Here is a 576716-nt window from a genome sequence, read left to right on the forward strand (position 1 = left end):
CTGACTGAACACACTTCCAAGGAGACCCGGTCCGTCCCTGACTTCATGGGAGACCTGCCCCGAACCCACTGCGGCGCGGTCGGCGTCTCCCCTTCCGAGGCGGCCCTTCGTCCGAGTCTGCACGACCACGCTACTGCCACGTCACTGAAGTAACAACATAATCCTGTGTGTGCGTTCGGGGCTACAAGAAACTGCTGTATTTTCCTGTCACATTTTATGTAGGGTAGGTTAATACCAGCTGGAGCTATTAAAAATCTCTTTGTTTTCCAGAAAAGATTTTCTGAGATTACAGAACCACGTCCAACAACAATAAACAGAGAAGTAGCAGATTGACATAGTGCTTTATTTAAGCTGTCTGTACGAAGGAAAATAATGTGCATCCCTATCATATACGTGTAAAAATACTAAGGATGTACAGTGTACAAAAACAGTTTCTTGTAGTTATTTCACATCCTTGTGGGTCATATACTTAAGGAAATGAACAGTTTTAGTTTTAGTATGACCAACAGTAAGAGTAATACAGTTTCTTGGGTTCATAGTTGCGTCTGCTTAAAATCCTTAACCAGATGACTAGATCTTGCGCGGATCTAATGAAAGAACTAGCAAGGTCAAGAAATGTCACAAACTATAAAGCTACAGGGAGGTAATTCAATTACCAATTTAGAGGTTTTCTTTTTATTTAAATAAATACTTTACATTTCATGCTTGCCTGTAATGCACTACCAGGAGCAAGGTAAGGAAATTCTACTGTAGACAGTACAAACAGTAGCAGCAAAGTGTGTACGTTGAGGTGTAATACAGAGACCCTGCAGTTAGTAAGGGAGGCCCTTACCTTTGTACTCTAGGAGAAGCAAGGGGCCCCTGCAAGAACAGTCAGCTTTAAGAAGCCGGAAATCAGGTACGGGAAAATGGAAAATACTGGAATAATGCTATGTAATTAGTGTAGAAAGCAAAGCTGTGAGCAACCTGCCAGAAATCCAAGCAGAAATGGCCAACTTCCTCCCAGGTGGCTGCACTGAGACAAGAGGGCAGACTTCACGAGAGTTAGTACGGGGTGGAGTCCACAAAGTCTGAACCGAACTCTGATAGAACGATCCTGGGTTTCAGGCCTTGCCATCTGCCGGCGGCCCATGCCACAGCCACGGGCAGCCTCGAGGGCAGGTGCAGAAATCTCCAGAAATCTCCCTCTACACACACGTGTTACCTGTCAGTCCTCGGCGCCAGCTGATTGAGACCTGGGGGTGAGAGCGGGGGAGGGGGAAGTCTGGAAACACCTCGGTGCTTCTGACGGATCTCGAGGCCGAGAGTGACTGGGCCTGGAGAGCTGGCTGGGAGGCTTGGCCAGCCCGGGGCACCGTCCACGCGGTCCTTAACCTTTAGGAAGTGTCCTTGGCCAGGGTCATGGAAATCACCTTAAGGTTTGGGGGGGGGGAAGCTATCCAAGTGCTTAGTGTACGGGCCCCCCCTTTTCCTCGAAAGGGACGGACGCTCCGCACAAACCTCAGCCAGCCTCAGCCGCCTTCTCTGCGTCTCCCTGTTCCTCTTGTATATAATGGATGCGAGACAACTTACAGGACATACCTCCTAGTCTACTTTCTAGTCAAAGTGAAACATTCAACATAATTCCAAGGGAAGAAAAAACAAAAAAGTGAAGCTACATGTGTCAGAAGGAATGAACTACCATTTCCTGTAACTTCCTACTCGATGCTGAGGATGAATTTCACTCAGGTAGAAATATGAAAAATTAGGATAAAACCTATGTCTGAATATGTCTTAGCTGCCTTAGTAAAATGCCCTTTAACCCCCTCAGCCCCAGTGGCCCGCCCACCGCCAGCAGTGGCGTCTCCTGTACAGACCACACTTCCAGCGTCATGAGGCTAAGACATCTGCGTATGAATATGATTCATCCTACTCAGAAAGTCACTCGCTCTTGCGCACAACGCATCTCGACAGTGACAGCACGTCACGCCGCAGTCTTCCACGGGGAGCTGTCAGATCACGTGACCGATCCATCCCCACGAACGCTCCGTGGGGCCGGCTGCCAGCTTCCGCAACAGGGCCCCCGGCCCCTGGACTTCATAGGCTGCTTTGGAAAATGTCAGCTCCTAGCACCAAAGGGTTTAATCTGAAGATCATCATTAATGAAGGAGAAAGATGAGGTTTGCATACATGTCCCCTCTCAGTGAGAAATGTTGGAATTGGGGGACATGAGTATATACAGAAAAAGAAAAGTTGGAGGTGTTCTTTTTTTGTGTTGTTTTGTGTTTTCCCTGATGGCTTAATTCAGTGATAAATGTACCATGAGCGGAATAAACACACCAGGTTCTCACCCCTTACTGCCTACTTTGTAAAAACTCGAGATGCGTTCCTTTTGCCAAGTCAAGTTGGTTTCTCATGGTCACGCGGGTCTCGGTTTCCTCCCCCGCGTTACGTCGCCAGGCGTCAGAGCCTTTCCATCCTCGAATGAGCAACACCGACATCCTTCTGTCTCATTAACCCCTCGGCTTGGAGAGTTGGGGATTTTTCTCACTTTCAGCACCAAGGGGTTAAATGACAGCAGCTCTTCTCCCAAAGCCAAATTCTAACCAAGATGTACAATTTCAGAGCCTCGTCCGATTTTGTCACATAGGAGGAAAAGTGCATGCCTCTCACTGGCGTGTACATCCTTGCACACGGGTCCAAATAAACTGCAGTGAGTCTATTTCATGTAAGTTGGCGCTGCATTTGCTAACATGACACACAGTTTTCTTCACTAAGAAATAAATACTACTGCAATATAAACAAAATCATAAAAGGACATTCAAAGATTTAACATCCGAGAAAAAGCGAATTCACGTAGAACTCAAAGTAAAAACTTAAAACAAATAAGGCAAACACCTGTTTACCTCGGTGTACAAATTTTGGTGAAAAGCAGGGTCATTATACCTGTCTACATTCTTCAGCCATCAGAGGTGATAAATATCAAGAAGGGAAAAAGGTTTCCAAGCACAGGGAAAAAAGAAAAATGCTCTCTGGTGCAAATGGTTTCATAGCCCCTTTAAGTGACCTGCCTCTGCTGTGCATATGCCTCCTTCCCCGGAAGGACAGTGTTCGTCTGCCGCCAGCCGCCAGTGAGGTCTGGACGTCCGGGTGGGGCGGCAGGCTTCCTCGGCAGCGTCCGACAGGGATTAAGTGTGTGTCTATCGAGCTAGCTCAACGGTTGGTCAGGCCTTCTCTCGGATGCTTCCCTACGGACTCCAGCCAGGTCTGCGTGCGAGTTCCCCACTCTGTGCACTGTTCTGATAGGCTCTCCTACAACCCGCATATGCACATCACCACCCTGCCGCAATCGCTTACTCTGAATTATACGCTAAATCTTCTTAGTCTAATTAGTTTTTGATTTATCTTCTAGAAAGTTAAAAAATGTACCTAGACTCAGTGTATCTCATTTAGCCTTCACTGTTAGGGAAAAACAAAAACCAAAAGATCGAAAGATGACAACTGTGCACAAGTGAACAATGGCGGGCTCGTGACTTCCAAAGACTGCAAAATTACCTCTTAAAGTTGCTTATAGGACAGTAAGACAGTAGCAGCAGCAGCATGAGACCGTAGACGGAGATACAATTTCATGCAAAAACAAACAGGTGTGTTTGCGTACAGGTGTGTTCTCGTGGGGGTGTGCGTGGGCTGGGGTGTCTGGAGGCGCTCCTGCTTTGTAAGAGCTACGACTGGTGTGGTGTCCAGGAATCATCTTGAGGAAGAAAATCCAGGATGACCGTGAAGGAGCAGAATGAGGGCCTTATTCCCGGCCGCTGGCAGAGTAGGAGAACTGAGGGAAATGTGGCCGCCGCTCGCTGTCCACACCATCCATGCCGTCCTCGTCATCTGCGGGCAGAAAGCGGCCACTTAGCGTGCGTTTACCTTTTGCAACACCATCTCTGGTCTTCTTAGTTTGAACTTCTAGCATCATGAGGATTAACAGAGGCAACGAGCTCCCAGAAACTCGGGTTTGTCAGCAAAACACAGACTAATTAAACTTAATCCCCAAACAATCTCACTTTCAAACACACGATCCACAAAGAGATAACAACATCAAATCATCTCCTTCAAGACATGACCATCTTAAGACTCAGGATGCTGTGAAAAAAATACTACTGAAGAGAAGACTTTTTTTAAATAAGAAGGAACAAACGAGATTCGGTAGCCCTCAATTTCACGAAACCGCGCGTGTCAAAATTACAGGGATCAAACCCTAAGGCACCGTGTTTGTCTAGAATCCGCTACCAACTGCCTTTAAATGTGCGTATTTTTTTTTCATGGTGCTTTAGGTGTGACTGCAAAATAAAGCTTCATATGGGCCCTTAATTTTACAGGACTCATTATTTACTCTACATCTCATATCTGTCTTTAGTCACCATTCCCAATTTCCCTAAAAGGCAACTTTAAACCAGAGTAAAGAGAGGGTAAGATGTCAGCATCCAAACACTAGCTCCTCGGGAAACCAACAGCAGAAAGACACTCGAAGGCACAGAGGAAGCTGCTTTCACATTAGCCACCCTCATCTTCCCTGCCTTCCCACATTTGAAGGATCTCAAATGGTCACCCAAGCCCTTCTCATAACCGTTCTGGTGACTGAAGTCCCACCCAGCAGGAGGCTCTTCCTTGTACGTCATCATGTGTTCAGTCACCCCAGTCCACACCATCCCCTGTGCACCTGCTCCGGGCTCTGGCCACCCTCGGGGTTCCGTGTCTGTGCAGGGGTGCCCACAAAGCCCCTCCTGCTCTCCCCCAGTGTGCGGGGGTCACGTGCTGGCCCACAGTGAAAGCCCCAGAGGAGGCTTTCAAACACCCAACCTTTTTGCTTCAAGCAAAATAATTCCACTTCCTCAAATACATACAGGGAGTACATTGCTGATTCCTTGGATGTTCCAGCCTCTCCAAGAGCATGTATGTCACATCATGGGAGAAATCACAGCCTGTCACACAAGGATGACTCTCTGTGCTCCTCGATGACACACATTCCTCTGGAGAGCAAACGTTTCTGCTCTTGCCTCACTGTGCTTCTTCTCAATATTCTATTCTGAATACAGAAGATTCTAGAAAGGGATCAAGTTGCTAACCATTTTCAGCCTTGAATGTAACAGAAAATATCACTGGATTAGGTGGGAATCAGTCCATGGAGAAGATCTGTGGCTTCCTGCTCCGTGTAGACCATGGACCTCCACAGGCTTCTTTCCTGCTGCTGACAGGCATATTGTCAGCATTTCTAGAAAGCCCTGTGATTTGGGGAAATCTCTGCCTCCCTATTATCAAATATTTGCTAGGCATCAAGCAAACCACATGCATCATTTAGATGAAATACCTTCCACAGTATTTTTAGCTGCACAAGAGGTGGTAGGGGCTGGGGATGGCCTGTTGAGTCACAAAGTATAAAAACTCTAGAGAAAAGGCAGCTGAAAGCTTAATGTTCAAATTCGGAGCATTCTGCGCGAATCACATTTCAAGGCAAGAGTCTTCCCCACCAACAGCTTTGTTTGGCTGAGTGTTTTTCTGCGCCATGAACGTGCAGATTGGCTGGACTGCCCATGCAGGAGGCTGGGCAGAGAGGGGACTGTGCTATGCTGCCCCTACACCACACGGGAGCCACACAGGAGGGGCCGGGCTTCCTTCCGAGGAGGAGCATTTACTGCTCTAGGCTGCACGTCAGCTGAGAATTAAGAGTCTTCGTTCTGTAGCTTGAGTAATACATTAACCACATTTTCGAACACGAAGAAATCTCAGTCTCACAGATGACTAGGCCAGGGCCCCACACCTTGAAATTCTCTAATGCTGATGACCCCATTCCCTCAGGACCGCTGCCTCCTGGGGCCAGTATCTGATCCTTCCCTGAGGAGGTGCTCGGGGGAGGCACTGGCAGCCCTCTGATCTGCACAGGTGGGGGGCTGTGGAGGGAGGGGACAGCAGCCTGCCCGAGCCAGAGCCCGCAATAACACACCGTCCACGAACAGGTTTCTGCTCTGAAAGCTGGGTCGCAGGGAACCATGCTGACCACACACAGGACCCACACTAAAAACACAAGACCTATCTGGTACAAGAAAGCGGAGGTCAACTCCCCAGTCCGCATCAGAATCTCCAGTCCGAGGAACAATCCATCGCCCAATTTTCTTAGAGTTTAACAACTATAATTATATGGCATTACAAGCTACTAGATCTCAAAGAAATCCTCTTTTCCTGTATAAGGGAAGGCAGAGGACCATTCATGGGTAGAATGCAAGACGACACATTCCCAAATCTGTTCAATTAACACCAGTGAGAACAATCTGGCACGTGACCACAGCTGTTTGCAGGGAAGGAACATTTTGTCTAACTGCTGATTTGTTCTAAAAAGTAACTCCATTCTGCCTCATAAAAAGCAAGGTGGCAAGTGGGGAGACAACTGTCACGTATCATGGAGGCTTTGGGAACAAAACCTCCGTGTGTTAGCCACTGGACGGCCATGGCCATCCCAGCACCACCACTCAAAGCTGCAAGAAAAGATCAAGTGAAATGTAATCAAGCTTGGGGTTTCACCAGATCTCCTTTGATTTGGCCTCCTACAAGAATCCAGGATGCACCTGGGGGACATCCAGGTAAAGACTGGCTGCTGTGGCCCTCCCTCCACCAGGCGCCCCCGGCCTCAGGTGGCCCTCACTCCCTCTGCAGAGTCAGGAAACCAGACGCCCTGTCAGACGCAGGACTCTGCTGGACTCTGGTTTCTCGGTTCCGATACCCGAAACAGCCACACGTTCATAGGTCGATTCTGAGGTCCACCTTGGAAGGTACTACAGTGTGTGGGCCTCCTGCTGACCCTGGTCTCACACTAGAAACACACTTCATACCCTTTCAATCAGCGAGTCACTGGGCGGATACAGCGTTCCCCACGTCTAAAATGACACGGATGCTGTTAGTGACAAAATGCTCTGTCACGACATTCCGTTCTGCTGACCAAGAAGCTGAGACGCCAGGTTCAGATTATATTCTAGAAACTGTGCTGGGTCCCCCTCAATTTCTAAGTTCTAGAAATCAAGCCACAGAGGGTGTGTTAACGACATGCTCTCAGCACGACCAGTGCCATGTGAGTCTGGAGTGTGGGGTGAGGCTGCAAGTTGAATCCTGGAGACATCTGGGCCTTGACCGCCAGGGCTTCGAAATCAAGTCAGTATGAAGAAAGGACTGATGGCCAGGGCAGCACCTGCCACAGAGCCTGAGGTTTAACTTACTCGTAGTCCTGGATTCGGGAGCTGGTCTGTGGGGTCCCTTCCACTCCCTGCATCATATTTTGGCCTCCCAAAGTCCTCCCAGATTCATGCCCACTCTTCTGCTGGGCATTTACTGTACTGGGCCTGTCACCACGCTCCAAGCATGCATCACAGGACACAGAACACGACAGACCAGTTTGTGTGGCACTTCAATAAAATCAAAGCTACGGCCATTCAAAGCTGCACAACTCAGGTGCTTTTCCCAAAGAGATGGCTTCTCAGGTACACAGCAGGGGAAAGTCGGGGCCCGGGGACATTAGCCAGCCCTGCATCCCCTTTCCCAGAGGGTGGCGTGACTTGCCCCTTTCCAGGGACGGGGTGGCAGAGTCAGGACGTGAACAGGGGCACCCCCAACCCCAGTCTCTCCTCATCCTTTACGGTTCCCTTTGCCTTGCGCTTCAGGCTCACCAGGCTCATCCTTGCTGGGACTGGACTCCCACCTTTGGAAGCAAAATATGTCCTCGGGGCTTTGCGTTTACAGACTGTCCCTATTTCTGTGACTTCCAAGACCACATACCTAGTTGTCTTAAAAGAGTCCACAAATTCCAAAGCTCTCTTTACCAGAGAAAACGGTCTCGAAGAGGTGGTGGCTGACACAGAGACACGTTGGGACCTCACCTTCTAGGTTGCTGTGGTTATGACGTGGGGCGGCGAGAAGAAGCACAAAATCCTGGGCGCGGGTGGAGGCCATCAGTATGATACAGTATGATCTCTGGAAAGAGCTGGCCACCTTCCGGCCGGGAGCCTACCCTGCCTCCCACCATAATGCTTATTCATCATTTAGTTCCCTACTATGAAGGTATCATTATCCATGAGTTTCTTTATGTTTGTGATTGATTTATATATTTGGGTGCTTTCACGTTTGGAGCATAAATGTTTACAACTGTTAGGTTTTCTTGGCGGACAGACCACATAATTATGATATAATGCCCTTCTTCATCTCTTGTTACAGTCTTTATTTTAAAATCTAGATTGTCTGATATAAGTATGGCTACTCCAGCTTTCTTTTGGCGACCATTAGCACGATACATGGTTCTCCATCCCCTTATTTTCAGGTGTCTTTAGGTCTAAAATGGGTCTCCTGTAAACAGCACAGAGATGGATCTTGTTTTCTTATCCTATGTCTTTTGATTGGAACTAGTTTAGCCCATTGACGCTTAGAGTGAAAGATATGAATTTATTGCCATTATGTTGTCTGTAGACTTCATTCATTTAATATATGTTTACTGAGCACTGACACTGGGCCAAGTGTCCAGCTAGCAGCTGAGGCCAGCAGTGAATAAGAAACCAGGTCGTTCTTCTCAGGGTTACTGCTTTCTAGTTGGACATATAGACAGTAAACAAAGGAATAAACACATTAACTGGAAGACCATCAGCAATTGTCAACGTACAGCATCAAGGGGGGCAGGAGACGGTGTCCAACATGCTGCACCGTTCTTTAGATGGGAGGTTGAAGAAGGCTCCCTGACAAAGTGACCTTTAAGCTGAGATGTGAGGACAAGTAAGAGCTGTTCATGCACACGTCGAGGGAAAGAGCACCACAGGCAGGACAATGCTTAGCACACCAGTGCTGAGGCACGGTTAAACACAGTGAGGCCCGGCGTGCTCCAGGGGTGGCTGAACGCAGGGACGGGGGGCAAGATGGAGCAGGAGAAGGCCAGGATCAGACAGGCCTGTGGGAGCCAGTGGGATCAGTCGGATTTAGAGTACAGATTTAGGGAGCCACTGGAGGGTTGTGGGCAAGGGCAGGATGTGGTCTGATCACAGGTGACAGCATATCCAAATGATGAGGCCTAGCAAATGTTCTATGGTGGAAAGTGCTCACGGGCCCACCCGCCACCTCACTGGTGCTGCCCAGCATTTCAGACGAGTGGATTGCCTGACACGGTCCACTCTGGGGCCAGTGGAATCGGTGCCACGGCCTGTGCCCACCATTCTGCTCACGCGGGCCCTGAGCTACCTGCCCACAACTGCACAGGGTGTCCAACATGGTCTTCAACTCTTACCATTGTAAGATCAAGACAGAATGGAAGCCCGTCGTCCCACTGGGGATATACCCTGAGAAGCACTTCAACATACTAATCTTTCACAACTTGGCCTGGGCCCCGGCAAGGCTGCTGACACTGACTGAGGGACTCGGGCAGCTCAATTTCTCTTTGGGTTGCAATTTCTTCCCTTATAAAATTAAAGTTAAGAGGTTCTTAACTTGCAGCAAATCTTAAGAAAGAAAAGCACACTTATGCGTCATACGTAATTAGATTTTTCACTTCAGGGTGTGTTCACAGCCCCTTGTTGTCAGGCCCCGGGCCCGGGGCTGGAAACCCCAGACCATCAGGTGGCCACGTCCGCTGCTGGAAGAACACCGTGCCTCAACCTTCCCGCTCATGGACCCTCACTGTGAACAAGCACTTCCGCTACCCTGCCTTTTGCAAAGGAAAGAGGGGGGGGGGAAGAACAGTGGGAAGGGACCTAAAGGGAAGAGAAGGAGAGAAAACTACCACAAAGGGATTGTGAGCCAAGAGGCGTGTGACTGGAAGAGATCTGGCTTTTCAAGCCTGCCCCTCACACTCAATTTTATCCTCGCTGCTGAGCTAATGACGACAGACACACGGTCCTTTGTCGGCATGAGAGTGTCTTGTCTGGAAGTTTTATCTGGTACCCTTCTTTCCTTGAAAGCCCACGTGTTTGGGATATTGATTGAAGAGTGTGCACGTACTAGTGTTTGCGGAATGATCTTACGTGGTGCATGAATGTTCAGTTTTAACACACGTGTAATTCACTTTACATGTATCAAAAAGTTACTAGCAAACAAAATTATGTCTTTACAGATATTAGTGCTTAAGACAAAGCTAAATAAAAACAGGGTGATTCCATTTAGAGTGAATTTAGAACTATTAAGAATGCAGGAAACCAGAATTAGTGTGATTCTGAGGGTGGTCTGGGAGTGAGCAGTCAGGGACGCACAGCAGGGTCTACCTCAGAATCCTCTCAGCGGATGGCAAGAGCACATTAGAATAGTAAGCAAGGGCTAAGTCGTCTATAATTTAGTCTGTAATTCTCAGGCTGCAATTTTTCTTTATGTAATTTTCCTGGCTCCCAAAAACGTTTCTCTCAGCTACGGTCTTCGGTATTTCCACTTCAGAACTCCATGTTCTTTTATGAGAGAAACAGAAAGAATGCACTCAAGCAGGGAAGGGACAGAGAGAGAGAGAGAGAGAGAGAGAGAGAGAGAGAGAGAAAGGAATCCCAAGCAGGCTCCTCACTGTCAGTACAAAGCCCAATGCAGGGCTCGAACTCAGGAACTGCGAGATCATGACCTGAGCTAAAATCAAGAGTTGGAGCCCCAGGGACTCCACATTCTTAAGTGGAATGGAGTAAGTCACTGTGGAATTTGATCTTGAAAATATCCTATAAGAAAATATCAGGGGCCCCTGGGTGGCTGAGCTGGTTAAGCATCCAACTTCAGCTCGGGTCATGATCTCACGGTTCATGGATTCGAGCCCCATGTAGGGCTCTGTGCTGACAGCTCAGCCTAGATCCTGCTTCAGATTCTGTATCTCCCTCTCTGTCTGCCCCTCCCCTGCTCACACTCTGTCTCTCTCAAAAATAAACATTAAAAAAAAATTTTTTTTCAAAAAGTGGCTGTTTTCTTCAATTATAGTCAAACATTTTCAACTATTAGGTTTACTTACATTTTTCAGGTGGTGTTATTGTAATAGTCTGAGCTGTAAATTCTTCATCAAAATATCTGGTATCTGTCTCAGATGTTACTTGAGGCTTAAAAGGAGGTACAAGCTGCAAGAAGAAAGAACAAGACTCCTGTTAACAGATTGCAATTCAGGAAAATTAATTTCTAGGATAAAATTAGGGAGCAAATAATGAAGTGAACAGTGCCAGAGAGACCACACTCTGAGTCACTGTGTACGGGAGACGTGGAGTTCGGCTTCCCAGTCAACAGTCGGGAGCACAGAACAGGAGGTACTTGGTTGTTCTGTATAAAATTGGAGGGATTGTGTGAAATAGAACACATGAACACCAAAGAACAGGGTGCAAAGAGGATACTGAAAAGTCCTAGTTTTTCCCCCAGTAACAAACATGCACACAAACCAGACAGATGTAAACCCCTGTAACAAAATGCAGGCTCTACCCAGTGCAGCAGAAGCACAACCTGCCCTCGGTTCTCTCGGTGGCGCCTGGCCCACCAGGCTGTGTCATTAAGAACACAACCTAGTGACAGTTATTCCAGGTCACCGGGTGCTGCCCCTGTACTTGGCACAGAACGACACCTGCTTACTTCAGATGGGCGTTACCTCCTGCCCCTGCCCTGGGACGGGGGTCTTGGGAGCCCCCGAAGTTAGGTGCAAACGTTGCGTCCCTAGGTTGCATCAGATCCTTGTTGGGGACAGTGACCCAAGAGAGGGTCAAGAGTGATCACTCTAGGAACTGACAGAGCTGGATTCTTCTGCCTCAGACCTGCAGCAGGTGTGGCACTGGGGAAGCCTGGGGCTGCTGAAGGTCACAGAAGCCACAGAAGCCCGAACCTCTGTGACCTCCACTGGCTGGGGTGTGACTCCTGCTTGTCAGGGCTCTGGCCTCGAAGGAGAGTCTACAGATTTCTTGTTCACACAGGGAGTCCCGACCCAGGACCTGGAGTCAGAGCACACACTCTCACGAGTACCATTCAGAATACGAGATACTGCTTTTATTGTTTTTATTTTTTTAAGGTTTATTTTTATTTATTTTGAGAGAGAGAGAGAGATGGAGGGGGGGAGGGAATGGGGAAGGGGCAGAGAGAGAATCCAAAGCAGGCTCTGCCCCCATCAGTGCTGAGCCGGATGTGGGGCTCAAACTCACAAACCTCAAGATCATGACCTGAGTCAAAGTCAGACGCTTACCCGACTGAGCCACCCAGGCACCCCAGGAGACACTGCTTTTATAATAAAATTCCCGTGTGTACAGAAAAACAGGAAACAGAGTGATAGAAATCAGTATGTTTTATACAAATTTTACGAAACACACAACTGGCTTTAACTCAGTGCATTTTCCCACTCTTACTGTCATCAAATTTATGTTAAATAGGCAAAAATCTTTAAATTATTCTCTAGACAGACTATGTTTTAAAACACCAGGGGCTGAGCAGAATTAAAAGCACATTTTCAGAATGAAGGACCACACCTGTTTATGGCCCATGTAACTGAGCATTTTTAATCTCTTTTCTTCTTATCATTCCTTCTCTTTGCCCCCAGTGCACAGCCCTGGTTATTAGCAAGCACTTTTGGGGGGACGGACCTAATCCAGGTTCCACTCGTCACTGGCAGTGGCTTCGGAACAGCAGCCTGGTTTTCCTCCCACAGCCTTGATCTCATCTGGGCCAAGCTCCTCTGTCACATGCACCCTGCTCTGTGATGCTCCCCAGGCCACGCGAGCACTCGCTCCACTGACGGAAGTCTTCCCTCTTCCTCTCAGACTAAAGGGCGTTCTTACACACACGGGAACAGCAAAGGTGATCGGGATCAGAGAACTTGGGGCTTTCCTCTTTGAAGAAGGAGGGGTCACTGCCTCTACCTGCAGACAACTGGAGACTGGGGCTCTGGTTGAGTCACCATTTTACAAATGCTCAAAAAATGGTTCCTCCACGTCCTTCCAAGCAAAAATTCGCCACAAGAAACTCTTCTTGGCAGAGGTGGGTTTCTGGGCATGTGCCGTCGGCTTTGCTAACCTCTGCCCACCCTTCCCAGCGGCCCCCTCTGAGGGCAAAGACTGACCTGCCAGTTGGGGGAAAAGCTGCCAGCCTTTCAGGTGAGAGGCAGAATGGTCACTCAAACGAGATCTGAAAACAGTTTTCAAAGGTCACGGGAGGCTTAAGCTCGTGTCTGCTCAGATGTCCCAATGCTACAAAGGCTTACCTGGCCTCCTCTCCCAGGTGGCCGCCCTCCCGTCCCCTTCTTTTTTTTTTTTTTTTTTTTTAATTTTTTTTTTCAACGTTTATTTATTTTTGGGACAGAGAGAGACAGAGCATGAACAGGGGAGGGGCAGAGAGAGAGGGAGACACAGAATCGGAAACAGGCTCCAGGCTCCGAGCCATCAGCCCAGAGCCCGACGCGGGGCTTGAACTCACGGACCGCGAGATCGTGACCTGGCTGAAGTCGGACGCTTAACCGACTGTGCCACCCAGGCGCCCCCCTCCCGTCCCCTTCTATCCTCACACTGCTTCATTTTCCTCCAAATGGTGTTTCAGCATCTGACTCAATACACCTACACACACACATGCAAAACAGACTTACATTTGTTTACCGTCACTGCCATTCCACCTTCTCCCAACAAAACAGAAGCTCCGTGAGGGTGAGGGCTGACTGACACACAATAAACTGTACGTATCAGGAGTGTACGAAGTGACATGTTTTGACACGTGTACTCACCCAAGAAACTATGACCAAAATCAAGATGGAGAAACGTTTGTTTTCTCACGAGCCCGTTGTGAGCCCTCTCTCCCTCCTCCGTCCCTGCAGGCAATGACTGACACGCTTTCTGCCATGATTGATTTGTTTGTATTTTCAGGACTTGTATGTAAATGGAATCGTATAGCATGTATCCTTTCTCTGATTTTTTTCAGTTAGCACCATTATTTTGACGTCCGTCTATGTGACTTCATGTGTCAACAGCTCATCCACTGCATGGCTGGGTGACGTTCCGTCATACAGGTGTACCGCCATCTGTTTACCCATCACCTGTCAGTGGACATCTGGGTTGCTTCCAGTTTGGGGCTATTACAGATAAAGCTGCTAGGACTCTTGAGGTCCAAGTCTTTGTACAGAGATGAGATTTCATTCATTTTGGACAAATACCAAAGAGTGGAATGGCTGGGTCACATGCTAGATGTACATTTAACTGTTTAAGAAACTGCCAAACTGTTTTCGCAAAGCGGTCGCTTCATGTTATGTTACTACCACCAGTGGATCAAAGTTCCACTATGTTCTTGCCAGTACTGGTTTGGTTGGTCTCTCCAGTAAAAGACATTTGGATGTGTGGTGGTACTTCACTATGGTTTTAATGTATTTATTTCCCTAATGAATAATCGTATTTTTCATGAATTTGTAACTTCTTTGGTGAAGCGTCTGTTTAATATTTGCCCCACTCCCCTTTTTGTCATGAAATGCAGAGTTGTTTTTTTTTTTTTTACACACAATCTGCGTGTATGTCTTTAATCAGATTTATGATTTGCATATATTCTTCCAGTTTGTGACTTTTCCTGTCATTCTCTTAACAGTACCTCCTGAAGAACACACATTCCTAATGATGCTGATTTGTCAGTTTTCCTTTGTGGATCACACACCACTCTCATCTACGAAGTCTCTGTGTAACTTAACACTGCAAAGGTTTTCTCCTGTATATTCTTCTAGAAGGCTCTACCTTTAGGACTATGATCTGTTTTGAGTTAATTTTGTATATGCTGCAAATTCTGTTTTAAAAAAGTATGTATGTGCATTTTACCATCACAATTTGTTGGACTGAGTGATCTTTGCACGTCTATTCCAGGTCAATTAACCAGTTATGCACGGGTCTAGATTTCTAGATTCTCTGTGGGCAAATAAAGATGTTATCTGTCCAGAACAAACTGTCCTGATTCCTGTAACTTAGTAAGTCTTGAAGCTGGGCAATGTAAGCTTTCCAACTTTCTTTTTTGTCAAAATTGTTCTGGCTATTCTAAGTCCTTGGCATTCCAGATGAATTTTAGAATCAACCTAACAATTTCTACAAAACAGCTTGCTAGCATATTGATTAGGATTGTGTTGAATTCATGTATTAATTTTGAGAGAACTATCATCTTAAAAATACTGAGTCTTCTAAATCATGAATGCATTAGATGTCTCCCCTGCTGTATGTTGTCTTTAATTTCCTTACAATATTTTTTACTTCGCAGTATGAAGGGCTTTCATCTTTGTCAGAAGTATCCCTAAGTACTTCATATTTCTGTTGCAGTCATAAGTGACATTAATTTCCATTTTGGATTGTCCGTTGCTGCTGTATACATTTAGTTATTTTTGTATTGTGCAATCTTTTGTATATTTAGCTTGTATCAAACAACTAATGAGTTAAACTTTAGTAGTTTTTTTTATAGATTCCATCTGATTTTCTATATAGGTAATAGTGTTGTCCCTGAATAAGACAGACTTACTTCTTTCTTTCCAATCTGAATGCATTTTATTTCTTTTTCTTTACTTCTTTTCCTGCCCTGGCCAGAAACTCCAGTACAATGTTGAACAGAGTGAACATCTTCACTTTGTGAAAACCACTCAGGCTTTCCCCACTAGGATATTAGTGATAAGTTTTCCTTAGATGTCCTTAATGAGGGCAGAGAAGTTTCCAGTTCCTGGTTTACTGGGAGCATTTTTGTTGGTTTGCTTTGTGTTTAAATCAGATGGATGTTGGATTTTCTCGAATGCTTTTTTTTCCTACATCCAGTGAGATAACCATGTGTATTTCTTAGTTATTGTTAATATGGTAAATTTTAGTAGTTGGTTTTTAAATATTAAACCAACTCTGTATTTCTAGTATAAATCCCATTTGGTGATGATGTGCTATTCTTGTATGTATTGCTGGATTTGATTTGCTAAAATTACATTACGTATTTTCATATATAATTTCATTAAGGAAATTGTTCTATAGCTTTCTTTTTTTGTATTACCTTTGCCTGCATTTGGTATCAGGTTAAGCTAAACTACTAGAATGAACTGGGAAATACTGCCTTATTGCTCCAGAAAATTGAAGATATGTGTAGAATTGATACTATTCCTCATGTAAATGTTTGGGAGAATTCACTGGTGAAACCAAATGGTTTGGGAGTCTTTTGTGGGAAGAATTTTAACTACAAATGTAATTTCTTTAACAGGTACAAGGCTATTCATGATATCTATTTCTTCTTGGTAATTTGTGTCTTTCAAGGGATTTGTCCATTTCAGCAAAACTGTTGGTTTTATGGACATGAAGATTTTCATACTATTTCCTGTTATCCATTTAATACCCATAAAGTCTATAGTGAAGCCACCCCTCTCATTCATGATATTCATAACTTGTCTTCCTGCTTTTCTGTTCACTTTGGTTAGAAATTTATCAATTTTGTTAATCTTCTCAAAGAACCACTTTTCCTTTCATTGACTTTATTTTTTTTTTGTTTTGTTTTATTTCACTTACTGCTGCCCCAATCTTTATAATTTCCTTTCTTCTGTGTAATGGAGTTTAATTTGTTCTTTTTTTCTAGTTTCTTAAGGTGGAAGATAAGGTCACTGATCTTGGACCTTTCTTCCTTTCAAATGTAGTCCTTCAGTGCTACAAATTTCCCTTGAGGTATTATGTTAGCTATCCCACAGCAGAACAAGCTTTGTTTTCATTTTTAGTCCGTTCAAAATCCTTTCTAATTTCCCTTTTGATTTCTTTGTTTGACCCACAGATTATTGAAAATTGTGCTGAGTTTCCAAATACTTGAGGATTTTCCACGTATCTCTGTTTTGATTTCTTTTTATTCTCTTAGCATGCTTTAAAACTATTTGAATCCTTTAGGATTTATAGAGTTGTTCTGCTCAATGGCAAACGATCTATGTGATCTTGAAGAGAATGAATATTGTTCTGTTGTCGGATGGGGTTCTGTGTCAGTTAGATTAAGTTGGTGGATGGGATTGCTAAACTCTTTCACAACCTAACGATTTTCTCTCTGCTGCTTGTATCAATTATTTGAAAACAGGCACTGACATGCCCAACTATAATGTGGATTTACTTGTTTTTTCTTTCAGTTCTATTAATTTTTGTTTTATGTTATTTTAAGTTTTGTTATTAGATGCAAAAATAATTAAGGTTTTTTACATCCTCTTGATGAACTGATCCCTATATTATGATGAAACAATCCTCCTCATCTCCGATACCATTGCCTTGAGATCTTCTTCATAGGATACTGATACAGCCACTCTAGTTCTTCATTAGTATAAGCATGGTACATGGTTTCCCATCCTTTTATCTTTGTCCATTTGTAATTTACATTTACATGGGTTTCTTGTAGGCAGCATATAGGTGATTCTTGCTTTTTGTCCAATCTGACAATCTCTTTTAATTGTGGCATTTAGATCATCTGCCCTCAGCGTGACTACTGACATGGTTGAGATTAAATCTACCATCTTGCTAGTTGTTTCATACTTGTCTCATCTGGGACTTGGTTTTGCAGTGATGCCACACCCCCAGTTCCTAGAACAGCGCGTGCCACTTAGTGGCACGAGTAAACGAACACATCGTTCAATCTTGGGGCTGGAGGGAGCTGTCAGAGAGCATCCAGTCTACCCTTGTTGAAACGAGGAGACTGAAGCACACTTAGTAAAATGACTTGCCGAAGATGACACAAGTAACAACCAGAGCAGCAAACCCTCCGTCTCCTGATCCCAAGCTCTCTCTACTGCGGTGCCTGGAGAGACACGGCATGAAAACACCTTTGCCTTTGACTGCTTCTCTGGATGTCAGTCAAAGTCAAGACATTCGTGCTGGGAGCATATTTCCTCCCCTCAACTCACACACAGTAGCAGAAGAGGACCCAGTAAAATAGAAACATCCACACAGGGAAGCGAGAACCCTATAGGGAAAGGGATGAGAGAGAACATGCAAAGAACCACCACAGGCCCCAACAGAGGTGCTACCACGCAAATCTGGGGACACCAAGCCGCGGTTTCCTCAGAGCCCCAGGGCAGATGTTCACTCTAAACCACTGAACACATTCAAAATATTTAATTCTTCTGGGCTGAATTGTGCCCCCTCCCCCACATCCAGATGTTGGGAGTCCTAATCCCCAGGGACCGTGCTGGGAGAGATGGCCTTTCAAGAGATGACTCCATTAGAACAAGGTGTCAGTGTGGGCCTTAGTCCAACCTGACAGGTGTCCTTGTAGGAAGAGGAAATGTGGACATGCGCACAGACTCCAGAGGCACGCACAGGAAGAGGAAAGACCACGTGAGGATGAGCAGGTAAGGTGGCTATTCACAAGCCAAGGAAAGAGGCTTCAGAAGAAAGCAACCAACCCTGCCAGTCTCCTGATCTTGGACGTCCAGCCCCCAGAACTTCAGGAAAACCAATTTCCATGAAGTCACCCAGTCCATGGTACTTTGTCATAGCAGTCCTAGCAGATGACCACATCCCATTTTATTTCTGCCTTTAAACCAGTATCATCTTAATTTTCCCTCCCCCACTCAGGACATCGTTCTCAAAACACTCCTGTGTCAGCTGCAAACTCTCGTTTAGGAACGTGAAAGTACAGGCCAAGTCCAGAAACACTCAACTCTACACCTCAGCTACCTACTCAATGGATGGCCGCAGTGTCATGAATTGCAAACTTGACCTATTTTCCCAGCAAACGTGATAAACCTAGGACATATCTTTCTTTGAAAGCTAGTCTGTTTTCAGGATACGTAGTTCCGGACAATGTAAACACGAAGATCATGGTGCTGGCTTCTGGACTTTGCTTCCAGTTTACTGCAAAGGCATCATCAGGGTGCATTTACTTGTCCAGCCTCAAGACCACAGAGAGGCAGCAATGCTGCAGCCCCTAACTACTCCCACACTACTCCTCTACCAGAGTTACAAGTTACCAAGTCATGCTATCATCTGCAGTGTTTCTAAAGCACTGTGTAGGCTTTCGGCATAAATGAAAGAACAGAGAGAAAACATGTCCCTGAACTTATTATAATAAGTCACAGTCCCCACTCCTGGTGTGGCTGGAATGACAGCAGGGGAGTACAGACACCACGGTCTCTTAGGGTCAGTGTCCTCTACCCTTCCCCAGCAACCAATCAATTGTTACCATCCACTTTCTGTGCTCTTCCTTCTGCCTTCAGTGTAGGTGCTCTAGAAATACAAAGCAGGGCTTGAAGCTTGCAGGAAAAATGGATATACAGTGTCTAGGGAACCCTAACTGTCATCCTATTTGAATACTATGGTTATGTCCACCACTCTGATGTGGATCAAAAAAGACTGAACACAGATACTAGCAACAAAAACTGCCAACACTTTGGGGCACCTGAGAGACTCAGTCGGTTGGGCATCTGGCTCTTGGTTTTGGCTGAGGCCAGGATCTCACAGTTTGGGGGATCAGGCCCCACATCGGGCTCTACACTGACAGCACAGAGCCTGCTTGGGATTCTCTCTCTCCCTCTCTCCCTGCCCCTCTCCCACTGAGGCATGTGTTCTCTCTCTCAAAATAAATAAATAAATAAATAACATTAAAAAAAACCCATAAAGTGGAGGACCATTAAAAAAAAAACAAACGCTAACACTACTGAATGCTTAGATATGCCATAGACAATAATCTAAGGCTGTAATTCTATCTCTTTAAAACAATTCAAGACAGTAACTAAATTTACGTAGGTTTATTTAATCTCTGTCGTCCTAAAAAACTGGTTTTATGCTGTGTGTGTATGTGAATGTGCACACACCCAGGAGAAGTGGGAATATGGAAAAGAGGAATTTATTTCTAACAAAACTAATAAATCTTTGGCAAACTTTACTTAACTACATCATCTGCTAAGCTTTACAATACCAGTGAACATTTCTTGACAGGTGACCGGAAACTCAAATAACTCATTAAATAATGAGAAGACAGAGTTGGAGATGGGCACAGCAGCTTCAAGTGGGGAGAGTGAAAGACGGGGAACCCCACGTTCTGCGTCTAGTGCACCCACGTCTCCGGCTGACTCCCGAACCGCGCTTGCACAGGGCAGACTCCAAGCTCCCCAGGGAAGTCTAAATAAGCCAACCTAAAATTCTGACGCTCCCTGTGGAGGACACAGACATTGCCGTTTCAGTTCGGCCATGACAAACTGCCTACAAATACAAAAACTCAAAATTCTTTGCTGTAATCTAACAGGATTCAGAGGCACTACTGTGTGTCAGTCACAGTGTCCAGGACATAGTCCAGACTGACGCCACGTCAAAAGAAACAGGGGAAGACGACACACCCACCACAAAGAGACAATCAGGGAGACGGATGTGAACAAGGCCTGGACTCTGTTGGCAGATGTGAATTTTCAAGCAGATTTTACAACTATGCTCAATGATAAAGTATGTTCCTAATGAATAAAGAGATGGAAAAGTGGAAACTATTAAAAAAATGGAATCAAATGGAAAATCTAAAACAGAAAAATATGACTTCTGAAATAAGAAATTCACTGTGTGGGCTTAGAGCAACTTAAAGATTTGAGGAAGGTCGGTAACCTGGAAGATTTATCAATAGAAATTATTCAGTCTGCAGAGCACAGGAAGAAATTAGAAAAAAATGAACACAATTTCAAAGACCAATGGGATAATGTCAAAGGGCGAAATGTATGTGTAATTGGAATTATAAAAGGAGAGGAGACAATAAGACAAAATATATATTTCTAGGAATAATGGCTAAAATTCTTCCACTGTTAGTGAAAGGTTCAGAAAGCTCAGAGAACTCCACGTAGAATAAATATAAAGGAACCCTCACCTACACACATTATCATCTGAAATCCGAAGTCTGTCAGTCAGGGTTCGAGCAGAGAAGCAGAAACACGTGTGTGTGTGTGTGTGTGTGTGTGTGTGTGTGTGTCCATGAGAGAGAGAGAAAGAGAAAGACTGAGGGAGAAAGAGAAGGACAGAGAGGGACAGAGGAAGAAGAGGGAGGACGAGAAGGAAGGAGGATGGGCCAGAGAGAGAGAGCTGGTCATGCAGTCTCTGTGAGGCTGCTGTCTTCACACTCAAGGACATGTGGAGCTTGGCATCCGTAGGGCAGGGGGAGGGAGGGGAGCACGCACGTAAAGCAGGGAGAAGAACACAGCGAAACCCAGAAGCAGGAACTGGAGCCCACAGGACAGACTGAAACCCACGCCACTTCTTACTGTCTCTGACCTCGGCACAGATGTCCCACACAAGCTGGGGACCTGCAATGGCAACACACACGCTGGCCCAGCAGTGGGAAAGCTAACCGGTTTGCAGGGGAACAGGGAACAGAGGCAGGCGAGGTGAGCAAACAGACCAGCAACAACTTTCGGAGCTACAAGTCCCTGCTGCTTCACTTCTGCCCCCCGCACCCCGAATCTCACAGGAGAGTCTCATACGACAAAAGGAATTCTGGAAAATGTAGCTTGGCCTAGTCAGACTGATTTGTTCTAAAGCCATCACACAAACGAAAATACCTTGCAAGCAGCCGGTGAGATGTGACACATAATTTACAAGGGAACAGGTAACTGAATAAGCACTCACAAAACTACCAACTCACAATTTTATATCCAGTGAAAATATCCTGAGTGTGAAGGCAAAATAAAGACATCATCAGATAAAAGAAAACAAATTCCTTGCCAGCCAACTTGCACTACAAGAAATGGGGGAAGTTCCTTCGGCTGGGAATGTACCAGAAAGGAACCTGGGCCTCCAAGGAGGAATGAAGAGATACGGGCGCTCACTCTGCATTTAGACGATGCTGACCATGACCGCGAGTACACCGACACCCGCTCACGTGTACACATTACGGGTGAAGCACAGCTCAGTAAAACAAATTACTTTCTAATTTTAAAAGAAGAATGAAGAGCATTTGAAGTGGTAAACATGTAAAAAAAAGAAAATACTAAAGTTCTAACTTCACAACTGGACAGAGATGAAGGGTAATGTTCAAGAGGGAACACGGACGTTTCCTGAAGGAACCAGAGACTTACAATCAATATGGAAAATCTGCACAGGCCCTTCCAGAAGAGGTCTTACTTCATGCAGGCCTGGCTCTGCTCCTCACACTAAGTACCATATAAATTACTCATTTAAACAGCTGCCATTTCACTGAAATGAGTATCAAAGAGGTGATCAAAACAAACTATCAAGTACTTAGGTTACACTCTAAAAAGCAAGTTTTCCCTTCTTTTCTGTAGGAAACCTCTGGGAAGTCAGTACAAATGTAATAAGTAGGAGGCAGATCAAAACGAAGATCTGAGTAAAATCAAAATGAGCCACAGATTCCAAATCAATCTTCCCTGAAAACCTCTTGGTCGTCACTTCACCATTCTGTATCAGTATTTTCCCTTTATGAAGACTAAAACCTCAGCAGTCCGCATGAACTCCTGGAGTCTCCTGCCTCAGCTGCTGGCCGGGGCCCCTGCCCTGTCAGCAGTGAGGCTTCCCTCCGTGCCCTCCCCTCCCCATACAAGGCACGCCTCTCCTCAGGGGCCTACCGTGGGCCGCACACATTCTCACTCAAAGAGGCCAGGCCTCCCGCGGTAAAGGCAGGGCCCGCAGGCAGGCACCACCACCCTGGCTTCAGGACCAAACATTTACGAACACCTCTGCTTCCGCGGTATTCCCACTTCTTCCCATGACTGTCACCACGCAGCTGGCCCGCCTCTTCCGTGAAGACTAACCCCGCCGGCGAGGCTTCGCAGATCTTGCTTTTTTCTTATATCTTACTTGCCCCTCACACCTCACAATGTACCCACTGTACGTCTTACTGTCGGTACACACACTTACTTTTTTCTACACAGCTCCACTTTCAGGGCCCTGGCTGCATTCTCCCCCCAGGTACGTAAGCAAAACAAAAGCGAAAAAACAGATCCAACCCATTCTGTGGGCGGTTTTCCATTTAGCTCTTGCACCCTCTTTACTCCTCCATTTTCTTGAGTAGGACAGCGCTTGGCGCTTCCGTTTCTTTCCCTTCCACCCGACTTACAAAATTGAAAAACAACTATCTTGAGCATAAAGGAAAGAATATAAAATGACAACCAGATGCAACACATGTTGACATGGTGTCAAATGTACTTTCAGACTTTTGTATTTTTAAGACCTAAAACACAGACACAGCTCAATACCTATTGCTTTCCCCTCACTAATGCCCATTTTTAATTCCCCCCAATTACAATTATGTTCGATTCAAGCAAATATTGTGGTGGAGCTCCTTTGTGTCATTTGCATGCAAATTCCTATACTTTTCTCCCAATTATGTCGCAGATACAATTTTCTTTAGTTCGTTTTCAGTTATTGTAATAATGGTATCATTCCCTAGGCATCTTATGTGACCTGACTTTTTATGTTTATATATTTTTGACTATCAATACTGAATGCTGAATAAGCCCAATTTACTCATTTTTTATTCAGTACAGTATTCCACTATAAGAACAGGACAAACTTTAATTATTACATATTCCACCATTAAAGATCTATTAAGTTATTTTGTCCTTTAAAAGTCACATATCCCTTATTTCTTTTTCTTATTATGTTGGTTAGAATCTATAATAAAAACTGCCTAGAATGTGATATTGGTGGATACCTTTTTCTTACATTTAAAGAAAATATTTATAATATTCAAACATTAAGTATAATGTTTGTAGAAAAAAAATTTTTTTTTAACATTTATTTTGAGAGAGAGAGAGCACGTGTGCTTGAGCAGGGCTCAATCTCCCCAACTGTGAGATCATGACCTGAGCCGAAATCAAGAGTCAGATGCTTAACCGACTGAGCCACCCAGGTGCCCTAACTATAGAAAAATTTTTGAAAAAAACTTAAAGAAGGTTCATGTTATTTCTATGTTACTAAAAGTGTTTTAAATATATTTTTAAAAACCATGAGTATGTTCTACTTTCATTTTATGACAAGTTTTTCTATAAAGTTTGAGATGGTCAGGTGGATTTCTCCCTTAATCTCTAAATGTGGTGAATAACATTAATTTTTTCTAATATAATCACATTTCTAGAACAAATCTAACATGGACATCAGAACATACATATTATTTGCGTTGTTGGAAATAATTGCTCAGTAGTTTATTTAGAATATTTATATCCCTGTTCATAAATAGCTTATTATTTTTCTTTCTTGTAATAGTTTTATCAGGGTTTGGGATCAAAGTTACAAAATAAGTTTGAGAAGCATAAAACCTCCTCCCCTCTCTTCCTTCAGAACAGATTGTATAAAATTTTTCTAATGATAGGGATTATCTTATCTTTGAATGTTTGATGGAGATTTCCTGAAAAATTCATCTGGGTTTGTACTGGTGTTTTTTATTGGGGTAAAAACACTGGAGTTGGAGAAGTGACAGACTGTAAACTAATTTAACAATTAGGTATTTTCACACTTTTCTTGAGTGAGTCAGCTGGTAATTTTAAGCTTGCCTGAAATTATCCATAAACTCTCTTTTTAAAAAACAGGATAGGGGTGCCTGGGTGGCTCAGTCAGTTAAGTGTCCAGTTCTCAGTGTGGGCTCAGGTCATGATCTCAAGGTTCATGGAATCAAGACCGGCGTGGGGCTCCGTGCTGTTGCGCGGATTCTCTTTCTTCCTTTCTGCCCCTCCCCTCCTCACGCATGTGCACGCACTTTCTCTCTCTCAAAATAATAAACTTAAAATATATATACACACTTAAACTTGAAAAAAATATATATATATATACACACACATTCGTGGTAGTTGTATTACATTTTCATTGCAATATATTTCTGTATCTCATTTTCATTCCTAATATTTTTTATTAATTTTGAGCTCTGTTTGCTTTACTAGTCTTATATATAACTGCATTTTCCTAATGTTTTCAATTGTTTCTATTTATTCATTTGTACTTCTACATTTACTGTGTGCTTCTACTTACTTTCACCATGGTGATTCTGTTGCTGAATTTCTTTCCCTCATTTTATTTGGAAGCTTAGCTAATTAATTTCTGATCTTTCTATTTTACTTGCCCACTCCCACCCCAGTACAAGTATTTAAGAACTGCCTTGATTGCCTTTCACAAATTTCACTGTCCTTCTGACTCCAATATTTTCTGATTTTCAATGTAACTACTTCTTAGTCCGTGAATTATACTAAAGTTCATTTTAAGAGTTTCAAATATTTGAAGTTTAGAGAAGTATTTCTTTGCTGGTTACTCCTAATTTTACTGATCACAGAATATGGTCTGAGTTATATATAGTTCCTTTGTTTTCCACTGAGGTTTGATTTAGTGCCTCAAAAGAAATGCATGTTCTAAACTACAGACCAATAGGGGCGCCTGGGGGGCTCAGTTGGCTGAGCAACCGACTTCGGCTCAGGTCATGATCTCCTGGTTCATGAGTTCAAGCCCCACAGTCGGGCTCTGTGCTGACAGCTCAGAGCACGGAGCCTGCTTCGGATTCTGTGTGTGTGTGTGTGTGTGTCTCTCTCTCTCCACCACCCTCCCCCATTCATACTCTCTTTCAAAAATAAACATTAAAAAGATTAAAATAAATAAACTACAGACCGATATCCCCATTATCACTGATGCAAAAATCCTCAACAAAATAGAAGCAAAATGAATGCAGCGGCATATTCCAAGGCCTGCACTTGTGACCACCGTCCTAAGGATTGCACCGAATCTGCAACGTCGCTGTGACTAGAACTGCCATCTCAATAGTAAGTCTCTAAGCCACAAACATGGGGTGTCTCTCCGGTGGTCATGTCCCTTCATCTATTTCAGCAATGTTGTAGCTGGCAGCATACAAGTCTTGCACCTCCGTGATTATATTTATTCTTAAATACTTTACTCTTTTTGCTGCTACTTTAAATGGAACTGTTTTCTTAATTTGCTTTCCAGATTGTTCATAGCTAATGTATACAAATATAATATATTTTGTATGATTTCATATCCTGCAACTTTGCTGACTCTGTTTATTAGCTTTAAGAGGTTTGTGTGTGTGAATGTGTGTATTTGTTGGGTTTTTCTACATCTGTGAAGAGAGACGATTTAACTACTTCCTTTCCAATTTGATTGCTTTCTATTTCCTGTTCTAACTGCTCTGACTACAACTTCCAGTATTATGTTGAACAGAAGTGTCACAAATGGGCATTCTTGTTCTCTTCCTTATTTTAGGTGAAAAGCTTTCAGTCTTTCACCACTGAGTATGATGTCAGCTGTGGGTTCATCTATGGCCTTTATCATTTGAGCAAGTTTCCTTCTATTCCTAGTTTTCTGAGGTTGTTTTTTCTTAATCAGCAAAGGGTGTTGACTTTTGTCAAATGCTTTTTATGCACCAAGATGATCATGTGGATTTTCTTTATTCTATTAACGTGGGATATTAAAATGATTAATTTTAGTCTGTTGAACTGTCCTTGCATTCCATAAAACTCACTTGATCATGGTGTACAATCCTTTCAATATGCTACTAATTGGCTTGCTAGTATCTTACTGAGGAATTTTGTGTCTATATTAGGGATATTTGTCTCTAGTCTTTTCTTGCAATGTCTTTGTGTGGCTTTGGAATCAGGGTAATGCTGGCCTCATAGCATGAGTTAATAAGTATTCACTCCTTCAATTTCTTGGAGGAGTTTGAGAAGAACAGGTGTTATTTCTTCTCTAAATATTTGATAGAATTCTCTAGTGAAGCCATCTGGTCTTGGGCTTTTCTTTGTTGGGAGTTTTTTGATTACTGATTTAATTACCTTATTAGTTGTAACTTTATTCAGATTTCCTATTTCTTCTTGACTCATTTTGGTAATTTGTATGTTTTTAGAAATTTTTCCATTTTGTATAGGTTTTCTACTTTTTATGTGTACATCTGTTCAGAATATTCTCCTACAATCCTTTTTATTTCTATAAAGTCAGTAGTAATGTCTTTCTTTCATTTGTGATTTTAGTACTTTTCTTTTTTTCCTTAGTCAATCTAACTGAAAGTTTGTCAATTTTATCTTTGCAAATAATCAACTTTTTTTTTAAATTTCTCTATTGTTCTTCTATTTATTTCACTTCTTTACACTCTAATCTTTATGCCAAAAATTGGCTAACCTAGATGAAATGATGAGGTAAATGCATCAAGAAGATACAACAATCTTAAATTTGGGAGCACCTAAAAGCAGAACTTTAAGATTAAAATAAAGGAAAGGTGATAAAACTAAAAGACAAATAGTCAAAGCCACAATTATAGTTGAGGATTTTCATCCCCTTCTCTTAATAACTGATAAAAGCAAGCCATTAAACATTCAGTAAGAATATAGAAGACTTATCATTAGTTCACTTGACTTAATTGACATTTATAAAACACCATATATAATAAGAGAATATTCTTTCCAAATGCACACAAAACATTCATCGATATAAACCATAATTTATTTCATATAACAATCTCAAAAAATTTAAAAGATTTAAAATATACAAAGGATGTTCTTTAAAAACAAGATAATTAAGCTAGATATTAAAACAGAAAGCTGAAAAATAGACAAACACTGTAAATCAAACAATGCACTTCAAGAACCCATATGGCCAAAGAAAAAATCCTAAGGGAAATTAGAAAGCATTTTTAAATGAATAGCAAGTCACACTATGATGTAACACAACTTGCTGGAGTGTTTAGAAGTAAATAGATAGCACAGCCACTGTGTTAGAAAAGAACAAAAGACTCAAATCTAAGTTTTCAACTGAATAAACTAGAAAAAGAACAACTGATTTAAAAAACAAGCTAAAATGGAAAAAAAATCAAGACAATAAGTGATCAACTCAATGTCAATTATTTCAACAATTAGATAAAGTTTTAAAACTTCTTGAAACACATACAAGCTACTAAATTTCATTCAAAGGAAATGAGTAACTGGAAGTATCCTACATCCATTAAAGAGACAATTTCTGTAGTCTGGGCTTGGATGGATTCAACAGGACATTCTATCAAACATTTAAAGAAGAAATATACCAATTCTGTGCAAAATCTTTCATAAAATAGAAGAGAGGGAAACACCACTCACTTTTGGTGTCAAGCATTATCCTGATTCTAAAATCAGGCAGGTAATAACAATAAAAAAAGTACAGCCCACAATTTAATATATAAAAAGTTCTTGACAAAATACAAGCAAAAGAAATTTAGCAATATATAAAAAGTGTATATATCATGACTGAGGTTAACCTGAGGCATGCAGTATAGAGGCAATATTCAAAAATCAACATGATATACCATATTAACAAATTAAAACAGAATACCACATGATTGTGTCAGTGAATGCAGGAAAAAGCATTTGAAAAGATCCAGTGTCCACTCATAATAACAATGTTCAGAAAATAGGAATAGTTGAAAATTTTGTTAGTCTGAGAGACGGTGTACATTCAAAAACCTACAACTAATATGGTATGAATGCTATTTCCCTAATATTAGTAATAATTAAATGTCTGTTCTCACCATTTCTATACTACATTGTTCTGGCAATCCTAACTAGTGAAATAATGCAAGAAAAAAAGAAAAGGCAAACAAATTGAAAAATCTCCTAAAAAAGGTGTTAGCCCTAGCAAGTAAGTTTAGCATAAAAAACTACCCTGATAAACACATACAACTTCGAAAAACCTATTTACCTCAGTTTCTTCAGTTTCTTTTACCCAGTACATAATGTCTGGCTCTCAATACAAGGCATACTAAAAGATAAAAAAACAAACCAAACCAAAACCCAGTTTCGAGGTAAAGAGCAGGCACCAGAAAGTCTCAGATATGGCACAGATGTTGGAACTCACCAGACCAGGAATTTAAATCATCTATGAAAGCATAGTAAGGGTCTTAATGGAAAAAATATACTACACTCAAGAACATATGGGTAAGGTAAATAAATAAATGAATTCTCAGAGAAAGAATAAAAAGGAAATGCTAGAAATAAAAAACACCATCACAGAAATTAAGAATACCTTTGGTGGCTCAATCATAATCAGGGCATAGCCAAGGAAAGAATCAGTGAGTCTGAAGAACTGTTAATAGAAACTTCTGAAAGAGAAGTAAGAGTAAAAAAGAATGGAATATCCAAGAATTGTGAAATAATTATAAAACGTATATGTAATGGGAATATGAGGTGAAGAGAGAGAGAGTGAAAACAGCAGAAATATCTGAAGCAATAATGACTGAAAATTTTACAAAATTAGTGCTAGACACCAATATCTTAGAAGTTCAGAGAATATCATTCAAGATAAAGACCCCAAAAGCTACACCTAGCCATATCCTATTCAAAGTAAAAAAAAAATCAAAGACAAGGATGAAATCTTGAGAGAAGCCAGAAACACACACACACACACACACACACACTTCAAAAACCTTATTTATCTATAGAGGCTCAAATACAAGAATTACAATGGATTTCTCTTCGGTAACCATGCAAGTAAGAAAAATAAATGCAGTAAAACACTTACTGCTGAAAGAAAAAACCACTGACCTAGAAGTCTGTATCCAGCAAGATTATCCTTCAAAATAATAATATAATAATATAGGAATAATAAAGACTTTCCCAGACAAACAAAACCTGAGGCAAGGCATCACCAACAGACCTACCTTGCAAGAAATGTTACCAAAAAAAAAAAAAAAAAAAAAAAAAAAGTTCATCGAAAAGAAAGAAAATGATATAGGACAGAAAGTTAGTTCAACAGAAAGAAAGGAGGAATGCTAGAAAAGGAACCAACAAAGGTAAAATAAAATCCTGTTTTCCCCTTATTCTTGATCTAACAGAGAACAGTTTGTAGAAATAATAATGCAACAATGTATACAATAATTATAGCTTATGGATGAATGAACTTAATGACAGCAACATATTTGGGACAGGAAGGAGGAATCAGGAATATTGCTTTAAGGTACTTTTACCATCTGCCAAGTGGTGTAGTATTATTTGAAAAAGGACTTGAGTTAGTTACAAATATGTACTGCAAACTCAAAGGAAAACACTAAAAAAGTTTAAAAAGAAGTATAAATGATACGCTAACGGAGGAGGAAAAAAGGCAGTCTTAGAAAATACTCAGTTAAAACCAGAGAAGTTAGAAAAACAGCAGAACACACAAAAATATACACAGAACAGGATAATGAATAGAAAACAGTAACAGATAGGGTAGATATTAATCCAACCATGTCAACGACCACTTCAAATTTCAACAGTCTAAAAACACCAACCAAAAGGCAATGACTGTCAAGGGTGTAGAAAACAAGAACCAACCACATTATTATTTACAAGAAATCCACTTTGAATGTAAAGATACCAAGAGATTTAAAGTAAGGGGAAGGAGGAACACATACCATAGTAACACTTAACCAAAAAGTAAGCTGGAGTAGTTACAGTAATTTCAAACAGAGCAGATTTCAGAGCAAGGAAAATTATCGGAGATAGAGAGGGTCATTACATAATGATAAAGTGGCCAATTCTCCAAGAAAACATAAGAATCATTAATGTGTATGCATCTAACAACAGAGTATCAAAATACAATAGGCAAAAACAGAGTTGCAAGGACACACAGATAGACTCCCTATTACAGCTGGAGACTGCAACATCCCTTTATCGGTAACTGACAGATCCAGGTGGCAGAAAATTAGTAAGGACATAGTTGAACTAAAAAAGTACCATCAGCCAATTGGATCCAAATGACGTTTATAGACTACTTCATCACACAACAGTGAAATACACATTCTTCTCAAACTCCCAGAACATTCACCAAGACAGACCACACTCTAGGCCATAAAACACACCTTAACAAATTTATTTTTTTAATCTTTATTTTTTTTTAATTTTTTAAATTTTTTTCCAATATATGAAGTTTATTGTCAAATTGGTTTCCACACAACACCCAGTGCTCATCCCAAAAGGTGCCCTCCTCAATACCCATCACCCACCCTCCCCTCCCTCCCACCCCCCATCAACCCTCAGTTTGTTCTCAGTTTTTAAGAGTCTCTTATGCTCTGGCTTAACAAATTTATAAACAGATCATTCAAGGGGTATGCACTCAGACCTTAATGGAATTAAACTGGAAGGCAGTAAGAGAAAGACAGCTCAGAACCCCTCAGATACTTAGAGGTTAAATAATACACGTCTAAATAACACATGGGTCAAACAGGAAGTCTCAACAAAAAATTTTAAATATTTTGAGCTAAATGAAAATACAACTTACCAAGATTTGTGGGATGCAGTGAAAACGGTACTTAAGGGAAAATTTATAGCACTGAATGCGTTCTTTAGAAAGCAAAGATATAAAGTAATAACGTAAGCTTCCAGCTTAGGAAAGTAGAAACAGAAGAGCAAATAAAATTGTGATAAGGAAAATAAATAACTTTAAGAGCAGAAATCAATGAAACTGAAAACAAAATTGATGAAGAATATCAACAAAATCACAAGCTGACTCTTACTGGCTAAACCTCTCACACATTGAGCAGGACACTGTATTTCCATCAAGTCCCCACATCTCTAGGAGTGTTTTGTGCTTATAGATGCTGCTATTTGCTGCATATTGTTTGTTATGCCAAAAATGGCCTTTCACATTTAATACTTAGGTATTGAAATCAACTTAGCTCAAAATAAAGGAAACTGCATATGCAGATTCAGTATTGTTTACCTTGGGGCAATGCGACTGGCATTTAAAAAGGAACTTCTTCAATCGGACAGGATCAGCTGGAATGCCTGTTTTAAACTTTTCCCTCTTCTTTTTTTGTCATAAAGTTGTAAATAAAGACCATCATCATACACATTAAAATACACACACACACACACACACACACACACACACACACACAGAGTCAACTACATGATACCTAAAAGAAAACCCACTTAAATATAACGACCAAGGTTAAAAGTAACAAGATGGAAAGGATATATAAAATCAAAAGAAAGCTGGAATACTTATATTAATATCAGACAAAGTAGATTTCAAAACTAAGATTAATGCTATGAATATATAGGAACACTTCATAATGATTAAAAGGTAAATTCGCCAAGAAGATGTAACAAAACTAAACGTGTATGCAACCAACAGTGAAGCTTCAAAATACATGAAAACTAAAAAGAAAAATCCATAATTATAGCTTTAGATTTCAACAATCCTTTCCCAATAACTGATAGGACAATTAGAAAGAAAATCAGTACGATTACAGGAAACATGAACACCGCCATCAGCCATCTTGACCAATGGCTAGTGGTAGAACACTTTATACGATAAAAGCAGAAAACACATTCTTTTGAAGTGTACACAGAACATACACCCAAATAAACAATTTTCTGGGCCATAAAACAAGTCTCAATAAATTTAAAAGGATCACTATCATATAGAGTATGTTTTCCAAACACAAGAGGATTTAGTTAGGAATCAGTAACTGAAAAATATCTGAAAAATCTATATATTTGGAAATCAAACAATACATTTCTAAATAATCTGAGTGAAGAAGGAATCACAAGAGGAATTAAAAATATTTTGAAATAAAAACAAATAGGTCAAAACTCGCAAAACAAAGTTAACAATCCTTAAATGGAAACTTAGAGCATCCATTGAGGGCCTAGGCTAGAAAAAGAGAACGGTCCCCAAACAATAATCTTACCTTCCCCTTAAAGAAAATAAGGAAAAAAGAGCAAGTAAACTCAAAAGAAGCAGAATAAAGAAATAATAAAGAGCAGAACGAATTAATCAATGAAAAATGACCAGAAAAATGCAGAAAATCAGTGAAAACAAAAGCTGGTCCTTTGAAAAAACTCAACAGCAGACATAGACCTCTAGCCAGACTGATCAAGAAAAAGGAGAAGACACAAGTTACCAACTTCAGCATTAAGAGAGAGATCATAATTACATAGATAGCAAACACTGTAAAGACAGTAAGATCTTTAAGCCAGTACATCAGGAAGCCTAGAAGACAAAAGATCCCAAAACATTCAAGAAGCAACAGACAACCAGAACAGTCCCAGAACTATGAAAGAAACTGAAATTATAGTTAAAAGCTCCCAAACAAATACAAAATGCCAGACCCAAGTGGCCTCATTGGTAAATTCCATCAAAGATTTCAGCAACAGGTAATACAAATTCTACACAAACAATTCCAAACAATTGAAGAAAGGGAATACTTCCCTCTTCATTAAAAAAAGTCAAACATGATTCCGAAATCAAAATCATACAAAGACATTTTAGAAAAAGAAGATGATGCCTAGTACCATTTGTGATTTAAGGATGCAAAAATCCTTAAAAAATACATTGTATCAAATCTAGCAATACTTAATCAGGATAACCCGAATGGGTTTTGCCCTAGGAATGTACGGTTTATTTAATGTCAGAAAACCAATCATGTAATTCACCATCTTCATAATGTAAAGGAGAAAAACCGCAAGGCCAGTACAACAAATGCAGAAAAACTTTAACAAAATTCAACACCTCTCAGGGATGAAAACTATTAGCATATGAGAACAGAAGGGAACTTCCTCAACCTAATAAAGGAGGTATAGGAAGCTTACACTAACACCACATTTTTATAACTTGTTACACTGGAATAATTTTAGGCTTAGAGATGACTTACAAAAGTAGTACAAAAAGTTCCCATATCCCGTTTACACACCTGCCCCTAAGGCTAGTACCTCATACAGCCAAAGCACAGTGCTCCGAACTAAGAAATGAATGCTGGTACGGAACTGTTACCTACCATGTGCCCTACCATGTCCCTCTTCTGTCCCAGGAGCCAAACCAGAGCTGCAAACAGCATGTGGCCAGCGTGCCCTCAGTCTCCCCCAGTCCGCCCAGTTCCAGGGTCATTCCTCACCTTTTGTGACGTTGACACTTTTGAGGCTACCTGGCCAGTTATTTTCAGGAATGCCTCCTCCATTTGGGCACTTCTCACAGCATCGTATCATGGGCTACATGAAGTCAGTCTGTCTTATCACTGGTGGTTAATCTTGATCCCCTGGCTTAAGACACAGTCTGCCAGCCTTTTCTACTGTGAAGTTACTCTCCTAAGCTTTGTATGTAGTAAATGCTTGAGGAGAGATACACTGAGACTGTGCAAATATTCTCTTTCTTTAAGAAAAAAATTTTTTTAATGTTTTATTTATTTTTCAGACACAGAGAGACAGAGCACGAACAGCGGAGGGGCAGAGAGAGAGGGAGACACAGAATCTGAAGCAGGCTCCAGGCTCTGAGCTGTCAGCACAGAGCCCGACACGGGGCTCGAACTCACGAACCGTGAGATCATGACCTGAGCCGAAGTCAGACACTTAACTGACTGAGCCACCCAGGTGCCCCAATATTCTCTTTCTTAAACTAAACTTTTGCCCACTAATTTTAACATTCATTGGTAGATCTTGCATGCACTAAGTTTTATGCTGGGGGCCTAATGGTGACTTTCTAGCTCTCTCACTCCTTCCACATTTATTAACTGGAATTCATCTTCTTTCCTTAACTGGAATGTCCCTTTTTCTCAACATTTATTTTTTACACTGTGGACTTATGAATATGTATTTTATTCTTTGGGTCATAATGGAATAGCAATATATAATAATCTTTATTTTCTTGTTGAAATTGTTTCAGCTTTCCTCACTGGGACTTATTTAAGGTTGGCTCCTCCATCCTATTAATGTACCTCTAACTCCTTCCCTCTGTATCTTTCTTTTTCACTTTCTGACATCACAAAATTCCTTGGACCCATCTTTTATTTTCCCCCATCCCAGCTCTTAAATCAACTGCTTCTCAAAGTAACCTTGGTTCTTTTTATTGAAGAATGATATTTAAAAACTAAGATCTCAGCACTAGATGTGATAATTAACATCATAATTAGTGATAAAAGTTGTCTTCCCCCTATGATCAAGAACAAAACCAGGATGTTCACTCTATTCAACTTCTACTCAACATTATAGTGAGGTCCTAGCCAATATACCAAGGCAAAAAAAAAAAAAAAAAAAAAGTACCAACTGAAAATGAAGTAAACCTCCTTATTTAAATAAGATATAGTCATCTATGCAGAGAATACTAACTAATCTACAAAAAAAAAAAAAAAAAAAAAGCTAGTAAGTGAGTTTTGCAAGCCTGCAGGACATAAGGTCAATATACAAAATCAACTGTATTTCTGTATACTGGCAGCAAACAATGTGAAAATAAAAATTTCAAATAACATTTTATCAGAAGACATGAAATACTGAAGGACCTACAAAATACGGGTAAGACTTGAACATGGAAAATTATGAAACATTATGGAGAGAAATTAAAGCAGACTTAAATAAACACAGATATACCATGTTCATGGATCTGAAGGCTCAGTCCTATTCAAACGTCAATTCCCCCCCAAATTTACCTACAGATTCAACACAATAGCACACAAAATCCCAGCAGACTCTTTGTAGATGACAAACCGAGTGTAAAGCCTACACAGAAATTTAACTGGACAGCTTCATCTTATAAAACAGCCTCCAGAGAATCTTCAAGCTTGAAGGCAATTCAGAGATCATAATTTTGTGTGACTCAAATAATTTGTCCATTTCCACACAGGAAGGAAGAAGCAAATCCGGGACACTTATTTCCACACTTCAGTGCTGTGCTCTTTTGAGTGGTACACCATGATATTCACAATTAAGGTTAAGTCATTTTTTTATGTTTGTTTGTTTATTTTTGAGAGACAGAGTGTGAGCGGGGGAAGGGGGAAAAAGGCAGAGAGAAAGAGAATCCCAAGCAGGCTCTGCATTGTCACCTCAGAGCCTGATGCAGGCTGTGAGATTATTACCTGAGCTGAAACCAAGAGTTGGTTCTGGACATTGAACCAGTTGAGCTACCCAGGCGTCCCAAGATTAGTTCGCTTTTTACTTAACCTAGGGAGAGATCTACCTTTAAAGATATTAGCATCTCTATCTATGTCTTCATCTCTAGATCTGCCACAGTATATAGAAAAACGGGTCAATAACTATGTAATAATAAATCTATGAAATGGTAAAGCTCCCAAAGACTATTAGTAAAATTGTAATAAAAAACCTTTGGGGCGCCTGGGTGGCTCAGTCGGTTAAGCATCCGACTTTGGCTCAGGTCACGTTATCACGGTTCACGCATTAGAGTGCTCCATCAGGCTTTCCGCTGTCAGCGCAGAGGCCACTTTGGACCCTCTGTCCCCTTCTCTCTCTGCCCCTCCCCTGCTTGTGTACTCTCAAAAATAAATAAAAATATAAAAAAATACCTTATCTTAGAGATGAATTAACCTCTCATGAATAAGTTACATATTTCAAAAACATAAGAGCCCCATAAAATGTTTGTTTTTCTAAATTATTTCATAATTTATGCTGTCCAAAGAGTAGAATTATAACCGGATTCATTAAAATAGTTACTGGCATTAGAACTCTCATAATTAATTCCCTGTTTCTTAGTGATATGATACAAACCCAGACAGACCCAGTCACATTTTCACAGGCTTTTAGAGAGAGACTCAAACGTCACGGTGCTACTGTAATGCTGCGTAACGTCCTTCAAGTATGTAAAGATGGCTAGGCCACCGCCTCATCTGACATCCACCTGAGTAAGCCTATAGCAGATGTCAGTTGCTGGTGAATTTCACTTATGGAAACTAATTTTTGCAGTTGTTCTTCACGTATGATATTTAACACCTTTGCTCGGATTAAGTGGCATCTCTTTTTATCAATGACAACAATTTAAACTCATGTCTCCACATACATCATCTAAAGCTATGTTTCCTTCTCATGGCATACTGGCTCCTCCAATCCCATTCACCACAAGGGAGCCGGCTGCTGTCTTACTGTCACTTCCACTCTGGCCATGGTCTCCACTCTGTCTAGTCCCGTGGAGCAGAGACAGGACATGTGTCTCTCAGAGTTTGCCCCAGGTGAGGCCAAACCTCCACTTAACACGGAGAGCTGAACCCTGATAAGGAAATCTTTGTGGCATATACTAGTCTCCTGACAGGATTGAAGAAAGTTCATGTTTTGCCTCTTCTTTAAGTTAGTGGCGCCATACTGGTGCCTCACAATTGTCTCGTCAAGAAATGCTTTCTCTCCTTTCCTTCTTTCTCCCTTTTTTGTTGACTTCTCCTTGGTGAGGTTATACCAAAGGGGTATTTGTGGCTTACAGCTCTTTGCACCAAAGAAAACCTCTGACATGTATTATTTCTGGGAGACATAAGACCTTGATCATTCCCTTTTACACGGGTCTTTTGTAGTGAACTGATGTGACAAAAACAGTACAGAGCCAACAGGGTCTAAATAGGGATGCAACCCAGTGAGAACATCATCAGTTTATAAAGTGGATGTTCAGTTGTCTTCGTGAAGTTAATAAACATTTAAGAGCAGCCACATGCTTCTCATAAGCGTTGAAAAAGATCCAGCACCTACCCCAGTGCTTTCTACATGGTGGAAACTTAAAATGTGGGAGGTATTTTTTTTTTAGTTTTTTTTAACGTTTATTTATTTTTGAGAGACAGAGACAGAGCATGAGTGGGGGAGAAACAGAGAGAGAGAGAGAGACACAGAATCTGAGGCAGTCTCCAGGTTCCAGCTGTCAGCAAAGAGTCCAATGCAGGGCTCAAACCCATGAACTGTAAGATCATGACCTGAGCCAAAATCAGACACTTAACTGACTAAGCCACCCAGGTGCCCCTGTTGTTGTCTTTTTTTTTTTTTTTTTTGTAATGTTTATATTTGAGAGAGAGAGAGAGAGAGAGAGAGAGACAGAGACGGACACAGAGGGAGACAGAGAGAGAGAGAGAGACGGAGCATGAGCAGGGGAGGGGCAGAGAGAGAGGGAGACACAGAATTCGAAGCAGGCTCCAGGCTCTGAGCTGTCAGCACAGAGCCCGATGCGGGGCTCGAACCCACAAACTGTGAGATCATGACCTGAGCCAAAGTCAGACGCTTAACCGACTGAGCCACCCAGGTGCCCCAAGACATGGCAGTTTAAGTTTGAGGAGAAATGTTTAATATCGTGCAACTATTTTACAAGAAGTGCTTTTAGAAAATCACCACACCCTCTATTCCCATAACACAATGCCGAAATTCGGTACTTGTCTTCTTCCTTGTAAGTCATATGATACCATTCTATCTTCACTTTAGAGATTAATAGAAGAGAATATTTAGCACAAAACAGACATTTCACAAATGTTGATTACATATGTTTCAGAGAAAAATAGGGAAAACTGAAATAAATGGAAACTAACTACACAAAATAACCAGATAAAGATTCTAAGCCGCAAATACTGTACTGCATAAAAATTTCACAGTAAAATTTTAATATGAGCATTTGAAAACAAAAAAATCAAAATCAGTGCCTGTACTAACAATACCAGAAGTAGTAGAAACAAAAGAGACAAAAATTAAAAAGAAGGACTAGACACAGTAATTTCCTGTTCCTAGGCAAAAATTATGGTATTAAAAACAAGTAATAAGATTACAATAAAGTTATAAAATTAGTAGCACCCATTTTGTGGGCATTAAAATTGTTTCAAGTAACAGAGAAGTCTCAAATAAGAAAAATATTTATTACTTTGTTAAATATTAAATTCCTTTCAATTCCTTTTAAAATAAGGATTTGTATAAACAAACTTGTAGAGCTCACTCTAAAATTAAAGACATAAAGACAAAGAAAAACATGATTTTTTTGCTAGTTTTCTTAAAGAGTAACACAACATTGTCTTCTTTATTTTTTCTCTTAATACCAAGCAAACAACGAGTAGCAAACTACCATCACTGTGACAAAAGAAAAATCAAGTGACCATGCTGAATAAAATTTCAAGATGCATTTTGGGAGTCAAACTTATCAATAAATTTTTGTGCTAAGAATTTCAATACTATATTCAATCAAATGTAGGGGGTAAAAATGAAAAGTATCATTGTATCATTGAATTTTATTCACTTAAAACTTTTTTTTGCTGTCAATTCATTTTAGCCAAAATATATAAATACTATGCCATGAAAATAACCTACCTTTTTATCATACACATCTTGCCAGTTAACTCCAGAAAAGAAACTGTGCCTCATAATTTCTTTTGCATCATCTGGTCCTCCACCAAGGCTAAGAGACAGAAACAAAAGTGAGTGCGCATTACAACATTTACATAAGCCCAAGGCAAAACAAAAAGTTTTTGTGAAATGTAATTTTCTGTGTGATAAATAGTCCTTGAGATAAATAGCCAAACCAATAAAGAGCTTTTGCCATAAGATCTAATTTCCCTAATGTGCTATTAATAAGAAGTAGCCTCGGGACAGTGTGGTAGCTGAAGAGAGCACAGGCTTTGGGGACAAACCTGAAACAGGCAACCAGCTCTGGCACTTATGACATGTGTGACAATGAACAAGCTGCTCAGTCCCAGTGTCCCCTCTGTAGAGTGGGGACAATGACACTAGCCTGGTGGATCACCGCAAGGGTTAGAAACCAGAGGCAAGCACCTCGCACGAGAAATGGTAGCAATTACCGTCGTCAATTCTATAAGCCAAATTTATTTTGGTAACACTCATGTCAAAATGCATCCTTGTTACCCTGAGTTCTGAAGTCACTACCTAATTAGTTAGAAAAAGCAATTTGTACAGTATTGCTAATAGACAGAAACTCACGGCCTTTTTTCACAGCGCAAATGAACTGCCATAGAAACGAGGTTGTTAACCTATGAAGTATCACTGCAAGGTAATTTATTATGCAAGCTGCAACATAAATCATGAATTTAAGGATGCTCCCCCCATCTTTGCAGGTACTCTTACTTAACTGATAGGTGGCACAGTGTGAAATTCAGGTGTTTTCTGGCTTCCTCAGTTTCATATAGTGTGTACCAGTCATTGGGAGGAAGGAATGAGAAAAGCAAAAATAACACAGAGGGAAGCAAGGAGGGAGTGAAGGAGAGAAAGGGGAGGAAAAAAAGAAAAAAAGAACAGGGAAAGAAAGAAAAGAAAGGAAAAGAAATCCATTTAAATCCAAACTGATATAGCAAAAGCTCTCTCTAGTCTTGTTCATGGTTAGGAATGGTGCATGCTCCTGCTGTTTACAGCAGTGCTATTGACAACAGTCAAGCTATGGAAAGAGCCCAAATGTCCATCAACTGATGAATGGATAAAGAAGGTGTGGTATGTATATACAATGGAATATTACTTGGTGATCAAAAAGCATGAAATCTTGCCATTTGCAACAATGTGGATGGAGTTAGTATAATGCTAAGCAAAGTAAAAGAAAGACAAAACACCGTATGATCTCACTCATACGTGGAATTTAAGAAACAAAACAGATGAACATATGGGAAGGGGGGAAAAAAGGAGAGATGGAAGCAAACCGTAGGAGACTAACTACAGAGAACAAACTGACGGTCAATGGAGGGAGGTGGGTGGGGGATGGGCGCTAAGGAGGGCACTGGTTGGGATGAGCACTGGGTGTTTTATGTAAGTGATGAATCACTAAATTCTACACCTGAAACCAATTTTACCATATATGTTAACTAGAATTTAAATAAAAACTTGAAAAATAAAAGGAATAGTATGGGCTGCTAAGTGCTTAACAGCCAGCTCTCTGGGGAAAATTATGCATGTATAATATTACATATGCATATTATACATACACTTGTTATGGATTTTACAGATATAAAGGATGCAAGGCACAAAATTTCAAAGAGCAATAAAATACAGAATGTCCTTTATTGTAAATTAGCCAAGTGATGCTCAGAGAGAACATTTGTTAATTTTGCTGAACTCCACAGCCCCTCACTGACTCGGAGTGGCTCCAGCACAAATACCAGCTGATCTTTTCGTTTATGGCGAAGACGAATTTGAAAGTCATACAAAAAGGCACATGTCAGAACTTCACTTGCTTCTCAGTTATGTGAGTGACCTCCTTGATGGATGGTAAATCATCTGGGAACAGTGGGAGAGTATCTCTTCATTGTGTGTGTGTGTGTGTGTGTGTGTGTGTGTGTGCGCGCGCGCGCGCGCGCGCGCGCGCGCTAGTCACAATGTAGCAGATAGAGACAGAACAGCTTGAAAATGTAAACCGTATTATTAACATCTTCTCTACTTAGTTACTTATATCTAATTGAAAAACAATAAATCAAGCCCTGACGTACAAAGTTGCCATTGTGGTGATGTGAATACTCCCCACATGGCCAATTTCAAGTTAGCAACCTGACGCCACTCAACACAGAAGTGGGAACAGGTACACAGAAGCAAACCATTACACAGTATTTCTATGCAGACACAACAGACAAGAGTAACATCGAAATAGTAAAATGCAACAAAATTATCAAGGAGTGAAGAATTTTGAGTGTTTATCACCTTTCTTTTCAATGTACTTGATTTACTTTTGTAAGTTTATGTAACTTGATTTTTAATAATGACTGTATTAAAACAACCAGCGCATGAAATTCCTGAAATTTAATAATTGGCTCTTAAGAGCTGGAACATGCCAACTCCCACACACCACTGGGTAGGAAGAAACACAAATAGGTCAGGATAAACAAACAATAATACAATCTATTATTAGGTATAAGGAACATACGACTGGGAAGAATCTGGGATTCCCTGACACACGGCCAGAATAGAAAATAGAACAATGAGCTGATATCTGAGTTATCTGCAGTAATGATCCACGGGTCTCCCATCCCCAGATCATGCAGAATGAGCCACAGCGCTGACAGGGACTCTAGACGGGACCAGACGGTATTAGCGGTGATCGAATGCAGAACTCTCCGACTGGCGGTTCCGTATTTAGTCAACGCCAGCACTCCACTCCCTAACCTTCCTCTTTCTTCATTCTATTCCAAGTTGTATGTGTCCCTCCCCGGTTAGGCTGCAAATTCTTTTGAGGGCAGAGAGACCAGCCCTGGATTATCCAAAAAGCACTTTAAGCTCCTACTCAGGGAGCCAGAAAAGCAGAGACACCAAAACACGTGTTTCTGAAGAGAACTTAACATTTCAAAGTATGAATCAAAGTAGTCTGCAGGAAAAAACTCAGAAGTTCACTGTCTTTTTTCACCCTTACGCTATTGTTTTTATTTCCGTGTCGCTCTCATTTTGAATTCTACGGGAGATAGTGGATGAGGTGGGAGCTGGGAATAGAGAGCCGTAATCATTTGGTAAATAGGAGGTTTTAATCCAGCTTTAGTTTAGTTCTTCATTTTCTGTCACCCCTCAGTTCTCTAGCAATAGCTTGGCTGTGGACATTGCCAGCATTTAATCTATATTTATCAAATACATAAAAAACTAAAGTATCAGCCATGAGTACTATGTGAAGTCTAAGAATATAATCTTAGACTGCCATTTTAGAAGCTGGGAGAGACTCTTTAACACAAGCTTCCTCCAAGTGTGAAACTGTCAAAAACTTCAATGTCAATGACTCCTTAATATACAATTTAAGACTTCAAAATAATATCAAAATATGATTTGCACTAAGATATTTATGTCTAAGAATAGCAAACTCCAATATCAGAATGCCAAACTAAATCCTCAGCGGCTATGGATTCTTCATTATTAGGAACATCATGGAATCCGTGTTTTCCCGCGTCACTGAATGCGACACACGGTCATGCTTCTCCTATGAACTGTGCGCAGGAGGATAAAGGAGATACTGATAGAATGAGCATAAACTAACGGCGCATTAGAAAGAAAGGCAAATGATGGTTGCCGCTCTGGTAGAACTGACAGTAATTCAGCAAAGAGTCTCAAAAAATTCAGGCGGTATTTAAAATTGTTGAAGAGGAAGAATAACGAGGTCTAGGATAATGCTATTTTATGAGGCTTCCAAAGACTTTTCAGGGTCTTCTTAGTGGCTGTTTCTCTTCTTCCTACCTCTTAAATTGTGATGCTTCCCAGGATTCTGTCCTAGGCCGTCTTCCCTTTGTACTCAACCCTGCCCACGACTGTCCCGGCCCCAGCTGCCTCCGAGACATCCGTGGGTCCCCAAACCATATATTCAGCCACCGCATTTCTGTTTAGCACTGGTACTATTTTCAGTTCCATCTGGGCTTTCTACGGACACCTGACTCGGCACAGCCGGAGCGGGTGTCAGTAAACCCTCCCCTCTCCCCCCCCCCCCCCGCCCGCCCCCAGCCCTCTGCCTGTGCTCCCTGTCCGTTAATAACACTCCATCCTCCAAACGAATCACTCAAGCTGGAAAGCACGGAGGCAGGAGACTCCTTCCACGTCCCCACCAGGTCTCCTTCATTATTCACAAAGTCCTACTCACTGCTTCTGGAGGACCCCCATCTCTCATCTGGACAATCCCGTATGTGTTCTCAACTGCTCTGCCTACCTGCCCCTGGCCCTTCACCTTTCCTAGACAAAACTCATTATACCATCTCTTACTTTTAATAACTCACTGGTTTTTTCATCCCCTTCTGAATAAAGGTTAAATATTTTCTCAGAAGCAGAAGGTCTTTGAAATTTACCATTTCAGCTTCATCTCCCAACATTACCCAACTCATATTCTACCTTGTAGTTGCTGAACTTCTCAAATGCCATGTTCATTTGCAACTCTGGATTTTTCTTTTTATTATTATTATTTTTCAAATATTATTTATTTTTGAGAGAGGGACAGAGAGAGTGAGAGAGCGAGAGAGAGACAGAGAGAGAGAGGAGGAGGGGCAGAGAGATGGGGAGAGAGAGAATCCCAAGCAGGCTCCGCACTGTCAGTGCAGAGCCAAATGTGGGGCTCGAACTCCCAAACCGCAAGATCATGACCTGAGTGGTAATCGGGGGGTCGGAGGCTTAACTGACTGAGCCACCCAGATACCCCTGGATTTCTTTTCATGTAAATTTCTCTGCATGAGCACCTTTACACCTCCCCAACTCTTCCAGCCCCCTGGTCAGAGCTAATAAATTTCAATAGGCATTTGTATGTAGGTCTGAGTATCTGTGAGTACCTGTTTTCTGTCTTGCATTAGTCTATGACTATCTAGAACAGAGATGATTTGTCTTGCTCATCGTTCCGTTCCCAACATTGCAATGCAACAGTGGAGGGAGAATGACTCCCCTATCTTAAATGAGAACATCAAAGAACTGAGAAAGAACACCCCAGCTTCTCTTTAGATGATACCAACCTCTGGGTGGGTAAACCTTTAGGAGTTGTCCTACTCACCAGGCCACTAACATTCTAGAATGTACCTCACATTTATTCAACAATTATCAAGTATCTAGTTTGTGTTATCTCCCTCCTCCCCCGGGGGTGGGGGTGGGGATAAGAAAATGAATGACACACAGACATGAGAACCACAGACACAAGTTTGCTCTACCAGCTGCTTAGAGGGGCCATCAAGGAAAGGGCTAAGTTCCCTGGAGTCATCAGGAAAGGATGCAGTAAAAAATTCGCTGCTCTTGAAATCCAAGCCAAATATTAGATCCCTAAATCAAGTAGACAAAACGGAAATCTTAGCTCTGTTTAAAGATTACCTATCACCAAGTGCTGTGTGTTACATTAATTGTGAAATAATCACACTAAATGGAACACATTTCAAAACCTGAACCAACTGAGAAACTGATGCATTGCAAATAAGCTACGAGAGAAACAGCAAACAGGCACCAAGAAAGGTGATTTCTGCTCTTCTTCTATAGGAATTTTCTGTAGGATAAACCGCTTCACCTTTTAGCGGCCTCGGCTTCGTCCTCAATCAAATGTAAATGAGAATAATATCCACCTATCAACTCTACAAGGCTACTGAAACAGCAAAGGGAACAACAGATACACAAATGCCCTGAAAAAGAAACCAAAATCACTTTACAAATATAAGGTAAGATCTCCATGACCAGGATTATAAAACACATGTCAGAAAGGTTCCTCACGAGCAAAAGCTATCTCTTTTATTAAGTCTGCTTATTTCTGAAGGTAAAATCATGCTCCTCACAAATTTAAAATCTAGAAGTGTGTAATGGAAACCATCTCTAAAGCAAACAAAAATCATATTTTAGGATTCCTTCCTTCCTTCATTCATTAATTCAGTCTGCCAACTAATACACAACGAACACCAACCAAAAACAGAACTTTGTAAAAAATCATTATGTGAGGGAAGATTTAGCAATCTAAGAAATAATCCTCAAGAGCTTAACACCTAAGTGATTTTTAGAGCAACGCTGATATGCGTATGTACCTAGAGGAAAGGACGGCTGTATACATGAATACACAAACACAGATTAAGGGACATTTTTATATTAACAGTCATTTCATATATGACTCATACACTGTATGTGTAAAGGAACACAGAAACACGAACAAAGAACGCTACAGTTCGCTTAGCAAAGGGCTGTAGGATTCTTCAGGTCACAGTTGTAGCTACAAAAGAAACACAAAGTGTGTAAACATATTTTGCTTTTAGTTCTTTCCAGCCACACATGGAAAGGAATATCTACAATGGACAAAAAAAGTAGCTGGATATGTTAACACAGGTTGGGATGGAAGGAGAATACAGAGCCGGTTCTATCCTTTTTATTATGTAAATTAGCATAAATATAAAGGCCCAGAGACTGAAAGGGAAAAAAGGGGATACTTCTGTCCCCACAATAGCAAGTACCAGGGCAATTAAGAAATTGTTCACTCACGGTACGGATAATAAAACCCTCAAAATCCTTATTTGGTAAAATCTACATAAAATTTCCCAAGTTAGGAAAGAGTTGCAGAAATTTTTTAAATGTTCTGTATTACGCAGTTAAAAATAAGTCAGTATTTCAGTGGGAAGATGTCTACACCAAATACATTGCTCCTTGGAGTGAGTTACATTTGAATTAATTTCCATATCACAATTTCTAACCACATTCGTCAGTAACTCAGTGAGTGTTATTTGTGGCTTACCGTTTATTTGGATCCTTTATCAAGAGCCCTGAAAGCAATGATTTTGCATCTGAAGAGAGTGTCCGAGGAAATTTAATGTCTTCCATTAGTATTAGTTCAAAAAGTTTCTCATGATCCTGGTTGTAGAAAGGTAACCTCCCACACATCATTTCATACATGACGACCCCTAGTCCCCACCAATCCACGGCTCGGCCATAGTCATTGTCTTCTAACACCTAAGAGCGAAACCAGCGAAAAGATTCATTACTCCACATTAACTTTTACAGCAGTATTTATAAAATGTAAGACTTTTACATCAACAAAGTGAATCCTAACCTTCAAAGCCTAGGTAGGCTCTTCTAACACTTCGACATTTAAACTATAAGGTATCCTACAAAAGATTTAAATCACACCAGATAGGCGAAATGTTCCATATATTCCAGAAGTGGCCAGCGTACAAGGAAGGGAACAGCCCACACAGCAGATTCCAAGTGAATGACTGAGTACACTACGGATCAAACAAAAATTTTTGCGTATCTGCACGTTTTCTCTTAGGCCTACTTAACTTTTCATTCTGGTTCCATTAATGTGGACTTTAACTTGCAGTCACACCGTGCTGATTGCCGGGTATATAATGAGCCTTACACCCTCTTGCATGGAGAAGAGCGAAGTCATACAAACCAGACGGTGAAAGACAGGAGTTATGCGATGGAACACAGATGAGGTCAGGGCACGGCCACCACAAAAATAAAACTGAAAACTTCTGGAGGCCTCTAGTGTTTCAAGTCTTTAAGGAAACAGTCATCAAAGTGAATATAAAGATGTACTGTGTGAGTTGTATCCAAAGCGTTAGTAAGCCCACAAGCAAATTTCAGTTAAACACAAACAAAACTCACAGACTCTGGTATATGCCCTTAAATTTATTTCCCAACATACATTACATGCAACATAAATTGGGAAAGATATGGTATGACACTATCAGGCTATGTTGGAGCAACCTATTCAAACTGGGGCAGAATGGCTTGCCATTTGTCTTAGGAAAATTTTGATTTTTACCTTTTTATTAGGTATGTTCCTCATTCAATGGAGTTTTCTTCATCTGTTTGGATCTTTCAATATTTTACTTTAAGCTACTATATCTGAATAATCTTAAAGCTTACTTTATCTGATTCTCTTAGCTCTGGGATAAATAGCTCTGGGATAAAAAGATCAAGAAAACCAGACCCACAAAATTTACCGATTAAAAAAATCTTGTAACTGATGACATAAGAAAGAATTTGATGCAGAACAAAGTAGTGCTCGTGTTGCAGACTGTCTTAGTTTGAGTAAATAACTTGTTGAGGATTATTCCCATGGGACTTTTATTTAAAATTTACCAATCATGTCTCGGACTGAACATGACATTTTAGATGGTTACATTATGATTACCTATAAATACTATGAAAGGCACTTGGGTAGACAAGGTATTTATATGCGTGGAGAATATGATTTTGAGAAAAAGCTATGTTACTTAAAGATTAATTCAGCAGTGGTTGTCACATGTGATGAAAAGATTTTTAATTCAATTGTATCATTGTTCCAAGATGAACAGGAACTACATTAGCAAGATATGAACACAAGTCCACTTCCTACGTTTTTTCGAAAATCTTTTATAGAATAACAAACTAAGCAGAATATTTCGGGGAAGAACAACAAATTCTAGTTTTCATCATTAGCTAAAAATACTTCAAATTTCTACTTGTTTGAAATGAGTAATGTAAAAATACAGAGGAAACAACAAATAACCTAAAGCAGCAGAAAGAATTCGGCCTGTGCACTTTCTTAAGTGAGAGGAAATGTTATATGTGTAATTTTTAAATACCAGTGACTTTTGATTATTCAAGAATCTATCTCATGTCCAATTAGTAGAATGCACCGTTTGTGGGCCTTAATCTAACGGACCCACGATTTTACCTAATAACAAACAATTTTAAAATCTAAGTAACCTTTTGCTGAATTCCTACAACACCAACAAAACAGTGGCGCACGTGAAAAAGAGCCAAATGTGGTTTTTAACCTCTTTTTTCATAAAACCATAAAAAGCATAAAAGCTGGATTAACTGCTTCCCGAACCCACATTTCACCAGCCGGGTTCTCATCCCCAGCTGGCAAAACTGGCAATCCTTTATTTTTGTTTAAATACCTGGTTTGCGGCCAGAAGGGAAAGTGAGTACATAAAAAAAGGGTTTTATTTTTGAAGAGAAATAAGCAACTGAAAAATAAAACTGCATTGTAAAAAAATCTGTTTGATAAAAGAAAATATATTTTATTTAGCTTTGTAAAATGAATGCTGATTCTCAAAATAAGTGGTTTTGCTTCTGAACCTAGGCATTTTAATGAATATATAGATACATAACACTATAATTAGAACTGTTTGCCACGTTACTGTAAACCGCACAAACCCGACATAATGTATTATCTTATCGACATTTAAAGTCCAGCAACGTTCAGGAGAAAACACCCTAAAGACTCAGCCAGCCCTCTTTATCTAAGAGTCTTTGTTATCAATTAAAAAGAAAGACTTCTGTTCAACTCCCACCTCCAAACAGCTGGAAGATGAAAAACACAAGAAATAAAAACGAAAGTTATCCTAACATTCTACATGTGCATACAGAATCTAAAACACATCACCACTGTCTACAAACAGCCTTTCTCTCTCCTTAAATCTAAACTGTCTCAAAATACAGTACTCTGAAATGCTCTAGAAATTCCAGCGTGGAGTTAAAATCCACAGCCTCTTTTATGTTATTGTTTAAAGATAATTTTTCTCCCTTACTCAAAGCACGTATTTCCCCACAAATTACAGTAACATATAAAATGTATAGTCTTTAACCTACTGGGATTTGCAATTCCTTCTGGCTACCTCTGATGATTTTTTTTTTCCTAAAAGGCTAATTTACTTCATGGTTATCATGAGGGCTGATCCAAAGAGTAGTGTAATTGGTCCTGCAGTGGTACAACAATGCAAAGTGCATTTCAAGTCCATGACCCTGTGACTTACCATGTAATTTGGATATAAATGCAGATCAAAACCTGCTCCGAGAGCAGCAATCCACTGAAAGACTTATCTTAAAGAATTAATCTGAAGAAAGTGTCTCTTTTCCACAAAATCAATGTTACTCTCGTTTTAAACTAAGCTCAAGGTTTGAACACAAATGCAGACATTTGGGATTTCCTTCTACCCCTATTGTCCTGTCACCGTGGATGCAGCTTTACTTTGTAACCACATTTAATGCCAAAGACAGACACAAAGGACAACAGGTTATTCCGGACACTAAAAGTAACATAAATATTAAACAATGATAAGAGGTCACATCAAATCAACACCCAAACAGAACACAAACTCTAGGAAACAAGACTTCGTTTCAATTTTCCCCCAGGAATCGGGGATCGCTTCATTTTCTGCTGGAATAAAAACTGGATTCAAGGAAGTCAGAGCAGGTATCAATTGCTGTTAAATATTCTAATAACATCTGATTGATATTTGGTAATATTTGTTGTAGACACGTCCATGTATAAAACAGCCAACTGAGTTAAATAAAAATCACCACGAGTAGCTCTTGAATGGTTACTAATTTCAAGAATGATATTAAATAATAAACTATGATTTTAAAATGGTACCATCGATTAAAGTTCCCAGTGTAAATATCTGTTTGGCTAAGGGGCACTTTCAAAAAACATATTCATTCCAATGTTCTTTTACCAACTGGGATTTACTGGAAGTTTGAAGGAGCAGCTCTCTCAGCTTGTCCGCCAGGCCACACAATGCAGCCACGGCAAGCAGTTGTAAGGAGGGGACGTGTGCCCCGGAGTGGCTTACTGCTCAATCAATAATCCAGACAGAACAGATGGGGGAAAAAATTAAACATCCAAACAAACTGTCTGCACACCTATGTTGTGAAAGTAAACTGCGAACTTGGATGAACCAATTTACCACTAATTCAAAAAGGAATTTTTTTTTTCTGGTAACCTTGTATTTCAGGTAACGGATATGTGTGTGTGTTCTGTATCAACACGCGTTTATATACTTTACGATTTATGGAAATCCTTCGCATATTCTTAACATCAGAGGAATTTGCCTTTAAAAAAAAAAGACCTGTTCAGTCTTCCAATCCAGACTCTAAAATGTATTGCAGCCTTAGGAGAAGTGTATGTTTCAGGAGACTTATGAATTCCATGGTTTCTTGGTATTTTCTCCATAATATATATCTTATACCTGGTTCTCAACTGCTCCGTTAATTCGTAAGAGGCTGAAACTGTAAACACCATTTGCTCAGAATTAGAAGGCTGTAGGTTTTAGGGCTATTTCCTGGCATGTATACATAAGTCCTTGCATACAGCTAACGGCGTCCTCTCAAAAGCAATCTCTGGATAGAGCAGGCGACATTCTTGAACCACAGAAAAGTGAAATGGATACAATACTGGTGGCTGAATCATACTTAAACACACATCTTCCCGGAGAGTTCTACACTGCCCCTTTATCCCGGAGCAAGAGTCATAATGGGATCCCAAGAAATTGGGTCTTTGTCACCAAAGTCAATACAGCCACTGTAAAATATACAGGCCATCACTAGCGGCACCCAGGGAGGGTGAGTTTTGTGGGCGTCCTCACGCGTCAGAGAATTTAAAATTAAACTTTGTGCTTAACCTAGAATCATTCCAGAAGCAAATACTCTTACTGTTAAAGTCAAAAGACCACACGCCATTGCGAAGAACGTTAGGTGACAGGTAGCTGCCACAGAAGTGACAGACCCCTGGGAAGTAGAAGCCTCAACTTAACACAGACCGAGACATTAAATGTTGAACCAAAAATACTACTTTAGCTCATATGTAGGTAACATCCAACCTGGGGGTGGGGAGGAATGGGATGAGTTTTACTATTACCCAGAAACAGTACAAGTGGTAAGCCAGCTCAGGACAGTTAGAAGTCCTTAAATACGCTTCTACATAAGCAGACAGCTTCTACCTGAACTAATGTCTCTGTCACTTACTTTTCCCCTGAGGATGGATGGATCCTTTTCAGAACCATTCAGGAGGATAAGGGTTTTTCAAAAATACCTTAAGAGGAGTGCAACATGAATTATTAACAAATAAAATATTAGGGATGTACACGGTTTTAGAAAGGCTACTAAAACCTTGTATTTCCACAAAATGCTCAGCCATTTTAAGACTTGGTTTCACAATCTGTTTGAAACAGTAGAATTTTGTCCAAGGGCTAAGCAAAATGTAACTGTGCTACTGTTTTTACCTACAGATTAAATGTGCAAACATATGTAGCCCTGGGCTCATTCATTTTTCTCAAGATCTGAAGACACTATTGACAGAGCCCATGAAATGACATCTTTTACATCTATTCTTTGTTGTATTTAAAATAAAGAAATAAAATTCCACGTAATGCATTTGAATCCGGTTAGGTTCTAACCGCCCCCCACTACCCATAGACCACTTCAAGCCAGCAACAACCTTTATCCTTAATTTATATGATGCTCTTGGCTCATGCTGAAGAAGCGAATGTATTTCTCTGGCTTTAAATTTATATAAAATTTAACTTCCATTTGTGCTATTACCTCTATGGCATCACAATAACTTCAAGCAAATCTTTCTTTATCCAAATAGTAAAATATTCTTGTCTATTTCAGATATTTTCAAATTATACATTATATAAAAGATAGTAAAGACAGCAGGCTTCAAAATAAAAGCAAATAAAATGACAGCAAGTGGATGTTTTCGAAAACATGAGGTTCTGAAAACTAAGAAAACATCAAACAATGCATCTTTAGCCACTGGAAAAAATACTTTACATTCACATGAAATAAAATTATATATGTATTTTTTTCTGAATAGCAACCACAACTAGGTACTAGATACTAGATATTTTCCACCAGCCAAGTCATTTTTTTGCAATCTTTTTGTTAGTTCTAACTTGATTATCAAATAATTTTTATTTTTACACTATTACAGAAGTGCATTTCTCTAGGTTTCCAAAACCACCTTATTCAACCTTCCCCATCTGTCACCATCTGCTTCTTTTTAGCATGTACTTTTTGTGTGATCACATAAGCATGTGAAAAATAACTAACATTCAGATGATTATCTGCTGGTACATTTGAGGACTGGGCATAATAAAAGTGAACTGCCAAAACGTACTTAACACTTTTAATTTTGTTGGGTCTTGCATGTAAGCTACATTTGATTTTCAAACTGTTTTACAGTTGGAAAGTTGATCAGGTACTGCTAACTCAAGAGCAAAGCTGAGACTAAATAATTAGCACTGCATAAAGTGGCTTGGATTCAATGAGAGCCAAATCAAATAATAACATTTAACAGTAAGGTCTTATATGTGATTTCCAATTTCTTTTATAATTTCTAGATTGAAAATGCAGTGTGGATTACAAAAACAAAATCCCCCCAAAATATCTTCTTGTCCATAACGTATGGCAGATAAAATTTCTTTCTTCTAGTATAAGAAAGAGCGAAAACACATTCATTTAAAACCAATACATACTAGTGCATTTTTAAAGATGTAGGACACTAAATGCATATGTTATATCCTGCTAGGACTGTATTTCTCCAGCCTCTTTAAAAAAAAAAAAGAAAAAACCACATGATTTTATTCTTTATCAATAAATATCTCTAATTCTTCACCAAAAGAGGTAAGAGAATGGTTGTAAATATTCTCTTCTCTTTTTTAAAAAGGGGCATTTTTTATACCATAAGAGTCCTCTTTTGTGGGGTTTTTTAAGAAGAAACTTAAGTTTGGTTAAAATTTAAGTTTATTTTTAAAATCAGCTAGGAGCCTGGTTTATCCGACAGGAAACAACAGGGTTTTGACCTGATCTCTAAGTCTTTTTTGAAGTATCTTTTGATAGCCTTCATGTATCTTTAAGTAGCAAAGCACTTCTGCCCAATTGAGACAATTAACTGGCAGAGGGTGACCACTGCTCACTGACACACAGATTGTGCGGAGATCTCTCCATAACGTGGAAGCAAGTCTTGTGGAGGAAGAGACAATACTGACACTGAGCCATTCACAAGAGAAGCAGGAAATCAGGAATGTATTCCAGGTCTGATCACTCACATACTATGAAGAAAAGTCCGGCACTGACGATGGAATGTGCCAGAAATGCCAAGGTTCAAGAAAAGTGAGGGACACCATCCAAAGTAAAGGGGAGAAGCTGGTGTCACTCTTGCCCACTAACTCTGACCACATGTATCTGATCACGTTATTGCCTTGCTCTCAATTCAGAAGTGACTCTCCAAGAGATCAGACCTAAACTCCTTTGCATTCCAATCCCTGTGTCCGTGTCCAGCCTCCTCTCCCATCTCCCACTGACCGCCCCCGGACCCTCCCAGCAGGCTTACTACGCACCCTGCCTTCTTCTACCACGCCAGGCAGATCCCCAGTAAAGTAATTATTTTCTTGCACAGTCAGGATTGTTTTCCGTCTCTTATCACCCCGGTAAATAGCAAGCTACTTGAGGACAAAAACCATTTCTTACTCTCTTTCTATTCCCAGTCCCCAACATAATGCGTGACACCTAATAAATAGTAAGTACCTCTTTAACGAACGAGAGAATTCTACAGTGAAATGGTCCATATCGGAGAGAAGAAATAAGGACTTCAATTCTTGTTCTTAAAAGTAAAACACATTCAAAGTTACCCCTATTTAACAAAAATGTAATGATTGACAGAAATACTTAAAAAATGTAAGAATTTAAATTGCATGAGAAGTTAGAACTGTCATCCCCAAATGGTAACTACCATGATCACAAATCAGGGGCTGAGACTGTAATTAGAAATCAGCCATGGGGATGACTGGGTGGCTCAGTCGGTTAAGCATCCAACTTCAGTTCAGGTCATGATCTCACAGTTCCTGAGTGTGAGCCCCACATAGGAGCCTGGAGCCTGCTTCAGATTCTGTGTCTCCCTCTCTCCCTGCCCCTCCCCCACTCACGCTCTGTCTCTGTTTCTCATTAAACAAAAAGATAGGAATCAGCCACGGGTATAGAAATTGCTGTTAAAGACCAGGCTTCTGTAATATCCCCCCCCCCCCAAAAGAAAAAACCAAACAAAAATAGGTACACAGAAATGTTTTCTTCCTTTTTTTTTTTTTTAAAGAAATGGATAATTTCTTGGGTATTGTAAAGTTGCTATTCAGAAACAACTGGATCCTTCTTGCATGAAACCCTTGGTTTTGTTCTTCAGTTGATGATATAAGCATGTAAAACAGTATCTTTGTTTCTTGAGAGATCATCTGCTTCTGAATGAAATGAGATGTGTTTATCTTCTTCAGAAATAATTTCCCCTAACTGTGACACAACTAATTTTGTTATTCTAAATACAGGACAGTACTATCCATGGTGCATAGAGAACAGGGGTAATTGAACTCCAGAGAAACAAAGAATTTGTTTTTCATGATATTCACAAAAACAACTCTCTTCTAGAAAATACGATCTTGTATTTGAATGAATAAGGAACAGTGTTCCTAAAATTTTACCTAATTCACCACAATAAGTGGGAGAATCTTAAACTCTAGATTTTATGACAGAGAAAAATAATATTTTTGCCAGCTCTTGAGAAAATAATATTTGGAAATGTACTGCATTTCAAATTATTAGCACTTATTTATAATTATGCAATAATCTTGAAATGTAAATTTACTAATTAAAAAAACTATTATAATAACAAACTGGCATGAGTTATACATGTATAGGAAATGCAATGTATTCCTACTGCCTAATTTCTCTTAATTACCTTTTCCTGTTGAGCATTTATAAAGCATTCATTTTAAAACTGACAATTATTCACATCTATAAGTGGCCTTGAAAGTGTGACTTTTGGGGGCCATAACACCTGTCGTTAGAAAAGCAAAAGTGGTCTTTCCCAGATGGACCTAGTTACAATCCTGTTCCTCTTGCCACCACCTCCCTGCTGTGTACAGATTCCACTGAAAAAGAGTTCTGATCCTCAGTCCCCTCACCTTTAAAAAAACATCAAGGATGCTATCACAAAAAGGTCATTCCAAACATGCAACGCACCTACACAGCAGGTGTTCAATCAACTGTAACCTTCACCCATCAGAGATCAGATGCCTGCCTCGGTCTTTGGCTCCAGCCACACTAACCTTATTGGAGTTTGAGGGAAGAACTGGGCTTGTTCCTGCCTCAGGTTCCATGCTCATTGCTCCCTGTGTCTGGAGAGCTCATCCCCTCCACCCTGCAGAGCTACCTCCTCCTTAGCATTCAGGTCTCTGGCCAAGCCTCACCTCCCCCAACGTCCTATCTGCAGAAGACCGTATCTTCCAAAGACAGCTGCAACACTATCTCCCATCTCACACGCTCTTCTACGAAGGGGAGGTGGGCGTCGGGGTCACCACCCCTTCAATCTGTGTGGTCTCAGACTGCTTCGCCAGTAAGCATAGGTGCAGTTTCTGAAACCAGGCCACTAAAGGGGACGCACGCACAAATGTCTGCCAGCAGCATTACAGCCCCATGCTGGAAGCAAACCAAATGTCCACAGACTGCTGAATGGATAAACCAAATGTGGCATATCCATACGATGGAATATTATTTGGCCACAAAAAGGAATGAAGTACCACTAAAATGGTAAAAACATGGACACACCTTGAAAACATATTACGTGAAAGAAGCCACATAATCAGCCTCATATTGTAGGATTCCACTGATGGAAGTATCCAGAACAGGCACATCTATACAGACAGAAAGTGGGTTGTAGCTGCCAGCAGGGAGGGGGAACTAATGGGTATGGGTTTTGTTGTTAGAGTGATGAAAATACTCTGGAATTCAATGTTGGTGACAGTCGTATAATTTTGTGAACACAGTAAAAACCACTGCTGTATTTTATGGTATGTGACCTGTACTTTAATAAAATTATTAAAAACATACTATGAAAAGGAATTTGCAAACAACTAATAAAACATTCTTAATGTTTGCCAGGTGAACAAAAACAAAACAAAGAAAAGGGAAGCAGCTCATAACTTGTTCCTAAGGACACTCATTTTTTTTTTGTTTATTTTGAAAGAGATATAGCGTGCAAGCAGGGAAGGGGCAGAGACAGAGGGAGCCAGAGTTCTGCACTGACAGCGCAGAGCCGGATGCAGGGCTCAGACTCATGAATCGTGAGATCATAACCTGAGCCGAAACTGAGAGTCAGATGCTTAACCGACTGAGCCAGCCAGGCGCTCCTAGGACACTCACTTTTAGAGCCCAAAGCCAAAGAAGTCGGACTGCCCTGGAGCCGTCAGGTTATGAGGAAGCCTGGACCACATAGCAATGTGGAGGCTCTACATAAACGCTCCTGTTGAAGGGTACCAGTCAGTGGACAGGAACATCGGTCGTCAGACATGTGAGTGAAGATGCTTCCAGATTCCAGCCTCCAGTCACACGTCACCCCATGGCTGCAACGTCCTTCTGGCTGCGGCCCCACATGCTGTGGAGCAGAGATAAGCCATCCCTGCTGTCCCCTGACTATTCCTGACTCTGAATCCGAGATCACACAGAATGGTTGTTTTTCACCGCTAGGATCTGGAGTGGTTTGTTACACGGTGAGAGTAATTTGAACTCTATCTAAAATGGCCACCACACCACACCCTTCCCTTCACCTAGCTTTATTTTCTCCCTGGCACTCACTCATTAGCTGACATTATGTTATTTCCCAATTTTTATTGTTTCATTCTGGAGAGCAGTGTCTTTTGTGTCTTGCTCTGTAACCACATCACCCAGAAAAATACCCAATACATAGTAGACACATAATATGTAGTTGTTTAACAAACAAATTAGCAGATTATTGTGGAACCCTCAGCATGGGGAGGTCACTGGTTGGGACTTGCTTTGGCATGAATTCCAAAATGTGGCTACTGTCATTTCATTTACTTTTCCTATAGTAATGAAGTATGAAAATTCACAACACTACAAATGTAAATTATCACCGTATCTTTGTTTCGAAGGAAGATCCAAGGTAGTTTATAAAACCGCAAGCATTCTTGCTGATGCCATCCAATTACTTGATTTTAATAAATGAATCAAAACGGGCCTAATCAAAAAATAAAATGTACATCACCAAAAAAAAAAAATTGACTTACTCTATGGAAATTAGTACCTTTGTGCTCATAAAGTTTATAAAATTTACTTTCTACATATTCTTACTCTGTCATACCATGTTAAACAAGTGAAAGCAAAATAGATTTAATTCCTGTTGGTGGAATTTAAGCAACAAAACAGAGGAAAAGAGAGAGGCAAACCAAGAAACAGACTCAACTCTAGAGAACAAGTAGGTGGCTGCCAGAGGGGATGCAGGTGGGGGGATGGGTGAAATAGGTGATGGGGATTGAGGAGTGCACCTGTCCTGCTGAGGGAAGTGTTTAATTCACTGTATTGTATACCCAAAACTAATATTACACTGTACATCAATAATACTGGAATTAAAATTATAAGAAAGTAGTAGGTACTGCAATGATTTTTCATGCTAAGCAGTTTACCCTGCAAAACATTATGGCCCTGTTATTCTCCCTACGAATGGAAGCACAGCCTACCTCTGGTGCCAGATATTCTGGTGTTCCACAGAACGTCTTCATGGTGGCCGCATCTGTAATCCCTTCTTTGCAAAGTCCAAAATCTGTAATTTTTATGTGGCCATCTTTATCCAGCATCAGATTCTCCAACTGTGTAGTAAGAAAAATGACACAACGTGTTTCATAGTTTTCAGAAATAGGAAAATACAGTTTTGACAAATGACTGAATGCTGAGTAAGATATTTTGGAAAGAGGACATGGCCGTAGTTAATAGAACTTTCAGAGCTTACAAACCCCACAGCTTCCTAATTTGTGTGAAAAGAAACAGGTTTTATCAAATACTTCATGGTGATAAAATTAGTGATTTTTAAACGAATGGGAGTAAGAGCCCTTATTGTGTAATTTCTGAGAATACACACCTAAATAACTTTTCAAAGCAAACATCAGTCCTTAATCCTTTCTGTGTCCCTAAATTGTGATCTAAACAATCCCAAAGAGATGAGCACCTTCTTCTAGATATATATGGATGGTTTTCAACAATTTCTCTTGGGAATCTATTGCTATTATAAAATATTCACTTACAGAAATGTTTTTTGGTGGTTGTTGTAAATCAAACCTAAATCTTATTTTGTAAGGTAAGGCGATATCCTCTTTTGAAGGTCTTTGTAATAAAAAAATACCAACCCTTTCAAACATAAAAAGAAAAATATCAAAGTCAAACATTCAACAGTTAATGAAAATATATAGTACATACATTTTAAAACTGGAATCTCTTTGAACCCACTAATTCCAAAACACCAAAGAGAATCTCAAAGATTTAACCAAGTACCAAGATCATTTGCCTCAAGTGAAAATTGTCAAATGTAAGGGGAAGGAGTTTGTGCAAAGTCAACGCAATTAAAAGTACCAACCATAACTGATGTTCTTCTCCCGACTTGAGCACAACCTTATGATTGTCATCACACAAAGATACATGTTAGTTCTGAGCTGTGATCCTACAGCCTCACACAGACAAGGATGCGAACCCCGCTCAGTCATCTAGACAGAACTTACACGCGCACACAAGAAACACACACACAAAGAAACGCATGCAGAAACCGTTATCAGCAGCATTAATGACATTTCACCTATTTCAGGAGCACTCCATCTCCTTCTCCACGTGACAACATGACAGCGCTTACCTCAGCCCTGAAGTCAAGATCAATTTCAAAACAGAACTCCATGTAAGAATATAAACAGGTATCAATCACATAAAATGTGATATTATACTGTGTCATATTATCCAAAGTCTTATAAGCGAGAAACCCGACACAGTTAAGCAAGTTGTGCTCGTGGAAGGAGAGATCCGAACAGACCTCAGTCCTTGGGTAGAGGCCTAGATGCATCCCCAGCTGAACTAAAAGCTCAGTACCTGGTTCATGTATTGTACAGACTGCAGAGAAGGGAGTCTGTCTTTCACTGGTCTACAGAAAGGTGAACAAACACTCAATATGTTGTAGGACTTTTCATCTTTTTTTTCAAGTTTATTCTGAGACAGTATGTGCACATGCACTCAAGCAGGGGAGGGGCAGAGAGCGAGGGAGAGGAAGAGAGAGAATCCCAAGCAGGCTCCATGCTGTCAGCACAGAGATGAATGCGGGGCTCGATCTCACGAACTATGAGATCAGGACCTGAGCTGAAATCAAGAGTCAGAGACTTAACGGACTGAGCCACCCAGGCGCCCCCCCCCCACAAAAAAAAACCAAATCAAATTCTTAAAATGCTGAAAGGTCTTTTAAAAATATTTAAAAGTCCCTTTTAAACACATTACATAAAAATTCTTATAAAAACTTCAAATAATACATAATAATATTGAGGAGAATGTGAATGTGCTATCTACTCCATTCCTTCCTGCTCCCCTGTGTTGAAGGTATGTCAATCCTCTTAAAAACATTTTTTTAATGTTTATTTGTTTTTTGAGAGAGAGAGAGAGAGAGAGCGAGCATGAGCGAGCGTGAGCGGGAAAGGGGCAGAGAGAGAGGGAGACACAGAAAGCAAAGCAGGCTCCAGGCTCTGAGCTGTCAGCACAGAGCCCAACGCAGGGCTCGAACCCACGAACCATGAGATCATGACCTGAGTTGAAGTTGGAAGCTTAACTGACTGAGCCACCAGGTGCCCCTGCATCAATCCTCTTGATACACTTTATGTGCATCAGACAGTATTCATGGAGACATGATACCATGCACTGTGTCTCCACATTTTGACAAGGCTACTTGGAAGTGCATGGATACAGAAATAACAAGACATATAAACACTGTTTTTAGTACCAAAAAGGGTACATATTTTTTAAAATCTTGATTTGCACCTAATTCTCTAGCCTCGTATCTCAGCTCTAAGATGCCAGGGGTTGAGGGATGGGGAATGGACGGAGATGCAGGACAGGGGTGGAGGAAGGAATAGGTTGAACATGACCAAGTGTCCCAGTCTGCCCAGAACGGAGGGGTTTTCCCGGGATGCAGGACTTAAAAGTTCTGGAACTGGGGAAGTCTGGGGCAAACCAGATAGTTGGTCATCCTACTTATTTTATAAGTCAGCTTCATAAAAAGCCATCACAATACTATAGTAAGAAAAAAGGGATGCCTGTGAGGGATGGGGAGAGGGTCACAGAGACGGGGGAGGTAGTGTAGTGCATGGGAGGCAGCCGAGAGCAAAGGGGGTCAGATAACGGAGTCAAGTCAGAGAACACATATAAATTCCAAGCTTTGCCCTTACTCACTGTGTGACCTTGGGCTTGCTATTGATTTCTGTGTCCCTCAACCTCATCTATGAACTAGAGGTAAATAAGGGTAACAGCCAATGCGGTTGCTTTGAGAATTAGAGATATTGAATGTAGAACTTAACACAATGTAAGTATTCAATAAATGTATCAACCATTTATTTATTAAATGTGGAGAGTTTAATGGCTAAATTACAAGTTATCAAAATGGTATGTGTTCTTTGGGATGATGTAGGAAACTACAGGAATGGAACCCAATAAAACACTTCGGTCAGCTGAGCGTCTTCTTAAAAACACTTTCAGTACTCAATAATTTCTTTTGAATAAAACAAAAGATAAATACTTCCTAATTTTTGAGCCTGTTTTTCAATTGTGTCTACCTTCTTCCATCAATTAATTTTGCTCTCTCACCATCCTGAAATGTTATTTTACTGAGTATGAATGTCAAAACAACCTGTCCATCGAAAGTATCAACCATAGTCAGAGACGTATCACCTTACAGAAATGATATCCCCAAACCTATTCTTGTATAAACATAGGTCAGGGGTAACTATCCAGGCTTGTTAAAAAAAGAATAATAATTTGACACAGAAGGATAACAAAGTTTCCGTAAAATGTTAAGAACTATGGGTGTTGTAATTCACAAATGTGAAGGAGGCACAGAAACCTGCAAGTTTTCAGAGGAGATGGATGGCTCAGATATAATCAAGAACACCTGGAAACCACCTCCTCTGTGCATTTAACCCTGAAGGGGATTTAGTCACACGTTCTGTGTCAAGGAGAAAGAAAAACATTTACAAATGCTCTCCCTTTGGTTCTCTCTCCTAAATCTCATGGCTGTCCTTTTGGTTAGTCACAAAGTGCACAATTCACAGCATTACTGACTGTGAGTGTTCACGTACTCTCCATTTGTAAACTTTAAGTCTACCTGTTTTTACTCCCCTCAGTCTTAGTTTCCAGAACTGAGAGCAGGCATTACATTTATGCTCTGTGGATGCGTCCACTGGCAAAAGCAATGATGAAGTCAAATAAGAGGTTTGACAGAAAAGATTATATGTTAAAACTGTGGTTAATACTCCTTGCCCCGTTAGAGAGGGCTGTTATCTAACAGTTCATGTTTTCAGGAGGGAAAAAATATTAGATGTATACCTCACAGAGTTCCCATAAAAAAAGGTAACATTTGTACCCAGCAGAAGCATACAGCCATTACCTGACAGAGGGTCTCCATTCAGCATGCCTATAGAAAAATATGGTCGATTCTGAAACCTTTTTTCCTCTGTGCTTTGTGGACAAGAAATCATAGTAAGAAAGTACTATGCGCCTTTTGTTCTTGCTGGTGCGTTAGCATAAAATTAAACTCTCAAACTCCTGTCTTTGATACTGTGTTTTCAACACTTCAAAGTACAATAAAAAATGAAATTTGCAGCGTGTACCAGGATCAGTGGATGGGCTGTGGAGGCCAAGAATGGACTGGCCCGGAGGCTCCTTGAACCACGTGCGGGCTGAAGGAAGCCACGGCTTGGGCACACATGTAACCCTTTTGTGGTGCACAGGCTGGGAAGCTCTGCTCTAACATACGCCAAGCTAGCAAAGTTTTTTATACTTTCGAATACAGTATTCTAGTATAGATACACATTCTAATATCTAGCTATTGTACGTCTCATCAAAGATCATCAAATGATCTTACGTATCATTTTACTTAAATAGCTGACACTGTAATTAAACAAAGGAATGAAAATAACACTTCCTAAGGGCTCTGATGGCTGCTGGAGCAGAATACACAGTTAGTTCCCCTCCCTCGCCCTCCCACCCCATTTTGGGGCAGCTGTATCAGACTCAGTGCCGGGTACCAAGGCTGCTCCGGTCCAGGAGCGGAGTAAGGAATTCATCCTCCACACACTGCACACTCAGGCTCAGGGCTATCGAAGTAACCAAGTGTCATACAAGCTCACCTGCAGGAACGTACCACGAAATTAGGAGAGTGTGCCAAAATACTGAAGAAAACACGTCTCCACTTTGAACCTGCCTGCGCTAGAAAGGGATTCACAACGTACAACAGCAGAGACCTTACTTCCGCTGTCCGGCCGCTTAAGGACGGACCACACACAGGGGAGCCTGGGTGGCTCAGTCAGTTAAGCGTCCAACTTCAGCTCAGGTCATGATCTTGAGGCTGAGTTGAAGCCCCTGCTTGGGATTCTCTCTCTCCCTCACTCTCTGCCCCTCCCCCATTTGCACTCTCTCTCTCAAAATAAATGAATAAACTTTGGAGAAAAAAAAAAAACTGACTACACATAAGGAACATAGCCCAATAATACAATTTAACCTTAGAGGCTGAAGGGGTTCTTAATAGCAGTGGCTTAAAATTTTTATAGAAGAGGGAATGCAGAGAGACTGGTCAGAAGTGGGAGCTGGAGGCTGAGTCCTGAGACAGCAGATAATAAAGCAATTATGCTGCTCTCTTCCAGACTGCAGGATTATGGGGGGTGAGCACCAGGGAGCTGATGAAGACTGGGGGGGTGGGGGGGCGGGGTACTGTGGGAAGACTCTGAGCCATCCCTTTGTGTCAGCACTGAGACTCTGAAGTTACCTAAATCTGGGGCCCCTGGGTGGCTCAGTTAGTTAAGCATCAGACTCTTGATTCTGGCTCAGGTCATGACCTCACAGTTCATTAGTTCAAGGATCCCCACATGTAGTTCTGTGCTGACGGTATAGAGCCTGCTTGGGATTCTCTCTCTCTCTCTCTCTCTCTCTCTCTCTCTCTCTGCGCCTCCCCTGTTTGCACACATACATGTGCCCTCTCACACATGCCCGCTCTCTCTCAAAATAAATAAACTTGAAAAGAAAAAGAGATGATCTATTTGTGGGTTTCTCATATTAATAATGTAGATGATTAAATTAACCAATAAACTCTAATTGGGTAGAAAACAAGATTAGATTAACCACCAATAGAATACAGTAGCGAAGTATGTACTATTTTTTACCTCTTGCCCTGTTACAAACTCATGGAGAAACTAATTCTTAATGAATTCCAGTATCATTATATGCACCTTTCATAGGTCCCTATTCAGCCCATTCTGTACTTGATGGCATGGTCTTTGAAAAGAAATCTTACACTTGCAAAATAAGAACTAGGCAGAAAAGTTTCTAATATAATCTGCACTACTGATGAAATCTTCAAAGGGATTTTTTTCAAATTTTTAGGTGATGATGAAGCTATACAAGTTTTTCGTGAGTAACCACAAGGAATTTGCGTCCTTACTAAAACAGAATTTCGTATTACAACATATATTGATAAACTAAGCAAACTTACTTTTGAAAGCGTAACAAAGGCTGCAATAATTTATCTGTTGCTATGAACACCAACTTCTTAGGAACTATGAACTGATAAAGTATCTTACATTAACTTGCATGTGAAGTAAAGCTTTCCTTCCTTGATAAATGAGGCGTCGGCAAATAGGTACTGATTTACTTGAGAGGCACAGCTATGAGAGGCATCTCAAATGGATTTGCATTTTATTAAACATAAGGTCACTAGTAAGGAGATGATCAAGACAAATCTGAGACTGATCAATTAAAGTGGGTACCTAAATCAGTTGTGGATGATGCTGTTCTTTAATATATCTGGTGTAAATATAGTTAAAGCATCTATTTTCTTATCTTCCACAGCATTATTTGAATTTTAGATTTACAAACATCTCCCAGAGTTAATCCAATGCATTCCTTGCCCCGCGTAGATTTCATTTCGACTCTAGAGAGGCAGAAGGGTGTAAAGAGCAGAACACCAGACTTGGATTCATGCTTTCTATCATCTTGACTTTGAGTAAGTCACCTGCTAGGCGTCCAGGCTTCAGTGACCTCACCTGTCACCTACGGACCAACTCAAAGTATTAATGATCCCACCTACAGGATCTCTTTTGTTTGTGCATAATCCTGCACTACGGATACAAGTAATACTTGTATAAATTTGAATGCTTGGCTTTTAACATTACATGTACTCTTTCTGGTGTATGTGCGTGTGTATATTCTGTCCTATGTTATGTATTTACTTAGACCTTGAGATTAATACTGTATTAAAAAAATACACTTAAGAGAGCAGAGACTACCTAATTGTCTAGTGAAGTTAGTGGTCTGTGTATATGGTAACTACTTGGACTGGTATTCATATATATTGCCATGTAACAATGTTGATCTAATTCCAACATCAGAAAGGATAGGGCAATGAAACTCATATTAAATGCATAATATGGTGGTTCGTTTAAAAAAAAATTTTTTTTACATTTATTTATTTTTGAGAAACAGAGTGAGACAAAGCATGAGCAGGGGAGGGGCAGAGAGAGAAGGAGACACAGAATCTGAAGCAGGCTCCAGGCTCCGAGCTGTCAGCACAGAGCCTGACGCGGGGCTCAAACCCACAAACTGTGAGATCATGACTGAGCCGAAGTCGGACGCTCAACCGACTGAGCCACCCAGGTGCCCCTGTTGGTTCATTTAATGATGATTCGCAAAGAATACTGACCAAGACCATCCCAATTATAACATTCCTTAATCAATGTTGCCAATCAAAGGAGCATTCTTTCTCTTCCTCCTTTAGGTTAATGGTTCTATCTTCCAGCTTTAAGCATTCTGAATATGTTACTGAGTACTTCCAGATTATTCTCATTTCCCTAAATCGAGGACACCCCCCCCCCCCCACAACTAGGATCTATAAAATATAACACTTCTTCAGCGGGGAGAGCAGACTCAGAGAAGAGCAAACTATTTCTAAGTCTATCTGAAATGCCATGAAACTTACAAGTTTTGTCATGCCATATAACTAATTTCTTTAAAAAAATACTGAGATTCAAGACATGTAAACATTAACGGATTATTTGGCCACTCAGACATCAGATGCAGAAGCTTAATTCCATCACATTCTTTGTCATAAAAAACTTCAGGCTAAATACAATCCTACCGTTGATGGGTATTCCCTGCTGGTGCATCTGGCCCTTGCACAGCGGCTCACCCCTGACCTAGATGTTTTATAGCTGCTCAGTTCATTTTTCCTAAATACGGTATTTATAGCTACTTTTAAATTTTAATGCATAACATGTTATACAAACATACATACTAAATTTCACCATCAGTGTGCAGAATAATGCTTTGCGAGGTAGTTATGCCTTAGGGTCATTCGTAGCCTAAAGGTACATGATTAAGAACATCTTCAAAGACAAGCACTTAAATGGATGATGTAGGAATCACAAGTTGAAAAGGAGTGAGGTGGGAGCGAGGGACAGTTGTGATGTCTTTCATAGTATTCTAGATCTATACCTCGTTTCGTACAGAAAGATTTCATAAAAGACTCTGGTAACGTCTATATCTACAAATCAAATCACACTTTAAATGGGCTAGTATTTAATAAATTAAGCAATTCTGTATCCGATTTTAATAAGATTACTATAGAATTTACTTTTCATGAAAGCTAGACAGTCACATTTAGAATGTGTTCCAAACGTATCATGGGATACATTTCCCTAACGTGGCCAATCCATCAAAACAGTGTCACATGAGAATTACTACTACCTTTAACGAGCTACTTCAGGGCCTAGCAAACTATGGCCTGGGAGCGAAATCTGGCCAACTGCTCATTCTTGTGAGTGAAGTTTTACCAGAACACAGCCAGCCTCACTCACATGCCTACTGCCCTACAGGAGCAGAGCAGGGCAGCTGCAGAGCGAATCTGGGCAGCAAAGCCTGAAACGGGTGCTGTCTGCTCTTTACAGAATGGATGCTGACCCAGAGCTGGTCCCAGAGCCTTGTCAGGAAGGAATTCAGAGAAGTGAAGTCACTATTGCCCATAAAACAATACAGTGCTTTTTAAAATGGAAACTAAGCAAATTAATAAAAGGCTGTATTAAAAGGCTTCAGGGATTTAAAGCCACCACAAAGTCAATACCAAAAGCAAACTGAGTATTTTCCCAATAAATACCTTCATTATTATACAAGTTTCATCCATAACAGTATGGTAGACTATAACAATGAAACTTACTTTAGAATGTCCCTGGCAAAGGCACCTGATTCTTAATCAGATGGTTAACATTACTCACAAAGTTCCAGAAAAATGAAACAATTATTGGCACGTCACATCTGACCAAAGCAGTGAAACAGATATTACTGGGCACTTCAAAACCTCAGACATAAAGGAACTACGTACATATCAGTGAATGGAATCCCTGTCAAATACAATAAACTACATTCTTAAACAGAGTGCTTTTTTTTTCCCAACGAAATCTGCTTTTCTCCAAACTGTATAACTTTGTAATTACTTTGTGTTTGTCCCTATAGTCTCTGCAAAAACAAATTCTGATTACTTTTTTTTTTTTTTTTTTTTTACCTTGAGATCACGGTACACAATCTTTCCGGAATGTAGATAGTCCAAGGCAGAGACAATTTCTGCACCATAGAAACGTGTGCGGTCCTCGGAGAACACCCGCTCTCTCGACAAATGGAAAAACAGCTGCAGGGTAAACAGCAGGGACAGGATTGTAATAATTACTGATTTAGTGGGGGAAATTAACACAAACATAAAACACCTCTCACCACCATATTGTGATGATAGATAGCGTACTCTCAGTGGACGCGGAGCACTCTTACACAGCAGCTGGCTTATCTTCTCCAGGTTTCCAAGGGGAGACTGCGAGCTGTTAAATCAGCGTTTTAATCAATATACCAATCTTGTTTAAGGCATTCTGCTTGCTACCCATTTAACCTTCAGTTACCAGAGGAAAAAAGTACGCATCATCAGACTGCATTTCCCCTCACGGTCCTGTTGCTTCACTCTTGCAAGGATTAGGTATCGAGATATTATTAAAATAAATGAACACAACAGAGAGGGTATATTTCTACTTGGTTATTTGATTTGTATTTGATTTCCAAGGAAGGCCTGCTGATTCGCTAAAACGGATCGATGTGAACTTGCTTTCTTCCACAACTGCTGTTGATTTATGAGATCTCTGGAAACGTTTTCAAAGTCTGAACCAATGTTTTCTACAATGACAAACCATAAGGCTTCAAGTTTTTATGTTAGTAACGGTCAACACGGACTGAGGAGCTCCCGTTATTCCCCTTTGAGTGCTATTTCAATAATAACTACAACACCAACCTCTCCCCTCATATGATCACTTAAAACCATAAGCTCCTTCACTTCCTACGAATCACCTACAGGATTAACAGGTGCTCCCTGGGTGCTCACTGTGGCCAAGCACTCAGCCCTCCATTTAAGCCAGCTCTTGATTTGTGAAACTGCCCCATCTCATCTCTCAGTTCAACAATGCATGTATGGAAGAAGCAGGTTCCGGGCACTATGAATTGACTCTTAACGTACTGCTTCACTGTATTAAGAAATCCATCAGGAACATTGAAGGTTTGTTAATAGTGCTGAGGCCACTGCTATGTATCACAGGAGATTCTCAAATCAGGTCTGTGATTAAAGGAATGAACCAATCAGTGTGTCCTTGACCACTGCATCAGAAATTAACTACACCTTCACACGATTATGGACTTAGTGCCCCGACAAACATGTAAGAATCATGGTTATCCAAGATTTGTTCCTCACACAGCAAATCATAACTTAAGCAACATAAAAGAGGTTCCCTACAGACTTCTTCCCTTCTTCTTCCTCCACCTCCACTGAAGAGTCTGTCACTGTTTTAAGATAAATTTTATGCATAACCCATTGTCACAGTGAAGAGTGGGAGATAATATGATGTAACAACTGCCAAAAAAGACTGGCTTAACATCAGTTATAGTAAAACTAAAATATTTGGCAGATAGTCCCTAAACTCTAATGCTATCTTGTCATATTGTATCAAATCTAAGATGCTCTTTATTGGGACTCCATCACCATTTTAAGTTAATAGCAAGAAACAAAAAAAGTTGGGGTGCCTAGGTGGCTCAGTGGGTTAAGTGTCCGACTCTTGGTTTCGGCTCAGGTCATGATCTCACAGCACGTGGGATCAAGCCCTATGTCAGGGCCTACATTGGCCTTTGCACTGACAGTGCAGAACCTGCTTGGGATTCTCTCTCTCCCTCCTTTCCTGCCCGCCCCCCCCCCCAGCACAGGTACACGGGCACACACTCTCTAAATAAACTTAACAAAAAAAAACCCAAAAAAGTTGTCAATTAAAACTATTAATAAACCATCAAATATAAAAGACAATATAGAAGGCATTCTGACTACAGAAATGTTAAATACGCCTTACAAGTGATCAAATACAGTATGCCAAAATAAAACCACTGCATATAATTACTCGGGGATATTTCTCAGAATTCACTCATTTATATAGGCAGATATATATTATTAATGCATAACCATTCAAATGAGGATGAGAGGCAGAAAGAAGTTTCCATTATCAGTAAAGCCACTCTGAAAAATTTCTGGGCCAAGTAACTTCTGCTGCCCTTTACACAAAATATCACTAACTTGGATGAAGGAACCCTTGTGATCTCTACGTAGATTTATGGCAACCTTCTAATGGGATGAAAATACTGTTTAGATTCCTAACTTTTCTTAAAACAATGTCAAGCCTACCTATTCATCTGCCACACAAAAGATAAAGATCCTCCCTAAATCAATATAATACGTGCAGCCTTCTACAGCTTTGCTTAGACCATATTCTTCAATTTGTCTCCCAGCCAGTTTCTATAAAAATATCAGCTAAAAAAAAAAAAAGATACTTAAGGAGAAGAATAATTTCTCAATCTGCTGTCCTCTGATGTACACCCTTGTTATCTTATGGAACTTATTCTTGCTATGATAACCCATATTCTCTTAATTGCCAAATCCAATGATCTATTTATGTCTTCCTGCTCTGGAACTGACAACATCAGCTATTGGCCCCCTTCTTGAACGTGTTCCTTGCCGTTGGTAATACAGCTCTCTCTCCTGATTTTCTAGCTAACTCTCTGGATATTCCTTCTCAGTTTCTACCTTGGCTTTAAACCAACTTTCCACTTAGTGAGCATTAATTATTTTCAAGTCACTGTGTTGAGCACTAGGAAGAGAAAAAGATGGCATACAGATATAAAGAAATCATACGAAAAAAATTAAAAGACTAAGACACAAGGAAAAAAGGGAAAAGGACACAGACAATTAAAATGAGAGGACTACAAATGAACACAGTTTATGTAAACATGCCACATTATAATAATCAATAAAGTAGAGATAAACACATAAATGAGGCAATTTAGCATATCCAGAAATAGCATTGTCAATGGAAGTGTCGTGAGATAAGTATCTTTACACGCTCGCGGTTGGGATGTAAGCAGACAGCAACTCTTCACAGGGCAACCGGAAATAGATACTATGATAATTTTTAAAGCACCACAGTTTCTCTTCTAGAAATTTCCTTTTTAAAAAAAGGAAATGTGTAAATCTTCTACATAAGGATATTCTCTGTAGCAGTGTATACAATGACAAAAATGTGAACACAGGCTTCCTACCATGTTGAAAAAAATTAGACTTCTCATCTAATCCCGTATCAAAATAACTTCTGATGTAACTAATAGTTAAACATAATATATTAAACTAATAATTAAAAAACTAGAAAAGTAGAATAGAAAGTCCATGGGGCCAGACTTACCCTCTTGCCCTACACAACTTGGCAGAAATGCATACAACAAAAAAATGACAATTACGAAAAATATGTAACAGAATTCTTTTTAGATACTGGACAAGAGGCAGCACAGGACCAAGATCCTTCTGAAAAGGGAAACAAATACAAATGAGTCCTAAAGCCACCCATCTTCTGTCCGGGGGTGCTGGGTGGAACATCACTGGCAGGAAAGGAAATCCCAAGCATGATTCAAGGTCTCACCACCAGAGAATGAGAGCAGATTTTGAGGAGGGTGAGGTAGATGGCATTTGCTGAAGAGAACACAAGTGAGCAAGAAGCCACACAAAATCCACATCGTTTAGTATGCCACAGAGTAGTGAGCACTGTAGTGTGTGAGGTTAAACTCTAGGAAAACCAGCAGAGTAGGAATGGAGATCTGTATGCCAAATAATTCCCAGAGGTCACTCCGAGCTGACAGACATTCAGTTTCTACGCAGTCAGAACAGTGTCATTAGTGAATAGCCAGGCATTCACTAGGTATTTCAAAAAAAGTCAAAGTACAAGTTAAACCTACATTATCAAGGTTAACAAATATGAAGAAGGCAACAAAACCCAGACATTCATGTAAAATTCCAAAGATCTAGTATGCAAGCAGTAATTACTAGACATAAGAAGATGTAGGAAATAAGACCCATAACCAAGAGAAAAATCACTCATTAGACACAGACCTTAAAAATAGCAGGGGTGATGGATTTAATAGACTGACTTTAAAACAGTACATGAGATAAAGGGAAATAGAAATAGAAATAAATGGGACTTCTAGAGATAAAGTGTACAGTATCTGAAAAATTTCAGTAGATGGGATTAACAACAAATTAGACACTGCAAGAGAAGAAAAGCAATGAGTATCAAATCACAATAAAAGAAACTATACAAATTGTAACTTAAAAAAAAAAAAGAGCCTTAGTGATGGGTTGACAGCATCAAGGAAGCTAACATATGCGTAATGGCAGTTCCTGAAAAAGGAAGGGAGACACCTGCAAAATTATGCCCCAGATTCTCCAAACTTGGATAAAAATGATAAATGCATACATCTGTGTATCTCAATGAACCTCAACATGATGAAAATTCACAAACATGCATGAACTACTGGAACGGAGGAAGTCAGAGCACATTCAAATCACCAAAAAACTGGTGACAGAAAAGCTTTTAAAAATTCTGAGGTTGGGGAAACATAACATACAGAAGAACAAACAGGAGAATAATCCTAGATTTTTCAGAGGCTACGTAAGCAAAAAGGCAATGGAGCAATACGGCCAAATGGCTAAATGAAAAAATGAAAAACAAAAAGGCATCTTAAAATTCTGTATCCAGTAGGAAAATCCAAATAGTAAGGAGCAGCATATGTAAGAAAAAGGCTGAGGCCAGGGAAAGAGACCCTGGAAAAGATCAGGTGAAACGATCCCAGGCTCACACAGAGCCCAAAGTGCTTTGCATCCTAGCCAGGCAGGATGGAAAGGCCTCCTAAGAAATGTGGCACCCAGGACAGTCGGTGAGGTTCCTGCCTGGGCAGTGCGGCAATACCAGTGTCACAGCAAAGGCTAGCGTGGCCAGTCTACGGTTAAACGCAAGCCTGGAAATGATCACCATTTATAAGTAAGAACAACATCATCCAATGAAAAATTATCAGGCACAAAAAGAACTAGGAAAATATAACCCATTACTAGGAGAAAAATGTGTCACTCAGAAAGTGACACAAATGACAGAGATAGAAGAATACTATGATAAAATAGCTATTAAGATATAGTCTAAAAGTTCAAAAGGTAGAGAGAGAAGCATAAGGAAATAAATGGGAGATATGAAAAGTCCCAAATTAGGGGCGCCTGGGTGGCTCAGTTGGTTGAGCGTCCGACTTCGGCTCAGGTCATGATCTCACAGTCTGTGGGTTCGAGCCCCGCGTCAGGCTCTGTGCTGACAGCTCAGAGCCTGGAGCCTGTTTCCAATCCTGTGTCTCCCTCTCTCTCTGCCCCTCTCCCAGTCTCACTTTGTCTCACTCTGTCTCTCAAAAATAAATAAATATAAAAAAGAAAGAAAGAAAGAAAGAAAGAAAGAAAGAAAGAAAGAAAGAAAGAAAAGTCCCAAATTAAACTTCAAGAGATGAAGTCTGAGATGTCCTAGATGAAAAACAAAAAACTGATTTAATTAACAGCATGCTACACACTGGAGAAAAAAATGGTAACAGACTTTAAGACACAGGAAACAGATCTAAAGTTAAAGATATAAAAAAATAATGAAAAAGATGAACAGAGCATTGATAAACCGCGGGATGATATCCCGCAGTCTAACATATGTATAAGTGCGTTCTGAGGATCGGATGAGAGAAATGAATGAACAGAAAAAAAATACTTGAATAATGTCCAAAAAGTTTTCAAATCTCATGAAACTATAAGCCTGCAGATTCACAAAGACTTAAAAGAAAACCCAACTGAAAGAAATGTGAAGAGGGGTGCCTGGGTGGCTCAGTTGGTTAAATATCTGACTCTTGATTTTGGCTCAGACCTTGATCTCCTTGTTTGTGAGTTCAAGCTCCGCATTGGGATCTGTGTTGACAATGCAGAGCCTGACTGGGATTCTATCTCACCCTCTCTGTCTGCCTCTCCTCTGCTCATGCTCTCTTTCTCTCTCAAAATAAGTAAATAAACAAACAGGGAAACAAAGAAATGTAAAGAAAATCCTGTAAGACACATCATAATTAAATAGCTGAAAGCAAGGGATAAAAGAAAAGTTTAATAGGACAAGGGTGGTGGTAAAGAGACACGTTAAGGGGCACCTGGGTGGCTCAGTTGGTTGGGCATCTGACTTCCGCTCAGGTCATGATCTCACAGTTCATGAGTTTGAGGCCCATGTCAGGCTCTGTGCTGACAGCTCAGAGCCTGGAGCCTGCTTCAGATTCTGTGTCTCCCTCTCTCTCTCTGTCCCTCCCCCACTCACATTTCGTCTCTCTCTCTCAAAAATAAACATTAAAAACAATTTTTTAAAAATTCAAAAATAAAAGAGACATGTTAACCACAGGGACCAAAGAATGAGTGCACACTCCTTGTCAGAAACTGTGTAGGGGCGCCTGGGTGGCTCAGTCGGTTAAGCGTCCGACTTCGCTCAGGTCATGATCTCACGGTTCATGGGTTCGAGCCCCACATCGGGCTCTGTGCTCACAGCTCAGAGCCTGGAGACTGCTTCGGATTCTGTGTCTCCCTCTCTCTCTGTTCTTTCCCTGCTCTCACTCTGTCTCTCTCTCTCTCTCACTCTCTCAAAAATAAATAAAGATTAAAAAAAAAAAAAAAAACTCTGCAAACCAGGAGAAAGTGGAGAGGCACCTTGATAGTAGGTAAATATAGAACAGGCAAACTAGAATTTTATACACAGCTAAAGTATCTTTTCAAAAATGACAGTAAAATAGAGCCTTTTGGGGACATGCAAAAGGTTAGAGAAATGAGCCCCAGAAACACTACACTATAAATGTTCAAGGTAAATGCTTCAGGCTGAAGCAAAATGGTACCTGATGGAAAACTGGATCTACACAAGGTAAAGAAGAGACTGTAAATCATAACTTTGTGGGTAAATATATGTTGACTTTTCTTGTGTTATTAATCTTTTTAAAAGACAGTTATGGTTTAAAACAAAAATAACAATGCATAGTGGCATTTATGGCATATGTAAAGGTAAAATGTATTAACAGTAGCATAAAAGCCTGAAGGGGGGAAATGAAGGTGTTCAGGTCAAAGGGTCTTATGGTATGTGAAATGGTACAACCTAACTTGAAAATAAAATGGGGTAAGCATGAGTCTGTATTTAAAACCTAACCCCCAAAAATGCAGTTCCCCCAAAACTTGCAAATAAAATATTAGTGAATACTACCAAACTCCTAAAGAAGAGATCATAACAATTTCATGCAAATACTTGCAGAAAATAAGAGGAGGAAATACTTCTCAACACATTACACAAGGCCAGCATTACCTTAATACAAAACCAAAGCTACTACATGAAAGGTATCAATATTCCTCATAATCACAGATGTAAAAAGTCTTAACAAAACTTTACCAAATCATATCCAACAAAGGCTGACAATACAACATGACTAGTGATGGTTAATTCCAAGAATGAAAGATTGGTTTAACATTTGAAACCAATGTAATTCACTGTATTAACAGACTAAAAAAGGGAAAACCATATGATCATCTCAAGCAATGCAGAAGTTTTAAGAAAACTTGATGGCCACTGATACTAAAATCTCTTAACAAAGCAGGAACAGGAGAGAAGTTCTTCAACCTGATAAAAGGCATTTAAAAATGTATAGCTATTATCACACTTAATAATGACAGACTGAATCTCTTTTCCCTCTGAGAGTGGGAACAAGGATGTTCACTTCTTTCATTTGGCATTGTGCAGGAGTTCTTAGCCAGGTGAAATAAGGCATAGACAGACAGACAGACAGACAGACAGACAAATATATGAATGTCATTCAGATTGGAAAGGAAGTAAAACTGCCTTTATTCACAGGCAGTAAGCCTGTCTACAAAGACATTCCAAAGAAATTTACCAAAAAAATTATAAAACAATAAGTGAGCTTCAGAAACCCATGGGATACAAGGTCAATACACAAAAGCTCAAATGTATTATATGCTAGCAATAAGCAACTGGCAATGAAAAAAACCAGTAGAAATATGTAAGGGAAAAATTGGTAACAGTCGTGCAAGACTTACACAGCGAAAATTACAAAATGTGTCAGTAGAAATTAGAGAAGACAAAAGTAAACAGATACACTGAGTACACAGATCACAACACTAATATTGTTGACGTGTCACTTTTCCCCAAAATGATCTACAGACTCAAAGCAAATGCATCACAGTCCCAGCAGGCTTTCTCTGTAAAGAATTAAGAAGCTGATACTAGATTGATATGGAAATGTACAGGACCTAAAAGGGCCACAACAATTCTGAGAAACAACAGTATTCTTCCTAATTTTAAGACATACTTTAAAGCTACCATAATCAAGACAATATGGTATCAGTGTAAAGAACGCCACATCAACTTATAGAACACAGTGGGGAGTCCAGAAACATACAAATACATGACAAATTGATTTCTGACAAAAGTGTTAAGGTCATTCAATGGGGCAGAGTACAGTACTTCCAATAAAAGATGCTGGAATAACTGGATATCCATATGGGGAAAAAAAGGAACACCAATCCTTACCTTTTCATATGCATAAAAATCAATTTAAAATAGGTCATAGATCTAAATGTAGCAGATACAACTATAAAGTTCTAGAAGAAAATATTTATGATTTAGGGTAGACAAAGACTTCTTGGATAGCAGACCAAAAAAATAAAAACCAGAAAAGACAAGAACTGATAAATTGAGACTTCAAAACTAAAAACTGTTGTCAAAAAATATCAGTGAGATGATGAAAAGACAAGGTAGAGTATGGGGGAAATAATTTTGATGCATATATTTGGCAAACTATTTGTAACCAGAACATATGAAGAACTCTTATAATAACAATGAGAAAATAATCCAATTAATAAATTAGGCAAAGTATTTGGACAGGTCACAAGAAATGAATAGCCAAGAAGTGTGTGAAAAGATATTTAATATCATTTTAATCATCAGAGAAATGCACCTTAAAACCACAATAATACACGTCTATATTCTGACTAGAATAACTAAAGAGAGTGACCCCATCAAGTGTTGTGGAGTAACTAGAATTCTCACTACATTGCTATCAGAAATGTCAAATGACACTACTTTAGAAAACAATGCTGGACTTTTTTAATAAAACATAAATGTATGTTTATCACAAACTCAGCAATGATACTCCTCAGTGTTTACCTAAGAGAAAAGAAAACCTGTGCATGAATATGTGTATCAGCCTTTTTATTAGGAAATAACTGCAGTCAGTCCAAATGTACACTAAGAGCAGGGCAGATCTTCGTCTAGCCATGCAATCCATCACGACTCAGCAAGAAAAGGAACAAGCTATTGAGAAGTGCCACAAAAAGAATAAACTCAAAAACCTTAGGCTGAGGAAAAGAAACACACAGAGCAGTATGTATTATATGATTCGATTTCAAAGAAACTTTAGGAAAGGTAAATCAAATCTTTAGTGTCACAAAGCAGGTCAGTGGTTGCCCAGGGCCTAGTGTGGGTGCAGGACGGGGTGACAGATGGCATGTCAGAACTTTTTGAGGCAACAGAAATATTCCACATCTTTATTATAATGGGGACTCCATGCACGTAATGTTGTTTGTCAAGACTCATGTAATGTGTATTTAAAGGGAGCACATTTTATTGCATGTAGATTATACCCAAGCAAAGTTGATTACGTTAAGGAAATAATCTAAATGTCCCAAAATTTGGTAAGGATTTGATAAATTATAGTGTATCTACATAATTAATCAGTAGACAATTAGTATATATTTTAGAATACTAAATAAAATGGAAAATGTGTACAGCATAAAAACAGGAAAATATATTAACATGGTAAGAGCAATTATTGCTAGGTGGTGAGATTTAGAGTGGTTTTCATCTTCTGTTTTTTACCTTGAAAATCACTTATAATTATTTGTTTGATATGAATTCCCCAAACACTATGATTTCCATAAATACAGAGGCCACCTGTCTTGTTCATGTCATATGCCAAGTATACAGTGACTAGCTTCTAGCAAGCAGTCAATAAATTTATTTTACAACTGAATGAAAATAACTACTTTTTTGACTTTTTGATGTTCTGCAATGGACATGCAGTTGTTACGCTGTAATCAGAAAGAAACTTTGCAGAGCTTTCAAACACATGTACTGTTAACCCTCGTGGCTAATTTAATGCTGTATTAGTTTTGTTTTCCTGGCAGAAGCACAGGGAAAAGCACAGGAAAAGACCATGCAGGTACCCTAGAGCTTTGAATCTTCAGAGCCAAACCTAATACGTAGCACATAATATGTGCTCAATAAATATGTAAAGAATAAAGGGAAATTCAAAAATACTTTCCAAATAATTATCTATAGGGAAAATAAGGTTTACACTTCTCAAGATATTTTTATTAGAAGCATAAGAAAATCATATAAAATAACTGAATATTCTTGTTTTTGTTCGAAAACAACGAGTTACTTGCTACTCAAGCAAAAAACATAGAAAGTTTAGAAATTTAAGTTCCTTTAAGGGAACGACTACATGTCTTTTGTGTGTTGTACTTAGTCAAGCTGTTAGGAAGACACTAATGTAAACAGATGATCTTAACCTACTAAATAAGACTATTTCTTCACAAAACCGGTAATGTTTATTTTGAAAATAAATTGCTGTATCTTGCAAAACAGTTATATTCTTTTTCTTAACTGAAGTGTAACTGACGTACAATGTCCCACTAGTTTCAGGAGTACATCATAAGGACAGTGATTTGATATTTTTATATATTATGAAGTGATCCCCACAATGTCCAGTTATGATCTGTCACCAAAGTTATTATAGTATTACTGACCATATCACCCATGCTGTATGTCACATCCCTGTGACTGATCTATTTTATAACTAAAAGTTTGTACACCTTAGTCCCCTACACCTATTTCACCCCGCCCTCCCCCTGTGGTAACCAAGTTTATTTCCTGTATCTATGAGTCTATTTGTTTTATTTGTTCATTTGCTTTGTTTTCTAGATTCCATATACAAGTGAAATCATATGGTATCTGTTTCTCTGATTCATTTCACTTAGCGTAATACCCTCTAGGTCCATCCATGTTGTCATGAACAGCAAGATTTCACTGTTTTTTATAGATGAGTAATACTCCATCGTAAATGTATGTTTGTGTATGTATACATTATGTACACACAAAGTAATAAAAGTTATAGATAGAGAGATACATCATCTTCTTTATCCATTCATCTATCAGCAGTCACTAAGGTTGCTTTCAAATATCCTGGCTATTGTAAATCATGCTGCAATGAGCATAGAGGTGCATATATCTTTTCAAATTAGTTTTCATTTACTTTGAATAAAGACCCGGAAGTGGAGTTTGCTGGGTCATATGGTAGTTCTATTTTTAATTTTTTGAGAAATGTCCATGCTGTTTTCCATGGTCACTGCACCAATTTGCATTCCCATCAACTGTGTTCCAGGGCTCCCTTCCCACTATGTTGTCACCAACACTGTTATTTTTTGTCTTTTTGTTAACAGCCAATCGGATGAGTGTGAGTGAGGTGATATCCCATCATGGTTGTGATTTGCATTTTTTTGATGATGAGTGATGTTGAGCATATTTTCATATGTCTATTGGCCATTTATATGTCTTCTTTGAAAAAAGTCTATTCAAGTCCTCTGCCCGTTATGTAACAGAATTGTTTTTTTAAAATATTAAGTTGTGTAAGTTTTTCATATATTTTAGATATTAAATCCTCATTGGATGGGGTACCTGGGTGGCTCAGTCAGTTGAGCATCTGACTTCAGCTCAGATCATGATCTCACAGTTCATGAGTTCAAGCCCCACGTCAGGCTCTGTGCTGACAGCTCAGAGCCTGGATCCTGCTTTGGATTCTGTGTTTCCCTCTCTCTGTTCCTCCCCTACTTGTGCTCTCTCTCTCTCTCTCTCTCAAAAACAAATAAACATTAAAAAAAAATTAAATCCTTATTGGATGTATTTAGAAATACCTTCTTCCATTCAGTAGGTTACCTTTTAGCTTTGTTGGTCATTTCCTTCCGCAAAAATTTAGTTTTTAATGGAATTTTTCAAAAACAACAACAAAAAACCTGGACTTTAAAAAGTTCCTAACAATTATCATTGCAGTCTAAGATTTACAACACAACTTTTTTTCTTGCAAATACTACCTTTACAACTTTCAGTCATTCCTTTGTAATAGTAAAAAAAAACAAAACAAAACACAACTAAAAAACAAAAAAACAAAAAAACTTAACTCCAGAGTAACAAAATATGTTCAATTTCAATGACTACATCCACTGCCATAATATCTGTTGAAGCTGAAACTTAAATATCCTAAAGACAGTAAGTAAGTAAGCAACAAGAAATGCCAATCTGTGCGATGTGCGGATTAACACCTCCCCCTGGGTTTACAAAAAGACAAGATGAAAAGAATGGCTCTGGCCCACTTGCAGGGAAACTACTGGATGACTGACGCTGTCTTAAGTCTGTTTAGGCTGCCGTAACAAAATGCCACAGACTGGGGGTCTCTTGTAAACAAGAGAAATTTATTCTCACAGTTCTGATGAGTCCAAGATCAAGGCACTGGCAGACTGGGGGTCAGGTGAGAACTTCCTTCCCAGTCTGTCATGGCTGTCTTTCTTCTGTATCCTCACATGGTGGGAGGGGCAAGGAAACTCTCTGGAGTCTCTTTTATGGGTACACTAATCCCACTCATGAGGGTTCCATGCTCATGACTAATCACCTTCCAAAGACCCCACCTCCTAATATCATCACCTTGGGGGCTAGGTTTCAACACATGAGTTCTGTGGTGAGGGGGACACAAATACTCAGTCCACAGCAAATACTACATATAAAACCGGAACAGTATTAATAACATTATAAAACAAATACCTGAATACTTAGTATTCAAGTACTTCGAATGGAAGGATACTCTGAATGCAAGCATTCTTACATTTAACAGGCAATTCATAGAATTATCTTCTAGACTGTGTCTACCCTCTTCACAGGCTAACTCCAGAGTCTGCATTAGTTTTCAAGGAAAGTTCTTTCAGAAACGATTGTGATATAGACAGAAGAACAAAAAATGCTGTATTTTAATAGCCTAGTTAAATTAAAATTTATTGAAATACAAATTAAACCTTTATGATGTTACAGAAAAAATGAAAGGGATCTAAGGTCAAAGTTGCTGGACAATGAAACACTTGGTTGGTGGCAGCCGTGTTAGCCATAAATTATCAGTTAAATGCCTCAAGCCCTACAGCCTCTACTTCTTGGCCCCTCTTACAAGTAGGAAAATATATGAATTCTAGATCACCAAGTAGGTGCTTGATATCTGAAAAAATAGCCTGTCAACTGGCAATTTTTAAATTTTTTAAATGCTTATTTACTTTTGGGAGAGACAGAGTGTGAGTGGGGGAGGGGCAGAGGGAGACACAGCATCCAAAGCCGGCTCCAGGCTCTGAGCTGTCAGCACAGAGTCTGACACGGAGCTCGAACCCACGAACTGTGAGATCATTATCTGAGCTGAAGTCAGATGCTCAACCAACTGAGCCATCCAAGTGCTCCTAAATGGGCAAGTTATAAAGAAGTAATGCAAGACAAGTTAAGAAAATTTTCTGGGATTAAAAGTCAAATAATGAAAATACTTAATAATGTGAAAAGTACAAAAAATAATTTCCTTTTAGGGATGCCTGTGTGGCTCAGCTGGTTGAGTGTCTGACTCTTAATTTCGGCTCAGGTCACGATCCCAGGGTTGTGGGATCGAGCCCCATGTTGGGCTCCACACTGAGCATTGAGCCTGCTTGAGATTCTCTCTCTCTCCCTCTCTACCCCCACCTCTTGCTTATGCCCTCTCTCTCTAAAACAAGTTTTAAAAAATTAATAATTCTTTTAAAAATTAATTTTAAATTCCCAATATACTATTACAATTTAAATAATTTATATGAAAATATTTTATTGAAACTACATTAACAAGATAAAGAAGAGATTGCTCAGTTCTACCACATTAAATATTAACAGATTCTTCATTTGGAAAATAAAATATACTTTTAAAAAGGTGAATGTTCCCAAGGTCATTATTTTAAAATATTTGTATTTATTAGGATATATGTGAAATATCTGGGCTATTTATGAAATATATCTAATACCAATACAATAAAAATAATAAACATTATCATTTTGAGCACTCAGGGAAGTACATTCTAACAATCATAAAAGCTACATAATGTTATCTCCATATTACAGATGATTAAATATAGTAAGTTGAAGTGACTATTCCCATATTATCACATTAGGCATTATTTTCGAATACCTCTACTTGCTGGGCACTGTACTAAGTGACTTACATGCATAATCCTCAAAACGCCCCTTATAAAATAGGTAGATTCTTATCTGCATCACAGAAATAAGAAAACTAAGGCTTAGAGATGGCATAAAATTCACCTAGCGTCCCATAGCTATTAAGTGGTAGGGCTGAGTTCAAACTTAGGTCATCTGTCTCTAAGGCATATCATCTATTTATTACACTAAAACTACAGTTCCTATGAATTTGAGACAGTCAATGTATAAATTATTCCATTAAGAAGAAATCTCACTCATGAGTCTCCTTCATAATTGCATAGTATGAACTGCATAGGACAAAGAACTTACTACAGAGTGCAGCTTCTCAAGGTGCAGAACGAGAAGACGACAGCCACCCATCTGTGCTGAAAGATCAGTGCGTAGCTATGTGCTGCAGTCGCATCTCAGAGCTGCTCTCTTCACAGCCTCCGTGCGTGCAGCTCCTTCCCCGGTACCTGCTTCCCCATCCTTTTTGTAGTCAAGTCTCAGTCTAAGTGCAACTTCCTCAAGCCTGGCAACTCAATTTATAGGAAGTAGGTTCTCCATTCCCTCTCCTAGCATCTGTTCGGTGCTATTACAATACATTTGTTGGGTTTATTTTATGACTGTTTTACTCACTCCAGTGCACCCTAAGACTGGAACACAATAAGCACTCAATAAATATTTTTCTTTTCCTTCCTTCCTTCCTTCCTTCCTTCCTTCCTTCCTTCCTCCCTCCCTCCCTCCCTCCCTCCCTCCCTCCCTCCCTTCCTTCTAACGTTTATTCATTTTTGAGAAAGAACACAAGCTAGGGAGGGGCAGAGAGAGGGAAACAAAGAATCCTAAGCAGGCTCCAGGCTCTGGGCTGTCAGCACAGAGCCCAACGCAGGGTTGAACGCACGAAACATGAGATCATGACCTGAGCCGAGGTTAGATGCTTAACCAACTGAGCCACCCAGGCACCTCTAAATATTTCTGAATGAATAAACAAATCTTATTTGGAAAACATACACCTTTAAATAGTCCACTGGTCAAAGAAAACATGACTTGATAAATTAGTAAATTTGGGAAAAGAATAAGAGACATTAAAACCATGTAAAAACCTATATAACATTAAAAATATGCTATAAATATTCATATAACACATAACATAAAATTGGTTTCTACAGGGAAGTTTATACATGAAATACTTCGATCAGAAAAGAAAAAAGGCTTAAATAAGTGCTGTAAGTTTCCACATTAGAAACAAGGATAAGAAAAGCAAATTAAACCCACAGTAACCAGAATGAAGGAAATAATAAAGAGCAAAAGTCAATGAAATAGATAACCCAAAAATAAGAGAAAAAAATCAATAAAAACTACAGCTTAAAATATCAATAAAAATTATTAACTTTTAGGAAAAATGATCAGAAATAAAGAGAGAAGACACAAGTTGAAATATTAAAAGAGAGACACGAACCACTGCTCCCAGACACTGATGCAATACCAGGGAACATTAACAATATTAAGCAGGGGCGCCTGGGTGGCTCAGTCAGTTAAGCATCTGACTTTCAGCTCAGGTCATGATCTCACAGTCTGTGAGTTTCAGCCCCGCATTGGGTTATGTGCTGACAACTCAGAGCCTGAAGCCTGCTTCAGATTCTATGTTCCTCTCTCGTTCTGCCATTCCCCCGCTAAGGCGCTCTCTCTCTCAAGAATAAATAAACATCAAAAAAAAATTTTTTTAAGAAAACAGTATTAAGCAAATACACTTAAAAATTTAGATGAAAGGAATAAATTCTTGGAAACACATAAACTACCAAAGCCCACTCAAGAAAAAATAAAATGCATGGCAATATATCCATGCATTTTATTTTATATATATATGTATTCCTCCCCACCCTCCACCATTCATTGTTATAAGCCTTCTTAAAAAGAAAACTCTTGGTCCAAAAATTTCACTGATAAAATCTACCAGAAAACAGAACAGGAAGCAATGCTTCCCAATTCATTTCAAGAGGCCAACATTATCTCAAATGCAAACCCAGAGACATTACTTGGGGAAGGGAAAAGGAGGGACCTAAACAATATTACAAAGGAACAAAGATTTAAAACTCTTAACAAAATCTTGCAAACTGGATCTGACAACACATGAAGAGGATAGGATAATACCTCACAACCAAGTTGAGTTTATCTAAGAAATTCAAAGTTGGTTTAACATTAAAAACTCAACAACAAAATGCAGTATATTAGCAGAATAAAGAAAAAAAACCATATGGCCCTCACAATAGAAACAGAGAAATCATTTGACAAAATATTACATCCTATAAGGATTTTTTTAAAAAAAGCTCAGCAAAGTAGGAATAAAAAAAAAATGTCTTCAACTTGATGAAGGGCATCTATGAAAAACCTACAGCTAACAACATATTTCTTGGTGAAAATATGAATGCTTTCACCCTAAGATCAGGTATAAGGCAAGAATGTCTGCTCTCACTATGCTATTTAACACTGTCCTGGAGGTCCTAGATGGTAAAAAAAAGAATAAAAATGCATGAGATTAGAAATAAGTAAAATTGCCTCTATTCTCACATGATATGATCATCTACACAGAGAATCTCAACATATTTACAAAAAATATTTTTAGCAATTGAATGCAAGATTCAAGGGGAAGAAGTATCAGTTGCATTTCTATATATTATCAACAAACAATTCAAATTTGCAAGTTCAAACCAATCACTTATAAAAACATCAAAAACATAAAACAGTTCAGGGTAAATTTAACAAAAAATATTCAAGACCTATGCACTAAAAACTACACAATACTTCTGAAAAATTTAAAGAAAACCTAAATAATGGGAAAGATATATATCATGTTCATGGATCAGAACACATTATTATTAACACATAAATTCTCTCCAAATTGATCAACAGATTTAACACAATCCCAATTAAAATCCAGGAGACCTTTACATAGAAACAACAAGATTATTCTATAATTTATATGGAAATGTTAAGGAAATAGGGTTGTAAAAACAATTTTTTAAAAGAACAAAAGGGAAAGACCCAAACTGTCTAATTTTAACACTTACTCTAAAGTAAAAATGCTAACGATAGTGTGACAGGGATAAGAATGGATAGATCTAGATCAATGCAACGAAACAGGGGGCCCAGGTATCAACCCACACGTACACGGTCAACTGATTTTTGACAAAGGTGGCAGGGTAATTTAGTGGGAAAAAGATGGCATTTTCAACAAATATGCTGAAACAGTTAGGTATCCAACTGTTAAAAAAAAAAAAAGAACTCTGACTCTTATATAGCACCATATACAAAAATTAACTTGAAATGGATCACAGACCTAAATTTAAGTGCTAAAACATTTAACCCTTTTAGAAGAAAACATGGGTTGGGGAGGAGTGGCGCACCTGGGTAGCTCAGTCAGTTAAGTATCCAAGTGACTCCAGGTTTGGCTCAGGTCATGACCACGAGGTTCATGAGATTAAGCCCCTTGTCAGACTCCTGTGCTGACAGCACACAGCCTGCTTGGGATTCCCTCTCTGCCTCTCTCTCTCTGTCCCTCCCCTGCTCATGCACATTTTCTCTCTCTCTCTCTTTCTCTCGCTCTCCCTCCCTCAAAAACAAATAAATAAACTTAAAAAGGAAAAAGAAGAAAACATGGGAGAAAAATTTTTAACTTGGGTGAGGAAAAGATGTTTTAAACATAAAATGCACAAACCACTCATATACAAAAAACCCTCATGAGATGTATTTCATCTAATTTAAAAGTCTTGTCCTTCAAAAGACACTTGTAAGAAACCGTATCAGTGGTTACAAGGAAGGGGGTGATGGGATGCACGGACTGTAAAGGGGCATGAGAGGTTTGTTAGGGTGAGAGAAAAATTTGCCATTAAAAAAAAATGAAAAGGCAGACCACAGACTGGGAGAAAATATTTGCAAAACATCTATATAATATAGCACTTGTATCTAGAATATATGAAGAATTCTGACTACTCAATTTTAAAAAAGACAAACAACCCAATTAAAGAGTGGCCAAAAATATTTTAGCATATACTTCAATAAGGAAGACATCCAAATAGCAAATCAACAGAGGAAAAGGTGTTCAATATTATTAGTTGTTCAGGAAGTTCACATTCAAACTACAAGCTACCACTCCACACTCACTAAAATGGGTAAAATTTTAAAAAGACTAACCATGCCAAGCGCGGTGATGATGCTGAGTAACATCTCAGAAATGTAAAATGAAATTTGGCGGTTTCTTACAAAGTTGGACACACCAGAGGACACAGAAATAGCATTCCTAGGTATTTACCCAAGTAAAAATAAATGTCCATATAAAGTTTTGTACTGAAATATTCACAAGAACATTTTTCATAAGAGCCCAAACTGCAAAGAACCCAAATGCCTATCGGCTGGTGATTGTACAAGCACATTATGATACAACAATGTAATGGAGTAAATCCATAAAAAGAAACAAGCTACTGATATATGCAACCATTTTGATGAATTTTAAAAGTAACGTGCTAAGTGAAAGGTGCAGAGCACAAATGACTACATACTGTGTTTGGGGATTATACTTTTTTGGGGGGAAGGGAGATTATACTTTTTAATGTTTAGGTATTGTGTTCCAATGCCCTGTGTTTTCTCTTCAAGGTCTCCAATTGTACGTATATTGTGTCTTCTGTTTTCACTTTTTGGAAATGCTTACTCTGGGTAATCCAACCTTTGTGTGAGAAGTTTGATTATCCTGGGGCACCCAGGTGGCTCAGTCGGTTGGGTGTCTGACTTTGGCTCAGGTCATGACCCTCGCAGTTCGTGGGTTCGAGCCCCGCATTGGGCTCTGTACTGACAGCTTGGAGCCTGGAGTCTGCTTCAGATTCTGTCTCTGTCTCTCTCTGCCCGTTCCCTACTCACACACTGTTTCTCTCTTAAATATAAATAAAACATTAAAATTAAAAACAAAAACAAAGTTTGATTATCTTGAAAATGCCGTGCCGTGCCATAACCACATGGAAAAGAATTGTGGAAGTAGGCAAATGCCTGATCGGTTCCTACAGTTCCAGTCAGATTCTCCAGTGAGATTCTAGATATGAAAGTAAGCCTCTTAGATGTTGAAACCAGTGAAGGCTTTGAATTATTACCTTAGATGCAGTGATATATTGGTTTAATGATTCACTGTAGGAAGCCAGCCTTGAAATATCATAAAATTATGCTAAAGTATATACTAAAAATATTCCCAAACTTATTTTGCCTTAAACTTTACGTGCTAAAGTGAATTTTACAATGTATCTTTCTTGGCTTGGGAATTTTTGAAAACACATCGTACGAAAGCAATGAAACTCTGATATAACCTACATAATATATTCATAATTAAAATGGTGGGCAAAGAAATTAACTTGCCAGACTCCTAACACTAAAGATATTTATACACACATAAGTTCAGTAAAAATTTTAAAGTCATCGCTATGAATATGAAATGATACTTTTAATTTAAAAATCACCCAAATCACACCTCCATAAATTAGTGAGCAGAACTACAATTTCTCACTGTTGGCACTTCTGCCTCACGTGAATTTGAAACGACAGACTTGGGTTCACTTAAGACAAACAATGAAAAACCTAAAGTATGAGAGGATCTCAAGACTGGCATGAAACTGAAAGTCCTATGCAAACAACGAAATGAATTTTTTCAAAGAGATTAATATAGTGTACAATGAGCACAGTGTCAGTTCATCTGTATCCACACAAAGAAAACACAAGGGTGTGAAGAATTTATCAGGTGAACAAACATTTCTACACAGTGACTGTCCTTTACCCCCTAACGGATATCTTAACTTCCAATTCCAGCCTGGAGAGAGATTTACAGAGGTCTGGAAAGAAATATGGCTGCGAATAAGATTTGGGGGAAGAATCCTAACTAGAGGCATCCCAGTGTTGTTTTTTTTGCTTTTATTTGTCTCATTTTTTAAGATTTTAAGTAATCTTACGGAACTCTGGTAATACCTGAGCTACAAAAAGAGATGACTTGGATGTGTTGGCAGCATGTCACTGGTCATATTACTGGAAGGCTTTCATAGTATGTTCTCCAGATGCTGGATGGCTGCTTTCCAAAGGTGCCCCGAGTTCGCTTTCACAGCCTTGTTCTAGTGAGCTCTGAACTAACTCTTGTACGTTCCATCCTATCACCAAGGTTCACACCTTACATCGACCCAAGAAAAAGGAAGAATCCATGCTTCTGCTTAGGAACTAGTCAATGTCCAATCCTAGCACATTTGTCAACTGTTATCTTGCAGGATTCACTCTACTCTGTTCGATACATACTTGGCTTCACAGGCTTCTCCTGTCTGGCTCCTTCTGTGCAGGATTCTCCTTAGGTTTCTCTCATCGCCAACACCTCTCATGTTGATATCCCCAGGCACCATTCTTGGCCACTAATGTCCTAACTTTACATATTTTTCTCACAACGGACATTTCTTCCCTTCTTTGGTTTCAGCATTGCTGATGAAGCCTATTTGTACCTCTGACCTAACTCTACCTCCTTGTTAGCCCCAACAGGCTCCTCCAATAAAAGATGATCATGCCGGGACTCATTCCTCTTCCTGTGTTTCCTGACTTTTTGAATAGCCCAGTATCCACACAAGTCCCCCCAAGCAACAAGCGGAAAACTGTGCCATGTTTTTCTCTTTCCGTTTAGTCCTTAAATCCTAGAATTTTATTCCTTCTAATATTACCTCAATTAATGACTCTAACAGTTTATAACTGGATGACGAAAAACCTAAATGCAGTCTCATCTGAAGTAGTTTCCCTGTTTCCAATTCTGTCTTCTTCAGTCCAAGCTTCATATTGCTACCAAGTACTCCTCCTGAAACATTTTCTTACAGAAATCCTTCCACGATGCTTCACTGTCTTCAGGATAAAACCCAAATTACTTGGAAGATCTGTCCTGATACGACACTGAATACTTGTTCATACACTTCTGACTTTCCTCTGCAGGACTTTAGCACTGCCCATCCTGTGTTGTAGCTGGGCAGATGGGGGAGAATTTGCATATTCCTGCACATTCTACACATTCTATTGCCTTGTTTGGAATGCCCTCCTTCGCATTTGTACTGATGTAACTTGGAGTTCAACTTAAGTCTTAGCATAGCAACCACCCAAGGCATTTCTCTGGCATTCTCTCCTTTGCTCTTCCCTCTTTCCTCCAGACTGATTCAAGTGCCCATTCTCTGTTTCCCATAGCAATCAATGTTATCATGGCAATAATAACACTACTAGGTATATACACACTCTCTTGTCTATAATCCCAATTAGAGAGTCATCTTTTAAAAGAAAGTACCAAGTTTTTCCTTATTTGTGTATCTGCTGAGGTCCAGTCAATAGTAGTTGCTCATTAAATATTTAATAGGCAAATGAATTCTAATGGAATAGGTTCTGAAGTTCATACATAAATTATCAAGTATAATCAAATTCATTCCTGAAAAATTCCTGAGGCAGGTACTACACTGGAGACCCAACATACTGTCTCAATATAGTTAAGCTCAGCACTTCTTCCTTCAGCAACAAAGTACCATAATTTCTTTAGATGAACATCTGTAGTTATGATGCACTTAATGACAATGTTTTCTGAAAACTATGTGGTTTTAAGCACTAGGGTTTGTATCCCATGAAACTCTATGGAGGGCAAGTAGAAACGAACATGGAGTAAAAGAACAGCAAACTTACATTTCTCATCTTGAGGTGACTGCCAACACACTTAACAAGAATGGAAGAATCATCAAATCCTTCCTATCTATCTACTATCTTTCTACCTACTGATCTATCTACTGTCTATTTCTATGATGTCCTTTGCTGAGCTTTTTGCTTTGAATTCATATAAGTTAACTGCAATTATGATGTGATTCCCATTGTACTGATATGCCTATAAAGACCTGCTGATTTTTTACAATCGATATCCTCTCACAATCCACTTCCTGAATAATCAGGATTATTCAGTGCTTTCAACAATACTGGCAAACACAGGGAAGATAACAAGCATGGCCACGAACATGCTCAATTTCCATGCGGTCTACTAGGCTGAAAGAAGTTCATATATTCACAAAAATGTTAAGTAAGAAAAAGAATGTCTCAACTGTTGTATTTATATTTCATGATAAACATTCCAGAACACAGCCTCAAAGGATGCTACTGCTAATTAAAAATCAAGACAAGAAACACAAATTAAGTAAAGACTGGGCTAGTTATGATGATTTCAATAGGCCCACTAAAGAACTCCATCTCAGGGCACAGGTGAGATACAGAGAGGTCTGAATATGTTGCCGTTTCATGAACACCACGTTTACCAGAGCTTGCTTTCCAATAGGTCGGTCATCTCCTACCCACATCTCCTAGTTACCACCCAGATGTTCCCCATTGGATAATTCCCAGCGCATTGGTGAGTATTGGTATGGACAGCCTGCCTGTGTGAGTTTACGGCTTCCCTTGCTTTACCTCTATGTCAACCTTATTTCCAAACAGAAGTACTCTGTTTCATATTTTTTCTACAGAAATTGAGTTTTCTGCATTTCTAGGAAGCATCCCTGGGCAGATTAAGTGTCATGGTGAACCTAAAGCAAAACCAAAATTAAATAATTCACCATAAGGATATACTGAACATAGATTTCCTTCAGAGAAACAATAAATTTAAGAAGAGAAATAAACACATTAAGTTCCAAGAACAAAATAACTATTTGTATTTATGAAGTACATTCAAAACGTATTCAAAAGTATATTTGATAACTTAAAAGAGAAAAACTGGGAAATTACAAATAAGAAACTTTCTTTGCACTAAAAGTGTATAAATACAATCAAATTTTCCAAATGTACCTATATAGATGGCAATGCTATAACTGCTATCCATGCACATACAGAATCAGTTCACCTGCTGCAATCCATTAAATAATTCAGTCTTTATCTATAACACATTCTCAAAACAGAAATTCCGAAAAAAGAGAGCTATAATGTAGGAGTTTCAGTGCTAAAGAAAACCATCTGGCTAGTCTGAAAATCTGCTTTTGTGTGTAAAATTGTTTCGACAATCATCAGTTAATTAATCTCAGAAGTATGCTAGAGTGTGGGTGCCGCGAGCCCCCCCCACCCCTCCCCGAGGCTCCGAAGCTTCCCTCACCCCACCACACGAAACCCTCTCCCTCCCGTGAAGTCCTGTGGTTCTTCATCTGTATTTCTGATACAGGTGATAGTTATCACTCTAAGCTGAGTGTGGGCTTGGTACCTTCACCACATGACTACAAACTCTTTGAGGGGAAGATCAAGGTTTAATTCAGATTTTATGCACCATACCTACCCTAGTGCCTTGCACAAAGCCTCAAAAAATACATATATTTTATAAATACACTCAAAGATACTCCCTCCTGAAGAAACACTTTCAAGTTTTTGGCCAAAATAAACTACATTGTACATTACTTTCTATTTTTCTTCCTACTTCTCAGCAGTTTCCAGTTTAAAAATCCCTGTTGATCCCTGTTCCTGGAGAGGATTTATTTATCCTTTTCACTTATTTATTCATTCAAACCATTCAGTAAATATCTGTCAGGTTCCTACTCATGCTAGGTAGTGAGTAAGTTGCTGGCATTTGACCAGCTCAGAGTCTAGTAGGAAATATATAAAAGTAAATAGGTTAGTTATAAAACAACTTGGTAATTGTTATAATAGATGTAAATACATGATACTGTGAAAGAGTAGTTCTCCAAGTTTTTGTTTGTAGAGTTTAACATTTTCCCAACATTGTCTTCCCTGGTCATCTATCAATCCATCCATCTGCCTGCCTGCCTAACTTCCCTCCTTCATTTTTTAAATACATAATGTTTATTTGTAGCACCAAATACAAAAGCTGCTGAAGAACACATAATTGAGAAATAAGTCCTCCCACCTGGTCCCCAGTCACTCGGTTTATCTTCCCAAAGGTACACACTAATGCCCAGTGTATAATTTCAGAGAGAGTCGACGCATCTATAAAAATGCGTATCACATACACACGGTCCTGCCTTCGTTAAACCATTACAGTGGTGGCATGCTTTATACTCTGCACCGTGTTTCTTTCACTTCATAATGTATCTTAGAACTTGTTCTCTATCAGCCCATATTGAGCTGCCTCGTTCTTTTTAATGGATATAAAGTATTCCACTGCACGGATACGGCAGTCTCCTTACCAAAGGTACTATGAATGCTGCACTGAATGTATTTATCCAAATTCCATTCTGTGGTATATCTGTGAATATGTATGTGGATAAATTACTGGAAGTGTAAGTGCTCTAAGAATATAAGCACTTTTTATTTTGATAGATACTACACAAACATCTCATCAACTTAATTTCCCATGAAATGGGAAACAGCCACCCTCATAACTTAAATTATAACATTTATACAATCGGCTCCCAAACCTGTATCCATAGTTCTGACCCCTTCTTTATCCTCGGTGAGATTTCCATGCTATTTCCACATACTCATTTCCTAGGAACCTTAGGAAAACCCTTTTCAAAATCAAATTTATAATCTTGCCCTCAACACATTCTCTGTAATTTCACTATATTAGTTCTCCCTGATTCCAACCAAAAGCCACTTCTGATACCTCTCTTTCTACCCACGACTAAATAATTGGTCATGAACATGTACCGATCTTGCACAATGCCATGACATTCATTTTCTTTGTATTTTCCCAGATAACATGTGACCGCATGCCTGGGTTTTCTCATCCAACTACTCAAGTTCTTCTGGCCCTGTGCTCATCCTGGTAACTCTGCTCACATGATCCCTCTGCTTGCGGAATCTTCTCAAATCAGTTTCCTGCTGAAGTCTCATTAAGCATTAAAGATCTGCCCTAAATTAGAAAACCCCATAAAGGATTTTCTAATATGACTTTATTAGCACTTTTATAGGTCTTTCACTATACATTCTAATTTATAATACACTTCTATGATAAAATGTAAGCTCCTTCATAGAAAGATGATGTCTTCACACATTCTGATAAACCCACACTGCCTGGTATTTAAAATGTGTTTCCCAAATGAATGAATGAATTTTGCAATGAACTAATTCCTACAAGTCAGATAATTCTACAGGAGAAAATATTCTATAGGGGATATTTAATCCATTTATTTTGGAAAAATAAGACTATTTTAAGGTCTGTGAGACAAATTCCCTATTTAATAATTAAGTTTGTTTTAGAAAATCCACAGTGTAAGTATTTCCAGTTAGCTATTCCAGTAAATTGAAATTTTCCCTCACGTTGATTTTGATCAAAAATACAGAGGAGAAAGGACAGGGAATAAAGGAATAGGTGAAATGTACCACTAAGACTGCATTTCTCTTAAAAACTACAAAAGCCTTTCAAATCTGTTTTTTTTTTTAATAATTTTAAAAAATGTTCGTTTATTTATTTATTTATTTTGAGAGATACAGAGAGTGAGAGTTGGAGCGGGGCAGAGAGATGAGGGAGGGAGGGAGAGGAAGAGGGAGAGGGAGAGAGAGAGAGAGAGACAGAGAGACAGAGAGACAGAGAGACAGAGAATCCCAAGCAGGTTCCATGCTATCAGTGCAGGGCCCAACACGGGGCTTGATCCTATGAACCACAAGATCATGGCCTGAGCCGAAATCCAGAGCCAGATGCTTAACCCACGGAGCCACCCAGGCACCCTGACCCTTTGAATCTCTTCAAATGCAGTCAAGGTTACTCTAACTCCTATGTAAATGAAGAGGAAACTCAGCCAGGATGAGACTATGGAGTACTGTTAAACCGAGTTCAAAATTGGTTAAATTATCTTTTCTAAGGTTAACAAACACTTGAGGAACAACGTTGTAAAAAGCTTTAAAAACCCTGTATTTCCAGTTTCCAAAATTAAAAAACATGATTTCAAAACTTGTACAAGTGATAAAATATTTTACACTTACAAAATATAGGAAGAAAAAGAATATGAGTAAGCTTTCTAATATATGAAAATAGTTTTTAAAAAGTGACCATTACATTTCATTAGAAAATTTTCAGTTCCCATCTACTCCACAGGAGAAAGAGCTACACATATCTCCACAGCAAAGTACAGAATGGTTACATCATAACTTCTATTTTAAATAATTTTTAAAAAGGATGACAATACTACCATGCATATGCTGGATTGACTTCTTGACTCACCTCTCCCCCATTAACATATTCCATCACAAAACACAAACGGTCTTTTGTCTGGAAGGAATATTTCAAGGACTTGAAATGAAAAAGAAAAAATGTTACATTATAATCCAGTATTCTTATAACAATACCAAAATAGAACACTTAGAAACAGTAAGCTTGCTGGATGAAATGTTCTTGCCCTTAAGAATCTACCTACTCCTTAAGAGTGTGTAAGCAAGAGTTCTGAGGAACATAAAACAAATTCTATTTAGATCAGCATTGGATATTGTTAGGGGAAAATTAAAATTAAAATTTTAAGTAAAAACACACTTAATAATTTTGACGAGCAACTCTCCATCTACTGTGCCGTCTATTTGAAACTGTATTAGTGCCCGAAGTTCCCACCCATGTAACCTTAGAGCAAGGAAGACTCAAAAATACAGCTAGAGTAGTTATGTTCAGGCTTCTAATATAGTTTCACTATTTGCATACTGGGTACAAAACATGACTGAATTCAACAGAGTTGGTTCACATAATTGTGTAAGTTATAAAGACAGCAGAACTTTAGAGCTATCTTAATATACTGGACAATATACACCCAGCAATGAACAAAGTAAGTCTAGGTATCTGGAAATTCCTACTTTACATAATGCTAAATCTTTAAAATGTTCTCCCTCTTGTATGTCTACCTGTTATTTTTAATCTTAATACATGTCATCAGAACCAAGAACATACAGAAACTTGGCAAATTATGTCTCTATTACAATCTAAGAACAGGACTGAAAAAAAAATCAGTTTCTTTCAAAACAAGTAACATGCATATAAATAACTCATAGTTTATACTTTGTCCAATCAAGAAAATACATCATGACTTATCCTACCTTTAATTTAATGTGTATTGTCTTCCTGTGTTTCTGAGAGTACTCTATACCTAAAAGAAGTCTCAATTTCTATAAAAAATATCCAGTAAAGATATCTGCCTTTCATATTTGAAGAGAATGCTGCTTGATCATTTAAATATTTATCAGAAGCCAACAGACAAAGGAAACAAAATCCTTACATTTAACACTAAGAAATTCTTTTAAGTCTACCATTTTCTCAGTGCTCTACGTATATTTGCTCTGGAGTAATTTGTTTTTGTTTTTGTTTTTGTTTTTGTTTTTAAGGCAGTGAAATTCATGAGGGGAAAAAAAAGTCTCAAAAAAAAAATAATGGAGTACAAATGCATACATATCGTAAACTTAATCCACACACTGCAGTAATTTCAAAGAAACAAAACTTCTAGTCTTCCCACAAAGAAAATGGCATACCTAAATGAATTTTATTTAAAATGTTATTTTTCATGGCTTAGTTTTTGCACAACTCCCTTAAATTTAAAATGTTATGATTATAACATCTGCCCTTCAGCCACTTACTGTTAAAAAGGGGTGTCTAGTGTTCTTTAACACTCTGCTCTCAGTGAGAGTGTGTGCCACTTCATCCTACAAAAGAAAAAGGCAAACCTTTAATATATGTACTAAGCACCAGGGATATAAAATTTTCGCTATTTCTCTACGAGCCAAAGAGGTTAAACCCAGAGGCAGAAAAAGATCTGAAAAGACAATGACATGTGTCCTTTATTGCTGGGCTTTTCCTCCAAACCTCCTTCAAAAACATCCAATTACTTATTTAAATCAGATGGCTGCAAAGTATAATGAACCATATAAACTCAGTCAGGCTTAATCAAAATATACTGATAATGATACAAAAACCACCAAAAAGTTATCAGGGACACAGATGATTAAATAGCTAAACCTTTTCCCTTGAAGGTAATGCCTTAGCAGCTAATATTTAGGCATGGAGTCGTTATTATTTCCAAGTTCGTAATATATTTTATTCAGGGGGATAGAAAGGATATATTTTAGGAAAGATCACAGAATCTATAAGTCTCCTACTTAAAAGAAAAATCAGTTACCAAAAATAGGAACACAGAATATACACATTAAGATTTAATTTTCAACTATACATTTTAGAAATAGAAACAGAATATAAAAATTGTTATCTTTTTTGCATGTGGCTTTTTAACTTGCTTCTTAAAAAAAAAAGTCACAACCTACTTTAGGTGACAATTTAAAAAATCTGGGTGTATTTCAAACCAAAAATAAGTGTATTTCCCCAATTTTGTACATAAATCTCATTTTGACATCAAAAGTGAACTAGGAGAGATTTTCTTCAACATATGGAGAACTGGAAAAATGTTTCATATTTCAAAAATAACACCATCTTAAAGAAGAAAGGAAAGGAAGATCACTGCTGAAACTAACACAGCATCTCCGGTCTCTGCTTCTAGCAAGATCCTAGACAAAGCTCTTGCGGATCCATGTCTCCACACTGTCAGCAAATCACAATTAGATCAGAAGTAAGATGTGAAGAGCAAAACATTAGGGCACCTCATTCTAGTTATCATCTGACCTTAGACCTCAGAGAGAAATGAGAAATAGATTGATCGAAGATGCTAAGATCCCAAAGCCATTCCAAGAGGGCGGGACCAGTCATGTCTGAACAAGGCCAGTGTAATTAATAACACAGTGCTCAAATCTAGTGAAACAAAACATCCCTCGTATCTGTTTGATAAGAATCAAGCTTTAGTGCTCAATCTGAAAGCCTGTCATATCATACTATAATTTTTAGACAAATCAGAATAATACAAAATAAATCAGAAGCAGAAATGATACCATAACTTACTGATTTCCACACCTACAGCCCCTAGCATAATGATTAGTACACAGCAGACACTTAATAAATGTTGGTTGAACTCAACTGTTTATCACAGGAATAAATTCCAGTCATCAGGGGTGTGAAACTTCATTTATTCAATCACTCATCCCTTCCAAAAATATGCAACAAATGTATTCTGGGCTTGTTCTGTACCCTGAAAACGGTACAAAGACAAGGATCCCTGCCCTCAGGGAACTTTCAGTCTCCCTACACAGATGGTGATCAATGTTAGTGGGGAAAAAAGCAGAGAAGAGGGTGACTGCAATTTATGAGCATCACATAATGAAACATGAAATATATAATGAAGCATTAGGCAAGTGGATACTCTGTGACATACAGACCCAAATTCATTCACTAAAAAACAAAATCCCTGGTGGGCAGTTACTAAATGATAGTAACAGTGCAGGTATAAAGTGGTTTAAAAAAAAATCTGAAAGCCTCTGTCATATCATACTAGAATTTCTAAATAAGAATAGCACACATTTTAATACAAAATAAATCGGAAGCAGAAATGATACCATAACTTACTGATTTCTACACCCACAGTCCCTAGCATAGGGACTTGGGAGTCATGGAGCTACAGGCTAGTGGAGAAGGCATAACAGATGGGTAAATATCCAATTTAATAATAATTACTAAGCCTGATAAGGAATATTAAAAAAAAATTACTCCATAAATGGGGTAAATAAGGAAAACTAACATTACTGGGGGAGTATATAAGTTGGGTAATATGTTGATGTGGGGGGCAGGCAGGGTGATATAATCTGATTTCTATTTTAAAAGTTTACTCAGGCTCCGCTGAGCAGAAGGACACAAAAAATAGGAAGGATGGGGACCCCTGGGTGCTAGGTTGGTTAAGTGTCCGACTCTTGATTTCTGCTCAGGTCATGATCTCACAGTTGTGAGATGGACCCCCCCCCCCCCCGCCCAAATCTCCAAAGCAAGGAGCCTGATTAAGATTCTCTCTCTCCCCCTCTGCCCCCCCCACTCACTTTTTCTCTCTCTCAAAAACAAAACAAAACAAACAAACAAAAAGGAGGGATAAACCAAGGGACAACAACAGTATTCCAAGAGAGAAATGAGGATGCCTTAGGCTACTATGGTAGCAGCAGGAACAGGAGAAAAGGGGACAGTTTTAAAATCTTTTCAAGATATAAAATTAGCAGCAATAATCCAAAAAATACCTGCCTTCAACATGAGGGTGAATTAAAAAAAAAACAACACACCTCTTTACAGGCAGTCAGAAGGAGATTCACAGAAAAGATACCATTTGCAGGTTATGCTGTAGGATTGCAAAGTGATCGGAGGCAGAGAGCCAGGAAAAGACTACAAAAAGGTAAGTATGAAACCCATCTGGAACCAGAAAAGACATCCTAGTGCTTCAGAAAGTATTTCCAGAGGGGAGTTCATTCTGCTTTTTAAAACAAGCCCAGCACATACAATAGTTATTTTCCTAAATCAGTAAGTTTCAAGACAGAAGATTAGTTTTTTCTAAGTTCTGCAATTTGCCTAACTAACCACCCCAAAGGAGCAAGTAAAGATGTACGGAAACAAATGCTAAAACAAGATTTCTTTGTCAGGAGAATGGAAATGCAATTAATACCATGTACGCATCTTGCAAAAATATTAAAATGTATTTTCTGCCATATTTTACATACGATCAGATTAGAATTCTTCCCTCTTAATGCAGATTTAATAGTACTGTATTTCACATACTAATTAGTTTCTGCTATGAAGATAAGGTAGGCACAAGCTAAAAAGTAAACACAGATGCCAATAATTTTTAATTACAGTTAAAAGCAACATGTCAAAACAAAAAGTTAAAAATAACAGCGATAAAACTTAGTGACTAAAACAATGTGATGCCTTTTAAAAAATCCACTCGTTGATCAGGACTATAAATGAAAAAGCGCTAAACATGCTTGGGTGTGCAACAGAAGTAGAATGTTTTCGTGAAAAAGCTGCTGAAATACAGTTCCATGTATATTCATCCCCGGTAAAATACTAATGAGTTTTTAAGTCTAGTTTCTCTCACAGGAATGGGCTTTGATTTCTTGGAGGATGTGAGGCAGAGAACAGCCCTCCTTCCTCACATTTAAGTTCCCAATCGTCTCTGATTTATCACTCCCTTCTACTACACGTGGTCTCAGCTTCCGCCTTCATCTTCCCCCCCCCCCCCACCCTGTACCTCCTGTTGTGTGGAGGTTGGGTGCTTTGTGGGGGTGAGGGGTAGGAAGTGGCAGAGAAGGGGAGAAAAAGAAGATCTGGGACACCAAGGGTTTCAGATCCTTCAATCCCTGCACTAACTCAGCAACATAGTAGGCTTGATTACTCCCACCCTGCAGGCAGAAACGGAGGCACCGGGGCTGCAGGTGCGACAAGCAATACTGATGGCATGTGTGAGGCCAACGTTCCAGTCACTTCTACTCCACGCGCCGCCGCCTCCCGTTCACACAGCCCAGTGTCTACGTAACCCGACACTTGAAGTCCGTTCATGGTGACTTTCTCCACCCTGAACACAAGGCTGTAGCCAGTTGACATCAACATACGCCCATCGGAACCACTTCCGCCCCCCACCAGAGCAACAGCAAACACCTGGAGGCGAGGGGTGAGCAGGAAACAGGGACAAGGGGGCAGAGAAGCCTGCACCCTGCCTCACTTACTCTCGATTAACCTGCAGTGAAGGCCAGCAATTGTTATTTACTTGTTCTCTGTCTTGACGCCATGTGTTAGCAATCTATACATTTCTTTCCATAGGAAACACATCACACTTCTCAAGCTCTAAATCTGGGGTCCTAACTTCCCCTCTTCTGCAAACTTGGTTTCTGCCCAGATGAGCCTGCTCACGCCCTCCCACTCTCTGGGGGCCACACTGTCTTCGCGCTCTTCCTTCATTACTATCTCTACTCTCTTTCTTGCCCACTTGTCACCCTGATGGAGAAAAGCAAAGCACAGGTGGTCCTCTGCGGCCTATGAACACTACGTCTCCGTTCTCAAGTGCTGTCATTTGATACTTTGTCCTTGATGCTCCTGTCCCCACCCCCAGGGCCCAGCCCCACTAACTGCCCCCTGGACCCCCAGGACCCAGCCCCACTGACCAGTCAGTCGTAAGGGGCTGAGCTGCCGCTGCTCCGACCTCACCCCTGATCCTGGGTCTGGGCTCTGCCCTGCAAAAACCAGTGCAGCACTGCTGCTGCTCCGCACCCTGGCCTGGGGGTCCCAGGTTGAGGCTCTGACCAAACAGAAGTGGCGCTGTGACTGCTCTGCCCGCTGCCACAGGGCCCCGAGTCATGGCTCTGACCTGTCATGGCATGGACCACCCCTGGGTCCTCGGGTCCTGAGTCAGGGCTCTGTCCCACCAGCACCGCACTGGCACCTGGGGGCTCTGTGACCCGCTCCCTGAACTTAAAGTTGCGACTTGACCCAACATTGCTGGGGCAAGGTGGGTTTGTGACTGACCATCCACAAAGGAGGCCCTGCTGCTGTTGGGTCCGAAGGCACCACTGCACTCTGACATCCTAGCGATCCAGCTACTGCTGCGTCCCTCTCCACCCCGGTCCTGAGTCCCCTTGGCGATCCCTAGAGACCCAGGCCCCAGTTCCACAGGAAACGTGCACATACCGGCATCCCAGACACCAGCGCCACCCCACATACACCTGTGCTCCAAGATCCAGCTCTGTGTGCACCAGATCCCGGGACACCAGCTCTGTGGACACCCAGTGCCAGCACATCACACCTCGTACCAGAAGGGATTTCCTTGGCTAGAACTTCCTCTCACAGGCAAAAAAGAACAGGAGGGGGTGCCTGGGTGATTCGGTTGGTTAAGCATCTGAGTCTTGATATCAGCTCAGGTCATGATCTAAGGTTCCTGAGATCCTGCCTCATGTTTGGGCTCTGCGCTGGCAGCATGGAGCTTCCTTGGGATTCCCTCTCTCCCTCTGTCTTTGCCCCTCCCCAACTTGCTCTCTCTCCCTCAAAATAAAGAAATAAACATTAAAAAAAAAAAAAAGAATGGGAGGACCCCAGCTACCTTCAGCCCCAGTAGCCCTACCCACCAGTAACACCCATGGGATCTCTACAGGCTTGGCCATGGAAAACACCCACAATCTTCACTGATGTTGGTCTCAGCTGACAGAGCTGCATGGGGACTACTTGGCTGTACCCTCCCAGCAACCAGACACTGGGCCACATCCAGCTGGTGTACTCACAGAAGCCAGTCCAAAAAGGCTGGGACAGATGGCCACTCCTTCAAATGCTCAGATAGCAACACAAAGACATTAGAAACACACAAAAAAGGAAGAAAACAGGACACCTCCAAAGGTACACAATAATTTTCCAGTAACTGACACCAAAGAAATGGACTTGATCTCTATCAAGAATTAAAAATAGAGAAGTTCAGCAAGATTCAAGAAAACAGAGAAATAATTCAATGAACTCAGAAAGACAATACATGAACAAAACCAGAAGTTCAACAAAGATACAGATCATATAAAAGAACTAAACAAAAATTTGCGAGCTGAAGAATATTAAGAACAAAATGAAAAAATGCAATAGAGAGCTATAAATCAGGCTCAATTAAGCGGGAGAAACTTGAAGACAGACCTCTTGACATTATCCAGTTAGAGGAGAAAAAAAGATGTGAGAATGAAAAAGTGAAGGAAGCCTATGTGATTATGGGATACCACCAAGTGAAACAATATTCACATGTGGGAGTCCCAGCAGGAGAAGAGAGAGAGAGGAAGGGATAGAAGACTTATCTAAAGAAGTAACAGTCAAAAATGTCCCAAATCTGGGGAGAGATATGGCCATTCAGGTCCACAAAGCTCAAAGATACCCAAGGAGATTCCACCAAAAGAGATCTTTATTGAGACACATTACAATCAAGCTCTCAAAAATCAAAGACAAAGAGAATTTTGAAAGCAGCGAGAAAAAAATGTATTCATCAAATACATGGGAACCCCAATCAGGCTCTCAGTGAAGTTTCTGAGCAGAAACCTTGCAGGCCAAGAGACAGTGGGAGGATATATTCCAAGTGACGAAAGAAAAAAACCTCCTAACTAGGAATACTTTACCCAGTAAAGTGGTCCTTCAGAAATGAAGGAGAGACAAAGACTTTCCCAGAAAAACAAAAGCTGAGGGAATTCACCACAACTAGACTGTCTTACATGAAATGCTAAACAAAGTTCTTCAAGCTGAAATGAAAGGCTGCTAATTAGTAACATGAAAACATACAAAAGGATAAAATTCACTGGAAAAGGTAAATATAAAGTCAAATTCAAAACACTCTAATGCTTCAACTGAAGTGTGTAAATCACCTTGGCCACTAGCATACACTTTAAAGACAAATGAGTTAAAAATAATTATAGCTACAGTATTTTGCTACTGGACACAGGTAAATTTGGACGTCAATAACATAAAATGTTGGGAGGAGCAAGTACATGTGTAGAACTTTTTCCAATCAATTGAAGCTGTTATCAGCTTGAAACAGACTGTTACAACAGTATTATGACCATCGTGGTAATCACAAAGCCAAAAATTGTAACAGATTCACAAATAGAGAAAAGAATCAAAGTATACATACCACTACAAAAAACCATCAATTCACAAAAAAGCAAGCAAGCAAGAAAGGACAAAAACTACAAAATAATTAGAAAGCAATACACAAAATGGTGACAGTCAAGTCTTGAACTATTAATAATTACTTTAAATGCAAAGGGTTCAGGGGCGCCTGGGTGGCGCAGTCGGTTAAGTGTCCGACTTCGGCCAGGTCACGATCTCGCGGTCCGTGAGTTCGAGCCCTACGTCAGGCTCTGGGCTGATGGCTCGGGAGCCTGGAGCCTGTTTCCGATTCTGTGTCTCCCTCTCTCTCTGCCCCTCCCCTGTTCATGCTCTGTCTCTCTCTGTCCCAAAAAATAAATAAACGTTGAAAAAAAAAAGATAAATGCAAAGGGTTTGAATTCGCCAATTAAAAGACACAGAGGGGCTGAGTAAGTTAAAAAACCAAGATCCAAGTATGCTACCTAAAGGAGCAGCACTTCAGCTTTAAGCTCCCGGGCTGAAAAGTGAAGGGATGAAAAAGATGCTCTAGGCAAAAAGAGCAGTGGTAGCTCTACCTATGCAAACAAAAGAGACTTAAGTCAAAAGCTGTAGTGAGAGCCAAAGATCTTTTTTTTTTTTTTAAAGAAGATCTTTATATAATGATATAAGGGTCTGCTCATGAAGAGGCTGTAATAGTTATAAATATATATAATTATGAGCAAATCTGAAGACTGAAACAGACAACAATATGAAAGTAGTAGGGAACTCAAATATCCCACTTTGGATATGGGATAGATCCCATCAATGGACAGACCATCCTGATAGAAAATCAATAAGGAAATCATGGACTTGAACTATACTTTAGCCAAATGGAGCTAACAAACAGATATAGAACATTCCATCCAATAGTAGCATGATAATGCACATTCTTCTCAAGCACACATTGAACATTCTCCAGGATTAATCATTTATTAGGTCACAAAACAATTCTTAACAAACTTAAGAAAAGCTATCCATATCAAGTATCTTTTCCAACCAATACAGTAAGAAACTAAAAACGAATTATAGGAAGAAAGCTGGAAAATTCACAAATACATGGAAATTAAACAAAATACTTCAGATTAAGCAACTGGTCAAAGAAGAAATCAAAAGGGAAAGTTTAAAAATCTTGAAATAAATGAAATAGAAACACAACACACCAACACTTACGGAACACAGCAAAAGCAATTCTAAGAGACAAGTTAATAGTCGTAAGTTTCTTACATTAAGAATAAATAAAGATCTCAAATAAACAATCTAAATTTACACCTTAAGGAATTAAAAAAAGAACACATTGAACCCAAAGTTAGTAGAAAGAAGGGAATAATTAAGATTAGAGAAGTGAAATAGAGACTAGAAGGACAATGGGGAAAAAAAATCAATGAAACTAAGAATTGGTTCTTTAAAAAGATAAAAAAATTGACAAGTGTTTAGTGACACTAAGATAAAAAAAGATGACTCTAATAAAATTATAAATGAAAGAGGAGACATTACAACTGATACAACAAAAATATAAGAATCATAACAGACTATTATAAACAATTATCACCAAAATATTAGATACCTCAGAAGAAATGGATAAATCCTAGAAACATACAACTTCTCAAGACTGACTCATGAATAGAAAATCTGAACAGAGCAGTAATGAGCAAAAGTTTAAATTAGGAATCAAAAATCTCCCTACAAATAAAAGCTCAAAAGCAGATGGTTTCATTGGAGAATTCTATCAAACATTTAAAGAAGAATTAATATCAGTCTTTCTCAAACTCTTCCAGAATTGAAGAGGAAGGAACATGTTTAAACTTGTTTTATGGGGCTAGCATTTCTCATACCCAAGCCAGACAAAACACCTCAAGAAAAGAAAACTATAGGCCAACACTTCTGATGAATATACATGCAAAAATCCTCAACAAAATACCAGCAACCCTAATTCAAGAGCACATTAAAAGGATTATACACCATGATCAACTGGGATTTATCCCTGAGATGCAAAGATGATTCAACACAATTCAGTAAGTGTGATATACAGCACATTAATAAAAGATAAAAAGCATATGATCATGATCATTTCCACAGGTGCCAAAACATATCTGACAAAAATAAATATCCTTTCATAATAAAAACTCTCAATAAACCAGGTATAAAAGCAATGTACCTCAACATAATGAAGACCACGTATGATAAGCCCATACTCAGTGGTGAAAAGTTAAAAGTCTTTCCTCTAACATCAGAAACAAGACAGACACTCACTGTCAGCACTTCTAATCAACACAGTACTGGAGTTACTAGCCACAATAGTTTGGAGGGAAGGAAGGTGGGTGAGAGAGGGAGCATACAAATGAGGGGGGAAAGGTAAAATTATCTTTTGCAGATTACATGATGTTATATATACACAGTAAACCCTAAAGACTCCACCAAAAAGCTGTTAGGATTCATAAATGAATTCAGTAAAGTTACAGGATACCAAACCAACACACAAAAAATCCACTGCATTTCTATTCACTTAACAATAAACTATCTGAAAGAGAAACGGAAGAAAGCAACCCTATTTGCCACTGCATCAAAAAGAATAAAATACTTTGGAGCAGATTTAACCAAGGAAGTGAAAGACCCGTGCACTGGAAACTACTGGAATTGACAAAAGAAACTGAAGAACACATAAACAAATGGAAATATACTCTGTGTTCTTGGATTGGAAACATTAATATTGTGAAAATGTCCACACCACCCAAAGTGATATACACAGATTCAACGCAATTCCTATCAAAATTCCAGTGGCACTAAAAAACTATCCTCAAATTTGTTTGTAGCCAAAAAAGACCCTAAAAGCCAAAGCAATCTTGAAAAAGAACAAAGCTGGGTGCTTCACACTTCTTTATCTCAAACTATATTCCAATGCTATAGTAAGCAAAACAGTATAGTAAACAAAACACTATGGTCAAAGCAATGAAAATGGACCTCCATTGGGGCACCTGGGTGGCTCAGTTGGTCCGACTGGCTCAGGTCATGATCTCTCGGTTCAGGACTTTGGGCCTGATGTTAGGCTCTGTGCTGACAGCTCAGAGCCTGGAGCCTGCTTCAGATTCTGTGTCTCCCTCTCTCTCTGCCCCTCCCCTGCTCATGCTCTCTCTCCCTCTCTCAAAAATAAAGATTTAAAAAAATTAAAAAAAAAAAAAAAGAAAATGGACCTCTATCTTACACTAGTCACAAAAATTAACTCAAAATAGGTTAAAGACAACTCTAAGACCTGAAACCATAAAAATCTTAGAAGAAAACATAAGGAAAAAGCTCCTGGACATTGGTCTTGGCAACTTTTACCTGGACAAGACACAAAGGGAAAAGGCAACAAAAGCTAAAATAAACAAGTGGGACTATATCTAACTAAAGAGCTTCCGCACAATAAAGGAAACCATCAATAAACTGAAATGGTACAGAACAAGAAAAATATTTGCAAGCCATGTACCTGATAAGGGGTTAATATCCAAAATACATAAAGAACTCACAGAACTCAACAGCAAGAAAGCAAAATAATCTGATTAAAAAGGGGCAGACATTATTCCAAAAAGACAAACAAATGGCCAACAGGTACATGAAAAGATGCTCAATATCACTAATCATCCAGGAAATGCAAATCAAAACTACAATCAGGTATCATTTACACCTGAAGAATGGCTATTATCAAGAGAAGAAATAACAAACATTGGAGAAAAGGAAAGCCTTACACACTGTTGATGGGAATGTAAACTGATGCAGTCACTACGGAAAACAGTATGGTGGTTCCTCAAAAACTTAAAGATAGAACTACTATACGATCCAACAATCCCACCCTGATATACAGCTGAAGGAAATGAAATCAGGGTTTTAAAGAGATGTCCACATCCCCATGTTCACTGCAGCATCATTCACAACAGCCAAGATATGAGAACAACCTAAATGTCCTTCAATGAATGAATGAATGAATGAAGAAACTTTGGCATACAGGGGTGCCTGGGTGGCTCAGTCGGTTAAGCGTCTGACTCTTGCTTTCGGGTCAGGTCATGATCTCACGGTTTGTGGGTTCCAGCCCTGCATTGGGCTCTGTGCAGTTAGTGTGGAGCCTGCTTGGGATTCTCTCTCTCTCTCTCTCTCTCTCTCTCTCTCTCTCTCTGGCCCTCCCCTGCTTGCACTCTCTCTCTCCCAAAATAAAGAAATAAACTTAAAAAAGATCTAAATAAAAAAAAAAAGAAACTTTGGCATATAAATACATGGAACATTATTCAGCCATAAAAAAGGAGATTCTGCCATTTGTGACAACATGGATGAAACTGGAGAGCATAATGCCAAGTGAAATAAGCCAGACAGAGAAAGACAAATACTGGATGGTGTCTCTTACATGTGGAATCTAAACAAAAACAAAAACAAAAATTTCAAAAAGCTGATTTCATAGAAACAAAGGGTACTGTGGCGGTTTTGGCCAGGGGCTGGAGAGGGGGAGATGGGGAGATGTAGGTCAAAGGGCACAAATGTTCAGTTACAAGAAGAATAAGTTCTGAGGCTCTAATGTGCAGCATGGAGACTCCAGTAAATAATCCCATATGTTCTACCTGAAAGTTGTTGAGAGTAGATCTTTCTTAGGAATTCTCATTGCACACATACAAAAGGTCAACCAAGAGGTGACGGATATTTTAACTAACTTAATCTTGATAATCATTCCACAGTTCCAAGTCATCATGTTGTATACTTCAAATACATTTATATTTGTCAATTATTCCTCAAAGTTGGGGGGGAAAAAGAATTTATTATAATTCTGACTCGCTAAAACACGGCAAGAACTCTGTGAGGGAAAAGCAAAGATGACAGACCAAGCGGGTGATGATGAATGGGCACTGGCCATCTGCCTGGCCATATGGGCAGTCTGATGGGCGGTGGAAAACCACGCTACTGGAGGGATGGACTATTAATTGGGGCACAGCCCTATGGCAATCATTATGGGAATTTAAGGGGTACATTAAAGTAGGGCAAGCTGATGCCCAGCAGAAGTACCTGGTCCAGGATCAGGTGATTGGAACCAGCAAGTGTACATCCCTGAATGCTTAGTTAAGGTGGCCATCCGAGTTCATAAAGTGAGTGGATACAGGGGAGCTGGAGAGCAATGCAGAGATAGCTTGACCATCAACATATTCCTCTGCACCCTCTGAGACACAAAATGCCAGTAAGAACCATCCAGTCTATCAGACAGAGAGCAGATCCCTAGGGCGGCAGATTCCCCAGGAGGAAGCCCCTCCCTACTGTATACAGTTGGCCAGGTACACTACAGTGGACCACCACCACCACCACCAGTATTCCTCAAGGCTATAAATGGGACCTGACAGGCAAACGTACTCTGAACTGGGCTTTGCATACCACCTACTGGTGGTAGGTAAAAATTCAAAAGACTAGAACAGAAGATAGTGTATCAATTTGGACCACCAAGGTACATGTCATCAGACCAAGAAACATACTTTACAACCCACAGCCACCAATAATGGGCAAAGAGGTATCACATCAAATGGACATTTCATGTCCATTTCATCCTCAGTATAACCATCTGATAAAGAATTAGAATGGGGAGGGGGGTGCCTGGGTGGCTCAGTGGATTAAGTGTCAGACTGTTGATCCTGGCTCAGATCATGATCTCATGATTATGGGACTGGGCCCTACGTTGGGCTTGGCAGTGCAGAGCCTGCTTGGGATTTTCCCTCTCGCCATTCCTCCCCCCTCTCCCCCTCCCCAAAACAAATAAACATTAAAAAAAACGGGGGGGGGGCCTGGGTGGCTCAGTCGGTTAAGCTTCCAACTTTGGCTCAGGTCATGATCTCCTGGTTTGTGAGTTTGAACCCCACATTGGGCTCTGTGCTGACAGCTCGGAGCCTGGAGCCTGCTTCAGATTCTGTGTCTCCCTCCCTCTTTCTGCCCCTCCCCCATTTGTGCTCTGTCTCTCTCACTCTCAAAAATAAATACACATTAAAAAATTTTTTTGAAAAAAAAAAAAAAGAATTGGAATGGGAAACTGAAACAACTGTTATCTAAAATGGGAGGAGATAAAGACATAAAGGGCTAGAGTACATGCCTTCCCAAGTGTGCCCAGTTGATAGATTTCTCCACTTTTCTGGAGGACATGGGGAACAGGGGGTAGGAAAGGATGGTGTCAGGACTCTGCAATTCTTCCCCACATCACCACAACTTTCTTTTTTTCCTACCTGATGTAGTGATCCTGGGCCCGGGGCTACCACTATGGGTGCTAGGAGCAGGGCTCAAACCTTAGCAAGACATAGTCTATAATTTAACTGCCATGCCCGAGTTCCAAAGGGCCTGTGGGATGGACTGTGTCTTCACCCCATCTAGGAAAAGCGGGGTTGACCGTGAACGCAGCTGTGATGCCTGGCGGTCAAGAGAGTGCACCAGTTCCGTGACTGTAACTCTACCCCATGAGTGGGACTGGACTGAGGGAGACATATGCAGTAGACTACCAGTACTGCAGGCAATCTGAATCAGCACATACTTACCCCAAATGGGAAAGTTCCCATCTCTGGGTTACTTGTCTGTAGAAGTTTCATGTCACTGTTGTAACAAATTATCATAAACTTGGTGGCTTAAAACAACAAAAATTTATTCCCTCACAGTTCTGGAGACCAGAAGTCCAAAATCGAGATTGGCAGAGCTAAGTTCCCTTCAGGGGGAAGAATCCATTCATCCCATGCCGCTCTTCTAACTCTTGGGAGGCGCCAGAAGCTCCGTGCGTTGGAGCCCCACCACTCCAGTCTCTTTTCAGTCTTTATGCTACCTTCACTTTCTCCCCTGTGTAAATCAAACCCTCCTCTGCCTTACTTGACAGACAACTGTCACTGGCTACAGGACCCACCCGGATCACTGAGGGCAATCTCCTCATCTTGAGATTCTTCATTTAATTATATCTGCAAACACTCTTTTTCCAAACAAGGTCACATTAACAGGTTCCAGGAATTAAGATGTGGAGATGATTGTTCTGGGGTTCAATACTCAACCCACTGCAGTTCAAACCCTGGTCCCCCAAATTCACTTTTGTTTCACATGTAAAACACATTCACCCATCCCAACATCTCCATAAGTCTTGACTCACACTATCAATTTTAAGGCTAAAATCTCACATAAACCTCATCAGCTCAAAAGTCTGAAACCTCATCATCTAAATCGTGAAGTCAGATATGGGAGAGATGGCTGGTATGATCGATCCATCCTGGGGCAAAATTCATCTGTATCTATGGACCTCTTAAACCAGAAAGCAAGGTATCTTTATCCAAAATACAATGGTGTGACAGACATAGGACGGACATTGTCATTCTGAAAGGGAGAAATTGGAAAGAATAAAGGGATCAGCCATCTCAAACAAGCTCAGCCAAGGGAATTCCTTTAGACCCCAAGGTGTGAGAAATCCTCTGTATTTGCATTTCTTTTTCTTTTTTTCATGTTTATTTATTTTTAAGAGGGACAGAGAGAAAGAGATTGTAATTGGGAGGGGCAGGAAGAGACAGAGACAGAGAATCCCAAGCAGGCTCCGCACTGTCAGCATAGAGCCTGACTTGGGGCTCTATCCCACAACCTATGAGATCACGACCTGAGCTGAAATCAAGACTGATGCTTAACCACTTAACCAACCAAGCCACCCAGGTGCCCCTGTATTTGCATTTCTCTCCTCAAGGCCCATTTCTGCCCTGCAGCCTCTGTCTATATGCCTGTGGCTCTGGCCTCAGAGTCTTACTTCTTTTTCCTTTAAAAGTAACATCTATTTGCAGCTCACATCCATCAACTACAGCATTTCTTTTACACTGCCTGGGCTTCTAACATTGTCAGTGTATTCTGTAACCATAGTTAAGTCTTGTGTGCTTTGTCTATTGATTAATTCTGAAAACCGAACACCAATGTTGTGCCTGCAGTATTATAAAAGTAAGTACATATCATTTATAGCAGAATCAAATAGTATAGTTAATCAGTAAAAAAGGAAATCCTTTTCATCAATAATCCTGAGTTCCTCTAGGGACAATGCTTCATGTGTCTGGGCCAAACTGCTTCTTATACTACATCCATTACTCATTGATCATTCCATATTTCACTCTGCTTCACATTTGGACTAGGTCTTTCTTGAACAAATATTTGTTTTATCTTGAAGTTCCTAAATTCTTCCCCCCCCCCCCCTCCTTTATTCTACCATAAGAAACAACCTTAGTCAAATAACCTGCTAGGAACTGATTGGCTATTTATACATATATCATCTTGAGATTCATTATCATGAACACTAAGTGTTATTTAGCTCTATTGCTTCATGGACTCCATCTCTGACTCCTGATTGAACTTCCTTCTAAATTTTGCTAAAATAAGTATGATACAATTTTATGGGCATCCCTTTATTAGGAGATAATCTGTTTCTTGCTTTCTGAAAGCTTTCAAGATGATGTTTTTAGCCTTAAGGTTCAAAACTGTCCCAAAGATGTAAGAGAGTGTCTAGGGTCCATTTTCTCTTCTTTTTAAGGTTTTATTTTTAAATAATCTCTGCATTCAATGTGGGACTCGAACTCACAGCCCCAAAATCAAAAGTCACAGGCTCCACTGACTGAGCCAGCCAGGGGGCCCCATTTTCTTTTCTCTGGCTCAGTACTCAGTAGACACTTTCAAGCTGAAGACTTCAGCTGTAATTAATTTTATCTTCTTTGATTAGTTCTTTCAATCTCTTCCCATTTCAAAAAATTTTTAATGTTTATTTATTTATCTTGAGAGAAGAGAGCAGGGGAGGGAGGGAGGAACAGAGAGAGAGAGAGAGAGAGAGAGAGAGAGAGAGAGAGAGAGGGAGGGAGAATTCCAAGCAGGTTCCACACCCAGCATGAAGCCGGATGGGGGGCTTGATCCCACAACACTGGGATCATGACATGAGCCAAAATCAAGAATCGGACGCTTAACTGACTGAACCACCCAGGCACCCCCACTTAAATTATTATACATATTGAGTTTTCCTTTTAATTTTTAAAAAATGCTTATTTATTTTTGAGAGAGACAGAGAGAGAGAGAGAGAGAGAGAGAGAGAGAGAAAGAGAATCCGAAGCAAGCTCCAGGCTCTGAGCTGTCAGCACAGAGCCCAATGTGGGGCTTGAACCCACAAACCATGAGGTCATGACCTGAGCCAAAGTCAGTTGCCTAACCAGCTGAGCCACCCAGGCGCCTCTTCTACATATTGAATTTTCTTTTTCTTTTTTAAAAAACGTTTATTTATTTTTGAGAGACAGAGAGAGACGGAGTGCGAGCAGGGTAGGGGCAGAGAGAGAGGGAGACACAGAATCCAAAGCAGGCTCCAGGCTTGGAGCTGTCAGCACAGAGCCTGACAGCAGGGCCTGAACTCACAAACCGCGAGATCGTGACCTGAGCCGAAGTCGGCCGCGCAACCGACTGAGCCACCCAGGCGCCTCTTCTACATACTGAGTTTTCTTGATTGAGCTTTCATGTCCTAACTATTCTTCCAATATTTTCCACTGCTGTATTTTTGGCACTTCATTCTCAGATATTCCCCCAAGATCTGTTTACAATCCTTGTATTAAATGTTTTATTTTAGCAATCAAGCATTAAATTTACAATTACTTTTTCTTGTGCTCTATTTCTTTTTCAGCCTATTTTTGTTTTGTAGGACGACATCTTTTCCTACTTCTCTACAAATACTAATTAGAGATTGTGAATATATCTTCAGTTCTCTGTTTTGTCTCTGTTCTCACTAGGATCAACTATTCTTTTGTTCTTCTTCGTTCTCTTTTATGCTGTCTTTAGATTTTCCTCATCTGTTTGGTGATCCTCAGCACTCTGTTCATATCCTTGAATGACTAACGAGGTAGATTAATAGAACATGGGTTCTCTAGCTGAATGGGAACGCTAAAAATAGATTCTACTATGTGGATTAGGAAACATGCCGGCACACTTTAAGAGTCTGAGAGAATGGAAAAGCAATTTGACTACTCCATTCTGACCCCAGAAATATCCAAGAAAAGAGGGTGCCAGCTGCCACCACTGGGAACCTCGCCTACCTAGGTCAGACTACTCAAAAACATTGTAAGGGAGGCGGTTCGATTTTTACCCTGACATAAACACTATACCCAACCACTCTGTATGGCTGAGGCTATGGGCGGGGTTAGATGGACTCAGCTGATCCAATCAGAGTGAGGTAAAAACGCCATTCAGGCATACCTTGCTTTTTCTGCTTCACTCTACTGTCCTTTGCAGATAGTGCTGTTTTTCTTCCAAATTGAGGGTTTGCGGCAACCCTGCATCCAGCAGCATTTACATCAGCATTTACTGCTCACATTGTGTCTCTGTGTCACATTTTGGTAATTCTTGCAATATTTCAATCTTTTTCATTACTATTAGATTTTATTTTACGGTGAACTCTGATCAGTGATCTTTGATGTTATTATTGTAATTATTTTTAAGTGCTATCAACCACGCCCATACGAGGAAGTGAACATAATCGATAAATGTGTGTGTTCTGAATACTCTCCTGACCAAGCTCCTCTCTGGTCTCCCTCCCTCTCCTTGGGCCTCCCTATGTCTTGAGACACAAAATACTGACATTAATATTTAAACCAATTAATAACCCTATAATGGCCTCTAAGTGTTCAAGAGAAGATGTGCGCCTCTCCACTTTAAATCAAAAGCTAGAGATGGTGAAGCTGACTGAGGAAGGCATGCTGAAAGCTGAGAGGCTGAAAGCCAGGCCTCTTGCACCAGCCAGTGAGCCACGCTGTGGATGCAAAGGGAAAATTCTTGAAGGAAATTACAACTGCTACTCCAGTGAACACATCAATGATAAGAAAGCGAAACAGCCTTACTGCTGATGTGGATAAAGTGTCAGTGGTCTGGACAGAAGATCAAACAGCCACCACATTCCTTTAAGCCACAGCCTAACCCAGAGCAGGGCCCTGGCTCCCTTCAAGTCTGTGAAGGCTCAGAGAGGGGAGGAAGCCGCAGAAGAAAAGTCTGAAGCCTAGACAATAGCTACATCGTACAACTAACTCTGAAAACGCCCTGCAGACTGGTAAAAAGATCTTCCACAGTTAATTGTAGAGAGAAAGCCATGGCAAAAAGGGTAGGAGGGGTAGAGACACAGCTGGGAACCAAACTCCTTGCAAGATTCCCCACAAACGGGAGAGGTACCACAAGCACAGAGAAACAAGTGGATCGGACAGTAGGTGCCTGCCCTGGGAGGATGAATCCCGAGAACATCTGGCTTTGAAAACCAATGGGGCTTAACTTCAGCAGGTTTTAAAGTCAGTGGAGCTTAACTCTAGGTACTTGAAAAATCAGCAGGCTCACACACCCTTAAAGAGCCAGCATAGTACGTAACTCAGGAGACGCAGCACAGAAGCAGCACTTTGAAACGTGCCTGGGGGGTGCAAAGATTTACTTACTAATCTCGGGGAAGGGATCTTCAGGAGGCTTCTCCAAGAAGGAACGTGTTGTGGGCACCGTTTCTCCCCCCCTCCCCTAGCCTGACAGCTGGACTCTGTGGGAACCAGCATTACAACTCTCCACCTAGCTTGCTAACAGCAGTGCTCTGCCCTGGTGTTCCCCTGCAGACCGGCCCCAACCAACCCTCCCAAGTGACCCCTGCCATGAAGGGAGGGAGAGATGACGCACACACTAGAGCGCCCAGAGTTTAATCAGCAGGGTCTTTCAGCTGGCTGCTACTCGACGTGCCCACAACTGTGGCTGAGAGACTTAATGCAGACAGCTGACCCCACCATGAGCTCCCACTAGCTCTGCAGGGGACCTCAACAGCACAGGGACCGAATCCTGCCCAGTGCTCCCACTGCAGGCAAAGCAAGTCACCGCAGCTAACTGGACTGAAGGGACACACTGCTTAGCCACAACAGTAGGGCACATGCAGCCCACCCAGGAGACACCCTGGAGCACCTTGTTCTAGTGACCAGGGGCATTGCACTCCAGGGCACCACAGGACCTCTTTTATATAAAGCCACTACTTTCAAAACTTGGAGACAGGGCTGACACCCCAATACACTGGAACAAACACAGAAAGTTGGATAAAATGAGGAGACAGAGGAGTACGTTCCAAATGAAAGAACAAGACAAAAATCACAATGAGATAAATAAAATGGATATAAGCAATATGTCTGATTAAGAATTCAAAGTAGCAGTCATAAAGATATTTACTACACTTGAAGAAAGACCGGAAGACCTCAGTAAGACCCTCAACAAAGAGAAAACATAAAAAGAACCAATCAGAGATTAAAAACTGAATAACTGAAATAAAAAATACACTACAGCCAACCAGCAGATTAGAAAATGCAGAAGAACACATCAGCAATCTGGAAGATGGTAATGGAAAGCAACAAGCTCAGCAGTAAAGAGAAATAATACTGAAAAATGACAAAAGGTTAAAGGAACTCAGCAACTCCATCAAGGATAGTAATATTCGCATTATAAGGATCCCAGAAGGAGAAGAAGGAGAAAAGGGGGCAGAAAACTTATTTAAAGATATAATAGCTGAAAACTTCCCTAATTCGGGGAAGGAAACAGACACGCAGATCTGGAAAGCACAGAGAACCTCAAACAAAATCAACTCAAAGAGGTCCACACCAGGACATAAAGTAATTAAAGTGGCAAAAGTAATGACAAAGAGAGAATTTTAAACTTTATTTATTTATTTTGAGAGGAAGAGAGTGGGGGAGAGGCAGAGAGAGAGGGAGAGACAGAATCCCAAGCAGGCTCTGCACTGTCAGAGCAGAGCCCGATGCAGGGCTTGAACCCATGAACCCTGAGATCATGACCTGAGCCGAAATCAAGAGTCGGACACTCAACTGACTGAGCCACCCAGGCATCCCAAAGACACAATTTTAAAAGCAGCAAAAGAAAATAACATGGTTACATATGGGGAAAACTCCATAGGGCTAAGCCAAAGAAAGAATTTTAAAAGCAGCAAGAGAAAATAAAAGTTACATACAATGGGAACTCTGTAGGGCTATCAGTTGTTTTTTCAGCAGAAACTTGGCAGGCCAGAAGAGAGTAGCATGATATATTCAAAGTGTTCAAAGGTAAAATCCTGCAACCAAGAATACTCTACCCAGCAAGATTACCATTCAAAATAGAGTGACAAATAAAAGAGTTTCCCAGACAAAAGTTAAAGGAGTTCATTTACCACTAAGCATGTATTACAAGGAATATTAAAGGGAATCCTTTGAGTGGAAAGAAAAGGCCATCATCATGAGTAAGAAAATAATGAAAGGAAAAAAATTTTCAGTTAAAAACAAACATATAATAAAATAATAGATTAATCACTTATAAAGCCAGTATGGAGGTTAAAATGCAAAAGAAGTAAAATCAATTATATCCAAAAAATCAGTCAAGGACTACACAAAATAAAAAGACGTAAAATACAACATCATACACACAGAAAAATGGAAGAGGGAGTAAATATTTAGTGCTTTTATGTGTTTGAACTTATGTAATAATCAACTTAATATAGACTGCTATACACGTGTTATACATGAGCCTAATAGTAACCACAAATCAAAAACCTACCAACAGATACACAAAACATAAAGAGCAAGGAAACCAAGCATACCACTACATAACTACATAACACTACATAACTATAAAACCAGAAAACAAACTTAAAAATGGCAGTAAGTATATACCAATCAATGATTACTTTAAACAGAAATGGATTAAATGCTCCAAGCAAAAGACACAGGGTAACTGAATGGGTAAGAGCAACACTCATCTATATGCTGCCTACAAGAAACACACTTCAGACCTAAAGACACACAAAAACTGAAAAACATACACCATTCAAATGGAAGTGAAAAAAAAAAAAGCCAGGTTAGCAATACTTACATCAGACAAAGTAGACTTTATAGCAAAGACTATGGCAAGAGACAAAAAAGGGCACTGCATAATGATAAAGGGATCAATCCAACAAGAGGACAGCACAATTGTAAGTTGCACAAATTATAATTACAAATTACATAAAGCAATTATTAAGAAATACAGAGGAAGAGACTAACAATGATACAATAGGAGGGGACTTTAACACCCCACTTACATCAATGGAAAGGTCATGCAGAAAGAAAATCAACCAGGAAACAGTGGCTTTCAATGGCACATTAGACCAGATGGAGCTAACAGACATATATAGAACATTTCAGCCAAAAGAAGCAGAATATACATTCTATTCAAGTGCGCCTGGAACATTCTCCAGGACAGATCACATGCTGGGCCACAAAACAAGTCTGAATAATCTTAGGAAGACTGAAATCTTATCATGCATCTTTTCTGATCACAGTGATATAAAAGTAGAAATCAACCACAACAAAAAGTCTGGAGACAACACAACTAGGCGGAGGTCAGACAACATTCTACTAAACAATGAATGGGCAAACCAAAAAATCAAAGAGAAAATGAAAAATCTCAAATTAACAACCTAACTTTACACCTAAAAAGAGGTAGAAAAAAAGAACAAACCCCAAAGCTAGTAAAAAGAATGAAATAATAATTACTAGAGCAGAAATAAATTAAATAGACACTATTTCAAACAAGCAAACAAACAAAAATGAAAAAGGACCAATTAAGCCAGGAGCAGGTTCTCTGAAACAATCAACAAAATTGATAAACCTTTAGCCAGACACATCTGCAAAAAAAAAAAAGACTCAAATAAATAAAATCAGAAACAAAGGAGGAGAAATAACAACCAACACCACAGAAATACAATGGATTATAAAATTATTTTATAAAAAATTATATGCCAACAGGGGCACCTGGGTGGCTCAGTTGGTTGAGCATCCAACTCCTGATTTCAGCTCAGGTCACGATCCCAGGTTTGTGGGATCCATGCTGAGTGCGGAGCCTGCTTGGGATTCTCTTTCTTCTTCTACCCCTCTCCCCTGCTCACGTTCTCGCTCACTCTCTCTCAAAAAAAACAAAAAAACAAAAAAAAAAACTTAAAAAAATGATATGCCAACAAATTGGACAACCTAGAACAAATGGATAAATTCCCAGAAACATAATCTGCCAACTGAATCAGGAAAAAATAGAGGATCTGAACTGATCAATTACTGTCATGACATTGAATCAGTAATCAAAATCACAGATGAGTTCTAGCAAACATTTAAAGAAGAATTAATACCTATATTCTAAGCTATTCCAAAAAATAGAAGAGGAAGGAAAACTTCCAAATCCACTCTATGAGGTCAGCATTACCCTGATATCTACCTGATGTCTATTACCCTGACACTACCCAAAAAAAAAAAAAAAAAAAAAAAAATTACAGACCAATATCTCTGATGAAAAGAGATGCGAAAATCCTCAACAAAATATCAGCAAACCAAATTCAACAGTACATTAAAAAAAAAAATTCACCACAATCAAGCGGGATTTATTCCAGGGATATTGATTCAGTATTTGCAAATCAGGGGCGCCTGGGTAGCTCAGTCGGTTAAGCGGCTGACTTTGGCTCAGGTCATGATCTCATGGTTTTTGAGTTCAAGCCCGGCATGGGGCTCTGTGCTGCCAGCTCAGAGCCTGGGGCCTGCATCCAATTCTGTGTCTCCCTCTCTCTCTCTCTGCCCCTCCCCCATCTGCACTCTGTCTCTTTCTTGCTCGCTCTTAAAAATAAACATTAAAAAAATTTTAAAAGATTCACAAATCAATGTGATATCTCACATTAATAAGAAAAAGGATCAAAACTTTATGATCATATAAGTAGATACAGAAAAAAGATTTATCAAAATACAACTTCCATTCATGATAGAAACTCTCAACAATAAGTAGGTTTAGAGGGAACATACCTCAACATAATAAAGGCCATATATGAGAAACCACAGCTAACATCATAATGGTGAAAAACTGATAGCCTTTCTTCTGAGATCAGGAATAAGACTAGTATGTCTTACTCTCACCATGTTTAACCAACACAGTACTGGAAGTCCAGCCATAGCAATAATACAAGAAAAAGAAATAAAAGGCATCCAATCAAGAAGAAAGAAGTAAAACTGTCACTATTTGCAGTGACACAGTACTATACACAGAAAACCTTAAAAACTCCACCAAAAAAACCAATAGAACTGATAGATGAATTCAGTGAAGTTGCAGGATGCAAAATTAACATACAGAAATCTCTTGGATTTGTCAACACTAATAATAAAGTAGTAGAAAGAGAAATTAAGAGAACAATCCCATTAACAATTGCACCAAAAAGAATAAAGATGTAGTTTATTACATCAATAACTTAAAAAGCCTTGAGTAGAGTGGCAGAGGAGCACAGAAGCAGTTTTCGTATGTTACTGAAGTTAAGGTGGTATAAATTCAAATTAGAGTGTTATAATTTTAGGATGTTAAATGTAATCCCCATGGTAACCACACAGAAAATAGCTATAGAATATATAGAGAAGGAAATGAGAAGGGAATTAAAATGTTTCACGAAAATAAAATCAATTAAACATAAAAGAAGTCAGTAATGCAGATAATGTGGGACAAGGAAAGTATAAAGCATAAAGAAAATAGTGACAGAACTCCCTCCTTATAAGTATTTATTTTAATGTAAACGGATTAAACTCTCCAATCAGAAGATAAGAGATGGCAGAATGGATTTAACAACAACAAAATGATCGCTATCTACAGGAGGCTTACTTTAGAGTCAAAGACACAAATATAATGAAACTGAGAGGATGGAATATTTCATACAAAAATAATCAAAAGAGAGCAGGGGTGGTTTTACCATTATCAGACAAAAAAATTTGTTTTTAAAGGTTACAAAAGACAAAAAAAAAAAGGTATTAATAAAAGGCTCAATCCATCAAGAAATAACAATTATAAGCATTTATGTACCTAATAATAAGCCCTCAAAATGTATGAAGCAAAAATAGAATTGAAATGAGTAATAGTTCTACAGTAATAGTTGGAGACATCAATACCCTACTCACAATAATGAGAGAGAACAACCAGATGAAAGGTAAATAAAAAACAGAGGACTTAACATAATAAACCAGCTGGACCTAACAGACACACAGAGAACATTTTACCCAACAACAGATTACTCATTCTTTTCAAGTGCACATGGAAAATTCTCCAGGATACACCATATGTTAGGCCACAAATTAAGTCTCAATAGATTTAAAAGATAGATATCATACCCAGTATCTTCTCTAACAGCAATGGGATGAAGTTTGAAATGAAAAGAAATGAAAAACAGAAGAAAATTAGAAAATTTACACATCTGTAGAAATTAAACAGTAGAATCTTAATCCATGGATCAAAGGAGAAATCACAAGGGAAATTAAATGAGAAAATACTGAGAAATGAATGAAAAGAAAAATGTAACACACCAAAATTTATGGGATGCATCACAAGTAGTGCTAAGTGGGAAATTGTAGATTTAGACGCTTACATTTATAAAGAAGACAGATATCAAATCTTCAATCTAACTTTACAGCTTAAGAACTAAAGCTAAAGCTAGCAGAAGGAAGGAAATAGTAAAGATTAGAAATAAATAACAGAGAATAGAAAAACAGAGAAAAAGCAATGAAAGTAAAAGTTGGTTCTTTGAAAAGATTACAAAAATTGATACAAAGGCACAAAGAATAAAGATATAAAGAATTAGGGGAAAAAAGAAAATACCACTAGTATGCCACAGTAATAAGTACTGTAGACAAGATCCACTGATGGAAGTTAAAATGAGCGGGCAAAAGTTTAAGAAGAAAAAGGACACTTGTATAGTCTCAGAGTATCTCCCCTAAGATAGTTATTAACTACAACGGGAAAAATGGTAATTCTACAGTGGAGAATGCTGGTAGCCAATACTTTAATCAGGTGGTCAGTGTTAATGTCAACAGTAATAAGGCACATGGACATCACTTACTCCTCTCTATGAGGCTCTGTGATTGGCACATCAGGATTCAAACCCCAGGTCTTGTCAGACTCTAAAACATTATACTGCTTAATCACTTTTCTATAAGCAGACATATTCTCTTTCAAGAAATGGATAAAGGGATTTGTTGGCAAACGTATCAAGGGTAGTATACCAATCTGGATATTCTCTCACTTGCGAAATATACCCAGTTCTGTGGAGTTAGTGAGAAAAGTACAATTAACTAGTAAGGGAAGACAGGCTCTAGGTGAGGCTAATGCATAAAAGAAAAAAAACAGAATGGAAATGATATTTTTACTGATGCCTCACACACAGTAGATGGTAAGAGTAGTAATCATAGCAAATCCTCATAACAACAACAGATTTTCATTTAATACTATTTTAATCTTTATTTTATTTACAGCAAATGCTATTACATGTATTCATTCATTTAATCCTGACAACAACTCTATGAGACAGGCACTATCATTTCCCCCATTTTGCAGATGAGGAAACAAAGGCATAAAAAGTTGAGCAATTTGTTTGGGATCATTTAGTAAGTGGCAGAGCCTACTACACTATACTACCTCCGGGAAGATAGGAGTTTAATGAATAATAAGAGTCAGGCAGTATGCTAAATATCCAAATCCTCAATATTCCTGTCCAGAAATACTTTTTTGTCTTTTAACAAGTAGAATTTTACAAATGAAAAATCCAACGCTTTGTTGGGCTACTCAACATGTACTCAGCACACGTGGCCTCCACCTGGTGACACTCCGTAGTTTCTCTTCCACTGATTCACCGTGATTAAGTGAATACACTACCCTAAAACATTACGAATGTCCCTAAGGGAGCAGTACTCCCCCCAAACTGCTTGTTAAAGGCCATTAGGTGGTAAGATACAAAGCTGGGAAGTGAATCCAGGCCTGCATGACTCCAAGGTCAGTGTTCTTTCCAATACCAGACACAGACTTGTGTAACAGTTGAAATTAAAACAAATGTACAAACACAGGGGAGATGAGGAAACTATACAGCTGACCCCTGCACAACATGGGTTTGAACTGTGCGGGTCCACTTACACACAGATTGTTTTCAACAAATACAGTACAGTCCTGTGAATGTATTTTCTGTTCCTTAATGATTTTCTTAATAACATTTTCTTTTCTCTAGCTTACTTCATTGTAAGAATACAGTATATAAGACATATGACATACAAAATATGTTAATGAACTGTTCATGATACCATGAAGGCTTTCAGTCAACCATATACTGTTAGTAGTTAACTTTAGTCAAAAGTTAGATGTGGATTTCTGACTGAGCAGGGAGTCATTCTTAACCTCCGTCTTGTTCAACGGTCAATGGTGGTTGCAAATAATGGAAAGTTAAAGTAGTCTATAAAGTATGATAATAATATATATTTTTAAAAATTTTTATGTTTATTTGTTTTTGAGAGAACCACAGCATGAGCAGGGGAGGGGCAGAGAGAGAGGGAGACACAGAACTCAAAGTGGGCTCCAGGCTCTGTGATGTCAGAACAAAGCCCAACACGGGGCTCAACCTCACAAACCGTGAGATCATGACCTGAGCTAAAGTTGGACGCTTAACCAACTGAGCCACCCAGGAGCCCCTCAATTCAGAACTCTTGAGTGAGGACTAGCATCATTAACATGCTAGTTATCTGTATGGATCTAAGTTACGGAGATGGGGGTTAAGGCCTCCTGAAAGAATTTCAAAGACTGCTATTTCTTTTAGTTTTATGATTCCTATATTTTCAAATCTATTAAAGATGCTCTTCCATTCATCATTATATAAGCTGTATAGTATATGGGTACAAGTCATCTGTGTTATCCTAATCACTTTTTTATTTAATAATAGAAAATTCAGAATGTTGGGGAAAAACATTAAAAATCAACACTAAGTATAATCAGTGATACAGATCACAAATAGACAGTAAAAACATTCCCCCAAACACACATAAATAAATATTTCTATCTCAAGGAAATAAAGTACCTTCAGTATACAACTTCCAGATAATATTATCAACTTTTAAAAATGTTAATGTTATAAATAAATATTGATATACAGATACTACCGCAGCAGTAACCAACAATCTACATTTTGGTTACTTAATGGAATGTCTACACTTTAGTCATGTGTATGCGTGAACACACATATGTGCATACCATACACAAATATTTAGTAATCAACTCTATTAATCAATTACCTTTGCAATAATAACTTCTTTCTTCAGAATCTTCATAGCATAGTATTTTCCACTTGCCTTCTCTCGAACCAAAATAACTTTTCCAAAAGTGCCTTTACCTAGTAGTTTCAAATAGTCAAAATCATTCATTGTCTGAAAAATATAAATTAAAAAAATGTAATATGAAATATTTGATGCAATTCATTTATAAACATATAGGTATATGTTTGTGGTATCTACCCAAAAGTAAATTTTACCAATTTTTAAGCACACTTAAGTGAAGAAGAATCAGACTGGCAATGGCTACCTCACCAACAATCATGGATGCTAGAAATAATTTAAGCAATTCTCAGATACTAAAGGCAGCAACTGTGAACCTCAAATTCCTCAGCTAGCCAAACTATCAGTCAAGTGTAGGAGGAAAGGAAAAATAGAACCATTTTCATTCACTTTCAAGGACTCAAGTTTCTTTTTTTTCTCTTTTTATTGAAGTATAATTAACATAGAGTATTATATTAGTTTCAGTGCACAACATAATGATTCAACAGTTCTATGCACTTCTGAGTGTTCATCAAGGTAAGTGTACTCTTAATCCCCTTCATCTATTTCACCCGTCTTTTCCACCTGCCTTCTCTCTGGCAACCACCAATTTGTTCTCGTATTTAAGAGTCTGTTTTTTTTTTTTTCCTCCTTTGTTTGTTCATTTGCTTTATTTCTTAAATTCCACATATAAATGAATTCATATGGTATTTGTCTTTCTCTGACACTTCATTTAGCACACTACTCTCTAGATCCATCCATGTTGTTGCAAATGGCAAGTTTTCATTATTTTTTATGGCTGAGTAGTATTCCATGGTGTACATATACCACATCTTCTTATCCATCTGTCTATCAATGGACACTTGGCCTCTTTCCGTATCTTGGCTATTGTAAAAAATGTTGCAATGAACATAGGGGTGCATCTATCTTTTCAAATAGTGTTTTTGTTTTCTTTGGATAAATACCCAGTAGTGGAATTACTGGATCCTATAATAATTCTATTTTTAATTTTTTGAGAAACTTCCACACTGTTTTCTAAGGACTCAGGTTTTTAAGGACTTGGTAGTGTCACTTTCCCCAAACAACATGATCATCAAAAATGCGCCCCACAAACATTTCCAGATACATGTAAGGAAGCAGTCCTTTTCAGGGAAGCTATCTGAGAATGTACTCAAGCGAAGTAAGGATAGAATCCTAGAAAGTGAAAGATATGTGTATAAGAAATGTTGAAAATAACCTGGATCACAAGGAGAAGAAACCTAAGAAAGTGGCAGTACAAATCTGAGAAAGCAATTCGTGCAATCAGAGCAGAAAGGCAGGGAAGTCTAAGAATGCCTTTAATTAATCTGCCTGTATTCAGTTTCATTTCTCATTCCTAAGGCAGGTGATTCCCAGGATTTTGCCAAGCTGACCTGCTACTTGCTCTTTACAGCCCTCTAGATGCACACTTTTCCTGCTCTATGAGCATTCTTCCACAAACTTCCTTAATTTCGATATTGCTTGTGCACCGATGCCTTCCCCCACCCCCCAGCTTTTTGTTTGTATGGACTTATCTCTTTTTAAAATGCCTTTATTACCATTTTAATGGGCTTTTAAATGGAAGGGGAGATAACTGGGTATGCTCAGTTTATCATCTTAAATTTAAATTCAGTTCAGAGGGTTTTATGAATAACAAGTTCAGAATCTGGATTTTATCCTACAGATGATCAGAAGTTATTGAAGATTTTTATATTTTTTCCTGGTTACCACCCATCTGAAGTAAATGTCAAGAATGTCCCAAATCAGTGATCTCAGCTTCTACATTAAGAAACTGAACAAGAACAAATTAAACTCAAGAGAAATAGAAGGAAATAATGAAGATCAGAGCAGAAATCAATTAAATTTTAAAAAGAAAAAAAAGTAGAGGATCTCAGTGAAACCAAAAGCTGGTTCTTTGAGAAGATCAATAAAAATGACAAACCTCTAGCCAGATTGGCCTGGAAAATAAGAACAAGAGACACAAATTAACCAATGTCAGGAATGAGAGAGAGCTGACATCACTACAGATTCTACGGATACTAAAAGGATCACATGGGAATATTATAAACAGCTATAAGCTGCCAACACTATAAAATTGGCAATATACATGAAATGAAAAAATTCCCTGAAAGCCTCAAACTTTCAAAGCCCACTCAAGAAACAGATACCTTGATAGCCCTATGTTTACTAAGGAAATTGAATTTGTGGTCAAAAACCTCTCCACAAAGAAAACTCTAGGGCTAGATGGTTTCACTGCTGAATTTTATAAACATTTAAGGAAGAAATGATACCAGTTCTATGTACACGCCTAAAGAAGAAAGTTGAGAAAAAGGGAATACTTTCCAATTAATTCCATAAGGCCATCATTACCCTGATTATCAAAACCAGACAAAAACATTACAAGAAAGCTACAGACCAATATTCCTCATGTACATGACATGTAAAAATTCTAAGTTTTAGAAACAAATGCCTATATTCCCTTTCAAGTTTATTTGCTGTCTATAATTTTGAAAATTTTTCCAAATGTCAAATTATAATGTCTTAATCATTCAAAAATATCTTTAGTTCAAGGGGCGCCTGGGTGGCTCAGTCAGTTAAGCAACCAACTCTTGTTTTAGGCTCAGGTCATGATGTCATGGTTTGTGAGATCACACCCTGCATCAGGCTATGTGCTGACAGCATCGAGCCTCCTTGGGATTCTCTCTCCCTCTTTGCCCCTACCCTGCTCTCTCTCTCTCAAAAAAAAAAAAAAAAAAAAAAAAAAAAACAAAGGGGGGGCGCACCTGGGTGGCTCAGTCAATTGAGAATCTGACTTCGGCTCAGGATATGATCTCGCAGTTTGTGAGTTTGAGCCCCGTTTCAGGCTCTCTGCTGACAGCTCAGAGCCTGGAGCCTGCTTCAGATTCTGTGTCTCCCTCTCTCTGCCCCTTCCCTGCTCATGCTCTGTCTCTGTCTCTCAAAAATGAATAAACGTTAAAAAAAATTTAAAAAAAAAAACACTAGTTCAAAAGAAAAGTAGCAAAATGTATCAGGGAAAATAGCAATGTACATTTATCAATTTAACGAAAAATCAAACATGTGGCACTAAATATACAGAATATAGTTAACAAAGTTCGTGTCATTTGAATAACAGGTAGTATTAAGAAACTGTGTTTTCATTAATAGATTTTTCCAAATCAGGGAGTACTATATGACCACAAAGCTATCTGTGCTAGGTGGTCTCCAACGATGGCACCACTAAGTCCCCTGACTCCCTATACGCACATTCTTCTCATGAAGAGATAGACTCAACTTTCCCTCTCCCTGGGCCAGCCTTGTGTCCTGCTTTGAACACAGAATATGACCAAAGTGATAACATGCCAGTTCAGGTCCAGCCTTTAAATCTGGCAGCTTGTGTTTTCACCTCCTGGAAAAGTCGTAACTGAAAGCCAGCTTTCATGCCATAAGGAAGTCTAGACTATCTTCTGGGGAAAGGGGCCACGTAGAAAGAACCTGGATGATGAGACACCATATGCTAAGAGATCACATGGAGAAGAACCAAGTATCCAGAAATGTGAGAAAGTCTTTCTTGGATTTTCCAGCCTGGCCAATGTGCTAACACTGAATGCAACTGTTTGGGAGATCCATGGGAGACCCGTAGAACTGCCCACACAAACTGCAAAATCATGAGATATATACTGAAATACACTGTTATTGTTTTAATGTTAAACTTGGGTAGTTTAATTCCATGGCAATAACGAGTTGAGAGCTGTTATTCTCATAACTAGGCTATGATGTTATTTTTTGCTCAAAGCTTCATCTGAGCAGTACCCTCCTCAATTTTTAGCTAAATGCACTGAAAAATCATACTTCCTGCATCCTATTATTAAATATCACATAAATGGAAACTGAATTCTTAGGGATAAAAATCAGAAAAGAGTTTGTAAATTGCCTTATGGCATTTCCAGATGAAAAGCACTATGTAATTATATTGCTACATTCCTTAAGATTGCAATTCTTAGAGAAAAGGAGGTTTAAAGTATAATACTCCTATCTTTATATTTCACAGTTTGACTGCCAACCTTAAAAAAAAGAGAATTTGCATGGAAATTAATATTAGTAAAAGCATTCTATGTGATAAAATCAGAAACAGTTCCATATTTTGACAAAACTTCAGAAAACTTAAAAAGCATCTTTGATACCAAATGCTCACGTTCAGCACGGTACACACAGTAATTATCTAGTCTTTACAAGTGAAATGTAACCTATTACAAAATGTTTTCCTCTTTTCAATGGTGTTAAGGGAAAAATTCAGTAAGATTTTAATAAAAGATGAGAGCGTGGAGACTCTGCGGAAAAGTTAATCCTCTAAAACCCAATCCCCAAAATCCATTAAGCAAATATCGTACATAGTTACACTCTTTTCTTCCACGTCAATGTGGCCGTTTTAGGTTAAGAGATGCATGGGCACATATAACAAATGCTTCGTAAGAGTATTCAAATACACACTAGAATATAAGAGAAAGACTAACTGTATACTTCAAAATTCGGGTTAAAGAATATGACTATGTAACTGAAAATGAATACAAGAAACCACTCAGAAGAGAATACAGATGTTTTAACATATTTGGTCCAAGAGAATAATTTCCACAATTGCAATGTTACGAGCTAAACCAAACAAAGCCCAAAGCCCCATGGGGCACTAAGCAAAAAGGGGGGGTGCTCTCAAAAGATCCACCTCTTTGTCCTGCCAACCTCTCCACCACTGATGAGGCCGCTGCTCCCTCTCTGGATAGGCAGTGAGGGATCACGTGATTTCTGCAGGTCACACGGAAACTTCTTTTCTTCACTCTGCCTCCACATGCCAGCCATTGCTTTGAGTTAGTGTAGCCAGGCATTAGGTGACACAACTCCAAGAACTGGAGCCAGACTTAATGGGAAGGTAGAACATATTGCTTATACTTTCTACCAACTCAGGGGATGGTAAGTAGCCACCCTCGGAGAGGCCTACACTGGTCACTGAAAAATGAAGCCGAACACGGGGTGCCTGGGTGGATCAGTCGGTGAAGCGTCCGACTCTTGGTTTCACCTCAGGTCATGATCTCGTGGTTTCGTGAGTTCGAGTCCAACATCAGGCTCTGTGCTGGCAGCATGGAGCCTGTTTAGGATTCTCTCTCTTTGCCTCTCTCTCTGCCCTGATCCCACTCACGCTCTGTCTCTAAATAAATATACTTAAAAAAAAACTGAGCAGAACTTTGACCCTCATTTGGCCTTTTATGCTGTGCCCCTTCACATATCTGACAGGGTCTAGGGAATGGCCCCTTGGCAGACCCAGAGTAGGCACTTCTGAGTCCTCCAATCAAATTCTTTTGAAAGACCATCTTTTCGTTTAAACACAGAACCACCAATAATTCTGATTATGAGGCCCTCTGCTTCCTTCCCACCACCCAGTATCTTTCCCTAAGGGACTCTTCACCTCGGGTGGCAGGTTTTGGGCAATACTCTGCCACTAAGAGAAGTGACCATCTGTCTGCTTGAGACGAGTAAATAGTCGCGACAATTCTCAGCAGAGCTACCACAATTAGTAGCTAGTCTCTTCATCCTGTCACTCGTTTTTCAAAAAGCGAACGACGAAGAAAACAGACACGGTAAACTACGAGAAAGGTGTTCTTATTTCAGAATATCTGTGTTTACAGTTTGAAATGAAAAATCATCCGAACTCCTACCATTCTTTTCGTGATACTGGAGCCACGTAAAGGATGTTGTTTTAGGGAACTAGGGAAGTGACAGTACTATTTAATCCTTTTTAACCAAATTGTTAGAAACATCACAGGATAGTGGTGCACAGGTTCTATCTTTTTTTACACTCTTTGTTACTTAAAACAGTTTCATACTATTTCATTTAAGATGAAATTAAATAAAAAAGAACAATGGAAATCAGATACAGGTCAAATAAGTCAATGGATCCCCCCATTTTCAAAATACTTTTGACTGTATCAATTTTGAATTTTGGAGACCCAGTTTCAGTGGGAGTTTTCTTAGAGAATCTGCTTTAAAAACCTTACTTTCGGGGCACCTGGGTGGCTCAGTCGGTTAAGCTTTCAACTTCGGCTCAGGTCACGGTTCGTGGGTTTGAGCCCCACGATGGGCTCTGTGCTGACAGGTCCGAGCCTGAAGCCTGCTTTGGAGTCTGTCTCCCTCTCTCTCTCTCTCTCTGCCCCTCCCCAGTTTGCATTCTCTCTCTCTCAAAAATAAATACACATTGAAAAAAAATTTTAAACCTCACTTTCTACCACTATTTTGTAATTTTAAAATTCTACTGATTTTCCCAAGAGTTCACCGTATAAAATGAAATTAACTAATAATGAAACACTGAGTAAGTGCAACAGCTTGACATAATATTTTGAGAAACTGACTACAATTGTAAGGGAGAATATCTAATTTTGTTCTCTAATATAATTTGGTCATGTAATGAGTATAAATAATTATAGTGATTATAAAGGCTCAAGATGTATCAATCAATAAGTTGCACACTGAAGTTATACAGTATAGAATTGAAAGTCCTTACATGCTTGAAAAGATATTTAATTTATCTCAATGTCAGATGAATCACTGTAAAATGAGGGTAATAATAGTACCTACCTCATACGATATTTGTGAGGATTAAATGAGATAATACATATAAAAGTACTTCTGAGAGCACAGCACAAAATATACTTCTAATAAACATTTACAAGTGATAATTCGTGAAGGTGATGAATTCTAAGATAATCTGCACTTGTAACGGCAAAATGAGAAAACTGCATTGTGCTTTTATGATGATTTATAAACAGCCTTACCAGAAAAAAAAATCTCCATACTTTTCCATTTTTACATCTTTGAAAACATTTGTCTCTCTTCATTCAAAATTCTCTGGTTAAGTTTCCATAGTCATTTCCAAATTCTCTCATCCATCAGTAACAGTATTTCTCGTTAGGGTGTTATAAACTCCCCACTTTCAACCAGGAACTGCCCCAACAGCAGCTTTTTAGTAACATGGGTTGTTAAGCAGAGTTTTAGCAATTCTACAGACTTAGGGTATAGCTAGTATCATCTGGGGTAGTTTATAATTCAAAGGATGAGATTAACTGGGATCTGATTTTAAATTTATGAGCACAGTCAAATTTTACATTCATCGCGTACATGTGCACATAGATGTGCAGAAGCAGCTTTCTTATCTCTGAGTAGGTGAGGAAAACTACATTGTGGGGTTTTTTTGTTTTTGTTTTTTGCAATGACTGAAGAACCAGGTAGGCGTTAAGTTGATAAAAGAAAAGAGGGATTCACTTCAACTAACAAAAAGAGTATAAGTCTTCAATGAAGACACCACTTTTGGCCAAGATCAAGCATAGAATATTACTGTAATTAGAACAGAAATTTCAGGGGCACCTGGTGCCTCAGTGGGTTAAGTTTCTGACTTTTGATTTTGGCTCAGGTCATCTTCTCACAGTCCCGTGTTGGGCTCTGCACTGACAGCATGGAGCCTGCATGGGAATCTCTCTCTCCCGCTATCTCTGCCCCTCTCCTGCTTGCACTCTCTCAAAATCAATACAATAAACTTAAAAACAAACAAACAAACAGAAATTTCAGAAAAGGATAGAATAATTAATGAGCCATAGGTTGTGACAGTGTAACTTCATCAAGTTCACACGTGTAGCAGGTGGGAAAAGGAGGATTTGAACTCAAGCAGTCTAACGCCAAAAGAGTTCTTCATCATTATGCTAATAGCAAATTACATGGGTAATTACATTAAAAATTAGTGTTCTCCTACATCAAGATGAAATTTACAATTTATTATAACAAATATATTCTAACACGATAAATGGCACATTCATTTACTTTGAACACTGAGACCTTTAGCTTAATCCTAAAATACCATTTTCACACAAGGAAGTTGCTTTTCAATTTTCTGTAGCAATGAAAAACATAATTTATAATTTCCATCAATCTCTAAATTGGCATTTATTAATCTGGAGCACTCAGGGAAGGAAAGTCTGTTTCCCTCACTGGCTCAGGAGCAGCCATTAAAATAAAAACTATTATTTCCAAGACTATTTGTGTTCCCGCTGATGCTCATAAGGCTGGGGCTTCAGGTAGGAAGCACACTACAACCGTTTCCGCTTCTGCTCTCAGAGCGTACAAAATAAATACCACATGGAACAGGACCCAATCATTAGGGAAAACATTATTTCCAAGTTCTAAAATGGTATTAAAAACAATAAGAGGAAAATGCAAATTATAAACCAGCATGATGGCACTTCAGTCAACAACAACCTGAGAAGCCCTATCAGCAGTCAGTGCGAAGTGCTGAACCACGAAAATGACGTTTAAATTACTTGGTTTTAAACAATGACAGGTATTTCAGATTTACCTGGATAAACACCACCCTCACCCATATAGTTGTACCGGCCAACACGTTTTACAAATGGCAATTTTTAGTGTGTTCCTTCCACACGCGTAAGTGCCGTGTCTGAGTAGGGGAATAAGATACTATTTTCTACCTTTCTTTTATGATGGGTTGTGGAAGCGTCCATCTCTTCCTCCCCTATGTTATCAATTTGTGAAGTTGGACTACAATTCATTCTCTCCTCTTCTTGTCTCTGAAGTCTGTCTGCTACAGCCTGAATAGCTTCTGTCCACTCTTCCCTATAAAAACAAGTACAATTTCCCATTAATGAAGAAGGGTAAATGAATCAAATATGTCCCTTTTGTAAAATATGACATTAACACAAATAAAGTCTACTCCAGGATAATACCCCCACATACACATAAACATATCTTCTCACCCTTACTCAAAGGTGAAATTAATCCCCAAAGCATTTAACATTATAGACCTTAGGGTTGGTTGTAGGAGCATTTATTTAAATGTATATTTTCAAAAAAAAGGAAAGAACTATAAGAAAATTTAGTTAAAATTCTTTAAAAGTACAATTAAATTTTATTGCCTATAAACATCTTTCCATAAGGTAAATTGACCCCCAAAAGCTTGTTGCACCTTGAAAAACTTTTTTGTCTAGCTATTGTTTAGTTCATCATTGAAATAGTCAAGATCTTTACCGTCGTTCAATGTAAGTTCTAAGAAAAGGTTTTCAAATCCAAAGCCTTCAACTGTTCCCAAATCACAGAGAAGTTTTTTTTTTAAAAAAATAGCCATAGTTCATAGGTAAGACAGTAAGTCTCAGGAGCTCTAATTGACAGCTGTGTTATCAGATCAAGAATCATGTCTTTCCATATAAGTTTTTAAAGCAGTGTGTCAGTTTCTTAAAACAAAGTCTATGAGAATTTTGAGTCAAACTGTCTTAAATCTATGGACCGATTCCGGGGAAATTACTATCTCAAAAAATTAAATTTTCCAATCCATAAGCATGGTGTATTTCTACTTTTATTTAGCTCTTTCACTTCCCAATGCAATCTGTGACTTTGTGTGAAAAGGTCTTGCATATTTTAAATTGAATTCCTTCCGAAGTGCTCTATTTTTAACAATATATTAGTTTTCATTGAAATATATTTGACATACGGTATTATATTAGTTTTAGGTGTACAACATAGCTATTCAACGCTTACATGCAATATGAAATGCTCACCACGTAAGTGTAATTACCATCTGTCACCACACAAAGTTATTACAGTACTACTGGTTATATCTGCTATGCCTTATTTTACACCCCCGTGACTTATTTTATAACTGGAAGTTTGCATTTCTTAAAACCCCTTCACCTATTTTGCCCATTATCCCATACCTTTCCCTTCTGGCAACCACCAGTTTGTTTTCTGTATTTATGAGTCTGTTTGTGGTTTTATATGTTCATTTGTTTTGGTTTTTAGAATCCACATGTAAGTGAAAGTACATGGTACTTGTCTTTCTCTGACTTATTTCACTTAGCATAATACCCTCTATGTTCATTCATGTCACAAATGGCAAGATTTCATTCATTTTTATGGATGAAGAGAAATATATCACATCTTCTTTATCCATTCATCTATGGACGGACACTTAGATTGCTTCCATACCTTGGTTACTGTAAATGCTGCATAAACACTGGGACATATATTCAATCTTATTGAATTAGTGTTTTCATTTTCTTTGGGCAAATACCCAGAAGAATTACTGCATCATATGGTATTTCTATTTTTAATTTTTATAGGAACCTTCATACTATCTTCCATAGTGACTGCACCACATTACATTCCCACCAACAGTGCATGAGTGTTCCCTTTTCTCCACATCTTCACCAACACCTGATATTTCTTCTGATACTAACCATCTGACAGGTTATATCTCATTGAGGTGGTATCTCATTGTGGTTTTAATTTGCATTTCCCTGATTATGAGTGATATTTAGCATCATTTCATGTGTCTGTTGGCCATTTGTATGTCTTCTTTGGAAAAATGTCTATTTAAGCCCTTTGCCCATTTTTTATTGCCCCAAATTATTCTTTTTTTTTTTTTTTGGCTTTGAGATGTGTGCGTTCTTTATATATCTTGGATATTAACCCTTTATCAGATATCTCATTTGTAAATATCCTCTCTGATCCAGTAGGTTGCCTTTTCATTTTGTTGATTATTTCCTTTACAAAAGCATGTTAGTTTGATGCAGTCATAATTGTTTATTTTTGATTTTGTTGCCCTTGCCTTAGAAAACAGATTAAAAAAAATACTGTTAGAACCACTATCCAAACGTTTACTACTTATGTTTTCTTTTAAGGGCTTTATAATTTCAGGTCTTATATTTAGATATTTATTCCAGTTTATTTTTGCATATGATATAAAAAAAAAAAAGTGGTCCAGTTTCATTCTTTTGCATGTAGCTTTCCAGTTTTCCCAGCAACATTTACTGAAGAAACTGTCTTTCCCCACTGTATACTCTAGCATATTTTGTCATAGATAAAATGACAAAATAAGTGTGGGTTTATTTCTGGGCCGTCTGTTCTATTCCATTGATCAATGGGTCTATTTTGTTGCCACTCCCAAACTGTTTTCCTTATCATAGCTTTCTAGCATAACTTGAAATACAATTTTGTGATACCTCTAGCTTTGTCCTTCTTTCTCAAGAACGCTTTGGCTATTCAGGGTCTTTTGTATTGCCATACAAATTTCAGCATTATTGTTTCAGTTCTGTGAAAAGATTATCTGTAGATTGCTTTGGGTAGTATAAACATTTTAATAATATTAACTTTTTCCAATCCATGAACATGGCATATCTTTCTAATTATTCGTGTCACCTTCAACTTCTTTCACCAGTATCTTACAGTTTTCAGAGTGCAGGTTTTCACCTCCTAGGTTAAAGTTATTCTTTTTGAATTAATTGTAAATGGGATTCTTTTCTTTTAACATTTATTGATTTCTGAGCGACAGAGACAGAGTATGAGCAGGGGAGGGGGAAAGAGTGAGAGGGAGACACAGAATCCAAAGCAGGCTCCAGGCTCTGAGATGTCAGCACAGAGCCCGATGTGGGGCTTGAACTCATGAACCATGAGATCATGACCTGAGCCAAAGTCGGACACTTAACTGACTGAGCCACCCAGGCACCTCAAATGGGATTACTTTCTCTTTTTGATAGTTTCTTATAAGTGCATAAAAATGCAAGAGATTTCTGTATATTAATTTTGTATCCTGCAACTTTACTGAATTCATTTATTAGTTCTTATAGTTTTCTTGGTGGAGTTTTAGGGTTTTCTATATCTATAATATCATTCACCTACAAACAATGAGTTTTACTTCTTGCCAATTTAGATGCCTTTTTTTTCCCCCCTTGTCTGACTACTGGAGCTAACACTTCCAGCATAATGTTGATTAAAAGTTGTGAGACCAGACATCCTGGTCTTGCCCCTGATGTTAAAGTAAACGCTTTCAAATTTTCACCATCAAGTATGATGTTAGCTGTGGGTTTGTCATATACAGACTTTAATATGTTGAGGTACAATCCCTCTATGCCCACTTTGTTGAGTGTGAATGGAGTTGTATTTTATCAAATGCTTTTTCTGCATCTATGGAGATGATCAGAAGATTTTTATCCTGCATTTTGTTAAGGTGCTGTATCACACTGACTGATCTGTGGATACAAAATCATCCTTGAACCCCTGGAATAAATCCTACTTGACCACAGGGAATGATCCTTTTAATGTATTTTGAATGTGGTGTGCTAAAACTTTGTGACAATTTTGTGTTTATGTTCATCAGAGATATTGGCCTATAATTTTCTTTTTGTCGTGTATTTGTCTGGTTTTGGAATCACAGTATTGTGGCCTCGTAGAATGAATTTGTAAGCAATCTTACTCTTCATTTGTTTGGAATAGTTTGAAAAGAACACAGGTATTAACTCTTCTTTAAATGTTTGATAGAATTTACCTGTGAAGCCATCTGGTCCTGGACTTCTGCTTGTTGGGAGTTTCTTGATTACTGATTCAATTCTATTACTACTAATTAGTCTGTTAAGATTTTCTACTCTTCCTGTGTCAGTCTTGGAAGAGTCTCTGTTTCTAGGAATTTATCCATTTCTTCTAGGCTGCCCAATTTGTTGGCACATAATTTTTCATAGTAGTTGCTTTTAATTCTATTTCTGTGCTGCTGGCTATGACTTCTGTTTCATTTCTGATTTTATTTGAGTCCGGTCTTTCTTTTTTTTTTTTTTTTCCTTTTTAAAGTCTGACTAAAGGTTTATCAATTTTGTTTTGCTTTTCAACAAACCAGCTCTTAGTTTCACCGAATCTTTTCTATTGTTTTTTAAGTCCCTATTTTATTTATTTCCACCCTGGTATTTATTTCCTTCCCTCTATTAACATTGGGCTTTGTTGGTTCTTCTTTTTCTAGTTCCTTTAGGAGTAAGGTTAGATTGCTTATTTGAGATTTTTCTTATTTCTGGTTGTTGTTGTTTTTAGGGAGGCCTGTATCATTGTAAACTTGCCTCTTATAACTGCATTTGCTGGACAGCAAAAGTTTTGAATTGCTGTGTTTCATTTTCATCCACTTTTTTTATTTCCTCTGTGATTTCTTCAAAGACCCATTGGTTGTTTAGTAGCATGTTGTTTAGACTCCACATGTTTCTGTTTTTTTTCCAGCTTTTTTCTTATAATTGATTTCTAGCTTCATATTGTTATGGTTGGGAAAGATGTTTAATATGATTTCAATCTTAAATGTATTAAAACTTGTTTTGTGGCTTAATATGTGATCTGTCCTGGAGAATGTTCCATGTGCACTTGAAAAGGATGTGTCTTCTGTTGTTTTTGGATGGAATGTTCTGTATATATGTTAGGTCCATCTGGTCTAATGTGCCATTCAAGCCACTGTTTCCTTCCTTATTGATTTTTTTTTTTTTTTCTGGGTAATTTATCCACTGATGCAAGTTGGGTGTCAAAATAACCTCCTATTATTATATTACTGTCAATTTCTCCATTTATGTCTGTTAATTTGCTTAATATATTCAGATGCTTCTATGTTGGGTGCATAGAAATTTACAACTACTATATCCTCTTGTTGGATTGATCCCTTTATCATTATGTAATGCCCATCTATGCCTCTTGTTAAAGTCTTTGTTTTAGCCTATTTTGTCTGATAGGAGTATTGTTACCTACCCCAGCTTTTTTTTTCCCACTTCCATTTGCAAAGCATACATTTTTCCAGCCCTTCACTTTCAGTCTGTAAATGTCTTAAGGTCTGAAGTGAGTCTTTTGTAGACAACATTTGGATGGGTCTTTTGTTTCTTCCCCATTCAGTCACCCTTTATCTTTTGACTGGAACATTGAGTCCGCTTACGTGAAAAGTAATTATTGATAGGTATGTACTTATTGTCATCTGCTGGCATAATAACAACTGGCATACATAACCGTTTTCTGGTTGTTTTGAAGTTTTTCTTGGCTCCTTTCTTCTTTTGCTCTCTTCCCTTATGATTTTATGGACTTCCTTTAGTGCTACGCTTGCATTCCTTTCTCTTTAGGTTTTGTGTATCTATTATAGGTTTTTGATTTGTGGTTCATATGAGGTTGATAATATAATAATACTTTGCAGTCTCCTTTAAGCTGATGTTCGATTAACTTTAACACATTCTAAAAGCACCACAGGTTTACTACAACTCTCCACATTTTATGTATTTGACTTCGTATCTTACATCTTTTATTTTGTGTATCCATTAATTATTGTAGATGTAACTGGTTTTACTACTTTCATCTCTTAATCTTCATACTAACTTCATTTTTTTTTAATTTTTTACGTTTATTCATTTTTGAGAGACAGAGACAGAGGGCAAGTGGGGGAGGGGCAGAGAGTGAGGGAGACACAGAATCCGAAGCAGACTCCAGGCTCCGAGCTGTCCGCACAGAGCCCGACGTGGGGTTCGAACTCACGGACTGTGAGATCATGACCTGAGCTGAAGTCGGACGCTTTACCGACTGAGCCACCCAGGTGCCCCAATACTAACTTTATGTGTGATTGATTTACTACTACCTTTACCATGTTTGCTTTCACCAGTAAAATTTTCCTTTAATCATTTTCTTAGTTCTCATTATCATCTTTCTTTTCTTCTGAAAAAGTCCCTTTAACATTTCTTATAGGGCCAGTTCAGTTGTGATGAACTCTACTTTCATTTGCCTGGGAAACTCTTTATCTTTCCTTCCACTGTGAATGATAACCTTGCTGGGTATTCTTGGTTGTAGGTTTCTTTCTTTCATCACTTAGATTGTTATCATGCCACTCCCTTCTGGCCTGCAAAGTTTCTGCTGAAAAATCAGCTGACAGTCTTACGGCATTTCCTTTTTATATAGCTTGTTGCTCTTCTCTTTGCTGCTTTTTAAGGTTTATTTTTTTATATCTCACTTTTGACATCTTAATTGCTATGTGTCTTGGTGTGGATCTCTTTGGGTTTATCTTGTTCAGGACCCTCTGAGCTTCCTGGACTTGGCAGTCTGTTTCCTTCTCTAGGTTAGGGAAGTTTTCAACTATGACTTCTTCAAAGTAGTTCCCCCCCCCCCCCACCTTTTTCTCTTTTTTCTTTTTTGAGAAGCCTATAATGCAAATGTTACTAAGTTTGATGTTGCCCCAGAGGTTCCTAACCTATGTTCATATTTAAAAAAAAATTTTTATGTTTATTTTTGAGAGAGAATGTGTGTGTGTGCAAGTGGGGGGAGGGGTAGAGAGAGGGAGACACAGAATATAAAACAGGTTCCTGTCTCCAAGCTGTCAGCACAGAGCCCGACGCAGGGCTCGAACTCATGAACCATGAGATCATGACCTGAGCCGAAGTCGGACGCTTAACCAACTGAGTCCCCAAGTGCCCCCCTACGTTCATGTTTTTAGATTCTTTTTACTTTTTGCTGTCCAGCTTGGGTGTCTTCCACAATGCTGTCTTTCAGAGTAGACTGAAATCAGACTGCTGCTGATTCCCTCTGAGGGATTCCTGCTGGGTGTGGAGGGGCAGGAGTGGCTTTGGAGGGGTACCTGACAGAGCAGGTCCACAGGGCAGGCGCTACAGTGCTAGCGAGGTAGAAGGAGAGGATCAGAACTGGTGCCTGCCAGCATAGACCAACTATACTGAAAGAGGTCAGAAAAATGGCACCTACCAGTTCTTCCATTCCCAGAGAATATTCCTACAGATCCCTCAGCCTCCAGCAAAACGCTACAATTGGTCAATACATCTCCTTCATGTATAGCCCAGAAGCTTTCAAACTACTGCCTCTGAACTGGGTCTCAGAGCAAGTGATACTGTGCACCCTTTAAGGACAGTGTCTGTTTATCTATAGTCCTCCAACTTTCCTGGAGTTAAGACCCATTAATTTTCAAAGCTCTTGAGTTAAGCCCCACTGATTTTCAACGCCAGACGCTATGGACGCTTGCCTTCCCAGTGCAAATCCTCAGGGCTTGGGGTGTCTAATCTATGTCCTCCCAGAGGGCCTCAGCACCTTGATAGCCCTCCTGCTTGTGGGTCAGTGTGTCTGGGGTTTGGTTCCCAACTTTGTCTCCATAACTCCTACTCTTTTCTAGGTGGTTTTTAAAATATAGCTCTAGCCGTGAAGAGCTGCCCTGCTAGTCTTCAGGTTTTTCTCAAAGTGAGTTGTACTACACGTAACTGCAACACTGGTGTGTCCGTGAGAAGAGGTGTTCTCAGGATATCCCTACTGTGCCATCTTCCTTAAATGAAATCGGTTGAATTGTTTTCTTAGGATGTTTCTCTCTTTGGCAACATTCTTCACTTTCTTCAGACCTCTTGTGAGTTACCTAATCTTCATGCTATTGTGGAGGGTTTTTTTTTAAAGTTTAATTTTCTAATTTTTCTTGGTAGCACTTACAAATAAAGTTGGTTTTTGTATGTTGACCTTGTACCCTGAAACCTTACTAAGTTGATGTTATCAGTTCTAATATCTTTTATTTTTCTGGATTTTTTATACATGTGAACATGTCTACAAATAAGGACAGTTTTACTTCTTCCTTTCCAATCTATTTGCCTTTTACTTATTCTTCTTGCCTTATAATACTCTGTATCAGACCATCATTACAATGTTAAATAAAAGTGGTGAGAGAAGACATTCTTTTTTTTTTTTTAATGTTCATTCATTTTTGAGAGACAGAGACAGAGCATGAGCGGAGGAGGAACAGAGAGAATGGGAGACACAGAATCTGAAGCAGGCTCCAGGCTCTGAGCTGTCAGCACAGAGCCTGATGTGGGGCTCGAACTCACTGACCACAAGGCAGGACCTGAGCTCAAGTCCAATGTTCAATCGACTGAGCCACCCAGGTGCCCCGAGAGAAGACATTCTTAATGTGCGCCTGATCTTAGAGAGAAAGCAATGAAGCTTTTACCTTTGAGTATTATATAAGCTTTTGGTAGATAGATAAGGTTTTGATAGATAGCCTTAATGAGGTTGAGTAAGTTCCCTTCTATTCCTTGTCAGACAGCTGAGTGTTTTGGTTATAAAAGGATATTGAATTTTGGCAAATACTTTTTCTATATCATGTAGTTTTTCTACTTTATCCTACTAATATAGTGAATTTAGTTGAATGCCTTCAGAAAATGCAACTGAGCTCTTGGATAAACTCTATTCGGCCACGATGTATTATTCTTTTTCTATATTTTTTGAATTTGACTTATCAAAAATTTGTTAAGAAATTTTGCGTTGATGTTCACAGGTATATTAGAGTATAGTTCTACCTTCTTATGATGCCTTTGCCTGGTTTTTGAAATAAGGGTGACCTTACAAAATAAGTTGGAAAATGGTCCCTTCTCCACTATTTTCTGAAAAGGATTGTGTAGGACTGGTAATAAATATTTCTTTAAATGTTTGATAGAACTCACCAGGGGACCATCTGGACTTGGGAGTTTTCTTTGAGGTAAGGATTTTAAGTTATTACCTCAATTCTGTTCATGGATATTGGCTATTCAGGTTTTCTAATGTTTTCTTGGATTGATATTGGTAATTTGTGTCTTCCTTCTCTCTTTTTTTTTTTAAGCAATTTTCCAAGATGTTTCTAATTCTTTGGTTTATTGATTTTTATTTTTGTTTTCTATTTCATTGATTTCTGACCTCTACTGTTTCCTCCTTGATGTTTATTTTGGGTTTATTTTTCTAGTTGCCTAGAAAGGAAGCTTAGGTTATTGGCTTAACTTTGTTCTTTCCAAATATAGGCATTTATTTAATGGTTATAAATTTCCCTCTAAGCACTCACTTAGCTACATCCCACAAATTTGTACATGCTTTGCTTTCACAGTTATTCATCTAAAAACAATTTTCTGGGGCTCCTGCGTGGCTCAATCGGTTTAGTGTCTGACTTTGGCTCAGGTCTTGATCTCACCATTCATGAATTCAAGCCCCGCATCAGGTTCTGTGCGACAGCTCAGAGCCTGGAGCCTGCCTCAGATTCTGTGTCTCCCTTTCTCTTGGCTCCTCCCCTGCTTGCACTCTCTCTTTCTCTCTCTCTCTCTCAAAAATAAATAAACATAAAAAATAAATAAAACAAACCAAAAAAACCCCACAAGTTTCTAATGGCTCCTATGAATTTTGTTTTTGACCCAATGATTTTTTAAGAGGTATAATCCATTTTCAACTTAGCTACATCTTTTTTTTAAAGTTTATTTATTTTGACGGGGCACCTGGGTGGCTCAGTCAGTTGGGTGTCTGACTTCGGCTCAGGTCATGATCTCACAGCTCGTGAGTTCGAGCCCCATGTCGGGCTCTGCGCTGACAGCTTGGAGCCTGGAGCCTGCTTTGGATTCTGTGTCTCCCTCTCACTCTGCCCCTAAGCCACTTGCATTCTGGCTCTGTCTCTCTCAAAATAAATAAACTTAAAAGATTTTTTTTTAATGTTTATTTATTTTGAGAGAGAGGGAGAGCACACATGCATTGGCAGAGAGAGAGGAAAAGAGAGAGAATCCCAAGCAGGCTCCACACCGTTAGCGCAAAGTCTGACATGGGGCTTGAACCTATGAACTGTGAGATCATGACCAGGGCTGAAATCAAGAATCAGATACTCAACCGACTGAATCACCCAGGTGCCCTTATTTTCAACGTAGCTCTTCTTTATACTTAAAGTTTACTTCTTATAGATAGTACATAAGTGGTCCTCATATTTTTAATTCTGAAACTCTCTGCCTTTAACTACTGTGTTTAACCCATTGATATTTAATGCAATTATTTATATGATTACACGCAGTCTACCATTTTACTGTTTTTTACACTTCTCCTTTCTTTTTCCCCTGTTTTTGTTTCATTAAATTTTTTCACAATTCTATTTCAATTTTCCCGTTGGCTTTTCAGCCATTTTTTAAATATTATTTTTATATATAGCATTAACTTTACACGGTCAACCTACATAATATACTCTGGATTAATTTTTTATGATGCTATTTCTCCTCATATTAGCATTGTAGTCATCAGATGCTTGCTTTCCTTTTGGCAATTATTCTTGAAATTATAACATTCCTCCTCAACTTAGCAAAATCTAATATAACATGTCCACACTACTAAGTCTTCTTAGAAAATGCAGTGACATCATAAGACATTAACCCCATTTTCCCCTCAACCTCAATTTGTATGTTTTTACTTCAGATTTTTTATTCTTTATACAATTAAACCACAAAATATTATTATTCATAAGATCAATATTCATTTGGTTTTATCAATTTATTTACCATTTTGTTTTTCATTCCTTTCTGTATCTCTTCTCCCATCCAGGATTATTTTTATTGTGTGTGAAGAATACCCTATTAGTATTTCCTTTTCTGCAAGTCTGCTGGTGAGAAATTGTATCAATTCTTGACTGAACTTACTAAAATATTTAATTGAAACATTTCCATCTTACTTTCATTCTTGGAACATATTTTTGCTCATTACCACTTATTTTCATTTAGCACTTTGAGACTATCATTCCATTATCTCCAATTATCATTCTATCCCATATATTCCAGGTCCAGTATTTCTACTTCTATCACCTTTTAGTCTAACTGATGCTCCTTTGAAGGCAAATTATCCTTTTTCTCTACCTGCTTTGAGGATTTTCTCATTGTCTTTGTTTTTAAAAGTCTAATGGGACTAAGCGGGTTTTCTCTGTATTTGTCCCTGCATGGGCTTTATAGAACTTCTTCAATATGTGGTTTGGTATCTTTAGCCATTTTAGAAATTTTTCAGCAACTATCTCTTCAAATACTTTGTGCCCCATTCTTACTCTTTTTCGAGACTCTAATTACGTAAACGTTAATACCTTCTCACTGCATTCCTTTCGCCTTACATTCCACTCTGACTTATTTTTATTCTCTATCCTTATCACTTCATGTTTCATTCTGGATATTCTGTTATAACCTAGGTATGAGTTCCTAATTTTCCCTAACGTTAGGCCTAATCCACTGCTGAAACCATCTACCAGCACAAAGAATTTTAAATATCTTATTTTTCAATTTTAGAATTCCCATTTTATTCTTTTTTATAACTTCTAGCTCTCTGAATTTCCCAGCCTTAACTTTTATTTCCTTGAAAATACTAATACAGAGTTCTTTTAATTTCTGTCTGATAACTCCATTATCTAGAGTGCTTATGAATCTGATTCAGTTGTCTGTTTTGTCTCTGTGGTTCGTGAATCTTTGAATCCTTGTTTATTTTTTTAATGCATATCGAACAACGTACATTAAAATTGTAAATAGTTTAAGATTAGTTATATTTGCTTTTAACAGGCTCCTAGGATACTAGCAAAAGTGGATCATGTTAACCAAATTTAAGACCTGAAATAATTTAAAGCTAGATTTCAGTCTTTAAAAGATAAGTTTAAATCCAGTTTATCCTTTCTTCTTAGTGCCAACCTAAAAGGTACTGATGTACCATGACCCCTCTTTGGTAGGCCCTGGATTCCAGAATGTGACTCCTAGATCTGACAGCTACTCCACATGTTAACAAATCAGACAGTTCTAGAATTGGCAGGGACCCCTAGTAAAACAGTGGGCTCATCTCTCTAGGTTTCACTCTTCCATAAAGTTTTGATCCCATAATTCTTCACAGCCAAATTGGCTCTTGTATGCCTTTTTTTGTTTGTTTTAAACCATTTTGTCCACCTTTTCTAGGAGTTCTTAGGTGGACTACTGACCTAAATTACCTTATTCACCATAACTAACATATATATGTATGCTCTGCAAAACAATATTGGGTCCAAATATCACACTAATGAAAGAAAGCACGCAATCTTCTTATTACTAAGTAATGCCAGGAAATGTACTTAATTTGGGAAACAGAATGCAGACCCCAATGAAGCAAGTACACTTATCTTTTTAATTTAATTTAAAAGAATATACTACTTATATGAAAACTAATTTTCACAAGCTGATTATTTACTTAAAAATAAACATTTAATTAAAACATCTAATACATGTATGTGACTAAAGCCATGGTGTAATATTAACTTAGGGTCATGGGGAAACCTTGGCATTGTGAAGAAGTAAAACAAAGCATTATAGGTAAAATGATAACAAGTATGCACTAAGAACAGTGGTATTCTAAGGCAAACAATGTTAAGTTTTGAGTGGGGACAGAGGAGAGGAGTGATTTGTAAGCAGAGATGTACAAGATGAGCTGGTACAGAAAGAAACAAGCAAGGGAAGGTATTTCTGACACAGGGGCAAAAGAGCGAGGAAGAGCCATAGGCAATGTGAGAGTCCACTATGGAATCAGTAGTTGGGAAACTATAAGTATAGCTCACCACAGCTGAAACACGTGCACACATAAACATGTGGGCATGAGTGCAATAGGGCCATCATGGTGATAAAGAAAGTGATTAGCTCTAAGAAAGGAAAATAGCCTGGGTCTGTAAAGTGGATGTTCCAGTATGACAAAATAAACTATATACGAAAAATCATATTTAACAGTAAGTAATTTGAAATGCATTCATTAAAACCAGAGAAAAAAATAAATGTATCTGCTATCATGAAGACTATTAAATGCTGTTGAAAAACAAAATAACAGGGGCACCTGGGTGGCTCAGTTAGTTAAGCGTCCCATTTCGGCTCAGGTCATGACCTCACGGTTCATGAGTTCAAGCCTCGCGTCAGGCTCTGTGCTGACAGCTCGGAGCCTGGAGCCTGCTTCAAATTCTGTGTCTCCCTCTCTCTCTACCCCTCCCCCACTCATACTCAGTCTCTTTCGGTCTCTCAGAAATGAATAAACATTAAAAAAAAATTTTTAATAAACTAAATAGAATAAAAACAAAAAAATAATTGTCCTATCAGAAAAGAAGAGACAAAATTACTATTTATCTGCAGATGCTATGCTTACAAAAACTAAGAACATTTTGGGAAAAAAAAAATAATGGAATAATAATGGAAGTCTTGCTTTACTATATGTTTCCTTTTCTATGAAATTGTTTTTCTTAATTTTCTTACTTCTACTTATGGCCTTTTCTTTCCATTAGAAGTTAAAAATTTTATAGGGCTTCTCTAATTAAAACCATGTGGTCTTAGTGCTGGAATGACAGAAATCAAAGGCCGGGGGGGGGGGGGGGAACCTAAATATACAAATATTTATGTACATGTGCCATCCATAATGAGTGAGGACAGAATGGATTATTCAATGAAAAGAAATGGACAAAAGAACAGAGCTGAGACAGTGGTCTCATCCTTTGGAAAAAAAATAGATTCCAAACTTCCATCATTCAATAAAACAAATACTTTTTTTTTTTTACATAGATTAGAGATACATATTTCATTTACAGCAAGGATGGATTTTAGACTGGCAGACAGAACACAGAAAATATATAGCTTTCCTAGTTCTCACTACATCTTTCTAAGTCTTCATTAACATTAAAGTCGTATAAAATCTCCAGACACCAGAATCTAGATGAATACAGAAAAACACACTCCAATGGTAAATCTAAACATGCTGTTTTTCATTTTTACTAAAACTGCCTTCTAGTCATAAATGCAAATAAAAACTGATTGTTCAGAAAAGTAGTGTGATATAATTGCAGGAACTATTTTGAAGTCTTAAGATATGGCATAAATCCAGCTTTGCAAAAACATAAATGGCAAAATTAATCATGCTTCAATGGGATGTTATAAATCCACTAAGAATCATATTTTCAAAGAATGTACAGTGACATGGGAAAAGTTCCATTCATTCAGCCAGTCAACAAATACTACGTCGGATCCTGGACTGTGTTATAAAGATAGAATATTGAGCAAGGAAGATACAATCCTTGCTAGTCAAGAATCTCATAGTCCAGTGAGAAAAGCAAACAGAGATTACAGTGGTGATACACCAGACATAAAAGCTGTAGGGAGATACATAGTATATAGAAGGGGGGCCTGGCTCATCTACAAGACTCAGAGGTTTTGTAGGAAATGTGATTATTTTAAGCTCAGATCTGGCAGATAAATAGGTATTAGCCCAGCCATGGTTATGAGCGGAAGCATAAGCAAACTGAGGACTTAGCATCTAGAAATGCCCAAGGAAGACAGGGTAGACAGGGGAAAAAAGACATCCCAAATTGTATGTATACTCAAGACCTAAATACATCTGCACAGAGTAAGACTGGAAGTGTAGGAAAGAATTATCTATCCTTAACTGGGATCATAAAATTACAAGTGATTTCTAGTCTGCTTTCATTTTTCTTTCTTTTCTAAAGTAATCACATATTATCATTCACTGTTCATTGATCAAAAGGGTATTATTAAAATAATACTTTCCTGTTTACTAGGTCTTGGGGGAGGTGTTTTTTGGTTTTTGTTTTAAATCTTAGACAAGTCTCTTAAGACCTAATTTACTCATTTGGAAAATAGGGCTAACAACATTTAACTTCACAAAGTTGCTGATTTGGATCAACTATGATAATATCCGTGCAGGGAAATGATTCTGTGGTTGTGGTTGTTGGACCTAAGTCAGAACCAGAGCACAAGATAAGAGATTATGAAGACAGATTTGGGGGTGGGGGTGGGGTGCAGCGGTTGTAGAAATGCGTAGATCAGGAGGATGAAACTATGGCCCTGATGAAGTCGTCACTCTCCTCTTTAGCATGAGGACGGTCCATGCCAATCTATGCTGGTAGCTTTTTCTCGCGGAGCTTAGCCCCAATCTCATAATCCTTCTCAATGTCATAGTCCAGGCCGCCACCAGCAAAACGTCACGCTGCTTGAAACCTTTCGCTGTTACTAGCCTCAGAATTCCAAATATGAACACAATTCTACCATTATTTAAGGGTAGTTTAGTTATAAAAATGTCTTAATTTATATTTTAATTGGTGAATGTCCTGTGCTTTGCTAAGAAGCGAATCTCACAGCAATTCTAGAGGCTTCGATTTAGGGTGTTGCAAGCCTCTGTTATTCATTATTTATACCAGAAACAGAATTATTAAGGGACTATTGGATTTTACAAGTATGTTCACATATATTTACAAATGGTGAAGTCAGATACACATATATCTTTTTACCAAGTGTTGCTTTTTCACAAAATAGGAAAAACATTTCTTACCTTTCCTCTGGAGTATCTACATGAAATGTTCTCTCTATAACAGTGGTCCACTGGAGACATCTGATAATAAATGTGTTTGGCTTTGGTCGTTCTGTTTTCATTAACTGGCATTCTAGAAATGACATAAAATGTCTCTTTGAATATACTTACATTTAAACCAGGAAGTAAAGATTTGAGAACTAGAGAGTTCTACTCTATGCAACCTCTCAGCTTTCCAGGGCCCTCCATTCAGGGTTGTTCACAATCTGACCTCAGTATTTCCATTCCATCATCCATTCTGGCCATATGCTCTATTAACCAGCCAAACTGGACTACTTACTTTCCCCAAACACATCGTGCTCTGTCCTGTATCTGTACCTTTTGTTCCAGCAGTTCTTATTATCTGGGGCGCTGGTCACTGATTTCACCCCTCCCCATATTGCAATCACTTACAGTTGAAAGGTCCAGATCCAATCCCACTCTTTGCAGGAAGCCTTTTATATCAACCTGGTCCTAAACCAAACATTCACCTCTCCATATTCTCATTACTTATGATCATATCCCTCATTTTTCACTCAGTATAGACTATCTTGTATTATTATTTATCATTTAAAAAGGTATCCTTACCCCCTAGATTACAAGCTTTTCTACAGTATACACCACTTAAAAATCTTAGTAAGCACAGCCCACAGAGCCAGTTCATCAAAAGTGATAAATTAAGTCAGGGAATATCTCAGAAGATTTCAAAGAAGAGGAGGAGCATTTTGTAGTGGCTGAAAGTGTGGATTCTAACACCAGTATTCTTGGATTCAATTTCTTTTCCTACCATTAACTATGTAACCTGGGACAAGTTAATTAACCTTTCTGGTCTGCAAGTATCAAAGGGGAAACAAGTAACTACATCATAAAACTGGTGTGAGGATTAATAATAAATCAGTAGGATGCTGAGACTAGCATGTAACACATAATAAGTTGTCAATACATGTCAGTTATCAGTGTATATACTGAGCAGGACTTTAGGGATACACGGTAGTGGCCAACAAGACAGAGTAGGGTAGGGTTGTTTTACTGACACTGCTCTTTTGAAAGAAACAATTTCCCTGCAGCTGACAAAGTCAACTGTGTTTTCTCAGTGTTTATCTGTTCTGCGGTCCCTCCATCAGTAGCAACTATCGACCTCCGTCTCTGTCTTTATAGGACTCAAGTCATTGAGCACATTGGACCAGTTCCTTGTTGACTCTTTGACCTAAAAAGATCATTCACCGAAGGGTCTCCACTTAGTTTTCTTCTCGTGTCTAATAAGATTTCACAGTTTCAGCCATCATCTCTTGGTTTACCGATCTAAAACTCCACACTTCTTTCCATCTTGGATCTGTATTTTGTGATATCCATGATTAACTATACAGTGGGTTGATCTACCTGGCTGAATTACTGGTATGACACCTAACACCTACTATCTTTTCCCCTGATTCTGTTCCTCCTCCTGGCTTTCCTAATTTTTCCACCATCCAGACTCAAATCATGGGGTGCTCCTCTTTGATACTGGTAGTATTTGCCAGGACATGACTTTTCCAGCAATGCAGTCCTACTTCAGACTCTCACTGCCAAATGCCTACACCTCCCAGGTGCCATAAAACCAGCTCTTCCTACTCAGAAATGTGGAAGGGCTAGATCCATTACTGAAGGCTAGAAACTGTATTCTAAAAGACATCAGAACTTGGCAACTGTCACGATGAGCACAGGGTGAATCACTGCTTTGTACACCTGAAACTGGTATTTCACTAACCGGAATTTAAATAAAAACTTAAAAAAAAAAAAAAAGACATCTGAACTCATCCAAAAGTGAGCTGATTGCTCCTACCTTTGCCCCTGCCCCTCCGCCACCCTCCGCTCTAGCTCTATCTCAGATGACGGCACCTCCATCTCCTTAAGTGCTCAGGTCAAAAGCCCTGGCACCACCCTTAACTCTCCTCTCTTCTCATATCTCATCCTGGAAAGTCTGTTGGCTCTGCTTTCCAAATGTATCTAGGATCATTTCTCTCCTCTCCCACTGTCTGGGAACAACCCATCATTATCTCTCACGTGAACACGCCCAGAACTCAAGAGTAGCTGTCTCTGTTCCTCACTGTAGTCTGCTCTCAACATGAGCGGCCAGAGATCTTAACATGATCGCCTGCAAGAATACATTCTGCAATGCTTCTGATTCACTAAGAATAGAAGACAAAGGCCTTGAAATGATCAACAAGGGTCCTACATGATCTGGGCCTCCCACCCACCCAGCTTAAGTTTCTGACCTCCCAACCTAGTCAGTATTCCCTTCCAGGCCACCCTGGCTTTGGTGCACTTCCTCAGATAGGCGCTACACCCTCTCTCCTAGCCTTGTGTCTAGATGTGCTCTCTGCCTGGCATGCTGTCCCCTCGCACAGCCCATGGCCGACCAAGTCTCAGATCAGATCTCACCTACACGCGACCATGCTGCTGAAATTCTGTGATCTGCACCCTTGACCCAGGCCTCCCCAACCCCTCTTACCTGCTCTACTTTTTTATTTCACATACGTTATCACCCTCAAACATATGAAATGGCTTAGTATCTTTTTTTGCTTATTGTCTATCTCCCCAACAAGAATGTAAGCTGCACTGATAAGATTCTTAGCACCTAGAACTGTGCCCATCTGTGCCTAAACACTATTTTTCCCCAAAGCAGACACTTACCAAATATTGTCCAAGTTGGATGAATTCTGATAGTAGTATCTAACAAGAAGGTAGTTTTGATGATATAAGAGGAGAAAATTTCTGGAGCAACTTCCTTATACAGATAAAAAGAGAGGATTTGCTAGACAAGCAGAGGGCTGGCTCTAGTCAGGAGTATAGACCATTTAGTGAGAGAACAAGACACTAAGAGCCCCAAAGCAATCAAGGGTATACATGCAAGTAGGAGCTAGTAGAAAGGATTTTCATATTACTTCTATTTTTTTTTTCCCCAGTGAATTGGGATATAAAGCCATCTTTAAGAATCAGGTTGAGGGGTGCCTGGGTGGCTCAGTCAGTTAAGCATCCAACTTCGGCTCAGGTCATGATCCCACAGTCCATGAGTTCAAGCCCTGCATCAGGCTCTGTGCTGACAGCTCAGAGCCTGGAGCCTGTTTCAGATTCTGTGTCTCCCTCTCTCTCTCTGCCCCTCCCCTGCTCACGCTCTGTCTCTCTGTCTCTGAGAAATGAATAAACCTTAAAAAAATTTTTTTTTTTTTTAAGAATCAGGTTGGAAGAGGGTCGCCTGGGTGGCTCAGTCAGTTAAGCATCCGACTTCAGCTCAGGTCATGATCTCACAGCTCATGGGTTCCGGCCCCGCGTTGGGCTCTGTGCTGACAGCTCGGAGCCTGGAGCCTGGAGCCTGCTTTGGATAGAGGGGTGTCTCCCTCTATCTCTGCTCCTCCCCCGCTCAAGCTCAAGCTCTCTCTCTCTCTTGCTCAAAAATAAATACACATTTAAAAAATGTATAAAAAGAGATTCAGGTTGGAAGAGGACGCGCTGGGGCTCTGAGAAGAGAGAAGGTACATAAGAGCCCGCTAGGAGAATAGAAGAGCGAACAGACTAGGGAACTGTAACACGACAGCGGGGCAGCATCAGGGGCCCGTTGGAATTTCACAATCAAGAATGCACATGGTTGCGTGTTTCCCCCAGATGTATTTACTCAGCTACATGGGTGTGGCTGGGGCATACAGAGGACTGGATTTCAGCAAAGCTGTAATTTAACCAAGTAAGTTTGGCAAAGCAAGAAGCAAAAGAGAGGAGTCACGGCACCCTGATTTAGGTAACCAACTGGTGAATTCAAAATGGGTAAGGAGAAAAGCGAGAACCTGGTGGTGTGCAAAATAATGAAAAGGTGGTAGAATCGACAGATCGTAAAATCTGTTCCACAGTTAAATATTGTACAGCGACGTCACATACTTTTTGAAATATGAATGTTAAAAGCACCAAATACAGAATGTCAATTTATATTTTGTTTAAATCTGAAAGTTCTAAAATACTGTACTACAAATACTATAAATACTATATACTATACATTTATACCTATAAAGCACAGACCCAACCTGATTCTCTGTGAAGACCACTGTTCTTCCCATTTCCTACTTCACAAAACTCCTATTAAGTTTCCAGTCAGTTTTTATACAGTTCAAGTGACGCCCTAGTAGAGAAATTACTTAGACGTTAGGAATTATGTGCAAACCTTCCCCATAACACCTAGGATGCAATAGCACATAAGGGGACACAGGACATACCTCATGACTGAACAACTGACTGAGTGACTTTTAAAGTAATGAATAGAGGACAGACACAAGATGGGCAGGCCTGACAGAAATACTCAAGGGTGAACTCTATGGACTGTATGAAGCAGAAATAGGAAGAACAGATAAGGGAAGTAAGAATGCCCAATCCAAGTTCACCTACACTTTAGTTTACTTAAGGTCACTCCTGTGGTGATGTTAAGATGACTAAGCAGACTTTAAAATCAGAGTGTCAGAGGTGTCTGGGTGGCTCAAGTGGTTAAGCATCTGACTTCAGCTCAGGTCATGATCTCACAGTTTATGGGTTTGAACCCTGCGTCAGGCTCTGTGCTGACAGCTCAGAGCCTGGAGTCTGCTTCTGCTGTGTCTGTCTGTCTGTCTGTCTCTCTCTCTCAAAAATAAATACAAACTTAAAAAAAAAATTTAAATCAGAGTGTCAGACTCAAATCTAGCCTCTCTCACACCAGCAGTGCTGTGATCCCCTGCAAAGCACACCTCCAAGCCCCCAGGTTCAGGAATTAAAGAAAGACTTTAAAGGAAGCATATTTTCAACACTATACCTAAGTGAAGTTTAAGGGATATACTTTTAAAAACTTCTCAATGCTATAATTTAACAACCTACTTAAAATATTACATATGGGATTCTAAGTGATTATCAATTAACATAACTTACAAAAGTGATAAACAAGTGATTAATTACCATTCTCTAGCAGACCACTGGAAAGGAACTTCTTAGAAACGAATAAACTATTTGTATTTACATACAGGATGGTTTTGGAAAAATACTAAAATAATAACATAATGACCTAAATAGTTATGCACAACTTGGCTATTTGGACTTAAACATGCTAAATATTCATGGCCTCAACGACCTATACCAATTCTGGGCCAGCCACTATGTAAGACTCTGGGCATAGTATAGTAACAATAATGAGTAAGAAACTCTCTACAACCTATAGCACACACCAAACTCTGTTATTAATCATTCAACATCCAATTACAACACATGTAATTGTAAAGTAGTACTTCACTAATGGCTTAAAGGTTTCAGTCAGGACCTTCTGAAGCCTAGCTGAACAAAAATGTTATTATGAACATGTAGTTTTTACTACTTTCTGTTTTTACAGAAACAAACCTATATTTTATATGTTTCAATATGAAATACTCTACAAATGAATCCTATTTCAAAATGATACAGTAAAAGAGATTGAGCCAGTAAAAGACAGAAGCAGTTACCAAAAGCTGGCTCAAGATATTCAGTGGTACTCGGGTCAGTACAAGGGAAGAGGGCACTCTATCTCCGTATCGGGTTTACTGCTGCACGAAGATGTAGTCAAAGAGCTGAATCTGAATACAAAACCGTTGACACTGTCAATTACCATGTTTAAACAAACAAGTGAGCCTTCGGTTCTTTTATGTTAACCAAAATATGGAATCATGAACACATCCTACAGCTCCCTGTAAAATGAAGAGAAATACAGGAGTTTTCAGAATATGGTTCATGTCTGAAAACTCTCATTCTTAAAGGAGACTCTTATTCTTAAAGGGAATGGTGGTTGACAAGTAGATTTGCTAATACTTCTTCAGAAGAATATTTTCCTTTTAATTACGGAAAAGTTCCCAAATCAAGGTAGGCCACGTGAAAATTCTAAAATCAAAAGCAGAAGCTTTGAATAGCGATTCTAAAAAGCTATTAACCAAATGATTAGCTATGATTTCTGGAGCTATTTAACACACTAGAAAAAAGCAAGTGTTCTCATATAAAATGCCAGGCAGCTAACTTTTATTATATCATAACCCATCATACATTTCAGCAAAGCATTTGTTACACTGCTACTTAAATTAGGTATCCTAGTTAAATTCACCTGAGCAAGTTAAACTGTAAGCTAAATTTCAAGTGTTCTGCTTATGTTTACATGTTCTGAACCACAGACACCCAAGTATATTTGAAGCTGTGATCACTTTGTAAACCTGGAAGCCAATTAGAGGGATTGTAACACGCCAAATCAAAAAAATACATACCAAAAAGAATCTTTTTTATATCATCTGTTCAGAATTTATTAAAAGATTAGGTTTTATTTCAACCTCTAGAACCCTTTAAATACTATTTTTTTAAATAAGTTCTACTAATAGGCAACATGAAAAACAAAGGCATAATAATAGATTCTATTTATAATGAAATGGCACAATGAAATAATGCTGTCAGCTATAATGACCATAAAGAGGGTGTATTTTTGAGTCCTCAAATATAATACTATTATGTATATTCTTTTTTTAATTTTTTAGGTTTATTTATTTTTGAGAGAGAGACACAGAGCACAAGCAGGGGAAGAGAGAGAGGGAGAGAGAATCTGAAGCAGGTTCCAGGCCCCGAGTTGTCAGTACAGAGCCCAGCGTGGGGCTCGAACTCGTGACCCATGAGATAGTGACCTGAGCCGAAGTCGGACGCTCAACTAATTGAACCACCCAGGCGCCCCTAATTTTAAATGTACAATTCTATGGTGTTACGTACATATACAATGTTGTGTAGTCAAGCTGGCTTTTAACTCACTGATTTATTTACTTTCATTGTATAAATTATCTATGCTTACTGTAGAACAATTCATAAACAGATATAGGTAAAATGAAAAGAAAATTAACCAGCATCCTACCACACAAGTATAACCACTGTTAAGGTTTTAATGTACATTCCTTCAGAACTTTTCTAAGCATTTTTAAAAAATAAAAATGAGACCACAACATGTAAGACATATTATGTAGGTGCTCTGCTCATTTAATATGTTGCAAATTTTTCATTTCAGTAAATGAAGGTCTATACCATCCTAATTTCTTAAAGCTTATTTATTTATTTTGAGAGAGACCACGCAAGTGTGAACAAGGGAGGGGCAGAGAAAGGACAGAGAATCCCAAGCAGGTCCTGCACTGTCAGTACAGAGCCTGATATGGGACTTGATCTCATGAACCATGAGATCATGATGGTAGCCTTAATCAAGAGCCAGAGCTTAACCCACTGAGCCACCCAGGCACCCCTACATCATCCTATTTAACAATGGCACAGAACCCCATCATACTCAGTTATCACAGTGGGCAGCTTATTATGATAATATGCCACAAAACAAACAGAAGTGGATTATTTAGATGTAAACAGGATAACATCTAACCATTTTAACATAGCCTGTTCTTGGGTACAGTGTTCAAATCTGAAAAATAATCATAAGTACCAGTTTTGGATCAACTAAATAAGAAAAACTAATTTCTATTTGAGGTATGATGAAACTAGGATCTAATAATAAAATTGTAAAAGAATCTAACGAGAATGTATATTGGATTCCAAGTTCTCTAAGAGCAAGGCCCATACTATTTCATTACCTAGTACTGTGCCTAAACACAGCAGGTCTCATGTGAATACATGTAATGAGAGAACAGATGACAAATTTTGTCGTGTGACAAGTTAATGACACTTTGAGAAGCAATTACCAGAGAATATTCCAGAAGAAGGGACTCTCCACAGGTCGCACAGCTTCGTCTCTCTGCTCAGTGAATGCAGAACCAAAGTGGGGGTCATATAGAACCCAGAACTCTTCTAGACCAGCAGAGCCTTAATGTATTCTGTTAAACAAGCCAGCTGTTAAAGCTATTTTAGGTGACAACTGGAAAAAACCCGAATATGAATTTCTTCTTAGATATTATTAAAGAGCTCTAAGTTAATAAAATTTCTAAATTAATAAAATCCACCTAATAAAGGTAGACGGTGATACTGTAACTATGTGGGAAAATTCCTTATTGCTTACATAGAATTCAGGGATAAATGTCATAATACCTGAGTTTACATGAAATATTTTAACAAAATGATAATGTAAGTCTGATAAAACAGTAACTGTTAAGTCTAGGTAACAGGTAGAGGAGAATTTATTAAGCTATTCTATTTTATGTGTACATCTGAAATTTCCCATCATCAAAAGTCGAAAACGGAAACCCCCTCCAAAATAGTATTAGATTCCTTCCTCAAAGTATTGTATCCAAAACAAAAAACAAAACAAAACAAAAACCCTCAAAGGCTTAAATGGCTGCCTATGGAAAAGGAAATTATTTTTAAAATATAAAATATACATGAGACTATCTAAAATAAAGGCTCTTCTGGTTAATTAGACTCACCTAATACAATTTAAACTTCAGAATATTTCATTGGGCATTTAAGTTTATAGGAATCACTGCTGGAATAATCGGTTTATTTCGTACCAACTCTAATTTACAACGTAAATGCCTCGTGCTTCTATTTGTGCCAACGGGACAGTATTTCTAGTCCGACACGCTCACCACCACATCGCCATGCGCACCAAGGGGCGTAAGCCATAAATACGCACCCAAACCAAGACGCGTGCGCACTGCGTGCTGATCGCCCTGCCCTCACAGGCCATTACTCAAAACCACGAGCTACGGAACTGGCCTTCGTCGGTCGCCTTTCCCTAACCATCAGTAACGCTGCGGTTACCGTCTCTCCTAAAATCCCTCGTATCTCTTCCCTGTTCTTGTCCCATTTTTCTGCTGTATCTGATGTTCTTGGCCCCCGTCCTGCAAGTCCCCTCCCCCCGCACCCCCAGGACACTGACTTTCCCGGTTTTGCTTCCATCCCTCTGATGGCTCCGGGGTCTTCTTTCTCAGGGTCTCTTCCTCCGAACGGAGCTGCTCCCTTAGGCTCCGTCCTTTGTGTTCAACTGTGCTTTTGTGATCATTTTGTCCTTAGTAAGTTCATTCACTAAATGAGTATTTATCGTGTGCCCACGGTGTGCCAGGCACCAAGCTAGGCCCTGGGGGTGGAGCGGCCAACAAAACAAAGTCCCTATTTTGGCATAAAGCTTCTGCTCCACTGAGTGGAGGCGTGGTCAAGCTATAACCAAGTAAAACAATGAATTTATTAACCTAGTACTGCTTGTAAGTATTAGGAAGAGAAATGAGGCAGGGCAACGAGTTAAAATGGCAGGCAGGCAGTACTACTTTAGAACGAAAGGGTAGGAAAATCCTCTCACGGAAAGGAGTCTCCGGTGCAGCCGTCTGTGGGAGGAGGCTTCCGGTCGAAGGCACAGGAAGTGCACAGACCCACAGCGGGAAGGGGCCCACAGATGTGTCAGAAACAGCAAGGAGTCCAGGGTGGCTGGAGTTCAGGAAATGGTAGGAAATGAGGTCAGGGGGATCTTCAGTGACCTGGGGAGGGCTGCAGATATAATCCTGGGGGAGCTCTCTGGTGGCTTTGCCTCAAATGTCACCTGATGTCTGAAGACTCTCAAACCTGAACCTTCCATATGGCAAAGCTGGCATCGCTTCTCTGAGGCCCTATTATCATCCCATTCTCAACATACCTAAAAGCGTTTCATATTTTCTTTTATCGTCCGCACTGAAAATTACCACATTGACACAGTGTTTCTATTCAATTTATTTCTGTATCATTTTCCTAATCACGCAATAAACACACTCATCTTTGACTCTTCTGACCCATAGCTAAGCAACATTCATCTTAACAATTCTTTCAGAAACGTCTGTTTTCACTGCTCAACTAGACACTCATTACCAAAATCGGGATCCCTGAACTGGCCTCCCAGATGGTCTCCCTTCCCCCACCCTTCTCCCTGTCCAAGGTGTCCCATGTATGACTACAGGCCTGAGCAGTCTTCCTCAAACTCTTATTCTATAGATGATTCTCCTTCTCAAAAATACACAAGTCTCTGCAGGACAAAGCTCAACCCCATCAGTCACTCATAAGCAAGCCCAAATCCTTTTCAAATTTTATCCCTTACTATAAAAACAATAAGGGGCACCCGGGTAGCTCAGTTGGTTAAGCATCAGACTTCCACTCAGGTCATGACCTCAGAGCTCGTGAGTTCGAGCCCCATGTCAGGCTGTGTGCTGACAGCTCAGAGCCTGGAGCCTGCTTCGGATTCTGTGTCTCCCTCTGTCTCTGCTCCTTGCCTGCTCACACTCTGTCTCTCTCTCTCTCAGAATTAAGTAAACATTAAAAAAATAAATAAAAACAAAATGAATACCCCACCCCAAAAAAACTACTAGAATTCAGAACTGAATTCAGTAAAGTCACAGGATACAAAATTAATACACAGAAATCTGTTGCATTTCTACACACTAACAATGAAGCAGCAGAAAGAGAAATTAAGAAAATAAATCACACTTATAATTGCATCAAAAAGAATAAAATATCTAGGAATAAACTTAACTAACCAAGGAGGCTAGAGACGAGACCTGTACTCTGAAAACTATAAAACATTGGTGAAAGAAATTGAACACAGCACAAATAAACGAAAAAATATTCCATGCTCATGGACTGAAAGAACGAATGTTGGGGTGTCTGCGTGGTTCAGTCAGTTAAGCGTCCGACTTCAGCTCAGGTCATGATCTCACAGTTCGTGGGTTTGAGCCCCGCGTCAGGCTTTGTGCTGACACCTCAGAGCCTGGAGCCAGTTTCAGATTCTGTGTCTCCCTCTCTCTCTCTCTCTCTGCCTTTCTCCTGCTCACACTCTGTCTCTCTCTGTCTCAAAAATAAATAAACATTTTTAAAAATTAAAGAAAAAAAAAACAAATGTCATTAAAGTGTCCATACTACCCAAAGCAATCTATAGATTCAATGCAATCCCTATCAAAATATCAACAGCCATTTTCACAGAACTAGAAAAGAATAATCCTAAAATTTGTATGAAAATCAAAGGATCCAAATATCCAAAGCAATCTTGAAAAAGAAAAACTGGAGGCATCAAAACTCCAGATTTCAAGATATAATACAAAGCTACAGTAATCAAAACAGTATGGTACTGGCACAAAAACAGACACATGGATCAGTGGAATAGGACAGACAGCCCAGAAACAAACCCACACTTATTTCATCATTTTATCTATAACAAAGGATGCTACAATATACAATGGGGAAAAGGCAGTCTCTTCAACAACAGTGTTGGGAAAACTGGACAGCAATATGCAGAAGAACAAAACTCCACCATACACACAAACTCAAAATGGATTAAAGACCTAAATGTGGGACCTGAAGCCATTAAAGTCCTAGAAGAAAACAAGAAGAAATTTCTCTGACATCAACCATAGAAACATTTTCTTCTACATTCTCAGATATGTCTTCTGAGGCCAGGGAGACAAAAGCAAAATTAAACTATTGGGACTACAACAAAATTAAAAGCCTCTGCACAGCAAAGAAAACCAACACAACAAAAAGGCAACCTTCTGAATGGGAGAAGATATTTGCATATGACATATCCAGTAAAGGGTTAATATCCAAACTATGTAAAGAACTTACACAACTCAACACCAAAAAACAAATAAACAAACAACAACAACAAAAACAAGTAATCTGATTACAAACCAAGCAGAAGGGCTGAATAAACAAAGCCAAAATACACATGAAAAGATGTTCAACGTCACTCATGTCACTCATCGTTCAGGGAATGCAAACCAAAACCACAATGAGACATCACCTTCTACCTGTCTGAAAGACTAGAATCAAAAAGACAAATAACAAATGTTGCTGGGCTTGCATGAAAAGTGAACCTTTATACAACACTGTTAGTAGGAAGAGAAATTGGTGACAACCATTATGAAAAACTCTATGATGGTTCCTAAGAGGAAAAACTGAACTACCATATGATCTGGAAATCTCCCTCCTGTTCACTGCAGCATATTTACAGCAGCCAACGTATGGAAACAACCTAATTTCCCTATGATGGACAAATGGAGGATGAAAATGTGATATTAAAAAAAATACCCTGCAATTTCATGGATAACAATGGATCACATTTGAGGGTATTATGCGAAGTGAGATAAACCAGAGAAAGACAAACACTGTATGGTATCGCTTGTGGAGTGTGAAAAATTTAAAAGCTGATTGAAAACGACAAGGAGTACTTTCTCCTGATATATATGTGTATCTTCATTGTCCCTTAAACATTCTCCGGTTCTTTTTTTCAGGTGTACAACACAGTGATTCAACAAGTGTATGTTATGCTGTGCTCACCACAAGTATAGCTGCTGTCTGTCACCTGACAATGCCGTTTCAATACCATTGATTATATTCCCTACGCTGTACCTTTTATTCCTGGGACTTATTCATTCTACCACTGGAAGCCTGCACCTCCCACTCCCCCTCATCCACTCTGTCCATTCCCCACCCCCCTCCCCTCCAGCAACCATAAGTTAGTTCTCTGTATTCATGGGTCTCTTTCTGCTTTGTTTTTTAAAAAGCTCCCGGATTATTCTTAATTTCAGGATTTAATTCACACTGCTTCTGTCATGTGAAACACTTTCCTTCCCTTCCAGTCCTAGATTCCAGTCACTGAAAAGCTCTGATTCCAGCTCTTACTCTCTACTCTGGAAGATCTTCTGCACTTAACATTTACATTGCACATGCTGGGACTGATCACATACTGTTAGTTACAGACTGCTTCAAGTGTATCTCCTTAACTGTACTGTAAGCTTCAGGGTACCTGGTACTTCTAATAGTTCTGTTTGATTCGTCACAGCCTGAATTCAAACAAACAAAAAGAGCTTCAGAAAACATTTCTGAATACAGGGTGCCTGGGTGGCTCAGTTAGTTAAGCATCCAACTCTTGGTTTCAGCTCAGGTCTTGATCTCACAGTTTGTGAGTTCGAGCCCCACGTCGGGCTCTGTGCTGACAGGGGTCTCTCTCCCTCTATCTCTGCTCCTCCCCTGCTCTCTCTCTCTCTCTCAAAATAAATAAATAAGCATTTTTTTTCAAATAGAAAATATTTCTGATGCAACAGAGTTTATCACAACTAGTTCTCTTTTTCTTATAAGATAATCTCAATATTTTAAAGTTCACATGCCTTCAGAAGCACAATTTACTTTATGATCCCCACCAATCTTACTTATTTCTTCAAAATCCATTTGTCCAGTTTACTCTATGTATACATATAAATAAATCTCAATGATGACATCAATTTGAAAAAACTATTTAAAGCCTAATCAAATTCTTGATTGCACAGCCATGGCTCTAACAATTAAAAGCTAGTATCCTTTCCCTAGTAGAAAGCAGTAGATTTATAGAATAGTTAAAGGGATTTTTTCCTTGGAGAACAATCAAAAGGTAGGCCTATCCATTCAGAGGAAAGCAGAGAACTATCAAAAAAAAAAAATGAATTTTGGAAGATTATAAACCAACAAACCTATTAATTTCATTTAAACCATATGTAAAGATAACCAAAGAGTCATTATTCTAATCTGACCGATCTGGAAAACACTGACTTCTTACAACTTTAAGGAAAGACAGAGATGTCTCGGTTTCCATTCAGAATTCTGACTCCAAATAAGCTATCCTGACTTTAAAAGGTTTCAGTCATAACCATAAAGAAGCCTCTGGGTCTTTACTATAGCACAAAAACAGTATGTTTCAAAATTGGGTATAAGTAAGTGGTGCATTGCAAGATAAATGAAGAGTGCACATTGGAATAATCAGTTCATTTGTCTCCAGCAGAATAAAAAAAATCTCATCTTCTATCTTTTCCCAATTGAGTAGGGAAACTTTGCTTTCCACTACATCTTTCTCCAAAATTTATTCTTTTTAAATAATTAAGTACTAAGCCATTATTTTGGCCTATTATCAGCTGCTTTCCTGTAACATTAAGATTTTACGTGCATTATTTCCCTTTAATCTTCCCAGTAAAGTTTTAGAGGGTTTTCATTATTTCCATTTCACAAATAAGAAAATGGAAGCTGTCTGGTTTTTCAGTCACTAATTCAAAATCATCAAGTCATTAAGGTTGTAAAGCTGAATCTCTAATCCATGTTTTCTAGCTCTGAATTCTTGGCTCTTCTTGGTATGTCATGAACTGTTTTAGGAATGTTAGCTACTTACAAGAGAGGAAGTGAAGTTTTCTTTCTTTATAACAAACTTTGTATATTACACTTACCAGTTTTCTGCAATTAATCGACAGAAATAGGTGACCTACAGAGAGTACTGAAATTGTTTTCCCCCAAAGTAAACTGACCAAACTTCTTGTCTAGTATTTATGCACCAAAAATAATTGCTATCTATTGTGAGAATACAAAACTTAGAAACACCAATAAACTTTTATCACATGATCATAAGATAGGGAAAGTTCTAGGTGACAGATGAACTGTCAAGGAATAATATTGTTTCAGAAGTTCTTTACAGAAATTAAATTTGAAAAATGTCTTTCTGTCAATATTAAATTACTGGTTCAAGGCGGAGAGCACATTTGGAATATGTATTGGCCAAAAAGTTAAAAACCGTACAGGAAATAACATGTAACATGTAACATGTGCCTGGATTCTGATATTGGAATTTGTTTAGGCTTGTCAATGTAAGCCAACCCTGAAGATTTCTTATAATAGTCTAAGAATCAAGAGCCATTGATAGGAAAACAATAAAAATGTAACTCCCTATAGGCACAGAAATTCCAAATATTTGGTGAATTATGTCAAGAATATAGTTTAATGAAATGTCCTCTTTCCCCAGGGCCATTGTGAAGCTCAAAGGAACAATGTGTATGAAATACTGCTATAAAGAGAGTATTGCATGTTTATTTTTAATCACTTTATAAGAATATCCTATAGAGACAGAAACTTTAAACTTCACCAGTGTGCTTTTGGAAGCAGTAACTGTTGCTGGTTGGATGATTCAATTATCATAAACTATTCTGGCGTGTTTCAAAAGCAGTGCCATTTTAAAACATAAAAAATGTCTAAAAATGCAACCATAGTAATAGATTCTGAGAGCATGGGTTGGGGGGTGAGGGAGAAAGACAATGACAAATTGGTCCAAAAGGACACTGAGACTTCATAGTTGGAAGACGATTGTGCTGACAATTAGTAACAGGAAGCAGAGCACAAAACAAATGAATGAAAAAAGCTGAACCAGCAATGAAAGACCTTATTATAGGGCAGCAACATTATTGTAATAAAGGGGCAATGTACTCTCCTCCATGAAACTTTCACACAGCCACCCTAGTCTCTTTTCTCTCTCCCTGCATTTCATTTTTCATTAGCATCTGCTTGATTATGTATTATTTCCAATCCAAAAGAATGCCTGCATAGTGTTCCTAAATTCCAAGGCTTAAAGGTCCTTCCCTGCACCCTGGCCTTGGGCCTCAGTTAACTTCACTCAAATAAATAAATAAATGCTTTTAAATTAGTATAAAGATATGGGGGGGAAAGACAGGGAGTGATTTAGACTATAATGGCAGAGAGATCAACAAAACACGTGTCCTTCAAGTCCAATCTGTTAAAAATGCAACGATCGTGAGTCATATGAAATATCCAGATGATTATGCCTCTCAAAATCAGTCTCTCCTATGACCTCTCGGACATAATTAGAAAAGCAAAGCTGAAATGGTCATATACCAGTGAATCCTCTGCATTAAGCTTCAGTTTCCACAAAGAGAAGCAGCCCAGAGCTCTGAAACAAATCTTCTCACGCTAGTTGAGAATCACCAGCTCGGATCCCTGATACTGACATATAAACTAGTCTAGAGGCATGGAAAGCCCACACTTTCTGAACTACCCACACGAGAAAACCTCTCACCTCAAGACCCCGGGGCAGCAGGAGAGGTTTCAGTTAAGCAATGGTGCACAAAAAATCACTGACCTTGAAACCTGCAAGTTGGGGGTTTAAAAGTTCACATGATCACTGGCAAACTCCATGAGCCTCATTCCCTGGCTATCACGAAGCAAAAGTATATATCCTGGAAAACTGTTAGTGGGATTAACATATCCATAAAGGTCCTCAACAAGTGGTTGTTTTGTTGTTGTTGTTATTATTATTATTATTATTATTACTACTACTACTACTACTACTACTACTACTACTACTACTACTTCTCAGCAGACTGAATGTCTCGAGAAATTACCATGTTGCTGACTGGCAAACCACTGAATATCACAAGAAAGAATCGTATGGACCCTTCATTGTAACCTCCCTGACACCACACGTGACAAAACTCTGGAATCCCTGGGTGGTGGCAGGACCAGTCGATATTACCAGTCGTGTTGATAGGAATCTATCAAATAACCGGCCACCTAGCTATCACCTGCATGCTTGTCCCCCTGCTACAGAATAAGTAAGAACTGCTGTGACATAAAATACATCTCTCAAGAACAATGAGAATCTGCTATTAACCCACTGCATATAATAGCTGGCATACGGTGAAGTTTCTGTGGGTGCTGACTAAACATTACTTGAAGAGAGCTGTCGTCTGAGCCCTGTGTATGATTCAACGCACTCCAGCCAGATATCAGACGGACCTCTGCCTTCTATCTGCTTAGAGGCTCTGGGAAAGTTTCTTAATCTCTCTAGATCTTGGTTTCAGTGTCTAGTTTGCTTGGATTTTTAGGTACTTTTATTTCATGTCATTCCTGCCGTGACATAATGTGATCACATAAATAAAGCACGTCGTACATAGTAGGCTCTTAAAAAATGTCAATTCTCTTTCCTTGCTTCCTCAAGTCCCTCTTAATTTCCCATGACAGGCAAATACGATGGGCATATAACCCCTTTTAGTCGACAATTAAAAAAATGAATTACACATAAACATCTACGTTCTAGAAAACAAAAAATTAAGTTCAAAAATAAGTATTAAACAAATAAACCAGGTAGGTATCCACATTTAATTTAACCAAAAATGATCTATAAATGTAACGAGCTCATAAATGAGGATAGTCAGAAGAGTGTGTGGAAAGAATGATTCTGACCTTTCAGAGATGGAAGGGCATCATGGAGGACAATGCTGGGATCGGTGACAAGATAAAAAACAACAGTGCACACAGGCTGGCTCATGTTGGGCAGCATTACACATTCAGCAAATTTTTACCTGGAAGACTGAGCTGGATTGACCTGTTAATAATTAACTTAGTGCAAAAGAGTACACAAGTGTGTGGCTGAACCCACACAGCTGCTTCTCATGCCCAGGCTGCAGGGGGAGAGCCTCCCACCCAGTGCCCCTCGCCCACTCCTTTCCACACCACCTTACCTCTCCTTTATCTAAGAAGTCAGGGTCTTGTTTTTAATAAACAGATAAAGAGATAATGTACCTTTCCCAAGTGAAAAGCTATCATTTGAAACCTTTTTAGCTGAAGAAAAAACACTGCCTTTAAGATGGGATTTTAAAATGGAGTACTACTTTGCATCAGTAAAATTATTTTATACTCTTCAAGGAGAGACGAGGAACAGCGATGTTACTGCAAGAACCGCACGTACAACACCAGGTCAGCTAAGGGGGGCGAGTGCCTAACTGTGACCCTGAGAAAACAAGTGTCTGGTATGAGCACGGCATTCTGCTACAGATTTCAAGTGCCATATTTATTCCCATCATTTATCCTTCTTCCTCCTTTGATATTTTTCACTCTATACAGGGATAAAAAAATAACATACCATCTGGAGCTTTCATTCATATCTGAGGATTTCATACTCATTTAAATCAACAATAAGAGATTCAGCCGAAGTTTCTCAGAAATAACATTTCAAATTAATGCTATTCCCGTTACCTGGAATGTACTTCATCTTTTGAAATCTTACTCTTTCTCCAAACGAGCACAATTTCCAAGAAGCTCGTCTTGATGATCCAGTCCTTAACGACCCTCCCTTTCCTAAACTCTTACTCAATGTGTTAATTGTAAAACTTACTTCAGAACTGAATGAAACATCTCAAAATACCAATTCCAAGGATTTGTGGCAGATTTTTGCTACTAGATGATAAACTCTCCAAAGCCAAGGGCTAACCCAGGTCTGTGGATTATGAAATGAACACAGGCACAGGCTTCAGAGTCACTCTGTGAAGCACGGGCTGAAATCCTGGCCCGGCCATTTGCCAGGTAAGCGAGCTCACCAAGTCACATAACCTCCCTCAGTCTCTTTAAAATAGAGAACATAATACTTACCTCAGAGCGGTGTGAAGATTAAATGAGATAACATATGTGAAAGGGCCTGGCACATAGTAACGCTCAAAGAAAGGTTGGTTTCCTTCCTTATTTCCTTCTTTTTTCCCTCAGTACCTGGTACAATGTTGAGAACACAATAGACCCTCAATAAAAACTTTCTAAATAGCCATTAGAACTTAGATTTCCTAAAAATATGCTTAAATATTAATTGTGATAACTCCTATGCTTCCAAATTGTGTTACTTTAAATCACAGGCACACGAGGTAGGAAATTTCAAAAACAGAATTACGTGAGGGAGGCTGTTGGTTGGATAGTGTGTCTAGGAAAGAGAGTCAAGGAGAGAGTCTGAGGTAAAGTGTTTGAGAATAATTCAGTGAAACTAATTACATGCAGGGTGTTCTTTTATGTCAGTATCTTTGGATAGATGGTAGTTAACTGTTGACCTTAGGAGAAGTTCAAAGAGAGAGGAGGAAGGGAAGGAGGAAGAAGAGGAGGGAGGAGAGAAGGGAGGGGAAGAGGAGAGGAGGAGGGAGGGAGAAGGGAAGAAGGAAGGGAGAAAGGAAGGAGAGGAGGGAGAGAAGGAAGGCTGGCTCTGTTGGGGTCTCCTCACATCATTTAACATAAGCTACGGAAACTCATCACTCCTTGCCTGCCTTCCCTTAAGAACAAGTCCCAATGCATCTTCCACCTTATAAAACAGTAATCATCTAATGGAAGAACCAAATTAATCAAAAACTTTCCACCGATGGATGGTAACCAAGGGATCCCCTCAGGACAGTCAGAAAGATATGTGAGGATTTTATTCCTTCTATTAAAAAGTGAAAACAACTTCTGACTAAAATAAGGGGTAACAATAGTCACATGGACCAACCACCCGTGGAAGCTTTGACTTCCCAAAGGCTTGAAGGTTTGAAGAATCTGGTCTGTGCCCCACTCCTCTGAGGCCAATGAAATGGGGCTGGCCTTGCAGCTGTAGTGATGCTTCCTTCCTTGGCCAGAGGTGGCCATGGCCATGGTTTGGGGGTCTAGCTCATGTTTAGTTACAAGGACTAGCTGTTACAGATCAAAGTCCTTGGCATTAAATGAAATTGGGATTTCTTCCCCCAACCAACCCATAGAAGCTGTCTTCAAGTGCAAGACAGCACTGCAAATAGTTTCTACCTAAAACTTCTAATGATCTTTAAAGAAAATCCAATCAAGTAGCTTCCTTGCCATTCCAATGTAATGTAGCTGGAAAGGGAAGGATGGCTGTCATTTAACTCAACCGAGCAAAATTACTGCATATCTCCTGTTACATTGAGACTTTTATTTGCACACCCTTTCACAATTTACAAAGCGTGTTCACATACAGCATCTCATTTAATCCTTACCATAATCCTGAGAAGTGGGTATTATTAACCTTCGTGTCTAAAGATGACAAAGATGGGAGCACCTGGGTGGCTCAGTCGGTTAAGTATCAGACTTGGTTTTGGCTCAGGTCATGACCTCATGGTTGGTGAGATCAAGCCCTGCATCAGGCCATGTGCTGACAGTGCTGAGCCTGCTTGGGATTCTCTCTCCCCCTCTCTCTGCCCCTCCCCTGCTTGTGCCCTCTCTCTCTCTCTCTCTCTGTTTTTCTCTCTCAAAATAAATACACAAATAAATAAACTTAAAAAAAAAAGATGACAAAGATGAAGACCAGAGAAATTATGTGATTTGCCCAAGGCCACACACTAGTAAAGTAGCAGAACCAAGACAGATGACCTTCCAGCACACAGATCTTGTCACAAATGTTGCAGGAAAATTTTTACATGAGCATACACAGTCACTGTGCTCTAGAAGTTTATCACTCCCCTGGGTTCTCCATAAGCGCCCCCCCAACTTACATTCCGATAAATGAGGCTATGGCAGTAAAGACGGCAACTATAAATTAGCTTCAGGTAAATCAGGAAAGGGGGTGACAGAGAGCTCAGAAAAGTCACGAGGGAAGACTCGTGACAGATGTCTGTCTGAGCAGGTCACTGACAACGTTCTAACGAAGGAAGTACTAGAACAGTGAGACTATCTAATAGGAAACTCATGTGACACACAATGTAAATTTATGTCCATAAAGGACGTGATGGTGAGGGGGGCTGTCACATCTAGGAGCCGCATCTGAAACCCTGAACTCCATAGTCATGTCCATGAAAACAGGATTATACTTTTGCTTTTTGTACGTTTGTTGTGTAATGCCGAAGAAAAGAAGGGAAGAATAGACATTCTGTGGAAATTTTTTCTTATCATATTAGGGTGTGATTTGAATGGCAGGAAGAGAATGTGTGACTGAGTATGGCATTATTATTCTTTGTAATTTTCTACAAACAATCTCCCTTTAAAGTGATTTTTAACAAGGTTTTCTCCTTTCCCCGTTCTAAACTTAGTTTATGGGTTAAACTTTGCAAATAAATGATTACAGTACCCCCTAGAAAATATGACAGAAAGGAAGAAAATCTGATTACAGTTGCACTTATCCACTACATGATCAAATTTTAAGTAAGGGCTCTATTATATATAGTGAGACGCCATTATTACAGGACATAACTTTGTTTGCCTAAAAATCCGATCACAGGCAAGGGGAAGAAAAGCACCAAATCTTCAAATGATCAAGTACATAAAATAGTGTAAATAAAAATCACTGAAAACAAAAATGAGGTTAAGAACTTTATATGTAATTCAACCTAACAGAATGTAGCAATATATGTCAAAAAGTAAAGTATGGAACATTAAAGAGTAATAGAAGACAAAGTGAATATTGAAAATACACAGAGTAGAAACATAGGTATGATTTGGGCAAGTGTTCAATTGTTGATACATGATACATACAAAAAATAAATAAATAGCCATTCAGGCTCCTCTTGCAAAAAATGGAAAAATGTGAGATTTTTCTGAGCTAAGGAGGTGATACTTGGAAAGGAAGTTTTTTTCCGAAGATTAATCTATCCTATGCATTGCTCCCAAATACCCCAGAGAGGAGAATATTTGAAGGCAAGAGATCAACTAGGAGGAGACTTATCAGAATAGTCCAGGGAGAACCTGATGAAGAGCTGCCCCAGGATGGTAGCAGGGAGATTGCAGAGTACGGAAACAAGACGATATCTTGCTGACCGACTGGCTCATGGAGGGAAGAGCGCCATTTGCTTACAGATGTCCCCTTTCTACTGTAACCTGGTAGGTTCTTCTTTTCATCAGATACTGATTTGGACACCTAATGCATAAAAGCCTCCGACGGTTCCCAGCTGGTTTCCATTAAAAACATCAAATTGGTATTTAAGATCTTTCACAATCTGATTACAAAGTATCTAATCTTGTTTTTCCTCCAACATGAATGTTCTATCTACCTGTGATATTGCCTATGCTATTCACAAAATAGGCTCCTCATTAATTCTGGACTTCATGTGCGTATGTTGTTAACCTCACTGTGAATGTCCTCCTTCTTCCGAAAACTTACATATCACCTATCCTCCAGAGCTCATGCTAAAATCCTTACCTAGTCACCCTAGCTTACCTTTACCTATTCTCTCAACTTCTCTAAAATTCATTCTGGCGACGAATCTCATCATTCCTCCCACTGCAGTGTGTTGTGAATGTCTTCCACAGTCAATGACAAATTCCCACATTCAAACATTGTATCTTATACTCCTTTTAGTATCTAGTATGGTTCTAATGATCAATAAACCCTTTAAAAGTGAACTAGCCAGATCTCTTATAATTCTTCTATATTTATGTGGTATAGAGTTACCCTGGATTTATAGGGTTGCTATTCTAGGTTGTATTATATGTTATGTAAGACTGAGAATCAATTAGCAATTTCTCTATCCCCATGAACAGCCACAGTGAAAACATTAGTAGAAATTGCCTCATTTTTCTATGTATTTAAAATATCTTTTATACTACGTATTCAGAGGTAATGATGTCTTTTTGGTAGGTTTAAGCCCCTTACTTTCTTATAAAAAGAAGAAAAATAGGTTAATGAGTAAACATTTCATTTCAAAATTGGCCTAAGAAATGCAGATCGACCTATTTTTTTAAAAAGCTGACTGAAGAAAGGTTTCAGAGAGGAAAGAGATATGGTCAGAATTTGCAACACGGAATAAGCTGGATTTCTGGGAGGTGCTACTAGAACACAGGTTGGCACGTCTCTCTTCCCACCACTGAGAGTGAAAGGGAGTAGATAAAAAGGCAGCTGAGCCCCAAGACACACGGACAAATGTTCAAACTCTCCACTGAAGAACTGTTTTACTCTTCAGTTGGGCTGGTAACTGTCAAAACATTTGAGACCATGACTACTGGGTAGACCAGCTACTGTGCTCAAAGTACGTGTGAACGCAGCTTTATGACAATGCTCGTGTCTTACGTATCCTATATTATTTCCCAAATTGTAATGTTTCCTGCGCAAAAATAATCTCAATCTATAATTAGCAACTGACCAAATCATAATTCTGATTAGAGAGGCACTTGGCTTGAAAAACAATGGTTATTTTTACTTACATTTCTACAGTATGATATTTAGAGAGGACCTTCGCATAGAGTTCATATATGATCCCCCAAAGGAGGATGAGGTCAGATCTTTTCATCCATGTTTCAGGGGCTTGGAGAGTTTACATTCTGCATGCCAAAGGCTATCTAGCCATTTAAAATATCGTCACTCTGACCCCAAATCATATCTCAAAGGCTCTCAATCTAGGGAAAACGGCACAGAATGGGGACAGGGGAGGGAAATAAAATGCAAATGACAGTAGATGAATTTGAGTTCTAACCTTGGCACTTAGCTACCACTACCTAGTAAGGTAACTTTATACAGATCACTGAATTTCAAAAGGCTTCCTTTTCCATCTAAAACTGGAGAAATCTGGACTATTTGTTTTCATTCATTCATTCAAAAATGGTTATTAAGCCCTAATAGGTAGGCACTAGGAGATAAAAGATAAATAACACTAGGCTCTTTACCCTAAAATAACTTGCAGATCAGCAGAGGAGACGTAACACATGAACAAATAACCAAAAACCACTGTGATAACAACAAAAGAGACCAGCTTGATGAAAGGCAGGGAAGAGTAATTTAGTAGGAATAAGGATGGGCATTTAAATGTGAATTAAATCTTAAAGGATGAAAAAAATGATCCAGACAAATAGAGGCCACAAAGCCATTCCAGTCAGGGGGAACAGCATGAACAAAGCCTCAGAGTGGAAGAGCTGTGGAGTTTGTGCAGGGAATCACAAACGCTTCATTGTGCCCACATGTGACCACCCAGAAGACACAGGAAGCGAGAGTTGAAAGCAGAAGTCAGACTGAGGAGATCCCCACATGATCTACTAAAGAAGCTGGACTTCATCCAGTAGGCAATGGCAGGGCCATCACAGTGGAATGGTACGGTGAGGACTTAACTGGGGAATGGTCCCTGTGACAGTCACGAGAAGGTCAGAATGTAAGTGGTCGGTCGAATCTACAGGCAGAGCATCTAGTTAAGAATCTACAATAGAAGACAACAAGCTTGTTCTGGGGTGATTATAGTTTGATTTACAGTTCAAACACTAATCAGCAGAAACAGAAATGGACTGGGAATGGGGTGAAGATGTGAAGGCAGTGGGGGGCGGGGGTAAAGGCATGGAATAGATTCAGGTTTCTGCTCAAGACAGAACTGACATACTGAGGAGTGGCACCTGGGAGGCTCAGTCAGTTGAGCATCTGACTTGGGCTCAGGTCATGATCTCACAGTTCATGGGTTCAAGCCCCACGTCAGGCTCTGTGCTGACAGCTCGGAGCCTGAAGCCTGCTTTGGATTCTGTGTTTCCCTCTCTCTCTGCCCCTCCCTCACTCCTGCTCTGTCTCTGTCTCTCAAAGGTAAATAAACATAAAGGAAGGAAGGAAGGAAGGAAGGAAGGAAGGAAGGAAGGAAGGACGGACGAACGAACAGAACTGACATACTGAATACAGGGGGAAGTTGACAAGATTATCTTAAATTCAGCTTAGGACAGGTTGAGTCCCAGAAATACCTAGGCAGAGATATCCAGCAGTGAGTTGACTATAGTAGCCTAGGGCTCAGGAGAGAGGTCTGCCCTGAAGATATATCTTGTGGGAGAATAAACTGCATACAGGTGGTAACTAAAACCTTCAAAGTGAATGTGACCACCCAGGAAACGGGGACAAAATGAGAAGCTTCCCTGACCAGAACCCAGTTATGTACCATAATCCACCAAACAGGCAAAGGAAGGAAACCAGAAGAGGCATCCCAGAACACAACAGGAGAGGTCACCCCAAGAAAGAAGTGGTGATCGATGGCGTGAAATGCAGCCCAAGATGTCAATCCAGGAAAAGAACAACTGAGAAATGTCTACTGGTCTTAGTAATTAAGTGGTCACTGGAGAACTTACTGAAAGTGGTTTCAATCAAGTGACTAAGAAAGAAAGCCAGACGGCAATGGATTGAGAAATAGAAATATATAAGCACAAACTAACTTTTTGGAAATTTTAAATCCGAAAGGAAGGAATGTGAAATTTAGTGAATATTGGGGAGAGGGATTCGAAGTCCCGGCCGGGTCTCATTCTTCATGTTTTCAGACGGATAAAAAGCCTATTTTGGTAAAATTCAAATAAAACCCACATATATTAAATTGGAAGTAACGTTTTTAATTATCAGGAAAAACAAGGGACTCATGTAGCCATCAATGGAACATACATATACGCATATGTAACATTTTCCAACATACCTTACAAGTACCTGGTAAAATCATCTCTTTTTTCACATACTCCAGGGGGCCAGGGACAGAAGGAAACTGTTGGCCAAGTATCTCTCCCTTGCTCCAATTGTTCCTTCTCTTAATCTTTCATAAAAACATTATGGAACACTAAGGAATATCCTTCTCCCCTGCTTTAACTATTTAACTCCTATTCACTCTTCGAAGGCCTGCTCAAAATCCCCCTCACAGAATCTCAGCATGTAGGAGACAAAAAGGCCTTGCAGGCTCATGACATCCATGTGTTTCTCCCTCTATGCTGAGAGCTTCAGAGAACGATCCCTCCGAGGTCATACTCGTGCCTCGGGGCAAAGCTGGAATCTGAACTACTTCTTCAACCAGCGTCCATTTCACAACTCATCCTTAGGTCCGCTTAAGACTGCAAGGAAGTCAAGCTTCAAGAATAATCTATCTTAAATAGCTGATTTAGTGTAAGACCCATGTTAATACACTTCTGAAAACTAAGGAGCTGGTCTATAACTTCACTTGTTGGTTTGTCAACTACCTACGACTACTTGATGATAGAAGTAAAGATTACAGATGTCAACTAATACTTACTTCGTGCATAGGCTGACTGTCAGTCACCAAATAGGATCTCTCCCCCAGAGTGCAGTATTTATTTCCGCCTCTGCCAGTGGAAGTGTTGGAGCAGATGTTGGCAGACTGTGACATACAGTATGTCTTTAAAACTTGTTGGGGTGTGAAATTTCATAAGGTCAAAAAATGCTGCATTTTGATCAGCAGATACAGGAGTGCTGTACTTTCATAAATCATTTCAGACAAACCAATACCATTTGCTAGTAAGATAGAGAAACTAAGAAACTGTACTGGCCTTATGGAGGAGATAATGTATGCTGTTAGGGTTTTAAAAGCCAATTTTTTATCATTTTAAAGCAAATGCTCGCTCAGAAGATCTTTGGAGTAAAAATGTGCTCTTAAGTCAACACAAAATACAAGATATTACTTCAATTGACAACAGGATTTTAAAAGTAATGTTCTAGTCAGAGAAAGCCATAAACATCTAATGTGTATTCCAGTGGGGGAAAAATTATTTCCTTAACCAATACATACACATTAAGTGTTCTCACTTGTTAAAAAATGAAATCCCTACATAAGAATCCATTTATATAAATAGAGAGATGTTTGGGTCTTTTAAGTTAGTATTCTTATCACTCAAATGATTTCACAAACCCTTTGGTTTACTGCTTTATCTTACTCTTAAAAAAATTAAAAGATACTATCCATAAAAAAGGCTAGGGCTCCATATAATCTTAAAATGACTTTTATGACATTCAAGGACTTTTGTTATCTTGGATATTTTGTTGTTGCTATTTGATATTTTTATTTTTATTTTTTTTTGCTTCCATCTTAACCTCCTACCTTTTCCAAATGTAGCTAACAGAAAACAACACATAACCAAAATCAAAATTAAGAATGGTGTCTAGCTGAAGATTTTATCTCAATGGCACAGATTTTAGCTCTTATGCAAGTTTATTTTAACCTAACGTAACTTTTTAAATGCTTTATTTCTGCGTTAACACAGAAAAACCCTTCCGTTGATTAATCAGTAATACAATCAGCCTAAAGAGCCCGGCATTTCACAGCAATGTTATTTGTTGCCATTATCACAGGCAGAACCATCTTTCAGTTTATTTTGTGCTGTGTTCAAGAAAATATACAGTCCCTAAGTCAATCTTAATTACAAACATTTTTCTGAGATACTTGTAAGGAAGAAAAATTTAACTTCAAACATAAAACCTCCCCAGAAAAGAATTTCTAAAGTAAATCACTTGTTTCTCATCAGATGATCAACGAAAAGAGCTAAGATCATGCCAGGAAACCGATCAGAAATGCACTCGGTACCGCAACATCTTACAACCAAGTTCACTCTAGCAACCGAGTTCAAAGGTCTCCAATCATATTTTATGAAGAAAGGCCTGAGGTACACATTTGGGGAACTGTATTTACCACATTTAGGTTCTAACTACATAAAATCTTATACTGTATTGCCTTAGAGAAGGCCATGTATTATCGATAATCAAAGCTGAGAGTTTCCCTGCTCTTAAATACAAACCTGAACTCTTTCATAGGCTTCTCATATATCATAAGGGATCTGACACGTGAGGTCACACAAGTAAATAGATAGGAGGTGAATCAACAACTATAATTAACTTACTTGCCACTGAAAAGTTGTTGAGGGGATAAGGTAAATCCACATCTTGAGGCTTCTCTTTATATCCAATGAATGAGCCATCTGTCTTCAAAAGGAAGTATCTCGGCCTCCAGTTTTTTATATATTCTCCTACATGAGGAAAGCATGCATGTTAATGCTGGGGGGAAAAATGAACAGCAGCTTTTATGTGAAAAATCAATTATGGCACAATATATGTCCCACAACACTGGCCTCCAAGAATTTAGTTAGGCAATTTTCTTTTAACTTAGCTTACAAAAGAAAATACATAAGCCTGCAATTAAGATTCAATAAAAACTCAAACATGTTTTGTTTTTAATGATTTCACACTTTGATAATTCATTTGCACCATTATTTCTTCAGAGAATCATTCATCTGAGTACACATTTTGTTCAGTTTTTCATTTTATCAGATGGGCTGTTAGAGCGTATTTCAACCATTTTAAAAAGCCTTGGTAAATCATCCACACAGTATCAAGGAATTTCGATGAAAAACACTTATCATAAGGAGGAACATGAAATGGATGTTTATCTTCCAAGTACTACTGACTAATTGTGTCATTTTTTAAGAAGAAAGAGGGGAAAGTCTGTTTTCACTGTTAAATCTTGATCGTAACATGTTTTAACAACATTTTATTGTTCTGAATAGGGAAATTATCCTCTCTACAATGCTGTAAATAAGTCAAGGAAATGAAGGAACATGGGTGAACAGAGCTTAAAAACCATACACACACTCACACACATTAATAACCGTGAGAACACGTGCTACAATACCAAGCACATGATTGTCAAGAAATGCACTTTATCAAATTTTAACATAAACTGTCACCTCTCTTCCAAAAAGTAAGTTTTTAGCAACCAGATCACAAGTTGCTTACCTAATGGGACTCTCTTAATTTTAAGAAACAGGTGTTCCGTGATACCATAAGAGATGGAAGGCTATCTGGTCTCAAAACTGTCCCCTCTCTACTGGATATTTCTACCTGGTTCTTCAATATCAAATGTTTAATCACAGTACTGCAAACAACTGAAAACAGCCCACCTTTCCCTACAAATCAGCCTCTTCTCTTGATCCCTGTTACCCAAGCTCAAACACCTGGCTGTTGCCTCCCCTTCGGCTCAGTCAGTATTGCCTTCCCCAGTCTATTAGCCTAGCCTGAATGGGGCCCTCGCACCCTGCCTTTCTGCTGCTGTGCCGTGACCACCCCGCTTCCTACTCACCCCCTTCCGTCCTAATGCGTCTACCACCTCCAGATTAATCCCATGCCTGGGTGTACCACTTTGATTGCATCACCTGTCTGCTCAAAAATATTCTGACTCCCTACTGTTTAATCAAGTTTCTTAACAGGAAATGTAAGCCCTTCCATAATCTCACCCCAACATACATTTCAGATATGCAGTGTGCCTCTGAATCAGCGATTCTCAAGGTCCTTCCCTCACACCTCTTTATACTATTAACTGTTACTGAGAACTCCCACAAGCCCATTAATGTAGATCACGTCTAGTTTATTGTATTAGGAACTGAAACGAAATTTTAAATTCTTCTGTCACTTCAAGAATAACAATAAACTCATTACATGTAACATAGCTAATATATTTTTATGAAAATTATATTTTCTAAAACAAAAAAAATCAGCAAGAGAGAACTGCTTTACAGTTTTAACAATCTCTCTGATGTTGGGCTTCATAGAAGACAGCCAGGTGCTCGTTATCTGCTTCTGTATTCAATCTATTGTAGTATGTTTGTTTTGGTTTAAAACATAGGAAAGCAATCTGGTTCAAACAGGTATGAAGCTGGAAAAGGGAAGAGCATTCTGACAGTTACAGTGATCTTTCTTTGATACTACATCAGCATTTGACAAGTGGTAGTTTTATGACACCATATCCATGAACTTCCTACACCGGGTTGTGGGAAAATCCACCGGTCAAATGAATCTTTTACATATGCATGGTTTTGTAACATCATACAGTGGGCATTTCGAAAACACTGGTCTGCTGAGTTATACGGACCTTCCCACTACTGACACACCGTATTACTCAAGTATCATCAGAAAACTAAGCACCGGGAAGCCATCAAGCTCACGATGGCAGATATGTTCAAATTTTTGCTTGAAAAACTGATCTTCCCCATTGGTGGTTAAGGGCTGTCAGTCCTCTTCCTTGCAGTGATGCTTTCCGGGTCAGTGCCAGCCTAGGGCTGCTACTTGACAGAGCTTAATAGTGATTTACCAAATGAATGAATGAATGAATGAATGATACGTACACAAATATCCCACCACATAAAAGGAACTTAAAGGGCAAGAAAAAGAAAACCTGATTCCCCTCCTCACTTTGTTTTACTGAAAAAATATGGCCCAAATATTGATACACACATGCCAAATTTATAAAACCAGAATGTTAATAAACCCACAGTTCCCATCAAAAAAGATGAAGGAAGTTCCTTTCTTGACTGTCTGTATTATTTTATTTTTCTATTTTTATCTATGGATTCCTACATAAAACTTAAAATCATTAGATATTACTTCTCTAATTAGCGATGGAGTATTTAGATTTCAAATGCTACTGTAAAGGAACAGATTCATATCGGTATAAGATGCTGTAAGTCTACCAGGCTAAAAAATGAGCAATAGTTTAATAATTACACCAAAGGTAAAACAAAACAAATTCATTTTAAATATTTTAATTTTTTTGAATGTTTATATTTATTTTTGAGACAGAGAGAGAGCATGAGCAGGGGAGGGGCAGAGAGAGGGAGAGACACAGAATCTGAAGCAGGCTCCAGGCTCTGAGCTGTCAGCATAGAGCCCGATGCAGGGCTTGCCAACCATGAGATCATGACAGGAGCCAAAGTTGGACACTCAACAGACTGAGCCACCCAGGCGCCCCATCATTTTAAATATTTTAAAGAAGAAATAATGGGATAGCACTATTTCTTATTTTATGAAAGCACTGAAAACACTTATTCAAGAAGTATGAAATTAAAAGAAATAAACATCAAATTTTCATCTCTAAGAATAATTTCCTATCAGCCACTAAGTATTTACGTGCTCAGATGCGAGACACGAGATACCACCACATAAATCTTCTTTTTTCTTAAGCAAGTCTTAGGAAATTTCAAATATTTCATATGGTCTACAAGCAGGACTTCTGGTTGCCAAAAAGCTCTCTTAAAAATAAATCTATTGTGCATCCATGACACAGAAAGATTACATCAAGACACTGTACTAGTCATTGACACAGGATGAAAAGTCAAAATTTACCTTCTTGACAAAATAGAAATAAGTATTATTTCTCACAAATTTTGGTTAATAATGAGTTGATTCAGTTAAATTGGTCAACAATTATACTATCACATGAAGCTCACAGTGGATCTCAAACTTTCAATGAACACTCTTGATATTTGACTCTTGTTTATAATATGAATAAACTTCCTGAGAAGATGTTTAGAGTACACTTATTTATTTGTTCTTTATGCTGGAGACAGTCGTGGACAAATAAAAAAGACAAGGATTTTGACTCTTGGAGTTTATACTCCTGACCACATGAGATTTCAGGCACCCCTAAAACTCGGAGAAGCCTTCTGAATACTTCCTGAAAGCAGATCCTTTCGTTTATAGGTTCCCACTGACATTCTCAAGTCAAGTGCATACCACAGCATGATGTGCTGGCCTAATTAAATATTTATTTTCTAGTTCCAAAAGTGGAACTGAGAAGAGATTCGTTTTCTGCCAAAGAAATGGGCCTTACCGGGGACACAAATTCACAAGGAGGGAATAAAGCAAAACAGCGAGCTTTACTGCCACCAACCCAGGCCCAGAACAAAAGAAGAAGAGTCCTAGCTCAAGAGATAGAAAAGGTCATCGCTCTTCCCGATACCACGGCAGGAAACCGTGCACACTGGTGGAAAAGGAGAACTGTTCCTGCAGCCTGGGCTTCCCAAGAAAATCGGACCCTGTCCCACCGGTCATGAAAAAGGACCTGAACACCCTCCTCACTGAGAGTCTGGATAAGGCACACACTCTCAGGCTGCTCTAAAAATATGGCCAAAAAGTCCTCACTTTTATGGGGCTAAGTGCCCGGAACAAAGGTACCCTCTCTGCCTCCAATCCTTTTAGGCCAGACTGCTAAAAGTCAACCACAGCTTGCATTTTAAACATGGCATTTACACCTAAATTTATACGTATTATATGTATTAAAACCAAGTTGTATCATACTTTTATATTTATAGCCCATAGGCTTCAACTATCTAAGACACAGCTTTGTTGTAATGGGGAGAAAGCCTTGTTTAAAAAAGCAGCAGCATTTATGGGGCTCCTATTCAAAGCTTACGGCGCGTTGTCATGATCAATCCTCAGCAAGCATCGAGGCCACACCCTCGATGTTGGATAGGTATTTCCAACACCACCTCTTCCCAGCTTTCAATCTACCTTAGTTAAGGGCCCTTTCAATTAGTTCTCACACTCCTTGGCTGGAGGCTTTATGTATTTTGAAGTCTGCTGGTTCCAATATCAAAACACATATATTTCCCAACGAGGATCCTGAGATTTTGGCCTCTGTAGTGAGCTGAATGGTGACCCTCAAAAGAGATGGACACACCCTAATCTCAGGGACCTGGGAAAATTACCTACTATGGCAAAAGACGTGATTAAGTTAAGGGTTTTGAGAAGAGGAGCTTATGCTGGATTATCTGGGTGAGCCCTAAATCCAATCACAAGCATCTCGGAAGCAGGTGTAAATGTGAGGCAGGGGGGCTCTGACATCGAGGAGAAGGCCATGTGACTTGATGTTGCACCACAAGCCAAGGACTGCCTGGGGACACCAGATGCTGGAAAAGCAAGGAACGGATTCTCCTGTGAAGCCTCTGGAGGGAGTATGACCCTGCCTGACACCTTGACCTCGAACTTCCAGTGTCTAGAACTACGAGACGATAAATGTCTTTTGTTTTGAAGCACCCAATTTGTTGTAGTTTGTTACAGTGGCCCTAGAAAGCTTAATGCAGTTTCTTAGCACCACAACCGAAGGCTTGTTTACAGAACCAAAAAAAGATGCCTACTGATTTGTTAAGTTCTTGGCATCAGCGGTAGAGACACATAGTTAATACCTTCTGAGCACAAAGGGAGAAATGCACCTCACTCTTATAAACAGGAGAGAGTCCTATTTAGGAAATGCGGGGTTGGAGGAGGCTGTTCACTAGAGTTCACAGTTTTCTTGGTTACAATCACTTCAGATTCTGGACTTCCGCCAACTTTCTTACATTATTTAATAATTTATTTCCTGTAATCTCTCCAAACACACAAATAAAAAAATCTCAGTGTTTCTGAGCGCGTGTGGCCATACAGAACATTCTTGATTTCCCCACCAAGTACAAATAATATTTTGGCTCTCAGTCTTGATCTTTAATAACAACCTCAGATGGGAGATGGTGGGAGTTTAAATCATGAGTACCCCCGTGGGTCATCTTTATTAGGAGATGCATTCAGCTCAGGGCTGTCCAACCAAGCTGACGGTGTTCACGTCCTACCTGATCTCAAATCACATTTGTATTTAATAATCTTCAACTTACATTCATCCTCGCACACTACAGATTATTTCATCAGCACTTTGCTGAGAATCACCTTTGCACTTTTAAAGCTGGTATCATCAAAAAGTGCAGAGTAGGAGCTAGGAACGTACGTCTAAGGACTAAAAGCAGACTGATTAAAACGTTCAAATGGTCTTACATCTAGAACTAGGAAATGCTGAGATTTGTTCAGACATACGAACGGAAAAAAGCTGGTATCCTCACAAATGAATCATGTTGACGAGTATTTGCTTTATTCGTTCATTCATTTTTAAGGCTAGGTTGTGTTCCAGAACCTGGTCCTGACCCTAACTCCTTGAGAAGAACTGGCCGAGAACAGCTCGGGAACGCTCATTCATCCACTGGAGGCCCAGCCAACTGTCCTGGGCTATGCTGAAAACAGTCAGGTGAAGTCACGAAGATGTTACTGAAATACATATAGAGACAATCCGATTGAGAAGCAATTGGTACAACTATAGCACTGTTTGTCATGAATCCCATACACATGATCATTTAGAATTTAGATGATACAATTAAGCAGCAGCTTTAAAATAAGCTACTTTCCTTGGACAAAATATGAAGAAAACAAAAGAGCCGGTTATCAACAATTGTACTGCAGACACACTGAAATTCTGGTTTCTGTCAGAGACACGGGTGACACGGCTTTTTAAACATGACTAACAGTCACTCATCCGTGCTGTGACACAGGCTTCTGAAGCTAACCGCTCCCTGGGGAAGAGGTGAGGGCATTCTCATGTGCAAGGTGGCACCACCATCTCATCGTAAAGCCAGAACTGCAGGCTCAGCCTTCCTGAGAATATACATATATATGTATATTCTACTGCCACGTTTAATCACAACACACATTTTCAAGCTATGTTACTATCTGTCTTTGTTGTCTCGGAGAGGAAGAATGAATAGATAAAAGCCACACTGGATGGGTATGTTAATAATTCAGGATTGACGGAGGGGGAGAGCCCACACAAAAAAGAAACTGGCCATATTATCACCGTGATAAGGCACGTGGGTCCCCTTTTCAGAGCAAAAGAAACTCTACTGAAGGCACCTTTGAGGTGACCACAGAGAGTCAAGGTCAATACAGGATCAATACACTTCTCCAGTGAGGCTCAGCTCTTTCCCCACTCCGCCTCACCCTTCAAGGGCTCCAGGTAAGACGAAATCGTGCTGCAGGGCAAGGACTCTGCAGCCTGGCACCTTGGGTCTGAACCTGGCTCCTCTACTTTCCAGCTGCAGGAACTGCTCCCTGCGCCCCGATCTGAAAAACGAGAAGCGTGGTAGCAGCTCCCGGAAGGACACAGTGGGACACTGCTTACCTGAGCACAGCACGGGTCAGGTTTTGTTACTATTAAGTGGAACCGATGCCATTTACCATACCTCTCCAACCTCACACTCCATACTCCACTCATCCGTACTGCGCTTACTCGAGAAGATTGACATAGATGAGGCAACAGGCAAAACCTGTAGTAAATGTACTCTCTCACCCCAAAACAACATCTCTTTAACTAGTGGCAGGTATATAAAACTTGAATCCTACCTAAAGAAATGAAAAGGCTATCCCATATCAAAACATGGCATTGATTTAATACTTCTTCTTTCTTGAAGATATCAGAGTAACTAGTCTTCCCAAAAACAGAGCTAAAATTTTAGGTATCTTTTAGATATCTCTGAATTACTTTTTTAGTTTATTTATCCTTGAGAGAGAGAGAAAGCACACATGAGCACAAGTGGGGAGGGGCAGAGACACGGGGAGACAGTGAATCTGAAGCAGGCTCCAGGCTGTGAGCTGTCAGCATGGAGCCTGATGCGGGGCTCAAACTTATGAGCTGTGAGATCATAACCTGAGCCAAAGTCAGATGCTTAACCCACTGAGCTACCCAGGCGCCCCCTCTGAATTATTTTTATTAAGTGATATACACAGGGTACTGTCCCATGAAAATAAAATAATTTTAAATTTCCAAAGAAGAGCTTTTAAGCCAAAAGTATGGCAGCTTTCAAACTGAATTTATAGGACTTTAAGAAATCATTAGTCTTAAATAAAAGTCTTCATGGGACAATTTCTACCTAAGAAAGAGGTTTCATGTTGATATCAGTATAAAATCTATTAATTTTGAGGTTCACAGTATAGTTAAGTATTTAGTTGCTTACTGACCGACACCAACCAAATTAATACACATGCATTACCTAAAAGAAATATAGCAGAATCCTTTTCCACTAATAGATTTCCATAAAGAAATATTAGGACCACAAATAAATAAATACTGAATATATAATTCACAACCATGCACCATGTCTTAAAGATCTTAAAGCCAAATACAGTTACTGCAGAAACGCACGATGATAAACATAACAAAACATTTGCCATCTCTGAAAGAGTCTGTTACATTTTTCTAGAGTGGATTGCGAGTATTCTGTTCCAATCAGTTCTAAGTAAAAGCCCTAAGAATGCCTCTCAGGGAATAAAAGAAGTAGAGTTTCTCAATGAAATTATCATCATCCTCTTTTACAAATGTCTTGAAAATAATCTTATGGAATTATTTTTATATTATCTACACTGCAATGAGCTAGCATAGTAACAATTTTTCAACTGCATGGGGACAACCTGGTAACTTTTTAAAAAATGAAAGTACTTTTGCATATGCTAAGAGCTTACTAAATATATCTTGATTGGGGTTTCCAGCTTCTACAAACCCCAATGTTTGGGTTATCACGCCCCTTTTAACAAGACCTTTCAAGCACAGTCTTTCCTTGCCCTTGGGCAAAATTCCAAGTGTTACTTTCTGTGGTGTCCTCTGTGAGATCTCCTGGACCCTCATCAAGCAGCGATGGCTGTGTTCTGATGGTCTCCCAGGACTGGGTGGGGTCTACTAAACATGCCAGAAGCACCCCAGCTCCTTCATTTTCAGGTAACGCTCACAGCTCAAAGAACAAGGTTCTTGAAACACGGTTATTTAGAACCGGAGATAATGGCTTCTAATCGATTCACATTCATTCAGAAGTCCGGAATGGGTGTCAAAATATGCAGGAGCTCCGTGAGTACAGAACGAGTGAGACGGGTACAGCACCTGCCTGCAGGGAGCTTTAACTACAGTAGGGCAGCTGGGAGAAGAGAGAACTGGACAAAAGTGGACGACCGAGCAATAAAATTCAAAGTGAAAAATCCTCCCGCTTCTCTTCGTCGTTTTTAGCGGTCTAGAAAGTCATGGAGGGTGGCAACATCTCCCATGCCTGGCCTCTCCAAACAGCACCCAGTGTGCCTGGTGATGGTGGTTCTCGGTGACGCCGGCTGACGCATCACCGTGGGGAGAGGGGCTGGAAGCAGTATCAGCAGAGGATCCTTCCGCATTGCATGGAGACCTGGTTTGCTGCTGTGTGGGTTCCAAGACAAGGCACCGCACCCACTCTTCTCTGAAGCCTCATGACAACACTGGCAGAGGCATAGGAATGGTTCACGATGCTGCTTTCACCCAGCGGGACATGTGACACACCTGAGCTTTCACGTGTCGAGACCGTGCCCGTGCGGTCTATTTCTCTCATGGCTTTCTGCATCGTATTGGTGAATGAGGTCATACTGCAAAACACTCAGACGTTTATGATGATCTCACGCTGGCTGTCTGGCTGTCACACAAGGTCACTGCGAGATTTGTCTGCTCTTGTCCTGGTCAATGTTACCACCGCAACTGACCAGATGGAAGGTGTTTACAATTTTGGTGATTTCTGCGTTGTGCTTCCAAGATGCCTTAAAAGCTTTCCAGATGTACCCACATTCCTCTGCTTTACCACATATGCTCCTTCGTGATTATTTTGAAAAGTATATTATAGTCAAGAAATTTTGCTTCCACTGCATAATGCATGAACTTGTCATTTTTATATTAGGTATGGTTTTCACATCTACTTCCTAAAGAAGGCTGGGTTCCATGTTTTGCTTTGAAGCTGAAGCAATGATAAGAAAAGTACTGCACTGAATACCACAAGATGTTACAATGCAAACGTCTCTAAGGTCCTCCAGTACTTTATCTGCTTTATCTTCTGTTATCCAGAAAACTGCACAATGACCATCTATCCTTAAGCATTATGGTATTTGTTTCAAGGTATTCTGTAAATTAGTTCATCAAACCCAGGTTCCCTCCTAGTATTTTTGGACAACATTATACTTTAAACCAAAAATGTGACACTTACTAATTATTCTTTGAAACATAAGAACATCTTACTAGAATTATAGCAGTAAGTTTTACTTTGAGAGAAAAGCAAGGTGAATGGAGAGAGAGAGAAGGAAAGACAAAGAGAGAGAGCAAAACATCCACACAAACTAGCCAACAGAAAAATAACATCTTGGCAATTTAATGAAGAATAAACCATGAGATTAGTTTACATAGCAGTAGATATGTTGTGGAGAATTACTCAATCTGCACTCAGCTTCCTGCTGGGTTCAATGTGAGCTAAATTATTATTTTGCCTACATTTACACCCTTGTAGATTGTGAAGGCAGAGCTTTCTTCTTAATCTGCTTTCTGCATGATAGCAAAAAGTCTCCGACTCCACACACTGCGTCAAACACACGGTCATTCCTGGACTATTTTAACAAAGTATCTGGGGCCACAGAACTTTAAACAGTTTGGAAGAAATGGACGTTTTCAAAGACAAAACTGTACAGCTTCTTTACTATAAATATTTTCCATCTCGACACGGGATATTCTCTAAGTATTTAAATTAGCGTAACATCCTACATTGCATATACAGCAAAGAGCCTTAGTAAATATCAAATATGGAGGCAGCAAGTCCATAACACAAACCTACTCACCATGTATCTCCAGCACCTACCCCAGAGCGGGCTGGCGTTTATCATTAATTGAACAGATAAACCTACCACTGTGTGAAGTATACTCATGTCAGAAAGCTCTCTCACACAGAAATCTCACTCGAACACAACCTATACGGGGTTAGAACACATCTGATGGAGAACAAACACAACCATTAGTGCCTCCCCAGGGCAGTGGTCGGGAGTCGACAGGAGTGCCTGCTCACGGGGAAGAGGCCGTGTCCTCTGGTAAAACCCTCAGGTAATTCAACCCTCCCAGCCCGATATTCAGATCGCTTCCTTAGCAAAAAAACCCCAACACAACAGAATAGGGCTTTATCTTAGACTGTCACCCACGGAGTATCTCCTACAGTAAATTTCCAGAGCACAAGACCCCAAAACGACACTGAGTCGAACCACAAACTCACTCTACGGCTGAATCCATGGCCTTCCTAAGCCCTCTCTCCTCCCCTTCATTTTTCCTAGGCAGCATCCTGCCCGAGACTTGCCTCCCAGCACCTAAGGGGTGAACAGAAGTGCTGAAAGCCAGGACGAAAAGGACATATAAGTGCACAGGTCCACGCACTGTTCTCGGGCTTCACCCACGAGACCTGCCCCCCCCCCACCCCCCTGCCGCAACACGGAGAGACAGGTGCCAGGGTGTCCTCACTTTGCCCAGCAGGGCTGAGGCTCTGAGACACTGCTAACAAGTAAAGGCCAAAGCTGTGATCTGAACAAAGATCTAGTGAAGTAAACACAATCCCACTCTGCCAGGCTGCTCAAGCTCTCAGAAGTGGGGAGCCCAGAGTTCAAAGGCCAACTCTGCCACTAACTCGCTGTGTGCCACCACGCATACTGCTTAATTTCTCTGTGCCTCAGCTTCTTCTTCTGGAAAATGGGGACAACAGTTTGGAGGAAATAAATGAATACTTATGAAGTACACAGAACAACCTCTGGCTCATACACATTACCCAGCATTTGTCAAATGAATAAAGTATGGTTTACATCTTAGAGTATAGCTAAACAAACAAACAAAAAAAGATGTAGCGAGTGCCTAATATGTATAGCATATTAAACTCCACAGAAGTAAGTGGAGTATTTAAAATAAAGTGTAATCTGTTCGGATCATTTGGCCGGCCTATCACTCACTGTTGCACGTTTGTGGGGCAAAGGAGGTGCTGGTTTTTTGTGGATAAATTTCAATTTGTTACTCACTTTGCTTGTATCCTAGTTTCATCTCCCACTATTACTGACAACAATGAATTACATATCATTTATACTCCCCCAATTGAAATCTTCTGCTAAAAACAGATAATGCTGTCACAGAAACAGCCTTTCTTGATTCACTATCAAGTTACTCTGTGGGGAAAAAAATCAAGCACGCCACGGGATTTACTACCAAACATCTCAATGTTTCTTTCAAAGTATCTCATAAAAACGTTACCACATACAAAACGCAAGGGTGCACAACTCATTACTTTGACACCAGGGCTTTCTCACTCTTCTTTTTTTATTGTGCAAGATAATTATCACTGGACCTCAAACATTCTGAATTTAGATCTCTGTTAAACCATACATTAATGTTACACTTTTATAAACACTTAGGAAGAATACTGTATTTCAACTTCTAGTATATTTTATATTTGCATCTAACAATTACATATCCAGTGAAGTCAATTATTCTTGACTTTATACTGTATTTTAAGATGTGATTATGCTTAAGTCGATAAAACTGTAGGGAATATGTTTCCATTTCAATGAATGTGGCTATGTATTCAAAGTGTGGTTCAAATGATTTTGAATACCAGAATATTTGCGATCAAAAGAGACGAAAAGCAAAAGACACCCAAGTAAAATCATCTTAACTTTCCCATGTTAATTCTCTTATCATTTTTGTAAACGGACCTAATTTAGCAATTTGTGGCCAGTCGTCTGCTATCACTTTCTGAGGCAAGAACTGAGTGTGCTTAAGGGGCTCAGCACACTTAGCGCAGAGAAAGTGAACATTTCAAAAGAACAGGACACATCAAGCACTATTCAATTATTCTAATAAGTCCATTTCTCCTCCCCAAGGCAAGCTTATCGATCAGACAAACAGCTGAAAAGCTGCCTCTCAATGTTAAAAATGAATTTACTTACCTTGGCCCTCTGAGGGCAGTATTACCTAACACACAGACAGGAAATTTGCTAAAACAATCTACCTACTGTTCCAACAACAAATAATCTGTAAAAAAAAAAACAAAACAAAACAAAAACAAACAAAAACACCAAAAAACCTTAAATGGGTATATTTCTCATTATACACAAGTATTTCTTTCCTCATCATTACCTACACCTCTACAAGCATAATAAAGCCTGTTTTCAAGTGTTTCCTGAAAGTTTGAAGGGTAAGATTTTCTGAAAATCAAGGCATCACAAAGGAAAACGACTTGGAGCATCAGTCATGAAAGTCATTCAAAATCCACTGAAATGAAAAATTATAAAAGTGATTCCCCATTGCATAAATATTAAGTTCTATTACATTTCTATCATAATGGCCTCTGTAGAATAATTTGTTACTTAAAAACTGCAGGACACCAGAACATAAAACCTTCCAGTAAAGATAAACTAATTCAACGAGATTAACACTTAGCCCCAAACGGTAGGTGATGGGGTGTCTTCTTACAAGCAGCCACCAACCAATAGGCCCATTTATTACAACCCCCTCGCTTACTAATAAAATAGAAGACAAGTGACAAATCAAATCGGTAGTGTAGGGTCAAAGCGCCAACCTAATTTTCATGCTGATTCTCGAAGTGTAAAACTCTTCCCATAGCTTAAGGATTATCAGTTCACTTTCCAGAATCTAATGCAATGTGTATTGGGTGTTTTATTCTTTTCTTCTCAGAAAGCACCGATGTCACACAAAGTAGGAGAGAAGTTTTCTGGCCTTCACTTGTCTGAAATACAAAACATGGAGTAACTAGCCCTATATGATACAGTCGTGGCAAACTTTGAATTGAGGGGTATAAAATGTGCTGATCTTCATGTCGGAGTCTTACTGTGCAACTGCACCCCACCAACCCCTCCCTGTCCCCCATGGCCCCATAGAACCCAGCCTAAACCAGAGAGCTTTCTTACAGTGAGTGGCCTTGTGTACTGAGGGAGAGAAAAAGTATTACAAGCAGGTTAAGTAACAAACTTTTACTTTTACACGGTAAGATCTGCTGACGTGTGGTTTTCATACCATGGAAATACACTTTTGTGTAGAATGTGTATTTACTTTTAAGAAAAGCCCTTGCTTTCCCTAAGTTAAGGGTAATTCTCTACTCAGGAACTATACCATCACCTGGCACACCTCTGAGTAAACGAGGTTCTTAAAATATGTGCTACTGGAATTAAACAGTTTTGTTCTTTTGAAATTATACTACCCTATGGACATGTGAAGGTCAAAGAAAAAAATTCCTAAATCTCAAATCCTATTTTACTTTGTTGGTACTTTAAAAAGTACCAACAGTTATCATAAGAGTCAGTTGAACATAATATAATAAATGCAGAGAAGGGACAGAAGGTCATTTCATAAAATTCTTTTCTATAATAAATATACATACTTAAGTTTAAATATCTCTTCAGAAAGATGCCAGGAAACACCAGCTGCTGTTCTATGTGCTTTCACTTAAAAGTATAAAATTATGAACTTTTGATGCTGTGTTCTAGTCTCAAGCAAATAAATGACTTGCCCAGCCAAAAAATTACACAAACTTCACGCTTTATGCCTCTCTGCCTTTGTATCTTAATCATCTTCTGTTCTAAAAAGTGCTACCAAGTTTACCAACATCTTTAATCAGATTTTCTTGAAGCTAAAACACATTAAAAATTTTAAGCCAAAACATTTAGCAAGATGCCTTAAAGAATATGTCAGACAGAGAAATACTCTTCTGTTTTCAACATACTGGCCAATATTTTTAAAAATTACTATTCATGCAGGATTTTTCTGAGGCACAGTTCAAATACATCTATATACCATTAAAGCTAGAAATCCCTCAGGGGTTTTTTGGATTACCCTGAAAATACACCAAGTACCAATTTCACTCATAATGTCTTCACTGTCGAACATTCTCCTCCTAATCTGTGACGCTACGTTTCGTGGGGACAGTGCCACCTCTTTGGTACTGTAACTTGTTTGTGGGCACATGTGACATTATTTTAAAAAGTTAAATGGTAACACCTATCTGTATATAAACACCGGCATCTATCACCGTGTGCCATTACACAGTAAAGCGTGCTGAGAAGAAGCCAGCGTTGTGTTCTACAGCGTTCCGACTGAGGGTTTGTTTTTTCGTATAACCAATTTATCCTTCAAAACCAAAGCAGCAGTGGTCATGCCCAGTCCTATGAACCGCTTGCTCTCCCAGGTACAGCATTCCTTGACTCTTCACCCCAAATTAGTGAGTACTATTTAGTAAAGAGGATGCCAGAGAGAAACAGCAAGTTTAAAGGAAAAGCCTTAAAGAACCACCTGCACACGTGGGGGGCATCACCACGCTATGCTGATTTTACTGCCCCCGTCGGCCACAGCCCCCCTCTTTCCCCTCCGGGAAACAGTGCCCCCTCCCTCGCCCCCCCAGCCCGCAGCCTCCTCAGTGTCCGCGTCTGCAAAATCAGGAGTTGGGACAATCAATGTTTTAAGACTCCGTCAGAGGATAAAAGCATTACTTTCAGTGTTGTTCACTATAATCACAAAATTTAGTAATTATAATGTGTTCTACAATCGAATTTTTAAAAATAATTGTAACCCAGATCCAGCGTAAGTACTGGCCACAGAAGAGCAAAATGTAGTTCTAAAATAATGAGATTAACACTGAATTAAAGGAATAAATACAGTTTTCAGCTATCTCATGCTGAGTTTTTAAAGTAGAAAAATGATTTTATAAGATACAATACAAAATCACTACTGAATAACTACTCCTACCACACCCCCAACATAGGTTCACTCAAATCACAGTTCTCTAATATTCTCTTTGAACAATCACCTTCCCTGCAGATTTACGAAACGATCGTAAATCACTAAATAAATGTAGGGTTCTGAGAAAGCGACCTGGCATCTCTAATCTGGCCCCTGGAACTGTGCTCGCTCACAGGGCAACACTCACAGCGTTATAAAAGCACGCCCACCAGTGCGGTTACAGACCTGCGGCGCCACAAACGCGTCACACCTACCACAAACACACTACCGCCAGGGGCCAGTCTAAACCTATCGTCATCTCACTGCGTCCTCGCGAGATCTCTGCAGAGCGATCATTGTTGCCTCCCGTCAGCACGCGAAGAAATTAACACTCAAACAGGTGAGGGCATTTTCGTGAAGTCCCTCATCTAAGCGAAGTGCCACTGAAATCTGGTCTGCGTAAGTTCAAAGACGCTCTGCCTTCAATCCCGTGATCACCTATGTATACGTGCCTGTGCCACTCCGATTCCGAAAATGGCTCTGAGAAATGGGAAGTAACAGGACATGACGAACGAAGGCCAGAACCACAAGTTTGCTTTCGCACAAGCTTGCTTTTGTTCAGCCACTCACTGACATCCTGTCACACCACACTCGCTCGGTTTAACAACGCCTCTACCTGCAAAATGCTCCCAAACTTAGCGGGGATATCAGCACTGACTAAGGAACTACAGATATTTATGTACATAATTCCACATACAGAAATCGGGGCGTATTCGTGGGCTTCTAAGTAAAAGAGATAACTAAATACACAAGGAGACAAAGACAAGGTCCAGTGTAGTTGATGAGTCTCTAAGCCTTTTCTGCAAATAGAGATTAGAATCAGTTGGAGAGAAACTGACAGTGAGCCAGAAAGTTCTTCCCAATAGACCTGACTTCTATTTCTATATGAAGAGTAGAAAATAACAGATAATCTTCCTTTAGTCCTTTCAGAAAGACATTACTGTGGACACAAAGCTCCGTCACTTATGTCTGCCTTTCATCCACACTGGAGGCATTTTTGCTTAATAATTATGCAACAATACCCTAAATGTTTTAGGAAAACATGAGTTTACCCAAAGTCAAAGTAAAAACTCTTTAATTACACCACACACATTTTTTGATAATATAAATCCAAAGAGGAAAAAAAAGGGGAAAGAGAAGCCAAGGCTTCCCTTTTTGTGTTCTAGCCATTTCACTCCCATCGTGATTGATTTTAAATTTTACAAAAATTTACAAAAATAAAATTTTACAAAAATTCGCTGTTCTAGAATATAAACACCTTTGAGAAACTGTACTTAACATCACTGTTTCTTCTCAATTATTTAAAGTCAAAGGGACAAAACATATTTAATAACATTCACGCTAAGTGTTATCATAGCATTTAAAAAAAATTACAGATACCAGATCTCTAACACCTAATTGACAAGAACGGATCAGAAGGAAACACACAGCCAAGTCAGTACTCCCTGATGAAAATGTGTGCCTATCGTTTACAGAATCAAAGACCCCGGAGAGAAAAAGTATTAATCAGGGAGGCCCGGTTCCCATATAACTTGGCTTCACAACTACTAACATCCAAGTTCAAAGTAGGACGGAATTACTTAGTGAAATAAATTTGGTACTCTCTATCTCACCCCTAGCGGTCGGCTTTAAAACAAATCAATTCAGTCTCAAGTAAGAGTTCAGGCTGCCGGTAAACTCTCCGCGTGCGTACTGAAAACACGGCAATCTACCTGATTTCCTAACCCAAATCTCCTGTTAGTGGTTCGCAATTCACACCATATATTAACCAAATCGATTAGCTGGCGTCTCTAGGGGGAAACAAGAAAGTTTGCATTGCCGTTTAGACAAGAAGCTGCTTTCTGCAACTATACGTGAATAAGAGAAGGAAGAGGAAGTATTAAGCCCCTAAACTAATTAACAAAATAAGGGGGAGGGGGGCAGGCAGGAAAACAATGATAATTAGTATGTCCCCTTGGTTAACCAAATCCACACATACATTCATTCTGTATACGCACAAACATCAGCAGCATCATAAACCGTCTCAAGTTCTAGCCATTATTCAGTTCGACATCTGCACATGTTTATGCGTCTCTCCAAACAACCTCTTGAACACCCTGCTGGAGCTGTCATTTTTTTCTTCTCCCTATCTGGCAGATGGCAAGTCAACAATCGGCATCAACAGCAGCCGAATATCTCCCCCTCCGTCCTACCCCCCTAAACAGACACAATAATAACTTCTTTGTGCTTCCCCACAATGCAGCTGCTTAAACCATTTCGCTACAAGGCTGCTTTGCCTTAATAAAAAAAAAAAAATCCCTTCTGTCAAGTCTAAAAAGCAGCATAATGTTAAGCAAGCTAAAGCCACAGCACAGCTGCAAACGGGCAGACACATTGACAGCTCCTCCCTTAACAAAGCCCTGCGAATTGAAGGGGGTTCATCTGAGGCTCACACAGTAATTAGTAGAAAAAAGTCCGACAGCCTCTATTATGCTAAGGGAAAAAAAAAAACTGGACAGAACTGGGCTGCTGTTTTGCGTCAAGAGTTCTGCTGCAGAGTAGATAAATCATGTTGGGTTTTTTCCTCTCTTTTTAAAGACAGTAATAAGGAGGATGAGAGAAGCTAATTTGAAAACTTGGACACAGTAATTGTACCATATGGTGAGCATTTATCCTTTCTGAAATGCACGCTAACAGTCACTTACATGCACACTGCTTTGTTTTACAGTTGTTATTCTCTCTACCATATTCATAAAATGGATTTGAATATCTGATACTCAAGAGAAGTTGTGTGTAATTAGCAACAGAACTGCCTGGGCTTAATTTATTGGCCTCGCACTGCAATCTAGTAAATGCAAAACAAAATTAAACAATGTGTCCACTTGGTAAAATGTTTTTTCTTTAACTCCATAAAAAAGAATGACTACAGGTTCATTAAAGTGTTGCTGAGGGAAGGTGCAGTATATTTTGAAAAATTCTCAAAGAATATGCTATGGCTATTGGAAAGATTTCTGTGGACCCATTTCAAAGATACCAAATCACCAAGAGAATGACCTTTCATTAAGACCATCTGGTTCAATTCTGTATTTCAGTGAAGCAGATGTAACTCTTCTCCATATATACCAGTACATCTAGACTTAAAAGAGAATCTCCTACTATGTGTTCTAAAATTTTTTTTCAAGAAAATCTGTCAGCTATTAAACAGTTATGAAGTATTATGTGCCAAGCACCATGCAAAAGTCTTCACATATCTGAAATAAAATCTGAACATAAACTGATTTAATATTTTTGTTTGTCGACTTCAGCATTCTCATAAAAAGCCACCTACTATTTGAAAAAAGTCTTCAATAACATCAGGGCACAGCTTATCAAGGTCCAATATATATATCAAAGTGACATTTTTCTGACAAAACATTGTGTAAAAAGTGACTGTAAGATTAGTTTTTCTTCTAATCAGAAGTAATTCATTTTAATGCCAGCTTTGTCTCTGAAGATAAAAATATAAAGTGTTTATCTACCATTGATAACCTATACTCTAAAACACTGAAATACTGGACTAGAATGCATGAGATCCTTGAAACTCCAAGTGGAATGAAATCATAGGTCTGAACTTCTACAATGTACTTGCATCCGCAAGTATTGCCCTGATCACTATTTTGGGGATGTGAAAGAGTAAAATATTCTTACGAATTACTAGTTGAACACAGAACTAAAGAGTCCCTCTTCAAGCCTGAAGTAATCTGTGACTTTAAAATACATGTATCAATGTAATATTACCCCAGTACTATACCAGAAGGCTGTGATCCCACCAAAGGTAGGTGTTATTACACTGACAAGGAATGGCCCCATTCAAGAAGTTCCACCAATTTCCTAGGCTATGTGTCTGTCTTGCCTTAGAAGATATATGTTTTATCCATTACTGGCAGAGTGGCTTCTCTTTATGCCACCAATACTGGGCCACAGGACCAATTTACCTTAAGATAAAAATATTTCATTTTTGCATTCTGCTTTACAGCTCATTGAACATTTTCAAATATTAAAATGGATCTCCAAAGTTCATTCTGATACATCAGAATTTGGTTTGACATACAATGATGTTTTGTTTGGGAACTATCTGACCGGTAATCCATGGCTGAGTCCACATACTTTCAAACCAGGTGAATCCTATTATATGAAGAAGGTCATGACACTGTCTTGTGTCAAAAGAAGGGCTCCAGCTACAGAAGAAAAATAAATCTTTTTCCAAAACTGTGCAGAATTATATAGTAACTATCCTGGTTAACTGGGCAGAAGAAATAAGCGAATAATATTGTTTGGAAAACAGGTTCAAAGATGTGACCATCAAATGGCCGAGGTCTTCATCATATAATAATAAAAAGCCATGCTTTGGTGCAGAAACAGGAACTTGATTCTGCTTAGGAAAATCAAGTTGAGGAAGTGTTTGTAAGCTTGAAAGCTCCATTCAGTTACCAAACTTAGGATGTCGGATGTGAATGTAATATCTGAAAACCTAAGGGAACAACGATGTGCTTGACTTCAACATCTGATCATTAGTGCTTAGCAAAATCTATCAACAGTTGCTAAACTACCTGAAACCATTTCGCATTATCTCAATAACAGTGCAAAAAATCTCATTGTCCACAGGGATAAATTAAGACCATTTTAAAGTTCCTTCTAATAAGAAGCATTTGTTGAGAGTACAAACAGTGGTTTTAAAAGAATGCTTTCTTTGTGTAATCACAATTCAGAAGACTATCCTTTCCCTAAATGGGGGGTGGTGACAGAGAAAGAAATTCAGGTAGAATAAGCTCTTAAGAAAATGTGCATCAGTTAGACTTGTGCATAAATTAGACACCAGTACGTCTGGTCAGCACCCTCATCTTGACTTTCCTACAATGGTACCTTTTTAAGAGCTCACATCTGACACAGAAGTACGGAAGTGGAGATTCTCTTATTAAGTGTGAAATAGGAAAGTTCTCGTAACAGGTTTAACCAGGTACCAAATGCTATCTATAGTGGATGGTGTACTCTTAAATACTTGCAAACATTTGTCAAAGCCCATGACACAGCACAGACAAAACAATGCAGTCGTCCACTGACGCCCTCATGGTGATGGCAAACCTGACCCAAAACTTTAAGATTCAAGAAGACGACCTACTCACATGGGTCTCCCCGGCGGAAATAAAAGAAATGCATCGGTTTACAACACACCTCTCATTTCTGACAACAAAAGCAAAGCAAGTAATAATAATGCTTATCCTAGAATTTAAAATTATGAGAGCCCAGAAGTTAAAAACGATTACTTAATACATTATTATGACGATGTAGAGATGGAAGGAGAGTATTTCCAGAACAGTATTCAGCAGCAGGCACCAGCCAAAGATGTACCTTTGATATTTCGTCTTTAACCTTGGTGCTCTTTTGGGGCTCCCCCTGCTGCCAGGAAAAACCCCACTGAAGCTAATGCAAGCAAAGGGTTATTTATTATAAGAGTACAAACACCTCATCCAAAGAAAAGAGCTGTGCAGGTATAACTTCAGTGAATTAGATCTGGAAAATCGCCAACTCCACTTCCCTTTGTCTTGTTCAGGGTCTGGTCTCGGTCAGTCTCTGTCTCTGGTCTCTCTTCTCTCTCTCCTATTCCCTCTACCCCCAGCCTCTCTCTGTCAGAACATTAGAGGCCTTTGCCACATTCTCTGCACCCGCTAGCTCCTCGGCTGGCTCACAAGGGCTCTTCCCTCCTACCCTCCAAATTTCAGGCAGCCCCTGATGGCCATCCCGACCCCGACCTGAGCTAGGGCTTTACCTCTGCACCTCTTAGCTGCTTCAGTCTTCAGCCTCTCCAATCCCTTGAAGAAGCTCTTGGGTCAGATGCCCACTTACCAGGCTGACCTGGGCAGGTGTGTCTGTCCCCAAACAACAGGGGGCGAGGGCGAACTTCCCTCAGAAAGGGCCACGGAGAGAGCAACAAATCACTGGCATTTCCAGCACACTTAGCAGAGCTAAGTGTGTGTGTATATGTGTGTGTTTCAAGGAACAGATTTCTAGGTTAGTGGATTCGTTTTAACAACTGGAAAAAAATGCTAATAATAAAAGGCCTTGTGAAATAGGCCACTGAATTTTTTAACTTTTTTTGTTAAAACAAGGAAAAAAAAAAACTTACCCCAAAACTGCTTTGTGTTTTGTGTGACTGAGAACTATTAAGGCATCCAGGCAGGACTCACTGGAATCTGTCAATTCACTGTTAGCACATAAAACACAGTCATGTTTTTATCCACTACATTCAAGAATAACACTAACCATGTGGCAGAAATGCACAGCCGCCCCTCCTCATCTGTGGAGGATACATTCCAAGACCCCCAGGGGGTGCCTGAAACTGCAGGTCAAACCCAGTATATACTGTGTTTTTTCCCTAATATCCCTAACACACCTAATATACCTACAGACTCATGATCAAGTTTAATTTATAAATTAGGCACAGTAAGAGGCTGACAGCAATAACTAACAGCCCACCACGGGTAACGGAAACAGTGAAAGCCAAACTGTGGATGAGGGGCTGGGGGTGGGGCTGCCGTGCAAATGACTTCTTACAATCCTAAGACAAGTTCAGTTTGTATTATGGTCTTTTAGTTAGTTCCAATAGGAACTATACTCTAAGAATCTAAATGTCTTCCCAAGAAGAGTCTTGTCCAGTAGCTCAAACTGTGGGTCAAGATTTTTTAATTTTCAATGACCAGGCAGTATCAAAAATACTAGAAGCCCCTGGCCAACCCCATCTGACAAACAGGCAAGTTTGCAAAAGTTATAAATTTGTCAAGATTTAAAGCCTAACTGATTGTAGGACAAATTTTACTAATACAGATGGTGGTTAATTCCTACATAAGCCATTAGTTGAAAAAGCACTACCCAGTAGTAATCATGACTCTTACTATGTTTACAACAACACCACTTTGTTTTCACTCTCATTAGCTCATGTGATCCTGACCTCAACTTGAGAGACAGACAGGTCACATATTAATATCCCCATCAGTAGTCAACACACAAAGAATAGGGAGATGTTTTGCTCAAGAGTTTCCATTTGTTTTTTAAGTTCATTCATCTTGAGAGAGAGAGAGCGAGCGAGCGAGCATGAGCAGGGAAGGGGCAGAGACAGAGGGAGACACAGATTCCGAAGCAGGCTCCAGGCTCTGAGCTGTCAGCACAAAGCCTGATGCGGGGCTCAAACCCACGGACCATGAGATGGACCTGAGCAGAAGTCGGATGCTTAACCAACTGAGCCCCCAAGAGTTTCAAAACTGTATGTACCCGATGAGAGAAGAGTAAGTAAGACTAGGGACTTTCTACCTCATTGGATGGCCACATATTGAACACATTATAAAAGAAATCGGAGTGTAAGTTTGGGCCAAATTGTTACTTAGGTCACTTTTAACACTAAGACTCTAAGATATTATGACTTTACAGATTAGGAAACGAAGATTTAGAGCTGGCAAGGGACATGCGTGTGGACTAGCTATTTTGACTTGAAGTGCAGCACAGTTCCAGCTAACCTACACATCACAGAGCATACATTCTACATCATACTTGTAAGAAGTCCTGGAAATTCCCTTTAATAGCACTTCTCTTTCTGAGATGCATTTATAGGAGTCCAGGACACCGAATATACAATATATCTATGGTCTCCTACATGCATGGGAGTCAGTGTAGGGTAAAAGAAGAGAGCCGTATTCTTTTTATGATGCATGCTATCTATGCACAGGAAGAAAGAGAACCTCTCCCTTCAATCAGTCACAACAATGATGCCCAAGGCCCAGGTCAGACAGTCTCTTAGCACTTAGCACATGTGCAGTTGGAACACTTGTGGACAATGGGTACAAACCACCCACATCCCAGGGCGCCTGGGGGGCGCTCGGCGGGTTACCCATCTGACTCTTGATTTCAGATCATGATCTCACAGTCGTGAGTTCGAGCCCCATGTTGGGGCTGTCCGCACAGAGCCTGCTTGGGATTCTCTTTCTTCCTCCTCTGTCTCTCTCTCTCTCTTTCCCTCTCTCTGCCCCTCCCCTGCTCACGATCTCGCGCACTCTCTCTCAAAATAAACGAATAAATATTTTTTTTAAATCCCCACATCTTATCACCATTGCTACCATTGGCAAGACCTGGGACATGAGTATTCAGAAGTCAGTGACTGCATGCATTCTCTCTGCTATCATTTACACAGAATATGAAAACTAGAAATATCATATCAGTCACGTAGTATATTTTTAACTTACACATATTGTTAGCTCTTTGTTTTAAAAGTTTTTTAAAAAATGGTCTAAGCCATAAATATTTTACCAATTTGTTTTTTTATTGGCCAATAAAATCCAGTATTGAGGCACAAAAGGTTAAATGCTATCAACTGAAAATATAAAGAATAAATGTTAGTAAAAGGAATTGCTGAACGTTTTCCTTTTTAAATATTCTATCCAATATTTTAATGTTTGAAACACAGGGTCAATTTCACCGATACTTAAGCATTGTAAAAATATGATACACTGTATTTAACATATGCATAAAACATGGCCATAATTCAATGATTTCCATGCACCTAAGAGAATGACTCACTCAGGAAAGTATTCCAGTAATGAATCTAAATCATAGTACACAAAACATGTGGCTCTGCAACTCTGTTCATTTCAACATATCACCTTCCGAATATCATGTTTTGTCAAGATACTTGTGCACTAAGCCTGCAGAAACAACAACAAAACGCATACAGAATGAGGCAAAATTCCTGTTTTAAAAACCAAAAGGGTTTTCAAATCCTCTCCAGCTCTCAGAGTTGAGTTGATTTCATAATGTCCTCTACTCCTCCAACTCCCAACGATGTTCTCCTAATGTGTTTACACTGTAACTCTCTGCTCTTAAGATTTTTCCGATCAGTTCCCTAACAGGGCATTCCCAGTTTTCCTCACTGACTTCCACATTGGCTCCTCCCTCCAGGTGGAATCACACCCAACCTCTCCCTCCTCAGTTCCACTTTCTCTTCTCGACTCCCATTGCCAATTACTAACGAATGAGAATTAAATTTCAAACAAACTAAGTTACTCACTCTAACCAGTGTTGAGTGGATTCGTGAGCTGTGGGTTATCTGCAAGAGAACCACAAGAGCTTAGTGACAAACACAACCAGACTGATGTGGGGCTCACAGAAAGTCAAACACATGCTCCTTCTCCATGGGTGGCTCTTTTCCAGGCAGTGGTTCAGGGACCAAGACTCCTTCCTTCTAGAGGCTCAACTATCTCCTTGGCTTCTCAATTGCCATTAGAAGGGCCAAGAGAGAGAGGACTGAACACAGGAGATGTTTATGAGGCATGGCCGGAAGTGATACAGCTAATTGCTGCTCTTAATTCAGGGGCCAAAGTGGGCTTGTGGCCACACCTAACATCAAGTCAGCTGGGAAATACAGTCTAACTGTGTGGGGTGGGGTGAAAGGGTGTGCAAATTTAGTGAATCAATGGCCCATTTCTGCTATACTGAATAGCTAATATATATTCTAAATAAATTCATACTTAACTAGCCTGTATTATGAGGGACACATAAGAAATGAATGCAACTGTTCAACTAAAAAAGCTAACAAGCTAAATTTTGTATCTATTTTACCAGAAGAAAGGGAGGGGGGGAAGAAGGAAGGGGAAGGGGGGAGGGAGCAAGAAAGGGAAGAAAGGAGGGAGGGAGGAAGGGGAAGGGAGGGAGTTAGGGGGAGGGTGGCAGCCTCTACCACTATGGAACTTAAAAATCTTTTTGGTAACACACAGACACACACACACACACACACCAATCAAAAAACCTTTCATGAATAAAAAATACTAAATCAAGTATGAGCAAACGCCAAGTATCACTAAAGATAACAAGTGCACTCTTCATGTGCTTTACTGTATTACAGAGAGTGCTAAGATTTTTGTCCTAAATAGGGCTTCACCCTGACATGGCCTGCTTGTGCTGATCTAAAAGATATGAGGAGAAAAAAACCAGACTTGGTAATATCACAGTGCTGCCTTAGAGCAAGAGTTTAAGCAGTTAAAGAGATACTCTCTTCAAATAGGAGTATCTTTCAAAACTATACAGGAGTAACAGACATTAAGGGTTAATGGGATTTGGGACAAATCAAAATGCAATCACTGCTTTTTTTTTTTTTTTTTTTTTTTTTACCATCTTCCTAGCTCATGGTGTATCTCTCAGAAAAGATAAGCATACAAACCATTCTGTACAAGGATGTGCTGTAAAGCATCCCACTGGTAAACAGGGCTCCAGAGATAAACAAGTAGTATTCTTACCATTCTTGTATTTTCTCACTGTTTCTTATACCACGGAGAGAAAAATAAATTAATAACCCTGTAAAATTTATTATTTCAATGTAATCCTATCTATTGGATGCCTTCTTTAAGAAAGTATCCACATAATGTAGGAATAAAATCAAAGAATGTCAGTGCTAGGAGGAAACCGATTATTGGTGTAGTATCGGATAATGCTTTCTGTTGCTCCTGGACAAGGAGCATCAGAGGTGAGATTACCCTACACATAACTTTTTAAAAAAGATACAACAAAGGCATGCACTATGATATGCTTTAGTTTCATACCAGATATGAATCTCTTCATATTCCCCTGAAAAGAGCCAAGCAGAAAACATTTCAAATAATTTCCAACACATTTCAGAGATGAATATATTTTAATTTTACAGTCCCTGAAATTTACACAGCTTAAAAGGTCACAGCAGGTGTTCTGTTATTCTCATGAGCAAAATGTCTAACATTTAAGAACAATGCATACATTTTGACACATCTGAATTCATGTTGCAAGTTGAACTTGTTATCATAACAAACAGGCTATGATACAAAACTTTAGAAAAAAGATAAATAAATTGAAATATAACTTAAATTTACATTATAATATAAAGTCATAATTCCATCAAAGCAGTTCCATCTAATTTTTTTATATTCCTAAGATTTTTAAGATCTTATGCATGCTTCTGAGTTCATACATATAAATAAAATGCTGAGGAGAAAACAATATAATTACCAAAATTTGTTTTACAAAAGGAATTCCCCAATCACAAAACATCTTTTCCACTGACTGTCACATTCCCAGGCCAAACATCACATCACACACAGAGAGTCAACAAATTTTTTCAAACACACAGGATGAACAAATCCCACACTGCAGCACCCTGGATGAGAATGCCCTGTCTAATCCCCACCAGACAAGGAAAAACTCTTCCTAAATGCAGAAAACTGAAGGGAAGATTCAGGTCTTCAATAAAGTATCAATTAACCCAGAAAAAGAAATCGCATGACAACCGGACCTCCAGTATTATACGAGATAGCAGGAAAATAAAAACAAGTCACTAGGAAGTAATCCTTCTCCAGAAACGGATGCAACAAATCTGGGGACTTTTTCAAACTTATCAAAGCCACATTTCCTTTGACATTTGCAATTTTTAGTGTTGGTGTGTATCTGTTGTCCTTTTATATAGATACACACACACACACACAGCAGTTTATAAGTAGGGATAAGGTCTAAAAGACAATGTATAAAAATAACTAGATGTTGCTATATTCAAAAGAAACAACTCATAAATATCTGACCCAGCTCTTACCAGGTCCTTTAAGAAGCATTACTGCAAAGCAGCTAAAAACTCCATCCCAATATAAGGAAAATAAAGTTGGCTGGCATAGGAGAGTATTTTGAAGTGCTTTCTGAATACCTCAGTCTCACACTCAAATCAGAAGCATCTGTCCGCCAACTGTCAAGATAATGTCTAGCCTAGGAGTTTTCCTGAAATTCATCACTATTCATAGATGCCTGTCACTACAGAAAGAAAGAAAGAAAGAAAGAAAGAAAGAAAGAAAGAAAGAAAGAAAGAAAGAAAGAAAGAAAGAAGCCACACTTTCAAAGCTACTTTCTTTTTCTGTATGTCATAGTAGAGGTAAATACAGATTTTATCACTTTGAATTCATCTCCAGATCTGAGAATGCAAGTTAAATGTTCTCCAGAATTCTAGAGAAGTCACTAGGTCACATTAGTACTTCTCACTTTATGCTGTTAACTGAATTCAAGGATCTGATCCCTTTACTCAAAGCCTCTACCTCGCCATTACTTTCACAACTAGATAGAAGATAAAAGCACAATCCAGCTACTAACCCCTTAGGAAAATGGCACAACAAAGGATAAAGTATTTTCACTGGCTTCTTATTCAGTGACACTATAGAATTCAAGTTAAATAAAGCTGTCTCTCTCAAGAAACTTCATTTAAAATTGACTCCTACAAAATGTACATGCTTTTTTCCCAAGTTAGATACAACAAATCAAACATCTAGACAGTTCTCAAATTTTTCAAAAATGCTTTTCTGAGCCACCATACAGAGTTGTGTGAAATGGGGGAACAGGGAGTTTGTCTCTGAGGTCCTTAAATGGAAAAGTCTACACCCAGAAAACAACTGAGACAACATGAGGCAGGGGAAAATCAAGGAAAATTGAGGGGAAAAAAACCACTACAATTCAGAGAACAGTTAAGACTGACTGTGCAGTTGTTGTATTTTTCACTTTATATGGTAACAAATTCAGTTGGCTGTATCTCTAATTTTAGCTACATAAACCCACATACGTTAGAGAACTATTATGTTGTCTATTATAAATCAGTAATCAAGATCCAAAACTGAGAATCAATAAGGAAGTTAATTCCCAAAGACATAGTTTTTAAACACAAAAATGAGGAAAATGTTTTACATTATAAAACTTACTGTACCTTAAAGTTAATTATATTTTGACATAATTATGTCTTAAAAAGCATTTTCTTACTGACTTCCATCATAATTTAAGAGAATAAGGCCTACATTTTAATGGAAATATGAATTACCAGAGTACTTAATGCACATGTAACCATCTTGCAGAATACCCAACCTAGAAATTTTAATTCCAGTTTCTGGAAGACTGCATTTTTAATAAGCATCCCACGGGATTCTAAAGCAGGTGGACTACACGCCAGCCTTTAAGAAATATTAGCTTAAGTGCTACATTTCTACAGGAAATGATAGATATTTACATTTTACATGAAAATCCATCTTTCATTCATCAAATCACTGGTCAACAAAAACTTACAAGGTGATGGAGGGAGAAAAACAAATCAAAGGAAGTGGTGCTCTAAAATACCCTAGTATCTATGTGGGGAAATCAGGTTCTGGCTGGCACAGTTCACTTTCCGTGGGGCACAGGGCACGTGGGGCAAACTGCTAAAGTGGAGCTGACCCTGACGGACTGATTGCTGGGCAGGATCTCACCATCTGACCACAGTGCAGGAGTACTGATCGTGGGGGCGCGTGCTAGACCCCCAGGGGAAGCCCAAACCTTGGATGGTACTGAGCCCTGTACGTATGGTGCTTGCTCCCTGCACACACATGCCTGTGATCAAGTCTGATTTCTAAATTTTTTTTTAAACGTTTTATTTTATTTTTGAGACAGAGAGAGACAGAGCATGAACAGGGGAGGGGCAGAGAGAGAGGGAGACACAGAATCGGAAGCAGGCTCCAGGCTCTGAGCCATCAGCCCAGAGCCCGACGCGGGGCTCGAACTCGTGGACTGCGAGATCGTGACCTGAGCCGAAGTCGGACGCTCAACCGACTGAGCCACCCAGGCGCCCCTCGAGTCTGATTTCTAAATGGGGCACAGAAAGAGAGTAATGACAATAACAAACAATGAAACAGAACAACTGTAACAATAAACTGTAGTAACAGTTTTAGGAATGTGGTCTCTTCCTCTAGCTGTCACAGGATCTTACTGTGCTACCCTTCTAGTGATGGTGTGACCTGAGAACATGCTATGTGATCACAGGAAGGGAGGTGAAGGAGGCAGGCATGTGATGTCACATACGGCTCCTGCTGACCTTGGCAACTTCAGGGGGAAGATCGTCTGCTTGGGAACGGTGGGTAACTGAGACGGCGGAAAGCAAAAGCCGGGGAAGGGGGGCTACTGTACTCCAGGAGGGAAAAGCGTTATGTGCAAAGGGACAGAGAAAGCAGGTTGCATGTGCTCTCCTGGCTGGAGAGGAGAGCACTAGACCTCAGCTGTTCTTCTGTCTCTACGTCAAAGTGAAGACTAACGTGACCCGGCAATAACGCTGCTCACCACACACGGTGATTTGCAAGTGTTGAGGGCAGGGCCGTGAGAGCACAAAAGTAGATCCTCAGTGGCAACTAAGTGAAAGAAAATAACACGTGCCTTTCCTTTCAAAGGCCACTTTGGCTCTTTCCATATACAGTTCGAATATGCCTACTTCTTCTAAAACATGCCAAGAAAAATAAATGAAAATGGTAACGCCTTATGGGATTTTGGGTATGTTAATGAAAAGGATACATATGCCGCATACACGTGGCAAAAAGATGTCACATTGATTCAAAATGAATAAGCAACATACCTAGTAGACTGTTCACAGTAGCAGCACAAAGTGCACACAGAAACGTCATTGTGTGCATTCTACTCATTTCCCAGGCACTTTGTAGAAGACCAGGAAGGCTACTGCCACTTTAAAAAGGTTACTACGGCTCATAAAGGCCTAACAGAGGGTATGTTTGGCGTTTTCCACCCCAACCGTAATGTGTCGTCATGCCGGTGGGTGCTGATGGTCTTTTCAAGTCTGGTTTGATTACTCCATTACTGAGCATTAGAACAGATCTTAAAGTCTGACCAATGTAGAACCCCAAAGGTGGGATAGCCTTCTTTCCAGTATGTAGACCACATCTACTTTACTTATCTATGAAAGGCAGACGACAGAAGAACAAGGCTGACTAGACGTGCATTCGAGGACCCTTAAGTGAACCCCAGTGGTGGTAACATGTGGTGAAATTCCCTGATGTCACTTGTTTTCTTTTTAACCTATGAAAAAGCAAAGTCAGCATCATTTGACCTACCTACCAGATGTGCAACTATTTCACACATATAAAGTGAACTCAACTAATGGAGAGAATAACGTAAAAATAGAGTAAATATTTAATATGGTCTTTTCCAATAGCTAAGTTTGACTTTTATGGTAACTTGTAACAGTAATTTCTCAAAGTAACAGAACAATTTTCATGAAAAACTTTAGTTACTCAGCTTACCAACCAACATTCTCTCGACACAAGAGGAAGTTATCAAGTGCTCAGTCCCACAGCCATTAAAGAGTTGTCAAAACAATGGAAGATAAAAAAACGAACCAAGAGCTTAAGATACAAAATTCTAAATGGGTCAGAATGCTCAAATTGAGAGTCAAATGTGTCCTCTTTTATGGTTTGCACAGCCCTTAAAAACCAAAGCATCTTCAGGGTGCCTGGGTGGCTCAGTCGGTTAAGCATCTGACTTTGGCTCAGGCCATGATCTCACAGTTCGTGAGTTCGAGCCCTGAGATGGGCTCTGTGCTGACAGCTCAGAACCCGGAGCCTGCTTCAGATTCTGCGTCTCCCTCTCTCTCTCTGTCCCTTCCCTGCCTGCTCTCTCACCTCTCTCTCTCAGAATTAAATAAACATTTAAAAAAATTTGTTTTTAAAGACCCAAAGCATCTTTTTAAAGACCCAAAAAGCATGTTTTTAAAGACCCAAAAAGTCTTTTTAAAGCATGTTTTTAAAGACCCAAAAAGCAGGGAATCTGGTAGAGCAGAGACAGAGGGCAAAAAGGACTCATTCTACCGAAACACCTGGCATCCATGTAAAGTCAAAATAAGGTGGACAAGATTCTGCCAATCCCATCCCCTCTAAGCACTTGCAGAGGTGACCTAGCGAGGCCCCCTGCCTGAGCTGAGGAGAGAGATGTGGCAAAATCTGCCTCCTGCCCTGGGGCCCCACTCAGTCTTCAACAGATTTCTTCCACAGCCCCAGGTTCGGATAGAAAATGAGCAATTCACACAAGTGTAAGTGTTTCTGGTTAATGTGAACACATTAACATTTAAAAGGAGCCCGACATACCTAATACATACAGAGGCTGAATACACACTACTGGTCAAGCTCAGGACAAGGTGGCTGGCCTGGCATCTGTTATGGGAGGAAAGACACAGGGCAGACAATGGACACCATTCGATCCTGGGGTCAGTCTTTGTAAATCATCCTATAACATCCAAGGTTTATTATTTTAAGGATTCTTGCCCTTGTTTGCAATTTATAGGTTGAAATATGCACAGCTGAAAACTCCAGTCTTCTTGAAACAGTACCTTAGGGGTATTTGCAACTCACGACACCAAGTTTCATATCCTCTTAGTCAACAGAAAAGGAATCTCTACCCTCACATTTCAAAGTATTTCCAGTAAAAAAAAAAAAAGTAAAACCGAGTAAATGAAGCATCATAAATACTCTATAAGCATCAACTCTAAAATTAAGTAGCTCTGAACGTGACCTGAGTTAAAATAATAATAAAATGAAGAGAATGAAAACACTGACTTGATAGTTTTTTGTAAGGGAATGCTGACATTTTTATAAGAATTGACCTGTGTAGCACTCAACTACATCTCTCTAAATTACGTGAAAACTCACCATTACAAAAGCTCAGGGTGAAATGTTGTAACCTCATGACATTAATCATTTTATAGAAACCACATACGACCTAGATACTGAAGGCTGAAACTACTAACCCCTAACCAACTTGCTGTCTACACTAACACTCTTCCGGGAGGCCCTGGCCCAGGCAAATGGTCAGACTGTTCATTCTAGTCACTTGCCGAAATACCCATCGAGTATTCAATGTCAAGTATCAAGTGTCTGGTCTCGAAGATTCTTTGAATCCTTTACTGTTGTATCAGGATCTTCACACAACCCTAATCAAACACACACATGCACACCCTCACACCTGCACCAACCCATCCTAAACCAAACTTTGGTCCTGGACTTCTTCCTGCCAGAGCCCGCCCAGGTGGTGCCATTGTGTACCTCGAAAAGCCATCCGACTTGGCTTTTGTCTGATCAACACACATTGTGAAGGAGCTATCTGGAAAGCTGGCATTTGATACTAAGCCAATTATATATTTCACTTCTTTCAGGAAAAAGTTTAAAGAGTTTTTGAGAACTTTTACCTTGCCGATGCAGCACACGAGCCACTGTGAACGTGGATTATAAAACTTCTTATTTCACCTAAAACTTGACAAGAACAGTTAGGACTAGACAGGCAATCACAGTGTTCTTTTAGAAAAACTGTTCTGCTAGGGGAAGGGAAGGGAAAATAAGATAGAAACAGAGAGCGAGAGAAACCATAGAGACTCTTAAATACAGAGAACAAACTGAGGGTTGCTGGAGAGGAGGTGGGCACGGGGACCGGCTAATGGGGGATGGGCACTGAGGAGGGCATATGTTGGGATGAGCGCTGGGTGTGGTATGTAAGTGATGAATCACTGGATTCTACTCCTGAAGACGGTATTAGACTCTACGCTAACTTGACTTTAAATAAATAAATTAAAAAAAAAAAAAACTGTTGCTGCCATATGTTGTCATTTTTTCAAGGAGCCAAAGCATAACCAGTTGAAAGAAAACTTCAGAAACTGAAATCTTTTTTTTTTCAAAGTTTTTTTTTAGATTTATTTTTGAGAGAGAACGAGACAGAGCATGAGCAGGGGAGGGTCAGAGAGAGAGGGAGACACAGAATCTGAAACAGGCTCCAGGGTCTGAGCTGTCAGCACAGAGCCCGACACAGGGCTCGAACCCATGAACCACGAGATCATGACCTGAGCAGAAGTCGGATGCTTAACCAACGTAGCCACCCAGGTGCCCCCAGAAACTAAAGTCTTAAAGCTTTCTAAGATTAACGAGTTTAAAGTATGTATCTTTAACATTACAAATCCATTTACAGTCAGACTTGTAGGCAGAAGTCAAATGCCAGACTTCCCTGGAGAGCAAGGGGAACTCTCAGGTGAGAAAAGTACCTAACAAGTCTATTCTTCTTTAGAGGAAAAAAGCCCTACATTGAGGCACAAGGCCTTCCTGTATCTAGGCATCAGCTAGAGTTTCAAAAGCCAATGAAGAAGGGAATGGCCAATGAGTTAGAAGAAGAAGTAAGGACAGGAAAGTGTTTCAAGAAGAACCAGTTTCAGGGCACCTGGGTGGTTCCATCAGTTAAGCATCTGACTCTTGGTTTTGGCTCAGGACATGATCTCACCATTCATGAGTTCGAGCCCCAGCCCTGCATCAGGCTCTGCACTGGCAGCAGGGAGCCTGCTTGGGATTCTCTCTCTCCCACTCTCTCTCTGCCCCTCCTCTGCTCTCTCTTTCAAAATAAATAAACGTCAAAAAAGAAGAAGAAGAAGAAGAAGAAGAAGAAGAACAACAACAACAACAACAACAACAACAACAACAACAACCAGTTGCTAACTGTGCCATTTAACGATATTCAGAAAATAGAAGAGGAGCCAAAAAAATGTCCAACAGACTGGGAAACACAAAAGTCACTTGTGATTTAATAAGAGCCTGCTCAGTGAAGCGGGGAGAAATGTAAGTAGCCTGGGGTGGTCTGCAAAGTAGGAAGGTAATGACGAGGGGAGAGTACAGGCTGGTGGCACAGATACATTCGTCAAGAAATTGTACAAAAGGAGGAAGCAGAAACAGAGGCGGGAATGGAACAGGTAGAGGTGTCAGGGAGGGCCTTCCTTGTTAAGGTGGGAGGTAGGAGTGGGTGTTTACGTGCAGATGTGAGTGATGAATGAAGGCAGTGAGGGAGGGGCCTGTGGTATGAGAGAGGGTCTGACCAAAATTGAGACGTCTTGGAGAGGATGGCACAGAATGGAGCCCAAAGTATAAGAAAAAAGAACTGCAGGCTCACAGAATCTCAACATCAGAATACGGCAGGAATATAAATTAGTGCCACCCTCCCAGATCAAGCACTTTATACATTACGAAGAGCCATGAAAATAACTGTATCTTTGGGGCGCCTGGGTGGCTCAGTCGGTTAAGTGTCTGACTTCGGCTCAGGTCATGATCTCAGTTTGTGAGTTCAAGCCCCGCGTCAGGCTCTGTGCTGACAGCTCGGAGCCTGGAACCTACTTCAGATTCTGTGTCTCCCTCTCTCTCTGCCCCTCCCCTGCTCACTCTCTCTCTCTGTCTCTCTCTTTCTCTCTCAAAAATAAATAAACATTAAAAAAAAATTTTTAAGGAAATAATTGTATCTTTGAGCCCATAATTTACTTGTAAAATTCTAAAAAAAAAATACAAAAATTATCTTAATTATGTAATGATTTAAGGAAAACTGTTAAACTGTAGTATAAAATGCTTACGAAAGTCCTTAACAACATGGGCCAATGTTTCGACTGTTAAAAGAAAAAAGCAGGATATAAAATTCCAAATGTTGTATTTCAAATACATACAAATGCAAGTATAGACAGAAGATGAAAGAAACACAAAATATCAAGAACTTACCTCTGGATAGCAGGATCATAGTATGATTATAAAAGACTGTCATTTTGTTCTTTATTGACAGATACTTAAAAATTTTCCCCAATGAATGGGTCATTTTAAATAGTAGGATAAAATAATTTGTTTTCACCTTGTCTGTGCTTTCAGTGCCTCACTCTCTACTTACTCCTTCCTAACATCCTTAAATACTTACATGTTTCAAAACCACCTTTGGGTCATCTCTTATCTAACTTAAAACTTTACATGTAACTACCTGGGGCATGGAAACCAATCCGCCACAGGCCAAAGCGAACGCAAAGGGAACTCAATGTCCCGCAGCAAGCAGACAGCGCGGCACGAGTTCATGTGTGTGTCCTGCAACCCACAATTCTAAGTTAAATGGCCTAACAATATCGCCAAAGGCAAAGGCCACAGAGAACAGTCTAGAAGGATTTGGAGAACAATTAGCTGTGAGACAGCAGCTAAGGGCTGAGGGGGCAAGACCCAGGTGACCCTTCCTGGATGATCTTTCTCACAGAGCAGGGGTGTGTGCGCACCTACTCTGTGCACGCGGGGAAGCCAGCCTCAAGCAAGGACTTCCGCAGCCACAGACCTGGAAATTAGCAGCCACCGATATTTAAGAGTCGACAGAGACATTATTATTCGGAACCCCTTTTCGCAAGAAGGGTGTGCTGTGAAGAAAAGGAGAAAAAAGGAGGCACCAGAAGCGGAACCCTTTTTACACAGCCAGGGTCTCAGCTCACGGAATGATCCCATTCGTGAACCAAGGATTCGGTCCTCTTTCTAGAGAAACGTCTTTCCAGTCGGAAAGCTCCGGCTTACAGTTCCAGCCCCGCCGTTTCCTGTCTGGGCCATCTGGGCCACTGACTTCACGGTTTACTTCATATTCCAGGATCCTCATATTTAATTTCAAGAGTGCGATACTGTACCTGTGGCGCTCCCACGAGGATGAAATGAAATATTACGTAGAAGAACAGCTAATAGAACACCTGATACATAACTATGGTTTCCAAGTTTCTAGTTTTCTTCCCCAATTTCTTTCTTATACCACCTTCACAAGTTTTGTCCCCTCCACACGCCACCTGCATGAGCTCTGTGATACGCTTCCTTACACACGTGCGTATCTATTTTCCCTGAAGAGATTCAGTTTCGCGGGAACGAGGCCACCTGCGCAGGGGCCGAGCTTGCACACAGACCACGGGCGGATCGTACACAAGAGAACGCTGCCTGCGCCTGCGCAGCCAGCCCGGGAAGACGCGAGCTCCGCAGCAGGCCGCCCAGAACGGTCAGGACCTGGCCGCTTCCCAAATCTTTGCCCCTGCTTCCGGCCGAGGCCAACCTGCAAAAGCGAAACATGCTCCCCAAACCAATCACGTGAGCTGCCCGCCCCGCCGGGCCAACCACTCCCGTCCGGGCGCACCGGACGCCTTCCCTGTTTGCACCGCGAAGCTCTTCTGCCCTGCCAGCTGCCTCGGAGTCAAAGGCGAGGTCAGGTGGCGGACTCCCTCGCTAAGCACGCTCTGGGTAAACTGTTCTCATTCGGGGGTCAACTGTGGATTTCCACACCGTGGACAGTCTGATAGGCTAGTCATATTCTAATACATAAAAATAAATATTTAATAAACTTCAAAACATCGCCCAAGGTACCACCTAAAATAATCTTCAAATGTTAGGCTTTGGGAAATGCTGCACTGCACTTGGGTTCTAGACAGGACCGTCAACCACGTGTACAATTGTCAGAGAGGTCAGCACTACACCCTCCTAGGGACATAAAGTTAACAAGCTTCCTTTGAAATCTATATAAAAAGCATCTTCTTCCTTAATACTACTAAGTCTGAATTTCTGCAGTCTGATGGAACTACCAGAATATTTTATGTCACAAGGAAAACCTCAGTGACACCTCTAGAATGCTAAGTTCGTGAGTGACCATCTGTCCACCACTTTAGAGGGATCGGGCACGGGAGCCTGTGGATCTGAGCGTGGCAGGGAGAAAGTGGGAAAGGACACATAGTACCACAGCCTACCAGCTTTCACGGAAGGCTGTCTTTTCAATGGAAGGTGACCCCTGTCTGCACCCACAGTTCAAGATGCAAAGTTTGAGGTCTAAACAGTCCTACGATGGGATGCAAGGCTAGCACATTAGAAAATAAGGGAACACATTCTGTTTCTTTGCTTACAGGATAGATCCACTGGGCTTAAATTTACCTCTCTTTAAACTGGTCTAAAAAACGTTCCAGGGTGGGTTGAGCTCAGCCATCCAATAAGCGTAAATCTCCGGAATCGTTACATATGTCAAATATGTTTTCAAATAGTAACCCCAAGCTCTGGCTGGTCTACGAATTTGCTACACTCGTACTTAGCGGTGACTCTGAAGAGCTGTTGTTAAAACTGACACGGGTTCATTTCAAAGGGACAAGAAGAGAGAGAGTCTGTGTGCTGATAAATAAAATCTCAAGTTCAGAAAAATAATAAATACCAGTGAGCAAACAAGCACCCTCCACAACTATATGGTAACACAACTATTGTTATGCACTCTCGCCAATCAGTATTGTTGTGGTTTGACAAAGACTCCAGTGCACCAGACTGTAGCTAATTATGTATATTCAAGTGATTAGCAAGCACTTGTTGCCTCGTTCACACCACCCTCCAAACAGCAGCCTTTGAGAGGAGAAGAGACTGCAAATTTATTGAGAACACTGTTAATCCTTTGGGGAGAATGTAAGTGTAAACAGGACTACTCTGCATCAAGGTGCTTTGACAACAACAATCATCTGCATAAACACATGCTCAACAACAAACAGGTGTTCTGTTTCACAACTAGCACCCATTTGATGCTTTCAAGTAAGCATTATGCACAAACTGTTAGAAGTACTTTGAAACCAGCTGCAATTACTATAATTAGCTGCTTCCCTCCACTTTTGTTTCCTTCTACCTGTTCAGGCCTGTGCTATGCCAACTCCTACTCTCTTAAGTGACCACATTTCAGGGCTTTCACTCTTAAGGCACAGAAAGAGAAGAGACCAGGGGCAGCTTAAACTAAAGCGCCAACCGAAAATACTAAAGCAAAACTCAAACTTTTGTTTCAAAACCACATTAATGAGACAAGAGACAGTTCTTTTTCAAAAGCTGTTCCTATTTTTGGCTCAGAAGAGACCTAAACTACTACAGTATTGACAAATAGAAGAGGGGGGAGAGGAAAGAATTCTAAAGTCCATCAATTAAAGAATAAGTCAAGCGGAATACTCTACAGCAGTTAAAAGGCGTGACCTAGGCGTGGCTACAGCCATAATTAATAGCGTGGACTGCACGCAAAAAATATGATTGTGAAAAGAAGGAAATTCCAGAACACCAACAAGCGAAGGCTCACCACCATAAAAGTATGTACTAACCAAATCATTATCTATATAACTATAAACATCCTTCTAAAATCTGGATTTCCAAACATATGAATATGAAAAACAAAAAAATAGAAAAAACCGGGGAGGGCTTGTGCTCCTAAAATTCAAACCAGTGATAGAAACGCGGTAAGCCCATGTGGGTAGCCATGGTATCAGCCCAGCTTGTCAGTGTATCTCCTGTGCCCATCCAGGGTTTCCAGCAAATAGTAATTGCTGACCAATAAGGAATTCGTGAATGAATGAATGCATTAAGTGAGTGAATGAGTGCCTAACTGGAGTTCACAAATAGACTGAAGTGTCAGAATACCGATTGTTTAAAAAACTGTGAGCTACAAAAAGGAAAAAAGATAAAAACAAAAAGTAGGTCATGATATTACATTATGTTAAATATTTGTTAAAATACCGTTTTTAGAAAGCTATCTGAAACTTGCACAGCAGGCTATACATTCTAAAAATAATTAGTGATATTATCTTACAGCCAGAAAAATATTTTGTTCTATTGCTCCTCCTAACATTTTCCACCATTTTTCTTCCTGATTAGAGACTACTGCACCAGACCCAGCAACTGAACATCCACATCAGAGTGGCTAAGTCTTACCACCATCATCTGCCTCATCATCATTGTCCTTATTACTGGTTTTCCCAGCTATTTCCTTCCTTCTTAACCAGACTGAGCTGCAGAAGTAGACAGGTGCACGTTTGACACAATCACCTGTGGAAAACAAAATCTAAATCCAAGAAAAAGGGTCCAACTTTGGAAGTGGCAGGAAGGTGGAGAAGAAAATGATGGTGTGTGAGATGGTCCATGGAAAAATAGGCAGAATGACAGGATGAACTTGAGGTTGAAAACAATATAATTCAAATATTATTAAAAAGCCAAAGTACTTCCTTTTGCTAATGCAAATATTTATATGTCCTATGTAAATATTAAGCAAAGGCACAGGTAATTTAGTAGGAGATACATTTAGTTTGCATTACATTTAGTCTAAGCTATCTGCCACGTATCTATTTCAAAAACTACAAATCTTTAAGCATAAGAAATGGCAAGGACCAGACAGAAGGCTTGAGGAGGTGAAAAGCGTGTGCCCTGTGGTCAGTTACCTGGGTTCGAATCCTGACTCTCCAACTTATTATCAGTATAACCCAGATGAAGTGAGTCCCTCTGAAGGGGTTTCTTTCCATATACAATTGGATGATAATATAATAATGCCCACCACATAAAGCTGTCAGAAGGCTGAAATTATACAGTATGTATAGAGCAAGCAGCGTAGTTACCTGCACGCACTGTAGTGAGTGATCAATGTGTGTTAGAAATCACAATCACCAATCATTATCAGCCACAACGATCAACATTCAAATTCCAAAGAACTGAGGTCAAGGAAGGAAAAAGCAAAAGTCTTCAAATGCCTGCACTTGGTGCCCCATGCAAACAAAATCCACTCTTCAAAGGAAGGTACTAAAGCGGTTGAAGGAAGCATAGTTCCGGAAGGATGAGTAAGGAAAAGGCTCTACAGGTGAAAGTTTAAGAGTCAGGAGAACACTGGCCTAGAACAGTTTTGGTCTGAAGAGATTTCAAAGGCAAAGCAAAACAAGAATGACGGATACAGCCATAGGACAACCTTAAAGAAATTAGGAGCCTTGCAAAGTGCTCAGAGCTAAGATAAAGGCGTGGAAGCCTGACTACAAAATGAGAAAGTCAATGGGGCGCCTGGGTGGCTTAGTCGGTTAAGTGTCCAACTTCAGCTCGGGTCATGATATCACAGTTTGTGAGTTCAAACCCCGTGTTGGGCTCTGGGCTGACAGCTCAGAGCCTGGAGCCTGCTTCAGATTCTGTGTCTCCCTCTCTCTCTGCCCCTCCCCACTCACACTCTGTCTCTCTCTCTCAAAAATAAACATTTAAAAAAAATTGTTTTTAATTAAGAAACAAGGCACACGCTGGTTTGAAACAAAGCAAAACAGAGACAGGTACAAAGATCTCAAGATTCACCTACTTTAAAAAACCTCAAGGGGCGCCAGCTGGCTCAATCAGAAGAGCATGTGACTCTTGATCTCAGGGTTGTGAGTTCGAGCCCCATCTTGAGTGTAGACATTATTTAAATAATCTTTAAAAAAAGAAAAAAGAAGAACCTCAAATTCCACCTGATTCCATTCAGACCAGTGCCACCCACACATTTTGCTACTGTCTTTCCACCTTCCCAAAGAACAGTGCCCGTGTGACAGGCACTTCATGGCCATTTACAGACACTAAATGCCCAGTGGCACCCTTGAACAGCACAGGTCAACTGTTACGTGAACACAGAGCAGCGGTCTCTCCAGCACCACCTCTCACCAGCCCCTTCCTCACAGGCTCTCTCCAGCCCTACAGAGCTTTCCCTTCCAGAAAGGTCTAGAGTCCATCCTGTCACACTCTGGCTGGGCCCCTCCCAGGGACCTGCTTCCCGTCATACGGTAACAAGTCCCTCTGCCTCTCGGCTGCAGTCGCGGCTTTTACTTCTTCACAGCCTCTCGGAACCTGTTCCAGACTCCTGCATACAAGGTATGTACGTGAGCTTGGCCAAGCCACTTTCCCCCTCCGTGCCTCAGTCTACTCACCTCAGGAGACTGTGAGGTCACTCCAAGTGCGGAATAGCATGCTGGGCAAGTAGCAACTATTGAATAAAGGATTAGCTCCCTTGCTTATTCCCTGACCCCGACTCTAGGTGGAGAGCCTTTTGAGTGTTATCATCACAGCGTTTACCCAAGGTTGGGATCCACTGTATTTATTTGCTAAGGAAGGATGAAAAGTAGGCAAAGGAAAACAAACATGGAAAAGGAAGTAAAAGGCAAGAAAAGAGTGGACACTCAACACCGGGATGCTGGACAGAGTGAGCGAGAGGGAAAGGGTAGGTTTCCTTAATAAGACATTATAAAATAAAGCTGAACTCCTGTTTTAAGGATTTCAATACTTTCTCTTGAGCCCACAGAGATCCCACACTAATCAGGACGATGCTCAGGTCCACTGGGGTAAGCTACTGGGTGTCACGATGAGAATAATATTTTGCTATGAATCAAAAGGAAATGAAATCAAGGATCAAAATGACTCCTTGTCCGGATCTGGGAATAAGAAATTACGCCCAAATGTGGATCTGGGCGAAAGTAGGACACACTTGTAAATTATGAAAAAATTCCAAAACACTGAAGCACCCGGGTCCCCTCATACAAATTAGCTGTTCATTTTTAAATCACAGAGCGTGGTGTCAGGGCCGGAGATTAAGGTACGCCAGTCTGCCCGAAATGCATCGACTACATCTACAGCCCAAAGAAGTTAAAGAGCAGAAAGCGACGATGAATAGACTCTTCAGCAAAAAAGAAATGTTTGTTTTTGCAGGTTAGCACCACCATTTTTTTCACATTTGCATCCTTCTAGTTCTACTTGGTCTCCCCATTATGCAACAGTTCTTTACAATACAGCCAGCTACCCTGACAACTGGGTCCCTTTGCCAGAGTGGCTTTGTCTAAATCCTAAAGCTGTGCTTGGCTTTGCACGGGGCCCAGTGGCTGTCTGTGATCTGAATGCCAATGAAGAGTCAGACCCTGTTGTCTAACAAGCCAGAGACTAAAAGGTCTCTTTGGGGTCAACAAACTGTCTCGACTACTTTCATAAGCTTAAGAGACTGGAAAATGAAGCTGGAAATGCATCTTATTTCTTAGGAGGACAATAGGAAAAAGTATTAAGTGTTTAACATTCATCAGATACGTTTTAGGGCTTCAGCTTCAAATCAGAGGGGGTCTAGTCAACCTTCATGTGTAAATACGGTGCTTATTCTTTTAATAGGAATAAACTAAATTTTAAAGAAAAAGTGTAAATACATTTCACTTATATCAAATTTAAGGGTGTTTAGAGAATGTATATAACTTAAGACCATAGAAAAAACCTGTGTCCTAGTTCCCACTTGGAGGTCTGAACTGGTAACTGATCGAGGGAGATAAATGACAAATATAAAAATGGTAAACCATGACACTGCAAAACTTAGTCCTCGGCTGCAATCTAAGAAATGTAAAACTACCTAACTCTAAAGAGCCAATTTCTAGCTAGGACCTACTTGAAGGCAAATATTAAAAGGCTTTTAAAACACCCAACAGTCGAAGCAGAAAAACAGTTTCAAGTACACACTTCAACTGTTAATGAAAATAACACCTTCTTTTTGTTTGCTTAATCTGCCACTCAGCCCCTCATATACATTTCCTTGTAGTGTAGTACTCTGAGGGGCTCCTTTTTCCTTCCTTACAACTACGTGGCCACCTCTCTCATTTAAGCAATGCCACATTCTGTTTTACTTCCTGGATAGCTCTCATATTTCTGCATCATACTCTGTGGCCATATCCCTCACTCAGATCACCAGGATGGCGCACCGGGACTCCGGCAAGAGCCTCCTAACTGTTCCCCGGCCAGAGTGTTCCAGCAGGTCCACAGCACAACCCACATGCACAACTTCAACTGCTCTAAACACCACATTTTAGAAGGTAGAAACAAACAAGTGAACTTATTTTCAGTAACAGATCTTACTTAACCAAACACAGCCAAGATATTGTCATCTCAACAACCAATTTTAAAAAAAGAAGAAGATATTTTACACTCTGCCTTTTCCAAAGCATGAATTCAAAACCCAGCATGTATTTTATACCTACAGAACATCCCAATGTAGAGGTTACATTTTCAACAGCTTACATGAAATGTAATCTTACCAAAACAATACAGTTACAGGGAAGAGATTTTATACTGCTTCTGTTTTTAATTCAAATTAAACAGAATTCCAAATCTAGTCCCTCAGTCACAGCGGCCATGTTTCAAGCGCTCATGGCCACCTGTGGTTCCCGGCTCCTGCGCTGGATGGCAGATACCGGGCTTCGGTCTCTGGCCCTTCCAAATCCAGACTCAACACATTCAAACGTGCAAACCGTTCCCACCATCTACAGCTTAAACTCTTTGTCCACTTCTCAGTGATCTTCTGGCAAAACCCCACTTCTACAGCCAGCCTACGACACGGGATCCCCTTCTCTTTCCGGCCTCATCTGTCCCCACTTGCCGGCACCCTCCACTGGCCTGTGGTGTCAGCTCCACTGGACACTTCTCTTCCCCACCTGTTGACTGGCCACCTCTCGCATTTCCTTCCGGGTTCAACCAAGAGATCACGATCTCTTCTCAGATCCCTTCCTATTATGCGACACAAGCTCCTATGAGGCAGGAACCGTGTCACTCTTGTTCTGTATGCCTAGCATCTATCAAAACGCCTGGCACTGCATGGGCACTCAATAAATACGAATCCATCAGCGGACTGACTGGAGCTATTTGATGCATGCCCTCACTTAACGCGCATGGAAGGAAGACAAGAGTCCTCCAGTGATTCATTAACATGGTTTCACTGTCACAACCAGAAATACACTGACCATGGGACACTATGCTAAAATGAACTCTGAAACACCAAGACTCTCCACATTGGATTCTTCAGTAGCAACGAATACTGTGTGCCTAAGATTCTCCTGTGTCCCCTGAAAGGGTAGTGAAGGTCAGAGGGAAGCTTTCCCCCTGCTTCTTATGAGGGGAGTCCATTAACATAACTCAAGGCTTCCTTCTCTCCCTTTACTCACTCTAATTCTGGTGAGATGCAGTGATTTTTCTGGTGGAGAGATTGGGGGGAGGGGGAACACCTGGGTGTGCAGAATTAAGCCCAGTGCCTTCTTCTTCCTTTTGAAGCCAGCCTGCTGCAGAAAATGCAAATGTGCCTTTGTTCCTACATGTAAGAGACCAGCAAACTAACTAACCACAGGAAGCCTGTAGCCGGTTTTTCTAAATAAAGTTTTATTGGAACACAGCTCCACCCATTACTTAAATATTGCCTAAGGCTGCTTTCTTGCACTACAGTCACAGAGTTGAGTGGCTACAGTGGTGACCGAAACCATAGGGCCTACAAAGATATCTCAGGGGAGGCCTGGGTGCCTCAGTCAGTTAAGCATCTGACTCTTGACTTCGGCTCAGGTCATGATCTCGCGGTTCGTGGGATTGAGCCCCACGTTGGCTCTGCACTGACAGCACAGAGCCTACTTGGGATTCTCTCCCTCTCTCTGCCCCTCCCTGACTGGAGCACACACGGGTTTTCTCTTTCCCTCTCAAATAAATTAAAAAAAAAAAAACATTTTAAAAACTCCTTAAAATTTTTTTTAAAAAGGTATTTTAGTATCTGTCCCTGTGCAGAAACAAATCCATGCAATATGTCTCACTCTTAATGCCTGTAATGCACTTAGGAAGATCTGCAATTCTATCAGCAAGTCACCAGGCTCTCATACTAAGACTTCCAATTTAATCCTTACTAGTGATATGCTTTGGCCTCCATCTTTACTTTTCATTTCAAATATTGTGTACGAGGCCAGATAACGAGTACTTATTTACACTGTGGCCTGTACACTTCATCTTTGTAAATTTTCTAGGCATAGTTATTAAGTTCTGGGTACAAAAGTTCCAAGGGACGAGCCTCAGGGAAGCACTTGTTTAAGCGAGGAAGTACTTGGAAATCTGTTTTCTGAAGGAAACGCTGGCCCTACATCTGGGAAAAGTAGCTCATTAATGTTAACTTCATCACACCCAGAACTGTGTTTTCTCCTGTTTTCAGTGATGGCCACCAGCACTCCAAACTGCAGCCTCGTTCAAGGAAGACCCACAGAGCCGCAGGCCGCATCTGGCGCCCGCCCTCACAGCCACTGCAGGACACGGAGCTCCACAGAGACCGTGCCGGGACTCTCACTCAGGAAAATGATTCTATGTGGGGCAAAGGAGAGCCTAAAGAAGCCAGCAGGCAAAATGTCATCGTGCGCATTCCTTGTGCAGACTTGCTGGGAGGGGCACAGGAGGAAGAGCCCGGAGAGGTGGAAGACCATGTCTGCCAAAGACAAAGGACAACTTGAAGACATGGCAAAGCTGGACGGGGCCCATCATGAAAGACAAATGAAGACTCATCTCCCTCCTAAGGGGGGGGGACCAAAGCAAGAAGATCAAGGACCCCAATGCACCCAGGAGGCCTCCTTCAGCCTTTTTCTCATTTTGTTCTGAGTGTTGCCCCAAAATGGAAGGAGAACATCCTGGTCTATGCAGTGTTGACACTGCGAAGAAACGGAGAGACGTGGAAGAACTCGGCTAAGTGTGGCCTTAGGAAGAGACGGTGGCCAAACTGAAGGAAAAATCTCGAAAAGATGAGGCTGCATGCCGAGCTAAAGAAGACTTGATGAGGCAAAAAAGGGAGTCACCGTCACCGGCAAGGCTGAAAAAGCAAAAAAAAAAGGAAGGAAGGTGAAGAAGAGGATGATGGAGAAGTTGTTTCCAGCGAAGGTTTTCCCCTTGTCTGTAAAGCATCTAAACCCCGTGGATCCAACTCACTCTTTTTAAAGAAAAAACCTGCAACGCAAGGCTGTGTAAGATTTGTTTCTGAACTGCACAGTATCTTTTTCTTCGTATAGTTCCCACGCTAGCAAACTTGTCTTCAGACAGCCCGGTCCTGGTGGCACGTCCGACAGCCACCAACCTTGCCTGCTACAACTTGAGCAGGTTCCTGTTGGTGCCCAGCACACCCTACTTGTTTGTGGGGATGGAAGGTTTTCGTCTTCAGCCGCCTCTGATGTAGCTTCTATGAGATGACTGTTGTTCTGAATACCACTCTGCAAACTCACAGACACACACACACACACACACACACACACACACACACACACACACACAAGCTGCCACTGTTTGTTGACATTCTGATTGCTTCTAAGTAAATACAATTTCTTGTATTAAAAAAAGAAAAGACTTAGAGTGTTAAGTTTTCATGTCATGCCCTTTGTTTTAAGAAAACATACAGTCCCTGTATTTTTTCTGTAAAAAAAAAAAATAGTCTTTGGACATTATTGATTCTTGTTTCCTTGCATGGTTCCCTTCCTCTTGAAACAAATCAAATGACACAAAAAGTGGCATTAGATCTATTTCCTATTTCCAAGAACACCAGTAAAAGACTATTGTAATAACTTATTAAAGAGCATTTATCTTTGTTTCCCATACTGATGCTGTTTAACTAAAACCTTTCAGTCAGTGACAGTCTTACCACACATACCTGTGAAAATGGATGTGCAAGAACATTAATCTTGACAATAACTATAAAGAGGTTAAACAGAGGGAATGAAGGTCTTCCTACAAGTTGATAGAACATGGTCCAACAATAATCCTTCACAAAATATTTAAATAGGTCAGTGAGAGTGTTGCATATTTTTATCACATGCTTTTTATTCATTTCAATTTTGTCCTCTCATTTCCCCGTTGTTATGGAGCTCGCATTGCCAAAGTTTTCTACTAATGTTGTTTGAGTAATTTAATACAAGAAGGTTAGCAGACCAGATGATATATAAAATGCCTCTGACGTCCATACTAACTCAGGTTTACATTTGGTTGCTGGGAATTCTTTCTAAAGCAAAACCAAGAGTAAGACATAAACAAATGAGAGTTTTTCAAAGAAATTGCTTTTGTGCAAAAAAATTAAAATGGTAGTTGAAGATGAAAGATGCTTTTTTTTAATAAAATATTTTTCATCTCAACTAGGCCATGACTTCTTTGTAGTCACAATATTCAGTAAATACTTAAAGACTACCACACTTATTTCATAATCTGTCAATCTATTCTGGGACACGTGCCTCCTATGAGAGTTGTCACCTCGCTAAGTTGAAAATTTAAAAATATTTTTTAAAAAAGTGAACCAGTTAAGATCACATAAAGTTGAGATTCTATGTAAATGATAAATACATCTCTTAGGGAATCAGAAAGAAAGTGTCTGCTTTTCTGTTTTCTTCTCTTTTGGTCCTATAGCAAAACAAATTCTGGTCTTCCTGCTTTTCTCATTAGAAACTTTTCTCCCCTTAAGATGATGTATCCTCTGAACTCTAGTATTTAAGAAAGACAGCAAGCATTCTGTTCACCAAAGCCTGTACATAAAAATATGTCAGGGTTTCAGAGTATCTTTTGGAAAAAGTGTTATTAGACCATTTACTGAAACGAAACTGTACTTAGCGAATACAGTTAGCGAATATAGACAGCTCCCGCAGACAAGTGTTGGCCGGCTTCATGCATGACTTTGGCGCACACGGCCCCCAAGGTCACAGGGGTGAGAGGAAAGATCAAGTGGGGGAAGTACACTGCCTCAGCCCAAAATGACACATAATACTTTCCCTCACAGTCCATTGGCCAGAAACTGGCTATTTGGATCCAACGTAAGTGCCTGGAAAGCTGGAAAATGTAAGGAACACATGGAAAAGTTAGTCTGCGCCTCCGAAACACAGCTCTCAAAGACTGCTCAAGGAAATCTCAAATTCTGTGTTAAAAGATAAGGTTCTAATTGACCTTTACTAAAACTAAAATTAGATCGACTTTACATACATTTTCTACAATGGCTGGTATTTGTTTCCTGGGAAAACAGTGGATGCTGTTTCTTTAAACTACCTCATTTTGATAGTTCCCCCCACCCACCCAAAATTGTATCAGTAGTCTTAAGAACACTTAAAAGATAAGCATTTAAAATGAATTTTATGGTTTGAAATACAGAAAGCAGTTTCATTAAGCTAGAAAAGATTTTCAAAGATTTCCACAATTTATCAAATACGGTATTAGCGCAAGTGAGGACACCCAATGTTTTAGACACTATCTAATTTGCAACGTCCCTGACCTAAGGTTTAATTAATTTTAAAGTGCGTTTACATACAGTGTCATACAATTATTTTAGGACTCCAGATGAATAGCAAACATATTTTTAAAAAGTGCTCAACTTCAGTAGTCATCAGGGAAATAAAAACTGAAACCACAATGCCATATCACCAGGAAGACTGAAAAACGAAAAAGACAATCTCAAGTGCTGGTAAAGAGATGGAACAAATGGAACTCTCAAAAACCGCTACTGGGAATATAAAGAAGCAACATTTCAATGTCAACTGTACTTCGATTAAAAAAGAAAAAGAACCAACATTTCTGGAAAGTGTCTAGCAGGAGCTACAAGATAAGCTGAACATACGCACTCCCTGCCATCCACTAGTCCCACCTCTAGTATGCACCCAACAGAAATCTGTACATAGCACACCAAAAGACATGCAGCCCAAGAGTAAAAATAACCCAAATATGCAACAGAACAGATAAGTTGTGGCCCAGTCACACTACAGAAACATTGTGTAATAAGAGACATGAATGAACTATCTTCACATGCAACAACACAGATGAATCTCATGAATGCAGCCTTGAAAATAAAGCCAATGGATTCCATATTCAAAAGCAAGTAAAACTGTTTCTAGTGTAAAAGCCAGGTATGCTTGGTGGAGGGCACTGACTTGGACAGGTAGGAGGGAAAGGTTTAGAAGGTAGTGGTAATGTTCTGTTTCTTTGTATGGGTGTTCGTGACATGGCAGATTTACTTGGTGAAAATTCACAAAAGGGTATTTGTACAACCTTTCACTTTCCAGTCTGTATCTCATACTTTAAGAAGTTTACCTTAAAAAAATTATTACTGGTAACAGGAACAGAACCTCTTCATTTGTTATATTTTGCACCATCATTTTTAGTTCCAATATTCCTTACTATGGTAAATGGTAATTTTTGAAACGGCTCTTCTAGTCAACATGTAGGAATCACATTTGTTATAACTACACTTCTTACTCATTAAAATCCTTACTCAGTGGGGCGCCTGGCTGGCTCAGTTGGCTGAGTGACCATCTCTTGATTTCTGCTCAGGTCATAATCTCAGGGTCATGGGGTCAAGTCCCATATTGGGCTCTACGCTGACAGTCAGGAGCTTGCTTGGGATTCCCTCCCTTTCCCTCTGCGCCTCCGTCCCTCTCTCTTTCTCTCTCTCTCAAAAATAAATAAACTTAAAAAAATGTTTTTTAAATCCTTACTCTTTAAAAATATTTTTTATTAACTTCTCAAAAAGATTTTTCTTGTGCAAGTAATGTGGGAGATATTCAAATTTTTTTGTAATGAACCTGTTGAAGAATTCAGTTCTAACATAAAAATATGGGCCCTAAGTATATAAGAAAATAAAATATGACACCAAAGACATTGATATCACACCATGTTAACACATGTGGGACTTCAGACATAATTTAGGCCAATCCCTCTTATTTTACAAAAACAGGCAAAGTGATTTACCCAAGGTCACAAAAATAAGTGTAATAGATATTAGTATTCAGCTCTCCAGAATGAGTTTATTATTCTTACCTCTAAACTATTCTCCTGCCCACTTAATCGTGGATACTAGAAACGAAAATTTTACTACACAAAGGAATTTCCTACTGGATGATTTTGAAGTTGCATTTAGTGAACTCAAGACCTATAATAATCATATAAAGTGAGCATCCAGAGCAGTGTTCTTCATGAAAATACCTTTTTAAGACCCAGTAAGACTTATGTGGTAATCATTTCACAATATATACAAACATCAAATTAGAACAACGTACACTTGAAACTGTTACATGTCAATTAAACCTCAATAAAAATGCATTAAGTAGATCCCAAAAACTTAAATTTAGCAAGTCTGCGTTGACTCTAGAACAGAACTCTTTTGCAACCCATTGCAAAAATACAAAATCCCGGGGCGCCTGGGTGGCTCAGTCGGTTGAGCGGTCGGCTTCGGCTCAGGTCATGATCTCGCGGTCCGTGAGTTCGAGCCCCGCGTCAGGCTCTGTGCTGACAGCTCAGAGCCTGGAGCCTGTTTCAGATTCTGTGTCTCCCTCTCTCTGCCCCTCCCCCATTCATGCTCTGTCTCTCTCTGTCTCAAAAATAAGTAAACGTTAAAAAAAATTTTAAAAAAAATACAAATTCCCAATGCGGAATGAAAAGGAAAGATCTTCCGGGTTCAATGGATGATTTTTCACTTTGCTTTGTTTTCTATTTCCAGGTAGCCCTAGTTGAGTACTCTTTTCACTAAATTCAAAATACAGGTAGTACCTTCTGGTCAAACATGTTTCTCATGTATTTTATAGTAGTTTAATACCCATCCCTAACTTGGCCTATGAGTCCCGCATCTTCCCCAACCTCCCTAACTTGGCCTATGAGTCCCGCATCTTCCCCGACCTTCTCAATGAGAGCTGTGTTACACATTTTCATAATATACAAATCATATCCTATTTAATTATTAGGTTAAAATGTATCCCAGGGGGCACCTGGGTGGCTCAGTTGGTTAAGCATCCAACTCTTGATCTCAGCTCATGTCATGACCTCACGGGTTTGTGGGTTCAAGCCCCACATCAGGCTCTGTGCTGACAGTGCAGAGCCTGCTTGGGATTCTCTCTCTCCCTCTCTCTCTGCCCCTGTCCCTGCTTGTGTGCGCTCTCTCTCTCTCTCTCAAATAAACATTTACAAAATATAAATAAAATAAAAATAAATAAAATGTATTCCACCTTTACATTCCAATGAAGTAAACATGATTTGTCTTTAGTACTTTTTCCTCTAAATAATACCAATATAAGCCTACATTTGATAAAGCTAGTTAAAGTTAAAACAAAAACGAAAAACCTTTAGAGACTATTTTATTAACCAGCATGTCACTGAGTTAGTAAGTTATTAACTGCCTACCACTTGCTTATGTTATCTGCACCCCCAGCTTTTCATTAGAGAATACAGGGAGAGATGAGGAAATTTCAAAATCTGGTAACTGGGCCACCGTCAGAAATGCAGACTGAACATCTGATTCTGAGTCTGTCTCAAATTAACGCTCTACAGAGAAAAAGAGTCGTCCCATGATCTCTGAAAATATTTACCGCTGTTGGGATTTTAAAACATTCATCAAGAAAATGGGTTTATTAAAGATAGTGAGGCATCAGAGAAGACAGAGGTAGAAATACAGAGATGGAGACCAGAAGAGAGGAGAGAAGGAAGAAGAGAAGGGAGAAGGAGAAGCACCAAGACCTTGCCCTTGAAAATCTCCAGCAAACTTTATTCATGTACTCATGAAAAAGAAGCAGGGAGAACAGAGTTGATAAAGAAGGCATCATCAGAGATTGAACAGGGGGTGGGGGTGGGGGGGAGGTGAGGGGGACCAGGACAGGAAAAAAACAACTGCAAGCTGCTGAACTGAGCTTAAAAACAATCATCAAAGGGGGCTTTGGGAGCTCACCAGCTGCAAAGGTTTTGTATTAGGCTGTGACCCCATTGGGAGGATGGACGCCCCTAAATAATGATGTCAAAAGAGTTTTTACATGCCCAGGAAGCTATTCCAAGCAAACAAAAATCTACATTGGTTCCTAATGGAGGTTAAGACCTTGGGGGATTATAGATAGAGAGCGTAGATGGCTATTATCTAAATAAACTTATTGTTCCCAGCACAACAAAAGAATATATTCCTAAAAAAGGATTTGCGGTATGTTCACCATAAAGCTCCAAACAAAAAAATGAAATGAACACCCGCTCTTTGCAGGAATGTACCAACACTGTCAGAAGTTTCATGGCAAAGTGAATTTTAGAATAGAAAAGTAATTAATTACAGAATAACTTCCAAGGGAATTTAACTCGCGGAGCATTTCTGCATCCCACCTTCCATGCTTTCTTATCACATAGGCAGTAGTAATTCATTACGACTGGGGCAACACACTTCTGAGGAATTCTGATCAGAATTCTGATGGCACCGATGGGAGGTTCTCACTGGCCCCTGTGTTAGCCTTCCATCCAATACGCCTCAGTAAAGGCAACACATTCGTGGTCATTTGTCCAAAACAGCAAATTTTTTCTTGTTGTTGTTTTTGGCAAGAGACATGAAAGATTAAAGGAAGACATCCTCAGTTCATAAAGCAAACTATCACCTAACAACATCTGCTCTTAAAAACCAGCAAAAAATTAAGTTGTTTTTTCTCCCCCCAGTGGTACGCACAATTCTCAAAGCAAGCTGCAACGGCATCTTCCGCCTATTTGTGGTTCTTCCAAATTTAATATATACGTCTCTTTCTTTGTAGTTCACTGAGCTTGTGCCACGGGTTCTGTTCCTGGCCACCTAATGCAAAGGGCTTTCCTGATTAGCATCTGTTGATTATAATGATGTTAGCAAACAGATGCCTTTTCAAACGAAAAGGTTAATATTACATAGAAGTATTACAGAACACAACCTTAAAATATAAACTGACTTTGTCCACAGACACAGTCTGTGAATAAAATTCAAAAAGGGATAAACTTAAGACAGTGTACTTCAGTGTATAAGTATTCTGCAAAATGATTTAAGGTCATAATTAATCACAAGGTACAAAGGGTCACCAGTGAAATGAGGTATGTAAAAAGCGCAGGGACACGTGGTTGGTTGGACATAGTCCCATGAAAACAAAAACGTGATACTATGCTTTTTCTACCATAACAACCTTCAAATCGTTTTATATTGAGACCTGACGGTTCTGGAACAATCTCTCCTCAATCAAATGAAGGAAAAATGAACACAAGTAGAAAGACAAGAACATAAATAGACCCTATAAAATATATATCGTGCCAGGGTGTTGTTTATCTGCGTTTCTGAGGAAGTCAACATGGTTTGTTAGTCTGTCTGTTTTCACATGCTTGTCTAGTAATTGTATTGCACAGCTGTCCAAAATAGTTCGAAGGTTTTGAAAGCACCAAGTTGGAAGACCTTGTGGGTAGGCAAGGAAGTTGGATTAGCTCCCTAAACATAGCTCCTTTATCTGAGCTTGAAGATAAAGAGGCAAAATTGAACTTGGTGATCCTATCTGGTTGAGAGAGAAAACAAGAATAGGGTTTAAAAAAAAAAAAAAAAAAGAAAGAGAGCCAGACAGAAATGGTATTCTTCCTTACAGTTGAGACCAGAAAGGTTCACATAAAGCAAAACTTTACAAGCTATGGTGCAGTCAAGGACAATGGTGACAGCTTAGCTTCATGGATGCTTGTAAAACTTCATTAATCCCTGTAAAACCAGAACCAACCTAGCAGACAAATAACTAAAACAGTATTAAGGAAAGAGGACGGTTTCACTGACTTTGATGTAGAATTTCAGAAAATTTTAAAGTTCACTGGAGGAATATTACTATTCAGTATGATTAATTTAGCAAAAATAAGTCAATAAGGCAAAGTAGTCTTAACCACATGAATCTTTCAGGGTTTGCTTTTGTTCAAAGGAGGTATTCTCTCAAGATGTAGGTTTAAAATAAGATACCCAGACAATACAGAATCAATCTGCATAAACTCTTAAAGATTGCCTGTTTATGCATGTCTGCCTTTCAAAGCCTTGCATTTTGAAGAGTAAGGTGGCCAGGCTAGCCTTGCCATGTGAGTCAGAGCGACATCTAGTGGCAGCTCCGCTGAACAGTGCACGTTTGGTGCTCCATGTGCCGTAAACACCGAAGGATCCGGTACCTAGCACGTGGCAGGCGCTGGAACACTACTGCAGAATCAGCTACTCCACCATGAATACTTTGGGCTAATATCCCAATTTCCCCGTTCCTACTGAACCTCCTCCTTCCTTTCCCGCCATTTTCCAGGCGTCCATTCTTCCTGTTTTCTTAGTCTGTAAGCTCCCCTCCCCGCCCCACCCCACCCCCAACTCTCACCCTCTTGTCTCATTCTCTAGGGACTCCTTGGTCAGTCTGTATTTTTCTCATCTGCTTTTTCTTTCACTGTACACATCTGATCAATCTCCACCCTGTGTCTTTTGTAGAATCTGTTTTCTGTAGGACTGTTCTGAATATGGCTGTATTAAGTCATGGAACTACGCCAAACGAAACGACCATAATTCATGCAGCCGTGGGAAATTAACTTAATTCATCTCCAGTTGACTGACCATCTATCAAGTCAAACTGATAGATGATTATTTACCAAAAGCCATCATGTTACATCTTTTTCACCCTTATACAAACCCCTCTACCCAAACTCTATCTCCCTCATCCTGTAATAAACTTACTTCCCAGAAAACATGGAAATTATTGAATGTAAGTAACCCCAACTTCCCAACTCTGCATTTGAAGCAGACACTTAATTGGAAAACTTTCTCTTTCTCTCTCTCTCAAAGGAGGACATATATATCCCCCTTGTCGAGGGCTAGCCTTATTCTCGTGTCCCATTTTTATTGTTATCTGTCTTTAAAACTTGGTTACGGCAATGATTATCTCTCTTGAACCCTCAAAATTTCCCCTCTGTATTCTGACTCCTTCCCTACAACCTATGAACATGCCCACCCCATCCAAACATCATCTTTATCTTTCTTTGACCTGTTTGAATCTATTCTCTTTTTATCAAAGAATAACTCAAAAGAATAATCTATAGTGTCTTTCTTCATTTCTTCGATATCCATTCACCACCCAACCAAAACTCCACTGGCTCCAGGGAATGGCAAGGGAACCCACCTACAGAAGCCTGGCTGGCTAATCACAGCCAGCTGCTGAGCCAGGGCTGATGCTGTGTGGAGTCCTAATCAGTGCTGGTTGGCAGGCTGCTGTTTTATTATTTAACATAGCTGGAAGTTTCTTTACTTCTCGTACAAAATCAAAAATCACTGAATGAGAGAACATTTTCAACTAAGAAAAAAATCTACTCAATACTGAAAAGTATTAAAAAATGTGACACTTATCCAAAACAAGCATATAAGCACCTGAAAGGTACATCTAGTTAAGTGATATGGCACAGCATTTTAAAGAGCCCTGAAATGCTGAACTAATTATAGTAACCATGAGCAATGCTTTCTGAACAGCTCTGATTCTGAAATGAACATTCTTTGTATCTGATGATACCAATTCAGCCCTTTTTGTGGTCGATGCTATAAATGTTACGGAAATTATGTACTGCCCATGTTCATTACCTAAATTTCACATAATAATAGGTTTGTTAAATTAATTTTTCCCTAAAATAGATAAAACAATTATTCTTTATTAAGGATTAATCACTTGCCAAAATTAATTGTCTAAAACAACCTCATTTCAATTACACACTAGTCTTAGATCTGGTATTTTCAACTTTTTGTTTCTTTAAATTTTACACTTTAAATTTTTAAATAACAGAAACAATTTTGCAGGTAGTTGCCTGGTTTATAAGTGGTCTGCACTCTTTAAGTTCATTGGTACCTTCTGGACACTTCGACCATTTTATTCCAGAGAATAATGCTATAAATAGTGGTTAAATTTGAGGATGTCATCAAAGGTCTATTTAACTCAATTAAGTAGTACTAATCAGTACCAGCTAAACCAGCCTTAAATCTAGGTCCCTGGAATGGAGGGTGGGGAAAAGGAAGTTAAAGTTTTTAACACTCTTTCCAGGCGCAGAATTCACCGTAATCAAATACCTGAAATGGGCAAATGTACCCTTGGCATAATTCCTACATCCTTTCTCAAATACAAGCTTTTCTCCCATATCCTGCTGTTATTTCTACCAGTTTCATGGTCTTCACCCCTCTCGCATCATGTCATACCATCTTGATCTGCCTTAACTTCCCCAAATGCCCCGTATTTCAAAATTTACTTCTTCCTTCTACCAACATCTGATCTCAGCAGGCAACAAGAATGCAACCTGATTCAAAGGAATAGGTGAAAAGATTGGTCTAAACCTTTTAAAAGATAATTTTACAAAATAATGATAACAACAGGGGAAGAGGAGCGTTACAGTGTAGAAAACTAGTAGGCACTACTTTAATCAAGTGATCAAAGCTAACATCACTAGTAATGGGATAAATCGAAACTGAACACCACCCCAGAGGATACAAGGACACAGCAGCTCTTTTGTGACATTGCCAAAAACGTACAACCTGAATCTCACAGTGAAAAAAACATCAGACAACCCCAAATTGAGGGATGTTCTACAAAATAACTGGTATGTAATCTTCAAAAGCATCAGAACCATAAAAGTAAAGATGGTGGAGCCATTCAGGCTAAATGAGACTGAACTTACTTGACAACTAAATGCAGTGCAAGATTTTGCATTAGAAATTTCTCAACAAAAAACATTATTGGAAGAACCGGCAAAATCTGAAAAGGGCCTGGTTATTCAGTAGTAGTGAGTGACGTAAGAATATCTATTTCTTGACTTAAAAGTTAAGTCTTCATATAGGAGAATGTCCTTTGTAAAAAAAAAAAAAAAAAAAAAAAAAAAATCCACAAAAGCATTCAGGAGTAATGGAGTGTCTTGCATCCAAATGGACTGGGAAAGAAAAGCTTCTGAGTTATTCTTACAACTTTTCTGTAAGTTTGGAATTATTTCAAAATATAAGCGAAAAATAAAGAAAATGTAAAGGTTTTTACACTTGCATTCCCTTTTGCATTCTGATGCAGCTTTATCTAACAATTACAGCTGTTAATAGGTTTTGGAAATGTATTTCATTCATTCATTCATTCATTCATTCATTCATTCTTCACGCAACAAACACGGAGTGCCTTACTCTGTCACAGGCACTGTGAACACCACAGGAAAAAGTGGAGGAAAATCCCTGCTTTCATGGAGCTTATATTTGATGGGTGAGAAGCAAGTGGAGTGTATAGTACGTTAAATACGGGTAAGTGCCAAGGAGAAAAACAGAACAGGGAGAGGACTGAAGCTTTAGATAAGGGAGCCTGGGACAACATCACCGAGAACTTTTTTTTTTTTAACTCACGACCCTGAGATCAAGACCTAAGCTGAGATCAAGAGTCAGACACTTAATGGACTGAGCCACCCAGGTGCTCCGAAGTAACTTTTCAGAAAAACTGAAGAGATGTGTGGGTACCTGGGGGCGGGGGTGGCAAGATGGTAGAGAGATTTCTTGACGTAGGGAACAGGAAGGCTTGAGATGGGGACAGGCCTGATGTGCCCCTGGAACAGTCAGAGCATGAACGAGGGAGCAACTGCTAGGAAAAAGTCAGAGAGGTGATGAGGAGCCCCTCGTCATCTACAGCCTTGTGGATCCCACAGAGGACTCTGGCGTTTACTCTGAGCGAGGTGGGAGGCCACAGGAGGCTGCTGAGCACAGAAGCCACGTCATTTGTCTTAAGTTGTAGTAAGATCACTGAGGCTACTGCTGGAAAACGGAATAGAGGAGGACAGGGGCAGTGGATGAGAGTTAACGATCAAATCTCACTTCTCCACAACCGCCGGCCCCATGTGATGACATACAATGAAGCAGGATGAAAGATTATTATAGAGGGACCTTGCACTTGCTCAGCCTGCAGGTGAAGGATCGACACTGCCTACGCCCCAGGAGCCTTCCCCACGTGCCTTCTCGGCTCGCATCCCCTACAGGTATAAACGCTCTCCTACTGTTATGGTATTAACTTACCTAGTTTTTATTAGTGTCAGCACCCAGCTCTGTGTCCCTAAACAACAACGTTTCCTGCGTATGGAGTTCTTACACATTGGAATAGGACTTTATGCATCGTCTCTACCTCACTTCTCTCTCAAAACTAGGCTGGTGCGATTCTTCCCTGTTTAGTGTAGCTTTGGTCCGTTACTTTTCTTTGCTGTACCGTATTCCACTGTGTGACTGCACCACGACTCATTTATCCATTCTCCCGCACACGGGCATCTGTTTCCAGTTGCTTGTTATCTCAAGCAACACTCCTCTGAACATCCCTTACGCGTGTCTCCATGGGAAACAGGCACACATCTGAGGGTTTCTATCCAGGAGTTGAATTACTAAGTCAGAGGGTCTGCACGTCCTCAGCTTCACTAGATCAAGACAAGCTGTTCTAGGTGTACCACTGTTCATTTCGCCAGTATCTCCAACCTTGGATATTATCATGACTTCTAATTGTTGCCAACACGGTGCATGTGTGTAGACACTGTCTTACGGTGATTTTTATTTGTCATCTCTCTGATTGCTGAGGATTGGTTTTTTGTTTTTGTTTTTGTTTTTTACATTTGTCATTCTTTCATTTCTTCTGATACCTAAGATCTTTCATCAGGAAGTGTGACACTGAGCACATCCACATTTTGCAAACCATCCCCCCCCCCACCCATTTCCAGAGCTCCTTTCATTTTGCAAAACTGGAACTCTGTACCCATTAAACAGTAACTGCCCCCCCGCCCCTGGCCCCAGCCACTGGCAACCACCATTCCACTTCTTATCTTTAGGAATCTGACTACTCTAGGCACTTCACATAAGTGGGATGGGCTCCTACAGTGCCCGTCCTCGGAGGCCAGGGCTGTGTTGCACTCCCTGCGTGACCACCTGCAAAAACCAAAGAAGGGCATCAGTCAGGTACTGAAGGACTAGACTTTAGTTACTGATAAGGCTGCCATCACACTAGGTGCACCTCCCCAAATGGAGCCCCTCCCACTGCCTAGGTGCTCAACCAATATTGCTTGACTGATTGGATGAATGAACGGTGGAGGACAGCTGGCTGAGGCCAGACTCCGCTCCCATTCAGGCAAGCCCGTTTACTTCACCCTTGCTTTAAGTTGTTACTGAATCCCAAATGTCAAGTTTAAACCTTAGGAGCTGACAGAACATCTTCCCTGGCTCCTGAAAATTCAGTCAGTCAAGGAACCCCAGTTTATGATTTCTCAAATCCCTGGGATCCTCTGACAGTCAGCTGCAGCACCCGTATGCACAATGAGGGGTGTGTCCCAGTTACCTAGATGGCTGGGCCCAAATAAGACCACAGCCAACCTCCCGTGACTGTAATCCAAGACCTAATGATCTTTCTCGGCTTTATCCTCAGCCACTTAGACATACAAAGTGATATACTAATACAAGGCACACCGTACTCTGCCTGAGAAGCAGTTAGCATTAGCTATCTAGAAAGAAACAGCAGTTAACTTAAAGACGTAATTTTTTCAAAGACAGTTAGGTGAGTGTATTTCAAGGAATACAATATCTAAGCATTTTAAGAAATGTATTAAATATTTATTTTATTGTTAACGCCAAAATGTCTTGAATTTTGGTTCCTTAATCCAGGAATCTTTGTTTGACTGAACTCCTGATACTAATCCCAACCTGGTATCTCGTAAGAAATTACAATGCTAGGGCAATTTCTTTAAGTCAAAATAATAGGTTTTTGTCAGTATACCTGGTGATTGCAAATGAATAAAGCATTCTACTTTAAATAATATGAAATGAAAAAATTTTTAATGTTATTAAAATTAATTTTTCGGCGTGCCTGGGTGGCTCAGTCGGCTGAGTGTCTGACTTCAGGTCAGGTCACGATCTCACAGTTTCATGAGTTTGAGCCCTGCGTTGGGCTCTGTGCTGACAGCTCGGAGCCTGGAGCCTGATTCAGATTCTGTGTCTCCCTCTCTGTTCCTCCCCCGCCTGCATTCTGTCTGTCTCTTTCTCTCTCTCAAAAGTAAATAAAGATTTGAAAAAATTTTTTTAATTAATTTTTGATTCCTAGAGGGAAAAAAATAATCATTTATTCTCAGGCTACACTGCTGATCATCTGTTCTCAAAATCTTTCATGTCAACAGAAAATACTAAAATAAAATCATAAACAATGATTTTACTATATATGTTTTTGTAATTGCCAACTCTGAGACTCCTATGTAATGATTTGATCAAGCTAACACACCATTTTCCAGAAACAAGATTTTTAGAGAAAGGGAGATAATGTCAAAATTATCTTTTTTATCTGACTTATGTATAATCCATGATCTACCCTCTACAGATGGCTACGAAAGCATCCAAAAAAATGTTTCTATGTGACAGAGTGCATCAAGCGCCACAAAATGGACTGTTTTCCATACTATTAATAAGACTATTAACAGACTTCCTCTCAAACTCTTCTTTTCAATCTTAAGTCCCTTCAAGACTCATTAAGCAATTCCAGAAAATAAGCAGGATATGTGAATGGTTAACACTGACCTCGCACATGTGGCAATGCAAATTATGCATGGCAAGGTAGAGATGTTAACACTGTATTTAAAATGTAAATCTCCTAATCTTCCAAAATCACTCACTCACTGTTCCAGAAACATTTCTAGAACTAACCACAGCTTTCAGGATTGGAGCCAAGTATTTTATAGTGAATTTTAATGTTGGCTTATAGATCTGATATCTGTCATTTACTTACTTTATGACATAAAGACAGACTTATCAGAACAGAAAATATTTTAACAACTTATGAAAGCAAAAAAAAAATGCTATTTCTAAGTGTAATTACTCAATTATGAAATCAAATATCAAATTTTCCTACTGAATAAAAAATTATCTTTCTAGTCTTCATTAAATACTGCCTACTAGCTACAGAGAATTATATGAATTACTTTAATAAAAAATGATCCCACTTAAAGTTTACTGTTGTTGATTATCAATAATACCAATCATTTAATTTCTAAATCACCATTTTACTCTACTGAAGCTCCTATAAGTTTTAAATAATAAATAAACAGCCTATCCATGATGATTTTGTTTCTGGAGATTCTAATCATTTCTAATAATTGCACCAACTAAATTATTTAAAGTTTATACTCCCAGAACAAATCCCCAGTTACTTTTCATACTGGTAAGCTGTATTTCAGGGAATTCTGCTATCTTAAAACTGAGTGTCACAAATTTCATAAATTTTTTTCAAGGAGGGAAAAGCTAGCGCATTCCTGTGAATTACTTGAAAGTTCACCTTTATTATTTAACTTAAGACGAGGTCAGAGACCACCAGGAACAAAATATTCTAGCAGTCCCCTCAGAGGTATGTGTCTTCAATCCCATTGGCTAAAAGCATGCCAATTAACAAGAGAAATTTTACAGCAGATTTAGAACAAGAAAGAATTCATAGAACAGATGTCCATACCAAAATTCTTCATAGGACACTCAAATTTAAATGAAAACCATTATGGTAATATCAAAAAAGTTTAGTAAATCAATTTAGAAGGTTTCTAGACAAGTTAGACCCTCTAAGTGCACACAGATTTTTAAAGTAAGTATATCCAAGAATACAACAATATTCTGAATAGTGTCTGGAGTAGAGATCAAAGGAATGTGACAGCTTACCTCCTTAATAATTCTAGAATTTACCTATCATCTCTCCTTTCAGGTTTAAAATTAAATTCCCTTTCAGCATATCTCCTCTTAGACACAAATAGGACTTGTGTTTTAATGTCAGTGGATCTGGAAGCACACAGCCTCCACTAACTTTCATTTCATCCACCTCCTGGCACAACAGTAAGACTGAGGCATCCCCTGCCCCTCACCCACCCACCCCAGCCACTGGCTCCACAGCACAATCAGGAGAGCTTTCACCCTGAACTCTTATTTCACCGCAGATGGCTTGGAAGGATGGTTACACAACTGTGCATGACGCACCAGCTTACAATCCTATATTTTGGTAAAAAACCCAACCTTTACAAAATGAAAACCATAAGTCACTACCTAAAATGGTCTCTATTTGCAAAATTCTGAACTCAAAATTTCCACCACCAATGGTTAATTCCTTTCTTAATGTGCTGTCATCATCAAGCAATATTCAGAAGATAAAATTGGAAGGGAGGAAATTAGTCAAAATGCAAATAGTGAATCCTCCTGAGAGACAAGTACTGCTAAACGTTTAAAGTAAGCCCTTATATGTGCTGCAAAGCAAAGGTATAACTATCTAACATTTCTCCCTGGCCCTCGTTCAAGGGCAATATGAGTTCAACAATGTATAGGAGACCATAATTCCCCACACACTGAGTTTACTCAGTCAGATAAGCATGCTTGTGCATGTTGAGAGAAAAAATGATTGGCTGTGGTTTTAAGAAAACCTTTTACTAAAATTTATGCCAACTTAGAATAGAATTACATGTTCACGTTAACATTTTAAATATAAATCATTAAATCCTGAGTACTGACCTCCAGAAAGCAAGATTAGTTTAAAAATACACTGTAACAAAGAACTGTAATGAAAGAAAAACACCAAAAAAGTCTATATTTAACTGGCTGCTCAGTCATTAGAAAGGTGCCCCATTACCACCATATGTTACTCAAATATGTTATCACACCTACAATTTCATCATATGTCTCCCAAGAAATTAATTAGTTCTAACTTTTTCAACTTTGACAAAAACGTCTGCATCAGTCAGATTACCAGCTACTGCAAACATTTCAAAATTCAAAGCTTTCTTCAGCTTATATTTAACCTTTTAATTACTATTAATGATTTAGCAACATTTAGAACAGCATTCATTAGACAGATGTCTAATTCTACAATTTTGAATAATGTAAAGTCATTTATACATATATTTACTTTTGGTGCACATTTGCTCAGTAATTTTTAAAAATAAAATTAATCGAAGGTCCAAAACCATATACTGATACTTCATTTCACAGCTGCATTTAGCGTAAAGAAGAAAATACTTAAAATTTTCACTTTCTGTAAATATTTAGAAACTCACAAGAAGGTGAGATCACATAATTTACAATAAATAAATTCTACAATTAACACTGCTCCAAATTACAAGAAAGATATCTGAAAGAACATGTTCATTTGAAAGGGACTTTACAAGCTACCATCAGTAAAAAAGAAAGAAAAAGCAGAGAAAGTGACAAGGCAGAGAATTTTCATAAATACTCTCTCTACCAAATTTTTTTTAACGGGGGAAAAGAAAACAGTCCTGTTTGATTCAAAATCACCAGCGGAGGCGATCCTCAACCATGTAAACCAGCTTCCGTCTCCACTCGTTTATTTAAACTACCCTGTAAAGGCTACCACACTTTCTAAGTATTCATTCAGTAAACATGTGTTGAGCGGTGAGGGAAACAGACAAACTCCTGCTCTCACAGAGCTTACATTCTAATGGGAATGAAAGGGAAAACAGACATAGTAAATGAGTGGCAGAAGTAAGTCTGAGTGAGTAAATAGTATTTTAGTAGTGCCATGTGCTAATGTCTCCTTGACTCCCTGGTTAACCAAACAAAAATCCAACAAATCACAAGCAACAAAAGCTTGCAGTGGCTTCAGGAAAGCCATGGGTAACACGAGTGAGTCCTTCAGTGAACCAAACTGACAACATAAGGGATCATCTACCACTCGTCTCTATCCAGTAAGGAATGAGATTTCCGTTCTGAAGTTACCACTTAGGTTGAAGAAGGGGTTCAGGTTGATCAGAATGAACCTGCTGGGAACCGCCAGGAACACCTGCTGGGGGCTCTCACTCCTTTCTTGGTAGAGGACTACCCCACTCCCCCCGCCCCCCCTTGCTTTTGCCCCCTGCTAAGGAAAACGGCACCTGCACACTGCACAGTTTTTGAGCTGAAAAAAACAAAAAACAGAAACCTTAGAAATATCAAGTGTCCTCCAGGAAGCTTTCTTTGCCCTCCTCAAGGAGATTTAAGCATTTCCACCTCTTTACTCCTATCATGCATAAAAAGCAGGAACTGATGCTCTTATTTGTTTGTGTTCCCAGAACCTGTCTTAAGTCTGGCACAGGAGTCTGACTGGACTTTTCGCTAATACAAGCACAGTTTTAGAAAGATTATTCTGGTAGCAATAAAGCCAAGATTCAAAGTCTGAGGTAACTCGGATTACGTACATTATGTAGACATGCGCTGCTCTCAGCTCAGGTGGAGGGAGTGTGCCCATTCACATTCGATGAATGTTTATCAAGGTCTTGCCACGTACAAGGTTAAATAAGAGGACGCAAAAATGTAAGAGACTGACATGGTCCACACCATCATATAGGGTTTCTCCAGGGAGAAAGACCCATAATAAGAAAGAAAATAAAGAATAATTTTAGTCTGCAGTAAGTTTTATAATGGAAATTTACAGAGTACATTGAAACTCTTGTCACTTCATCAGAAACTCGAAGTTGAGACTACTGTATACAGGAAGCATCCTCAGGAAAAGACAAGACCTTAGGTGGATATATTGCAGGAATACAGGGAAAGAGATTAGAAAGTTAATTCAAATCAATTAGCTTTTAATGAATATTACAATGTCTCATGCACCTTGATGCAAGCATGAATAAAACCCCACGTTAGCCCCTGAAGACCTGAAATTCTAATGAGGGAGAGGCACATAAGTAGATCATCTTGACTGGACAACATGTGAGGTTTGTGGAATCACAGAAAGAGCACTTCACTGACCTGAAAGTAGTTAGGAAGTTTTCCAAACGGAAAAACAAAACAAAACAAAATTGAATAAACAATAATAACAAAATGCAAATAACTTACACATTTTAAAGGAAGAATTAACAGGACAAGATAATGGAAAGGAGACTGAGGCAAGAGGAAGATAAGAACATTTCCAGGCTAGTGATTTGAAGAAGCCGCCTAGTGATATCAGTAAAGGAAAACTGAAGGGGAATCGGTATTAAAAAGAAGACGGACTCAGTTCTGAAGATCCCAACTGATGAATACACTAGGATATCCACAGGAACTTTTAAAATATTCAACTAGGACATAATAGGTTCTTTCATTCACAAGTAACAAATATCTGCGATTCACTCTAACACACAGATAATGTATCAGACGGCCAAGGGAGAGGAGCAAAGTGCCTGCAGAGAGGTCAAAAGAGGCCCACCCACAGAGTAAGGATGGGATACAGTAACATTCTGAGGGTCTCAACAGAAAACGTGTCAGTGAAAGAGCGCTCCAATGCAGGGATGAACCATGCAGGGATGAACCAAGAATGTCAAATGTCAAGGAAGCCAAGAGAGGGGTGTGTCCGATAAGGAGTGGGCAGTAATCGGCATTACATGATACAAACACTCTTAGGAAGGCAAAAGAGGGGCGCCTGGGTGGCGCAGTCGGTTAAGCGTCCGACTTCAGCCAGGTCACGATCTCGCCGTCCGTGAGTTCGAGCCCCGCGTCGGGCTCTGGGCTGATGGCTCAGAGCCTGGAGCCTGTTTCCGATTCTGTGTCTCCCTCTCTCTCTGCCCCTCCCCCGTTCATGCTCTGTCTCTCTCTGTCCCAAAAATAAATAAACGTTGAAAAAAAAAAAAAAAGAAGGCAAAAGAGTCAAGGCCACTGAATATGGTTAAACAGAGGTAATTACTGTAGAGTTTGATCATGTGTTAAGTCCTAGTTGATCACAATTAATCACAATTAGTTGTGCACAAGACTACTGTGCACAGGACTATGCACAATTAGTTGTGCATAGGAGCATAAGAAATAATACATTAACCATATTCTTGTAACATCAATTTATTAATTTATAAGCATATCTAATATTTATTAGAAGAAATGAATGTATAAGCAAATTTTAAAAATTATATAAAGGAGGGGCGCCTGGGTAGCACAGTCGGTTAAGTGTCTGACTCTTGATTTCATGATTTCAGTTACGATCTCACAGTTTGTGGGTTCAAGCCCCATGTCGGCCTCTGCATTGACAGCACGGAGCCTGCTTAGGGGTCTCACTCTTTTCCAATCTCTCTGCTCCTCCCCCACTTCCCTCTTCTCTCTGTCTCTCTCTCTATCTCTTTCTCTCTGTCTCTCTCTCTCTCTCTCTCTCTCTCTCTCTCTAATAAACTATTTAAAAACTGTATAAAAGAGTAACAGTAACAATTTCCAGCAGTAGATAACTTTTGAAACAATTTGTTTTCAGAAGAAAAAAATTTCCAAGTTAAAAAATACTAATGTTTTTTAAAAAAAGAATTCTTGCCAGGGCGCCTGGGTGGCTCAGTTGGTTTTGCGTCCAACTTCAGCTCAGGTCATGATCTCACAGTCCGTGAGTTTGGGCCCTGCATCGGGTTCTAGCTCGGAGCCTGGAGCCTGCTTCGGATTCTGTGTCTCCCTCTCTCTCTGCTCCTCCCCTGCTCATGTTCTGTCTCTGTCTCAAAAATAAATAAAAACATTAAAAAAATTTAAAAAAAAAAGAATTCTTGCCATTTAGAAACATATTAATGAAATAATGTGATGTTTGAGATTTGCTTCTAAATAATCCGCAAGGTAAAGGAACAGGTGGATATATAGTAAGATTGGCCAGGGGCTGAAAATTTTTGAAGCTGGTAATGATTACATGGGTGTTGACTATACTGTTCTCTCTACTTTTGTGCATGTTTGAAATTTCCTAATAAAACATTTTATTACCTCAAACAAAAATATTTGTGTTTATCTGAACTCCAAAGAAAATAATGCTTACAAGGATCTAAAATTAACCTCAAACTGCCAAAAAGAATGAAAACAGTAGAATTTCTACAAACTGGACTTCTAAAACACATAAACAGAGAAAAGAAAAAATCAGCACAAATTCTAGAAGCTAGCTTTGGTTTCACGAAAATTTTAAATTATAAAATGCCATAGACTAGGGGTGCCAGGGTGGCCAGTCGGTTAAGCGTCCAACTTTGGCTCAGGTCATGATCTTACAGTTCCTGAGTTCAAGCCCTGCGATGGGCTCTGTACTGACAGCTCAGAGCCTGGAGCCTGCTTCAGATTCTGTGTCTCCCTCTTTCTCTGCTCCTCTCCCACTCATGCTCTCTCAAAAATAAATAAATGTTAAAAACAAAAAATTAAATGCCATAGACTTAAAAAATCTTAAAAATTTGCAATCAAATCATGAAATATAAACGTTACGTTTTCTCAAGATGGTGAGATACATACACACATATCTCATAATCAACACCGTAGGGTAACTGAATTACTCAAGCAAAAGGTCTTTGACAGTCTTATACAGCAACAGCGGTAGGGGCTTAGACATGCTACGTTGGCTGGAAGCTTTAATTCTGATATAGTCTTCCTTCCTTCTTCCTCTCCTCATTTCCATTACAACATGTCTTTTCGCCTGAATAATTCCAATTCATTCTTCAGGTCTCCGTATTACTTATTCCAGGAGTCTGATCCCACACAACAGGAGAAAATGCCATGCCATATCCTCCCACAGAACCCTTGTCTATCTCTGTCACGTAAACCATTCAATTTAGCACCACGAGGAAAGGGCCATGTCTTCCAAAAATTTTATTGAGATATATTTCACATTTTAAAGTGGACAATGTGTGGGCTTCAGGTTATTCACAAGTCTGTGCAACTGTCAACACTAACTCCAGAACTTCTCATCATCCCAGAAAGAAATGCTGAACCCACTGGTGCTCCCTCCCCTCTTCCCTCCTCCTCTGGGCTCCTGGAAACTGCTGCACTGCTTTCTGCCTATGGATTTGCCTATTCTGGATGTTTCATAGGAATGGAATCATACAGTATGTGACCTCTGTGTCTGACTTTTTTCACTGAGCATAAGGTTTTCAAGGTTCATCCGTTCTGGAACATGGATCACTTCACTCCTTTTCTGGAGGAGTATAATATTCCGGTTTATGGATTACACCATCTTTGATGTACATTTATGTTACTTTCACTTTCGGACTATTATGAAGAATGCTACTATGAACGTTCATACCCAAGTTTTATGGAAACACAGGGTTTCAATTCTCCTGGGAGTATACTCTCAATTCTCTGGATCTGGAACTTCTGGGTCATGTGGTCAACTCTATGTTTGAGGTTTTTAGGAACTGCCAAACTGATTTCCAATTCCACTGGTTTCGATTCCACCAGCCTGTCTGAGGGTTTTAACGTCTTGGTAACCTCACCAACACTTCTTATGATGTGTCCTTTTGATTACAGCCATCCCAAAGGGTATGAAGTGATAGCTCATGTGACTGTGATTTCCATTTCTCCAATGGCTAATAATGTTGAGCATCTTTTCGGGTATTATTGGCCATTTGTGTATCTTCTCTGGAGAAATGTCAGTTCAGATCCTTTGCCCATTTTTTTAGTTGCCTTTTATTGTGGTCTTTCATTATTGTGCTTGAAATATTCTGCGTACCAGACCTTTATTAGATATATAATTTACAAGTTATTCTCTTGCTCTGTGGGTCTTTTCACTTTCTCAACAGTGTCCTTTGACCCATAAAAGTTTTTAATTTTGATGAAGTCCCATTTATCAGCTTTCCATTGGTTGCTTGTGCTTTTGATGTCAAATCGTTATCACCCAATTGAAGGTTGCAAAGATTTACCCATTTTCTCCTAAGAGATTTATAGTTTTAACTCTTATGTTTAGGTCCATTTTGAGTTACTTTTTCATATACAGTGTGAGGTAGGGATTCACATTCATTCTGTTGCCCATGGAAAGCTCGGTGTCCCAGTACCATTTGTTGAAGACTATTCTTCCCCACTGAGCGGTCTTGCCAACCTTGTCAAAAACAATTGACCACAGATGTATAGGTTTATTGCTGACTCTCAATTTTCTTCCACTGCCATCAGCCTATCTTCCATATCTTTTTTTCACTGCATGAAATGTGGGAAGCACTCAATGAAGATTTTTATAGTTAAATACACCTGTCAATAATGCAAGGATGAAAGTTTTGAGCCAAGCGACACCTCAGAGAACATTATCCTCTACCCTTATTTAAAAAGCAAGAAACTGAGACCCAGAAGTTAATTAACTCAAAGGCAAAGAACAAGAAACTGAGGCAGGACTAGAACTCAGCTCTCCTAACTTCTGGTGCAGGGCTCTCTCCACAATGTCATGTGGCTTCCCAAGTAAACCAAATTGCTTTCACATCTGCCAAGGTGCCTGAGAAAACTGTGTGTTCATGAGAGACAAGCACGTACAAGAATACCCAATCAGAGGGGAGCCTTTCTTAAGTGTTAAGTCACCGAAAAGCCTTCCAACCAAAATGGTCCAGAAAATCATATACCACTGAGTACATTTCCCTCCAGCCAGGTGTCCTCTCACTGCATTTTCAGCTCATGAACACAGCAACCCATACAGTCAGCCCCTCGATTATTCTACACAGAAGAAAACCATTTGTGTGACAGTGAAAGTGATCAAGCATCAGGTCCCTAGCTCCACGACCCTCCTCTCTTCTCCATTTACTGCCACCACTGTGACCCCTCAACGCACTCCCAAGTGTTGTGAAGAATGCAAAAATCGACAACGAACAGTAATCTGACTTTGCTTTACAACCCAGAAACGTTATCTGCCTGCTTCCAAAAACCAGAGAAACTTAAGAGTGGAGACCAGAAAAATAAAGGGAACCAAATGAACACCTATAAGACAAACTTTCTAAAAGATATACGGAGAGAAAACAAAGATACGTGACTATGCAGGACTTACGGGAAACGGGAAGAGGCTAAGCGTTCAAGCGTAGTTAGTACAGTTACATGCCCAAGTGAGGGACCAGCTGTCAGTACAGATGCTCCGTACGAAACACACAGAAGTCGACTAGATGGCCTCTTGTAGTCGAGGATATATTCCAGCTCCAGTGAAACTACAACTTCTTCTCTGAATCCCTCCATGAGCCCCCAAGCACACCCAGCTGCTCCTTCCAGAGCCCTGTCCACTCCTCCCACACACCTGCATTACTGTATAAGGACAGTGCATTCTACTAGGACCTCTCTCGCTTGTCTCCCTCCTAAACTACCATCTCACGGGGGCGGGGGGGGGGGGGGAGAGATGCGCAAACCACATGTTTTCAGTGTCGTGTTCAGGGGAGAATCTAGCGTTGCCCCAGCACACGGAAAGCACTTTATAGCTCTCTGTTGAATGAACATTTTCAAACTGTCTGTAACACTGAACACACCTGTTCAAAAGGGTCAATAAGAAGAAACTGATCAGTTCTTGCTGTGATTGTTTCCAAATGTTAGAGTTCACATGTAACTCATCCACACTTCCCTACTCTAAGTACAAGCTTAAGAGTTGGCCAATCTGCTAAAAGCCAAACCAACCTAATGGACTGTGATTAGGACCGGCGTTGCAGCTGTTGGCTACCTCTGCTAATAAGGCATTCCTATATTCCCAGCCTGAAGCCCAGCAGAGGGTCCCAGTAAGACTGATCAACCACAAGCAGTGGGGTCTATGTGGTGACTAATAAGGGAGCAGGGGCACCATCTCTACAGAAGCAGATGGAGGAATTCTTAAGGGCAAGACACCGAACGTTCACGAAAAAGGTGTCTGCGTAAAACAAAAGAATAAAATGTGAAATGCTGGTCTTGGAGTAAAGGTAAAAGCTCTAGAGGCTAAAAGTCCCGACTTGAAGATGTGCCTCCACTGTGACCTCTTTAGAAAGGTCACTTCCATCCCTCTGTGCCTCTCTCAGTTCCTCTTTTGTAAAATGTGAATAAGAATGCTGATCTCACTGTACGGATCAAATGATAGCTATCCTGGGGATTGAGGGCCCAGCACAGATGCCCAGACACCAGCGTATAACAGGCCCCCTTAATTCCTTCCTACCTCGCAACAGGCTGTGATTTAGGGAGCAGAGTCAAAACACTCTGTTCCTTAAAAATACTTCTCCCAACAGATGTCAGTGTTTGAGCTTTAACCATAAGGAAATTCTGTTTGGATTTTCAAGAGCCTCAATTAAACGTAAAATAATCTGCCATTAATTGTGTCTTTTCATCTTTCAAAGATAACCTGTCAAGGCCCGAAAGTACTAGGATCCCCTCTAATCGTGATAAAACGGAGCAAAACCTATGCAGGGTGATCCTAAATGAGGAGGTTGAAGGAATACGAAAAAGAGCAGGAGAAGAGACCCAGAGACAGAGTTTTTTCTAACATTTATCATCTTACAGTCAGTCTCATCTAATCGCATACCACCACGTACATTCACAGGAAACTCATAAATCCATCAGGAACCCAGCAAGACCAATTTGAGATTATTTTTGTTGCAAACCAGAAACACTTTCCAGAGTAAAGGCCCACAGATTCCCCCTTTTTAATGGTTCCGCTCTTACAAGGCTCTATTCCTTTCCTGATGCCAATTCATTGCCCTTTTCCTTTGTTTGTATCACTGCTGCGATACTGACTATGTTATATGAAATCACAGCCCAGAGTTATATGATATATAATAAAGTTGATCTTGAGCACAGATCATCTTTCTTCTGCATGAAAACGTCTGTCACTTGACAATTGTTTTACGTGAGGATTAATACCACCTCCCTGTAAGTTTTCTTACTTTCTCTCAAGTTTGATTTGTGGCTCCAGAAGCATATTTGTCTGCTAATTATAATTAAAATAGTATTTATTATTAAGAGTTGAAATGTTTATCATTCAAAAAAAAAGAAAAAACCCAAACTACATTTTAATGAAGTACTCTTTGCCACTATCATCAAAGAAATGATGTACTCTGGGATCAACCATTTGCCATTTCCCCAAACTGTCAACTGTGTGCTGAGTCACTGTGTGAATTCTGGTAAAATCTTAGTACAAGTGGCAATGATAACTATGCCACACAAATTATTAAAAAGATTTACATACAGAAAAAACCATTACATTATCTCTATTGTCCTCACCAAGACAAGGTAGTGTCCAAACTTACACTTCATGTTTTATTCCTGTTATTAAGGGGCAACCACTACCACTTTCTTCCAAGTTGCAGCCCAAATTCTCAGTCACTCACCCGCCCGCCATCTTATGAATCCTGTGCTTCCTCTCCGCCCGTGGGCTCCACCAAAGAGGACTCTATAAAGTAAATGTGGAGACAATTATTGCCAAAAGTCAAAGAATTAGAGATCCTTAATAGTTCTAGAAAGGCTCATAAATTAAGTCCTTGATTCATGAAGTTAGAGAGGAAAAAGTCTAAATCCAAAAGCTAGTGAGTAAGAAAAGACTATATTCCCATTTTAAAATATCAAAATAGGTCTTAACGTTTGAAATACAACTTTTCACAATCCAGCAAAATAAATTTAGTATTATTTGTGAGAAAGATCTAAATGGCACTTCTGTTTTCCCGGGCTCAGAGAAAAACTCAAAGTCAGAGAAAAGACAATGAAGAATAAAAACAAATTAAGAAGTACATTTTAAAGGGCACAAACATAGACAGAACATTAAAGTGCTCTTGTCTTTCGGTGGCAAGGCTAGGCCCCACGTCTACACCGGACATTCACATCTACCTTCTCCTCCCCTGAGGGTAGAGGGAGGCAGCATTTCTGCCAGCACGCCTGAAATCGTGCCCTTCTTCCTGCATCCCCTTCTTAATTAATATTATCACTCGCCATCAGTGAAGAGCAAAGTCACCACGTCATTTGGCATTTTCCTCCATCACCCCATATGTAAAATACATGCCAAGTCAAAGTAATGACAACGATGATGATGACGGGTTAAATAAACACAACCCTTGTTATGTCACAGGCACAGTGCTCCATGCGCGTCAACCACTGTGTAAGACAGTGTTATGGACTGAATGTTTAAGCCCCCCAACCACCCCACCACCAAGTTCATACATGGAAGCCCCAACTCCCCATGTGACGGTGTTTGGAGATGGGGGCTTTGGTAGGTGATTATGTTCACATGAGACAGTAAGGGTGGGATCCTCGTGATCAGATGAGTGCCCTTACAAAGGGACAGACCAGAGGGCTTGTTCAGTCTCTCTCCACCACCTGAGGGTGCAATGAGAAGGTGCTGTCCACAAGCCAGGAAGAGAGTCTTTGCCAAACCCGACCGCGCCGGCACCATGATCTCAGACTTCCCACTCTTCACAGCCGTGAGAAATAACTCTCTGCTGTTTATGCTGCTCTGTCCCTGGTGTTGTTACGGCAGCCCAAGCTAATTCCCCATTTTACAGCTGTCACAATTATGGCTCAGACGGGCTTAAATAACCTCTACAGTGGACCCAGGTTACAGTGGCAGAGCCACGATTTAAGCCTGCTTTTTAACCACTACTATTCCACTGACGTCTCTACATTACTAAGTGCCTCATTATGTATCTCCAACTGTGCTAAGTGAAAGAGATCAAAATAAGGTTGATCTCTTATTTTGATAAGAGATCAAAATATCTCTTATTTTGATATAAGACGTCCGATCATACGTTACTGATAAACATATGGATTGCCAGGGTTTCCTTGAGGTTTGATACCCAGTAAGTATTTACCGAAACAAACAGAAAAGCCATCAAATAATTAATACAATGTGGTGTTACATGACTGGATCATATAAAGTAACACAGTTTTCCAGGAGAAAGCAATTAACTCTGGGGGTGATTAAGACAACTACTAAAAGATAGGTACCAAGTATAGAAAAAGCTATAAAAGAAATAAATGAAATGCAGTCAGGACAGGGCACAATGAATTACATTTGGAGGGAATCTATCAGGGATTGCTAAAAAGTAACCTATAAGCTGTCTCTTCAGAGATGAATAGACTTTCACTGCTGGAATGACACATGAGTCCAGGCTGAATGGACTTGATGGACAAAAACGTGGAGTCCAAAAATGTGACTGCCTGGTCCTTTTCTGATCCCAAACTCAACACTGTAGTTTACAGTATAAAATATCTTAACAGGTGCCTCTCTGTCTCATCTCTTTCTTTTTCAAACCACCCTACACAAAGCATAAAAGTAATCATCCTAAAACACAGATCACATTGATTCCCTGTTCAGAAACATTCCATAGTCCTGCTCTGCCCACAAGATACTATTTAAATTCCTGAGACTAGAATGTTAGGCCTCTCACAATCTGTCCCTGTTTTTCCTCCTCTTCCCGATTCACCTTGAGTCATGATTCCTCTATACTGAAGCTGCACCAGATTACGTGCTGCTCCTCCACAGGGCCTGTGAGAACGTGTCCATCTGGACTCTGGCCCCGCTTCAAGACCCATGTCAAAGACCTTCTTTGGAAATAAACTTTGCCTCGGGCCTCTCTTAGTATGCCTGTCCTATGGTAGCGACATGCCTGTATGTCCACCTCCATTAAGACTACGTCAGCTGTTTCAGGGATGACCCTGACCCTAAGGGCAAAGACATTAAAAAAAAAAAAAAAAGGTTACAACAAATCTTTGAGTGCCTGTGTCTAGGTACTGTGAGCTGATCATGATGACCCAACATGAGAATAGCAGTAAGAGACCAATCTGCAGAGCATCCAAAGAGAATTCCCTAACTCGGCCTGTGGAGAAGATGACAAAGGGACTCTTAAAGATGAATATGAAGATGACGTAAGCAAAACAGGCACAAGTATGACACAGTGCCATGTGCGAGAAGAACCACAAGAAATTCAATGTTGCAGGAATGTGAAATATGGAGCCAGAAATGGCAAAGTAAAAACCTGAACAAAGGGCTTCCTATAGTGTGTTAACGGCCATTATGCTGGGCCAGTGGTTTACAACTACAAAGTGTAAGTTTGTGCTGTGTCAAAACTAGCTTTAAGTTATACTAGAAACATTTTAAAAACTAATTAAATAGGTAGTACCTTTACATGCCACAATCATAAACCACACTCCCGTCTGTCATCTGCCTAGTTCATACCCTGCTTTCTGGGGTAAAGTGTTAGTTTCTTATTTTTTACCTTCCAGACTTCCTTTATGCCAATTTAAGCAAATACAATGACATAATCTTATTTCCTCTCCTTCCCACAGAAAGTAATATATTATCTAATATGTTCTGTACCTGGCTCTTTTCCCCTTTAATTGTAGTAATTTTTCCATGATTTTCCATATAAATATTATTCTTCCTATTTTTCAAATGTGTAAATTCATTGTATTGGTCTATCATAATTTACTCACTCAATCTACTATTAATAGACATTTGAGATTTTTCCCACTTTGTTGCAATAGGTTGTTTTGGTTCACACATATAAAGAAAATCAGGCCTCATGTAGAGTGGAGTAGAACAAGGGAGAAAAGGTTAATAAACTTTTCAGATGAGTGTGGATAATCTCCAAATCTTTTACTATCACATACAATATTCATATGAATGATCCTGTACGTACATTTTCATGAAACATGCAAATACACCTGAAAAACATTCCCAGAAGCAGAAATACACATTTGTAATTTTCATATATATTATCAAACTGTCCCAGAGGGATGGAACTAGTTAGACTGAGCAATGACAGTACCTGGTTCCCTAGAGAAAGGACAGGATCCTAGGCAACTCTACCCTTTAAAACCTAATCAACGATGAATAATCCAGAACAAGAATGAGATAAGCCATCAAAGAAGTTAACAAAAGAGGAACTATGGGTTTCTAGAATAAAAGCAAGAAAAAATGATCGCTCACCAGTGTCAAATATATAGCAGACAGACCTAATGAAATAATAATTAACTAAAATATAAAACTTAATAATTAAAGCAACGTGGTACTCATGCAAAAACAGAATGGATTGATAGCACAAAAATAGAGTAATGAGGAATAAAGGTAATTAAAAATAAAAGAATTAAGAATAAAAGAAAGATAATACTATTATCCACTAGAAGGAACCAGAACTCTGTGGAGAAGTGGCTGGTTCTAAAGCTGGAAAAGGGAAAGGATACAATAAACCTGGCATATCTTATTGTGTCAGAATGTCAGAAAGTCTCCTCAAATTAATAGGAACATGTCAAAAGAATATAGGTGCTGACTTAAAGGGCCTTCCATGGGCCAAATGTAGGGTAATTTGAGCATTTAAAAATTAGTAATGAGAATGAGGTATCACCTCCTACCTGTCAGAATGGCTAAAACCAGAAACACAAAACACAACAAGTATTGGCAAGGATATGGAGAAAAAGGAATCCTTGTGCACTGATGGTGGGAATGCAAACTGGTGCAGCCACTGTGGAAAACAGTATGGAGGTTCCTTAGAAAATTAAAACCAGAACTAGTATTATGATCCAGTAATTCCACTACTGGGTAGTTACCCTAAGAAAATGAAAACACTAATACTAAAAGATATACGCATCCTATGTTTATTGCATCACTTACCAAAGCCAAGATATGGAAGCAACCCAAGCGTCCGTTGCTAGGTAAGTGGATAAAGAAGAGGTGGTGTGTATATATACTGTAGAATATTATTCAGCCACAAAAAAGAATGAAATTATCTAAATATACTTTTTAAATCTCTACATAAATATGTTTAACATATCATATATAAAGAGGGATAAGGAAAGAGACAGAGAGGAAAGGAGAAGGAGAGAGAGAGACAAAAGAAAACAGAAACGTAGAAAAATACTAACATTTGAGGAAAGGGTATATGCACTTCTTTACATCCTCCTCTGTCAAATGCCTGTTCCTATTCTTTGCCCATTTTTCTTTTGGGTCATTTATCTTTTTCTTAATAATCTATGAAGGCACACTGTATAATAAGAATATTTTATTTTATTTTATTTTATTTAAGTTTTTTATTTTTGAGACAGAGAGAGACAGAGCATGAACGGGGGAGGGGCAGAGAGAGAGGGAGACACAGAATCCGAAGCAGCCTCCAGACTCTGAGCTGTCAGCACAGAGCCCGACACGGGGCTCGAACTCATGGACAGTGAGATCATGACCTGAGCTGAAGTCAGATGCTTAACCTCGCCAATACTTGTTGTGTTTTGTCTTTCTGGTTAATCCTTATTTTTTAATCCTTATTTTTTTCCCCAATATATGATGTCCTCTATTATAGAGCAGATTTAACTTTTACAATATCAAACCTTTAACAGTTCCTAGTGTTATTCCTAGTCACAACAATGGTGACATTTGGGTGATAGGGTGCTTTTCATTTTTTAAGTTTCTTTTTTTTAATTTTTTAAAATGTTTATTTATTTTGACAGAGAGAGCAGGGAAGGAGCAGAGAGAGAGAGAGAGAGAGAGAGAGACAGAATCCCAAGCAGGCTCCACACTCAGCATGATGCTTGATGCAGAACTCGATCTCACAACCATGAGATCATGACCTGAGCTGAAATCAAGAGTTGGACGCTTAACCCACTGAGCCCCCAGGTGCCCCTTAAGTTTCTTTTTATTTACCAATATTTCACAAATCTTTATAAACCATTATCACTTTTTTAATGAAAAAAAAAAGTCATATTTTTATATTTCTTAAGCAAATTCCTATCAGGACCTTACACGGAACGGAGAAATACGATAGAGTTATCTAACAAGTTCTCTCTTAATGGCCCTTTGGAGACCAGAAGAGCCAAGAAGAACAAAACGAGTCTGAGACTTGGTGGTAGAGAGAGCAGCACTCGTGGTAAAGCAGAGGTGGCAGAAGAAGAGAAAAAGAAGCTGAAGGAAGAGTACAGAGAGCCCAGAAACAAAGCCACATGGAAACAGAACAACGATGATGGATCATTTAATCAATGGGACTGGAACAAATTATATCTTCAGGAGAATAATAGGGTTAGATCCCCTTCTTAACACACCACACACACACACACACACACACACACACACCATCCTCAAAGTGGAGTAAAAGAGACCTAAATGTGAAAGAACTTTAGGCATTTTATAAGCAAATGTAAGCCACTCTGGTAGCTAGCCTCCAAGTCAGCCTCCAGAGATCCGCACACCCCCCTGTTGCTGCCCCCCCCTCCACCGTATGATCTCTCCCCCACCTACAAAGCCTTCCACTGGCTTGTAGAAGCCCCGAGAGAGGGCTGAGATGGGATCATGCAGGCTGTGCTTGAGGCATGGGGATATTTAACAGGACTGAGTCAAAAAGAGCCATGCACACCCCTTTTCAGGTGCAGACCACCTGACTGATGTCCCTGTGCCCTGATGGCTCCACATGCTGTACACAATGGCACTCACACGTTCTAAACCCTAGGACCTCCACTGGCTCCCAACTAAGCACAGAGAGGGTCTATCTAGAGGCACTCCACCTGCCCAAAGATACATCACAAAGTCTGGTTACTCTTTACCTAAAGCTTAGATTCTTTCCAGTATCCAACCTTCCCTCCCCACCCCTACCCCATTCTTCTGCACATTCTCCACTCTGTGATTCTGAGCTCTTCCTGTTAAATTATAATGACAACCATCTACAGTTATCCTATTATACCTATCACAGCCTGTGACTTCAAAGGCTGGATCACAAAAGGCTTTTCCACCTCCCTCTCCCACCTGCCTCACTAGCCTCACTCACTCAGGGAAGCCTCCACCTCATGAGGACACTTAGGTGGCTCTGGTGAAGGACCTAAGAAGATGCACTGAGGCCCCCCACCAACAGCCAGCACCCACCGCCAGCCATGGGAGCAGGCTCCCTTTAAAAGCAAGCCCTCTGGGCTCTAGGGAGCCTTCAGACGATAGCAGCCTCACTACCGTCTCGCCTGCAAACTGACCAGAGACGAGGTGCGAAGCACCCAGCCAGGCTGCTCCGCTGTTCACAGGGACAGATGGAGATTCGAGATAGTTACTGTTTGTTTTAAACAAATCGAGATGGGTGGTAATTTGCTATGCAGTAATAGGTAATTAATAGAGAGACTACTGTTATGATCTCAATGTAGGCAAGGAGGTTCTTAAATATGATACCAAAACTATAAATATGAAGCCAAAACTATAAAGGAAAAGATTGATAAATGTCTCTATGTCAAAATGAAAAAGTCTAGAACAGAAGTTGGAGCAAATGCAACAAAGCCACAAACTGAAAGATGTCTGGGATTCAAATAAATTATTTATATCAATACCTGAAGAATTTCTACAAATCAACAGAAAAAGGGCAAATCATCCTATACAAAGAGGGGAGTGGAGACATAGGAGGGAAAAAGCAATTTACTAAGGAAATTAAATAGCAATAAACACATAAAAAAATTCGGAACCCCACTAGTAACCGGAGAAATGCAAATTTTAAATACGAGATAACAGTCCTCGCACATCGGAACGACAACAGTCATGTCTGACAACACAAAGTGATGGCGAGGAAATGACATCGTCTCCTGAACTGCTGGTGGGATCGGCCGGTAACACCCACTTTAGCAAACCATATACGAAACCTAGCAGAGGGAAGGCTGAGCAGCCCCTGCGACCTGGCAATTTCTCCATGCAAGAATATATCCTAGAAGAGTTTCACATATACATTACAGAAACCTCCATCGCACCACTGTTTGTGGTATGGAAAAAAATCCGCAACCACTTAAAAGCCCCTCAACAAACAGAACAGTTCAGTAAAGTGTGATTTATTCACGCAAAACCACACAGCGATGAAAATGAAGAAATGAGGACTCTATATATCAATATAAACACATTTAAAAAAAAAACACGTTTAAAAAAAAGGTGCAGAAGATACATGCAATATGGTACCATTTATATAAAGCTTGAAAACATATTAGTTCTACTGTCAAACATATATATTGTTTATACATACACTTACACATAGGAAAAAACTTAAAATATAAATGCATGAGAATGCTAAACACTGAACTCAGTACATCTCTGGATTAAGTAGGGTAGAAGGGGAGGCAGAAATGTGAGGGAGGGACGCATAAACCACAGGCCTTTCTGTAAGGTGTGACTAATAAAGGAAGGATTTAAAAGCAAGACACGAAGGAGCTAGGAGACGGGTACTTGAGTACCAATTTTATTACCCTCTATACTTTTCTGTGTGCTTGACTATTCTTTTCTTTTTTTAAGTTTATTTATTTATTTTGGGGGGAGTGGGGGTAGGAAGGGGCAGGGAGAAAGGGAAAGAGAGAGAATCCCAAGCAGGCTCCACATCATCAGCACAGAGCCCAAGGCAAGGCTCAAACTCCTGAACCGCAAGATCATGACCTGAGCCAAAACCAAGAGTCTGACACTTAACAAAGTGAGCCACCCAGGTGCCTACTGTGTGCCTGACTATTCTAAAACAGGACATTTTCAACCAAACAGCAGGTAAGAGACTGAAGCAATATTTGCAGCAGAAAAAATCAAAAGGGAATTTACACAGACTGATAAAGACAACCCAGCACCACAGTGAATATACAAATAACATACCAAAAAAAAATTAGAAACCGTACTAGCAAATACACAGCAAAACATACAAGCTCAAGCTTACTCATAACTTTTCATTCAACAAATAATCCACTGAGTGCCTATTAAGGTGCAGGCGCTTTCCAGGGCTCAGGGAATACCACAGCGAACAAACAGCTCTCATCTGCTGAGCTTATGTTCGGAAAGGCAGAGGCAGTCAATAAAAACAGAAACAAAAAGTCAGATGTTGATAAATGCTATGAAAATAAAGCAGGTGATGTGTTAGGGATGAGTGAGGAAGAAAAGGAGACTTTAGACTGGGTGGTCAAAAACTCTGAGAAGAGAGTCCTGAGGAGTAAAGAATGAAAAGTTCTTTGAAAAGCCCAGGCAAGAGCGTCCCAGGCACAGGCATCAGTTGGTCCTGCGGCGAGAACAAACCAAATCCATCTGAGGAACAAGACAAAGACAGCTCGACTACACAGAGTGATGAGGTGTGCACATGGGATGGGGTAAAAGACACAGGGCCGATGGAGGCTGAGGGTTTACACGGTTGGGGGAGAGGCTCTCTCAAGGAAAGGAACACACCACTATGAAATAAAATAGGTCCTAACGGACTTTTCCTTTGGAATGAGAAAGGAAACCGCATCAAATTATAAATCTTTAAAAGCTGTCGACCACATCAACAGACCCTAAATATAATCACATGATAGTTTTAGCATTAGCTCCCTGGCACAATTTTATATTAATTCTAGAGAGAATAGTTTAGTTTTTCATCTAGAATATAGGGTGAAAACTTATTTTTGATTATTGATAGTTTAGAAAGGTTTCTTTCAACTACACAACTATGGGGATGCCATGTAAGTATTTCAAATTATCGAACTGGTGAAAACCTGTTACGATTCTTTCACGTAGAGGCTGTAAAATTAGAAGAATATTCAGCAAACTTGCAAATGGTCCATCTTGGCTTCTCATCCATTGCCCACATCCTTCCGGTGTTGACCGGGCGCCACAGGACACAGACAAGTTCACACCTCCATTCAGCCTCTGGCCGTGCACCACCATGTGCCAACGCCAGCTGCGAGGTGTTCTTATGCGGGGTCAGCTTGCAATCACGAAACTATCGGTGAAAACTGACTGACTGACTGACTGACTGCAAATCACATCAACGTATCCCACACCCCTCTCCTGAGGGTTCCCAAACTGCCAGTGTCCCCTCCAACGCAGCCTGAAAGGATGGGAAGTGTGATGGGAAGAAAGTCACAGTGGGAAACTCCTGTGGCCTTAACAGATTTCGGTCCAGCCTAGGAAATACCCTGCACAAGCAAGAGGATGTAAACTTGAGTTACCTTCGTGCTAAACCCACCTCTGTCCACATCATCCTGAGCCTTAAAAACTACCCAAAGCTGCTTGGATGTTTAATGCTACACAAGAAAAGAAACCAGAGGAAGACTCTGATCAAGGGACCTGAATTCCATTAGTACCAGAACACACAGAAATGTACTCCCCTAAGGCTGTCTCTAACCCTGCTCAAAAAAGGGGTATTCGAGCACAAAACAGAGCACAATTATGCTTCCACCTCCTGACAATGTATGTTTCCTCTTTCCTCCCATCTCTGGATTTCAAATCCCAGGCACTGCAAATCCAGTCACCCCCTCATTTTCCTCACTACTTGAAAAGGAGTAATTTCCAGTTCACGAGTCTATCACTGAAGAGCAGGGCTGCGGTACTAATGTAATGAAGAAGGACAACCTTCAAAAGCAGGGAGCTCGGCTACTGAGCGTCCTTCTTTGGAAACAGAGGCGCTCCCTGCTGCGTCGCCCCAATCCTGAGATCTAGATCCCAGTCCTGGCCTTTTCATCAGTTCGGGGGAACCTAGAATAGGTCCCCATGGGGACCTATTTCATCAGTTCAGGGGAACCTAGCAAGTCCCCATGGTGCTTAAAGTAGCAAAATGTAACTAGAAACTTTGTTTTTACAAACAATCAAGAACTCTGAATGGAAGACGGGAATGTGCAAGAAGCAAATTAGTAAACCAGCCACTCGTGGGCCCTGAAGTCATAGAAAGCACTGGGGATGGAGATGGGGAAGTAATTAGAAGCCACTGAGCGGCTGCAGGGTGACACGTTCCCCAGCCCAGGTCTCCACCCTCCACCCCTACTTTGGGGAAGGGCTCAGGGAGGAGCAAAGGCCTTCTCCCCACACAAGCATTCCTGCTACAAAGGAACAGGAACTCGGGGAAGACCAAAGAGGGTACGGGGGCAGAGGGCATGTCCACAAGAGAACGGATTTGAGAATACGGCGGACTGTAACACACGGAAGAGGGAAACACACACGGAATACGACGGAGGTGTGGGACACTGAGCAAAACCACTGCACGAAGAGGGAATCTGGGAAAGCTGCCCCTTGTGTGGTCGAAGCTGAAGCAAGAATGCCCAGCCATCACCTCACCTGTAGGTACAATCTAAACGATGAAGGCAATGACAAGGTGGGTTTACAGGTTTCAAATCCGACTGTACACCACGGAAACTTTAACTTAACATAACATTTAAGGGAGAAGCGAAAGCACTTGAAAAAAAAAAATCCACTGAAGGTAACGGGTTCTCCAAAATCTAGAGTTTCGGGAATAAACAGTGCCCACCCAGAGAGTTTTTAAAAAGTGAAGCAAGGTTTGTTAAGGGAAACGAGTCTCCGGCCCCCCTTCGCCAACATTCTCTTTCCCCCCAAACTGTCTCTCTAACTAGTTGTTTTGGAAATCTACCTCCATTTCTCCAAATAATATAGAATGTTTGTATCTCTGTTTCAGAACTGGCCAGTACGGGGTATTCTCCAGCGACTGCTTGCTGAAGATAAAAAGATTTAGCCCTGTCTCCTAGTCTTGCCACCCTCCACCCTGCCCACCCCCACTGCCTCAATCCATTGGTTAGATCGGTATTGGAGGCTTATTTCATTATGACTACACAGGGTATTCAGAACTGAGCCAAGCAGTAAACAATAATTACCTTTCTTTTCCTGTGTAACATTTTGTCTTCCTCGGAATTAATAATTGCTCGGCTTCTCATTTACTTAGTTTTCTATACACTTATCCCTGTGTGTTTATACAGTATATATTTATCCTTAATTAACCTCAGACTCTCCAGTCTGACAAATCCCCTTTGAATATATCCATTCACATCAGGCTTCCACCAGTTCTTCTTGAAGAAGTCTCTCCCTGCCTTCTGACTTCCTCCGGTCTGGCCTGGTTACCCTGGGCCAGCTGCATGGCCATCACCCTGGTGTCCCTTTCACCCGCTGCTGGGTCTCTAGTCCTCTTCCCTCTCACCTAGGTCCTCCTCTTTCTTGATATACCCCTTTCTTCTGATGCAGCATATCCCTCAGCTTCATGAGGGTTTGTGGGAGGTATTTGCCTCGATGAAAAGATCTTTATTTTACTCTCAAGCTTAACAGTCTAGTTAAACTACTTAAACTAGATGTCTTTTGTTTTGTTTTGTTTTTCAGAATTTTAAAGGCACCGCTGCTCTGTTCCTTCCTGCTTCGACTACTGAGGAAAATTCTAAAGGCACGGATTCCTGATTGTTCATATGTGGGTCCAGTTCTTAAATTTCACAATAATGTGCCTTATTGTGGGATTATCATCAACCATTGTTCAGAATTTTCAACAGGCCCTTTCAATCTGAAAACATCATGTCCTTCAGTTCTAGAATATTTTCTTGATTTATTTCATTAATGGCTGTCCCCTGTCTGTTTCTTCTGCTTTCTTTCTGAAGGTCTATGATTCTGATGTTGGAAACTCCTGGACCAGTGTTCTGATTTTCCTGGCTTCTTCTCTCCTATTTTCTATCTTTTTCTTTTACTGTACTTCTGGGGAGGTGTTCCTAATTTATCTTCTAACCTCTTCAAAAATATCGTTCATTCTTCTTTTCAAAGTATGTGCATGAAATCCTCAAATGGCAGGAATAATATAAGCTTTGGTAAACTTTGGAGATATTGTGGGTTGGGTTCCAGACCACCACAATAAAGCTAATATTGCAATAAAGTGAGTCACATAAATTTTCAGTTTCCCAGTGCAGACAAAAGTTATGCTTACACTATGTAGTGCATTAAGTGTGTAACAGTATTATGTCTAAAAAAGCAATGCACATACCTCAATTTAAAAATACTTTCTTGCTAGTTATGAATCCTGAAATCATTATTACACTATACGTTAACTAACTTGGATTTAAATTTTTTAAATAATGAAAAAAAACCTTTCTTATTATAGACAAATTGCTAATCTGGGCGCCTGGATGGCTCAGTCAGTTAAGCATCCGATTCTTGGTTTCAGCTCAGGTCGTGACCTCACGGTTCGTGGGATGGAGCCCCCCTCGGGTCTGTGCTGACGGTGCAGAGCCTGCCTGGGATTCTCTCTCTCTGCCCGTCTCTTTGCCCCTCCTCCACATGCACATGTATGCTCCTCCTCTCTCTACCTCTCTCTCAAAATAAATAAACTTAAAAAATTGCTAGCTGTCATCTGAGCTCTCAAGCAAGTCATAATCACAAATCACCACAACACGTACAATAATGAAAAGGTTTGAAATATTGCAAAAATTACCAAAATATGACAGACACACAAAGTGAGACAATGCTATTGGAAAAATGGCGTCAACAGACTTGCTCCGTGTGAAGCTACCACAACCTTCAATTTGTAAAAAAAACAAAAACAAAAATAAAACAAAACAAAAACACACTATTTGCAAAGCACAGTAAAAACAAGGTATGCCTGTATAGCATAATTTGTAACTTCTGGTATAAACAGATCTCTGGTAGATCCGACCAAAATACTATTAATGAAAGAACAGCAGTGATGACCCAGGTAAATCCTAAAACTATCCATGTTTAAACATATGCTGACGAGGATGTGGAGAAACGGGAACCCTCTTGCACTGCTGGTGGGAATGCAAACTGGTGCAGCCGCTCTGGAAAACAGTGCGGAGGTTCCTCAAAAATTAAAAATCGATCTACCCTGTGACCCAGCAGTGGCACTGCTAGGAATTTACCCAAGGGATACAGGAGTGCTGATGCATAGGGGCAACCTGTACCCCAATGTTTACAGCAGCACTTTCAACAATAGCCAAATTACGGAAAGAGCCTAAATGTTCATCAACTGATGAATGGATAAAGAAATTGTGGTTTATATACACAATGGAATACTGCTTAGCAATGAGAAAGAATGAAATCCTGCCATTTGCAGCAACGTGGATGGAACTGGAGGGTATTATGCTGAGTGAAGTCAGTCAGAGAAAGACAGATATCATGTTTTCACTCATATGTGGACCTTGAGAAACAACAGAAGACCATGGGGGAAGGGAAAAAATAGTTACAAACAGAGAGGGAGGGAGACAAACCATAAGAGACTCTTAAATACTGAGAACAAACTGAGCGGGGTGGAGAGAGAGGGGAAAATGGGTGATGGGCATTGAGGAGGGCACTTGTTGGGATGAGCACTGGGTATGGTATGTAAGCAATGAACCGCGGGAATGTACCCCAAAACCAAGAGCCACTTTACACACTGTATGTTAGCCAATTTGACAATTAATTATATTTTTTAAAAGGGGAGGGGCTCCTGGGTGGCTCAGTTGGTTAGGCGTCCAACTTCAGCTCAGGTCATGATCTCATGGTTCATGGGTTTGAGCCTGCGTTGGGCTCTGTGCTGACAGCTCAGAGCCTGGAGCCTGCTTCAGATTCTGTGTCTCCCTCTCTCTCTGCCCCTTCCCCACTCATGCTCTGTTTCTGTCTCAAAAATAAACAAACACAAAAAATTAAAACAAAACAAAAAACTATCCATGTTTAAAGTTATTTAACATTTGTTTAATATGCACCTATGCAATAAAGGTCCAAGATATGTCACTAAGGATGTCAAAAACGGGTGAAATTTATTGAGAAATTACTTATCTGCCAAGCATCTTATCTGCATTATTACTTAAATCTCTCAGATGAAAGGAGGAGTAACTTGTCCAACACCGCGTGGCTGGTGCGGTGCTGCAGCCAGAATTAAAATCCTGGTTTGTCTGACTCCAGATGCAAGCTTTCCTGCACTCACAAAACTGCCTGAACAAAAAGCTCTTCTTCCCGGTCACTTGTTGCCCTGCGGTCTCCCTGGCTGTCAAATGTGGCCGCTTGACAAAGGTCTAGCTACTGAACTATGACAAATGAGGAGCGCGACTTTCAGGCCGGGCCCACCCCAAACATGTCTTTCCCTTTCCAGCATCATGCAGATGAGCACATGTGGAACCATTTGCTGATGACAGTGGAGTCACAGGACAGAAGGAGCAAGAATCAGGGACACTGTGCTTGTTTTGGACTCTGCTGATCAAGAAACGAAATTCAAATTATCTTAATCCACCGAGATTTGAGGTTTATCTGTTTCAGCAGTCAGGCTTGATGCCACACCGCCTCAGGAAACTTAAACCTTTATGGGAGTAATAGTAATAGTAATAACTGTAACACTACATGCAAACAGCATCAAAAGTGTAGTACAGACAGACATTTACAGAGAAAAGTTGTATGTGCAGAAAAACAGCAGCACTCGCAGCTGGAGAGATCATGAAAGTATCAGCTTTTAATGTGAGTTCTGTTAACGGGTAAGATTTAGGTAATTAAATAGGTGGTTAAAGAAAAAATAGAAACAGGAACACGTCTCCAGGTAAAAAGTGTCAAGGTAAGAACATCATGGCCAATGGTGAGCCGGAGTATCAGTGGAAAGAGCATATGGTATAAGTGAAACAGTAGTGAGGGCCAGGTTGGAATGAACGGCAGACAGGTGCCAGACAAGACCAGGTTATGACATTTGGGCCACTTTCCTATGCAATAGTGAGCTACCAAGGGCGCAGCGCAGAAACCCAGCGTTAAGTCACAGAGTGCAACATAAAGTGGTTCAGGACTGAAAGATTTCATCATTTGACAAATATTTACTGATCACTTACGTCATGTCAACCAAAGCAGTGGGACTGGAGGAAAAACTGATGAATGGGAAGGAAAAATGAAGCAGTATTTAGTTACAGGCACTGGGGCTATGGTTGAGTAAGACAAAGAGAAGAGTCAATAATGACTGTGGCCTCGTGTCTGACTGCCTAGAAAAGAGGTAAAACGGTATAATCAAATAGAAAAGCTGGGAGGTGTAACTGGGAAGAAATGGTCAGTCTGCTTCAATAGAGACGGAATTTGCAATAAACAGGCACCACTTTTCATATGAATTACTAATCCCCACTTCCAGCTTACTCATTCAATAGGAAGAACCAAGCCCCATATCTGACCTCAAAGGGGATTAAGAAGCATAAACAAACCCTGCAGCAAATGCTAGACACTTAAAGCATCATTCCGAGGCGGGGGCTACATGAGAAAACTACACCAGTCCACCGCGTCCAAAGAGCGTTCCAGGACTCATTAATCATCATCTTCCTGCAAATCACTGCCACTATCTCTCCCCCTGCTCCACCCCTCAGATCCCACTGCAGCAGTTTCGTGAGAAAAAGAAACTGTGCCAAGGAATTCTGGACAATCTTACAAAGCATAAGTAGTTTTTGACATTCCACAATGGACACTTACCCTATACTAAAGAAGCCTTTAGTTTTGTTTAGTCCAGGTACTCCCAAAACTTAGTGACAGAAATCTGTTTTTGAGGAACACCTACGTACTAAGGATGTACACTTTGGGAAATGGCACACAGATGGTACACAGAGAACCTATTAATCTTTGCACACTGAAGGCACCTAACATGGGCCAAAACACACAGGACACGATGTATGCTGAAACAAACAATTACTCAGAGGGTTTCTAAAACAGTAAAAGCCACATATTTTGGCCATTTCCTAAGTATTATTCCAAAATGCCAAGGCTCACCACCCTAGGTTTCTTACAAAAGTTCTCTATATACCTGATAAAATCTCTACATCAATTCACCACGTGAGTTTATTATCCCAACACCACTGGACGTGGCGTACTTCTCTTTGTTTTCAAAATGAAGTCCATCCTCAAAATGAATCACAATTAAGTCACAATAGAGGAGCTACTCAAAACGGAGCATTCTACACCGGCTTTGTAGAAACTGTGAAGTCACAAGTGATGGTAAGTCACTACACAACACAGCCAGTACAGCGGGAGCACTGGACCAGGAGCATATGCTGTATGTTAATGGTAAGAACGAAAGCAAGGGAAAGGAGAAGGAAATGGTGAGCCAACCTTTCTCCCTGCCCCCCCCGCCCCCAAGCAATTCAGGTAAGCTTAAATAAGGGGGGGTCACTGATTCCAGTCCCGTGCCCTCAACTGGGCAGAGAGGAAGAAAAATATTCTCCCGCTGGGTGGGGGAAAGAACAGACTGTGCCCCTCCAGGCTTCATTCAATAGCTCTGGGCCAAATGAATCAACATGTTTATCTGCTAATACAGCTGAGCTCATTTTAACGTGTTATGCACTTGAAAGGAAACAAACTTTTTTAAAATGGAACCAGTAAAATTCAGAAAGTTTCTGTTTTCCGTTTTAGCAAACTTAGTTAAGCTCTTTGTTTATGAAGACCAAAAATTACAGAATAAATCTTTCATTGTGTCAAAATGTTTATTCCAAACTGAAGAAGAGTTAAGGAAACTTGGGCTCTAAGACATTTGATCTAAGGGTCAAGGACAGTCTGACTTCTTAGCTCTGCCAGCAGTTTTTAAAAGTTGCTTCCTGTACTAGGGAATGTTCACTGTTCTTGCACAAACAATAATAAACGTCATTTATGCAACCACCTTGATTATTCTTTCCTCTCCTTTTAAATTCACTGCTTGGTAATAGCAAAGGCTACGGTCATTAATTCTAGTAAGTATTTTGAGCTTTTAATTTCCATTATATTTCTGCTCACTTACTATGTGCAGGGAAACAATTTTACTTTATTTGTGTATTCAAAAAATACGTCCTGAATGTCAATTATGTGCCAGAACGTTACAGATGAAAGTCAGCAGAAGAGATGGGGTCGCTGCCCTCCAAGAGCTTTCAATCCAGCTGGGAAGAAAGCTATCATGAAATCAGACACGTATATAATCCAAACAATGGAAAGGGGGAAATAAAATACAAAACAAACATGTAAACATACAACATGATCTAGCCCAGGGATCAGAGACGGATTCCTTTGGTAATGACAACTGAGCAGAGTTCAGCACAACAAACATTAAAGGTAATTTAAAACTTACACACACACACACCCCAAATCACCCTAGGAATAAGAATGTCCATACTGTTGACAGGACAGGGGTCTGTAAGAGCAAAGGTAAAATCCATGGGACTCTGAAAATAATGGCGATAGCCTCATGTAAACAGTACCAAAGAGTGTTTATATCTCTGTAGGAAGGAAAGCGGTGCCCACTTCTGGTATATTTCCATTCAAAAACAGGTTTCACAGCTAGAACTATTTTCCAAGGGACAAGCCAAACACCAGCGATTAGTCTAGTAATGTCCAATCACCTCAAGTCCTCCACACACATAAACCAAGTTTATAACAATCAATGTATCCCAAGCGTCAACACTCCATAAAACCCAGGTCACACAAAGACACCTACAGCTTTACAGGTCTCAGGATCACATCTTAGCGCAGAAACAAACATTTCAGAAATCATCTTGTAACCCATAAGACACTTCCATTTTACAGATCAGGAACAGGACCCAAAGTCGGGAAGTGACACACACCACCACATCATTCATCCAGTTAGCAAGAGAAAAGGAGGTGAACCAGACCCCGGACCTCCCGAGGCCCGTTCCCAAGCTCTTTCTACAGCATCACCAGAGCAAATCTATCAAACGACAAGGAACACATGTTGCAAATAAATGAGGCAAAACGTTAAAACACAGGAATTGCATTCTGAAAATGTTGTACACCTTCAATTGATCTGCACTTCCCTGAAGTCCTAGAAAAATAATGGTCCCTCTTAACTCATTCCACAGAAAAGGTGTAAGTAAAGGAAACGAACACGTACTGACCTTACAGGGTCCAAGAGCGAGGCTGAGTGCTTGATCTACTTGAATTTCACCTGATCATCACAACTACCCTCGGAGTTACACAGAGTCTCAGGCTACTGGGACTCGGAAACATTAAATAATTCACCCAACATTATGCAGCAGAAAAATGACAGAGGCAGGCTTTGAATTCAAGTCTGCCTGACTCCAAGCCCATAGTCACTTGACCACACAAAAAAAGGATTTTTTCATAGGAAAATGTTACACAACACTGGGAGCTCTCCGAGAGAACCCACCAAGGCCCATCTACTTGCTGATGAAAAGTCTTCTAAAGTCTGGGAATTCAACAATTACGTTTTAATTATTCCTAAAGGAAGTACCAAGTTTTAAACAACTACTTTACAAACAAAATGCAGAGCACACTCTTAGGTTAAATATTGCTTCTGTTCTCTTTTCTGCATCCTTTTTAACCCCGCTGGCACTGGCACCCAGAAAAGCATCAGCTGTCCACTTCTACGAGATGTCGGCTCACGAGCAGCAAGGACAAGGATGCAAGAGTGCACTTGGGAGAACCACACGCAAACAGGCACTGCATTTTAGTAATTCTGATGTCTCTACTGGTGGACAGCTCATTCACAGCTCCAACTGGGAAAGGGCACAGTACTCAAAAAGTAAGAACTAGTAAGTAGTCCAAACAGGGCAAAGCACATCAGAATTAAAGGGAAGACCAATTTTTGGTTTCACAACAACTACCCATTTTCTAGGACTCCGTTTCCACTTTCTCAGCCCTGCTACTAAGTCGGTTACCGCTCACGCATCAGGTTGTCCGCTTCCAGCCTTTAGTTGGCACCTTCGGTTTGCTGTCCTCCCTCATTTAGTTCTCTTTATCCTGATGGATATATGCTTTGGCTTTCTCCATCATTTTAGTGGGAAGAGAAGAATCTATTTTCTCTTCATACTACTACTAGAGGGGTGGATGTTTTTTAGGTTTTCTCTTGATCCCTGTCTTTTCCCCAATACCCCAAGTACCATTCCATCCTCCACTTCTTTATTTCTGTTGGCTTATTTTGACCTCTCTTTCCTTATGGGGGCTTTCCCCAAAGGTCCCGTGGTCTTGGAATGTTAATTTATATTTAAGAATGAGGTTCTGACAAAAAAATTGACTGAAAGATCTGTGTGAGGAAATGGGGCTTGTCAACTGGTAGCACTCATTTAAGGGGGCTCTGGTAGTGAGCTTATCAGTATCTGAAGATACGTCAGTTTTCTGCAGGAGATGAGCAGGACAGTCTTGACTGCGGAGTTCTGCAGGGAGAGCAGAGAAAACAGGCTCAGAGTTCCACAATTCAGATACAGATTTCCCCGAATCTTCCTGTTTTTTTAAGTCATTCGGCCACCCCCTGCCCCTGGTTTCAGAATGCAGGCACTTCTTCAGTTTCATATTTTATCATGTTAATTTTATAAAGAATAAATCTTGGCCTCCCGAGGCCACAAGCTGGTGGTGGACAGTCACCTATCTACATAGTGTCCTCAAGGAGAGAACCTAAGGACCCCACCTGTAGCATACAGATTTTCTGACCGATCCCTGTTCTCAGCTCCACTTCGGACCCTGCCTCCCTTAGGGTCTGCAGGCTCCCAATGCCGAGCCTCTGGGAAGCTTCAGGACACAGTATTACTTACACTTCTTGCAAGTACTGTGCACTTACAGACCGTTCTGCTCTGCTAATTCCGCTGTCGCCCATCCGTCTGCTTCCTCATTTCAAAACAAAATACAGCAATTTCTATCTCCTGCTGTCATCTCATTCGGAGGGGAACAGAGTTACTTTCTAAAGGGTTACCGATTTTCAGTTGTACAAGAGGAAAAAAGTTGTGGAGATGGGTGGTGGTGATGGCTGCATAACATACTGTGACTGGACCAATTACCACCAAACTGGATGCCTAAAAAATGGTTAAAACGGTAAATTTCCTGATGTATATTTTACCACAATTTAAAAGAAAATTTTTTAAGCAATATTCAGAAAAAGCTACCTCTTCAAAAGCCCCTTCCAAGATCACCCTATGCAAAGTTCTCTTTCTCCCCGGCCAGGATAACTCTCTAGTACATCCTATGATTTACCCTCTTGGCAGCACATATAGCTATCTGAAATTATCTTCTTTATTTCAGTAATTGTTTATTACCTCTGCCCTCCAATAAGACAGTGGACACTGAGGCCGCCTTCTAACATCACCTCTGTGTCACAGTGATAAGAATAGCAGGAAAGCTCTCAGTAAACATCTGGGAGATAAATGAAGTAATTGGTTTCTGGGCCCCACTAGACCAACTGAATGAGATTGTTGAACTCTCAAACACTGATTTATAAAAACAGAAAATCTGCTATTTATGACCCAATTAGGACCCTTCTCCCTAGCTAGTCTCAACAGTTGGACACATCCGACCCTTAAAACCGATACTCTGTTCTAAGCGGAGACTCATGTGCTTTTGACTAGGGATTGACCAATGGGAAAGGTGTGGATAAAAGAGGAGTTTCTAGTTATTTCCCAACAGGAATTCCTGATGACATGGCAATATTCTTCCTTTAACATAACTCTTTTCAAGTGTAAGCATGTAGGCCTTACTAGAAGAGCTTTCACATCATAAAGATGTTTAACAATCTATTTTATCATGTAATTCAAATGTTGAGTTAGGAAAAAAAACAACCAACCCCTTTTCCACTTATGTTCTTGAAAGTATCTAAATTCCCACAGGAATCTGCTCTATTATCTTCCCTCTCCTGTCTTTAAATCTCACCTTGCCATTTCTGTAGCTCCCTCCTAGACAGCAAATGTATGTGCCTCTCGTTATAAAAAATATTCACTTCATCGTACTGCACACTCAACCTACAATCTTATCTATCCCCCCACTTCACCGCATCAAGCTTCCTGGAAGAATGCTTTCTCACTTTCCGTTGATTCCTTAACCCTCAACTCAGGGTACCTAACATGGCTGTCAATCCTTTCACACAGCAGTGGCCCGCTCAACAGCCATTGTGAGCTCCCCGGATACTCACCATGGATTTCCTGTCTGTTCCAGTTCCCTGCCCCTTCCATGTGACTTAGATTCTGCTCGTCCTTAAAGGACAGCAGACAGATCTAGGTGTGAACCTGGCTCCAACACTGACGATACTTGTCTGAGCTGACTCAAGGGTCAGTCTGTCTCCCTAAGGCACAAGTTACTTGAAGGCACACACTACGTATTCATCTTGATCCGCCCAAGTCCACAGGCTCCAGCACATAGCAGACACTCAGGGAAGCTTTGTGGGAGGGTGAGAAGAAATGACACAGGGGAGGGGTGGAGAGGGAAGAAAGGGAGGGAGAAGAACACACAGGACACAGGTTTCCTCAATCTTTTTAATCCCTAAGTACAAAGCAGGAAAGTTAACCATAAAAGTACCTCAATCAGTGATTGCGGAATCTAACTGAATGCCTATATATATATGTATGTATATGTACATACACGTATATACTACCTATGTAATGGTTTGGTTTGGTTCAATTTCACTGGACATTCACAGCTAAAATTCTGAGAATTACACATTTATCTTAAAGGCTTGGTTATAAAAATCACACTGTTACCTACAGTTGTAGACTTATTAATAAGCAAATTCAGTTTTAGAAATCACTACTCAATGAAGGAATAATATAATTTAGCATTCTTTGACTTCCAGAGGGCATCGGGGAGGGGCATACTGAATGAAGTTGGAGTCCACGTGAAATGAGGAGGAAATACAAGGTCAACACTGAAGTCTGGAGATAGGGTAGTAAAAAAAATTCCATACATGTCCTAAAATTAACTTCTTGGTCTCCGAAGAAAATGTCATAAATAAGTTGGGATAGGTTTTACAGGGCTTCTTTTAGGGGCACCTGGGTGGCTAAGTCGGCTGGGCACCCGACTTTGGCTCAGGTCATGATCTCGCAGTTTGTGAGTTCGAGACCCGCGTCGGCCCCTGTGCTGACAGCTCAGAGCCTGGAGCCTGCTTCAGATTCTGTGTCTCCCTCTCTCTCTGCCCCTCACCCACTTGGGTGTGCTCCCTCAAAAATAAACAAACATTTACAAAAAATAAAGGGCTTTTTCAAAAGTCTGATATCTGCTACTAAAGGAAAAAGAAGATATCCCCAAATTTAAAACAAAATACACATAAACAAATTGCTTTAAATAAATGCTCTTTTATTATATTTCAAGGGAAAACTGGTACTTCTGGACACTAATTAAAAGTGAAAAGGAGGGGCGCCTGGGTGGCTCAGTTGGTTAAGTGTCCGACTTTAGCTCACGTCACGATCTCATGGTTCATGAGTTTGAGCCCTGCATGGGGATCTGTGCTGACAGCTCGGAGCCTGGAGTCTGCTTTGGATTCTGTGTCTCCCTCTCTCTCTCTCTGCCCCGACCCCACTCACACTCTCTCTCTCTCTCTCAAAAATAAGTAAATGTTAAAAAAAAAATTTTTTTAAGTGAAAAGGAAACCATCCCTTTGCAGTTAAAAGAAGATGAGGACAATTCCCAGAGGAAAAAAGAAAACAACTTCACGAAATTCTACTTCATGTAACTTACAGTTCATTCCTCTCAGCTCCTACTTTCTGCCTTATTTCCAAGTCTCCATGCCCTTCACTGACTCTTCAATGTCCGCATTCCCCAGGGTGCTACCCTTGCACTTCCCATAGGTGTGCTCACTGAGCATGCATGTCTACACCAGCCCAGCATGGCAGTTAGAAGCATACTCTTCAGGACGAGATGCACCTGCCTGTGTTTGAATCCTGGCCACTACTAATTAGGTGTGTAATGTGAAGACTTAACTTCTCTGTGCCTCAGTTTACTCACATGCTAAAAAAAAGGACAAAACACTCTCAGGGTGTCGTGAGAACTGAATTATTATACATCAAACGCTCAGAATGCTGCCTGGCACATATGTGATCCAAAAGTGTTAGCTATGGGAGGGACCACATCATTTATCATCCAAACCAGGGCACTCTGAGATATAAAGAGACTATTAATAACCACACTGGAGCAACAGGCATAAACCAGAACTGTCCTTGGCAAACCAGGACAGAGTCACCCAATCAGCCTAAGATGCACCACAAAATACTGTTGACAGGCAACAGTTTCTGTCCTACAATTATACAGCTAACCTAATATTGTTCACTTCCCATTAAACAAACCTACTTATAGGCTATTATTTCTGAAAGTGGGTTCAATGGGGGGAAAGGGTAGAGCAGGTCAAAAAAAGTTTCAGAAGCACCAAATTAAAGGTAAACAAGGTACTACCATCTAGTTTCTACCCAAAAGTCACTGGTATACTAATGTGCCTTATTTGACTTTATAGCTTCAATTAATTTCATTTTGCAACTACAAAGTTTTTATGAAATAAAATTTAAATGAGCAACTGGCTTTTTTTTTTTTAATATAAAATATGTACCTACCTATAAGCAGTGCTCTTTTCCTCAGGACCTAGCCCTTAATGAGTACTACGTATCTGCTGAATGAATGAATACCAGAAACACTTCTCATAAAAAATGATTTCAGAAACTAAAGCTAGATCAGAAAGAAAGTAAAAGTATAGTTTGGGGTTTTAGGTGAGCTTCCTCAGCTTCTTCTGATAGAAGGTTCCGTTAGAACGCTTGGATAAGAATTGCATTGGTTGTTCCACGGGGTCTACTCTGGACTAAACGTGGCTTGGTAATCCAAGAGGAAAAATCTTCCTAGAAGATAAAAATAACAACAGTCGTAGCCAATGCAGAAGGAAAATACTACGCTCCAGAGCCAACCACACATCATTGCCTTTGATCTTCACAATAACCTTTAGGTTAATTAGGTGTCACCTTTAAGTGACATCCGTCTTGGTCATGGGAATTTTAGTAGATCTCATGTCCACAACTTATTTCCAACTGCCTGACCAAGACTTTATTTTCTGTAAGTTTGCTCACCTCTTTTTTGCTGGCACAATTTTATGAGGCAAATTCCAACACAATCCACCACCAAGCCCAACTACTGGTAAGGCAATGAACCATTAAGTGCTCAAATCCTGTTACGAAACCGCCCACATGAACTCTACACCATGTGGTCTCAAAGGGCAGCACATCGAAAGGCATAACGCAGCCGTGAGAAAGGTCGCATTTATAACCATACATTTATAACTACACGCTTGTGACTTAAAATAATCTTCCTTGCTGGAATCTCTCAGAGAAGATGGAATAAATAAATAGTCAAGCACAAATAATTCCACATATCAAATTTTGGAGCTGGAAGGAAATTTACAGATTCTAATCAAAGTAAAATGTTACTGAAGATAAATGCTTTTCTATCCGTGAACTACATAGCTGTATTATTACTGTTGCCATTCTTTACATGAGGGCACAGGTTTAGCAATTTGTCCAAGTTTACACAGCTGGTGAGCAGAGGACTTGAAATTCAGACCCAAATCTGTCTAACACCAAAACGAGGATCATTAATTTTCTTTACAGTATACCAAGATTCCTCCTACTTAACATTTTTCTGTAACCCAAATTACTCCATCAAAAATAGGACTTCAGAGCTAGACGAGATCTCTAACAACTCTCCGTCTTACAGCCTCAGTGACACCAAGTACTTTTATATGTTGGTTGCACAGAGCTGGTCACTGAAAGAGCGAACACGGAAACCCGGGACTTCTGTCAGATTCACACCCAATGCTTTTCGGCGTCACAAAAGATCAATGCTTACCAATAAGAATGATAATGACAGCTTTCACTTATCAAGCACCTACAAGAAACCTAGCACTACATATGGCGTCCTGCAGAATTATCTTGAATCCTCCCAATGATCTCTAAAAGCCCACAACTGCAGACTCCAAAGCCAGCTACACGTTTGTGTCCATTATAACACTTTCAATAATCCCAACTAGAAACCCAGGGTGTGTGTGTGTGTGTGTTGTGACGGTTGTTTTGTTTTTTTGTGTTTGTGTTTGTTGCTACTAAAACTGACCCATGGACACCTGCTGCATTTTTGTGGAGACATAAAAATATTGTGATACGTGGCGTGGAAAACACTTTTCCTTCTAAAAAAGAAAAAGCTTCTAGAGTATCTTTTTATGAAACCATAAACTAAAAAAGCTGGTAAGCCTCATTTATATAAGCAATCAAAGGCTGATTCTTCCCTAAGCAATCTGATTTCAACATAAGGCTTTCATTAGACAACTTGGTTTGTTATAGCACAAATATATACACGCACATACATACATATGTGTATGTAAGACTGGAAGGAAACGTGCCAAAATTTTAGAGCCACCATGCCTCCCACAATCATGGTGACCTTCTTCAAGAAATGATCCTACAACCCAGGCTCTCCACTAGCAGCGGCTGCTATCCTCCTGGCTACACTGATAACTGGGGATGGAAAAACGACACCAACAGAATCCAGTCTTGGTTTTATCACATGGCTCCTGGGAGAAGCCTACCTCCCTTTTTGGATGGTGAGCCCCGACGCTGCCCCCCTGGAGCCACCAGGAACCACAGACCTGCTACCAAGCAGAAACCTCCTTGAAAATGAGACCATCCCAGCTGGAAACAGAGCAGAATGAAGCCCGAGAGAGGATGCCTGACGTCATCACCAGGTTCCCTGGATTCAGGCACACCTGAAATCAGTCCAGCCTGGATTCACCATTTACATGATCTTATTAATTTCACCCCGTCTTTTAATGTTCCCTTCATTGTGTAAACTTGTGTGGGGTTCTTTTTGCTTAAACTTCTTAAAGTCTTGACGAATTATCCTCCTAGAGAAAAGTCCTCAGGTAAAAAAATAACAACATGCTGCAAAATTTTAAACATTTGAAAATTTGATCAATAATTTTTTCTACTTAAGACATGCTTTTAAGTGTATATACTAACAAAACTTCTAAACACAGTGAATACATTTTCTTCCTAAATAAGGTGATTTTAAATCCTTATAGAATAACAGTAATTGCATTTTAGGGTAATATTAGAGTATCTGGTGTTCAATTTTTTTTTTCATCAACATTATTCTAAGGGTAGGAAATACTATGTGTCCACTCTCTTGCCTGTTAGCTGCCATGCTATTCGCCAACTTCAGAATACACTGGGTGGGTAGGGGCTTTGTCCGTGCAAGCTCCTGGGGTACGTGAACAGAGAAGGAAGGTCTAAAACCAAGACGATTCTGCACTCTCCAAATCCAGAGAACATTCTAGCCACCACACACAAGTTCCTTCTTCCATAATTATCCTTCCTTCTCTCTGCTCTCCCCTCACACTCACTTCTTCCCTCTAGACTGATGATCGCCCCTCCTCCTTTCCAAGAGTAACCCTTCCTCCCAAGTTCTCACCCCCTCCCACCCTCTGCTCCTGTTCAGCAACAACTGTCTCGGTCAACTGCAGGATCTCCCGCCCCACTACCAAGTTCCCCTCTGCCATCATACACATACAACACTGCCCCTGACCAAGCTGTCCTCATCTTATTTATTCCTCCTCTACTTTCGCTGCCAAATTTTTCAAGCAAATGGCTTCTATCTGATATCTGAGCATCAATCACTCTCTCCTTACTCCCCAGAAATCTGGCTTCCATACTGCACCCCGCCCCCCGAAATCACTGAAACTGTATTAAGAACATTCTTGGACTACCCAATCCAATGGCCTTTTTCTGTTTCATTCCCTTTGCAGACTCCGCTGCTCATGATATCAATGATCCTCTCGTGAAATGTCTTGTGTATTGGCTGTGACCTTCCTATTTTAGCTCTCTTCCTAATAAATCACTCCTTTGGTAAGTGCCTGAAGAGTCTCTTTCCCCTCCCACTCCCCATTTGTTATGAGAGGAAGTGTTTCCTGAGCTGCTTCTTTGGTCCACTGCTCATCTTCCCATATACTTTTTCTGCAAAATTGCACCTACCATTAAAATCTAACTGTGTTGTTCTCCTATATGAGAAAAACTATTTACAGATACACACACACACACACACACACACACACACGAAAGGCTGAATAACCATGTCTGTCCCACCTTCTCACATCAGGACCCCTCCTGACCTGGTTGAGAATGGCATCACTAGTCTCTCTAAAACCATGGCGCACACAGTCATCTCTGGGCCGGTGGGCCCAATATTCTTCCATTCTCCCAAAACATCCTATCAGAGTCAAATGCCACTTCCCCCATGAAGCCTTCTCGGTCACACACCCACACCCATCTCCAAAGCAACACGAAGTCTCAGGTCTCACCTCTACACAGCCACAACGCTAAAGAGATAGTTTGTTTAGAGCGCTTTTATGATCAGAGACAGTATACATTCCTGTGATTTCATCTCACTCAATAATCATTTCAGGGGCAAGGGACATGCTTTATCCTTTTTCTGGTTGCTAGAACACAGCAGGCACATGATATTGACTGGAAAACATGCTTGAAAGGCCCAGGTTCAGAATGTCAGTAACATCTTAAAACAGTTCATATACCTACACTGCTTTGCACTCGTCAAAGTTCAAAGTGATCGCCCTCTGAACACTGAAAGCATTTACTGACTACACCACTAATTTGGCATTTATGATTTTTTGCTGTGAACATTATCCCATTTTTACATGCATATTGTCTTATCTTCTCAACTGGATAAGTACTTGAGAGCTATAATTTTTAATGTTAAGCATATCATACTATATGGTGTGATTCCTCGCACCCTACCAGGCATTCAGTAAATATTGCACGACTGTTTGATGAGCCTCACTGTTAGCAATTCTAAGAACTATCTGATCTGTTATCAACTTATTGTTTTAAACTAAGTCCTCTCAAAATCAGTCATTAAGAAAAAAAAAATACACGGAATTAAGACAAGAAATATCTTTAAATTCTAGCCCAAATAATGTATTTATTTTTAAAAGAAAAAGCAACAGTATGTTCTTTCCTTGCAAATATAAATGGACATTAAAAAGCAATTTCTCGGGGTGCCTGGATGGCTCAGTCAGTTAAGTATCCAGCTTCGGCTCAGGTCATGACCTCCCAATCCGTGAGTTCAAGACCCATGTTGGACTCCGTGCCTGCAGCCTGCTTTGGAATCTGTATCTCCCTCTCTCCCTGCCCTTCCCCAGCTGGTCTGGTTCTCTCTCTCTCTCTCTCTCTCTCTCTCTCTCTCTCTCTCTCTCTCTGTATCCCTCTCTCCCCCTCAAAAATAAATAAACATTTAAAAATTTTAATAAAATAAGCAATTTCTCTACAATTCATAATGTAAAAATTGATTCAAGCAAGTATCATCAATGGAAGTTTAAACAAGTGAAGGGTTGTTGGGAACTATGACCCACAGATTTACAAATGGGAAAAATACATCTTTATAGTGAAGAGATCCAGAAGTCACCTTCTTGATCAAGTATACATCACCTATGTGGTATTCTCACCCAAAAAAGTTCAACGTGAATCTAACAGTGAGGAAAATTAGACAAATCCAGAACGGGGGACGTTCTATAAGGCAACCTGAGGCATAAAACCCTCAAAAAACTTAGAATCAATTTCATAGAAATATAAATGTCGTATTTTTATTATTCCAGAATGAAATGGGCCAGAGATACAACTAAGTAAATAGTATGCATCGTAGATTTAAAAAAAAAAAATTATGTTTATTCATTTTTGAGAGAGAGCAAGACAGAGCACGAGTCGGAGAGGGGCAGAGAGAAAGGGAGACACAGAATCCGAAGCAGGCTCCAGGCTCCGAGCTGTCAGCACAGAGCCCAACACGGGGCTCAAACCCATGAACCAGAAGATCATGACCTAAGCCAAAGTCAAATGCTTAACCGACTGAGTCACCCAGGGGCCCCTGCACCGCAGATTTTTAAAAATGTTTAAGTTTTTTTGGGACTATGGTACTAGATGGGATTACTGAAAGCATTAATTTCTTAGCTGTGTTAATGGTATTGTAGTTGCGAACACCTCATTCTTGTGGATCAGGGCTAAAAGGACTCACAGACAGAATAATACCTGCAACTCCCTTCCAAGTGGTTCAACCAAAAATAAAGAAAAAGAAAAAAAAAAGCAGGAGGAAAAGTGTTAACTATGCGAGGTGTTAGATGTGTTAACTAGCATGGTGCACTAACGGTCTCACAATGGATAAGCGCATCAAAACGTCGCACTGCACAGCTTAAATACATAGTTTTGTCAAGTGTACCTCAATAAAGCTGGGAAGAAATAAATGTGGCAAAACATTAAGGCTGCTAACATGCTTGTGAACACTATACTTTCAGCTCTTCGGTATACTAGAAGTTTCCAAGATAAGAAGTTAGCAGTGAATGTGCCCTCCTTTTCTTTCCAGTCACTGTAAAGATAAGAAGAGGTCAGAGCTGAGGTTAGAGCCCTACTGTATCTAACATTTATTCCTTTTAAATACATTTCAAAATACGTGAAGTGACCTCTGAGAAGACAGGCTACGTAGATGTAACTTTGGTGACAAAGAAACAACAGTAAATAATTACACGTAAGATAAGCAGAGAAATGTTTTCCTCATTTGACAAGTAACCCTCTGTAGTTCTTGTTAATAATTACTGGTCAGATAACCCCTTTCTCCAATATTTAAGAAAACACGCATTTGTGGGGCGCCTGGGCGGCTCAGTCGGTTGAGCGTCTGACTTCGGCTCAGGTCGTGATCTCGCGGTCTGTGAGTTCAAGCCCTGCATCAGGCTCTGTGCTGACAGCTCAGAGCCTGGAGCCTGCTTCAGATTCTGTGTCTCCCTCTCTCTCTGCCCCTCCCCCACTCATGCTCTGTCTCTCTCTGTCAAAAATAAGTTAACATTAAAAATTTTTTTTTAAAGAAAACACGCATTTGTGAACATTCCTGAGTCTGCACGTTCGTCCAGTGCCAGCCTGCCGCCCCGTGAGTCGACCAGCCCCTTCCCCTGCGTGAAGGACCGGACCCTCCTTCTCTTGAGCTGGTGCCCAACCCCCCTCCCACCGCCTGCCATCTCTGGGCAGCTGCCTTCTCAGCCTTGCGACTTCAACCTGTCACCACATTCGCCTTGTACCACTGAATGGCAGGATGCCACAAGACTTAGGACTTTCACAATCAGTCTTTATTATCCACGGTTCCTGTGAGTCAGGAACTCAGGACCAATGGGGCAAGAGGCAAAGAGAAACTACCACAGCAGCGCTGCTCAGAAAGGGGTAAGGAAGGAGGTGGCTGGCTGTTACTGGCTCATAGCAATTCTGAAATCAAGGGGGGCCCAGGCGGCTCCTGATGAGGGTCTGCCCTCCACGGTCTTGGTTCTGCTTTTTGAGTCATCCTTTCCTTTGCAGAGAGGAGGGCCCACGTGTGACACGATGTTGTGCTCTCAGTGCACTTCCTGTCTCCAGAGGTTCAGTGATCAAAAGGCTGCCCTCCATCTGTACTGCCTGTGGCCCCTTCAGGCCGAGTCAACAGTGGTTCTGCCAATTCGATGGTCTTTAGAGAAAAGAGAGAGGGAGAGGGAGACAGAAGAAGAGAAAAAAGTCTGCGGGTCTCCCGTGCATCTTTGGACAGTTCACTCCATTCTGAGACAAAGGCCACAGCCACAAATCTCTTCAAGCCCCTCTGTGGGAACAGCTGAGGGCCAGCTCTCCAAATGTGCTCAGAACCCCTACTGTTGGACTAGAATTCTCTGAGGGAACACCTTGGATCTTGCTGAGGTCCTAAAGGATTTTAAAATCACATCTTCAGCTTCACTTGTGGATCACGTTCTCCTGCAAATGTCCCATATTTGATCTTCCCCAGAATCAATTTCTTAATTTTAGTGGTCCTGGCCATGGAAAAGAGGCCAGGTGTTTCCAAGCTCAACAGTTCCTTGCTCCTTTTTGTTTAATAGTACTTCCTTTAGTTTTTGTCTCTCCTTTTACATGTTAGCAACTGGACTGCTAAACTCTCTGCCACTACAGAACAAGGATTTCCTTCCTCACATTTCCACTAACATTTTTTCCACTGTTCCTTGCACTCTCATCCACGGCCCACCCAAAGCCCCTCAAGCTTCACTGACAGTCTATTCTAAGGCTCTTCAGGCTTTCACTAATTGCCTCCAAATCTTTGGCAAAACAAAACCATCCCTTACAAAATCTGTATTATCCACTGCTACGCAATAAACTACCCCCAAATCAGCACTTTACTGCACAAATTCAACAGAGCAAGAGTGGCTTAGCCTGGTGGTTCTGAAATAGGACCTCTCATGAGGCTACAGGCAATATAGTTAGCGTGGAGAGGGCATCAAAAGGCTCTAATTGAACTGGGTTTTATTCCAAGACAGTTTATTCACATGGTTGACAGCTTCATAATATACTTTAGACTATGATTCTATATTCTTGGTGTGAAAAGGAGCTCAGTGGCCACTCCACCCTTACATGGCTCTGGATAATGCTTTTCCAAGTTAAGCACCAGGTTGAAGAACTGCTTTCTAAAGTGGCCTATCAACAGCTTCTCTTTCGTGTTTTAAATTACAGAACTTGAGCAATTCCTAATTTCACTACAGTTTTATGGGTAACCTGCTGAAATCATTTTTATAACCACTTATGTAAAAACTCAGTAGTGATGTAGCAAAAGCTGAAGACTGTCTGGATGCAAAGGGGCTATCTGGTCATCTTCCACCGGACCACTAAACCAAAGACTCAGGCTCCTAATGTCAGAAACACAGCACAGAAGACGCTACCCCACTGCTTCTGACACTACCTCTGGTCCTACCACCACACCGATGACTTCTGTCATGACTAAAAAATTGTAATAGACTGCATAAAATTAAAGTTCAAAGATACAAAGAAAAGGGAGATAACTAAAATATAGGAAAATACAAGGGCAGAACTAACATCCACACTGGTGGAAAAGTAATTTTGTGTTAATGAATGGAAACTTGAATCAAACAGTTTGAAGACAAACTATAAAAATTCACTGGAGGGAGGGAGTGCGCTTGGCTGGCTCAGTTGGCAGAGTGTGTGGATCCTGATCTCAGGGTTGTGGGTTCGAGCCCCACTTTGGGTGTGGAGAGTGCTTAAAAATAAAATCTTTAGGAAAAAAAACCCACTGGGAACGAAAGAAGAAAACAGATAAAACAGAATGGAAGAAATGATAAATACAGAGGATAAATATCCAAAGTTAGTAAGGCACTATGTTTCTACTGCAGATTACAGAGGACCACAAATTCTTTGTCATTCTTTCCATTAAGAAAAGGACTCTATTTCTTTCCATCAAGAAATGGACTCTATTTCTCCCCTTGATTCTAAGCTGATCTTGTGACTTGTTTGAGACCAATAAAATGTGACTAAAGCAAATGCTGTGCCAGCTCTGGAATTAGCCTTTGGGAGGCCGGTGTCTCCCACCCTCTTCTGAGGCAGCCACACACTCTCAAGAGTGCAGGGCACTCTGTGGGAAAAGGGTGATGTGGGGGAGAACTAAGGCACCCCCAGCCAACACTGAACCAAGGACCCAAATTTGGGGGAAAGGCTTTCTTGGATCTCCCAGTTTAGCCTTCAAATGCAGCAACAGGAGTGATTCTGAGTGAGATCACCAGAAGAACTTCCAAATCAAACCATAAAATCATGAAAAATAATAAACCATTGTTGGTTTAAGCCACTAAGTGCTGGGTGGTCTGTTCCACAACAGCAGATAACTGATGTCACAGAACAGATCTAAAACAACACAATACTGCCAAAATATATGGACAAAGCTGGACCCCGCAGCAAAAGACACCTGTAGCCTAAGTCCTTGCTAGAAAATATTCTTAGACTGCCTGAAAACCCAGCTTGTTTCAAAAGCCTGGTTGAAAGTAATAGCTTTTCTATGTCTGAAATTACTTTCTATTATTTACTTACTCGAAAAAATATTCTAAATTCTATCCCAGGATTAAGTCAGGCATGGAAATTTTAGTATCACATTTTCATATTTTACAATTTTGTATCTACTTTAAGATGCTTTAAGAAAATTCCACCCATGTAAGTGTATTCTCATTCTCTGATCAACTCACTCATCAGCAGTTTTTGAGGGCTTACCAGGCAGTAGGCCTTAGAGTGGCAAAGATGAACAAGGCATTGAGGGCAGGTAAAAATCTGACACTTCCCCAACCTTTCCAGAACTCAATCCCTACCTAGTCTGCGCTCCCAAAGCACTCTGTGCAAATCTCTGTTTTGTGATAATAACAGTAATTGCAGCTAACACTTCTGGAGCACTTACCAGTATAATTCTACACCTTTCACATGATTTCCCTCACTCAAGCCTCACAACGACCATCAAGAGGTAGGTAAGAACTGGCATTATCCCCACTTCACAGATGAGGAAATTCTCCTTTTACCCCCACTGACACTCTGGACTCCATGAGGACAGGTGACCTGTTTCTTCATCTTTAGATCCTCTCCCCAGTCTCCAGCACACATGTCTCTCTAATCAAATAAAGACATCAGTTTATCCAAGTACTAGAAATGAGTATGATCATTTCCGTTTCAAGGACAATTTTTCACTCCGCAAGAGCAAAAGTGAGTAATATCTTTTTGGACTAAGAAAAAAATGGGTTAGGACTAAATAAATATCCCTGGTTTACTGGTAAGACAAACCTAAGGTTAAAGTTTACCAATTCATTGATAAACACTACTATTAAATCTTAAACTTTTATAAATAAGTCTAATTTGATAGTAACACATTTTACTCAGCACCATTTTTTATTTTTTTATTTCTTTTTTTTTTCATTTACATCCAAGTTAGTTAGCATATAGTACAATTATAGTAGATTCCTGAAGTCATTATATCCCTACATATAACACCCAGTGCTCATCCCAACAAGTGTCCTCCTTAATGCCCCTTGCCCATTTAGCCCATCCCCTACCCACAATCCCTCCAGCAACCTTCAGTTTGTTCTCTACATTTAAGAGTACTCACCACCATTTTAATGCTGAAACCCATAAACATCACAATGGCAACTGTACACATCTGTATTTTGAAAAAAATTTTTAATAAGTCCATGACAAAGGAATAAGAAAATAAGGGGTAATACCCATTACAATACATGCTATGGGAAAAACCCAAGTAAATGTAAGACCTAATATCTTGACCAGTGTAATCTGGGTATTTGGGGCTGACGCAGTACTATTTGGGTTGGTAGAGCTGAAATCATCAGCTATAAAACCTGTGACTACCAGTTTCATTGCATACTCAAAGACTTAAAAACAAAAATGAAAACCTTACATAATGTACCTGATACACTAAAAACTCACAATCCTTAGAATCCTGGATAGAAACTGAAATTTGGAATTTATAAGAAAAATAAAGTCAAACTGGGGAGCATTTTACCGACCTACTCCCTAACTCACAATCATCTCAAAAGACGAAAAGGAGCACAAGACTAGTACTCTCAAAATCAGACAAAATGGCCCCGTTTTAGAATAACCTCCACAGGGGTGCATTTTAGAGAATGCTCATACGCCAAATCCTCAGTCTAACCTCTAGGAAGGCTGCTGTCTCTCCTAGAAATCTGTCTGGGAACTCAAGTACACGCACTGTAACTGTATAATCACAACTCATAGTGGAAGACACTGTTGGCTAACGCAGAGTCAACTCCCAGTCCCCCTCACCCTTGTCACCTCCCCCTACACAGACTGAAAGACAGATACTAGCTTTCTCACAGCTATGGGGACACATAACCCAGTTCTGGGCACCACAACATAAAAGGAAGTCTGATAGTGAGCTCTGAGAAAGCTGCTAGTTTCCTAATAAAAGGGACAGTGTGGCTGACACTCGCATCCGTCTTCCCTGAACAGAAATGTAATGCTTGTTAGCACAGCCATCTTGAAACCTTACAGCAACAACTGTAGCACGAAAAGCCAACAAGCCAAAGGTGAAGCAGCAGAGAGAGCTTGAATCTCTGATGATTTCATCTTTATTTGCTAAACAACTAGGAACTGCTCACCTTTACCCTTCTTAAGTGAAAAAAATAAACCAGTCTTTGTTTTGTTACCGTTGGCTGGGTTTTCTGTTATTTTTAGCAGAATGCCTGCCTTACTAATACATTTACAAACATTTAGAGAATATGGTGTACAATTCCTTTAATTAAAAAAAAAGTGACAGTACTTGTCTAAATAAAAAACAGCATACTGATGCCAAGTGACAAATTAAATCCAGGAGGTCCTAGATAGTTTTCCTTCAATAATGTTCTTCTAAACTATCAAAGTAAGATATTCACTTTAGAAATCTCACAGAATACAGAAAAATATAATGAAGGAAAAAAAACCCACTACCGAGAGATAATATTTGGTATAGTTCCTTCCAATCAATTTTTTAAACATACATTGATATACAAACCTGTATTTTATTTTCATCAATTGGGATCATGCAAGGTATAATTTATTATTGTTAATGGACACATACACCAAGCAACAACAGTTCAATAGCATAAGAAAGAATCCCTTCCACCATTCCCCTGCACAGGCACACACATGCACACACGTGCGTGCACACACAGCCTCACTCTATTCCACTTCACAACAATAGCCACTTTTAATATTTTCGGTATTATGCCTCTGTCTCTTGATTTATCACCTGTAACCACATCAACTGACTTCCCACTATGAAGGTGAAAAACTGAGTTCCCCTTCAACCTTCTTCCCAATTCTTATTACTGTTATTTTCATTTTCAGTTTTTGTATTGCTTGATATTATAAAGCTAAAAAATACACTTAAGTTCTATTTCTTGATTGATGAATTTTGGATAGAAATGTCTTTGCGTCCAACCATGAAGATAACAAAGTTAGTGTTCTTATATGGCAAGCAGTTTTAGTCATAAAATTCAAGCACAAGATTAAAATATCATTATCATTTGACCTTACCCAACCCTGAGTGAGGAAGAAAAAAATGTATGTACTTGTTGCTTTAAGCCCTACTTCACTCAACATCAGAAAAAGTGTTGGGAAAGACAAGCATAACGAAGAACAAATACAGAAAACAGAACTCGTAATCCTCAATGAATTGGAAAACATAGTTACAGGCCAACACGAATTTCAAAATTACAAAAGATGAAGCCAGAGGAAGAGAGTATAGCACTCAGGCCAGGCAACAGGAAAGGAATACTGATTAACTCCTCTTTTACACTTGTCTTCTCAAAAGAGAACCATCATAATGCAAACATTGATGCCCAGAGGTGCTGAGAAGACACTAAGTGACTTACCACTCTTGAGTTCCAGTTAGCATCAATTATCTCTAAGAAATGCAGAGCACCAGAAGGGATAAAAAAAACAAACAAACAAAAAAAAAACCTGAAAAGGGCAAGTATCTTTATTGTTTTTACAGAGGAAAACAATAGATGAGCCTGAACACTAACAATTACTAAATGTGATGTGAAATTCAGCATTAGGACCTATAACAGATTATTAAATAACCGCTACTGTCTATTAATTATTTAGTATGTCCCATGCACTGGGATAAGAGCTAATCAAACATTATGATCTCGGAGTCTTAAACCACTTATTATCAGCACCATTTTACACATGAGAAATTTAAGGCATATTAAGATTTCTGCCCATAGTCACTAGTAAATGGCAAAGCCAAGATCTGAAGTTAAATTCCATCCTCTTGACCATTGGGCTAAACTGACAGTACCTGCGTACTTAAAAATGAGAAAAGTAGATGGATGAGAAGAACAGATTCACTAAAAGCAAGTTACATCAAATTGGTCATTTTTTCAAATTTTCTGAGTAACCATGTTGCAAGGGCATAGACAAATCTCTAAGACATACTGTTAAGTGATTATGATGTCATTTACGCAAAGTGAGATAAAAGATCCAAATGTTTATACAGAATAAAGTGTGAAAGTCTCATTTCTTTAATTATCCCTCTTCCTGTCCCCCACCTAATCTCTTGAATTCCAATCTCCTGACAAGAGGCAAATACTACCCATAGTTTGATATGTATCTTTCTCATTCTTACCTGTTTTCAGAAAAATGTTGGCTTTATAGCAGGACATCACACTTGACGGTGGTTATTTCTAAGAAGGAAATTGGGAGTGGAGGAACCATATCATACTCTATTACATACTGCTTGGACCTTTTACAAGACGAACTAACGTATTATGTAGACAATACAAATTGTTTTAATCATAACGATGCTCGAAGAAAACAGGGCAAGAGTATCTAAGTGTCACCTCATTGGCCTCCTCGGAAGGGAAAAGTCTGATATACTAAACTATATAACAATTAAAAACTTATACGTGACAAAACCAGAGAGTTAAAAGATATACTCAAACCAGGAAAATATTTGTAACAACAAATTGATAGATAAAATAATGGTATTCTGAATACATAAAAAGCTCTTACAAATAATAATAACATATCAAATTTATAAAATTGACTAAAGACATAAGCCTCATAGGGGCACCTGGGTGGCTCAGTCAGTTGGGCGTCCGACTTCGGTTCAGGTCATATCCTCACAGTCCGTGGTCTGGCCCCACATCAGGCTCTGTGCTGACAGTTCAGAGCCCGGAGCCTGCTTTGGATTCTGTGTCTCCCTCTCTCTGGCCCTCCCCCTCTCATGCTCTGTCTCACTCTCTCTCTCAAAAATAAACAAACGTTAAAAAAAAAAATTGTAATAAAGAAGACATAAGCCTCATACCGTAAAATTAAGGATAAGAAACAAGTAATTCATTTGAAGAAAAAATGGCTAAAAGCATTAACAACAAAGTTAAGCCTCAGAGTAACAAATAAATGCAAAATAAAACAGCAATATGATGGCTAAAATTAAAAAGATAATACAAGTGATAATTATGGCAAGAGAAAGCAGAAACTTTTACATACTAGTGACAGGAATGAAAATTGGTAACATGTGGACAACAAATTGGCATATGTAAATGGTCTGCATAAACAAAACATAATAAAAGTTCCTTTAAAAGTTAAAACTAAAGAGGTGCCTGGGTGGCTCAGTCAGTTAAGTGTCCGACTCTTGGTTTCAGCTGAGGTCATGATCTCAGGGTTTGCTGAATTCAAGCCCAGAGTCGGGCTCTGCACTGAGAGTGCAGAGCTTGCTTGAGATTCTCATATTCTCTCTCTCTCTCTCTCTCTCTCTCTCTCTCTCTCTCTCCTGTGATACACTTGCAAACTTTCTCTCTCTCTCTCTAGTAAGTAAATAAAAACTTAAAAAAAATTAAAACTGAAAAAACCAGCTGTGGCCTTGGAGGGCAATCACAGCCCTCCTGTGCCGTGCTGTGGGGAACAGTCCTGCTGTGCTCTTCACTGCACTGACCACACCTGCAGTATTAGGTTCACTCTGGCGACCACATTTTAAGAAAGACACTGACAAACTGAGATATTTCCACAGCAGGACACCAAAATTATGTGTGAGGGCTAGAAACATGTCATACAATGAACAAGTTAAAAGAAAAGAACAGTTTGCTTAAAAACATTTTAGGGAAGGTGTCACAGCAATCCTGAAATATTGGAAGGCCTGTCTCACGGAAAACAGAACTTGTTCTAGATTGCTCAGGAGGGCAAAACAAAGACCCCTACTACTCACAGCTGCTAAATAATCAAACAGTTACGTCCTATACAGTGAGATTTTAGTTACCCACAATATCGGAGATCAATGATCCATCAGCAACACAGTACCAAAGATTCTTCCAGGCCGGAAGAATCATGAACTCAGAAGTACTTTGTGGTTCTAAGAGTAAAATATGGGTAAGTGTTCCAGAACTATGCCCACTACTCTGTTCTCACTTACCTGATTTAGGCGTCTTATATGCTAAACCATTCTGGGACTATCAGAGTCCTGTGCATAGAACAGTCATTCAGTCAGTTCTAGCAACTCCTACCCTATTAGCTCCATTTTCCTACAAACAACTTGACAGATATACAACCTGATCTAGAATGCCAGCCCCGCCCTTACCAAAACCCTATCCTAGATTATAGGCTGCTTTCATAATTGTGATCTATTTTGTGTTTCCTGACTTGCCCCAGCTGTCCCAATTCTAGTTCCTTGCCCTGCAATCTGTGATGCACTGTTACTGGACCTTTTCTTATTTAAATGTATTTATTTATTTTAAGAGAGAGAGAGCGCACAGAGGAGGAGCAGAGAGAGAGAGAGAGAGAGAGAGAGAGAGAGAGAGAGAGAGAATCCCAAGTGGGCTCCGCACTGTCAGTGCAGAGTCCAACATGGGGCCCGAACTCACAAACCATGAGATCATGACCTGATCCAAAACCAAGAGTTGAACACTTAACCAACTGAGCCACCCAGGTGCCCCAGCTACTGGAACTTCTAAAAACTGTTTTCTTCCTCATTCACTCAAAGACTAAGAGCCTCCCACATTCAAAGTACTCGCAGAACCGATATGCAAAATGTAGTTGTATTAGACACAGTTCCTGCCCTCAGGGGAGTTGACAACAGACAAAGAGAAATAAAGGGTCTATGTGATAACTAGTCAATATAAAGCCACAAGGGAGCAAAGTGATGTAATACACAGACAAAAGAAATCATTCCAGCTTTGTAAGACTGTGATCTGGGAAAAAACTGAGATTATATTAGAATTTATATTTGAAATACTTAGAACATTTTTATTGACAAGGATGCAGGGGAAAAAAAGTAGAAAAACTGGCGTTAAGCATCAACATACATAAAAGAAAGCACACTGGTATGTGCACGGTTAATCATTCCAGTAAGATAACACAATTGATTACAGAATGTGAACAGATAATTAAAGAAAGTTTATCCATGTCAAAGAATATAAAAATAGTTTCTCCAAGGAGGTAACACAGTAAGTTCTAGAGATACAGCTTCCCTGTAGTCCCCACTGGGACACAGAGAGGTAAGTGATACCACTCAAATGGCATAAGGATTCCACCAGATGTAAGATACTCCCCTTTTTCCATTCTCACAGGGTTTTAAACTCTCCTCCTGTGCAACTGTTCTGAGCCCCTCTCTCAGCACATACTAATAACAGACTTTTTAAAAAAGAACTCCAAAACACGTCTGAGTGTCAAGAAAGAAACAAAAGATGAAGCATCATAAAATTGGCAATAAAGAAATTTCAGCTACTGGTCCAGGCTAAGCCCCTAACTCAAAAAATGACTTGTTTTCTGTAAAGATAAATGGATATAAGACTAGGTGACTTCTAAAGTCTCTTCTATTTTAAAATTCTATAAATTCAGTTGGGAAAAAAAGGTTCAGCTATGTTTCCAGGTGTCTGGAACTCAGCTGGTTGAAACCATCAGTTTCTGAGGTGCCTAGGTGGCTCAGTCAGTTAAGAGTCCAACTCTTGATTTCAGCTCAGATCATGATCTCACAGTTCATGAGTTCAAGCCCTATATCAGGCTCTGTGCTGACAGTGTGGAGCCTGCTTGAGATGCTCTCTCTCCCTCTCTCTCTGCCCCTCCCCTGCTCGTGCTCTCTCTCTCAAAATAAATAAAACTTAAAAAAAAATTTTTAATTCAAAAACAGAAATCATCAGTTTCCTCAAATATCAATGTAGATGAAATTTCTACTCCACATAATTTGTTATGAGCAATAACAAAACTAAGTGAATGGTAAAACTTTAACAAATTTTTATATCCACACATTAAAACATATATACCTATCAGAGTTCCACTTCCAGTAGTTGTAGGGTGACTTAGACTAATTTTGCCATACATAAAATTATAAACTCTGTATAAAATATAAAAAACAACTATTCCAGAGAACAGCATAGAAAATGTTCTTTAGAAATAATGGCCAATGCAACTTCCCAAGTTTGGTAAAAACATATATTTATAGATGAAAAACAACAAAAATCCAGTAAATCCAAAATAGAATACATACAAAGAAAACACCTAGGCACATCATCAAAGTGCTGAAATCAAGGCTAGAAAAATCTCGCAGGTAGTCACAGAAAATGGTATGTTGTATACAGGTAACAACACAACGTAAGAGCTGACTTATCAGAAACAAGGGAAAGTAGAAGAAAATGAAAGGACATCTTTAAAGTGAGGAAAGAAACAAACTCACAAATCATAATTCTATATACAATAAAAAAAATCCTTCAAAAATAAAACAGAAATGAAAATATTAAAAAAAATTTTTTTAATGTTTATTTATTTTTGAGACAGAGAGATACAGAGCATGAATGGGGGAGGGTCAGAGAGAGAGAGAGACAGAGTCTGAAACAGGCTCCAGGCTCTGAGCTGTCAGCACAGAGCCCGACGTGGGGCTCAAACTCACACTGTGAGATCATGACCTGAGCCAAAGTCGGAAGCTCAACCGACTGAGCCACCCAGGTGCCCCAAAAATATTTTAAAATAAACAAAAATATGAGTGTACTGGTCACCAAAAGATTTGCTCTAAAAGAAATGCTGAAGAAAGCTCTTCAAGCTAAAGGAAAATAATATCAGACAGAAACTCAAATCTATAGAAAGAAAGAAACACTGCAAATTAAGTACATATAAAAGACTATATTTATCCTGCTCTTCTTTAAAAGATATAAAAAGGACATAAAACAAAAATTCAAACATTGTATCACATGGTTTACAACATATTTATATCTGCTATATATGAGATACAGCAGCACAAGGCACTCAGAGGAGAGGTAAATGTAACTACAGTATTTCAAGGGTGTTCTATTTTACATAATGCAGTAAAATATTAAGCCAGTATATAATGTGATAAATTAGGAATGCATATTATAATCCCAACAGCAGGGTTTCTCAACCTCAGCACTAGTGACATTTTGGAATAGAAGATTTTCTGTTTGGGGAAAACTGTCCTATACATTACAGAACACTTAGCAACATCCCTGGCCTCTACCTACTAGATGCCAATAGCACACCCACCCCAAGTCATGACAACCAAAAATGTCTCCAGACATTGTCAAATGTCCCCAGGGGAGTAAAATAACCCTGGCTGAAAACCACTGCCCTACAATAACCATTAAGTAATGTAAGATTACAGAGAAGTTCAGTTTTTTCCATTATGGCCCACCTAACAAGCCTTTTTAGTCTTTTTTTTTCCCTAACCGCTCTAGCCTCCCACATGAAATTTTAATACCACAGATATGCTGTATATGTTTATATAATGTGTCCCACTTGAAAGGCACAAATGACTATAAATATCTGAGTTTTTTGCACCCTCCCCCAGAACCAATGATTAGCCCCTTGGGGGAGATATCCTCCCCTCCACTGAGAATGCACACTGACAGAGGGATTTAGATGAAATACTAAAAAAAATTCAATCAACCCAATAGAAGGCAAAATATACCTATATATGAACAGAGAAAAAAATTTTTAAATAGGACAAATAGAGAATAAATAAAAAAACAGTAGACCTAAATTCAATCATATCAATAATTACATTAACAAATATGTATGGTCTAAACACCCCCAATTAAAAGGTAAAGACTGTCAAATGAGATAAAGAGGAGAAAAAAAAACAAAACAGAACCAGACCTAAAACTATGCTATCTACAAGAGAGACAGTTTAAATATAACACACAGATAAGCTAAATGTAAAATAACATTTTAAAAAGATAGAAGATGTAAACTTTAATCAGGAAAGTCTGTAGTGGTTATATTAATATCAGACACACTGAATTTCAAGACAGAAAAAGATGGACATTTCATAAGGATAAAAGATGCAATATATCCAGAAGATGATACAAATCTGGATGCATCTAACAACAGAGCTTCAAAATATATAAAGCAAAATAGAATAAAGAAACAGAAATTCACATAGTTGGGAGATTTTACTTCTCTCTCAGTAATTGATAGAACTAAAGAAAAAAATCAGTAAAGTTACAAAAGATATGACTCACCATCACCCATCCTGACCAGACATTTATTAAAAAAAAAAAAAAAAAAAACTACACCCACAACAGCAGAAAAATCAAGATAGACCATATGGTGGACCATAAAAAAATTTTTTTAAATAACAAAAAATTCCAGATGACTGAAACTTTTATAGAATATCTTCTGTAAATACAATCAAACATTAAACTGAAATCAAAACACTAACATATCTAAAAACCCCTATATATTTGTAAATTAAGCAGCCTTCTTCTAAATAACCCATGGTTCAAAGAACAAATCCCAAGGGAAGTTAGAAAACATTTTACATTAAATAACAATGAAAACATATTTCATCAAAACTTGTAGGACAAAACTAAGCTGTGATGTAAGATAAATCCAGGGGCGCCTGGGTGGCTCAGTCGGTTAAGCGTCCGACTTCAGCTCAGGTCACGATCTCACAGTCCGTGAGTTTGAGCCCCACGTTGGGCTCTGGGCTGATGGCTCAGAGCCTGGAGCCTGCTTCCGATTCTGTGTCTCCCTCTCTCTCTGTCCCTCCCCCATTCATGCTCTGTCTCTCTCTGTCTCAAAAATAAATAAACGTTAAAAAAAAATTAAAAAAAGATAAATCCATAGATTTAAGTGCTTATATTTTTTTAAAAAAGAAAGATTTAAAACCAATGACATACTATTTTACCTTAAGAAGCCAGAAAAAAAGACAAGTAAATTAAAATAATAATGAGCAAAAGCAGTAAAATAGAAAAGGTCAAAGAAAACAAAGCAAAAAGTTGGCTCCTTGAAAAGATCAATAAAATGTATAAACTCCTAGTAAAACTGATCAAAGGAAAAAAAAATGAGAGGGAGAACACAATTTACCAACATCAGAATTTAATAGGGGATTATAATTACAAATCCCACAGATACTTAAAGAATAAGGGAATATTAAGAACAACTTTATTCCAAATATATCAACAACTTAGATTAAATGGAAAAATTCCTAAGAAATCACAATTTTCCCAAAGTGACACAAAATGAAACAAAAAATCTGAATAGTCCTATGCCTATTAATGAAATTGTATTTATTATCAGAAACCTCACCAAAAAAGCCCCAACCCAAATGGCTTCACTGATGCATTTTACCAAACATGTTAAGTTAGGAATAAACCCTATCTTATGCAAATTCCTTCAAAAATTGAGAAGGGAATACTTCCCAACCTATTTTATGAGTCCAGCATAGCCATCAAACTAAAACATGAAATGAAAATTATAGACCAATATAAATGCAAAAACACCCCACAATCCTTGACAAGGTACATCAAAACTGGTAAATCAAATATAATACATCAGGACCAAATGGGACATATTCCAGCCGTTAAAGTAATACACCATATTAACACAATACAGGGAAAAGTCAAATAGTCATTTCAATAGATGTGGGAAAACTTTTTGAAAAAAGTGAACACCCACTCATGATAAAAACTCTCAGCAAAACAGGACAAGAAAGGAACTTTCTCAATCTGATTAAAGGCAGCAATAGAAAGCCCACAACAACTACAATAGTGATTATTATCACATAATATGATGATGGTGGTGGTAAAATAACATGAGAAATAAGACCAAAAGTCCACTCTCACCACTTTTACTCAAAATTGTGCTGGAATTCCTAACCAGTGAAATGATCAGAAAAATTAACTGAGGACATAAAGATTGCAAAGGAAGAAGCAGAACTGTGACTCTTTGCAGATGACTTGACCACGCAGAAAACTGTAGAGGTAACTAACTTGAACAAGTGAATTTACAAGTCAATACACAAAACAACTGCTGATGGGGAAGGATAAGTATCCCTATCTCACATAAGATAGGGAGTAGTGTGAGTGTGTGCGTACATAACAGCAGCTCTACAATTCTCCAGCTCTAGAATGCATATGAAAGCTTATCATTTGATGGTTCTCTCCATGGTTTACTTATTAACATTTTCAAAACCAATGTATTCAAATAATAAAATAAAACGAAGAAAATAAGACAAATAAGAAAATAAAATAAAATTCACGTTATTGTAAATACATTAAATCTCAGAGTCCCAATGTCATTGGAAAATAAACTTGGGACGACTGGGTGGCTCAGTCGGTTAAACATCTGACTTTGGCTCAGGTCATGATCTCAAGGTTCATGGGTTCCAGCCCGCATCAGGCTCTGTACTGATTGCTCAGAGCCTGGAGCCTGCTTCAGATTCTGTGTCTCCCTCTCTCTCTGCCCACTCCTCCCCTCCCCCCCACCTCCCACTCACGGTCTGTCTCTCTCTCTCTCTCTCTCTCTCTCTCTCTCTCTCTCAATAATAAATAAACATTAAAAAAAATTTTTTTAAGAAAATAAATTTAATTTTGTCATGTTTATTCCCCACTTGTAACGTTAATAGTCAAGTGAGCTTCTCTAAACTATCATGTGACTTATACAGTGGCTACCACAGCTCTCCACATTCTATGGAAAATGCTTGCTTCTGCGTAGTAAACAAAATCATACAGTTGTTTTCTATTTCTATAAGCACTTGATCATTTAAAACTCACTTTGTGAAAAAAACAGAAGCAAAAGGTACTTGTACAAGTACATACAAAGTTAAGGAAAAAGCCCTTGGACTTGGATGAGAACCCCAAAAACTGTGATTCTGTTTTCTAGAACAGCTTATAATTGACTAGCTCACAATAATCTCATGTTAACACATAGCCCAGCTTACAATCTTCACGTTACTAAAACATTCTGCATAGTGGCATTAAGCTATTTTGACAGAAAATTCATAGACTTATCAAGTGTAGCTTGGAATTACCAAATACTAACATTCCGGTTCACCTAAACAAATCAGTTCACAGAATACAAAGCAAGTGTTATTCCAAGGACACAGTTCATGAAGATCCTTGAACTGGAAACTCTAAGTAGCAGGCAAACTAAGGCAAGGAGTGCTTTGAAAGCACAAACTGGTTACATACACAGAACACAACCTGAAAGTTCAATCCGTTAGATATCAAAGCAACAAAAAGCCTAAGAAACTATCATATGCATGCAGCATTTTCATCAGTCAAATGTTTTGTTTTTTAATTTTTTTTTAACATTTATTTATTTTTGAGACAGAGAGCATGAACAGGGGAGGGTCAGAGAAAGAGGGAGACACAGAATCGGAAACAGGCTCCAGGCTCTGAGCTGTCAACACAGAGCCCGATGCGGGGCTCAAACCCACGGACCGTGAGATCATGACCTGAGCCGAAGTCGGACACCTAACCGACTGAGCCACCCAGGCACCCCCATCAGTCAAATGTTTTTAATGATAGAACCACCTCTTAAATTTGTACCAATTTCAGAATTGTAAGACTGTGCATTGACCACCAATACATTATAGATGTTAACATGTTATCAAGGAACTGGCTCTCCACCTTTAGAAGAGACTACTTACCTTCTTAGGAAACAGTACTATTACGCAAACGGAATTTTATAAATTACAATTAGCCCTGGTTAATGCTATTGCAACCTACTTAATTCAATAATTTAGACCTTTTAAGCTGATTAGATTTCCCACTTTATTAATGCAACACCTTTCTTCACAGCAACTATTAGCCCTTACTGTAACAGGACAAACTTAGAGTAAAACTTTTGACATCAGGTTTAGAGACTGGCAGTACAGGTAGGCTGGTCTGTGACCAGCCTCTGGTCACTTCTCCCTTGTGAAGGAGAGAGTCTAAGAAGTGTTTAACACGTCTGCAGGTTATCTCCTAAGCTGATGTGCTCTCCCAGGACCATCAAGCAGGAAAATGTAGACGGTACTTTACTCCACGTGTGCTACATGACGTTTCCCTTACTGTCATTTCTAACACCAATAATACTACATCAATGTGTTATCTCAATTAATATTTACCATTCTGTAATTGCTCCAGAAAAGTACAGGAAAAAAAGGTTTCAATGTTGATATATCACCAATAACCGAAGTTAGGAAAGTATCTGCCCCACACAGTATCATTAATTATTTTTAAGACTGTTTTTTCCTTCTCCAGGATGCTATTTAATGATGAACAACTTATTTACATCAAAAGTACAAATGAAATGAGATTATATCTAGATAGGAGCTAACATGAACTGATTCATAAATGCAAGTTTGAGAAAAAGGACTGATAGTCAAACTAAGGGTAACTGTGAATTTTTTATATCGATACTTTTATTAATAGTTTACAAATACTCTGTACACATTAGCTCACAATGCTTACCAGCACACTGTGAGGTAAAGAAGGCAGACATTATATATTTATTTTAAAACAAGTACACCAGAGTTCAGGTGATGATAATCTACCTGCCCAGTGTAAAGAGGCAGAGAATACTACTACTCTTTAAGAAGAAATTCTTTGAGCCAAAATATGTCCAAACAGCAACAACAGACTAATGAAATTTGCTTGACTAAAACAGAAGATTATTCTTAAAATCATACTGAAAATCTCTAAAGGAATAAATTAAGAATAGTTCAGAGGAAAAAAATGCCCCATTTGGTTTCCCCTAATATTTCAACTAATGCTTGTAAGAGTCCAGTTAAAAGTACCATTACAAATCCTCATTCAGAGAATCTAGCCAGTCGTAAGTACAGGGAAAATACATGAATTACAAAAACAGACAGAGGTCACTACCAGTAAACTCAGTCTTTCATTCACAAATAAACCAACAGAGATCATCAGATACCTGAGGAATACTAACACCACCAAGGAAAAAAATAATAATAAACAAAATAAACAAACTGAAAAAGTTATTCAAAGCAGATAAAAAATTTAAAAACAGTCTCGTTGGTGTCCTTTGATTAAAAATCTGTAAAATAAGAGCGGGTGGCTATGATCTACAAAGAATTCCCAGAAATATAAAGTAATAGCTGAAATAAATAATTTAGTAAAGGGCTCAAAGAAAAAGTTGAGGAATCTTCCAGAACAAGGAGAGAAAACAAAGAAATTAAAGAAAAATTTTAAAACAGAGCACTGATATAGATGCTCTAAGGGGAAAAACCATAAAAGAATACAGAAGACACAGAAGGGAAAAAATAACAAAAGAAATACAGAAGACTCCCCAGAATTAAACACATTTGCCTGCATATTCTAAGGGTCCACCAAATGCTTTACAGGTGAATTAAAAAGAACCACATCTTATCCTCCTTAAATTTTATAAAGCCAAGGATAAAGAGGCATGAACACAACAAACTTCAAGAGGACAACAAATAGGTTACCTAGAAAGAAATGACTCCTATTAGTGTTAAGCTTCTTACCAGTAAAACTGGTTACCAAAAGGTAACGGAATGCAGCCTTCAAAACTCTGAAGGAAAACTGTTTCACAACTGAATTCTATACCCAGCAAAGGTATGCACCAGGTGTAAAAGTGAAAAACACATTTTCAAACACTGTGTTGACATATTCTTTCTGAAAGAAGTTCTTCAGGAAATTGAAAAAAGGAAAAAAAAAAAAACTACTTCTAGAAAACCATAAAATAAATCCAAAACAAATAGGGGAAAGACAGGAGATCTAAGAAAACACTGAACTTGTCCAGGAATGCAATTAAATAACATGCTACTAGCTGAGTATCACACCTAGAAAAAGGTCAGTTCACAACAAAATTTTGACAAATACCAGGATTAAAAAGCTGGATGACCAAGTGATACAAGGAAGACAGCAAAGCATACACTCTTTTACCAATGGGAGGAAACGTGACAATTAGAAACTCTAGGAAAAACCATTATAGCCCAAACCAGAGGCCAAACCAAAGTGCGTCATGATCTTGAACACCAACAGAGTATGAGGCGATCATTTGCTCTCTATGGCTCCCATCACACACACCCACCATACCGCTCTGGTTGGCAGCAGGTACTGTTTACTTATCACAATATCGATTACTGCTTCTCCGAATCAGCAAGTATAACTATTACAAACCCTGAAAATATAAAATAAACGTTCAGTTGCCACAAACTGGGAGGGGAATGTGGGAAATTCAGAGGAAAGATTGTGTAGGGTACTCCCAAAGTGGTCAGTTTAGAGATGATGTGTAAGTACTTTCTAGAATGAAGAGTGCACCTGTTGGAAGTTTAACCATGAGCCCACTCCCTCCCTTTAGGGAAGGAAGAGAACAGGTATTAACAAGTCAAATTCTTCATTTTTCATAAGGGCGATACACGAGATTATGTAAGACTACTCAAAAATAAAGCTTAGCATATTATATACAAAACTGGGATAATAATCACCAAAAAAAGTATAAAATACAAAAGGTCTACAATGGTTATCTCTGAGGAGAGAAACCAGTTGGAAGAGCAGACGACAGAAAAGACTTTTACTTATTTTATATCTTTGTGTACTATTAACCAAGGCAGGAAAAATGCAAAGAAATCCTGGTCCATTTTTTTCTTGCTTCTATACCCCACGCACTTTAAACCGACCTTTTATCATGGTGTTTCAGGTAAGACGCAATTAACTAAACAAACTCAAGAACAACCCTAAATCTTTGACAACATGTGGTGACGGCAATAACTCACACTTGTGTTCAAGCTCTCAAAACACATCCACATCCATCACCTCACTTAATCCTCAAAACAGACTTAATGGGAGCAGACATTAGAGGTGCATAAAGTATTACTCCAAAAGGTTTACGTGATTTGCCGTCCCCAAAAAACAAAGTAGGAAAGACAGTATAAATATAATAGACAAGTTAAAAAAAACAAAGAAAAAGCACCTTCAGACAGCAGTGAAATCTGAAAATGTCTTCTAAATTTATAACATAACATACAATAAATTAAACTCAATCGTACAATAGTTGGCTGAAACCGTTTGATAGTTAAGCACACACTTACCATATGAGCAGCAATCTCGTTCCCAGGTCACTGCCCAAGGGAAAAGGAAAACAAACCACACCAAGACATGATCTCCAATGTGCATAGCTGCCTTATGTGTAATAGCCCCAAACTAGAAATAGCTCAAATATCCATCAGCCAGTAAATAAATAGATTGTGGTACGTCCAGACTACAGAACATGCCTCAACAATAAAAAGGAACAAACTTGTGATGTACACAGCGATGTGGATGAATCGTTCAAGTATTATGCTACATGAAAGTAACCAGACACAGAGGACCAGATGAGTGTACTTATAAGGAAGATTACAGTTGTAGCAGATTAGGGGTCCCAGGGCTCAGGAAAGAGGACGGACTGCAGAGCGGAATAGGGGTGCTTTCCGAGTGACAGAGATGTTCAACGTCATGACTGCAGTGTTTGTTATGCTACTGCATGCATGTAGCAAAATTCATCCCCGTGTACACTTAAAATAGGGGAATTGTATTGGTATGGAAATTATAACTCAATAAGGATGAATTGTTAGAAATCAGTAATACATAATCCCATTTAACTACTGACAATGACTTTCCAAACATAGGTATTAACTACAGACCCGCAAAAAACATTGAAATCACTATTTAAAAGGTAACTTTTAATCAGGAAATAGATACAGTATACAGGAACTTAAAAGTCCTAAGAATGCAACAGTCCTCATACTACTCAATTTGGCCACGTGGATAAACAGTAGTTGCCTGGCAACGAGTCTACACTCTAGATTTCTTAATAAACACATTGACCACATTAAAAGGTGATCTCTTAGGAGATAAACTAAGCTTTACATTAAAGAGTTCTTCCTTTAAAGTAAAAATAATGTAAAAAGAATAATAATGCATTTGAATTATTTATCTAAAGTAGGAGCGAACAGCAAACAAGAAATACTAAAACTAGATCATGAAAAATAAAAATATGCAATTAAACATAAACACACACACACGCAGAAACCCTTTCTTCAGTCGGTCTCTTACTTTAGGACTTTCCTCACCTAACTTACAGGGTTGTTGAAGCCAGAAGTTTGTGGGTGAGCTCTTTCCCCTTTAACCCTAGAAGCCCTTCCCCTGCTTTCACCCAAACCCGCTTAATATAAATTTACATGTCTTTAAATGCATACAAGTTAGACACTTTTCTAGATTATTAAATCATCCTACAGACATCTCTCTGGATTGCAGAGTTGCTGTGGACAGCACAGAAAAATCCAACAGGAACTTTCTGTAACATGCAAGCACACAACATCCCAGAGAGCCAAATGTTCAGAACTGTAGTAAGGATCAAAATCAGGAATTACTTAGAATCCCTACATAACAAGCAAATTCCTAACACATATGTTAAATATCATTTCTCTCTTCCTGGACGTAGTATGTCTGTCTACTTTGTTAACAGCGTCAGGAAAAATATCAACTTCCAGGACACCACCAACCATTCGCACACTTACCAACCACATTATGTGCAGCTTTGTTGAACACTTACCCCTCTTCTGAACCCAACCTTCTTTCACGATGGTGACATCGCTCATGATGGCTCCCCTCTGAGCCCCCAACTTGGAGAAATGGTACTTTGTGATATCAGCTTTGGGGTTTGGATTCTCTGCTGCTGCTGCCCTTCCCACTCTCTAGTGATGACTCAGCCTGGAAGGAAGTATTGAAGAAAGAATTTCTTTTTTTTCCATTCTTGCAACTCATACAGCAATAACAAACAACTAATTCTTTGTAAATGTCTTCAACTGGCCTGACCTCACATAAAAATCTAACTCCTCAAACTGGGGACTTATTTATTAAATAGTTCTACCATGAACATGCTTCCCTGGTCTTGTGACAGATTTCAAACGATAGTGAAACTTTTAACCTAAGAGGCTGTAGTAAAAAAAATGCCTTCAGAAACCACTGACCCACCTATACAAATAACACAGAAAATCTGTTTGTGGGGCTGTGTATCTGAAGTAAAAAGGGAAGAAAATGAAAGTGAAGTGGACTAAAAGTAAACTCTCGTGTACATCTAGTTTCAAAATCTCTGTAAATTTAGGAATATTTATGGCAAAGCAATTGTGAATGTTTTTAATTGCTATATTTTATGCAAAATACAACATGCTAAGAAACCAACACTTAGGTATGGTTGGTCTGTCTTGCTCCAAGAAATATTTTAGATTACAAAATTAGATTACAGTGAATTTTTAGATTGTGAATAAAATATTACAAATAATATATAATCAATTATTTTTAAAAGCAGACGAGGTGGAACATGAAAGTGGAAAAAAGTACGGAGTATTTGAGATGTGTCAAGAACAAGTGCTTACGTCTATTACCCTTAGGTAAGCCTCACAGTAGCCCTAGGAAGGTACCATTAACTCCATTTTTTTTTTTAATTTTTTTTTCAACATTTATTTATTTTTGGGACAGAGACAGACAGAGCATGAACGGGGGAGGGGCAGAGAGAGAGGGAGACACAGAATCGGAAACAGGCTCCAGGCTCCGAGCCATCAGCCCAGAGCCCGACGCGGGGCTCGAACTCACGGACCGCGAGATCGTGACCTGGCTGAAGTCGGACGCTTAACCGACTGCGCCACACAGGCGCCCCCAGTAACTCCATTTCACAGAAGAGGAAACTGGGGCTCACGGAATTCAGCAGCTTGCCTGAATCCAACAGAGCTCCTCAAGGATGGAGCCAATATGGCCGACTCCAGAGCCTGCAGAAACTATACTGCCTTTAGACAAAAAGAAGCCAGAGTAGAAGTCTACATATCTGTAAAAGATGGGCCACAAATTTAGCAGAAAGCTTTCAGGAAGCGATGCAAATAAGGAAACACCATCGGTTTCAGTATTTACAGTATCCATGAATATTTTTAAAAAGAGAAAAAGAAGTTGCTTCAGAGGGAACACAATTTTTCCTGGAATAAAAATCTGAAATTTATCCCATGGGTCTTTATAAGATAGCTTGCAGGGTAACAAAGTCTTCAAAAATACTCTGATACATACACTAATGAGTTTTACTTATTGTCCCCCTCAACCTAAAAGAGGAAAACGCCAAGATAAAGCTGAGTTAAAAATAGTTCCACAGAGGGGCACCGGGGGTGGCTCAGTCGTTAAGCGTCTGACACTTGATTTTGACTCATGTCATGATCTCACAGCTGGTGAGTTCGAGCCCAGAGTCAGGCTCTGTGCTGATAGTGCAGAGCCTGCTTGGGATTCTCTCTCTCCCTCCCTCTCTCTCTGCCTCTCCCCCTCTCAAAATAAATAAATAAGCTTAAAAATTATGTTTCCACAGAAAGGGACCAAAAACTGTGGTCCAGCTACATGAGCATTTATATGGTCCAGAAACATAATTTTAGGTAAATTTAGGCATAAATATTAGGTAACCAGAAAAATGGATAGATGGACTATATAACTATACTACTTTCTCAGACTGGGTTTTGATAAATAGTGCATAGCAGTAAGTTCAAGGTTAGACTCCCTCACTGGTACTGGACTGAATTACAACCCCTTTCCCAATGCAAATTAAGTGGAAAGCCTACTCCTTTCACAGTCAGGAATCAAGACTGAGTCAGGAATCAAACCCTGACAAAGTTTGTGTGGCTGAATAGAAAACCACCCCAACAGGTACCCTCAGCACCTACAGGTAAGGCCAAGACTGTCCCCGTAGTCATTGGACCTCATACTACAGAGAGTCCAAAGGGATATTAGAATCTGAGTGTATTTTGCCAAGATATGTTTGAAACAATACTAAACGAAATTCCAAAAAAATTAAGAAAAAAAAGATGAAAAGAGAAAAAAATTCTCTGGCCAAGTAAGTTTGGAAAATTCCACAAGCCATATCTTTCTCTTAAAACATCACTATTGGGGCACCTGGGTGGTTCAGTCGGTTAAGTGCCCGACTTTGGCTCAGGTCATGAACTCACAGTCCCTGAGTTCGAGCCCCACGTCAGGCTCTGTGCTGACAGCTCGGAGCCTGGAACCTGCTTCAGATTCTGTGTCTCCTCTCTCTGTCCTTCCCCCACTCACGCTCTGTCTCTCTCTCAAAAATAAACAAACATTAAAAAAAAATTAAAACATCACTATTAACATATTAAAGATATAAAGTATGTATAACCTTAATTATCTCAGCAAATCCTAAATTTATTGAACACACAGGGCTCTTTTTTTTTTTTTTCTTTAGCAGCATGTACTGATATCCACGGGGGCACACTTTGAGAAATGGCCACATCACTCAAGACAAGACTCATTTCGCCACTAAAAAACGGGCCAAAAACAAAACAAAAACAAAAGCCTTCAGTAAAGAATCCAAACATCATTTTAATTTGATTTATGTAACTTTCTGAAAATTGGCTACATAATCCAGAACTGGATAACTGAAAAGGGTTGGTTCTTTATACTACATAAATAATTACAAAAAAATTAAATATTGGGAGCACTAGTGCAAAACGATGACTTTAGAAGAGCTGCACTACAGACCTTCTCTTTGGCAATACTTGTAGCAAGGGGCCTCATATCTATTGAAGCCATTCTTGCTTTCTGACTGCAAAATGATATAATTTGGGTTAAAAACAAAACAAAACAAAAAACCCTCCTATCTCAATATTCTTGGAATTGGAAATGGAAGAGATCAGGGGTCAGAAGAGATCAGAGGTCAACATTCAATAATAACCAAAAAATAATACATATCCAATAAACATATATAAAACATATCCCTTTCCATTAAAATAATCTGCATCACAACACCCTTGCAAAGAACACTAAAAAACAAAAGTATTTTCAAAATTCATTGCACTTTTTAAGTTGACATTTCATTGTTGGGAGTTCAAAGCAGGAAAGGACCTTCATTTTATAGTTGAGGAAACAGAGTACAGATGGATGAAGCGACTTGCCCAAGGTCACACAGCTGCTTTCTGAGGGAACCAAGACACCAGAGAACCAGGCACATGTTCTTTCCACTAGCACTGCCCCTTCAGTACAAAACAATATACGGAAATATCCAGGTCAACCCAAATCAATGAATTTTGTTTTATAATGAAACTTTCAAAAAACTAGCTTTTGTGATAAAAATGTTTATCAGTGCTTATGCATTTCGATTAAACTGCTTAAATGTATGCTAAATCGACAGGACAAAATTTATAATCGTCATCAGGACCAGTAAACCCACATTATAGAAATGGCTTTATCCATTTGCATCTTAAAATGTTACCAAATTCTACCCGTAATCGTAATATTCAGCTTTAAAGGTGCTCCTGGGACTCCCAGCTAAAATGACACATTCTATGAAAATAACTTAGAAGACATTCAAACATATACTACTCCAGAGTTACGACCAATAGGCTAGAAATAAATGCTATCTCGTGTGCATAAACACAATGCTACTGACTCTTAAGCAGTAAACCATATTCTTTGATTTAATTTCCTTACAGTGGCAAGGCTCTTGCAACCAAGTCATCTAACTCTCCCACTCAGTGTTCCGTGTTGCCAAAAACATTATTCTGCAAAATGATGAGCAATGAGCTGGACATGAACTCCACCTCCTCCTACGGTCCCAACTTCTCCAGAACTGTGTTCTACCCAATGAGCTCTAAGAGACAAAATTTGGTTTCTTTTTCTTATAAGCTTGTTGCACTAAATATTTCATTGCTGAATAATCTAATTTTGTCTATTCTTAAAAAAAAATCATACAAAATTCTTGGCAGATTCAATTTACAATTCACACAAAGCAGTTACACTAAAGGTACTTTTCATTCAAAACTATTTGCAAATTTGATAACTGCATTTGGATATCACTTCACAATTTACAAAACATTTTCACATCTTGTATCTCATTCAACAGCATTATTATTATTTAGTAAAGCAATCTGACAGTGCCTGGCACATAAGAGATGCTCAACAAATACAGGATGAATGAAAGAGTGCATGAATGAAAGAGAGAAGATACAGCTTTGCATAACTAATAAAGAACACGCTAAGCAAACTAATATTGTAAGTCAACAGAGAGAATGGTATTAAGTCATCTTAAAAACAAACCTGAACTCAAATGTTATGGAATACAATTAAAATCACAAGAAATCCTCTTCCTTATTCATTAAAGTACGTTTGCTATAGATGTCCGCTAATTGTGAGGACTAGCACGTTTCTCCACATTCTTGGATACTTTTTGTTGAAATGAAGTCAAGTTTCAACTCCCAAACAATTAAGCATTAACACTGCCCCAAAATTATCTATTGTGGAAGGAAAAAAGAGAAAGAATGGCATATTCTCTTAATGATATTTATAACAACTTTTAAAAGATACTGGTTTACTTCTGGCAACACACCATTCAGTCTTAAACGATAATTAAACGTCTTCAAACATCTTTTTAAAATATCACTCACGGGGCACCTGGGTGGCTCAGTCGATTAAGCGTCTAACTCTTGTTTTTGGCTCAGGTCACAATCTCACGGTTTCATGAGTTCAAGCCCCACATCAGGCTCTGCGCTGACAGTGCTGAGCCTGCTTGGGATCCTCTCTCCCTCTCTCTCTCTGCCCCTCCCCCACTCGAGGGGTCTCTGCCTCTCTCAAAATTAAAAACATAAATAAATAAAATGCCATTCGAGGAAAAAACATACAGCCTGCACACATTCAGTCCGTAAACAGGTACTGACTGCATGCGCTGTGACAAGGACTGTACTGGGCATACAGGGAGGGAAGCAAAACAGAGAATTTAAAAATCTCTTCCACACAACAGTTTGTTATCAGAGTGCTTTCACATATATTACCCCATTTTGACTAAAAACGAATCTATGCAACAGCTATTCCACTACAATTGTGAGCCCAGGAAAACTGTGACCAATCAAAACCGAGGACGTTATTTCCTCGCTGTTACCATAACAAGATAAGTGATAGCACCAAGAGTGACTGCCTGCCATTCCAGTCTTCTTTCATTGTGCGACGCCTTCTACCAAGTAACCCAATGCCAAGTCTCAGAAGTATGGGTAACATCTGTGAATCGCTCCAACATTTTTTTCTGTTATCAAATTCTTTTTCAAAAGTCCAAGAGAGCACAAGGTTTTCCAATAAATTCAAAACTAAATATAACTGTGGCATCACAGAGGAAATTATAACAACAGAAGACTAGAAGGTTGACATAAAGTTAAAATGCACGCCAGCCAATTTTATTCTTTACAAATTAGAACAAGATTCACAGGTTAATTCCTAAGTTTAAAGCCACAATACTACCTATAATACAACTTTCTCTAAACTGTATACTTGGCTATAACACTACGTAGAACGTACTTGCTCTGCACCACAATTTTTTATATTCTTTAGATATGCCTAGCCAAACTGAATTAATGAAGGACATCTCACGTTCAAATTCAACAGAATATTACTACACTGAAATACAAATGATTGTCAAGGGTAATCATAGAACAACTCTATGCTATCTACTGATTTCAAGAAATAGGTGAAACTAACATATGCCATAATAAATTCATAAGATCATACCAAACTTTTAAAGGATTTCAGGGAAAGGAAAAATACTGAAATGGAAAGGAAATTCAAGGCAACTTGCTCTGCACTTCAAATAACTCTCAGCAGGTCTGTCCCACTTCAGAGTCATTATCCTGTTAAAAAAAAACCGTATCATATGGGGAAAGCGAGCCACACAAACTATGTATCTTGGATCCTTTCCTCTCTGCAGAGTACAATAACAAACTTTGTGGATTTTCTTAAAACTCTATGTATAGATCCCTTCACTGTCTCACCCTAGAGGAAAATACCCGAAGAAGCATCAGCAAGATTTCCAACTTTCACACAAAATTTCAGTTCTTTCAAAGTGCCAACTCTTAAAAATCAACTTCATCAACTTTTGAATATATACACAAAAATGTAGAGCGTTTTCCCCTTCTTCCTTACCCCAGTTTTTCAGGCATCTGAATGCCATTTCAACCAACCCGTCCATTACTGACCAAATAAAAAAGCAATTTGTGCTAGGTGCTGTATTTAATATCCTGCTTTGAAATAACTAGGAAAATGCCCACTGGATTCCTTTGGTCCAGCTAACGCACAGAATAAGCTATTGACAAATGATCTCCCCACATTTCTTACATGAGGCGTAGCTTGTCATAGGTGAAGTCACGTATAATAGAACAGAAACAGATTGAGGGTTGCCACTGAAAGAATTTCAGTTTCATGGCTGGCCACACTTTTCCACTGCATATGTAAAAACGATGTAAGATCATACCCCGTGGTATGGGATCCCATAACAAAGTTCATCACAATGGCTCATTAGAAAACACTGGGCAGGCCCAGAAACTGGGGTCCCTGTTCCCAACTCTGCCCCACCCAGGGTGATGCTATATGAGGTCCTTTAATTCTCTGTGCTTCCGTTTTCTTAGCCATTAAAATAAAAGTGTAGCATTAGATGAACATAAATAGCTTCACAGCTCTTCCAGAGCTAGGAGTTAGGATTCTTCAAGTTCAAATCCACTGAGTATCCACCTGGCTTACAGATGGCATCTTAGGTGACACTATCATGATTATACACAGTTCCCGTCTTCAAAAGGCTCCTAGGTAGCTGGGAAGATCAAACACCAAATACCACTTAAACAAAAACTGGACTGAACTCCAATACTGGCAAAAGACCATCTTCCTCCCCATCCCATCCCCAGTCTCCCAAACAGAGTCAGAGTCTTTCGTAATTAACACAAGAGAGAAAATTCCTCACTTGAACATCTTCTAGAGATTTCTTCTGGTAAGTCATTTTACTTTTTCCTCGGAAGATTAGCAAAATATACCCATTTACAAAATGTGAACTGGCTGCTGCTGGTGATGAATGAATATCAAGACAATATTGAGAAGACAACCAAAAAGCAAATCTACAGGTCAAGAAACATTTATTATCTATCAACAACTATTTGACAATCACCTGACAAAGGAAATGTGTTTACGGTGCTATGGTATTATATGTAAACATCTGTGGCATTTAACCTGGCCTCTGACATAACCTATGCGAGAGAGAATGGTATGGATCTATCGGTATACTTTGTTTTACTATATTAACACGATTTCAGTGGAAATTACTGTACTGTATGCGTTATCAAAGTTGAGTATGTCACCATGAAGTCTAAGGACAGGTACCAGCAACTTAGGAAAAAAATGAAGGAAAAAAGTGTTTCAGAATAAGGAGAGTTCCACTGAAATGGATTTTCATCATACCGGACTAGCATGTGTTTTCTCTTACGAAAACCACTTTCAAAAGTGTAGCAGGGGCTGTCGTGAAGCCTAAACAAGCGGACACACGGAACAGCGCCCGGCACGTAGCAAGTTCTCACCAAGGCACCAGCAGCACGGACTCTAAACCTAACCTAACTCTATCTGTCATACGTGAGAGACAGTGATAAAGTTTTCAGTTAACATCACGTGACCCAGGGCTAACCTCCAGGTGACTACAGAGAAGCGCACGCTGTCCGAAACCAGGATTTAGAAAAACAATGCACACTCCTGAAAATCTGGAGTCAAAAACTGACCAACTTGGAATGACTTACACATTCTAACACAAATCTACAAAAATTCATTATGTGCACTAACATATATTGAGAAAAACAAAACTGCGAGTCAAATTAAGACTGACTTGCTCAAAACAAATGAAATGGTTTACTTTTCTGTCCTGCCTCTTATCTTATTCAAACACAAAGTCTTGTAAATCAAATATTTTTTAATGCTTCAAACTTAATCACATTATACAGACAAGATCCTATCCAATCATGCTAAAAATCCAATTAACATGTCCTTAACAATAATTGCCTTATCTTCTCAAGGGTGAATTCCTGAACTGAAAAGTGTGAAGATTAAAGAAAGTAATAAAAGAAAGTGAAAAGAAAGTGATGAAAAGAAAGTGTAGTTATCTTTTCACAAAAATATGCAAAATTTAAGCCAACTGTAAACTTCCACAAAATCAATTTGTAAACAGGTTCCTCTTTTTAAAAGAAACCCAAATAGTTGGAAATTTCCACTGAAATTTTTAAGAAATAAAGTCCCTCATGTTTAAATCAAAACCTAGGGCTTAAAAAAAATCTTAAATCCCTACTTTGCACAAGACTCCATTATGCTAAGTACATTTGTCCTAGGATATGTTTAACCAAAACATGTTTAGATTTACAATGATTCTGAAAACAAATTCTCTTTCTAATGGTAGTAATCTTCTAAATGAAATGTAAATAAGAAAAGCTCATAATCAAACGAGCCCCCCCTAGCAACACAGTTCACACTCTAATAATTTGTTGGAGGAATGAATGAAATTCATTCATTATTTAAAATCTTTTACAGCTATAAAATTACATGGACCAAAAAGTCCAAAGCTGAACCCTTAAGTACCTTCACACACACAACTTAAACTAGGAGGCAATGTCAAACCAAAAATTTTTAAGTTGGAAAACAACTCACTAAAGTAATCATTACAGAAAGACTAAGTGTAGGGGGTAAAATGGATGCAAATAATAGTTTCCTAAGTTTTGGGGTTTTTTTTATAGGATTACTTTAGATATTTTTTAAATGCTGTAGGAAACCTTACTACTACAAACACATACCACAAACATACAACTGAAAACTGTAACTCTACATTCACCTAAATTCCAGTGTTGTCTCATTCATGTGATACATGCACTCCCTCACTTTAAAATTAGAAGCTCAAGCCAATTAAAGATATTGGGGTCAACCCTAGTGAGAAAAAAACAAAAAGCAGGTCTTCAAATACAGTGTCCTTGGTAAACTTGGAAAGTCAAGATCATGTGTTGGCAAAGGTAAAAAAAAAATCTACAGTCCTGATACAGATCGCCCAAATTATTGGGCATTCACCTTAGAAAGCTGGCCATTTACTCAAAATCGGATATCTTAATAAGAAGTATTTTCATGTTTTAGACAAGCACTTCTTGAATGGGTGTGTGTTTTAGACAACCACCTCCTGGAATATTCACTTCATTTACACGTATTTTGCTATGATACTGAAGTTCTGAAAACAAACTTTCCTAAACCACGTTTACAGGACTCTTAAAGCTTTGGCTTTTCCAATTATTTCCTAACAACGTATAACCTAATTTAATGAGTTTCCACCAAAGACAAAACCCAGGGGTTTTCTAGTAATTCACAGTCTAGTAAAAGATATAAAATGACCATGCCTTACCAAATATGGAACACATACCTAGCTTGAAGACTTGAGGCAGTTGGCAAGATATTAACTGCCAAAAGTCATCATTTCACATCTTTTAGCTACAAGGTGAACTAATAAAGCATAAACACTTTATTGACAGTACTACTTAATCAATATAGACACGTAGGTCTCGCTGTTGATTTTCTATTTGAAACGTCATCTATTACAAACTACTGGGCTCTCAACCAATTACCACACTGGTGAAATGAGTTGGGTTTTATTTTCATAACGTTCTCTTGATGCAAGAAATGGGAGCATCCTACCTACCCTACCCTCATGGTTAAGCCTTTCCTCAGCTTTCAGAAGATAAACCAGAAGATAAACAGTAAATATCGGTATTGAAGACCTGGCCCCAAAGAGACTCAATCCAGCCTAAACGAAGATCCCCGGGTAATCCCGAACAGGGAGTGACCCCCGCCTGGGAATCAGGGTGAGCACCGCGACCAGCCAGGCTTCAACTTTGGGCTCCGAGGGCCCAGCCAGCATCATGGCTGATGCAGACCGATGCGCAGGAGGAGGAGGTGGACGAGGAAGAGGCTGGTTTGTTTACTTGCAGCCAGAGCCGCCGCCGCCGCCGCCGCCGGCAGCGACAGCATCACTGGATCCGCCAAACCCAGCATCTTCCGCACATTTCTATTCTTAGCACACAACTCCCAAGCGGATTAAAACCCCACTACTATTAAAAACACAGACGAGCACGTTACCCACCTCCCACACACACCCCCACCTCCCCCTCAGGGCCGTCTCTTCCTGCGCGCCGGCAGCAGGGGAGGGTGGGGAGGAAGGAGACCCCGGGGGACGCCGGTGCATCCTCGCCCGCACCCCACCCCGCGCGCGCAGGCAGCCCCCGCGCCGGGGAGCGCGGCAGACGGCCCCCTCCCCCCAACCCAAACACGCCGGCACGGGCGCTCCCCGCGTTATATAAGCCCGCCACCCCCGCCCGGGCGGCGCCCCCTCCTCACGCCGCGCGGCCGGGGCCGGCGGGGAGCGGGCGCTGCGCAGGGACTGGAGGCGCCAGGGCCGGGGCAGCGCAGACGCGGCCGATACCGCTAGGCCGGGAACACCCTCCCCGGCCCCCCGCGCGCGCCGCCGCCCCCCAGCTTCCCCCGGAAAGTGAGGGGGTGCCGGTGTCAGCGGCGCCGGGCATCCCCCGGCCTCCCCACCCACACCCACACCCGAGCCTCTGGTGACCCGGCACCCGCCCACGCCCCCGGCGCGGTGACAACCCAGACGCCCCCGCCTCCCCCCCCCCCGCCCGAAGGAGGCCCGGGGCCGGGGGCCCGGAGAGAGCGGAGGCCAGGCGGGGAGGGGGCGAGCGGGGGGAGGGGGGGCGGTGGCTGTTACCTGCAAAGGCGGCGGCGGCGGCCCCGCAGCTGCTCGGGCGGTGGCGGAGGATGGAGCCGGGGGGGCGGGGGGAGGAGAGGGGGCGACTCGGGGGTCCCCCCTCCCTCCTCCTCCCCTCCTGTCCTCCCCCCACCCCGCAGAGCCTCTGGCCCCCCTGGAGCCCGGTGCGGCCGGCGGGAGGGCAGGCGAAGGCTGCAGGGGAGGGAGGAGGGAGCCGGCCGGGCCGGGCCGCGGAGCTGGAGCGGGAGGCGGCGGCGGCGGCGGCGGGAGGGGAGGGCGGAGGGAGGGCGGCGGCGGGGGGGAGGAGGAGGCGGAGACTCTACATGGGAATCGGATATCGGCTACAAATTCAATTCATCACCAGAAAACACCGCTCGGGCGGGGGCCGGGTCACGCCGGCTAGGCGGCGGCGGGCGGAGGCTCCGGGCCCTGGGGCGCGCCCGGCGCGGGTCGGGGGTCTGCGGCCTCCTCTCGGGGCCGCGCCTCGCCCGGGGACCCCGCCGCCTCCCCGCCCCCTCCTTCCTCCCTCCCCGGCCGCCGCCGCCGCCGATCGCTTCTCGCCGCCGCCGCCGCCGCCGCCGCGGGGCTTGTTGTTGACTTTGAGGAAAACTCCTGACGTCAGGGGCTGGCTCTCGGCGACTGGCGGGAGCGGCTTCCCCGCGTCCCCGGCCCTGCCCGCCGCCTCTGCTCCCCTCCCTGCCGCGCCCTCGTCCGCAGGCTTCCCCGCGCCCCCCAAAGCCGCGGCGCCCCGCGCCCCCTCTCCTCTCGCGAGAACATCCCCCCAGCCCGGCGGAGCCGGCAGCGGGGGCCGGCGCTCCTGGGCGGGAAGTTTTGGCTCTCCCCGCGCCCTCGTGGCCCGCGGCGGCCCCGGAGGCCCGCTGCCCGCTGCCCCCCGCCGCCGCCGCTGCCGCCCCGGGGAGGTGGGAGGTGCCCGGTGCGGAGGGGAGCCCGGGTGCCGGGAGCGGGCGGCGAGCGGACCCCACCCTCGGCGCCCCGGTGCTCGGTCCCGAGCGCCCGGCCCTCCCCGACCCTCCCGGGAGACCTGGCCGCCCGGCCCGAGAACACCTCTCGGGAGAGCCGGCCCCGCGCTCCGGGCCGCAGTCGTGACCGCACCGGGAGGACAGCTGGCCCTGGCATCGGAATTCACTCTTAAAATGACACCCTTTTTAGGGATACTAGTTTTCGTTGACTTTGGGGAAGCCATGATGTACTGCATTCACTACGAAGAAGATACCATTTCTTTCCTTTGAACTTCATGGCTCCTGAGAATATTTGCAATGGAGACACCAGTTTTGCAAGATGGCCATAGTTTCCCATGCAACAGTCCATAAAGTTACAAAGGAAGTTTATTTTTTCTGACACCATGTTCTGTCGCCTCTGGAACACTTTGAAAAATTCGTATTGTTTCACCACGTGGTTCTAGCCTTGTTGATGTACCTGTTTCTCCCAGTGCAAGATTCTTAATAGTGCTTCTGGCTTGGAGGATTCCTCCTGACGTGCACTTCCTTCTCTGCTTTTCCATGGCCAGACAACATTGTGAGGGTAGTCCTTCTTGTATACTATGTGTGGACAAGAGTCTAAAACGTAAGAAGAAAAAGGGGGGAGGTGGGCCAATTTTCTTCGTTTGCGAGGGAAACCTTTCCCCGACGATTCTAGAATAAAATTTGCCCTTTTAAGATACGCAATCCACCCCACGGAAAAAAGTCCTCAATTTTCCCCATGTTTCCCAACACATCAAGAACTGATTAATAGATAATAGACTGATCCTTAATCCAGTTTACAGGGTGTAAAATGGACGCCATTTATTCCCATAATTATCAGACCTCTAACAGTCCCCATCTGCAAAATGATTCTGTTAGAGATTTCTTCCTGTAAGACACAATATTGGGTCAGAATTTTGTTCTATAGTAACCCAACCCACTTCTCATGTTGAAGAAAATAATCCCTTAAGATACCAGCCCTAAAAAGTGTCTCCAAAGCTCTTACAAATATTTAACTGTGAGAGTTGTGGTGTTCTGAATTACTAATATCTCTTATCAATTTTAATTTTCATTTGTTTTTTGATTTTAACATAAACATTTTTGTGAGAACCAAATTTGTTTTACAAGCCAAACTGCCTCGAACTATTTCATCTAGTCTCACCATATTATAGTAAATCTTAGGTGGGTTACACCCTAAAATTAAGTGTTGTATAAACTACAATGAACTACATACTCCAGGCTTTTTTTTTTTTGAAAAATTAGAAACTTTTATTTCTGCTCTACTTTGCTCTTCTATAGTAGTTTCATAAATTTCTATAATAAAATCATGTCACCTTTTATAATAGAATTATTATAGAACTACTTAAATAGCATTGTTCTTTCCCCCATACTGTGCCATCATGAAATTGGCAGAATCTGACAATTAACAGTGTGATGGTACTCCATGCGGAGCGTATGCTAGATTTCTCCTCTTCATTGTCCTCACATGGCAATCATACCGGGAGCAGAGCACAGTTTGTCCATGGGAATGAATGTCCCTCTTAAATTTCGGAGAGAAAGCCCTCCTGTATTAAGCCAGATATTCTCGGGTAACATCTCTCAGTAGTAGTAACTTAGGCATCTTAAGAAAAATCTAAGGGCGCCTGGGTGGCTCAGTCGTTAAGCGTCCGATTTCGGCTCAGGTCATGGTCTCACAGTCCGTGAGTTCGAGCCCCGCGTCAGGCTCTGTGCTGACAGCTCAGAGCCTGGAGTCTGTTTCAGATTCTGTGTCTGCCTCTCTCTCTGACCCTCCCCCGTTCATGCTCTGTCTCTCTCTGTCTCAAAAGTAAATAAACATTAAAAAAAATTAAAACGAAAAGAAAAGCCTGGGTGGCTCGTTTGTTAAGTGTCCCACTTCGGCTCAGGTCATGATCTCGCGGTTTGTGAGGTCAAGCCCCGCCTCGGGCTCTGTGCAGACAGCTCAGAGCCTGGAGACTGCTTCGGTTTCTGTGTCTCCCTCTCTCTCTGCCCCTCCCCAACTTGTGCTGTCTCTCTCTCTCTCTGTCTCTCTCTCTCTCTCTCTCTCTTTCTGAGAAATAAACATTACAAAAAAATTTTTTTAAAAAAAGAAAAGTCTACTCTTCTTGACCACCAATGACTAAATTAGATATTGAGAGCTATTTCTTAGTATTTCCGCCATTTAAAGGGAGTTACTTAAACTGGAAGTACATTTAAAATTTCAGGACAGCAGCTACCACTTCTCTGCATAAAAAGGGTATCTTGTCTCCAGTGTCTAGGATCGGAAATGGAAATGGCACAAAGTACGCACAGAGTAAGTGTTTGTTGAATACATTAATGAGTGCATGAATGAACAAATGAAAAATCTGTCCCCTATGTCCAGTTTATACAATACTTGCCTCCGGGATGGCTTATTGGCAAGATCATGAATGCACTTTGGAGACCTGCAGACCTGTGTTCAAATCCTCTCTCAGAAGAATTTATGTGTCCAGCAAGTTGCTTAACTTTCCTAAGCCTTGATTTCTTCATTTGTGAAGTGACAATTACAACTGCTTCAACGGCTTATTATGAGAATTGAATGTGATGAAATGTTAGATGGTATCTAAAACGTAGTGAGTAGACAGCAGGCTAAAATTCCGTTATCCTCAATGGGAATATGTTCATTAACATAACACTAGCTGCTATCACAAATAAATACAAAAATCTATACTGGCACACAAGTGTATTTCTCATCCATGTTAAGTTCTGAATGCAAGCAAGTCTCCTTTATACATTTATTCTTAAAAATGCTGGGGGCCCATGTTTCTTCCATGGTAGAGTTTTGATACATTCAGTGCATAATCAAGACACCAAACAGGCAGAAGAGGGGAAAGAGTGGTCAGAACTCTCCGGAGCCACCTACCTATAAGGCAGGCCATGAAACAGAGTCTAGCCCAGGATAGAAAAAAATAAAAAAGGAGGAGGAGGAGGAGGAGGAGGAGGAGGAGGAGGGGAAGGAGGAATAGTTTTGATGAACAGCCAGCCAGCCAGTCTCTCCCACAGTTGGTTTCTGAAATAACCATGTTAAATCTACAGCTCTAATTAATGAATAGAGCAATTTCCAAAAAAGCATAGTTTTTAAATCTAGGTGTAAGTAGCAAGAGAGTCTGTTGCAATAGTGATTAGTATGAATTGTCTTTTTCAAAGCTGTCTCTCTTAAGGTGTAGGTCAAGTGTTTGTGTTAGTAACACATGAGAATATGTAAGGAACGGATGTCACCGATCTGATGCCACAAAACTGGGATGCTTAAAGCCCTCCACAATCTCGCTCTTATTTTCTTGTCAGATTTTCTCTCCCTTCTATATTCCTGAACATGAATGAACGTCTTTTCATTCATATTGTCCTTCTCCGTCTTACCTAAGTCTCATAGCAGCTGAAGCCATCTCTGGACGTTACGTGTAGTCTTTCAGGACACTTGAGCCACAGAAAGTTACTGAACACAGGAAAATAACTAGAATTCATGATCTAATTCCAAAGCAACAAACATACATAACTATTATTCCCAGCTCTGGGGGAGAATCAAGGTAAGCAATAAAATTAACACATCCATATTGTCTTCCCAGAACCTCATTTTAGGATGTAATTTTAACTTCCCGAGGGGGTGTGCACCTCGCGCGGTTTCTGAACCTGCTCTGGGGAGACTGAACTTCTCAGCTAGCCACGAAGTACCGACAGTGAAAAATTTCCAACCCTCACCAAGGTAATCACCTCCACCCTTTCTGAGGTTGTCTCAGGCGGGTGCAATTCCATTCCAGGCAGTGTGTCCATCCATTAAAACGCAGCTTCTCCTGCTAATGAAAATACTTTCAGAACCAGCCAGAATGTTTCGAATCTATTCCTGCCGATTCCCCCCCACACATGCCGCAAAGCCTTTGAATGGTTGAATTTGTAATATGTCATTAGATAGCACTGGCTTGCCTTTTTTTTAGTAGGAGCAAAATCAGTCTCAGAATTTTTGCCTGGACCTTTAGTTCCTCGACAGAACTACGGCCACATAAAGTTGCAAACGCCATCTCAATTTGGAAATTAGATTTTAATCAAAACACTGAATTTGATGCAGAATTCGAGCCTTCTTTAGGCTGGAAGACTGTAGTGGGGACAGCAGGCAAGTTCAGCTTCTCTGTTTCTCCATCTGGTTTTCCTCTCCCAGCCCGCAGGTCGGTCTTTGGGTGAAGCACCGAACGGTCCTTTTCCGGCACTACCCTCTACCCATGTGAGCCAGTCTTACACTCTCTCCGCCTGATACACAGAACCAAGCAATCGATTTTGCGGGGCCCAGTGCAAAATGAAGATGCTGGGCCCCCTGTTGAAAAAGAATTCAGAATTTCAAGATGGCAACAGGCAAACGTTGAGCCAAGTAGAGCTACCTGTGTAGAGGTGTGAACAGGTCACACATCCCTAATGCTGCTGGCATGTGTTTAAGGCCAGGGGCTCTTTGGAGAGTCACATCTGGGCTCCTCTAACTGCAACCCCTATGACAACAGTGATGCACGTATTCCTTCAGCCGGCTGTTCCTCAGGACCTCTGGCTTGTGTTTTCTCAGCACTATGGGAGTCTCCCTACAGGAGTTCTCTCACCCTCAGGCAGGTCTCCTGGGCGGGACTCAAGATGGCACCAGGCCAGGTCTCTTTCCCCAGGGACTTTATCTGGGCCAAGGGACACACTCATACACACTTTGCTCTGCAGGCCACCCTTTCTGTCTTGGTCCTGCCACAGAAGCAGTTGGGAAGCCTGTTTCCCAGGTTCCACAGAATCCCCTCATTGCAGGGAACATACCCTACACTCTCCACTGATCCCATGGCAGCCCCTGGCATGAGCTGAAGAAACATCCCCGACCCTCTCCCCAGTAGAGATGGTGACCTCGGCTTTCCCTAGTCTAATCCCTTCACAAATCTCTCTCTCTAATTTTCTCTGCTCTTTTATATTGATTCTTAAAGTAAATGAGAGCATTTGAGTTATGGAATAGACTTTGAGCTATTTCCTTCATGATGCTTACCTAACTTGAAATTTCATGATTTTCGTGTTTTGGGATCTCAGTGAAAACTTCAGTTTTAAATTCCTGTGGTACACGTATTTTCTGTTGTTTCTTATTTAGGCATGTGCTTATGGGCTCACATGTATAAAAAAATGATCAACTATTGCCAAAAAAATATATGAAAGCTAATGGGTGTTCAAGGCACAAAATTAATTGAAATAGTATCTTCTTTACATTGGTTTATATTTCTTTTGTTTGTTTGTATTTCTGTTTGACAAAATATGTGACACAACACATTGCCTTTTTCATAGATCATTACCTACATCGATGATATTAAATATTTAAGCTCTTGCCTTGGTTAATTTCTCAAAATTGAACTCAAAGAATTTTAAGTTGAACACTGTGAAGTTTTATCTCTAAAGAGCCTACAATATATAAACATGCCCCCAAAATCAAAAATAAAAATATGGAAGTACAGTTGGTACTGAGAGTTGGTCACTTGGATGAAGGTTATATTGAGCCATGTAAACTTCTGGATACAGGCATTAAGTTCAGATGGATTTTTCTTTTTAAATAGCATAAGACTGCCTTGATTTTTCTTTAATGCCTGTGATTACCAAAGAGGAGTTACCTTCCTTTGTTCTATATCAAAGTATAAGCAATTTAAGAAATGATGGACTTTGCAATAAACAGTTATTATCCACCACATATAAACTCAACACCCAGAAAACAAATAATCCATTTAAAAAATGTGCAGAAGACATGAACAGATATTTCTCCAAAGAAGGCATACAGATGGTCAACAGACAGATGAAAAGACACTCAACATCAGTAGTTATCAGGAAAATGCAAATGAAACTACAATGAGATATCATCTCACACTTGTCAGAATGGCAAGTGTGGCTAAAATAAAAAACACAAGGAACCACAAGTGTTGGTGAGGATGTGGAGAAAGGGTGACCTTCATGCACTGTTGATGGGAATGCAAACTGGTGTAGCCACTGTGGAAAACAGCATAGAATTTCCTCAAAAAAAGGAAAAATAGAACTACCCTATAATCCTGTAATGGCACTACTGGATATTTATCCAAAAAATACAAGAACACTAATTCAAAAAAGATACATGCATCCCTAAGTTTATGGCATCATTACCTACAATAGCCAAATTGTGGAAGAAGCCCAAGTGTCCATCAATAGACGAATGGATAAAGAAGAGGTGTATGTATACAATGGAGTATTACTCAGCCATAAAAAAGAATGAAATCTTGCCATTACGATGACATGGATGGAGCTAGAGAGTATAATGCTAAGCCAAATAAGTCAGTCAGAGAAAGACAAATACAATATTATCTCACTCATATGTAGAACCTAAGAAATAAAACAAATAAGCAGGCAAAAAAAAAAAAAAAAAAAAGAGAGAGAGAGAGAGAAACCACGATACAAACTCTTAACTGTAGAGAACAAGCTGATGGGAGGTGGGCGAGGGATGGGTAAAATTGATGATGGGGACTAAGAGTGCACTTATGATGAGCACTGCGTAACATATAGAATTGTTGAATCACTATATTGCACACCTGAAACTAATATAACACTATGTTAACTATACTGGAATTAAAATTAAAACCTTACTCTAAAAAAAAAAAAAAGAATAAAATAGACTTTGGAATGGACGTTGGTGACTAATGTAAACTCCATAATTTTATCCTGCTCCATGGAAAGTGCTACTGTGAGCCTTGAGTATTAAAGTCAGAGAAAAACAATTTATAAACATGTCATGCTTGCCTATACTAGCCCTCCTTCCGCTTCTCATCTTCTGAAAAGTTACTTCCTTATAGTTGTCTTTTTCCAAATACCTGAGCTGTGTGACATCTGGAGCTAACGCTTCTTTAGATGATTCATAAGAAAAAAACTTACAGAGTGAGGATAAAAGTAAAGTCTCCACTTTTGTTACTCTTCATGCACTTCCTCCTTAAAGTGAAAGATGGGTTATCATAACCTCTTTTTCTTAAACCTCCGGAGTTTCATAAAGCTTATTTGCATATTTGCTTGTCTGATTATCTTCCCCAGCAAAATGGTTGACACTTCCGATGGGTACAGTTCATGTTTGAACATTCACTTCAACTTAGTTCCATAAAGACTGGTTTACTCTACACAGACAAAGGTCTAGAGACCGATATGAGCATAATTTTCGAGAAGTTCCATCTATTAGGAGACCAAATGTAAATAAGCAGCTGTGTGCCAAATACCTGGGACAATATATGTATAAAGGGATAAAAGAATACACCATGGGAATATTAACAATTAATGAGAGGGAATACATCGGGCCAACCTAAAGAAAGATTAATGACATTTTAGCTGAGCTTTCAAATGAGGTAAACAGTTGATGGGACTGGAGGACACATTCCAGGCAGTGAAAGAAACACAAAGAAAAGCAAGAAAGAGTAACACCAGGGACTCCAGGAAAAGAAAATGTGTGCAAAAAAGGTTTTAGGGACATGAAGAAGTTTGAGCAGGTCCGAAAGAATAATCACGAGAGGAAATAAGAGTGTACATTTATGCAAGAGCAGTGGAGAGGGAGAAGAGGGAAGAATCTCTAGAGTAACCTATGATACAGGGTTGGGAGGACTGAGTGACCAGATGATGAGCAAGATGATGCCCAGAATTCTGTCCTCCTAACACTGGGAGGAAAGGTAGTGTGTGTGTGTGTGTGTGTGTGTGTGTGTGTGTGTGTGTGTGTATGAGTAGCATGCATACACTATGCTTGTTATTGCCTAGTTTGGGGACAAGGGTTCTCGAGAGGCAGAGTTATGAGGGAGCAAAGAGAAAAGGAACCATTTTGGATATATTAAAATTGACATACACCTGCGAGACGTTCGGGTAGATAGAGTAATAAACACAGCCACTAACATGACTGAGTGCTTACTCTGTGCCAAGCACTGTGCTAAGCACTTTACAGGAATTAACTGGCTTGGTATCGGAGGCATTTGGGGATATGAAAATATGGGGATCTGATGAAAAGACCTGGTCTGAAATTCTAGGTATGCACCAGGGCCTGGGGTGAATGGCATCATGCAGCAGGGTAATGTAAGAACCGAACCTTGGGAAATACTCACATTTGAGGGCAGAAAGAGATGGAGAAACAAATAGTCAAGTGGCTCCATCGGTTAAGCGTCTGACCAGCTCAGGTCATGATCTCATGGCTTGTGAGTTCGAGCCCTGCGTTGCACTCTGTGCTGACAGCTCGGAGCCTGGAGCCTGCTTTGGGTTCTGTGTCTCCCTCTCTCTCTGCTCCTCCCCACACTTGTGCTCTGTCTCTCTCTCTTTCTCTCTCAAAAATAAATAAATAAACATTAAAAACATTTTCTTAATAAAAAAATGAATAAGAAGAGAAACAGTTTTGAAAGCCACAGTAGGAGAAAGTTTCAAAAAGGAGGCTGTATTCTCCCGTGGAAATGCTATAGGGGAGGTCAAATCGAGGAGAAAATCTGGTAAGTCCCTACCAAATTCTACAACTGGGAAGTCATTGGTTAGCTTTGTGGAAGTGATCTTATCCGGTAATGGGGTTGGAAGCTTCACTGAACGAAATTAAAGAGAACATGGTCAATTGAGGAAGATAGGGTAGTGCAGGGGTGAGGCTAGGAACTAGTATTTTATTTTATTTTATTTTATTTTATTTTATTTTATTTTATCTTTATTCACTTTTGAGAGACAGAGACAGAACATGAGTGGGGGAGGGGCAGAGAAGAAGGGGGGGGGCACAGAATCCGAAGCAGGCTCCAGGCTCTGAGCTGTCAGCACGGAGCCCGACGCAGGGCTCGAACCCACAAACCATGAGATCGTGACCTGAGCCAAAGTCGGACGCTCAACCGACTGAGCCACCCAGGCGCCCCAGAACTAGTATTTTTTAAAACCCACAATGGGCTCAGTTTTGTGCTGGCCCATTGCCTAAGTGTGGTGGGGTGAGATTTGGAAGTATTAACTGTTGTTTTCTGGTTTCTGGTCCTTCTAGCTCTTCCCCAGCATTTAGAGAGCCAGAAAATCGTCACCTCAGGAGAGAGACAGCAGAGCAGATAGATAAGGATAGGAGCCCTTTCCTGGCTTTCTAGTTTCAAAAGCCTAACCCTAGGCAGGGAGGACGGGAAATGGAAATGATTCTAGAACTTAAAACAGCCGGTTTGGGAGAATTCTGAGCCCAAGAACAGGGCTTCACACCCTCATGCACGTCCACCACCTCCAGAACCGCCCTCCGGATGGCTGGAGGAAGAGAGTATGAGGTTCAGGGGTAGGTTTCTAGGGAAGGGCTGGCCCTGGACCCCGGCCTGTAAGGACCAGCCCGAGCGGGAAAAGCCTTCAGGGAAGTTGTGTTTCTTTCCTCGTGTGAGGCTGGGTGGAAGGAAAAACCAGAGGTTGACTTGTCCCTGGGGTTAATGTAGGCATCCAGAGAGCTTCCCCAGCCCCAGCTTGACAAGAGCAGCAACCCAACCCCCGTGTGACTCAGATTTCTAGGTTGCATGGGGCTCTAGGCAGACGTCTGAGAGCCCCTCAACTGTTCTACAGGATCAGCAGCTCAGTTGTAGCACATCAGCAAATGACAATGGAGCGACTGAGGGACAGCTCAGCAGTAACTTTGAAGGACCAGCAATCAAGGGCCAATTGAGGCGAGTGACATCTCAGGGGATGCCAGTGTGTGTGGACACCCAAGACCAGTCGCCCCGTCTCTCCATGACCTGACACCATGGAAGCCATTCTCTCTACCGCCTTCCCTCCAGGACGTCATCACGAACACAGGCAGAAAGGAAGCTTCTAGCTACCCGACAAAATGAAGACTCAAAAAAGAAATAATGTTGAGTTCTAGAAATAAAGTTCCATTTCCTGAACACTTGAATTTGGGAATTAAACTCATACCTACCCTATCTGTTCTGACACTTCCTCCTCATTGCAACTTCACTAAATAGAATTGCCCTTCCCACATTACAGATGATGAACTAGGTTCAGAGAGATTAAGGAATTTTCTAGGCTAGCAAGGGCCAAAACAAGACTCGCACCAAGGTCCCTTTTGCCCCACAGCCAATGTTCTTTCCACTAGACCACTTTGCTCTTTCAAAAAATTTGACACAGAAGAGGCGGGGTAGCCAGAAGGGGATTCAGGGTGAAGGATTTATTTTATTTTATTTTTACTTTTTAAGAATGAGAAAAGAGCCAGTGGAGGGAAAGAGATTGGAAATGGAGGAAAAAGGAAGACTATTTATCAAGAAATGATTCTAAAGGATATGAGAAGAAAGATAAAGGAATGGAAGGTGGCTGTTTCCCAAAGATAAGCAAGAGGGTGGAACGACTTTGCTTGGATAGAGTTTTGTAGACGGGTGGGAGAAAGTTGGCAGCGTTCGAGCTTCGTGGAGAGGAGGAGGAAGGGCCAGGTGGCAATGCTGGCAGGATGCAGATAGGATGAAGGCTGGACCATAACTCTCTGCATTCGGTGCCTTGAATATCATGCACTCGATTGAATTCCTTCAACACTTGCAGTAGCGTTTGTTATGCGCAGATGTGCAATCCCTTCTTGCAGGACTGAAGCAGATATTTCTCCAGCTAGGAATGCTGGTCACTGACACTTCTTGTGTCCCCTGAGGAAATGCCCGAGACTAAGAGAGCCCCTTTACCCCAGAATATATCCCCTTCCCAGTGGCTGTTCAGTCCCAGTGTGTAAGGTCCAGTGTCTTGCCTCAGGTCAGGGTGGGTCTATATGGCCCCAGGCTTCCCCACCACTCTCTCCCAGTGCCACACCACCCAGCCCTGGGATCAGCTGAGGACTTTGCTAGACTGTGCTGATTTCCCGTCTGCCCCATCCTGCTTCCTTCCTTCCCCCACAGACTTCTGTCCTGACAACACTCCCCAAAATCTTCCTGGCCAATCTCCACACAGCCTGTGTTACTGGGAATCCACCCGGGGGTAAAAACAAACAAACAAACAAACAAACAAACAAAAAAAGCCAGCATGCCTTGGGGAAATCAAGGTTTTGTGAATGAAGAGCTCCTTGGAGGCCAGCAACCTCCTTTCCCCACCCCACCCCCCTCTTGTTTCCCTGCAGATTAAAGTTACATTCTTGACCTCTCCCATCCCTTACTCCATTGTCCCCAGAGATTTATCTAGTAGGGGAGTTGGGGAGGAAGTAACTGGGCACTTAGCCCATTCCGGGGTCCCTCTGGGAGACAAGTCGGTTCCCCTCACCCCCATGTCAAAAGACACGTGCTCTGCAGGCGTGGCCTGTGGTTTTCTGGTTCTGGGATGAAGTGTCAGTAATCTCACTTCTGCGCAGGCCTCAATTCATATTCTCCAGCCTGGCTTGTTCTAATGTAAAGCTGCTATTTTCTTGCCCAGTGCCTGTGTTGTGTATTGCGTCTCTCAGCCGGGATCCTAATTCACAAGGAGGAAAGGGGACAGTTGTTTTACTCTTTGAAAACAGTGACGAGGAATGTGAAAAACAGACATGATGTGGATATATAAGATAAAGAAAAAATACCACGGCTGCAACCCTCGGAGAATGTCCGCAATCTCTAGTCCTTTATGCAAAGCAGTTCCTGCCTGAGAGAGAGTGAATCACAAACAGAATCTGCCCAGGCTCCCAGTCATTAGATTTAAACCATTGTTCTTTATTCTCCAGATTTTGGGCTTAATTCAAAAGATTCATAAAGAACCCAGAGTGTTGGCTCTGTTACAGAAAAGAACTGCATCAGCTTTTTGCTGAAATCAGTTTTACCATTAACTTAATTACATTTTATTACCAAAAGATAAGTATGCTAAATGGAGCCGCATATCAAAACATCTATTATAGATTTGCAGAAGTGATGGTAAGGGTGACACTATTTTTATTAATGCCTATTTTTAAATTACTTTAATTTGACCTCATTTTACCCCAAATTACCCTTCCAATTCATTTCTCAGGCTTAGTCCCAAGTTACGGATAACTCTGAAACTTTGTCCACAGAAAGAAATCGGGTAAGATTTCATTTGTTTTGAGAATAAAAAAGATCAAGGAACATTTACATCTGAGACCCGTTGAGTGTTTGACGTGGCGTATTTTGCAGGCTTCACAATTAATATAATTCTACTTCTGATATTCGTTTTCATTGCTCTGTATATTAACCAGAAATAACAAGGTCACAAGAGCTAGAAAGTATGTATTTGGCTCTTCTCCTTTGTTTGGGTCAATGTTAGGATTTCTAAGGTACCATTTCTAAGTATTTCTAAGGATGTCTAAGTATTGATGATATAATATAAAATACATAAATATTGCTTATCGATCATGGTGTTCTCAGTTTACTCAAAGGCATTCAGATTTCCTATAAAAATGACAACTGTGCAATTGTAATTTTCCACCGTTGGTAATAAGATTACAAGGTGCAGGAAATGGGGGTCAGAGAGCAGTCAAGTTCTCATCTTACTGTAGCGTTCCTAGCCCTCCGAGAGGAAGAATGTGTGAGCTACCAGAATGACTACTCTCAGAGGTGATGATGGGTTTGCTCTGAGCTATCGACACTCATACCTGGGCCTCTTGTGATCAATGACACACAATTTGGAGACGGCTGACTGGGGTTAATGGTGCAATCTGTGGCTTTGGAACAGAGTTCTGCTCTATGTGAAACTAATTGGCCCATATGGGGATTAAACTGGTAACAGTGTCCTCATTTGTCAACCCATCCATTCAGCGTTTGAATCTGGTTGCATTTGAGTAATGCCTCCAATTCAGCCAGCGTGTTTTCAGATCATAATATCATAACCTTAGAAAGAAGAAGAGGGGATTTTTTAAATATACAAGTTACTTAAAACCCAAATCACTCTAAGAAAATCATTAAAAAACTAAACAATAATTATTATTATTCATAAATGCTTATTTACTTATTTTGAGAGAGAGTGGGGGCGAGAGGGGCGGGGAAGGAGAAAGAGTGGATCCCAAGTAGGCTCCACACTGTCAGCTCAGAGCCAGACATGGGGCTTGATCTCCCAAACCCTTGAGATGGTGACCTGAGCCAATATCAAGGGTCGGAGGGTTAACCGACTGAGCCACTGAGGTGCCTCCCACACCCCACCCAGAGTATTTTTAAAATACATTTACCGCTTACATGGCAAACATCCTGGCTTTGAAAAGGAAACAAAAAACAAACCACACTTTTTGCCATAAAATAGAAGTCCATCCTTCAGTATAGACTAGAATTCAGACTTCAATTGAGGACATACCTCAACAGTACAACAGATTTAACTTCAAAACTTCATTTTAAATTTTTCTCTCATTTTCTTCTTGATTAACCTGATGACCTCCTCCAATTCAACTGATTTTTAACTGCACATGAAAACAAGCCCCAGGTTGTCAATTAAGTGAGCTATGGTTGAGCCTGCAGCACAGTAGAAATGAAAATGTCAGTCCTGCAAGAAAATGGAGAGGTTACCAGGTTGCCAGGGGTGGGGGGATAAGACTGATGTTGTTTAAGCATTCAAACTTGCAATAAGTTGTAACTAAGCCATAGAGAGCTAATGCACAGTATAATGAATGTAGACCATATTGTACTTTAATTATATAATATGCTCAATATTGCTACAACAGCAATCATATCATAGCATGTAAGTGTATCAAAGTACACGTACACTGTAAATTTACACAATTCTGTATGTCAAATTTATTCAATTAAAAAAATTAAAGGGGGGAAAAACACCAAGAAATCGGTGGGGGAGCTGGGGAGGAGGAGGAGGTTAAACAGGAAGCCCAGTGGGGACGGATGATGATGAGCCACGATATCAAGATGACTACATCTGTGTGCAATGGAAAAGCATTTTCTTTACTCTTGGAAGCTATTTTTTTCCTGCCAAAAATATTTTTTAAAATAAGTGAACTTTAAGCAATAACAGAAACAGCGAGCATTTTGCACAAGTGGTGGTGAAGACCCACACACGAGAAAAGTGAGAGTGGCGTGCACTAATACACGTGACATGGAGCCTTGACAAGGTCATGTGGACTGACTCTCAAAGAAGGTCCCATTTGAGTCCTACTACCGAGTTTCCACAGCTCCTTAGTGAATAGAAGTTGGAATTTAACATCAAGAACTCTGATGTTTGTAATTTGTAGGAATATTTATATCTGCTTAAACCAACATTTGATTCTCTTGTCTTCATGAATTATTAAAAAGACTGCTTTCGATAAATATATGTATAGGATATACGCTACCTTATTAGAGTAATCAAAATTCTGGTTCCCAGATGAGTCAAAGTCAGTTTAACTGCTTTCCTGAGAAAAGAATGCTTTATTTAGTTAGACTATGCAACATATTGTATTTGCGTGAGGGAGAGAGAGGGAGGGAGAGAGAGACATTGAAGCAGTATGTGCAAAATGAAGAATGCACATAGACTTCAAGTGTTGTATTCATTTATCTCCTATTTTTAATTGTGAAATGTAATATTTATTCAGGAAGTACATAAAACACATATCAGGATTGACCAATAAGGTTAAAGTAACATGTGTGTAACCATACCCCAGAACAGAAATAGCACTCTTGAATCCAGTGTGGACTTCCCCAGCCGTAGCCTCCCTTCCTTCAACAGTAACGACTACCCTGTCTTCTGGAATAATAATTTCCTTGTGTTGTTTTTTTCCCTTCAATTTGTCAGTCTATAAGTTCTAAGGTTGTTTTTGTTGGATTTTCTCCTTGTTCTCAATATTACAGATTTAAGATTCATCCACATTGTTGTGAGTAGCTGTTTTTTTTTCCCCCATTAACATTTTTTTTTTTTACTTTTCCTTTTTTTAATTTTGAGAGAGACAGAGCAAGCAGGGGAGGGGCAGAGGAGAGGGCAACACAGAATTCCAAGCAGGCTTTGTGCTGTCAGCGTGGAGCCCCACACAGGGCTCGAACCCACCAACCGTGAGATCATGACTTGAGCCGAAATCAAGAGTTGGCGCTCTTAACTGACTGAGCCACCCAGGTGCCCTTCTCACTTTTTTGTGTGCTATATAATAGTCCACCGAATAAATATGTCATGATTTTTAATTTTTTTAATGTTTATTTATTTTTGAGAGAGAGAGAGACAGAGTGTGAATAGGGGAGGAGCTGAGAGAGAGGGAGACACAGAATCAGAAGCAGGCTCCAGGCTCCAAGCTGTCAGCACAGAGCCTGACACGAGGCTCAAACCCACAAACCATGAGATCATTACCTAAGCTGAAGTCAGATGCTTAGCTGACTGAGCCACCCAGGCACCCCAATATGTCATGATTTTTAAAGGAGTTTATCTATTTCATCTAAACTCTCAAACTCAGTGACAGTTTTTAAAAATTTTTTTTTATTTGGTTCTTAATATCTGAAAAATCTGTAATGTCCTCTTTTTCATTCTTGATATTGGTTATTTATGTGCTGTCTCCCTATCTCTCCCTCTTCCCCTCTTCTCTCCCTCTCTCCCTCTCTTCCCCTCAGCCTCCCCCCTACCCCTCCCTCTCTCTCCCTCCTCTCTGTCTCCCTCTCTCTCCTGGTTGATTCTCACCAGGGAGTTGTCAATGTCACCAATATTTTTAAAAAGTATAACTGGTGGTTTTACTTGACTATTTTGTACTTGTTTTGTAATTCATTAATTGCTGCTATCTTTGTTACTTTCTAGTTTCTTTCTTTGGCTTTCTTTTGCTGTTCTTTCTCCAACTTCTTGAAATGGATGATGACCTCATTCATTTTTCAGTCTCCTTTTTCAGCATATGTATGTAAGTCTCCACATTTTTCTCTAATGACTTCTTTAGCAATGTCTCATATACATGAGATGTCACATTTTTGTTATCTTTTAGTTCAAAAATTTTTTTTATTTTTTTCTGATTTTTTCCTTAGAATTATGCAGTATTTCTTAATTCCCCCAAAGATGGGAACATACTTTATATGGCTTCAATCCTCTATAATTTATTGAAACTTATTTTGTTTCCTAGCTTTAGCTCAATTTTTGTAAATATTCCACATGTGCACTTGAAATAAACATGTTGTCTTACAGTTGTTGGGTGTAGGATGCTATATATAGATATAGATATAGATATAGATATAGATATAGATATAGATATATGCCTATATGTGAATCTTTAAAAATCATACTGTTAAAATCTTTTATATCTTTACTGATTTCTTTGTGTCCATAATCTGTCAATTACTGAGAGAGGTATATTAAAAGCTCCTATTATGGGGGCTCCTGGGTGGCCAGTCAGTTAAGCATCCAACTCTTGATTTTGGCTCAGGTCATGACCTCAGCATCACGAGATTGAGCCTCTCATCAGGCTCTATGCTGAGCATGAAGCCTGCTTAGGATTCTCTCTCTCTCTCTCTCTCTCTCTCTCTCTCTGCCCCTCTCTAAAATAAAAACATTTTTTTAAATTTAAAATCTCCCACTATGATGTAGATTCATCTACTTTTTTTGAAGTTTTGTCAATTTCTGGTTTTATATATTTTAAGGAAATATACAAATTTAGAATTCTTATATCTTCCTGGCGAATTGTACTTTTTATTATTGTGAAGAGACCCTCTTTTGTCTCTAATTAATGCTTTTGACCATTATATACATAATGAGAAAGAAAGAAAGAGGGCTATAGAGCTATATATACACACACTTGTATGTTTATATACATATGTGTATATATGTGTATTTTTACATACATACCTATACATACATAAAGTCTGTGCATGTGTGTGTGTGTGTGTGTGTGTGTGTGTGTGTGTGTAAAGCTATATTAACTTTCGTTTGGTTAGTATTTACATGCTTTTTTTTCATCCTTTTACTTTAACTCTTTCTTTAAACCTTTCTGTATACGTATGCTTTGCAAGGATTTAACAAAATAGAATCTGACTTTTCTCTCCTTTAACCAGAGTATTTCATTCATTTACCTTTCATATAATAATCAACAAAATTGGGTTTTAAAACAATCTGCTATCCTATTTGATGGCTCCTATTTGTTCTGCTACTTTCTGTAGCTTAATAAGGAGCTCACTCAGCAGATCCCTGCTCAACGGAAGGACAGAAGTCACTGAAGTCCAGCGGCTCCCCTATTAATAATGCCGGTTTCTTGCTCTGGAAGGTCCCACTGTTACAGAGCTGACTTGGTGCCCCTGCCTTCTTCCAAGTCCTTCATGAACACAGTAGGGATCTCATAGGACAGGGTCTTTCTACTGTAGCTCTCTGTTCCTCAGTCTTGCCTCTCTCTGGGATAATAAGCAGTGGAGTCCTGGGTGGTATTTTCAGCTGCTCTGTGCCTTCAAGCTTCCCTCATAAACTTGATTAGCCATGGATGTCCTGTCACGCCCATGGTAGGTATATATGTGAACGCCCCTTTGCCCAACACCTTTCTTGCCTTCTTTTTTATGGATTTCTTTCTCTATTTTTTTTTTTTGGTTCTGTATTGATTTGACAATTACTTTTTGCCTATTATGTAAGTAATTACAATCTGGAAAATCAATATATCAATGTCTAAAGTTAATCAGTACCTTTATCCTCCTCTGGAAGTGGTGGGGGGGGGAGCACGAAAAGACAAAAAACAATATTCAAACCTTATTCCCTCCATATCTATCAAATTCATATACTTTTACAGCTGTGCATCTTAATTAAATATTTTTTTAAAAAATTCGTACAGACCTTCTTATTAATGTTTATACAATCAGTGACTGTTTTCTTTATCCAACTGGTTACCATTTTCTTTTCTCTCCATTCTTTTTCTCATCTTGAATTGTCCTTTTTCCAGAAGCCCATCCTTTAGCATAGTGCTTCTTAAACTCTCTTTGGTGAAGGCCTTGTTTTTTTGTTATTTTTTGGTTTTTTTCTTTTAGTCATCATAGACTACTGTTTTTTTAATTTTTTAATTTTTTTATGTTTATGTTTGAGAGAGAGAGAGAGACAGAGACAGAGAGTGAGCGGGGGAGGGGCAGAGAGAGAGGGAGACACAGAATCCGAAGCGGGCTCCAGGCTCTGAGGTGTCAGTGCAGAGCCCGACGTGGGGCTCGAACTCACGGACCGAGAGATCGTGACCTGAACTGAAGTCGGCACTTAACCGACTAAGCCACCCAGGCACCCGAGACTAATGTTTTTTTTAAAGTACAATAACATGAATTACTGGGAAAATCGAATGAAAAAATGAAAGATACAAAATATAAACCCCACATTTCTTTTTTTAAATAATTTTTTAAAGTTTATTTATTTTTGAGAGAGACAGAGACCCCTCAAGTGGGGAGGGGCAGAGAGAGAGGGAGAGGGATAATTCCAAGCAGGCTCCACGCTGTCAGCACAGAGCCCCATATGGGGCTTGAACTCACAAAATCGCAAGGTCATGACCTGAGCCAAAACCAAGAGTGGGCCTCTTAACCGACTGAACCACCCAGGTGCCCCAAGCCCCACATTTCTATTATTAGACTCAATAGACATTAAAGTACTCTGTCAAATTGCTGTACTTTCTGAAGGCTTGCTCTGAGCTCCTGGACCCCTCTCACCTGGTACCAACACCCACACATGGGCATTAGCCCGTGAACGTCACTCTGAGTAGTACTGCTTTAACATTTTCCTTAGTACCTACCTGCTACCAATGTGCCCTCAGTTTTTATGTGTCTGAAAATGTCTTTCTAAAACCCCTATGTTTTAAAATGAAGTTTTTAAATGCAGTATACTATACATACATAAATCTGCACATATTATGAGGTTACTGCTCCATAAATTACCACAAAGCAGACCTACCCATGGAATCACCAACTAGGTCAAGACGTAAAACATTACCAGCACACGGACCATCCTCCCAACCCCTCCAAGTCATCAATCGTTCCCCTCTCCCCAAAGAGAACCACGATCCTAACTACAAACAGCATAAATTAGTTTTACCTGGTCTTAGATGTATGTAAGTGGAATCATACCATATATATATATATATATATATATATATATATATATATATATATATATTCTTTCAATATTTTGTTTGTGAGATACATGTGTTGTCTCCCATAGCAATATTTTGTACATTGTCATTGCTGTATGGTATTCCATTGTATGAATATGTTACATTGAGAAATAAAATCCATTCCACTTTGGTTTTTTTTTCAGTTTTTTTTCTTTTTGAGAGAAAGAGTTAGGGGAGAGGGGGATAGTGAGGAAGAGAGAGAGAGAATCCCAAGCAGGCTCTGCCCTCTCAGCTCAGAGCCCAACACAGGGTTCTGACTCATGAACTTGACATCATGACCCGAGCCAAAATCAAGAGTCAGACTCTGAGCCCACTGAGCCACCCAGGCGCTAAAGTCCATTCCACTATTGATGGACATTCAGACTGTTTTTAGTTTGCTGCTGTTACCAATAATGCTTCTGTGAACATTCTCATATGTCATTTGGTACACATAGGTATGCACTTCATTTGGGTGGGTATCTAGCAATGGAAACGTTGAGTGGTAAGATGTACATATGCTAGGCTTTGCTGCTAATCATCATGTGGAAACCCACCTTTACCAGAAACTAGAACTTCAGTTACTGCATTTATATTTTGTAGCAAGAGAATATTTCTCTTTTTCTAGGTTGGTTAATAATTCTTACTTGGAAATATATTCAGAACTTCAATATAAATTATATTAAGTTCCAAATTTGTTTTGAGTATAGTAACTACAGCACATATGTGTATGCATATTTATGAGTGTAACAATTTACAGATAAATTGTTATATTTGTCTTACGTCTTCCTAATGAATGTGATTCTGCATTATTTTGCCATTTGATAAGTAACTCCTTTTCCAGTGACCCGTCCTCGTCGGTATAATATGGAGAAAGCGTGTTTTTTTCTGAAGGTAAAATAATTAATTATATAATATTTTACGCTTCTTTATTCTTCAGTTAGATCACGGAGGTGGGAACACTGGCTGCCATGTTATACTTGTTAACAGTATGTGACGGTAATCCTACGAGTATGAAAGGAGGTAAATCACTAAGAAATTCCCAAGGCCAGAAACTTGGACTGGGCAGAGATTAGCATGAGGAACTATTACAAATTCAGTAAATATAAAGAACTCAAGGGAAGCTTGCTGATACCAAGTATAATTTTAAGACAATCTCTATAGAACAAAAGGAAAAAAGCAAGTAAGTGTAGCTTGAGGTCATTTGTTCATTAATTTCTTCAGAGCATTAAGAAAGAAGAGGCTTAGGATTATTAATTTGTTTTCAAGAAAAGACTGTGAATAACTATATAGCACAGTAGAAAGGATAAAGGATTAAAGACTTGGGATTTTGGTTTGAGTCCCAGCTTTGCTATGTACCAGCTTTGGGAAAATGAGCAAATATGTAATGAGACTTCAGTTTTGTCATCTGTAAAATGGAGATAATACTGGTACTTAGATCGATGGTTGTTTCCAGTTAACATGAGAGACTTGTCGGAGCTTAGTCAACTATTGAGCAGAATTCTGGGTCACAGATGTATTGCCTTAGTCTCATGTGGGTAGTTTTCTAAAAGCTTTAATTAGCTGTCACATTTTTAAAATTTGGATTTCCAGCTTCTCTTTTTTAAAACTCAACTTTATTAGGCATTTCTTATGTAAAACTCAAGCGCCTATTTTAAGTGTAGAGTCCTAAACGTATACAGATGCATAGACCTCTGTAACCACCACTATGGTCAAAATAAAGAACATTTCTGTCACATTGTGCCCCTTGGCACCAACCTCCCCACCGCACTTCCATAGTGCCAGATAACTATTTCTCTGCTTCCAGTAATTACCACTTTATTTTACCCTTTTCAGAATTTCACAGAAATGGAATCATATAATATGTATTCTTTCATATCTGGCTTCTTCTGCTCACCATACTGTTTCCTGGCCACTTACGTTGCGTGTACCCGTTGTTCATTCTGTAAGACTGCTGAGTAGTTGGGGGCATTCCCTTTCGAACATCCCCTCTCTATAAAGAGAGGTTTCCTACTATTCTTCCTTTCTAATCTTATACTCTAATAAACTTTTGCCTGCTGCTCAAAAAAAAAAAAAAAAAGAAAAGAAAGAAGGAAAGAAAGAAAGAAAGAAAGAAAGAAAGAAAGAAAGAAAGAAAGAAAGAAAGAAAGAAAGAAAAGAAAAAGGATGCTGGGCCGTCCTAGGCATCATATGCTTAACTTTATAAGAAACTCCACATTTTTTTTTCCAAAGTGGCTGTACCATCACATTTCCACCAGCAATGTATGGGAGTTCCAGTGTCTCCCCATATTCACCAGCACTTGGTTCATCAGTCATACTAGTTTTCATTATTCTAGTGGGTGTGTTGTGCTATTTCATTGAGGTTTTAATTTAATTTTGATTACATTGAGCATTTTTTCATGTATTTGTTAGTTATGGTTTTATCTTCTCTTGTGAAATGTCTTCTTAAATCATTTGTTTGTTTTTTTATAAAAATGCTTGTCTTCTTGGGGTGACTGGGTGTCTCAGTCAGTTGGCCATCCAACTCTTGATTTTGGCTCAGGTTGTGATCCCAAGGTCTGGGGACTGAGCTTCACACTGGGCTCCATGCTGAGAATGGAGTCTGCTTAAGATTCTCTCTCTCTCTCTCTCTCTCTTTGTCTCTCTCTCTCTCCCTGTCTGCCCTGCTCTCCTGTATGTGTGTGCACGCATTCTCTCTAAGATAGATAGATAGATAGATAGATAGATAGATAGATAGATACAGTTTGTCTTGTTATTAAGCTGTCAGGCACATCACACGTTCTGGATGTGAATCCTTTGTTAGAGATATGAATTGCTGATATTGTCTCCCAGTTGGTGGCCTGTCTTTTATTTTGGTAGTGATGTTTTCTGAAGAGCAAAAGTCCTTAATTTTAATGGGATTCAATTTATCAATACTTTCTTTATGCTTTTTGTGCCAGGTCTAAGAAATCTTCATATGAAGATTTGCTCCTATGTTTTCTTCTAAACATTTTACAATTCTGCCTATTGCCCTTAGGTCTATCAGCCATTTTAGGCTAACTTTTTGTGGGTAGTGCGAGGCAAGGATTAAGGCTCATTTTTTTTTTCCCAATGAAAAAGTGTCCAGGTGGGTCTATTTCTGAATTTTTTTTCCATTCCAGTGATTTATATGTGTGTACCTATGTTAAGTCCCCATGCTATGATTATAGTAGTTTAATAATAAGTTTCAAAATCAGGCAGTGTAAAGTCCTCTAACATTGCTTCCTTTTGAAAAAAATTGCCTTGTCTCTTCTAAGTTATTACAATTTCCGTAAAAATTTTAGTGTCAGCTTGTCAATTTTTTTTTTGTAAAAAAAAAAAAAAACCCTTTTGGATTCTTGATTGAACTTGCACAGAATCTCCAGATCAATGTGAGGAGAATCAAAATCCTAAAATTACTGAATTTTCCAATTCATGAACACTACATATCTCACCACTGAGTTAGGTATTTAAAATTGTTTCTCAATGATTTTTTAGTTTCAGTGTACTGACCTGACATATATTTGTCAATTTTATTGTTAAGTGTTTTATGGTCTTTGGAGCTATTGTAAGTGGTAATTTTTAATAAATTTGATTTTTAGATCTTTTGTTGCTAGCGTACAGAAATATAAGTGATGTTTATATTTTGACCTTGTATTACAAGACTTTGCCAAATTAGCTTATTGACTTCTAGTAACTTTTGTGTAAACCCCATATGTATATAATCATGTCATCTGTAATAAAGTAATTGTTGTCTTTCAAATATGTTTACTGTTTATTCCTTTTCTTTGCTTTATTATACTGGCTAGGACTTCCAATATAACATTGAAAGAAGTAGGAGAAGTGTGGGGAAGCATTCAGCATTTCACCATTAAGTAACATGTTATAGATTACAGATTTTTTAATTGCTACCCTTCATGAGATTGAAAAAAATTTCCCTCTATTCTTTGTTTGCTAAGAATTTTTTGTCACTAACTTGTATTAATTTTGTTAAAAGCTTTTTATGCATCTGTTGAAATACTTGTTTTTTCATCTTTGTTCTGTGAATGTGATGAATTATATTAGTTGATTTTTGAATGTTAGGCCAACTTTGCATTCCTTGGATAAATCCTACTAGGTTGTTATGTCTTATCTTTTGTATACATTGCTGCATTCGATTCACTAATTTTTAAACAAGATGTTGTGTCTATGTTCATAAAGGATATTAGTCTGTAGTTTTCTTGTAATGTCTTATTTTGTTTTGGTATCAGAGTTATGTCGTCCTCTTGAAATGAATTAGGAAGTATTTTCTTTATCTCTATTTTCTGAAAGAGCTTCTGTAGAATTAGCATTATTTCTTCCTTGCTTGATAGAAGTCAGCAGTAAAGCTATATGGTCTATAGTGTTCTCTATGAGAAGGTTTTTTTAAAATTGAATTTGTGGGGGTGCCTGGGTGGCTCAGTTGGTTAAGCGTCTAACTTTGGCTCAGGTCATGATCTCACTTCATGGGTTCCAGCCCTGCATCAGGGTCTGTGCTGACGTCTCAGAGCCTGGAGCTTGCTTCAGATTCTGTGTTTCCCTTTCTCTGCCCGTCCCCTGCTTGCTCTCTCTCTCTCACCCTCTCTCTCAAGAAGCAAATAAACATTAAAAAAAATTGAATTTGTGTAATGGATATGGGAGTATTCACATTTTCAGTTTTATCTTGTGTCATTTTTGGCATTTCGTATCTTCTAACGAATTTTTCCATTTCGTGTAAATTGTTGAATTAATTGGCATAAAATGAATCATTATTAGTTTACCCTCCTCGTAACATCTATAACTTTATCTGGTAGCCTTCCTTCATTCCTGATACTGGTAATTTGAGACTTATTTATTTTTTTATCAGTTCAAGCTAGAAGTTTATTACTATTACTCATCTTTCCATAAAATTAGCTTTTCATTAATGTTTCTCCATTGCACATATGTTTCTATTGTACTGATTTCTGATCTTACCTTTATGATTTACTTCCTTATAATTACTTAGGGTGTCATTTATTTTAGTTTAAGCTTAAGATGCAGCTTAAATCATTGACTTAGACTGTTCTTTTCTCTAAAATAAGCATCTAAATTTGTCTGTAATTACTGCACTGGTGGCATCACACACATTTTGGTGTGTTATGTTTTCATTATCAGTCAATCAGAATATTTTATAATTTGTTATGTTTTCTTTTTTGGCCACAGTTTCCTTAAATATGTGTTATTTAATTTTTGCATGTTTTGGTATTTTGCAGATATCTCATAATTGATTTGTAATTTAAATGCATTGTGGGTAAGAGATCATTCTCTATGATTTCAATCCTTTTAAATGTATTGACAATTGTTTTATGATTCAGTATATAATCCATTTTCTTGAATGTTCCATATTTACTTGAAAAGAATGTCATTTTGCTATTGTTGGATATAGTGTTTTATAAATGTTTGTTGCTAAGTTCAAATCCTCTAAATCCGGAAAGATTTTCTGTCTGCTTGTTTTATTGACATGTTCTCAAGCTCAGAGATTTTTTTCTCAGTAGTGTCTAGGCTACTGACAGGCCCACCAAAAAGCATTATTTATTTTTATTAGAGTGATTTAAAAAAAATTTTTAATGTTTATTTATTTTTGAGAAAGAGAGAGACAGAGTGCAAGCAGGGCAGGAGCAGAGAGAGAGGGAGACACAGAATCTGAAGCAGGGTCCAGGCTCTGAGCTGTCAGCACAGAGCCTGACATGGGGCTCGAACCCACCAACCATGAGATCATGACCTGAGCCACCCAGGAGCCCCAGCATTGATTACTTTTTTTAATCTCCAGTGTTCCTTTTTGGTTCTTACTTAAGATTTCCAACTCACGGCTTACATTGCCCAACTGTTCTTGCATGCTGTATACTTTATCCTTTAAAGCCCTTGACATATTAATTGTCATTGTTTCAAATTCCCCACCTGATAATTTCAAGATCCTCGCCATGTCTTCCAAGGTTTTTACAGTTCTACATTTTATATATAAATCTATGATTCATTTTGAGTTAATTTTTGTATAAGGTGTGACGTTTAGCTTCAGGCTCCTTTTATTTTTCTTTTGCATACAGATATTTAATTGTTCCAATGCCATTTCTTGAAACGCTACCTTTCATTCTTTGAGTCATCTTCTCACCCTTATCACAAATCAGTTGTCCCTCTTTGTGTGGGGTTTTTTCTGACTTCTTTATTCTCTTCCATTAATCTCTATCTGTATCTCCACAGTCTTCTTGAAATCAGGTAGAGTGATTCCTCCTTCCCTATTCTTCTGCTTCAAAATTATTTTAGCTATTCTAGTTCCTTTGCTTTTCCACTAAAATTCTGAAAAAATCTTGTCTATAGCTTTAAAAAACCTTCTTACGTCTTGATAAGAATTGCATCAAATTTATGTATTAATTTGGAGATAATTGATCTCTTTACTATGTTAAGTCTTCCAATCCATGAGTACAGTCTATATCCCCGTTTATTTAGATCTTCTATTTCTTTCATCAGTTTGTTTCAGTTCTTGGCATTATTGTCTTATACATGTTTTGTTAGACTTGCACCTAAGTATTTCATATTTTTGGAGAGCTAACCAATGGTATTGCAGTTGTAATTTCAGTGCCACATATTTTGTTGCTAGTACCTACAAATACAATTGATTTTTGTATGTTGATCTTGGATCCTGAAACCTTGCTGAAGTCACTTGTGAGTTCTATAAGTTTTTTTTAAATTGAGATATAATTGACACATAATATTATATTAGTTTCAGGTATACAACATAATGGTTCAATATTTGTATATATTGTAAACTGATCACACGCAATAAATCCATTTGACAGTCATCACCCCACACAGTTACAGAATTTTTTTTCTTGTGGTGAGAAATGTTAAGATTTACTCTCTTAGCAACTTTCAGGTAAACAATATAGTGTTAACTATAGTCACCATGCTGTGCATTACATCCCTATGACTTCTTTATTTTATAACTGGAAGTTTGTACCTTTTGATCACCTTCACCCATTTTTCCCACCCTCCAATCTGTTCTCTATATCTGTGAATTTGTTTGTTTACTTGTTTGTTTGTTGGGATCCCACATGTAAGTGAGATCATATGACATTTATCTTTCCCTGTCTGCCTATTTCACATAGCATAATGCCTTCAATGTCTATCCATGTTGTTGAAAATGGCAAGATTTCCTTCTTTTCATGGCTCAGTACTATTCCATCGTGTGTATATACACCACATTTTCTTTATCCATTCATCCATCAATGGACACTTAGGTTGCTTTCGTGTTCTGGCCACTAAATAATGCTGCAGTGAACATGGGCTGCAGATATCTTTTTGAGACAGTGAGTTCATTTCCCTTGGATAAATGCCCAGAAGAGGAATTGCTGGATCATATGGTAGTTCTATTTTTAATTTAATTTAATTTAATTTATTTATTTTTTAAACTGTGATTCATAGGGGGTTTTATGGGAGAAAATTGATTTTGACCTGTGGTGTTATTTAGATATGCTTAAAATGAAAGTAGCTTCTTAAGAAATGGGCCCATACTTTGTATTTGTTTTGAATATCTCAATGCTTCATAAATACTGCTGTAACACATCATAAATTCTTTTTTTCTAATTTTATTTTTTATTTTTTTAAATTTACATCCAAATTAGTTACCATATAGTGTAACAATGATTTCAGGAGTAGATTCCTTAGTGCCCTTACCCATTTAGCCCATCTCCCCTCCCACAACCCCTCCAGTAACCCTCAGTTTGTTCTCCATATTTATGAGTCTCTTCTGTTTTGTCCCGCTGTTTTTATATTATTTTTGTTTCCCTTCCCTTATGTTCATCTGTTTTGTCTCTTAAAGTCCTCATATGAGTGAAGTCCTATGATTTTTGTCTTTCTCTGACTAATTTCACTTAGCCTGATACCCTCTAGTTCCATCCACGTAGTTGCAAATGGCAAGATTTCATTCTTTTTGATTGCCGAGTAATACTCCATTGTGTGTGTGTGTGTGTATATATATATATATATATATATATATATATATATATATATCACATTTTCTTTATCCATTCATCCATTGATGGATATTTGGGCTCTTTCCATTCTTTGGCTATTGTTGATAGTGCTGCTATAAACATGGGGGTGTGTGTGTCCCTTCGAAACAGCACACCTGTATCCCTTGGATAAATGCCTAGTAGTGCAGTTGCTGGGTCGTAGGGTAGTTCCATTTTTAGTTTTTTGAGGAAACTCCATACTGTGGAGTGGCTGCATCAGCTTGCATTCCCATCTATTTTCAATTAAAAAAATATTTATTTATTTATTTATTTATTTATTTATTTATTTATTTATTTTGAGAGAGTGAAGGGGACAGGCAGAGAGAGAAAGAGGGAGAGAGAGAATCCCAAGCAGACTCCATGCTGTCAGCACAGTGCCTGATGTGGGGCTCAATCTCACAAACTGTGAGATCATGAGATTTAAGCTGAGCTTAAATCAAGAGTCAGACGCTTCACTGGCTGAGCCACCCAGCTACCCCTATGTTTAACTTTTTGAGAAACCTCCATACTGTTTTCCACAGTGGCTTGCACTACACTAATTTACATTCCCGCAACAGTGAACAAGGGTTCCCTTTCCCTACGTCCTCACCAACAATTGCTATTTCCTGTCTTTTATAATAGCCAATGTTCTGTAAGATTTATTTATTTATTCATTCATTTACTTATTTATTGTTGATTCCTTGGGAATTTCTGGGTAGACTACAATCTCATTTGCAAATAGGGACAGCTTTTCTTTCTTTCCAGTCTGTATGCCTTTTATTTCCTTTCTTGCCTTATGCCAGTAGTAATTATGTTGAATAGCAATGGTAAAGTGGATGTCTTTACTTTATTTCTCATCTCAGGGGGAGAGCATTCAGTCGTATGCCATTGAATATGATGTTAGCTGTGGATTTCTTATAGGTATTCTTTATCAAGTTGAGAAGTTTCCCTCTATTCCTAATTTTCTGAGCGTTTTTATCATGAATGGCTATTGAATTTTCTCAAGTGCTTTTTCTTCATCAATTCTATTATGACAGATTTTTTTTCCTTCTTTAATCTTAACATGGATTGCATTTATTGATTTCGAATATTGAGCCAGCTTTGAATATCTGGAATGAATAAAACTTCCTTGGTTGTGGTATATAATTCTTTCTACATATTGATGAATTCTACTTGATGGGTTTTTTTTTTTTATTAAGGGGTTTTACACCTGTATTTATGAAAGATACTGGTTTGTAGTTCTCTTTCTATGGGTACTGTGCTTGTCTGATTTTGGGGTGAGTCTCTCTTACTGCCCTGGAAGAGGTGGGTTGTCACAGGAGGGAGCCTGGGAGGTGACACATGGCCTCTAGGGGTCAGGAACAACCCTGCTGACAGTGCACAGAGAATGGGGACCTCAGTCCTATAGTTGCCAGCACCACATGAACTTGGAGGAGCACCCTGAGCTCCAGAGAGGAAATGTCTTGGCTACATGGTGACTGCAGCCCTGTGAGATCCAGGAAGCCCAGCTAAGCTGAGCCAAGCCCCCTCACCTGCAGAAACTGTGAGGTATGGAACATACGCCTATGTCATTTCAAGCTGCTGAATTAGTGGTAGTTTGTTACAGCGCAACAGATACCTAACACAGCACTCCGGTGTCTGAGTCTTTCTTTTAATTGTGTGATCTCTTCTCCTCCAACTCTACGAGCTGCATCAGTGACCCAAACAAGTGGTAGGTGTAAACATTTGGGGACGTGCCTTATGATTTGTCTGTGGCGAAAACTGGTTAAAAACTTGATACCCTTCTTATCATACGACGCAAGTGGGCTTAGTGGAGAAGAGTCTCTTCTGCCAAAAGTTGGAGGAAACAACACAGGGTAATAAAATTTAATATTAGAGGACTGGTAACAGATGGACTGTAGGCTTTAGACAAATGACTGTTGGAATCTCTAAGGTGAATGAATCCTTTATGACTAAAAATGGAAGACAGGTTTCAGAAGTACACAGCGAAAGGAATGAGAAAGTTGAACTATCATGAGAAGGATGGAAAATAAAAAGTTAAAAGAACACATCTATGATTAACATCAAAAAGTACATCTGTGCCAAGAAGCTCCCCAAAGAATAAAGCAAAAACAATTTTAATAAGGAAGATACTAGCAACAGAATGTCACATGTTCAGAAACACGGAAGTCAAGACAAGATCGCTGTGGGGCAAATAATGATGCTGCTGGTGGGCGCTACAATATCACCAAAGAAACAAGTTTTTGGTTCAGAAGCGCAAACATGTCAGTCATTTCTTGCCCATTTCAAAATTCCAAAGGAAGTTGGGTCCAAGATCCAGCATGAGTCTCCTGCTAGCCAAACATCGTAGGATTTTCTCCTCAATTAAATCTTCTTGGTGAGCTACAAATGTTCCCTTTGTCGCTAACCACTCCAGGTGGGCCTTGTTAGCTCCCGCTTCAGTGCCAGATTGTTAAGCCCACTGCTCAAGCAAAGTGCTGTCATTTCCTCCTCTTCCCACATTTGCAACCTCCACCCTCTTAAATCACAACTGCTTACCACTCCCACTCTCCCCTTACATTTGCACCTCTTTGTGAGCTTCCACGTGGCCCTATACGGTGGAAACAAAATCCTCTTAACCATCTGACATCACCTTTCTCCCACATACTCCTCCAACAACGCTCACCTCTTTCTGAGAAGGCAATTCTGAACGGGTTGAAATGATTTTCAAGACAAGTTTAAGCAGCACGGAATCTACTAATCAAAATAATCTATCTTTGATCTACAGAAGGTCCATACTCCACCACCCCTAAACAGAATCCCCTCCTTTCCATATGTCCCTGAGTCTTGACTGCGGACCAAGTATGATTTACCAGCTCAAGAGGCAGAGACTGAACCCATGAGAATGTGTTACAGGTAGTGTCTTTTCTGTTGTTAGAGACTAGCAGGCATCATTCTTAGCTGACTGGTAAAAACAAACAAACAAACAAAAAAAAAGTCAGTGGGAACTTAGCCTCCGGTTCAGAAAATTATATTATTTCAATGCTTGATTTAATTATAAATTCAAGAAATGCTTCTTGCTGATTACATGCTCGGCAGTGCTCTGTGCTATCTGTACGTTGGGGGAAAGACAGACTTTCTAGTGTGTGCAGGGAATCGAGACCAAACATGAGGGGAAAATACGGTTGCAGAAGTGTTTTGAAGGAAGAGAAGGGAGTTTGGTGACAGGGATAAGGCCAGAAGGGAGCGAGTGGGGTGGTTGGGAAGTCCTCACTGAAATGGTTTTCAGTGACAACGTTTTGGCTCTGTTCTTTTTCTTGGTCTCTGCTCTTTGTTCTTTGTGTCCTCCAGCCCTATTTCACTTTCGTGCTTCTCCTCCGGATCAATGTGCTCTCTTTTTTACTCAGAAGCCAGTACTCCCTGCTGCATATACCTCGGAAAAGGAGCCGAGTTTGCACTGTGTGGGTTCTGGAGTCAGAACATCTCTGGCCTGGAATTCTGGCTTCTCCACCTGCTAACTGTGCAACCTTGCGCAAATTTCTTCTCAGTTTCCTCATATATAAGATGGTGATAATTATGGCTCCTGGATTCTAAGGTAGTTGAGAAAATTAATTAAAATACAACATGCAAACTCATTAATACAGTGCCTGGCATATAAGCAAAACTCAGCAGATGTTAGCTTTTCCTGTTATTTCCTGTTATTTCATGTTATATCATTTATGTGTTTAAGATAAGATGCCTTTATAGGTGCGTGTGTGTGGAGGGAGTGCTGATTTATGGATCTGTGGACCCCAAAGATCAAAGCATCCCCTAAGCATAATTAACTTGAAAAGATTGAGTTGAAAAGATTATTATTTTCAATCACATATATTTTTGTATGGGCATATTTCTTGATTGGGGCGCCTGGGTGGCTCAGTCGGTTAAGCATCTGACTTTTGATTTCAGCTCAGGTCATGATATCACGGTTCGTGAGATCCAGCCCTGTGCCTGTGACATTGCAGAGCCCGCTTGGGGTTCTCTCTCTCCGTCTCTTTCTGCCCCTCCACCCACCCTCTCTCTCAGAATAAATAAATAAATGCTTTAAGAAAATAAAAAAAAACATTTAAAATGAATCCTTTCTTGCTTGTGACTTTGCACACATGTCTAAGAGTCAGTGGGACTACCCTAGAGTACAATTTCAAGAAATATGAATACCTCGGCAATTGTAACACCTCTGTCGTTAATCTGTTTGTATTATTAAATACAATTTATCCCAGTTCCAACTGTCCTTTAGAATTCAATAGTAACCGATTGAAAGATGGAGATCCAACTCTCCCTGCATCTCTCAGGGTGAGGTTGTTTCTACGAGGCTCTGAGACTCTAAGTCTGGTTGGCATTAAAAGGTTTCTGGGCTGGGGCACCCGGGAGACTCAGTCGGCTGAGTGTAGGACTTTGGCTCGAATCAGGATCTCGTGATTCGTGGGTTCGAGCCCCACATCAGGCTTGCTGATGTCAACACAGAGCCTGCTTTGGATTCTCTGTCCCCTCTCTCTCTGCCCCTCCCCCACTTGTGAGTGTGCATGCTCTGTCTCTTTCTCTCTCTCAGAAGTAAATAAACGTTAAAAAAAATGTTTCTGGGCTACCGTACTCGGCTGCCCTAATTAAAAGGCGACTTTTTGGTTTTTTTCTGACTCCACTGCACTCCTCTACTTAGGTTTGTGTTCAATACACTTGGGCTTCTATAGGCTCCTGAACTTGGGTATCAAAAGTTTCTGTAAGCTACCTACTCTCCTTCACCTGCTTACGAGTTCCTGAGCATTTCTGGGACCTTTCCCTTTGGAACTCAACCTTCCTCTTCAAGAAAAGATGTGGCTGCACTGTTGATCTCCATATGTTGTTGGTCACAAGAATCTTAGTGTTTTTTTTTTTTTAATTTCAAGAACATTCATCATTGGACCAACTGCTTCTCTTAATCGTCACTCTTTGCCCTGTGAAACTACAGCCTTATAATTTCTAGTCTGTGCGCAACCTACTCAGTGGTCATTTCTTTATACTTTTGGAAAGCATGCTGTAATGCTCCTATATCACATCCGTTCACACAGCCACCGCTATCCTGGATGCACCTCCTTGAACACAGAGACTGTGCCTTTTTCTTTCTTTCTTTCTTTTTCTTTTGAAAAATTTTTAAGTTTATTTATTTTGAGAGAGAGAGACAGAGATAGCCAGTGGGGGAGGGGCAGAGAGAGAGAGAGGGGGAGACAGAAAGAGAGAGAGAGAGAGAGAGAGAGAGAGAGAATCCCAGGTAGGCTCCATGCTGTCAGCACAGAGCCTGACACAGGGGTCAAACCTATGAACTGGGAGACCATGACCTGATCTGAAACCAAGAGTCAGACACCTGACTGACTGAGCCACCCAGGCACCTTTTTCTTTGGTACTACACTCCTAGACTAGGCCAGACACAGAGTAGGTGCCCAAGAATGTTTGCTTGTATGGACAAGGCACAAGGATGTTCACACGCTTGCTGCAGTCTGTAATAAGATTATTTCTTTTCCAACACAGCCAGACCTGCTACCCAAGTCTAATTACATGTAAAATTTGACAAGGTGTAAAAAAAAACCAGACACATCGATGGTTTCATCACTGTTTTTATAGTTTAGTAGGTGGTATTTAGATTAGCTGTGCAGAACTGTTTTCCTGCCGTAAAGGCTGTGTTAAATATTGAAATGGTTCCCAAACGCGGCGACAGAATGTGGTGGCCGGCCTGTACTTACGTGTGAATTGTAATATGAAGTACGATTTGTAGATCTGTAATTTGTGTCATGGTCTGTCCCGTGCCCGGCTCAGTATTAAATTGTATAGGTACAAACACAATAATGTCCTAAAGGCTTGAGACGCACATGGGGAAAAACTACTAACAAAATTTCGGCACGAAACTAATAAGTCTTAATAAATATTTAAAAAATAAATTACAGTCCATCTGGGAGAAGCATAAATTTTATTTTCATTCATTTGGGTGATCCACTCACTGACTCATAGTGTTCTAACTTCCTTTACTAATTTGAAAAATTAGTCATCCTATGTGGTGATGAGAACGTTGCAGCTAAGCGGCTATTATATTTTTGATTTGCATAATTTGTGAATACTATCTAGAAACTCTAGTATTTTCCTCAAAACTGGAAATTATATAATGACAGAAGAAAACTCAAACCAGCCATTAGTGTGATGGGTACAAATTGACTCTCAAAGATCTTATACACAGAACGTTAGTCAAAATGATCTCATGGAGGGGGCAGCAAAACATTTGGTGTCAACATCCACGCTTTTTGTAAAACCTTTACCCTTCCCCCTCTCCCAGTAGCCCTCCTCTAAAGAGACTTAGTAGAGAAAGGATATTCCGGAAAAACCTTGCCCTTTTTAAACTTCCCAGGAGCTGCTATCTTCCTCTAACAGCTATATTCAAACAGCCAGTGATTATTCCAAAACAGCAGTGGCTTCCCCGCGTACTTATTTTTCTTCTGAACAGGTATTCCTCTTTAAGCGTAGCCTTCCTTGGGGGCGCCTGGGTGGCACAGTCGGTTAAGTGTCCAACTTTGGCTTGGCTCAGGTCTTGATCTCGCCATTCATGGGTTCGAGCCCCGCGTCAGTCTCTGGGTCAGCTCAGAGCCTGGAGCCTGCTTCGGATTCTGTGTCTCCCTCTCTCTTGGCTCCTCCCCTGCTCGCACTCTGTCTCTCTCTTTGTCTCAAAAATAAAGAAACATAAAAACAAACAAAAAATATTAAAAAAAAAAAAAAGCATAGCCTTCCTTGGAGTGGGTGGCCTGGGGTCCGGTTACACTCTTCCATGTGAGAAGTTTTAATGGTTGAAAGAGTTTCTCCTAAACTTTCTATATCCCAAGGGTTCCAGAATCCCCTTCTTGAAAAATTTCCTAAAGCTGTTCAATGCTATTGCCTCTCAGAGGCACATACTATCCAGAATGTCAGTATGGAAGGGAACAGTGGGAGAAATGACAGCGGGGGCATATTTCCCTGTGTAACTGGGGACCGGGAGATTGGATTTCCTGCAGAAAAAGGAACAGATGGGAATCATAGGCTCAGCTTTGCCTCGTGTCTGACGATTTGGTTCAACATCGAAGAGGCTGCCTGATGCCTGCTCCTTGCTCTCCATCAGGCCTGACACAATCAAGCTTTTTCTTTCTTTCTTTTTTTTTTTTTTTAACTCTTTCTTTGTGCAGTTGTGGTACTGTGGAATCTGCAGCAAAGGACTCATTTGCAAATCTTCTCTTGGTGACTCACTGGGTTTGCAGCAAGCTGCCCTGTAATCTTCCTCAGAGGGCCCTGAAGGATGTGGAACAGAACTCCTGAGCTGATTCTTTAATGCTAACTGCCTTCCTCTGTGAGGAGGGAGAATGTATTGCAGAACCAGGGAGGACTTACACTAGCTGAAAAGTCAGTTGCCAAAAGGTAACCTGTTCCAGATTCCTTGGTTTCAGATTTTAGGACAGGAATGCTTGAGAACATATGAGTCATGATGTGCTCTTAGTAATTTCGCTAGAACATTGGGGACGAGGTGCTTGGTGTTACATACTGCTTGCATCTGGGTGGAATTAGAGCTTTTAGTGTTGCCTCAAGAAGGCTTATTAATAGCAGAGGACTACAGTAATAAGTGTGTGCCATGGATAGCGTTCGAGGAAATGAGCGATGCCAGAGAAGGTTTATCAGGGCTTGCTGTTTGTTCTTTCTCTACCCCTGGGGAAACAGATGTATTGATCAGATTTTTAGAGGAAAACAGCCTGCCGTGGGTTTACTGTGCTGAGATATGATAGCCCAGGAAATAGCCTGCCAGAGAGACTCGAAGGTTGGCTATCCTCAGCAGCAAAGGGAAGGCTGTAACACATAAAGGAAGGCAAAAGATGCCAGGGTTGATTTCTGGGTTAAATTCTGTTAGCCTCTTAAGGTAACATTGCTGACTTGGGATATATCATGTCCCAAATCATTATATTCCCAACACAAGGAGCTGATGATGAAAATAGTCTTAAAGATGAAGCACTTTTTCCTCCCCCCCCCCACCCCACCACTAAATCTTTAGCACTGTAAAACAGCCCAGAAATTAAAAACATTTTCTGTAGCTATGAAATTGAAAAATGAAATATACATGACTAAAGACGTCAAACGGAAACTTAACGACAAGATAAATGGGCACAACGTAAGCCACATTATACTTGTCTGTGTATGTGCTGGGACATTTCCTGTTTTGTTTTTCCTTGACCGAACCATTATATAGGGAAACACACTTAAGTGGGTGTAAATTTTTAAAAATGAATTTCTTGGCTCTTATAACTGAGAAGGTCAGGGATCTAGCTTCAGGGAGAGCTGGAGCTGGCCACTCAAACAATGTCATCAGGATTCTTTTTCTCCAGGTTTCAGCTCTGCCTTATTCTGCATTGGTTTCATCCTCAGGAAGTTCTCCCCATAGATGGTTCCTAGTAATTACAGCCTTTTCCCCCCCACTTTATTTAAGCTTCATAACCCAAAAGAAGGTAAGTTTCTCTAGGGGCACCTGGGTGGCTCAGTCAGTTAAGCGTCCAACTTCAGCTCAGGTCATGATCTCACGGTTCATGGGTTTGAGCCCTGCGTCGGGCTCTGTGCTGATGGCTCGGAGCCTGGAGCCTGCTTCGGATTCTGTGTCTCCCTCTCTCTCTGCTCCTCCTCTGCTCATGCTCTGTCTCTCTTTCTCTCTCTCTCCCTCTCAAAAATAAAAAAACATTACAAAAAAAAAAAAAGAAAGTAAGTTTCTCTCTCCCCGTTTCAGCCAATGTCATGGAATGGACTCTCAGGCTTGGGTCTAGGACCTATCCCTGAATCAATTCCTGTAGCCACAGTGATGGGACATACCTGGTGGGTCTGGTCTCAGTTGTCCACCCTGCCCAGGAGCTAACTGGACTGAAAGTGGGTGAGAGACTCATTCCCAGAGGAAATTCAGGTCCCGTCATTGGAAGAGGGAAGGGTAGGTGCTGAGCAGACAAAACGGTGCATTTATGCTTCAATTGCCAAATGTGCTGAATTTATTTAAGGATGTAAGACTTCTTTTGCTAAACCAGTCTATCAGTCCTTTCCACCCAACCAGGAGCAGTCCCTTCAGGAAGCTATGCGCTTATTCAAATCATGTCACCTTTTACTCAGCATGGTTTTGTTTTTGTCTTAGCATTCCACTTTTGAATTGCTTCATGAGTCAGTTCACAAAGTATAAAATAAAAATCATCTCATCGGTTTATAATTACATAACACTTTTACCCCAAACGGCTAACCCTATTAAATAGATTAGGTTTCTCTCCCACTGTTTGAGAATGGATCTGCAAAACAAAAACAAAAACAAAAAAACAAAATGAAACTTAAAAAATGATCTGAGTAGAAGAATGATCAGACTTAGACAAGAACTTCTTGTACCTGTTTTGAAAGGGACGAAGGGTAGATAAGTCATCTTTAACTGGGTCCTTGCCCTTAAAGAAAGCTTGGCCTCGCTGTGGTTCTGACCATAAGTGTGAACGGAGGTAGAACATTCCTGACCTTATTCCTAAAATCAAGTCTCTTCATGAGAATTTGGAAGATGCAATGGTTAAATACTAAGGAACAACTTGTCTACCAGCATAAGCATCGAAAGTGCTGCGTTCCCCCATCATCAATAATGCCAAGATTGGAGAAGGGTGCATCCTGGGCAGATGGTTGGACAGACTAAAGCATTAGTTTGCTGAGCCTCCGTGCTTGCTAATTAATTCTTCAGTTTACTAGGATTTAAAACGATTGTTCAAAACAAGACACCCCTTAAAATAAATGCTAGGTGAAAGTCTCAACATGGTATTGATTACCAAGATGGTTACTTTGAACAGCTGAGGGTTGTCACTAAGTAACAGAATTGCCTTACCTGCCCTGTTGGTTTAATTAAGCTGTTTTCAATTTGTAAAAAAAAAAAAAAATACCTACAGTTTTAATTTTCGTGTTCTCCTGAATTGTGCTTTCCAATTTTCTAGTTAAAATGGTAAATGGGATTCTACAGCAGAATTCATTTTTACAATTCAGATATATGGTAGAGTTGGCATTTATTACTGGAAAAGCAGCACGTGTGGGACTGTGGCTTGCATAGCCTGGGTATTGAGAATTAAAAGTTGTAAATTCTAGTTTGACACAGATGCTTACTAAGTTATCACATGTCATATAACTTCTGGGTATTCCTTCCTCCCTGGGAAATATGAACACTGAACACTGACCCATCTCATGCAAAGTGGTAAGAGTGAACTACATATCTCTTCTGAAGGATATTGAAAGCATGTAGTATTTTCTTAATATTTATTTATTTGGGGGAGAGCGTAAGTGGGGGAGGGACAGAGAGAAGGGAACAGAGGATCCAAAGTGGGATCTGAGCTGACAATCTGACAGCAGCGAGACTGACATGGGGCTTGAACTCACAAACTGCGATATCATGACCTGAGCCGAAGTCGAAGGCTCAACAGACTGAGCCACCCAGGTGCCACGAGAGCATGTAGCATTTTCACTCTACAAAAGATTATGGGAAAAAATCTAAGCCTTAAGATTTTTGTTGTGTAGAAAATTCTTCAAATTTATTAAAAGAGTTTTGGGCTGGTCCTTTTTATATTGGAATTCTGACATTGACCATGGGTATACGCAGCTGCAAACCACACAGCTATTTATATAAAGCAGTTGAGAAAACCTCAAGAGCATCTTCATAATCAGACAGGCTCTCCAAGTGTATCTGATTCCCTCAGAATAACAAGCACATTTTGAAAGATGTAATAACTTGGACAGGTTGTTAGGCAAGTGTCATTTAAAAAATGAGCACTATAATCCAAAGATTGGAAATCCAAAACAATTTAAGGCACAACCATTTTTTAAAATCAGACACATATGATAAAAATAGGTTAGTGGGTGTAAATGAAGCAAGACACAAAGCCTCCTTCTTTTCTTACTCTATTTGCCTATTATCATGAGCATCTTTCTTTGGGAGGGAACTTTAGGGGATATTTGTTAAAAGCAGATGCTTGTGTTTGCCATGGTCAAAAACACTAAATTAGCTTCTTAACCATTCAACACTTTTAAACGATCACTATATGCTAAGATTAAGATACCTAGGCATAAACCTAACCAAAGAGGTGAAAGACCTGTACTCTGAAAATTATGAACATCGCTGAAAGAAACTGAAGAGGACATAAAGAAATGGAAAGACAGTCTGTGCTCATGGACTGGAAGAACAAATATTGTTAAAATGTCCACACTACTCAAAGTAATCTCCACATTCAATGCAATCCCTATCAAAATACCAATAGCATTTTTCACAGAGCAAGAACTAAAATTTATGTGGATTCACAAAAGACCCTGAATAGCCAAAGCAGTGTTGAAAAAGAAAACCAAAGCTGGAGGCATCACAATTCCAGACTTCAAGGTATATCGCAAAGCTGTAGTAATCAGAACAGTATGATACTGGCACAAAAATAGAAACATGGATCAATAGAACAGAATAGAAAAATCAGAAATATACCCATAATATATGGTCAAGCAGAAAAGAATATCCAATGGGAAAAAGAGAGTCTTTTCAAAAAATGATGTTGGGTAAACTAGACAGCTACATGCAAAAGAATGAAACTAAACCACTTTCTTACACCATACACAAAAATAAACTCAAAATGGATTAAAGATCTAAATGTCAGACCTGAAGCCATAAAAATTCTAGAAGAGAACACAGTCAGTAACATCTCTGATATTGGCTATAGCAACATTTTTCTAGATATGTCTTCTGAGGCAAGGGAAACAAAAGCAAAAATAAGCTCTTGGGATTTCATCAACATAAAAAGATTCTGCAGAGCAAAGGAAATGATCAACAAAACTTAAAGGCAATCTACGGAATGGGAGAAGATACTTGCAAATGGCATATCTGATAAAGGGTTAGTATCCAAAATACATAAAGAACTGATACAACTCAACACCCAAAAACCAAATAATTCAATTAAAAAATGGCAGAAGACATGAACAGACATTTCTCCAAAGAAGACATCCAGATGACCAACAGACACACATGAAAAGATGCTCAACATCACTCATCATCAAGGAAATACAAATCAAAATCACAATGAGATATCACCCCACACCTATCAGAATGGGTAAAATTAAAAAAAAAACACAAAAAACAACAGGTTTTGGCAAGAATGTGGAGAAAAGGGAACACTCTTGCACTGGTGGTGGGAATGCAAACTGGTGTGGCTACTTGGAAAACAATGTGGAGTTTCCTCAAAAATTTAAAAATAGAACTACCCTATAATGCAGCAATCAAATTACTAGGTATTTGACCAAATAATACAAAACTACTAACTCAAAGGGATGCATGTACCCCAATGTTTACAGCAGCATCATTTACAATAGTCAAGATAGGGAAGAAACCCAAGTGTCCAATGACTGATGAATGGATAAAGATGTAGTATACATATACAATGGAATATTATTCAGCCATAAAGAAGAATGAAATGTTGCCATTTGCAACAACGTGGATGGAGCTAGAGAGTATAATGTTAAGCAAAATAAGTCAGTCAGAGAAGGACAAATACCATGTGATTTCACTCACATGTGGAATTTAAGGAATAAAACAAATGTTCAAAGGAAAAAGAGAGAGAAAGAGAGAGAGAGAAACCATGAAGTAGTCTCTTAACTGTAGAGAACAAACTGATGGTTACTAGAAGGTAGGTGGGTGGGTGAATGGGTGAAACAGGTGATGAGCACTGGGTGATGTATGAAACTGTTGAATGTCGTATGCCTGAAACCCATATAACACTGCATGTTAAACTATACTGGAATTAAAATTTTTTCAATCACAATAAATTTTAAAATGTTGAGTTAAAAAACATTAAGATTTTTATTGTATAGCATTCTTAAAATTTATTAAAGAGCTTTTGTTGGGCTTCTTTTATTTCGGATTTTTTGGTAAGTATTTTTGAAAGAGAGACAGAGACAGAGACAGAGTGTAAGTGGGGGAGGGGCAGAGAGTGAGGGAGACACAGAATCCAAAGCAGGCTCCAGGCTCTGAGCTGTCAGCACAGAGGTCGGTGCTGGGCTCAAACCCATGAACCCTGAGATCATGACCTAAGGCGAAGTGGGATGCTCAACTGACTGAGCCACCCAGGCGTCAAATTTTGAAATTTTGTTATAGCAGTTGGGTCTCCTTGATGCTGTTTGCCTAAGTCTCAAGCTCAGAGCTGTCTCATTCAATTACCTGCTGAACTGAATGTTTGCGGGTACCTTAAACTCACTATGTCCAAAACAGAATTCTTCATCTTCTCCTCATATGTGTTTTTTGCCCAGGGGTCTTATTTCTATAAGTAACATCCGGTAGCCCAAGTCTGAAACCTAGAAATTATTCTCGGTTGCCGCCCCTCCTTCAACCCTTCCTGTATCAAGCAGAGTCCAATCAAAGCAAAGAGCCACCAGAGGGTATGTGTATACTACACACCTGTTTATAGCCAGAGGTAGGTAGATAGGTGCCTACATACATGCATACATCTATTAGAGATTTGATCTCACGCAGCGTGGGCACCGGTTATGTGTCTCTGGAAAGCTAATCTGTTTGCATGTGATGTTGGAGCGTAAAGCCCACCGGATGGGAAGACAAATGAAAAGGCAGGAAGAAGAGGAAAGATCTGGACTCAGAAGTACGAGCTGGCTCCCCTCAGCGCAGACTGACACCCAGGCCAGGTCGTGCGCCCCTGCCCTTGGTGGTGTGCGTACCTGCCCAGGCCAGGGCGCAGCCCCCACGGCGAGGGCCCGGGGAGCAGGTGCACACCCCCGGTGGAGTGTGCGTGTGAGCAACATCACGTGGGCGGCACACGACGCTTGGGGCTTCACTTTGTTAGACCCTAAAGAGAGGCATGAGAGTGACCTTGAGCAAGTGTAGGCTTGCCCCCAGCCGCGAGCCCTGGAGAACCCTGGTTTGGCGATGGGCTGCAGCTTAAAGCCCAACTGGTGGCTTAGTCCAAGGGTTTTAATTTCTTAGCCTGGAGGCATTTTCAGGTACATGCCTTGGTGCATGGAGCAGGCTGTGCGCAGAGGGCCGCCACCTGCACCCCGCGGACCTGCATCCCTCTCCAGGGCCACCTTAATGGGAAACGTGCAGAGAAGGGAACTCTGGGAGCAAGGGTTCAACCTGGCCAAGTCCACATATCGCAGAACAACCACAGGTCTGCCGAAACAGTCCTCAGGTCCTGCTCGTGGGACCTCCTGATGTGCCCCTGCATTCTCTTCTTCACCACCTCAGCCCCCCTATGACCCTCTCATGCACCTCCCGGCCTCTCTGCTCCCTGACCCCCAAGCCTGTTGATCAGGGGAGATGAAATCTGCCTAAGAGTTATCAGTGCCCCGAGAAGAAGACAGCAGATCAACCAGGTGACTGGTGAAATTACCATGCTTTCTTGGACCTTAACGGTTTTGCATGTGCTACTGATTCTTCTAATGTTTTCTTTCATCTTCCCCCCCTTTTCTCCTTCCCTCAAGACTCTTCACTATTAAGCTCCGCTCCTAACTTGGGTCTCATGTGAAGATGGTTAGGGCAGAAGGCCTTTCCCAGCTGTGCTGTTGCCCACTAGGTGCCCTGTTCCACTCTTGACACATACCTATCACTTTGTATTGTTTAATGGGGATCTTTCTCACCTCGTTCTGGGAGGGCAGAGACTGTGCCTGTCTTGTTTACTGTTGTACTTTCAGATGCTGGTGTATAGTAGATGTTTGCTTAATCAGCAGAAGAACACTAGGAAATACAAAGCAAAGCCCTACTGTTGCATCCTAACCAGAGACAGACTAGACATAGATTTCCCCTGTGTGCAATGCACCTGATGATTGCTTTCACAGAATTTTATAGAGGGCACTGCACTGTCTGGGAGACAGAAAAGGCATTTCTGAAGGACAAGTGCAGAGGCTGAGACTTGGCAGAAGAGTTAAGTCTACAGAGGACAGCGGGTGGGAGTGAAGCAGAGAGAGGGAAGAGGACAGCAGAGGTTAGGGCTCAGGAGCTGGTGAGCAGATGTGAAGGCAGGGGAGAAAAGGCAGGACACAACTTAGCATGCTCAGACTTGAGATTTTCCCTCCTGTGTGGAAGGGGAATCCTTGAAGAATTGTGAAGCAGCAGTGCCCACCACATTGGTATTTGGGGGAATCATTTGCAGCCGTGTTGCAGGTGGATTGGAAAGGTGAACAGTGTTAGACTCTTCTCCATTTTTAGGGAAGGACACTTGCTCAGTTGGTGGGGTGCTACTGACAGAACTGGTGGGGAAAGTGGGGAAGACATGTAGCTGGGTCATCCACTGCACAGCCCAGCTCGACTGGTGAAGACCAGAACGACATTGTTGCCTGTGCTAACTTGTTGCCCATTCTGCTGTAGGCAATCCCTACTACTTTTTGGAGTGGAGATGCAGCCACTCTCTGTAGTTTATCTGCATGGCTCTGCTCCCCAAGAGGGAGGATTTGCTTGGCAGCCAGTTTTAATCCAGTGTGGAGCATCCTCACCCCTACCCCTATTTGGGCAGGTCTCTGTTATTGGACCTCCTCCAAGGCCTGTGACTGGCTGACTTTGGATGTTTGTTATGGGGCTGGTGGTATCACACATTAGCAAAATGACTTCTTAAGAAACCTCTGGGTAGGGGGCTGGGCTCTAAGGCTTCTCAGGAAAGAGGGGGAGTGGAAAGAGCCCTCTCTGGGCCTGTGCGCCGCTGGGGCCTAGCCAGAGGCAGCTTAGCTGAGAGGCTTCTGCACCACTGAGAGATGGTGGGGGCTGGAACAATGACAGGGACCATGTGTATGAAGAAGCAATGGTGAATGAAAACACATGGAGAGGACATAAGATTGGAAGAACTTGGTGACTTGGTGGATTGGGTTTGGGACGTGAGACAGCGTGATTCCTACATAGAAATGGGCTGGTTGTATCTAGTAATATTTAGTGTGTTAGGAAGCATAGGGAAAAAAGAAGCTGATTTATCAAGGGAGAGAGGAGTTTGGCTTTGGATGTGTTTGCTTTTTAGGTATCTATAGGACCCCCCCAGATTGATTGGCCCAGTGGACAGCCCATTAATGAATGGAAGAGATTTTGGGTTGGCCATACAGTCAGCACATTCAGGAGAAAGTTCAAGAGAAGGATTGGATCACCCAAAGTTTAAGAGAATAGTCGGATCACCCAAGGAGAAGGTGTGAAATGAAGGAAAAGCAGGCTGAGAAGGGAAAGGTGGTGCTGCTAAGGCAGACAATCCAGTGGAGACAAAGGTCATGCGAAATGTGATATAATTAAAGCACTAGTATTTTAAGCTTTCATAATGTATCACTTAATCTCAAATGTCTTTAATGATTATTATATTTCTGTCTCTGATTTCTCTCTGCTGCATCTTGCAAGGTTTGGATGTATGTCTGAAAACTAACTATATCGGATGTTCACATCACCTTCGTCTTGTCTTTAGATCATAAAGAATGTCGGATACAAATGTGTTAAACGGATGTAGAGAAAGAGATTAAATTGGGGTAATTTTTAGCTTCATTTCCCCCCCCCATATTTACCACCACTTGCAATATAACCAAGGCCTAAAATTCTCTCCCCTTTGGTTAGCACCCTTTGGGAAGCAGTACTCAATCCATCGGGTCCAAGCTTACCACTTTCATGTCAAAGAATGGAAGTTAATATCCTCCTATCTGTGGTTAGTATCTTTCTTGAGATATATCAGCCTGAAGATTCTCATATTATTTAGCGACATCTCTTGTCTTTATTTCCAAAACACTTCTAGACAATTTTCTTGCTATTTTTAGCTACATACTGACCTACCCAGACTGCTCTTTTACAAACTGCATGTAATGACCATGGGCTCTGAAATGACTTCAGTCGCTCGGGTCAGCCTTTAAAAAAATTAAATGAATGGAACAGAAAATATTGTAGTGTCTCACATACATAAAGGGTGGGTCTGATTTGTGAAAATTGTGTTTCAGTGGGGCACTGGCTGCATAAGTGTTTGCTTGTGTGTGCATGAAGGTATGTGTGCTTTATAGGTACTGAATCAGGATGTAGAGTTTATTTCCTACCATGGATTATTTATTAGTAAAAAAAAAAAAAAAAAAGCTTTGAATTTGAGAAATACTGGCCGGACCACTTTGGGATTGACGCATGCCAACCCAGATTCCATCACATGGTGAACTTCCTTTTTCATGTTGAGAGTCCCAGAGATTAGCACAAGTGCTTGTGTAGGGTGGATGTTAAACAAATACTTGTAGAATAAAGGAGGCAGCGAATGAAGGTAGGAGTGTGAGTGTGGTAAGGGTTAATTTCCCCTGAACTCATTATCCTACATTTGCTGATGTTCAGGATAGGCTGTGATACAGGCAGAAAATAAGGACAAGAAATCAACTCAGTCCCTGAAGGAGCTTTAAAAAAGGAAACCTGATTTTGACAGAAACAATTATTATGCATTGCAGCCTCTCTACTGGGCAGAGAATGCCTGAAACACTAAATGGAAGTGCTATGTATAGCACATTTATAAAGTTTTGAAATATTATCCCACAGCCACAATCTCGTTCATTCCATTTATAGGAAATACATCACTTTTTTTTTTTAATGCTTTGTTCTGTTAAGAAACAACATATCCTGATTCTTAAGCTTCCCTAAATAACGGTCTAGTCTAGTGAATATCTGATTATGGCTAGGAAAAACAAAGATATTTTAACATATATATTTTTCTCCTTCCTGATGAACAAAATCACGGAGCTTTGTATTTCTCGAACCTGGGTCATGAAACTTTATCCAGTGACACCTTCCCAGTGGGAGCTGTTCTCTGGAATGAGCTAAGTTTAGTCAGGTTCTCAGATGGAACTTGAATGCAGAGAAACTCACAGCTAATAGAAATAGAAAACAGCAGACGAATCCCACACTGCTGGCAAAGAGCAACTGAAATCAGCGGTGCAACATCCTGAGAAATCGAACCTTCCACCTGGGGAAAATGTCAAATATCCTCTTTCACAATATCTGAACAGCTTGCGCAATTTTATCAATAGAGAAAATCTGCAATTGATTTTTTTTTTTCTAGTTTGTTTTTCTCTTCCTCTATTACTGTTAGCTATTTAAGCGAATTCATTGCATGGTAGTGACCAGAATTCCTTGATGAAAATATTAAACCTTTTTCATCAAGACTCTGACTGATGGCAGAGGCTCTCAATTTTGAAATTAATGATAGCCTTATGGATAGCTGCTCACACGCGGGAGCCAAAAAGTATTCTTTTGTACTGCAAGAATAAGAAATAATATTGTTTTAATGCGCTTTTGTGATCGTAGTATCTCAGAGTCGGAAGGACTCCTAGACCACTACCAACTGGTTCTGGCATCACAGGAAGCTTTTCTGGATTGCACTAAAAGGAAAACCACGGGGGCGCCAGGGTGGCTCAGTTGGTTAAGCATCCGACTTCAGCTCAGGTCATGATCTCATGGTTCATGAGTTCAAGCCCCGTGTTGGGCTCTGTGCTGACAGCTCAGAGCCTGGAGCCTGCTTCGGATCTGTGTCTCCCCCTCTCTTGCACGTTCTGTCTCTGTCTCTTAAAAAATGAATAAACGTTAAAAAAAATTTTTTTAGGGGCACCTGGGTGGCTCAGTCGGTTAAGCGTCTGACTTCGGCTCAGGTCATGATCTCAGGGTTTATGAGTTCCAGCCCCACATCAGGCTCTGTGCTGACAGCTCAGAGCCTGGAGCCTGCTTCAGATTCTGTGTCTCCCCCTCTCTCTGACCCTACCCTGCTCACGCTCTATCTCTCTCAAAAATAAATAAACATTAAAAAAAAATTAAAATTTTTTTAATAATAAAAAAATGAAAACCTAAGGACAATGTCATGATTTTTTCCAATAAACTAAATGATTATATTCTCAGGACTGTTGTTTATTCTGTGATTTTGTAGTTACCCACTTTCTTCATGGGAAGATAACCCTTTAAAACCATTGACAAGATCATGAGAATTAATGTTTTTTCTTTTCTTTTTTTTTTAACTTGGGAGAAAAGATTGGTGACCCTAACCTGGGAAGGACTAATCTAGTCCAAAGCTCCATCCAGTATTTTAATATCCTCCTCACTTCTCCTGTGGTGACTTCATTTAGCTTTCCAAACCACTGCCAGAAACAGGGAAGGTGGCTTCTCCCAGGGAACATGCTTCTGAAGAGGATGTTCCTAGAATGCTCTCCAAAACCCCATAGAACTCCCTTCATTAAGGATGTATCTGTCTTGAAATCCCCCTGATGGTCCCGTTTCACATTTGATGACTGGGGGAGGGGTAACTAATCAGAAAACTTGTACAGCTTCTTCATCTTTTTGGTGAGATAGTTTAAGATACATTCTAGTTTATTTTAATGATACCTGTTATAGTATATGCATTACTTCCAGCCCCTACTCATGATTTTTTAGTTTTAATTCACCCAATCAGATGAAACCCTAAAAGGAGAAAATTGAAGCATATTTTGAATTTATTATAATAGTATTAACTTGTACTTGGGCAAAATGGGTTGACAATTTAGAGTGGCCATCCCCTGAACTGTGATCCTTTTTTTAAAACAATTTTTTTAATGTGTTTTTATTTTTGATAGAGAGAACACAATTAGGGGGAGGGGCAAAGAGAGAAGGAGACACAGAATCGGGAGCAGCCTCCAGGCTCTGTGTCAGCACAAAGCCCAATGCGGGGCTCGAACTCACGAACTGTGAGATCATGACCTGAGCCAAAGTTGGATGCTCAAATGGTTGAGCCACCCAGGTGCCCCTGAACTGTGATCCTTAATTCTGAGCAGTGTGTACATTTTATACTCACTGTGTCACATTAGCATCACGATTTCATCATCATCACATTTTAGAGTATTTTACAGTTTGCGAAGCTGGTTCACATCATAGACTCATTTAATCTTTACTATGATCCTGTGAAATAGTCAGGGGAGGGCTTCCACCTTTATTTTAGATGTGATAAACTTCAGTTCAAAAATGGTAGGTTACTTGCATAAGCCCAAGTAAAGGGCCAGGGTTTAATCCTAGGTCTCCTGACCCCAAATCCACAGCTCTCCCACCCAACCAGGAAAACTTCTATCTGGGTATAAGGATTAATACTTTTCCTCTTGCCTTCAAGTTTGCTGACATCTGATGTTAAATCCACTAAAAGAACATCAAAGAATACATGATCAATGGTGAATCTCTGGTAAACAGACTTTTAGATCAATTTGTTCTATCTAAATAGAGTCAAACAAGCAATAAGATCAGCTTTCTACTGTTCTGTGTACACACGAGTGCTCAGTAAATATCGTTGACAGACTGCTGTGACAAAGTTAGCACACAAAACGTAAATGATAACTTGAGAGTCATGATACTTCTGACGGGGAGACAAACCCCAAGGCCTATTGATTAAAAAGCTAAAAGTGTATATATTTGGCGCATAGATTTTTCTCCCAAGTCAGCTCATGATTTTGAGTGACCAAACCCAAAATAATCTTTTCTCTCATATTTTTTCTTTCACAAACAGGCTGGTTCAGAATAGTGATAGCAATTAGTATTCTGTAAGCAGCAACGCATCTTCAGCTGTGATGGCAGGGTCCAAACAGCCTAAGCCAGAATCCATATGACAGGAGCTCAGTTCTTTTTATTTATTTATTCTAAACACATGTGGTCTCTGTAACTCATGGCTGGGGATTGTGATTAGAAGGGCAGGATGACAATTTCTGCAAAGGAAAATGGTTATTTGCCTAGCTAAAGTTTTAGGCTGCCAAACAGACTACTATGAAATATAGAATTATACTTTTTACCTGCTGGTTCCAGCAAGTCAGCTACGTTCAACAGTTTCTCAAGGACAAGGGAGAATTCGTGCTGGCTTTATATCAAGAAGCTAACTCCAAACAGACAAGAAAAACAAAAGCAAGTCCAGGACCAATAGATAAAAGAGCCCTTGTTAGTGGACTAAAGCGGTTGCTACAAATAGGACAGCGGAAGGAGGGTTGGGAGGGGGAAGAGTAAAGCAAGGTCAAAGAAGGATGATATCAATAGAATATCTCCAAATAGCACAGAATGCAGCAAGAAGTAGCAGCAGATGTCAGTCCAGCCCAATGTCAACCCCCGTGGAGCTATGTAGAAAGACTTGGAAAGAAACAGCATCACTGCAGTTGGTATTAGGAGTAAAGAGAGAGCAGATGATACCTTTCTCCCCATGAATTGAAAGCCACGACTTGCCACTGTCCACAGCCTCATCTCCTTTCGGACTGGCCCCATTCAAGCTTTTAGGTTTTTTTTTTTTCCCTCTTTCTCTATTTCAGATCTTTACTCCCCTCCTTTCCTTTTGATTTCCTTTCTTCTTCCAGACTCTTGCTGCCAAATTCTAACTCTGATCCTCACCCCACTGGCTGTTTCTTGCCTACGCCACCAGGTACTCTGGTTCCAGATGCTTACTCTGGCCTCCGCAACGTTCCAGGAGTGATGATGCATAACCAGGATTTACTGCAGCACTCAGAAAATTCCCATCGTGATTTTAGACATTACTGGCATGGATTGACTTTCATAACTGTGGAGGGGAGCCAAAAATGTATGAAGGAAGTCTGTTTTCAGAGTTCATATTCCTTAATTTTAGTGAATGGATGTGGGTGTTTTGAAAACTTAGTTTCTTAAGAACTGCCTAAATTTCATAATTATTTCATTTTCATCCGCTCACAGATGGCTTTGCCCTGGGTGTAAAAATTGAAGAGCCAATATAAAATGATGCTACCTTTACTCTGGCAGTTAAATTTTAAATTTCAAACATTGGTTTTCAGAACCTTGGAGAGCTCAAACTCATCCCTCCATTTCCCTCACTGGAGCCAGCTCAAATGTAGGCTGATTTCTTCTGTAAAAATGTGAAATGAGAAATAATGAGATAGGTTTACAGTGAAACTAGATTTTGTAAAAGAAATGCCTTCCACAATAACCTATTTTTATAGCTTAAGTTGCTGTTGTATAGTGTCGCATAGCTCTTAAGAGGTGGATTTGGAGTCAAGAAGACTTGGATTCAGAGCCAGGTTCTGCCAGTTCCTAGTTATGTAACCTTCAGCAATCTCCCCAAGCTTTCACTCTTCTGTATAATACAGCTACAAATAGTAGTGATTTCACAGGGTCGTTATGATGGTTACATGAGATAATACATATAAAACCTTTAGCATACAGTAAGCACTCATTGCTTTCTGCATACTTGCAAATGTGTTGTTTCTGACCTAGTTGACAGCAGTTATAGGGACAAAGGCTATACTGAGGGTTGGGGGCTCTTTGGGGGCATTCCCTTTCAGCAGAAGGACATGCCCAGGAAGTAAGAAAGTAGCCCACTCCCAGCCTTGTTAGTTTCAGCTTTACGTTCTGGACTAGGGGCTCCAGGCCATTGCATTCACTACTCAGAACTTTCAATCGACTGGGGTTTACCTGTTTGCCCATTTTAATCATGGTATCAGGTATTGATACTATATTCTTGCTTTTCTTTTTGTCCCTCGCAGAGACAACTGGATCATACATCCATTTGTTCATTTCGTCCATCTTTATTGAACATCTACTTAGTGTCAGTATTGTGCTAAATGCTTGAGATATGTTGATGAGCAAAAGGAAATGATCCTTTTCATCTTTGGGGGGAGTTTCTTACAATAGGAATCTTGGTACAAGTTAGAACTCACCTCACACTATTGAAGCTAAAGGGGCCAGACTTCTCCTTTCTCAGTGTTCCTTGTGGGTCGGGCCCAGGCCCAGTCTAGACTTAGACCTGGTGAGTTAGACTCACCTGCCCCAGGCTTCTGATTAGGATTGGTGATCCAAAAACACAGGTAGAGGGAAAGATTCTTTCTGGTGGCAGCAAGGATAGCCGCAACACGCAGTCTCTAGGGCCCCAGGAATGGCGGTGCTGTCTTCAGTCTGGTGCCTCTGCTGGTAAGCTTGGGGCTGCAGCCACTGTGACTCGTGTCTAACAAGACAGACGGCACAGTGGAATCAGCCAGACTAGTGTAGGGGCATGATTTTGGCTGTGGTTCTGCCTTCATAGCCTCCCTTTGCTCCTGGCCATTTTTTCTGTGGCTGTTAATGTAGCCCTCCTGGGAATTCTATAAACAAGTCTACTATGCTTCCAATAATTTATTCCTTTTTGCTGAAACCAGCTGGTCAGTGTCCATCTTCGCAGCTAAGAGCCTTGACTGCCTCAACGGAAACTCAGATCCATTCTTGAAAGCTGGGCGGCCTTGTGCAAGTGACTTATGTTCTATAAGCCTCAAGCTTCTTGTTTATAAAATGGAAGCTACAACAGGTGAAAGAATATACATAAAGTGCTTATCATAGCATACCTAGAACATAGTAGAGGTATAATATATGTTAGCTCCTATCAACATCTTTGATGATAATAAGTAAGGACATGAGAATGGTGGCAAAACTTGTGGGTGAAACTCTCAGCTATAACATGCTACTCAGACATGAAAGAAAAGAACCAAATTTATTTTAAATTATTTCAGTCACTGAGAATATGATTGAGCTAAAGGAGGCAGGCAAGCTTTAAGTCAGTCAGCTTCAATTTCTTGGTGTGTCAGAGCATTAAATGAGGTTTCCAGATACCTATATTTTTAAAAATACTCAGGGGAACCTGGGCGGCTCGGTTGGCTAAGCGTCCAACTTGGGCTCAGGTCATGATCTCATGGTTCGTAAGTTCAAGCCCTACATCAAGCTCTGTGCTGACAGCTTGGAGCCCATTACTGATCCTCTGTCCCCTTCTCTCTCTGCCCCACCCCACTGGTATTCTCTCTCTCTCTCTCTCTCACTCTCTTTCTCTCTCAAAAATAAATAAACTTTTAATTTTTAAAAAATTTCTCTGAGTGTTTTATTCAGTGTATATTCAGAGAATACATCAAAATGATTGATTGAATTTTAAATTTTGCCTTGATAGTTAAGCAACACATATACACAGATACAGAATCCTTGGGTATAAGGGCCCTCAAATAAATCAATTCAGGTTCTGAGAGGTTATTACAATCTCATGTAACTAGCAGATATGATCCTAAACATTCAAAATTTGTGTTGACCTCCCCTGCTTGTGAATGCTCCATGTATGACCCTCACACCCTTTCCTCAAAAAATGCAGTGCCCAACTTTGGATCCTTACTGTTTCAGTCACTGCTGCAATTGTCTTTCTCCTCATTTACCTTTATTATCAAGAACTTGGAAGGGCACCTGGGTGGCTCAGTCAGTTAAGTGTCTGGCTCTTGGTTTTGGCTCAGGTGATCTTGCAGTTTGTGGGTTCGACCCCCACATCGGTCTCCTCGCTGACAGTGTGGAAGCTGCTTGGGATTCTCTCTCTCTCTCTCTCTCTCTCTCTGTCTCTCAAAATAAATAAATAAACTAAAAAAAATTTAAAAAGAACTTGTGTCATGTCTGACAGCTAATGGAACCAATGTGCTTTTTAATGCTTATGTTCAAAATCAGTTTGGACCAATAAATGTTGTTTTCTGGAATATTCCTTCATGAGAACCGTAACAGACATAGAGATAGAACTAATATGATAGTCTTTCACATAAAACCAGAGCCTTCCATACTCTTGTTAAAAAATTCAAAATTTCACTGCAAATTATTGCTTTATGCCTTGACACGGCTGTTGTGTCTTCTCTATCATTCGATGCTACCATGTGTACGGCTGCCATAAATTGTGCAGAATTATTAATTACCTGAGTAGTTCTGCTAAACCGTTTTGGAAGTTTTATAAATGCTTGACCTTAGGCAAAATAACTGAAGTGTTCATCACCCTGAAACATCCAGGAGGACTGCACTCTTAGTGGGCACGCAGTAGTCTTCATTCCTTTACCCACCTTCCCATAACTAGCCACCAGACCAAAGAACTGGTAAAAGCCCTAATATATACAAGCAAAACTTAGAGCATGAAGATTTACACAGCTGCAGGAAGGGGTGACTTGGAATGAAAATCCTGGCTTATTGCCATGTGAAGTTGTTTTTAATAGGAAAGAGAGTTTAGGGGCATCTGCGTGGCTCAGTTGGTTAAATGTCTGACTTCAGTTCAGGTCATGATCTCATGGTTCATGAGTTTGAGCCCCACATCAGGGTCTGTGCTGACAGCTCAGAGCCTGGAGCCTGTTTCAGATTCTGTGTCTCCCTCTCTCTCTCTGCCCCTCCCCTGCTCGTGCTCTGTCTCCCTCTCTCTCAAAAATAAATAAACATTAAAAAAAAAAAAGGAAACTGGTTTTGAGGACTTTGGTCAATAGAAAGTCCCTTATTTATTTTGGGAGAGTGTGTGCAAGTGGGGGGGGGGCAGTGAGGGAGAGAGAGAAAGAGAGAGAGAGAGAAAGAGAGAGAATCCCCAGCAGACTCCACACTGTCAGCACAGAACCCCACATAGGGCTCAAACTCACAAACTGTGAGATGATGACCTGAACTGAGGTCAAGAGTCAGGCGCTTAACTGACTGTGCCACCCAGGTGCCCCAGAAAGTCCCTTCTAAAGCCAACATTCTGGTTTGGATTTTTTTTAATGCTATTATCATGAAAACAAACAAACCAAACAAAGGGTGCAGGTCAAAATTGTGTAGGAAAAATTGTGTTGAGGCTTAGAGATTTTACCTTTGAGCACCAGCAAATTATTTGTATTTAACTAAGCAGAATGTCATAGTGGTTCACATTTTCGTGTCATTAGGGGTTAGACTGTAACTTAATTTCTTATCTCTGTGTGAAGTTTTAATTTTTATTAAAATTATTGATGGAAAATTGCCTACAGTGAAGGACTTATGTCTGTGCATGAACTCCAGGAGTTGGTTCCATTATTCTGAAATTCAAAACAAAAAAAAATAGAGGCAATTTTTTCAAAGGATGAGGCCATTGGTTTGAAATATCACATTTCCTATTTCATTAATGTCATGTCATTTCAAACTCTTACAGCTGGATTAAAATGCAGTTACACTTTCATTTCCCACCTCTAATACATGTTTAGACTCCTATTTTCCTTTTGTGCTATCTCTTGATCTTTTCTGTTCTTTTTATGTTGAGATTTCTTTTATTTAAGAGCTGTCTCTTTTACTCCAAAGCTCATTTTTCCTTTTATTCCCTTTATTTGATGTTTTTTGGAAGTGTGGTTTGAAAATACCCTCTTCCTTTAGACAAATTACTTTTCTTAAACACAAAAACTTCTTCAGGGTGGTGATCTGTCAAAATACTATGCAGGAAGTAAAAGCACCGCGGCTGTTATTTATCAATGGGAACTGCGTGTCGACTGGTGTAGAAAGATTTGAAAATTACCCCTAAAGAACAGTGGGAGTCTAAGCTGAATACAGATATGAGTCCGTGTCAGCATGATTACTGGGGAAAGGATTCATTCAAATGCAATGCTGGCAAGAAAGGAAAAAAAAATTATGGCATAAAGAAATACTTGGTAAATTTTTGTTTGCAACAGCCTATTACTGTTAGTAGGCTGTGCAGTGTGTGGATTAAGAAAACCTTATTATGTGTGACATTAAATATCAAAAATGAGACAAAGCAGGAGCTCCGGCAGGTCCCTTGCAACTCTAAGTGCTTGCTTTTCAAAAAGGACTTGCTATAGTGGCAAATAAAAAGGATGCTGTAGAGAGGGTCTGCCATGTGTTCAGTATCCTTGGTCTGTTATGCCACTTGGCCCTCACAGCCTGTAAGTAGATATTGTTATTCTTGTGCACTGAGGCTCAGAGACCTCAAAGAAATTGCCAACATGCAAACTGGGGAAGGAAAGAAACAGGGACTTGAATTCAAGACCACCTCCCTCCTGAATTTATATTCTTTCTGGCCTGCATTTACTTGAATAAATTGACCCTGCATTTTATGTTAGTTTGCCTAAAGGTGTTTTTGTCTGTGTAGTCAGTCTTCTCTTCTGTGATTTAAATTGAATTCCAACTTTATGTTTGCGTCATCAGGGGAACTAATTTGTCAGGCTACACTTAGGTCACCCCCACGGTGGTGTCCCTGGGAGAAAGTGAACACTCAGTGGGGAAAAGTGATTGAGCACTCCCCACGCAGTGAGTCTGTGCTAAGGGATGAACTTGCACTATTTTAACTGATCTTCAAAGTAGCAACATACGAATTAGTCGATTAAGCATTTATACATGCAGTACATTTTTATTGGTCTGCTATGTGGTTCAGATCCAGACTCTGGAGATACAGCAGTGAACAGGACAGACAATATCATTGTCCTAATAGAGCTCACATTCTAGAGGGGAGGCAGGAAACAAGCAAGATATACAAAAGTGTGTTTTACAGTTTTAAAATATGCTGTTGATGATGTTTGAGCTGAGGACTGTGGGATAAGGAACTGAAAACCATTTGAGGATCTGGAGATGCAAACATTGGCAATAGTGAGTACAAATGGAGAGGAAGCTTGGAGTGTTCAGGGCCCAAAAGAAGTAATGTGAGGCTGAGTGTAGTGATGAGGAGAGCAGGATTCTGGGGGTGAATGAAGAGGTTTGGCAGGTGTAACTTATAGAACTTGGTCATGGGGATTGAGAGTAAGAGGGGAATGAAGAAGGATTCTTAGGGTTTAGTGTAAACAGTGGGGTGAATGGCAAAGCCGTCTACAAAGAAGTGGGTGACTGAGGGGAACAATAAGTTTGGGGAGGAAAATCAAGAGCTCTGTTTTGGAGATATTAACTTTGAGATATTTATTAGACACTCAACTAGAGATGACAGGAGGTGATTGGCTCTGAGTCTGGAGTTTGGGAGAGGGTTTGATAGTACCTAGAGTTTTTAAAAAGACAAGTTTATTACGTAGTGATATGTGTATTTATCTGTTAATGCATTACATTACAAGATCTAGTGGTGGGTCTAATAACTACAATAATTTTGTGTTGTGATGAAGCAGAAATGCTCTTTGGAGATGTCTGCAAAACTGTGATGAAATATCAAAACATCTGTGATTTCTACTGCTGATGAAGAGAAAAAGTCTTGCTGATCCAACTGTGACTTGTTCGGTTAAAGAAAATAGAGATGTATTATCTTTCCCCATATAAGTTCACAAAACTGAATTTTCTCCATGGACTCCTTGTGGATCTATGGACACTTCTTTTTTTTTTTTAATTAAAAAAAAATTTTTTTTTTTAACGTTTATTTATTTTTGAGACACAGAGAGACAGAGCATGAACGGGGGAGGGTCAGAGAGAGGGAGACACAGAATCGGAAGCAGGCTCCAGGCTCCGTGCTGTCAGCACAGAGCCCGACGCGGGGCTCGGGCTCACAGACCGTGAGATCGTGACCTGAGCCGAAGTCGGCTGCTTAACCGACTGAGCCTCCCAGGCGCCCCGACACTTCTTCCATTATAACCAAGGAGATAGCAAAGATGAATACTGATGAATGCTGACTTGTGGATTTGGTGGCTTCTACTTTCTCCAGGAAAGCAAGGTGATCAGCTGAGAGTGAGGAAGTAGGAAAGGGGTAAAATGAATGAGGAATAAAATACTCAAGTCTGATAGAGGAGGCAAACTTTTAGGGAAGAACAGGAGGCTAGCTGGGCTGTATGGTACTTTCATTAAGCACTTGGGCTCAGAAGGCAGTCTTTGTAGTTTGAATCCAAGCTTTGACACTTTCCTACTGTGTGACCTTGAGAATGTTACTTTATGTCTGTGTGCCTCATTTCCTCATCTCTAGAGTCAGGATGTTAATTGTACCTACCATACAGTATTGTAGTCAGAATTAAAACAGTTATACAAATAAAGAGTTTAAATTAGGTGCTCAATAAATGCTAATATTTATTTATTTTTTTAAGTGTTTATTCTTAAGAGAGAGAGACAGAGAGAGAGAGAGAGAGAGCACATGCACAAGGAGAAGAAAGGCAGAGAGAGAGGGAGACAGAGAATCCCAAGCAGGCCCTGCACTGACAGCAGAGAGCCCAAAATGGGGCCCGAACTCACAAGCCATGAGATCATGACCTGAGCTGAGGTTGGATGCTTAACCGACTGAGCCACCCAAGTGCCCCAAGCTAATCTTTATTTTTAATTCTAGGGTTATAGTAGCAGTTATGGAAATGAATGCATGGATTCAGAAGATACTTGCCAGGTAGAATAGCCAAGTCTTGGAGATAAATCTGATAGGAGTGTTGGAGAGACAGGAGTCAAGACTGATTTGTATGTTTGAATAACCTGGTGGATGGCAGTGCCATTTTCTGTCAAGGAGAGTAATGAAAGAGCAGGTCTGTGATAGACAATGGGGAGCAAGAAGAAAAAATAGGTACTTTGTCCAGTGACTGGTCATGCAGACAGACCATGCACTCTGGACCCAGAACAATAAGGCTAACAATGCTGGGGATTACTCCAAGCCATGTTCATGGTCCTGGTTTGGGCATTGGTTTTAATGGATTGGTTGGAAGCACACTCTTTTTTTTTTTTTTTTTTTTTTTGTTTCTATTTCTAGTCCATCTTTGTCCAGGTTAAATATGAGTAAGCTGACCATTGAGTTTTGAAGATTAACAGTTCTAGGTGCCAAGTATTGTTCATCAACAATCCCTCATCAAATTGTCCCATCCCTTCATAACCCTTTAATTTCACTCTTATTGCCCCTTATGTGTTAATTTATCCATTTCTAAAGAGAATTAAAGGCAATTTGCAACATAAATAATGGAGACTATAGGAGCAGGAAAACATGTCTGTTTAATTCACTGCTCTTTTCCTTGTGTCTAGCAAGTAGTTTTGTATATATAATAGGTATCCATAAATAGGGTTCCAAAAAAAAAAAGATTAAGAAGTAAAAATCAGGTGGAATGGGAAGAAACTATATATTGAGATCCTAAGGCAAGAGTCCAGGATTATTCTTACACTTAAAAAAAAAAATTGGCATCCTTTTTCAAGTGAACTACCACCTGGTAACTCAATGTAGTTTATATATTAAGATATCTTAAGTATGTAAGATAGAATATTAATTTAGAACATGTGCTTTTTCAACTCTCAAATATTAAGAAGTAACTTTATTCAAACTTTTAAAATGATTTTTTAACACCAATGTGTACTAGCTAGGGTTCTCCAAGAACAGAATCAGTATGACATTTATAGATATATATCTTTAAATGTTTATTTTGATAGACAGAGAGAGAGAGAGAGAGAGAGAGAGAGAGAGCATGCACTTGTGTGGGTGGGGGAGGGGCAGAGAGAGAGGAGAGAGAATCCCCAGCAGGCTCCAACGTTGTCAGTGCAGAGCCTGACACAGGGCTTGGTCCCACGAATCGTGAAATCATGACCTGAGCTGAAATCAACAGTCAGACCCTCAACCGACTGAGCCAACCAGGTGCCTCAAGTATTTATATATATTTATATAATGTATATATTTATATCATATATATGTTTATATATGTATACATAAAAGGAGATACATAACGAGGAATTGGCTCACGATTATGGGGGCCGAGAAGTCCCACCATCTGCTGTTTGCAAGCTGAAGACCCAAGAAAGCCAGTGGTAAAATACAGTCTGAGTCTGAAAGCCTGAAAATTGGGAGATCCAAAGCTGTGATTCCCAGTGTGAGGGCAGGAGAAGAGGAGATGGGTCAGCTCAAGAAGTGAGGCAGAAAAATGGGGCAAACTCCCCTTCCCGTGCCTTTTATTTTATTTAGGCCCTCAGTGGATTGAATGGTGCTTATTCCCCTTGAGGAGGGCAATCTCCTTTTTGAGTCTACCAATTCAAAAGCTAATCACATCTAGAAACGCTCCCATAGACACTCCCAGAATTAATGTTCAATCTGGGCATCCCATGTCCCACCAATGTGACACATAAAGTTAAGGTATCACATAGTGTCATCATCAAAAGGAGCTGCTTTGGGAGTCACTTGCCACATTTTGGGGAGAAGAATATTATCTTTTCATATAAGTTATTTGGATACAACAGCTTTTGAATCCATGTATAATGCAGTCTTTGAAATATTATCTCAAGACCCAAATATCATTTACATAAGACAGGACGGTTAAACAAATCTTGTTTTGCAGGGGTGCCTGGGTGGCTCAGTCCGTTTGGCATCTGACTTTGGCTCAGGTCATGATCTCATGGCTGGTGAGTTGGAGCCCCGCATCGGGTTCTGTGCTGACAGCTCAGAGCCTGGAGCCTGTTTCAGATTCTGTGTCTCCCTTTCTCTTTGCCCCTCCCCTGCTCATGCTCTGTCTTTCTCTTTCAAAAATAAATAAACATTAAAAAAAACTTTTCAAAAATTTGTTTTGGGTCACCTGGTTGGCTCAGTCAGTTGAGCGTCCACCTTCAGTTCAGGTCTCGTAGTTCACGAGTTTGAGTCCCACATCGGGTCCTGGGCTGACAGCTCAGAGCCTGGAGCCTGCTTCAGATTCTGTGTTTCTGTCTCTCTCCCTGTCTCTCCCCTGCTCATGCTCTGTCTCTCTGTTTGTCAAAAATAAAAAATAAATAAAAAATTAAAAAAATTAAAAAAAATTTGTTTTGTAGATGTATGTAATGGGTTGAATCATGTCCTCCAAGAAGACATGTTGAGGTCCTAACTGCTAGGGCCTCAGGGTATGGTCTTATTTGGAAATAGTGTCCTTGCAGGTGTATTTAGTTACGATGAGGTCATACTGGAGTAGGATGGGCCTCTAATCTGATACCCAGCAACAGGAGAGGAGAGACACACAGGGGAAAGATGGACGTGTGATGGATGACTTAGGCAGAGATCAGAATGAGGCACCCACTGGTCAAGAGATGCCAAAGATTGCCAACAAACACCAGACACCAGGTGAGGCAAGGAAGGATTTTCCCCTGCAGGTTTCAGGAGGAACATGTGCCTGCCGTCACCTTAATTTTATATTTGCAGCCTCCAGAACCGTGAGACAATAAATTCCTGTTGGTCTAAGCTATCCAGTTTGTGACACACTGCTGCAACAGTCCTAGCACACAAATGCACTATATATTTGTGATCTTTCCAGCACAGTGACTTATCTCAACGCCTTTTAAAAAATGGCCTGTATGTAGATAAATAAGCCCTGGAGACTGAATACATAGTACAATGATTAGAGACAACAGAACCGTAGTATGAAGATTAAACTTGCTGAGTGACTAGGTCTTAATTGTTCCCCAAACTAGAAGGAATGATAATTACGTGACACAGTAGAGGTATTAGCTAATGCTTCAGTGGCAATCATATTGCAATATAAATGTATCAAATCAATATGGTGTATATCTTAAAAGTACACACAATATTGTATGTCAAATATATCTTAATTTTAAAACTTTGCTCATATCTGTTGGTAATACCCTCCCCCTTCCCACCCCCCCCCCACACAAAATCTTTAAAAGACTTGTTTCGGTGGCATCCAGAAACTTTCATTTGTAAGATCAGACTGCCAGAAATAGCCACTTAAATCTGTGTTACATTTCTCTGCCTTCTTTTAAAGGATTTAAGACTAACTTTGACTGCGATGGTACCAGGCTGTCTTTCTTAAATAATACTTTGTGGTAAAAAATAATTGATTCGGTCCTTTGCAATATGAGAAAGTTTTTAAGAGCTCAAGTATAAGAGGAATTCCTCTTCTCTGAAGGTTAATTCTGGAGAGGGGTGAAACAGCAGGTTCTCATGCAGAACAAGTAAAAGTAGATGCCCCTGGTACAGGGGTTTGGCCCCTCAACCCCCTCCATGGCTCTTGCAACCCAATGCAAACACTACTTCTCTGAAGGGATTTTTATCAGGAGAGTCACTATAGAGCACTATTACATAGCATAAAAATAACATCTGTAGCAAAGGGGTTCCTCATATGACCATTTTATTTTAAACCCAGATAGAAGCCAAGCGTGTAACATTATGGACAAGTCAGCCAAGGCGTTTCTGTGGAGTGCTAATTTAATGAGGTCTAATGCAAAGCTCTTGATCTCATTCGTGTGGACTAGTACCGGGCTAAGCCACCTAAGGAGGGTGGGCGGTAAGCCCCTTAGCCTAGCTTCTTTAAATCTCACTTCCCTTGGATGGGCATTTGTCAAGCATTGAACAACAATATTTTCCAGTTAAATAAGACCTGTGTCTACTCTGTGTTGTTGATTGAAAGACATCCTTATGCTCCAGTATTGGACACCCATGTGACAAGTCTCACATTCCACTATCAAAGTGGTAAAGCCCGAAGGGTGCTCTTGCCGAGTTGGAGGACCGTCCCGACTTTGACTCAGAGGTTGTTTTCACTTTACCGTTATAGGGAGAAAGAGAGAAATTTATTTATTTTTCCTTAAAAGTAAATGCTTTGCATCTGACTTCAGCTCAGGTCATGATCTCACGATTTGTGAGTCCGAGCCCTATGTGGGGTTCCGTGCTGACAGTGTGGAGCCTGCTTGGGATTCTCTCTCCCTCTCTCTGTCCCTTCCCCACTCATGCTTTTTTTTTCTCTCTCTCTCTCAAAAATAAATAAATAAACTTAAAAAAAGTAAATGCTTTGTTTTTCTTTATTATTCATATCGTACTTATTAGTTGAAGATAAATGAGAAAATACAGATGTTGGTGGACATCCAGGTCAGTTTCCATTCTATTGATGTTATTGACTCTTCTTCTATCCAAAGTAAATAGCACTACTGGGTCAAAGATGTACACATTTTAAGGCTATTGATAAGTGATTCCCAATCATTTCTTATAGGTTTGCTCCACTTGGCACAACCAGATGGCAAACTCCATTTTGTTTTTATTGTTTGGCCAAAGTAAAATCTGATATCTCTTTGCTGTTTCCTTTCATATCTTTAGTCACTAGTGAAGGTGAAACTCCCCACCCCCGTACACGAAGTCAGCGGTTTTCTGATTAATATGCTCCAAACTTTAAGAAATCTGCCTGGACTTTCTGGATTTTATTCACTGCCTTTTTGTTTTCTGAATCATCACTGGATTCCCAGGTACATAGCATAGGATTACTAGCATTTTCCAGGGTACCAAAGAGATCACCCATCACTGGTTAGGAAACCCCTATACACCACCCTCCTTCCAGGCGTCTAACTGGGAACGGCTAGGGCACACGGTTCATGGGTTTACAGCTTGTTTTTTAACCCCCCTTCTCAGAGGCAGAGAGTTTTCTTCAACCCCTTTCATGAGGAAAGAGGATGGCTTTCATTGAACCTGAGCCCTTCCGGAAGCAAAGAAACTTCTATGGGGCCAGGTTTTGCCCCTGATAGATTGTGAACCCCTCCAGCCTCTTCCATCCGGTCTTCTCCATTTGCCCTGGGGTGTGACCTGGAAAGTGGCATGCTCTTTCCAAAGGAGACCATTGAGATGGAAAACGTAGATGGTTTTCTGCTGGCGAATGCCAGTGCAGGTTATAGAATAGTTCTGTATCAGTGACAGGTGCGGCTTAGTGGTGAAGCAGGCTCATTCTGGAAGGCTGGTTCCACGTGGGGTGCCCCAGGGCCAGTTTGTGCCTCAGTTTCCTCGCCTGCAGAATGCACCTACCTCACAGGGTTGCGATGATCATGAGATCACTCACTCCCTGTAAGGCTCTCAGAACAGAGCCTGGAACATTCAAAGTGCTACCTGAACCAAGAGAATAGAAAAGGAGATGGGAACAGAGGGCAGAGGGTTTAAAAAGTGGGGTGAACCCCAGGCAGAGCGGAAGAACTGGTTTGAGGGAAAAGGTCAGCTGGCCTGATCTTGCTTTTCCCCTTCTGCAAATTCTGGGTGAGGGGTGGCTCCCACACGTGGAGGCATAGTTGAGTGAGGCCCAGCCAGGAGGCTGGAGCCAGGGGCCCGGCTGGGGCCAGGGCTGGGGCCAGGGCTGGGAATGCCGGGAGCTGAGAGTCCTGGGTTGGGAACCTGGGGCGGGGGGCTGGAGACTGGGACCCAGGACCAGGGGCTAGGGGTCTGGGGGTCAGGGGCCAGGACTGGGGACTGGAGGCTGGGGCCCAGAACCAGGGGCCGGGATCAGGGGCTGGGGGCTGGAGGCCGGAGGCCAGGACCTGGGACTGGAGGGGGCATCTGGAGCTGGAGGCTGGAGGCCGGGGGCCTGGGATGGGAGGGGATGGTGAGGGCTGAGAGCTGGAGGCTGGGGGCCAGGGATTGCAGGCTGAGGCCCAGGGCCGGGGCGGCCGGGGTTGGGGGCTGGGGGCCAGGGGGGACCAGGGGTTGGGAGCTAGGGGCCTGGGATGGTGTGTGTGTGTGGGGGTGGCTGGGGGGCTGAGGGCTGGAGGCTGGGGACCGGGGACTGGAGGCCAGACTGGGAGCTGGAGGCTGGGGCCGGTAGGCTGGGGGGGTGGGGGGTTGCTGGAGGCTGGGGCCTGGGACCAGGGGCTGGGAGCCAGGGGCCCGGGATCGGGGGCTTGGGGCTGGAGGCTGGGGGCGGGGGGCCGGGGGCAGGGGGCCGGAGCCGGGCGAGGAACAGGCGCCCGGGCCCCACGCGGGGAGCCAGCCAGCGCTTTGTGCGACGCTGCTGAATGGAGCTGGTCTGTGTGCGCGCGGGCTTGCACGGATTAGTCGTGCTTTCCCATGAACTACAAAAGAACGCCCGAATCTGGGACATTTGTCATCAAGGGGCAGGCTGCTCAGGATGCAAGGTAACCGGAGCTTTTCCCGGACTGCTTCAGTCTTTTGGGACGTGGGGTCACTCTAATCCTTCCTGTTTATATTGTGAGCGCGTATGCAGCGGGGCTTAAGCTCCGCAGCGGTAAATAGGAATCGCGACGCAGGCATTCCTAAACAGCTACGTCCTCCGGCTGCTTTTTACATTTTGCTTGGAAGGGGCCACTGTTCCCTCCCGTTTATTCAGTCCGGTCACAGACGGCAGCGCGGCTGAGGCGCGACCGACTCGATTTAGCTCTTGGATAGTTTAATGCTCTTGTTTGCACATATATTTCTGTTTTATGTTTTTTCTGCATGCCACCACTCTGCCTTCCTATTATAGTGAGGGTTTCGGGAGACTGCAGTAGATAACTGTCCGCACACATCTCATTTCACAGTTAATTCTCAGAAAATGGAAGCCAGCGGATAAACTGTAATGGTAGGACCCTCTACAAGTGACTCAGAGTTCTCCCCCAAATGACACGTGTTTCTCTTTCATTCAAATTTGATATGTTTCCGTCTCTGGAATCTCAAGCTTTCATGCACTTACACATCCGTTTCTGGTGAAGTTTAAATCTTGCAACCCCACTCCTGCTCAAGAGGAAAGAAAATACGGCAGTGAAGCCTGAAGTCAGGGCTTCCAGAAGAAGGGACCACCCCCCTTCCTCCCTGTTACCCCTCCCCACCCCAAGCTGAGCACAGAGGGTCTCAGCAGACACCACTGAAGACCCAAGGACCAGACCCCATGCTAACCTTTCCATCTTCAAAGATACTGAGCCATTTTTCCTGATTCCTTCATTTATTGATTCATTCCACAAAGATGGAGAGGGATTACTGTATTCTGAGCCTTGTGCTAACACTAGGAAGAGTAATATGGTGGAGATCCTGCTTTATATATCACATCTTATTATATTATGATATATTTATATTTATATTTATATATTGCTTGGGAGAATACTGAGGAATTGAGAGGATTAGCAAGCCTTCCAAGAGAAAGGGGTACTTGAAGAGGGTGTTAGCAGTGGTTCCCCAGTTTGCCCGTTCTTGGGAGTGACTTAGGGAGGGGACCAAAATTCATATTCCCAGGCTTCATCCCCCATCAACTGAGTTAGGATTTCTGAGGACAGGGTGGGGAACCTGCATTTACCAGATGGATGAACTGACTGTATGGCAGGTGACAGAACCCTAGGTTCCACTGAAAGCAGAGTGGCAGTGGGCTGGAGAGAGACAGACTGGGGCTAACAGAGCAACAGAGGCGACAAGGACCTGATACAGTCCATGGTGAGTAGCTACACCATTTGTTCCAGAAGGCATATAGTTGGTATTTCTGCAACAACTATGTAGGAAGCCTTTACTTCTAAAATTTATTTGCTCCTTTAGCTTGGCATTTTTATTACACTGGTAGAAATCAGTGGGGGGAAGACACATAGAGTCCTTGATTTAGGGATCCTCTCTCTAACACATGCTCGTGCGCACGCGCGCGCGCGCGCACACACACACACACACACACACACACACTGCTGGAAATGTATCTAGTTAATATCATGAGAGATACTGGGGTGCCTGGGCGGCTCAGGCCACTGAGCATCTGATTCTTGATTTTGGCTCAGCTCATAATCTCACGGTTGGTGGGAGCAAGCCCCACATCAGGCTCTGTGCTAGCAGCATGAAACCCGCTTGGGATTCTCTCTCTCCCTCTCTCTCTTTCTGCCCCTCCCCTGCTCTCGCTCTCTCTCTGTCTCTCAAAATAAGTAAATAAACATTGAAAAATATATATAATGAGAGATACCTAATATCCAAGGCCAAGTCTTAGATGAAAGGTAAATTCTTATTTAAAAAAAAAAAACTAGATTAATACATGAATGCTTATTTTATGAGTAAAAATATTTGTTTTGGAGACACATTATAAATATAGATAACCATAAAGGCTTTTCATATAGTAAGCAGTGACATAAAAAGTCTTCAGGATGCTTATGGGGAAAAGTTACTGTACAGAGCTAACTGTAAGCAACTGATCCTCTCTGTTTTAAGCCTGGTAACTAGCCAATGATATTGAAGCATAAGAATGGAGAGATTTCTTAATTTTTTCAATTAAGGAGATACTCAAGCTTGATTTTTCTTTTTAATAATTAGAGCTTCAAGCCTTCTGACAAATACTCCACAAGACCTGTCTCCTCTGGTTATTTTCTCTTCTCCTTAATTCATCACTGAACGTTTTAAAGAAGCCATTTCTTCTGTCTGCATTAACTTTAACTGCACACCTGCATACCAAGATTTCCTTAAACCTATCCTTCTAGGGGCGCCTGGGTGGCTCAGTTGGTTAAGTGTCTGACTTTGGCTCAGGTCATGATCTCGCAGTCTGTGAGTTTGAGCCCCGCGTCAGGCTCTGTGCTGACAGCTCAGAGCCTGGAGCCTGTTTCAGATTCTGTGTCTCCCTCTCTCTCTGACCTCCCCCGTTCATGCTGTCTCCCCCTATCTCAAAAATAAATAAACGTTAAAAAACAATTAAAAAAAAAAAACCTATCCTTCTAGTGGAACTTTTTCTAATTAGATTAAGGGAAAGTGTTCTCCCTCTTCAGTCTTTAGATTAAGTAGCCCTCCCTTAGGAGAGCCTTTTTGAACCCCTGGATCAGATGGGTTCCCTCATCCCGGCCGCCATTAGCTTGAAAGTCTTCTCTTGTTTTGCTTTGTTTTGTTTCAATTTTTTAATGTTTATTTATTTTTGAGAGACAGAGGGAAGGAGCGGGAGGAGCAGAGAGAGAGGGACAGAGGATCCGAAGCAGGCTCTAAGCTGACAGCAACGAGTCCGAATTGGGGCTCGAACTCAAACTTACAAACTGTGAGATCATGACCCGAGCTGAAGTCAGATGCTCAACCAACTGAGCCACCCAGGTGTCCCATAAGTCTTCTCTTACATTTCCCATCAAAATAGTTTTTTCTGCTTAATGTCTGTCTTTGTCACTCCCTTATTCTCCTTGAGGACAGAGACCATACACATGAAATTCAAGAATGCCAGAATCTCGAACATAGTAACTGTTCAGTAATATTTGTCAAATTGGTGACTGAATATGAATTTTAATAAATTAAAAATACCATCTTTTAATTGACCTGTAACTTTCAACATTAAAATTTCTAGTTTTTTTTATGTGAGTGATACAGAAAGTGATCTAATCATCTTATTATTTCCTGTGATGGATCATCTCCTTTCAAGATGCCAGCTGACATGCTTTTGTCTGTTCTTCCAAAGAGTGTCAGGAAGCTTAGTGGCCATTTCCTAACTGTGATTAGCAAACAGAGATATATCTTTGAGTTTTAGATCTTTTAACGAGGGTCTGTTGCTTTTGTTTTATTCTGCACATGGCTGTTTCCACTGAGCAGTTATCTATTGAGTGTATATTAAAAGCTTGGTGCTCTGCCAAATATATGTGTGTGTGTGTGTGTGTGTGTGTGTGTGTGTGTGTAACCATTAGACTTGGTTCCTGCCCACAAGGAACTTTTGACTTACTTGAAGAAATGATACATAAACATACAAAACAAGCAGTAGAAGATTGAAAAATAAAGTGAATGATAAAGTGCATAGGAGCTGGTTAGTCTGACAGAAAGGAATGGTATGAAAAAGTTTAGACTGAGGAATGACCTCTGTGGCTGGACATCAGCAAAGCCGCCATTTGCACAGCTGGAGATCCAGGAAGAGAGTATGAAGTCTGGGTGGAAGGAATTGCCTTTGGACCCTTAGCTTCAAGAAGGCCAGAAGGAAGAAGGCAAGGGAATCTTGTTCAAAGCAGCTGGCTCAGAATTATGTTTACTGAAAAGAGGGCAAATATCACAAAACTTGATAAAAATAATATCACCAGTAGAAATTTGGGAGTAGACATGGGAGGGGACCAGTGGCCTCACCTATGGATCCTTACTATCTAAAATTAAACCTGTATTAATTAATTAATTAATTAATTAATTAATTTAAGAGAGAGTGAGAGCAAGCGGGGAAGAAGGGCAGAGAGAGAGAGAGAGAGAGAGAGACAGAGAGAATCTTAAACAATCTCCATGAGGAGCTCAGAGTCACTCAGGGCTTGATCCCACAATTGTGAGATCATGACCTGAGCCAAAATCAAGAGTTGGACGCTTCATCAACTGAGCCACCCAGGTGCCCCTAAACCTATATTTAAAAAATAAAAACAACTTCTTGAGCATTGTATTTTATTTTTTAAAAGAAACTTAAGATATTTTAAGAAAATAATATATCTTATGGCCAAGAAATACGTGTCTCAAAATTCCACGATACTTCTTAGTTTCACGTCAGTTTATTTTTCCTGCCAATTAAAAATTAAGTCAAATTAAAGCTAATATTTTTAATTAGTAGGAGAATACAGAGCATGCCATTCTTATTAATTTTTTTCTTTCTATGTCTCTCTTCATATCTGTTTCACGTGCAGAGTGAGGTCTGCAATTACGCTCATCATTGTTAACATTAGTTGGTTCTCAGCAGTGAGATTTGGTAATTTGTTGCTTTTCTTCCTTTGTACTTTCTGTATTGCTCATTAAAAAAAAGTAAGGAGTGTATATATACCATTTTGATAAAAACAATGAAGTCATTTAAAAAAATGTACATTAAAAAAATGTATATATGCCCAAAGGAGACAGAAACTTAGGGAAAAGGGCTACCCGAAAAAAAAGACAAAGGAAACTAACTTTCCTAATGGCCAGTTTGCTGGCAGAAACTCCAAGGTCATGTGTTTCCACTTCATTGGTATATATCATTATGCTAGATTTTCATTTACCAAGCACGGGGAATAGAATTGATGGGGCTCTCACAATGTCTCAGCCTGAAGATAACAACCACAATTGTCTCTTCATTGTTCATTATCCTTGTACTCAGGGAGGAGATCCCAGTCACTCCTGGGGTGATTCTCGATTGGTCCAAGCTATTCCTAGTGGTCTCAGTTCCTATCTCCAGTGATTGATTAAACAGGAGCATATGATACAATTCTAGCCAAATAGATGTGAAAGGAAGATTCTTGGGTAGGAATTTTCTGTGAAAGGGTTGGGAATGTCCTCATTTTCCTACCTCTTTCCATTACTGTGTAAGGATAAAACGCTTGGAGCTATAGCAGCCATCTTAAGGCTTTGAGGCAATAAGCCTGAGGACAAAGGCCACAACACTGAAAGTAGGAGAATGGAAAGAAAGATTCTTGATTACATAGATTTGGTTGCCAATTAACCCAAAACCATTCCACTTACAGTCTTGTTATGTGAGATAATAAATGCTCTATAGTTTAAGGTACATTGAGTTTGGTTTTCTGTTCTTGTAACTGAAAGCATCCCAGCAGATACATGTAGTCCTGCGAGGCACTGTGACACAGACATTAGTCTGGCAACAGAAGCAGAAAGAGTCTCATAATTTTTTTCTACAATAGAAGTCCAGGCAGAATTAGAGTAAGGTCCCATGTTGCAATTAAATGGGTTCCAATTTAGGGCACGCCTACACGCACAGAAGGCTACCATTTGTTGAAATCTTACTGTGTGCTAAGGCATTATCTTATGAATCTGCAAGCCTGCTTCACAGATGAAAAATCTTGAAGCACTGGGGCAAGGCTCTGCCAGTAAGTGACAGAGCCAGGATCTGAATCCAGGTCAAAACTCTCTTTCGATGACTGGCATTAATTCTCAATCGTCAGATTGTTAATATTTGGGCTATCCCTACGGAAAGCACTGTCATGAGCCTATATTCTAGTGCGTTCACTTTCTGTTTGGGGAGAGAAGAATGGTGGCGTTCTCTTCAGCCCCCAGGGAGTTGTGCCCATCTTATCTCTGTCATATCCCCTGGGGCTCTAGCAGTCCATCCCTGTGCTGGGGTGTGTCTGTTCCTCCACAGGATCCCTGTAGATAGGGCCTTTTTTTTTTTAAGTTTATTTATTTATTTTGAGGGAGAGAGAGAGAGCATGAGCGAGAGCAGGGGAGGGGCAGACAGAGAGGGAGAGGGAGAGAATCCCAAGCAGGCTCCACAGTGTCAGCACAGAGCCTGATGCCAGGCTTGAACTCACAAACATTGAGATCATGACCTGAGCTGAAACTGAGTCAGAGGCTTAACCGATTGAGCCACCCAAGTGCCCCATCCCTTTCTTCAAGACCATTCCAGACCAGCCCTTTTCCGCTGTTGGTAGAGGTATAGCTTGTGCCAATACAGCTCTTCTTCTCTTAGCTCTGCCAGCTCTAGAAAGCCTCTTATGTCTAGATTTTTACTTCAGAAAAGCCAGATGCCTGGTCTTATTTCTTCTAAATTCCAGAGGAACTATGTCAAGCTAGTGGGGTAGATTTCTTGGAGTTTCCTTTTACTCAGACTTAAAGTGAGGGGGAAGCACTCCCTTCCCCTCCCACGAGCCACAGAGATACCAATAATGCCCAATTAGAAAATACACAGTCTTCAGGTGCCTGGGTGGCTCAGTCATTTGGGCATCCAACCTCAGCTCAGGTCATGATCTCACGGTCCATGAGTTTGAGCCTCATGTCGGGCTCTGTGATGACAGCTCAGGACCTACAGCCTGCTTCAGATTATGTGTCTCCCTCTCTCTCTGCCCCTCCCCTGCTTGTGCCTGTTTATTTATTCAAAAATAAATAAACAGGAGCACCTGAGTGGCTCAGTCGGTTGAGCGTCTGACTTCGGCTCAGGTCATGATCTCACAGATTGTGGTTTGAGCCCCACGTCGGGCTCTGTGCTGACAGCTCGGAGCCTGGAGCCTGCTTCGGATTCTGTGTCTCCTTCTCTCTGTACCCCTCCCTTAATGATGCTCTGTCTCTCTCTCTCAAAAATAAATAAGCATTAAAAAAAGAAGAAAATACATGGTCTTTTTTGCCCCTCTTCACCTCTTTTATAAGCCTCCACGTAAGTGCTGGGTGCTGTGGCAGAACCAGGGCCATGGCCTCATTTTTCCTGTCAAGGCTGGCTGGGGCACAAAGACAAGGGTAGGTTTTCTTAATCACAGCACTGTTGACATCTTGTACAAGATGAGTCTTTTCTGGGGAGCCTCTCCTGTGTAATATAGGCTATTTAGTTGTTCCCTGGCTCATTACATATCAGTAGCATCACCCAAGTTGTGACAACGAAAAATGTCTCCAGACTTTGCAAACTGTCCCTCGGGGGCAAAATCACCCCCTGTTGAGAGTCTTTAGGGTCTTGTGTTGCTGTCAGCCTTTGGCCTTCCAGAGAGCCCCCATTTTGTCATTCTGTTGCATTTGGCTTCTTTTTATTTTTTAAAGTGTATTTATTTTGAGAGAGAGAGAGAGAGAGAGAGCGCAGATGGAGGGGCAAAGAGAGAAGGAGAGAGAGAATCCCAAGCAGGCTCCACACTGGCAGTACAGAGCCCGATGCGCAGCTCCAGCTCATGAACCGAGACATCATGACGTGAGCCGAAGTCAAGAGTTAGATTGACTTAACTGACTGAGCCACCTGATATAAGAAGGCGAACCTAGAGGCATGCTGGAAGTAGACCCCAAGAAGACAATTACTAGACCACATTTGTAGTAAGCTAAATCATCTAGTTGCAATCATTTCTGCTTATTTCCTTTCTCTTGCCTCTTTAGAAAAGCTTTCTCTATGTGTTGCAAGCTCACCTCAACGGTAGCACGGGCATAAAGAGGAAATTGGAGGTGGTGACACCCGGGTTTTGGAGAGTGGGTGCAGCTCTCTGTCCCCATCGTGCCCCAGCAAGGCCAGCTTGGGTTGTGGTGCGGCTGATAAGCAGAGAGCGTTCACAGAGAGCCACACTCTGGGCTTCAAGATGGGAAAACCATTGCCACCAACCCATCCAAGCAGATCTAGATGCCTTTCTTTCTTCCTCCCTTCCTCTCCTTCTTTCTTTCTTTATCAGAAAACCAACAGTTTTCTGATAATGCTCTATTAGGATTGGACAAGCAGTAAGAGCCACAGAATGTGGGAGTGGCAATAATTGAGTGCATCCCCTCCTTAAGTGGGGCTTGATCTGGAAGCCTGGTGTGGAGCTGAGCCCCACCTGGGTGGGAGGAGGGGCAGCAAGCCACAGCCTGGGACTGGACAGTCTGACAGGAACCCTTCTTTCAAAGAAGATTTCTTTTTCCAACCAAATACATGTAATAGATGCTCACAGAAGGTAAATGAGCGAGAAGCGCTCATGGCCAAGTGGGTTACACACTGTAGGCGGCAGTAACAAGAGACCTCGGGGAGACCCCAGCCCTGCCCCCTGCCCTCATGTCTATGGCCACTGAGGGGCCCTGCCTTGCTCTGATCCCAGAGGCTGAAGTCACCGCTTTAACACACCTGCATTTTTTTTTTTTAATTATTCTTGGTGAACTAGAAGGGGGGCGATAGATGCAGAAGGCTAAGTTTGCTCTGACACAGGAGGCAGCAAGCGTGGAGGCCCAGCAAATGTGAGAAAGAGACACATGCTGCCAGAAGGAAGTCATGTGGCTGGACCAAAGGCAGAAAGGAAAGCAGTAGGAAAATACCTGGAAATACAGAAAGGAGAGAGTTTGAATATTATATCCTATCTGGTGGGCAGCTGTTTTACGTGGGCTACTCTTGGAAAGGCCCAAGGACACTGCATAGGACAGTAGAGTTTTTGGAGAATGGGGAGGAGGCCGGGACCTGGCCCCTTGGGGTGGACTGTGTTCCTTGCCCTCCCAACCGCCATTTGCCTATATCTTCCCCTTCGTATCAGGCAGACATTTATTCTGGGAGTGACTCATGCCAGAGTTAAGCCCGTTTTTGTTTTCACTAGTGATTGGCCTACAGAAAGGCCAGAGATCCAGTTTTGCCAATAAGATCCAGGGGGACATCTACAGAGGGCGGCCCTTCCTGAATAAAGAAGGAGCCCAGCAAAGATCAAACCTGTGCCTCTGCCCTTTCTTCGTTGCTGGGATGCCAGCGAGAGAATATGACACCTCAAGCTTTGTTGGCCAACTTTAGACTGGGAGCAGACAGATACTAGAATGAAAAGCCTATGCACAAATGATGGCAGGACCCAAGAATGGGGAGGTGGGGCCCTGGAGGGTACCTTTGAGCTGCTGGTCTACCTGAAGCCATCCATCCTTCCAGTCTTGTGAGGACGACAATAAATGATCCTTACAGCTTGAGTCATGGCCCATCATCTTGTCCTTATGCCCTAACTCATGCTAAGGGTTCCACCAGAAACTCTTATGTGTTTCCCATTTCTTTAAATGATCTATTAAAACAAGTTCTTAGGAAATGACTTAACATTTGTTTTTAAACTTTATATATTTTTTAATCCCAACAGCTAAGTAAAAGGTTATGGAAAAATGGAATTCTTTACAAAAATAACACAGTGCGTACATATTTGCTTGATATTGTGAGAACCACTCAGGCTTAAAGAAACATTTTATAATGTCTGGTTTTGTTGATCTTGGACATGGTTATTTTACTCTCTGTCAAATGATGGATTCCCACTGAGAAGCAGGCACTTACTATTTCCCTCCCCTCCCCTCCCGTTTTGTTCTGATGATGCTAACAGTCCGTTGTATGACAGACACAGAAAAGAATGCAGCAGAAAAACGGGGGAATGCATTCAATTCACATGAGGATTCAACGAGTCCACCTAGATTACAACCCCCTCACTGGCAAGGTTATATCTTAGCAGTGATTTGTTCTCACCTTCTCTGTCATTGTTTACTTTATGCCAACAACACGAGTCAAGGAGTTTAGAGTGACTTGTTATTTGTCAATAGAGATTCAGTGGCCTGAGGTTTTGAGCTGTGCCTTTCGTTCTGGCTAGATGTTTTCATGTAGTTTAGATTAATAAAACATGAAGGAATTTCTGGTATAATGCATGAGTCTGTGTGCTCTTTGATTGCATATTAATTATATGCGTACATCTTCCTTCCAAGAAAATAGAATCACACATCTCTAAGCTGTAACTTGCTACCCAGGTTCTGGTTGATTCTTCCTCTATGTTTTTTTGTTTGTTTGTTTGTTTTGTTTTTAGGAGAAAATATGTAATAAAAACAGAGACAAGAGCTTTGGGTTTTGTCATTGCTAATAACAGAAAATGACTGGAGTAGCTCTTTCTCTCATCCTTCAGCACGGGCAACAGCCACGCAAGCAATGCCTGGGACTGAAGGTCACGCTGCCTGGCTTTGTGGGGACAGATGGCCATTGCTCATGATGTTAGCAAGAAGCTTGACGCTGACTTCTGGACATCAGCTGCTCACTGTGTATATTAAGTGATAATTTAGCTTCAGGTGGCCTCAGCCCTTGTGCTCTCTGATCTCCCGCCACCTTAATAGAAAACATTTGGACGGCAGTACCTTGCTTCAGGAAAGTGCAGGCACTCCACAAGGAGACAAAAGCAGACTCATTAATGCACCTAAGAATGATCATAATAAACACTATGGCCTCTGATCTTTGGGTTCTGCGCTCCCACCTGTGTATTTTGAATTTAGGATGCCAAGGGGCAATTTTGTAAGTTGCGCGGTGGGGGTGGGGAACAAACCCCCAGAAAACCGGAGTGAAAATCATGTGGCGGAGCACTGGGGCTGGGGTGAGGGAGGGGCAGAGAGGGGCAGATTTGGGAGGAGGTATCAGGAGTGGCAAATGTTACTCGGTTTCAGAATATTAACTTCCTTGCCAGTTGCGGCTTTATTGACCAACTCTGCTTCTGAAGTAGCTTAAAGTTCTCCAGAGCATCTATATCATTAATTCTCATTGAATTCCTATAAGTCACTGTCTTCCCAGGTAAATGGAAAAGCCAGGCACAGGCAACTCTTCCTCAGGTGTTATTATTGGTGCTGCTTAAGAGGGTTGTAGAATTTATTTTCTTCATTTATATTCCTTACCATGTTCCACAATGGGTTGGACGCTGCATCCAGAATATATATTGTATCATGATAGAAAAGGTATAAATATAGAATCAGGGCTCGGGAAAATATGGATAAGATTGGAAGACCATAATCCAATACGGTATGGAGATACACAGCCCATAAATTTTCACATTGCTACCAAGACTTAGTGCCAAGTTTGGATCTAAGTTTCCTGGTTACAGGAGCAACAGGCAAGAGGCGCCTGGGTGGCTCAGTCAGTTGAGCGTCCGACTTCGGCTCAGGTCGTGATCTCACAGTTCGTGAGTTCAAGCCCCACATTGGGCTCTGGGCTGACAGCGAGGAACCTGCTTGGGATTCTCTCTCTCTGCCCCTCCCCCCCCTCTCAAAAATAAATAAATACACCTTTAAAAAAGTGCTGTTGCTTAAGCTACTCAAGTCTCTGGTACGTTGTTGTGTCAGCTCTAGCAAGCTAATCCACCAGCCACTTGTCAGCACCTTACATGTTCCTTTTTTCTCTCCTGGAGGCTCTCGCTGAGTTTTCCTGATTTTCTCAGACGCTCCCCTCCACCCGCAGCATTTGAGAAGCAGGGGGTGGGCCTGAGAACCATCCCTGCCCTCCACTGGAGGCATGGCCTAGGCAGTGAGTGAAGAGGTGGTTGATGGTTTCCCAAGCTCAGCAACCGCCCCCCCCCCTCGCCATCTGAAAAAAGAAACTGTACCTTATCCCCCCCACCCCCCAGGACATTAACCATAGAACCAACATGATGTCTAGTAATTTGTTTCTAAGTTACAAGGAAATACCTGTGGGAGGCAACCTGAATTCAGTCCTATATTCGACATACTAAACGAAGAATTCTGGTAAAGGGTAAGGAGGCCTACTTGGAACAGGGGCTTTTCAATGTCTAACCAATAGCAGAAACGGAAGGGGAATGTTCTCTGAAGGCTAATGAGTCTACATGAGTGCCCTGCTCATGAGTTATTTTCAAGGCTCCCACTTCAGGGATGGACTAGGACAGGATGACATTATTTCATGTTCGGTGTCTTCTCCTTTGCAGACTGCGTGCAAATACGTCATTGCGTTTGATTTTCACAGCATTCCTGAAAAGTCAACCGTGATCACCCTCATTCCTGAGAAAGAAACTGGGACTCAGAGATTAAGCGACTTGGTCCAAACAGCCGAGCTAGAATCTACCTAAAACCAGGTAAGTTCCCAAAGGCCTGCCACCTAGCCTGGTTTTACAAGCTGGAAAAGGAGCAGGACCCAGGGGAGCCCCTCCCAGGTCCCACCTCCATTCAGTGGCAGGTTGGGTTAGTAGCGCTGTGGTTCCGTGTCCTCATCTGCAAAATGGGTAGAACGGCTTTGTCTACCTCATACTCCTAGAATTGCCCCGAGATTAAGTGATAACATTACATTTGAGCAGTTTAGAACATTCCCTGGCAGAGTGTGGCGTCCAGCGACAATTTATCATTTTTTACTGACTTGGCTGCTTTTCTCACCCTCCTCGGAACGTCCTTCCCCTTCTCTCGTACAGAACAGGCCCTTCTTCTACATCCTACCCTGCAGCGCCCTATAAAACATTACAGACCTGCAGTCATCTCGGGGTACGAAATTCAATCCCAGCTCCCCTGTTCCACCCCTACCCCTGGAATTTTGGCCAATTCTTGGCATCCTGAGCAGTAAGTCTGAAAGAGCAGCTAACTGGAATCCTTTCCCTGGGGACCTCTTAGCCTGGATTCGTTGTTTTTTTTTTTGTTTTGTTTTGTTTTGTTTTCAGTACAGCCACTTTCCCTTTCAAGGAGCCCAAAGCGTTTTCCTGGAAGGGGTCCGGTGGCAGGCGACAGGCCCCCTGGGCCCCAGGAGCCCTTGAGGTCAGGAGAGTGTGGGAGAGCGGCCCTGGGCTGTGGCTGGGGGTGGGGGTGGGGGTGGGGGTGGGGGACTCGCTGGGATCTGTGCCCCACCCCCACCCTCCGTAGCCGCCTCGTGCACACGGGGGAGGTCTCCAAGCAGAGTCGCTGGACCTGGAAAAGGGAGGGTCATTATGCAGGACTGGGTGCCCGCCCTGGGGCACAAAGAGGGGACTATGGCCCTGGCGGTGAAAGCGGGGTGCGGGGGTGGGGGGCGCTGAGAATGCGCTGATGCAGCCTCGCTCCTTCCTCTCGTTCCTTCGAAGATTCCCGAGGTGCGCGCAGCGCGGGGGCGCGGCCGGATCTGGGGCACCTGCCGCCGCCCCCGCCGCCCTCGCAGCGCTCCCCAGGGTCCAGGCGAGGCCAGCAATGCGCTCTTCCTGGTTTCCTTTTGAGTTCTCACTGCGCCCCGGGGAAGCCAGGCCAAGCCACTGGGTGTTTAAGGAGAGACCTTATCTGGAGAAGGGTAGACACAGACGTGCGAAAGAGAAAGCTCCAGGCAGATGTTTGAATTTTCTGAAAATACAGATTCAGACCTGACGGGACAGCGGCTTCGGGCTCCTGCAGAGACCTTTTGCTGACTCATCTTGGCAGGGGAGCAACATTTGGCGCCAGGCACTGTGTGTACCTTGTCGTTTCGCAGATAAGGGCACCGAGCGGGAGAGAATAGTCGAAAGCAGGGCTGGGCTCAGAGCGGGGGCTCTGGCTTTCTAGTGCACCTACTGAAACCCTGAATGAATGTGGGCTGCTGGGAGCCGCAGGAGCTCAGGTCGCTGGCGGCTTCTGCCAATGTCGCCTTTGGCTATTCGGCATGTTGGAGCAAGCTGCTGTCTCTGGGTGGGTGGGAGAGAGAGGAGGTGGGCGAGGGTGTAAGGAATGAGGTGTTAGCTTAACATTTGCGGTGTCTAGGGGTGGTATGAGCAGACAGAAGTTGGCAATTTCCAACTATTGCTACACTCCAGTGAAAATCCTCTAAATTTCGAGTTCCCTTGGGCTAGAAAGAGGGTAGCACTGAGGAGTGTAGGCTGTGGGCAGTAGGGAGTGGCTGCAGGGCACCCCCCCTCCCCCCGCCACGTCCCACCTGGCCCTCCTCACCCAGCCTTCCCTGTTCCAAGCAGAAGGTAAGGCATAAAGCAGTCTTGCTAAAAGGTGGGTCGCGGGAGGTGGGATTCTGTGATTTGACCTCTAACAAATCAGCTGGATGAGAATCCGCACAGTTACTTAGCGTAGCTGCACATGACTTACCAAAGTAAGTGGGGCGGCCAATCAGCTAAGCTGGTTGTTAATATTTAGTTCCTTTCCCCCCCTCAAAAAAATGCATGGATTGCCTGCAATGTGTCAGGCAATTTCTCCTTTTAGCCCCTTCATGGAAGGCTCTTTTGGAGGAGTCGGACTTTGTGCTTCAAGATTAGAGGGCACAACTCCAAAATGCCGGTCGATTTCCTAGTTCCATCCTGGCTATAATCTTTTGCTTTATTTACTGAAGGTCGTTTTAGGGTTGTCCCTGGTTAGGAATGAGTTGAGAACATCTCAGTCTTTGGTGCCGCTGGAGGGAAGGGGTATTTTTGGCTTAAGCTAAGGTGAGTGTGTAAAAACATTCAGCCCCCCCAGGCAGAAGACTCCTGGGCCACTTACCATCTCGCACCATACTGCAAAACGAGAAGGGGGACGTGGCTGTCCCAGAGCAGGAGAGTAGGGCTGACTTTTCTCATGTGCTTCTTCTGTTTCATGAGACGTCTCTCTTAGCATGTGTTTTACATTTTACAATAACATTATCATCACCTGTGTCCATTCCTTACCATAACTTTGATAGTTTGCTTCCCTCTTTCTAGAAATTTTTGCTGCAGTTTCATTTTTGTTGTGCTAGAGTACCTCCTTGAGTGAGTTTTCCAGAAAGAACAAAGTGGGATACATTTAGAATTCTTGCATAGCAAAAAATATTTTTAATTTGCTCTTACATATGAATAACGTATTGTTGGGTACGGAGATCTTGGATCAGACAGCTTTCTTCTGGAAAAGTCTGAAGACATCGTTCGTTGTCTTCCGATGTTAGGGTTGACTAGGAGATGGTTCCAGAATGATTTTATTTGCTTTAAAAGAAATTAAAGCAAAGAGAGTTGCTTTAGTTTCTGAGAGAGTTGTAAGATTTTCATTAGAAAGGAAAAATTGTCCCAGACCTGGTCTGGATGGAACTCTTTGCATGATGTATTTTCCTACTTCCTTCTGGGAAGAAATTAATATTCCTGATAAAATGCTTAAGTAATTTTAAAATAAACTTTAATGAGCTTAAAGAGAGCCTGCCTCCGGGAGATTAGCTTCCCCCTCAGTGGACTGTCAGTCAAGAATTTAATGATCTTTAACCAGAGTTTCCTACAAATGTGTCCACCAAGAGAGAAATTTTTATGTTGGTCTGTTTCTTGACTCTTCCTTTGAAGCGAGGGCTCATAACTCTCTTTTCTGAAGAGTTTTAAAAAAATCTTTATTTAGAGTTCAGAAATCCCTCGGTATCCATGTCTAAATGTGACAATGACACCGCTTTTGATGAATCACAAGAAAGGAAGGCACAAGAAAGCCATGAACTTGGTTCAGTCAGTTAAGCATCTACTCTTGATTTCCGCTCAGGTCATGATCTCACAGTTTGTGGGTTTGAGCCCCACATCGGGTTCCATGCTGACAGCATAGAGCCTGCCTGTGATTCTCTCTCATTCCCACCCTCTCTGCCCTCCTCCACTCACTCGCACTCTCAAAATAAACTTAAAAAATAAAAATAAAAACAAAGAAAGCCATGAACTTGTTCCAGGATTTTTAACCTGCTGATAATGGAGAGTCACTGGGGTTACAGAGGAGAGAGCTTTGGGAAGACAGTTCTGATGGTGGTGGTGCGCAGAGATAAAAACATAGACCTGCTCCTACCATGAAACTTACCACACACAGTGGATTCAGAGAACCAGTAGTTGGAGCTGATCAGAGCTCTGCTTCCCTCCCTGCAACCCCGCCCAGTGGTCTCAAACTTTAACCCTGCTCCAGACCAGCCAAATCACAATTTCTTGGGGGTGGGGCTTAAGCCTCATGACTTATTTTTAATCTCTCTGAGTGATCTAAGTGCAATTAAGGGTGAAAGCCGCTAATATAAATATTCTTCTGCTGCACTGGGTCTCTATCCATTTTTTTTTTTCCAGTCAGAATCCCCAGAAACTCCTACTTTTGTCCAATTTCCCTGATACCTTGGTACCATAAAGCATCTTCATTGACTTAGATGTGTTTTTCCCCACCTTGGTCATCAATGCAATGACTATTTGTAGAACTGCCTTTTATGCCAGGATGATGCTAAAAGTTGGGAACCCAGAGAGTGTAGGTAAGCACCCTCTTCCCTTCCTGACCTGGGTCCCTAAGGCACCTCTCCATGCTCTCACTGGCGTCGCTACCTGGGACATAGAAGGCCTTGTTTTTCCCTGCATCCTTAAGTATAGTACTCTCTTGTTCTCTCCCCCAGATCGTCTGCCACCCAGTCACATGTGCTCCTGATTCCTTCACTGCATCCTTGTCTTGTTGGAGGGGCACCAGAACAGTCCTTTATGGGGGCAAAACTACTCTGAGCTGAGACCATCTTTGGTCCTTCTTTGGACCGTCTTTGATCCAGTCCGCTGGAGACTCAGTAGGAACAAAATGCCCATAAGAATGTAGAAGGAGAAAAAAATGCCAGCAAGATGGACTCTCAGAACCTCTTGCCTCATACAACATTCCTTCTTTCTCCAGTCATTCTGGTGCCTTCTGCTATTTTCTCATGAATAAGGGATTGGGTCCTTTTTCCTTACCTTTGCATAGTGGGAGCCAAGAGGCACAACAGAGTGACTGGGAAGAGCGTCTATTTGGCTGAGTGTAAAAGGGAACATACGATTTTGTGGTCAATTTATTTTCACCTCATTCATTCTCAGGGGTACATGGTTTTCGCCTCATTGATTTTCTGTGTTCATTGACTTGAAGCCTGCTGTGTATGGGAGTTTGCTTCGTGTCTTCTCAAACCTTCTTTTTTTTATTGCCTTGGCAACTCTGTGCCTCAAGCTTGAACTAGTTTGAACTAATCTCAGTGGTTTACCTACTGAATATGACACTTGTCTTTTTAGTAGAAGCATTATACCATTTAATCTTTGAACCACAAATGTTACAGTTTGAAGGCTTCTTACAAGTCATTCTAGTCCAACTCCTCCATTAAATATGAAGACACTGGGCGTGGCTGGGTGGCCCAGTCAGTTCAGTGTCCAACTCTTGATTTCCGCTCTGGTCATGATCCCAGCGTCATGGCATCGAGCCCCGTGTCGGGCTCTGTGCTGGGCATGGAGGATGCTTGGAATTCTTCTCTCTCTCTCAAATTAAAAAAAAAAAAGATGAAGACACTGAAGAGCGGGGAGGTTGAAAGATTTGCCTAAGTTCACACAGCAAGAAAAGCTGCAGAGTGGCCTCCTTAGGGAGGAAAAGGAAATAATGGAGAGAGAGAGAGAGAGAGAGAGAGAGATAAAGAGCTTTACTTCCAGGTATATCCATGAAGGTACTTCTGGCTATAAGTAACAGAACACTGGAGTGGCTTAATTAAGAAATAAGGGCATTTGTCATCTCTCATATCAAGAAATCTGAGGTGGGCCCCAGATGTAGTACGATTAGGGCTCGGGCTCCACTTCTCAGTGATTGCATACCTGTCCAATCTCTGCATCAGCTTTGTTCAGAGAATGGCTTCCCTCTTGGGATCTCGGTAACTACTAGCAGCAGCAGCAGCAGCAGCAGCAGCAGCAGCAGGGACCCTGTGTTTCCCTGTTCACACCCAGAAGAGGAGAGACAGAGGGAGAGGGAGCGAAGGAGGCAGGGAGAAAGCATGGATCAGAAGTCCTTCCCTTCAAGGCCGATTGGCTAACTGAGGCCACACGCCCACCCCTCAACAGATGCTGGAGGAAAGCCATGAAGTCGTGTGCATTCCTGGGCCAAATCTCTGTCAGGGAGAATGAACTCACTATGATTCATTTAGACCCCTTAGCATCTACCTATGGGGTTGATTCGTCATGTGTCGCTTGGGCTCCACAGGAGAGATGTTGATCGGGGACGAGTGGAGGGGCTGGGTGGGCACCAGAGGAATCTCCTACACCAGCAACCATTCGTCAGTGACTTTTATTTAAATAGCATGTGGCAGAGAGCCCACATTTGGCAGGCAGTAGGTGACCAGCTCCTAGTGCTGTTCTCATCATTGTGTACTTGAGCCTGGTGACTTGGGGGATGAACGGTAAATTTTGAACTTCACCTGTGTGGGCAAGGCGGGGGTGGGGGGGCAGTGATAAAGTCAGAAGAGGACTGGCCATGATTCCTTCTGTGGAAACTCTGTCCTGGATTTGAATGGCTTTGCGCTTTAGAAGGCTACCCCATCTCGTCTGTAGAGGCTGTGCCTGAATCCGGGCTCTGCAAGGTGACTTCCTTATTGGGTGGGCCATGGGGAGAGCTCAGTCTGGGTAAGGATCCTACTTCCTCAGAACGACCTGAGCTGGCACAGAACAGAAAGAAGATTGGGCTGCACCTGACCATTTCCTCTTGAATGAACTACAGTCCTCTCTTGCCAAAATGCCATCCTGTTCAGGCAAGGTTGGAAGCATGTGACACCAATCAGAGTCATAATGAGGGTCCCAAGCAGGCATGTGCTTGCCCTGTTCCTGGCTCACGATTTTTCCTTCTCTCTGAAGTTTTTATTTATTACCATCCGTGAATGCGAGTCTCAGGGCAGAACGCCCTCCCCTGTCCGAGGCATTGTTTCGACTTTTGGCCATTCCTGGAACTTTTTACTATTCTGAACACTATCCATTCTCAATTTATTGTCCTGGCCTTTCGCGGCTGCTCCCTTGGGTGTATTTGATGAAGAGTGCTTTGAGGTTTGTGGAAGGCATTTTTTGAGACACTTACAGTTAGATAACATCCCTGGGTCTCAGAGATCCCTTTTTAAGCATCAGCACCATCGACATTAATCATCCTGTTTTTGATGCAGAGACAAAGGATGTGGAACTGTTTCTGTAGGGCTGGGATTGGGGGGAGGGGGGTGTTGCTGTTTCTAGGAGCTGTTTCTTCCAGTCTGGAGAGGTAGCTTCAGCCTGAGTTGTGGGGGCGGTGTAGAAGAGCTTTTGGCTCCTGAATTACAATAAGGATCTGAATCAAGGGAACCCACAAAGATTCTGCCCATAAAACTGTTCCACTCTTATTTTCTGTTTTGGAAGCAAGGCCCTAAGTATTCATGTTTTCCCACTGAATGCAATTATGCAGGAAGAGTGCAAAAAGAGGGGAGGCTCGGGAATTATTCCAGGTCTCTCTGTCGTTCTTTCCTAAATAACGTGCTAGAGTCCTGATAATCTTGGGGAGTGTGTGCTGGTGGGTTCCCTGGCTGGGTGCAGTGGTTCCACGCGGGCTGCGCTGTTCTGTCCGTCTCCCAGGCTGCTGCCTTCAGTTCCTCTCACAGAATGTTCTGACGCCCCCACTGGCGGGCTCAGTCTGGCCCCAGGTCCCGAATCAATCCCGACAATAGAAAGATGTAGGCAATCTCAGCCCTGTCCGCCCCCTGCAGCTCTGAGAATTAAACTGAATGCCCTGCAGACTCCACATGTACATGGCTGTGCCACGTCTGTTAAGTTTCCATGCCCGCTAGTGCCCTTTGCAGTCAACCAGCCCTAGGGGTTTGTGCCCACCTCCTATGTGCCTTTAGAGTATTGCATTTCACCATGCCCTGTGCTGCTCCATCCGCCCTGTGCCTGCCTTGTTCTAGAACTCCGACCTCTAACAGCCTCTACAAGGCAGAATCCTGCTTTGAGCCCTAGCCTGCTGGATGGACTTCTTTATACCATATGTGGCTTTTTAAAAAACGCTTATTTGTTTTGGGGGGGGCGGGCAAAACGGGCCAGAGACAGAAGGAGACAGAGAATCCCAAGCAGGCTCTGTGCTGTCGGCACAGAGCCCGATGAAGGGCTTGATCTAATGAACTCTGAGATCAGGACCTGAGCCAAAATCAAGAGTTGGACTCTTGACCGACAGAGCCACCCAGGTGCCCCAACCATGTGTGGCTTGTGCTAGTCCTCCTCCCTGGAGCTGACCCTTGCTCTGCTCCTCTCCCCACCTGGGACTACTGACCAAGGTTCTGATTCCCAAGGGCATCCTGGGTTTGTCACCCCATTGAGCAAACCCTGTTGATGCCTGTCTGTGTCATGCCTGAAGGGCTAGTCCCTTTGACATTGTATCTGATGGTTAGAATGTGAGGACTAGGATGCCTGGATGGTGCTCAGACATTCCGAAGGGTCCAGGCACCCGTATGTCCATCAGAGGCTGAATGTAGACTGGGTGAAGAATCTCTTAGATAAATATATGCATTCTCCTTTGAAAATGTGTGTGGATGCTTCTGTATCTAATTAGATATAAATCCACTTAAAGGCATTGAACTCATAGCATCTTTTTGTCATTATGTATCTTCTCAGTCGGTGGGGGTATCAACAATACCAGTACATCACAGTACAATGTCAACGTCCCAAAAGGCCTTTTTTTTTTTTTTTAAAGCTTATCTGTTTTTGAGAGAGAAAGACAGAATGTACAACCAGGACAGGGACAGAGAAGGAGGGAGAGAGAGAGCATCTCAAGCCGGCTCCACACTACCAGTGCAGAGCCCAATGCGGGGCTTGAAACCATGAACTGTGAGATCACAACCTGAGCCGAAATCAAGAGTTGGATGCTCACCTGACTGAGCCCCCAGGAGCCCCACCCCAAGGCCTCTTTTGCAGTCACTTTCGGAACTAACCTGCTGTCACTGATCTGCCAATTCCCTTGGGCTGTGCTATCCTGACTGCCATGCAAAACTCCCCAGAAGCAATTCATTCTGCATCAGCTGTGGACCTTTGCTGGTGGTTTTCCCTGCCAACTGCCTCTGAGCCATCTCCACACACGTCTCCAGGCACTTTGGCTGCAGAGTTGTGCCGGCCTCAGCACCACTACGCATGTCGCGTCTGCTCCAGGGTGGATGTTTTGGGGAACATGTTTTGGAGGCTTATTTGGACTCCAGGTCTCTAAGGATGTCCATATCCTTCAAGGTTAGTGGAAGACTAGAGTCCTAGAAATTCCCAATCCATTTGAAGACCCAACTTTGTTCCCATTAATCATAGGGACCAGCTCCAACTTCTAAGATCTTCGAAGCTGTCGTCCATATAAACATTCTATTCTGTAGGAATTAACAGAAGGAAAAGGCAACCAGAATCGATAACTTCCAAATTAGTATTTTGCCAAGACTAACTCAGACTTGACCAGACAGTAAATTCCTGATGGAAGGAGCTGGGATTCTGAACATACTCCCCACTCCTAGCCCTGCCACATTCCCAATACAGCTGGCTGTAGGTCTGAGATACTAGATTCCAAAGTAAAGTCTCTGAGCTAGGTGACGGGGTGAAGCCTGACCTTGAGCCCAACATACCCTTCTAATGGCTCTCTGAATGTCTGAAGTTAGTACAGAGGGAGAGTGGCTCAAAGCTGTAACAGAGGAGAAGGCCCCTGCCTCCCTCAGGCCCAGGGGAGCTGTCCCTGGTGTTGAATCGGGCCACTGGCCCCTCTGCTCTGGGGGAGAGCTATGTAAATAATGCCTTTGTCTCTTGAAACTCTGTTGTCCCAAGTGGAGGGGAGCCCTAGGTGAAACTTGGCAAGGCCAGTCAGTCCCATGTGGTGTCCATTGCCCTTGGTCCACCCTTTCTGAGTCAGTAAGTGAGCACAGGAGAGCCAGCCTGTTGGGGAAATCATGGGCAGGGAGAAGGTAGAGCCCTGGAGAAGCCACATTATTACCAGTAACACCTCAAAGGAAAACTCCTGAACTCTGAAGGAGAGGATGTTAATAACAAAGTTCCCTCATTCCTGCCCAACTAGGAAGAGCCCTCCCAGGGGCTTGGGACAACGTTCTATGTGTCTTTTGTCAGGACTGTGAGAAAATCCAAGGCAAGTAAGGTGATTTGGCCAGTTGTCATGGCAATGACAATCCTTCCTCAGACCACTTCCTGGTCTGAGTAGAATGCAGAAAAATATGGGTGTGGCCCTGACCTTCATGGAGCTTGTAGTTTGAAGGAAGGCACAGGAAAATAAAAGGTTAAAAATATATCTATTCATATATATTTGCATATTATGATATGGGAACAAACCAAGCAAAGAAAGAATGACAATGGACTTCCTTGAGATAGTCAGGGAATATCTCTTAAAAAATGATACTGGGTTATGAAGGGTGAGAAGAAGTTGGCCAGCTCTGGAGTTAAGGTAAGAGTGCTGAGGGAAAAGTGAGTTTAAATGTCCTGGGGCAGGAAAGAGCCCGCTCCTTTGATGAGCTTAAAGAAGGCTTCTATGAGAGGAGGTTATACAGGCTGCTTCCCTGACACCACCTAAGGACAGGGAGAAATGCCCAAGTGAAGATGAAGTAACTGAATAACAAGTTAACTAGTAATCCGGAATTTAATTCAAGTTATTTCTTTTTTTTTAATTTTTTTAATGTTTGTTTATTTTTGAGAGACAGACAGAACATGAGCAGGGGAGGGGCAGAGGGAGAGGGAGAGACAGAATCCGAAGCAGGCTCCAGGCTCTGAGCTGTCAGCACAGAGCCCGACGTGGGGCTCGAACTCATGAACCGCGAGATCACGACCTGAGCCGAAGCCGGACGCCTAACTGACTGAGCCACCCAGGTGCCCCAAATTCAAGTTATTTCAAAGGAAGGTAAAAATGCTCAGAATCCACCTTATCAGACTGACCTTGAATTCTGCTGCCTAGTTCTACATTAAGACTTTAACAGTGCTATGAGATTCCCCACCAAATAGAATTCTGTTTTGTACCATGACATGTGACTTTAAAAGCAGGAGAGAACTGTATTCTCAATGGGGGGGGGGGGAGGGGGGGAGAATGACTAGAAAGAGGAAATCTTAGAGAAAACAAAGAAGCAAGCCAAGGCAGAGACAAAGCTCTTATCTGCACAACCCCAGATTCTGGTCAAGAAACGCTCGGAGAGATCAGAGACCAGTTTATCTGCGATAAACAGATGGGGAGACATGGAGGGCCTTTGTTGGTGGAGGGGCCTGGGAAGACCCTACGGGATGGGATTTGGGGAATGGGGTTTTCCAGGCCAGGTCAGGCTGCCCGACAGCATAGCTAGTCTGAGAAGGACAGTGATGTGCAGAGCTCTATGTGAGGACGGGGATGGGTCTGGGTGCACGGGCCGGAGTTTACAGAATAGAAGTCTACACATATGCGTGTGTAGGTGTAGGTGTGCACCCACAGGAAGAACCTTCCACAGGGACAAATGCAAGAGTACCAGGGACCCTCCCCGAGTCTCAGAAGAATCCTGGACCAGGGAAGGGCCTGCATCTCAAACTTCATTCACTGCGTGGCACCTCTGAGTGTGTGCAAGTCCCTCATGCGAGTTATGACGCAACATGGGAAAGAGGCACCTACTTGGACCACCAGCTGAGTCCCTGCTGTCATGTAGGGAGAGCAGGGAGAAAGAATCAGGCAGGTCAGGGCTGGTCGCCAGAGAGGCCACCAGGGCAACCTGGAGTAAGGTCGCAGCCATGGCGGGAAAGGGTGAAGAAAATACAAAGCCAGACCAGTGTGAGAGGAGGTTGTCCTCACTGTTGGTAATTAGCCTGTGACAGGTAAACCTTAGGTGACACACAGCCTGGTGTGCTTTAGATTCCTTCAGGCTGGAGCCAGCCTCACCTGCTAAGAGGAGCAGTGAACAGAAATGCTTGTCTCCAGGCTCCTCACCGTCTTCACCTTGAAGTTCCTGCCCACCTTTCCAGGCCCCCAGAGCCGTGACTGGCCCTTCATGGCCAGCCACCCGTAGCCCACCTTTTCATTCTGCCCTGTTGTTGATTGGGAGCTGCAGACAAACCTATACGTTTCCTAAATAGATCCCTCCTTCTAATCTCCATTCTTCCTGCTGTCCCTATGGAAACAAACACACCCACATCACACCTCACTCCCCGAGTAGCTTGTGACATCAACTCTGTAGGATGAATTTATACTTAGGCCTTAGGTACTGTTGCCTGGAGAAGTATTTTTTCATTGAGCAAAACCTCTGGGCATTTGATGCTGTACATCAGATGCTGAGTTAGGGTCTGGGGGGAGGGGTCCATCAGCCAAGTGGGAAAAGCAGGCACACAGTGTGTCTTGGGCCGTGCAGAGCCCAGTCAGGGCTTTTGGAAAGAGGATCTGGCAGAAAGCAAGCAGTGACTGTCCAACATTGAGAGTCTCAAATGCTGGTTGCAACTGACAAAGGAAACGCAGCAGGACAGAGGGATCTTGCCATGTCCTGCACGTGACAGCCCGGGAAATTTCCCCTGCACCTGACCAGTCAAGGTGATTACCCGTACTTGGGAGGCTTGGCTCACGGGTCCTGAGTATTTTCTGCCCGAGACCGGGTGATCTCCGAAGTGTCGACCTGCTCTCAGTTGGGTACAGCCTGGATTGGAACTATTTTGCATGAGCCCAGACGGATGGCAGAAAAAGTGACTGCTGATTGGTTCTTGAGTCCTGCGTTGGTGGAGAGCAGTGGATGGTGAGGGTGACTTTGGGAAAAGCCGAAGATGGAGTGACTTAATATCACCCAAGTTTCACCCTCTGACAATCCTGTTGCCCTCTGTATTTGTGGTGATTTGTACGTATTAGCTGGAGTGCTAGCATGTCTCTGCAATGTGAGAGTGGCTATAAATCCGTTTGTTCAAGATTCTAGCATCCTGGGGCTAATCCTTACCCTTTTAGCTCCATGAGAAGATGATGATTGTACCGTCCAGGCAGGGTGTGGTCCTGGGAAGCAAAATGCTGCAAATTGCTTTCGGAAAACATTTGGCTATGATGACCCGAATTGAAAGGTGATAGAGCAATTTGGTTTCACAGAAAGAGATGATTGTGTAAAAGCATAACACCGATGGCAGTTCTTTTTGAATCGGTGTGGAGTTGCTGCCCTTGCTAATGGAGAGCACAAGTCTGGGCTGGGCATCTGTGCCTGGTGTTAGATTTCTGCATTTCGTATGCTTCACATGGGGATGGGTTACTGGATTGCAAGTAGGTATATACTCTCGATTTCCTTTTTCTTTTCTTTTTTCTAAGTTTTGTTTGTTTACTTAGAGTCAGCTGGGGAGGGGCAGAGAGAGAGAGAAGGAATCCCAAGCAGACTCCACACTGCCAGCATAGAGCCTGATGCAGGGCTTAAACTAACGAATCACAAGATTGTGACCTGAGCCGAAATCCAGAGTTGGATGCTTAACCAGCTGAGCCCCCCAGGTGCCCCTAGTCTCGGTTTTCTGACTCTATGTGCCATGTTTCTGCAATGGGAATCTTAAATGTTGGAAATGGCTGAGCACCTCTCTGGATGTGCTAAAAGCATCTATTGAATCTTTGGAGTCCCAAAGAATTGTTTTCATTTCCGCTTTCCTTTTACCCACCCAGCTGCTACCATACACTGCTCCTGTCTCTATAATTGTCCATGAGTCCTATTAGTGTGTTTGACTCACATGTTAAAAGCTCAAAATAAATCAAATCATGCTAATAACATTTTCAGATTTTTATATCTTTTAATTTTTAAGATATATATATATTTATTTTTTTTTAATGTTTATTTTTGAGAGAGAGAGAGAGAGCGCACACGCAGGGGACAGGAAGAGAGAGAGGGAGACACAGAATCTGAAGCAGGCTCCAGGCTCTGAGCTGTCAGCACGGAACCCAATGTGGGGCTCAAACTCATGAACTGTGGGATCATGACCTGAGCCAAAGTCAGACACCCAACTGACTGAGCCACCCAGGCGCCCCTAGGATATATTTTAAAATTAGAATGCAAATCTATATCATATAACTTTAAAACTTTTTTTTAGAAAAACTTTGTAGCATCTTGACTTTAGTAAAAATGATTCTATTTCTCCTCTTGTTACAAAGAGCAAAGGCCAAAAGCCTGCAGGTTTTTTTTTCTTGTCATAGGTGGAATTGCATCCTCCAAAAAGATGTGTTCAAGCCCTAATCCCCCCTACTTATGGATGTGACCTTAATTATAATTGGGTCTTTGCAAATGTAATCAAGTTTATGCTAGATCAGGGTAGGCTCTAATGCAGTGATGGTGTCTTTATAAGAAGCGAGAAGTTTGGACACAGACACAGACACACAAGACAACACTATCTGATCTTGGAGATTGGTGTTATGCTGCTATAAGCCTATGGGTGTGGAGGATTGCTTGCAACCACCAGAAGCTAGAAAAGCAAGGGAGGATCCTTCCCTAGAGCTTTAGGAGGGCACGTGGCTCTGTAGACACCTGGAATTGGGACTCAGAGCTTCTAGAACTGTGAGAGAATACATTTCTGTGGTCTTCAGCAATGCATTCTAAGGTGTTTTATTGAGGCATCTCTGGGAAACTAACACAGCTTCCTTTCCCTAAGCTTGGATCATTAGATGTTGTGTCTCTAATACAGTGTTTTCCCTGTGAAGGCTTTATGAATACCTCTGCTTACATCTGAGACATGTGAGTTGGATCATACGAATGAATCTTCATCTCATGGGATGCACAGAATTCCAGAAGAATGACAGCAGCCAAAACCAAGGCCCCAGTTTGCTGGGTCTTATTGCAACAGCCTTGGGGACAGGCCAGAGAGTCTTGTGCTGTTGTTTGCTACCACAGGTGGGAACTCGGTCTCCCCACGTTGTGTTGCATGGTGGTAATAACTTGGGAATCCCATTACCAGGGATCGGAACGTCTTGAGGGTACCCGTCAAGGACGTGAGATCAATTAAGTGACATCAACAAAGTAGCCTGATGTATCTTCCCTAAATGTAGCTCTTTGGTTTGACCATTGGTTTGGCGAGTTCTATCAAGGAGACAGAGACATCTGATATCATTTCATTGTGTGATGATTTGTGGTTTGCAAGTTTTACCAGTCAGGAAGTTAGGAAGCTCTAATGAGAGGGCAGGTGGTACCTGGTCTCACGGATGAAATCATGAGCCATGAGTTCTGTCTAGATTACAAACACTTATTTTATTTTATTTTATTTTGTTTTATTTTATTTTATTTGTTTATTTACTTTTTTTTTTTTATTTTTGCAAAATTAACCATTATTAAAACTGAGGAACATACTGGCCATAACAAGGCAGAGTGGATAATCTTCTAGCAGGAGATAAGAAAATATATTCCTTTGTAGAGTTTGATCTTTTTGTTGGAAAGATTCATAAGCATTGTACATTTATTGAAGTCTCAGTCTCATATCCAGACTTTATTTTGGTTTTGTTTTTTACTTGTGATGAACTACTGGCTTGGAGACTACAGACTGGGATAGTAGGAAACCTTTAGAACTCAGAACATAATTCAATCAACCATAATAGAAAGATGTAGGATTTCGCCCAGCCCAGGGAATGGGGCAGCTAGACAATTGCTAAGTATGCTAAATAAATATAGTATAACCCAGCGAAAGAGCCAACATGTCCACAGGAAGGATATAATCAAAAGGAAGTAGGCTTCCAAGAAGCAGAATTTTCCCGGAGAGGAACAGGGATGATTTCTGAGGGGAGGTGTCTGCCCTCAGTGATCTTCTGAGCTTCATTCATGTTTAAATTTAGTTAAATTAACATTCCCTCTGGGTAGTTTAATGGCACCTCAAAATTAGTACATCTGAAACCAGTGCAGTTCCCAGTATACAGTAGGTGCTAAAGAAGGTATTTTTTTTATAGATAAATGAATAAATGGCTCATCTCTGCCCACCCACCCCCAAACCTAGTCTCTCAGAATTTCTTTTATTAGTGAATGGCACTGACATTCAGATTAAATTGTCACGCTAGAAACTTCTGACAATCGGTTCTTTCCTCTGACTCTGCTCTATCTCACTGATCACCTACTGAAACTGCCTAAATTCCCTGAAAAAACCCCATGGCCTCTGTTCTCCCTCAAGCGGGGAGGCTCCGGGGTTCCTACCTGTATGGCCTGACCACCGACTGCAGGCAGCTTGAATCTCTCCCTCCAGTGAGATTCTCACAACCTTTCCTGTCGCTGTATTTAGATTTCTCTCCGCAGACTGATAATCTCCCCCACCTGAAGCCCTTCCTTGCTCCTGTCTGCACACTGCTGCTCATGTTCTGTCTGTTGAGATCCAGCAGAGATGAGACCACGGTGACCGAATGAATGGAAGGAGACCTTGTGGGGTGTGTGTGTGTGGGGGGCGGTTGCTGTGGACACACAATGTGCCATCTCCACCGTCTCTGGCTGAACTTGGTTTGGGAAGCATCCCCCTGAGGCTGAGGAGAAGCAGTGAGTTCAAGAATGGTCCAGAACAGACACCAGAGCGGTTGGCTGGAAGTGGAGTAATGGAGGTGAGAAGTGTCTGTTATTGTAAGCCTCGGGCAGATACTTTTTCAGAAGCAGAGGAGTGTCCATTTAAAATAAATTGGCATTGTGACACTTTGGGTGTGCACTGCCCTGTGTTGTGCACCCCGTCACCAGGGTGAGGGGTGCATTCAGGAGTGGGGTGGACCAACAAACCATTCAGAGGGGGGCTACTACAGCTCTCTCTTCTTCCCTCACCACAAATGTGCCTTGTAGGTGGAGAGAAAGCACCTGATGGAGTGAAGGTCTCCCTCCACCCCCACCCCGAGGGCTATAGACCTCCCCATGGGAGGAGAACTTTTGGCACCCCACAAAGACTGCTGGGTGGAGCTGGAGACCCTCTGCCCCAGAGAGGAAACAATGGTCCTGCCTGGAGTCTGTCTCTGGCCTGGATCCTGTGTCCCGCATTACAATCCTAATCAGCATAACTAAGGAAGTCCCTTGGTGAAAGCCATAGTACCATGACAGAACTTTTATTTATATATATTTTTAATGTTTATTTATTTTTGAGAGAGAGAGAGAGAGACAGAGTGAGTGAGGGAAGGGCAGAGAGACAGGGAGACATAGAATCCGAGCTGTCAGCACAGAGCCTGTCGTGGGTTCGAACTCATGAACCGCAAGTTCATGACCTGAGCAGAAATCAAGAGTCTGATGCTCAACCAACCGAGCCACCCAGGCACCCCCATGATACAACTTTTTGCTCACGCTTAAATGTGTAGTTTATTGTCTATGACTGAAAGAGCTCTGCAATAAGTGGGGCGTGTGGTAATTAGGACATTCCTGGCACCGAGCAAGTTCTGGAAAAAGGCAGGTGGGTGATGTGTAAGCACCGTGAACCTCTCCACCCAGCTTTACCTGGGCACCTTGCTCCAGTCCTCCAGGCTATCATGGGTGCTCCCAACAGCCGTAGGCATGGGGCTCTCGGCAAGTCAGCAGGTGCCAAATTCTAGTTTCCTTTTGTCAACTATGAGTAGACCTTGGGCCCTACCACATTTGACTTTGATCCTAGGCAATATCCAGGGTCAGATAAGGCTGAGTTGGCTCAACACATTGATTGAAATGAGTAACTGCCCTAAAACCTGTTAAGTGAACCCTGGTGGGAACTTAGGTCAGTCTTCTGAAGACCTGGCATCTTTTACCAGTGATACCATTTGTTGATAGACAGTCTGTGGTAGAATCATTTTTATTTTCTAGAATGGTGGTTACCTAATCCTCGCCTGTGGAAGAGGGCCATTCTGTGGCTAAGTTATTGACATTCCATAAGGAGTAAAATAGAAGCTATGGAGAGTCTCTCCATTAACTTCGGCATACTCACTTTGTCTGGATTATGTCTTTCCTATATATTCTGGAGTTTGAAAATGCCCTTTCTACCTCAATCCAAGCATGAACAACAGATGATTCCAGAATGTAGGGCATTCTACAAGACAGCTTGCCTAGATTATTCAAAAGAGTCAATGTCATGAAAAACAAATGATTTTTTTAAAACACATGGATCAGAATATACTGAAAAGATATAGCAACCAAATACAGTATATGGAATTGGATTAAATCTCAAATGGGAAAAAAAACTGTATTTTTGAAAGAATTGGTGAAATTTAAATATGAACTGTTTATTAGGTGACATTGAATTCTTGTTAACTTTCATGGGACAACAGTACTGTTGCTGTTTTGGAGAATTAAAAAAAATTTATATTTATTTATTTTGAGAGAGAGAGAACACTTGCATGCAAGCAAGGGAGGGGCAGAGAGAGAGGGAGAGAGAATCCCAAGCAAGCTTCACACGGTCAGCACAGAGCTGATGCAGAGCTCGAACTCAAAAACCACGAGATCATGACCTGAGTTGAAATCAAGAGTCGGACCTTAACAGACTTAGCCATCCAGAGCCTCAGAGAATTTTTTTTCTTATGGATTCAGGACAAAGTACTCAGGAGCGAAGCAGCATGACCTTGTAACTTTCAAATGGTTCTGCAGAAAGAAAAGGTGGAGATAAAGCAAATGTGGATAATTTAAAGAATTCAGGGGATGGATATTCATTGCGATGTTATTTCAGCTTTTCAATAGGACTGAAAACTTAAAAAATAAAAAGCAGGCAGAGAAGACTCAATTACTCTTGATAAAGCGTTTTATTAGCACTACATGTTTGAACTGTGCTCTCTTGCATGATGTGAGCTACTTTAAAATGTGAATGTTTTGGAAACAAACAGCTCAACACTCCCTTTTCCTGTATAAAATTATAGCCAAGGATAATACTTGTGTTGTATTAACATCCAAAATAAAAATTTGGGAACTCCTCATTGCTTCTTCTATGTTTTTTTCTTCTTAATGTTACTGGCCCATGGAATCTAGATGTCTAGCGAGTGCTGCCCCAGCACTTGGCTTGTGCTGTTTGGTTCTACAACATTCTTTGTGTCATGGCACGTATGGAAAATGGTAATATGTGTATGGCCAATGGGGTGAGGCTGCTAATGTCTGAAGGCAACTAGCTCAAAAGCTCTGGCTGCCCCAAGATGAAGGTATCGCCATCTTGGCATCCATGAGCCACCTGGGCCACACAAGTGTACCATTGTCACAGGTTGGGAAACTCTGCTTCCATGCATAAAATGTGTTTTACATACAATTTGAAGTGTTTGCTTGAAAAAAGCTGCCTAGGGGTGCTTGGGTGGCTCAGTCAGTTGAGCGTCCACCTCTTGATTTTGGCTCAGGTTATGATCCCAGGTTCATGGGATCAAGCTCCACATTGGGCTATGAACTGAGTGTGGAGCCTGCTTGAGAGTCTCTCTCTCTCTCTCTCTCTCTCTCTCTCTCCCTCTCACTCAGTTCCTCTCTCCTGCTTGTGCATGCACACTGTCTCTCTAAAACAAACAAAAAAACCACAAAAAGCTACCTAGTATATGTCCAACCCACTGTGGATTCATACTTAGGATACAATGAACAGGGTTTAGGTATCATCATGTATCTGCAGTCGCCCTAAATGCCAGCACAGTGACTTATCTCTAACATGTTTCTGTCTGCATCAGGCATTCCAGCACTTGTTATGATGGATCTTGAGTTGTAACGAGGTTAACTACAAGGCAAACTCCTACAGGAGCATATGGAGCAAACTCAGGAGCTAATGTTCTATCTCTGGCTTTTGTGATTCAGTCCAACTTGAACGTATTGCCGTGAGGCAAGAGATGAGTCTGAAAGCAGAAGCCAAGAAAGGACAAGTTAACCCAGTTTGATCCAAACCTTTTTCATGAAGTAACATTTTGCATTTAAAGCTCAGCATTCTGAAGTTCTAAATAATTAATTTAAATGTATTTAAATGTCTCTGTTATGAGGCTGCTTTAATGAAGAGAAAAGAGCACTACTGGGCTTACAAAGTGGTTTCTTAACTCTCCTGGTGCATCTGGATAGCCTGGTGAGCCTCTTCAAAACACACACTCCTGGGTCTTTATTCCTAAGAGGTTCTGATTCAGTTGGTCTAGCATTGCCCACCCTGGTGATTGATAGTAAAAAATGGAAGTCTAAAGTGCTTTACAAATATGAGACACTCATTTTATTATGTAACTACTATAATTTCCTTCCTGTCTTCTCCTCCTAATTTCTGGACATGGTTAACTGGTTCCATTTGGAATGGCATTTTTCTTCTGGAATCCCTGCGGTCTTATTCTTTCTATTGCTCAGCAAGGACCCGGGTCCTGTATTAGAGACACATCTAATTATCCACATTTAGGGAAAGGAAGCTGTGTTAGTTTCTCAGAGCTGCAGCAATAAAACACCCTAGAATGCATTTCTGAAGACCACAGAAATGTATTCTCTCACAGTTCTAGAAGCTCCAAGTCCCAATTCCAGGTGTCTACAGAGCCATGTGCCTTCTTAAGGTGCTAGGGAAGATCCTCCCTTGCCTTTCTAGCTTCTGGTGGTTGCAAGCAATCCTCCACACCCATTACCTGTGGTTAGCTCCAAAGAGATAACTGGGAAGTATCTGCATGAGAATGTGTGAACACGCTACCGACTGAGAGTGTGTTTTCTTCCTGAAGCCAAATATTGCTCTTGCTGTGGCCTCTCTTAGTCTAGATTAATCATGCCTTTGCTTCCTTCCATTCATATGGGCACCTCCATGTTCTCTGCATTGACTACATATCTACATTGTGTGCCAGGTAGGATACAGAAAACAGTTGGGTCATTGCTTAACTTCAGAGTCTCATTCCAACTTCCTTTTTTGTAATACAAATTTGATGGTCCAGCTAAAAACCTGGAAATAAGATTATTTATTTTTTTTAAAATGTTTATTTTTTCAAATTTATTTTGAGAGAGAGAGCACACGCTCGTGAGTGGGGAGGGGCAGAGAGAAGGAGGGAGAGAATCCCAAGAAGCTTCTGTGCTGTCAGCATAGAGCCCGACCATGGGGCTTGAACCCAGGAACCATGAGATCATGACCTGATTCAAAATCAAGAACCAGACATTTAACTGACTGAGCCACCCAGGTGACCCAAAAGTGTGACTTTAAATTGATGCTGAAGTCTCAGCATCAGAGCTGATACAGCCGCCGTATCCTAGATACAGCTTGTATGATATAAGAGAATAAAAATCCCACAGATCCAAGTATCCTAATCATGAGGAGGAGGAGGGCTAACCCACAGTGTTTACTGTCTGTCAGACCCTGTTGTCAATTCTTTCTGCCAATTGACGCACTTAATCTTCAAAACTCTTTGGGTTCCATACAATTACTATCATCTGTATTTTACAGTTTACACATGACGAACCTGAAGATAGGTTTTCTCTGCACTTGATTTTGCCATTAATAAGTTGTGTGAGCTCGGATATGCTCTGAGTACCTGTTTTCTGATTGGATTAGTGGGTCTGTACTAATGATCTCTGTTCTCCTTGTTTCCAACCAAGACAACACACTTCTATCCGTTTATCTTACTGGTTTGGTGCAGTGATTTATTCTTTTCTGTCCTTGCCTTGCTTTGTTTTCTATTACCCTCTTTCCCTACTTCCTCAAACTGTTTGACATTTTGACAGTCTTCACTTCTAGGCGTGGATAGCTCACCTATGTGTATTAGCCCTGGAGTTCGGAGACTATTTAGGAACTGAATATAAGGCTTGGAACATTAGTGAGTCAAACAATGTCGTTTTCCTGAAAATAAGTAATCAGGTGGTGAAAATGACAGCAATAGTGCTGATGGAGCCATGGCCCCTCAGTGTGGTTATTGCCATCTTTGATAGCATTTTCCTAAATATTGCTGTCATAACTGCTAGCGTACTTGTGATTTAAAGAGTCAGAGTGTACTGATGCCCCTACTGATGAGGGAACTACATTAGGATTTGTGTTCTTCCCAAATTGAAAGTGTGGACAGTGGGATTGAGGAAGTAGTAGAAACGTAGTCAAGAAATTTAAGAGGCCCAAGGTGCTCTGTTTACTCCAAGTAGCTAGGAGATCAATGCACAGTAAGTCCATGGTGACTTACTCATTCCAGAGAAACAACTATCTAAAGGGGAAGCTAACTGTCATGAGAGCAAATTTCAAAGTCATTTGGATCTTTTTATCTGCATGTCATTGAAATGTGTGGTTTTCTATTCTTTACCAGCAGATCTGAATGTTCTCATGGTCACCATATTAAAAACTTATGTAAAACAAAAGGCCTGATAGGCGATGAAAAATATCCTCAGCTGTGTATGCCTCCGTGGCACTCGTGACACTCGATTCTGTATTTTACATGAAACCTTGAAGTTTATGGATTCCTCCAAGTATTCAAATGACTCACATCAATGAAGGCGGTAAATATGTTGGGCCAAAACACCATCGGAAACATCTTTGTCAGCAGGGAGCAGAAGTTATATTAATTAAAATGTTCTGGGAAGATACAGGGTACACTCCCAACGAATCATAAAACTATTTTCATCCTAATTACGGATGTTCCCTCTTGGCATCTTGGAACATAGGGAATTAGAATAAAAAAGTCTGTGGCATTTCTAGAAGTAGGGTCAGCATACTCAGACTTGATCTCTCAAGTTAGGAACTTGGGCATATTTTGATAGAAAGCCACCATTTTACTTAATCAATGTTCATTCAGTCTCCTCTCTATGTTCAGGGAAGATTATAAAAAGGTATGGAGTGAAAAGATCAGAAACAAATGAAATTTGGGTAAGAGAGTGAAGGACTCGGGATACTGAGAAATGATCACTGACCCCATAAGGGGAAAGTACGATTGAATCGAGGGTATTCTACCCATACAGGAATACTGGCATGTCCTGAAACCATTGCCCATGTGTGTCTGGACTCTCAGCCTACAGACCCTTGTCTGGGAAGAAATGAGGTCACTAGGATTTTTAGCCTAAGACCTAGACAGATTCATTTGTTTTAGGGTAATTTGGTAATTCCCTGTGGAAGCTTAGTGTTTACTGTGTGGAGTTTGAAACCTCATAAAGCTGTTGAGACATCTCCTCACTGTACCTTGCCACATGCATAGACTGAGTACAAATGTAATCGTGAGCCATTTTATCTGTTGTCAAGAATGTCACCATTAATGCTTTGAAGCACTGGTGAATGGTTACAACTTTCATCATTGGAAACAGCAGGTTAAATAATCCAAGTTGAATAAACAGGAGGTAGTGTGATGTCCTCTGGACCTCACATTCCTTAGTAAAGCATCAATTTTCATATGACAGACTCTGGGTTCATCCTCCATATCTGAAAATGATTTGAGAGGAAAGAATCTGGTGTAAAGTTTGGAGATTAAGTGTTAGTGCTCCTTAAGAAAGGCCTTCCTAAATGAGAACAGAAAAGAAAAAAGAGAAGAGAAGAGGAAAACACTACTTTTGGGTTTGCAATGATATAGAATACTGAGCTTTTGAGTATGAAAATACTTTTTTTGTTGTTTTTCAACCTTACAGATGAAAGCGCATTCTTATCCAAAGAATGGTTTGTGTTGGCACTCGTAGAATTGACATTTGAGAGAAGAGAGAGAGTTAGCTTCTGGCCAGAGCATAAGCTCCTGACCTTGCTTCCTTCCATTAGTAAGTGGCCAGTGCAACAGCCTGGCCCTACCCCTGCATGCATCCTTGGTTAATACTAACCCTAACCCAGAGAAGGGGAATGGATGACACACACATCAATCCACACGTGTAACTGTGTCAATTAAAGACCAATAAACAGACAGCCTAATAGAACATTATGCCATAGATTACTCTAATCGGCTAGACATATTGATTTTTGCACATTCTCAATTTGTTTATCTGAACGAAGTTATTCTTTTTTAATTAGCTCGCCAATTTATTGTTGTGTCCCACAGCTTCTGCAATATTTTCTTCTATACAGGAAAGGCCCTGCCACAATGAACGCTGAACTGGTTACTGAGAATGAGTTTAATATGATCAAGAGGACATTGACCAACTTTATGTTGCTAGATAAAGTTGCAGTGGCAAAAAAGATTGGAGAGCGCGATGTGAAATGGTTGTAAGGGGGATTTTTGCCTGGATTCCATCTAAATATGTCTCAAAAAATTGTAAAATAGAATCTACCAGCTAAAACTAATGAGCACAGAACTGCATTGATTTGGCCCAGGGTGGACAAATAGAACATCTGGCATATTTGGCACCAATGACACAGCTGGCATTGTTGGAAACGTCTCTGCAGAAGGTACAGATGCAGAAATGGGAGAATTGGTACAAACAGTGCAGATGGAGCAGTTGGAGCAGATGACAGTGGGCAGAGCTGGCGAAGCTGGCACAGGTGTCATAACCTCAACAGCTGGCACGGGTTGTGACAATCCTGGGATTTCTTAGTACGAGGCACATGTTCATTTTGGCTTTGGCCGCAAAGAGATAAGAGCATTTTATAATTAGTAAATGTGCCATTTGAAAAAGAACTTCCCCCCCCCCCATCCTTAAGGACATCTACCTCCAACTGTTAAAGCTTGGGATATAGAGCATTTTTGCAAATTAGAATTTCCTGGAGAAAGCCATAATTGATAAATGCAGATTTCAGACAGGAGGCTATTCGATATTTTTGTTCTGACAGAGATGAAATCCATGAATGGGATTTCTTCGCTGTAGTTTTGCGGGAAAGAAAGGTCAGATTTGGGGAAATGAATGTACACTTTGCATTTCCGCCATGATTTGTTATCAAATTAGCTGCTATTTGTTTCTGAAATAGAGAGAATATTTCTCAATTGTATGAAATTTCCTGGAGAATCATGCTTGAAGATGTGGCTCAGAATTGGAAACCGGTCGGCAGAACAGGTTGGGAAAACAGAAAAAAATGCTGGAATACATAATATGGAGAAATCATGAATTGCCACTTTCAAATACCAGTGGGACTTGGCTCTAATTTCATTTAAAATGCTATAATTTGGGCTTGAATTAAAAATACAATATAGTATAATCTTTTGGGCAACGACATTTAATGCCAGATGAAAAGTTGTGAGAACAAAGCAACTTGTTTGTCAGTGGCTAGAAATATCACTGTAACAAAAGTCCGTTCAAAAAGTCTAACAAAAGTATGGGAAAGCCAAAAAGTATTACTTAATTATAAAATAATAAAAGCATAAGAAAGGATTCAACAATGGGTTCTTAAATTTATATGTATGTTCTCTTGAACATAGTAGGTGCTTCCTAATCTCTGATGAATAAATGAACCTATGGTCTAAGAAGCACCAATAACCAGAACTTGAAAAAAATCAATCATTACCTTCTATATCAATGACAAATCTTCCATTAGGAAGAAATAAAGTGAATTAGGTCTCAGTCCTCCTTAAAGTCTTGAACTTGGCATGTACATTTTAGCCAGCTTCCTTCCCCGAAGCAAAATCATACTGTGAAAGATTAGTGGGATGTTATGTACTCTCTGTCCTCAAGTAAACCCAAAATTCTTTAGGTTTTCCAGTTCATATTGAACTAAAATCAGCATAATAAATCATCTTCTGGTCGTAATCAGTGCAACACGGTGAGAATGTTTTATGTGTGTTTTGAGACTTTAGGGAAACTCCTACCATAAGGGTTAATTATTTCAAACTGGATGTCAAATTCTTGACCATTAAAAACATACTGTCTTTGTTTCCAGATGACCTTTGCATATTGTTACTTATAGTTAATTAAAAAACAAACAAAAAACCCAACAACTGTGGAAAGTCATTTAAGCATATTCAGTTTCAATTTCCCCATTACTTCAACTTTGTTATAACCTCATGTTGAACCCAACTAAACTGTTCTTATTATTCAGAACTTTCCATCACTTAACATTAGTTCATTTCTTGACTGAGATGACAAAAGTGTTTCTGCTTAACACAGATGAAATACCTTAATTTGTTAACTGTACTTCTGTGACATAGAGCAAGTAAGAGAGGAGGAGGGAAGAGGGCTTACTGTTCTCTCCGGGCACGAAGATGACGACAGTTGAATCAGTTCAGATGAACAGGCTGGAAATGTCCACCTTGTACCTCTTTGCCTGGTTTGAAACACCGCTTCGTGGCTGAACCCCAGATGAGCATTGCTTCTGATCAATAAACACCCTGTGAAAGATGATCAACTCAGGAAAGTAAAAAATAAAGGTATTTCCAGGATTTGGCGTCCGAGGGGTCGGCAAGAGTGTTTCTGAAGGATGAGTGTGAGGGTGAGTCATTCCTTTGAGCCTCTGCCTTCCTCAGGAATTAAACGAAAATTAAACATGAGAGATGCAGTCTGCTGCAGCAATGTGATTCCTTCATCATTGTCCCAGCCACTGTCTATTTCTAAGCACATTGAACTTTCCGATTTATTGGCGTCTCATCTTATGTAAATATCCTTTTCCTTCTCTTAGCGCCAAGACATCAGGATGTGCCTTCATTCCGCCCTTCAAACAGTTGCTGCGCATTATGTCTCTCCACCATCACTGGGACAGCTTCTCTTCTCTGCACGTGGCAACCTGGGATATGGTTTTTGCTTAGACTTAAAAAAAAAATCTATCTGTTAGTAAATTAAGCATATCCGTTTTATATAAAGCCACTTAGAAATGCGAACAAAAACCCAAGGGAAATCTATATATTAATTTTCAAGAACTGAGGGACATTGTTTCCTGCCACCTTCCCTGCATTGTCCCGATGGTCCCCAACTCCTCTTTGGGGTCATGAGCGTCCACCCACCCACTGGGTCTGGCACCAAGCTTGTTTGTGAGAAGGCAATGCTTTCCCGCCTGGGGCCTGCTGCAGAAAGCTGGTTGTTGAGATTCAACAATGCAACACTAAAGTGACGCAGTCCTGATAGCCTGTTGGAAGTGGGGAAAGAGGGGAGGACAGACAGGTAAGGATTAGGTGGAGTCATTTATTTTTTTCTTATGGAAATCAGAGTAGACCCGTACAGAGATTAGTGGGTTATTGTCTCACTGCAGTCAGAACTGAGATGATTATTAGTGATTTGTAGTGTAGAGCTTGCAACATTTATTTAAGCTATGATCCATTCCCCAAAATGATTATGCTGGCAACTATCATTGTGTGCTGTGAATAAACAAGTCACTGAAGTGTAGATACATTTACTCATATTTTAAAATATTTTAGTACAAAAAAAATTAACAACTTACAAAAGAAGTAGATAGACTAGAACAATGAGCTCTCGGGTGTCCATCACCTGGACTTAACAATTATTACTATTTTGTCAATTTTGCTTCATCTCTCTCCCTGGTCTCCACACACACTTTCCCCTTCCCTTTCCTGGAGTATTTTAAAGCAAATTCAGAATGTCACTTCACCTTGAAATACTTTGCTATTCATCTCTAACGGACCAGGGAAACTTCTTGAAACACAATGGCCAAAAATAACAATATTTCTTGATATCATCTCATTCCTGGTCCATCTTTAGAGTCCCCTACTCTGAGGCCCTTATGTGTTTTTATGGCTAACATGTTTGAAGCAGATCCCAAACAGGGTCCTGATAATGTCTCTTAAGTTTATCTTAGTCCCTCTCTTTTTGTTCCATTGATAGTTGGATAAACCAGGTTATTTGTCCTTACTATGTCCTAAACTCTGAATTTGATTAGTTGCTTCCCTGTAAAGATATTTAACCTGGCCCCCTATCCCTGTATTTCCTCTACACTGGTATGTGCAGCTATAGGCTTACTTAGATTCAGGGTCAAGCTTTAGGCAGGAACATTTCATCATTGGCGCTGTGTCATTACTTCCTATTGTATCATGGAGCATACAGTATCTGGTTGTCCACTTTCCGTGATGCTAAGACTGGTTGGCGAGTTCAGGTGTATATACTCTTGATCCTTCAGACTATATTCATCAATTCTCAAGCTTCTTTCCTGATACGGATTTCTCAATATCTTTGTATAATCACCAGGGAGTCCTTCAATTGTTAACAAAAAATCTTTGATATTCTTTTTAAAGACTTTTTTTTTAATGCTTATTTATTTTTGAGAGAGAGCCAGTGGGGAAGGGGCAGAGAGGGGAGACAGAGAATCCCAGGCAGGTTCAGTGCTAACAGCGCAGAGCCCAACGTGGGGCTCGAACTCATGAACTATGAGATCACGATCTGAGCCAAAGTCAAGAGTCGGACACTTAACTGACTGAGGCGCCTTGGTGTTCACTGTATTAGAGAAATGCCACTGGGCAGCGTCAAGTTTCCACAGACACACACACCCCTGGAACTTTTCCATCAAATACATATACACTGTTGGAGGCTAAAGCTAAATTATAACATGCTTTGTATGTCTAAATGCACAGGCCATTTGCAGGTTGACCAATGAATGATAGTAGAACAGATTCCTGATCAGTTAGCAACTATAGTAATTAAGTATTTGTAGTCTGGTTAATTTCAGCCACATTTCTCTTCATGGACATGTGACCAGTCTACAAATGATATGTCCAGTAGTTTCAGGAATGTTGATGGCTAAAGAATTTAACTATTCTATTACATTATTCATTATTTGGAAATTCATCATTGTGACTGTCAAATATTTGATAATTTAAATATGGTACGACTTGTTTTTTATGGCACATCATTGATAAAGAAATAGAATAAATGGAAATATAGAAAAATATATAGATACATGATTCCAAAATATAAACATTCAGATTAAAAGCTTCTGATAAACTGCATAGTAAATTTGATTGTTTGGTTGCCACAGAATAAATGCAATTAGAAGTATATGCAATTACGTATTTCTAATGTTTTAATATCTTTAGTTCTTATGTTTCCTATCTGCTTGAAAATGGAAGTGTTGATATCACTGGTCTAGTGTTAATAAATATAAAATCCAGTGTTTTTCCAGTGCTGACTAATAGGAACTGTAAACGCTGTTGGTAACAATGAACCATTTCAAGTTTTTGCGAAGCCTTAATTATGAAAAATGTCTTATTTCTGCAGGAAGTCTGAGGCTTTGCTGCCATTATTTCATTTGATCGTGGCTCCTACCCTGTGGGGGAGGGCATTTGAACAGACAGAGCTGTGACAGAAGGTCACATGTAGTAGGCGAGGCCACAGAAGCAATAAAGGACAAAGACTTCCATCAGGACCACTGCTAAATCCAGTTTGAATTTACTGCATTCTGTTCTAGAAAGAAAGTATTTAACTTCCTGCTGCCCGCAGAGCTTCAGTTATTCTGAAGCCTAGGCCTGTCCGGAAGTGCTGAAGAAGCTTCCGGTTTGAACGTGCTCCCGGAAGTTCCAGGGAACTTCCGTCAACAGCTTTACACAAGCTTCTCTCTGCCACCTGGCAGAGGACATTTGATTGCCTCGTAATTCTCTTCTGTCTCTCAGGGCATCTCCCAGCTAAAAACCTTTCCGTCCTTTGAATGCTCACTAGGAAGCTGGATTTTTATGTGGTTTTCCCTTACTTTCTTTTATGAGAACAGAAAAAAGCTGGAGAGAGATAAGGCATTTTTGTAGAATATTCGTAAGAGCTTTGATTTTTCGATCTAAGATTTTTTTCCTCCCTCAAACATGAAAAAGTTTTCCCTGGCAACCATCTATTTAATTTCTTTCCCTCTCCTTCCTGGGAAATGCCCAGTCTGTGTTGGGAAGAATTTCTTTATTAAGCTCCACTAGTCTTCAGCATGACTTCTCATGTTGACCCAAATTTTTAGAAGAATTGCCAATCTTCTCTTGTTTCCATGTTAAAAAACAAATACACGGAATTAGAAAATCATCTTAATTAAATACGTGTGTAAATAGAGATACATATGACTTTTCTTGGGGTGTTTTTCTAACCTTCTAATAAGACTGTGGCCAGTGAAATTGAGAAATAATGTTTTCTCCCTGCTTAAGACCCCATGTTTCGGTGTTTTCATTGGATATGGAGAAAAGCATATAGTGCTTTCGAGACAATTGCTTAAGTGGATTTAGGGAAAAATCAAGACCTTGAAATTACCGAGCCCAAAGGAGAAACAGTCATAGAGCATCTCTTCAAATCTCTATGATTTATAATCTTTGTTAAAAAAAAAAGTTCTTACCTGTCATGGTATTCATTTAAGAAAAACAAAGAGAAATATATTGAAATTATAACCAAAAAAGAATCAGAATGAAATTAGTCTGAATACTCTTAAAAGTAATTGTGTTAGGGGTACATGGGTGGCTCAGTTGGTAGGTGTAGACTTTGACTCAGGTCATGGTCTCGTGGTTCATGGGTTTGAACCCCATGTCGGGTTCTGTGCTGACAGCTCAGAGCCTGGAGCCTGCTTTGGATTCTGTGTCTCCCTCTCCCTCTCTTTGCCCTTCCCCTGCTCTCTCTCTGTCCCTCCCCGCTCACCCTCTCTCTCCCTCAAAAATGAATAAACTTAAAAAAATTAAAAAAGTAATTGTGTTAATATCAGAGTATGATTCCTTTTTTATTTTAATGTTCATTTATTTATTTTTGAGAGAGAGAGAGGAAGAGAGAGAATCCCAAGTAGGCTCTGTGGTGTCAGTACAGGGCCCAACTCGGAGCTTGAACTTAGGAACCATGAGATCACGTCCCAAGCAGAAACCAAGAGTTGGATGCTTAGCCAGCTGAGCCACCCAGGTACTCCATCAGAGCATGATTCTAAAAAACTCTTAGAATGTTTAAAAATGACACAGACACAAATTGATCCTTAATCTTTGACTACTGGGAGGCTGGGTGCTGAACTGGAGGCTCACTTGAAAACCAGCTCTGAGTTTTTACCTATTTGAACCTCAGACACTCTTTGCTTTACAGAGGCCCCTGTTCCATAGGGCTGAGATCTTTTTTTAAAATCTGACTCTAAACTTGGGCCATTTCTTCTTTCCTCTTCCTCCTCTCAACTTCCATCTTCACAATGACAGACTGCACTGGGTAATTGCTGTCTTTTGTAATTGTTCTATCTCCAAATTGGCTGATTAGGGGAGAGACCCAGCTGTCCATCAAAATGGTGTCAAGTGGCTGAAGCCACCATCCCCTGAGCTGGAGAAAGTTAATTGCACTCTCTGAGGCTGTCCCAGTAGGAGAGGTGCTGAGAAGAGCCCTGGGAGTCCCTGTTAGTGCTTCTTTTTTTTTTTTTTTGAGCATTCGTAACCTGGAAAAAATGTAGTAAACAGCATGTTAATTAGATTTACAGACGAAATTAAATCAAGAAGAGTTGGAAACACACCAGCGAATAAAGAAAAATGCTACACAGGGTTTCTGAGCCTAAAAATATGGAAAGGATCAAACAAAATGAGAATTAAGGTAGACAGGTGTAACCCCTGTGCTTTGGAGGCGAAAGAGACAGGCTATAGAAGGAAGTGGCAACAGGGAAAAATCCAGAAAACAGTAATGCCAGAGAGACCAGGGGAGAGTGGACAACAAATTAGACATGTTTGCAATATGCCGTTGAAGCTAATGTGATTTGGGGCTGTATGTGCAGAGACATCACATCATGAGGGAGAGGTGGAGTAATTTAGTGCATTTGGCAGAAACACACCTGGAATATTGTGTTCAGGTCTGTGTATCTGGGGAGCACACAGATATAAAGAAGAGCTAGAGGGAAATCAGCATAAAGCAACAAAAGTGATTAACAGGTGACAGGCTGATGTTTTGAATCCTGGACTGTGCGGTGTGACTTAAAAGAGACACAAGAATGGAACATTTAAGTGTAAAGATATCTTCCTGATTTTTCACCTAAGAGTCAGGAATTATTAAAGCATAATTAGTGTAAAAGTATATAACCTAGTTTAACAGCACTGAAATTGACAACAAGGAAAACTTCTTGTGAATAAAAATGATGAGATCATATTGCGAGGGGAGGAAAAGGAGGGCTAGGCAGGAAAAATAGGAGTTTGCATTGTTATCATACTTTTCATTCCAAAGCCATTGGATTTACCCTGGCCGTGACCCTTCAACACTGAAGATTTCAGTGGAACCCGAGAGAACTCCCCGGATGCCCATTCCTCTGCAAAGTTCCACCCAGAGGTGCACATTTAAAATTTTCCCCATGTAAATGTTTGTAGCAGATGGCTTACCCTCCCCGTCCTTTTTGGGTGCTCCTGATATCTGCAAAGGCAGTGACCCAAAGCAACAACTGGTCTGCCATATTATCTCTCTGTGTGGCTGGAGGCAGTCATTTAATCTAAGGGTTGGCTTCTGATGGCAAAGGAAAGATGAATCTAATTTTAAGAAAAATCTCAAAATGATAGCAGCATTTTGTACTAGCTAATGAGGCTAATTTGTTCTTAAAATACAAGTTGCTGTGTTTCCTAAATTAAAATTCCCTTCTGATGTAAATACAGAAGATATAAATATGGAGAAGAGATGTGTGCTGTATTTTTTATTTTGCAATTTGGAACTCATTCTAAAAGGAACTGTTAGAAAAGTGATTTTATTCTCTAAGTTCGGGGAGACCTTTACTTCCTGGCTTCAAATACAGGGAGAGACAATATTAGCATGACTTTTACAAGAAAGAGAAGAAGATGGGATGATGTCTTCCCAGCTAGAGATTGTAAAATGCATTGTCCTAGAGATGATTTCCTAAATCGATGTGATTCTCGACTTCCTCATCTGGAAAATGAACATGGGGGAGTGTATTGCTTTCAGAGTAATTAAGTAGTTCACTGACAAATGCTTTATTAACATTTAGGTATTTAATTAAATCTGCCAGAGAGAAAGTTCTTATTCCTAAATCAAGGGATTTCTCTGCTTCTGTTCACTCTGGTGGGGAAAGCAATTCTCAGGGGGTCTTGCTATAGAAGTTTGTCTTATTCTTTACATTTTGAATGATACAAAGGACAGAGCAGAGTCTTGGGGTAAATGAAAGTGAACAATACAATGAAAGACCTTAAAAAATATATGGCATTAATTTTCTAAAGACTGTTTGATCAGCTATTTAAAATGATAGTTCTGACCACATTCTAGAAGAAATAGATACTCTCTTAATGGGGCAGTAGCATTTAATGCATAAACTAACAAATTATACAGGACAAATATCTAAAGTTTTAATATCTAGTTTATCTAAGGGATTTATTCTACCCTTTTGCTCTAGATTTTGCTTCTGAACACTGGACTCTGATTTTTTCCCCCCCATGTAACAGGGGAGTGAGCTTCCCCAGCTTTATGTCATTCTAAGTTCAGATCTAGGAACCAGAAAAAGTTATGTTGTTTAGATGAATGAATTGATGAGTTATGTCTGGGATTTTGTATGCATCTATAACAGATAAACGTGGCCCTTTATGGCACCTGTAATTCACTTTAAAACAATTCACTTTAAAAGCACTTTAAAGGAATTTCAACTTCTTTTCACTGACCCATCCGTGTCTTCATAACAGGCCACATGACAGCGACCTCAGCTTTAAAAAATCTGAGCACTCAGACTAAAGATTTCTTTGTTTTCCCTTTCCATCTAGGTTTGGCCAAAGTTTCTCAAAAATGTACTCCTCCCTATGCATTTTCTTCTTTACTGTAGCACTGTTGAAAATTTTGGTGTAACAAATGGTTATTAAAGTCAGAAGAAGAGTATGCCAGATCAAAGGAAGATCCCTGTGTGGAGCCTGGCGGCTTAGATGCAAGTTGCTAACACGCTAGACATGTTTTCTCCAGCACCTGCGAACTCCTCACAGTGGTCACAAGGCCCTGCCTGATCTGGCTGCTGTCTGCGTCTCCAGTTTTGTGCTGTGACACTGTCCCAGCTTTGGCCGTGCTGGCATGCTTCCTGTGGTTTGAGTAGCCTGTCTCTTCTGCCTCCGGGCCTTTACACTTGCTGTCCCTTTTGGCGGAAGTCTCTTCCCCTAACTGAGTGGCTGTCTGTCTCCTCTTTCGGGTCTCAACCTAAATGTCACTGGGTCAGAAAGGACTTCCCTGCATTCTCAGTGCTGCCACCTTTTCCGTAACTCACTCTCTATCACATCACCTGGTTGCCTCTGCCCACCGCCTTCCTCCTCTTCTGCCTCTTCCTCCTTTTCCTCCCTGGCACTTAACACAAATTGTCCTGCTTGTTTGCCTGTTTATCAATTGTCTCCTCCCCTCAAATGTGTGTTCCACAAGAGAGAGTACTTGCCTGCTTTGTTCTTTGCACTTGAGAACAATACTTGACCCATAAAGGTGAGCCAATATTTGTTAAATGTTGGACGAGATTTTATAGAAATGTCTCATTACACATTTTCCAAACATTTTTTGCTTATATTAATGGAGGAGGAAAGAAGTATTGAACATAATTGTCTTAGAATACACTGAAGCACTTTTTGTAAGTACAGCTATATCAGGATATTATATCAGGATATAATAAACATTGCCAACTTCAGCAGACTCATCTGAATATATGCACGGATGCCAGGGTACCACCATCAGAAAAACAACAAATCAAGAAGTTGGATTCTTGTGAAAGCAAAGGAAATTGGAGGACTGACGAAAGATTACAGGCTGGAAGGTCCTTGAGGTGAAGACCCTTCTTTTCAATAACTCTTTTGGAGCCTCTAAAACAATGGTAGGACACAGAACTCATCCATAGCCCACAGAAGAAGCTGAAGAGAATGGACTGTTGTCATGATAGGTGCCAGGCACGGACACGCCAGTGGGGAGGATGTGAAGTCGGTTCTATTCTCAGTCGAAGGGCATTACCAGTACAAGACACCTAGCGCAGCCCCCTTGCCTTTCCCAAATAACAGAGGCTTAAATGAGGAGTAAATCCACGGATACGAAGGAAGCACCCAGGCCCGTGTCAAGGGCAAATCACACAGAAAACAACAACAACAACAACAACAACAACAAAAAGTGCATTTCCCCAAGCCCTTATGCATCTAAGTACTTGTAAAGACTCCTGCCATGGTTCTAGGGGGAGCAAGGAAGTCTCTGCTACGGTCACTGCTACAAGTGCAAAGGGAAAGCCTGCCCCCACAGCAGCAATAGCGGAAAGGGTCTTCTAAGGGGCAGGTGTCGTGTAAGTGCTATGCATACTCATCAAAGCCCCTTCACAACCCTGGGAAATACATCCTGTTATCCTTAACCTTTTTATGGGTGAAGGGACCAAGACACAGAAAAGGGAAGCAATTTGCCCAAGGTCAGTCTGCCAGCAAGTGGACCTAGACAGGCTGGCTCCAGAGCCTGTGGAGACTGAGAGCACTCCTTTTTCCTGGGAGATCTGGGTTCTGAGGATATCCCTTGTATAGTCTCCTATCACTGAGGGCAGGAAAACCAGGGTCAGATATTAGGGAGGGATAAGGCCAACAGTGCCTCACCATGCCTGAGCAACACAGTAGAGAGAGTGCTTAGTGACCCAGCTGTAGTCAGCTGCCTCCAGAGAGATGGATGGAGAGAGGCCTCCTTCTTTCTGTGAGCACCATAGCATTGTGCAGGGGGCAGAAAGGAAAGCGTTTATGACTTCCTGAACGGGGTCCACCTGGCTCTCTGTTTGCTGCATTCCAAATGATGCTTGTTGGTAACACTTATCCCACAGGCCCCGCATGTACCAGGAGAAGCAGCCCGGCAGAGAGGAAGGGGTGGATGGGGACCCCGGGAAAGAGGCAGCCCTGGATTTAAATCCTGGCTCTGCTACTTAATTAGCAGCATGACTGTTGGCAAGTTATTTAAACCCCTTTATGCCCCAGGTTTTTCATCCACAAAATGAGCTTGGTCATACTCCCTTTCCAGAGCTATTGTAGGAATGATCAATGAAATAAGACCTGTGAAAATGTCTAGCGCATGGAAGGCACTCCATAAATGCTTGCTCAGTCTCCCCAAGCCAGACCAAATCCTTACCTGGAGATGGTTGAAATTATGGTTAAGGTCTTGTATGGTTTCCAAGTAAGTTTCTCAGTGGGGGACATGGAACACACAAAACTGGGTTACCAGTTTGCATTTGTGTGATAGAAATGTAAGACTACCTAGCACCATTTGAATTCCAAGTCACTGAAATCCACACCGGTTTTATTATTGAAGGTGTAGACCCAGGTTTGGTGATACAGGCATGTGATGAAGGGTGATGGAGATTAATGTTTACCCAGATGGCAACAAGAGAGTTAAGGCAATTAAACTAGATTTTACCCTCCACAGTCCAACACAGTTTCTCCAAGTACAGTGAGTTACAGAGATAGCACATCATGTACCAATAATGAAAATAGCTCTGTGAACAGCACGGAAGTAAGTTGGGGCTACTTCCACCCACACAGAGATGAATTTTATGTGCAGAAGCCCAGTGGAATATAAATGAATCGCTGTATATGAGAAATAAGGAACAAAAGGCTGAGACTCTGGGATATATCTCCAGAAGAAACCTGCATATTATTTCCTCTGTCTTCCCAAAGTAAGATCATGGACACAGGACTTCCTTCTTGCAGGGCCAAAGCTGGTTGTAATAAAATGTCACACACAGTGTGAGTGAAAGCCTGCGTTTGGAGGCACTCTGTCTCAAGAGCCTCTGGTTCTCATCACAAACTCTCTAGATGCTCTTCTATGTGTCCTTATTCAGGGCACGCTTCACTGGCAGCAGGTGTTTGCTCAATTTGATAAATGTCAGCTTCTTAACATTCACTTTGGAGAGGGAAGGGTGACAGACACCATCCTGCCCTTGCTGAACTGATGGCCCTTCCACAGTGTGTGCTGGAGGGCAGAAGCATATACATGTTAGAGCCACATGGCTGGCGCTGGCCCTGCCTCCCTTCCCCTTGTCAATGTAGGGCGACTCAGCATCCGCAGACATGCTCCAGATGTCCTGCCATCATCTGACTGATGTAGACTCTAGGGAGCCCCTAGCCTCCCATGATATACAAGGAGACAGGAAGCCCAAGGCTTCCAACTGGTGCCCTAGGGGTTTCTGAAGTGCACTAATGCACTAATTGAATATCACTGTTCTGCTGTCTGTCCTGCTGCTTCTGTCCCTGCCCTTTCCTCTTTTCTTAGTTGTTTGCTTTCTGAAGGCTCACTTAATCAAATATCCCACTCAGTCTAGCGACGCCGCGGCGCTGTCCATGGTACCAATGCTATAGTTAGTTACCGCAGATTGCTGTTTACTACCAGAGGGTATGCTCCATTTCTGCCTCTGTGAAATCTCTTCCTTACGAATGTAAAGGGTAATTATGGATAAAGAATAAGGTGATTAAATAATATTAATTGAGAGTTTTGAGATAAAAAGTGATGAGATGTTGTAACTTTCCAAGTGGCTGTCTTTCCAACATTTACTTAAAATTTTAAGGGAAGCATCAGACTGAGGTGTATCCAACTAAAAATCCTTCTTTATTGATCAATAATTATTGATTTATCATCTGCTGTGTCACTGCACTGTTATAGGTCTCGAGAAGGACTTAGAAAGGCTTAGACATGGTTCAAGCTTTCAGGAAGCTTACAGTCAATCTAGTTAGGAAGATATAATAAATAATGTACATATCTGAACAACCCAAGCAATATGCAATCAAGCAGTAAAAATTTTTAAAGGAACAATTACCTAAATGCTTTATTTTAAGCTCTTAGACTTATGCATGGACTTGGTTAGCATAAACTCATTTTTTCCTAATTTTTTGATGCAGTACATGTACATATGATATTTACCATAAAATTTACCATTTTTAAGACAACAGTTACGTGACATAGTGGTAAATTTTGTAGTATATACTCATCTGGATGGAGAAATTCAGAAAGGGGGAAGAATAGAGAAGTCTGATGCTCTCAAAGGAGGTATGACTTCAGCTCTTGTTCAAAGAAGACATCTAGGACTGGGACTGTTAGCAGTGTCTGTGGCACACCAACGAGATTTGCCTGACTGTCCACATCTAGGCTGGAATTTATGCAAAGTATTTACTCATTTTTTCTGTGGCTGCTTAAATGTGAAATAATATAGTTGTGATAAATGTAGAGCTCTAGAATAAAAAATCTTATTTTAAACAAATTAAAAACTTGAGGGTCATCTTGCAATCTTGTTACAGCTTTTGTTTGAATACATTCAATAAAAAAATTTCCCCAGAGACTAAGTGTCAAAGAATAGCTCATTAAACATTGCTATTAATCAAAAATGGCTTCAATCTTTCTATTTTTCTAGGTAATAAATGGCCTACTTCTGTAGAGGTGACAGTTGCTATCTCATCTGTTTGCTATTGGCATGGCTATTGGAAACTTCCAATTTTTTTCAAAGCTAAAATTTTCTATAGGGATTGTCTTTCTAACAGCAAAAATGACTGGCTTAAGATGCTATGACACTTTAAAGGATACACAGATATCATACATAGGAAAATGCAAAGCCAAACAAAATAGAACAGAAATAAATGAATTCCATGACATATAAGGAACTTCTGATTGGAATTTATTATAAAGAGTCCTAGGGTATGGCACAAAGAAGGAGTCCTAACACCTGGGTTCGTGCCCAGCTTCTGGCACCTTGATCACTTTGGCAAAGAAACACTAACTGGTAAGCTTCAGTGTCCTTCCCTAAGCTAGCCATTAGAGCAACAGCACCTTCCTCTCCATTAAACGTCTGATGAGTTGCCTAAGATGGAGATAATGCCTGTTCTTCCCAATTTTCTTGGTTTTGTTAAGTATCAAAATGGATCAAGATGTACTAAAAAGATGGAAGATGTTGTTATCAATAAGAAGCCAACAGAGTAAGTGGTACAGGGATCCAACAAGTTCTCTTTTAAGAGTTATTCTTGAAGAACATTTGGATCACAGAGGTGAGGACTGGACTCTTAGTATTAATTCTGAGCATTATTTAAAAACTTCCATAGTATGACTTTGGACTTATTTTTGTGTCTACTAGAAAGCTTGTTTGTTTGTATGTTTTCCCCATTATCTTTCTCTGTGCAAGGCCCCTTAGGTGGCATTTGCATTGAGGGTGTGATTTTTGTTTTCAAAGAGGGAAATTTTACAAATTGTGCTTCACTTTTATTTCAGCTTGAGCTGTTTTCTCCTGGGAAAACAGCTTTTTGCTTGGCAAAAATGGATGTGAAGCATTGGCGAAAACGAAAGGCCGTTTTTATTGCAAAGAAAACTGCCTTTTGCTTTTGCCAAAAAAAAGCAAAACATATGAGACAAAACCACAAATATTTCCCTGTTTGCAAACCCTGTGAAAACGTGATTTTTCACCAGTGGTGAGAATATTTTCCCACACTACACTTCCCATTTCTAAAAATTATGGTTTCACTGGTAAAAGTCATAATTTATACCTATAACACCTCATTGCTATAATCAAATATTATGAGTATTGTTATTAAACATGTTGAATATATTTTCTGCTGGATATAATATTGGAGGAGACACAGCTTTTACCAAGATTATATTTTCAACAAAGTAAAATGAAAAGGGTACTGAGCAATTGTGGGCTGTGAACATGGGGCAAGAAAGCTTGCAAAAGGAAGAGGTTTGGGGTTCAATTTGGACTTAATATAGAGAATGTAGCTGAATGAATCAAGACTTTAGAGAACAGCAATGAAAGAGAATAAAAGCTTGGTAATAATATCATGTGGCAGAAACAGTGCTGAAATGGTATTTGAGAGAATTGTGTTCCAGTCCTGAGTGCACTGGCTACACGACCTTTGGTAAATCAGTTCAACCTCCTGGGGTCTCAGATTCCACTTGTGATATGTTAAGGTTCAGTTAAATGACCATTCAGATTCCTTTCTTACCTAAAAGTTTGCAATAATAAGATTGGAAGTGCATTTGTAAAATACAGAAATTGTGACTATCAAGGTATCTCCTCTAAATGACTCTCTTGATTCCAAAGTAGCCCACTAAAGTCAGAGGGTTATGTGGTGTCCTTAATAATTTATGTGAAGGTATTCACATAACAAATTTAATAGGGAATTTCTTTGTTTTCACGGTTGCCCTTAATATCAATGTTTTTCCTCATGCCTACCCTAAGCCATTCCTACTGTAATTAAGCTAATTTATTTTTATCCTTCCCAGTGAAGTAGAAAGCATTCACTAACAATTTTTTATATTATTAAAATATTAATACAGATGTGACTTGATCAAAACAAAAAAATTGCTCAGGAAAGTGGTGTGTAAATAAATTTTTGATGTGCAAAATGCTATTTTGAAAAAGATTTACTATTTATTTTTTTACTTTTATTTTTAAGAGAGAGACAGGGGAGGGGGGTATGTGCAGGTTGGGGAGGGGCAAAGACAGAGGGAGAGAGAATCCCAAGCAGCCTCTATGCTGTTAGTGCAGAGCCCGATGTGGGGCTCAGTCCCATTAACTGTGAGATCATGACCTGAGCTGATACTAAGAGTCAGATGCTCAACCAGCTGAGTCACCCAGACACCCCAAAAACAGTTTAGTTTTTAAAACAAATGGATGGTGAATGTTTTATCAAGCAACGAACCACTTTATCAAATGAAGACATTTCCCCAATAGAATTTATTTTATACAAATTTATTTACTTATTTATTTTTATTTATTTTTTATTAACTTGTTTTATTTTTTATTTTTTTTAAAATTTACATCCAAATTAGTTAGCATATAGTGCAACAATGATTTCAGGAGTAGATTCTTTAGTGCCCCTTACCCATGTAGCCCATCCCCCCTCCCACAACCCCTCCTGTAACCCTCAGTTTGTTCTCCATATTTATGAGTCTCTTCTGTTTTGTCCCCCTCCCTGTTTTTATATTATTTTGTTTCCCTTCCCGTATATTCATCTGTTTTGTCTCTTAAAGTCCTCATATGAGTGAAGTCATATGATTTTTGTCTTTCTCTGACTGACTAATTTCACTCAGCATAATACCCTCCAGTTCCATCCATGTAGTTGCAAATGGCAAGATTTTATTCATTTTGATTGCTGAGTAATACTCCATTGTATATATATACCACATCTTCTTTATCCATTCATCCATCGATGGACATTTGGGCTCTTTCCATACTTTGGCTATTGTTGATAGTGCTGCTATAAACATGGGGTGCATGTGTCCCTTCGAAACAGCACAGCTGTATCCCTTGGATAAATGCCTAGTAGTGCAATTGCTGGGTCGTAGGGTAGTTCTATTTTTAGTTTTTTGAGGAACATGCATACTGTTTTCCAGAGTGGCTGCACCAGCTTGCATTCCCATATTTTTATTTTTTCAATGTTTATTTTTGAGAGAGAAAGGAACAGAGTGTGAGCAGGGGAGGGGCATAGAGAGAGGGAGACACAGAATCTGAAGCAGGCTCCAGGCTCCGAACTGTCAGCCCAGAGCCTGACACGGGGCTGGAATTCACGAATCGTGAGATCATGACCTGAGCTGAAGTCGGACGCTTAACCGACTGAGCCATCCAAGCGCCCCTTATACAAATTTATTTTCATAGATACTGTACAGAACCCTCAGAAGTTGCTTGCTGTTCTTGACCATCATCCTTCAGATCTGGATCTTTGTTTCTCTCCCTAAGAGCTGCCTTTAATTGAATGACAGCCATGAGTCAGCCACTGGGCTAGGTACATTGACTCTTCAACCATGTATTGGTTTATTGATGCTGAAAGTGCAACAGATACCCTTAGGCACTTGAAGTATGTTTTTTCATTCATCCCTAGAGCAAGCCCTAAGGAGGAGTTATTATCCTGTGCAACCAGGGTGGTCCTCTTTATGGCTTGGGTTGCTGAGAAAGTATGGTAGGCAGACCTCAGATTCCCCTTCTTTCTTCTGCTGATCTATTTGTCTCCAAGGCCCTACTGTTCTCAGCAAGGTTTTGATAGCATTTTTGTGGTTAGGATGACGTGAGAGTTGGGGAATGTCCATGTGCCTTCTCTGCAGAGGGACAATGCTTACTGGGAAGAAGCTACATGGTAATCACGTCCAGAGCGCAAAGCTGGTGACACCCAGGCTGCTGTGGCACCCCTGGTTCCAAAGCCGTTTCCTCTACATTGGTAAATGTTCAGAGGTGGGCTGTCCCTTCCTTGATGTACTTGGTGGAAGGGCTCTTGCCACTGTTCCAGGGCTCTTTGAATTCCCCTCATCCTTATTTTGTGGAGGCTCAGAGCTGAACTGGTCTGGCTCTGTGGGAGAAGCCATTCAGCCTGGCTCTGCATGGGCCAGCAGTGTGGATGGACAGATGTGATTCATGAGTGTCCCGCATGCTGGAATGGCCTGAAGAGCCTGCACTTCAGTGGGAAACAAACAAATAAACAATAAACAAAGAAGTAAATGAGAAAAATAACTGTTAGTGAGGTGAAACGCCAAGATGATTTTGAGCAGATGATCCTCAGCCCTATCAAACACAAAGCTCTTCAAAAAAGCTTATAACACTCCATTTACTACCTTGACATGAAAGTCATGGTTAATATATCAGCAAATGTAATTTTAAAAGAGCACAATATGGGATGCCTGCGTGGCTCAGTCAGTTAAGCATCTGACTTCAGCTCAGGTCATGATCTCATGGTTTGTAGGTTCAAACCCCACGTCGGGCTCTGTGCTGACAGAGCAGAGCCTGGAGCCTGCTTCCGATTCTGTGTCTCCCTCTCTGCGCCTCTCCCACTCACACTTTCTCTCTCAAAAATAAATAAACATTAAAAAAAATTTAAGTAAAAGAACACAATATAATACACTATATTATGTTCATTTTATTTTTTTTTAATGTTTATTTTGAGAGAGAGGGTGGGGAGGGAGAGGCAGAGAGCTAGGGAAAGAGAGAATCACAAGCAGGCTCCATGTTCAGCGTGGAGCCTGACGCAGGGCTCAATTTCACTACTGTGAAATCATGACCTGAACCAAAATCAAGAGTTGGTGGCTTAACTGACTGAGCCACCCAGGGGCCCCTATAATTCACTTTAATAGAAATATAGTGCATTTATAAATGCATTTTATGTAAATATATACCTAGAAAATATTTCAGTTTATGGTAAATATGAAATAGATTTTTATTTATATATAAAATATACTATATTTACTAAATACAAAGAGGAAGTAAGAGGGAAGCAATTGTCAAAAAATAGTATGTATTGCAATATATATATATATATATATATATAAACAATTGAACTCAACTATACTTGAAATTGTTCTTTCTCTGGTGGTTACTTCCAACTTTATTTAGATTTTTATTTATGTTTATTTTTCACTACTAATGTTTAAAGTGTGTGCATATTTATGTCTTCCCATTGAATGAAAGAAATTCTTAGCATGCTTTCTGGTTTCTTCTTCCTCAACCCTCTCTTCCTGGCACATTGCTATTGTCTGGAGTTTTAAGTCTGAAATGCTATAGATAGTTTTTGGCAGGGGACAGGGATAGACCATTGCTTTTTTTTTTTTCCTTTAACTGACTTTCCTAGTACCTTTTTTTGAATTTATTTAAAATTTATTTTTAAAAGAGTACAATTTGGTGTGTTTTTAGTATAGTCGCAAATTCATGCACCCATCACTACTAACTCCAGAATGTTTTCATCGCCCCCAGAAAGAAACCTTGTACCCATTAGCAGCCACTTCTCACCTTCCCCACTTAGCCCCTAGTGATCACCAATCTACTTTTTGTCCCCGGATTTCCTATTCTGAACATTTCATGTAAATAAAATCAGTTAATATGTGGCCTTTTGGACTAGTTTCTTTCAGCTAGTATAATGTTTTCAAGGTTCATCCATGGTATATCATATATCAGTACTTTATTTCTTTTTATTTCCTAATATCTTAAAGTGTATACCACAAGAAGTCCTGCAAAAAGGCATAAATCTATGGCACAAATTTTTGTTAGGCTCAGGATGCTTCATAATATCCTCATTTTGTCCTCACATTTAAATATGATTGACTGAATGGAAATATTTAGGTTCAAAGTTCCTTATCTTCAACATTGGCAGATATTTCTTTACTACTATCAAGAATCCTGATTCCAGTGTGGTTCCTGTTCCTTTGAAGGCCACCTTCTCTTTCCCTCTGTAACCTTTTAGAATGTTCTCTTAGCTTTGACATTCCTAAATGTCACTATGATGAAAAAAACACATAATTGTGGCTTTCTCCACCGTCTTTGATCTTATTTAGCACTGGATAAGACCTTGCAATGTAAACATTCTTTCTCTAATTCTGGGAAAGTATTTCATTAAATATTTTTCTCTTTATTTATTTATTTTTGCCCCTTACAGACCTTACTATGCAGAGAGTGATGGTTTTAATTCTGCTTTCTATGCCTCTTTGCTCTCATTATTTCCTTTCCTGGTGCTTTCTCTGGGAGTTCCTCAACCTGATCTTCCAGATCATCAAGTCTTTCTTCAGCCATATCCATTCTGACATTTAATGTACCCATGGAATCCTTTACTTGGAAAACTATATGTTTCTGTATATAGTATTTCTAATAGCTTTACCTTCATAGTTACTTGTTGATGCTCTTTTATGTTGGGGGCTACTAATTATGCCTGTGTAAAATTATTGTTCTTTCTTTCCTATTAATTTTGCTCCCTCTGGAACAGTTGTTTGTTATTTTCTCTATGAGTTCATCTTTTCTTCCATTGGGACTCTCAGCTGCATTGACGACTGATGTTTGCCTAGACGAGGGGAGAAAATCTTGCTTGTGCTTTCCAGGTTAATGTAGGTTTGGATGGTAGGGCTGCTCCTCAAGGTATACAGACCCTTGTATTGCTGACTTGTTCAACAACTCCCTTTGTTCCCTTCTGTAGACATCATCTGTCCCCCAAGGAACCCCCCAGTACTTCTGTCCCAGGAGAGGTGTTTGCAGGTGGGTGCCACGGAGAAGATGCTCAGGCTCCTGCCTGCCCCTCTGCCATGTTTCTTATTCTGATGGGCACTGATGTTGGCCTCATGTGGCCTTTCCAGCTCCACTTTCCCAAGGTGCTGGTCTAATGTTGCTGCACAAAACGATTTCCACAGGTAAATGCAAAAGAGGGAAAGAGAACTGTAGGAAGGAAGGAATCCAGTGGTTTAGGCCCTCTCCAACTCCAGACCACACCGCTCCCATGTTAGTTGTTGAGCTTAGCTCTGGAGTCCTACAGCTTCAGCCTCTTGATCACTTCTGTGGTGTCTCCATCAAGGGTTAGATTTAGGGGAAGGGGCCAGCATGCTGTGCTACTTTGTTATTATTCAGTCTTCACATGTCAATATTTGTCTTTCCCAATATGAAAGAAACATTAATTTTACTTCAACCAAGGCTATTCCAATGTTTGAGCAGCAGGACATTCGGAATAAAATGTGCAAGTCATTGGATTTTATTTGTACCCAAATAGTGTATATATACAAAAAGAGATCATTTCAAAACTTAATCAAACGTCTGATTAATATTTCATCTCAGGAGCCCAGGCACTGAGCCCAACCCAGTAGTCAGTAAGGATTCAGTTGGTTGGTGCTTGGCTCCGAACTTCCAAATTCAGAAAATGGCATGCTTGTGAGGATGTCTGTACAATTGCCAGCTCTAATTTCAAAAGGCAATCTAGTAATACAACTTTTGGAGAGGGTGGTTTTTGGTGGGGAAGAGTGCATTTGAATCATTTCTTCACTCAAAAAATATTTACTGAGCACCTATACTGTTCCAGACTCTATGCTAATATCTTCATAAGATATTCTTCTGTGTGAGTGATAACTGGAGTTTTGAAGTATAAATTGATCATGTATTTCCTGGCAATGAACATATAGTCTGAAGAATGAGTCTTATTGTCTACTTGTTCTATTAAAATTCTGGCCTATGCTAAAATTTGGACAAGTTATCCATGAAACTTTGTTCAAAAATTTGATGGCTCAGGAAATACTGTATCAGACAGATGGCTATTTCTTTAGACTGTCTAATTAGACACTGGTATAGAAAAAGTTAGCATCCAGGTCTACAGACACAGCTGAAAGCAGAGAACCAGCAGAGGACTCTTGGCAGATATGTGGGTAGGCACAGTGGCCCAGAAGCAGCACAATAAATTATCCAGAGAGCTAGTGAGTCTGGGATCTTTCCAAGAGATACTGAACTTGTGTCTCTAAGGTTCATGGCCCTGACATCCAAAAAACCTCATGATCTTGCCTGTCTGTGGGTGTAGTTCAAGGGCAGACTAGATGGCAGCCACTCAGGTGAGAAGAAGACAAGGAAGGCCCGAGGAACAGGCAACATCAGAGGGCATAGGGGCCATAATAGAAAGTGAAGTTGTATTCAGAAGATAGCTCAGTTATTAAGTCCTGAGAAATGAGATTGTGTGTCAAGATAAGTGCATGAGGTGACAGAATCATTGCCAGGATGGGTTGTGAAAAGGAAGCCAAGAGTTAGGTGTGAAATTAGTGTAGCAAATTGAGACTGTCCAGAAGACTGGACAGTGGTAAAACCTAACCTAACTTAGAGCTTCATGTCTGTTGTCACCCCTTGAAGATTCCACTGATGGATAGAGAGATTATTTTTCCAAGTCCTAAGAGAAAGGTAGCTATTCACTTATTTATTCATTCATTAATTTGTTCACTTAATCAACAGCTAGATGTGGCATATTTATTACTCAACAAATATTAAGAGTATCCTACATACCAGGCACTGTGTGGATGGTAAGATAGGAGAGGTAGGCAGAGATCAGACCGTCCAGGGCTAAGTGAAGTTCTGTATTTATCCTAAAAGTAAATGGAAGTCATTGAACAATTCTAAGAAGAGATGTGATGCAAACAGGTGACATGTTGAGAGGCTACTCTGCTGCAATGAAGAGGGGAGATTGGAGGGCATGGACATGGCTGCAGGGCAAGTCCAATGGGAGACTGTTGTGATTGATGCTAGACCGACTATGGGGAGGGTTTGAGGGAGAGGGATGTGCCAGGAGTCATTCCTGGATTCCTGGCTTGACCAAATAGATGGACGATGGTGTTATTCACTGAGAATGAAGGCTGAAAAAGGTAGGTTGTGAATTATGGTGCTACGCTCAAGCTATGTCCTCTGGCTACTCCTGTTGCCTCTAATGGGCCACTTGGGTTACCTCCACAGAGCATTGACTCACTGCACTGAAGAGAAATGTTTTCTAAACTAGTTGGTGACCAGTATGGGAAGGCCATAAGGTAAAATAACTGGGAGGGTATGCAATAGTACCGGGTGCCACCCCAGAGACCGAGGGGAAGGAAGAACCTGGATGGTTTCATCTTGGAAATTCTTCACTATGGTTATGAAGCCACTGGCATCCACCTTTCTGGCTTTTGTGAGCCCTTCCACCCCCAACATTCATCAGAGTTGGCTAACAAGTACTACCTGTTTTGAATGTCCTTTCCTTTATTTTTTTTTTCTGACTCCTCTGGAGCTTGTAAACAGAAATATGTCAGAAAGGCAGACAGAAGACATTATTCAGCCAGACGATGGTATTTATTGAGTTCCCTGTGTACAAAACACTCTACTGGTTTTTCTAAGAGGTAAAGAAGAAATGGCTCCCAAGAAAAAGAAGAAGTAGAAGCAAGCCATCAAGGTAGTTTGCAAACTGCACAATCAACTCTTAAAAAAACTGAAGAGGAGGAGGTTGGTTGTCAGGAGGTTCCATGGACAGAAGCTGGGAGCTCAATAGAAGCTGGTGACTGAGCCCCTTGCTTTACTGTTTTACAAGTGGGGACCTGCAGGCAGTTTGGAACTACTGGGGTGTATTCAGGCTGGTGTGATAGACTTTGGCCACTTCTCTCTTTCTCACTTTGTCACTGGAAAGGACCCCTAAATGTGCTGCTGATGTAAATCACAAAAGTTACAAGGCGATATTCCTGGAAAACATACCCTCTGTGTGTAATTTTAGAGAAAATGGAGTTAATTCCCTCTGTCTCGTGGGTGAGTTGATCACAGAAAGCTACCAAAGTAGGAAATAATGTTTATAGAATGTTACAGTGTAAATTAAGAAAGTAATAACTTTCTCTCATTTCTAGACTCAGAAATAGGAAAGATGTCGATTCACATATGGGGTCTAGTGCCTGCATATTTTCTGAATAATGTCATAAAATGGTATGAGGAAAACTCATGGGAAACCAAGGCCGGGGAATGAAATACCATTTCTTGGCCACCTACTATAACCCTGAGTCAGGCACTGCAGGACCTTCCTCGACATTACCTCTAGGTAATTCTTGAATCTTTCCAGCCATCCTATTACATGGTTATTGTATCCCCATTTTTAGAGAAAAGGAGGCAGAAATTCAGAGACATCGATCCCGCAGCCAGTATAGGACAGAACAAGACCCAAAAGAGTTCTGTTGGACTCCATAGTCTGGGATATTATATTGTCACCTGTTCTTGGTTCCTTTCCTCACCTTTACTCTTTACTTTTAATTTTAACCTCTAGAGAATTACTCTTCCCAAACTACACGAGCTACAGAGGGAGCTTCCCACACCTTCCATCTCCCCAAGGCATCAGACACTTGGAGTAGTGGCTGTGCAGGTGACCTCAGGACCAACAGCCTCGGCGTCACCTGGAACTTGTTAGTCACGCACATTTTCAGGCTGCATCCCAGAGCTACTGAGTATGAAAGTCTGGGGGTGAGGGCAGCAATCTGTGTTGTTATAAGCCCTCCAGGGATTCCGAGGTAACCAGTGATGCAGAGGGATTCCCTGGGGATCTTTGCTAGGGCATCCCCACGAAGCACCCTGGAGTAATTCAAGGAAGTGAGCAAGAACTCTCCAGGGCTCCATGGGTGGCAGATCATTTCCTGGGGGCCTGCAAAGGGGTCTGTGCTTCTGGAGCTTCTGCATGGATGGAGGAGGCCACGCCTGCAGTCTTTCCCTGGCAACGTAGGAAAGCCTCCTAGAGATGTTCACTTCACAGACCATCTGGCTACAAGACAGGCCAGCCTGGTGGTCCCTTACCCTGGCAGGACGAGGCCCAGGCAAGGCTCTCTCTGGCACATTCTCCTCTGTGTTCCCGTCCTCTTTCTGGCAGGGAGGCTGGCACGGTGGCGGAAAGCAGGTTGCTTTGGAGAGAGCTCCTCTGGGCTCTCGTCCGCTGGGAGGGCCTTCATATTTGAAGATATTGTGATCCCACCCCTGGGGAAGATGTGCACCTGCTGAGAAACAGGTAGGGATCCAAAAATGGTAAGCTAGAGAAGAGACTCAGGGCAGACACCAACACGGAGGGGCTGAGAGCAAAGTGGGGCAGAGACCTGGGATGAGTATTCTGTTCCAGAAGCTGCACCACAGAATTGTCTGGATAAAATGACAGATGTTACAGGCCTTCCAAGTTTTTTTTAAAAGCTTCTTGGCTGGGAGCCACCTAGGTGGCTCAGTCAGTTAAGCATCTGACTCTTGATTTTGGCTCAGGTCATGATCTTGTGGTTGGTGAGTTCGAACCCCATGTCTGGCTCTGAGCTGACAGCACAGAGCATGTTTGGGATTCTCTCTCTCTCCTTCTCTTTCTGCCCTTCCTCTGCTCTGTCTCTCTCTTTCTCTAAATAAATAAATGAATAAAATAAAGTAAAATAAAATAAAATAAAATAAAATAAAATAAAATAAAAAAATAGAAGGTCCTTGGCTGGCTGACTCTGAAAGAGCTGATCCATAGACCTTTATCTGGAAACCCTTGCTGACTTTCACAATACAATATGAGCCCACTCTGTGTAACATCCAGAAGTAGGGTGGGCTTCTTGGGATCTGTGTGCACTTTAATCATTGTTACAGCCTGAATTTTGTTTTTATTAGTTAGGATGTTGGCTTGGCTGTTTTCACAGAGATGAAAAACAGGAGGACTAAACCATGTAGAAGATTTACTGCTCTTCTGTATAAAAGTATGAGCTGGCAGGGCGTCCGGGGTGGTACATTGGCTCTGCTCCACAGTGGTATCCCAGAGCCCCAGATGCCTTCTTTCTTGCTGCCTGCCTCACCTTGGGGTGCTGTTCCCATCCACATGATCAAAACCTGCTCACAAGTGCCATGTCAGTGTTCCAGCCCTCAGGAAGAGAAGAGAAGGAAGCAGGGTGCATTAATTTGCATGGGCTGCTCTAACAAAAAACTAAACTAGAAGCCTGAGACCAGGAGGCCAGCAGGACTGGGTGCCGAGGACAGCCCTCTTCCTGGCCTGGAGATAACCACCTGCTTGCTACATCTTCATGAGGCAGACAGAGCTCTGGTCTCTTCCTCTGCATATATGGGCCTTAATTCCATCATGGGGTCTCAACCAAAATGATTTCATCTAAACCTAATGACCTCCCAAAGGCTCCATCTCTGAGAACCATCACATGTGGTCACACCTTCAACATAGGAATTTCAGGGGGGACACAAGCATTCAGTCGGTAACCTGGAGCAAATGGTTTCCAATGGAAACTAATTTTAACAATGGAATCCAAAAGTTGCAAATGTCACTTTCACTCACAGCCCATTGGCGAGAATCTGTGCATGTGGCCTTACTATTGCCAGGGAGGTGGGGAAATAAAATCTTTAACTGGGTAGCCATTGCCCACGTAAAATTTTGGGAGTTTGGTTATTAGAAGGCAAAGGGGATAATGGATACTGAGGGTTAATCAGATGTCTTTTTAAATGTCCTGGAGTCACTATACCTCTCTTCCCCAAGCTAACACTTTCTAGCACTATGCTCTGTCTCCTATCCTTCCCTTGTATGTCACTCTCCCATGACCTTAGCCATTATGGAGGTCCCTCGAAGGCTGTGACCAGTTCTGTATCTGCCACATGGGATGTTGTATTTTAAGCTGCCTGGGGTTTTGCTTTCTAAGGAGGAAGTAGAGGTGGGAGGGGGATGGGGCTCAATAAATGGCAGGGCCAGTGGTCCTGAGCTCACTTCTAGCAGCTGCTTACGCATTGATTTAAGACTCTTCCTTCAATTCTTAAAATGGGGATTCCCAGTTTTGTTTGGCTCTCACTGGGTCAGTGCACATTTGCCTATACTTCTATATCATACGCATCTATGTTACTACATAATAAAATCCTGTGTTTGCCCTACAGCACCTTATCCATCAGATATCCCTCACCAATCAAAAATCCTCAAATTTAATGGACAAACCAGGTTTTTTTTTTTGACAAAACAGTTTTTAGAATGTATAGGTTGTGGGATATGAAGCAAGCAGTATTTATGTTTGAGTGTTTAGCATCTAATACAAAATGGGCACGTAGTAAGTATTTTTTAAACGAGCAAATGATTAATTGTGGGGATATGGAGGTGAAGTAAACTGTCCTGAAAGAGTTCATCATTCAGTGGGGAAAATGAACACAAGAAGACCTCATAACACCATTCTGGGAATCTTCTGGTCCCTGACTCTGCCTTCTTGTCCCAGCACACCATACCAGCTTCCCTGCGTTGGAGGGGGCATTGTCCATCCACCAGATTGGGCCACTCACCTCCTTACACACATTGCCAAATGTCTCCTGAAAGGCAGAATCCACCCTGGTGGAAAAACTATCAGACATGTCCTTTACAAAGCGCACTGCTGACATTGACTGAGTTCTTGCACAAGTACTCACAAAGGATTCAACAATTTTTCTCAGGGACACTGGCTTTTCCCAAAGCTTTCATCTCATTGAAGAGGTTGGACTTCAGTCTGGGGGGCACAATACACATCTCATTCTTAAACTTTCCACAACAGAATGATAACTCTTTTCTTACCTCTGGTTTTAAGTCATATGGTTCTTGTTCCAACCGAAACACCAAATATTTGCACGGAGGCAGTGGGTAGAAATTTATTCCACTCACATGTGGAATTAAAGAAACAAAACAAACAGAGAAAAAGAGAGATAAAACAAACTGGTGGTTGCCAGAGGGGAGGTGGGTGGAGGGGTGGGGGAAATAGGTGAAGAGGATTAAGAGTGCACTTGTGATGAGCCCTGAAAATGTGTAGAATAGTTGGGTCACTGTACTGCACACCTGAAACTACTATCACACTGTATGCTAACTTGAATAAAAAAAAAATAATGATTACCAGGGATTGCCAGGCTTTATTACAGACATCTGGTATTTGAGAGGCAGGTTAATCAACATGTTTATGTTCTTGGACACATGGTCATGCACAAACTTTACTGTGCATCAGAATCTCTTGGGGGGGGGTATTTAAATACATGTTTTCCAAAGATTTTGATTCAGTGGTTTTGAAGTAAAACTCAGAAGCTACCTTTTCTGAAAAGCCCTTCCAGATAATCCCTGTGTTCCACTTTGAGAAATGGAATTTATTTCTCCAAGTGCTATTTCTGTGTGAAATTAGGCAGTAAGAAAGAAAAGCTCTTGCATCTTATTATCTCACCCCCCTTAAGGGATGCCTTCAGTAACTCACACCTTCATGCTCTATGTTCAAACTTTATAATCCAAGTTGATCTAAAAATTTATCTTTAGTGCTTGTTTGTATTCAAAACTCTATCCATGGTGTCCATAAAGACACACATGATGAATTTCTTCTAGGGCTTAATTTAAAAAGCATTTTTTCAGGGCGCCTGGGTGGCTCAATTGGTTAAGCCTCCCACTTCGACTCAGGTCATGATCTTGTGGTCCTTGAGTTAGAGCCCCACGTCAGACTCTGTGCTGACAGCTAGGAGCCTGGAGCTGCTTCAGATTCTGTGCCTCCCTCTCTCTCGGCCCCTCCCCTGCTCATGCTCTGTCTCTCTCTCCCAAGAATAAACATTAAATTTTTTTTTAATTTAAAAAGTATTTTTTCTACAAAAGGTGTGTGTGTATGTGTTTATATTTTTATATTTTGGTGGGGATGGGGCAAGGAAATACAACTAAAAGTTTGTAATATAACGTGTGTCCCTTTTTGCTTGAGTGTCTATCAGCCTTTTCTTGGTATCATGTGGCGTCCAGCTGAGACTTACTCCCAGATGCTCTGCTGTGCCCAAATCTAGAAGCATGGAATCCCACCTTGGCAGAATATTGGAAACTACTCCTCTAACACTGAAGGAATCTGATATTGTCATAACTGAGATCCCTTAATCAGAACCCTAACCTATATGACACTTGACCTTACTGTCTCTTGCTTGGGTTTCAGCCTTCATTCCAAGTCTTACTAGGACCAAACCTGCTCCCAACCCCAGTCTGGCTTCCCTTTCACCTGCTTCTTGTGAGCTCTTCACCCTACCCTTTGGGAGCTGGTTCCTGTTTTTTGTTATCATTCCAGGTGTATTACTGTCTCCAGAGTAAGATTCACTGACTACCATGAAGCTTCAATCCTGATATTCGCCAACACCAAAAATTACTATGGCCTAGTAGAAGTCCCAGCAAAGCTGGGATGGAGGGCAGCACCATCTCCCTCATGAACCAAAATTTATGGAAAATCTTCAGTCATTGCAATTAATTTATAAGGTAGCAGTTTCCCCTGTGTATTAGGGTTCTCCAGAGAAACAGAACCAATAGGATGCATATTTACCTATCATCTATCTATCTATCCCTATCATCTATTTATCGATTTGTTATAAAGAATTGGCTTATTCGCTTATGGATGCTGAGAAGTCCAAAGATCTGTGGTTACTGAGCTGGAGACCCAGAAGAGTTGATGGTCTAATCTCCAATCCAAGTCCAAGTCCAAAGGCAAAGACCCATGACCCAGCTTGAAAAGGTCAGGTTGAGAGAGAACAGTTTTCCCTCACTCACTCTCTTTGTTCTATTCATGTTTTCAACAGATTGAGTGAGGCCCACCCACACTCGGGAGAGCAATTTGCTTTACTCCATCTACCGATTTAAATGTTAATCTCATCCAAAAATAGATAAATAAGTAAATGTTAACCTCATCCAGAAACACCCTCATACACATACACAAAATAATATTTCACCAAATTTCTGGGCACTCTGTGGCCCAGTCAAGCTGACACATAAAATTAACCATCATATCCAAATACTTTTAGATGATCTGCTTTTCTAATTGCCTTATTTACCAGTTTATTAAATTTTGTAAGGCACTTAAATTTTTTTCATTCATTCAGTGAACAAATATTTATTGAGCAATTATTTCACGCAAGGCAATGAAGATATAATAGTGAACAACATAACTACAGTCCTGCCCTTGAGGAGCTTATAAATTAAAAGGGAAAGCACCTTGAGGCTCCTCAAGTGTGGCAAGGTAAGGGAAGAGAGACAAATGTTCAGAGGGATCACTAATCTTGTCTGAAGATGGGGAAGAAAGGACCGAAGTCAAGATTTTAGATATCTAGGGAAGATAATGGTGAGATATTTAGGGAAATGTTGAGAACACAAGATGGTCTAAAAACCAAGACATGACCAACATGGTAGGAGTTGAGATGAGTCCTGAGATACAGGCAGAAGCCAGATGGTGGGAACCCTTGTAATCATTTTGGATATCACCTTAAAGACAGAAGCTACAGAAGGGTTTTAAGAAGAGTGACATGATTAGATCACTCTGGATTCTGTGTCTACAGGTCCTAAATAAAAAATGAAAAGATACTGGTCATGTACCAAAGTCCAGCTTAAGTGTAATTTTATTGAACAATAACCTTTACCTTTCTCCTAATCTCCTATCTTATTAGAACAGCAAATTGGTGCTCCATTGTAGTCATTTTTCATTAACCTTCATAATATGGGGTGATTTGATTAGCCTAATGCAACGTGGAGGGAGGGTTTGTAAAGGGCAAACCATAAAGACTACCTCTGACAGAAACGCAGATTCACTGGAATGCCTGGGTGGCTCAGTTGGTTAAGTGTCTGACTTCGGCTCAGCTCATGATCTCATGGTTTGTGAGTTTGAGCCCCACATAGGGCTCTGTGCTGACAGCTCAGAGCCTGGAGCCTGCTTCAGATTCTGTGTCTTCCTCTCTCTCTGCCCCTCCCCCTGCTCACGCTCTGTCTCCCTTTCTCTCAAAAAATGAATAAACATTAAAAAAAATTTTTTAAAAAGCCGATTCACCGAGATGCCAGTGTGCTACCTAAGATGTGTGTTACCATCTCTTTCTTCAAACACACTACTAATTTACCTCTTCTTGTCTAGCACTATTTCCTGAATCACCGCTAGGACTTCACAGCTCCAATATAAGTATTAGTCAGGACTCTTTAAGTTGCAAGTGAAGGAAGTGTCAACTCAAATGGCTGGTGCAAAGATAGGAGTTCAGATTTCACACAGGGGAGCTTGATGTCAGGTATGATGGGATTCAGGGATCAGTTGATCTCCTAAAAGCTCCTGCTTCCTTTGCTGTGGGTCAGTTTGGTTCCAGGGAAGCACTTTGGTGGCAAATGGCTGTCAGTAACTACACTCTTACCAAGTTTTACTTTCTCAAGACAGCCAGTAGGAAGAATTTTCCTTCCCCAACAGTCCCAACAGAAGTCTTGGAATTGAGTTTCATTCGTTCTAGTTGGCCTGGGTCACACACCCACCTGGAACCAAGGTGGGGCCAGTCCCACAAAACACAGGGGAACTGAGCATGGGGTGAGGGGTCAACACAGGGCAGGAATGGCTAAAAATGTCCCCATGAGCACCAAAGGGGGACCGAGGTGGCAGCCTTTCAAAGGTCAAGCCTGAGAAGATGTCACGGTGGGTCCACTCAGTGCTGTGTTTGCCCACATACTGAGCTCTGGCTCACCTGAACCCCTAGGAAACACCTAGTGTTAACAGCTTCCTGGCTCCAGACCTTTGGTTTTAATAGTGCTCTTCCATTTGCTCCTTTGTTGTGACTCTCAGGTTCCCTCCTGTTTTCTCTTCCAACTGTGGCTCCAGCAGCCACCCCACCATTTACTTGACATCCTTTAAGTTTTTCATACACTTCTCCAAACCTATGTACCTACAGTTTCAAATGTAGCCACCCTACACTTGTGGTGACCGTATGCACTGTGTGAGATCTGGACGCAGCTCTGCTGGGATCCAAATGCCATCAAGTGGATTCATTAAACGTTGCCACACATCTCCATGCAGAGAAAACAAAAACAAAGTGGAGATATGGAGATTCCAGGAGAACCTTACCCACCCCACCCCCTTCTCTTTGGGTTCATTGTAGGCACATCCTGCTTTTGGAGGGCCATAATGGGAAGTGTTGTCCCAGTGGCCATGACCTTCCATTATTTTTAAATGACTGGAGCCAAACAAAAGACAAATGAAAACTTTCTCTGCTTGACATTGAAAAAATTACTGGCATGTCATATGGTAATTCATTAAAGAATTCTCATTCATCAAAACAATTCATTTTTGTTTGAAGGGCTGAATAAGCAGTTTCTTGCTGATTTGACTGTCAGCCTCTCTGGCCACATGTGGCTCTAGTTCATTTGCAGTAATTTTATTCCTAATATTAAGAGATTTGGGGACATATGTGGAATATTTGAAATCAAATTGGGCTATTTTACTTAGATACCTCCATGTAAGTTTGTTTCTCCCTTTTATATTCTTCTACAATTCTAATACACAGGATAGAATGTAATCATTTTTTTTTCTTTAGATGGAGAGATTCACACCAAGTAGATTCTTTCTTTCTCAGAAATTGAAGTATACCTGACTGATTTGAATCCACTGCTGAACTGAGCATAGGAAACTGGTCTCAGGGTAATTTTTAAAAATTTTTATTTAAACCCCAAAATTAAAAATAGATCTACCCTGTGACCCAGCAATAGCACTGCTGGGATTTACCCAAGGGATACAAGAGTGCTGATGCATAGGCACTTGTACCCCAATGTTTATAGCAGCACTTCCAACAATAGCCAAATTATGGAAAGAGCCTAAATGTCCATCAACTGATGAATGGATAAAGAAACTGTGGTTTATATACACAATGGAATACTACATGGCAATGAGAAAGAATGAAATATGGCCTTTTGTATGTGGATGGAACTGGAGAGTGTTATGCTAAGTGAAATAAGTCATACAGAGAAAGATACCATATGTTTTCACTCTTATGTGGATCCTGAGAAACTTAACAGAAGACCATGGGAGAGTAAGAAAAAAAAAGTTAGAGAGGGAGGGAACCAAATCATAAGAGACTTAAAAACTGAGAACAAACTGAGGGTTGATGGGGGTGGGAGGGAAGGGAGGGTGGGTGATGGGTATTGAGGAGGGCACCTGTTGGGATGAGCACTGGGTGTTGTATGGAAACCAACTTGATAAATTTCATATTAAATACATACATACATACATACAAGTTAGTTAACGTATCGTGTAATAATGGTTTCAGGAGTAGGATTTAGTGATTCATCATTTACATATAACACCCAGTGCTCATCCCAACAAGTGCCCCCCTCCTCAGTAGCCATCCCCCATCTAGACAATCCCCCTGCCCAATACCCCTCCAACAACCCTCAGTTTGTTCTCTTATTTAAGAGTCTCTTATGGTTTGCCTCCTTCTATGTTTTTATCTTATTTTTCCTTCCCTTCCCCTATGTTCATCTGTTGTGTTTCTTTTTTTTATTTAAAAAATTTTTAATGTTTATTTTTGAGAGAAAAAGAGAGCACAAATGGGGGAGGGGCAAGGAGAGGGGGAGACACAGAATCTGAAGCAGGCTCCAGGCTCTGAGCTGTCAGCACAGATCCCCACGCAGGGCTTGAACACACAAACTGCAAGATAATGACTTGAACTGAAGTCAGCTGCTTAACCTACTGAGCCACCCAGGACCCCCACATTTGTTGTGTTTCTTAAATTCCACATATGAGTGAAGTCATATGATATATGTCTTTTTCTGATTGACTTATTTTGCTTAGCATAATACATTCTAGTTTCATCCACGTTGTCGCAAATGGCAAGGTTTCATTCTTTTAAAATTTTTTTTAATGTTTATTATTTATTTTTGAGAGAGAGAAACAGAGTGAGAGCAGGGGAGAGGCAGAGAGAGGGAGACACAGAATTCAAAGTAGCTCCAGGCTCCGAGCTGTCAGCACAGAGCCCAATGTGGGGCTCGAACTCACATACCGTGAGATCATGACCTGAGTTGAAGTTGGAAGCTTAACCAACTGAGCCACCCAGGCACCCCCAAGATTTCATTCTTTTTGATCACCAAGTAATATTTCATTGTGTATATATACCACATCTTCTTTATCCATTCATCAGTCGATGGACGTTTGGGCTCTTTCCATAATTTGGCTGCTGTCAATAGTGCTGGTATAAACATTTGGGGTGCATGTGCCCCTTTGAATCAGCATTTTAGTATCCTTTGGATAAATCCTAGTAGTGCAATTGCTGGGTCATAGGGTAGCTCTATATTTAACTTTTTAAGGAACCTCCATACTGTTTATAATATCCCAAACTAGGGGAATTGTTTTAAGGTTTCTCTGAGTCCTGAGCCCTAGTGAAATTTTGTAAATGAGTGCTTTATGAAATCCTTCATGACAAAGCACATCTTGTTCATTCTCTGTGTTAGCCACATTTAAGCACCACAGGAAGGTAGCTGCTGGATTCGCCCCAATTTCTTCTCAGAAATTGTTAGTCAGGAGTATTTTCCAATATGGAATTCATATTATTCGTCCAAAGGATTTTATCTTTGAAAAGACTTCTGTTTCCCTTTCTTTAGCCTTTGAGCTGATCCAGCTGTGAACACAGTTCCCCTCGCCACTCTCCTCTGCCTTCCCCTTACTCCTCCTCATGGCATCTTCCCCTCCTGCAAAGAACAGGGTTGGAAGCTTAAAATGCTAACCAAGGTCACACACACAGGTATTTTAAAATACCCATTTAAATTCACCCATTTGAAAGAAGTGAATAGGTTGGGGACAATAGAAGGGTGTATGGGGACTCTGGGAAACCAGACTCTCTGGCTAAAGGAAAAGGCTGCCACCATTCAGCCCCAGCTGAGTCCCCAGGAGAGAATTCAGTACCAGATTTGCCAGATCTCACACCCTTCATGAGAAGCCAGAAGTGGGTTTTATGTGAAGTGTTCCAATTTTAGAAATAGCCAGTTATTTAGAAGATTTATAATAACTCCTCCCCAAAGCCTGGAAATGTCCCATAGACCACTAGAAATTCTTTTTTTTGTGCTTGAACCAAACTTGCTTCCATCATAATCTGATTATGCCAAACTGACCTCACCCCTTCCCCACCCTCTTCATCCTGGCACCGAGTTTTGCAGTAACTTGGCAAAATCCTGTGAGGGAGACACCTTCTCCCTAAAGGTCATTTCAGGAGTTGCAACCAGAGTTCTTCCTGAGAGTGAGTTCTTCTTGGCTTTGCCCTTGCCACCAGACTGAACAGTGATTTCGGATGTGGTTGAGGAGGGAAGAGAAGGCTGTGCCCCTTGATGCTGGAGAATTTTATTCACCACCTGTGCACTTCTTTTTTATCACTTGTATCCCTTCCCTTATCCACTGTTAGTCTAACACCTACCCTGCCAGTCCACACCAGGCAAGGCTGGATATGGGCTCCTCCCTATCCCCACATCCACACATGGACTCACATAGATATGTGCATGCCCACACACATATCCACACATCTAGTCCACACACGGACTCATGCAAACGTGCACACATGCATACACATCCACACACGGACTCACACAGATACGCGCATGTACACACACACACGTCTACACACAGACACACAGATATGCACACACATCCACACATGGACTCACACAGATACATGCATATGCACACACACAGACTTACACAGATATGTGTTTATGCACACACATCCACACACAGACACACAGATACATGCATGTGCACACACACACTTGCACATGGACTCACACAGATATGCACACAGGCACACATATCCACACACGGACTTACACAGATATGTGTACATGCACACATATCCACAGACTCACACAGATACATGTGTGTGCACACACACATCCACACACAGACTCACTGATACACACGTGCACTCACATATCCACACACAGACTCACACAGATACACATATATGCACATACACATTCACACACAGATACACACACATGCACAACTACACAGCCATACATATCCACATACACACATACTACTGTCATTTTGTGACTTGTTTTCCTCTTCTTACCTTGAGGTTCATTTACTTGATTTTATCTGTTCACTGTGGATCTGAGATTTGCTGTGCAACAAAGGACTGAAGAAGTGGTAGGTACCCAATTATATCAACACCCTTCTCAGTCCACAAATTTGGATAATTGGGAATTAACTTTACTGCAATAATTACACCTCAGATTTATATAGTACTTAAATTTTTAAGAACATTTTCACAGTTATTTCATTTTTATCTTTACAAACCAACCCTGTGACTCAGTACTGAGACATGTCATTGCCTTTTCCTAGATCAGGAAACTCCTGGCAGAAAGGCCAGAGACTTGCCTGATGCTGGGGTCAGACCCATGAGGCTCTCCAAAGAAATTCTCACGGCAAATATTAAAATAGAATATTAGCTGACATATACTTTCAGTGAACTGTATCTTTTTTCCCTGTGATTCCACTCTTTTTAGCAAAAGTAATTTATTACCAATGGGATCCATACATACGGTTGACTGTAGTGACCCAATTTTTGGTCTAGTTAATCTGATCGCTGTAATTATGAGCCACCCAGCCAGGTAAGAGGAGGTCAAGGATCAGTATTCATTTCCTGAGTAGGATGATTTGTTGATTTTTTTCTAATTAGAACAGGCCGGGCGATACAAAAGGAACGGTAAATGTGAAGTTTTTCAGGCAAAGTGCCTGTTTGTACATACCTTGCTAAAATTTTCAAAAGCACTACACAGCTAACTCATTGTTAGCTTGTGCTCTAGCAAGATCTTTTGGAAAGACATATCAATTAGGATTTTTTTGGTTACAAACAAAAGAAAACAAAATGGAAAACCCAACTGAATACAGCTTTAAAAAACATGCTGTCTCCAGGGCACCTGGGTGGCTCAGTTGGTTAAGTGTCCAACTTCGGCTCAGGTCATGATCTCACAGTTCGTGAGTTCAAGCCTCCCGTCGGGTTCTGTGCTGACAGCTTGGAGCCTGGAGCCTATTTCAGATTCTGTGTCTCCCGTCTCTCTGTTTCTCCCCTGCTCATGCTCTGTATCTCTTTCTCTCAAACATAAACATTAAAAGAATAAAGCATGCTATCTCCTCCAATGGCCAAAGTTGAAAGGATCTGAGCAAAAAAATAGAGTAGTATTGGATCGTAACACAAAGTATAAAATAAATATCCATGAGTCCATACTGATATAAATCAATTATTAAATACATAAATAAATAAATAAGGTTACCAAGACAGACCTCTTGTGTGGAGGAATTCTAAATAATCAATGTAACTGCTCTACCTTCAAGGAGGGTGAGTGTAACTCTCCACTCCTTAAGTGTAGGCTGCTCATTGTGGAAAGGGGGAGAAATTAAATCTAGAGTGGAAGAACTTTTTTTTTTTAGGAATTATACTTTGCTTTGAGAGGTATTTCTCTTTTTTTATAAAATATAATCTACTGTCAAATTGGTTTCCATACAACACCCAGTGCTCATCTCAACAGGTGCCTTCTCAATGCCCATCACCCACTTTCCCCTTAGATACTGAGAACAAACTGAGGGTTGACGGGGGGTGGGACAGAGGGGAAAGTGGGTGATAGAATGGAGGAACTTGACAAACACTAAGTTAGGCAGATGGTCAAGGTTAGTATCAACTGGCCATGCTTCTTTACAAGCAAAAGCAAAGCCAATGACCTTCCTAGCTGGACTGTGTGAAATCTATTTCCCCAGCTTGAATATACCACTCTGCTCCCTATTAAACTCCATCCTCTTTGTCTATTTCTCTGAGTCGTTTTGAAGGTTAATCCTTAAAGATTCTATGTTAAGTGACAGGCACTTACTCTTCTCTTCTCTTTTTAGTAGCTGCTGGCTGGCTTTACCATTCTTTATCACTACTCATCTCTTAAACTGACCAGGGAAAACTGTTTGGCTCTGTTCCCTGCATCGGGCTAGATTGGAGGCGCTTAACTTGCAGTGTTTCCGGATAAGCTCTGAGAGGGCAAAAATATTTCCCCCCTGCTTTTCATCGGAAAAACGTAGATGCTGTGTGCATATTGCTCCTTCCACCAGAATCCCTGAACATCTCTCCAATGCCTCAATCCCATTATCTTACTACGTCCTGCCCATTTCAGCTTCTCCAAATGGTGTAAGTGTTCTTAAGTTAAGATGTTAGATTTTCTGCTTTTAGTGACATGGTTTTTAATAGGTTCTGCAATAATTATTTGTAAATAATTACTACCAGCAAATGGGGTCCCACAGTCTTTCTTCAGATGTGAGGTGGGAGGAAATCCTTAAAACAGGCAATGTTTTTACATATCCAAGTGAAGACAAGTATTGACAGAAATCAGGTTCCATCTCTCCTAAAACCAAGAAAAGGCAAGAAATAAGAATGAGAATAGGAGTTGGAGACTGAGATCCAAAAGTGTACTTTGTTCAAGAGACACAAAGACATTGAAAATCATATATTTTCTGGAAAAGAGTGTAAGCTGAATGTGGTGAATAAACGTGGACCCAAGGAAACCACTAGGGTAAAATTGCTGTTTCCCCCAACCTCCACCACCTCTTACTTCTCCCCTTTATTTGTCAACATAGACAGTAGCAAAGAATAAAACCAATAACAAACAGTTGTCTAGTGATCATTTCTGAACATTTTCTGCCCCTCTCTCTTACTGAAATCCCCAAGAGGCAACAGTGTGGGCATGAGTCTTATGCTAGTTGAGGGCTTGAATAGAACAAAAAGGCAGAGGAACAGCAAATTTGTTCTCTTTGCTTGAACTGAGACATCTATCTCCTCCTGCCTCTGGACTTTGGTGCTCCTGCTTCTCGGGATTTGGGGTTCCAATTCGTACTATTGGCTCCTCTGATTCTCAGACCTTGAGACTCGGAATGAATTACATTGCCAGAGTTCTTGGTTCTCCAGTTTGCAGATGGCAGATTGTGGGATTTGTGAGCCTCCACCATTGTGTGAACCAATTCCTATAATAAATCTCATATATACATCTGTGTACATATATCCTGTTGATTTTATTTCTAAAAATATGGAAATATTTTTAGATACATAAATAAATAAAATCTAAAAATATGATTTTATTTATAAAAATATGGAAAATGTTTGCATTGGATACTCCTGATTGGCCACTTATAAGAAACAAGGGGCTAAGTAACTCTGTATATGATCCTTTAGAACATTTTTGGAAAACTGTGGAATGACATCTGTTGGTTTTTCTTAATATTTCTGGACAGAATAGTGAAAGAAAAGGATGAACCCAGCTCAAGTACCACAGAGATGACCTAAGAACTTCTGTGTCCTAAAGGAGAGTTTTATCTCCTATAGCAGCAAGGCTCAAGTTACTAAAAATAAAATGTAGGATCTCATCCCATAACCACTGAAATTACCATGCAAGATGAATTCTCAGCCTTGCAGTGTATTTACTGTTAAAGGCAGGGCATTGGTTGGGAAAGAATGAGGTCCTATAAGTTGGTGTGGCAACGTGTGGGAGGACCTTGATGAAGCTGGAAACATTGAGCTTCTAAATCCTGATGAGTCTCCTTGCCAGTGAAAGAGGTCTCCCCAACCGCAGAGGAAGTGGCCTTCCCATAGTGAGTCCCTTGATCAGAAGCAATGCTTTGTGTGTGATCAGAAGTAAAGGAAAAAATATGAAGATATTTGTGTGTCATGTGAATACTCACCAAATGATGATCTCAGCAGAAGAGGATTTTAATAATCAAGTAGATGATTTGACCCATTCTGTTGATACTGGTCAACCTCTTTCCCTAGTTACCCTATCATTGCTCAATAAGATCATGAACAAAGTGGCCACCATGGTAGCAGGGATGGAGGCTGTGCATGGGCTCAGCACAATAGACTACCACTTACTAAGGCTGGCCTGACTATGACCACTGCTGAGTGCCCAATCTGTCAGCGGCAGAGGCCAATACTGAGCCTTCAATATGACATCAATCCCTGGGTTGACCAGCAGGTTGAGTATTTCAACGGCTTCTATCATGAAAGGGCCAGTGTTTTCTTCTTACTGGAATAGATTCTTATTTTAGATACACATTTGCTTACCCTGCACACAATATTTGTGCCCAAACTACCATTTGTGCACTTATAGAATGCCTTACCCTCTATCATAGTATTCCACACTGCATTACTTCTGATCAAGGAACTGATTTCACTGCAAAAGAACTGTGGCAATGGGCCCATACTTATGGAATTCACTGGTCTTCCCAACATCTTGAAGCAGCTGGCTTGACACAATGTTTTAATAGCCTTTTAAAGATTCAGTTTCAGTACCAGATACATGGTAATATCTTGCTAGTCTGGGGCAAGGTTTTCTAGAAAGCTGTATATGCCCTGAATCAGAATTCAATATATGGTGCTTTTCTCCAATATCCATGATTCACAGGTCCAGGAATCAAAGGGTGGCAATAGGAATAGCATCATTCACTATTATTTCTAGTGACCACTAGCAAAATTTTTGCTTCCTGTTCCCATGACTTTATGCTCTGCTGGGCTAAAGGTCTCAGTTCCAGAGGAAGAAATGCTTCCACCAAGAAACATAACAATGATTCCACTGAAGTAGATGGCAAAACTGCTACACAGCCACTATGGGCTCCTCAGACCTTTGAATTAACAGGCAAAGAAAGAAGTTATAGTGCTGGCCTGACTACCAAGGGAACATTCAACTACTACTCCACAATGGAGGTAAGGAAGAGTATGCAGGAAATACAGGAGATCGTCTAGGGCATCTCTTAGTCTTACATGTCCTATGATTAGGGTTAGTAAAAAACTACAACACAATCTAGACAGGGTTAATAAGGTTCAGACCCTTCAGAAAAGTTTGGGCCACCCGAAAGAAATAAAGAACCATGAGCAGCTGAGGTATTTGCTGAAGAAAAAGGGAATATAGAATGGATAGTAGAAGAAGGTGGTTATAAATACCAGCTATGACAGTGTGACCAGTGATATAAAGGAGGACTGTAATTGTGAGGAGTATTTACTTTTTATTTTGTTATGAATATATTTGTGTGTGTGTGAATATATATATATATATACATATATATATACATGTACGTATATAAAGTAGATATCTTTGTTTTCTTTCTTCTTTTAGTCCCATATCATGTAACATAATTTTATATCAATATTTAAATATTGTTAATGTTAAATAATAACATTTAAGTTATGAGATATCAGAAGAAGAGTAAACATCACTCAATGACTACTTTCTTCTGGGGAAGGGATTAACAATTTTCAGTTGTACATAGGATAGTGGTGTCATGTTAGGTGAGATTATGACTTTCACACTGTCTTTATTTGAAGATTAAGTATGGCTTAAGGAAATATGTATAGGTGCCAAGTTGACAAAGTGTGGACTTGTGATGGTTAATTTTATATGCCAGCTTGACTGGGCTAAGAGATGCCCGGGTAGCTGGTGAAACACTATTTCTGGGTGTGTCTGTGAGAGTGTTTCCAGAAGAGATTAACATTGGAATCAATAGACTGAATAAAGAAAATTTTCCTTACCAATGTGTATAGGTATCATTCAATCCTTTGAGGGCTGGAACAGAATAAAAAGACAGAAGAAGGGCACATCTGCTCACTTTGCTTGAGCTGGAACATCAACCTTACCCTGCCATTGGACATTTGTGCTTCTCGTTCTCAGGTTTTCAGACTCAGATCAGAACTTTCATCACTGAACCTTCTGTTCTTGGGCCTTTGGATTCAGACTTACACCATTGGCTTCCCTGGTTCTCAGCTCTTCAGACTCAGACTGAGTTACACTGCCAACTTTCCTTGTTTTCCAGTTTGTTCCTCAGCCTCCATAATTGCATAAACCAATTCCTATAATAAATATATTATTGTCTATCTATCTACTGATTCTACTTCTTAGGAGAACCCTACCTAATACAGTATATATGAGCCTGGACCCTAAAGTGTTAGATAGAGAGGAATAGAATCACAGTTGGATAAGGGGGAGTTTGTTGATATGGGAATGTTCTCCCATGCTGCAGAATTATATACCCTGTCAAGGACCCTGAGAGAATATATTTTGGGATACACCATCAGGTTGGCTCTCAAAATCATGGGAAGAGTGATGAGCCATACTAAGCAAAGTAAAACCATGAGAATGTCCATGGAAAATGATGGAGGAGGGGATAAAAAGGAACTAGAAAGTGGGCATGCTAGAGTGGATACACTATGAAAAGCCCCAAAACCCAGTGTTACCTGAAGTGCCTTGGGGGACATTCTATAGAGTAGGAGATAAATCTTATGATAATCCAAATCCACATCAATGGATATATAAAAGTCTATTCTGAAGCATGCCAGGACATCCTCTGAAAGCAACACAGAAGAGGGGAAGGCGGTGGCAGAGTAGAAAGACAAGGCTCCCCTTGTCCCATAGATACAACTAGTTAACTATCAAATCACCCTAAATACCCCAGAAATTGACCTGAAGACAAAACTCCAAAACTAAACTTAGGGAAGAGGCCACATCAAAGAAGGTAGGAAGTGTGGAGATGTGGTTTGGAAGAGAAATGGATTGTGGCCACTGCAGTGGGGAGGGAGCCATAGTCACAGAGAAGGGCCAGAGACAGACTAACACACAGGGGAGTGCACAGGAAAAATGAATCCCCATAGCAATTGGCTTGGGAAGTGAGAGGGTCTGAATTTCATGAGTTCTCGCAACCAGTGGGAGGATTAATGCCTGAAGTTTTAAAGGTCAGTGTGCTTGGCTCAGGGAGAGCTCAGAAGACATTGGGACTGCTCTTGGAGAGAAGACAGACAAACAGCTGGTAGACATACAGTGTGGTAATAGCGATCTGAGGGCCCCTCACCTGGGTGACACACAATGGGGAGGTTAGTTGCTCTTCTTAGAGCATGTCCCAGAGAAGTAGTATGCATGGAGAGACCCCTCCAGGAACAAGGAACTGGCAGGCAACATTTCTCTCCCTCAATCCTCAGCATAAGCACAGAGCAACTGTGGGAACAAGTGCAGTGCCCATACTCACTACCTACCTTTCTTACACTAAGCTCTACCCACCCATGTTCCAGTGGAACTGCCCCTCCAAGTCACACTTGCCTCAGTCCCAGTGCAGTGCTGCCCACCCCCACCCCACCCCCCAGAAGACTGGCCCAAACCCCTGCATAGACTGTTTCCAGACTTGGGAGTTTTATGAGGCCTAGATTCCAGTGGTGGTGGCAAGAAGTCCCATTTCACAAGTAGACCAGAGCACATTTACTTTAAATGCACTACATTCAGTCTGGGAACAAAACATTGCCCACAATAGGCAAAGAGAGTTTCTGCAGATGACTAGCCTGAAGGATAAAGTGGCTAAGGCACAATAGCACACGTATAGCACACATTGGAGACACTCCCAGAAGTGCTAGGTCCCTTCCAAGGACACTACACTGCAGGGCACTACAGGACCTCTTCTTCATAAAGCCATTACCCTCAAGAACAAGAGTTGTAGATGACTTTCCTAACACAGAGAAACAGGCACAGAGACTTAGACAAAATGAGAAGACAGAGGAATTTGTTCCAAATGAAAGAACAGGACAAGGCCATGGCCAGAGACCTAAGCAAAACAGATATAAGTAACACTTATGTAACACTCTCCATAACCTGATGGAGAATTTAAAACAATAATAATAAATACACTCACTGGACCTGACACAACAGTGGAAGACATCAGTGAGACCATTAACACAGAGATTAGGAATAACATAGCAGAGATAAAAGGACACAAAAAACAAAATAAGAAACACACTTGATAGAATGAACAGCAGGCTGGGAGAAGAGAGGAACAAATTAATGACCTAGAGGACAGAGTAATGGAAAGTAATCAAGGTGAAAGAAAAAGAGAGAGAATAAAGAATCATGCAAAATATAAATAGATTTAGGAAACTCAGTGACTCTGCCAAATGTAATAAATAACATTTGTATTATAGGAGTACTAGAAGAGGAAGAGAAAGAAAAAGGGGCAGAGAATTTATTTAAAGAAATAATAGCTGAAAATTTCCCTAATCTGGAGTAGGAAAGAGATATCTAAATCCAGGAGGCAGAGAGAACCCCCAACAACGTCAACAAAAGCAGATCCACACTAAGAGATATTGTAATTAAAATGGCATCCTATAGTAGTAAAGAAAAATATTAAAAACAGCAAGACAGAAGAATAGTTATGTAGAGAGGAAACCCCATGAAGTTATCAGTGAATTTTTCAGCAGAAATGTTCCAAACCAGAAAGGAGTGGCATGATATATTCAAAGTACTGAATGTGAAAAATCCAAGAAAACTCTATTCAGCAAGGCCATCATTCAGAATATAAGGGGACATAAAGAGTTTCCCAAACAAAAACTGACCTAGCCCTGAAAAAAATATTAAAGGGGACTCTTTAAGTGGAAAGGAAAGACCAAATGTGACAGTATGATGGTAGGAAATGTGAAATGAATGTTTCTGAAAAAAAAAAAATCAGTCAAGAAACTCACAAAATAGAAGAATGTAAAATATGATACCATATACCTAAAACATAGAGAGGACAGGAGAGGAAAGGAGTAAGGAATGGGTTAAAATTTAAACAATCATCAACTTAATATAGACTGCTGTATGCAGAAGATGTTATACATAAACTTAATGGTAACAACAAATCAAAACTACGAATAAATAAAGAATAAAGAGAAAGAAATCCAAATATATCACTAAAGAAAACCAGCAAATGATGAAAGACAAGAAAGGATCAGAGAAAATCTTCAGAAACAACAACAAAATAAGTATTAAAATGGCAATAAATATGTACCTATCAATAATTACTTTGAATGTAAATTGGCTAAATGCTCCAACCAAAAAACAGAGAATGACAGAATAAATTAAAAAAAAAAAAAACAAAACAAGACCAGGGGCGCCTGGGTGGCTCAGTCGGTTAAGTGGCTGACTTCGGCTCAGGTCATGATCTCGCGGTCCGTGAGTTCGAGCCCCGCATCAGGCTCTGTGCTGACAGCTCAGAGCCTGGAGCCTGTTTCAGATTCTGTGTCTCCCTGTCTCTGACCCTCCCCCCGTTCATGCTTTGTCTCTCCCTGTCTCAAAAATAAATAAACGTTAAAAAAAAAAACAAGACCCATCTGGGGCACCTGGGTGGCTCAGTTGGTTAAGTGTCCAACTTTGGCACAGGTCATTATCTCACAGTTCATGGGTTTGAGCCCCACGTTGGGCTCTGTGCTGACAGCTCAGCTCCTGGAGTCGGCTTCAGATTCTGTGTCTCCCTTTCTCTCTGCCCCTCCCCTGCTCGTGCCCTCTCTCTCTCAAAATTAAACATTAAAAAAAAAAAAAAAAGACCGATCTATATGCTGCCTACAAGATACCCTTTTTAGACCTAAAAATACCTGAAGGTCGCAAGGGAGGTAATGGAGACACATTTATTATGCAAATGGATGTCAAAAGAAAGCCAGAATAGCAATACTTACATCAGACAAAATAGACTATAAAACAAAGACTGTAACAACAGACAAAAGACATTATATGATAATAAAGGAAGCAATCCAACAAAAAAGATACAATTGTAAATACTTATGCACCCAACATAAAGCACTCAAATACATAAAACAGTAACAAACATAAAGGAACTAACTGATAATAATACAGTAATAATAGGGGAACTTAATGTCCCACTTACATCAATGGAGAGATCATCTAAATAGAAAATCAACAGGGAAACAATGACTTTGAATAACACATGGGACCACATGGACTTACCAGGTGTATTCAGAACATTCCATACTAAAACAGGAGAATAGACATTTTTTTCAAGTGCACATGGAACATTCTCCAGAATAGATCACATGTTAGATCAGAAAACAAGTCTCAACAAATTCAAGAAGATCCAAGTAATACCATGCATCTTTTCTGACCACAATGCTATGAAACTAGAAATCGACCATAAAAAAAAATCTGGAAAGAGCACAAATACATGGAGGTTACACACATGTTACTAAACAATGAGTGAGTCAACCAGAAAATCAAAGAAGAAAGAATAATTACATGGACAAAAATGAAAATGAAAACACAACAATCCCAAATCTTTGGGATGCAGCAAAAGTGGTTCTGAAAAAGAAGTTTATAGAAATACAAGCCTACCTCAAGCAGCAAGAAAAATCTCAAATAATGATCCTAAATGTACCCCTACAGGAGCTAGAAAAAGAGTAAGCAAAATCCAAATCCAGCAGAAGGAAGGAAAAAATAAAGATTAGAGAAGAAATAAATGCTACAGGAGCCCCCCCACCAAAATAATCCCCAAAACCAAAGCAATAGAAGATATTGATGAAACCAGGAGCTGGTTCTTTGAAAAGATCAACAAAATTGATAGATCTCTAGCCAGACTCATCAAATAAACTCATCAAATAATAAATAAATCAGACATGAAAGTAGAGAAATAACTGAAACCACAAAAATACATAGGAGTGTAAGAGAATATTATGAAAAATTATATGTCAACAAATTGTATAACCTAGAAGAAATGGATAAATTCCTAGGAACATATAAACTACCAAAATTGAGGCAGAAATAAATGTAAAATTTTAGTCTGTTCAATACTGATTACTAGCAATGAAACTGAATCAGTGATCAAAATCTCCTAGTGAACAAAAGTCCAGGACCAGATGGCCTCACAGGTGAATTCTACAAAACATTTAAAGAAGAGTTAATACTTATTCTTCTCAAACTATTCCAAAAAATAAAAAAGGAAGAGAAACTTCTAAATTCATTCTGTAAGGCCAGCACTACCTTGATACCAAAACCAGATAAAGACACATGTGCATGCGTGCACTCACACACACACACACACACACACACACACAGAACTATATGCCAATATCTCTGATAAACATAGATACAAAAATCCTCAACAAAATATTAGCAAACTGAATCCAACAATACAATAAAAAAATCTTTTACCATGATCAAGTGGGATTTATTTCTGGGTTGCAAGTGTAGTTCAATATTCACAAATCAATCAACATGATACATCACATCAATAAGAGAAGGGATGATCCTTTCAATAGATGTAGAAAAGCATTTAACAAAGTACAACATCCATTCATGATAAAAATCTTCAACAAAGTAGGTTTAGAGAGAACGTACCTCAACATAATAAAGTCTATATATGAAAAATTCACAACTAATGTCATCCTCAAAGGGGAAAAACTGAGAGCCTTTCTCCTAAAGTCAGGAACAAGACAAGGATATCCATTCTCACCACTTTTATTCAATCAACATAGTACTGGAAGTCCTAGCCACAACAATCAGACAACAAAAAGAAATAAAAAGCATCTAAATAAGTAAGGAAGAAGTAAAACCTTCACTATTTGCAGATGACATGGTACTATATACAGAAAACTCAAAGGAAAAAAAAAAAAGAAAACTTGAAAGACTCCACCCCAAAACTGCTAGAACTGATAAACAAATTCAGTAAAGTTGTAGGATACAAAATCAACGTACAGAGATCTGTTGCATTTCTATACGCCAAAAATGAAATAGCAGAAAGAGAAATTAAGAAAACAATCCCATTTACAACTGCACCAAAAATAATAGTTAGGAATAAATCTAACCAAAGAGGTGAAAGATCTGTACTATAGAAAACTATATAGAAACACTGTTGAAAGAAATTGAAGACAACACAAAGAAATAAAAAGACATCCCATGCTCACGGGTTAAAAGAATAAATATTGTTAAAATGTCTATTACTACCCAAAGTAATATACACATTTAATGCAATCCCTATCAAAGTACCAACAGCATTTTTCACAGAACTAAAACAAATAATCCTAAAATTTGTATGGAGGCACAAAAGATTCCTAATAGCCAGAGCAATCTTGAAAAAGAAGATCAAAGCTGGTGGTATCACAATTCTGGACTTCAAGTTATATTACAAGGCTGTAGTGATCAAAACATTATGATACTAGAACAAAAGTAGACACATAGATCAAGGTAACAGACTAAGAAATCCAGAAATAAACTCAAACTTTCATGGTCAGTTAATCTTTAACAAAGCAGGAAAGAATATCCAATGGGAAAAAGACATTCTCTTCAACAGTGGTGTTGGGAAAACTGATCAGCTACATGCAAAAGAATGAAACTAGACCATTTTATTACACCATACATGAAAATAAACTCAAGATGGAATAAAGATCTAAATGTGAGACCTGAAATCATAAAAATCCTAGAAGAGAGCACCAGCAGTAATTTCTCTAACACTAGCCACAACAACTTTTTTCTAGATATGTCTCTTGAGGCAAGGGAAGCAAAAGTGAAAATAAACTATTGGGACTAGATCAAAATAAAAACTTGTGTATAGCGAGGGAAACATCAACAAAACTAAGAGGCAAAGGGAGAATATGTTTGCAAATTATATATTCCTTAAAGGGTTAGTATCCAAAACATATAAAGAACTTATAAAACTCAACACTCAGAAAATAAATAATTCAATTTAAAAATGGGTGCAAGGTATAAACACACATTTCTCTAAAGAAGACATCCACATGGCTAACAGATATATGAAAAGATGCTCATTATCACTTATCAGGTAAATGCAAATCAAAACTAAATGAGATATCACCCCATACCTCTAAGAATGGCTAAAGTAAAAAACACAAGAAACAACTGGTGTTGGTGAGGATGCAGAGAAAAAGGAATACTTGTGCACTTTTGGTAGGAATGCAAAATGGTGCAGCCACTGTGGAAGCAGTATGGAGGTTTCTCAAAAAGTAGAGCCATCCTACTATCATCCAGTAATTGCACTATTGGGTATTTACCCAAAGAATACAAGAACACTAATTCAAATACATACCTGCACTTCTATGTTTATTGCAGCATTATTTACAGTAGCCAAGATATGGAAGCACCCCAAGTATCCACTCATTGATGGATGGGTAAAGATGTGGTGTACATAAACAAAAAAATATCATTCAACCATAAAAAAAGAATGAAATCTTACCATTTGCAATGACATGGATGGAACTAGACAATATAAGGCTAAGTAGAATAAGTCAGAGCAAGGCAAATACCATATGATTTTACTTATATATGGAATTTAAGGAACAAAACAAAGAGGCAATGGGGGAAAAAAGACCAAAAGAAAAACAAAAAAAACAGACTCTTAACTACAGAGAACAAACCGATGGTAACTAGTGGGGAGTTGAGTGGGGGGAATGGGTGAACTAGGTAATGGGGATTAAGGAGTGCCCCTGTCATGATGAGCAATGGGTGATTAAAATAAAAAACTTTAAAAAGATTATGTCATTTACCCACCCCCCAAAAGCAACATGGAATACACCGATGGATGGGTCTTTGCGAGACACTCAGTATTGACTGTTCCCTGCAGACCGAGTGTGATGGTAGGAAATGTCACAGAACTTGGCTCCCTAATAGCAAGGATGACAATGTCCCCAAATAATACAGGCCAGGTGGTGGATTTAACCACCAGAATCAAGGTCAGTACAATTATTTTTTTAAGTTTATTTATTTATTTATTTTTGAGAGAGAGACAGAGAGACAGAGAGAGAGAGCACAAGGTGGGGGAGTGGCAGAGAGAGAGGGAGACATGGAATCCAAAGCAGACTCCAAGCTCCTGGGTGTCAGTGCAGAGCCTGACACGGGGCTCAAACCCATGAACCATGAGATCATGACCTGAGACAAAGTCAGACACAACCAACTGAGCCACCCAGGTGCCCCAAGGTGAGTACAATTATTAAAGTGAGCATCAAGGACAGATAGGGGAAAAGATTATCTGCAGAAATTGACATTCTAGGAGCAAGGTAAATGGGCAGCCAATGAGGGTATTGTTTGATCTATACATCAAAATAATCAAGGATGGGTGATTAGGAGGCAAAGACAGCCATCCCAATAAAACATCATGATGCCTTGTCCAGTTTCTATACTGGGAATCCACTGACTAAAGAAGATAGGTCCTGAAGAGAAATGACCTAGCATTACCACAGCAATTGTATATAATGATGATTTGCTCTTTCCCCAAAGAGACCTATAGCCATTTACTCAGAAAATCATACAGCAGGGAAAGGGGAGTACCCTGACATTTCCAGTATTATTAGCCATGGAGTCTGAGTGTACATTGATAACTGAGGATCTGAAGCATCATGATGCTCCTTCTATTAGAATAGGGCATATGGGGGCCAAGTAATAAATGGAGGCCCCAACCTGGGCTGATTCACAGTGGGTCCGCTGGGTCAGTGAACTCATCAAATGGTCATTTCCTCAGTCTCTGAATGTGTAATCGGAATGGGTATACTTTGTCATGGACGGAACCTCATGTTCTTTTCAGTTTGTGAGCTTCTGGAACAATAACTACTGTAATAGAGAAGTCTGAAGAGGGAGCTCTGAAACACTAAATGAAACACTAAATGAAAACAGTATTGTGCCCAGCCAAAATACTAAATGAAAACAGTATTGTACCCTAGGGAGAACAGAAGAGGTTAGCGCCACCCATAAAGACCTAAAGTAGCTGGAGAGTAGTGGCTGTAACCATAGACCCCATTTGATCCATCAGTGTGGGCTCTGTGAGAACCCAACAGATTCTGGAGGATGTAAACGACTGCAAACTCAACCAAGTGACCAATTTCTACTGTTATTCCACATTTGTTATCGTTGTTGTTAGAGAAACACAACCTGGGGTACATGACATGTGGCTTGATGTAGTCTTGATTCTTTTTCATTCCCATCAGAAGAGGGTTCTAGAAACAGTTACATTCACATGGAGTGAACAACAGCGTACACTCAACAGTCGTGCCCTACACCTGTTAACTCTTATGCTCTTGGGGCGCCTGGGTGGCTCGGTCGGTTAAGCCTCCGACTTCGGCTCAGGTCATGATCTCATGGTCCGTGAGTTCAAGCCCCGCGTCGGGCTCTGTGCTGACAGCTCAGAGCCTGGAGCCTGTTTCAGATTGTGTCTCCCTCTCTCTCTGCCCCTCCCCTGTTCATGCTCTGTCTCTCTCTGTCTCAAAAATAAATAAACGTTAAAAAAATTAAAAAAAAAAACTCTTATGCTCTCGCAATAATTTAATTCAAAGGTAATGTGGATTGTCTGGGCATTTAAAGAACATCACGTTGGTCCACTAATTTGATGGCAGCAAGTTAAAAGGTCCACATGAGCAAGACATGGCAAGTAACTGAAGACCTTGATGGCACATGTGCTCTGGAGGATTCAAGAGCTCGTCATATCTGTGGACATTTAGTAAAGGACAAGTTATTGCACTGCACACCTCTCTTCACTAAGAAGGAAGTGTATCACCTGGTAAACCTCTTTGGGTTCTGGAAGCCGCATTTACCACTTGGAATTCTACCCTGACACATTTATCAAGTAATACGTAGGACTGTCAACTTTGAGTGGGGGCCATGTCTGGAAAGAGCTCTGTGTCAGGTCTAGGTTGTGATACAAGCAGCCTTGCTTCTTGGACCGTATGACTAGCAGACCCTCTGTTATCAGAGGTATCTGTGGCGGGAAAAGATGCCATGTGGAGTTTATGGCAAGCCCGATAGGAGGAGAGTCACAATGTAGACCCCTAGGGTTCTGGAACAAGGCCATGCCATCTGCAGCAGACAATGATATACCATTGAAAAAAAGAGCTCCTGGCATGCTGATGGGCCTGGTTGAGATGGAGTGCCTGACCGTGGGACATTGAGTGACCATGTGGCCAGAACTGCCCATGATAATCTGGGTTCTGTCCAACCCACCAAGTCATAAGGTCAGGCAGGCCTAGGAGCAATCCATCATAAGATACAAATGGTTTGTCTAGCATGGACAAGGAAAGTGGGCACAAGGAAGCTCCATGAGCAGGTGGCCATCCACTCCTGTCCCACCAGCTCCTCCTCAGCTTTCATCTGTTATGATCACTTATATCCTCACAAGATCCCTTATTGATCAACTAAGGAAGAAAAGGTTCAAGCTTAGCTTATGGAAGAATTAGATTAGCTTGTGGGGGTAATTATATATTATACAATTATACATTATAATACAGTGACTGTATTATAGCCCCTCCCAGGAGTGGCCTTGAAAGAGGTAAGGGGAAGTCCTCCTCCACTGAGGATCTTTGGACTCTGCATCTGATCACCTACTTTTGAGGAAAAAGAAGTGGCATGTGCAGAAACTCATGAGCAAACGCGAGGGAACCAGGAAGCGGCAAACTGGAAATATCAGAGTCAAGGACTCTGGGGAAGAGGCACATGGCTAGAACTATGGGAGTAGACACAACCAGTGAAGACCTTTGCATCACCTTTTAAATGTCCGCCAAAGAACACCTACCACGGGGGAGGCACCTGCCCACCCAAATACAAAATGCCTCACCAGTGGATGCGAACGAGCCCTTATAATTGGCCACCCAAGGGCTGGAACCACTAGTGCATCAACGTCAGGGTTTGAGGCTGTGTCTGGGTTCACCAAAGCTGGAGGAAGGAGTCGCCACCCTGGAGGAAGTAATGGATCATCAGGAGGGCGGGGAGGGCTGCAGTCATACAGTGGGGCTGGGGAGAATTTGCTGGCCTCCAGGGGATCTGTGCTGATGTCTGTTGGCGCTCCCAGGGCAGATTCTGATGATGGACACGCGCAGCAGTTAAAGCCTGAGAAGCGCAGGGTGGCCGGGAGCTGAGGGATGAGACTCCGGGTCACCCCACCAACTAAGCAGTGTGTGAATGTGGAATGGGTGGAGGGGGCGGGAGGAGGTGAGAAGCAGTTGCGGTCGAGACCACCTGCAGCCACCGGGCGGTCGTTCATCCCACTACCCTTCCTCTTGCGGTTTCTCCAGGAAAAGAGACGGAGGAGAATCCTAGCCGCGTTCCTGGCGGTGCGAAGTTACACAACGTAAACGGACCCGAGTGTGCAGGGAGGGACTGCAGGTGCTGTGGTGGAGGCCTGGCCAGGATCCCCCATCGGGTCCAGGTGCTCTTTCCCCAGCCCCCAGGAGCGCCCGCTGCAGACCAGCGGCCCAAGGCCGAGGCCCCGCCCCAGGGTCCCCTATATCTGATGCCCACCTGATGTGGGGGTGCAAAGGCCTGGAGCCTTTGCCCCACTTCCCTCCAGCTCTGCAGGTTCTCGTGGTTGGCTGAGGCCTTGTAACACCACGCGGGTGCCCAGTCCTGGTGCCCTTGTCTCCCTCACGGGCGGGCCTAGGGCACCCCCATCCCTCTACTGTTGTCCCCACCCACCCCCTTAAACTTCCTGCGAGCACCGCCCTGCCTCCCCGTCTGCCTCCCGGGAACCTTCACCCAGGACATCCTGAGACTGGGCCCTCACCAGAGAACCAGGAGGAGCCGCACACGCTTCTGGTTCAATCCGAACATCGACTGCATGCTTCTCGGGGTGTTTCAGCCTAAACTGGAGCGTTCAGCTGAATGATGGCAAATGATATTTGCAGTCATTTTACAAAGTTCCTCCAGAGCGGGCCCGACACATCTCCATCGGGCCGCACACCAGCCCGGTGCGCACGGGAGTCATTAATAGAGCACGTGGCTCAGCGCATTCGTGCTGAGCACAGGCAGAAGGCAAACCAGAAAAACAGAAACAAAAACCAAACACTTTCCAGCCAATCACGTAAACATCCGTGGCGAACTCCTCTCTTCGCATACAAGTTACGAATATTGATCTTTAAACACCCATCACAAAGAAGTGACTAGTGCCCTCCCTGAAATCTAAAGAAAAAGCTCAAATTTCATTGCATTCAAACACATGTCCAATTCAAATTTCCGTGGTTTTGTCAGAAATTAAATGTGGGGGAGAACAGAGAAGAAAGATATTATTGGGTTTACATGGTGGGCTCCATGCTAACAGGTGCTTAAAATTCACTGCTACATAAACTAGACTCCCATTCAAAACTCCACTTTTGTTGGGTGATGCATATTCCAAACTTTTACTTTTTTTTTTGCTGACAGAACCTTGTTTCCCCCCCCTTCTTTTTTTTTTTTCTTCCAGCAGGAAGGCACAATCATTCTACAATACTGCCAAATATAACAAACATCTACAGATGGGTTGGTCTGCAGCTGGAGGCTTTAACTTTGTAGTATTTATTTGAAATACCCAAGCCAGCAAAGCAGGGCTAAGGCACTATGGGCACGATTCACAATGTTTTGGCTCTGGAGCAAATAGCAGTTGAACTTAGTTTTTCCAGCTAAAATGGAATTTATGCAGATGCGCTTTGCACTAAATTCATTAAACAATTACATCCTGGTGTAGTTTTCACATTTTTGTAAAGGATCTGCATAAGCACTAATTAGATCTAAAACAATGTTACTGAGCAAATTACAGTCCTGATTGTTTGCCTCGTCTCTGCGTTCTGCATCTGCTTCGCAATGATGATGATAATTTAGGTGCAAGCCATACAAATGCCGGTTTTTGTTACATTTACCAGAAATATTTATTTAAAACATACTATAGATTAATTGATCATGTAACCGGCTTTAAAGAGCCTCCAAATGTTTTCTCGTGGACAGTGAGTGGTGAAAATCGAATGTGGATGTACAGTGACTGAAACTTCTCACGAGTGCGAACTGAGGTTTGCTATTGAAAGGCCACTTTGCTTGTCATCTGGCTGCAAGTGCAAGCTGGGTTAGCTGAATTTCAGCGGTGCCTTTCAGAGTGCGGCATTGGACCTAGAGGCATAAAGACTGCCCTGAACAGCTCCCAGCCGCTGCTACCCACACCACCCCTCCTTTAGGCACTGGTTTAAAAGGATAACTTAGTATGGGAAAAGTATTCAGTTCTCAAGTATTCCAGACCTCCAAGTATGTTTTCTTTCTTCCGTGTTTATCTGCTTTCTATTTCACGTATCACGAAATGTAAGAAGGCATATTAACATTTAAACATCAGCTCAGTTCTGCAGAAGGGAGGACATTCAGGGAGGGTTTCTATGGCAACTTTGAATGTACCAACTTAATTCAGGGCTTGCAGCAGCTCGGTCACCTCCATTATTGCTCTACTCCCAGACATTCTTTAACTCGCCTGACCAGCCATGCGGTTGGGAATCCTGAGTGTCACCCAGGATAACCGCTACGACAGCTACCTAGCATTTTCTTTATTCCTGGGAAGGGGGCCAGCTTGGTGAATCAGTCTGGCTGCTGGTCTCCCTAAGAACTACTCCTGTTATTTGACTTTACAAATGGTTACTTTTATTGTTGGTCGGAGCCAGCTGTAAAAGAGCAAACTGGGTGTCAGCACCAACCAAGATTAAGAGGCAAAATGACGCTCCAGATTTTAACCAGTGCAAAGTGCAAGTTGGGAAATATCTCGTCTCCAAGCAGGAAGACTAGTTACTAATGCGAAATTTGAATGGTGCTTTCAAAATTTCACATCCAGTTTCCTTCACTTTGCTGGATTGCTTCCCTAACCTTTATATGGGACTTTGTTTCATTCCGCCGTTCCTGCTAGGCAAGAAGGATCATAGCTAGAAGGATGATAATTCCTTCTACAGACTTAATTGGTAAGCCTGAAATTGCTGTGCTGGTTGAATATGAAATTATATCCTCCTTGAAGGAAAACATAATTTAGCACTGGAGCTTTGGGTCATTTAAAGGTAAAATATCATTATGCCTATGTACAAAGGCAAAGTAAAACTTGTATCAAAAATGTTATTTTGGTGCTGGCTTCAGCAGCACATATACTAAAATTGGAATGGTACAGAGATTAGCATGGCCCTTGGGCAAGGAGGACACTCAAATTCATGAAGAGTTCCATAAAAAAAAAGGTTATTTTGGGGGCACCTGGGTGGCTCAGTCGGTTGAGCATCCGACTTTGGCTCAGGTCATGATCTCGTAGTCCGTGAGTTCGAGCCCCGTGTCAGGCTCTGGGCTGATGGCTCAGAGCCTGGAGCCTGTTTCCGATTCTGTGTCTCCCTCTCTCTCTGCCCCTCCCCCGTTCATGCTCTGTCTCTCTCTGTCCCAAAAATAAAAAAAAATAAACGTTGAAAAAAAAAAAGAGAATAATAGGTATTTCCTAACTTGAACTCCAAATTCTTCTCTCTCGCTCTCAAAAATAAACATTAAAATCTTTTTCAAATGCTATTTTTGATTAGAAAAAGAGAATAATCAGCATTTCCTAACTTGAACTCCAAATTCTTATTGTTTCACCTTAAGGAGATATTTGATTCTATATTTTACTTCTATTGTGTGTGTTATTGTAAGGGGGAAATGATGAGGATTTAATTTTTACCGAATTAGAAATAATGTGACAGTTTTTTTCCTCAAACTTCCAAAAGTTACCTTTGGACTGATAGCAAGTGGAAAAAACACTAGCCAAAACACTGAAATTTTAGAAAGTTATGAACAGTTGGGACAAGGTTATTATGACAACTTTATTATTACAGTTTTTATTTCTCCTGTAGCTGATAAAATATACACTAGTCTTTACAACTGCTAAAGAGATAGTGAAATGAAAGAACAGAGCTCTTGGTAAAACTGATTTAATTCAACTGTTGTGCTTTTGGCCACAGAGGATCCCATTTATGGTTGGTTGGCATGGATGAGACCATTTACTGTTCCTGAGTGTCCCTGTATGTCCCTGGGTAGTGGCCATCTTTGGCCCTAGGGAGCCTCAGATCATTCTTGTTTCCATTTTGTCTCTCTTTCTTTCCTGGCCTTCTTCCTGCTTCTACTCAACGAGAAGTTCCAATATGGGCCAACCACCATATTAGCATTATGCATCCAGAGCTGAATGAGCCTGAGTCTCTGCCTTCATGGAATTCTTGGTGTGGTGGGAAACAGTCACGTATCTTTATCTAACATGGCACATGTTTGTCGTTCCTGATTATCGTAGTCTGTATATTGGGGAAGCCCCAGAGGTTGAGTGTCATGTAGCTATAGTTATTATGAAGTAACCTTAACTATCTGTGGAACAGAACTCCTGAACTGTCTTTGTCAGAATATATTATCCAATATAATATTAGATACTACTTATCTGATATAATATTACATACATAATTGACCCACTAATGCCCATCCAGGAAAACTACAAGCTGCAATTACTGAGGATGCTGTAAGGTTCCACTGGCCCCGAGAATGTCTTTCCATACAGTCTTGTCTTTCCATACGGCTGGCAATTTCTATTTCCAGCATTCAAATGTCCTCTAAATGAATCTTCTTTAAGAAGCTTATCTCTTTAACCAATTTCACTTTATATTACCCAGATTACCTTTATAACACCAGCACTATGGCGTACTTCTGGTAGAAAGTTGTTAGTCTAGGGGCACCTGGGTGGCTCAGTCTGTTGAGTGTCTGACTCTTGATTTCAACTCAGGTCATGATCTCATGTTTCATGGGATTAAGCCCCACATTGGGCTCTGCACTGACAGCACAGAGCCTGCTCAGGATTCTCTCTCCCTCTCTCTCTGCCTCTCCCCCACTCACGTGTGTGTGTGTGTGTGTGTGTGTGTGTCAATAAATAAATATTAAAAAAATTGCTAGTCTAGATGCTGTTTCTCCACTTGACAAGGAGCTAATTCTCTGTTTGTAGTAGTGCCCTCTCTATTCCCAGATAAGGCAGTGAGAGTTCTTTGTTCTATATATGACAAGAGACTTTTACATTTGGATTTCTGTATCAGAAAGGCTGATGCACTAGGAAAAGGAGCATAGGCTAACCTTTAAGCTATCAACTGTTACGTGAGTTTTTTTTTAATCTTTAAGATTAAAATCTTAAGATTAAATTAATTTATTTAATCAAACCTCTTCTATCCATTGCTTTCCAACAGAAAAGAGGAAATGGGTGTGGTGGAAAGAGATCTAGGAGCCCATGGGTCGCTGAGACAATACTGGAGGGCTGGTGTCTTCACAAAGGACGGGGGGAGGGGGACTTTATGTGCCTGAGGGACACGAATAACATCACCTGGAATTTTCTCTGCTCATTCACTGCAATTCCTCCTTTAAAACACTCAAGGAACCTCATTGGGAGGAAGTTAGGTGCTGGGCTAGGCAGTTCTTTCTCTACACATCAGATTCTGGCTGTTTTGATAGTGTTTTTACGTACTTATTGTGTGCCACACATATGCTAGGCTTTGAGAATATAAAGAGGCACTAGAGATATGGTCCCTCTCTGTTTTCAAACTCTGCTTAGTGGGGGCAAGAACGTATTTGTTATTCCTCCTTATACCCTCAAAGCATAACATCGCATCTGACACTTAGTGTTTTCTACTTATTGGTGGAGACAGACCCTTAACCAGATAATTTTAATGTAAAACAGTAGGTGAGGGGGCACCTGGGTGGCTCAGTCAGTTAAGTCACCAGCCCTTGATTTCAGTTCAGGTCATGATCTCATGGTTGTGAGGAGTTGGGCTCCACATTGGGAGTGGAGCCTGCTTAAGATTCTCTCTCTCTCTCTCTCTCTCTCTCTCTCTTTCCCTCTTCCCCTCTCCCACTTGTGTGTGTGCATGCTCTCTCTTTCTCAAAAAAAAAAAAAACCACCACTACCACCACCACCAAAGAAACCCCCCAAATAAAGCAGTAGGTGAGAAAGCAATGGAAATCCTCCAAAGAGTCTCCTAACCCACTGTCGTTGAGTCCTAAAGGATCATCACATGTTAACTGGGCCAAGAAGACTGTAGAGAGCTTCCAGACAGAAGGAATGGCATGAGCAAGTTGTGGAAATCTAAAATGGCATGCCTTCTGGAATAACTGCAAGCTGCATGGTGTTAATAAAGCCAAGAGTCCCAGGTGGATCACCGAGAGAGAAAACTTGAGTGGTAAATACAGACCAGACTTGTGCCCTATGGGACACATGGAGAATCTTGGGTTTTACTCTATAGGCAATGAGAAGTCATTTCAAGGTTTTTAAGTACAAATCAATCTTCTGTATGATATTATCTCCTCCTCTGGTAATAATAATATCTAATATGTATTGAATGCCTGCTATGTACTATATACATGTCTAGGTGCTTCACATGCTTTTCCTTTTCTCATTTTGCAGAAGAGAGAACCTCTACACAGAGAGATTAAGTAACTTGCCCAAGGTCACACTTGTAAGTGTAGAGTTTGAAGTTGAATCGGGTCTTTGTCACTGTAGCCAGAGGCAGGGAGAGTCTGCAGGATTTCACAGAGAAGTGTTATAACACCATGGTTTTTTTTTTTTTTTTTTACTTGAAATGGTTTTTCTTTATAACTAACACTAGATTTTCAAAATCCTGAATCTTTAGAATATACAAGTCTTCTTTTTTCTTTCTCCATTGTTCATATGTCTGCCTTTCTTAAAGAGTACAGGGAAAACATTAATTGTGAATTCCTTTTTCTTCCAACATATATGTAAAAGTTATAGATAAGGCATTAATTGGATCACCTAACATACTGAATTTGCTTTTTGTGAATCATTTAAGGATGGAAATACCATTTGCTTCTTTCTTATGTCCCTCCAACCCAGTGGCTTCTTTACTGGAGACTCTAGGTCAGCACTCTCCAATGGAACTTTGTGTGATGATAGAAATATTCTATTATCTGTGCCATCCAATACCATATGTGTAGCTAATGAGCACTTGAAATGTGGCCAGTGTGCCTGAGGAACTAAAATTTAAATTTTATTTTAATTATTTTAAATTCAAATTTTATTTAATTTTAATTGTTTTAAATGTAAATATCCACATATGGCCAGGGGCTACTGTTTTGGACAATATAGGTATAAGACATTTCCATTACAGAAAGCTGTATTGGATAGTGTTACTCTGAAGCATCTACCTTTGTTAAGCAACAACTGGCACCTGTAATCCTAATATTACTGAAAATGAAAGCCTCCTCCATAATGACCTATTAACTTCTATCTGAGAGGCCTTGCTGATAATTTTCCAATTTTTTTCACCTTTTCAATTAGATTTTGGATCTCATCCATTGTCTCCTGGGGTAGTAAATTATTCTCTGAAAGCAAACCTCATGAGATCAGTGATTCTTCCACAAGATGTAGAAGTTTTAGAATTCTCATCCTAAAGAATCCACTAAAAAGTCCACTAGGACTAGTGTTAAAAAGAATAATAGTATTAAAAAGTGTTAAAACACATAATAGTGTTAAAAAGTATAAAATCCTTAGGGATAAGTTTAACAGAAGAAGTCCAAAATTTATATTTAAAAGTTACAAAATATTGAAAGATGTAAATAAATAGGAAAACATCTCATGCCCATGGACCGGAAGGCTTAATGTTGTTAAGATGACAATATTCCTCCAGTGAATCTGCAGATTCAAAGCCATCCCTCTCCAAATCCCAGCTGAACTCTTTGTAAAAATTGATAAACTGATTTTCAAATTTATAGGGAATTGCAAGATACCAACCAACGTCAAAATAATCCTGAAAAGAACAAAGTAAAAAGACTCACACTTCCTGATTTCAAAGCTTACTACAAAGCAGTGGTAATCAGGAAAATGTGGTACTGGCATAAGTATAGACATATGGATCAGCAGGATAGAATCAAGAATCCAGAAGTAGTTCATGTATCTACAGTCAGGTGTTCTTAAACAAGTGTGTCAAAATCATACAATGGGGAAAGAGCAATCTTTTCAACAAACGGTGCTGACACAAGTAGATAGCCCTGTCCAAAAGAATGGAGTTGGACTTATTTCACACTAGAGATAAAAATTAAATCAAACTGGATCGAAGACCTATATGTAAGGGTTAACCTATAAAACTCTTAAAGTAAATCTTTCCGACCTTAGATATGGCAAAGAATTCTTATTAATGACTCTCAAAGCACCAGCAACAAAAGAAAACAGGCAAGTTGGACTTCACCAGAATTAAAAACTTTTATGCTTCAAATACACCATCAAAAAATAAAAAGAGCCCAAAGAATGGAAGTTGTGGGAAAATTATATATCTGATAAGGGATTAGTATGTAGAATATATTAAGTAACTCCTAACTCAATAAAAAAAAAAAGCAAATAACTCAATTTAAAAATGGGCAAAGTGTCTGGATAGATATTTCTCTGAAGATATACAAGTTGTTAATAAGCACAAGAAAAGATGCTCAACATCTTTAGTCATCAGAAAAGTGTAAATCTCACCATGAAATACCACTCCAGACCCCCTAGGCTGGCTAGAATTAAAAAGTCAGATAACAACAAGTGTTGGTAAGGATGTAGAAAAAACAAGAACCCTCACATGTTGCTATTTGGAATATAAAATGTTTCAGCTGCTTTGGAAGGCAGTCTGGAAGTTCTCCAAGTGATTAAATATAGAGTTACCATATTATCCAGCAATTCCACTCCTAGATATATATTCAAGAGAAGTTGAAAAATATGTCTGCACAAAAATTTGTACACAGATATTTATAGCAGCATTACTCATAATAGCCAAAAGGTGGAGGTAAATCAACAAACAAATGGATAAACAAAATGTTTATGCAAAGTGTTTATATTGTTTATATATATTCCATTATATTCACATAATGGAATTTTATTTGACAATTAAAAAAGAATGAAGCACTGATACATGCTACAACATGGATGAACCTTAAAAATATTATGCTTGTGTGCAAGCAACCAATCACAAAAGACCATATATTGTATGATCCTATTCATTTGGAAATCCAAAATAGGTAAATACAGACAAAAAAGAGGTTGCTTAGGGCTGGGTGGGAAGGGCTGGGGGATAAGAGGTGATAGCTTACCAAAACTAAAGGAGTTCTTGACCACTAAACCAGCCCTGCAAATAATTTTAAAGAGGACTCTTTGAATGAAGAAAAGACAAAATAGAACAAACAAGACCTAAAGCAACAAAGACTAGAAAGGACCAGAGAACATCACCAGAAACACCAACTCTACAGGCAACAAAATGGCACTAATATCATATCTTTCAGTAGTCACTTTAAATGTAAATGGACTAAATGCTCCAATCAAAAGACATAGGGTATCAGAATGGACAAGAAAACAAAACCCATCTAATATGCTGCTTACAAGAGACTCATTTTAGACCTAAAAACACCTGAAGATTGAAAATAAGGGGATGGAGAACCATCTATCATGCTAATGGTCATCAAAAGAAAGCTGGAATAGCCATATTTATGTCAGACAAACTAGATTTAAAAATAAAGGCTGTAACAAGAGATGAAGAAGGGCATTATATCATAATTAAGGGGTCTATCCACCAAAAAGATCTAACAGTTGTAAATATTTATGCCCCTAACTTGAAGGTACCCAAATATACTAATCAATTAATCATAAACATAAAGACTCTCTTTGATAATAATACCATAATAGTAGGGAACTTCAACACCCCACTTACAACAATGGACAGATCATCTAAGCAGAAAATCAACATGGAAACAATGGCTTTGAATGATACACTGGGCTAGATGGACCTAACAGATATATTCAGAACATTTCATCCTAAAGCAACAGACTACAAAGTCTTCTTGAGTGTATATGGAACGTTTTCTAGAACAGATCACATACTGGGTTACAAATCAACCATCAACAAGTACAAGAAGATCAAGATCATACATGCATATTATCAGACCACAATGCTGTGAAGTTCGGAATCAACCACAAGAAAAAATTTGGAAAGACCATGGATACTTGGAGATTAAAGAACATCCTACTGATGAATAAATGGGTTAACTAAGAAATTAAAGAGGAAATTAACAAGTACATGGAAGCCAATGAAAAGTGAAAATGCAACAGTCCAAAACCTCTGGGATGCAGCAAAGGCAGTCATAAGAGAGGAGTATATGGCAATCCAGGCCTTCTTAAGGAAGGAAGGAAGGTCTCAGATACATAACCTAACCTTACACCTAAAGGAGCTAGAAAAAGAATAGCAAATAAAGCCTAAAACCAGCAGAAGAAGGGAAATAATAAAGATTAGATGAGAAATCAATGATACTGAAATTAAAAAAAAAATAATAGAACATATCAACAAAACCAGGAGCTGGTTCTTTGAAAGAATTAACAAAATTGCTAACCCCGTAGCCACACTGATCAAAATGAAAAAGGAAAGCCTCAAATAAATAAAATCACAAATAAAAGAGGAGAGATCAGAGCCAACATCACAGAAATACAAACAATAATAGAATATTATGAGCAATTATATGCCAACAAATTGGGCAATCTGGAAGAAATGGACAAATTCCTAGAAACATAAACTACCAAAACAGAAACAGGAAGAAATAGAAAATTTGAACAGACCCATAACCAGTAAAGAAGTTGAATCAGTAATCAAAAATCTCCCAGGGCTGTATGGCTTTCCAGGGGAATTCTACCAAACATCTAAAGAAGAGTTAACACCTATTCTTTTGAACCTGTTCCAAAAAAATAGATATGGAAGGAAAAATTCCAAACTCATTCCGTGAGTCCAGCATTACCTTGATTTCAAAAACAGACAAAGACCCCACTAAAAAGGATTACAGACCAATTTCCCTAATGAACATGAATGCAAAAATTCTCAACAAGATACATTGATGTAATGTATTACAACAATACATTAAAAGAATTATTCACCACAATCAAGTGGGATTTATTCCTGGGATGCAGAACTGGTTCAATATCCACAAGTAAATCGATGTGATACATCACATTAATAAAAGAAAGGATAAGAACCACATGATCCTCTCAATAAATGCAGAGAAAGCATTTGACAAAATACAGCATCCTTTCTTGACAAAAACCTCAAGAAAGTAGGGATAGAAGATCATATATGATCATAAAGATCATAAAGACCATATATGAAAGACCCACAGCTAATATCATCATCAATGGGGAAAAACTGAGAGCTTTCCCCCTAAGGTCAGGAACACAACAGGGATGTCCACTGTCACCACTGTTATCCAAAATAGTGTCAGAAGTTCTAGCCTCAGCAATCAGACAACACAAAGAAATAAAAGGCATCCAGATCAGCAAGTAGGAAGTCAAACTTTCACTCTTCACAGATGACATGATACTCTATAGAGAAAACCCGAGAGATTCCACCCCAAAACTGCCAGAACTGATCCATGAGTTCAGCAAAATCACAGGGTATAAAATCAATTCACAGAAATCGGTTGCATTTCTATACACCAATAATGAAGCAGCAGAAAGAGAAATCATGGAATGGATCCCATTTACAATTGCACCAATAACCATAAAATACCTAGGTATAAACATAACCAAAAAGGTGAAAGATTTATACACTGAAAACTATAGAAAGCATATGAAAGAAATTGAAGAAGACACAAAGAAATGGAAAAAAATTCCATGCTCATGGATTGGAAGAACAAATATTGTTAAAATGTCAATACTACCCAAAGCTATCTACATATTCAGTGCAATCCCTGTCAAAATAACACCAACATTCTTCACAGAGCTAAAAAAAAAAAAAAAAAAAAATTCTAAAATTTGTATGGAATAAGAAAAGACCCTGAATTGCCAAAATAATGTTGAGAAAGAAAACCAGGGGCTCCTGGGTGGCTCAGTTGGTTAAGCTTCCGACTTCGGTTCAGGTCATGATCTCACAGTTCATGGGTTCAAGCCCCGTATTGGGATCTGTGCTGACAGCTCAGAACCTGGAGCCTGCTTTGGACTCTGTGTCTCCCTCTCCCTCTGCCCCTCTGCTGCTCATGCTCTGTCTCTCTTTCTCAAAAATAAACATTTAAAAAAAATTAAAAAAAAAAAAAAAAAAGAAAGCCAAAGCTCGAGGCATCACAATTCTGGACTTTAAAGCTGTATTATAAGGCTGTAATCATCAAGACAGTATAGTACTGGGACAAAAACAAACACATAGATCAATGGAACAGAATAGAGAACCCAGAAGTGAACCCACAAGCGTATGGCCAATTAATCTTTGACAAAGCAGGAAAGAATATCCAGTGGATAAAGACAGTCTCTTCAGCAAGTGGTGCTGGGAAAACTGGACAGTGATATGCAGAAGAATGAATCTGGACCACTTTCTTACACCACACACAAAAATAAACTCAAAATGGATGAAAGACCTAAAGATAAGACAGAAAGCCATCAAAATCCTAGAGGAGAAAACAGGCAACAACCTCTTTGACCTCGGCCGCACTAACTTCTTACTTGACACGTCTCTGGAGGCAAGGGAAACAAAAGCAAAAATCAACTACTGGGACCTCATCAAGATAAAAAGATTCTGCACAGTGAAGGAAACAATTGGCAAAACTAAAAGGCAACCAACAGAATGGGAGAAGATATTTGCAAATGACATATAAGATGAAGGGTTAGTACCCAAAATCTATAAAGAACTTTTCAAACTCAACATGCAAAAACCAAATAATCCATTGGAAAAAATGGGCAAAAGACATGAATAGACGGTTTTCCAAAGAAGACATCCAGATGGATGTTCAACATCATTCATCATTAGGGAAATACAAATCAAAACCACAATGAGATACCACTTCACACCTGTCAGAGAGGCTAAAATTAACAACTCAGGAAACAACACATGTTGGTAAGGATGTGGAGAAAGGGGAATCCTCTTGCACTGTTGGTGGGAATGCAAACTGGTGCAGCCACTATGGAAAACAGTATGGAGGTTCCTCAAGAAATCAAAAACAGAACTACCCTATGACCCAGCAATTGCACTACAAGATATTTGTCTAAAGGGTACAAAAATGCTGATTCAAAGGGGGCACATGCACCCCAATATTTACAGCAGCACTATCAACAATAGCCAGCAGCACTATCGACAATAGCCAAAGTATGGAAAGAGCACAAATGCCCATTCACTGATGAATGGATAAAGAAGATGTGGTATATATATACAATGGAATATTACTTCACGATCAAGAAGAATGAAATCTTGCCATTTCCAATATAGTCGATGGAACTAGAATGAAATACGCTAAGCAAAATAAATCAGTCAGAGAAAGACAAATACGTGATTTCACTCATATGTGGAATTTGAGAAACATAAAAGATGAACATAGGGAAGGGAAGCAAAAATAAGCTAAAGACAGAGAAGGAGACAAACCATAAGAGATTCTTAAATACAGAGAACAAACTGAGGGTTGCTGGCAGGGTTATGGGTGGGGAGATTGGCTAACTGGGCAATGGGCATTAAGAAGGGCACTTGTTGGGATGAGCACTGGGTGTTATATGTAAGTGATGAATCACTAAATTCTATTCCTGAAATCATTATTACACTATATGTTAACTAACTTGGATTTAAATTAAAAAATAAATTAATTTTTTTAAAAAGAGTAGAAAGGGTTTTTTTTTTCAGTCCTCAAAATAACTTTTAATAAAAGGAAACAATTTTTTCCAGACTTTTTGAGCCCTGATATCCAGTTTGAGAGTGAAGTTGTCAGCACTGATTGCATTGTTCAGAATGACCATGGAGCCAAGAAAAAAAAATAGCAACAAGTCTTCCACTTCTGTTAAAGTAAGAGTCAAGTTTGGGGCAGTCGTTTGAGTGTCTGACTTGGTTACAGCTCAGGTCATGATCTCATGGTTTGTGAGTTCAAGCCCCACACCCGCATCTGGCTTTGTGCTTTCAGCACATTTTCCCTAGATGTGGTCCACAGAATATCTCCTTTGGGAAATGTTATTTGGAGAAAATAAGATTTATCTTTTTATTTTTTTAATATTTTTTTTAGTTTTTTTTCCTTTTTTTAAATTTAGATTTTATTTTTTTAATTTACATCCAAATTCATTAGCATATAGTGCAACAATGATTTTGGGAGTAGATTCCTTAATGCCCCTTACCCATTTAGCCCATCCCCCCCTCCCACAACCTCTCCAATAACCCTCTGTTCTCCATATTTAAGAGTCTCTTATGTTTTGTCCCCCTCCCTGTTTTTATATTATTTTTGCTTCCCTTCCCTTGTGTTCATCTGTTCTGTGTCTTACAGTCCTCATATGAGTGAGGTCATATGATATTTGTCTTTCTCTGACTGACTAGTTTCGCTTAGCATAATACCCTCTAATTCCATCCACATAGTTACAAATGGCAAGATTTCATTCTTTTTGATTGCTGAGTAATACTCCATTGTGTGTGTGTGTGTGTGTGTGTGTGTGTGTGTGTGTGTGTGTATCACATCTTCTTTATCCTTTCATCCATCAATGGACATTTGGGCTTTTTCCATACTTTGGCTATTGCTGATAGTGCTGCTATAAACATTGGGGTGCAGGTGTCCCTTCGAAACAGCACACCTGTATCCCTTGGATAAATACCTAGTAATGCAATTGCTGGGTTATAGGGTAGTTCTATTTTTAATTTTTTGAGGAACATCGATACTGTTTTCCAGAGTGGCTACACCCGTTTGCATTCCCACCAGCAGTGCAAAAGAGATCCTCTCTCTCCACATCCTCACCAACATCTGTTATTTTCTGTTGTTAATGTTAGCCATTGTGACAGGTGTGAGGTGGTATCTCATTGTGGTTTTGATTTGTATTTCCCCGATGATGAATGATGTTGAGCATTTTTTCATGTGTCGGTTTGCCATCTGGATGTCTTCTTTGGAGAAGTGTCTATTCATGTCTTTTGCCCATTTTTTCACTGGATTATTTGTTATTTTGCATGTTGAGTTAGATAAGTTCTTTATAGATTTTGGATACTAATCCTTTATCTGTTTGATATGTCATTTACAAATATCTTCTCCCATTCCGTCGGTTGCCTTTTAGTTTTGCTGATTGTTTCCTTCGCTGTGCAGAAGATTTTTATTTTGATGAGGTCCCAATAGTTGATTTTTGCTTTTGTTTCCCTTGCCTCTGGAGACATGTTGAGTAAGAAGTTGTTGCAGCCAAGATCAAAGAGGTTTTTGCCCGCTTTCTCCTCTAGGATTTTGATGGCTTCCTGTCTTACATTTAGTTCTTTCATCCTTTTCGAGTTTATTTTTGTGTATGGTGTAAGTAGTCCAGGTTCATTCTTCTGCATGTCGCTGTCCAGTTTTCCCAGCACCACTTGTGAAGAGACTGTCTTTATTCCACTGGATATTCTTTCCTGCTTTGTCAAAGATTAATTGGCCATATGTTTGTGGGTTCACTTCTGGATTCTCTATTCTGGTTCATTGATCTGAGTGTCTGTTTTTGTGCCAAGGGTTTTTTTTTCCCTTAAATTCAGATACAATTGACATAAAATATCCTATTAGTTTCAGGTGGACCACACAGTGATTCAGTATTCTTATACATTGTGAAATGATTCCCATGATAAAGTCTAGTTATTATATGTCACCAAAGTTATTATAATGTTATTGGCTATATATTCCCCATGCTCTACATCACATCCTCATTAGTTATTTATTTTATTGCTGTACGTCTGTACTTCTTAGTCCCCTACACCTATTTCACCCCCCCCACACCCCCCCCACTCCGACCCATCCCTGCTGTGGTCACCAACAGCTTGGTTCCTGAATCTTTTAGTCTATTTCTATTTTGTTTTATTTGTTTTGTTTAGATTCCACATGTAAGTGAAATCATATGTTATTTCTCTGTCTGACTTATTTCACTTCCCTGTAGATCCATCTCTGTCGTCGCAAATGGCAAGACTTCATTCTTTTTTATGGCTGATCAATTATTTATAAATAAAATACATAAATATAAATATATGTACACACACATATATATACCACATATTCTTTATCCATATATCTATCAATGGACACTTAGGTTCCGTCCATATCTTAGCTCTTGTAAATAATTCTGTAGTGAACATAAGGGCACATATATCTCCTCAAATTGGTGTTTCCTCAGATAAATACCCAGAAGTGAGACCGCTGGATCATCCGATAGTTCCACTTTTAATTTTTTGAGGAACCTCCCTCTGTGCTGTTTTTGTAAATGGTGTAAGATAGTGGCCCAGTTTCCTTCTTTTGCATCCAAGTGTCTAGTTTTTCCAGCTCTGTTTATCGAAGAGACTGTCTTGTCCCCATAGTGTATTCTTGCCTCCTTTAATTGACCATATATGTGTAGGCTTTTTTCTGGGCTCTCTATATTCTATTTCTTTTATTGTCTATGTCTGTTTTTGTGCCAGTACCATGTTATTTTAATGACAGTGCCATGTACCATAGTTATTTAGCTTTGTAGTAGAGTTTTAAATCAGGGAGCATGATATCTCCAACTCTGTTCTTCCTTCTCTAGGTTGCTTTGAGTATTTGGGATCTTTTGTGCTTCTATAAAAATTGTAGGAGTCTTTTTTCTAGTTCTGTGAAAAATTCTGTTGGTATTTTGATGGGGATTGCATTGAATCTGTGGATAGCTTTGGGTAGTATGGACATTTTAACAATACTAAAATTGTGTTCCAATCCGTGAGCACATTGTATCTTTCCATTTATTTGTGTCATCTTTCTTTCATCAATATCTTATAATTTTCAAAATACAGGTCTTTTACCTCTTTATTTAAATTTATTCCTAGGTATTTTATTTCTTCCTTTTGATGCAATTGTAGATGGAATTATTTTCTTAATTTCCTTTTTCTAATTGCTTCTTATTTATGTATAGAAATGCAATCAATTTCTGCATGTTACGTTTGTATCCTGCAACTTTACTGAATTGATTTTTAGTTCTAATAGGTTTTTGGTGGAGTTCTTAGGGTTTTCTATACAGGCATACCTTGGAGATATTGTAGCCTTGATTCATGACCATTGTGAAAAACAAATATCGCAGTAAAGCATGTAAACTTCTTGGTTTCACTGAATATAAAAGTTATGTTTACACTACATTGTAGTCTATTAAGTGTGCCATAGCAGTATGTCTGAAAAAGCAATGCTCATACCCTAATTTTAAAAATGCTTTATTGCTAAAAATAAGTTGAGTATCATCTGAGTTTTTAGTAAGTGATAATCACTGATCATAGATCATCATAAGAAATATAAGAACAATGAGAAAGTTACCAAAAGGTGACACAGAGACATGGAATAAGCCAATACTCTTGGAAAAATGGCACTGATAGACTTGCTTGGTGCAGGATTGCCACAAATCTTCAATTTGTAAAAAACTCATCTGCAAACTGCAATAAAATAAAGTGCATTAAAATGAGGTATGCCCACATACAGTACTGTCATCTGCGAACAGTGACAATTTTACCTCTTCTTTTCCAATTTGAATGCCTTTTATTTTCTTGCCTAATTGCTGTGGCTGGGACTTCCCATACTACATTGAGGATAAAAGTGACAAGAGTGTGCATCCATACCTTTCTCCTGATCTTAGAGGAAATGCTTTCAACTTTTCATGGTTGAGTATGATGTTAGCTGTATGTTTGTCATGTATAGCTTCTATTATATTCAGGTATCATCCTTCTATACCCACTTTGCTGACAGTTTTTTTCATAAACGGATGTTGCCTTTTATCAAATGCTTTTTTTGCATCTACTGAGATAATCATAGGATTTTTAATCCCTTGTTTTGTTAATGTGGTTTATCACATTGATTGATTTGTGGATGTTAAATCATTCTTGCATCCCTGGAATAAATCCCGCTTGATCATAGTGTGTGATCCTTTTATTTATTATTTATTTATTTGTTTAAACATTTAAAAATTTTTTAATGTTTATTTATTTTTGAGAGAGAGAGAGAGAGAGACAGAGCATGAGCGGGGAAGGGGCAGAGAGAGAAGGAGACACAGAATCTGAAGCAGATTCCAGGCTCTGAGCTGTCAGCACAGAGCCCGACGTGGAGCTTGAACTCACTATCTGTGAGATCATGACCTGAGCCAAAGTTGGACTCAACCAACTAGTCACCCACGTGCCCTAGTGTGTGATCCTTTTAATGTATTGCTAATATCATGTTGAAAAATTTTACATATTTATCAGGGATATTGGCCCGTAATTTTCCTTTTTGGGGGTGTCTTTGTCTGGTTTTGGTATCATGGTAATGCTGACCTCATAAAAATGAGTTTGGAATCTTTCCTTCCACTTCCCATTTTTGGAATAATTTGAGAAGAATAGGTACTAACTCTTCTTTACAAGTTTTGTAGAAATCACCCGGGAGGCCATCTGGTTGTGAAGTTTTGTTTTTGGGGGGAAGTTTTAAAATTACTGATTCAATTTCATTACTTGAAGTCAGTCTATTCAGATTTTCTGTTTCTTTGTGATTCAATATTGGAAGGTTATGTGTTTATAAGAATTTATCCAGAGGTGCCTGGGTGTCTTGGTTGGGCATTGACTCTTGATTTCAGCTCCCGTCATGATCTTATGGATTATGGGATCTAGTCCCACTTTCAGCTCTACAATGACAGTGTGGAGCCTACTTGGGATTCTCTCTCTCCCTCTCTCTCTGCCCTGCCCCTGCTCACTCTCTCTTTCTCTCTCAGAATAAATAAATAAACTTAAAAAAAATTCATTAATTTATTCTAGGTTTTCCAATTTTTTGGCATATACTTGTCCATAGTAGTCTTTTATGATATTTTATATCTCTGTGGTGTCAGTTGTAACTTCTCTTTCATTTCTGATTTTATTTATTTGGTCTCTCTCTCTTTGATAATTCTGGCCAGAGGTTTATCAATTTTTAAAAATCTTTTCAAAGATCTGGCTTTTAATTTCAGCAATATTTTCTATTGTATCTCCAGCTTTTATAACATTTACTTCACTCTAGTGTTGATTATTGCATTCCTTCTACTAACTTTGAACTTTGTTCTTCTTTTCTTAGTTCCTTTAGGCGTAAAGTTAGATTGTTTATTTGGGATTTTTCTCATTTGTTGAGGTAGACCTACATCACTACGAACTTTCCTCTTAGAAATACTTTTGGTATTTCTCATAGATTTTGGAAAGTTGTGTTTCCATTTTCATTTGTCTTGAGATATTTTTTCTTTCTTCTTTAATTTCTTTATTGACGCATTGGTTGTTTAGTGGCATGTTGTTTAGTCTCCACGTGTTTGTGTTTTTAAAGTTTTCTTCTTGTAATTGATTTCTATTTTCATAACATTGTAGTCAGAAAAGACACTCAATACATGATTGCAATATTCTTGAATTTATTGAGACTTGTTTTGTGGCCTAACATGTGATCTGTCCTGGAGAATGTTCCATGCACACTTGAAAAGAATGTGCATTCAGCAGTTTTTGGATGGAATGTTCTATATGTATCTGTTAAGTCCATCTGGTCTAATGGGTCATTCAAAACCACTGTTTCCTTGTTAATTTTCTGTCTGAATGATCTATCTATTGATGTAAGTGGGGTGTTAAAGTCCCCTACTATTATTGTATTATTGTCAATTTCTCCCTGTATGTCTGCATATTTGCTTTACTTATTTAGGTGCACTTTTGTTGGGTATTTAAATATTTACAAATGCTATATTCTCTTTTTGGATTGACCCCTTTATCATTGCACAATGAATGCCTTTTGTCTTTTGTTAAATCTTTGTTTTAAAGTCTATTTTGTCTGATACGAGTATTCCTACTCCAGCTTTCTTTACATTTTCATTTGCATGGAATCTTTTTCCATCCCTCCACTTTCAGTTCATGTGTGTCTTTAGACCTGAAATGAATCTCCTATAGGGAGTATATAAATGGGTGTTGGTTTCTTTTTAATCCATTCAGTTATCTTATATATATATTTTTTGGAGCATTTAGTCCATTTACATTTAGAGTAATCATTGATAGGTATATACTTATTGTTATTTTGTTCATTTGTTCTTGTTGTCTTATAGTTCTTCATTCCTTTCTTCTTTTGGTCTTTACCCATATGGTTTGATGGTTTTCTTTGGTGTTATGTTTGGGTTCTCTCTCTTTATTTTTGTGTATCAATTATAAGTTTTTGGTTTATGGTTACCATTAGTTTCATATATACTGGCCTATATATACATAGCAATCTATTTTAAGCTGATAGTAACTCAAGTTTGAATGCATTCTAAAAGCACTACATTATTACTCCCCCCAACCCCAACATTTTATGTCTTCAACATTATATTTTAAATCTTTTTATTTTATGTGTAACTGCTTATAGTAGATAAAGTTTACTATTTTTGTCTTTTAACTTTCATACTAACTTTTTAAGTGACAGATCCATTGCCTTTAGTATATATTTGCCTTTACCAGTGAGATTTTTTTTCTTTCACATATTTTCTTATTTCTAGTTACAACTTTTTTCCCACTTAGAGAAGATGCTTTAACATTTCTTGTAAGGCCAGTTTAGTGATGATTAAGTCCTTTAGGTTCTGCTTGTCTGGAAACTCTTTATCCTTCCTTCAATTCTGAATGATAACCTTGCCAAGTAGCATATTCTCGTTTGGAAGATTTTCCCTTTGGGCACTTTAAATAGATCCTTGCTACTCCCTCCTGGCCTGCAAAGTTTCTACTGAAAAGATAGCTGATGGTTTTATAGGGTTTCCTTTGTGACTATTTGAGATTCTATTTGTGACTATGTAAGGTTTTCTCTTTATCTTAACTTTTTCCATTTTTAAAAGTGTTTATTTATTTATTATTGAGAGAGAGAGAGAGAGCAGGGGAGGGGCAGAGAGAGAGGGAGACAGAGAATCTGAAGTGGGCTCTGCACTGTGAACACAGAGACTGATGCAGGGCTCAAAATCACAAACTGTGAGCTCATGACCTTAGCTGAAGTTGAACCCTTAACCAACTGAGCCACCCTGGCACCCCTAATTGTTGCCATTTTAATTATAATATGTCTTGGTATGGGTCTCTTTGGGTTAATCTTATTTGGTACTCTGGATTCCTGGACCTGGATGTCTGTTTCCTACCCCAGATTAGAGAAACTTTCAGCCATTATTTTTCAGCCATTATTTCTCCAAATAAAGTTTTCTGCCCCGTTCTCTTTCTCTTCTCCTTCTGGGGCCTCTATAATGCAAATGTTAGTTGCTTGATTTTATCCCAGAAGACAGAAGTCCCTTAAACCTTTCTCATTTTTTAAATTCTTCTTCTTTCTTGATGTTCTGATTGAGTGACTTCCACTATTCTGTCTTCCAGAACACTGATGCATTCTTTTGTATCATCTAATCTTCTGTTGATTCCCTCCAGTATATTTTTCATTTCAATATTGTATTCTTCAGTTATGATAGGCTCTTTCTTGTATTTTATAACTCATTGTTGACGTTCTTACTGTGTTTTTCCATTCTTCCCCTAAATTTGGTGAACATCTTTATGATTATTATTTTGAAGTTTTTGTCAGGTAAATTACTTATATTCATTTCACCAGTTTTTTTCTGGGTTTTATCTTGTTCTTTTATTTGGAACATATTTCTCTGTGTTCTCTCTCTCTCTCTAGCTCTCCCTCCTGTCTCTCTGTATTTGTTTCTATGAATTAGATAGAGCATCTGCTTCTCCTGGTCTTGAAGGAGTGCCCTTGTATAGGAGCACCTCTTATTTAGATTGCATGTGCCTGGTAGCTTTGGCAGGTTATCTGGAGCTAGAACAGTTGTGGACTAGAAGGTCCCAGAGCATGTTGTGCCAGGGGTGCCTTGGAATGATGACTGGGGCTGAAGCAGGCACAAGCCAGGAGCTCTGAGGTCCACCTTGGCAATTTGGCTGGAGCTGATGTGAGCATGCTCTAGGAGGTCCAGTGGTGAGCTGTGCTGGGGCATCCCTGGTGAGATGCTTGGAGTTGGAGCAGGAATGACCCAAGGGATTCCAGGACATGCCACACTGGGGCCACATTAGTAGGATGGCTGGAACTTGGGACAGGTGCAGGCGATGGGATTTTGGGGGTAGGGAATGTCTCTCTAGGGCCATTGCGGGGACATGGTTGGAGGTGGTGTGAACAGGAGTCTGGAGCATGGTGGAGCAGTCTTAGCAGGCTGGTGAGAGCATTTGGACGTGCCTCCAACCTTGTGCTATCAACATAGAGGTGAAATGTAAGAAATGGCACTCCTGGGTACTTCCAACATTGAGATAGGTTCCCAACATATTTGGTTGACACTCTAGGGTTAGCAAATAGATCTCTTCCACTTATAGTCTAGTTGCCTTTTAACTGATTTTTTTTCACTGTGCCTAGTGAAGGGGTGCTGAGTCTCTACACAAGCCTCTCAGTGACATTGCAAGTTTCTATTGCAAGTCAATATGTTGGGGGTGGGCTTTCCTTAGCTACCATATCTCCCTCTCTGCTACCTTTCTCTATGTGGTCTTGCTATTATTTGTTGTGCAGAAGCTGTTCAATCAGCCCTCAGTTCTTCTTCAAGAGGAATTGCTGTCTATGTGGGTGTACATTCAGTGTTTCCATAGGAAGAGGGGAGTTTAGGGTCTTCCTATGCTAACATCTTGGATCAGTTTCCCCAAAGTTTCTTTTAGAGGGATAAAAATGTTCTAAAATTGACTGTGACGATGGTTCCCTAAATCTGTGAACATACTAAAAGCCATTGAGCTATATGTACACTTTAAATGGGTGAATTTTATGGTAGGTGAATTATATCTCAATAAAGCTGTTTTTTTATATTAAAAAAAAGCTTTAAAGTACTTTGCAAAGAGTCATATTTAAAAGATCCCATGATTCAGCAAATTTTTCATTCCCCCTCAAATGGGTCAGATTGATTTGGAAGAAGTTTTTCTTCTCAAGATCCACCAAAAGATAGGGACATAAGAAGGAGTCAGATTTTCTGTATTTATGAGCTTTATAACAGCTTCGCAAGCTTTGTAACATTGGACAAGATATTTAACTTCTCTCTAAGCATCTTTTTCTCACTTGTCAGATGGAACCAATACAGTAAGAATCCTCTCTGTGGTGTTGTTGTGAAACCTGGGCAAGAGAGTGGTTGTGTAGCACTCAGCAAATCCCTGCTCAGTGCTCACTGGTCATTATAATTAATAACAACTGATTAAATTAGTGTTAATTATAGTAACAAATAGAATAAGTTGGTAAAACAGCCTGAAGACTCAACAAAACAAATAAACCAGTAAAAATATCAAGTTATAATAGTTTTTATTTGATTTTATCATGGAGACTAAAAGCAATGATTCCTCACATTTATTATAATGGCCACAATAGACAAACAAGCAAACAAAACTCCAGAAAATAACAAGTGATGCTGAGGATGTGGAGAAATTGTGACTCATGTACACTGTTGGTGGGAATGTAAGATGGTGCAACAGCTGTGGAAAACACTATGACAGTTCCTCAAAAAAATTAAAATAGAACCACCATATGATTCAGCAGTTTCACTTCTGAGTATACACCCCAAAGAACTGAAACAAGGACTCAAGCAGATGTTTGTACACACGTTAATAAAAGCACTAGGTGGAAGCAATTTAGGTGTCCTTCAACAAACAAAAAGATAAAATAAATAACTCAGTGAAGAAATGAGCAGAAGACATGAACATACACTTTTCCAAAGAAGACATCCAGATGGCCAACAGACACATGAAAAGATGCTCAACATCACTAATCATCAGAGAATTATCAATCAAAACCAGGATGAGATACCACCTCACACCTGTCAGAGTGGCTAAAATTAACAACACAAGAAACAATAGTTGTTGGTGAGGATCCCCTGGAGAAAGGGGAACCCCCTTGCACTGTTGATGGAAATGCAAACTGGTGCAGCCACTCTGGACTACAGTATGGAGGTTCCTCAAAAAGTTGAAAACAGAACTATGCTATGATCCGGCAATTGCACTATTATTTACACAAAGGATGTAAAAATATAGATCCAAAGGGGGGTACATGCACCCCAATGTTTATAGCAGCATTATCAACAATAGCCGAACTATGGAAAGAGACCAAGTGTCCATCGACTGAAGAATGGATAAGGAAGATGTGCTATATACATACAATGGAATATTAGCCATCCAAGAGAATGAAGTCTTGCCATTTGCACTGACGTGTATGGAGCTGGAGAGTATTGTGCTAAGTGAAATAAGTCAATCAGAGAAAGACAAATATCATATGATTTCACTCATATGTGGAATTAAAGAAGCAAAATAGATGAACATATGGGAAGTTGGGGGGGGGGGGGAAGAGAGAGGAAAACAAGCAATAAGAGACCTTTAATGATAGAGAACAAACTGAGGGTTGATGGAGGGAGGTGGGTGGGGGATGGACTAGGTGGGGGATGTTGTTGGGAGGAGCAGTGGGTATTGTAGGCAAGGGATGAATCACTGAATTCTACTCCTGAAACCATATTGCACTGTAAGTTAACTAACTAAAATTTAAATAATAAAAAAGATAAACAAAAGGTGGCATATACATACAATGGGATCATACACAGTCTTAAAAAGGAAGAAAATTCGGACACCTGCTACAACATGGATGAATCTTGACATCATGCCAAGTGAAATAAGCCAGTCATAAAAAGATAAATACCTTATGACCTGCTTATATGAGGAAACTAGAATAATAATCTTCATAGAGACAGAAAGTAGAATCGTGGTCGCAGGGGCTGGGGGAGGGGCGAATGGGGAGATGTTTAATGGGTACAGAGTTTTAGTTTTGCAAGATAAGAATTCTGAGGTTTGGTTGCACAACTCTGTGAATGTATTCAACACTACTCAGCTGCACCCATAAAAGTAATTAAGATGATAAATTTCAGGTTATGTGTATTTCACCAAGATAGTAACAAGAAAAAAAGCAATGGTTATCTGTGTTATCCACTCAGTGTCTGAGAGGTGGTGCAAGGTCATGGAGAAGAGCAGGCTTTGGACTCCCACAAACCTGGGTCTGGATCTTAGCACCGCTGCATTTTAACAGAGTGACCCTGGGAAACTTCCTCCATTTCTCTAGGATGAAAGCTATAAGGTTAGGAAAGTTCTCTTTCTCTAAGTGTGAAATGGTAGCTAAAGAAGTTTGTGCCTATGGTATGTCTTTGTTATCTTTTTCCTATTAATGCTAATTCAAAAAATATATATATGGCCCAGTGACCCTACAGCCAGGACTGCCAGATAAGGTACAGGACACTCAGTTAAATTTGTTAAATTTTTTTTTTAATGTTTATTTATTTTTGAGACAGAGAGAGACAGAGCATGAATGGGGGAGGGGCAGAGAGAGAGGGAGACACAGAATCGGAAGCAGGCTCCAGGCTCTGAGCCGTCAGCCCAGAGCCCGACGCGGGGCTCGAACTCACGGACCGTGAGATGGTGACCTGAGCTGAAGTCGGACGCTCAACCGACTGAGCCACCCAGGTGCCCCACACTCAGTTAAATTTGAATGTAACACAAACAATGAAAAGTTTTAAATAATTTTCTAGCATAAGTGTGTCCTAAATGTCACATTATATCCCCTGCAATATTTGGAATATAGCTGTATACTAAAGAGCTATTTATTTTTTTACCCAAAATTCAAAATTTTCTAAGTGTCCTGTATTGTATTTGCTAGACCAAACAACCCTGTGAACAACATTATTGTTTTCATCACTCAGATAAGTAACAACGGTTGGCTGGATGGGTGAGGAAAAGTGCTTTTCCCCATATCATGGCAGTTCACTCTTGTTCTAGTTCCAGCGTCCAGCTATTGGCAAAGAGGCACAATGGACTAAAGTGACCACTGGGTCTTATTTACTAATCGTCTGTTTTGCCTCCTAATTACAGTTGCGTTGAAACAAACACAGACATGCATGGGTTAACTGCTCTCCTGTTCTATTTTCTTCTCTGCATCTCATTGCAGTAAACATCTGTGAAATACCCTTTCCTCTGTGTTATGCTCCCATTTTCCTCCAAAGCAGAGCTTTATCTGTGAAGGTGGTGGCCCTGAGTCATTATCTAGAAGCTCTGCTTTGATAAAAATTAATAACGGTTAACACAGTCATCTAACAAAACTTTCATTAGGGAGTTCTCCTCCCATCTTGGAGTGTCTATGATGTCTAATGTGATTTAAATACTGTTGGCCCTACTTGCACTCACCAGTCTCCTGCTGGGGACAGTGCTGTGTCATTAAAATGGAATCCACTGAGAGAGACAATAGTCACATTCACTGAATAGAAGCGCTAAAGCCATGGTTAAGTATTTTCCAGGCCTTATCTCAGGACATCCACATAATATATGCTTATGGATTTGTTCAGTGTGCTAGATAGGACCCTCTGGCTCTCCATTTAAGTTTGTATTTACACCTGGGCCACCTGGGTGGCTCAGTCGGTCGAGGGTCCGACATCGGCTCAGGTCATGATCTCACAGTTCGTGAGTTCAAGCCCCACGTCAGGCTCTGTGCTGACCGCTTGTTCAGAGCCTGGAGCCTGTTTCAGATTCTGTGTCTCCCTCTCTCTCTGTCCCTCCCCCACTCAACGCTTTGTCGTACTCTGTTTCTCAAAAATAAATGTAAAAAAAAATTTTTTTTTAATTTGTATTTACACAAACCTTGTGTTTGATTTCTACAGATAGTGCAGTGTGCAGACATTAGAACAAGGAGCTGGGAGGCACAGATCTCAGTTTCTGTCACCCTTGTCCTGGGACTTGAGTGAGCCCTATAGAATGAGTGTTTATGTCCCCTCAAAATTCTTATATTGAAACCTAATCCCCAATGCAATGGTATCAGGAGGTGGGGCCTTGCAGAGGTAGTTAGTCATGAGGGTGGAGCCCTCAAGAGTAGGATTAGTGCCCTTATAAAAGAGACCCCAGAGAGCTGTACTATGAGACACAGTAAGAAGTCAGCTGTCTCTGAACCAGAAAGCAGATCTCACCAGACGTCAAATCTGCTGGTGCAGGCATCTTGCACCTTCCAGCCTCTGGAACCGTGAGAAATAAGTATTTGTTGTTTAAGCCCCCCAGGCTATGGTATTTTTGTTATGGCAGCTCAAATGGGCTAAGAAAGCATGTCACTGGACCTCACAGAGTTTTGGGTGGCACTTCTGTACAATCAGAGGCAATGAGTGTCCTTGAGAGCAGATGAGAAAGACTTACAAAAGGGCTCTGAGGACGACACCAAGACTCCGCATGTGGAGAAAAGGCACTTTGGATAAAAGCTTCTTTCCATTTTCTGGACTCCAGCCCCACTAAAGGTTGAGGGGGACGGGTTGAGTGGCCAATCTTCCTCTGCTCCACCCCCAACTCTCTGCTCCTTGCCTTCCTGCAGCATCACCCAACCATCATTCACACCAGAAACTTCCTGACTGTGGCCTCTTGGACAAACTCAGCCATGTAGAGGCCCCATGAGGGACCATCATGGACATTTAAAATATTGAGAATCTGTCCACTCCCCTTCAAAGAACACAACAGACCTGGGGTTTAAATTCAATTCAGTTTGTTAAAATTACCCATTCAAAAGCCCAGCTTCCTAAAGGCTTCACATTTGTGTTACAAACCTCATTATTCTCTTTATAAATGTAGTACATTTTATATAAAATAAGAGGAGACACCTTTGATTAGTTTTTGGATGACTCAATGTGAAAGAACTAAATTCCCCTTGAACCACGAGTGTCATTTACATTAATTATTAGTTTCTCTTAAACTGCAGTGATAAATTTAACACAATTTTCTTCCTAAGCAACTTCCTATGCCTGATCTGGCAAGCCAATGACACAGGCATGAAAAGTATTCCAATGATCTCAACGTTTTGTAAATCTAGTAAATTGGAAGTCATAAAATATTGTGACTCTTCAGGTTCTATCGGACATTTGAACAGTGTTTACAAACTTAATAAAATTATCTTGGAACATTCAGCTTCTGGTCAGAAGTCTTAAAAAAATTTTTTTAACATTTATTTATTTTTGAGAGAGAGAGAGAGAGAGAGGTGGGGGAGGGGCAGAGAGAGAAGGGGACAGAGGATCCAAAGAGGGCTCTGTGCTGATTGAGCCTGATGCCCGGCTTGAAGCCATGAACCATGAGATCATGACCTGAGCTGAAGTCCGATGTTCAACCAACTGAGCCCCTGAGTTAGAAGTCTTGAAATCACACTTTTAAACTTGTATTCAGGGGACCATGGTGACTGGAAGGATGTGGGTTTGGGAGGTCCTGGACCAAAGGTGCCCCAGGTTAGTGTTGATAGAAACAATGGCTTCAGAGGAGCTGGTGTGTGTTCAGGGCAAGGAGGCAGGGCTGTGAAGGGGAAAGTGGTCAGGTAGGCGGCTGGGATTGCAGGCTGAAGGCAGGACTAAAGTTTCAACCACAAGAGAGAGTGTAGGGAAAGAAAAGAACAAAGGTCTCACAGAGCCCAGGACCTTGGAGCCTGACAGAAGCTAGTGATGGACCCAGAGAAGGAGTCAAGAGAACAAGTCATTGGTCTAAGGTTCTGGGTCCTGCACTCTCAACTTTCAGAATTGGAAGGAGATCCTTCAGGATGAGTCATGGGTTCACCCTGTGCTGCCACAGTCGTACTGTGTGAAGGTGATAAATCTCCAACTTTTTGAGTTCAGTTTTCCTATCTGTCAGATCTTGAAGGCAATAATAATTTCTGATATTAGTGGAGAAACAAAACAAAATTACCAATGAATGCTCAATTTCTAAGGAAATAGACTCTTTTAAAATAGAAATTGGGGTACCTGCGTGGCTCAGTTGATTAAATGACTGATTCTTGATTTCAGCTCAGGTCATGATCTCGAGGTTCATGAGATCGAGTCCTACCTTGGGCTCTACACTGACAGCACTGAGCCTGCTTGGGATTCTCTCTCTCTCTCTCTCTCTCTCTCTCTCTCTCTCCCCCCTCCCCTGATCTCTCTCTCTCTCTTAAAAATAAATAAATAAACTTAAAAAAATAAAATAGAAATTGACCAAGGAGAAATAGGCCCTGGGGGAAGAAGCTGGGGAAGGGCTTCATACAAATAACAGGAAGTGAGAGTCCCCTGGGACCACCGGGAGGCAGTGAGGATGTGGTTGGGAAGAGAGACGAGGCCTACAAGGAGCACCAGGGTCACAAGGTGGCCACGGCCACGTGTGGCCACTAAGCACTTGAAATGGGGCAAGTCTGAACAGAGACGTGCTGTCAAGTATAAAACACACACTGTGTGGGAGACCTTCTGGAAGAAAGAATGTCAAATATTTCATTAATAGTTTCAAGACATTGACTACATATCGAAATCCCAATATTCCCCATAATATCGGGTTAAATAAAATTTATTAAAATCAGCAAATTAATTTTTGAAGTTTTTTTTTAAGTTTATTTATTTTGAGAGAGAGACAACACAACCAGGGTAAAGGCAGAGAGAGAAGGGGAGAGAGACAATCCCAAGAAGACTCTGCACTGTCAGCACAAAGCCTGATGTAGGGCTTAAACTCATGGAACCGTGAGGTCATGACCTGAGCCAAAATCAAGAGTTGGATGCTTAACCAACTGAGCCCCCAGTAGCCCCAGCAAATTAATTTTTAAACGTGGCCAGTAGAAAATATGTGGTTGTGTATGTGGATTTTTTTTTTCTGTTGGACAGTACTGGGTTAGAGTTCTTAGCCGGGTGGAAAGGATCAGCTAAGTATGACCCTACAATAAGATGGATTTTTTGTTTTTTTTTTTATGTGTTATGGTGTCTAACCTTCTATCAAACTTGTTTGAATTGTTGAGATCCCCCTTGCCTTCCTCCAGGTCTTTATAAACCTGCTGCATACTTAATTTTCTCTGTGTGAGTGTGATTTCTGTGAATAGAAATTGTGTTGCACACATGGGTCACTGGAACAGGGAGGACACGGCTCTAGGGGAAGAGGCTACCATGAGAAAGACCTGCTCCAGCAGGGATTCATAGATGCCTTGAGGAGCAATTTTGACTCCTACAGGGTATGGCTTTGAGGCTCTGAGTCTCAATCATCTAGATTTCAAGAGGTAGCAGGGCCCCTGGGGTCACCAGGGTTATATCGTTTTATAGAGATTGTGAGGTCATAGGTAGAAAGCTCAGAGGTCCGACCCCTAAACATGATCAGAGATGACAGGGTGCAAATCCCCATGATGAGCAGGAGGAATTGACTGCCCACTGCTTTAACTACCTGGCTTCTTTCTGGAATGTTCCAAGTAAGCAAGGTGGATGAGATTGGGGGAGAACATAGTGACCAAACACAAACATGGGTGACAGCAAACTCTTTCTGTTAGACCTCCATGTAGCTGTGTCTAGCCAGGGTTCTCACACTCCTTCTGGAATGGTTCTCTTACTGTTTAGGGGACAACTGTCAGCCCAAGCTTACTGAGGAGGGAATATTCCTGCTGCCGAGCCTCTTGAGTTTGATTGTCCATGCCTTCTGTGTCCTGGTCCTTATCTAGCCACCCTTTGTAAATCTTTTTTTTTTTAACATTTATTTATTAAATTATTCAGAGAGAGAGAGAGAGAGAGAGAGCATGACTACGGGAGGGGCAGAGAAAGAGGGAGACACAGAATCTGAAGCAGGCTCCAGGCTCTGAGCTGTCAGCACAGAGCCTGACACGGGGCTCAAACTCACAAACTGGGAGATCATGACCTAAGCCAAAGTCAGACCGCTCAACCGACTGAGCCACCCAGGCATCCCCCTTTGTAAATCTTTATAGCAGCCCTCCTGGCACCAGTTCCTGGGAGAAAAGACATTCCAGAATGATTCTAATATTTTGTCAAAGACTCTCTGTTTCATTAGAGGCTCCATCCTTTTACTCACTTCTTCTGGCCGTGAGGAGGTGAGAGAAAAGATTCCATGGAGCTCACATCTCCACACTGGAGACAGCATAGAGTTGTCCGTGATCCCTAGCTCCCCATTTCTAAACAGAAAGCATGACACGTAAGAAAGTCGGGGTCCATAATTCCCAATCTGAGATCCTTTTGGCCACAAAGGGTTTCAAATTCAGGCTTTTTTAGATTTTAGGAAGGTAACATGGTGCATGAAGCATAAAACATCCTAGCAAGTTCTTGGGAAACACCCATAAACAAATGCGTTATTGTTTCTGTAGCAAAACATAAGAAGATTCACATTACGAGAAATAAATAAAAAACTCCAGATAGCCTCCTCTCCACTCAGGATAAATGTTGATGCCAAGTGAGTTCGATCTTCACTTATTAAAGACAAACTTTTGGCTCTCAGAGCTTTCTGGATATTCTGTAACTGTAGCATGTGAGTGTAGACCCAGACTCTCAGTGCCAGGTCTCAGTGGGCACCTGTGCTGGGCTTGCTGGTGTGGGCTGCACTGTCACCAGCAGGGCTTCAGGAGACTCTGCTGGCCCTACAAAACCTTTCATGCAATTTTGGCATTTTTGAGGGAATAGTTCACCATTACCCAAAGATTACCCAAAGTCTGAGTGTTCTCTGAATTTGAGTTCCCCAAACAGCCAGTTTCTGTTCCCATTGCTTTTGGGGGGGTATTATGAGGGGTGGCATGGGAAATTTTTCTTTAATGCTTTCAACTCTGGAGTATTATGGAGAACAAAGACTGGTATTTTTTTTTCCATTTTTCTACTTCACGTCTTGTTTATAAGTTCATTTTTAAAAAAAATATTTATTTTTGAAAGAGAGTGAGCAAGAGAGTGGATGAGGGACAGAGAAGCGGGGGGACAGAGGATCCCAAGCAGGCTCTGCACTGACAGCAGAGAGCCTGATGCAGGGCTGAAACTCACGAACCGTGAGATCATGACCTGAGCTGAAGTCTGACACTTAATCGACGGAGCCACCCAGGTGCCCCTCTAAGTTTATTTTTAATCAACAAACATTTTAATTGTATGTACTATGTCAGATACTACTGCAAAGTAGGGACTACTATAATCATTTTGCAGGTAAGATGCAGCTCGGGAGGATCAAAGAATGCGGTCAAGGTCACACAGCTAGCAAAATGGCAAAGGAAGAATTGAAACCCACAAGTCTAACTTCAAAGTCTCTGCTCTTAACCACCATACCACACCCCCTATCAAACACTGGGTTTATAGGAGGTTAAAACATAGTACACACACAAAGAAAGGCACTTAATTTTTTTAACGAGAAATAAATGTGATTTACTTCTTCCAGGGAGTTAAACCATGCCCTGAAAGCATTAACTCTCCATCTGTGGTCACTTATCTCTCACCCAAAGAGTCAATATAGTTTTCTTTTGGAAGAATTGGCATTTAAATATGGAGCCTGTTGTCCCAACAATTATAGATTTTAATAGAAGAATTTAAGATTGAGTAATGCTTGTGAGTGTAAACTGAATTTCCAGAGCTTAGGAATAATTTACATTATAAAGAACTTCCCTACTCTCTTCTGTGCATGAATCAGCTTAAAATATGATGATGGCTATTCTTGTTCACAGTACTATAGTTATGAATTTAAACATGCAAAGTGCTTTAAAATCACAAATTGATTATTAATGAGAATATTGCTCTTGAAGGCTTATATTGTTTCAAAGGAATGCAATTGTTCTATAGGAAGGAATATGTTTTGTACATTGTCATAATTCGGGGTGAGTAAACAAAGCTAGCGTCTGGCCACGTCACTAGGTATTTCAGATCTCCCCTTTTCTGTCTTGGTTATCCCTTCACTGGATGGATTCAGGGTACAAGGATCAAAAATATCCTGCCAATGTTTTGGAAGGTGAGGATCAAATACACTTTAATTAGAAATCCACACTCAGCAAATCTATCTGTTTCTATACATTTGTACTTACTTTACCTTTGTTTCTCAGTAATGAGATTTCCCTTGGCAAAATCCCCATATTGCCTCCACTGGGCAGAGAAGAAAAGAGATATGGGCACCCCGAGGCTGGAATGCTTGGAGGTCTCAGGGGGCCCCCAAGAAGACAGGCATGAAGGAGGCAGCAACTATCACAGCCTAGCATCCTGGGAAGAGTTAGTGTGACTGGGGTTGGTTGAGAGGGAAAAACACAGGGGGAAAAGTTGATTTTTTTTTCCATTGGGAGATTTATTTGCACTGGGTGAGTCTATTATTAGTCCATAAAGTTCCTTCCATTTCTACCAAGGCAGTGATTTCTCGTCTCCTCTAAAAGTCCTCAGCAAAACAAACACTTATTAATGGTGTTAGGCTGGATAAGCTATGTTGTCATGCAGTAAAAAATACACTCCCATGTCTCAGTGACTTCACACCACAAAGGTCTCTTTCCCGTTCGGAAAGTCCACTGTGGGTTGGGTGGCCTCTCAGGAGTCTATGCACAATGCTGTCACTCTGCCAGGCTGATCTTACAGGTCTGCCATGTTGCCATGAGCCCTCCTTGACAGTCCAGGCCAAGGGAGACACAGCTGGGGGACTGAGCATCGCCTCTTCTGAGTTTCGACCTGTAAGATTCACATGGTCACAGCCCATAGGACAGAGCTAGTGGTGTGGCTCCCCTTGAAGAAAAGCGTGGCCAGAAACCCAGTTTCTATTGCGTTGGGTGAAATGAGAATCATTACCCAAAATTGAGTATCAGTGACACAAACAGATAGACATTTCAGCCCCTTTCTCTTAAGGGAGACCCAGGGAACACATTTGTTGTGTGAGGTATTTGCTAATATGATAATAAGGATGATGACGGTATGAACGAAGGCTCCTAGAAAGCAGGGACAGTGTTAGGCATCTTGGTACCCCTCACACCTGGCAGGTACGTGCCTCAGGAAAAGGGCTCAATGAAGCCTTATTGGGGAAATAAATGTAACAATGAGGCATCCTGTATTCTTAACTTCACGAGGCATTTCTTATTGCTGTTCTTTCCCAGCAGACCCCAGTTATATCACATTAAAAAGGCATTCTTTGAGCCTGAAATAGCTTTCTACTTGCCATAATTCATCTTGATGAGAACTGGAAGCCATGGCCTTGCTCTGGTAGCGGATAGGAAACAACAGGAACCAAGTCAATTGCATTTCAGTTGTAGACGTAATTGCCACTGTTGTTTGTCCCCTTACCTAAATCTCTTTCCAAAGAAGCGCATTAGCCTTCAGATGCATTTTGCGCATTAGACCCCTTGGACAGGTCTTTATCCAAACCAATCCAGGAGCCATTCTTTCAATATCCAACACTCCGACCACCATCGGCATCCATGCTCATGGTTGATTTTCTCATAACAGTAATGGGCCCGAATTAACCACACGTTGTCTCTCACCTAGTTTCCTGTACGGTCGACGGTGTTCCCCTTGTGAGGCAATTTGGCCCTGCAGCCACTGCCCAGATAATGCCTGTCTTGATATTTTGGCTTTCACCTTCTTAGAACCCACTCATGAATGAGCAAATGGTCCTTGGCTGGACTCCTAAAAATAACTTGTTTTGCCTGCTGCCTTGACATCTGACTGCAAAGTCAGTGATAGGCAGAATTAACTCAATGTGAATTAAAAAAAAATGTGCTGTGGTTTATGCACTGTTGTTCCTTCTGCAGTGGTTTGAAACAATGTCAGGATTTCTACACACTCTTTTGAGTTTACATATGAACTTGGATATGCCCAAGTACTGCGTTCTTTCATTTCTCTTACACCCGAATACTGGGTTCTTTTATTTCTCTGAGTGAAATCTTGTATGCAGGCTTTGGTTTTCTCCTCCAGGCCTGGTGTCATGCAACAAAACTGTGTATGTGCATGGTCATATTTTCATCTGTGTGCAGGCTGCCCCCTTGGGGTTTGAATATTAGCATTTGCTGATTTTTCCTGCCATATACATTTAAGTGCAAAGAGTTTCATTTAGATGCAGAACGGCCTGGAGGGTTGAGGCCGTGTAAGTTTTCAGTAATGACCTTAGTATGTACGAAAAGGTAATGGGCAGTTTTATATGGACTACTTATAAACTATCAAAGGGAAGGGGCACCTGGGTGGTCCAGTCAGTTAAGAATCTGACTGTTGATCTCAGTTCAGGTCACTTGATCTCACAGCCATGAGTCCAAGCCCCGAGCTGGGCTCTGTGTTGGGAGGGAGTCCCACTTAAAGCAAGCAAACAAACAAACAAAACTATCAAAGCAGGAAAAAAAAGCACATGTAATTCTTGTTTCCAGGATAACGTAAACTGGACAAGAAGACTGTATTCATTCAAGTTCAACTATTCTCTATCAAAAAGCTTGGAATGGATGGAAATCAGTATTTCAAAAAGACAGCAGGCTAAATAAAAGTAACCATACAATATTAATCCCAAGTAGTTCTATTTTTCTTTCTCTTTGCAATTTATTAAAGTCTGGAAATAATAAGAGAAACCTGAAAAATGAGGAGGGGAATGATCCCAATTTATTTTTAGTTATTTGATAGTCTTGTAATTGCAATCCAATATTTTGACTTTGGCCTCTTGTTCAAACGTGTCTTTGGTTATAGACCAGATTGTTCATAACTGGATATAATCTACTTTCTGGATTTTCTAATTGAAACAAACAAACAAACATTAATCATATGCCATCGTGCTCTAGCCTATTTCTTATTTACTAACAAATGCATTAATTCTTTTAATGGTTTTAAATGAGTGTCCAGACTGTCAGTTATGGTTTTCTAATTGCTAACAGTCCACCTACACTTACTCAACCTTTCGTTTTTCTAGTGCTCGTATGTTCACAGGAACACAGTCCAAATGGTTAGAAGTTAGGTAAGTTGGCGAGTGTTTAACACAAGGGCATCTTATAAAGATGCCCATGCTGTACGCTGCCTCCTAGAGGTAGGGACTGAGACTGCAGGGATCATGCAATCATTTAGGAGCGAGGACATAATCCAGTCCTTTGCTATTAAGCCCGTGACCAAAAGGCGTGACAGCTACATTTGGAGTCCCAGTTAATGCTGAGTTTCATTCAACTGCAGAGGTGAGGCGTTTCTCGGTCTGACAGGTAACAGATTCAACAGGGAGGCTTTTAAGACACACATCCTCAGATCCCAGCCCTTCCCCTTGGAGATCTGGCTTCAGTAAGGCTGAAGTGGGATCCTGGCAACAGTATTTGGTAAAAAAAAAACCCCAGGTGGTTCTAATGAGCACTTAAAGTTTGTGAGTTAGTGACCAGTGCCTGTGGTTGGACCTCTAAGCCTGAACACATGAAGAAAGATTTGAGGGAATGAAGGGATGAGCCCAGTTCTGGCTCCACACCAAAAGGTCCTGGAACGCTGGAGAATTCCTGATGTTTTCCCCAAACCTCAGAGCCAGGGTCAGAGAGCAGAAAAATCTCTCCTTTCCTAAGCCACAAAACTCTGGCAGGCGCTTGGTAATTTCTTTGTAGCAGATAAGAGTGGAAGAGTCACTTCATGCAGATTGGGAACCTTACTCATTACAACTGTTTAGAGATGCTGGGGCCCCATTTGTGCAGGTGTGTCTCCTGCTGGGGTTGCAGGAATGGGCATCCTTGGGCATCTTCTCATTTCTCATGAAGGTGAAGACCCCTCCCCCCAAGTCTTGTGTCCTCTATTCACCCTCTTCTCCCACTCCTCTGGGGTCCCGGTCATTCACATACCTTCCTTCCAAAATTATTGGAATGCCCATGTGGCCCAAGTGATCCTAAAGCCAGTAATACTAAATTGGGGCTTCCTTGAAACGCACATAAATCAGTTGGAAGCCTTTCCATTTTTAACTTAAAATTCATCCTGGTTTTACAAAAGCATTTTTGTATAATTTCCTCTTTTTATTCTATATGAACATCAATACTTCAGATTTCTTTCGTTAACACAAAAATGTTTAATTCACTCTTACATTTCAAGTGAACAATCCAAAACATTAAAGCTTGCTTTGATTTTTCACTTGGGAAATAGACAAATAGTCTGAAATTCACCTTCTGCCTATCAGATACCTCAGATCTCTGGAAGACAGCTAAACTTTAAAACCAAACCATGGAAGGCAATAGCAGTTAATAGTAACAACATCTTCTGAACAGTTCTGAAAATGGAGGTTGCAAGCTGTTTACACAAATGAAGGAAGGGGCACCTGGGTGGCTCAGTAGGTTAGGCATCTGACTTCGGCTCAGGTCACAATTTCACAGTTTGTAATTTCGAGCCCCACGTCAGCTGACAGCTCAGAGCCTGGAGCCTGCTTCGGATTCTGTGTCTCCTTCTCTCTCTGCCCCTCTCCTGCTCATGGTCTCTGTCTCTGTCTCTGTCTCTCTCTCAAAAGTAAATAAACATTAAAAAAGTTTAAAAAAAAATAAATGAAGGAAGGGTTCTCAAGATAAAAGGTGATGGACAATAACGTCCTATTTGTAGGGTACAAGCTGGTAATTCAGTTGAAATGGAATCTTGGACTTTATTCCTCTTGAATCCATTATCCTTTATCCCAATCATGTTTTCTCAAATGGATTGCCTTTAATGATTGCCTAGAATTCAAGGGAAATGCTGGTTCAATAAAACCATCATGAGAGATTTTCTAAGGAAAAGTAGAGTTTTATCTATTCATCCATCCACTCACCACCTACTAATCTAAATCTATCATCTATTTCTGTTGTCTCTCTCTTTCTCCTACCCCTCCCCCATCTGTTTTTGGAGGGTCTAACACTATTAAAAATATCCCAAATGACCTTATATCTCACAAGTATCAGCGCATAATCATAGAGCCTATAAAATATACAACAGAAGTATAAGAAAAAATGGAAAAGCTCTATCTGCCTTGATGATCCATTGATATATATTCCAAGATCACCACTTAAAGGCATTTTAAACTTTTTCTCAGCAATATAAAGCCTTATGGAAACTTTTCTTAATGTCGTCTATATGTGTTAAAGAATTACCCCTCATTATGCAAAAGGCACATGAACAAGGAGAAAGACCGAAAGGAAGAATCAAAAGAAAAGTAGTTGGTCAAAAAAGGAGAAACTCCTGCAACTTGGGACAAAGTGGATGGGCCTCACGCGTATCATAATAAGTGAAATAAGTCAAACAGAGAAAGACAAGTAGCGTATGATTTCACTTACATGTGGAAGCTAAAAACAAATCAAAAAACCGACCAGCCAAGAAATAAGCAAGCTCATAGCCACAGAGAACAGAATAGTGGTTGCCAGAGGTGAGTGGTAGACGGTGAGAGAAAGGGAGTCAAAAGGTAAGAAGAAAACACAAAACAGAAGACATCGTGCTGTATACCTTAAATATATACAATTTTTGTCAAGTATATAGACCTCAATAAACTTGAAACAAAAACTTTAAAAAAAAAAGGTCTTCATGTTGGAGAAATATTCTGTTTTCTCTATTAAAAATCTAGCTATAGACTAGATATATCTAGATATAGCCTGGGTATCTCAGTCCGTGAAGTGTCTGACTTTGGCTCAGGTCATGATCTCATGATCCATGAGTTCGAGCCCCAGCACAGAGCCTGGAGCCTGCTTTGGATTCAGTGTCTCCCTCTTTCTCTGCCCCTCCCCCCGCTTGCACTCGGTCTTTCTCTCTCTCTCTCTCTCTCTCTCTCTCTCTCTCTCAAATAAACGTTAAAAAATTAAAAAAAATAAAACTAAAAACCTAGCTATAAAATTGTTTTGGAGTTTCATTAAAAAGCATTGGTAAAAATGTAAAGTCTATTGAACTAAGTGTATTACAGGAAAAGTTTGTGCATAGTGCTTAAAAAAGTCAAGGAAAAAAAAAAACAGTTGGACTTGATCCTTTTTAACCATAACGGGTCTATAATATTTTGCTACAGACACTCTATAAGGTAATTTAAGGGCATCCAGTATCTCAATGTATACACTTAACACGTTAAGAACATGAAGAATTTGTAGTTGACCAGGGCTTGTGACTGAAGTCACACTGTTTAGGGAGCTCATCTTCCATGATCAGAAATGTTAAGAGTTTCAGATGTTTCAGCACAAATGACCTGAAAAGGATATTTTGCCACACACTGAGCTGTCTCCTTGAGCATGTAGTGCTTGTTGAATCTGGCCGTTAGATGAGGATTGAGAAACAAGGATGTTGGAAACATACTTCCTGTGTATTCATTAGGTAAGGGAGACCTGGTGCTCCTATTCCTTCTCTCCTTCCTGGAACACAGCGGAACTGCATTTCCCAGGCTCTCTGGCAATTGTTTCGGGGCCCTGTAGCTGAGTTCCCCTTGGCAGAATGCGGGCAGAAGTGTCAAAAGCCACTCTAGGCCCGGACCGTTAGACATTCGCCACACTGTCTCTATTCTGCTGAGGCTTGGGCGGCCATAGATAGAAAATGGCCCAAGTCTCTGACTGATGGCTGACGTAGAAAGAGCCTTGGTGTCCGAACAGCTGCATGGAACCAGGGCGCCCATATTCTTCCTCCATCCCTAGCAATCTGCATCAGACTGCTACGTCAGAAATATACCTTCTATGAAGCCACTGAGGGAGAGGGTGTTTGTTCTAACAGCTACCATTATTTCTCCTGATATTTTTTTTCATATACTAGATATGTGTTCTTGGAAGTATATTAGAATCTAATATTTAAATATAGCCTTTGTTACATTGGCATATTTACGTGATATTGTACTTCATTTAAAGGTGCAAACTTTAGTGGTAACATATACCCTACTGTCCACTGTGCTTTAGGGAAAGGCATATAAAAGCATCAGTTAGAATTTGGTTCAGCTGTATGTGAAGAAACTCTAAAGACCAGGCATTAAACAAATAGACTGGATTTTCTCTTACAGAAACAAAGTTGAGAAGCAAGCAGTCCTGGGCTAGTATGGTTACTTTAGGAAGTCATTAAATTCAGAAGCTTCTTGGACGCCACCTCTCCAGCCTCCCTATTGTGTGGCTCTCATACTCGTGGTCCATGATGTCAGCCCAAGCTCCAGCCATCACATCCATATTCCAGGCAGTAGGAAAGAGGAACTCAGCAGAACTCAGCTACAGGGCCCCAAAACAATTGCCAGAGAGCCTGGGAAATGCAGTTCCGCTGTGTTCCAGGAAGGAGAGAAGGAATAGGAGCACCAGGTCTCCCTTACCCAATGAACAAACAGGAAGTATGTTTCCAATATCCTTGTTTCTCAATCCTGGTCTAAAGGCCAAATTCAAAGGGCAAAGAAGAAACGGGTCACAAGGCATATTAACAATCTTTTTAAGGGGGGCTTCCTATAAACTGCCACAAAACACTTCCACCGTATTTTGTTGTCCAAAACTGATCATCTAGGTAAACGCCACTGCAAAGGAAGCTGGGAAATGTAGTTTTATTTTTAGCAGCCATGTACCTAGTGAAAAATGAGTTATATTACTAACACAAAAGGGAAAACAGTTATATAGATGGATTCCAGAGCCTCTACCACATTAAATAAGCACAAACTAGTTGCTGTGAGGGAAAAATAGACTTATACAGAAGGCAATTTTGGACGGACCTCTGTGTACATCCTACAAATGTTTGTTTGTCTTAAAAATATGTGATGCATTTAGCTTACGGTTTCCATCTTACTCTCAGTCCATCGGAATTCCTCTGGAGTCCGTGAATTTTAACTATTCTCCAGTGTTTGGGGACAAATAGACCCGCATCAGACAACAAAGGAAGAGTAAAGATACTTTACATTTTGTGTATCAGGATGCCCAGAAATGAGTAATTCCGTGCCCACCTGAGTATAACAGGGTCTGCAATTGTTTCAATGTAAGGCTAGCATTGCGACTGTGGTATTGATTTATGGGTAGGTAGTCTCTGTTCTACGTCTGTTTATGTCTGGGTGTGCTTGAGGGAATGGTAAGAACTTCCTGTTCTCCATTTCTATAAGGAATCATGGAGAAACTCTGGTAGAATAAATATGGATCAAGTGAGAACTCCCTTTCAATAAGATATGGGGTCGACACCTTTCTTTATCCTGTGTCTTTTTGGTGCCCCGTATTTTCCAGGCATCCAATACATATACCAGATTCCCCTCAACATCCTATGACGTCAGTAATGCCCTCCCAAGTAAACTGTATATTTGGTTTCAAATTGTATTTATCCTTCTTCCTCATTCTTTAGCCAACCTGTGTACATTCAAACCATTTGCCCAGGCGGCCCCCAATGGAACAGATGGAATGTTTCATACCAAGGATTTGGGGTTTTGAGTGCCTTTGGGCATCAAGTGTTGGGAACGTCAAAAAAGTGACTCCCAGAAAACTAGGGCTAATTAACCACCTGCTGCGGACTGCTTTGCAAAGGACCATGCTTTAAGCTACTTTTGCATTCCCACCAATTCTGTAATGAACGTGCGCGCTCCTCTGGTCACCCCTGTTTTTACAGAGGTGGAAACTGAGGTTCCGACTTGGGTCCAGTTACACGGCTTGCAGCAGCCTGAGACCCTGTACAAACTGTCTCACCCAAACCCGTGCATGTGGGGCAGTCCCTCTCTGGGAAAGGCTTGGGTGTAATTGGAAAACAACAGAGTAATAGTAAGAAATGACTTGAATACCAAATACCCTGTCCTCCAGAAGACACAGGACTGCAGGTGAATTACACGTGTGACTCTGGCCACTAACCTTCTTTTAGGGGGCTATCTTGCCTTCGGATAACAGAAACATGGATTTGAGGCAAAGGTTTGGTGGAGATCTTTCCTCAGGCAGATCCGTCCTGCCATGAATCAACCACCAACCACTTTCATATGCCCACTTAGTTCCTCCCCCCTCCTCCCAAATCATTTATTTGCAATCACGTTCTCATATTCTGGGCACCGCAAGTTGGTTCAGTTAACGAGGAAGAAGGGAAACTGATAAAGATATTGTTAATGGATCTCTTTGTGCATAAAAAGAACTCGAATCTTCCCTCCCACATGCTGTCCTGAATTCCCCTTTTCCTCCTTCTCAAAGTTTTACTTTTTCTCGAATGTCTGCGTGTGCCATATGACAGTGATTTTCTGTGGTAATTGCTTTATTCTTCACTAAGAACCTTTACAATAGCGAACTCCTACAATACTTATGTGTAAATTAGGGCTGTTCCAAGGCAAAAACTGAACCTTTGCATATAAACCTGTATCGTTTCTCCCTCCCTCCCCCCCTGAATGTGAGAATTTTTGACTGGTGCAAACCCCCCAAAATTCCCTCTTTTAAAAACAAAAAATCATTCTTTTTTTTTGCATCAATCATTTCATGCCTTTGGGTCTACAATACAGGATCTCAGAGAGGACAGATCGTAAATTCACTTCAAAATAGCTTACTGAGAAAGAGTATATTTCATTCTGTCGTATACAAAAGTTGGGTGGAATTCTATATAAATGCAATTTTAAAATTCAAGTGCTGGGGCGCCTAGGGTGGCTCAGTCAGTTGAGCACCCGACGCTTGGTTTCTGGTCAGGTCATGATCTTGCAGTTTGTGAGTTCGAGCCCCAAGTTGGGGCTGAAAGCAGAGAATCTGCTTGGGATTCTCTCCCTCTCCTTTTCCCTCTCTCTCTGCCCCTCCCCTGCTTGTGCCTGTTCTCTCTCTCTCTCTCTCTCTCTCTCTCAAAGTAAACAAATAAACTTTAAAAAAAATTAAAATTCAAGTGCTCTTGGGCTAAGAATTCTCATGAACGGGCTGGCTGTGGGACAGGGGGTGGCTGTGTCTCCAGGCAGCAGGGTCCACGTAAAGAAAAGCCACACACCTTATCCGAGGGGCCCCCAAAGAGATGATCACGCTAGCATAGCTTTATTTTGCTCACTTGCAACAGCAACAACAAAATGATGCCGCAGACGAAAACTGCCATGTCCCACCCACGCCATCTGTCCTGCGCTGTGCACCCACAGCCCCCTCGTTCTACAAATTAATCTTTCACACATTTTTTAACAAAAAAAAGTGTTAATGTTATAAAAGAAAAAAAAACAAGGAAAACAGAAAGGGCTGTGTAGAAAATAAATTAAATTTAAATTTGATGGCAGTTATGACTTTTTTTATTGACTATAAGAGCAAACAGTCACATCAAATTGGTGCCACTGGCATATCATTAAAACTACAGGGCACCCTTAATGATCTCTGACAATGATTGCGTGTGTGTTTTTTTTTAAATATAGCATGCACATTTTGTCCAATTTGGGCTCTTTTTTCCTGTTGCTTTTGTCCTCTTTCTGAGTGGATATTATTCATGAACTGAGCCTTTATTATCTATTTGGCCATCTGCATAGCATTGGCCATAGTCCCCTGTATTGTAATTTTGAGTGAAAATAAGGACTTTAGGAGATTGCAACACTAATACCACTACTACTAATAATATGCTTTAAGAACCCAAAAGTAAAAAAAACAACAACTTACAAATTCTTTGTGATGGAGGTGAGGTTTGAGGGAAAATAGCAAGGAGGTGGGGGGGGGGGTTGTAAACTCAATCATTCCATTCGCTCATTTAGCATAACAGAATCTGGATATTCACTCTGACCAAACTAACAACTATTTGCCTTGATAACATGCAGTTCAGAAAGTGATGCTTCTTCATGGTAGAATGTCTTTGAAAGGAAAAAAAAAATTACCATTTTTTGGTTTTGTTTTCTTACTCGCTTCTCTCTTGTTTCGGAAGTCTTCACATCTGTTCCTGGAGTGACAGCCCCGAACAGTAGCATGGCCCCAGAGCTATTAAGATTCTAGAATTTGAATATTCATGCTCACAAGGCATTAGATGCCTTGTTTTTAGTCTAGCGAAGAGAGATTTTAAGTAAAAATATTAGGGCATATTATTTCCAATTTTAAAAATTCTGTACTGGGAATAAAATGAATTGACTGGAAACTTGTATACTTTTTTTTATTCCTAAAACTTCGCCTAATTTTATTTGGCTTTCTTCATTCCGCTTTCTTTTTTTCTTCCCCTTTTCTCTGATCTTCTCCTCTCTCTCGTTCTGACATTCTCTTAATCAGTATTAGTTTGCCATTTTTTTTTCTTTCCACTTGCCAGATTTTCCCTGCAGTCACAGGAAGGCCATCGAAGTCAACTGACTGAAAGATGTATGTGGACTAGCTGGGAAACATCTTCTCAGAAGGGCAAACACACAAGGCTGTAATGAATCAGGACGGGAACATTTTTGTTTGAAAAGAAAATGTATAATATCCTATTTGTTTTTTAACGTTCCTCAATTTTTTTTCTTGTAGTTGTTTCCTATTAAACTTGAGTACTATGCAATTAAAGCGATATGTACACACACAAACACACACACACACACACACACGTGCACATGTACTCGCATATGTGCATGCACACACAGACACACACACCGCACACACTGGGTTTACTACCAAAGCAAGATGAAGTCTGTCAGTTATCTCATGATTTGGAAAATGAATTATTTACTTACAGTTAGTAGTGGCTTAAAATACCTTAAAAAATGTGCCTTTCCTCTCCAAATTGGTTCATGTGTGTATATAGTAACAACCTATATGGCATAAAACTTTCAGATTTGGAAAGTTAGAGCTAATCACTTTAGTATGCATATTGATTCACCTGAAAATAATAGTTGCTAAAACCAAGAGGGATAACTCAGTTTCAAAATTAACTACTTGCTCATGGTTGGTAAAATTTGGGCCATATATTTTTATTTATTCTTATACCTATTTAACTTGTATGTTGAGGGTATATTGGTCTTTTAAAAATAATTGAATTAATTTATTTTTATTTTTTATTATTTTTATTTTTTATTTTAGAGAGCAAGAGTGCAAGCAGGGCAGAAAGGCAAAGAGAGAGAGAGAGAGGGAGGGAGGGAGGGAGAGGAGGAGGGAGAATCTCAAGCAGGCTCGTGCTCAGTGCAGAGCCCGACCCCGGGATCATGATCTGAGCCAAACTCAAGAGTCAGATGCTCAACCCACTGAGCCACCCAGGCACCCCATTCTTTTATTTTTAAGACTACTTTAATTATAAATATTACAATAGCCCGGAAATAGTAAACATTACCATTTCATTGAATGGTATGCAATTTTCATTAACATTATAAAATATATGTTTACATATCAATATTATACATGTTACCTCTAGAAGATCTGCAGAAAATAAAACGATGATGTTATTTTATATATCTATCATATGGTTCTATTTCCACTAAATTGGTGTGATAATCACTGATATTTTTAAATCTTATCCAGATGTACATTTGATAATATGGTACAGGCTTCTCTTTAACAAACTGTATTTCCAGTCTGATTCTTAAAAAAAGATAAAAAATAAAAATCTACACCTAACACAGCAAAACCCAAGCTGGAGCATTCACAGTTGAGAGCCAACATTTTTACTCTTGCAACATAACAAGAATAAAGTGATGAAAAATCATGAATTTAGATATTGCCTTTTAGATAAATGGTATAAAATAAATGCTTTTGATAAAAGACACCATACTTGAACGAAATGGTTTCGGTCAACATCGCACGCCTCGACCCTGCTTTACTATTGCCTCTTCCCACCACCCACCACCCACCACCACCCCCAAGTATTATTTGCATTGAACATCATCCGAATGCTAAACATCATCTCTTAACCAGGGCTGAGGATTGTTCTCACTAGGAGTTCCGAGTCAGAACAACGCACAAGACCCGGAGTCCTCACCCAGTCTCAATCTGCGGGAATTTTAGGGCTGTTGAGAGAAGCAGGATTGGAGACATGAAGTACAGGTGTGCTTAGGTCAGACTGCTAATTCTTGGTTATTTCTGTAGTTGTTTTCAGCGTCACAGATTGATGATCTCAGAAGCTGTATGAGAAGAAAGGATCTCAATCAAATTTCTGACCAGATCCCTCCTTATGGCCATGAGAGTTTGATTTTTCATTTAAACAACAATAAATGTAGGCATAAGGGTTTGAGATAAATTATGGAAGCCCTTTAGCCGTAACCACTACATTCTGCCACCAAATGAGCTGCTGTTCTCACTTTGTTTTATGGGCTCTGCGTAGCCTGTGTTATTGTATCTGCCAAATAAAACCCAGCAAACCATGCAAATGAAAATATAATCTTTTATCTTTCATGGTCACAGGATGCGCCCATATATACAGTTTGATACATTCCTCGGCACCAGATTTACTGCTATTAGGACCCTACTGTCTTAGTAGGATCTCCAGGAAGGGAAAACATCTCTCTCTGGGATGCTCCTTCATTTATATCCACCAATGACTTTGTCTGCAGTAGAAGCTACACTTGAAAAGTGAGGGATAATTCTTTTCGCTATATTTTTAGCTTATCTGTGTGGTTCATTTGAGATCCTGGACTCTGTCCTTAAGTATCAAGACCTGAGAGCTTGTAGTTTTTCAAAGCATAGCAGATTTTAATTTGTTTAAAAACAATGGAGCTTTTCTTTTCCTCTTTGGTTTTAGAGTGGCCTAAACACCTGAAGAATGATGACTTAATGAATCAATGACTAACTAGTTCTGCAACTCACCAATCTTAATACTGGGCCTTAAATAAGCTACTTAGCCATTCCATATAAACAGTCTTCTCCCGGTAACAAAAATAACAACAAATCGTCTGCCTAGAAGAGGTTTTGAGCAATAACTCATTTCTAAAACGCCTCAGAGATGAAATACTCTTTACATATGCTACAGAATTACTGAGGCTCTTACTAGAAGTAAAGTCTCTACCACATCCATCTGGGTTATTTCTACGCTGGGTCAGAGTACTCCCAAGAGAGTAAATGGACGGTTTTCTGGTAGTCTATAGAATAAGATGTACTCCTCACTTTTTCCTGAGTTCCTGAGCAGCTGAACATGTAAAGCCGTGCTATTCCCTCCAGCTGGAAAAATAGAAAGGTATAAATTGTTTCTTTCCATCTCTCCCCTTCCTCCCTTCCTTTCTCTCTTCCCTCCCTCCCTGCTCATAGATCTTTCTGGAGTGTGTATTCTGTGTCCAGCACCATTCTAAGTGCTAAGGGTACAGCTGTTAAGGTCATAGAAAAAGTCCCCAAAAGAGGGAGCACATATCCTATCAAGGGAGGTTAACAAACAAAAACTAGAGTCAGTATCTTAGATCATGGGAATTTTCCTGGTTCACTTGATTCCAGTAGTTTAATCTTCTTTCTTTACAATGCTAATTAATGCATCTGGTCATGAGACAGGCCAGATGCTATATATGGAGGCCGATGAGCCTAGCACCAGGCCCTATGCGTGGTCGATGTTTAGTGACCATTGAATGAATGATTTTCTAAAATGTGATTAGGTAGGTGGATAAATAGTTCATATTCCTCAACGAAATGCCAATACACCCCCACCATCTCTCCATAAGGAAGGCCAACCCCAAACTATGTAGTAAGTGTGCTATGAAGCTCTGGGTCTATGTTAAGAAAGTTCTTATCAAGCAGGTCTTATCAGAAAACCAACCAAACTAATGAGGTAGGCATGTGCTTGCATGAGTAGTTGCCTGCACGCATCCATATGCAGTTGCCCTGAGAGTGACAACTTAATGTGTAGGAAAAGTTAAATACCAAGTATATTCTAATTCTCTTTACTTTGGGGCTAGCTAATTCCTAAAGCATTATTTAAGGACAAAGAGCAAGATATGATTTGACAAAAAAATAGTGGCAAGGGATCAGCAGAGGCAGGAAGGAATATTAACATCTCTGTTTTTTTTTTTTTTTAAGTTTGTTTATTTATTTGAGAGAGACAGAGACAGAGGGAGTCCAGGAGGGGCAGAGAGGCAGGCTCCACGCTGTCAGCACAGAGCCCCACTCGGGGCTCCAACTTCCGAAACCCTGGGATCATGACCTGAGCTGAAACCAAGAGTCAGACCCTTAATGACCGAGCCTCCCAGGCGCCCCGACATCTCCGTTTTCTCTCCTTCTCTCCTTTGCTGCCGCCGCCACCTCCACCCAGGACCACGTCCACCAACCAAGACCTCTAAGCACAGACCACTTCCCAGTGGGATCTTTTCTTCTCTCCATCCCTCTGCGATTATCCTTCTAGACTGCCTCCATCTTCTCCATGTTCTTTACAGCCCTGCCTCTTCCCTATGAAGCTGTTATCACCTATGTTGCTGTTCTCTATCATTTTTTTCTAAAATTCTCTGTTGTGCATGTGTCTCTGTTACGAACACCCTTGTTGCTGTTCTGTCTTAGTAAGCCTCCCTTCCTGCACCTGTCCCATATTCCAAGTGCTAAGGCATAGCTTGCCAATGTGCACTAGTTGTCAGTTTCTTCTTTCTCTTTTCTTTTTTTTTTTTTTGACTCACACTACCACGACCCCTCCAATTTTTTTTTTTTTTTTTTGCTATGACCTTGCTGAACAGCCTCAGTTTTGTACAACAGCTTCAGAGCAACAGGTTCTCAATTAAACATGTGCCAATACGTTAAGGTACAGAGCCAGGAAACAAAGAAAGCTTCGAGACACATAGAAGAAATTTGAAATCTGTTTTCTCTGAGTTCATATTCAAGACCCACTTTTCCTATTGTCTCCCATAAAGTCATTACTGCGGCTTCAATTTAAAATGCTTATTTTTACTGAGTTTAATTTAGATACACATTTGCATTGTAAAATGAGTACTTTAAAAATAATCATTTTAGTCTTAAGCATAAATGCTGGTTCTTTGTGAGGGAAGTAACTTCCTGAGTCGCATGTTATCGCTAAGGGCGAAGTAAATTTCTGGAGTGAGATTTTACCTTCTGTCTGCTCTTATTACCAGGAATAGTTTGAAGTTGGTATGTATAAAGACTTTGCATTACATTTACAGAATTTCTGTATAAGCAAAGGTTTTTATTAATATAATTTTATATGATTATAATAGTTAGGGTTGGTATGCATTCATTAGCCACTGAACAAAAAACAAATGGTGTCTTTGTCCAGCGTGTCCACCATGACATTTACACATAACAAGGTCCTGAAGGGAGGGATGATACTATTCTGTGTATTGTTGGCACCTAGGATGTGGTAGAGATTTTACAAGGACCATGAGAAGGCAGTTCCGTATTTTTCTAATGTGTCATAAGTTCTCAAAAATTTGGAGATGCATCACTTTCCCTCCTGTCCATTTTCAAGTCCAAGAAAGGGCTGCATTTTGGGGGCGGAACAAGCATGAAAGGAAAGAAAAACTTGTCTTTCTGCATCAGAATGTGGACACACAGGTGCTCCTTTTGGTCCGAAACACCATACTTGACACATAGTGGAGGTACAGCATTAATACCTCTTGGTAATCTCTCTAATTCTCTTTATTTCGGCTTTTCTAGCTAAGTTCATTTGCACTGAATTTCTACGAGTCCCAATTTAAGCAACTGAATATAATTAAGAATATTAGCATTTACATATTTAGGAGCTTTATTCTTTCATTTTGAACAAAACAAACTACCTCTATTTACTATATATTTTACAGAATTTTAGAACAATCAAAACTCAAAGATTTATGCTAGTAAAAAGTGGGGCATAAATATCATAGGTTCCTATCAAATCTTTCCGTTATAGAAGCTATTCATCTGGAAAAGTTACATGCTCCATCAGATTATTTTTAAAAATTAAATCTAAAAAAACCCACAGGTTGAATGAATGTGTCTTTCAATTACCCAAATTAATGCAGCCTCCACAACAACAGAACGCATCCAACATCTGGATTTTGGAGTCTGGTAGACTTGTCCATAACAATTTATTTTGTTTAGGAAAGAGTAGGGGTGGGGGAAGAGAGAGACAGAGAGAATAGAGGTGTGGGTGGCCAATCCTGATGTCAACCAAGCCTAAGCCATCAGCCTCCTTCACCCATGATGCTGTCTCTGGATTTATGATGGTCATTAAAAGCACTGATTTACAGCAAGCAACTGAAAACTGGCTACACAGGAGAAACAGTGCTGGGAAGACTGTATCTTTTGCTCTTCTTTTGCCCTTAACGTTCAAACAGGTTTGAATTACTGGTGTAGGCTCTTTCTGCTTTTAGCATTGGGGGTGTATCCCCAGCGCCCTGTGTAAATCTACTAAGAATCTCTCATCCAGAGTGTATAACATTATTTCTGTCTTCAGGGCTGAGAATCAGGATGTATTATCTCTTATTTATGGCTTATCAGAGTTGAGGAATTCAATAAATAGATTCAAGTATTACAGAATTTATAACCCAGGGAATGATTTGGTATATAACAGTTTTGCAGGATTATAAACATATATTTTTAAAAACGAGGCTTTGGGAAATATGCTCCCTGTTCATGTCATTATTGTAGTGTGTGTTCCAAATTGTTCATTTCTTTTTTTTTTTACTGTTGTCTCAGCTGTGTTTCTGTGTCTCTTTCTACCTTTAGGCCATTTCAGCCTGTTCATTTCTAAAAGCCAGAAAAGAATGAGAAAGAGAGAATCTAAACAAGTTAATAGAATGTCATGTGTGCTATAACATTGAAAGAGTCTAGGCTTAATAGAAGCTTTAACACATTTTATAGTATACTCTTTAGTATGCTTTCCCTCTCCAGATTCAAAGTCAGGTTAACCTCTGCCCACATTTTGTTACATTTTATAGTTATCATATGCAAAATACTACACTTTGGGACTATGTGGTCTTTCATTATTAATGCTTGCCTCCCTAATGTTTTGAGAAAAAAAAACCAATTATACAGGAAGTTTATAAAAAGTCAATATTCAAAAATTAATTGCATAGACAACTTTTTCAACATGACCTATTGCACAAAGAGTAACAAAGATGCTTATTTTTTCAGAGATTTGACCTGTGGTTCGCATTTAAAAGTCAGACCTCCATTTATGGAGTTGCCCATCAAATTAAATTTTATTTGGTCTGTCAACATTTTATAGTGTTAAATTGTTATTATTTGATATCCATGCGTTATTAAGACATAAAACTTGTTCTCTGCAAGAAATTAACCATGAATGGTTAGATGGACTTGTATCAGTTTTAATTTCAGGACTCCCAGAAAAGTATGGATTAATTGTAACTATAGAGGATTGGGATTTTTTTCAGAGGAAAGCAATGGTACATTTTTATAATGGTTTAGAGACTAGTTTTTGCACTTTTTTTTTTCTCACTGTGACAGAGAGGAAAAAAATTATTGGCTTTCAAACTCTGTCAAGTAGCTTTTTATCTTGGTAATTTGCTAAGCCTGTTGGGTAGAGGTAAATAGACCCCACTTTGAGGAGCTTACTTAAGGGGGCTATTTGAGTCTGACTTAATAGTTTTCCATGGTTCCTAATGGGCACCCAGTAGAAACTGTAATTATTCTGTATCAGGATACCTCTGACATCAGTCTTGCTTTACTTAGAATTTGTATGCTGATGATTTTCCAAAGATGATTAAAAGTATTTTTATAGTAAGTTTATGACACTTTAAAATACGGTCAGGAAAAAACATTTTTTTTAATGTAAAAAAAGAGGCAGAGAAAATACAACCTCACCAAGGAGCAGGGATAAGATGGTTGTAACAACCGAATATTAAATTTAGCTCTGATGCTCATATCCTTTTAAATTGTTATTTAGCCTCTCTGTTGTTTCAGGTATTTACATTTTATACCACCTCTTTCCCAGCTAAATTTAAACCCCAGGAAGGACAGAACCTGTTCTCACGTTTGTTTGTCTTCCATCTCATCAGAGTGTCTTTCTTGAACACAGCAAATACTCCAGAAATGTTTTTCATTGATTCTGACAATGTATGGATAGTCCATGCATTGTCATAAATTTATAAAATCTTTTACATAATTGAGAGGACATACTTGCTTCCTTAAATATCCATTTAATCTATATTTTCTGGCTACACTACTCAGCCCTCAAAATGAATTCTAGTAATGGCTGTTAGATCTAGAAAACAACGCTCACGACTCTTGACGCATCAATGTGCGCACATCTCTGGTGCCTTTACTCCTAGATGCATTCTGTGAAACCTTTTGTTACAGCTGTGATTTTGCTCTATATGCCACAGAACTGAGTTTCTAAGCTTTTTGTGGATAATCTGTTCTAATTTTCTCATGAATTCATTATTTTTTCACTATTTTTTCATATTTCACTATTACGTCTACTCATCCAGAGATCTGTTACTTTCCTTATTTTTAACTTTTAATAGATGAGAAACAGCTTTGAGAATGCAAACATTTTATCCTTTTTCTTCCCTGAATTTGTTGGCAAAGCATGTGCTCCTTTTCATACACACACACACACATATTATATATATAACGGAAAGTATATATATACTGTACATATACTATATAAATATATATGAAATATAAAATATATATATGAAATATGGTATATTTCATCCATCAAGAACACTTACAAATTTTCCTAACTTGAAACAGGTCAAACTGAAATTGGGCCTTGTACCAACAGATGAAAAGATCTAGAATTCACCAGAAGCACACGTAAGATTTATTTCACGGACTAAAAAAACCCCAGTTATTACAGGGTGGCCTTGGCCTCAGCGATCAATCTTGAGGGCAATACGAAAAAGTTGAGGAAAGAGCAGAGACCATCACTACTGTTTCTAACAGGATATCCTAACAGTATTTCAGTTCCAGGCATGTTACATGCTCCTGTTTTTACTTCATCAGTAATTCAACATGTCTGATTTGCCCACACAACACTTTCAACTTCGTTTACCCATTTGACCTGGAACAAAATGAAAGCACATTTTGCCCAGCTGAAAGGTCTCCTGGCAAGTTGGTTAACAGGCTTGCCAGTCCCGCTTCAGTTACCAAAGAATAAACGCATTTCATTCGACAATTACCAGTGTACTGACTTCCTCACTGTGCAATTTTCTAGTTCACATTCTCGAACCATTTTTTAACTTGCTGTTCAGCTCTTTACTTGTAACCCCTGCAACAAGATTTCTAATTTCTTGCGAATAGAAGTTTCTACATTGCTTCATGGCCGTGATTAACCCAATTTACTTGCAAAGAAGAGGGACCGAATAAAAAGTTCATTTGAAGGGAGGGCAAGTCCTGCATCTTCCCTCGGTAGGTTAACGTTGTGGCTCAGTACGTGCCAATTAAGGAATCAGGCTGGGCTTCCACAAGTACCAATTTTACTGTAGTTGTCTACAATGTGGCCACGTGGGAGTGCGCACTTGCGGCAGTGCGAGTGCACCTGGGGCGTGAAAGCGCCGCCGGCAGCCGGACCTACCTCCCCGCCTGGCCGCGTCCCCAGCGCCCGGGTGCGCACCTGGGGACCGGGCGCGGCAGCGGCCTCGGCCCTGCTCCTCGCGCTTGGGGGGGGGGGGGGGGCGGTGAGGGTAGGGGCGAGGAGCCGGCGGCGTCGCCCGCGGCACAGGGGGCACCGGGAGCCACCGCAGGCCAGACTCCGGCCCTCGGCGTCCCCGGGGGCCCTGCCTATGGAGGAAACCGGCGCAAGTCCGCGCGGACGAGCCGCACTAGGTTTAAAAGTGTATTTATGGTGGTCACGGTGCACACGGAAAAGCTCGCTCCACACCCCCAGGGCGCGCGAGGCCTCCGAGGCCGGAGACAAGCCCCTCCCAGCGCAGCTGTCGCCGCCGCCTGCGGGCTCCTTTCACTTTCTCACGGCCAAGTCACCCAGAGGGGCGCCGCTGCCGCCACCGCCGCTGCGCCCGAGGACTCCGCCCCGCGCCGCCTCGCTGCCGGCCCCCGCCCGCCCGGGCCCAGCCCACCCCGACAGTTTCTGCCCGCGATTGGCGCGCGCGAGCGGCAGCTCCGGCTCGCTTCTCCTATTGGCCGAGTCTCCCTGTCAATCCGACGGTTGCCCGCCACTCCCTCCGCCCTCCTGCAAAGCCGCCCTCCTATTGGAGGAGATTGCGCGCTGGGGGCGGGCAAGGAGCTCCGGTCCAGCCGCTTACGGTCAATCGCAGAGGCCCCACGCCGGGAGGGAGGGAGGCAGGGGGAGGAGCGGGGCGGACCGAGGCTGGGCGGGGGGGGAACATCTGGCCGGCGCCGCCGCGTGCGTGCGTGGTGCGTCCTCCCGCCCCCTCCCCTCCCCCTCCCCTCCCGCCCCCCCGTCCCCCGCCCCCTCCTCCCCCCCCCCCCCCCCGGCCGGCGGCTCCGCGCTCGCTCCCTCGCTCGCTCCCTCGCTGTGTCTGGCAGGCTGCGGCCGCCGCTGGGCTGCTGCCATGGGGAGCCGTTGAGAGTGGGGCCCTCTTCGCTCCGCCGCGCTCCTCCGGCTGCCAGCGGGGGTGGGCGGGAGGGAGGGAGGGGGCAGGGGGGAGCGGGCGACGGAGCCGGGATTGGGGGGCGGGGGGGCCGGGAGGGAGGGGGGCAAGAGGAGGAGGAAGCCCACCAAGTCCGGCGGCGGCGGCGGCGGCGGCGGCGGCGGCCGGGAGGAGGAGGAGGAGGAGGAGGCGGAGGACGCAGCGGCGGCGGGGACGCGGTGACTTAGGGCCGCTCCGTGTGAGTCCCGGCGCCCGCCCCGGCCCCTGACCCGGCGCCCCCTCCGCGCGCGGCCCCCTGGCGGGCGAGGGGCGCCAGCTGTGCGGCCCCGGCCGGCGGGGCCGGGGCGGGCGGAGGGCGGGCCGGGCCGGGGGCGCCCCCGCGAGTGGAGTTAGTTTGTGTGCTTGGAGCGGCTGGGGCGGCGGGGGGCGGCGCAGCTGCGGGAGGCCGGGCGCGGGGACGGGGCCGCCGCAGCTGCGGGGTCGGGCGGGGTGCGGGCTCGCGCGCTCCGCGCCCCCCCCTCCCACCCCCGGCCGGTGCAGCTGCGGCGCGGGGCGGGCTCCCGGCCGGTGCAGCTGCGGCGGCGCCTCCCGGGTGCGGAGGGCGGCGGGCTGGGGGAGGGGGGCTTGGGAGCCGCCGCAGCTGCAGCGGCGCCCGGGACGGCCGCGGCTCCGGGGACCGGTGCAGCTGCAGTGGCGCCCGCGGGGGGGCGGGGGGGGAGGGGGCCGGCGGGGGAGGGGCCCCTCCCGGGCTGGTGCAGTTGCCGGGAGGCCCCGGGGGCTCGCGCGCCGCGGCGTCGGGGAAGCGGTGGCAGCCACCCTCCTCCCGCGGGCTGCTTCTTACGACTTTTCTTTTGTTGTTGCCGTGACCCGGGTCTGTTTTCTCGTCTGTTGTTTAAGGTGTTTTCCTGCTGCACCGGCTCTCCGCCCTCCTCCTCCTTCCCTGTGGTTTAACCTTCCTCTTTCCCCGTGTGTTTTATGCACGGCCAACTACGTGGACATTTGCATTTCTTACCCCCCCCCCCCGCACCCTCGCCCCCACCTCTTGGAAAAACAAAAACCCAACCCCACAAAACCTCTCTGGACCCCGCGGTAGCAAGACGTGAAGGGGTTGATTTGTGGGGTGGGAGTCGCTGGCCCATTGCGGTGCTTGGGACTCATTAAACTGTCACTCACCCCCCACCCCACTGGGTAAATGGGGTGATTAATGTCTGATATATTGGAATGGGGCGAGGGCATTTGTGGAGTAGAGGCTGTGTGGCTGAGAAGGAATTTAGCTGCGAAGGGAGCCTCCTGGCATAGGCGTTCGTCATTCTGTCATTCCCCGCGAAGTTAGAGAAAGTTAGGTTTGTGACTTTGGCAGAGCGAAAAGGACAGGACCGAGACGTTGGGTTTTGTTACTGTTTAACTCTGCCGCGGTTTCCTAATGAGAACGGAGTGCTGATCACCAGGCAGGGCTGCGACACTTGCGCCTCAGGCCTGTTCTACTCCTCACCCTCCCGGGAGTCTGTGGAGATGTATTTGACATTCACAGATGTCGCAGCACCTTGCAGGGCACTGGTCGGCCCAGCCCGGGTTACCTTACGATTTCATCAGCCATTAGTAAAGACCCACAAAGTCTAGCTAAAAAGTTCCCAAACTTACTCAGCCTGCTCCCCCCCCCCCACCTCCTTTCTGAAAGGTTTTCTTGTGATCACGAAACATTACAGAGTGACCCAAAAAGAGATTGTTATGGGACACAGATCAAGGGGAAGACAAAGTTCTGCTTTTTCTGAGCCGGGAGGCGGATCAGATACGCAGGTGCAGCGTTCACGTTAAGTGGTGGTAGCAGGTTGTGACCGTTTATTAATTTGTCTCATTGAACCGAAGTACTTTCCAGGATTTCAGAAAGTGCAGTTTCACCACGTTGATACCGAGACTTGAAATTTGCATGAACTGGCAGTGTGAGAAATTGCGTTGAGAGGGTAGCTGGAGATACATAGTTAAATAAGAGGGGAATAAGAAGGTGAACCAGGCTGGAGCAGTAGTTCTGAATAGTCTTCCACCCTCCCGAGACACGTATGCCATGATCTCGGCAGGGGGAAAATATGAAAGTGCCATAATAATGTCGAAATGGGACTGGAGATGTCAATTGGGTTGGTTTAAAAATATCCCTAAGCTGCCTTTGAAACTAAACGTTGGAGTTGAATAAAAGTGAATCTGGATTTCCTGAATAGCACCGTGGCTTGAGTGTGCTGTCAGTATGTAAGCCAGTCCACCAACTTAAGACAGAAGTGTTGCTATTCCATAAATACAGTAGAACTCCATATGCTGAGTTTTTCAATTTCTTCTGTTAGAAAGTTTGGGGGAAAAAAAGGGAGACTTTGAAGTATTTTGTTTATACTAACAGAAGAGAAAAGTTCTCCTAAGAAAAAGCTGGTGGCAGGAGTGTAGAGGAGTAGCATATGGCATTAAAAGGAGCACAGCTGGAGGTAGCATTTCCATCTGAACATGATGTCAGAGCAGCTGACAGCCTGCCATCCCTCAGCCTTTTATTCTAACACACAGACAGGGAGCTAGTGTGTGCGGATCTGTGGTGGAGAAGGTATCTCGTTCCTCTCTAACATCATCTCCACTTTGCATCTGTCTCTCGTAGTCTGCTTTTTTTCCACCGATGTAACAGACCTGGAGCCAGCGAGACTCAGAGGAAAGGACTTAATCAGGTTTATGTGTCCTAAAGGTAGGAGTAGCAAGAGATTAGATTGAGCATATTTCTGTTTTGGTGTTTTGTTTATTTAATTAAAAAAAAAACCACATTACTTTTCTAACCCAGTTTAGGAATAATATATGAAATCGAGTATTAAATGAACATCTTGTTGGAGTTGAAAGTCTTGGGCTCGTTTAGTTTTAATTTTTATCCCTTTTGCTCGAGCAAGTAACTAACTTTTATACACAGAAATATTTCAAGTTTTGAAATGCTAAGAAAGGCTTTGAAATGTTGCTTTTTGAGATCACTCTGGATTAGAATGCTTTTTTCTGTTCACTGCGATTTAGGCTCCTTTTGCTTTTGGGGTAGTGGGGGAGAGAAATAGTAAACTGTCTGGAATCCAGCGATCAAACTTATATGAGAAGACTATTCTAGTTAAGAAGCTAGATTGTTGTGTAATTAATTCCACTCTGAAACTTTATTCTTCAAAAACATTCAGCAGCACTACTGAAACATACAGCTGTAAGTGCTTTTGAAACCGAAGGTTTTTTAAAAAGGGGGAAAAAAAAAAACTTTTGTCCCCAGGAGAATAGTTTGACTGGTTTCCTCATTTCTCTTTCAAATATATATTTAAGAGATCTTTTATTTCAGCATAACAATAATTATTTGTAGGAGTTTTTGTGTTAGCGACTAATTTAGAACTTGTAGATTTGAGCTGTCTGAATTGGCCAGACAGCTGTAATCGCACTCCTCCATTCTTAATCTCTTTATCTCGGCAGCAGCTGCCATATGGCCACAGTCAGCTGGATCAGATGTTTATAAGCTTCCTTCTTCGTCCCTCTCTGTCCTGTCAGCCTCCTAATTTGATCACGGCTACCTTGTGAGCTGCCCTCCAATCTTTATTTTTAGCCCTCTCAAGGATTAGGATTGATGTTAGCTGTGGAGCACTCAAAGTGATTGTATTGTAAATCTTGGTGTATTCTAGCTGGGGCTTCCTGCGGAACGCATTTGGGGGCTAGGATGAAACTTTTAGCCCATCTTGGGCAAAGTGTAGAAAAAGCAGGGAGGTAATTTCTGAATATTAAATTACCATGTATCCGTTCCCCAAATGTACTTTCTGAGCTGGTTGGTGTGGAACCTTGCTTCTGGTCATAGGAAAAGGGAAGTCGGGTTTTCTTGATTTTTTTTTTTCTTTTTTTTTTTTTTTTAAGGAGTTGAATTTTACAGTTGAATTTTGACCCTTTGTACCTCCTCGCCTTTGCTCCCCCTCCATTTCACCCTCCTTCACCAGAAAACAAGGGCAACGATGCATATTTGAGAGAATAGAAGCTAGTGGGAGAACAAAATATATCAAGTTTTATTGAAACAAAGTATTTTCTGTTGAATGAGGTAAGGCAGAGTCAGAAAAAAATAGTTTCTCTTTTTCTAGCAAGGCTTTTTTTGGGGGGGGGGGTAGTGGGGGGGGGAATGTTGAACCTGTAAAGCTTTGGAGTTTCCTTTGAATACAATACGCCTTTATTTAAAAGTTTGAAATCATTTTAATATGGAATTCATTTGCTTTGCAACGATCAAAGTTTAGGTGAGAATTTTCAGAGTGAAGGGAAGCCCTTCTGGTTCCTCATATCCTAGATGTACAGATTTTTACGAAGAAATACTACTTTTTTTTCCCCCTCCATTCACTTAAAAAATATTTGGATTTGTTCATAGTAAAGATGATCTTTTCCATCTGTTGGTGTAGTTCTTTCTGATCTCTTGTACACGTGGGCTCTACCTGCAAATCCTAAGGCATTAACATCTGTTTTTATACACAGGGCTTTTGTTGTTGTAACACTCTGACTTTAAAAGTGAGTTGTTTGCTAATTTTTGGGCTAATTATGCGATTTCACTTTTTTCCCCTTGATTCAGCCAGTGCGTGTGTGTTAAAATTGTGCTTTCTAAGCGCAGTCATGTATCAAAAGTAATGGAATAAAAAAGGATGGTTGAACAAGTTTTCTGAATCTTCCAGAATGTGTTTGGGACTTTTCTTTGTTCGCTCTACGAGCTGTTGCAGGTTTCGTAGGACATAATTTGATGAGTAGGTTCACTTCTCCTGAAAGAGATGTAAATTCTCACTCTCAATAAGGGCCAGTAGTGAAACAGAAGGCTTTTAAAACTTGCCGGAAAGTTCCAGGAAGGTGGGGATGCGTCAGGGACTGTTGGGCTGGGGTAAGGAAGTTGGGAAAGGGTACATTTTTCCTTCTCGCGTTTGGGTTTCGTGCGTGCGGTCTGGTCGTCCTCGGGTCATGAGCCTGATTAAAATGCAGGGACGGGCACATCGGCGGCCCAAGCCGAATCACTGTCATTATCTCTCTTTTTTTTTTTTTTTTTTTTTGTTGGTAACGGGGACCCGGGCGGCGGAAAGTTGTTCCTGAGCAGGCTCTCACGAGGACTGTCTCTGTCCCCAGGTTATGAAGACAGCATGGAGTTCCCAGACCACAGTAGACATTTGCTGCAGTGTCTGAGCGAGCAGAGGCACCAGGGCTTCCTTTGTGACTGCACCGTCCTGGTGGGAGATGCCCAGTTCCGCGCGCACCGAGCTGTGCTGGCTTCGTGCAGCATGTACTTCCACCTCTTTTACAAGGACCAGCTGGACAAAAGGGACATTGTTCATCTGAACAGCGACATTGTTACAGCCCCGGCTTTCGCGCTCCTGCTTGAATTCATGTACGAAGGGAAACTCCAGTTCAAAGACTTGCCCATTGAAGACGTGCTCGCAGCTGCCAGTTACCTCCACATGTACGACATCGTCAAAGTGTGCAAAAAGAAGCTGAAGGAGAAAGCCACCACCGAGGCGGACAGCACCAAGAAGGAGGAGGACGCCTCCAGCTGCTCGGACAAAGTCGAGAGCCTCTCGGACGGCAGCAGCCACATGGCGGGCGACCTGCCCAGCGACGAGGATGACGGCGAGGACGACAAGCTGACCCTCCTGCCCGGCAAAAGGGACTTGGCGGCCGAGCCCGGCAACATGTGGATGCGCCTGCCCTCGGACTCGGCGGGCCTGCCCCCGGCCGGCGGGGACGCAGAGCCACACGCCGCGGCAGCTGGAAAAACAGTGGCCAGCCCCTGCAGCTCCACAGAGTCTTTGTCCCAGAGGTCTGTCGCCTCCGTGAGGGATTCGGCAGATGTTGACTGTGTGCTGGACCTGTCTGTCAAGTCCAGCCTGTCAGGAGTTGAAAATCTGAACAGCTCTTATTTCTCTTCACAGGACGTGCTGAGAAGCAACCTGGTGCAGGTGAAGGTGGAGAAAGAGGCTCCGTGTGAGGAGGGCGAGGTGGGCGCTAATGACTATGACATGGAGCATAGCGCCGCGAAAGAGAGCGGGGGCGCTAACGCCCGCGGGCCGTACGAGCCGGCGCACCTGGCTCCGCTGCGGGAGGACTCGGTGTTGAGGGAGCTGGAGCGCGAGGACAAGGCCAGCGACGACGAGATGCTGAGCCCGGAGCACGAGCGCGGCCCGGCCGAGGCGGCCGTGGACGGCGGCCTGCTGCCCTACGTGTCCAACATCCTGAGCCCGGCCGGCCAGATCTTCATGTGCCCGCTGTGCAACAAGGTCTTCCCGAGCCCGCACATCCTGCAGATCCATCTGAGCACGCACTTCCGCGAGCAGGACGGGCTGCGCGGCAAGCCGGCCGCCGACGTCAACGTGCCCACCTGCTCGCTGTGCGGCAAGACTTTCTCGTGCATGTACACGCTCAAGCGCCACGAGCGGACCCACTCGGGCGAGAAGCCCTACACGTGCACGCAGTGCGGCAAGAGCTTCCAGTACTCGCACAACCTGAGCCGCCACGCCGTGGTGCACACGCGCGAGAAGCCGCACGCCTGCAAGTGGTGCGAGCGCAGGTTCACGCAGTCGGGGGACCTGTACAGACACATCCGCAAGTTCCACTGTGAGTTGGTGAACTCCTTGTCTGTCAAAAGCGAGGCCCTGAGCTTGCCCGCGGTCAGAGACTGGACCTTAGAAGATAGCTCTCAAGAACTCTGGAAATAATTTTCTATCTCTCTCTCTATATAAATAATATATATATCGACACGTACATATATATACATAGATCTCTATCTAGTTGTGGTACGGTCTAAAAGCAGCCTTGTTTCCTGGAACTAAGACGTCGGGGTGTTGACTCGGTTTTGCACTTTAGAGTAGCATGAGACTCTCGCTAATTTAGCATTCTGGTAAAAGAGACTCTGGAGCAAGTCGGAGACTAGAGAGGGCCTTTTCTTTCGAGGGGGCAGGGGGAGGAAGCCAGTAAGAACCTTTGAAACAGGTCGTCCTATCACAAGATGCTTTCACAGGGCTTCATTTTGTCGACACTGCATTGTCTTCTGAGCTCTCGCTCTCTCTCTCTCTCTCTCTCTCTCTCTTTTTCCACTTTTTGTTTTGTTTTGTTTTGTTTCAGAGTAGAGATCCCCTCCAGTTTTATTAGCCTCTCTATATGTCACAAATTGCATGAATCTTTTCTGGCTGTTGGAAACCTGAATGCTTTTAGACCCAAATGGGAGATTTCTGAGATGCTGGATTATCTATTTTTAAACAAGCAGTTGACTTAAAACTTTCTGTGGCAACTTCTGGTTTCCTGACGGTTCCCAATGAGAGAAATGCGGAAAGTACACTGGGCTCACTGGGACGCTGTCTTTGTGAAGGTTTGCTTGGGATGGAAAAGGATACTGCAGCTCCAGCAGTGTTGAACTGTGTGTTGAAAAATGTGAATTACTGTTCTTGTATACTGTAATTGATTACACGGGCTGGGGGGGGTGTCAAAGAACTTGACAGGTTGTGTTGATGCTCTTAGTTGAGTCTTGAAAAGTAAATATTAACGCTACAGAAATGCATGAGTTTCAATATATTTTTTGTCTTTGTTTGCATTGTATAACTTTAACGAGTGAGTTTAAAATTATTTAATTTCCTTAGAAAAACAAAATAGCACCGTTTGGGGAAAAAAAACCTGGTGTTATGAAGAACGTAAATGCACTGTTTTTATTTTTATTTTATATAATTTAAATTGACTTTCCCACTGTCTTTAAGTTGAAACTGTTAAGCTGAATAAAAACTTAAGCTGCAAATTGATAACTTCGCTACATAACAAGGAAAATATAAATGTTTACAAACGGCTTAAAGATTTGCATGTGCAGTGTGCATTTGTAACAGACTTCTGATTGCACAGAACCCATGCCAGCTCAAAGTTTAGGGGTACACATTTACCCAGTGGAGCATTTTTAGAATAACTACTGCACAAATTGACAATAGGTCATTCTCTCTTTTTTTTATTTTTGTTTTTGGGTTTTTTTTTTTGGCTCCCCTTTCTTTTTCTCCCCTTCTTCCTTAACCCTCCCTCCCTCCCCTCCTTCATCATCCCCCCCCCCCCAACACCCACCCCCACCCCCCACCCCAACTCATGAAAAGATTCTATGGACTGAAAAAGCCCCGGGCTGAAAGGACTGGCCTGCCTTGATTGACGTGGGGAAGGTGGGGAAGGGGGTTAGTAGACTATGTGTATCACGCAGCACAGGCTGCAGCCCGACGTGTGGTTTTTAATGACCAGCGCGCAGGGCAAAAGCATTTTGCACAGTGTTTGTTTTCCTGTCTTGCACTTACAAATAAGGTCTATGGGAGTAGCATGGAAAACGTTTGCTGTTTTTCCCTTTTTTTTTTTTTAATTGCTTTTGTTTAAAATTTGATCGCCTTAACTACTGTAAACATAGCCTATTTTTGTGCTTAAGATACTGAATGGAAAACTCCATTGTGTGTTGCTGGACTGTTTTGGAAATATTTGGTCAAATGTGTGTTAATTTGGCTGTAATGGCATTTAAAGCAAACAAACAAACAAAAAAAGCTGTGAAAATGGCCTTGGAGCATTATCTTTAGTTACTTGAAGAGTTTCTAGTTTTTTTTTTTTTTTTTTTTAAATACAGTTTATGTTAAAATAATTTTTATTAATTTAGAGGAGACAATCAATGTCTGAGAAAACGGACTTTCTTTTGGATTTTCTTTTTGTGGTCATTGTGAGTGATTGCTTTTCCCTTTTATTAGTTTCACATTCTTCCTTTGTTCTAAAACTTAGACTGACATCTAGCTTTGACAATCATAGTATGTTTTATTTTCCTGAGGGGGGAATAACTTATAATGCTGTTTAGTTTTGTACTATTGGTGTGTTGGTGAATTTTTAAACTGTGTGCTAACTGCAATAAATTATATGAACTGAGAATTTCGCGTGTGTTCTTTTCATTGTGATCTATCTACCCCATAGATCCTAAGTGTGTATGTACCTGGTGCCCTCGTTTTTCATATCCGTTCTATCCGGGGCTTACGAAGTTACTAGAATGCCTTATTAATGCCAACAGAGATGTGCAGTCATCTTGGCTTCTGGTCACTTAAGGGCCTCATGCACATTTTTAAAATGTGACCCGTTTTCTACAACCTAGATCAAGAGTGGGTGAATCTATAAAACTTCAAGGGGCAGTCTAGGCTTTTCATCATACCGCCTACAACAGCTGCTCATTCACACACACGCTCAGTCCCTCTCGCGGGTGATCTTACCCTGAGTTGGCCGGTCCAACCTATTCTGTGTTCTGGTGTAAGTGGAAGGCTGAGGAGACCGGATGTCTTCACTCGGAAGAGTGCTTGGCTAACAACTTGGAATTCTAGGCAATCCAATTAGCAGGCATTCGATCGTTCGAGATTGGCTCCACGGGTCCTTTTTGTTGCTGGGAGAGCTCAGATGTTCCCAACTTTTAATTCTCAGAGTTTTACTTTGAAAATGCAGTTACAAGGACTCCAGACCCTCACTTTTGTGATCGTCCCCACTTTGTGATGGTCTCAGGCGTGTCAGGGTGAGAAACACTGCTGGTGGATGGACAGAGCACGTGTGGTCCCGGACAGCACTTTAGAATTGTCACACTCGGTCCTAAGTGTGCGTAGGGCCGGCACAGACCTGAGACAGTTTTTGTAAACCCTCAGATCTGTATCTGTCAGTACCTCCCAGCCTTTAGAGATACATAGGAAGTTACAGTTTTACATGACTACTGTCCAATAAAATACATTTATGTTACAAGGCCAATAGGAATGGGAATTTTCTTAACTTCCATAGAAAAAGTGAGATACAAGGTCCAGAGCTTGGAACTATACTTGTGAGCTCCTGGATGGCTTTGGATGAGAATCCAAAAAGATTTTTTTAATCAGCACAATTAGTAGTTTACTATTTGGAATCCCTGCATTTGCTTTTTTTTTTTTTTTTTTTTTTTTTGGTTGAAGCAGGATTTCTATTACATGCAACTCACACTTGGTTTTAACCAACCAAATGTTGTTTCACGTGAAAGGGGAATGTGTATTTGAACTCCACAGAATTATTTCTTCAGCAGTTACAAGCTTATTTTTAAAAAGGGCTGGAGGTGGGGGTCGGTGGGGGGTGGGTGGAGGGAACTGGGGTGGAGAAGGTGGATTTTGTGTTTTCAGTTCCTGTAGTAACTGGTCATAGTCCCTCAAAACTTTCTGGTTTTGTTGAGATGTTGAGAGTTATAATTTAGTTTCACCAACTAGCATCTAATTTAAAACGAGCATTGTCTTAAACTTAGCTGGATATACTCATGAAAACAATATTTTGACGTGTGATTTGGAAGAAATAACTACTTAAAACATTTCTTGCAAACCTAGGACAGAATATCAATTACATAAATCGCCACATTTGTTAAGAGAAGTGAAGGAATCAGTTGTTCATTTGCTACATTTCAAAAAAAAGGAAATTAATTTGTCGTGTAATCACGTTGGAAACCATTCAAATTGATTCCCCCTTTGACATCTGGCTGATGTCTAAGTGTATTTTAACTATGTGATTTCATTTACTTTTGAAACCATCTGTTTTTTTAGGTAGTCAGTCATGCCCTAGATCACTGTGGGCCCAGCATTGTGTGTAAGCTGCACCCTAGGGAATATCCCAGAAGTATAAAATGTTAGGGATATTGGTTTTGGATTTCCTTTCTGGTTATTTATGCTATCAGATTAATGGGTGAATCAAGTAGAGTTTTTCTTTAACAGACTTGTCATGATTACCTATAAACAGGTTCTTGAGAGCCTAGAAAAAAGGTGAACACCATGTTATAATTACACAAGGGTGCACATTAAAATGGTCAAAATATTCATTTTTCCAAGTAAATCTTTTGTTTTGAACTATCATCAAGGAAAACAGTTGAGTTTTTTACCCAAGAAGTCATGCTACTTAAAAAATCTTGAGTCTCGCAAGTTTCAATGAAACACAAGTACATAAAAATTAGACTTTACAAACCCCACTGTAGGAGACAAGAATTTTTTTTAAAGTCTTAAGATCTCAAAATGTCCTGTATTGTAGGACTATATTTTATTCCTAGAAAACTTAAAACATTCTTTGATTTCTAATATAATTGGGGAAACTTTTATATACCTCTGGTTAGGAAACTCAGATAATCCTATATTTCATTTGTAGACACTGATCTAAATTTTTGTTTAATTGTTACAATGTTTTTAATTGCTGATAAAGTGAATCAAGTTAAGTGTGAATTTTGAAATCCAGGACGGAAGAGCTCTACCCTTTTCCTTAAAATTATTTGGCATTAAAATGCTAGAGATCATACCATTTAAAAAATAAAATAATAGTTTTATTGTTTTCTTTTAAACAAATAGCTTTTTTAGGAGTTTTATTTTGGCCATAGTCCAAGTTTATTACACTGACAAAATTTTGTCCCTTATGTTAACATTTTTCTACCTTTTGCCAACAGAAATGTGGCAAAATATCTTCGTACGTGAGCCTTTGGTCTCAAATGTAGAAGTACCTATTTTTTTATTTCAAGTCAACTCCAATTAGAAAGAAACATTTTTCTAACCTCCCCGCTCCTTAGAGTTTCTTAACATTGTGAAGAGTTAGCTAAAGCAGTCAGATCTTACTGATGTACTGAAGGTGTTTAGATGTAGTCGTTTATTTTCACAGACATTTTAGAAATTAAACTTTTAGTATTTTTGCAAACTGATCCCTTAAAAATTATTTCTCATCTTTGTTAATTTCTTGTAAATGAAGCTAAACTCTTCAAATTTAAAACATTGTAACAAGAAAGGGTGAGGTCATAGAAATGAAACAGAAGCTCGAAAAGTTTCTCTTCTAAGCCCAAATACCTTAGTACACTCAATTGTTCAATTAATTATCCCGGTAACTTGGGCTCACAGCGTAGCTTTTTCTGAAAATAGTCAAGCCCTTGAGAGAAATCGGATTTTTGTTGAGAGAGACAAATTTACCAGTCAACTTTTCTGATTTTATTTTAACATTTCCTAGTTGACTATGGATCACAATCGCTAGGTTTATGTGAATGTGGTATTTCCCTTGGCTGAAGGGTACTTTACAAAACAATTTTTTGAAACTAAAATTTTCCTTGAATTTCCAGGCACTTTCGCCCTCTTTCTAATCTTCGGGAATGGGTGTGCAGTTGAATCTGCCTTTTGCTATAGGAGGCATTCTCTCTGTTTGGCAAGAGAAGAGTGAAAACCCAATTTGGCTTTAAAATGTGGCACATTAGTCCGTAACAGTTTCAGTGAGGATATTTAGAGTGGCTTTGAGAGGCAGTATGACACCCATAGAGAGTCCCTTCACGGAAATGACTTATTTTACAGTGTGTTATAATCTCTGTAGTTAATCATTAAATCAGGTCGTTTTTATTAAATGTCAGTATGCATGCTGAATATGACTGCATAGGAATTGAAGAAGTCCTATTGGCCTAAATATCGAAGTTTGTTAAGAAGTAGATTTGTAGTTAGTATGAAGTGGTGCATGGAAAATGTATCTGAATATTAGGAAACATTTAGAGGGCAGATTAAATTTGGTGTTTCAGTACATAATGCTTATACAACAGTACTGAACTTGAAGGAATGGGAAAAGTTTATTTGTGTGTGCTATGCCGGGCCCAAGCTAACTCTGACATGTGACAGAGCGTAAAGGAATGCATCTTAACCGTGTGTGATTAAAAAATACCCATTACTTAGAATACTCATAAAGAAGGGTGTATTTACTTCATTGAAAAAATACTACTCAATGCAGTGTGCACTTTACCTCTGAAAGGATTAAGAAAGACACTAACATTTTTTTGTATGTCGAATGCTCTGAGATGATCTTTGATCAAAGGAAGAACATTCAGGCTTTTCATGGGAATCTCTTACATTTGTTTTAAAAAGCAGACTGAAACTATACATATATCTTTTCTGTGGACCACTTCCTTGGAACTGTATCGTGTAAACAAGCTGTTTGGTAATATTGAAATGCCTCTTTCATGTTTACTAGACAGACAACAATGCTTCCTAAGGATGTCTATTTGGACAATTTTCAGAAAAGCACAATGGTATACTAATGGAGAATTAAAACATTTAAGAAAAGTATTTCTTGCTTGTGAGCCACAGCCACAGAAGTTGGTGAAACAGTGTAAAAAAAAAAATCCATTTCTCCTGTTTTACACTGTTTCTCTGTGTAACTTACAGTCCTCACCGGATAGAAGTTTGAGCACAGAATCATATCCCAAGAAGATCAAATTTATAAAGTTATTTCTATAACTAACTGCCTTTGAGAAAGACAGCCTCTCAAGGATGGGCCAGGAAGGGACAATGGTGCAGGTTTACAATCAAAGCACAGACACGATACATTTGTTTAAGATTTCAGGATCCCCAAGACTTCGCAACTGAATAAACCCAAAGAAACTGGAGGGGGTGAGGAGTGCAGATGCAATACGGGAATATGCCTTTACGTTCTTATTTCTGCTGAGACCCAAACTGAAATTTATACTTCATATAATGTCCTGTTTTCTCCATGTCTCCATGTCCCTCCTATAGAGGGTAAAATTTTATGCAAGGAGTGGTTTTGACACCACTCTGCACCCATGAATTTTCCAACCCAGTCGGTGTCATGTCTGAATTTCTACCATCGTGAAAGAATGGAAACGACTTTGAAATGAAAACTACATTGAGATTGGCCGTATTTGCCAGTCTGCACCAGCAAACTAATGGGCGGGCTGAGGGGGGCGGGGGGGTACGGGCGGAGCACTCGGACGAAGGAGCTGAGGTATTTCCGGGGACTTATTACAACAAATGACACTGAACTGCATGAAATCCCTAGGTTAAGAGAAAACAAAATTAGAGGGGATGTTGGGGCACAGTGAAGTTTTGTTTTTCATACTAAGTGTGGAGTCTAGAAAATGTGGTGATTTCTCACATTCTATTTATATGTTATTTTACTTGAGGGATGCCTCAGAGCAGTACTAGAATCACTTATGTGCAAAAGGGGAGGGAGGGAGGGTTTGTCATCATTTTTGTTCCATTTGCTTCGTAAAGGTGCTTATCTTGCAGTATAAATAATACTTTAGTCAAAATACAGGCGGGTTTGGAGGCTTGACCAGCATGGAAGGATTTTAATGATTGAAGTGTTTCCGTTTAAAAGTCAGTCAAATGATGCCCTTGAAGGCAATCAATCCTCACATTGTTATTCTTACTTAATAATACATATATAATTTTTTCCTTCTCCAAAAATAACAGAACTTTTAAGCATTATAAACAAAAACAATCCCAGGCTTACTTCTGTATCCTGAATTTTTAAAATTTGCATTCTGGACTGAATGTTCTTGAAATAATGAATTAATTTTGTTATTCGGATTGTAACAATCTAATGGCCAGAATTTGAAAATAATCTAATGGTCCAATTATTCTCCATCATTTGAAGACCTGTATTGTGTGTCGGATACCCTCCCCTACAGACTGCCGTAGCACATGGGCTTCCACAGAGACCCATCTAAAATCACAAAAACTCAGAGCTTGAAGGAACAAAAGTGATTTCCAGTTTATTTATCCTGGGCATAGAGGGGCAGGTGCAGAGCTAGGCATAGGGGAGGGGAAGGAACTGAAAGGGTTTTGCAAACATTTCATACATTCCCCAAGCCATTGACCATCTATCATTTCAGACACGAGGTTTTCCTCTCTTTAGAAGCACACGAAGGGTGAATTCCTCGCTCTGGGCACAACTTTGGTGGCGTCTGAATCTGAAATCTACATTCTGGTTATGCCCAGGGGATAAACTTTGCATCATGGAATTACCACCATTGCGCTTACCATTGTCTGCTGTGTGTATTTACAAACTGAACCCAAGACTGGAATTCTACGATGTCTTTTCCTGGCTTCGAGCCTATCAACTATTTTAAAAACATCACAGAAGAACACTCTCTGCCGGTGTCAGAGGTAGGCATGTCTTGGGCCCTCTGCCTCAGGCTTTCCAGGAGCGGAAACCCTGGCAGAAGTCTACTGACTGACACGCTCTCTCTCTCTGCTCCCGGCCACAAAAAGAGTTGCTTGGGTTTCCAAAACATGTTATTTGTTCAACCACAACGAGGCCCTGCTTCTTGTAGGGCTACTGACTATAGGGTTGACAGACCTGTCGCTGGCCATTTGAGAGGGAGAGAAGAAACATGGCGGCATGGCCGGGTGGCAGCCAGACAGAAGCCTCGAAACTCATTTTGTCGCCCAAGTGGGAGAATTGAATAGTTTTCCGCTTAATCTGAAAATTGGCCTCAGTTCTTGGAATGTTTCTCACCTCCTTCTCTCAGGATCGGCTGCTGAACAGAAGACTGAGGAGAAATTTGCCGAAGGTCTACCAATGACACGGAAGGGACCGTGCCCTGACACCTTCATTTTTCCGTTTCTGAGACCAGAGTAATGCCCACCTCACCTTCTTCCTTAGAATAATGTGACCACAGATGTGCAAAACGTTAGGCTCAGAGACAAAGGGCTGAGTCTGTCATCTGAGGTGACATCACTGTTATGACAATTATTATTTCTTACCCTGAGAGGAAGTTTCTCCTTAGCATCCAGCCTTCTTACCAATGTGGATTGTGTTTAAGGTGGAATTTTATGATTTTAATCCACGGGGCACGTAATGCCTCAACTTTATTTCAGTTTTAAGCAGGCCTGGAGGAAAGCAACCTCTAAGTGCGGTGCAAACAGGAAAGGAGCACAGTCATGGGAACGGTTGCACATTCCCAGGTGGGCTGGTAGGTGTCCACACGTTTACCTACACGAACCTTGTGTAACTCACATGCCACTGTTGGTTCCTCTGCCAAATCTCTCAAAGCCTTTTCAACTCTCTGATGATCGAATCCAAAAACCCAAGTGGAACACAGATACTTTTTTTCCCCTTTAATGTTGAAGAGACCAAGACGGAAGCTCTGGTTCACGTTTATACTTGCATCATAATATAAACAACAGCATGATTAATATGTATCACGATAACGAACAGGCACCGCTCCCCAGGGAAGCACACAGATTAAAGTGATTCGCCCAGAGCCTTCAGTGGGTTCCTCCGATCTCACCAGGAGAAGGTGGAACATGCCAGATCAGAGCTCGCAGCCTCTCCGTTTCTGGCCTCACATCACCGATGTGCTTGCTACGTTACGTGTGCTTAGAGCCATGCTGTGGCATGATGATGAGCAAGTCCCTTTAGAGGAAGATGCACCTGTTCAAAGTCCACACCTTGAAGAGATGCAGAGCTGCTGTGTTCCTTTTAGGGAAACTTTGAGTAGCTATTTATTGCCTGGAATAAACTTACGGTCCGTCTTGCCCATGTAAACAGGCGTCGGAAAGCCCTTTCGGAGTGTCCGCTTGGCTCTTTGATGCAGTGCCACTTTACAAAAGGATTCCTGCCACACTCGTCTCTTTTTCTTTTCCTCCTTTCTCCCCTTGATATAATGACGCAAATCTTCCTTTTTATTTTATAATTTTCGTAGATTTTTTTTTTTTAAAGGCCATGACTTTAAGAAGACACGTTTGGTGAAATAGGTCCTTTTGGTTGATGTATTTAAGAGTTTGGGTTAGGAAAAAGTTGAAAAACAAGAACCAAAAACAAACAGGTCCCCCCTCCCCGCCTCCCCCTCCCCCCCGCCGCTCAGTGCCATAGACAAGAGTCCAAAGGACATTAGCTGCCCCATTGCACACATTGGAAAGGAGAGTTTGCTGTGAGCTCAGTCCTTCTAATAGACTGGCAATTTTGTGAAAGGTTTAGAGGATTTTGTTTAACCATTTCTGCATGTGTTTTTAATGAGCTCATGATGGTTTTAACAAAGACCAGGTTGTGCGTTTTGCGGCATTTTCTGACCTGATCCCTCCCTGCTGAGCCGGGGAGTGGGCACCTGTGCTCTGCTCCTGGCTCACCTATGGGAGTCAAGGTGGTGGGGCCATCTCCGGGCCTGTCTTCGTGCCAGGGATGAATCATGCAGTAGGCAGAGCGGAAGGAGCCTCTTTGTTGACAGCTTTCCATCTGGACTTTGGATACGGCTGATGGTTCACGTAGAGCGTTGGTTAGCTGGAAGGGACTAGGAGAGTCCGCTCCTCCGTAAGGGATCAGGAGCGTGCAAAGCCCCAGCAAAGAATGGCCCCAGATTTCATCTGCAAAGCTCAGAGAAGCATCTCACTCCCTGAGGTTCAGGTACCGAGGTCCGTGAATGTGTACGACTGCGGCTTTGACACGCCGGTGTTCAATAGTCAATAGGTCATTTACAGCCCCATTCACATAATCCGACTGGAGTCCGTCTGAATAAATTCATCAAGCTCAGGTGGCCAAGAGCGAACCCCTTCCGTGTTTAATAATTAAAATAAACAGGGCTATTGAGATGAATTTCAGTTTGTCATGTATAAATGTAAGAGACTCCATAAGGGATGGTGTTTTGTGATTCATATAGAAATATGATGGATGTATGATACGTTTTCCACAGCTATTTAAGAAAAAAAAAGATTATCTTAGTCATGGGGTAAAGTTATGTGATGCATTGCACCATCCAGGCTGTGTCTGGGCCAGTACAGATTTTTTTTTTTTTTTTTTGTGAAAGATTACTTCTTGGCAAACTAGATATGCAAACGCCAGAATACAGTAAAACCACATTTAATTGGACCTACTTGCCAACTTCTTGAACACAGCTTGGATTATTCCACGGGAGAGGTTGCTTCTGTTAAAAGCTGGCGGGGGGGCGGGGGGAGGAAGTGGCATATTGACAAGGCTTCAGATAATTTTTTTTTCACTTGAAGTACAATTATGCAATGAGCCAAGTTTGGAAGTATTTTACTATGTTTAATAATTATTATTCAAGATATTGTAAAACATATGCATTTGTTAAGGGGAATGTAATGGGAGTGAAATCATGTCATAAATTTTACTTCGGATTTATTTTCCCTATTTTGTGTGTTTTTTTTTTTTATTTGATAGCCTTCCAAATTGGTTCTAGCCAAAACCATGCACTCTAATACATACCGTACTTGATATTAAAGTGAGAATATGAGTAATTTATAGAACCCGAGTGAGAACAGTTTTCTCCTCTTAGCCAGCTTCTGCCACCTCTATTCAGGTACCAGGGGACACATCCAACAGCCAGTGAGATAATAGGGATCAAGAAGTCCTCCGCGTTGAGGAACCTGCCACATCCTTCTCAACAACAGAAGATTCCAAGTCCACTCAGCCCCGGCCACGTCTATTGTTCGAGTGTCTCTCCTTCACACAGGAGGATGACTATTTCTTTAGGTGTGTGTAAGTCTGGGAGAATCACACGCCGCTCCCTCTCCCGAGGTGTGAGTGGGGACTCCCTGACCACCCACGATGTGCTCAGGTGAGTCTGAGCTCTGGGCGACGCTGTCACCCTGAACTTGGGAAGCTTGAGAAGGCATCACATCAGTTTGCTTCCCATCTTGAGCTGAAACAAATTTATATTGTTTTCGCAGTCTCTTTTCCAAGGGAGAGAAAAGAAAAAAATTGCCCCTTGCACTTCCTGAAACTGAACAAAGGTGCCATCGCTAAAGATTAGCAAGACGCTACGGATTTGCACTGAACCCCACCTGCTCTGTGAAAACCCCACGGTTTTCTCACAATCCCACTCAAGCTGCTGAGCAATTGGGCCTTGTCTTCTGAGTGTGGTTATTCGTCAGCTTGACTTCTGTTTGCTCTGCTGGTTCATTGTTTTCTCATGCCATGCCACAGCCAGCGACCGGGAGAGGAGAAGGCAGAGCCTTGGGGCCGGCTCCCGGGCCCCTGCAGAGGGGCAGACTTTCCCGGCGGGCAGACAGATCGGCGGCGACCCTAGGTGTGTTTTGAATGTGTGCCCGGGGCTCACGGAGCCTGATGCAGCTTTGCTGCTGTGTGGGGTGGACTGCGGCAGTGTGAGCCTTGTGTCTGCAGAGGGGACATGAGGACATCTGGACCGTGTCCCTGCGAGCAGGGCTTTTGCTGCAGGCCTTTGAAAATCCTGCTGCAACGGCCCCCAGCGCCTTGGAACTTTCTCCCTGGAGAATTTAGAAGAGCCGGTGGCCTTGATTTCTTGGCCATCTACAGCCTCCACACGTGCAGGGCTGTCCCCGAGCAGGGTGATTCAGGGGGTCCAGGAAGCGTTTTGCACAGCCCTTCTCTCTAAGAGCCTAAAATCAGGACCGGGGTCATGCATGCCTCTCTCCCGTCCTCAGCCACCTAGCTGTGCTGTCTTGAACAAGTGACTTCATCTCTCTGGGCTTCTCCCCGCACACACCGCACTCCCCCCCGCCACCTTCATCTTTAAATAAACCTCTTGGACCATGAGACCCTGAGGTTCTTTTCAGGTCTAAATTCTTGGGCTTTTTTTTTTTCTTTTTCTTTTTACCTGTTTAACTGCAATGCTGACTGAGCTTGGGCTGATTAACAAGAAAATATTTCCCAGGTAGAATAGAAATGGTGACTAGCTCATTGCCATGAAAGGCACGCTCACGTGGATAAGGGAGGACACGGGCAGGGTGGGTGAGCGTTTCCACCGGCCTTTGGATTTTTAATCTCTAACTGTATTTACAAGTGCCCGTGCTTCCTTGTGTCTTTTTGAGCCGAGCGGGTCTAGGGTCCTCTTCTGTTTTCTGATAGCAGGAAGCTGAGAGGTCCTGGGTAGATGGTAGGCAAGAGATCATCTTGTTCCAAGGTCTGTTTACACTGCACCCTACCTGCTTTTGCGAAAGTGATGAGGACCATATCACCCTTGCTGTGGTCCCTCATCGTCTTAACAAGCGGTGAACATGTGCAGGGAACACCAGGCTGGGCAATCATCCCTGTCAGTCCTGCAAAGCGGTTTTTTGCTTGTTCAGCTCCTCACGGAGTCTTGGTTGGACAGCTCCCCGGCCACCTTCCAGCACAGGACAGGGCCTTGCGTATGAAAAGGCTAATTCTGATAGCTTCCATAGGAATGGGCACACCAAAGACCATCGCCGTGGGTTTCGTTCATGGAATTTGGAGTGTCCCGGGGGACTGGTGATAGGTCTACAGATCAAAGACCATTTGATGTTGATCATGAAGAGAACACACCACACTCATAGATGGACTCTGAAATTAAAGAAAACCCAATTTTTAGTGACTGTCATAAAAATCCCATGTTACACCATTCACAGCCAGACCACTGACCTAGTCATCCCCTGTATTTCTAGCATGTACCTAATCCATCCCAGAATGAAGGAAAACCCTACCAGAGTGTTGCGTGGGCGGGGGTGGGGAAGAAAAAAAAAAAAACAGCCAAGAGAATGATTGTGGACTCATTTGTACAAGAGTCTAACTCAAATATTTCCCCTTTTATTTTTTTCATTCTGAAGTCACAAAGCAAAATGGTTGCCGAATTAAAGATTAGCATGTAAGTAAGATCGAAATAGGACTACATTCTTATATTAGTTAAAATTCTTTTGGTTGCAAGGAATAGAAATCCATCTTAAGCTAGTTAAGCCAAAAAAGAATTTTATTATAAGGCTACTTGGATTCGGTGGAATCCGAAAGAGGAATACGGGAGGCCTTGGGAGCAGCTAGAATTAGGAGCTCAAAGGCTGTCAGGCTTTCTTCTCCCTTCCCTGCCTCTGATTCCCGTTCTGCTGATTGGCATTTTCCATTCCTCAGGCCACATGGTGGGACAGGCTGCCAACTCCTTCTGCATTTCCTTGTCTTCATCTTCAGACTCCCAGGGAGAGGCCGATGTCTCTTCTCAGTTATAGTTCCCAAATCCTGGGGGAGAATTCTGGTTGGGCTGTATGGATTGGGCGCCCACCTCTCAACCAATGGGAAGTGCCAAGGGTAAGGCCCATTGTACCAACCTGAGGTCCCCAACCTGGAGCCCCCACCCCCCTGCACTCGTGCTGGGGTGGGGGGGCAGGGGCGTGGTCCCCGGGGGGGCGGGGAGACACTTCCCTGCAATGAGGCAGGTGCTGAGCTAACAAAACAGCAGGGGACTGCTACGTCCCTCCACAGAAATTAAAGGGAAACTATGAAAAAAATATTATTTACCTGAAAGTGAGACTAATATATTCCCCTTTGTGGTCTAACAACCGTTATTAATTTCTAATCCATAGCCAAATAGTAAAGTGAACTAATGTATGTTTTCTAAAGTATAAAATATTAATTAATTTTCATTTAGCTTAGTTTATCTGACCTCCCTCAAGTTACCTATCATTTTATAGTCTTGGAGCATGTTCATGTACTTTTTGGTGAAATCCTTACCTGGCTCATCCCGGTGAGGCCACAGAATTCAGTTGTTGACCTTATCTTTCAGCTATTTGATCACCATCCAGGTGTCCTATGAGTGAGGCAGGGGGTGATCAGACAACGGAGCACACTGAACAAAGACACTTCTCGTTGAGGACGTAAGGAGACTGTGCAATGTAAGCTCTGTGTTGGCAGCAGGCAGCACATGTGTGTTCTCTATCTGGGGACACAGGAATCCCAGAGTCCAGAATGGGGGAGGGGCTGGGAAGGCCAGTGTTGGTTGATTTGAGTGAGGTGCTCAGAGCCAAGGTGTTGACTACCAACAAAGCTGTGTTAACCCTCTCAGGTGCCTCCAGGGTCACAGCTGGGAAATGCGGCTGCCTGTTGGGAAGAGAGACTGGCACCCATGGACTGAGGTAAGAGACACACTCAGATAGTTTTAAGTGGAAGACACAGGTTGTTTGGACGTATGGCTCCTCACTCCTTAGGGACTTCCTGTCCCATTGCTAAAGATGCAAAATACTCAGGGTTTGAAGGAAGCCACTGGTTAGAGTTAGGTCTTCAAGGCCAAGGTAGAGGGGCATAAGCCTCCTTGATTCGCTGTGTCTCAAACTGTATAGAAAAAAATATGAGTATTTTAGGTACTGTGGATTTCATTGATGCTTTTTTTTTGTTTTTTGTTGTGTGTGTGTGTGTGTGTGTGTGTGTGTGTTTACCCAAATTATTGTAATCTGCATTTGAGGAACTTTGGAGCCTGACAAAGCACGTTCCTCTTTTCTAGCCTTTGTTGTTGGTCTTCCCCTCCTCCTGTGCACCTCGTGAGAGGCAGCTGGGAAGCCAGGATACAAGAGTTTGTGCTACAGAGGCAGGCAGAATGGGGTTCAGGTTCAGCCTTGGGCCAGCTTTTTGTCTCTACATTAGAGAACCCACAACTGCCCCTCAGAAGGACCTTAAGGACTGGCCAGATGGCACCTTTAAGGCAACAGAAGCATTGCACCTGCCAGGACCCGTCCAGTCACAAATGACAGAAAATGAACTCAGACTAGCTGGAAATGCAAAGGAAATTATTGACTCACATGTCGGGGGAGTCTGGGGGTGGCAATGGCCTCGGGGGTGACTGGGCATAAAGACTCAGGTGACAGCATTGGGTTCTGTCTTTCCCCTCATTCTCTCTTTCCCCTCCCCACCCCCTTTCTTGGGTTCACTGTCTTTACAGCTATAGATGGGCTTTCCTCACATGATGGGGGAGCTGGGTGTGGACAAAGATGGCACTAGCTGAGCTCGTCCCAGGAAATGGCCCCAGAGGGAAGAGAATGGCATCTTCTGAACATCCGCCCTATTGGTATAAGCCTTGATTCAAGCTTCCCAGAGGAGGAGGTAGAAGATGCAGGAGGTCTGGAGAGCCCTGAACCCAGACACGAAGATTTCACCAGGGAGCCAAGGACAGAAGTAGTTTCTGCTCATGGCTTCCTGTCCAGGGAAGACAAATTTGACTTGGGTGTGGGATGGTAGGAAAAAAGTGATACGGCAGAGGGCAAATATTTATTGACGACTGTACACTTGGCCCTGGGGATACAGCAAGCCCCTGCCCTCATAGAACTTACTGGTTAATGAAGGAATTAAGGAAAAAATGTTAGTAAAGCATTGTAAGCATTATGAAGAGAGTACACGGCAAGTTCAAACACAGAGTAAGGGGAGTCCAACCTGGCTGCTGTGTAGCAGAATAAGGGGGTGGACAGTGTTTGGGGCAGAGGGATCAACATGTGCAAAGGCCCAGAAAGAGAACCAGGTGGCTTTAAGGAGCCCGTCAGTTTTCTCCCCAGCTAGTCCGAATGGCTGGATCACTGAGGGTTCATTTTCTGAGGCCGCTGGAGCAGATTACCACAAACTCCGTGGCTCAGAACAACAGAAATGTACTCTCTTGTGGTTCTGGAGGCCAGAAGTCCAAAATCAAGATGCCAGCAAGGCTGGACTGGGGCGGGGGGATCTTTCCTGGCCTCTTACATCCCAGCCGCTGGCAGTTCCCGGCTTGTGTCTGTACCATCCCATCCCTGCTTCCATCCACACACAGGGCTCTCTCCTGCACGTTCATATCTTCACCTCTCTTGCCTCCTAGAAACACTTATCATTGGATTTAGGGCCCACCCAAGGAATGTGGGGTAATCATCTCATCTCAGGACCCTTAACTTAGTCATATATGCAAAGACCCTTTCTCCAAATAAGGCCACATTCACAAGGTCGGGGTGTTAGGAAATGGACATACCTTTTGGGGGCCACCATCCAATGCAGGACAAGAACAACAGATACTCTGGACTGAGAGGCAAGGCAGGTCCTAGGAAATCGGGACCTCATCCTCCAGCAGGCCAGTGATGTTTCACACTGCATTTTAGAAGGAATACCGTGGTTGTTTCGTGGAAGCAGACTGGAGGTGGGCGCTGAGATGGAAGCAGGGCTGTGGTCTATTGGGAGGCCACTGCAGTGGCTCAGGAGGGAGGAAGAGGGGCTGCGCTCAGGAAGTGGCTGAGCCAGGAACGGAAAGAGGTGGATCATAGATCTGCATAGGAAAGCGGGTAATGGGACTTGGGGATCAACTGGTTGCAGGGTGGCAGGTGGCAGGACACAAACAGGGGATTGTCATAGATAATGTGTATGGTTATGCTATGTACCCTGCATGTTCATTTTTTCCAGGGGACAGCCCTGGGAGAAGGAAAGAATGTTGGCTTTGGAATTGCCTAAACCTGGGTTGAAATCCCAATGCTTTTCACTTTCCAGCTTCTTGACCTTGACTGTGTTTCTTATTTTCTCTGAACCTCAGTTTCCTCCTCAATAAAATGAAGATATAATACTGACTTCATAGGGCTCTAGGAAGAAGGGAAAGTCACCATGCAAAGGGCGCCTGGCCCGGAGCCCAGCACCACATGGGCACCCCAAAAGTGCCAGTTCCCCCTCCTTCCCTTGCTTGACCAGCCCCCTCTCCTGCAGGGGCTCTCCCCTATCCCAGCCATGGTTCACCTCCTCCCACCTCCCATCTCCCTCCCATCTGCTTCCTGGCGAGCTGCCTCCTCACCTGCAGCCCCTTCCCTCCCAGGACCTGCCTACAGATTACCCTCTCACTGTCCCAGACCTTCTGCAAATACTCTCCCACTTGTTACACCGAAGTAGCCTAGACCGTGAAAACAAACAAGCTGTGACATGGGTGGTCTCAGCTCCTTGAAGAGGGAACTGAAGTGCTTGTTTCATTTAGTTCCTGCTGCATTTCATCCATTCACTCATTTCTTCCTGCATTTCTGCATCCACTCCCTCAACAAACATGTAGAGCGGGGGCGGGGAGGCAGGAAGGGGCAGGCCTGACAGGACCCACAAAGCTGAACTAACTGTGGCTCTACCTCCTGCAGTTTGCTGATTCTGCTGGGCCACGAACTTTCTCTCCCCTTGTGGATTCTCCTGATGTGCCGATTTCATGGCTTCGCTATGGCTTTGAAGTCTCCACAGGTAAACTGAGGGGAAGCATGAATTGGATGCCCTGAGTCTAATCCAGAAATAAGAGTCCCAGGAGGTGGCAGGTGTCCCCTTAGATAGCACATCCTCTCCATCCTGCCTCTCAGGCAGATTTCTAGTCTCGTCCACAACACTGTCCCCAGCCTATCTCTTGCCACAACCTCACTCCCACTTCTGCTCATTGCTCTTCATCTGGTTGGCTGAGAGGGCAGGGCTAATCTTTTATTTACTTAGAGCCATGTGGTTTTTTTTTAAGTTTATTTATTTAGTTTTGAGAGAGATAGAGAGAGGCAGAGAAAGAGGGAAACAGAGAATCCCAAGCAGGCTCCATGCTGTCAGCACAGAGCCTGACATGGGGCTTGAACTCAGGAACCGTGAGATCAAAGTGAGCTGAAATCAAGAGTTGGACACTTAACCAGCTGAACCACCCAGGCGTCCCTACTTAGAACCATGTTTTAGGAGGGAGGGTACAAAAACCCGCATGGTTTTCAAGGACTGGCCATGCACAAAGTGGAAAGGATCTACCACATTCTGCCCTCCTGGGGGTTTGGCTTGCTCTTTTGGGGAGTGGGGAGGCCTCTGCTTTCTGCCTCTAGGCTGCCTGCCTCATGGTGCTCTGGGGAATTTATACAAGTAAATGCATCCTGATGGGATCACATGTGTCAGGAACCCTCTCCATAAAGGGATGGTCTCAAAGACTTGCAGCAGAGGTTACGAGACGCTGATTCAACCCACACATGCTGCCTTGAGGAAGGGGGAGATGGTGTGAACTCCAGGAAGGCATACATGCTATCTTAAGGACAGGGGAGATGGTGTGAACTCTGGGAAGGTGGAAACTTCAGAAAGAACATATGAATAATTTTATTCATTGGCACATTCATTTATTCCATCAGCATCATTCAAGACACCGTGGGGCTTACCAAAAAGAAGAAGAAATTGTCCCTGTCCTGGATGACCTCAAAGAATCAAGAGTCAGACGCTTAACTGACTGAGCCATCCCAGGCACCCTCTAACAATGTTTCAAGATAGGTAAAAACACCCATTTCATAGATAAGGAAACTGAAGTACACAGAGTAACTTCTCCAGGAATCACAGTTTCCAACCCAGTTGTACTGACTCCAACGCTTATTAAATGTGCTTGTCAAAATTTAAATTAGGGGCACCTGGCTGGTTCAGTTGGTTGAGTGTGGGACTCTTGATCTTGGGGTCATGAGTTCAAGCCCCACGTTGGGTGTAGAGCCTTCTTTAAACATTTGTAAATTAAAAAAAAAAAACAGATGATGGGGGTGCCTGGGTGGCTCAGTGGGTTAAGTGGTTGACTTAATTTCGACTCAGGTCATGATCTAATCGTTCATGAGTTCAGGTCCCATGTCAGGTTCTGTGCTGACAGCATGGAGCCTGCTTGGGATTCTCTCTCTCCTTCTCTCTCTGCCCCTCCCTTGCTCTCACTCTCTCTTTCTCTCTTTCAAAAATAAATAAATAAACATTAAAAAAACAGATGAAAGGGAATTTGGCACATCACAAAATGTTTTTCCTTTTGCAAAAGAATTTGGTTCTTCAATTCTTTAAATGTTAAGTGATTCTAGAACCTTCACTATAGAGTTTTCACTCACCTGACTTACCTCCAGAATTTCAGGAACATCCCCGACTGGCGGCATGAGGCGTTGCTGGCTGAGCTGTTTGCTGCTCTTTCTAGAAGGGTATGCGGCCAGAGTCTTTGGTCTCATTTGCTGATTCCAAAGGTTGATATGAGGAGGCCCCAACACAGAATTTAGAGCCAGAAGGGAATTTAGAGTCTCTCGGCAAAATCTCTCATTATCAGGCATGGGCACTGAGACCCAGAGAAGTTAGGTGACTGGCCTGAGGTCACACAGCTGGTTCGTGGTGGGGAGATTTGATTTTGCCCAGTGTCCCTTCTGCCATTCAGTGCTACACAGCACAGTAGAGGAGCTGGCTCTGTCCCCCGGTTTCTGTGGCCCATGGAAGTGCTAAGAATGATCACAGTCACCTCTATTTGATGGAACAACCAACTAGCATCATTTCCAGCAGTTTCCACATCCTGGGATACCCACAGCCAACTATATGTACCCTTTGCCAGGAGTCAGACGTCCCTGGTGCCGTGTGGGCGAAACCCGGTGAGCAACCTCGCCCGTTTCGGCCCTGCTGCTATACATTAAGGGATCAGTTTACATTTAATTGAAGTTTGACCTACCCTGAGCTGAGGTGGCCTTGCTTTGGCTTTCTGAAAAAGGCCTGAGAGTTTTGAGTTTCACACAGCGGGTGCCAGTACCTGAAGGAGACTGCCCCTATTGCTTTCCAGAGTCTTTCTGAACTGAACCTAAAAGTCTGTGTGTTTGCCTCCTCTGCTGTTCCTTTCTCAGCCGAGGGCAGCTCCTGAGTCTGCAAAGCTTGGGGAGCTGAGGCTCGTGGAGAATAAACTGTGTCCCCTTCAGTGCTCGGGCCATTACTCACCATGGGGGACATTCTCTGGAAGTAGAGGATGATGCGAGCAAGGGCTCGGCTGTTACTACCATTGCTGATGCTCACTCAGGCTTCCACACCTGCACCTCCGGCAGACAGGGACCTGGAGGCCAGTGGACGGGATCCTGGGAGGGAAGCGATGGTGTGTGAAGGTTAGTCAGTGACATAAATCAGCCCACAGCCCTGCCAGGCTCGGCACCTTGCCCCTGCCTGCAAAGTCCTTCCCTCTCTCTGACTCTGGAAATCCTAACTGCCCTTCAGGCCCCGCCTTCCCCCGAGCTCTGCACAACCTCTGCATGCATTGCCTGCCTTTATTCTCACACGCTGCCTCCTCTGGGGTCCACTCCTGGCCTCGGCCACTGAGACCCTACTCCGAGTCACTTGACATTGAACATCCCTTTAGATCCTCACATTGACCTTATGCAGTAGATGTTTTCCCCTCATGATGGATGAGGAAACAGGGTTCGCAGGAGGTGAGTGACTTGTCCAAGGTCATCCAGGGAGTGACAGCGTGGAGTCAGGCTCAGCTCCTCTGTTCCCCAACACCTGCTACAAGGGCTGCTTGCTGGCACTGGGGTAAGATGTGGTCCCTGACCTTCAACCAGCAACGTGTCTGGGGGACGTGGGAGCTTTTCTTTTCTTACACATACATTTCTGTTTTGCAAATCTTTCCCAACAAGGCTGCATCACTTGCGTCATTGAAAATCACGTTAATGATCGCTGACTGTAGACGGGCACTTACTGAGCCCTGGACAGGTGTCATCTTGCTGGGTGAGGCTCCTGTGATCGTCATCCTTGCTTTCTAGAGGAGGAAACCAAGCTGAAGAAATGTGAAATAACCACAGTCACACAGTCAAGGGCAGCAGAGCCAGGAGACCCAGGGAGGCCTGACTGAGCTTTTCCAAGTGGAAATGAAACTTTGTCTTAGGAATAAAAGGAGAAATCCATTTAATAAGAAATGTGCAGAGTAGGCAAATCCACAGAGACAGAAGCAGATTAGTGGGTGCCAGGGGCTGGGGTGGGGGTGGTGGATGGGGACTGGCCTTCCTTCCAGGGGATGGAACGTCTGGAACAAGATAGTGGCAATGGCCATACACCATCGTGAATGTGCTAAATGTCACTAATGGTAGATTTTATGTTTGCATTTTATCACAATTTTGAAAGTATAAAAAAAAAAAACAGGAAAGGGAGAAACTACTACTGACCATTTCCAGGGACAGTCTACATTCTGGAAACTTCTTTTCCAGAAGAAATATGGTTTCTTAAAAAATTAATAGCAAGTGGGGAGCCTGCGTGGCTCAGTGGGTTAAGCGTCTGAATCCAGCTCAGGTCATGATCTCATGGTTCGCGAGTTCGAGCCCCACATCAAGCTCTGTGCTGATAGCTCAGAGCCTGGAGCCTGCTTTGGATTCTGTGTCTTTCTCTCTCTCTTCCCCTCCTCTGCTCACACTCTGTCTTTCTCTTTCTATCAAAAAAATAAATAAACATTAAAATTTAAAAAAAGTCCGTAAGGGGTGCCTAGGTGGATCAACTGGTTAAACATCCGACTTGAGCTCAGGTCATGATCTCACAGTCTGCATTGGGCTCTGTGCTGATGGCTCAGAGCCTGGAGCCTGCTTCGGATTCTGTGTCTCCTCTCTCTCTCTCTGTCTCTCTCTGCCCTTCCCCTGCTTGCATTCTCTCTCTCTGTCTCTCTCTCAAAAATAAATAAACATTTAAAAAAATCCATAAAAGCAGACTAAGAAGAGGCCCATGGGGATGGGCAACCCCGAGGACCAGATAATCAGATGGCCATTAGAAGTACTGAGTTTACAGAAGGGTCTACAGGTTGAAAAGTCTCACTAAGAGTCACAGTGCACTGAGTGCCAAGGGCGGTATGTGGACCGTTTCATCTGATGCTCATCAAAATCCTGGGCATCACTGCCTTTATCACACCCATTTCATAGATGAGAAAACTGGGGTGTAGACAGGTTAAATGACCTGCTGGAGGTCATGATGCCAGTAAGTGGCAAAGCTGGACTTTGATTCCATGCGGTGTGACCTCTAGGTCCATGCTGGGAACTGTAGCCCTCAGAGATCTGTGTTCAGTCTTGTTACCTATGCATGCAGCACGGTCCGATTTAACTCCGTGAAAACACTCCCACCTTCACCCTTCCTGCTTTCATCAGTAATAACTTGTCCAACAGGGATAAGTGCTTCAGAGATATTGGGCTTAGCGAAACTCCTGAACACAGGAACCCCAGCCAGGCGATGCCGGGGGATGACAAATCGTGTTCAAATTAACCTCGTGCCCTGAAGTTTGCATTTGGTGGGGGGCGGAGGAGAAGGCATGAGCTCCCGCAGGTGCTGGTGGGCATGGTGGCCGTTCCTCGGCCTATCTGTGCCCAGCACCAGGCTTCATCACCTCCTGCTTGGATCTTTGCAAGAGCCTGCTAACTGGGTTTCTTGCTTGGACTCGTTTGTCTTTAGCCACCCACCAACCACTGCACCCCAGGGTGAACTTTCCAGAGCCAGGTGGGGTCAGCTGGCTGCCTTGTTCCAAATCTGGCCGTGGTTTCACTTTATTCACAGAATAAAACAAACACACCGGGCTGGCAATCAGTGCACGCAAGCATCAAGCTCCCTCCAACCTTTCGTTTATTACTTGTTCAATGCACATTCCTCCACTTGCCAGGCACTGGAACCCCCACTGTGGACATGAGACGACAAAGTCCTGGTGCCTTCTCCAGGGGATCTCACAGTGTGGTGGGGTCCACCGCCAGGTCCTATGGGACCACACAGCCCGAGTTCCAACCACAGTCCCGGGAAGGCAATGAATTGTCCAGAGTCCCTTGAAGTCACCTGAAGGGAACAAGGAATGGGGTGGGGTGGGGGGGGGGGGTGGAGGGATGAGCCAGACAAAGACAGGTGGGTCTGTGGTGTGGTGAAGACAGGGGAATGAACCAGGTGTGGGATAGAGAAAGGCCCAGAAGCAAGAGGCTATAAGCAGTTGGGTCCGGCCACAGCCCGTTAGGACAAGGTGATGGCGGGAGTGCATGGGGCCAGCTTACAAAGTTCAGACTTGGCCTTGAGAGTGGGAGTGGCTGGGGGGGGGCACACAAAAAGATGTAAGCAGAAGAGTAATAGGATCAGACTGGCATTTCAGAGAGACCATTCTGTCTGCAGTTTGGACAAACCGTTGGAGAGAAGAGAGAAGAGAGGCAGGGAGATTAGTCAGAAGCACTTCCCAGGAACCCAGGCAAGAAGTGATCATGGTATTAGGGGTGGGCGGGAATGCACAGATTTGAGAGCTATTGGAGATGTTGAGTGGGCAGGTCTGGGCAATTATCTGTGGCTTCACAGGTTTCTGGCTTGGCCAGCTGTGTAGACGAGGGGGCCACTTCCTGGGCTAGGAGCCAAGGATAAACAGGTCTGGGGACTGGGTGGGGGTGACACTGTGAGACTATGGCTCAGCTTTGGACACAGTGACATCCGTGCCTGTGACATACACAAGGAGAAATACTTACTGTGGTCAGAAGAAGCAGTGGGCCTACGACTGGCTCTGAGGAGCCCCGCTGTTTAAGGATGGCCATGGGAAGGGGCCTGCTCAGTGACACAGCAGGAGGACTCAGGGTTGGAGGCCAAGTTGGGGCAGTAGGTCCCCAAAATCAGGATGCCAAGGCAGATGGGGACGGAAGAGCACCTGTGACCTTGGCAGGGGGAATTCCCGAGGGGCTGGTGCTGGTAGGGGAGAAGCCAGATTTCAGCAGTTGGTGAGAAGGTGAGTCAAGGAAAACAGTAAAATGACTTCTGTTGAGCACTTCAGCCAAGAACACAGGAGAAAAAGAAAAGACTGAGTCTGCAGAGGAAAAATCTCCAAAAGAGGTTTTCTTTTTTTCCTTCCTTGCTTCCTTCCTTCCCTCCCTCCCTCCCTCAATAGGGGATTCTGACCTTGTCATATGGGGAAGGGGCCAGCACAATGGCAGCAGGGAAGACCCACAGGAAGGTGGCTGGGGAGGGAGTCAGAGCCTGGGGAAGAGAGGTCCCTCTTTCACCGCTGTCAGAGGAGGACAGCAGGGGTCAGATGCACATCAGCCTGGGGTTTGTGGCAAGGACTTGGGCATCATCTCACCCTTTCTAGCCTTACCTCCAACTGGTCCTGTACAAAAAGGGCAGAGCACACAAGTTCCCCTGTATGCCTGGCTTTCTCCACTTTGCTGCACCTGCTACCCAGGACCTCCATGCTATCTTTCAGTGGAGGGGCATCCAGATTTTGTGGAACCTGACATGTACATGTGAGACAGCCTTCTTAAGAAAAAGAAGGCTAGAATCAATACCTTTGGCAAATTTTTCAAAAACACATGAAATTGGGAACACGTTTCTTGGTTCCTCCTCAGACCTTGAGGGGAACCCGTGTGAGCGAGGGTCCTCGAAGGTCAAGCTCTAGAAATCCTCCTAGATTCAAATGTTACAAACACAGGCAATCTTCAAACCTGAACCACAGCAGCAACAGCAAACACAACAAAACAAAGAAACCCCCAAATGAAAACGTCCTCCATGAAGCCTTTCCGAGCTATCTACCACCTTGCTGTGAGCATTAAATCAGGTGACATATAGGACAGAACCTGGATAGATCTTTCTTCATAATTGGCACCTTCCTAAATGATTGCCAAGGAAGTCAAGTTAACACATGAACCTGCTCCCCTCCATCACTTATCACGCTGACCTGCATGGAAGTTACGCGTACGCTCACCTTCTCCTTCCGAGGGACTCCACACACCTTGCCCATGACTTGCTATTTTAGATCCTGTACCCATGCCTCTTGCATATGGTGGGCATTCGATGCATTTATCAGATGAATGGATCGATGAATGAACTGTGCACGAACCACTTTAGGAAGGAAGTTCATTGTTAGGAGACTTGCTTAGAACTCCACCTGAATGGGTTTTCCAGTAGCCGCTGTGGATTGTCGGTGTCCACACTGGTGATTGGGAAGAGCAGGAAGGTGTCACGGCAGGTAGCCTGCATTTGCAGCTGGAGGAAGCAGAATGTGGGAAAGGCAGGGCCTCGCTTCAACCAACTTTCAGAGTTTAGTTGGCAGAATCAAGGAATCTTTAAGACAACACGGTGAGGAGTGCTGCTTGGGCTAAACGTGGCAACCCCTCCCCCCCCCGCCCCAAACTAGGCAAGAGCTGTGAGACGCGATTCACAAGTCTAATGAATATGTAATATAATATGGGCGGATTTCTTGCCTTATTCATTTTGAATATGTTGCTGCTTAGAGAAATTTCATTTTCCAGAGCTACCTGTGTGGGGAGAAAGTGCTTTATGGTTTACTTTCCAAAGGACTTTTGCGAAGGTTAAAAGGAAAAAAATTGAAGGTGTTTGATAAACCGTAAATGACACATAAATATATTTTGTTATTACTGCTATTACCGCCTCCCTGGCCTGATTGCTCTTCCTCCCCATTTGGGGTCCCCTCTTGTCCTTTCCCTCTCTTCCCACAGACTCCAAGTCCATTCATTTCTTCGAAGTATCATCATTTCCCAAACACATGAGTGAGGGTATTCCTTGGGTCTTTGTTCCAAAGAGGCCAGGGTAGCCCACCCACACATGTGTCTGCCTCTCCCCAGATGCTGAAGTCCTTAAGAATGGTCCTGGAACATAGTAGGAGCTCTGTAAATGTTTGCTGGGTAAGTAATACTCTAAGATGATGGGAAAATAGTACTTGTATAATTTCATCTGGATCATTCGGTTGCACAGCCTCTGAGGAAAGCAAATGTAGTTCACAAGACACCAGCCCCCTTCAGTATTCCTTGGAAAGCAAGGTCATAAATATTTCTACAAGCGTTGAAATCCTGGAAATCACAACATACCTGTTCTGAAGTAACTTCTAAACTATGCTTCATGTCACATTAAGGAATCCAGCTCTTTGCTGTGGAAAGAGCCCCAACAAGATGGCCAAGGATATGGGTTTAAAGCCATATGATCTTGCCTAAAACCCTTGACTTCTTGGAGTCTTAGTTTCCTCTTGTGTAAAGTGAAAGTAGTAATCCTGTCCTGACTTCCTGTGGGGACTGTTTTTTGCATCAATAGAATAATGTGTGTATCTACTAAATAATGTGTGCACCCTTATTATGCTCCCTCGTCCCAGGACAAACTTTTTAGACAGGACATTGGTAGACACAAAAGACATTTATTGATAAACATTGGTAAAGGGTCACAAATGAAAGGGAAATACTAGAAACAGGTAGAGCAACAGGTATCCCAGGGGGGCAGAGCAGTTGGTGGTTGTTACCAAGTGGATTGTCCTAGGCCGGTGAATGGGACCTTTTGGTGGGAAGAAGGAGGGCATAAAGCATAAGGGGGATAATTCTGGGGCTTCCACTCCTCCACTTCTCCTTCCTTGCTCTTGCAACAGAGAAGCCTCATTTTAGGAGTCCATCCTATCCAATCCCCTCTGGACCCTGCACTACACTGGTCACATCCATATTTCACATCTCCCTCAAAACCGCATCCTTCGCACTGATATGCTCAGTCTGCCATCTTAAAAATATCCTCCATCAACCCAATAACCCCCTGCCTCCATTTCTTCCCTTTTTCTGCCCTGCATCTTGGTAGAGTTGTGTGCTCATGGTCTCCATTTCCTCATGTCTTATTCACTGGTGTTAATTTTCCATTTCTCCACAGAATCAGTTCTTGGCAAGAACCATGATGCCCATGTTCCTAAATCCAGGGAATGTCTTGCAATCCAGTGAAATCTAGTCTTCCTCTTATTTATGATGATCCCTCCGTCCTCCTCAAGGTGCTGCTTTCCTGTGGGTGCGTCCATGGTATTACAGTTTCCTGGCTTTCCTTCTGCCTGTGGCTGCTCCGTCTCAGTCTCCACTGTGGGTTGAATTATTTCCCTGCAAAAGATGTTTAAGTCCTAACTCCCTGTATCTAGGAATGTGACCTTATTTGGAAATAGGGTCTTTGCACATGGAATCAAGTTACCATGAGGTCATTAGGGTGGGCTGTGATCCAAAGACTGGTGGAAATTTGGACACAGACACAGAGGCAAGGTGGCCATGTGACCACAGAGGCAGAGACTGGAGGGGTGCATCCACCAGGATTGTCACCAGTTACCACGAGTCACCAGAAGCTAGGAAGAAGCAAGGAAGGACTCTCCCTGAGAGCCTTCAAAGAAAGCATGCCCTGTTGACACCTTGACTTTGGACTCTGGCCTCCAGGACTGTGAGGTTAAAAATATCTCAGTGTTTTAAGCCATGGAATTTGGGGTACTTTGTTACGACAGTCCTAGAAAAGAACATAGTCTCTTTTTAGGCTCATCCTACGTTAGATGTCAGTTTTCCTAAGCACTTAGTTCTAGACTTCTCTTCATTTCTCTACATATCCTCCTCCCTAAGTGACCTCCTCCACATCTACACGTCAGCCACAGCTTCTCCACCCATAAACCACTCCCCTTCTCAACACTCAAACTCAGACCTGACTCCCACGGAGAAGCTTCTCCTGTAGATGCTGTCAGTGCCCGCCCACATCCCTGGGTCTCCTCAATACCAGTTCAGCCTCTTACTGGGGCTACTGTTCTCTGCCTGAGCACTTTCACTGGCTGCGAGGGGATGAGGGCAGGCCAGAACCTCAGAGAATGAACATCTCCAGGAACCACCTGCCAACAATGGCAGATGGGAACTGGAGGAGAATAGCCAACCCAGCTTCCTCACCACCCAGTCACCTAGAGCATCTATGAAAGACTCCAGTAGATGAAGCCTTACTGGCCCATGGGGTAACCTACTCACTAACTTGGTCCATGTGGGCCACCTTCTTGGTCCCCACTCCCTTCTCATGCTGCCTGAGGTCACCTCCCAAATACACTGCATACACTCAAATCTTTGTCTCAGGGTTTGCTTCTGGGGGATTCTAACCAAGATGCTGTCTCTGAATTACCAGCCTGGGACAGGTTATTCAATTATTCTTTCTAACAGCATGATGAACCTTGGCTGCAGAGTAGCTATTATAGTTTGTGCGTACATATTTTGTGATTATTTGAATAGTGCCTGTTTCTTATGCTAGAGCGGAAGTCAGCAAGCAACAGCCCTCAGGCCAAACCAGACATGACTATTCATTTCTGTGGTGTCTATGGCTCCTTTTGGGCTACAACAGCAGAGCTGACTGGTTTCAGTGAAGACCGTATGGCTTACAAAGCCATAAGCTTGTATCAGTTAGCTTTGGCTGTGTAAGAATCCATCCCCAAACTTGTTCGAAACAAACACCATTTACTTAGCCACAATTCTATGGATTTTCTGGTCTAGGCCTGATCAGCTGATTTCTCCTGGGCTCTCTAACGTTCTTGGGGTTAGCTGCTAGGTCAGCTGGAGGCAATGATCCTAGGATGGCTTCACCTACACTTAAGAAGTTGGTGGCTGTTGGCAAGGGAGACAGTAGCAACTGGGCCTTTGTGTCTCTCACCATCCAACGGCTGTCTTAGGCTTTGTCACATGTGGTGGTGACAGAAGTTCTAAGAGCAGCCAGACAGGACAAAGGACAAGCAATTTTCAAGCCTCTGCTTGGATCATGCTGGCTAACATCCCATTGGTTGGAGCAAGTCACATGGCCAAGTTCAAAGCAGGAAGGCACTCAAAGGGCATGGTGGGGGGAGGGGAAGCAATTCACCATGAAGCTCTATGGGGCACAGGCCCTATTTTTTGTTGATAGTGCCTGGAATGCAGTAGGTGTTGAATACATATTTATTAAGTAACTGAATAAAGATTAACTGCTTGATAACTGTCTTGTTGAGCCTTTGCTAATGGGTGCTGTTCGAAATGTTTCACATGCATTATCTAATGCTTACCATCTAAGACATTACTGGCCCCATTTTATAGACAAGAACACTGAGGCTTAGAACCAATAACTTGCCCTCTATAACACAGGTAACAAGAGAGGAATCAGAATTTGAATCAAATTTGTTTAACTGCAAAGCCCATGCTGTTAACCACTACTCTAGAATGCTCATATTAGTGTTGCTATATATATATATATATATATATTTTACTAAAAGCTTTAAATTTTGTAGTTGAAAATTTCTTCCTTTAGTTTAATTTTAAATTTGGTAACAGGATTCTCCTTGTTTTTCTTGGCCTCCCCTGCATCACCTCCTTAGAGGTGCAAAGGTCCTATTAACACTTGACAACCGATCTCTCGTTCTCATGGCACTTTTGAGTTAAAAAAGTAAGCTCGTGGGGCACCTGGATGGCTAGTCAGTTAAGTGTGTGACTCTTGATTTTGGCTCAGGTCAAGATTTCATGGTTCATGTGTTCGAGCCCTGCTTTGGGCTCTGTACAGACAGTGTGGAGCCTGCTTGGGATCCTCTCTTTCTCTCTCTGCCCCTCCCCTGCTCACTCTGTCTCTCTCCCTCAAAACTAAATAAAAATTTTAAAAAGTAAGCTTGTAGGACAATCAACAGCCTCACATGGAAAATCACTGCTCTTGATGGCTCAGCAAAGCCAGTATTTCACCCAAGAAGGCAATAAATCCAGCCCCAAAGGGAGCTGAGCGGTGCTGAAACAGCCTTGTTTGTCTTATCTGTCAGACCCGTCAGTCCCGACATGAGGGAATCCATGGATCAAAATCAGAGTGGTCTCTAGTGAACTAGTCTTCTAAATGACCATCGTTATTCAGAAGTCAATAATTAGTCAATAATTAATCAACCCTACCAACATTTATTTAACATTTACTCTATTCCAGGAATTGTGCTATTTACGGGAGGGGAACATAAATGAACAAGAGTCCCTGTGGTCAAGATGTTCATGTAGACAGACTTATTTGACAATGTATTTAGTGTGCTGATAGAGAGATGCCCAGAACATGCAGAAGAGGGACACTGAGATCAGTTTGAGTGGTGGGGGTGGAAGGGGAGGGGAGGGAGTTCTATACAATTCAGGTTCCAACAGGGCTGGGCTTCCAAAACTGTATAATTGAGTTTTCACGCTCATGGACTGAGGGGTCAGACAGACTGGGTTAGTACATTGTTTCTGCCGCTCGTTAGGTAATGCGGTTTTGTAAAAGAGAACTTCTCTAAGTGTTAATTTCTTCATTTATAAAATGGGCTAAGAATAGCATCTGCCTTATTTTTGTGAGACTTAAAAAATTATCTATCTATCTATCTATCTATCATCTATCTATCTATCTATCTATCCATCCATCCACATGGCAAGTGCTTAGCAATATTTTGGGCATATAGTAAATGTCCTAAAAGTGATAGGTGTTGTTAGTGGTTGAGGTGGTAGTAAGTAGTTGTAATGGCATCCTCAACTAGTTGTGATTCTTTCATTCACTCAACAAGTGTTTGCTAAGCATCTGTCATGTGACAGACTCCATGGTAGGTAGAAACATCCACACCATGTTCTCAAGAGGCTTACAGTTCGGTGTAGCGAGAACACACATATAAGTAGCTACTCTCCTGTCCAGATCCAGCCTGGCATCCAGTAACAAGGGGCCTGGAATTCTCCTGCACGGAAGGAATGATTTCCCCTTAACATGCCCAGCAATCTGTCTCTGGACACTTCTGAATCTTTTTGATATCAGATTTATCCCCCATCTTTCATCTGTAATCTCTCTGTGGGTAGTTCGCCCAAGTGTTTTTATACTGACTTCTGGCTTTTGTTTTCTGGCTAGGGTTGATGCTCTTTCTCCCTTTGGTTTATGTGATGTTCTCTTTTTGGATTATGTGGATTATTTATCTCCAGGCAGACATCTTACCTGACCTGGCTTAAGCAAAAGCTTGATCCAAGCTTAGTCCTTAGAGGTTGGCCAGATTAAAAAGGATCTTAAGGGAGGGATGTGAAAGCACTATGGACAGCTCAAGGGAAAGTCAGCTTGGCCTAGACTTCTTCACATCAGCTGGGTGGGCGGGAAGGGGCCAACCCTTATGATGTGATTCATTTTGTGCAACACAGAGCACCTGTGCAGCCTCCTAACTGACCTCGGGTGTGTCTGTGTATATATATTCTCTGTTAACGTTCGTACAGAGTCTTCAGATGCTTGACTATCCCTTGACATCGAAAAATCCATCAGTTTATTTAGTAATGTTAACAAACTGGTTTCAGCCATAGGAAATTAGAAGCTAATTTTTCAATAAGCCATGTCTCCAGGGATAGTTCACGAAATCAAAGAGGAAAATACCTGGTCAATTTAATTCATTATCACAATCAAATAATGGTGAAAGGTTATTTGTGGAGTAAGATTAAATTAGGGAATTATATTAGCAGCACTAATCATTATTGATTATTTAATTATCAGCCTTTAAAATTGTCTCCGGTTTTGAGATTTTAGATCAGATTGAGATTTATAATATTGTTCTTTAATCCAGTCTACCTGTAGCAACGTATATTGTAATATTGTTGAATGAGCACTGGGCTCCCCTGCGTTCTTGTCATGGATCCTTCATTTAATAACCTGGGGAAAGTCAGCCATTCTTCCTGAGTCTTGAGGTCCTCATTCATAAATGGAGAAAATAATACTAACTTTGCAGAACTAACACAAGGATGAAATGAAATCGTATTTACGAAGGCACTGTATAAAAATAATAGTTAATAGTTATGAGTGCTTATCGTGTGCTAGGAACATGTGTCACTTCCTAACACATGTGGTTGATCATATTTGTTGACTTCTTTAATCTATTTAAAACCCTGTGAAGTTATTATTACTCCCATTATATAGGTGGGAAAACAGAGGCACCAGAGAACCCTTTGTAATTTGATTGAAGTTCTCACAGTGAATAAGCAGTAGAACAAGACTCTGAGTCCAGCTACTCTGGCTCCAGGGTCTACACATTAACCACTAGTAAAATTCATGTCTAACCACTAGGCAACGTTGCCTCTTAGTACCTCTTAAATCAGTGTTCAATGTACAGTGGGTGTTCAACAAGCACAAATGTAGCCAACTACTAGTGTCATCACCAGGGTGTAACCTCTTTTGAAGATAGCAGAGTGTCAGACACTTGGGTGGCTCGGTCAGCTTACATCGTGATCTCCACTGTTCGTGAGTTCGAGCCCCACATTGGGCTCACTGCTGTCAAAGCAGAGCCTGACTGAGATCCTCTGTCTCCCTCTCTCTCTGCCCCTATCCCGCTCATGCTTTCTCTCTCAAAAATAAATAAACATTAAAAAACATTGAGATAGCACCATGTCTTAGTCATCTCTGCATCTATCTTTCCCAGATGCTAACAGTTGGCTACTAGAAACTCAATACTGTGTGTGCATGTGTGTGTGTGTGTGTGTGTGTGTGTGTGTGTGTGTGTGTAATTGGAGGGATGAGATTGGGGGAGGAGGAGAGAGGCAAAAAGGATAAGATACAGATTTTACTAATTCCATAGGTAACTTGAAGTCTAAAGATGTTACGGCCTCTGCTCAGAGTCTTTTGGGGGAAACATCCTAGTGTAACTTGGCCAGGCTTAACTCTGCCTAGACTGCCCCATGTCTGAGAAATCAAGTCTGGACACACTTTCTTGGGAGAAGTATTGGTGGGTAACAAAGAAACAAAGTTGGAACAGTTGGTGCATTAATATCTGAAATGTAATTCGGGTGAAGTCATACTAGGTTCTGCCAATTTTCAATTGCTTCCAGCATCTTAAACATCAAGTGCCAAAACTTTCTATCCACCTCACTCACCAAACACCTCTGCTTCCCAGTCACTGGGGCTCAAGATCCCCATCTCTGAATCCCTGTTCTCCCTGTGCACCCCACTCTCCCCCAAATCACTTTCCAGGGCCACAGCCTGTCTTCTCCACGCCATTCACACTGGAACTACACTCCAGGTCCTTCCTTCCCTGATGTCTGCGGTCACCAAAACCTCCTCCCTGTTCCTGTCTTTCTCCAACCATCTATGCACCACTCTCTCATGCATTTTCTTTTTATTATTTTTTTTAAGTTTATTTATTTTGAGAGAGACAGAGACAGTGCAAGGGGGGAGGATCAGAGAGTGAGGAGACAGAGAAGCCTAGGCAGGCTGCCTACCGCCAGCACAGAGCCTGACTTGGGGTTTGAACTCATGAAACCACTTGATCATGACCTGAGCCGAAAGCAAGAGTCGGACGCCTAATGGACTGAGCCACGCAGGAGCCCCTTCACACATTTTCTAGTTGCAGTTCTAAGTACATCATTGCCCTGCTGGAAGAAACTCGGTGGACACCACCAAGTATGTTCTGGAGCACATACTCCTTCTCCTTGAAATCATGGGCTTTAATCAGGTGATTCAGTTGAAAAACCTCAGGCTCCATTCCCTCCACTTCTCTCACGTCCAACCTCACCTTCTGCACTCCAACCCAAGGTGCTGTTTGTGTTTTCACAGCTTCCTTCTGGGCCTTTTGGACCGTTCTGCTCTTCAGCTGGACCCTCCTCTTTCTCACCTGCCTTTAAATCCATGTAACCTTATTGCCGTTTACAAGCCAAAGCCAAAGAGACAGATCATCCAGGGTGGTGAGGAGCTTATAATTTTTCTTCTTGAAAGACACAATGTCTAACACTGTCTACTCACCAATTGTCAGGACACCTCAAAAGTTTCTTCATTACCCGCTATGCTTTCACTCTTATCTCATTAACGGGTTGCCCATTAAATCTGAACCTTACCTTTCTTGTGGACAGGACTGCCCCGGGCTTACTGGTTTACTTAGTGGTCTGTACCAATTACTTTTGAAGGAAACCACTTTGAAGCATCCCATGTAGCTAGGGACATGCCCCCATGGAAGGAAAAGCAGAGGGAAGAGAGAGAGAGTGGGAGCAGGCAGCCAGGGGCCAAGAGCTGAAAGCATGGAGGTGGATGATGGGAAGGGGTGGGAGAGGTGATTGCATTCTGGGGCCTGGTGCTCACTCCTTTTGACCCCTTCAAGTACACGTTATTCCTCAAATGCCAGGCATAAAGCAACTAAGTTAAATTCTTTTCCTCCCCAGGAGGATCATGATGGATCTCAGTGGAAGGTTTTGGATTCAGCCAATAGAAAATGCATGTTCTTCAGATTTGGAGACAAGTTCATCTATGATAGAATGGACGTTACCATCATCCAATTGATAATTGGGCAGATTATTTCATCCACTCCTGCATTTTGCAGACTCTAGGGCACTCCCAGCCTGGGATCCAGTACCCCCACCTGCTTTAAACAGGTAATGAGTAAGTCACTGATTCTAGAAATCCTTCCTGTCCCAAGCTCTGTTTGCCAGCTCTGTATTCTAGCTCTTATATATGGGTCACTTGTTAGGGACTTCACATAGAAATCTCTCCTGTATCTAAAATAGTTTTCCCTAAAATACAGACCCCTCAGTTTGCTACACATCCCTTTAGAACTCTGTGACATCTTTCTTCTTAACAAATGTCACATTGCAGGGCGCCTGGGTGGCTCAGTTGGTTAAGTGTCAGACTCTTGGTTTCAGATCAGGTCATGATCTCATGGTTTGTGAGTTCAAGCCCCACATTGGGCTCTGGGCTGACAGTGTGGAGCCTGCTTGGGATTCTCTCTCTCTCTCTCTCTCTCTCTCTCTCTGCCCCTCCCCTGCTCATGTGCTCTGTCACTCTTTCAAAATAAATAAATAAATAAATAAGTCACATCTAGATCTTCAATACTTCGTCTGAGGATCATGAAGAATTTAGGTATACAGGTCTATAACCATTTGTTGCTTTACTGTCTCATTTCTCATTTCACCTGAGAAAAAATTGAGCATAATCTACAACTTTTACTGTGTGGAACAATTTTTCATATAACCGCAATATCACAGGGGGACTTGGATTCTCCAGGGAACAAGCAGTAAAATCTTAGAATCAACAGTCAGGTGTTAACGTTTCTTGAAAGTCAGAATCATAAATTCATGCCGTTAATTTTTTTGGCATAACAGCATGTTTGTGGCACTTTCTTAGGCACTGGGTGGAGGGGAAAACATATACTGAGGAAAATGAGAAAACACATAGAAAACGGGGACATTGGGGCACCTGGGTGGCTCAGTCAGGTTAAACATACAACTCTTGGTTTTGGCTCAGGTCCTGCTCTCACCGTTTCGTGAGTTCAGCCCTCATTGGGTTCTGCACTAATAGCGTGGATCCTGCTTGGGATTCTCTCTCTCCCTCTCTCTTGGCCCGCTCGCGCTCTCTGTCTCTCTCAAAATGAATAAACTTAAAAAAAATAACAACAAGACATTGCCCTTAAAGGTGTTACAGGCAGTTTTGTTATGAGCGGTGGTTATGCTCCATCACTAGGGCACAGACACTGAACTCAGTGAATGCTGAGTCGTTTCTCCTGGGAACTTGCAGTGTGAGGTTCCTGTGAGTCTCTGGTCACAGCATTTTCATCCATCAATCAATATATGACCTTGTTTTATGTGTGTTTCTCTCTAAAGACACCTTACTTAATACATATTATCGATTCGTTAACATTGAACTCACTGCCAACGACACTATAACTTATCCCACACCAAGCTTGTCTAACGCGTGCTTTCTCTGTAAGGCACATCGCCACCTTCTTGCACTTGGGAATGGTGCACACCACTTCAGCGCTCTGCTTGTGGCCATTGTAAACAGTAAAGTCACCAACAAAAAGCACAATATGGAATCCGTGAATAATGAGGATTGGCCGTGTATTCCAAAAGGCATGTTAACAGCAAATTATAAAACTTACAAGGCAGAATTGAGGCAGAGCATTAGAGCTGGAACCAGCTACATAATTGACAGGCATGGGACAAAATGAAAATGCAGGGTCCCTTGTTCAAATGCAGCAGCCCCAGAGCATCAAACCAGGTGAGGGCCTCTGTGAGGATGAGGCCCTTTTGACTACACAGGTCCTATGTCCACAGAGCTGGCCCTGACCCTGACCCTTGGATTAGTACAACTTGGGGAGCGGGGACCATGTCAGGAAAGGTTTTTGTTTTTGTTTTTGTTTTTGTTTTTGTTTTGACAGAAACAGAGTGCAAGCGGGGGAGGGGAAGAGAGAGAGGGAGACACGGGATCCGAAGCAGGCTCCAGGCTCTGAGCTGTCAGCACAGAGCCCACATGGGGCTGGAACCCACGAACCACAAGACTGTGACCTGAGCTGCAGTCAAACGCTTAACCCACTGAGCCACCCAGGCACCCTGTGGAAAGGTTTATCTTGGAGGTAGCATTCACACCAAACCTTGGGTGGCTTGAAAAAGTAGCTCAAATGAATGGCTGAATGCTACCCACGCCTATCACGTTCACAAACAGAACAGCTGGGAAATGTGCTCTGGACCCCATAGTACAAAGGCTGAGGAGCACATATTGACCTTGACTGTGTGTCAGGTACTGGGGCGAACCTTAACATGCATTCTGCCATTTAACATCCCCAGAGCCCCGTGAAGGAGGAGTCACTTACACCCCATTTCCGGTTAGGGGAGGGGAGGCTTGGTGAGGCTGGGTAACTTGCCCCATGAGGTGCAGCCAGGGGCAGAGGAAAGTCCTGAACCAGTGTCTCTGATTCCAAATGACACACAATCTTGACCATACCGTGGCCGCCTAGACAATGGGAAATACACAGCGCCCTGTTTTCACAGGGTTGGCTTTGACAGTCTCACGGCTGCTGGGCCAGGGATGCAGACACAGGTCACAGAGGGGACGGCCCGAGCCTGAGGGGCGCCTCCATTCCTCGCTCGCTCCTCAACCCTATTGGTTCCTGCCAAGGAAACTCGGCCACGCATTCTAGGCGTAGACAAAGGCCTTGTGTTTGCACAGCCCCTTAGAGTTTACAAAGTGCTTTCACTTTTGTTATCTCGTGCCTTCTCACAAGAGACTTGCGAATTCCTCACTCACATTTTACAGTCTGGAAAACCATGAGCAAGGGTGAGTGACGAGTCCAAGGGCACGCAGGCGAGGCGCCGAGGCAGGAACTGGAACGCCAATCCAGCTCAGGGTCCTTCGGGCTCAGCCCCTCTGTCTTCACCTGGGACCACTGAGCGCTCAGTAGTCTGGTTACTCCTCTGAATACTAGACACGACAGGAATCTACTGGGAGCCCAGGTCAGTCTGTGGACTGTTGGGCCGACGGGGGGTTTCTAGCGGCTCAGAAGAGCAGGGTAATTAAGCAAAGTTGCTTGAGGGGGGCTCCCCTTGGTAGGGGAGAGGGAGAGCAGAGCAGTGTTTGAAGACTCAGGCACCGACTGGCATCTCTGCCCAGCCCTTGAAGGCTCTTCGGATCCAAGAGATGAGCCTTTCCTTGCTTCTTTGTGGCTTTGGCTCCTGGCCACCTTGCTGTCTCGCAGCCAGGGCGCCCAGGCCTTCCACCCTCACGGGCCTCCCAGGCCCTCTGTCCTCCAGCACATGTGAGGGGACCAGGCGCCCTTTCTAGGGCCATGAGGAGAGGGAAGGAATAAAAAGACACACTGGCTCTGCTTTCCAGAATTAACGGCTAGCATCCGCTGAGGCTATTTGCACAGTAAACGAGAGTAAACAACAAAAAACAGAGAGGAAGCAAAACAACCCAAATGATCAAAAGCCATTCTGGTGGTGGGTGTAAAACTCGCTTTCTCTCTGCAGCAGAGGCCCCAGCACATGCCCCCTGTCATAAAGGCGAGCTGCTCAGGAGGACACCTGTGCAGTCCCTTTTGCTTGGGGACACATGAGCCCGTGTGCATTTCAGGAGGAACACACACTTCTGCCGCCCTGCACAGCATCACACACCCGCGTAGGAAGCGGTCTGAGGGGTCTGAATCTCAAGTGGAAGTCCCTGGAAATTTGGGAAAATTCTCAAAAGGGGGGGGGTAGAAATTCAGCAACTTTATTCTGTTAGGTAAGGAATAATTCTGTGGCAGCTAAGCATCCTTCTGTCTCACCAAGAGATTTTGTGGTAGACTCATTCTATGGAAAGTTTTGTCTACAGTTTTCCATCTGTTGTGATAATCATTATTAGTCAAGCTGCTGTCACGCCATCTTGGGCTGTGATTTTTGTCAACTCCTCGCTGCTAAGCAGGGTCGGTCCTGGGGAAGGAGGGTGTACCTGAAGGGCTCAGATGGTGCATGTTCCCCGCGTCATGTGAGAAGTCTCTGGGCTGTTAAATACCATTTTCTAAAAGAAACATACTATGGAGTCTGCAAACATAGATATTTTCCAAGACTCATCCCCCAGACCCAGCTTCCCCCCCCCAGACCCTGTTTCAGCTGGAAAACAGGTACTGACATGGAGTTGACCCAAGTCTCTGACTCTATCAGAAAACTTCCCAGTCACTATCTGGGTTTCTTGGCCCCTGTGGATTCCCCATGTGCAAACCCCCATTTCCAGGTGATCAGAGGGGAGTCCTGGGTCCTGGAGAATGAGCTTCTCTGCAGCTGCCCCCCAGTTGGTGGCCCGCAAAAATTAAGCTGCGTGTTTCAATTTTTTTTAATGTTTATTTATTTTTGAGAGACAGAAAGAGACAGAGTGTGAGTGGGAGAGGGGCAGAGAGAGAGGGAGACACAGAATCTGAAGCAGGCTCCAGGCTCTGAGCTGTCAGCACAGAGCCCGACGTGGGGCTTGGACTAACAAACCTCGAGATCATGATCTGAGTCGAAGTCGGACGCTCAACCCGCTGAGCCACCCAGGCGCCCCTAAGCTGTGTGTTTTAGAGTCTGTTTGTTGATTTATTTTGTATTATTTCAAAAAAGCAACTGAGGCTAAACAGTGTTTTAAAATTAATTTGAGAATTTCGGGCTCTGCTTGAGATGATTGGCAAAGAGAGTTATTTTTAAAACTGGAACCTCAGGACCAGGAGACATGAAACAGAAAGCAGGAGTCGATTCCCATGTTTTGATTAGGACAATGGCAGAAAATTTTCAAGTGGAATTTTGGGCTTAAAACCACTAGGATTCATCATGTTGGAAATATCAACAAAGCTCATTTCTCTGTAGTCCTCAACCAATCAAATTCTCCCTCCCTTCTTGGCCTCCCAATATATTCCATTTGAAAGGCAGACACAACAGAGCCTTCCAAGAAAACAAGTTTATCATAGCAGTAAAGGATGTGGTAAACATATGTGGGCTAATGGATAGATCTTTTGTATCTCCTCGTGCAGAATAGAAATCAAAATAACAACAGAACGACAACAACTAAGATTTATTGAGTGTTTATTGTATGCCAGACCTTGTGCTAAGTGATTTATGTGATTATCTCATTTCTTCTGCCTGACAATCCAAGGTACTGTTATTATCCCCATCATACAGATGGGTTTGAAGTAGCTTGCCCAAACTATAACTAGTTCTACATCTCGTAAGGAACAGAGCTAGTATCTGAACTCAAGTTTGTGTGACTGCAGAGCCCATGCTCTTCAACACTGCACTTCACTAGAGAGAACGAGCTCGTAGCCAGACCTAAGAACTAAAGTTCACGAGGACTTGACATTAACAAGAATCCCTCAGTCTTTAAAAAAAATTTTTTTTAACATTTATTCATTTTTGAGAGACAGATAGAGAGACAGAGTGTGAGTGGGGAGGGGCAGAGAGAAAGGGAGACACAGAATCTGAAACAGGCCCCAGGCTCTGAGCTGTCAGAACAGAGCCCGACGCGGAGCTGGAACTCATGAACCGTGAGATCATGACCTGAGCTGAAGTCGGACGCTTAACCAACTGAGCCACCCAGGCACCCCCTTTTCTTTTCTTAATTTTTTTTTCTTTTAAGAATCCCTCAGTCTTTAAGGAAATAGGAAGCTGTGTTCCCTCATCTGTGCTCCCTGGGACAGTTAAGGGTTTTCAGGTTAACCTTGAATAATCCAGGAGTTCAGGTAACTGGAAGATGACGTCGTCAAATGATTTAGATTCATTAAGATTTAAATTCCTTTTGTTGCTTGACTGTCACGTTTCTGCACCTGGGTATCTAGATTACCCTCCCCATGGTGTTTCTTGTACTTCAAGTCCCCTGGCTTCCATGTACTTCTCTGTTTTTCTTAGTGCCCATTGTCACTTGCTTCTGTGCTTGGGAGAATTTTTTCTTTATATATCTTGATTTCTCTTTCCCACATTTTTGTTTTGAAATAAGCCAAGAAGCTCTCCTGAAAAAGGCAGGTAGGATTCTTATTGGCTGTTATGTACTCCTTTGCTCTGCACTAGACTAACTTCAACGTTTTAATTTTTATCTCTCTTTGCATCTCTGCAGCCCTTATTCACTTTATTCCTTTTCCCCTTTCTTCTCCTTTTCTGTACTAAATGTTCAAGGCAGCTCTTCTCTCAGAGGAAAGCAGCCCCTCCAGGAAAGAGGCGATTCGGCTTTCCAAGTTGCCAATTCAGCATGGCATCGGAGGATGCAACAGAGAGGCATACATTTAAAATTGCTGATAGGCATAGAAAAATCTTGTAAGGTGGTAAAAAACTGTGGAAGCCATGAATTTTCTGGGACCGCGTTCATTACTCACGAACTTTGGCAGGTGGAAGCCTGCTCACCTCTCCCAGAGGATGTCTGCTCCGGCTAATGGAATTCTTCTGTTTTCCTATGGCTCTGTTTTGTTTTCTTTAGGCACTGAGTCAAATGGCATGTGCCAGTGTGGGTGGTAGCTGTCCCCGCTGCTACTGTCCTGGCATGGCTATGACCCTTCTCTCTCTATCAGCATCAAGAGGATGCCGTCATCCCGTGGCGCCCAGCAAAGCCCTCCATCCTCCACCTCCTAGAGCATCACGTTGTCTCCAGATCCTTCCCTTTCGCCATTAACTGTGAAATACCCAGCGCAGGAAATGAAGGTGGGGACACCAGTAAACGGATGCATTCCTGCATCCTGACAGTGATCTTCCTTTTCCTTGGGATTTCTCTTCTGCTGACTCGAGTTTCAAATCCTAGTGTTACTGTAACTAATTCCTGGCAGATGATGGATTTTTTTTAAAGCACAATTAAATTAAAGCAGACTTTGCTCTTCGTAAACTATTTTTAGTAAAATGTATAGGATGAAAAAAAAAGCCCAACTCAACACTAACAACATGCTCAATCTAGAAGGGAAAGCACATTGTTCACTCAAAACCCTTATACACGTTTTGTTATTGTTTAAGAAATGGACTGGCTTATTAGTCTACAAGAAATTTAACCTTGTGTAAATAAGTACGAATACATAGCAAGACATCTGAAAACTCTAATCTATATATACTCAAACAAAAGATTTAAAACTATTAAAAATCCTAATATGCCTGTAGATATACTATTTAATTTGCATAAAATAGTAAGCAGGGAGTTGCTGTACAAAATGCTACGACGTGGGCTCTAAAGCATATAGGCTTAGAAAATATCTAAGGACCATACACCTCCCATCTTAAAGTCAATTTTAAGTCCATAAACAACTGTCCACCCATACCTGGCATATATAATGAGGCCAGGATCCCAGTGCCTAATTACATGCTTAGCAAAAGAGGAAAAGGCAGAGAGAGGGTCCTTCATCAGAGGGCGGCTTCAAAATGGGCAGTGCTTAATTCCATGTGACCCCCAACTGGCTCATAATAGAAATGGCCCTAAAGTTTCTCTTTTTTCTCTTCTACACTGAAGAGAATTATGAGTGAGAAAATGCAGCCCACTGAGAAGCAAATCCTCACTGCAAACCCAGTGGTTGGAATCCCTGACTTGATTGATTGCCCTCACGTACTCTCTTCTCGCTGGCAAGAGCATCCTCGCCCCTGCCCAGGACCACAGAGCCACCTCCTCCGCGCTGCTCACCGGACCAGCCATCCATTATCCCTCCCTCAACAGCTGTTTTCTGCTTGCACTCCATGCAACGGGAGGCTTTTAAATTCTTCCTTCCTTCCTTCCTTCCTTCCTTCCTTCCTTCCTTCCTTCCCTTCTTTCTGTTTTCTTTCTTTCTTTCTTTCTTTCTTTCTTTCTTTCTTTCCTCTCTCTTTCTTCCTTTCTTCCTCCCTCCCTCTCTCCCTTCTTTCCTTCCTCCCTCCCTCCCTTTCCCTTCCCTTTTCCTTTCTTTCTTTCTCTTTCTTTCTTTCTTTCTTTCTTTCTTTCTTTCTTTCTCCTTTCTTTCTTTCCTCCCTCCTTTCCTTTCTTTCTCTTTCTTCCTTCCTTCCTCTTTCTCTCTCTCTCCCTTCCTTCTTCCCTCCCTCCCTCTCTTTCTCTTTCTTTTGTTCTTTCCTCCCTCCTTTCCTTTCTTTCTCTTTCTTCCTTCCTTCCTTCCTTCCTCTTTCTCTCTCTCTCCCTTCCTTCTTCCCTCCCTCCCTCTCTTTTTCTTTCTTTCTTTCTTCTTTCTTTCTTTCTTTCTTTCTTTCTTTCTTTCTTTCTTTCCAGATCTCTATAGCTTCCATAATTTCCTTTTGGGATCTAAGACTGTTCTTATTTATTTATTTAACCTTTGAGAGAGAGAGAGCGCTCACAAGCAGGGGAGGGGCAGAGACAAAGGGAGACACAGAGTCTGAAGCAGGCTCCAGGCTCCGAGCTGACAGCACAGATCCCAACACAGGGCTTGAACCCACAAACCGTGAGATCATGACCTGACCTGAAGTCAGACGCTTAACCTACTGAGCCACCCAGGGGCCACATAATTAAGATTATTCTTCCCTTTTCCCCGATTACTATATTTGACAGCACAAAATTAAGAATCTGGTCATCACAGGTTTAACATCTCCATAAGTGGGACAGGTAGACCAGAGCCCCAGGGACAGCAGTCCTATCTTTGCTTCCCCTGGTGCCATGGCAACATTTTGCCTGCTGGGGGCTCACTGCAGGGTGGGGGTCACAAAGTCTGAGTGGTTCCCTGTGCTCTGAGTACCTGAGAACCACACAGATAGCACCAGGCTCTGACTGGAAAACAGGCTGCTGTCTTCTTTTCCTTCCAGGCAATAACATAATGAAGGATTCTTAAAAGGAAAACGAACAGCAGAAAGGTTGGTGCCTTTGCTAAATCCAGCAGACCAGACAGCCTACACAGACAATCATCAGGATGGGTATACTTACGGAGCCAAAATGTAAAATTTTCCACAACAGTGAAGTTTCCCTTCTAAATAAAAGCAATTCCCATTATCTTGCAGCTCGATCTTTATATTCATAAAGAGGCTCTTCGATTCTTTTTTATTACTCTTTCCACAGTTTACCCAAAGGGTGAATAATTGATGCTGGTAATTCCCATCTTATTTCTGGAAAATTAGGAGACAGAAGAGTGAAATGACTTCTATCGGATACACAGTAAGTCAGTGGCAAAATCTAAATTAGAACTCAGGTGCTTGGGTGGCTCAGTTGGTTGATTGTCCGACTTTAGCTCAAGTCATGATCTCACAGTTTGTGGGCTCAAGCCCTGTATTGGGCTCTGTGCTGACAGGTTGGACCCTGGAGCCTGCTTTGGATTCTCTGTCTCCCTCTCTCTGTGCCCTTCCCCTGCTCACACTCTGTCTCTCTCTCTCTCTCTCAAAAGTAAATATTACATTTTTTAAAAAAAATAAATAAATTAGAACTCAGCGTCTTTTTGAGTTCTCAACTTTCATTTTGCTCATCAAGCCACACAGACAATGATATTCAGTAGCCAGGGAAACACACACTGCCACAGTGTAAATTCTACAATCTTATGAATCTTTCAGGAAATTCTTGAAACGTCGCAACCCATAGAGTCACATTTTGAGTGGTTTGTCACCAGGTCTTCCAGGTGAGATATTCTCTGCATTTTCTTGTGGCCTATCTGTCATATTTTATAACCCGAAGTTATTATTTTGGTACTTCGGGAAATAATTATTAATTTGTATTTCCCCCCTCCCCCCAAATAACATGCTAAAATGACAGCATATGCTAGACGTATGGCCTTGTCTTTGAATGGGACTTGTCAAAAATCACATCCTAACCCTGCCTGGTTGACAAATAAATTTTATAGCTGTCTGAAGGTTTAAAGCAATACAGATTGTCTGAGCCAATAAGTTGATTTGGTGAGAGCGGGATGCTAATGAGTCTTTGATCCGTGCAGAGGCCAGTGAGCTCTAGCATAGTCTCAGCCTGCACCCCTCACCCTGCCAGCTGTCTCGCAAATGCCTGCCATTGGTCACAGGGGGGACCAGGCAAGCTGGGAGTAGAAATGGATCAGTGCAAATCCATCATCTTTCCGAACGCATCACTCGAGTGTCGGTCCTCTGCGAGACAAACCAGCGGCATTCTCTTTCTGCCCAGAGATGGGCACGTTGCAATAAAGAACCGTTCCCCAACGGCATCACGGTCTTGTTTTTCTAAGGGAGACTTTTCCCCCTTGTGCCGAAAATAAATGTAGACTGGTGTGTACTTCATGACTTGGGCTCTTTAAAGATACTGTGTCTGGTGATCCTGGGGGTGAGGAGGGGTGAGTGTTGAGTCCTCAGGAAAACTTGCTGGGTCTTAGAAACTGACCATGCGGGTGAGTGATGTCAGGCACGCGGGGGCCGCATGAAGCAGCTGGGCTCCAGCGGGGAGGCCGAAACAGCCCGCGGCAGCTGGACAAACGCAGGAGGTCAGGCCGTGTTTGTGGACATTGACTTCTCCCTAAGCATCCCTGGATGGCAGGACACATCAAAGCCCATCACCCAGGAATAACACTCGGTGGGTTTTCTGTGTCTGACCCCCTCCCAAGACGCTGACCCAGGACAGACCAGGTCTTCTGTTGGCTTCATGCCCTTGGAAGATGGAGTCACATTCCTCCTGCACCTGCTATTTTTGGAATAGGTTGCATGACAGAGGAGGAAATAACCCACATCATTGTATCACGAAGGTAAAATTGGAAACAATTTTGTCCTTTGCTATTCACTTTCTTTTTCTGATGAAGATGCCTTTTTAGAAATTTTTTTAAAAATTCATTTTATTATTTTTTTAAGTTTCGATCCAAGTTCGTTAACATATAGCATGAAAATGCTTTTTAATATTCAACAGATCTTTTTACTAGCACCAAAAACCCTTGGGTATAGTTGAGGTGGCAAGACGTTATTTTACTAACCAGAGCTCTTTTATGATAATACAGAAAAGGACAAGAAAACATAGTCTCTAAGGTTTAGGAGCTGGGATTATCATTAATTTTTAAAACTGTTGATGTTCAATGGATGGAAATAATTAGGGAGCCCTCTTTCGTGGCAAGAGGAGGCATATGCACTGGGGACAACCACAGCAAAAGCTAAAAGAGCTGTTCTGTACAGGGCAACATTCCAATTTTGTGCTCAAAGTGCTTGAACCCAAGATGAGGCAGTGCCATTTCTAGCCTGTTTCCTGTTCACCTGCAGGCTCCGAGTTTTAAATGGGTTGGACTCCAAAAGCTCCCTGGAAGACTGTCATGTGGAATTTTGGACGCTCTCCCATAGGAATATAAGGACTTTTCACAATAGCGACGTTCCCATGACAGCCCTTGAACATGCGTTCTATCTCTGCCATGGCCTCAAGACCCCCTTCCCAGGCAGCATCTTTTGGGTGGCCCCGCACTTCTCTCCCCATGTGCTGCTGTTCCAGGGTCCCTTTCATGCTGTTCCTGCTGCACTGAGTCCTTGATGTTCTGGGATCTCGCGGCAACAGCTCCCACCTCTGCACTTCGTCCTGGTCCCCCTCCACCTGGAAGGTGGGTCCCCAGGGCCGCGTGGCTTGCTGCCATGCTTCCTCCAGGGCGCCGTCTCTGACATCCCTGACCACACGCCACCCAACATGCCTACCCTGTGGGCTCCATGTTTCTCCAGAGCCCTCTCACTGTCTCCTCCCACCTACAGGTAGGCAGGCTTCCGCAGGCAGGGGTTTTGTCAACTTTATTCACTGCTTATTTTCAGCACCTAGACAGGTGCCCGGCCCAGGGTTGGTGCTCAGGGAACACTGGCTGGTGAGCAGTACTGTCCTGCACCTGTGTGGCCGTGCCCATCTCACCTAGTCTGTCTTCTCACCTGGGGGGAGGGTGCATTTCCCCCTTCCCACACAGCACTGCTGGCATGAGCCACCAAGCAGTGTCACCGAGGATGACAGTTTCCCTCTCTCAGCCATGGTGCTTCATCTTTGAAATCAGAGTGTCCTATTAGCTGCTGGTTATGATCCTTGAGAGCTCTTTTTTTTTTTAAGTTTATTTATTTTGAGAGGGGGAGGGGCAGAGAGAGAGAGAGAGGATCCCAAGGAGGCTCTGCACTGTCAGCGTGGATGCCAATGGGGGGCTCGAACCCATGAATTGTGAGATCATGACCTGAGCCAAAATCAAGAGTCCGATGATCAACCAACTGAGCCACCAGGCACCCGGAGCCTTGAGAGCTCTTAGGGGATGACGACGGAGACAAAATCCCGCCTCCTTCATGCTTCCGGGAGCTTGCTGCTGACTCCTCACGCCCCATGTGGACGCGTGGGCTGCACTCCCAACCCCAAGCCTCCACCTGCTCCTACCATTATGGTGGAAATCTGCCCCATGATTCTGGGGACTTCCTGCCTCTTATGATCCATGATGCTCCCTCCGGACGGAGCCTCCTGGGTAGGCGGTGGGACTGCCCTGTGCACCTGCTATGCTGTGATTCTGAGGTCCTCCTTCTGACCCTGGGGCATGTGATGGAGGTGCCTCTTGGGGCCTGGCAGACAGGGGCCGAGGCATCCTTCCATCTGTGAGCCCTGTGGAGCTCGTCCTTTGGCACAGGTGGGGCTACGTTTAGTGGGGCTGGATCCTCCCGGCACTGGGACAGAGGACTGCAGTGGTAGAGCCATCTTCCTCCTTTAGCCTGAAACCAAAATTGTCCCCACATGCCAGAGGGCGGCTGTCCCCCCGGAAGCCCTCCTGTGCCCTGACTGACCCACCCTTGGAAGGAAAGTCTCCTCTCTACCCCACCCCGGCTTTCCCTGGAAGGACCTTTCCATGCCATCCAGTTCTCTCTCTAACACATACCGAAATGTAAATTTCTAAGATTTATTTTAAATTTCCTTTTCATATGTCAAGCCGACTTCCCTTTATAAATCCTGAGATCACCTTTGAAATTTTAGACCAGGGCAGATGTCACTTAACGTGACTGGCAAGTGTTCCACACGCCATTTGTTGCGTGCGGTTGTTGTTCTCCCTTTTGCTTCTTTCTTATTTTTTTTCTCCGTTTAAAAATCACCATCGCACTGTAAAACCAATTAAAACAAACTTTTCAAAGACTGTTACTTCCTGGCTGAGCTCTTCCAACCTCTGACTTTCTCTGAAGCGCGAGATAAGACTTTCTGATTAACTGGGGGTGGGATGTTTGTTCAATCTGTTCGTTTTATACATTGTGGATACCGCTTTTTAATTTTTGTGCCGTGTCAGTGGCATATACTTTCTGAAATTAAGAAGTACAATACATACCATCCATGTGCGAAAATAAAAAAAATCCACATATTTCCATAGTTTGACATACAGAAATGTACTCACACACTTTTGAAATCTACTGTCAAATAATTTCACATCTGTACCTAAAGCAAACAGACATAATGCTAACAGCTTGTTAGAATTCAGAAATGCCACCCGCTAATCAGCCCACCTGTGGCATATTCTCGGTCCATCTTGCAAGCTGGGGAGCCGGCTGCCAAGAAGCTTGACAAGAAAATGTATATTAAATTATTGAATAAGATTGGAAATATTGTACAGCGTGGGATAAAGAGAGTGCACAACGTGTGGCCAGTGACATACTGTACCTTCTCATTTTAACGCCTGTCTGGAGGTGACCTAGCTTCATTCACATTTGCCATAAATTACGAAGTCTCTGGGTGAAAAATCGGCAGCAAGATTTTCATTGTTTCGGTCGGGTTTTGTTATGTGTCACGGGCACTGGGTAAAACAAAAGCCAAGTTGAAAAAAAAAAAAGAGCAGAAAGCAAAATTTGAACCGAGTTTGACAGAAACAACCCCATTTGCCTACAATTCCATCCCGGGGTTCAGAGTAAAACAAAGAAGGAGATTTTTCTGATATTGCTGACACTGTTTGGGAACCACAGTAGCGATGATGTGAACCAAACCTAACCTTTATCTAAAATCCTAAGGAAATGATCTTTTAGCAAAAAGTCAAATAACACGCACAAGTGAAATAAAGCTAGATCCTAGTACAAAATGGGGCAGAAGATGAGGGGATAAACTGTGGGTGCACTCTGCCCACGCCTGGAAGCTTGTGAAATCGGGGGTAAGCATGACATTGCACCACACGATTACATTTCTACCGATTATTAATTTCTATAGAATATAAACTAACGCGCTCGCAGAAGTATCTTCTCTGGGGGTCTGTGAGTAAGAAATGTGATTTTAGCATCTGTTCTTTTAAGGCTATTTGCTCTGGGAAGGCAGTGTGTTTTGCCATAAATCTAGGTCATTAATTTGTATCTGTTCTTTGTTTATTTAAGACACAGGACAAAAGGGCAGCTGCTGAAACATTTGGCTGTGCCGAGGGGTAGTGGGCTCGACATGCTGGAGTTCTGCACATGACCAGCTTGAGTTTGTACCCACAGCTACAGGACAGGACTTTATGGAAACACTTTGCCAAGCCATGTGGTGCGCGGCTTCCCTTTGCATCAATACCCTTTTAATTACCTGATCCTGAGGGGGAAAAAAGTTAAAGAAAAGTGTCAGTGCAAAACCCTAGGAACCTGCCGAGAATCAGACTTAAAAAAAAAAAATCCTCGTGATACGATGTTCGGCAATTATTCTACAGAATATTCATGTAAATCCTGCAGCTGGTCTACGAAGGTAACGCTATGACCTATATAACTTGATATTTATAAAGCACAATAATATCCAGGAAATTGATTGTTAAGAGCGTTTAATGCTCTGAAATTGGCCATTAAGTGCAGAATCCTTTGAAAGGCATTATTGTTATTATGAAGCATTGCAGAGGTTTTATTTATTATCATAAACCTAATGGACTCAGTAAATTAGGTGTATTTAAAAAGGTCATTTGCTGCTCGTTGAGGCCAAATCCTAAGCACTTGGATTCGGATGGATCACAAAACGTAGCAGTGTTTTTAAAGATGACCCACTGTAAGCTACTTGAGATAAATAACATGGAAACACAGTTCCTTGGATGTGTATATGATAATAATGAGAATGATAGCAATGTCACAAGAACTCTTAGGACTGTGTAAAAGGCTACATTAGAAAATGACGAGTTTCCTTTTCAGAACTACTTATTAAAAATAAAAGAAAAAAAGTAAAATTCATCAGAAGTGAGTTTTAAGTCACAAAGAAAAATCTTTTCCTGGAATTGTATTTCTTTTGGATGGAATATAGTGTCATCTTTGCATCTTTCTAAAAAATCTCTCACGGTGAGAGGGTGTGGTTACTTTATAATCTAAGGAGTCAGCTAGGGACCTGAAGGATGAGAGATACACATGGCTGAGGGGGTCCCGACACGCCGCTGTGGCCTCGAGAGTTTGTTGAGTACACGATGGAAATTGAACACTTATGTGGATGGAGAGTAACATTTTTTTTCCTGTTGAATGTATTTTCATGTGAGTAGAAATGGCTTTGTTTTCTCAGATGCTCTCTTTTGAGGAAGTCATAGCTGGAAATGTGGTCGGAACTAGGCACTGGTGTTTCAGTGCAAAGTCATACTCAAGGCCCTTGCCTGGAACAATCTGGAAACCGGAGGAACATGCAGGTGCCTGTCTTTGCAGAGCTCTCCTTAGGTAGCAGGCAGCAGACAGCAGGCTGCATCTGAGTGGGACCCGGCCAGTCTACATTCAGAGACAAGGATTGAAGGCCTTTAGGAAGAGAACTCCAGCACAACCTTTTCTTTTATCACTGGACTCTTACACTCGGAGTAAATGTAAACTTGGTCCAAAGAACGTGTTCCTTCCCATCGTTGCGTTGTTTTGTGGTCAGGTGGTGCGGAGGAAAATTTAACAAGTGTCCCAGCACTAAGACTAGCTGAAAAGACTCTTTTCTCAACATCAGTGAAAAAAGGAAAAAAGAAAAAACCTGAAATCAATTTGGTATGAGACCTGAAAAGAGTTCTTATACTCTGTGACTATGTTCGGAGAAGAAAACACACAAAAGATGCTTCCTGAATATGCACAGGCCAGTCGCTTGGTATTACACACACATGTTACTATCTTAAGTCCATTAAAAAACCATGGGATGGCTACTAGCCAGCATGTATTTAGCACCTGCTATAGGTGATGAGGATGTTATGTATTGTACTATCTAGTACTCTTTGAAAAATAAAACAAATAATTTCAAAAGGTCTTATCTGCACCTTTGGTGTGTACCAAGTAGAAGTAGACTTATTCTGTAGGCTTAGATCAGTTGAAAACTACATTTTGGCAAAACAAAGGAAACTGACTTGAGATGATTCTAAAACTAAGGGGGGGGGCATCCTCAGAATTTGTCTGAAGGAAACTGATCACCAGTTCGCTGCTAAGCTGGGACAAAACACTGGATTCTTGTCTCCTCTGGCCATTATGTTTCAGTTCTATGCACCTCTTGATTTTTTTTTTTTTTTTGTCTGACCTCATCCAGACTCTTTTATTCTCCCACACTGTCTCTGACTCCCCAAGGGTTTAATGGATGAAACACACACACATAATAAAATGCTGCATTCTCACCCCCCACCAGGAGAGCCGAAAGGTATCTATTTGGTCCTTTATTGGTCTCTCGATGAATATATATAAAAGCCATTTTGTAGATGTATAAAGATACGGTTATATTTATATGAGATACAATGATCTGAGGTTTTTCTCCTGCTACCTACAACCTTTTCATTCACTAATCTTGCTCACTTTTCAATTCTTCTTCAATATCTTTTGGCTGCTAAGTTCCTCAACTTTTCTCTGTGTCTCTTTCCCCCAAGCCCAATTCAGAGGCTCTCCATCTGATCATCTCCCCCAGGGCGGTTGTGGCCGTTGGGATGCAGTCTAGGTGTTAAATGAATGATTATTCATTGCGATCTCCAAGCATGAAAGCCCTCCTCTCTTTATAGAGGCTCCACTCCCTAGAGAACAGTTTGGCAGCATTTTTTTTTTCAAAGTAGAATAAAAAATGCATCACACTTAAAAAAAAATGCCTGGCATCTCTCAAGAGACTTTTGATGCAGGTTCTGTTTCTGTCAAGAGAAGATGCATGTTGTTGTCAAAAAAAGCATTGAACTTGGGTCTCAAGAGAACTCCCTTCCAGGCTGGCTCTGCTAATTACGAACTGGGGGATCTTGGACAAGTTACCTACTTCTCCTGGGGTCTTAGGTCCCTGGTGTAGAAGTAGAAAATGGGACAAGGGAGTATCCATGGTCTTTCCAGCTCTAACATTTCTTGAGTCTAGGAAATGGGGTCCTAAGACATTAAAAGGAGAGTTATGTCAAAACTAGGATTTGATGACCTGTGAATAGGTAAACCACCAGAAGGTAAACTCTTCTGGTATTTTACCTTAAAGTAATAGAATTTTGATCCCCTTGGCTGGGCTTCTATAAGAAGAACATCTAATAATCGTGTAAAGTACAATTTACCTTCAGAAATGAAATTTTTTAAAGTTTAAAACCAAAATTCTTCTTTTTGGGGGGCAATGCCGATAGAGGGAGGTACCATTGATTTAAAAAATGGACAACCTCATCTTTTTCTCTATTGGCAACTACTGTGAGGCTTGTTTTGATAAATCACTTTTTAAAAGAAAAAAGTTTTCTTTCTGATTCTATAACCACAGTCATCTATCTATCATCTATCTATTATCTATCTATGATCTTTCTTTCTTTCTTTCTTTCTTTCTTTCTTTCTTTCTTTCTCTATCGTCTATCATCTGTCTATCATATTTCCTTCTTTATCTATCTTTTATCTATCATCTTTTTTTCTCTATCATCTATCATTGTTCTTTCTTTCTCTATCATCTATTTATCTATCTATATCATCTTTCCTTCTTTCTTTCTCTGTCTATATATCATCATCATTTGTCTTTTCATACACCCACATATACTATTTTAACAAAATAAAATTAGGAAACCTTCCTTTCCTCTTTTCTCAATAAATGCTTCATATTAAGTGCTTAGTGTTGAGAAGATTTTCATCCTTGGGATGTATTTCAGGTATACTCAAAAGACTGTAGAGAATTCAGAAATAAACAAGCATAATTGATTGCTCTTAGCTGTATTTGTGCAGATATGAGCAAGATTCATGGTCCTTGTGTTGGGGACAGAATCCATTACTACCCCTGAGCTTAGAAAGGACAAGGACAACATGGGGAACTAAGGTGTTTTCCTAGCACACTATAAGTATTGTGCCCTGACAATATGTAGTAGCCTAGAGAGGCTTCAAAAATACCAGTTGAGAGTTGATGCTTTGGGAAGTGCAAGCGTAATTTCAGCCAGTATTCTCCCCATCCCTGGCTCAGCACACATTATCACACCATGAAGCTGTCTCTGAGAAAGCCAAGCTTTCTCCAACCCAAAGGATGTCTATGACTGTATTCTTGAGGCTCTCACTTCCTCCGTCCACTAGTCAACCGCATTTCTGGCTGGCTTCCCAAACAGGACCCAAATCCAAGTCAGGCTGCTTCCAGCACTCTGTCTCGCCTTCCTCTAGGACATCATCCCATTGTGATCACACTCCCTGCCCCTTCTTGGCTCCTTACGTTTTGGACCACATCCTGGAAGTCTCTTCTTTCAGACCTCAGTTTCCCTTTTTGCCACTTGATCTGTTCATGAACACTCTCTCATCTTACCCTTCCCTAATGGCTTAAAAGAAAATTCTAGCAGTTTTCAGTAAATGAAACAGACACTTGAAAAGCTCTGGACTGGCCTGGAGAAACCAAGCCTATCTGGGAGCATGGTTTGTCATGGGTGGGCCAGCTCTGAAGTCATGTTCCCTCTGTTCTCCCAAAACTCCCCAAGGTACTAGGGTGCTTCTGGTGCTGATCATATTATTAGAGTGCCATTAGGGAGTGATTTAGAATCACTCGATGTGAACCAATATTAAATCTAAACCTAGATATCTTTCAGTTTTGAAGTTACGTAAGAAAGCGAACTTTCTAGCCCATGGTAATTCCCTAAATTTATTACAACCCAACATCTAAGTCTATAGATTTGATAAACAAGCATATAGATTATTTAAGTGATATTCACTACTATTTATTAAGGACTTAGGGACTGTGCTTAGCGTTGTCTGTGCATTATTTCACTGTCTTTCCTCAACAAACTTCTGTAGAAGGTGTCAGTCCCACCCCAGTGAGCAATTTGCCCAAGATCATACAGCTAATAAAATCACAGCCAGCGTAGGGACCACGGCCTGACCCCTGAAACATGGTAAACATGAAGTTATGAAGATATGTGGTTTCGATTTCTTAGAGTCATTCACCATGGAATACAGACCTTGAAGCAAGTTATTCCTAGAAAGAGCAGTTGAGTAGGACCTTGGGGGAAGATCCCACTAAAGGCTGCAAGGCTCTTTGATTCTAGTCTTCATGGGCGTGTTGGTCTCCCACAAAGAATGGTACCACGCTATTCTCAAATGGAAGGGGAAATCAATGGGTATTTGTTGAAGTATGAAGGGTTTAGGTTAAATAGTTAAGACATTTTCCCATTGTAGAGAGTTGTGAGATGCAGGAATGTGTCTCCAAGAGAAAGGACGGAATTTTTTCACTGTAGTCTTTTAAAACATGGGATGGATTTTCTTTTGAACAAAAGTGGACAAGATCCTAAAGAAAGGTCCAGGCCTCTTTTGTGATAGAATTGTGTAATCATTCTATAATTCTAAATAATATTCTGGCATTATGTTCCTTCAGTAACAAGTCATTTGTGATCACTATAGCCAAGTGTATGTAGGCCCCAATAAGAGAACCCTGAGGGCCAAAATTGGGTGAGAATCCACTATTCTGAACTTTAAAATGACAGTTCAGACAAGAAATGAATCATTGCTGAAGATAAGGCATGAATCAAGCAAGAGGATTTTATCCTAATTTGATATTCATTAATTAAATACAATTTGACCAGTCTCTTTCCTAGTCTGGATGTGCAAGATTCAATCCTCTAAAGTCACTGAAGAGAGAAAAAAAAAAACTCCCCCTTTTCATTGCTGTTTTGGGAGAAGCAAGCTTTTCAATCTTTGATCAGCCCTTAGATTTCAGTGAGCCTCTGTTCTAAGAGCTTAAGAAATAAAATAATAGCTTTTTGAAACAATGAAGGCTTTTAAGTTTTACTTCTTAAAGTAGTTAATCATTGGTCAAAGAAAAAAAATATCTAGGCATGCAGCAATTGAAACAGGGATTCAAGATCTACTTAACACATGTCTGTGGAAGGTGTTAACAGTCCCACTTGAGTAAGCAAGCTGATTAGTGAACATCATAGCTTTGGGTACTTTGTGGGGAGAAGGGGTTTCAGAGGTCATGTCAGAGATATCAGTAAGAATTTTAGTAAAATCTGGAACTTTGATCCATTAAACTGTTTTCTGATTTCTTAAGGCTCTGATTGCTTACTGTTACTAGATGCATTATTATTTTGTCACTAATAAATATGGGAAGGCCTGGAAAAATCTGGTGGGCTGGAAATTGCTTGTGAACCAGTAAGTCTAGCTTTTGAAACCAATTTACTGGAGAAGATAATCATGCTCTTTTTTTCTTTCAATCGTAGAAAATAATCTCTGTGCGCCATTAAGTGCAGTAGTCTGTGTTTTTTTTTTTTTTTTAAGAAGCAGCAACAATTTCCTAACACCCCAAATGCACTTCAGTGCGCTATTTTAAGAAAAATATACATGAGTTATGGGTTTGAGCAAAATCCATATTTAATCCAGATTATACATTCCATAGCGGTTTAAGAGAGTGTTTGTTTTTATCTCATTATTCAGTTCTCCATTATGTCCCTCAGACTCCCTTCAGAGGTTCTGATGTGAATGTACCTTTCCAATTGTTTTCTTTATTGATTTAATCTTGTAACTTGAGGTTTCAGACTGATTTATCCAGCTTTTTATACAGCAGTACAATTTTTTTTCTCTCTGTTTAACACGTCGCAGAGAACTGAGCGTCAGGTTTCTGTCTCAAATGTTCCATAATGCTGCGTTCTGGTGTGATGCCGGCATAACTGATATAATTTGAGACAAATAGTGATCTTTCCAAGTTTCATAAAATAAGTGCTTCTAATTTATAGCATTTATAGGAATTAGAAATGCAAATATTGAAATGCTTTAGAATACCACATGGTTACATTTTTTTTTTTTCCATTTCAAAGGTCTGGGGCGTTAAACTGACCTGACCCCCGTACAAATTACAGCTAGCATTCTAGATTGTGTGAGAGTAAGTGGGATGAGTGCCCCAGAAGGAGGGTGTGGAAAGACGAAACAGCCACCAACCACCCTGTCACGTTGTCGCTTTCTAGTTTAGAAAGACCAGCAGGACGCTTACACGGCCGCACGCGCTTATTCATATGTCCATTCAATATTGAAAACACAGCAACATTTAGGTGGATATAAGCGTCGTTGTCAGTTGTCTCCATGTTGATGCCAATCGTGTTGCCCAAATGTCTTAAAAATCTGTTTAAATAAAAATGTCAAACCCCCATATGATTTCTAAAGCTGTGGGGGGCATTTGAGGCGATCTACACAGTCGAGGACAACATCTTCATTGTCTTTTAATTTCCCACAATGCCTAGAGTGGGGTTTTTTGCTCAATAATTATGTATTTAACAACAGAATAAATGAACGGATCTAGTACAGCCCACATCCCAATGGGGGCATCGCTGCTTTGCATCTCTGAATATCTCACTCATCAACCCCAGTCTATTCTTGCTCAACTCAGTGGCTCCAAAGATCCCCCTGGTGTTGAGTGAAAGCTTGCCCGGTGGTAATCTCCACCTATTGATTTGGTGTATACTGGGGGGTATAGTCTATTGCCTTTACTACAGGACAATCCTTTTCATATTTTAGGGCAGCTGTCATGTCTTCCCTTAAACATCTCCAGAATCTTCCCCGGGTCCTCCTACCATTGTTTATAAGGGAGGCAGTGTAAAAAAGAGCTAATTGCTAGGCAAGTGCTCAGTAAACTTGCATTTATGCCCCACTGTGGTCATCTATAAGCAGTGTGACATTGAGTGGGCCACTTAATCTCTCTGGGCATTTACAGATATGTGTATAACATGTTATGTTAATGTTTGTCTGCTTGCCTGATGGTACTGTTTTGGGGATCAAACCTTCCGAAAATTATAAGATATTATAGAAACAGAAGATATTATTATTAGTGTAGTTTCCAGCTACTTCACCAATCTAGTCTCCTTCCTCCAGCCATATTTGTAGTTTGTCATTTGTGTTCCTTAAAATGTAGTGACCAGAAAAACTCAGTGTTCCATCCATGACTGGCCTTGTCCAAAGTACAATAAAGACTAAAGAGGAGAAAGATGTGAACTCACTTTATTTAAAACTCGTCATGTGCCAGGCCTTCATTCTTTATTGTAATCTTCATAATCACTCTTGCAGGCATGTATACATAGGTAAGAAAAGAAAACCTTAGGAATTGTAAGTAACTTGCTCGAGTCACCAGGTCAACTTGACTCATGTTCTTCCTACTCTGCCATGTTGCCCATAACCCTGTTATTCCTACATTCCCCCTTGGCTGGAGCGTAACACTGACTCCTTTTTCAAGATTGCAGCAAGCTAAGGGCTTTGAGTTTTCATTTTTATTTGGTTTCACATATATTTCTATTCATCTTGTATTTGTGTAACAGATTTGGGAAAGCCTGAATTCAAGACTTTTTACAGATTCATTAGAATCTTGGGTTCACAACCTCTCTCTGTTTAAGAATTCACTCTGGATTTGTATAGGGGATAAACACTGGCCTTACCAACTCTTAGCCTTATCCATTTCTGGTTATCCCTGATTTTGAAAATGGAAACATTCGTCAATCTGTCTTCTCATACCTCTTTTCTTATTCCTCCCTTCCTTGTCCTTTCTTCCCTAAGTGACCTAATACATACAAAGCACTCAGAAAAATGCTGTCATATACAGAGTGCTCAAAAATGTTAGCGATTGTTATTTATTTAACAACTAGTGATGGAGCATTTCCTACATACCAAGGATGATGCCGGGTGCTGGGTATACACCAGGGATGAAAAAGGAAACAATCTTTGTCCTATAGAGTTCACAGGCCAGTGGGTGGGGGAAGTGGGACAGAGAAATCCTTAGGGCAGTGGACCACCCTTTGAAGAAGTGACATTTAAGCCACCACCTGAAGACTGGAAATTATGCAATGCAAGATGTTCCCTGCTAAAGGAATCCTGAGACCACATCTGCCACTGCTTCTAGACCCTGACAAGAGATTCAAATTCACACTAAAAAAATGGCTACACACACCCCTGGTAATTCCTCACTTAATTTGGCCTTTGCCTGCTGAAGTGTTCAACTATTTTATTTTATTTTTTTCAATGTTTATTTATTTTCGAGAGAGAGAGAGACAGAGCGTGAGTAGGAAAGGGGCAGAGAGAGAGGGAGACACAGAATTCAAAGCAGGCTCCAGGCTCTGAGCTATCAGCACAGAGCCTGATGTGGGGCTTGAACCCATGAACTGTGAGATCATGACCTGAGCCAAAGTTGGACGCCCAACTGACTGAGCCACCCAGGTGCCCCTAATGTTTTTATTTTATTTTTGAGAGAGAGAGTGTGTGTGAGCGGGCGAGGAACAGAGGGAGAGGGAGACACAGAATCTGAAGCAGGCTCCAGGTTCTGAGCTGTCAGCACCGAGCCCAATGAGGGGCTTGAACTCATGAACCACAAGATTATTACCTGAGCTAATGTTGGTGCTCAACCGACTGAGCCACCCAGGCACCCCTGTGTTCAACCACTCTAAATGTGAAGTCTCTTCTCCCTTTTGAAAAAACTTGGAGCAGAATGAAAGTGAATAAATAAACGCATTCTTTGTTCTTCGTCCTTCTCTGAGTGTGGCTCAATGAGCCATTTCTGTCATCCTGGATGTTTTTACAAGCTCATCCTGGGCTTCGGCCTCCTGTAGTCAACTAACGGCCCACAAAAATATCAGGTCCCAAGCCCTGGAATCTAAATGTTACTGTATATGGGGAAAGGGACTTTTTAAATGGGATTAATTTAAGGATCTTAAGATGAGGACGTTATCCGTGTGTTTATAAGCAGGTGCAGATGGAGGTTTGACACAGATGATAGAGGAGGGTGCAATGTTACCCCGCAGAGATTGGAGTGATGGGCCTTAGACAATGAATGGCTGCAGTCACCCCAAATTGGAAGAGGCAAGGATTGGCTTCTCCTTTTACAGCCTCTAAGGGGGGGACACAGCTGCCCACCTGGATTTCAGCTTCTAGATTCTGATTCTGAACTTCTGCCCTCCAGAACTGTGAGTGGATACATTTCTGTTGTTTTCAGCTACCAAACTGGTGGGAGTTTGTCATAGCAGCAACACAGAACTAATACACTCTTACATTATTCTTTGATGGTCCTGAAATTTGAAACTCTTTTGTAATCTCCTGAGATTCATGCTCCTCTTTCCTTTTTTTTTTTTTCTGGTATACACCTTAGTTATGTTTCAATAACATTCCATATGTTTTATTTTAACATCTGAGTTAGCCAAACGGCTAACCATCGTGAAAATGTTTATTTCATTTTATTTTGTGTGTGTGTCTTAATCCCATCATTTAGAGGTCAGAAAATATAAAACATTGCTTGGACAAATAAGGAATAATTTTCAAATGTCTTCCTTCTTGGTTTTTCAAATATTGGCAGTACAAGAATGCTTACCAGTTGTTTGTAAACTAGGAGAACCTTTGCTCAGTAAATTCAAAAATTTGCACTGGAAGCACTGTGGATGTCAATAGACCCAGTGAGCTAACACCCAGAGGC

The 576716-nt window shown here is 41.0% G+C and overlaps 2 protein-coding genes, 2 long non-coding RNA genes, 1 other non-coding gene and 1 pseudogene across 9 annotated transcripts; 3 read left to right on the forward strand and 3 right to left on the reverse strand.

Annotated features, from left to right (window-relative positions):
* Nucleotides 1-322: 322 nt before the first annotated feature.
* AKT3 (AKT serine/threonine kinase 3) lies at nucleotides 323-306511 on the reverse strand. 4 transcript variants are annotated; one of them, XM_027046228.2, is made up of 14 exons: nucleotides 305979-306511; nucleotides 294945-295102; nucleotides 172348-172473; nucleotides 145234-145345; nucleotides 129807-129951; nucleotides 121252-121383; nucleotides 94219-94284; nucleotides 92828-92896; nucleotides 66405-66527; nucleotides 57301-57429; nucleotides 45732-45946; nucleotides 38903-38990; nucleotides 10970-11072; nucleotides 323-3864 (listed from the first exon to the last, which is right to left on the reverse strand). In XM_027046228.2, the coding sequence occupies exons 2-14, from the start codon at nucleotides 294988-294990 to the stop codon at nucleotides 3779-3781; spliced, it is 1440 nt and encodes a 479-aa protein (XP_026902029.1). In that variant the 5' UTR covers nucleotides 294991-295102; nucleotides 305979-306511; the 3' UTR covers nucleotides 323-3778. The 4 variants fall into 4 exon arrangements, with proteins under 4 accessions (XP_026902029.1, XP_053065285.1, XP_053065286.1 ...); XM_053209310.1 differs by lacking the exon at nucleotides 305979-306511 and adding an exon at nucleotides 299474-301526; XM_053209311.1 differs by lacking the exons at nucleotides 294945-295102; nucleotides 305979-306511 and adding an exon at nucleotides 163420-163533.
* LOC128313102 (high mobility group protein B1-like) lies at nucleotides 217052-217909 on the forward strand (annotated as a pseudogene).
* Nucleotides 218116-223206, reverse strand: LOC128313034 (uncharacterized). Its single transcript, XR_008293147.1, has 2 exons — nucleotides 222605-223206; nucleotides 218116-222565 (listed from the first exon to the last, which is right to left on the reverse strand). It is a non-coding gene; the product is annotated as an uncharacterized LOC128313034 (long non-coding RNA).
* Nucleotides 306512-397447: 90936 nt separating the features above from the next.
* Nucleotides 397448-407602, reverse strand: LOC113595629 (uncharacterized). Its single transcript, XR_003416178.2, has 3 exons — nucleotides 406853-407602; nucleotides 400386-405297; nucleotides 397448-399466 (listed from the first exon to the last, which is right to left on the reverse strand). It is a non-coding gene; the product is annotated as an uncharacterized LOC113595629 (long non-coding RNA).
* Nucleotides 407603-460136: 52534 nt separating this feature from the next.
* LOC113595691 (U6 spliceosomal RNA) lies at nucleotides 460137-460240 on the forward strand. The gene has a single exon (XR_003416262.1). It is a non-coding gene; the product is annotated as a U6 spliceosomal RNA (small nuclear RNA).
* Nucleotides 460241-510972: 50732 nt separating this feature from the next.
* On the forward strand, nucleotides 510973-519803 carry ZBTB18 (zinc finger and BTB domain containing 18). Of its 2 annotated transcripts, none has more exons than XM_027046167.2 (2): nucleotides 510973-511119; nucleotides 516009-519803. In XM_027046167.2, the coding sequence occupies exon 2, from the start codon at nucleotides 516023-516025 to the stop codon at nucleotides 517589-517591; it is 1569 nt and encodes a 522-aa protein (XP_026901968.1). In that variant the 5' UTR covers nucleotides 510973-511119; nucleotides 516009-516022; the 3' UTR covers nucleotides 517592-519803. The 2 variants fall into 2 exon arrangements, with proteins under 2 accessions (XP_026901968.1, XP_026901967.1); XM_027046166.2 differs by lacking the exon at nucleotides 510973-511119 and adding an exon at nucleotides 511643-513597.
* The last annotated feature ends 56913 nt before the right edge of the window (nucleotides 519804-576716 follow it).

The sequence above is a fragment of the Acinonyx jubatus genome, chromosome E4 (genome assembly GCF_027475565.1).
Source record: "Acinonyx jubatus isolate Ajub_Pintada_27869175 chromosome E4, VMU_Ajub_asm_v1.0, whole genome shotgun sequence".
NCBI classification, from domain to species: Eukaryota; Metazoa; Chordata; class Mammalia; order Carnivora; family Felidae; genus Acinonyx; species Acinonyx jubatus.

Coding starts and splice junctions, on each gene's coding strand:
- AKT3 (XM_027046228.2), bottom strand. CDS start 294,990: ATGAGCGATGTCACCATCGTGAAAGAAGGTTGGGTTCAGAAGAGGG. Junction 121,384..129,806: donor CAACCCATCATAAAAGAAAG/GTAGAAAATAGT, acceptor TATATTTTTCAG/ACAATGAATGATTTTGACTA. Junction 11,073..38,902: donor AAGATGTGTATGATAAAAAG/GTAGGTTATTTT, acceptor TTCTTCTTGCAG/CTTGTACCTCCTTTTAAGCC.